We start from the raw sequence: 489,022 nt of genomic DNA, 5'->3' as shown, positions 1-489,022 counted from the left end.
ATCTGTTGCCTTTTTAACTACAGACGATGTAGAGTATAAACTCTTGTTCCTGCGACCCGAAGGTGACGTTGTTGCCATTCTTTAAGTCTTTAAAATCGCCAAAACTTTACTACTAAAAGATCCACGCGCGCTGATTACAAAAGTTTTTCTTAAATGTCCTAAATATGCTGTCACCAGGAAACCCGTACCCTATACCCGACCATACAGACGCGTTACGAATAAACATGTAGCTCATTGAAGAGTTGTTGACTTACCGTAACGAACAAATATACACCCTTCAAATATTAAGATCGACATAAATCATACAAAGAGTCCATTATCAAAGATAACCTCCTAACAACTGACAATGTATGATAAGGAAACAGAGTTATGATACGAAGTTATAGAGAAGAAATGTCCCGAGAAGAAATAAAACTTACTCGAACAAATTAACTTATCATTCTCTCATTTTCTCCGATCTTATTCTCCCGATCCCTAATCCGGATTTCGCTTGTCTCGGACAAATTTTGTCGTGGTCGCAGTTTGTCCGAGTTCGGCGAAGTTCACTGAACTAACGCATTGAATGCATGGAGCAATAGAGCTACGCCAGTGTTCCACGAGAAAGAATTTCAAAAATATCCAAAAATAAGAATTAGAAAAGAAAGACATTGAAGTAGAAAAACAGACCTTTCAGCGTGAATATTAGAATCTTTCCGGTGATGATGAGGATGATGTTGATGATGATGAACTGTGAGTCCGACTGATGAAGAGACAACTGAAGATGAGCGTCGTACAACAGGCTGCATCACCTCTATAGTATCCATGGTTTCCTTTGCTGTTGGGACTGATAGTAAATTCGGTTTCATCACGCGAAATTTACCACGTAACCCACGTAATCACACACCTATAAACACTCATCGGAAACTTCATCAACTCATATCAATCACTGAGTGGAGTGGTGAGACAGATAGTCAGTCCACAATCATATCCTCGATTACCGGGGTCACATGAAGGATGTTCATTTTTATAGAAGGTATTGAGACATAAAGATCTTCTAGTCCCGTGTACGCAACTTAGAATGCACCTGGACTAAAATCTAAGCGTCTCGTGCATGACTTTCATAGATGAGAATATGAGCTTTTAATGAAAAGCGAACGTAGAAACATCCTCGTATAAACCACTGTAAAAAACGCATAAATTTACGATTCTTTGAAAGGGTATTATTTACTATACAAAGTCGGTTGATTGTGCGACTGAAATTGGTCGTGGAAAATTGCCTTTCTTATTGGCGGTGAGTGAGGGTTTGATAAACTCAATCCATAGCCGACTCGAGTACAAGCACTTCCGCCTGGTACGGTCTTAATGCAGTCTCCACGACTAACTAAACAAACCTGTAAAACTAAATCAATAAAACATTGAGTAGTTTTCTGCTGAAATAATTAATTCTGATAAAGAGCTGTTGGTTTGACATGACGCAGATTGAAGCTTTTATAATACCCGGCCTGCAGCAGCCGATGACGTGGCTGGTTGTCTCCACGCACACCTGTCTACGCTAGTGAGCGAAGAGGAGGCAGCTTTAATGAAATTGTTTCTCAGCAGGAAGGATTTATTCTAGATCCTATAAATTGGGATTAATTCCTACCCTACTGATACTATCACCTGCCTCTATAATCCCAGGAGTCATCGCCATAAAGCAAAAATTATCCGTATCAATCCACAAACTACAAAAATTACGACTACCAAAATATTCATTACGACTTGTATCCGTATGGCCTCCTAGTGCCCAGATGCCTCTGATAGAAAATACATCATCTCAATATATGTTTGCCCTGGTCTATGCGAAACAGGTAGAAACATTGACCCAAAGAAAATCTTAATTGTCAAATTATTCGACCGTAAGTCCCTAAAAAACCCTAAAAATCCAAAATTGTTCCATCTCGGACCCAGTTCTAAAATTCTGGGTTTAAGTTTAGGGTTCCATGGTTAAAATTTAGATTTACTTTGTTCCAAAAGTTTTTAGATCTCAAAAGTCAGAATGGTGACATTGGGTCCTCGGATAAATATAGGCCTACATACCTTGATATGATTGATATGAATATCTTTTAGTTTTAATACTTACATTCTCAATTTAACTTTGGAACTAGCACTAAATATCGCAGATGGAGAGATGTTGCCCTTAGAGGGTGATCTATTCATGAATTTAGCCGCTACTTTTGAGACAGCCGCCATCTTTCTGAGTCTAATATATATTCCGAAATGAGAATCGTTGGTTTCCACAGACAAAGTTTGACTGTTTGTAATTCATTTGAAGAAAAAACACACAATTATGAAGAAAAACTAAGATTTGTAACGTTTCGACTCAGCTCCATACACGAGCCATTCAAAAAACTCTCGTTTTTCTCCACAAATTGTGGATCTTTTCTTTAAACCTAGAATTATTTGCACTTTATGAAATTCCGTATCCAAAAACAGCGAACCTATGAATGCCCAACTGGAGACACTTGTGCCTTACTGAAATTTCAATACAACCTGTTAAAGTAGCAGTTTTTTATGTTTAAGATTTATTCATATCCATTCAGTAAAATATTCTTAGATCGTTTCAAAGGTTTTTTTCACCGTGTTCATCGAAACATGAATTTCCCGCTGCGATTGAAATTAGAACAGTAAAATGTGTCATACCCAAATCAGAAATAATATGAACTCAGTAAAAAGCGGAACCATTAAATTTCTGAAGTCACTAGGGCCAACATATAGTTGTGAGTTTTTAAGTACATGAACTACTTTTGACATCAGACCCAGAGATTTAACACACAGTTGTAAAACTGGTTGACTATATACTACCTTTTTTATCAAAACATTGGTTATTGGTCCTTTATGGTTCTATCTAACACTCTTCGAGATAAGCTCAGGACAATGAACCCTCTTCTATCTTAGCTCATGCGGCGTGCTACAGCTCGATTACATCTATACGTCTTACCCACCGGTGGAGGACTGAATGATTGCGGTAGATTCTACATCGTTAATACTGAATGATTAGTTACCATATTAAAAAGACAGGATAAAATAATCAAAGAGATACTCTCTCTTCTAAATGTGCACCATTTATGCACCATTTTTTACGAAGGTGCCACGTGAACTAAAACAATGGTGCTAAAGTAGAAACAAATATCACTCCAGCGTGAAATTAAAATGGCTTCATTCATAAACCAAATATGAATTTTTCCTAGTTAGTAAGTTACCTAATTATTGGTGGTAAGGTTTTATAATCGGATAGGCTGAATACCAACTGTGTTGTTCGTGGTGAAACTAAACTCCATTCCTCAATATGACTAAAACCTAAATATGAACGTAACAGTCTCTGATTGCATTCTTTTCCTCGTTGATCCTGAATTTCAAAATGAATTCTATAACAGATGAAATATTACAATGTTCTTCTCTAGATTCTACGACTTACAATTTATTGCGACCAGTTCGTGGAGTCACCCCTGGCGAGTTAACTGTAGCACGGGAAGCGGAACGATGCATTTTTGAAGTAGGTTTACTCCCGGACATGAGATCTGACTGAGATCAACTCTCACGATTCCAGACTATATGCACGTTTTCTCAACGTACAAACCGATTGGATCGAAATCGCGTTTTGTGAAAGAATCGAAGAAATTAGTCACGATATTCATTCTTTGTGTTATCGGAAACATTTCTTGCCTCGTGGTGTCTTTGATAATGAAAAAAACAGCAGGTTCGCGAATACGTTATGTAAATAGTTATCAATAGATTGTACTGATAGGTAGAATTGTTACAACGCGTAACAACATTATCGCTCCAAGAAATTAAAACTCGTCTATACAAATATATCAGAGCTATAGATAATGTGTCAACGAACTCTCACGAATATTTCATTTCCCGCAGACGACCATCAGAGATTCCATAGTTTCAAGAATATTCATAATTATACATTTTGAAAAATTTAAACAATATCCAAACAATCCATGGTGAAATGATATATTAGCCTAGTCGCTGTCCGTATTCCTGAGACGATTATTAGCAAAATATACATCCTCTTTAAAAGTACATCCTCTTTAACGTATTTTTACTATTAGGATATATGTATATAGTCGAAAAGTTGAATTCCATAGAAAAGTTGAATTCCATATCATTGCAGCCTATAGTGATTATATGAAATACCCTCACTTATGTAAAACTGACATTTCGGGTTTAATAAATCTACCCATCTTCATTTGAAGAAACATATTTTCAATCATTCTCAAATAAATCTCTGACGAAACTCTACCCAAAAGGTTGGATTAATTGATATTGATTAGTAATCATCAATGTGTGATATTGTGTGTGGTTCATCAAGATACTGAATCTATATGAAGCTATTATAAACACTTACTCGTGTGACGGTTTCCTACGAGGGGTCGATCTATTTGCTGATCCGCGGGTTTGAGATCCTGCGTCTATACTAACACTGTTTTTACGTGTACGAGATGACTTCATGATTTCTGATCAAGAGGAAATAACGTTATGTCCACGGAGCGGTTAACGCACAATTAACTATGATAATTGAAATATCCTAAGTTGAAGAACCTTAGAGAATTTAAGCCGTAGATTTTGATATATTTATGTGGCCGTTATTTTAAAATTTCACACGGTTTATTGTTCAAACTTCAGGTCTCTCTAAGTTCGTTAGTTTTACGACGCGATTCTAGTTCAAAGGGTGATCTTTTCATTCTCAGAGCAATAGAAATGCATACATATAAACGTAGAACATGTTTTATAGGAGCTCTGCGCATATGTTCTAAAAATGTATAGGTAGATTTTGGTAAGAGTTCAGATAGTTGAAAATGGTTCAGGGAATAACAGCAAATACCTAATTTCTAAATGAGTATAGATAGATAAATAGATAGATAGAGCAAGATAGAGATGGTTTCAGGATTGAATTCGAAATTACCGCGTTGAATAAAGATTTATAAACTGTCGACACCAAAAACCAACTGCCCTTGGACAATGTTTGTAAACTGATATAAGGAAGATCCAAAATCATGGAAAGATTGATGCCATATTTTGACAATCCGACCACACCTGACTGGTCATCATACCTGACTGGTTACCACACCTGACACTGAGCAGACAGGTTCCTAAACCGTCTATTTCGCTACGGCTTAGTAGTCTAGTGGTAAGTGTGTTTCCTGGCACACCGGAGTTCGTGGGTTCGAAACCTGGGGTTAGGGACGGTCAGTAGGGTTAGTGTTACTTCGGCAATCGTCGAAGCTAAATTTTTGAGTACGTCCACGATAACAAATTGACACCATTCTAAACCAATACGCCATCTATCGGAATACACTGTCAGACCAAACCGATAATTAAACCGACTTTACACTCTGTGCAATTATTGCTTTTACACAGTATTTCAATCAAAGATAGCAATGATTAAAACAAGTCTTCTGTTTTTTTCAGTAAGCAGAAATTATTTGTTTACAAATATATAACTCACTTCGATTGAGGGCGACCGGCTGAGGAAGAAGAACGTGAATCACCCTTCCCTTTATCTACTGGACCTTTCTTCGCCGCTGCCATCTCAAACTCGTAAAAACCACACGCGTTAAATAATCCCAAAAAAATGTAGAATTTCAAACAATTTCTTTCTATCCAAAATATCGAAATAACTCCAGTCAAGACAGTACAAACATACCCGCAGTACTGTAAGACACTAGTACTGTTGTCGTATTATGTTAATGTATAGGTTACTAAGTCGGTGTATAACTATTAATCCCCAATGAACGCCTGGTCAGTCATCTGTGCATTAAACCTATCAAAAAACCTATAAAACGCTTCTCTTCACTCTTTGTTTATCGGTGGTAACAGTTTTATCAACGTTTGATAAAGAATTCTTCGCGAGAAAAATGTTTTGGAAATAAAACCACCGTAAAGAGAGACAACAAATTTCAGATACTTTAAACAAATTCGGTGTTTAAACTATATATAAAACTGTAAAATTTGAATATCGTTAAATGGACGTTTCAGTCAGACGTTCTAATGATATATACTTCGTGGATAATGTAAAATCCCGGACTAAGAAAGAAATAGAGTTCGCAATGTTTCCTTGATCCAATAGTTTACTAGTCATCTTCAGAACTACTGTCACAGAAATCAGTATTCCTGAAGAGGATATAGTCGAAACGTCGAAAACGTCGATTTCAACTCAAGGAAACATTCCGGACTATATATTTCATTTCTTGTTGTAGGATTATATATTATAGTCACTGTACACAAACTTGAGAGTATTTCATCAATGATTGTAGTTTCAACGATCAGACAGAAAACAACGAATATACGTAAAATTTGATCCGTTAAATTAATTCAAATATTCTGTTGAACAGTAATTCTATTACATATTAGATTATATCGGTAACTTCTGATTTCAATCTAGTATTTGATTTTCAATAGAAGATGATCGAGATATTGTTCTTATCAATTTGTGTTAATTCGTGCTTTATCGCAGTTAGGTTACGTGTTCCTCGTTCTCTTATCAGTTTTATCAGTTTTATCACTTGTGGAAACTACCACTCAAAGCACTGTTTTAACCCACAACAACCACAGATTTATTTTATAAAAAGTTTTGTATTTTTCTCTTGTTGATCAACGTGTTTGACACGCTATAATACGAGATTTCATATAAGAAATACGGCTTTTAGATTTAGAATCACTATATCATTAAGTAATATAATCAAATGTGCTCAGTCCTGTATAGAGGGTCAGTTCTTTTACCGTTATGTTGAATTGTATGATTTGAAATAAACTGATTCTAACTTAACGCGCCTGATTTTCAAATTTGTCTCACATCTGGTCGCATCATCAGAGAGCGGGGATTTGATGCATTGGGTGAAAACAAAACAACACTCACCTATCTACAGCCTCCGGTAGGGGGCTCTGATATCTAGAAGTTTTCCTAGACGGAGAAGGAGAATCGTTTTCTTGCAGTGAAATCGAATTTTGAAATTTCGATGTTTTTCTCGGAGTACCAGGAGCGGTTGGTCTACTAACTCTACGTAAACGATCCATACCTGTACACAGTGCTAAACACCACCCACCAGCACCAGCACTCTCTACACGTTCTCTAATCACGGAGAGTTCACTATAGATTATTTACTCTTGTCATAAGAAAATTCCGCCATCAATCAATGTGAAATCGGCAGCTTATAAAACGATTGTCAAGTGTTTCGGTAAATATTCCGTCATTAAATCTTCTATTTAAAGTTTATTTGTAGAAATTATATGAAATTCGTTGAAGCGCTAGGCACGAGTGTTACAATCTGCCCTAATCCTATTATACGTGTCGAAACACCGATCACTTTGTGAAAACTATGTCTCGATTTCTATTTGGAAAACATGAAAGTGTGTTACGTATAATCCCCGTCCATACGAACAGAATATGAGAATGATAGGACAAAACGTTATACACAGAAACATTAAAAATGTGTTTTAGAAAAAACGTCTGACATGATGAATAATTATGAGAAAATAACTGTCACTTTTTGAATCGGGGAAATTCATACGGTTAAAGTTTCATTGTGTAATTCTAATAGTTACACTGAATCAGAAATACTGCGAACAACTATCACAAATAATAGAACATTCATTTTAACACTGGTTTCGTATAACAGGGAAATATGAACGAATAAAATACATAAATCTATTAGAATCGTTTTTACAGTTTTCAAGGTTTTTGCGTCATTCATTTCATCCATTCATACAAAATGAAGACACAAGAATTTTACTGCACTCAAATTATCTTTTTATGAATTTTATAAAATTAATATTTTTTTCAAACATTTCAAAGGTTTCGTTTCAAAAATCTTTTGCTCATTAAAACATTTTTTTCTGAATGATAAATTCATTCTGTTTAATTCCACATTGATTTAACTTCAAACATTTTGATAATTTCCAATTTTCTAAATAGATTTCCCTCCACGAATATTTCTAAATCTTCAATTATTTCTAATGATTTACTCACGATACTGCTCCACAAACTGAATCCTTTCTTTTTACGGCTGAATTCAAATCATGACGATTTAAAGATATATTACTATCAGAATGTTTCAATATTCCTCCGCTAGGGGCGCGATCCTGATGGCCTAGCCCGGCGAAGGTTCGACTCCGGGACCTCGTGTTACGCGGTGACGTTTGAACGACGTTATTTTCATCAATTAAGACTTTTTTCTGTTGTTTACGAACTTCAATCATTGATTGTGACCGAGACATAATGATTATTACATTACGTAAAACCGCATTGAAAACCGCACCAATACAATTAAATAAAGTTGATAATTAATTTTCAAATGCAAAGTTATCAAAACGATTTTAGACACTGCAAAGTTTCCACAAGGTGCAATGAAGGCTTCCTAAAACTATAGCAACAGACGGCTCCAATTTTCGATTTGACTTTCAGCTGATTTGCCAATTCCCACATGACCTCATCACGCCTAATTTCTATATGCCATTTTATCCATGTATTCCATTGCATCCACGTGAGTTTATACCATTTAGTGTAATTTGATAGTAATGACTTAATTAAAACACGATAAGATGAAAATGTACGTTTTGTATTCCTGTTAGTGATTAATGATGGCGTCTCTAGTTGACTACGACTCTCTCCGTATAAATGTATATGGTCGAATCGAATAGATACGACGAATTTAGAAATTACTTATTTATCAAGTCAAATCGACTTCATATAAAACAATAGCACCAGATTATTATATATTCATTTGAAACTCGAATTGTATCAGAAATTCTAAAGATCGGTGTGGACGGCGGACGGGTGTAGTGGGATCTTCGGCTATTTCTAAACAATAGAAGATATCGTATATTTATATCGGTACGGTCCCAGTCCCTCTATTTCCCTATCTCCCTATCTCCCTATCTCCCTATCTCCCTCTCCCTCTCCCTCTCCCTCTCCCTATCTCCCTCTCCCTCTCCCTCTCCCTCTCCCTCTCCCTCTCCCTCTCCCTCTCCCTCTCCCTCTCCCTCTCCCTCTCCCTCTCCCTCTCCCTCTCCCTCTCCCTCTCCCTCTCCCTCTCCCTCTCCCTCTCCCTCTCCCTCTCCCTCTCCCTCTCCCTCTCCCTCTCCCTCTCCCTCTCCCTCTCCCTCTCCCTCTCCCTCTCCCTCTCCCTCTCCCTCTCCCTCTCCCTCTCCCTCTCCCTCTCCCTCTCCCTCTCCCTCTCCCTCTCCCTCTCCCTCTCCCTCTCCCTCTCCCTCTCCCTCTCCCTCTCCCTCTCCCTCTCCCTCTCCCTCTCCCTCTCCCTCTCCCTCTCCCTCTCCCTCTCCCTCTCCCTCTCCCTCTCCCTCTCCCTCTCCCTCTCCCTCTCCCTCTCCCTCTCCCTCTCCCTCTCCCTCTCCCTCTCCCTCTCCCTCTCCCTCTCCCTCTCCCTCTCCCTCTCCCTCTCCCTCTCCCTCTCCCTCTCCCTCTCCCTCTCCCTCTCCCTCTCCCTCTCCCTCTCCCTCTCCCTCTCCCTCTCCCTCTCCCTCTCCTCCCTCTCCCTCTCCCTCTCCCTATCACCTATATCTATAAGAGTAGATAATAGTGAGGAAGAGGCGAAGAATGATAATGAAGATGTTAATCTATTATTTACCTTAAAGTAGTATTCGATCTAAAAGTATTGAATAAATCCTGAGAACAAGGTCTCGACAATCTACGGTCTAGTGCATCCATTATACTATAATACACTCCATATACATTCAAAATCACATTTCGAAAAACTTGTCACCGAAAAGTTCCTCAAGATCCCGTCTAGAATTTCAGTTCTATATCGATGTAGCTGCTGCTGCTGTTGCTGACGCTGCTATTCATCTCTTCAACAGAACAGACCCATGAACCACAACCGGAATAAACTATTAATGTTAATATCGTTTCATGTCGTGTCTGATGATGAATTATTGCTCTCTGATCAAGTCGTAAAAACAGGATGAATAAAATGGTAAAACATCGTGTTGACATTTCATTAATTTAAATAGCAACGGCGTTTTCGATGTAATCTGAACCTGTAACCTGTCAGCATGGTTACCTGTAACCCGGCCCTGCAGCAGAGAATTTACCCTAACCTGTGAACTAAAGAATAAGCCGGCAAGCAACAATTTTTCACCAACTTCCTAAGGAATTTCCATTTCCAAAAGTGGAAGATAAGAAAATATGATAGAAAGGTGTAATCGGGGAAATAATCTTCAATATGTAACTGATAGGCTTTAAAAAACGTAAATCTTTCAGCTCACAGTCTGAATGCCTCTCTGAGGGGATATCCTTACACTCCGTATCTACCACTGGGACTGTACCCGCTGGTTCTACCACTGGGTTCTACCACTGGGTTTGAATTAGCGTGGGGAGTCCTGGCTATTAACCTCACATGTTTCCATGGTTAAGTAAATAAAATTTTATTGGCAGTTGTTTGAAGGACCAATTATCTGTCAGAATGTCACCTCGGGAAAATCCAACAGTACATATCTTATTCGTTTCACATGTTGTTACAGAAATATTTGTCAATTGTCAACGCAAATAAAACCGATTTCTATTATTTATTTACAGTCTTAGTTTAAATATAGATAACGAGGTATTACTAATATTTACCAGCGGTAGAACCATATATATCAATGGTATGGAAGCTTTCATTTATAATCGACATTATCTATAAATCGCTATTCAAATTCAGCGTAGCTTTAAAATTAGATTACATGATAACGACTGCTTATTGTGAAAACTGTTTCAAACGGAAAATAATAATGAGAAGCCCGCTGAGTGAGAATACAAAGTCTGACAACAAAATATATGACAAAACTGGTTTTAGTGTTTTGGTCGTTAAAACGATATTAGTTAAAAACTAAAAACTAACTATCATTTATGGACTTTATATTGACAATGACATCGAGCTCATTTTAACCAGCGGTATCACCCGTGATATCATAAACTAAGAAATTTGAAAAATGAAAATAGAAATAAAGTTTGAAAAAAATTAGAAATCATTCAAACTTATTCGATCATTACTGTTATCAAGCGGTTTTAGATTATTGGTATAAAAAACCTAAAAACCTTAACTTTGTAGCTTTTTCTTAGGTACACGTGACTGACCATAAGACAATACTGAAAAGTCAAAAGGTTATAAGTAGATGACTTTACTACTCAAAAACCTGATGACAAATTATTGAGTACATATTAGTACCTGTAAAATAAACTACACGATAAACTTACACAGAATCTGTATCCGATCTTGCCGTCTCCGCCTTCATCTTTTCCTTCATCCCAGAAACCATCATGACACTACGTGTCAACTGCAACTTCTTCATAGCAACCTTCTTAAACATGTTCGCTGTAGTTTGATTTATTACCGACAATAAATTCAATCAATAATGAACTCCTCCGAAACTCCTCATCACATTAGAACCTGAATTAATCCAGTATCGATCGAAAAGTACCACGAAAAAAAGCGGATTTCTGTACATCCGATTTTCAGATTGTGGAAATGTGTCTTCGTCTGATAAAAACTTGAACAGTAATTCAGCGAGTTAGCGAACCATGTTGAAGCTACGAGTAAATCCAAATGAATGTTTACGATTTAGATTTAAGAATCTTGTCAAATTCAGACAATTTACGATGTCCTAAAATCATCGGCCAACAAGTACATTAAAAACTATTAAAGTGTTATAGTGTTTACAGAGTGAAGCTATACAGTCGTCTCGGTTCTAACTGGAATAATTACACACTCCTTGTACGTTCAAAATGACAGACACAAGATATCTTCACTAATACAAGCCTTTAATCCTTAATCAACGAAAAATCCGACAAAAATACACAACCTTTTTGAGATCAGAGATCCGTTTAGACTCAACCGTCGACACAAAGTCTCAGAGAATATCACTGATCTCCCGCTGGTTTTGAGGAGACATTTCAAATAGTAATTGTTTGTCCCCCTGTTCAAATATTTAGGATATATATATATATATATATTTGTGTCGTTTGAAACAACTTACCGAAAATAAATGAGTTCAGCCCAATTCTAAATATTGACGATAGTTAAATATATCGAGCAGGTAGAAATTAATCTAAATTCTAAATGAATGAATTGTCAGAATTCTGAATAGTTTTATAAAAAAAGGCAGGTGTGGATAATTTATTGTTTTGTATATCAAAGAATTGATTGCCTATTAAAGGTATAAAGACGTATAAAGTATGGTTTAACTTATGTTGATATGGTTTGATGAATATTCAAGTATCGCTTTTCATTATTCATGAATTCGCAGGTGACGCTTCGAAAATAACTTGCGCTTTTTCAGAAAATTCACTTCAATGATTTTATTGCTCGTCTAATAAATCTTCGGACAACTGAATGAATGAACGACCAAAACATAAATGACTTCTTAACACATAATACATTCATTATTTGTCAGAATATATAGGTTTTATTTGTTCGGTTGTTATTTATTGATAATGGTGCAAAGTTTCTTATATATTATCTGAGATAACTGGTAGAAGCATGTTTATGTACGAAACTCGTCGATCCCGTAATCCATGCACCGGACACGAGAGATGGAGTCAAAAGTACACAACATTTTGTAAGAATATTTATCTGAGATATTATTCGACATTTGTTCGGGCTCCATTAACACTATTCATCCCAACAGTGATAATGGTTGTAATAACTATCCGATTGATTTTCACGTTGAGACGCGCAGGAGCAGCGAGAAAAACAATGTCTACAAATAATCAAACTTCTAACTGCAGCGGCGGCAGCGGCGGCGGCAGCGGCAGCAGCAGTGACCGAAGTTTAACTCTGACATTAGTTCTCATTTCAAGTTTCTTTCTTTTCAAACGGGCTCCATAGCTGATGGTCATAAAACACTGACCAGACTAACTTACGTATATCCTCCACAACAGCTCAGCGGTCGAGCTGTCAGAGGCCGCAACAGTCGAATGCGAGTCTGCCAGGTTCGATCTGGGGGAAGGCCTAGGATTATTGATGATTCTGATTATTTGGAAGATCAGCATTTTCAAATAAAATCTAAATGTTTATATATTTTACGTTTTCCCCAATTAAAAGTTCAAAAAAAACGTTGGAAAAAAAACTCTGCCAGCTAAAATTCAGCCGCGGGCTTTACACTAATTGGATATGGAATTCAGAGATATCACACCGGTTCTGTTTTCCTTGTGAGTTCTAGTAGTCCAAACACTGAATCAGTTCTTAATGTTATCGAATCACCAGCAGCAGTAGCAGCAGCAGCAGCAGCAGCAGCAGCAGCAGCAGTAGCCTAACTGCATTGATCATTTAGTTTCGTTTATGTTACGAGAATGAATACATCATCGGTCACGTTTTACTTCAATGTATCAGTTGTCACTACGGAAAGAGAAGGGTTTAAACCTCATCCTCGGTGTAAATACATTCATCATGCAGATTATAAACCCTTTCATGAAAACTTTTATCTACGAATCATGACTTACATCATTTTTAGTGTTTCTGTTTCTGGTGTTTTTGCAAATTTGTTTTCTTTTATAATTCTAACTAAAGAACGTTCGACTAACACGAGTATTTTCTATTTGAGATGTTTGGCTGTTACTGATCTGTTACTGTGCTTATCTTATGTGGTCATCGAGTTTCAGTATCATCTCTATAGCCACACCTTGTTACTGGACATGACCGCTAAATTCAACCACGATATGAAACGTCTTTATTCATATACACAACATCTTAAATTCATTTTTGGTACCATCTCTGATCTATTAACATTACTTATAGCTATAGACAGATATATCGCAGTTTGTTGGCCTCTAAAAGCGGTTAGAATTATAACCGTTAAGAGAAGTTTCATCTACGTCACTTTAGTTGTGGTAATTTCTACATCTGAGATAACTGGTAGAAGCATGTTTATGTACGAAACTCGTCGATCCCGTAATCCATGCACCGGTCACGAGAGATGGACTCAGAAGTACACAACATTTGCTAAGAATATTTATCTGAGATATTATTCGACATTTGTTCGGGCTCCATTAACACAATTCATCCCTACAGTGATAATGGTTGTAATAACTATCCGATTGATTTTCACGTTGAGACGCGCAGGAGCAGCGAGAAAAACAATGTCTACAAATAATCAAACTTCTAACAGCAGCAGCAGCAGCAGTAGCAGCAGCAGCAGCAGCAGCAGCAGCAGCAGCAGCAGCAGCAGCAGCAGTGACCGAAGTTTAACTCTGACATTAGTTCTCATTTCGGGTGTTTTTCTTGTCAAACGGGCTTTTTCATTGAGAGGAGCAATTGTTAATAGTATTCGTATCCTTGGAGGTCAATATAAGAAATTGACATATATTTATCAAATACAGAATTTAATACGAATGATCGTAGCATCTTGTAATTTCTATATTTACTGCGCTTCAAGGCGTCGCTTCAGAAATCAACTTCGAACAATGATTTTATCTTCTAAATAAATTTATAAAAGAAAATGATTAAATTTACTCTGACTGGTTGACTATGGCATCGGGGATACTCCTTGGTGATCGATTATTCATTCAAAAGATTTCTCATGATTTTTCTTCGATGCATTTTTCCGAGTTTCGATGAAGATCGTAAATTTTAATCATTTAATTCAATCAGTTTTGTTGTTATGATTTCTTCTCACATGAATACGAATTTTCATTTTTGTCACTAATTCGTGTCATCAAAGTCTAGTTCCGCTGATATCAGCACTCTCTGTAAATCCTCGATTCCATATATATTTCCACATACACAAATACGTAAGCCTTACTTCCGTGTACTCCGACCGTAAACTCAGTATCTGGTCATCTAGACATCCAGTCAGTTCAAAGGATAGAATCGCAATGCCGATCCGTATTCTATGCAGCGATCCGAAAAAATGCCCAATAAAGCAACGGCGCCAGAATTAACACAAAATAACAAGATCTTTAAATAATGAACTTAACGTGTACTTTTTTATTTACAAAAAAATAATATTCAACCTCCTTAGCTGAGATGAACAAACAATGACGATATGAGACTAGAACTTCAATTGAAACAGTGAGAATCAGGTTCAGTCTCTGATAAAAACTGACTCGGAAGACTTTGAAATGGAAATATCAAATACAGTTTAAAGTCTACTTATTCCATAATGGGCTATAATTCATATATTCATTTAATCCGTAATTTTTTGGTAAGTGCCATTTTTTAGCCCGGTTAAAATCCAATGAGATGATTAATTTACTGTGTGCCAATAATTCGTGAAATAAAGAAATGATGAGCTGTAGTTGTTCAGAGAGATTTGAGTCTAATTAAACAAATATGTAAATCCTCTGTTTATTCAATCATGAGGATAAAGTTCTTTCAACCACATTTTGGGCAAATATTGCGCCCCGTCAAACGCATCAAAGAAATCGTTTATAAACGGATGGTCAATCTATAAAATACAATGAACAGTCAACTTAATATTCATATAAGATCATCGCGCTTGCCTCGGATCTCGCGGGACCAGAAAATGTTTTCTGAGGCAGCAAATGAACTCTAGAGCAGTCAAACAACAATGAGTCGTGAACACAAGAATTTCAGTAAGGAAACTTTTTCACACGGAAACTGCAACAATCCGCGCTCCGAGGCAAGGCAGAACACCTTAATATACATGTATTTAAAAAAACATTCAATTAGAATTCTTAAGGGTAAAGTGGCAGGAATGTGAGTTGGTACATGCTGTATTTGGACAAGAATGATCTTAAATCCGGATTCTAAAAACCTTCACTTAATCAGGAAGAGAGAATAAATCAGGAGACTAATCAACTATGGGTTTATAAATTAATTGTTACCCGGTATTTTAATCATGTGGATAAAGTTTACGCAGCCACAGTTGAGGGATATACTGTACAGCATCAAACTCAGTGAAATAATCATTCAACAATGGATTATCGATCTAAAATATCAGTTTTATCGATCTAAAATATCAGTTTTATCATTCTAAAATATCAGTTTTATCGATTTAAAATATCAGTTTTATCAATCTAAAATATCAGTTTTATCGATCTAAAATATCAGTTTTATCAATCTGGATCCAGTTCCACAGATCTTGGTCAAGTTTAACACTTAGAGCCAAAATAAGTTCATTTCCATTGTTTTAACTTCCATTATTTATGAGCATATTGAATACAAACCTCGGTATCCATTACAACTTCTATATTTTCCTCGACCACGTAAGTTGTTTGAGCTTGAGGTCTGTCATTGACATCAACAAGTATTGCATAATTTGGTAGTTTTCTCCAATGCTACAAGAAGAGGCAAAATCCTTAAACGTTTTATTTGTAGCACATTTTATTCTATCGACAGTAAAATATAACTTACAGGTTTATCTGTAGGATGATTGCGAGATAACCAAAATTCTGGGGCCTAAAAATCAAAATATCAAGTTTTAGATGAAAATTAATTTCTGTTGAAATGGACGAACATTTCCACACTTCATATTAATTTCAAAAAATCTTTTTTACGATAAACGCAAATATAAAAGCTACAACGAAGGAAAATACCTCACTTGCCAGAGAAGAGAAATCAGGGAAATTGCAGGATTTATTCTACCGTAGATAAAGCCAGATACGAGTAAAAGCTACACTGATTAAACCCCGAAATACAGATGAAATCTTACCACTGCAGTTTCATCCCAGCCAACTATGACCCCTTTATAACCCAGTAGTTTATGTTGTATAACCTGACCAATACGATATTTAACATGTTTAGGCCGAGGAGACCGTGGAATAGACGACGCTGAAAATATTCAGTTTACGTAACAAACTTTAATATTCACGAATCATTTACGTTTTATAGAACTTTGGTTGAAAATCATAGAAATGAATGCAGATACATTGTGCTTATACCAGAATTATTCTCCATTATACAGTTACCAGGGAGCAGAATGCTTTATCCGGGACTCTGGTTACCGTGGAGCCGATTGCCTCGGATCATCACATGTCCTGGAGCCGGTTCTATAGTCGAGACTTAAGTCCGAAAGTGGTCTTAAATCTTAAGACTGGTCTTAAGCTGTTAGATTAGCTATAGGTCTAAGATAGTCTTAGACCGATCTTAAGTCTAAGCCATGACTATGCAACCGGCCCCCTGGATGAGAAAATATTCAAATTTTCCCAACTCCAATTCCTGTGCGGCGACCTATCGTGGCAATCCGAGTCTACTTTACTTCAAAAAAGATTCTGTGATTTTCAACTCAAAGTTCTACATATAATAAGCTTACCAACGCAATTTCATCCCAGCCCACGATAACCCCTCGATAACCCCATTTCTTGTGCTGAATTACTTGACCGATTTTGTATTTTATATGAGCAGAACGTGGACTTCTCGGTATCAAAGAACCTACAGTATATAATATCAACATTTCATGCATAATAAACGACCCCCGGTTTCCCTAAATGAAAACAGTTAAAGTTCAAAATGATGTTAGTTGAATTGTTGAAGTTACAAAATAGCTTAAAAAATTTGTGTTTAACTTTTTCAGGGTCCTGATTCAATTCTGTAAAATTGTCCCTTGTTTTTCCAATCAAATGAAAACTATTCATACCAGCAAAAAATCCATTAGGATTTCGATGTTTTGGAGTTGATTCAGAAATGTCTGATGTCGGAGTTTGTTTTGATGATTCGTGTATTTCAACTTCTTCACTATCGATAAATCGACTGAAAATGTGTTGATGACACCATTCTTTCCATGAATTCCACGTAGATAAATAACTCTCTTTTAAACTGTGAACAAAATCAAAAAAACTTCCATGGATATTTGTTGCGTTTGAAATAGATAAACAAACTACAGCGGAGACTCCTCATCTTAAATAGTTTGAATGCTATTTCTATTTTTAAGTCATTATCACTCAACTCAAAAAAACAAATCTGAGAACTGAATGTCTAACAAAAATCACTGATCCCGATTAGGGTCAGGAGTCTATTGTAATGAATGAAATCACTTGACCCCCTACAAAGTAGTCAGTACCAGACTGTGGTTAGTTATCACAATCATATATCATAAAACTAGCCTTCTGATTGGACAACCCTTACAACCGAGTTAGTATGGATTCCCAGAGATTGTTTTTAACGAGATTTGTGGAACTTACTTTTGAATGGCATTTTTGGTCTGTTCTTTAGTTGATGACCAATACTGAGTAACGAGGTATTGTGTTGGTATAGCGAGCAGTAAAACAGACAATTGCAATAGAGTGCTCCTATCTATAGCTAATACTGGCATAGCACAATTTAAAACTCTTCACTCTCTCACTCTCTCTCTGCTACGACTGTAATTAGAAATCTTACTTTACAGAATATACTACAGCTGTCGCACAGAATATAAATCAATAATTGACATTGGTGGCTTACACGTCACCCGAGCTAAGAGGGCAACCCACCACCAGCACTCAGTTAGCACTAGCAGCATCCAGGCTCTCTGCCTGTCAAAGTGTGATGGCAGGGCCAAGGCAAGGGTCAAGGGCTGGTTCTCGAGTGCATAGCGGTACGAAAAGAAATTCTATACTAGGCTAATAAGTTTGCTCTGTCCTGTACATAATATACTATCTATCACTCTCATAAACCAATCCAATCAATAATGACATGTCATGTCAAGAAGAAATGTAAATAATGAAAGTATTGTGTAATTTTTAAATTTGAATTCGTACAAACCTTTAGAGACAGTTAAGAAGCATTCGCAAACTACCGAAATATAGACTTTCAGAAAACATCCCGATTAAGAATATGAAATGACATTCTCTCAAATCAGTGAGTTACAGGTTTCATTCAGTGTGATTCACTAATCGAGTTCTGCCACGACTTCACTCTCCATTGTTTGCCGTAATCAGGATCGCGATGTAAACAATCAAACGAAATGTCGTAAAACCTCGTATCAAAATATCACTCAATCCTTCCAGTTGTTGCATATCAGTAGACTATTCAGAATTTTGGAACGACCCAAATTCATTCTGGTCCACTACTAATTAGTTATATTCGTTAAAATAGTTAAAGTTTCTAAGTTAGTTCACGAATTTGCCGTCAATAATACAGTGGCAGCACGTGTAACAATACAATACAATAATTCTTTATTGAACTCTAAAATAACATCAACAATGGCGGAGTATGATAACGTCTCGACAACTGCGCTGAAATTAAAAGGTGCATCGAGCCATTCAATAAAGAAGAAAAAGAAAAAGAAGGAGAAAGAATTGCGCAAAAAAGCGGAGTTGATGAAAAGTGAGGAGTCTCAAGAAATCCAAAATTCAGGTGAAGCTCGTGACAGCAGCGATACAAAATCAGCAGAACCTGCTGTAGTTATCAAGAAAACTAAGGCTGAACTATCTTTCTTGAACTCCCAAAAAAAGAGACAAGCCGAACGATTAATGGAAAAAGCTTCAAAAACTCATAAAGAACGCATCATGGAATTCAATCAACGCTTGGACAGTTTGACTGAACATTTTGATATTCCAAAAGTGAGTTGGACAAAATAGGCACGCCACATTATCGATATATGGCCTTGATTTCTGGACTGCACACGGGATTGACTGGACTGGACTATGATTGAACTGTCGTTACATAGATCTGTGTTTGACTGTAGAAGTATTCAGCAGGAAGTATATATCTGAAATCCACTACGTCGTAGCAGACTACCATCTATAATGTTTATACTGGAACTACGTGTATGTTCATGTGGTATTTGGAATTAACATTTTCAACAGGAAAGATAAAAGTTGAACTTGGACTTGAAGTTTTAGATGTTTGATATCCTGTTCAGGGTCTGTTCATCATTCCGATTCTAACTGCATTGATTTTATGCGGCATAAAAAGTTATAGGATAATTGATAAAATGTATGGACTCTGTATTAATTAACCGACAGTGCTTTGCTATTGTTAACTTAAACTATTCAAATAATAAATGAAGTAAAGTTCCTCTGTTTGGTAAGATCTTCATTGATTGATATTATTTGATTGATATTATTCTAACTGTGGCATGCTAATAATAAAGATCCATTACGCAATTCAAACAATGGCTGGAATTATTTTAGGAACTATTCGGTGTCTCTTCAATGTGTCTTGTCATCCTCTCAAAGACAGTAGAACTCACTTAATTTGGATCTGTTTGGACTGGAAAATGTAGATCCAAACTCAAGAAAATCCGAATTATCTGCCCTCGTTTGAATAGAAATAACCTGGACTGGAGGGTCCGAATAAGTGAAAAACTGATGAAAATCTTGAGGGATGGTTGTGGTCACCTCGGGCGTGACATACCTACTGACCTAATTGTCCGGTAGATGGCGAACTAGTCGAAGGTGGCTGCACTACTGGCATGAAGTGGAGCTGTCTTACAGTCGTTGAAATGCCCGACACTCTTGGAAACAAATTTTTCGAAAAATCGCGAAAAGATTCCCCAAAATGTGAATGAATTTATCTTTTTCATCTGCCACCGAAGGTTTTTTGAATTAGAAGTTCAGCCTCGAAGCTTAAATATACTGTTCCTGGAGCCAGTTCCACAGAGTCAACACAGAGATAAAACATATAAGCCTTCCCACTATAAACCATGTTGAACTCATCTTTGTCAATATAACTGCTTTATTTCAATTGCACTCAGCAAAAAATTCCAAAAATACATTTCGACAAACGCTTTATAACTATTACAATAATTTCTATAGTCGATTATCTAAAAATATGCTGCCTCCAAAACACTTGCATAATCACGAGATATATATTCAGATTAATATTACAATTCTGTGTTATTACAGTAGACATAATTTACTCGGTTAATTCAGAAAATAATGATCACAATAAAATCATTCTTAATTAGGAACAAAGAGAATAATTAAGATTCTTCATAAACGTTAATTTTTCAATAAAAAGAAAACCACAATTTCAGACGAGCATCATCATACATTCACAGCTTCAACACGTTTCATAAAATCCCTACAAATACAAAATATTAAATTTATTATCTATTTGATCTTCCATTAAGACACACTAACAAAGTTACACAATTTTGAAACACTGGTACAGTTAAAGCCCTACTGTAACACTCCTCACGACCAAAAAATATATGGTGTACAAATTTGGTGTAAGGAAGGTAGAATTTTTGTAACATTTGGCATATTTGATGTAAGAAGAATGTTTGCATCAAGTGAGGAGTATCTGGATGGATAGGGATGGCAGCGTTACAACGGTCTGTACTACTGATTGTAATTGTAAGCGTAAATACCTGATCACCGGCATTGTATTGTCAGATCTAAACATATAATGACCACATCTACAATCTTTCTCATCAAATGTCCGGAATTCAACTAATGGAAAGTCTGATGGACGGTTCTTTAATACAGCGTCATAAAGCTGAAAAATAATACAACCTTAAGTAGACTCGGTCTTAAGTAAAATCATTTCTGGCTGAACACAATTCTTAAACCGTGAATTAAATTCTATTGACTCAGACAGAGGTTTAAGGGTATGAATTATTACGTATCTAACCTTTTTACCACCGAGATCATAAGGAATGACAGCATCATCAACAGCATGCATTATCAATACAGGAACCTTCACTTTTACCACACTGAAAATACATATAAACATTGGTAGAATTAGGAGAAAAGAGTCATAAATCTGAATGAAAGGTTCATAAACAAAACGATCGAAGAGATACTTACTTCTTATCATTTTCAAACTTCAATCCATATTCAAATATCGGATCGATGAACAATTTCTCAAAGAAGGGATAATACAACCATAACTACAAAACATCAGAACATCATTTATCTCGAGGTCAATCCCAGAGTACGCGGCCCAGCTTCACTTAAACAGATTAATTCCTCAATCGATTCAAGATTAAATGAACACATTAGAAATCTATTCAAAAGTTAAAAACTTTTTTGTGAAACTGAGCTTTGGAATTTAAGAACTTACTTTAGATAACGGATAACCAATAGCAGCATCTCTTACATTGTTAAACGGAGCTTCGAGAATCAATGCATTCGGTAAATCATCTACAAATCATTAATAACACGTGAATTAGAATAGAACTGATGAAAAGTGAAATGATGTTTATTGAGTAAAATTGAAACTAACTCGGTTGTTCTTCACTGAGTTCTTTCATCATTCGTGTAGCAACACTGTGAACAAAAAAAGACAAAACAACTAACTACATCGTGAAACTCGTGACCCCCACATTAAAACTCACCCACATCCCAGTGAATGACCCCCACATTAAAACTCACCCACATCCCAGTGAATGACCCCCACATTAAAACTCACCCACAACCAAGTGAATGACCCCAACATATAAAACTCACCCACATCCCAGTGAATGACCCCAACATATAAAACTCACCTACATCCCAGTGAATGACCCCCTGATTAAAACTCACCCACAACCAAGTGAATGACCCCAACATATAAAACTCACCCACATCCCAGTGAATGACCCCCACATTAAAACTCACCCACATCCCAGTGAATGACCCCCACATTAAAACTCACCCACAACCAAGTGAATGACCCCAACATATAAAACTCACCCACATCCCAGTGAATGACCCCAACATATAAAACTCACCTACATCCCAGTGAATGACCCCCTGATTAAAACTCACCCACATCCCAGTGAATGACCCCAGATATAGATAGAGGAAGATTTCGAGAATTTTTTCAACCATCTGAGCATCAATTTACCATCTTCGACCATCCCCTGTTCAGTTGGTTGCCCGGGCGAATCACCGAAACCTACAACAATTACCGTTAATCATTTACAGTCAAATGTCAAGAAAGAATAGTCAGAATTTTTCAGCCATTTTGTCATCAATAATTATCATTTACCCGAGTAATCAAATGTTATCACATGAAAGTCTTGAGCAGCTAATTGTCGATATAAGCGTAATCGAAAAACCCCTCCTCTCGTACCAGTGTTACCATGGAAATATAATACAATCGGATGACCCGAACTGAGCGATTTCTCGTGAGCTAAACGATCTTTAGCGAGATTTGGCACGAGAGATTTCGGTGGAATATGCCTAAAAAAATACAACACAGATTCGCATTACAAAAGCAATAGGCCTATTCAATTTTTGCAGGGGTCAATTGTTTGGAAGTTGGTTTAAGTTGTAGACAAAATTAAGCCTACGCAATTTCAACTGTAACTGGGGCATTTACAACCGAATTTTGAGCGATTGACTCCTGCTGCGGAAAATCTCGTAGAATATTATTTACCACGTTCCGAGTGAAACTTCTTTTTCATTCACACGGAAATTCAGCGCTGCATCGAGTTTGAAATAATCCATATCATCAAAATTCAGCAAGAATGGATAATGTACTGTAGAGAGTAAAGATTTAAACTTGTTAATCACGAATAATTCTTCATCAGTTTAAAGTCAGGCCTTGTTAAAACTTACTGAGTCTTAGAAAAACAATCTCTTTCATAATCCATGGATTTAACCAAACAGTGACTGGTACAATAACGTATAATATAAATAATATTCTGCGTATAAATGTGGCGCATACGTTCAAACCGTGAGCATTCGACGTCAGAAACCTAAAATAGATAACAACATCAGACCTGAATGCAAGTTTTGACATTTCATCTCAAAGTTTTCAAAATGCCTAAGCAATTGAGTCGAATCTTCACTATTCTCTTTGAGTCTTGGTCCGTTTGTCTAACCACATAAAACCTTAAATAACACTAGGCTATGAATATTCTACATAAATTGGACTGAATCGGGTACCGATCTTACAGGTTACCCGGCCCTGAATACCAGACGTTATTGGGGAACAACGGCTAGGTACTAGACTACCCTCACTCAGACAGTCTGAATGGATTACCGGCCTGGGATCTAATGAAACGTTACTCACTGAGCTGGAAAAGGTGTAAAATAATCTAAATATATAGATTTCCAGAAAGGTTTCGGTTTCGCCTTCTTATCAGTAGCTGTTGAATTCTTGAGCGATATTCCATTTTTGTGTTTGGAGCCATTCTTCAATTTTTCATCCATCTTTTTAATTTTTCGACCAGTTTCCATCATTTACCTGTTTACTTTCTTACTGATAAACGGACAAACAGAACATTTTTGTTAATTAGTTTAATTATAGGCCTGAATTTATAACACGGAAGTTTGATTAGATTTTACTCACTTTTTATTATCAGATTTTGCTCGACTGTCTCGGGGCTTTGTTTGTTTGTTTGATGCGGCAACGGTAAAAAAGAATCCTTGACGGACTTTAAACTATCAAAATCATATCAACACAAAATAGCATTAAATAAACTAAATAAAACACGCAAAATAAACTCAGCTGTCACTTCACGGGTTGTTTACACCGGAAGTAACAATTAATATACCGGAACTGTTGCTAAACAGACTATGGCAAGTGAGGGAATTGTATTCGGAGCCACCCTATCCTCACCTGCCAGGCATATTAACAATCTCCAAACAAAACTTTCTCTGTTTTCTTGAGATGCAAGCTTACATAAACACGACCTGATATTCAGCGATACATAATACAGTTTGACAGATATTTAATACGAACAACAAATGTCACAAAAATCATCCTTTCAAAAGTCTTAAACCGCGTAATCCATATACGAATCCGAAACCTGTTTATAGTTAAACCGGGGACATCAGTCAATCGAGGCAATCAATTCATTTTATTGGCATCGTAAAAGTACAAAGAAGAATGAATGGTATGTACTTTAAACTGATAAGTGATAAGCGATTATTCATAGACTAAACAAACAATCTTTCAAACAGGTTTAAAATATAGATCGATATCAACAGCAGTTCCAGTTACTGACATTCATATCACGACATTATCAGATTCTGTGCCAGCCAGTAGTCGATTTATTGCATAATTGACCCAGTTAACGTCGATATAAATAGAGAACTGTACTGTGGACTCTGTTCTGTCTGTGCCACTAACTCTGCTGGAGTGCATGTTGTTTTGGTAATCAGCAGTAATCCACGCTAAAGATAAATAATAACAACTGTTAGTCTCTTCACAGATTGATTTCATCAGTGTGGGTGGATAGCAATATGGAACTGGAAGAAGATCCTGCTCGCCGAGATGAAGAGACCGTGGCTCCCCCTATAGCCCCTGATGGAGGATGGGGTTGGATTGTTGTAATCGCTGCGTTTATCGTCTATGTAATCGCCGATGGTTGCACGTTCTCGTTCGGAGTTTTTTACACCGAACTTTTGGATTATTTTCAACAAAGTAAAGGAAAAACGGCTATAATCGTCGGACTGTTATACGGATTCCCGTTGTTAATAAGTCCGTTTATTTGCGCGTTAGTTACGAGTTTCGGATGTCGTATTATCGGTCGTTTAGGGGGTATATTTACGGGTTTTGCATTTTTGATCAGTATTTTTGCTACGTCAGTTGAATTCCTCTGTTTTACTATCGGACTGATCGGTAGTGTCGGACTAGCGATGTGTTATTTATCGTCCATTGTCTCTGTGTCGTTTTATTTCGATAAACGTCGAGGACTAGCGACCGGACTAGCAGTCTGTGGATCAGGAATAGGAACTCTAGTCTTCGCGCCGTTGATTGAAGCGATGTTAGTCCAGTACTCATGGAGAGGTTCCCTGTTACTCATATCCGGGATCTGTTTCAATATGTTAATAACCGGAGCCGCGTTCATCCCCGTTGTCAAGGAAACCAATTCAACAATACGTCCAGCATCACCGGCAGCAACTAAACGATTACCGGGGATACGAGATTTACGGTATCGTAGTCAGTATTTATTGGCGGATGACGAAGACTCCGAGAGTCATTGCAGGAGTCAGACTCATCGCAGTGACGTCAGGCGTAAAGCTAGTTTGATTTTAAGCGTCGACTCAAAAGTGGTGAATGTTACTGAAAGTTGTCCAGAATTAACGACCGTTCGAGAAACAGTAAACGACTCAACGACAAGCGACGATAAAACTATCGTTTCCAGATTGAAATCATTCTGGGTGAATTTAAAGGATGTTTTTCGCTCAATGATCGAACCTTCGATCGCGAAGAATGTGAGATTTTTAATGTTTTGCGGGTCTAATTTCCTGCTGTGTTTGTGGTTCGGAGTTCCGTATGTTTATATCACTGATTTTGCGAGACTTTATGACATCTCGATGCAGGACGGTTCGTTATTAGTTTCAGTTATCGGAATCAGTAGTATGTTCGGTCAGATCGGTCTAGGATTCCTCTCCGATAAATCCGGCCGTCCTGTGTTGATATACGCTGTTGCTATGTGTTTATGCGGTGGTGCCGTCTGTTTCGTGCCGGTTTGTTTCGAGTATTGGGCGATGTGTCTCGCGATGAGTATATTCGGATTTTTCATCGGAGCAAACTACGCGCTGGCAACTCTTATCGTTATAGAACTCGTCGGGTTGGAGAAAATGCCGATAGCATTCGGCTGGTTACAGTTAGGTCAGGGGATAGCTACATTGACCGGTACCCCTCTAGCAGGTAAACTAAAAAACAGTTTCAACTGCCGGACCTGAGGGCACAGTTCTCAGTTTTGTTTCACACAAATCTTGGGAGAACTGTGTAACTGGATCCAGTAGTTGAATCTATTGTTACATAGAGGTTTATTACGTACGCATTAGGGGAGGGGGAGAGGTCAGTGCAATTGCGTACTGTAATGCTTAATGTATAATATGAAAGAATGGCTGATTTTGCGTACAGAGGGGGAGGGGAGGTTGAAAAATTCAAATTTCATGCGTACATAATAAATGAATGATCCCACAGAGGATCAAAATTGGTTTAAAATCAACACAATTATGTGTTAGTTTCGACTCTAATTATGAAATGCACTCGCTACTACAATGTACTAGAATCCTAGGGTAGAATCAAAACGCTCACATTAGTGTATTATCTATTTGCAGGATTGATGTATGATTTGACTGGTGATTACGATTTAACGTTTTCTGTCGCCGGAGCTTGGATTATTTTATCTGGTTTAATATTGTTTCCTGTTATCATCAAAGACAATTTTTTCTCAACGGATAAAACAAAACTCAAAGCTGCCGAATACAGTGAAGTTCCAGTCATTGATCTATAGATTACGCGGAATTCACTGAAATTTCACACTATAGATTATACATCAATTGATGATATATATTTCTACCAGAGATCTGAGCATTTTCATGCTGAAATTTATATAATTATTATTATTTAAGAAATATACAGTGCACCTTATTCCTAAAGACACAGTTTACCAAATTGTTGAAATATTCAGTTTTTGTTCTGTTTAGTTGTATATTGTTTTCAATAGATGTATATTTTTATCATATTTGCTGTAAATGTTTCAGCTTCGAAGGAATAAAATAAATTCCTCTATTTGTTTAATTACACGTGTCTCAATATTGTATATTGCCTTTGCAAGTGAAGAAAGTGGCTCTCATCTACCCTGGCAGACAAGGATGGCTTCTTAAAGCTATAGAAGCTGCTCTGGCAAGTGAGGAAAGAAGTCCTCGGGTGGTTCCTAAAATTTTGGAGCCACTACCGAGGGGTTCATCTAACGGACTTTGATATATCTTCTCCACAGCAGTGAAACAGCACTGACCAATGAAATAATGTTTATGACAGCATAGAATTTTTTTTTAAAGTAAATCTATTTTTTCAAAAAATATATAATCTATTTTTTAAAATATATTATTAATTTGAAAAAAATATATCTATTTTTAAAAATATTGAATGTATCAAAAATATTTTAAAGAATATAAATATTGATGTTACGTAAAACACTTGTAGCAATTATCTAAAAATACTGATAGCTAAATATTAATATCATCTATGAAAAATAAATAGGATTATATCACTGTATATTAACAACTCGAGGCACTCTATTCTAAACACAATATATAAGCAGAATGAATTTAAATAGTCTGTCCAATTGGAATAGAGTCCATCATGTTTTCTTGAGCAAATATCAACACTAATATTCCTGATGATTTTAGGATTAAGTTGAAATGTTGAATAAACTACAATTTAAATGTTTCCTGATGCTAATAGTTTATCTTCAGGAAGATGACACTATTAGGATATAAGCTGATGTCTATTTCAACCTGACTTGAGAGCATTCCGGGTGGCCTAGCTCGCTCAATTTTGGTAGTACATACTTGATAAAGGTCTAAGTAGGACCAGAAAGGACGGGCAGTCGACCTAAATCATCTTTTTTTAATCCATTTGAAACAGTATTGAAGGATATCCAAAAAGTCTTCACTGAAAGGGGTTAAACTGCTAAATAAAGCTAATAAACTGCTAGCTCAACATTTCAGACTATTTTTCATACTTATGTAAATTAAATACCAAATCATTCATACTTTCTGTTTAGCTAATAAACACTGACCAGATTTCAGAGCAAGTTCATTCCAATGATTCCAACCGGAATAAAATCCGTGTGAATCTAATTTTACGTCTCCTCGATATAAAATATCTGAGAAATCGCCGAATATTTCATTTCGTCTGAAATTAACGATCGTAAGTAAGCTATATTTACGAGGGTAGTACCTACGTATTGCAAACGTATTACTACGCAATGATTTAACAGAATATCCAGTGAATAACTGATCATCATCAGAATCAATTCCATTCATCATTAAAACCGCTTCATTTACTCTCAAAGCGAGCAATGATTTCATGAAATCTCGAGTTGGTTTCGATTTCTCAATGTTCCCAATTCGATCCGTTGTTGGAATCCAAACGTTTCCAGTTTGCCACCATTTTATCGCATCAGCGCCGCGACTACCAACTGACAATCTCGAGTTTCCCAAAGACACCTGAAAAATTAATGACATGATTTGAATTTCAACAACGGTTTTACTTTTGGGCAATTCATGACTGAGAGGCCAGAGTTGCATGTATGACAGGAGGTATAGAGAAATAAGGATCCATTTCTACAGTTGTTAGTTAAGATATCACTCAACTCAACTCAATGAACTAATTTCAACTCAAAAGTGAACCTCGAACTCACAACCGTAGGTCTGGATCCAGCTTCACAATTTCCTGATATCTAATTCGACTTACCTCTGTGTCTCCGAATTCTTGTCCAAATTGTAAACACCACGAACCTGGTAGAATAGCAGTGATAAGAGCTGCAGGTAAGCTGAACTCCGCATCTATATGACGTAGATGCCAACAAGGCCACGGATAAGACGACTTACCCTTCTTACTCTGTATGAATTTACGAGGTATTTCAACCGTAAATTGATCGGTCAAATTATTTTTAACATTCACATCTATTACAGTATCGACGATATCGACTAATTTATATAATTCATCAACGGAGTTTGGTTCTGTTTGGGTTTTAAATCGATCAATAAATTCTGATGAAACCATTATGACACTGTTCGATGAGTAACTGTTAATCAGTGAACGCCACGATCGAATCAGTTTCAGTATATCGGTCAAACGATGAACTTCAACATGTTCTAAATCTTTGAAGTAGATTCCGTTTATTCCTAAACTCAACCATCTCTGAAGCACTTTGTACATATCGTTTCTAACCTAAAGAGATAATTAAATTCTGTCATCATCAAAGCAGTGGGTGTGGTCAGAGAGGTGAATGGGAGTTAACCCGGATAGATTGACACACTTACAGCTGGTGAATTCCAGTTCAACAGCGCATTATATTTATCCATATAAGATTTATAATATTGATTTCTTTGCGATTCGTAATTCCAATTTTCATGAAAACCAGTTGTCGAATTATTCACATGTTTCGATGGCTGAAAATGAGATAGAATTCGTGAAAAATGGAACAGGACCAGTTCCACAGCGTGGATTCAGTTCCACAGCTGTGGATCCAGTTCCACAGCTGTAGATCCAGTTCCACAGCGTGGATTCAGTTCCACAGTCTAAAACTATAGAACTGGATCTAAAGATATAGAACTCGAATTCTAACAATTTTTCTCAATGATTTGAAGATGAATTACCTGATTATTCCAGATGTAATACTGTGTATATTGATTCCCAGTTTGTAAATTCTGTGATTTACTCTTAATGAACCATTCGTGTTCGATACTCGTAAAACCAACCGGAAATTCTAAAATCAATTTCAACTTTTCTCGTCGAATTCTATCGAGAAATCGTCGCAAGTCGCGTTCATTCCCGATATCTGAATGAATATTCCGATGGTTAGTTACTAGACGACGGCCGTTCGGGTCAGTTTTCGATTCTAACAAATTTCCGATTTGGACGGATTTAACGTTTAACGTCTTGACGTAAGGAATCTTAGATTCTGCGCACTGCAGAAAACTGATACCACGAGCTGGACGACAAAATCGATGGATATTAGTTCTATAAATAACCGTTCCCTGCCACCAGTATCTCTCATTAGAACACTGCCTGGAATAAACTACCACTAAACTGATACATGTTACGTATAAACTAATTAATAATATCAGAAAACTGACGAGTAAAATACGATGAATTAAACGCCAGTTCCAGCGTTCAAAACTGTAACCCTCGGTAACGGTATCCGTATCAACACCGCTGCAGCCATTCTGTTTAATACGAGGATCAGTTGTATCGGTATCAAATGACAAACCAGTAACAGAGTTTGAAGTAGTCGAACCGTGCAGTTTCAAGGATGGACCAGTAACAGAGTTAGTAACGCTAGAGGATGGAGGAGTTCTTGTATCATGAATGATATAAACGGATAAATCTTGTGAACTATCCGTTGATAGATTTGTTAACATTGTTGACCGGGACGCTGCCAGATCGGTATGATCATTACTGTTGCTTCCATTTGCCGGACGTTTATTCAGCAAATCATCTAAAATCGGCCACATGTGTTTTCCATTCACTGATGAAGCCATCGTCCAAACTGAAAATAATCAATAAACGAATTATTGAATTTGATTGATTTGCAGTACGCATTACCAGGCTAATTACTTGAAAGTCCAAAGTTAAAACACACAAATCACAACAAAAACAGGATGAATAGAATACGTATTAATTATTTATCATATTTTTCCGTGTTGTCATAAATGTTATAAACTAGAATTTTAATCATTTGTACCGGGTTATCTCAATTCAATTTCCAATTTATTGATAACACTGGACTGTCTATAACGTTGCCGGAACCTGTTGCGGTTGCTATACAACTGTTGGGGCGCGTGTCAGGTCCCACATAACAATGTGAACATCTGAGCTAGCTAGGGTTAGGGTTAGGTCCCGAGAAATACAAACTCACCACAGATATTACACGAAACCTCCAGCCCCAAACATTGACAAATTAGAGAAATAAACTTGTTTGCAAGTCAATTTCAATGTACAATTGAAAATGTATAGGCAGTTAAATCTTCAAAGTGTTGAAATTACTTATCAATTAGCAAATACGTAATTATTTTAATTAGCAACTGTTCGTGTTATGAGTTTTAGTTTTTTCAGGGGCTGGGTGCCTGTTGAGGACACAGCAGTTGTGAGAAGCTACTGAACTCAACTTGATCATCGTTGTCTAGAATTCAGTATTAAAAAAAAAATTAAACAGGATGAGAGACGAAAATTCAACCCCGCATTTCAAGCCTCCGAAAGCTTTTGCAGATGACAAACCGAAACTACAGAAAAATAAAGGCAACTCGAATAAGAAATGGGTGAGATTGGCGACTGTGTTCGCGTACGTTCTCTCCGTTTCATTAGCTGCAACTGTGCTGGCTATTTACTACAGTTTGTTCTGGAATCCACAGTTATTGTCAGCCGGTAATTCTACTACTACTGTTAAAAACAATGTGACTGGGACAACAGTGGCAGGTGGAGGTGGTGCAGGTGGAGGTGGTGCAGGTGGAGTAGGATAGATGTGGATCATCGTCAAATTTGTGTTCAATGGAGTGTAAAATCTTGCAGTTATCAATGGATTTATATGTTTAACTCTATTTGTAAAGAAGATAGTGATTCTCTATTATTTCAAATGGAACAAACAGTTGAAAACTGTCATCAAGTGATCAACAATTGATGGGCCTGAATCGCCAGGCCCCTCACATCGCTCTCTGGTGCCCTGAATTTGAAAATGAAGCATTTTTGCCGCAGAGTATATAAGTCACATATCGGAAAAAATTGAGATTATTTAATTATGAATCTTGTAAGAAACAGTATTAGACTTTTAATGGGTCAACTTCCATATTTCACTGATGAATGAACTCTAACTCTATGGTAGTTTACAGTTACCTAATCGTTGTTGGTGGTAAGCAACTGTGGTTTGTGAAAATATCCGATCATGAAACTAAACCACAGACAGGTTACTGACTAACTCTATGGATAATTCTACTATCTTATGGTCCTGTGCTGTTACTTAATTTGTTGTTGACAATGTAATTTTTGTAAGAGTTGTATCGTATGGTATGTGACTGTTTGTGTCTGATAATGTTTTAATGTGAAATCTATGGTATTTATACTGTAGATCAGTATATGCCGTATATATGTACGTGTTATTCTATATAAAAATACATTAAAGTTAAGTTTTTTTTATATGAACTGAGTGGTTTTTGATGTGGTGGCAGCACTGTCTAATAGGAATCGTATACGTCCAGAATCCGTGTTTTAGCCCATCCTCAATAGAGCCGTCCATCTCGTCAATCAAATCAATTTATTACTTTCGACTGCAGAATTCTAACAATTGAAGGTTATATGTTGTAATTTTCGAGTCAAGTGAGTAATTTCTATGGTTTACGTCAGTAGTTCACTGAATACAGCACCCAGCTGCGTCTCTGTTCGCGAAATCCACACGAATACAAGAATATACTAGTATAGTGACCGGCTCCAGTCAAGAACAAATTCAAATGTAACTTTATTATCAATCAAGCCTGAAATTTGGTTTATGTTATTTCTAGCCGTACAGGTTACCACCACCAGGCACCGAATATGTCGGACACCATCGGTCAAGAGTTTAATGAAGAAGATACCACACCAGTTTTAAACGTCAAACTAGAAGGATGCATTGAACCTGTCATCGGTAAATAACATTAGACCTCTACTCCACCTATTTGCATTGATGATGACCCCGTTCTCCAGCTACAATACAACAACTCTGTCAAAATTTAGTTCATATTCATGTAATTTTCATTTAGAATTCTAGCCACCCACGAGGCAGCAAACTTTAGGCAAATCAGAATGCCTTGATAAATTCCTTTAAAGATTCAAACAGAGAGAGTGATTCTATTAAACATTGAATGAATTTAATTTTAATAATAGAAGAACGCCAGTATTGTTGCCCATGACTGCCATCTGGTGGATCCTCGCTTGCCACAGTTGATCATACAGAGACTTGATTACCCTAATGAGCCTACATTTAAAAGTACCTACATTTTCTAGGTTTGCAGTATATTACTGAGTTTCACAGTTTGGACGCGAATGGCAAATTACAAATGAGATATACGTGTAGTATTTGTGGAGGTAAAATGGATATCGGATTGATAATGTCTCATATATTAGGAGTTCGTCATCGGTGTTTAACTATGGTAATTATAGAGATCTACGTATAATGCACCCACCTTATCGAAGACCCAGAAAATACCAACCTTATTAAACTTATCACAAAATACACATAATTGTAATTCCTATAAGGCTAAAAAAAATTGATACCTTGTTTCTCCGCTCTGCTGAGCTTAAATGTTGACCCGGCCGGCCGCCTATCTACCCTATACATTACTTTTTTTTAAATCGTGATCAATTTCACCATAACAGACCCGGCCGCTATAGAAATGAACTGTTTACAAATTTTATCATATTTTACTAAAATTACCCGGCCGCTGCGGAGAAACAAGGTATCATTTTTGTTTAGCCTAATTAACTAGCGATCATTTACTCTCAAGTGAAATCATCAGTATTGCATGTCTTCAGTATAAACTGCAACTCTAAGTCTAAATTAATATTGATAGAATTGGAAATTGATATTTTGGTAAAATGACTTGCATCAACATCGATATGAATTTGTAAATTTTCGCAGAAAGAAAACCCGGCGTATCAGGAAATGTATGAAGATATTACGAACAAAGAAATAAAGCGAAAACGATCGGAACTTTCTGAATTAGCGTCAAATTTCGCGATGCAAATTGAGGTCGAAGAAGGTCGTCAGAAAGTACGAGTTGTACGCGAAAGTGCACCAGTGCTGCCACCTACGAAACCCGAGCTATGTCCAGTGATGCGCCCGCAACCAGAACCTCATTTATTCCCTGGAATGCAGCCAGTCTTGGAACGACCCCCTCATGCAGATATACAACTTGAAGGTAATTATTGAATGTAAAGTGTACAAATTTTCACCCTCATTTTATTTCAACTTATAAATTATCATATTGTAGGACAAGTTAAAGAGATTTCTAGTCAGATAAAGGCGGAGTTTCATAAAAGGGGCGGAGATATCGAGTCAATCATACGTGAAGCTATGAAACCTCGTGTGGAGGGCAGCGCATCTCATCAACGAACAACTGCAAATCAGTGGAATCATGGATCTGATGGAAACCAGATTAGGAAGAGAAGATGGGTTGACGATGAGATGATGGGTGGGAACTTCAGAGGACCAGTGACTGGACCAACAACTGAAATGGAGCGACAATACAATCCAACAATATCCAGGGAATTCAGTTTAGGAATGGGTGATCAACATGGATTGAGAGTGGGCAGTGTACATGGACCTGGAATGGGTGAACATGGATTGAGAGTGGGCAGTGTACATGGACCTGGAAAGGGTGATCAACATGGCTTGAGAATGGGCAGTGTACATGGATCAGGAATTGGTGATGAACATGGATTGAGAATGGGCGGTGTACATGACTTTGAAAGAGGAAATGACTCTGGTTTTAGAGGTGACTTTGGAAGAAGGGAAGATGACTTTAGGTCAGAAGAGAGAAGGGATAATCGGTTGAGAGAGGGTCGAGGTTGGGACTCAAATAATAGAGAGGATATGGAGAGGGACCCTGGATGGAGAGGAGAATGGGACAATGGATCAAGAGGAGAAGATGACTTAAGGTCAGGAATAGACAGAGACTCTGGATGGAGAGAAAATAGGGAATGGGACTCTGGGCCAAGAAGGGGCAGGGGATGGGACTCTGGGCCAAGAAGGGGCAGGGAATGGGACTCTGGACAGCGAGGAGGCAGAGAATGGGACTCTGGATCAAGAGGAGAAGATGACTTAAGGTCAGGAATAGACAGAGACTCTGGATGGAGAGAAAATAGGGAATGGGACTCTGGGCCAAGAAGGGGCAGGGGATGGGACTCTGGACCAAGAAGGGGCAGGGGATGGGACTCTGGACCAAAAGGGGGCAGGGAATGGGACTCGCGGCCAAACGAGGATCGGGGTTGGGACTCTGGACAGGGGGGAGGCAGGAACAATATACGAAATGGACCTGTAATTCCAAGTCTGTTTGATATTTCAACGGACAGTGGGGGTAAGTTAATTCTCTCCCCATCCCTAATACGTACTTGATATTCTAGAATTTTAATTGTTAAAGGATAATTTTCTGTTAACAGGTGGTGAGAATAGAGAGGAACTGTTCAGAGGATCTGATAGAGAGGGAGGGTTCAGAGGAGCTGATGTTGAAAACAGAGAGGAACAGTTTAGACGAGCTGATGTTGAAAACAGAGAGGAACAGTTTAGACGAGCTGATGTTGAAAACAGAGAGGAACGGTTTAGACGAGCTGATGTTGAGGAACCTGCAGTGAAAAGAAGAGCAGATCTGTCTAATCCAGTCATACTGGAATATTTAGAAGAGAAAAAACGTTTCTTTCAAATGATGGACCGGTATTTATTAAATCTAGGCAGTGTTTGTTTATCAATTTACGTCATTTATGAGAAATTGATTATTATTCTGTTTCAGGGAACTCGGTTTAACGAATGTGAATACAGAGCACGAACAATTCCTCGAACAGAATTATAGACCCAGTAACCGTAGCGACCACCAACTCGAGCGTCATGGTTGCGATAATGAGTTTGAGATGGCCAGAGGCGGAGCTAGAATGAGGAGAAGTGTCGAACGATATGACAGATGGGGTCAAGGCATGTCGAAGTATTGATTTTTCATGTTTACATTTTCATCAACTGCCAACTCAATAACAAATTTATTGACTTTCAAGTAAAATGTTAAAACATTTTATGTCGGAATATGATGTTTAAAATGCATTTGATTTTAGAAAGAAAAGAAAAGTATGAAAAAAAAATAGAATTTATTTTGTATATCATAGATGCTGTAGTTGTTTTTTATTTGTCATCTGGAGCAGAGCGATCCTGGGCCGACAACAAAGGATAGTCCAGCAGACAGGAGTAATTAGGGACTGCAGATGGAATAAGTGGAGTAGAATGCCATCAGGTGCCAAGTTTTGATGTTTCATTAAATGTTCATGACGGACTTCATCGTAGTGCATTTCTGCATTCCAGGATATTTTTGTAAATATTTATTGTCCCAGGACATGAGCCCCATTCTATGTGTCCGAATCCATATCCCGGTTTTTGTGCTTAAGCCCTATTTCCATATCCGGATTTTATTCATATCCTACAAATCACCGCCATTTTCACGTCATGTGACTAACTCTTACCCAATACCTTACTGAATTAAACTTATATATTTAATTTTCGACATTTAAAAGTCATTGGAGAGATTTCTTTACAGAAAATTGTTTACAGGAAATATAGATTGATTTTACTAAAAGAAAGAGTTGATTTGTAAATGTTTGAACGAATGAAGTCGTTTTAATTAGCTGCCGTATCATATGTGATATGGTAATGTAATTATTTACGATACAGCGACTGTGAACTGGGGAACAGTGTTGAAGAGCCTCTTAAAATTGTCATTAGATTTCACTATCTCATTAGTAAAATATGGGTAAAAATGAAGCAGGCGCGAGTTACCGCGGTGGCTCTAAACAGCAGACGAGTTATAACAGCAGCGACCGGAATACGAAACAGAAATCACCGAGTAGTGGTATGCAGAGTAAAGCCAATAAGAAATGGGTTAGATTGGCGACTGTGTTCGCGTACGTTCTCTCCGTTTCGTTAGCCGCTATCGTTCTGGCTATTTACTACAGTTTAATCTGGAAACCGCATCTTAAAACTCCGACATCGACGTCAATGATGCCAACATCGACACCAATAATTACGACATCGGCTGCAAACTCTACAGTAACTAGGCCTACAGTATAATTAATATCATCTTCTTCCTCTCCTTTGGTGAGAACGCTGCTCTTTGTTTGGTGAGTTAGTTTGATATTTTTTATCTATCGACCTAGAACTAGTCTAGCCGGGTAAGTCTCCGCTTAATGGAGAAAAATGGCCCTAGACTAGACCTAGTTTAATAAAGGTAATAGGGAGAGGGTATTCACACTCACAGGGGCTTGTATCAGAGTTGAATGAATAGTGTAAAAACGATAATCTCTTAATCCGGTTTTTATATAGTTATTTTATACCGACAACTCTGATATGAGCCCATGTGGTAGTGATTAACTGGTGGAGATTGTGTTTAATACACAGTCAGTGGTGTAAGTCTACGGAATGTGATTAGAGGGTAACAAAGGGGTTGATATTTGGTGTAGGACCAGCTCTGTAGCTGTGATCCTTTTTGTAAGCAACACGTACTTACAGAAAGAGTAGATGTAAACATGATGTGCTGAAAACTAGAATTTAGAGCTATTTCCTACACTGAACCTCTTTGTAATCATGGTTCCTACATTAAATACTAAAAGTGTTTTATACTTGTTAAAGAGTTAAGAAGCCCTTGAACTATTTCTGTTTGAAAAGTGATCAAACAAATTCCTATTTTGTGAATGGTTCATTTTGTAGGTGATTCTTTGGTTTTCATATTATTTCATTTTATTGCCGCCTGGCTTTATGAGGAGAAATTCAGTGAGTAGGCCTGTCTACCCCTAGGGCTAGATTCACACATTGAACTGAATCTGCTGAAGCATGGACGTATAAACTAGTTTATACGTCCATGGCTGAAGTAATTGGATCAAGGCCAGTTAATCGTTTTGTGAATCTAGGCTGGGGCTAGATTCACAATAACCTGAGAACTTTTGAATTGATTAAAACTGAATTAATGAATATATTATCAATCAGTGATAGATATAAGTCCAGGTAGATTTTAGTTTCAAATGAAATAAATCTAGTTTTACTGACGATTAATTATTGATGATTTTGGTGTGTATTTTACTAATTGGTTGTGCGTTAATGAGTAGCGTGTTACAACCAAACGTTTTAACCTACCTGAATTTAGACTTAAATCTTATACAATGTTAACAGTTGTCATGGCTTTAACATTTATGTTCATAAACTGTTGCACAGCCACACCCAGAGATAATCAATAATCTCATCTTATCCGTCATCATTCACGTAACATCTACACGAGGAGGTGCTTAACTCTACGACAGTTATTCGGAATAACATCGGCAATAATTGAAGTCGTTGAATAATTTAGAATACTGGGAATTGTTTTTCGATTGTTAAAATGGTTCGTAATGGTGGTACGAATTATCGGGGAGGTCGCAGTGGTCGAGGACGCGGAGGTCCTGTTAAACAGAATGCTGAGGGTATTCAGGGTAAAGCCAATAAAAAATGGGTTCGTTTAGCGACAGTTTTCGCGTATATATTATCGGTTTCTATGGCTGCGATTGTTTTAGCGGTTTATTACGCGTGGGTTTGGGAACCTCACAATACGTCAGGACAGATTACCGGTAGAACTACGATGATGAATCCATCTTTAAGTTCCGAACCTATGCGTACTACTACACCAGCTTCTACTACAGCTTAATTATTATGTTTCACTTCTTCAATTCAATCAAGCAATTTGGTAAGTTATTCAATGTGCTTGTCAAAGTATCATCCATGATGACTTACATTTGAATTAGAACTTTAATTGAATTGGGAATACAAATTGGGACTCAAAAATAGAAATGACTTCAGTAATGTGACAAATGACAACTCAAGCAAGTTTGTGTACCATAATTAATATTTAACCAAAGTAACTCTCATGCCATCTTTAAGTCTCACTTTTTTAGACAAAATTGTCATTTATATTTAAGAAATAAATCGTCTTAGTTTCAATTTTCATGAAAAAACATCGCAATTTATACTAAACGAAGGAATGAAAGTATGAATGTTGTCGTAATTCCATAGATTTTTATTTCCGCCCAAACACCGATCAATGAGTTATACTTGTGTTGCTATGACAACAGTAGTGGATATATCGATTACACTGTTGCAGCCTCTATTTCAACAACGAGTTCATTTGATCTTGTGCGAATTAAGTTGTTTTTTTTTTCTAAATTGAAAGAAAATTGTCTTTTCAATAAAGTAATGTAACTGAATGTTAGATATTATAGCGTGGTATAACTAGGCTGTGTGTTATTTCTGTACTTGTGCACCAATCCTGCAGCCTGGACCCTGCACCCCCTCAGCCTGGACCCTTTACCCCCTGCAGCCTGGACCCTTTACCCCCTGCAGTCTGGACCCTTAACCCCCTCAAGCCTCGACCCTTTACCCCCTCAAGCCTCGACCCTATGCTCCCTCAAGCCTCAACCCTTTACCCCTCAAGCCTCGACCCTTTACCCCCTCAAACCTCAACCCTTAACCCCCTCAAGCCTCGACCCTTTACCCCCTCAACCCTTAACTCCCTCAAGCCTCGACCCTTTACCCCCTCAAGCCTCAACCCTTTACCCCCTCAAACCTCGACCCTTTACCCCCTCATGCCTCGACCCTTTACCCCCTCAAGCCTAGACCCTTTACCCCCTCAGCCTCAACCCTTTACCCCCTCAGTCTGGACCCTGCATCCTCTCAGATATTTGATGCTTTATCTCCATTCTTCCCATTGTTGATCACCCACATTCAGCTCAAAAACTCAAAAACTGTTTGTTTATCATATAAATTTGATTTTATATTTTTCAGTGATGTGTCCATGTTTTAGAAGATTAAGGGTTAAAGCCAGCTGGACTGGATGTGATTATTCTTCATTGAATCTCAAAGTATCCGATCATTATGGAATCGAAAGCTCGAGGTGTCATCGGCTGAGAGAAAGAGAGAGAGAGAGAGTCAGAACCTGTTCTTCTACAACAAACGGTTCTAAAAAACAGTTTCATGTTGTTTTAGATAAATCTATGAATAGTAATGTGATCATCGTACAGTAGACTCCTCCTCATTCTCCTCCTCCCCCTCCTCCTCATCCTCCTACCTCTTATCTATAACGACCAGTAATTTGTGTTTGAGTTAAATGAAGGAATGTTAATGTTTTTAAGAATGAGGGATGATTTGACCTAAAAGTATTTGTCTTATTATTAGGCTGAAAAAATTGATACCTCGTTTTGAATCTCAGTTGAACCGTCCGGCCGGCCGCATATCTACCCTTTAAATTACTCTTTCTAAAATCATGATCAAGCTAACAATAACAGACCCGGCAGTTATAGAAATGGACTGATTACAAATTTGATTGCAGCTTTATAAAATGACCCGCGGCCGATCAGGGGAAACGAGGTGTCATTTCTTTAGAGGAGTCATCTGTACTTGAAAAATTTAACTCTTGCTTTAAAACAAACACTTTTTGTATTTATAATTAATTATTACTTAATTTAATTGATATGTATTTATTCCGAAGGGTTTCATTTTTTCAATATGCAAATATTTAAAACGTTGTATTAGAAACAATGTATGTTTAGAATCAAATCAAAAGTGTATTCAGAGACATGTTGTTTATAGCATATGTGAATTGTCAAGTTTATTTTGTAACTGTATATATTTATGTATCGTTATTATTGTACTATTATATGAATCTCTTATATTATAATATCATCTCTCTGATTCTTGGGGGAATTTTCAAAACCGGTAATTGAATAAATTTCTACAAATTATTCTGTATTTATTGATATTATGAAAAAAAGCTTTAATGCGATGAGGATAATTGAATGACATTAATAAACGTATTCAGTTTCGAGGTTATGAAAGCCTAGTTTTGGAATGTAGTACTCTAAATGCATGTTGAAAACTAATATGAAAAATTATCTTATGTGATTAACAGGTGCTTTATAAACTGTCACAAGTGTAAAACTTTGTATTTTGTATTTCATTCATCAATTCAAATTGTAACTAAACAACAGTAGACTTCACTGTGGTCGGATCCTCTCAGATAGAGAACTGTTTGGTTTAACTGCGATCTGTTGACTAGGCCTATGTACCAGCCAGCTGTCAAGTTAAGTCGCACTGAATGTTGTTTATCACATTCCAAAAATGATCCGACTTAAAGCGAAGTCTACTTAGAACATAGAAACTACCTAACATGCCAGTGTATGCTCTTATTATTCTGTTCTGGATGAATAAGTATTGTTCATAGATAATTTCGGTGTTGGAAATGAAATATAAATGTTGTCCCATGAAAAGAAAAATCTTTTTTTTCGTTTTGGAAAATATACATTGAGCTGAGAGAAGAGCCGCAGGAAAAAATCTCTGTTTATCGGGGTTCAAACTGCAGGTACAAACTTCCAGGGTTATAGAGCTGGGAGAACCGCCCGAGATCTGTCACTTTCAGGATTCGAACCATCAATATCAGAGAATATCTTCAGTGTAGACTAGTTGCCGGTCTCTACTTTCAGACTATTCTAGACGGGTTGCCTGTCTCATTCAATATGGAGACCGGCAACCAGTCTAAGACTATTCTGACTGCGAATGCAGGTGGCGCAGAATTGGACAGGCGACCAGTCTAGTCTTAAAGTAGAGACCGGCAACCAGTCTAGATCGGACAGCGCAACATTGCTCGAAGTTGATTTCTGAAGCGACGCCTTGAAGCGCAGTAAATATAGAAATTACAAGATGCTACGATCATTCGTATTAAATTTTGTATTGGATGAATATATGTCGATTTCGTATATTGACCTCCAAGGAGACGAATGAAATTAACAATGGCAGCTCTCATCGTAAAAACATGTTTAACCAAATACAAACATGAAATGAGAACTAATGTCAGAGTTAAACTTCGGTCACTGCTGCTGCTGCTGCTGCTGCTGCTGCTGTTGGTAGTTTGATTATTTGTAGACATTGTTTTTCTCGCTGCTCCTGCGCGTCTCAACGTGAAAATCAATCGGATAGTTATTACAACCATTATCACTGTAGGGATAAAGAGAAATATCGGAGCCCGGACAAATGTCGAATAATATCTCAGATAAATATTCTTACCGAAGGTTGTGAACTTTTGAGTCCATCTCTCGTGACCGGTGCATGGATTACGGGATCGACGAGTTGTGTACTTAAACATGTTTCTACCTAAGATGTCAGTTATACAAATTACCACAACTAAAGCGACGTAGATGTAACTTCTCTTAATTCTTATAATTCTTACCGCTTTTAGAGGCCAACAAACTGCAATATATCTGTCTAAAGCTATAAGTAATGTTAATAGACCAGAAATTGATCCGGAAATGAATTGAGCGTTCTGCGTATATGGATAAAGACGTTTCATATCGTGGTTGAATTTAGCGGTCATGTCCAGTAACAAGGTGTGGCTATAGAGATGATACTGAAATTCGATGATCACATAAAATAGACACGTAAACAGATCAGTAACAGCCAAACATCTCAAATAGAATATACTCGTGTTAGTCGAACGTTCTTTAGTTAGAATTATAAAAGAAAACAAATTTGCAAAAACACCAGAAACAGAAACACTAAAAATGATATAATTCATGATTCGTAGATAAAGGTTTTCATGAAATGGTTTATAATCAGCATGATGAATGTATTTACACCGAGGATGAGGTTTAAACCCTTCTCTTTCCGTAGTGATGTCCGATACATTGAAGTAAAACGCGACCGATGATGTATTTTCCATCGTCATAAAATGATTCTTCTTCTTCTTGGACTAATTCTCATCGCTATCAAAATCACTCTGTCGTCATCGGCAGTCATCTTCCAATCATCGGACATAATTATTACATTGAAATGTAAATTTAGCATCGACCGCAAAATCAACTTTATTTATGCCTGTTTCAGAATTCCAGTATCGATTCAGGCAGAACTATTTGTACGACTCAAATATTTATAAAAAGAAAGGCCGTCTACAACATACGTGGATTATATTGGAATTTTTGTGGTACAAAAATATAATATTGATGCATAAACCGAATTGTTTGACATTGAGATGCTAAGCGTATTTTTACATTTATAGAAAAAAGAATCAATTTTCTATGCTTAATTTTCGCATCAAAAAGTAACAATTTAGGTCATCTTTTAAACATGTGCTATTTACATTCAATTCTACCGTTATTCATTGGTCATTTTTGGACTTACAGCGACTTATGGACTTGGCCGAATACGCGTTATACCGAGTTGACCAGATACCGAGTTGACCAGATACCAAGTTGATCCATACTGATACTGAGAGTTGACCAGGTGATGGATTTAAGATCAGTGGTACACTGCGGTAATCGGCCTGAACTTTTAGAACGTGTTGAAATCGGTGCCGAATCCCTGCCGAGGGAGGATGAGTTGACTAGGTCCGACACCACTAGACTTAAACAGTTGCGTGAATTAATTGCAGAAAAGATAATGAAAATTCGTAATACACGTAGAAAGAAACATCTTTAACATCGAATTTTGATAAACTGTGATTGAATGATACCCGGCATAAAATGAAGCGAAAAAAAATTCATGAGAAGACTTTAAATAAATATTCGATCACCAAGAAGTGTCCCCCGATGCCGCCACAATGAACAGTCAAACAGTCGGAGTAAAGTCAATCAATTCCTTTTATTTATTTAGAAGATAAAAACATTGCTAGAAGTTGATTTCTGAAGCGACGCCTCGAAGCGCAGTAGATAAAGAAATTACAAGATGCTACGATCATTCGTATTAAATTTTGTATTGGATAAAAATATGTTGATTTCTTATATTGACCTCCAAGGATACGAATGAAATTGCTTATTGCTGCTCTCAAACCGAGAGTTCGCTTGATTAAATCGAAACCTGAAATGAGAACTAATGTCAGAGTTAAACTACGGTCACTGCTGCTGCTGCTGTTAGAAGTTTGATTATTTGTAGACATTGTTTTTCTCGCTGCTCCTGCGCGTCTCAACGTGAAAATCAATCGGATAGTTATTACAACCATTATCACTGTAGGGATAAAGAGAAATATCGGAGCCCGGAAAAATGTAGAATAATATCTCAGATAAATATTTTTACCGAAGGTTGTGTACTTTTGAGTCCATCTCTCGTGTCCGGTGCATGCATTACGGGATCGACGAGTTGTGAATCTGAACATGTTTCTACTACTGATGTCAGTCACAGAAATTACCACAACTAAAGCGACGTAGATGAAACTTCTCTTAATGGTTATAATTCTTACCGCTTTTAGAGGCCAACAAACTGCAATATATCTGTCTATAGCTATAAGTAATGTTAATAGATCAGAACTGCCTACAAATATGAGTTTAAGATTTTGTGTATATGAATAAAGACGTTTCATTTCGTGGTTAAATTTAGCGGTCATGTCCAGTAACAAGGTGTGGCTATAGAGATGATACTGAAACTCGATGACCACATAAGATAAGCACAGTAACAGATCAGTAACAGCCAAACATCTCAAATAGAATATACTCGTGTTAGTCGAACGTTCTTTAGTTAGAATTATAAAAGAAAACAAATTTGCGAAGACGCCAGAAACAGAAACACTAAAAATGATGTAAGTCATGATTCGTAGATAAAAGTTTTCATGAAATGGTTTATAATCTGCATGATAAATGTATTTACACCGAGGATGAGGTTTAAACCCTTCTCTTTCCGTAGTGATGTCTGATACATTGAAGTAAAACGTGACCGATGATGTATTTTCCGTCATGAAATATGAATTTGTACTAAAAGTATTGCCGGTTACACATTGAGTGTAAAATGAAAAACTGCTTCTTCGTCGGTTTCTACAAATTGTGTACGTGGATTTCAGCGTCAGTCATCCTGCTATCATTTATTATGACACTGTTGCGTAGATACTCTATAATCACCATTCGCTATTCATTGTATAGTAAGATATGTATCGCATTCCTTTATCTATGCTCAAATTTTCAAAATATGTTAGCTCCACAAAAAATCTATATACGGTTTGAGAGCCCGTAGAAATATTATTAGAATTTTAGATTCAAGAACCTCGAAGCCATGGGTGATCGTGGTAGCTTAATTCAACAGTCTTTTTTCCTTATTGGATTTAAAAAGCATGACGTGGAGATGCACAGGTCATCATACCAACGTAATCTCAGATACAGTTACAGTACCGGATAAAAGATTATCGAAATTCCCAAAATCTAAAACAAAATTACTAAAACAAAATTTGCGCTCGACCTTAAACATAACCGGGTCCTCTCACAACGAAAACCTAGCGGGACTCGAGCATGCTACCTCCTACATGCCAGGCGGGCATGCTAACCACTCGACCACCACCGATAAGTTATAAATAAGGCTCGTTTAGTCAGTCAGATGAGTCATTTAGGTATGGTAATCAGTCAGGTATAGTGACTTCAATTCTGCCGTTTTTGAAAAGTTTCAAAGAGTTTCTATAGTCCATTTGCTGCGCACAAATTTTTCAAAGGAGAATTTTCCACCACCAAAACGGGAAATATAACCGAGCTCCCAGACTGCTCGAGGGAGGGGGTCATTTACAAACTCATTTTTTATAGTTCCTCTTCTCAGTGACAAAGAAAATACCATTAAACATTCATTTTTAATCACAAATACACTTTATTACTATTGATAATAAGAGGTCACGTTTTGAGGCGCCATTTTGAGTGAATTAAGGCTATCCGGACAGCAAACGCAAGAACAACATGCAGAACCCCCCCCCCCCTTCCTCCGCCACACTGTCTAAGAAACGTGCCCTATGTAGGATCGCGATAACAGAAATTTTGCATTTATTTCATTTTGCTCAGTCCCATTTAGTTGTCGTGTTAGGCTTTTTAGTCAAAAGTTAGTTTCATTTACAATTACACTATCCGAGAACAGTGAGCCGGATCATCGCAGTTTCCGCATGGAGTTGATTCTATTCCATGTCGGGGTTAATGAATTGCTAGATAGATGATCATCTTACAACTAGATGTACTAACTGATTAGAGCCTCTCATGAATGATGTTTTTTATTCAACAGAAATCTTTATACAATTACTTAATCAATAATATGATATAACATTATTTAATGAATGTCGTATGTGACATTATTCCATACATTCTGTACACGATAAAACAATAGATCAATTATATATCAATATTTCAATACCAGATGAATATTATTTTTTACATTTATTTACAATTGAGTTGAGCAAAAAAACATAATTTACGCATCGAAAATATTTGTGCGAGATGAAATACAAGTTTTTCTACGACATGATTATCACTACAGCTATACTCGGTTATAATACACTGTCAGTGGTTTACCCTTTAGTCGTTAAATATCTCTTTTGTTACATTTCAGAAGTCTACAATCCATACAGTATAGACGACTAAAATCTTTGTTATGGTGCCTCAGACCTCAGACCGAGTTGAGAAAAAAAGAAACTTAATATAGACCTACCCCATGAGATAGATAGATCCCAACATGTTACAGGCCAAAAACACTCCAATAACATTTTACCCTAGAGGCCAATTGACCCTACTAAACATCTTCGTCAAATTTCACGAACGATTTGAATAATTTAAGGGTCAGATTTCCAACATCAGTTAAAATACTATATATATACAGAATATTTCCACTATGATTTCATTGCTTTAAAAACAAAATTCATTCATATTCAACCGCGCCGTGCAACCGCGCCGTGCAACCGCACCGTGCAACCGCGCCGTGCAACCGCGCCATGCAACCGCACCGTGCAATGATTGATATCTTATTTAACAAATTCATATCCTGATAATTACAACGATTTCATATACAAAAATGATATACACACACGAATTGGGTGCACCTTGCCTCCACCCGCCATCCCCCACCTCCACCCTTCTACCCTTCCACCCTACACCCTCCGCTTCTCCATCCCCCAAAACTTCAACTTTCTCTGACATCATAAAATTCAATTAGAATCTGATAAAATCGATACAGAGATAACAAAAACAAAGAACAAACATAACACAACTGTAACATTGCTCGCCCTGATAAATGCAGTATTTGATAATCTATCGAAATAAGCCTCAGTTTTGTAACAGGGTATAGCTGACACTGCACCAGTATCACTATTACAGCATTGATATACCGTGTTAAATTTGTTCTTATTGGCGCAACAAGCAAACAGCGAACCGTTATAGAATACCGATCCGCAACATCGGTCCCCGCTATCACGTGACCTCGGTGTACCCTGGCAACAGACGGTAACCAACGGATCTATCCACGTATTGTTGCATCTAATGAAAGTATCCGGGATACATTCAGATGTTCGGTTCCGTTTCAATTGGACCTCACCATTTTTACAACACCTAAAAATATGTAGAGGGTGAAATATTCAAATATTAGAAAATTTTTATTGACGCCACAAAGCTTCCCTGATGCCGTTTTGGGAGCAGCCGAAATATCGTGGTCTCAATAAACTGTCTGATATCTTCATTTGGATCATATTTTCACGAATTGTTGTGTCAAGTTTCAATATCGTAAATAACTTGTGAATCTTCAGTACAATCGTTACTATAATATCTAGCAGTTTTCGAATGGTTGAAATGAATTTGATCACGGATTTGTAAAAACTTACACAGCAAGGCGTTCAGGAATGTCACCAATCATTCCATTACAACACGTTTCAGTACGGATGTTGTAGGTGGAATAGGCGCAACATTTATTGTAGTTTGGTTCAGTTTTTCTGAATCTGCCACCGTTACAGCACAAGTGTACATCAGGATTCATCCATTCCCAACCACCAAATTCACTAATACATTTCTCAAATCTTTGTGATTCTGATATATCGTATATTTCATCAGCGCATATCTGAAATAGAAATGTTAACATGAGTTTTACGATGTCCGTGTAAACCAATTGCTACGGCAAAAGTTCGATCGTATTTACATGTGTAGAATTATCGTAAGTGTGGAATTCGTTATATTTCGAATTCAAACAGCATGAATTATGAGTACGTTTCGATTTGTTAATTAATGCATATCCACCACAACAGAGCTGATTATCAGCTTGTACAACACCATCACACAACACAGAATCCACACTAACTACGACTCTGTTGTCACCCCTTTCATTTCCTGGAATTACAAATACATAAATGTATTTATTATGTTATCGTTCTGGTAAAAATAGAAATAAAGGAATTTTCCAGGATATCGATTGTCGGGGGTGGAGAGCTCAGAGGAGAACCACAGAAAGAAACTCTGTCAATGTCAGGATTCAAACTATCACGTCGGGGTGGAGAGCTCAGAGAAGAACTACAGAAAGAAACTCCGTCACTGTCAGGATTCAAACGATCGATTGTTGCGGTGGAGAGCTCAGAGAAGAACTACAGAAAGAAACCCTGTCACTTTCAGGATTCAAACTACCAATTACATTGAACCATGGACTCTAAAACGAAGGAGTCCATGATTGAACTCGATTCTTTCTACATATACCAGTAGATATTACTCACTTAGTGCGCATTTTTGTTCCTTCTTGTTGTATATTTGTCCAACACAACAACCTTGAAGTTTTTTATTGTATGTTTTTGATCCACAACATTCGTTTAAATTCGGATCAAGGTTGAACGGAACACCACCGCAACATAATTGTTTTTGTGGATTTATGTTATCTGGAAAAAATTAAAACATTTACATAAAATTGATTCACCTTAAAGATAACTTATTTCTTAAATAATGTTAGTCTGGGTCCTATCATAACCTAGACCAGTAACCTAGACCTAAAAACCTTCCTACATTTACAACAAAATATGATTAAAGATCTAATCTGATACAGTTCGAGTTTGGCACTAAGGCTTTATAAAGAATGACTTGTTTCTCATTTTTGCCGAGTAACTTGACCCAGCCGGCCGACCGCCTATCTACCATGTACATTTATTTTCTTCAAAAAATCCTGTTCAAGCTAACAATAACACACCCAGCAGCTTTAGAAGTGTTAATAAATTTTATTGCAGTTTAAAAAGTGACCCGACCGAAACAACGTATCATTTGTACATTCGTTTCGTTTCAACCTTGAATAGCACTATCATGTACGGAAGCCCCTAGGTGACATACGAGATAATTTTTTCACAGTTTCGACTTATTATATCGAAATTCGTTATAATGAGTCGTCGAAATTGTGAAAGAATTATCTCGCATATCATTTAGGGGCTTCCGTAATAATGACACATTGCTGCATGTAAATAAATGACATAAAATAGTATTCATGTATCGAACATATCTTTGTAAACTTAAGAACCAGTTATGATCTATATCAAACAGGTTATCGAAGGATTGAGTGAGTGTGTTTATTATCTCGCAGGCCTTGACTGCTTCTAATAATAGCTCAGTAAAAACCCACAGTTATAAATAGAACCGGGGAATTCCTGGTTATCATGCAGAGCGACCCGATATCGCCGCGCATTTATCTCCTAAATAAGATTTATATACTTCAGATAATTAGTGACAGCAGTTTTTTAAGTATTTGTTCAGTTTGTTTGTCACCGCGTATTGACCCAATATTCATATTATCTTATATATTTATAAACTCGTGTACATGTATATACTTAGTATTTACTCACTAATTTACATGTAAGCTAAGGGGAAAAATCATTTGCGTCACATAAAAGATAACTTTTCTTCAAAATGTGTACAATTCGTTAAAAATAGTAAAAGAAACTGAATGAAAAAATTTCGTTGCATCAATTTGGAGGAACCTGTTTCTATCTCTTGCATGCTAACCGCTAGACCACCACCAGCACGCCAGCCGAGCATGCTAACCGCTAGACCACCACCAGCATGCCAGCCGAGCATGCTAACCGCTAGACCACCAGCTTGTCAGCCGAGCATGCTAACCGCTAGACCACCACCAGCATGCCAGCCGAGCATGCTAACCGCTAGACCACCAGCTTGTCAGCCGAGCATGCTAACCGCTAGACCACCACCAGCATGCCAGCCGAGCATGCTAACCGCTAGACCACCACCAGCATGCCAGCCGAGCATGCTAACCGCTAGACCACCAGCATGCCAGCCGAGCATGCTAACCGCTAGACCACCACCAGCATGCCAGCCGAGCATGCTAACCGCTAGACCACCAGCATGCCAGCCGAGCATGCTAACCGCTAGACCACCACCAGCATGCCAGCCGAGCATGCTAACCGCTAGACCACCACCAGCATGCCAGCCGAGCATGCTAACCGCTAGACCACCACCAGCATGCCAGCCGAGCATGCTAACCGCTAGACCACCAGCATGCCAGCCGAGCATGCTAACCGCTAGACCACCAGCATGCCAGCCGAGCATGCTAACCGCTAGACCACCACCAGCATGCCAGCCGAGCATGCTAACCGCTAGACCACCAGCATGTCAGCCGAGCATGCTAACCGCTAGACCACCACCAGCATGCCAGCCGAGCATGCTAACCGCTAGACCACAAGCAGCATGCCAGCCGAGCATGCTAACCGCTAGACCACCAGCTTGTCAGCCGAGCATGCTAACCGCTAGACCACCAGCATGTCAGCCGAGCATGCTAACCGCTAGACCACAAGCAGCATGCCAGCCGAGCATGCTAACCGCTAGACCACCACCAGCATGCCAGCCGAGCATGCTAACCGCTAGACCACCACCAGCATGCCAGCCGAGCATGCTAACCGCTAGACCACCAGCATGCCAGCCGAGCATGCTAACCGCTAGACCACCAGCATGCCAGCCGAGCATGCTAACCGCTAGACCACCAGCATGCCAGCCGAGCATGCTAACCGCTAGACCACCACCAGCATGCCAGCCGAGCATGCTAACCGCTAGACCACCAGCATGCCAGCCGAGCATGCTAACCGCTAGACCACCAGCATGCCAGCCGAGCATGCTAACCGCTAGACCACCACCAGCATGCCAGCCGAGCATGCTAACCGCTAGACCACCAGCATGCCAGCCGAGCATGCTAACCGCTAGACCACCAGCATGCCAGCCGAGCATGCTAACCGCTAGACCACCAGCATGCCAGCCGAGCATGCTAACCGCTAGACCATTAGATGAGGATTGACGAAGTACAAAATGCTAGTTGTCACAATGTCCCGGACGCTTTTAAGCTTGAACTTTAATTCATCTATAAGAATTATGTATGTAGTTGAATACTGAGGTATCAGAGGCGGATTGAGCACTGCCTTCATCCGCCTTTTCAGGCGTAAATAATATTAAGGATTCACTTACGGGTTTTAGCCCCTCTGCAGCATTGGTAGATTCCAGATCGTGGGAACGGATACTTTCCTTCGCAGCAAATTTCTCTATCGGGATGAATGTTTGTGCTTCCACAACATGAGCTTCTTTTCACAACAATCTTACCGTTCTTCTTTCTAGAGACCTTTGGAAAATCAGTCAAATGACCTGAAATAATAGACACAATCCCGGTTTTACCATTGATTTAAGTTGTTAGATTGGTTTTAGAACCAAAATGAGCTTAGACTGGTCTTAAGTTGTTAGATTGATTATAAAACCAAAATGAGTTTAGACTGGTCTTAAGTTGTTAGATTGGTTATAAAACCAAAATGAGCTTAGACTGGTCTTAAGTTGTTAGATTGGTTATAGAACCAAAATGAGCTTAGACTGGTCTTAAGTTGTTAGATTGGTTATAAAACCAAAATGAGCTTAGACTGGTCTTAAGTTGTTAGATTGGTTATAGAACCAAAATAAGTTTAGACTGGTCTTAAGTTGTTAGATTGGTTATAAAACCAAAATGAGCTTAGACTGGTCTTAAGTTGTTAGATTGGTTATAGAACCAAAATAAGTTTAGACTGGTCTTAAGTTGTTAGATTGGTTATAGAACCAAAATGAGCTTAGACTGATTTTAAGTTGTTAGATTGGTTTTAGAACCAAAATGAACTTAGACTGGTCTTAAACTGTTAGATTGGTTATGAAACCAAAATGAGCTTAGACTGATTTTAAGTTGTTAGATTGGTAGATAGAATTATAATTCGGTCTTGGACTGGTCTAAAATCATCACCTCGACTATGCACTCCTTGATATTATGAGATTATTCATAATTAACTTATTATTTTAAGCTAAATCTGGCCCAAAATCGAACTATGAATTATCTATAGTATATACCTGCACAACACGATCGATCAAATGGATTATATGTGCGAGTTCCACATTGAGCCTGGTTTGAATTATGAACAGTACCATCTACTTCTTCACAGAACTGTGTATATGGATCGTAAGGATTCTTGTTCCTGCAACATTCTTGTCGCCCGTTAATCTGTTGCTTTGCACCGCAACAAATCGCTGAAATACACCACGTGATTTATGTTAAATTGTGACGATATTTGTATGATAAAAGTATATGTGTGTTTCATATAACAATTGGATGAATAGAAATTGTTAAGAACGTCTAATCGGTTAGGGCTAAATGACCACCGGATCGAGAGAGGGAGACTGCTGCAGTTGCTCAAAAATTGGTTAAATTCAACCGGTTGATTTAAATGCCATAAGGACTTGAATTTACAAAGCTTTTATCCACCAGCAAACTCTTACGAACTTTCGAGCAAATGCAGCCCCTGCCGCTTTTCAGTGGAATTCTAAAATTTTCTAGAAATGGGAAAATTGCAAACAAGATTTCAAATTGTTATAGGCTCTATGAAATCTTGGCTGAGTTTGAACAATAAGTTTTCTAGCCGAATTTCTGAATAGTAATGAGTCGGGAACAGACTGTAAATGAATATTACATACTTTCTGTACCGTTGCTGTCGTATCTGTCGTATATATTGCGATCGGCGCAACAAATAGATATATTCGGATCGTAGAGTTCTGACGCGTCTTCCGCGGTGTATGGACAACATTTCGTAGTGTACGGATTCGCATTATGTACAATTCGTCCTTTACAGCACAATTGACTGTCCACGTTTTCTACTAGTTTTCCTACAGGCGATAAAAAGAAAAGGTTCAATATTCAAACTGATCAGACAAAACTGATGATTAAACGGTTTTTTTAGATTCCTTACTCATTCACAATGATACAATGAAAAGAGGAAGTAATTTCAAACAAATTCTAATGCTCAATTATACATAATTAAAACTAGGTAATTGTGTGTAAAAAGGATTGTTAAAACCCTCAGCAATTAACTGATTGTAAATGACAAAAATTTCCAGTATATTGAGACTATTGATATACGTAAATGGATTGATTATATATTAGTCATATCTGGTACCTCCACAACAGCCCCGATGAAATCCCTTCCCGTTTTTCTGTACATATTCCTCATAAACGACGCTTTTACAACAGAATTGTGTTTGTCGATTGAAGCATTGCGGTTCTCTGCCGTCATAAGTCGGACACTCATCGAGATTTCTATCTTTACATCGTAATACTGAATTGTGGTGACGGAATCTGCGGCACTCGACTGTCAAACGAGATGAGATGAGAATCACAAGTCGATATTGATATTTTAATTCCGCACTCAGTAAGAAAAACGAGTTGGAAAAAAATGTTTTCTTTTTAATACTGATTGGAATAAACGTAGTTAAAACAAACATCGAAAATAAATCATCAATTATAATGGAAACTGTTTGGGCTTCATTCACACTATAAACCGGGAGTTTAGGTCGGCCTTGTGACGATCGACCTCACCCGGCTTTATAGTGTGAATCCCAAATCCTAAGGACTCAATATTGCATCAGTGATTATTGATATATGAGGTGGACCGTGAGGGAGTGACGACCCGCAACCCCCAACCACTAACCCTTTTCTGGGTGGCCCTTTCTTCTGGCCCCAATTATTTTTCGAATACTTTTTTATTTTTTTGTAGATTTATAGTTTCGCAGTTGCCAAAAAATGTTCCCTAAAAAGGGCTTCCCGACGTTCGGTTTTAGCTCGTCCGTTTTTCTGTAGCCCAAGAAGTAATGGTTTCACTACACCATGTTTGAGCATATCTTAGATCTGGCCCTGTATTGTGGGATTGATCGGTTTGTTTAGATATTGCCAGGTGATTTTGGATGACGACGACATTATCTATATTATCTATGAAGGTAGTTTAGCACCACTCAAGAGACGCCCACTCATAGTTAAGTCAAGTGCGGCCAATCAAAAGTGTTTTATCTGATCCATCGTAATCAAAGTCCATCTTTAAAAAAACTCATTCTATCAAAATCTAGAGCGGATGACTCATTCATTACGGTACGTTTAAGTCGGTAAGTTTTCAGGCCGTGGGATCAACCATGTCTTGGGGGATTCGACTTTCATGAAAGCGGAGCTTATTTCTTGTAAGGTACCCATCGCACGCAAATGTCGGGTCCTGTTAGTATAGAAGTAAAGACTCACACTACGTAATGAAAAGGTGTCGAAGTTTTTGAAATCGATGCTTAAGTTTTCTTAAGGCCGGCATCCGGGCGCAACTTCGTCAATGAGCGGAACCTCCTAAATACCCCCTAGAGACTTCGTCATTGAGTTGGTGTGAGCTTCTCATTCCGACCCCCAAACCCCCTAAGTATAGGCCTGCATGGTTTTCATTCGAAACCTTAAAAACCTTAAACTTTAATTTGAGAAACTGTGACAAAGTATATAAATATTTTACTAATTACCTGAAGTGATGAAGATCACTAAAAATCCTATAAACTGTTGATATTTGATGAAGCGATTCATTATCGCGAATCTTATCTCGTCCAATCTCCAGCGGAAAATGAAACCAGGAAAGCGCAGTCACAGACTATCAGTTCCTGGTACGGATCTGTACTCGCGCTTCAAATGGAAAATATCAGTCTCACTTTCAGGTCGAATTATCAGTTTTTTAGGACAGATTGATTTACATCATCTATCCCAGTAGTAACAATATAGGTAAAAACAAAATGCGAACGTGAAGATTTCCCAGTTTGGCTGATATGTTGAAATCGTTTTCACTCCGAGACGCTTGAACCGATGTTTCCAGTCCAGATCTCCAGTAGCCAAATGACAAAACATTTAATGAACTCAATTGAATAGCTGTTTTTTTTTTCGGTGACTCATCGGTGTTCTATTGGACGGCGTTGTCGAATGGGAATAGTTATATTTAGAAATTTACGTATGCTTACGGTATAGTGACGTACATCACATTTCGTAGTAAACGAAAGTGCGATTTGGGTTTTCCCGCGCTTTTCGAGTCGGCCGTGCGCGTAAACCGGCGATCGGCGGGAAATCCATGGTGCGTGTGATTAGGGAGGCCTCGCTAATTGCTTCGACAATGTCTAAAGGGAATCTATCCGTGGGGGAAATGATTGAGCGGGCCGGGAGGAGGGGGACTGGTGTTTTCCCAAACCCGGCACGGACACCGCGCGGGACGAGTTCGGTTGCTCAGTAATACTCTGCAGGACGGTGTTTACTTTTTGAAAAAGTTATTTAAGAGAGAAAATTGAATTTTCAAAAGAACCTTTAAATAAAAGACTCTCGGGGGCTCAAAGAGAGGAGGGATGAATCAATTTCTGCAGTTTTCCCCCAGCCTCGCTATCCATAACTTTGTCAATGCTTTTCGTTTGTAACTTCAAAAGACCCGATAATATGTAAACAGTTGTCACTAATAAAAGTTTGTAATTTGTTTATCGCAGTTCTTGCTGTTAACAATTCTATGGTTGGTGCTGGAAATCTCCGCTAGGTGTCATCGTTATTCAAGATGGTGGATCAAAGACAACAAGGTGGAAATTTTTAACCAATAATGTTGATTATTTCAATAAATATTAAACTGATTGATGTTAAATGTATGTTTTGAATAAGATGTTGACTAGATTTACAAACTGATGTGTCAGTTTTTATTGTTTAATCCGTAAATATTTGTAAAATCCGCTTTAAACGTCAGAAAATCTAACAAATCAAATTAAATTTTATTCAACGCAGATACGTTGACGATATCGTGGCACGACAGTTCGTGGTTTCAAGTTCTCGGACCCGGAAATGTGATGGATTATTTCTCCGAGAGATCGAACCCATTTTATGATCGAACTTGTAATAATGAAATCGTTAAAATGCAGAGATTGAATCCTGATCAATTGAAGTAAGTGATTCACCTTCTTCCTCGATCAATTAAAAATATGTCAGGTGATCTCATTAATTGATTGATTCTGTTTCGTATTTTTTATTTCAGTAATTTAACAGGATTAGAATATATTTTATTGCACGTTCAGGAACCAATTTTATACGTCATACGTAAACAACATCGACATTCACCTCAACAAGGTAAAAATACCGTCTGTGACATTAATCCTAATCCTCTCAAGGATTATCTATAATCTACTGTGTTGCATTTCAATCTATTTCAGCTACTCCTTTAGCGGATTATTACATCATAGGTGGCGTTGTTTACCAAGCACCGGATTTATGTTCGGTTATTAACTCAAGATTAGTAAGTAATGACCAGTGACCTCTCTCCCCTCACACCTCTCCCCCTCACACCTCTCCCCCTCACACCTCTCTCTCCTCACACCTCTCTCCCCTCACTCCTCTCTCCTCACACCTCTCCCCCTCACACCTCTCCCCTCACACCTCTCTCTCCTCACACCTCTCTCCTCACACCTCTCCCCCTCACACCTCTCCCCTCACACCTCTCTCTCCTCACACCTCTCTCTCCTCACACCTCTCTCCCCCTCACACCTCTCCCCCTCACACCTCTCCCCCTCACACCTCTCCCCTCACACCTCTCTCTCCTCACACCTCTCTCCTCACACCTCTCTCCCCCTCACACCCTTCTCCTCACACCTCTCTCCCCTCACCTCTCTCCCCTCACGCCTCTCTCCCCCTCACACACCTCTCCCTCTCACACCTCTCCTCTCACACCTCTCTCTCCTAAAACCTCTCTCCCTCTCACACCTCTCTCCCCCTCACACCTCTCTCCCCTCACGCCTCTCCCTGCCATCATGTATCAGTTTACTATTGTATTTATATATTTACAGTTAAATACAGTGGCTCATTTACATTCTGCATTTGATGAAGGTAAAGAATCAGATATCACTGAATTAGAAAACCAGCATGAATTCATATGTAGAATTCGATATACAATTTCTATCTGTGTTTGTGAATAGAATTAAATACTGCGATCTTTTTTTTTGTCAGTTCAATCGTATTCACAGTATCATCCATCGAAATCTTACTGGTGGGATTTCAAAGAGAAAGATAAAACTGGTAAACAAATATTCACTACATTCACGCGGTATCTAATTTGCTTCCTTGTCTGTTGTCTCTGTGGTCAGAGCGCTCGTATAATTCCTCGAATATTTCACACCGTTTTTTAGTTCGGCCATTTTAAAACTTCCGAATAAAACATTATTACAGTAAATATTCTATTTAGATAAAGAAAAGGATAAAGGAAAGAAGACGAAGAAAGAGGAACCGAGTTCTTTATTTCAAAGACAGAGAGTCGATGTTCTCTTGGAAGCTTTAGCGAGAAAATATCCTCCGAGATTTCCCGGTCATCAAGAAGCAAATAAAGGTAAAGAGTTTCTGATGTATAAATTATACGAAGAATTTGTTTCAAATCAATTTCTTCTATGAAATTATGTTTATTTTATTTTCTAGAAGAATCGGCCGCAAAGTCAGAAATAAAGACTGAGATTAAAACGGAGAAACAAGATGACGTAAATTCACAAGTTTCATCGCAATCGAGTATCAAAATGCCGCCAGAGAAAAAGATTAAAATATCTCGATAATCTCACAGGATTAGTGATGATCTCAAATGTGTATTAACGTAAAACTACTTCAATAATAACAAATATATAATTTATTGACTGTACAATGAATCATATTCAATACAATGTATTGTATTTTATACAAATAATAAAATGTTCAATGATAAATGTAAACAAATGATTACAATTTATTAGTTACTCTATGGACCCACTAGAGGGCAGCATTGATGACAATTATTCCAAACCATCATGACAAAATATGTACAATAAGATTTGTTCATAAGACCGAATGAAACCTGTTTTACAAGGAATTCAAACAGAGCTGTCAAATTCCCAATTAAACCCCAGAAAATATATCAAAGATAACATTTAAATACAAAATACTTCTACAGAATAAATGTGCTCGCACAATAGAAATGTGACACCGCACCCCCTAGGCATCATGTGACCACACCCCCTAGGTACAGGGTCCGATCTAAGCACTTGTCCGATTGCCCGGGACAAGTACATCTCATCAGGGGCAAGTAGGTATCATTATCACTTGTCCCCCGGGCTAGTGCAATTTTATGTCACAAAGCTGATTTCCCACTCGATACAACGGATGATAGTGCCACCAATCTGACTGCCTGTGTAGGGCAAGTAGCTTTTGGAGGGGGTAAGTAAAATTTCAGATATGCTTGTCCCCCGGGCAAGTTTTAGATTGGACCCTGATGTATCATGTGACCACACCTCTCGGGTATCATGTGACTAGGCTCCGGTATACAAGGAGAAGAAGTATATGTACAATAGAAATATAGGATATAAAAGTAAAGGTCTTTTCTCACGAAGTTCCTCGACGCACAGTAATGAACCGGCGCTGTACGCCGCCCAAATTACTCCCAATAACTAGAAATACAAAACAGATCGATATCAGTGTCAGATATAGCTGAGAGATGGCAGCACGTGATGGTATAACGAGCTTACCTTTATGAGAATTCCAAGGTAAAACAATGAATGAACGAGTGGTAAAAGAGTAGCGGTGATAATAAGTGGTAATAGTGAATATCCGATAACTCCTAAACATTGAGAATAGCTCACCTGAAATACATACATATACAGCATATCAAACTGGGTTAGATAAATAGTTAAGTGAGGTCACTCGTACTCTTACCTCTCCTCCGAGAACCCTAGCCAATAAATATATCACAAACGCTCCCATAATCCACATTGTTATAATCCAGGAAACAACCTGAAAATAATCATGAAACTTTCAGACAGGAGTCGTTGATAAATTAAACAGAATCACGTCCTGTTCAACCCTTACCTGGAACTGTCCGTAAAGCGATAGAATTGAATATATTAAAACCACAATCAGAGGACCCCAGAAATCCGGACTGTCGCGAACTACTTGTCTTTTAAATCCGAGTTGAGGCAACGGACACAAAACACAACGAACTTTATAATAAATATCCTTCAAATCAATGTCTAATTCTTCCCTGCAAAATATCAATAGATAATTCACATTATCAGCAGCAACTCGCAACTACCGCTTCACATCATGGCATAAACACATAAATACTTGTACTCTATCAGTCTCTGATATAACATTGCTTATCAGTGAAACGCATCATAGTTATGGTTTTTATAGTTTTGCTCAAATTATATTCTCTTCTATTCAAGAACTTTTCATCTTTCACTGAATCATTGTGGGATCTTTGACAAAATTATTGTGGGATCTTTGACTGAATTATTGTGGGATCTTTGACAAAATTATTGTGGGATCTTTTACTGAATTATTGTGGGATCTTTGACTTAATTATTGCGGGATCTTTGACTGAATTATTGCGGGATCTTCGACTGAATTATTGTGGGATCTTTGACAAAATTGTGGGACTTCTACTGTGGGATTATTGCAAGATGACTTCAGTTTTGTGAAGATTTATCCAACATATTTCACTGGTAGTTAGTTTTCTTACAGTAAAGGTTTTTGTAGTTCATTTTCATCTTCATCTTCGACCTCTAACAACCAACCAAATCCTTTTTTATCAAGTAATTGAGCGGTCATACCTCCTCCCCCTGCGGAACTCCGAGTCATGTAACTATCTGATTTACTGTTATCAGTGACTCCAGATATCATCGATCCATCAACTACAAAAATTATATGTAACATCAATAAAATCTAAATTGACACTTTCTCTTTCGAATTGGATGATTGACAGGTTAATTGATTGATTTATTTTACCGGTTTGATCGATGGGAGAAGTGAATTGAAATTCATCATTAGTAGTGACTCCTGCAGTCTCTGCGGTAGATGACTCAAATGACTCCAAATCTACTGAGAAGTCATCCGTTTTTCTACTGGAGCCTGTAGTAGTTGAAGTATGCCACTGCTCTGCCATGTTGGCGTCAGCTTCCTACGTTACTCGATAGATGGCAGCAGTGAGAAGTGAGCGCTTAGTCTCGGTCGAGTGATTCACCCAGTCGTTTAATCGATCTCATCGAGATCCAGGCCTCTAAACATCCGGGACATTCAGCTAGAAACCAATATGGCGTCGTGTGAGGGAGGAGGGAAAGAGACAGAAATTAAAACACAGTTTATTACTCGTGAAGGAACCTACAAATTAATGAGTTTATCGGAATATTCTCGACCGAATCGAGTAGCGTATAACGGACAGGCGAATACAGCAGTGAAAGTATCATTCATCTGTTTACAGGATCACAACGATCCATCGAAATCCGGGGAACGAATTTGTTTCAATGTCGGACGAGAATTGTTTTTCTACAATTATAAAGGAGTTAGAAAGGTACGAGGAAATGCTTCCTCCTTTTTCTTCTCTAACAGACATCCCCGTCCGTGCGTACCCGAGGCCTGAAACCTTCAATTGTTCCTCTATCCTCCCAGTTCGTTCAGGCATTGTGTGGTGTGTTAGCTGTCAAAATGCAAATCTGAATCTGAATTGTCGGTTGCAAATCGTATGAGGATTATGATCACATTATGCAAGTTATTTCATTGATTCATGATTAAGACTTCTCTATTTTGTTGATGGCTCAACTGCTTTGTGGTTTGACCGAGTCCAGTGAATTGCTCGCTGGTTCATAACATTAATTAACCACTAGGGGGCGTGTTAGTAGTCACAATGGAGAAGAGGTAGTACTGTATTTGGTCCTAAGTGAACAATCAATGCTGATACGGTATTTTATTTGTAGGCTGCTGATTTGACTAAACCGATTGACAAGCGAACTTATAAAGGTACATTACCGACTTGCCATGACTTCAATAGACTGACAGCTACAGTCGATAGTGTGATGTTACTGGTTGGGTTTACAGCAGGTCAGGTTCAACTGATTGACCCGATTAAACGTGAACTCAGTAAACTGTATAACGAAGAGGTAAGAATCGGTTGAAACTGTGAATTATTGGTTGAAATTCTTAATTGTAAAAAAGATGTGCAACTATTTCGACAAGTCAACGCCTGTTTATTAAGGATTGTGAAAATATAAAGTGTTCATTTTGACCAGTTCAATACAATTGTGACTGAGGGGTAAAATTCTCCATGAAGTATTGATTTCTATTTTGAGTCCCAATCGTAATTTCTAATTGCAAGTCGTTATTTAGGATCTAAATGATTGTCACAATTACGCCGAAATCAGCTCAAGTTTCACTGATGTTATTTGTTATATTTTCAGCGATTGATCGATCGAACTAAAGTGACTTGTATCCGATGGATTCCGGGATCGCAGAATCAGTTTCTCGTCTCGCACGCTAGCGGTCAAATGTACGTTTATAACGAGGAACTGTTGTGCGGGGCGACACCTCCTCATTATCAGCTATTCAAACAAGGCGAAGGATTCACTGTTTATACGTGTAAAACTAAGAGTACACGTAACCCGTTGTATAGATGGGTTATAGGAGAAGGAGCGATCAATGAGTTTGCGTTCAGTCCGTGTTCTAAGTATCTAACGATCGTCAGTCAGGACGGTTATTTACGAGTGTTTAATTATAACTCTATGGAACTCGTCGGAACGACTAAGAGTTATTTCGGAGGATTATTATGCGTTTGTTGGTCTCCGGACGGGAAGTATATCGTAACGGGGGGCGAGGATGATTTAGTGACGGTCTGGTCGTTCCACGAGAGACGCGTCGTTTGTCGCGGAGCCGGGCATAAATCGTGGGTTAACGCGGTAACGTTCGATTGTTACACGACGAGCACAGCCGGCGAGAACGTCGATCCGGGGTCGGATTTCAGCGGAGGATCCGACGACGAGTTCAACTCCTCGTCGCGAGGATCGAATAAACTCAACAATACGAAACGTCACTCGGCGACCGAGGGTAAAATAACGACGTATAGATTCGGCTCGATCGGTCAGGATACGGTGATGTGTTTATGGGATTTAACGGAGGATATATTAAAACTGCCGCTCGGTCGTCAGCGAACTAGCGTCGTTTATACGTTACCTCCGCGTAGTAACAGTCTCCCGCATTCTCATACTAACTCAATACCTAAAGATATGAACCCAGCGGTGAACAATACAGGAGACAGTTCGTCGTCGAATTCGTCGTCTCTCAGTCAGAAATTCGCGACCCTCGCCATCGGCGATCGAAAAGACGATAAAAAAGAACACAAACGTAATTTCAGTTTGGCGAGTAAAAATAACGATAAATCGTCGTTGCTTAGAAACAATCACGTGAAACCGTTAGACGATACGTTGAAGATACTGGGAACGGCGGCGTGTCCGAGATTAGACGAGGTTCCGTTATTAGAACCGCTAGTCTGTAAGAAAATCGCTCACGAACGTCTAACAGCGTTAGTATTCAGAGAGGAATGTTTAGTTACCGCGTGTCAGGAGGGATTCGTTTGTACGTGGGCTCGACCCGGTAGTGTTATTAGTGGTGAGTAACGCCCTCTATTGAGCCAGTCCTATACTACGCTAACGATGATAGTTCGTAAATAGTGGGTTAATGTGACAGAAGGCACCAACCTCAGGGGGGGTAGACCCGGGGGGGGTTTTCAAAGGACCTGGTTCAACTGAACTAGATGGCATCTTTCTGGACGGTACAGAAATATGGGGCATTAGAAATTTTTCAGCTGACTTAAGAATCTAATTTACCAAAATGGCATGAAAATGGAGTTAGTTATTTATTCATTGTGGCTCTGATGGATAATTTGTGTTTGATTTCAGGTGATATCTCTTCACCTCAATCTCCACACAGCTGTGAATCAACTCTAGTAAACGGACGAGATAACGGATTATCTCCTGAATTATGAGACTCGTCATAATTATTAATCAACCATGTCAGGTAAGCTCCATTCATTCAATCACTCTGTATACTCAGCATTTGCCTCGGATTTCGCGGAGGAACAATCAAATCACTCCACGGCCCTGTTTCACAAAAACGATTAAAGCCTAATTCGATTTAAGATAAACTGAATTGATGAAGAAATTAAATAGATTTAAGAGTGAAACCGTTGTGTTAAACTGGGCCCAGGGTTTACTGTATATGGCTACTTGACACAGATCAAGGATTTCTAAAATTGTGTTTTGAATTAAGGGGATATTGTGGAAGAATACATGTCTCAGCTGCTGACAGTTCATCACAGTTTTAATTTTGTATCATTATCCACAATGAGATCTATAAACTGATCGATTGTATAATTGTATGTTTCTGATATGTTTTAGATGTGTGTGGAAGTGGAAGTGGAATGATCCACCGAATGTTTTAAACCAGAGAATGGATTTTAAACCGCGGGTTCAATCCGTGTTTCTCATCAAAGTGTGATAAAATTATAAACGACGTGTTTTTGTGATGTTTATTTGTGATCGTATGGTGCTGCCGTCTATTGTGTCTCCTGCGTACTATCTACAGATTTGTACATAATCTTTCGCTTGCTTCTGAAATCTAACAATAACTGCCTCTCTCTCTCAACACAGTGTAAGGGGTCGCGCTCTATTTATAAAAACAGACCCTGGCATGTTAGATTATGCAATAGATGTTTTATATGAAATGGGGAACCTCCAACGCTACTGAGGCAATCATTCCACTTATGGCGAGTGAGGATCCACCAGGTGTCACTAGTAGTTACTCCGTCTTCTGCGTTCAATTTCTTACATCGAGTGAACTCACTTTTCTGTTTAATGAATCAATTATTAATGAAAACTCAATCAAGGAGTGAAAAATGAATTTTGAAAAATGAATAACCTCAATTTAGTTCAGAATTGATTGGTAATGAACTTATTTTGAAAACGTAAGACTGATTGCTCGTCGCGCCATCTGGTGGGAAAGTTGGTGTTGCAGTTTCCCCATACATTGAAACTTGCTTAAGTTGTTGTGATGATCATTTTGTTGATGACTTTTACTTAATGAATTGAATAAGCAGGGTCCGATCTAAGCACTTGTCCGATTGCCGCGGACAAGTATATTCTCATCAGGGCAAGTATTATGAACCTAGTGCAGTTTCATGTCACAAAGCTTTTTTCCCACTCGATAAAATGGATGATAGTGCCACCAATCGGACTGCCTGTGTAGGGCAAGTAGCTTTTGGAGGAGGCAAGTGAAATTCCAGATATGCTTGCCCCCCCCCCCTGGGCAAGTGGCTTTCATTCCTTAGATCGGACCCTGATAAGACATACAAATTGCGACTCAAAACTAGAGATGACGACTTAAGCCGAGTTTGACTGTTAAGATTCTGTTTGGTGTCATTTATTTTAGTTTAAGGTTCACAAAAATTGAATAAATTCATCAATAATTAAATGAATACTTTATGGTATCAATGATGAAGTCAACGCTCGAATAAACCTTCATCATTTCAGTCTTATTAATGATTGTGAAACTATTTCATGAGAACAAATATAACCGTGCCAAAATATCTACTGAGGTTCACTGAATTTCAAATTCTGAGGCCAGTTATACAGTCATGACTTGAAAACTGCAGACCAGTCTAATTTTGGAGCTAAGTCACGACTGCTCAAATGGCAATTGTCTTTACTATCCATTATCTATCATCTGCGTATAGTGATGAAGGCCTAGTCAAATCTACTCGGTTTATCTTGAAAATAAGCCGTATAACTCAGTGTTATCTCTATAAGAAAGAACTGCTTCTCCCAGGGTTCGTACAGGTCCTGAATAAAGTTAAGAAATTTTAAGTGTTTGTTCTGATGCTATGATATTTTAGAAATGTGGGGATAATTCTTGGTGGTTGTTGTACCGTAGGCCTGGTAGTATTTGAATTAAAAAACTTTCCATTCTGCCTTATTACGTATAAGCTCATTCAGTAGATAAAGATATTTGGATATTTAGCCTGGACAAGTTTACGGAAAATCAGACTATAAAACAGTACGAACCCTGCCATCATTTTCTGAGGTTCAAACTTTAAGCTTAAACTACAACGAGCCCTTGTGTCCACTACTCTTATTTAATGTTCAATTGTTTCAGTATGTTAACTGTGATATGAAATAATTACACAGATACTTTAACTGTCTCCTAAATAAACATTAATTCTAGGTCTGTATCTCACAAAATTCTTTAACGAATGGACTATTGTTTGAGGCTGAGCCTCTTGATTCCGTATGACTGACTGATGCTGTGTATGATGATGGTCTGCGTGAACTATATTCATTAGTCACAAATATATTCAAATATCAATGCAGAAATCTGACTTGTTGTTTGTCTTTTGGTCGCTGTAATGGAAATCTCTTGTCTCAACAGGATTGAACGCAAGATTTATTTTGAAGTAGTATTTCGGAACGTCTGTCTGGAAAATTAAAATACAACATCCTGAGAATGTAGTTGGTTTTCTGGGGGATAACCCCTAAAAAGGATAGAATAGGAGGATACAATAGTAGGTAGTCTCGTGATGCCTAGGTTACAGCATCCACCGATAGTAATCTCGTGATGCCTAGGTTACAGCATCCACAGATAGTAATCTCGTGATGCCTAGGTTACAGCATCCACAGATAGTAATCTCGCGATTCCTAGGTTACAGCATCCACAGATAGTAATCTCGCGATGCCTAGGTTACAGCATCCACTGATAGTAATCTCGTGATGCCTAGGTTACAGCATCCACAGATAGTAATCTCGTGATGCCTAGGTTACAGCATCCACCGATAGTAATCTCGTGATGCCTAGGTTACAGCATCCACCGATAGTAGTAATCTCGTGATGCCTAGGTTACAGCATCCACCGATAGTAATCTTGTGATGCCTAGGTTACAGCATCCACAGATAGTAATCTCGTGATGCCTAGGTTACAGCATCCACAGATAGTAATCTCGTGATGCCTCTAGGTAACAGCATCCACAGATAGTAATCTCGTGATGCCTCTAGGTAACAGCATCCACAGATAGTAATCTCGTGATGCCTAGGTTACAGCATCCACCGATAGTAATCTCGTGATGCCTAGGTTACAGCATCCACCGATAGTAGTAATCTCGTGATGCCTAGGTTACAGCATCACACAGATAGTAATCTCGTGATGCCTAGGTTACAGCATCCACAGATAGTAATCTCGTGATGCCTAGGTTACAGCATCCACAGATAGTAATCTCGTGATGCCTAGGTTACAGCATTCACCGAGAGAACAGAATCGCCATTAACCGTAGTAACCCTGGGGACATCCTATTTTAATATCTGTTTTTCAATCAAAGTTGTGGCAGCACTGTACGGTCCCCAAGCGGAATTTCTGTGAACTAATTTTATTTCCGTACTCTAACCTAGACTGGTTGCCTGTCCCATTCAATATCTTAGAGACCGGTAACCAGTCTATACACTAACCGTCCTCGTTAATTAGTTCACAGAAATTCCTATAGGGGACCGTACAGTGCTGCCACCAAGTCATGCGCATCATGGGGGCCGACTCTATCCGGATGTCTCCAATTTCGATCCTATATCGATTAAGATAATACACGATCAGCATAGCATTCACAGGCAACCATTCTATGGATTTGAGATAATGAAGTTCTACCACTAATATCCTCAATTTCACCACCTCAAAAAAAGATTTACCACTAAATACGGACTAAATTAATACAAAAGAATTTTATTGTCTCTTTTCAACATCGTTGATTGAATAAATCAATAAGGTTACACAATAGATTCCACTAGTACAGTTTTAACCAGTTTCAATAATTCTAAGATAACCTAATGATAAATATTACTACAGTGGAACCCAATCGTCGGTGGAGGCATCAGATTATAATCTGCCTCATTTTAACGAGGTTCCACTGTAATTACAATGATAATATTTAACTAACGACTGACATCAATAAGGGCAACGTCCATAAAGACAACATTGATGAGTTTGAATTTGATCTTCGCTTGAAAAATACTAATTAAAGAGTTTAAAGATTTAATCGATTTCCTCCATACGCGTGCTATCGTCTCCGTCCTCACCTTCCAGGGGTGGCATCGATTCATCGGCCGTCTCCGTGGTTTCGATCTCGTCCTCTTCGACTCCTAAACCTAGTTTAATCATGCGATGAATTCTATCGGCGTGAATCTGCGGTTCCTCGAGAGTAAATCCCGACGACAGAAGAGATGTTTCGAATAATAACATTACTAAGTCTTTAACTGATTTATCGTTTTTATCGGTTTCGGCTTTCTCGCGAAGCGTTTTCACGATGGAATGATCGGGGTTGACTTCGAGGTGTTTCTTGGCGGCCATGTAACCCATCGTGGACGTATCGCGGAGAGCTTGTGCTTTCATGATGCGTTCCATGTTCGCGGACCAACCGTATTGACTTGTGACAATACAACACGGCGACGTGATCAAACGGTTTGATACAACAACCTAGAAATTAGACACAAAATTAATTACAGTTCAAACTAACTACAATGACATAACAGACCCCACCTTAATGATAGAGTGAATGTTTGATTAATTTAACTGAAGACAATATTCAGAACTAACAGTCTTAATTACTGCATCAGATGATTGGCTTTAGTTAGCGCTGTATCAGCATATATGGATAAGCTGGGAAAAGAATTCAACATCATTTGCGACTCAAGACTGATTAGTTCTAATAGGTAACTCTTTCAAACCCTAAGTTTCATATTAATGATAATTAAATGACCTAAAGTGAAGTAATGAAGGGATGATTTCTTACCTTTTCGACTTTCTTATCGAGAATCTCCTTCATCACTTTGCACAGACCCTCGTAATGAGCTTTCTGTTCTTCGAACTTCTTCTTCTCTTCCTCGTCCTCGGGTAATTCTAATCCTTCTTTCGTCACGGAAACGAGCGTTTTACCGTCGTATTCTTTCAATTGTTGAGTAGCGTATTCGTCGATAGGATCGATCATGTACAACACTTCAAATCCTCTCTTCTTTACTCCTTCAACAAACGCTGAATTCTGTACGTGTTCACGGCTTTCACCTGTCGGAAATTAAATAACACTGCATTCAGATCAAATCTACACTCAGTTTATACAGTCATTTATACCGCAGATCATTGCATCAGATGATTGGCTTTAGTTAGCGCTGTATCAGCATATATGGATAAGCTGGGAAAAGAATTCAACATCATTTGCGAAAAGAATGAATTATTTTGACTCTAGAAATCTACAAATTCAAGTATCAATCTGCTTACACGTCAAATATTCAATATTAGATCAACTTTTAAGAATTCACGCATTACATATGTTCAGAACTTCATCCGAGAAATTTTTAATTGTAAATCAACAACAGAAGACTTTGACAGAGGTCCCGATTCGAGGCAGCAGATTGATACCTGTATCAGTGAAACTAGAGATAAATTTATGAGATATTTACCGGTGATGAAATAGATGGATTTCTGGTTCTCCTTCATTCTCGACACGTAATCCTTCAATGAAGTCATTTCGTCTCCGGATTGAGAGGAATAATATCTGAGGAAATCAGCGAGTTTCTTCCTGTTGGTCGTATCCTCGTGAATTCCGAGTTTCATGTTCTTGGCGAAATGCTCGTAGAACTTGGCAAAGTTGTCTTTATCTTCGGCGATGCTTTCGATCAATTCCATGCACTTCTTCACGAGATTTTTACGGATGACTTTCAGGATTTTGCTTTGTTGCAACATTTCACGAGAAATGTTTAACGGTAAATCTTCGGAGTCAACTACACCCTTGATGAAATCTGTAACGCAAAATAGACTTATCATTTAGAGCGTACAACTAGCGACATCTATCTGTAAAATCAGGCACTAATCAGACACCTGACGAGGTGAAATGAACATCAGTTTTTAATTGAATTGTAAGAGTCTAATGAATTACTGCATCAGATAATTGGCTTTAGTTAGCGCTGTATCAGCATATATGGATAAGCTGGGAAAAGAATTCAACATCATTTGCGATCAAGAGACTCTTCATTTATATTTATGACAAGTAACTTTAAAGGTCACATGAACCTCAGTAGAAAAATGATATTCAAACATTGATTAATAGTGAATTAGGAATCATAAAAGACGGGGTCCAGTTCCACAGTTGTGAGTTAAGATTTAACTCACTGAAAATGAACTCACTTTAACCCAGAACTGTGGAACTGGGTCCAGTAGTTTGTTGGATAGTTAGAACTTACTGAGATATTCAGGAATAAGATCTTCACAGTTATCCATGATAAATACACGTCTCACGTACAGTTTGATGTTGTTTCGTTTCTTTTTGCTTTCAAACAAATCGAACGGAGCTCGTTTTGGGATGAATAACAGAGCACGGAATTCCAGTTGACCTTCAACTGAGAAATGCTGCAAAAAAAAACATTTCAAATCATTTTACTTCATCAATTTCAAATAGATGAACCACCAAATAATCATGTTCAAGTTGCATCAGATGATTGGCTTAGTTAGCACGGTATCAGCATCTATGGATAAGCTGGGAAAAGAATTCAACATCATTTGCAACTTATAAAAGAATCAAATACAGTTTGATTCAGTTAAGTGGCCAATTAATCGGCCAACTCAAGTCATCTCAATTTCTGACCCCTAATTTGTATTCCTTATTGGAATTAGCTAAGAATAAGTAATCATTAGGATTAAACTAGGTTGGACTGGTTCCTATTTCCAGAACGTAAATATCTACCTTGACAGCTAAATGTTCTTCCCAATCGTTGGTCAATGATTTATAGAACTCTCCGTATTCTTCCTGTGTGATATCGTCAGGATTACGTGTCCACAGAGGTTTAGTTTTATTCAGCTCTTCAGAGTCGATGTACTTCTCCTTAATCTTCTTCTTTTTCTTATCAGTTTTCTTATCGGCGTCCTCATCTTCATCCAGATCTTCTATCTTTGGTTTGTCTTCATCAGCCTTAAAATACATCCAAGCATTACTTACACACACTACACACTCATTGAATCTGGGACAGAGTTTAACAATTCTGAGACATTTCACTTCCAAATTGTGAAGTCAGAAGTTGACTGTGAACTGTAGAGCTGCCAGGATTCAGAAAGTTTATAGTTTGGTCGCATCAGATGATTGGCTTTAGTTAGCGCTGTATCAGCATATATGGATAAGCTGGGAAAAGAATTCAACATCATTTGCGACAATAACTTTCTCAATATTTCCCACGGAAACGAGATTCAATTTTACCTTCTCTTCTTCCTCCTCTCCCTCTTTCTTTTCTTCTTTTTCTTCCTCTTCTTCGTCGTCGCTGATCTCTTTTTCTCGTTCTTTCTCGACGAACAGCGTGATCGGGTATCCGATGAATTGACTGTGTTTCTTCACGACTTCCTTAACGCGTTTCTCCTCGATGTATTCGTTTTGATCCTCTTTGATGTGAAGAATGATCCTCGTTCCTCGTTTGATGACGGGGTCCGAGGCGTTAGCGTTACGGACTGTGAACGATCCACCGGCCGAGGACTCCCACACGTACTGTTCGTCGTCGTTGTGTTTAGTGTGAACTGTTACACGATCAGCGACGAGATACGCAGAGTAGAAACCAACACCAAATTGACCAATCATAGATATGTCAACTCCAGACTGAAATTATACATCATATACATTTTACATGGTTCCCACAGTTGTATGAATTCAAAATTCCCAAGTACTTCATGGGTGATTTTTCAATTTTCCCAAATGGAAATGAACACATATCGTCATGTTATTTTAGTGGTGACTGGTCGATGAATGTGATTTTCAAGGGAAAATCGCTGAAGAAAGTTGCCCTTGGCAAATGCAATATATGTAAAATGTAATGAATTTCCCAAGTATTTCCCTGATTTGAGGACGATTTTTCAAATTCCCAAGTTTTTCCCAATTACCCTGATCTGTAGGAACCATGATTTTAGAATAGATATGAAGAGAAAACAGAAAACTCTCATTTCAATTAATCATGAAAATTAGAAGTTAGTTATTGAATCCAGTTATGAGACTATTACATCCAAGACCAACGCTAAGCGGATATTTTAAATAATTTTGAGATTGACTAATTGCCTCTGATATCGGGCAGCCACTGCATTGCCAATAAGAATAGCAAATTATTTCATCTTTTCTCGAAATAAACCCAAACTTCATTGTTCTTTCATAGATCAGGGAATGTGGTGATCCCCTAATGAATTAGGGGTTATTTACCTGTAAAGCCTCCATGAAAGCTTTAGTTCCAGATTTAGCGATCGTTCCGAGATTGTTCACTAAATCAGCCTTCGTCATTCCGATACCAGAATCCTCGATAGTCAGGACATTGTTGGCCGGGTCGGGGATGATATCGATCTTCAGATCTTTGCCGCTGTCCAGAACTGCCGGGTCGGTCAAACTCTGGTAGCGGATTTTATCCAAAGCATCGGAAGAATTTGAAATCAATTCTCGCAGGAAAATTTCTTTGTTTGAGTAAAATGTGTTGATGATCAAACTCATTAATTGAGCGATCTCAGCTTGAAACGCAAAGGTTTCTACTTCAGTTTCTTCCATGTTTTCTACAGTTGGTTCTGGCATCTGGAATATAATGAAATTACAACATCATGTGTTAACAATGTTCACACTTAATTTGGTCATTATCAAGAATTTAGCGCATAAGGCCTTATTGCAATTTGAAATCTGAGGAGTAAAATCAATTGATATTTAAAGGTGGGTACTGTCCACAAACCATCCAGCGGTTGGGGTTTGGAATTACCTTCAAAATCTGAGTGGTGGTATTAATTTAGCAGGGTTAGATTCCCTTTTGTGCATTGCATCCACCGGCACCACAAAGCCAAAAGCAGACAATAGAACTAAAGTGATAATGATACTTTTTTATGAAATATTTTCCCCTTTCATTCGATTTAAAGGCAATTCAAAAATACAAAGTTCTTTCCTCTATACAAGAGACAAAAAGGTAAAGGTAGAAACTGTGAAAACATTGAATAAAGTGAAAGTGGAAATAAAATTTGAAGACTCAAAAAGAGGCCCGCGGCGCCCGGCCAAATTGAAATAAAAATTGTGAAATCGAATGCCAGTTACAGAAGACTGAAATAAAGTTTTAAGATTAATGTGAATTTATGAAAACTTACCATGTATTCGGTTAAGTTGATCGGTTAGGAGAGAAGCCCTTATTTCGTCGTCCTAATCGGAGCGTCGTAGTTTTCTGATGTGAAACCACGCCGTGTTCAACCGGAAAAGGAAGTGGCCGGGATCTGGGTTTTTCTAGATTACTCCTACGCGATGACTAATAATTCATGAACCCAAAAACATCACGCAAACAACCTAAAAAGCTTTTAAAATTAGTTTCCTATTGTTTGTTTTTCGATTCGATGATTTAGATGTATTCATTTGTACGTGGAATGTATTGTAATGAGTAAAGACTGTGAACTATATCGTGGAAGTGTACGAATACAGCCGTATTACTCAATATGCTAGACGCTTCCAGAAATTTCTTTGATCTTCTTTCTTCCGAACGTCATATCCGCTCCAGTGAGTTCGAACCCCGCCTGGTGATCAATAGATACCAGGACATTGACTAATCGTTTAAATCTCCTATATGGCGAATTAAAATTTGCAACAAAACCAGAAAAAAATGTTCCGCTCGCAGATAGGGGTTTTTGCGTCTGTGGATCCACTTTTTCCCACTTTGACTAATTAAGAAGTCACAACTTTTATATTTAAATTACTTAAAGTTTATTTTTTTCTAAGAAATTACATGAAATGTAAATATGTGATAAACAAATATATGCGAAGATTATAAGTATTTCTGTCTTTATGGATGGAACATAAATTACCATTCACCAATCCAGCTGGCCAAACCTAATGGACCAGCCACAAAGTTTCTGAATCCCGATAAGAGATCTGCACCAATTCAAAAAAATTAGGTTCTACATTTCTACATTTACAGATTCTAAACTACTTGACTACTACAAATCTTATCCCTAACAACCTAAAAGTCTTTTACCTCCCTGAACTACTTAAGATTCCCAGTGTATCCATCAGCTCTCCAAGAAATTTTAACTCTGAGAGCCGATTTTTTTATAGTTTTATAGAAATACCGAATTGTTCTGATATTTGAGACAATCTATCTTCGTATTGAACATTTTTCTGCACAGATTCTCGATAGTTATATTTCAAATCTTCGATTTCTTCGAAGAATTCCGGACCGAAGTTTGAAAGTTCTTTGCGTAATTTCTCGATTTCGATCGTTGATTTATTGTAGTCTAATTGTACCGATTTCAATTGAACTCGTAAATCTACGTTTTCCTTGAAAATCTTGTCAGCGTCGTGAAGTCTGTGAAGCATGTCATCGGTCGGCTAAAAATTAGAAATAAAACAAACCTCTCTTATTGATCAGTACAGAGTTACCGGAAGTTAACTCAGGACCTAATTCTAACTCATTACAAGTTGTTTTCCATTCCCCAAACCAAATGAGGGCCAATCAGTTTTAACAGGAATATACTTCTTTTCCTAGAGGGGGGAGAGGCCAAAGACTTTGACCTGCAGATACTGCTACCACCAGGATTTGGACCCATAAACCATGGATTGATATAAGACTGTCTGATTGCTGACCAAGATTCTAACACATGATGAGACCCCTTTATTATGAATGACTGACTGCTAACGCCCAGCGGGCAGTTGCTCAAAGTTGGTTAAAGGTAACCGGTGGATAGTTGACATAGTGATAATTAAAAGTCCATTGTTACTACGGTAATTATCCATCGGTTATCTTTAACCACAGTTTCAGCAACTGCAGCCCCTGGATTTGAAGATTGAATTGACCAGAGAGAGAGAGCACTGATCCTTGTTAAGGATGTCATGATTAACGTGAACATGTTGAATGATTAGGACAGTACCTTTTCAGTAGATGAAGCTCCTGTTTGTTGCTGTAAACGAGTCACTTCATACAATAATTCCTGTTTCTCGTTTTCCAATCGCTCAAGTTTTAATCGAGATTGTTGAAATTGTTTCATCAAATCATTATCCGTAACCATGGTACCAGACGGGAAATTCTCCAATATATTCACCTAGAGAGGAATCAATCAATAAACAGATACAATTACGCACAAATAATCAATAAACCCCATTGTTAGACCACGACATAACCCTGGCAACCTTTACATACCTTATCCTTCAATTGTTCATTTTCATGGATCAATTTTTGTTCTCTTTCGGCCGAATCTCGTAATAAAGCTTTAGAATCTTGTAAAAGTGACGTCTAAAAAAAAATGTTACGAGAATCAATTACAATTTATGAAACCAGGGGTCCTGAATACGATAAGGCGAGAATGGGCAACCAGCTATCCCGAGAAATAGAGCGCCTCTGAGATATCAGACATGCAAAATCAGTTCATTTTCAATAAACTTTGATCTCAATTTTTTTTTGTTCAATCGAAATTTCACGTGGCACAACAGTGTTGCTAGTTTCCACTTAGTAGATTTAAGATGAACGAACCTTTTTTTCTAGATCGGCTTCGATAGATTTGAGTTTTTCCTCGTACATCCGAGTAGATACCGCCGTTCTCCAACCTTTACTATCTAATCCAGACATACTCGTGGAGCGTTTCGCATCCTGTATTTCCAACATCCCTTTCATATTCGACACCTCTTTCTCCAACTGTTCCTTCGTTATTTCTAACTGTCGTTTCTCCACTTGTAGTTTCTCAGCGTTGTGAACCTCTTTTTGATAATCTTTACGAAGTTTTTCGTAATCGGACATCATTTTAGCAGTTCCACGTTGAGTGCTCTCATAGCGTTCGGTTAAAGACGCACCGACCGTCTGACGCAGATCTGTCAACTGAGTCTGAAATTAAACCCATTCACAGGAAACTTTCACTCTTTTTCTCAACTATGAGAAGTGACAAAACTTTCTTTTACCTAGAGCTTGTTTGTGGCTCTAGGGTTCTATGCACCCAGTCTATGGACTTCCATTCCCCAGTGAATTAAGAGAATGTATGTTCATCATTTCATTGTTTAAAATCCGAACTTAAAACCTATATTTATAAATTGGCTTATTTCTAAACTATTTTTTGCTCATTGTGTGGTTTGTTTTAAAATGATTTATAATTTTCTCTTGTGATGTAAAGCGCAGAGATTTTTTCTATAAGCTATATTAGCAAATGAATTATTATCATTATCATTATTATTAGAAATAAACGAAATTTAATCATTATGATTATCGATGAATTATGCTTACCTTGAGTCCATCATTTTCAGCGTGTAAATGTTGTAATGTTTCATTGGAAACAACACCCGGCGCTTTCTTCAATCGCTCGTTCTCTTGTTGAACTCTTTCTACAACTTTCTTCAATAAAGCGATCGTTTTTTCCAATTCTCGATTACTTTTTCCACTTTCTCCCAACTAGAAAAACATCATCGTCAATAATTCTGACTAAATGTTTGAATTAATCAAATAATCTGAATTCTGAAACAATATATTCTTACCCTTCGCAGTCCTCCGGATGATGAACCCAAAGATCGTGATGTTCCCTGTAGATTCGCATTTTCAGCTTTTATCAAATCGATGTAATTTTGTAAATCTTGAATTCGACTCTGAAATATATTTCATATCAACACATGAAATAAACTTGTATTAAGGTGCAGTAGTTCTTTTAAAGGATTTAGAATCACTTACTTTCAATCTAGGGATGTCTTTATTCGCTTGTTCAACTTCAAACTTCAGTTCAATATTCTCTTCTGATTGTTTTAGAAGTTGTTTATGTAATTTCTGTTCTCGTTCTAATAAATCTCTGTACGCCTGCTCCGACTCCGACCCTGCAGTTCCGTTTAAAGCACGTCGCGCCGTCTGTCGTTCCAAATCCTCCAATTTCTCCGTCAGAAAACGATTCTTTTTCTGTAGATCTTCGAATGCTCCGTCACGACCTAGCGCCAACTGTCTCTTCAGATTGGACACCTAATCAAACAGTTGTTATTTAGTTTATCGTATGCTAAAACTTTCACCGTGGACTATTTGTCTACATGTATAGTCCAGAGCACAGGGGTTTGTCAAATTTGATAATAAATGGATTAAACAACATGTAGTATCAGGACCAACCTTAATATCTCTATATTTATTAAACAGAGTCAGGGCTACTGAGTTTGGCCATTGATACTGGTTTTATCAATTCACTGTTAAATGTGAAAAGCCTATCTGTATTTTAGATTAATAAGAACCAAGTTCTACAGAGTTAAATAATCGAAAACGTACTAATTCTAACTGACAACTGTGTGACCACTTAATCAAACATCAAGTCTAGATATAATATAATATTGATTTACAATAAGTCTTGTTTATAAGTTTATGAAATTCTTATTTACAAATTTATCAAGGATAAATTGTATTGTCATTGATAGCAGACAGATGTGTACCCAAAGCCAGCCAATCAAACCCTAACTCTAGGTCAGCTGACCACCTGTGACATCACAACCCCAGCAGCCAATCAAACCCTAACCCTAGGTCAGCTGATCACCTGTGACATCACAACCCTAGCCAATCAAACCCTAACCCTAGGGTCAGCTGACTACCTGTGATAGCAGCCAATGAAACCCTAACCCTAGGGTCAGCTGACCACATGTGACATGAGTATTGAAGCCACTCACAGCCACATGTGACATGCAACCTTAACTGCCAATCACAGTGTTATCCTGACACGTGACATTTTACCTGACAGAGAGATGTAGAATAAAGATGTAATAATGAAACAAACCTCTTGATCAATCAATTTCCAGTAATAAGAACGATTATATAAATCCATACTGATCTTACACTGTTCTATCTAACACAGTGAGTGTATACACTATACTACACCACACTGACTATAGCTTCAAAACACTGACATGGTTCACTGAGATCTACCCTAATTTCTGTGAGATTGTTATTTTCGTGATATTCACACATATACATACCTCTTCTTCTAATTCATAGTTTTGTTTTTTCAAATCTTGCATATTATGAGCAGGTTTTCCCATGACTCTTGTTGCTGATACAGCTGAGATTTTATCCTCTACTGGTTTCCCTTTTAACTTCATTTCCAACTGATCTTTGTCTTTATTCGCCCTGTTTCAAATAAACAATACTGAACTGACTCGATTGTTAACAAGAATTTCCACTTAAAGGTGGATAACATGTAATTAAATTGATTATTAAATCTTCAATTTTGTGGGTCTCGTACCTCTCTAAACCATTTCGTGCCATTTCTAATTGTTTACTAATTTTCTCCAGTTCGTGATCTTTATCTTTGATTCTTAGTTTTAAACGGTCGACTGTTTTTTGCCATCGTTTTCCCTCTTCCCATCGAGCAACTGTTTCACTTTCATTCTGTTTGAAAAACAGCCAGCTTCAAGTTAATTTCAATACATACAAACAGATGTAAAGGCTGAATAACAAAATTACAAACTCTCTACCGGCCGCTTCTATCAGGTTTACAGATTACAAACTCTCTACCGGCCGCTTCTATCAGGTTTACAGATTACAAACTCTCTACCGTGGCCGCTTCTATCAGGTTTACAGATTACTAACTCTCTACCGGCCGCTTCTATCAGGTTTACAGATTAAAACCTCCCTACCGTGGCCGCTTCTATCAGGTTTACAGATTACAAACTCTCTACCGGCCGCTTCTATCGGGTTTACAGATTACAAACTCTCTACCGTGGCCGCTTCTATCAGGTTTACAGATTACTAACTCTCTACCGGCCGCTTCTATCAGGTTTACAGATTAAAACCTCCCTACCGTGGCCGCTTCTATCAGGTTTACAGATTACAAACTCTCTACCGGCCGCTTCTATCAGGTTTACAGATTACTAACTCTCTACCGGCCGCTTCTATCAGGTTTACAGATTACCAGAAGAGAATTGATAGAGCTCGATCAAAACCTGCTTATGATAGATCCACAATCAACAGGGTCCCTTGTGACTGCAGTAGTTTCACAAAGTTAAGAATCCACCAGATGCCAGGAAAAACACCTACCGCAGTCAATCGGCAACCATTACTATAACTCTGCACAGTCATCAAATAATAAAACATTTTCTTACCTTTGTCTCTTTATGTTCGAATGGTTTTTCTGCCTGAATTTGTTTGCGTTTTAACTCATCTTCGAGAAGTCGATTTTTGCGTTTAAGTTCGTCGATCTCTTTAGCCTCGGCTTCTCCCGGAGCCGGTTGTTTTATATTCCTCAATCGATCCAACTTTTTCTCCAATTCTTCAATTTCTTGTTCTAGTTTTTGTTTATCTGTTTTTAATCTCGTGATCGTCGTCTCTTTACGACCTGTGAATAAAATAAAGCCTTTCTTTATTTCACATCAAAAGCAACATCTCTGACAATATGGGATTTCAGATTAGAAACTTGTACAAGAACCTCGAAGCTCTCAAGCTGAATGGGATGTTCGTCAAGTGTAATGGAATAAGAGTCTAAGATGTAATCATTCAGAATGCAGCAGAAGATTAGAAAGAATTATGAAATCACTGACAAACTCAATTTGTATTTCCAATTCAAAACAAGTTAAACAAATTTCACTGTTTATGAGAATTGAATATTGAAAGCGTTACTAACTGAGGTCATGTTTAATCTCTTCCATTTCTGATGTTAATAGATTCTCTTGATCTTTACGTTTCTTCAATTCTTTCTTATGTCGAGTGATTTGTCCTCTTAATTCTTCGTTCTCATCCTGAAAAATTAAACAAATAGCAATTTTATCAACTAATCTTTCATTCATCACTCGAGAACCCAGTTGCACAGATGTGAGTTAAAAATTGACTCATTGAAAATGGATTGATTTAAGGGATTGAATTGAACTATAGACCTGGATTGTAACTAGTAATTTGTACCTGTAATTCTTTAGTATGTTTATTCACGAGTTTCTGTACATTTTGTTCTGCAGCAGTTTCTTCAGCCGTTTGTTTGACCGCTACTTCAGCTTGTGTTACCATATCAGCTCTTAGATCCATCAGTGCTTTACTTAATGCCTGAAAATCAGAACACAGAGAATGCAATACAAACTAAAGCAATTCTTATATGTGCCTCAAGGGCTTCACTGGTAGTTTAACGAATAAAATAAGATCTTGTTTTCAAAATGGTTTTGACTGAATTTGTATTGATTGAAATTTCAGCTGAAGTTCCAGGAAAGCATAGTTAAAAATCATGAAAATGCTATTGTGAGATTGTTCGTTTGGCCAAAGTAAATAATAGTAAAACAAGGTTGCATAGTGTCAGGTTAAATTTTCCTCAGTTCAGTTCCAATGTTATAACTATTGAGTAAAATTTGTACTATGGCTAAAAGAATGGTAGTTTCATGAATAAAATAAGATCTTGCTTTCAAAATTTTCGACATTTTACCTTATGTTGTTTCTCTTTCATTGACAACTGATTTTTCAGTTTTTCCACGAGGTTTTTCATCGTTGAAGTCGGAGCTCGAGCGTTCGCTTCTTTTTGATTCTTTAATTCAATATTTATTCCGTCGATTTTCTTGTTCAAACCGATGATTTCTTGCTCTCTTTGTCCGATCACTCCGTTTAGTTTTGCTTTCTCCGATGCTTGTTCGGCCAACAAACTAAAATCAAGCAAAATATCAAACTACAGCGATTCTGTGTTTGCTAAATTTTAAGAGGTGCTGCATTCATTCTTGAGGCTTTTAGTTGGTGGTCTCAAAATATTGAAAATTGCTGCAATCACCTACAGCACTTACTACCTTACTAAGAGACTATTGTTGATTTTGACTGGAGAACACAGGATCCAGTTCTACAGGTTATGGGTAAGATTTGAATTAAAACATTGGAATGAACAAATTCTGACTAGAGTCAAACATTGGCTAGGACTGTGGAAGACAAGTGGATCCTGAGGACAGAGGTACAAATAATTCACTAATAAATCATAGATTTCAGCAGCTAGCTACTGGGTATATTTGAAATCAGTTCCTTACTTGTCTTTATCTCTAGTCATTGATTTCATCATCTGATCGAGCTTCGCCTTCCATGAGTCTGTTTCTAATCTCGATTGTCGTAATTTCTCGGTAAGAGCCGATAACGAATTATCCTGCTCCGCGACCATATCCTCCAGTTCATTCAATCTGGCTAACTGACGATTGGATGGTTGATCGATTCCTGGTTTATTGATTAAATCTACGGCGACCTGTTTGAATTTACTGAACGCGTGGTCGGCTTTAGTTTGTACTTTACTATGCATGAGATTCATCTCTTCGGAATGTCTTCTGCTCATTTCTTGAATATCCTCACGAGCTTGTTTTAATAGATCTTGATATTTTTGGATCGTTTCATCTTTTTGGGCGATTCGAGCCTTCAATTAAACAATCATCAATAAATTCATTCCTTCAACAAATTCATTCCAGCAATTTCTAAATGTCTACATTCTTGTATTTAATTTGTCGCAAACAAAGAGATGATTTCAAAGGAAACTTTGGTCATTAGTATTTTTCACTCATGTAAATATTTCTACAACGGCCAAAAGAACACTGTTGAAATGTATCCTGGTTCCACTGTTATCAGATTCGACTCAACTCATGAAAATAAACTTATCCCAATTCAAGAGTTAACCATAACTCACAGTGGAACTGGATCCTGAGTTCAGAGTTAACTCTAAGTCACAACTGTGGAACTGAATTCAGAATATCTTAATGACTAATTGATATTTTACCTGTAAACTGCCAACAGTTGACTGAGCTATCTTCAAAGCCTGATGAGCCTCATATTCGTCCTCCTGAGTGACTTGTTTTTCAGCGTTGTGCATTGCTTTCATTATAACCTCGTCTCTTCCCGGAGTCGCTGGCATTCTCAATCTCAATTCAGCTATTACTCGATCTTTAGTCGTCAACGCTTTATCCAATTCTTTCACTTTAGCTTCTAAATCTGTGGATTTCTGTGGGGAAATACGGATAGAAAATCATTCACCAAACTCCTGTTATTAAAATCGCAAAGGACATTCTGAGCTCTGCGGTTTATCGTATAAAAAGTGGATCAAAATATTCTAGAATGTTTTACATATCATCACTATTCTTCTAAGTACTCAGACCCCTGTAATTGTCGTAGGAATATAGAACAAACCTTTCTCATAACTTTAGATTCAGATTGAGCTTCTAGAATTGTCTTCACATTGCGTTTGATAGTTAGTATAGCCTGATCGAGTTGATTAGGGAGTGAAAGAGTTGGATCCGGTAAACATCCCGCAGCTGATTCAAACTCAGCTGCTGCTCCTGCTATTTCAGCTTGAGTCTGTTCCATATTAGCTATAATTCTCTCCAATTCCACCTCTCTCTGCTCCCACTGTAGTTGTCTTTCTTCATAATCCTGAAACAGATTCACTTACAAATTAGAGAATTTAGAGACCAGTCTTATAGCCATAGTACAAATTTTACTCAATAGTTATAACATTGGAACTGAACTGAGGAAAATTTAACCTGACACAATGAAACCTTGTTTTACTATTATTTACCTTGGCCAAACGAACATTTTCCTCTTCCAATCTCACAATAGCATTTTCATGATCTTTAACTACGCTTTCCTGGAACTTCAGCTGAAATTTCAATCAACGCAAAAATTCAGTAAAAACCAACTTTCATTAATGAAACGGTGAATTAACACTGATTTAAACCGGACCTGTTTAGCGAGGTTTGTATTCTGTCGTTTCTGTTTAAGATCCTCGAGTCGTAACGCTTCCATTTTGCCGTGCCATTCAGCGACTTTCTGCGCGCCGCGTCCGTCCTTCAACGTAACCATCAAATCCTGTAAACCTTGATGTTTTAATTGAATCTCGGCGAGTTGATCTTCGACCTGAGTTCGTTGTTCGTGAACTTGTCGTAATTCGAGCGTCAGTAGTTTTTTATCCTCTTGTAGCTGAACCATTGATTTAGCGAATTTCTCCTGCCTGACGAGCGGAACGGCTCCGCTGAACTGACGTCGCAGAGAATGAATCGTACGTTTTAAGTGTTTCGATTTACTACGAGACTCGACCTGATTGTGAAACAAAGCTTGATCTTTCTCGTCTAATTTATGTTCTCTTTGTAAAACTTGAGCTTCTAATTTGATGATCTTTTTCTGAGCGTCTTCGTATTTTCTGACGGCGGTTCCTTCGCTAACTTGTAACAATACGATCTGTCTGTGTAATTTACCTGAAACATGAAATCAGAATCATTATTGGACATTTTTCGAATTACTTTGAATCTGGACTCAGTTTCTAAAACGAGTCAATTCTGAACGAATGATGTTGGAACCGGGAGTTCTGCGGTAAAACGAACCTATGATAGTTTTCTCATCACTTTGAGCCTGTATATCTAACAATTGTTGTCTCAATGATAAAACTTCTTTATCGCGTGAAACTTGTTGAGCGTCTAAAGCTTTAGCTTGCATTACACCAACTTCAGCTACTTCCTGAAATAATTACATCAAAAAACTACCGTCAAAAACATCTAGGGTTCATGGGTTTGGATTCTCGTAGAGTCAGAGTTCTTCTCTCCCCTCCAGCAGAAGCCACAATACCCTGAACTAGGCACAGTTACCCGGTTGATGGTTTTTCTCATAACTCTCTCCCTTAATCAATAAGAATAAACCCTGCTAATAACAGCGCTCAGCGGGTTGAGAGATGAAATGAAAATTCAAGACACATGTTTTATGAAGATTCTGACATCAAAGAATTGTGTTTTTACCTTTAGTTTAGATATTTCTACTTTCATATTTGCCTCAATGGTCTCCAATTCAGTAATTCTCTTTCTATCTGCATCACTCACTTTCTTAGTGACGCAATCTATTTTAAAGACAATAATCAACAATTAAACATTCAAACACACGCACATTCAGCACGTCGGGTTCCAACGTAATCTAACTTACTCGATAGTTCATCGCGAAGTTCTCTTTCAACTTTCTGATTTTCTAGATTCATTCGTGTCAACTATAAAACACCAAAGAAGACAATAAATACCAATTATGTAGAGATCATTTAGGTCATTTTCAAAGTCTCAACCAATGAACTGTTGAACTGTTGAGTCTAGGATCTCTAATTATCACTGAATACTTGTATTTTACCTCGGCGAATTTCTGTTCCAATTCTAGATTACGATTCTCTAACTCATGAACGGTTTGTTTATATTTTTCCGACATTCTTTGTGCGTGTTCAGCTCGTTCTCTTTCATTGATCTCTTTCATTTCTAACATCGTTATTTTCTTAGATATTGAAATCACTTCTCCATCACTGACAGCGCTGTCTCCTTTTACACCTACACAAAATAATTCATCAGTAAATATCATACAGTCAACTTGACACCGGTTTTTCCATTAAAAATATGTTTTAATACCTTGTTTTCTCAAATATTCATCAGTAAACTAAATTCAACTAGACGACTTTAAACCGGTGTGTCCGATGAAACTATGTATAAATACCTTGTTTTCTCAAATGTTCCAGAGCCGCCTCAAACGTATGTCCTTTCTCTTTTTCAATTTCTAATATTTTTTTCAGATTGTCATTATCGTCTCTCAATCGTTTGACTTCAACTTCCATTCCTTCGAATTCCTCTGATTTTAACACCAGATTGTTTCCGCGTTCCAGTAAATCTCGGTATTTCTCCGTCAGTTCGTTGTATTGTTTATTCGCGTAGTCAAGGTCACCAGACGGAACTGATTCGTCCAACGCTTTCTGTAAATGCGCGATTTTAAACGTCGCCATGTCCTGAAAAATTACCGTTACCAAAAAGTGTATATTTCATGAAATCTACAAGAATGGCGACATTATCTCAATGAATAAATGATCTGACCTTGTATCTTGTCAGGTAACCAATTCTTTCGGTCACTGCTTTCTCCATTTGAATCATATCATTTTTCAAGCGATTGTTTTCCTAAAATAGCAAAATAATATAAATCAAAAACTAGTAAAACTGACTCCTGGATCCAGTTTCAGTGTTGTGTGTCAGATTCCACTCAGGTTCCAAAGTTTGCAGTTTCAAATTAGCTCCTGAGTTAAAAGATTGGAAATGAACTACCTGGCAATCTTCTTAACTCAACAGTTAACTCCAGAACCTCCAACTCCTTAACCTAATTCAACAGTCTGCAGTTTAGATTTGACTCTTACAACGTGAGAAATGAATTTATCTCACTCTCTTAACTGAGAAATGTGGAACTGAATCATGAATGACCTAATTAAAGTGATATGTTAACTGATGTCTGATTAACTCACCCGTCTCATTGCGGTTTCCATTTCAATGATAGCGTTATATCTTCGAGTTAACGCTTTCTCATTTACTCTTAAAACAGTCGTTTTACGAGTCATTTCTGAAACTCTTCTTCTCACTTCAACCTCGTCCTGTTCTAATGTATCCAATAATCGATCAAACTCTTGTATTCTCACTTTATCTTCCTCAGCTTTTCCTTCCATTTTATTGGCATCTTCTTTCAGTTTTTTCTCTCTGTTTTCCCATTCCTGAAATATCAAAATTATTCCACATTTCAAACGATTTGATCTTGAATTAGAATAAGTAATTTGAAGATAAACCCGAAATTATGAAATCAAACATTTTTGAAAATAGAACTGAGTCTAAATCTCTTTTTCTTCAATCATTTATCGACGGAAAACCAAAATGATAGTTATAAGTAATGAATGACCTGTTTTTCAGTGATGTAGTCGTTATAAAGCAGCCCTTGTTGATGACGAACTAACGCAAATTTACGCTTGTAATTTTCTAAAGCTGCTTCCATTTTCTTCATCGTTTCTTCTTTCAGAGACATTTCCTGAACAACAGCAATGAAATATTGATTTTAAATTTCCTGATGTCGCGTACAACAACAACAACAACAGCTTGAAGAAATGAATTCACTTATTACCTGTAAAACTTGAACTAAATGTTCGTTTAAACTGGCAATAACCTCAGCACTAGTGATAGCCATATTATCAGGTAACGGAACAGCGTGTACAGTCATTGATCCAGCTCCTAATTCACGCAATGCTTTCAAATCTTCTTCATATTTAGTCAACTATAAAAACATTTTCGATAAACGGATTACAAAGTAACAAAATATTAGCATTACATACATATTGTATCTATTTTGCTTCAATATGTAAAGTGGAACCTCCTCATTATGACGATTGATCAGTTTTTACAAACCTGGGATTTTGTCGCAAATAAATAAAATCTAATAATTCTACCAGATTTTCTGGTGCCCTGAAGTTTATTGTAATGATGTTCAACTGTAAAATTATTGTAAGTCATTTTACCTTTTCTTGACTTTTCTCCGATTCCATTTTAGTTTTCGTACATTCGACTCTTGCTTCTCGTAATTCTCTGCGTAATTCATCATTTCTTCCTTCTAGATTATCTAAACGAGCTTTCAGATGTAAACCGGTATCGTATTGTCCTGTGTAACTCTTAGCTTCCATTGCCTACAACATATTCATATAAAACTGAACTACCAATGCAATCTATGAATTTCTGAACAAGGCAAACTTTTTAGGAAACTATGAAAGCAAATAAGACAAAATCAGTTTTTCTTATCAGTGACACAAGACCCTTTCAGCGCTGACAATACCCAAAAGTGCTGGCGATCATTAGACTAGTTTCACAAAGAGGTCAATCAATTATCAGTATGATGAAATAGGAACGTATAATCAGGAATAATGGACCATTTTCAGGGACTGTTACCCGATAATGTCAGGGATTATGTGTAATACAGTAGAGAGCCTCCTCTCGAACACAAATCTGAGAAACATTTTACAACAGAATGTGAATTACATTCCATTTGTCTAAACTCAAATTTAATACAAATCAATGATTTCAGTTCCTTTTTCAAAGATTTCACAGAGAAATAACTTACAGCTAATATTTTCTCTAACGCTGGACACTCAATTATCTGAGGACCGCTCGTACCGCCCTCAGAACGATTATTCTCTTTCAGATTTTCTAATATTTCTCTCATTCCTTTCTCCAAGTTTTTATTTTGATCCTCGTATTCGGTGCATTTTAAACGGAATTCTGAATTCTCTTGTCTCATCACGTCGTACAATTTACTGTTTTTATCCAATTCTGATTCCAGTTGCTGATTCTAAAATATTTAAAAAAATCGTAATTTTACGCAATCGTCATTCAGTAAAATTCACACGATTAGAATTTCATTATTTACTCTGATTTTGAGTTCGTCGTATTCTAAATCTTTACGCATTAAACCCATAGATGGCGCTGCTCCGGCAACCTGAGCAACGCTGACTGCTTGAATTTTATCGTCTGAGAATCCATCTGCTATCATTAAATCATCGTGAGTGATTCCTAAATTCACGGCCCTGAAATTCAATATTTCATTCAGTTAAAAAGAAGCGAATGAAATAAACAGGTTCTAAACATCAGAAAGTGTTACTTGTATAAAGAGTCAACCCCTGATAAACTGCACCCGAATCAGTGATTTATGATTTTGGCTGTATAGAGTATGGGAGGGAGTATATCGGGATTTATTTAAATAGTTAAGATATTATATTCAGGACCCAGTTCCACAGTTGTGAGTTAGATTAACTCTGAGTTAAAGTTAGTTCATTTTCAATGAGTTAACTCAGAGTCAAATCTTAACTCACAACTGTGGAACTGGACCCAGATGTTTCTCAGAAAAAACCTGGCATTAGATGGGGGTGATATTGGTTGATTTATCAGATGAGGTATAATATCAAGGTAGACTGTACACTGATAAATACACAATAGACTCTGCTCAAGTCAGATTTTTTCAGACAGGACAGATTTTCTCTGATTGAAAGAGGTCCGACTTGAGCGGAGTTTACCGATAGTAGAATACGTGTGACATACTTCTGTCCTAATTGTTGCGCTAATCGTCTGATTGTTTTTTTATGATTAATTCTCTCGTCCTCTAAACGTTCCACTTCTTTCTGAAGCACCATATTTAACGCGCGGTCTTGTTGATGTTGTGAATTTTTCGAATGTCGAACTTTCTCTAAATCGATCGGTTCTTTAGGATCGAGACCGAGACGCGCCCTCAGTTCCTCGTTCTCATCGTATAAATCATTTATCTGCATTTCACATTTATTCACTTGTTGAGTCAAATCTTCTATTTGTCTGGAAAAAACAATTTAGTGAACGTTACAATGGATTCATAGGTCGATATAAGGGTTAAAAACACTGTGGAACTATTCCACAGTTGTGAGTTAAGATTAAACATTAGAAATGAACTAATTGAACCAAGAAATGTGGAACTGGGTCCTAGAAGTTAACAAATTTAAATTCTTATCTGATGCCATAGTTGCTTCAGTTGTAATCAGTCCATTTTCAATGACTTAACTCTAGACTCGCAACTGTAGAATAGAGTCTCAATTGTTTAACTCAAGTAAAATCTTTAACCGGGAACTGTGGAACCGGGAACTGTGGAACCGGGAACTGTGGAACCGGGAACTGTGGAACCGGGTTGTGTTTCTTACCTGTCTCTGATGCTAACATTCATTTTATGTTCTTTAATTTCAGCCACAGCTTCAGGTAAACCATATTCACCCTATATAACAATTACAATGTCCCTTAACTGACTGACTGAATAAACACTAAACACTGACTGAATGATTGTATAACACAAACACTTACCAGTTCATATTGTCTCATTCTTTCTAAAGCTTCGCTCAAATCTCTGTCTTTCTTTTCTGCATCGTCTTCAGCCTAAAAATAGATTCAGCCATTAAATATCTAAACCTCTGAATCCCTAAATTCCGCAGATTTTACTGATGGAACAAACCTGAGTTCTTCTGTATTCTGCATCTTTAAAATTCTCTTCACTTTGCAGTAATTTAGATTGTAATTCACGAATGCGTTGAACGTTTTTATCAGACGGACCTCGACCAGCTACAAAAACAACACAAAAACAATATTATACAACATTGAATGAAGTTTAAAGAAGTGTTGAACTAAAAACTCACTTTTAGAAAGTTCATCTCTGAGGTCTTCAATAACTGCCGTACTCGTTTGAATTTCACTTGTTGCTTGGTCTAGTTTATCTTTTAATATTTCAACCTGGCGATCTCTTTCCTCAACAGCCTGAAAATACAACAAATTACAATCAATAATAGGTATCTACACAGGTAGCTGCTCGGCATGGGTAGCTGCTCGGCACGGGTAGCTGCTCCGTAGCTATTCTAAATAATGCAGCTGTACCTTTGATAAAACGGCAACTGATGCTTTTTCTGTGTCCATATTCGCTGCTAACAATTGTTCCTTCAGTTTCTGAACTTGTAAATGATACTCAACAACTTCGCTGTCTTTTTCTGCCAATATTTGCTACAAACAAAAAATCATGATTAACTATGAATCCATCTGAAAGTACAGTGCAGTGAGTTTCATGTATTTACCTTCCATTCCTCAACTTTATTATGAACAGCAACCATTATTTCATCATCTGCGTCTGCTTTAGAATGAACTTGTTCCATCAAATCACTGACCTAAATATCAACAATAATCAACAAAATATTGATTAAAACTACTACATTTCATGAATACATATAACATTAAGGGAGGCTTTGATTAAAAGTATTCTGGTTTAGGAACAGCGATTCCGGATTACAAACTCTCGACCGGCTGAGCATTATAGAGCATATCCTGGTCAAAACGAACGCGCCAGAAGATAATTACGGAATCGGTAGAGACCGATCTGAACCTGTATAATCAAAATGAGTGTGAAATTACCTGAGCTTTCAATAAATCATTATCTTTACGAAGTCCATCCATAACTCCATCATATTCATTCAATTCAGTTTTTAGTTTCATATAATCAGTTGTCATTCGATCCATTTCTTGTTTGGCGTCTTTCATTTTTTTACTCATATCATCAACTTGTTCTTGAAGTTTGTTGTTCGCGAAAGTCAAATTCTAAACACACACAAAATATTTTCATCATTATATCATATTCAAATAAACTTTATTCATGAAGTTTCCTTCTTTATTTTGTTATGTATTTCTGGTTAAATGAAGGCAACATTTTTTGTATTATTTTGATGAACTCCAAGGACTCTGGTCAACTCTGTATCTGTTCAATTCAGTGAATTATCTATAGTAACAAGATTAGAGTAACACAGAGTTTCCACTGTATCCACTGTTTACACTTACATTGACTTCCTCAAGTGCTTCCACTAATTCACGTTTATTCTTACTGAGTTTCTCTTTATATTCTGCATCTTCTCCTCTTTTCATCATCATTCTTTCTCTTTGTGATTCTAATTGTCTTTCATGAGCATCTATTTCACGTTTGTAGCCGTCAGCCTTTTAACAAACATCATTCATTTAATCAAATCTGTTTTTAATTCCAGGACACAGTTCCACAGTTGTCAATTAAATCAGACTCCTAGTTCATTTTCACTGTTGTTATGTCAGATTTTATCGAGATTACCGAATCAATAGGTTCATCTATGTTGTGTTAAATGTTGTTGCGTCCTTAGTGTTTTTATGAATACAACTGAATTTTTACCTCTGATCTCAAATTGTCTTTTTCTTTTTCCAACTCTTGTACTTTTGCTGCCATCTAAAATATAAGATTATTGAAAATATTTTCTAAGTGACATTCTAAATATTAATCGATATATTTCCGATGATATTGATAATTTGTACCTGTTCCGATGATTTTTTCTCATTAGCCAGCTCCCGTTCGAGATTTCCTAGATCTTCCTGAAGAATTTTATTTTGTCTTTCAAGATCCTGAAGTTCTCCGCGTAGGAATTTCGTATCTCGACCACTTTCAGCACCGCCTCCAAATCTCTGTCAATATTCAAAACATAAAACTTTCAGCATCTCTACTCAATCTTATGAATGAATCAATGTTTTATATATTTAAATAGATACAGGACCTGTTCAACAGTTCTCATGGTTAAATAATCATCTAAAATCTTAAAGTAAATTTCAAGTAAAAACTGTTGATGTGGATACATCTTTATTTAAGAGGATGAATTTTTCACCTGTAAATCTTTGTTTTCCGATTCTAATTCTGCAATTCGATCCAACAATTCTTGTTCTGAAATAAACACACGTTTCAAACATTAAATTCGCAGAGAATCATCTTAAAACAGAATTTGAATACAATGAAACTTGTTGAAGTTGTCATAGTTTCTGACGATCATAATGTTGAAGACTTATCCATTTGATGTCTTATTCCACTTAGTAAATAGAATAAGACACGCGAATTGAGACTCAAAATAATAGAGACAATTTCAATGATGCGATCAATAACTTATTCAAATGACGACATTTAGAGATTAATTTCAGTACCTTTTTTAGCATCCGAGCGTCCAGCTGTCTGCGCTTGCTTCTCCATCTCTTCCATAGCAACCTCAGCTTCAGCAGCTTTAACTAACATCACTGATTGAGTGATACGGAAAACTTGTTTAACTCGATCTAAATTAGATTCATCTCCGACATCCAACTGTTCATTGATAAAACATGATACAATAAATAAAACATGAACCCCTTGTATTCAACTATAGACTGTAGTGATGTTACTGACCTCAGCTAATAGTTCAAATATTGACTCAGCTTCGTCTTCCAGATTTTCCGGGTCCATTCCCATCACCCGGTCCCAATCAAACGGCGCCATTTTTGTTCTGCTCAATCAATGAAGATTAAGTACCAAAAAAATCAGAATATCAGTCGTAAATAAATAAGTCGAAGGAAGGACGAAGTGACAGTGAGCGATGTATGGTTCGACACAGTTGGCTTAAAGTGCAGGCAATTTTACATCAATCATTATACATTTCTATTTACTGTAGACCGTCAGGCGTCATTGATTAAGAAGATTGTCGGGGCTACTCTCAGAGAAGAATGTCGGGGCTACTCTCAGAGAAGATTGTCGGGGCTACTCTCAAGATTGTCGGGGTTACTCTCAGAAGATAGTCAGGGCTACTTTCACATTTCATTTGGACGCAGCTTGACTTTTGGTCGGGCAAAACTAAAAGACTGTAGAGCTAAATTTAGTGCATATTTCAACCTTGGGGTCGAAACTTGAAAGTAATAGGTACCGTTCTACTATCGATCGAGGGAGGAAGGAGAAAACTTGAATTGAGAAAGGGTGTTTGCACTGCCACTGGCACTTGGCTCTATTTTTCTATGATTTCTGATTAATTTCTAACTGATCAAGCAGGGAATTCAAATAATGCACGCCCTGTTATAAACCTCGTAATCAACACCAACCTGACAAATAGGAATCGGGTCTAAAAGCCCTATTAATCAGTGTTTAGTCAGTGGTTTTATATTCAAGTGAGAATTATCCGCCATTTTATAACAAACCAGTAACTAACGTACTAATTACCGCCAACCAACAATATTCATCAATACCGATTTGCCCATGTTTTATTATCCGAATATGAGCGTAATTAGATATACAATCACTAATCAATGAAGTAAATCTTCCTAATGTAACAATTTCATTATTGTTACTTGTTGATGGTGACCGGTTTTATGTGATATTTAGTACGACTAATCCAATATGGCTGCGCCCATGGAAAATTAATTTTTATACCGTTTAAACTTATTTTCTTTAAATTGAACAAGGTAAGAATTACCAGCCGTTCATGAATCTATGTGTCGGTGTTTAAATATTCTGTGAACTACCGTTTTTGTTTTAGAATGTTTATATTTCCGATTGAAAATAGTTTTTTTTTCCTAAATTCAACCTCTCTGTCTCTGACCTGGAATCCTTTTTTCGGTTTCTTTCTTGTTTCAATCCCGATTCCACGTTGTATGAATCACTTACACATTATTGAGCATCAAGATTTATTTTAGAATTGTGTAATTCAGCAGTGACAGCAGACACTTGCTCTGCCCCTTCCAATCCAATCAATACTGAATCTATCAAATATCATTATCATCACACAGGGGGGGGGTCACTTGATCATTACTAATTGGTGTAATTGAGAAGTTTGTATAGGTAATTAGTGCTACTGATGATTGCTACTGAGTACTTTATAACTCTTAGTGAACTGCTCATAACAAATCATCACTACTTAATGAATTGATAGAGTATGGTCTGCCATTCATAACCCTAACCCCAGGCCAGGTGAATTGAGATGTCACAGCCACTGAAGGCTAGCAGTTAACCCTAACCCTAGGTCAGGTGACCAGTGGCGGTGACATCACAGTCACCCATGGCTAGCAGCTAACCCTAACCCTAGGTCAGGTGACCAGTGATATCACAGTCATTCATGGCTAGCAGTTAACCCTAACCCTAGATCAGGTGACCAGTGATATCACAGTCATTCATGGCTAGCAGCTAACCCTAACCCTAGGTCAGGTGACCAGTGATATCACAGTCATTCATGGCTAGCAGCTAACCCTAACCCTAGGTCAGGTGACCAGTGATATCACAGTCATTCATTGCTAGCAGCTAACCCTAACCCTAGGTCAGGTGACCAGTGATATCACAGTCATTCATGGCTAGCAGCTAACCCTAACCCTAGGTCAGGTGACCTGTGACATCACTAAGTGGGAGGACCAGACCCCATCAAACAATTGGACTGAGGACCACTGTGATATCATAGCCAATCAAAGCCTTGACCCTGAGTCATGTGACATAAATATCGATCCTTAAACTCCTACTCAGTTTACAGAGTTTTGTTCTGATAGCTTTGGATTAAAACTAGATGTAAAAACATATCAATAATACAGGTCAATTGACAGTTCCCTCCCTCTCTCCCCCACTCTCCCCTCTCTCCCCCACTCTCTCTGTCTGTCTCATATCCTGGATACTTCACCCTAGGGGCTGCTGTTCAAAATAGAACATGATTTAGATTATATTTCTTGTTGACCTTGTGTCATGTATGAAATTTCAACAGTTGCCAGTTATCTGAAACTATTGTGCACGCCGTGTGTGGTGAGAGTCTCTTTCTCCTCAAGTGGGTGTTTGAATAGTATTTAAAAACTCTTCTTTGTCTTATTTGTATGTAAAAATGAATATTCAGGTTATGAAGATTGAATTTCTGTTAAGATTTTTAAAGATCAAAATAGATCTTTGAGACTTTGTAACAGAAATTCAATCTTGATCATTACTGGTTTTATCAAAGCATTATCAATTACTGGTATCAGCCATTCCCTGAAACCTCGACATATCAACGACGTAACTTTTATCAGGTCGGGTTCATTAGCCAAACTCATAGCTCTTTAAGGTGAATTAGGAAAATAAGAAAAGAAATGGTGACAATGAGAAGTCAAGAGGATAAGAAATGAAAAGTGACAATAATATTTTAAGTGTAGTGGAAGAAATATCTAAAGATGTAGAAATGTAGAAATTAAGGGAATGCCTGAAAAAGTTGAGAAGTTAATTCACACCAAAACATTTACGCTGTTACCTTTAAATCCAGTGAATGTAATTATATACAGTGGTAAAGATGATATAACAATCATTAAATCGAATAGAATGATGAATAAAGATGATTGAACGATTCTTTTCTTATTTTGTAGAGATTTTGCCGAGCTGCAAAATGAGTGAAATAAAAGAGCCGGATATTCTAACGGAGGTTCCAGAAACGTTAAAACGTTTAGCTCGATATATCGTACGAGGATTCTACGATCAGGAACACGCTATAGTTATTGATTTATTAGTTCGTAATCCGTGTATGAAAGAAGACGATTTGGTCGAATTATTAAAATTCGAACGGAAACAACTTCGAACATTGATCAACACGTTAAAAAACGATAAATTCTTAAAAATTCGAATGCGAGTCGAAACCGACGCCGAAGGAAAAACAACGCGTCATAATTATTATTTCATTAATTACAAAGTGTTCGTTAACGTCGTTAAGTATAAATTAGATCACATGAGGCGTAAGATCGAAACGGAAGAACGTGATTCGACGAATCGCGCCAGTTTTCACTGTCCATCGTGTCAGAAATCTTTCACCGATTTAGAAGTCGATCGTTTATTTGATCCGATGACCGGAACGTATCAATGTTATTTCTGTCATCTGGATGTAATAGAAGATGAACCGGTGAATCCTGTACACGATACACGCACGTTAATGGCTAAATTTAATAATCAAATGCAGCCAATTTATGATCTGTTGAGACAATGTGAGGATATCAAACTCGCGCCTGAAGTTCTTGATCCGGAACCGATCGATATTAAATCTATTAACAGCAGGTACGAGCATCACATAGTTTACAAATCATTGTATTTCTGTAATACACTGGAGTCCTTAACATATTTAAGAGTTCCCTGATTCTCAACTCTGTATCTGGTCAATGTTGTATTTATTTATAGATTAAGGCTGATTGTCTCTTGTTCAGTATCGAGAGTATAATGTAATTGTTTTGTTTACAGAGCCCCTGGTGCGTCTAAGAGAGATCCCAATGATCATTCTGTCTGGAGCGGAGATATAAAGAAGAATATCGGATTTGAAGTTCGTGAGAACACTGTTACTGTTAATATGGATACCGATAATAAATCGATTATTACCGAATCTAAACCGGAGAAAGCCAGACCAATCTGGATGACTGAGAGTACAGTAGAAGGTGCTATGTTAGAACCAGTCTTAGGTCCAAAGGTAGGAGCCTTAAAGTATTGATGATTTCTCTATAAATTATGCATATCTGATTAGAAAATGATAAGGCAACTTTCATCTGCCCAGTTTTGGATTTCATATGTTTGGTATTTCTTCTCTCTCAATAGGGTTGTTTTATTTATATATTTCAGGTTGAGATATCCAGCGAACCGGCCGGACCTTCGACCGCTCCACCTGGTGGCAGTTCCTCGCGTAAAATGGACGACGATCACATTATGCGCACGTTACTCGTTCATGAGAAGAAAAACAGTCAACAGACGGCGCTAGCTACCCCGGCGTTAGTACCAGCAGCGCCACAAGGGGGTGCTAGTAGTGGAGAGGATGATAGTTCTACGAGTGAATCAGAAGATGAAATAGAGAAAGCTGTAGTGAAATCATCGTTACGAACAACAGGTAAAATATCGGACTAACTATTATAGATATATGAGGAGGAGTAATACACGACAGTGGAAGTTTACGGGGAGGGAGGAGAGAGCAGAGAGGAGAGAGGAGGGTGGAGAGAGTGGGGAGGTGAGAGGAGGGAGGAGAGAGTAGGGAGGAGAGAGCAGAGAGGAGAGAGGAGGGTGGAGAGAGTAGGGAGTTTATGAGGAGGGATGAGAGAGAAGGGAGGAGAGAGTAGGGAGGAGAGACGAAAGAGGAGAGAGTAGGGAGGAAGGATGAGAGAGTAGGGAGGAAGGAGGAGATTCACTGTTAACAATGTTTCTACTTTTTACTCTTTTAGTTTCACGTGATGCCGATGTAGAGGAAATGGAGAGTGACGATGATGACGGAGAAGATGAAATGTTGGTAGCTATCGGTGATAAGAAGATTGCGTTTAACGACGTTACGGCCGAACATGTTCAACAGATGACAAAAGAAGAAAAAGCTGAATATATCAGAATAGGACAAGAAATACATGAACATATGTATGACTGATAGTCACTCACTGAGAGTCTGTGTCGTAAATATGATATAAAATCCCTCACTTAAAATGAAAAGAGTCTGAAATGTTTCTTTTAGCTGATATTAGTTTATAGACTCAGTGTTCCAACTGTCTCCTAATAGTCATCTTTGTTTACTATATACACCTTGAGGAATACCGAATATGATATTCCTCAAGGAAACATTTCACACTCGTTTTTCCATGTTATTGTGATATTATATATTATAACATGACTCTACGCAGTTTGTCTCTGAAATATCTCAGTTTTTTATTAATGTATTTTTGGATAATGAAATGTTCTGGTGTGAATCCTCTAATCTGTGTAGTGAGCTGTAGCTGAGAATTATTTCAACATTGATAACAGGAATGTCTAGAATCTGGTTCCGCAGTTCTGAGAGATACTCTTAAAATCAGGTCTCATCATGTACACAGTCAAACTTGCCAAAGTCATTGCATTTGTGACAATCACTAAGTTGATGACTTATCATAGAAATGATGACTTACACACATTCAGATGAATTGGAAATATAGATTAGGAATCAAAAACTAGTTCAGCGACTTCAATAACATTATTATGATTTTGCTAGTTTGTAGTTAAGATGTATAGGTAAGATTTTAACTCAGAACTGTGGATCTGGATCCAGTTCCACAGTTGTGAGTTAACTCAGAAATAAAACTAGTTGATTTTCAATTGGTTAACTCTTAGCACAGAACTCTGGAACTGGGTCCTGTATCCTGTTAAACATGTATGTTAAGTGTTGTGAAGTGAAAGTGTCCTAAAATGTATTCATTTGTTAGATGTGAATATATTATATATTTGTAATCTCCTGATGATACCTTGTAAATAAAACTAAATATATTTGTATGTTTTTATTAGTTTGTTTTTATTTTCACAAGTGGAGGCCATAGTGCCTGAAAAATCTTTGGGTATCCCATGTCTGATGTACATGAGACTCTTTTTCGACCAGTGATTATTGATCGAATTAGCCGATAATTCAAGAAACAACAGAATTGTATTCGCATTATTTTGCGATGTTTTTAAAATCTGTGTGAAAACATTTTAGTGAAAGAATTGTCATTGGTTATTTCGACAGTTCTCCCTCCTGTCGTGTTCACTATCTGGTTCAATATATATACTTCAATAAAGCCATTATGACTTTACAAGTCAATGACGCGCCGCTCGATGTAAATAGATAAGTGGGATTCGAATCTATCGTCTTACGCCGTATTGACGCAGGTGGTCAATGAAAGGCGCGTTTATTTCAATGCCATTTCAGCGGAGATGGAATCAGTTGACATTTATCATCCCCTCTCATGTGAAATGTCAAATTGGGACAATGGATTATCATTTTACGTATACTATTCTGAGTACAGTTTCAACTTACAAACTAAAGAAAATTGCGTGATAAATGAAAACATGGGTTTTTATTTCGAAACTCAAAGTGTCAGTTTTGGTCCGCAGATCCAGTTTAGATGAAGATTTCTTTCGCTTCGGTAAAATCTTACAGTATGTTTTTCGATCACATCATTAATTATAATCGTTTAATTTCATAATAACTAACCAACTTTATTTTTAGATAACATTTCGAAAAAAGGTTTAATCATCAACTAAAGAGGATTGAAGTGAAATGAATTTTGAATTTGTTCTATTTGAAAAGCGATGCTATAAGCGCATCTAGAATTTCGGATATACTTTTTACTTCTGCCTTTTGTTTACTACGAAACTCGTCTTGCCTCAAAATTCTAAGTAAATTCAATTTCTGTAGTAAACGCAATCTTTCATTGTCATCATTATCATGATTCCGTTTTTTATTCGTCGGTTTCGTTTTACCCACGTAGAAGAAAGCGTCCTGGTTTTTATCTACTCCGAATGTCGAATGTGGATTTTGTTCCATGGATGGTTGGGGTGGAGATCGAGTAGGAAGGTACCCGGATTCAGGAGCCGACGGCAAGTTACCGGTACTCTGAAACAATAAGAACAAAACATTCTCTGAAACAATAAGAACAAACGATTCTTGAAAGGCAAGATGTTTGTGAAAATGAATATTCGAAAGTTATACGCAAAAAACACAAATGTATTCGCGTAGGCAAGAGAAGAACTCTGTCGAGTCACGGAGATCGTTCATTGAAATATAGGAAGCAGTAAAATACGTGATGGCATCTCAACCTTTTTTTATAATTTGTTTATGAAAGATGCTCGCCTTTTTGTTGGGAAGGATTGCCTTTTCTAAATCAAAATTCCAGGCAATGGGCCTGATAAAAACTGCAATAGTCACCACCACACTGACTGGTCACCAGTCACCTGACTGGTCACCACAGACAAATGGTCACCACACTGACCGGACAAACTGACGACTTATGACAATGTATATCGGTCTATGGTTTAGTGGTTAGCATGCCTGTCTGGTATATTGGAGGTCGCAGGTTCGAAACCCTTCTAGGGTTAGGAATCACCTAGGGTTAGGGTTACAGATGATCTGAGTTTTGTGTCCAGGATGATTTGGGCTAGCGTTTGCGTTATTCCCTGAAGATGCATCATTTTTTGGAACTTTCCTCCAAATTTGCTGCTACTAATTCTGAACTATAAACATTTGTTAGAAAACTCATAGAACCCATGGCCAGTTCCTCAGTTGTTGGCTAAATTTTGCTTTTAAAGTTTGAATAGTTTTCAATAAGTTAACTTAGATTTAACTCAGGACTGTGGACCAGGGCCCAGTTGCACAGTCGTGACTTAAGTCTAAAGGTGGTCTTAAATCTTAAGACTGGTCTTAAGTTGTTAGATTGGCTATAGAACTAAGTTGGTCTTAGACTGGTCTTAAGTCTAAGCCACGACTATGCAACTGCCCCCTGGGCCCCAGCATGTCTATAACCATCGACAAGTAGAATACATACGTTTAAAGTCAATCGTCTGGGTAAAATATCCTCGATCTGTAGTTTATAATCGTAATCTGCAGGACTTGCACAATATGATTCTAAAACCTCATAAGTACAAGCGTTTAAGCAGCACTCATCGACCACACTTCTTCTTCTCCGGGTTAGAAATGATGCAGCCTGGCGTTTACTGATTACAGCAGGGGCACTAGCTGCAGGAATACACAGAAATATATAAAAACACATTTACAAACTAAAATAAATCATAAACAAAAAAAAACTTTCATTTCAAAAGAAGAGAGTATGACAACAAAAAATAAAAATAAAACCACCTGTTTCGCTCCCGACAGGTGTGACGGGTTTGCGAGGAACACCAAATAAAAACTAAAATCAAACGAAATTAAATAAATAAAAAGGATGAATCCCTATTTTAAGATCAAAAATGAAAAATTACAACGATTAAGTAGATAGAGTTATCTTTTTTATATTCACCTCTGGGTCCAGATTCACAAAAAGGTTTATTTAACCCTTTAAACAGATTTTCAATCTCCATGAATTCAGTTAATTCATCTTAAATCGATTGAAGAGTTAATCTTTTTTTGTGAAACTGAACCCGGAGCTTAGAAAACGATAATTCATGAATCATTACAACCATTTTGTTAATGAATCATAATCCATACGCAAATAGCAGTATGGATGAATAGATCGAAATCCTACATTTGTTTCTATTTCTATAATTCTTCTAATTCAGGCGCGGATCCAGGGGGGGGGGGCTCAGCTACCAAAAATGTTTTAAATGTTTAAATCGTTATCTTGAAGGAATGTATATGCTCAAGGCAAATCGGGCGGACAGTACTTCTGCATAATCGGTAACATAACGTCTTATGTTTGGCCAAACAATATGCCGTATTGGCCCCCTATCAGAGATTTTAGTCAGCGGTTTAACATAAACATTCTTTATGAACCCCTCCTTGAAAAAATCCTGGATCCGCGCCTGTAATTACTAAACCATCTTTATATAGGCCTATATATAGGACTATCATATTATGTTATTTTTGTGCAAATCTCCGAAATGCCAATGGTCTATATATGACGTCATATCCGCAAGCGCTTATATAATTAATTGGCTTCGTTTGAATTTGTTGTCGTTTGGTAAATCAACTGATTTAACGGATTTATGTATGTTGGGTGTAGCCAATAATTTACAGATGTCGGGTCGCGTAAAAGTCTACAAATATATTTAAATCATCGAGTCATTCAATTCAATACGGTATCGTATGAATGAATGGATGACGTCATTAATCGGGTGGAAAGTTCAATCGAATCGGTTACAACCATTCAAAATTTGAATATAACGGTTACATCTGTACAACCATTCAGTTACATTTTACCACAAATCATTGCTTATTTCTAGATTTTTTCAACATCAATCGATTGGAATTTGACTAAATTAGAAATATCAAAGTTTAACAAAGGTCGCACTGTTGACACTAGCGTCCCGCAATCAAAAACACCAAAAGATCGAAATAGTTACGTATATGATAGAAACTCCGAATTTTAACATTCTGGACCCAGTTCCATAGTTGTGAGTTAGAGTTAACTCGGAGTTAAAATTAGTTCATTTTCAATGAGTTAACTCAGGGTCAAATCTTAACTCCGAACTGTGGAACTGGACCCAGAATTTCAAATTTAAATTCAAAATTCAGATTCTGTATTCAGATTCAGATTCTGTATTCTTTGAACCAATGATAATATATCCGCTTTTTTTTATATAAAGAAAATCCCACAATAATAACGATGTAAAGTCCGAAAATGTTTCTTTGAGTTTTAAATTAGCTGAATGAAACATTTCGGACTAAATATTTCTCCGTTATTATTGTGGAATTCTCTTTATATCAACGCGTCGAAACGTCACGCAGTCCTGCAGCGCTTCGCTCTTGGTCCAGAAGTGAAGAGCGTGGTTTACCAGCCCACATCGTCATTGATAATAGTTTTTAATTTAGTTTTAGTAACTTTTCTAATTCCTACACTAAAACATGCCGGTATATATAACGCAAGCTAGTTAAAGCAATAATTTACCTTTTTTGCTGACGTCCCAATGAAATCCACGATCATGACAAATTAAATCTAAAACATCGGCTAACTGTTTACCGCATAATCTCTCAGCTTCTACTGTAACTAACAGTAGAATGATCGTTGATATACTGGCGTACATACTGTAAATATAACAAAACAATTCGTTTCATGATGTGGTGGATCTAAGGGATTGGAGATTCCTCCTTTTGTGTCAAGATAGAAAGCTTTAAACGTGACCGATTCATCCTCTCATAAAGTGTATATTTTCGCATGTATTTCAATGATTCCTAGCAGCGATTGAGCCCCATTGTTCAGTCATGGCTGCTTTGTCCAAGAAATGCCCCTCTTCCTATTTGGCCCACACTTCCTATTGGCCTATGTAGATCCAGGTCCAGCGGTTATAGCCTGTATAGATGAAGACTCTACGCGATTCTTGCTAAAACTAGTTTCAAACTTGGCTGAATTTGATAAACACTTTGAGTGTTTAGAAGTCGAAAATGGAAAATGGAAAAATAACAACTTTGATGAAAAGTTTGTGAAATAAGAATATTAGACATGTCACAGAAAATTACAGTTTTCTTTCACAGTTTAATCGAAAAAAACTGTAATTTTCTGGTATACGCATCCCTTTCATATTAGCACTATATATCAGTATGATTAAGATGAAATAATGATTGAGTTTACCTGACAAAACTGTACCATCAATCCCAAGCAAGCCCTGCTGATATTTACCTATTCACCAGTAACTTAACATTTTATCATATCGAGTTTAAAATAACGAATGAGCTGATTGTCCAAACTACAACATCAACATCGCTTCAACAACGCATGCGCGTATTGATCAGTTTTATAATTGATATCGGATTAACTCGATTAATTACCAGTTCGAATGTAAATTTATGCGGTTGAACTTATTTTAGAAATTGTCGATGTTAAAATTAAATCCGAATGTAGATTCAAGCACGTGCCAGCATTCTGTCAGATCGGCGCAAACTAAACGTACTTTTCGAAACTTATGTCTTACTAGTAAATTCAGACATCTCTGTTTCATGAAAATGTTTAAGTTTAAAGCGGTTAAGCTCGAATTGAAAACACGAATGTCTATGTCGAAGATGTATGAGATATATTCGTTAAGTATTTTCCAAATCGAAATAACCAAACTGTGGATCTAAGTTCCACAGTTTGAGAGTTTAGAATCAGTTAATTTTTTTAACGAGCTAAATCTATAATTCTAAACTGTGAAACTGGATCCGGATGTTTCAAAAACTTACCAGATTTTCGAAAGAAACAACTTCCAGCAGCCTGGTGACATCATTAGACAAGTTTCCACTACCCGGAGTTAAACTTCAATATTCCATTTTGTCCAGTTTGATGTTGATATTTATAGATAAGTGAGGGCTTGTTGCGGTGGGGGTAATCAGACCCCGGTTAAACCTCCGCCTTGAATTCTACCCGTTACGTCATTTTCATTACTTGATACCGAAATAACGGGGGAGTTAGTTTTGAAGTTTGTAGCGGCGGTCGGTGTGCAGGTGATCTTCACCGGATCCTCGAGTAGGAAGCAGCCTGGTCTACTTGACGACGCACAGACCGCTAAAACAATACCTACCAATACTACCCATGAGACAAATATTAAAATGTTTGGTCATTTTATACTCGTGTTATGGATCTCTATCTATTCCTGACATTTCTCATATTACTAGCGACCCACACCACGCACACACATCCATTCCATATACTTTTTATTCCTTTCACACATCCAAGGATTTCTCCTACAGAGCCACCGACAGCTCTTGTAGTTTCCTTCATACAAACTCTCTCTCTTAATTTAGCATATATGTACACGCTTTTATAAAGCAACTTCTAGCGAAATTTGCAACGTTTTTCGCTGCGTTTTCAGCCTATAGGTAGATCTGCCTCCTACGAGTAGATTCCATTTTCATTCAGGACTTATCTTATAGTCACCAGCCGCATAAAGAGAAAAATGTGGTTTTAAGGTTTTATTACGTTGATTTCTGAATAACTATATATATATATATATACATGTGTAATATTGGTGTCAACTGAACCAGAAGAAATTAGGTTTTGTAGACTGGTATCATCTTTAACCCGGGGGTTAACTCAATTGAAAATGAATTAAGTTAGCCCCCGGGTTAAAGTTAATACCAGTCCGGCCCCTGATGTTTATAATTTTACGTGAATAGAAACAGTCAGTCCACCATTTTTTTACAATTTTTTTATTTTGTAGCCTAAAAAGGACCCTCCAAACTTTTGGCCGATAGGGCCGGGTCGCCCTTGACCTGACCTGTTCTTATCATCTTTAATTCCTTGAAACATCTTCTGTTAAGGGCCACCGGGGGTCGATAGAACTCGTGTTGGAGTGGGTTATTATTTGAAGGTAACGGCTTTGTGTAGTCAAAAAAGTAATGTCCAATGGGAAAATCTAATATTTCAAATTTGGAGAAGAAACCTGATTCCGGCTGAGCTATCGGTGGACACCTCCGAGGAGAGACCACTCCTCCTCCCTCTCTTCATAAACCTCGATTACTGGTCGTACCAGTATATCATTCCAGATATTTTCGTGGAGCGGTCATATTTCAAACTGTCGTCCATGGCCAGATAAAACTATTTAAGGGCGGGGGACATCTTATTCGTGATGATCCAGTTTCACGCTATTATCGCTAACTTCATGGTCAGCTTAAACTGTACCGAGGGCCCAGTTATCACGAATCCGAATGATTGAGATTAAAAGTAACTCTGTGAAGTATTAGACAATCAGAACCATATTCAGTGGAATCTGGACCGCAATCAGTGTATCGATTGCAGGCAGGTGTTAATAGTCACAATCAGCCCGTCACAGCTGTAAACGAGCCGATCGTTTACGAGGTTGTACGCTCGATGTCACAGCATGGACGCTGCACATCTCTGAGCCCGAATCTGTGGGCCTCTCTCCATCAACTTAGTCCCTACAGTTACAGCGTCCTTCGAGCCTGGAAACTCTAAACTCCCACACCATTCTTTCAGTTTTTGATCATCCAGATATCAGAACTTCACTACCACCGAACACCTGACAATTTGAGACCAAATCTTCTCAGATCAACTCAAAAAATAAACTCTGAATACAATGAATTCATGAGACGATATTTATTTGGCAACACAAAAATGGCCCATAAATAATAATAATAATAATATGACATAAAATAACTATTAGGAAACAGCATTTTTATCATTCCTGCGCTTACAAACAAACACACTGTTCTATAACCATTCAAACAGGCCTCAACTACTGAGACACTGTAAAAACAGGCCTCAGGCTATACTTACTACAAACATCATCATTACAATAATTCATACAACAGTTAAAAAACAAATGAATTGATACCTGAGATGAGTGATAGGAGATTGAATTCATATTCGTTGTGTATTTTAAACTCATCTGTTTAAATTTCAGCTACAAATGCATAAATCTTCTCAGTAACTCGCAACACAGTTGACAGTTGAGTTGTCGGTTATTTTAAACTTTTAAACGTCGTTTTGATCATAATAAAACTATATGGATACCAGAAAATCTGCCTAAACTCTCGGTGTTAAATCAGATCTGTATCTTACAGCTTAAAATGCATAGCAGTTATTGAAAGATTGTCCTCCACACATTGTTACACATAGAGTATCATATATAATACCATTATTTGGGATCAGTTGTTTAATGAATGCCGGTTCTAGCCCTGGCAGGTGTGGGTCATCTGTAAATACCGAACACTCAACAAATATTACATTCAAATCACCGAACAAAAACCCACTGGATATAACACGCCATCTATAGGAAAAATTACGAACTTCATACCTCTAATAGTTGGTTTTTGTATAAAGTTTGTTTGTTTTTCATAAATAGATTTTCCTTTTTTAGTTTCATTCATTTCATATTCATACAATATTCATAGAATTAACTACAGTTTCTACTGAGTAAAAATCATCTACCCCTAACACGTTTTACAATTCATGTCGACACAAGTTCTTAACATGAGTTTGAAACCCGACGCAAAACAGACCGGCTTCACACGAAACCCAGTTACTATCAAATTCTACAGATACAGAATCGGAAAAAGAGTTTATTAGCTTTAGAATTGTGGGGTCTCTGCCCGGTATTACAGTTCACAGTTAGGATTCGATTTGGAGTTAAAATATTGAAAATGAACTAATTAAATGTTAGCTCAAACTCACAACCGTGGAACTGAATCCAGAATCACAGTACAACTTGGTTCCACCAAATTCAATAGAATTTTGGTTCTCGAATCACAGATCTGAGTTTCTCTAAATCACGGGTCAGGGTTTCTCTAAATCACGGGTCAGGGTTTCTTCAAATCACGGGTCTCATGAATTCATAGTTAAGACATCAACAAGAATTGAGAATGAATTTAAAATTGGGCCGATTAACGTACAACATACAATATTATAATATAAACCACATTCTCTCCGTTTCTCGTGCAACACGCTTTTTTCTAATACAGTTTTAAAACTTGTTTTTAAGTAATTTATGACTAGTAAAACTACACCGAGTTAGTCAAATACTCAACATATAATCAATCATTAATCATAGTTAATCAGGGTTTAAATTAATGCCAGTTTGTTTCCACTAGTGACATGCAGGTGATGTATTTATAGAGATTATGCATTGTTTACACATTTGTCCACCAGGTGGCGTCACATTCCACGCTAACTTCTTACAAAAATTATTTTCTGTTTCGCTTGAAAAATAAACTAGTTTTACATGTTTTTTTTTAAACAGTCTCTGTTTCTGTACTTTGTACGATGTTAAAAATTCTTTTTTTTATAAAAAATTTGTGCACAAGACAGAGTTACAGAGAACCACATAACAAGCCACAAAAAACAGGAAACTTAGTGAAATCTGTTGCTGCAAGCGTTTCATGTTTCATTAAGCTACGCAGTGTTACACTAACAAATGAACATGAATTTGAGCAAAATTCGTAAAATTGAGGTCGAACGACGCTGCCCCCTAGTGACACAACTGGCATACATAACAATATCTATAATTCTAAATGCGAACAGTCGAATTATTTCAAACCCAAGTCACGAGAAAACTATTTAAAACGACAGACAGAATGCATGAAAATTCCCGAGGAAGCCACGTTCAGAATTCAAACCGGAGATAAAAATTTGGAATGCAAAAAACACGTTTGAGATTATTTTATGATATGATTCACAAAACGGCAAAAACTAGAGTTTCATTCACACACAAACAACAATAGCAATAACTAGAGTTAGATTAATAACATCACTAACATTACAGTACAGTACATTACACATAGTTATATAGGTTCAAACATACCCGAAAACATCATTAACCCTTGCAATGCGGTGTATGAATCGGTGATGGATTTTACTAGTACACCGCGCTGCGGTGTATTGATGTAATAAGTTTTATCTCTATTGAAAGATGGCATCACCTGTCAAACATAGTGAAATACTAGTAACTAACGATACACTGCACCGCGGTGTAGACGCACTACAGTGGTATTCCCGTTATTCAACACACTAGGGTGGAATTTTTCTAAATTTTCAAATTACGTCCAGCACTATAGGGTATTGATTAGTCAGCACTGAAAGGGTTAAATCTCTCCGATCATTTCATACAGTTTCAATCTGCAGCTATTTCATACTTCATCAAACACATTTCTAAAACAACTAGCGAACTTTCAAAACTGATCATCCATGTTTCGTATCAGTTCCCGCACTTCACCAGAGATATTTCTAATCGAAGGGCTGCAGATTGTGCGACTGTATTTTTGTATGTTTGTACACATATAAATATCAAATATATTCGATACAATTTACAATAATTGAGATATAACTTACTTTCATATAATATTATACACATATAACCGACATCAGTAAAATAGTGTTCTTCAAATCTTTTTACAACAGAAATCCCGGAAGTACAGAGTTTAACGATCTATAACTGACTGAACTGTTGTCAGTTTACTCTCTAGATCACAATATTAAACTCTGCTATATACCTTTATAGACTCAATATAATAATAACTTTCTCTTCGTTTCTATCAATAACAAACTTTAAATCTGCACTAAATATTATCAGATCTGCTCCTAATAACAGTGTAGTGTAGTTTAGTTTAGCCTGAGTTATTGATACTTAAACTGTAACAATTTCAAAGATTATAGCCGCGATCACGCAGAGATTGATTTGGCCCGGGTCAGACTGGCCGCACCTGACCTGAGTCAACTTTAGTCCGAGTGTTCACATAGAAAACACCCACTCTACTAAAATACTATCAAAACTACTGTGGCAAGTGAGGAGAGAAGTCAGGGCCCAGTTTCACAAACAGGTTTAACTCTTAAATCGATTTAATTTCTTCATTAATTCAGTTTATCTTAAATCGATTTAGGCCTTAATCCTTTTTGTGAAATTGGGCCCCAGAAACAGTTAGCATTTTCTAGCGATAACTTGCCCAAATGTGGCCTATGTCAAACAGGCACGGATCTATCTAACACCAGAGCGATCAGATCACGACTTATACCAGTTATCAGTATCATCCATCACACTTTACTTTAGCTACCAAATGAAACGCATTGTTTTACATGAATCGAAATAACTGCCAAATATTCGTGAATTATGTTAGCTGCAATGGATGGATTTTTCTTCAAGTTACGAAAATAATTTAGTTTTTTTTCTTTCTCAATTGAAATAAAAGACAAAGGGGCCATCCATAAAGTGTGTTACATCGGCCGCTTGACCCTATGTACATATGAGGGGAGAGGGGAAAATATCCCTTACAACGCGAGAAGCATTGCTTTATTGCTTTTCTTTTATTTTATCATATTTGCATTTCAGCAAATTGTTCTTTTTTGGAAACTTATTAAATCTACAGAGATAATTTAACTAAACGCCAGACAGACTGACTGACTGACAGACAGCAGACAGAGTTTATATCTACAGCATTCAGCTATATAAAATCATGAATAAATTAAACCACTGATAACACCTATTACAGAAAACATCATACAAACTTATCATTTACGCTTTTTAAGAAGAAATTATCGTAAATTAATAAATATTAGTAATAAACACAGAAGACATAAATTATCTTTGCATTGAGCTAAATCATCATCATCATTATCATCGTCGTCATCGTCATCATCATCATCATCACAGCCACCATCAACGAAATCATCAAAACTGGTTTGACTTTTAAAATAACTGTCACAAATTCTAAACATTAAAAACTCATTTAAATCTAATTTGAAGCTCAACACAAAAACAAACACTTTTTCAACCGATATCAAATCAATTTCTTCAAAAACATTTCAGACTCGTTTTGCTCCCCACCCCGACCCAACCCAACCCCCTTATCTCAATTTGTTCATCAATGAAAATTCATTTCGTTGGGAATTTTCTGCTAAGGTAAATTCTGGAGAGCGCGAAAAATTGTATAGTTTTAATATAATTTATATTTTAACGAAGAAAGAAGATAAAACAATAAATAGGGAACAAATAAAGACTCCACCACACCCTGTTTAATACGTCAATCATTCACGAAGCCCCTCCCACCCTGTATTTTATCATTAGTAGGTTGTTTTCTATGTATTGTATGATGAGAATTCACCAGTGATATTCCATACCCGCTCATACAATACGTAGAATCAACTATTTTTTGTCCGTTTTAAATAAAAAAGTAAAAAAGTAAATGCTGTATAAAACCCTTAGTCGTATACGTGAATAATATAAATGATAAAATATTTGACTTTTCTATCATTTTTTTTTACTAAGTTTTAAAGGGTTTGATTTTTCTGTTTCGTACTGAAATGCAAGTCGGGTTTTAATAAGATCAGCTGAAATAGTGATGGTTTAATTACCGGTATTTATTGAACGCACCATCACAGACTGGTTCAACTCAAAACAATCGTTACATTTTGCTACAATTTCGGTGGCATTCAGGGGATGTTAACGTACACAATGCCTGTAGAGGGAGCCACCAGTGAAGCCAATATAACCACTAGGGAGCCACCAGTGACTGATAAAACCAATAGAGGGAGCCAGTGGTGGTGCCAAAATAACCACTAGAGGGAGCCACCAGTGACATCCGATACAATCAAACTACTGACTTCATTTTCCTGATTCAGTACAGTAGCCGGTACTCCACAGACCGTGATTTAACCACCAGTACCCCCCGGTAGACTGTACAGACTGTGATTTAACCACCAGTACCCCGCCGTGGTGCTTGTATAAAACGATGTTAATGTTTTGTATATAAATACGGAGCTCACGCGCGACAAACATACAAATAATTTACGACTCTCACTCTCAACATTCACTCTAATTCAACACTTTTAAATTGACCTAAATTAACCTTCATTAAGATTCTATAACTGCCTCGTCTATTATACACTGTTCCATGTCATCATCATAAACATCATCATCTTCATCTTCATCTAACAGATCATCATCAATCATTTCATCCTCTATCGTTGTCGGCATCGATTTATCGTTGCTATGGTTACTTTCTCCATCGCTCTGTTGCGGGTCGGAGATCCCGGTGGCGCCATCTTTCTTACACGAGTTACACGGTTTGAGTAAACTAGGGTCGACCATCACCTCACCGTGAGGTCCGGTGAAAATTATACCGCAACAGATCTTCGTCCTACATAATAAAACATACAATTATAGTCAGTTCCGAGGCAATTCAACTGACAATCAATGAGTGCTACTACTGCGGCAAGTGAGCATCAACCGCTTTGTGGTTAGTCTTCGTTTTGAGATTTTCTCTACACTTCAATGAAAACAATACCAAACACTGAGAGAGTAGAAAAGAAGTCTCCAGAAGAGTTTCAAAATCTGGGGCCGGTTGCCTAGTCATGGCATAGACTTAAGACCAACTTTGTTCTATAGCCAATCTAACAATTTAAGACCAGTTTTAAGATTAAAGACCACTTGTGGACTTAAGTCACGACTGTGCAACTGGCTATAATTTTGTGGCAGGCAGTAGATCATGGTTTTGGTTTCATAGTTAACTATGTTGCCAGCTGGTAGCGCCACTGGTGGATTTTCATTTCTTACTTAATTGTACTTTTGGTCAATTCAGCGGACGTTTTATCATTACTTGTGATTCACAATTTGAAAACCACACTGACAGTTGGTTTGATAAAATGACACTTACCTCTTCCAGTAAGATAGATCTAAAAATGAGCTACATTGATTGAATTGTTGCATTGAATCTGGCAGTTCGTTAGAGTCCTCGGATAGATCGCTGTAAACAGGACTAGGTGCTCTATATTGACACTGTCTCGTAGCTCGTATCCCTAATTCAATCTCTGTTAATATAAATACAAACATCATGTTTTAAAAATTTTAGATCCTGTGAGTTTATGTTTTGTAACTTGTTTTTCTGGTCATTCCAACTGATGATGGCTGTCAGTCAACAGCCATCATCATCCCACCTGATGATGGCTGTAAGTCAACAGCCATCATCATTCCACCTGATGATGGCTGTAAGTCAACAGTCATCATCATTCCACCTGATGATGGCTGTTAGTCAACAGCTGAAACGTTGTGGTTTCAAAATAATAAATTTGATAGTATAATTTTAAATTCGAATTGTGGGATTTCTTCATTTATCCGAATAACCAACTCTCTTCCTAAGATCTATTTCTTCATTTATCTACAGTATACACGGATTATAGTGTTTATTCGACAACTATCATGTATCACTATCACAACTGATATTTACGATATTTCATGAATCTCAATGAGTTAAAATTGCTGATATTGATATTCGTGATATTGATATATCAGATACTTACGAACTTCATCCGATAATTCACTGTGGCTTTTTCGCACATGTTTATGTTTACGTTTTTTAGTCACGTGTTTCTTAAAGGTTTCCGGTTTTGGTAAATTGTTCCCATTGTTGTTGCTGTTGTTATTGTTACGTATTTTACTCATTGATTTAGTTCCGGGACCGGCTCTTGCATCAACGACCTAAAACAATTCAAACATCACATTTCAAACAGTGTCCTCTCTTTCATCAGTCGACAAAAGTGGCCAAAATGACATAAATGAGGCTCTTCACATTTTAGGGGGTGTTATCTCCAAACTACGGGTAATTACTCACATGTTCCCAGTTTCTTGTTGATCCTGGTGGTAATTTCTTCCAGCGTTTCACTAACAGTACGCACGCGTTACAGATTTCACCTGCTCTGTGTTCGGATATATTAAAACATCTCACAAAGTCGGACTCATATTTGAGACTATCTGTGAATCGTGAACTAGAAGATTTCGCGCGACAAATACAACAACCGTAATGACTACGATAGATCTTCGGTCGATGGAAACTGAACATGTTGACAGTGAGGGTGAGGAGATGTTGATTCTACGCTGAGATCAAAACCTTCAAGAAACCTGAAATAAAAATAGATTCATGTCAAACTATGTTCCAGGAAATATAAAAGCCAGGAATATTCTAGAATCATCTTTATTCCGGTGAATGTCTCTGTTTCCAGGTAATCAGTGCTATGACCCGTGAATGAACCAGTAGATGACAGCGATCTGACCTAATATAATATTACTATCTATTTATAGCTTTCTTGACATCGTTTCCTATTAACACAGTGACTTCAAACTGTTATGAATAAAACCAGAGTCTAAATCTACAAGTACTCGTCCTAATAAACCAGTAGAATAACCTTATCAGTTACTATCAAATATTTCATGTTTACTATAAACACAAGGCAATTTCATTCAGTATTTTATTAAGAGTTCAGAGGCAAACTCTCTCTCACTCACTACTCTCTTCATTATGCATAATTTATGTAATAGAGCCTGAGTCACTCAGCCCAGCAGTTTCTTATATTTGCTGTAATATAAACCCAGCTGATATCTTATACCCATACACTGGAATGACCTATCTGAATTGAGAGTCCAAATTAAATAGACCACTCAAAAACAAACACTATTCAAAGACCTCAACTCATTTGTTTCTAAGCTAAACAATAAGGAGCGACGAACATCGCAACCAACGCGACCGACCCGGCACGGCTCCCAATTTACTCGATCTTCAAATCGATCAGATTCTAAATTCATCAAAGATAACCGATTTATTTTCGCTGACAGATCATCAGTAAACTTCGAATTACAAACTTAATACGTATTTCAACGATGACAATTACTAGAAATATGACAAATAGGAGAGTAAAATTGAGATAGGAACTCAGTTGGAACCGAGCCCGATTTTCCGAGTCCAATCTGCGCAGATCTGAACACGCGCGTTTCAAAACGCCGATTTAACACTTAATTCAACATGGATCGTTACAAAACCCGCCTGAAACATTCTTCAAAATCTCGACTAACCACTCATCTGAACGTCATCGAAATTCAATGTCGATATTTTATAAAATTATAGAAAATGTGAAGCGATATCGAGAAAGAAGTAAAACTCACTTACCGAGCAGTCTTTGTGCAGTGTGTGCACGCATGCGCACTGCATCATATGGATATGTAAATGAGGTGTAAGATGTAAACAGAGACACATTAAACGATGAAACAAACGATGACATCTGTTTTATCACGATTTATATTTCTTATTTCGATGTATATTTGCTTATTCTAAGATATGAATATTGTATTATTCGTTTTCAAATTTACAAATATCTCATAAATGAGTCGCCGAAAAGTGCATAATTAAGTTCATTCTAAATTAAAAACTGTGGGTCGCTGAACCGATGGAACATAATTTCATTTTCAGTCATTCGTGAAATATTTTGCAGATACCAATGAAATACTCATTATTTCAAAATTTACTTTATTCGATTTAAAGCTTTTTTGAATCCATTGTGCACATATTTCGTGGATTATTGAAAATTGACGTGCCACTCGTTAGGAGACTGGTTGCCAATCGTATTCCGCGCCACCTACAAATCCGACAACCAGTCTATGTGCAGTTTCGCTAAAAGCCGGAAGTGAAATCCATGTGTTTTTTGCGCTCCCGCGAAATCAATTAGTTACCAAAAAATATCCATTAAGAACATATTCAGGCGAGTACAAATAAGAAATTTGATGTTAATTGAAAATGCAATAATTTGAATATGATTTTTAGCCCGATTTTTATCTGCGTATATTTAAATTCTTGGTTTTCGCGTCGAAAGATGTTACTTTTTGCCACCCGTGTGTACTACTGTGGTGGTGTGTGTGAGTCGAAAGTGACGATACCGCGCAAACAATTCTGAAAGCAATGGGTACCCAGATTCGTGTCTCCCTCGCATCAAACTTATTTCAAGAGACCTCGAGTTAGGACTGTGACTGGAATTGCCACCGGCTGTGAAGACAAAAAGTTAATAATGAAAACATCCAGCAGATGTTGCTGGAAATCTTTTCAATATTTCCACATGAATGAGCATTTATTTCTAGTTAATTCAGAGGTCTGTCAGTGTCAATGCCACCCACCAGCAGCAGTAATTAGAACAATTATGTTTTTGTATTGTTAGTTTGGACTCAGTGTTAGTTCTGGATTTAGGCATTTGTAGTTTGTATGATGGTCACTTTTCTATGATGGATATAGTCTCAGACTGTCTCGAAGAGTTTCTAAATCAATTTAAGTCAAACTGACAATTGCCAGTTGTGTGACATACTTTACTTATTATAATATTGTTTTAAAGGTAATAAGTTGCAACTGTCACAAATGCTGCCGTTTTCAGTTTTTGACCTAAATTCATTTCATGATAAATCAAACATCTGTGAAAATCAATAAATGACAAAGTTTATACGAATGAATAACTGAATCAAATGTATTTGTATATTTGTAGTGTGGCTTGGCGAAGTATATTGAACAGTAAGATGAAGTATGTTCTGGTAACTGGAGGTGTTATCAGTGGTATCGGTAAAGGAGTTATAGCCAGTAGTGTCGGAACTATATTAAAATCATGCGGAGTTAGAGTCACATCTATTAAAATTGATCCGTATATTAATATCGATGCTGGAACTTTCTCACCTTACGAACACGGTTAGTATTTCACCTGAAAAAGATACATTTTAAAACACAGGTTCCAGTTCCGGGCTGTTGGAAAATTTGTGTGATTGTTGTTAAGTTGAAAATATCAGAAATTGTTGAATTAATTCAAATTCTAGATTAAAACTTAATCAAGAATAGTGAAAGTGAAATTAATCATTATATGTTTGATCATGCACTATCCCTGTCAAACTACATATTATTGAAAATGAATGGACATCATTGAAAATTAACGCTTTTGTCATTGATAGTTAATTCTTTTTATTCTATTATTTTCCTGAGTAAATGTCCCCGATTCTGAAATTCACAAGCGCCACATGTTACTGTATCGTGTTGTGTACAGATATTTACTTCGCGTAAAATCAGTTTGCATTTTACAAGAGAAGTTTCCAATTTCAATCAATTCTGTTGAGAGTCAGTTACTGGTTATTTATTGCGAAACAAAAAACAGATGCTTAACACCAGAAATCAATATGGATTTGTTCCGATATTAAAATTAATTCCTGGTATAAAATTCCTTCACACAAGAGAAAAAATAAGTCAGTTGATGATTTATTTCAACAAGACTTTAACTACTACTGAAATATTTCCTGATACTAATAGTTTATCTTCAGGAAGATGACTATTCATTATATTATCATTATTACGTGAATTCAAGGGTGTTTTATATTTTGTTTTTGTTTTTAGGAGAGACGTATGTTTTAGATGATGGTGGTGAAGTCGATTTAGATTTAGGAAATTACGAACGATTTCTCGACGTTAAATTGACGCGAGATAACAACATAACGACCGGAAAAATTTATCAACAAGTTATAAACAAAGAAAGAAAGGGTGAATTTCTGGGTAAAACAGTACAAGGTTTGTATCAATAGTTCATCGTACATAACAGTACAGTTCAATGTATGTTTGAGTACAGTTCAATGTACATGTATATCGTTGTCCTTAACTTTAGAAATTACACTTAATCTAATAAATGTATTTTGTTGATGAATATCTATAGTTGTGCCTCATATTACGAATGCTATTCAAGAATGGGTTGAAAAAGTAGCCAAAGTTCCAGTAGATGGGACGAACGAGACTCCGGATGTTTGTATTATCGAGGTAAATATTGACAGGAGAAAAAAATTGAGAAATCATGTGAATTATTATAATGAAATGAATGCGTTTTATTTGTGAATTAACAGTTAGGAGGAACAATCGGTGATATCGAAGGTATGTGTTTCGTTGAAGCATTTCGTCAATTTCAATTCCGAGTAAAAAAAGAAAATTTCTGTTCCCTTCACGTCAGTCTAGTTCCAGAGGTAAGTAATCTGAACGTCTGCTGTTAGCAAATATTAATGAACCTCTGAGTTATATGGTATAAAATCCTACAATAAGAAAGAAAAATAGAGTCTGAAAATGTTTCCTTCGGCTCATATCTTGTGGACAAAATTATATGATATCTAAAGTTCTTTCATAAATACTTATGAATGTTTGGTTAATTGTGCTAATAAAGACAATACAGAACAAACAGATTGAGATGTGATACAAATTAGGGGTGAAATATTATATAGAGCATAAAAACAGTTACACATTGAATTTACCTCGAATTATGTTCTTCTATTTCAGCCTAAAGCGACAGGAGAACAGAAAACTAAACCGACACAGAACAGTATACGTGAATTGCGTGGTTTAGGGTTATCTCCTGATTTAGTAAGTCCGGCTCTTGCGTCTTTCTTTCTAAAATCTAACGTTGAGTTTGAGAATGTATTGTGTATATTTGTAGATTGTATGTCGCAGTCAATCTAAATTACAACAACCAGTGAAAGAGAAAGTATCGATGTTTTGTCACGTCGGTCCTGAACAAGTCCTCTGCGTTCACGACGTTTCGTCTATTTATCGAGTTCCATTAATGATGGCGGAACAGAATATCGTTCAATATTTAACGGAAAGATTACATTTAAACGTCACTAAACCGAAACGTATGTTGTCGAAATGGAGGGATTTAGCCGACAGGTTTGTTTTCAGATCATCCTTTGATCAGTCGATGATGTGATCAGTCGGTGATGTGATCAGTCACATGATCAGTCAGTGATGTGATCAGTCAGTGATGTGGTCAGTCAGTGATGTGATCAGTCCGTGATCTGTCAGTGATGTGATCAGTGATGCCATTTTAGATACGATCGTATGTTGAAAGAAGTAACTATTGCTCTGGTCGGAAAGTACACGAAACTCGATGACTCATACGCATCTGTGATGAAAGCTCTTCAACACGCGGCGCTAGCATGTAATCATAGGCTGAATCTCAAGGTAATCATCTATCCCTTACCTATTGAAGACTCTCACCCGTAGGCCTATAAACGGTCGAAGTATTAATAGATTATTTTTGCGTGTGTTAAGTGTATAGAGGCTGCAGATTTAGAAAATGAAACTCAGCAAGTTGATGCAGTCAGGTATCACGAGGCGTGGCAGCAGCTCTGTAGTGCTAAGTATGTTTCCATAATTCGTGTCCCCTATCGGGATCCAGGGTTCTATTAGATCAGGGAATTCCAACTCTACTTTATAAATCAGGGAATTTGAATTTTTGGTGTCTTGTTCTTGCTGGTGACGAATGGCACAAGGAACCTCAGCCCCCACTGAGAATATCTTATAATTTAATCCGTGAATTTCTTGACGAGTGTCTGTGAAAAGTTTGGGATATTGTATTCCCTGACCTATAGGAACCCTTGTGATGAATTTCAATAGGGAGTTGTTATAACCAATCTCATCCCTGCAGCTCGATGATTTGAGATACTATAATTGACGTTATTCTATTGATTATTTATCAGTGGTGTGATAGTTCCTGGTGGATTTGGTCAGCGTGGAACGGAAGGTAAAATCAGTGCTATAACCTGGTGTCGAGCGCAGAAAATGCCGTTTTTAGGAGTGTGTTTAGGTTTACAAGGTGCTGTTATAGAGTTCGCCAGGAATGTTTTAGGTTGGAGCGATGCTCATTCAACCGAGATGGATCCAGATACGTCTCATCCTGTTGTAAGTTCATTATTACTCTTTCATTATCAGCCATCATCAGTTTTCTGGGTATAAAAGCTACTGGTACCGAAACTGAAGCGTAATCATGAGTTATAATATATGATATGTGTAATATATAGCGCTAAATCCAGCTAGGCTGCTCAGAGCGCTTTACATTTTTCGGTATTATTTGAATTCATTATTTCGGTCATTTTGATACAACACCAAGCTGCTAAAAAGTGCTCAGGAGTCATCTATGAGGCCAGGTACCCTCTAACTCCTGGGTGGAGAGAGGCGATGAGGATAAGTGTCTTGCCCGAGGACACTAAGGCAATGTACAGGGTTCAAACCCCCGACCTGGCTTTCCAGAGCCGAACTCTCTCCACTCAGCCATACCGCTCCACATTGATTGTACAAGTATATGAGTTGACTGTACGAGTATTTCCACTACTGATGGATTGATTGTTTATTTGTAGGTGATAGAAATGCCTGAACACAATCCTGGTGATTTGGGCGGAACAATGAGATTAGGCAAACGTAAAACTATATTTAAATCTGACGACTCTGTTATTAGTGAGTGTTCTTTCTATCCTCTAAATAAATCTATAATTCACTGAGATGAAAAGTTTAATTTTTGTCTGAATTTATTTTTAGGAAAACTTTACGGAAATCCCGAATTTGTAGAAGAGAGACATAGGCATCGATACGAGGTATAAACACAGTCAAACCTCTTTAATTCAGATCAGTTTAATTTATATCGCCATCTACAGATAAACTAGGGTTAATGTGATGCTTAATTCAGATTTCTCTCTTTGGTCTCAACTGATCTCAGCAGATTATTCTGCGTTGTTTGTTCAGGAAAGTTCATGTAAATTGCAATTTGAATTTTATTTTCACAGGTGAATCCGAAATATGTTCCTGAATTCGAAAAGTACGGAATGAAATTTGTCGGCCAAGATGTTGATGGAGAAAGAATGGAAATATTAGAATTAGAAGGTATTGAATTCGTTCATTAAAGAAAAAATATGAAAGTTGATTTTAAAAAGGGGATAATTTATCACACAACCTCTAAATTTTGTTATGAATACTTCTTGAAAACACCTCAATTTCTAGGATGACATGAATTATAGTATGAACGTGTCTTAAAGCTACATCTGAAGATTGATTAAGAAATGTATTTTATTTCAACAGGTCATCCATATTTCGTCGGAGTCCAATATCATCCAGAATATCTGTCGCGGCCTATGACTCCATCTCCGCCGTTCTTAGGACTATTAATGGCTTCGTGCGGAAAACTTCCTCAGTTCCTAAGTCGACAATGTCGTCTATCGCCTAGGCAACTATCTGATTCAGATATATCGGATGATGAAGACCTAGCAAGCATCACATCAACCTGGTCATTAAAATCAACCACTGATTCACGATGATCTTTAATTCTCGCGGCACTTAGGAATTCGAATCTATAAATGTTTGAAAATATGTTTCAGGGATTTTTTAAAGAATCTACCGGAATGTGTTCTGTTTGACAATGAGAAATCAATCCCTGATGATGATTTAGTTCCTAACTTCCTATATATTTTGTATCCATTTTGTCCTGAGAAATAATGATTTGATTTGTTTGATGTGTACAGTAATATGAAAGATTTTACTGAGGGTCTAACTAACCCCATTGATACTGATTAATTTAAACATTTTCTTTCATATTTCAATGAAATGTTCCTGATAAAAATTTGTTACCGATAACAGTTTTCAGATGTTTAGCCCTGTTTACTACTTATTCTTGCTCTTACTGATTCTATGTTTAGTAGACTATTGATTGTGTTAGATCTCGTCGGACCAATAAATACCGGACCAGTTGAATATATTATCTGGGGCACATGGATCTGAGGCAATTGACTGCAGGGTAAGCAGAGTCTACTATATAAATTGTATCTGCTTGATAGGCTCTGATGTATTCTGAATATAATAGCATTATATTGATATTTTTATTAAAAATTGATGGATGGAAAAATGAGTCAGTATTTTCTTTGTGGAAGGAGGAGGTGAAAGTGTTACTAACATCCCATCTGTTACAAAGCGTTGATTGACCACAGCAAATTGAGGATCCCGACGACAGCTGTGTTGATTCATGGGTGGGTCTTAAATCAGTATATCGGTATTGTGAATAGACGAGCATGATTCATTTGGCATCACGAGCTGATGGTTCTATCGTCGGATGATTGCTAGCCCGCAATGAATGAGATTTGTATTTTACCACCAGGAGGTGTCGCCCTCTACACAGGTTTGTATTTGTGTTCTGATAAACGCCGATAGGGCGCAGCACTAATTCAGTCTAAACATCATGGATGTTTTAGACAGTCGCGATTGTCATGTTGCTGTCAAATAAACCTTCATATCATCGTTTTTCCGCGGCGTACAAGTTTCTAACTTTCGCCGATAGTTTATTTGTATAATATCTACGATGTAAAGTGTTAATTTTACAGATCGGATGAGTCCGTGTCTTTTAGACATGGCTGATAATATCGTGGAAGAGTGGCTACGCTCTCTTACTTTAGCCAAATATACGCAAGCTTTCTTGGATAACGGTTACGATGACCTGGAGATTTGTAAACAGATCGGACAGCCGGATCTGGACGCGATCGGTGTGGTTATTCCGAAACATAGAAAGGATATTTTACAAGCCGTTAAAAATCTCAGAGAATTAGGAGGAACTGCTGTTTATTTTACTTTGGAAGAACCGAAAAATTACGACGATTACGACGAAGTCACTTCTCAAACGACGTCTTATTTTCAAACTCCCGTTCATGAAAGGATAGCTACATTCTCGGCTGGAGCTTTCGCTAAGAAGAAATTAGACGAATACGAAGAAGGGAAAAAGGCGTTAGTTTTGTATCCAAAGGTTCAGTTATTGACAATGATTCGTGATAAGTTGAATTCGGAGTTTGTTGATCTGGCTACACTACCTTATACTAACCCTGTAAGTAATATAAAACACAGGCGACACGCGCTCCAGGAGAAATCAGTGAATTTAACACAAAATATATAAGCTTTTGATTTACATTGTAACAATTTGTGTGGACATTTTCACACAAATTGTTTCATTGTAATCAAAAGCAAATTTGTTGTAGGTCAACACTCATTAAGTCTCTTAGTTTTGAGTTCCAATTTGTATTTGTATAATTCAGTTAAAACTAAGTGAAGTCATCATTTAGATAATTCGTCACATTACTGAAGTCATCTCTATTTTTATTGTCCCAATATTTATTTCCATTCCAATTCGTACTTTTAAAATGATCCTCTTAATAAAAGCAAGTTTTACTGTCATTGTTTTTAAGATGTTTGATGTGTTTTACTCAGTGCATCATTGATGTAATTAGATCTGGGTATTGATACTAATTACTATAGCTGTTTATTCACACAACAACGGAGTATGTTTTATCTATGCCAACTATTCAGCTATGTAACTTACCTTGCTGATAAGTGATAAGTACAAATACTTACCCTTCGAGTAGTATTGAGGTTAATGAAAATAAACAGAAACTCTTTGATACAAATAAATCCATACAAACATGGATGGATTGATTCTAGATAAACTCCTCAGCAAATGAAACGAGTTAATCATTTAAGAACAGGAAAATATTATCGACCTCTGATGAAGGAATCGGCAAAAGCCCTTATAATAAAACTGGCAAAAACCTGGGACTAAACCAGCAAAAAACCAAGGACTGAACCAGCCAAAATCTGGAACTGAACCAGCCAAAATCTGGAACTGAACCAGCAAAAATCTGGAACTGAACCAGCAAAAATCTGGGAATAAACCAGCCAAAATCTGGAACTGAACCAGCAAAAATCTGGGAATAAACCAGCCAAAATCTGGAACTGAACCAGCAAAAACCTGGGAATAAACCAGCCAAAATCTGGAACTGAACCAGCAAAAATCTGGGAATAAACCAGCCAAAATCTGGAACTGAACCAGCAAAAATCTGGGAATAAACCAGCCAAAATCTGGAACTGAACCAGCAAAAATCTGGGAATAAACCAGTCAAAATCTGGAACTGAACCAGCAAAACCCTGGAAATAAACCAGCCAAAATCTGGAACTGAACCAGCCAAAAACCTGGAAATAAACCAGCCAAAATCTGGAACTGAACCAGCAAAAATCTGGGAATAAACCAGTCAAAATCTGGAACTGAACCAGCAAAAACCTGGGAATAAACCAGCCAAAATCTGGAACTGAACCAGCAAAAACCTGGGAATAAACCAGCCAAAATCTGGAACTGAACCAGCAAAAATCTGGGAATAAACCAGCCAAAATCTGGAACTGAACCAGCAAAAACCTGGGAATAAACAAGCCAAAATCTGGAACTGAACCAGCAAAAATCTGGGACATGGAACCTCAGCGAGCTCAATATCCAGCAGCGAGACTAAAACCACAGTCTGGGTCATTAAGCCTAACACCTCCTGCGTGATAAAACCTGGAATAGACTGCAGTTGCTGGAATCTTCGTCCTTCAGTTGTTGAAGGGACTTCACAGCTTGACTTTCCATTAGTGTTGAATGAATCATTTCACATTTTTTGTTTATTTTTTACTCATAAACAGAATATGATATTGTTTTCAATTATACAGCTGCTGCTACTGCTGCTGCTGCTGATGGTACTGATGTTTTGTTATTATATAATCACTAGAAACCTTTTTATTCATACTATATATAAAACATAGTTACTGCTCTATTCCTGTGTGTGAGTAGATACTGTTTTTAGAAACAACTGATGTTTTTCATTTGAAGAGAGTTGTTGGTTAATTTTTTCCATGTGTTCACAGGAATCTGTTTCAGTACTCGGCACACACATGTACCCATACTGTGAGCTATACAGTTGACACTGTGAGAGGAAGCTTGCAGCTCTCTATACCTGCTGCTGCTATCGGCACTTCTTAATCCACCTAAAAATATTACGAAAATATTCTAAAAAGAATCTTGAGTACAAGTTGCTGATGATAACTGGTTCAAAATATATGCAGTCTTCAAAAAAAGCTCTTTAATCCTTTAAGAATGAACCTCGTACCTCCAGTATATGAACAATATCGAATAGATTGACCTGCAAAAAACAAAAAAGAACATTCATTTGGTCTAAACCCAACTGTGAACCCTAGCTCTCAGTAATAACCCTAACCCTAGTTGATCCTGTCAGGATTTGAACCTGGGTCTCTAATTTCCAAACCCAGCGTCCTAACCACTGGACAACTGAGCCAAGGTAACTGACATGGTTTGGAAGTTGGTTTTGTATGAGGGCAATGGGTGTGAGGTGACCATTCAGTGCAATGCGACCAGTCAGGTGTGGCGACTGGTTGTCAAATCATTGCCTATTCGCTAATAATTTCATACCGATCCCCCAGTCCCCTCTCCTCCTGCCCCTCTCCTCCAGCCCGCTCTCCCCCAGGCCCCTCTCCTCCTGCTCTTCTCCTCCAGCCCGCTGATCCCCCAGTCCCCTCTCCTCCTGCCCCTCTCCTCCTACCCGCTGATCCCCCAGTCCCCTCTCCTCCTGCCCCTCTCCTCCAGCCTGCTGATCCCCCAGTCCCCTCTCCTCCTGCCCCTCTCCTCCTACCCGCTGATCCCCCCCCCATTCCCCTCTCTTCCTGCCCCTCTCCTCCAGCCTACTGATCCCCCTGTCCCCTCTCCTCCTGCCCCTCTCCTCCAGCCTGCTGATCCCCCAGTCCCCTCTCCTCCTGCCCCTCTCCTCCTACCCGCTGATCCCCCCCCCATTCCCCTCTCCTCCTGCCCCTCTCCTCCAGCCTGCTGATCCCCCAGTCCCCTCTCCTCCTGCCCCTCTCCTCCTACCCGCTGATCTCCCCCCCATTCCCCTCTCCTCCTGCCCCTCTCCTCCAGCCTACTGATCCCCCAGTCCCCTCTCCTCCTGCCCCTCTCCTCCAGCCTGCTGATCCCCCAGTCCCCTCGCCTGGTTCCCTCCAGTCTCTCACATGTAGAATACTGATTTGCCTGGTTCATTATGCATTCATTTTCTTTCCTCTAAAGTAATAATGAACGATAGAAAGAGCGTTGGTAGCTGGTATTAATGCTGCTGGAGATGCTGGCTACTATCATGCATTCTCATCTAACCATAAAATGATGAGCTGAATTTTTAATTCACAGCTTCCTTCATCACCTACACAACACTTCACCATGTACCCTACAGCGACCTGGCTCTCTCGCTACTGCTGGGACAAACTGCTAAAAGAGAGGCATTTTAATATTGAAGATAGCGGGATAGGAAATGAATTATTGTTAGAAAAGTTTGTCACATAAAGCTATACATTTGTAGACGGACAGAGAGAAAAGCCAAAATTAACTTCAAGGTCCTTCATGTGTCTCTACACTTGAATCACTTTAGTTAGGACTGAATATCTGAGTTGAGAATGTTGCGTAAATTCACCTCTAAGACTAGAGCAGCAGTTTGTATGAGTGGAGAGTTTTCTATGTCCCAGGTGTCTCGCTACATCGAATATAATTTAATATCGAATCTTCTAAGATATTATTGATAACATGTCATTTTTAATTAAGTCTCTCCGAGCGCTGCTACCGCTGCTGCTGCTGCTGCTGCTATAGATGACGGGAATAAGACGTCTATTTATTGTCTACCGTGATGATTGTGATGTTTAATCCATTATTACTTTGTTATGGTAATCATTTTAATAACGTTTCCTCGCTGATACTGTAGATTGCTTCTTACTCGGTATAGTGTTTGGTACTGCTGGTGATATTTCAGTGAGCGCAGCTTTCTGTATTATCATTACTGATACCTGGTCCTAGAGAGTGTTTAAGAATTATATTCTCATAGGGTTCCCCAAGGGGGTGCGGGGGGTAGCGGACGCACCCCCTTTTCGAGATAGCTAACTTCTCAAGTTACTATGAAATAAATGTTCAAGATTTTTCTTGCCAATTTGACTAATCTTTTACCTCTAAATGATTCATTTAAAGCCTGGAAAACGTCTGTAAAGCCTCCAATTTTCAAAAAGTTTTTTGGGGGAGGCCCACCAAACACCAGACATTGTGCTTGGATGCTGGATTGATGCTTATTCGAACCCCCTATGAAAATTCCTTGGGACGCCTATGATTCGCTGATCTCTCTAACACCAGTAACACCCCCTCTTCCCCCCTCTCCCCCTCACCCTCTCTTCCCTCTTGCTCTCTCGTATAAGACTTTTAATCTCTGTGTAAAAAGCTGTCGTCGAATTCAATCGTGCAGAAAACCTTTATTTAAACAATCTAACAATAAAGACGGTTGGTTTTTAAAGAATCGCGAATAATAATCGGATAAAAATTGAATTAATGTTGATTTTAATGGAAATAATCAAGTATTTAATGTAAGATGTTTGATGATTGAATTGAATCTCCCGGGTAACCATCTGACAACCATCACAAATATTTAAATTCTCCATCTCCGCGCCCTCTTAGAGAGAGAGGGAGAGAGAGAGAGACGGGAAGAGATCTAGCGGCACATCAATGATTTTCTTAATTGGTGCTTGAAAGTCTGAATATTGAGATGCATTTATTGTGAATAGCCGAGCAATTTATATGTGACAGACACAGAGCATGCTGTATACAATGTATTGTGTGTGTATAGAGTGTGGTTAGGATTGAACTATGAATCAGAGCCACAATTACGACTGACCTCGGTCTGACTACGCCCAGTCAGTGGTTGGACTTCGGTTAGCTAGGACCAGTCAGTAGTTTGACCTCGGTCTAGCTAGGACCAGTCAGTGGTTGGACCTCGGTTAGCTGGGACCAGTCAGTGGTTGGACCTGGGTCTGACTACGCCCAATCAGTGGTTGGACCTCGGTTAGCTGGGACCAGTCAGTGGTTGGACCTCGGTTAGCTGGGACCAGTCAGTAGTTTGACCTGAGTCTAGCTAGGACCAGTCAGTAGTTTGACCTGAGTCTAGCTAGGACCAGTCAGTAGTGCGACTTGGGTCTAGCTAGGACCAGTCAGTTGTTAGACCTGGGTCTAACTAGGACCAGTCAGTTGTTAGACCTGGGTCTAGCTAGGACCAGTCAGTAGTGCGACCTGGGTCTAGCTAGGACCAGTCAGTTGTAAGACCTGGGTCTAGCTACCCCCAGTCATTGGTTGGATTTTGGTCTAGCTAGGGCCAGTTAGTGGTTGGAGCAGGGTCTTGGTTGCTAGAGGAATGTAAAGGGCCTTATAGCTAGGAGGCCCAATACAGGGCAAATACCTGGTCTGAATCAATCACTATTTATGCCTATACCAGGTTCACAGTTATCTCCCAATGAAATATCGGGCGGTTCTCATAATGTATTCTGTAATTGATGATAGTTTGATTTCTAAGTGTAATAATAATGATGACAAATAACTGAGTGAAAACTGAACCAATTTACGGGCGACAGGCAGTGGCAGGCAGTGGCGCGTGGGTTTTATCAAATAGAAATGAGGTGAAACTGGTATGATATTTATTTCAATCAGGCGTGTGCGATAGAAACAGGTTTTACTGCTGTGTGTAATTTTCAGTCAGTAATTGTTATGGATGGGGGCTGTTAGTGGTTATCAGTTGATTTATGTAGTGTCATAGTTATAATTATTAAATACAGCAGCAGCAGTAGTATATATCAGATCAGATGACATTGAGTCTGACTGTGATTCACTGTTAATCTCTATTTAGTCGCAGTTTTGGAGGAGTAATAATCATTTAAAGGTTGCAATCAGTCAGTCATATTTAGAATAAACACATTATTTCTCTATCACCTTAGTGAATACATGATATTGATAGTCAAATTCCAGATATAGCGACAGAGCTTGTATAGGTTCAATCTGTGTTAGGGGCTGAGACCTTTATGAAATAGTGTTCAGCATCGGGGAGGTTTGACCTCTCAGATGCAGTTTTATAAAAGAGGTTTTACATCTCTGGCAGGTAATACATCTCTGGGAGGTAATACATCTCAGGCAGGTAATACATCTCTCTGGGAGGTGGCAGGAAAGTCTGATAGACTTTCATATTGTATCAAACACTGAGTTTGAGATGACAGACCTGACCCTACTGCTGCTGCTGCTGCTGCTGCTGCTACTGTTGATTAAGTCCAGTAAGTCATTACACCTGATTGATGTGTTCAGTGAACACTTTCTCAGAAGCCACTTCTAACGTAGCACTTACTGGAATACACCGGCTGTCCTTACCTACAGCCCTTTCATCCACTTCACTATTACTAGTGTGTAGTATGAAATGTGGAACGATCAGTTTTTGAAAGTGTGCTGATAAAATGTCTCAATGACTAGTTGGTGTAACTGCTCGTGAAGACTTTGTTTGTCTCTTTTTGGTTTTTCAGTTATTTTGTCCTTTGTCATACAATAAACAGTAAAATGGTGATTATTTTCTGTGCGCAGTGAGACAGTTGACACAGACAGTGAGACAGGTTGAGAGAGAGAGAGGAGAGAGAGAGAGGAGAGAGGTATCTCTGCTGGTTGCTCTGCTGGCGTGTAAAATGATAAATGCTGGTAATTTATCAAAAACCTGTTCCGGAAACTGACAAGTGAACAAAGGAATAATAAGAATCTTGTGCACTCCCCTCACTGGTCGTGTCTCCTCACACATCTCTTATGTCTCGTGCTCACAAATTTATATCACGCTTTATTTCTTCATTAAAAATTACAGTAAACCTCACTTTACTCCACTGCGACCGCTTTGAGTCTTGAGTTTAAAAGATCGAGAAATTGGTCGCGAAGTTGTTCGAGTAAGCATGCTAGTTAACTGCATTATCTGCGATGATTGAAATCACTGATTATTATTGATAAATTCAAAATGTTGTGTAGCAAAAATCATTAAACCTGAAAAACACTATAAAACATCTTCATATTCATAAATGAAAAATTCTTTTTGATTCTGATCTGATTGCGAAAATGTTTGTATAAAACGTGTAGTATGAAGTTGAATGTGTTTAATTTGTGAACTAGGATGAGCAGAGTTTGATGACGGAGGTGATTGTGATAAAAATGAGCACATCTGTGCAAATTTACACAAGTGCTAAAGAAAGTAAATTTAGATTGTCATTGTGTTGAGCGGAGAGAGCGGAGAGAGAGTGAGGGATGAAATATGAATAGAATTCTTTATGAAAATGAGGTTAAAACTCACATTCTATTGTTACGTATGAATGAGGCAATATTACGGCAGTAGTGTTAGGTATAGGTCGGTCGGTCGGTCGGGTCGGGTCCCATCCCTCAGTATTTATTCTTTATATCTAAAGAAAAGTTATATAGAGTAAAAGTGAATGTGTTTTTGTGTGACTACAGCCAGACGCGTTGAGGAGCCGCAGGTCTTTTTTTATTAAAAATTGCGTCGACAGTCAAAACTTGTAAAAACTAGGGCTCATGTACACAGCATTGCTGTCCAAAAGTGGTCATGAAACATAAGCCCGGTTGACTGTTCACTAATAACCCTAGTATCCAAAGGTTTGGTAGATTGTAGAGCGGTAGATTGTAGGGCGGTAGATTGTAGGGCGGTAGATTGAAGGGCGGTAGATTGTAGAGCGGTAGATTGTAGGGCGGTAGTTGTAGAGCGGTAGTTGTAGAGCGGTAGTTGTAGGGCGGTAGATTGTAGGGCGGTAGATTGTAGGGCGGTAGATTGTAGGGCGGTAGTTGTAGATCGGTAGTTGTAGAGCGGTAGTTGTAGAGCGGTAGTTGTAGGGCGGTAGATTGTAGGGCGGTAGATTGTAGGGCGGTAGTTGTAGAGCGGTGGTGGTAGAGCGGTAGTTGTAGAGCGGTAGTTGTAGAGCGGTAGTTGTAGAGCGGTGGTTGTAGAGCGGTGGTTGTAGAGCGGTAGTTGTAGAGCGGTAGTTGTAGAGCGGTAGTTGTAGAGCGGTAGTTGTAGAGCGGTAGTTGTAGAGCGGTAGTTGTGGAGCGGTAGTTGTGGAGCGGTGGTTGTAGAGCGGTGGTTGTAGAGCGGTGGTTGTAGAGCGGTAGTTGTAGAGCGGTAGTTGTAGAGCGGTAGTTGTAGAGCGGTAGTTGTAGAGCGGTAGTTGTAGAGCGGTAGTTGTAAAACCGATGTGTGAATTTGGGTTCAGGTCTCACATCATTGTTTCTCATGTAGCTCATGTTTTTGTATAAACAACATAAAATACTGTTCCATTCTCTCAAAGGTGATAAAATATTCTCCCCTCTAACTGACCCTCCCTCCCCCTCCCCCTCCCCTCCCCCCTCGACAAACCATTTGTAAATTGGTAATAAAAAGTGTTTTATTAACATTGATCACGTGAGATCGTATGATCTATTCTACTCACTGATCATATAGATAACAGATAATAAGATAATTAATGCAGTAACGGTAGAATTTACCCCCCTCTCCCTCCCCTCTCCCTCCCCTCTCCCCTTCTCCCCTCTCCTCCATTCCTCTGTTCTATAAATCATAATTCAGAGAGATCTAGTCTCAGCAAATATTCAAACAGTCTCTGTACATAAACCACAGTTATATTTATTCTATAAATTGTAGCCTAATATGACAGGTTATACCTACCTCATCTCATCTCATCTCATCTCATCTCACGTGGTTAGAAATTGAATTTCTTAAGGTAACCTAAAAATCCATAGAAGCGCTTTACTTTATAAATTTTTTTTTTCTAATAAGTATAAAGAGTTCATTGATACAAATGTTTTCGGAATGATATCACCTCATCGGGTGAAATATGAGGATCACATCCCCTCATCAGGTGAGGTGATATCCCCTCATCTGCTGAGGGAGATATCACTTCATCTGATGAAATATCAAATGGATTAAACTACACAAATTACACTAAAGTTTATTACAACTAGTGCTGAATTCTAAGTTCATTTCTAACAAATGTTTAATTACAAGTTAGTTATTCAAATACAGGATAAAAGATGAGCGGCCATCTTGTGAGGGAGATATCACACCTCATCAGATGAAATATCAAACTACACAATTAAACTACACAAATGACACTAAAGTTTATTACATTATTATTGTGCTGAATTCTAAGCTTATTTCTAACTACCAAGCAGCCATGTTGATTTAAGTGATAGATGTAAATAGATGGTCGTTTAGTAGCAGAGATTCTGTAGTATTTACTGCGGTCATTGATAAAGTGTTATTTATCTCTCACTGGTAAAAGAATCCTCTTCGATCAATCATTGTTTGATTCGTTTTAGCGATCATTGATTCCGGAATCGGTATTGAAAATACCGCGCGCGTCAGAGAGTAAGATGTGAATAGCCGGTGCTCTGTTCGGGTTATTGCCACTGTACGTAAAATACTGACAACACAATTTGTTTAGAGCTCGGTCCCCGAGGGGCAGCTGAGGAGCTGCTGAGGAGCGGGCGAGTAAAGCGGGGCTCACATTCATTCATTTGTTACACGATACTGATTGATAGTAGATTATTAAATCTGTGTAAGAAGTGATGGGGGGTGACCAGTATGTGTGTGGGAGGCTGGACAGCTGCTGCTGCTGCTGCTAGCATCAGTTCCTTCTTATCAATTATCAAAACCGGACTTTGAACATTGGGAAAAATGAATAGTGAATTAATTAGCTTCGATTCGGCTCAAAATTCTGTTGCTCAAAAAAGAATACTTTTCACTTAAGGTTTAGAATTGAACAGACCGATTGAAAAACTAGGATAAACGGGCCAAACCTACGCTTTTAATGGTTACTGTTGATAAAAAACTCGGTCCATTTTGAAAGATAAACAACTGAGAATGAAAAAATCTGAAATGTTTCCTTGAGCTACAGACATATTCATTTCCTAGTTCAGCTTTATCCCGATAGTCGTGTATTGGTTTACTCAGAGCTGCCCAAACTGTCCCTGATTTTCAGTATTTGTTACTATTTTATAATGTTGTTTGATGTAATATGAAAGATTTTACTGAGGGTCTTACTGTTGATTACTGGTTAATTTGAACATTTTCTTTCATATTTCAATGAAATGTTACTGAAAAATATTCCATTTATTACTGATAGCAGTTTACTGAGGTTGTCAGCCCTGTTAGCTACGCTCGCAAACTTGTTTGTTTACACATCAGTTGTGACCATCCAACCATTTTGTATTTGTTCGAGTTCGGATTATAATTTACATAATAGTAATTTGCAAAAATAAACACAATCACAATTGCACATTGAAACTGTTAAATAACATATCAAGTTAATGAATGTACAGCATGCCTCATGAGACACCCAGACAAATCAAATACCATTCATATCAACTATTTTCAGATAGTACAAAATTTATAACTACTTAGATCTGAATATCAGTATTAACTATTTTATAAATATCATATAGAGATTTGTTTTGGTGGTGTCCTGGTGCTGGTGGTGCCCTGGTGCTAGTGCTGGTGCTAGTGCTGCTGCTGCTGCTACTGCTGCTGCTGCTGGTGCTGTAATAATAATCAAGTCATTGCTAGCCACTTAATTCTAGCAATCATTTATTTCTACTTGAACGACGTGTATTGAGTGAATGTTGTATTTCAATAAAATTGTTCAGTGAAGTGTCACTTGTGGATCTTGTTTCTTACGTTAACCGAGAGTTCACTATTGATTTATACAACGCTAGCTATGAATAAATAATTAAAACGGCCACAATCACGACTCATACCGGCCTCTCATTTATCTACCCCGAGATTTTGATTTTTTATTCGAAACTATAAAGTGAAACTTGAGCTTAAGTCCTCCTCATTGTCATCATCATTGTTGTGATCATTACGTTCATCATCCGTTTAATGACTTTCACTTAGTAAATTAGATTATAAATAATATGTTAATTAGGACTTAAAAATAGTGATGACTTCGTTTGACTTCCGTAGATGAAATTGGAAATGTTGGGTAAACAATCATCGGTCGGTCTCTAGACTGAATGTTATTATCTACATTTCACGTCTATTGCTCGAACACAAGAATGAACTCGTATCTCAATCATAAATATCTGATATAAATTCAAGGTTTTATAATCTGTTTAAAAGATTGCGGCTAGAAACGAACGCCTCGAGGGAAATATTTCTAAATGGATTGTTGTCGCGCATCATTTTTACGACTTATCTTTTTAAACTTTAGACACATTTCGATGTCAGAATGATGGCTGGCTGGATCTGGGAACCGGTATCACAGTCTCAGATGGGAATAGAATTTTTCAGTTGTTGTCTGTACATATTCACTGTACGTTTGGGATCTGTAGAATATTCTTACAAGTTCTTTCTGCTCGAAGGAGTCTCGTGATTAGATTTGCGATGGTAATTTGTAAAATCTGATTACCCTATTGCTGCCAATGACAACAGTTTAGCCGTTTTTACCAAAGTCTATGCGTAGAAATCTCTAGTGACCGTGTGTATGAAGCAGTAGTCTGAACACCTCACGAGGTTAACACTCCATCTCGAGACACTCCTCGTCTAATATTCAAACACTTACAACATGTCTCCGATATATTATTCAATGTTTACATGATTTTCAGATTTTAGAGTTCTGATTATTTTGATGAATTCGCTCGAATGGTAAAACAAGAAAACTTGTTTTACAACCTGCTTTATTCAGCCTGTTATCCAGCCTGCCATCCAGCCTGTCATCCAGCCGGCCAGACCCAGACAGTCACTCGGCCTGTCACTGAGACTGTCACTGATAGTGAGAAATTTGTTATATTTTACAGGATGGTTCAAGAGGTAATGTTGATATCGTAGCTCAACGTTACGCTGAAGAATTCCGCACGCATTTCCACCATGTCCTCGATATACTGGAAGATATGAGGATTCACAAATGGACAACTCGAGATTCAATTGAGGTATGAAACTACCCCCCACTCTCCTCCCCTCCTCCCCTTCTCCCTCTCCTCCCCTCCTCCCCTTCTCCCTCTCCTCCCCTCCTCACTCTATTAGTATTCCTATCTGATATTGTATTGTCAGTAATTGTGTTTGTCTATTTCCTGTAATTTCCTGCTTTGTATTCACAATCCAGTTCACTGATACCAGAGAGGAGTGACAGCCCCTCACTGACACCGGGGAAGTGTGACAGCCCCTCACTGATACCGGGGAAGTGTGACAGCCCCTCACTGACACCGGAGAGGTGTGGCAGCCCCTCACTGATACCGGGGAAGTGTGACAGCCCCTCACTGACACCGGAGAGATGTAACAGCCCCTCACTGACACCGGGGAAGTGTGGCAGCCCCTCACTGATACCGGGGAAGTGTGACAGCCCCTCACTGATACCAGAGAGGAGTGACAGCCCCTCACTGACACCGGGAAAGTGTGACAGCCCCTCACTGACACCGGGGAAGTGTGACAGCCCCTCACTGATACCAGAGAGGAGTGACAGCCCCTCACTGACACCGGGAAAGTGTGACAGCCCCTCACTGATACCAGAGAGGAGTGACAGCCCCTCACTGACACCGGAGAGATGTAACAGCCCCTCACTGACACCGGGGAAGTGTGGCAGCCCCTCACTGATACCGGGGAAGTGTGACAGCCCCTCACTGATACCAGAGAGGAGTGACAGCCCCTCACTGACACCGGGAAAGTGTGACAGCCCCTCACTGACACCGGGGAAGTGTGACAGCCCCTCACTGATACCAGAGAGGAGTGACAGCCCCTCACTGACACCGGGGAAGTGTGACAGCCCCTCACTGATACCAGAGAGGAGTGACAGCCCCTCACTGACACCGGGAAAGTGTGACAGCCCCTCACTGACACCGGGGAAGTGTGACAGCCCCTCACTGACACCGGAGAGGTGTGGCAGCCCCTCATTGATACCGGGGAAGTGTGACAGCCCCTCACTGACACCGGGGAAGTGTGACTGCCCCTCACTGACACCGGGGAAGTGTGGCAGCCCCTCACTAATACCAGAGAGGAGTGACAGCCCCTCACTGACACCAGGGAAGTGTGACAGCCCCTCACTGACACCGGGGAAGTGTGTGACAGCCCCTCACTGACACCGGGGAAGTGTGACACCCCCTCACTGACACCGGGGAAGTGTGACAGCCCCTCACTAATACCAGAGAGATGTAACAGCCCCTCACTGACACCGGGGAAGTGTGACAGCCCCTCACTAATACCGGAGAGGTGTGACAGCCCCTCACTGACACCGGGGAAGTGTGACAGCCCCTCACTAATACCAGAGAGGTGTGACAGCCCCTCACTGACACCGGGGAAGTGTGACAGCCCCTCACTGACACCGGGGAAGTGTGACAGCCCCTCACTGACACCGGAGAGGTGTGGCAGCCCCTCACTGACACCGGGGAAGTGTTACAGCCCCTCACTAATACCAGAGAGGTGTGACAGCCCCTCACTACAAGTGCTGTCCTCAGTATGAAACTTGTTTTTGTGAGCCTCTATTGATGATAAAACTGTTAGTCAGGTTTCCGACCTCTCTGTTTGAATTATTGACTAGTATAATTCTGATATCTGAAAGAAGACCGTGTTTGTTGAGAATGTCGCTTGTGGTTATTCCTGTATTTCAGTACTAACTGACTGACTGACTGACTGACTGACAGACTAACTGACTGACTGACTGACTGACAGACTAACTGACTGACTGACTGACTAGTGTCACGCGCTACGAGCCAAAAAAACAGAAATAACATCCGTTTGACTTTTTAAATTTCTAATTCTGTTTTCTTTTCATTATTGAATGTGGTATCAATGATAGGGAATTATTTAGTAATGTGTTAACAGCAGAATGAGTACATCTACTCAACAATTACTGAACAGCAGAATGAGTACATCTACTCAACAATTACTGAACAGCAGAATGAGTACATCTACTCAACAATTACTGAACCCTATAAACTCATCTTAGTGTAATGATTCAGGTTCAGGCTTCAGTCGATGAAAAATATGTGAAAGTGGGACATGATAAACATTTCAATTGTGAAGGTATATCAAAGAGATTTGTAGTTAATCTGGACCGCGGTTTAGGCAGGTTTAGACAGTAACCGGACTGCAGTTTAGACAGTAACCGGACTGCAGTTTAGACAGTAACTGGACTGCAGTTTAGACAGTAACTGGACTGCAGTTTAGTCAGTAACTGGACTGCAGTTTAGACAGTAACCGGACTGCAGTTTAGACAGTAACTGGACTGCAGTTTAGACAGTAACTGGACTGCAGTTTAGACAGTAACTGGACTGCAGTTTAGTCAGTAACTGGACTGCAGTTTAGTCAGTAACTGGACTGCAGTTTAGTCAGTAACTGGACTGCAGTTTAGACAGTAACTGGACTGCAGTTTAGTCAGTAACTGGACTGCAGTTTAGACAGTAACTAGACTGCAGTTTAGTCAGTAACTGGACTGCAGTTTAGTCAGTAACTGGACTGCAGTTTAGTCAGTAACTGGACTGCAGTTTAGTCAGTAACTGGACTGCAGTTTAGTCAGTAACTGGACTGCAGTTTAGTCAGTAACTAGACTGCAGTTTAGACAGTAACTGGACTGCAGTTTAGTCAGTAACTGGACTGCAGTTTAGACAGTAACTAGACTGCAGTTTAGACAGTAACTGGACTGCAGTTTAGTCAGTAACTGGACTGCAGTTTAGACAGTAACTAGACTGCAGTTTAGACAGTAACTGGACTGCAGTTTAGTCAGAAACACGACTGCAGTTTAAACAGTAACTAGACTGCAGTTTAGACAGTAACTAGACTGCAGTTTAGACAGTAACTGGACTGCAGTTTAGTCAGTAACTGGACTGCAGTTTAGTCAGAAACACGACTGCAGTTTAGACAGTAACTAGACTGCAGTTTAGACAGTAACTGGACTGCAGTTTAGTCAGTAACTGGACTGCAGTTTAGTCAGAAACACGACTGCAGTTTAGACAGTAACTAGACTGCAGTTTAGACAGTAACTGGACTGCAGTTTAGACAGTAACCGGACTCATAAGAATAGATCAGTGATCTGTAAGACTGGTATGTATGTGGAGATGAGGAGGTGATGTGTATGTGGAGATGAGGAGGTGATGTGTATGTGGAGGTGAGGAGGTGATGTGTATGTGGAGATGAGGAGGTGATGTGTATGTGGAGATGAGGAGGTGATGTGTATGTGGAGATGAGGAGGTGATGTGTATGTGGAGATGAGGAGGTGATGTGTATGTGGAGATGAGGAGGTGATGTGTATGTGGAGGTGAGGAGGTGATGTGTATGTGGAGATGAGGAGGTGATGTGTATGTGGAGATGAGGAGGTGATGTGTATGTGGAGATGAGGAGGTGATGTGTATGTGGAGATGAGGAGGTGATGTGTATGTGGAGATGAGGAGGTGATGTGTATGTGGAGATGAGGAGGTGATGTGTATGTGGAGATGAGGAGGTGATGTGTATGTGGAGATGAGGAGGTGATGTGTATGTGGAGATGAGGAGGTGATGTGTATGTGGAGATGAGGAGGTGATGTGTATGTGGAGATGAGGAGGTGATGTGTATGTGGAGATGAGGAGGTGATGTGTATGTGGAGATGAGGAGGTGATGTGTATGTGGAGATGAGGAGGTGATGTGTATGTGGAGATGAGGAGGTGATGTGTATGTGGAGATGAGGAGGTGATGTGTATGTGGAGGTGAGGAGGTGATGTGTATGTGGAGATGAGGAGGTGATGTGTATGTGGAGATGAGGAGGTGATATGTATGTGGAGATGAGGAGGTGATGTGTATGTGGAGATGAGGAGGTGATGTGTATGTGGAGATGAGGAGGTGATGTGAACTGCTGTCTTATATATTTTTTTGTTCACTGGTTTCACTGGTCAGCAGTAACTGCTGTTGCTGCATTGATTTATTTCCACACTACAGTTATTGGCAGCTGACAATCTTCTTACCCCTGACTTATCACTTATGATGGTTGACTGATAAACTTACCACTCGTACCTGTGAGATTGATAAAATACTTCTCAATATCATCACGTGATATCTCATAGAGTTCACATATTAAACATATGTCTTACATTAGAAAACTGACTTGCCTTCATTAACATTCATTATCAACGCTGTAACTTTAGAATTGTACTACTATAACTTTATTCATTAATTCAGGCTTCTAGAAATTAGGGCTATAATCTATTTTGCTAAAAGATAGATATTATAGATATTTTCAAAAGAGAAATATTGATATAAACCTGGGACAGCAGGGACGTGGAGAGGATTTAACAAATTGGGGCTATAATTTCTTTCGCTAAACGATGAACATTGTAGATATTTTCTAAAGAGAAATATTAGCATAAACCTGGGACAGCAGGGACGTGGAGAGGATTTAAAAAAATAAAAGATGTAGACACAGAAATACGAAATACATTTATGTCACAATGGGCAAAAATGTGTAGGACCGGTTGGGGCCTACACACCGGTTGGGGCCTACACACCGGCTACAACCCCGACCTGTTGCATCTCAAATGTCGAGGCAAGTTATCTTATGGAAAACAACTGTATTTCTAACACTGCATTATAACCACAGTATTTATTCGAAAGATTATCAGTAAATATGGGAAAAATTGCTATAAAACACTGAATTGATTCTGTTATTGATGCAGTTTTGTGTCTGAAATGCATTTGTTTAGTGATAGAATGAGTAATTACGTGGGTTGAGGGTATTATCCGTTACTGCAGTGTAGGCCTATAATATGATTAAGTGTTAGGTGGTAATTATCTTCAGACACCAGACTCTTTAAAAACCAGTCGTTGAGTCGTTGAGTCGTTAATGATTATTGAACTGTTTGAGTCACACTAACTCCAATCTCCTGCGTTGTTATACTTCTTACATTTACATTTGACTTTCTAATAAAGAAGTTCTTTCAACGTGTGTTTATTTTATGAGTTTTTCTCGCTGGTGAAAGGAGAGAGAGAAAGAGAAAGAGGGAGAGGAAGTGATATAGCGTCTGGAGACAGGATATGACTATTACTCTGATACTAGCAGCTCTCTCTCTCTCTCTCTCTCTCTCTCTCTCTCTCTCTCACCCTGCTGGCCGCCGCAGCCGCAGCCACCGCGGCTGTCGTTGACTTTCTGCGCTATGATTTATAGTTATTGCTTAGTAAATATATTCACACAGGTTCACTATTAATCATCTACTAATGTCTACCTATATCTCATACCACATCGGTTTCCAAAATCCTCGCGGACGAATGATGAGAGAGAACTGATCTATTAGTCTTGATTATAGGAACAGAGACGAGGGAGAGATCAGGGTAGAACGATCATGTGGTCAAGGTCAATAGGGATGAGGTGTTGTTATTTATTTATTATCTATTTATTTGAAATCAGTTGTTGAATAAAGCCTTCACATCTTCTCGAGGAAAACGATTGCTTTTTTTCAAGTAAAAACTGCTCGTGTAAAACTGTAGGCGTACTATAGTTCGGTGTAGTTTGAGTGGTTTATTTTGTTTCACTGATTGAGAACAAGAAAAAAAAACTGAACCAGAAAAACAGCTCTCAAAGATTGATCTGTTTCTGACTGAGAGCGGTGGAGGGAGAGAAGAGAGTTGAGGGATTTGTTCACCAGCTTATAGTTTACTGAAACGATAAAAATTAAACATCGTTATAACTACTTGTATAGTTAGTCGTCAAATAATCCGTGTATACTGTAGATAAATGAAGAATTCCCTCCTGATGATGGCTGCTGGTCAACAGCCATCATCATTCCACCTGATGATGGCTGCTGGTCAACAGCCATCATCATTCCACCTGATGATGGCTGTCAGTCAACAGCCATCATCATACCACCTGATGATGGCTGTCAGTCAACAGCCGAAACGTTGTGGTTTCAAAATAATAAATTCTATCTTACAATTTTAAATTCGAAGTGTGGGATTTCTTCATTTATCTTCTTGTATAGTATCTGATGGCAAATATTCAATTGAATTTCTAATTACTCCATTAGTTCATTCACCTCATACCTCTACACTGACCATGGTCATGGTCGGGTCCTCTAGACCAATCACAACCTAGGGTTAGAAACCATGCTAACCCTAGACATGGCCTGTTTGTTTACATCACGTGACAAGCTCTGGACCAATCATATGTTAGGGTTTGTAGCTATGGTAACCCTAGGTCTGTCCTCATATGATATGATATGATATGATATGATATGATATGATATATTTAGCTATATATTCATCTGTTGTTGATGAATGTTTATCTCGTGGCATGTTGTTATTTTATATCATGCAATTCCGTGATTACCTGTCATTATTTCCGGGCTTCTAGTATCCAAGCAACTTCACCAGACGTAGACAGTCGCCCGCTGCTGCTGCTGCCGCTCCTGCTGCCGCTCCTGCTGCCGATCTGACAGTAAATAATTCACCTGTTCTGATGATTTCATTTTCTTCTTAATTAAAATCAATACGTGAAAATCATGTTTAATTCGTTTTGTCAAATGAAACTTTAGTTTGAAACTTGTTGTGCAAATAAACATAATTTGTTTAATGTAATTTGAAATACAGAACGTGACTCGGTTGAAGATTACGTTGTTTCTGCAGGGATTTAAATCAACCACTTTAAAACACTCTCAGCTTACCTTACATCCCACTGGCTCACACTACACAGTTCAAACCCATCACACTACACAGTTCAAACCCATCACCACTCAGTTCCACAGTCCCCGAGACTCAGTTCCACAGTCCTCGAGATTCAGTTCCACAGTCCTCGAGACTCAGTCCCACAGTCCTCAAGACTCAGTTCCACAGTCCTCGAGACTCAGTTCCACAGTCCTCGAGATTCAGTTCCACAGTCCTCGAGACTCAGTCCCACAGTCCTCGAGACTCAGTTCCACAGTCCTCGAGACTCAGTTCCACAGTCCTCGAGACTCAGTTCCACAGTCCTCGAGACTCAGTCCCACAGTCCTCGAGACTCAGTTCCACAGTCCTCGAGACTCAGTTCCACAGTCCTCGAGACTCAGTTCCACAGTCCTCGAGACTCAGTTCCACAGTCCTCGAGACTCAGTTCCACAGTCCTCGAGACTCAGTTCCACAGTCCTCGAGACTCAGTTCCACAGTTCTCAGGGTAGTCAAAGTTAGTTCATTTCAAATGTCGTCATAGTTGAGACCTGTGAAACTGGATCCAGAACAGTCATGGAGGTTGTAGATGTTGAGTTTCATTGTGAGTTGGTTGTCTGTCTCAGATGTAGACAGTTGCCTGTCTCAGATGTAGACAGTTGCCTGTCTCAGATGTAGACAGTTGCCTGTCTCAGATGTAGACAGTTGCCTGTCTCAGATGTAGACAGTTGCCTGTCTCAGATGTAGACAGTTGCCTGTCTCAGATGTAGACAGTTGCCTGTCTCAGATGTAGACAGTTGCCTGTCTCAGATGTAGACAGTTGCCTGTCTCAGATGTAGACAGTTGCCTGTCTCAGATGTAGACAGTTGCCTGTCTCAGATGTAGACAGTTGCCTGTCTCAGATGTAGACAGTTGCCTGTCTCAGATGTAGACAGTTGCCTGTCTCAGATGTAGACAGTTGCCTGTCTCAGATGTAGACAGTTGCCTGTCTCAGATGTAGACAGTTGCCTGTCTCAGATGTAGACAGTTGCCTGTCTCAGATGTAGACAGTTGCCTGTCTCAGATGTAGACAGTTGCCTGTCTCAGATGTAGACAGTTGCCTGTCTCAGATGTAGACAGTTGCCTGTCTCAGATGTAGACAGTTGCCTGTCTCAGATGTAGACAGTTGCCTGTCTCAGATGTAGACAGTTGCCTGTCTCAGATGTAGACAGTTGCCTGTCTCAGATGTAGACAGTTGCCTGTCTCAGATGTAGACAGTTGCCTGTCTCAGATGTAGACAGTTGCCTGTCTCAGATGTAGACAGTTGCCTGTCCCAGATGTAGACAGTTGCCTGTCTCAGATGTAGACAGTTGCCTGTCTCAGATGTAGACAGTTGCCTGTCTCAGATGTAGACAGTTGCCTGTCCCAGATGTAGACAGTTGCCTGTCTCAGATGTAGACAGTTGCCTGTCTCAGATGTAGACAGTTGCCTGTCTCAGATGTAGACAGTTTAGTCTTATCTGTGCAAGCTGAATATTTGCATGTAAAGATAGAACAGAGTTGTGCATGACAAATTAGACTGCATTAGCATTCTGAGCTTTATCTTCATTCAGGTGTTGATGTCTTTTTCATTCTGGTAACAAATGTTGCGAGCTTTTATCTGAAAAACACAGTGTGTGATTAGAATTGAAATAAACTGCGTCGTTCGTTGTCGTTGTTTCCTGTGTTGATAGATTGCTTCAGCCTGGATCTCGACGAACACTTGACTTTCTAATCAACCTCTATTGATCCTTGATTTATACGATTTTAAAATATGCAAAAACAGTTTTGCTTACGTTCAAATTGATTTATTCAAACTGAGATACGGGTTTGTAGTAATCACTAGCACAATCGAAAACTACTATTTTTCTGCAAAAAAGTAAGAAAATGATAGAAATTTTCTCAAATCAAAATCAGAGATTATTACTCCATCTTCTACTCCTACTCCAGCACTTTCCAATCCATCACTGAATCCTGGCACCCCTCACTGAATCCTGGCACCCCTCACTGAATCCTGGCACCCCCTCACTGAATCCTGGCACCCCCTCACTGAATCCTGGCACCCCCTCACTGAATCCTGGCACCCCTCACTGAATCCTGGCACCCCTCACTGAATCCTGGAGCCCCCTCACTGAATCCTGGCACCCCTCACTGAATCCTGGCACCCCCTCACTGAATCCTGGCACCCCCTCACTGAATCCTGGCACCCCTCACTGAATCCCGGTGCTCCTCACTGAATCCTGGCACCCCTCACTGAATCCCGGTGCTCCTCACTGAATTGTGTATCAGCCTGTAGAGTTGAATGTTATATCTTTGATTCATCTCTCTCTACGCTCAGAGCTATGATTATTTCTGTGACCTGGATCATCACCACAGCTGACACTAGTCAACGCGGCCTCCAGCAGTGTACAAGGAGGGGGTTCTACTGAGCCAGCTCAGCAGTATACACAGAATCAAGTGTTACTGAAGTGAGAGGAAGGGGGGCTGAAATTAACTGGTGGCAGTGTCTCCACTGTGGGCTGCAGTGGATGGTGACAGTGGGCTGTGGGCTGCGGCGGTCTGCGGTGTAGTGATGTGTTGAGTGTAGTAGCCTGTTGACTACTGCTGGTCTCTCTCCTGTTATCAGATATTCCCACTGGGAATTTCTGTGTGTTTCATCTTAAAGAATAATTCCTATGATTCATATGGTTTTCGGTTACACTTAGGAAGCAATTTCATTTAGAAATATCCATCAGAATTCAGCGTTATTATCCTCGTCAGTTTGGTGTCTTCTTACGAGAGTTTGGTTGACTCAATCCTCATTTCCATATGACTAGATCGTTTTTATTTTTCGCTGCTGTTTTTATCATTTGGTGAATTATTGAAATATTAAAGAATGTTCATCTAGACTTGAGTCTGTAGACTGTAAACTGTAGACTGTAGACTGTAGACACATGTCAGTCAGTCAGTCAGTCAGTCAATCAGTGAATCTCGGTAGTCAGAGTTAGTCAACGATTGCAAGTTAGTGAAACCGAATATCAGTTCGAACTATAGTGCGAAAATAGTCGACCACGGGATTGAGCACAGTCGCTGTAGTTCGGACCTACTTCCAATATGGCCGACACTGTGAAATACGTTACGACCGAACTATGGCGTGTTTGATTGATTATTAGTTCCGACCACTTGGAGACTAACTTGAAAACCAAAGTTCTCCCAGTCAGTTTCCATACTGTTCTATATGCTATTCATAATTCATGTAAAGTGTTAGAATTTAACAATTAGGTGTGAATTCTATTTGTATAACAGATGGTCTTTCTTTCTCTGCCGCCCTCTGTGCGAATAGCTGCTCATCTATTGTCATCGTATTTCATGTTTTTCATTAATTACGTCTCCTGGGACTCTCACAACTTTACAACTAAACCTATCACACTATTAAAAATGTAATACTTTCCCGGGGTAATTTCTAGACCTGAAGGGGACCAACATCCTCTCGACTATCGGAATATGTGGTTAAATATTCCGGATCCTACTTTCAAAGAATCTGAATATTGAATGTATATTTTTTATTTCTATTATAGGTATATAATAAGTCGATAGTTTTAATATCTGACGGATCTCCAGGACCTCACAAGTAAGTATCATTAGAGACTTTCATTATATCTATAACGCGGACTCAGGATATTTCATCGATGTTTTAAACATCCCATTTATAACATGTATTACACATCCCTTCAGTATTCACTGGTAACGAAATATGTTTATTAATTTTTAACATGTTCTAAAAAGGAGCAATGAATTGACAATGTCAGATGTGCGTATTATGATATTTTTATATGGAGAACTCCCTTCTCTGACTAAACCACGTTTCAGCTGCTGTTTATTTCAAAAATTACCGCGAACAAGAAAAGAAAAACTGCGAACAGCTACAAAACTGTTTTAGATCCGTGTAAATTTGTCATGAGTCATTTTACACAACTCGCAACTAATCATCGGAAAAAATTAAAACAATCCCGAGATAGAAAATGTTGTTTGAAAACTGACGTCCAGTTTCACCGTGGTTCCGTAAAACATGAACTTAACGTGAAACGTGCTAATTTTGTGACGATGAAAACGTTTTATTTTTTTCAGACCTTTGTTACATTCCCCGTGTACCTCACAAGATGATACCGGATCCGGTTCAGGTAAGATTTATATCAAATCATTGATGATCGAAATCTCGAATACTGGGATCGTATTTACACGTACCCGGATTCTGAAGAACAGTTTTTGTTGTCTGTGAAACACGCTGTCAACTTGTGATGAACAGTTATTTAATGTGCTACTTTGGGTCGGACCACTTTCATTATTTGATTTGCCATTTGGTGAAATGAATGTCAAACACTTGTAGAGTAGAATAGTCTCGAGAATGGATCTATTGTCCACCCCTCCCTCTCTCTCTCTTTCCCTCTCCCTCTCGTTCAGGACATTTTTCTCCTCTCTTGACTTCAAACGAGACTATTACCTGCACTCAGTCAGTTATTCAGCTTTCAACTATATAAATATTTAAATCACTTTATATATGATGTAGAGATGTCTCAGTTATAGTCTAACGATGGAAGTGGAATCCTTGATTGCCACAGTAACATCTGCTGCAGTTCCTCAGTGTCGATATGAATGGTTCCTAACTCTGAACTATCGTTGTAACAGTTGATATTTATCATTATTCATTATTCATCTTTAATAAGATATTCATTCAGTAGCTTTTATCAGGTAACTTAGCTAGTCACGTCCTAGTTTGGCCTGAATCCTGAATGTTTACATCAGGTGACCTGCTCTAAGCCAATCAGAGCCCTAGGGTTAGTCCCTATGGAAACCCTAACCCTAGGTCTGGCCTGTTTGTTTACACCATGTGACCAGCTCTTGACCAATCACAAACTAGGGTTAGTAAACAAATCTAACCCTAGGTTTGGCCTGTGTGTTTATATCAGGTGACCAGCTCTTGACCAATCAGAACCTACGGTTAGTAGCTATGGTAACCCTAGGTTTGGCCTGTGTGTTTACACCATGTGACCAGCTCTTGACCAATCACAAACTAGGGTTAGTAAACAAATCTAATCCTAGGTTTGGCCTGTGTGTTTACATCAGGTGACCAGCTCTTGACCAATCAGAGTGTCAGAACCACCTATATGCCTTTAGTTAGTTCAAAGTAGTAAGATATGAAATGACTTTGAAAAACAATTGTAAAAGTATCAAAGTCATGTAGAGGAGATTGACTTTCCGTGATGTAGAACAGGAAATTAGAATAAACTGAATTAATTTCCTTCTCATGTATCATTCATTCATTCATTCATTCATTCATTCATTCATTCAGAGAGAACAGACAGATTCATTAGTAAAATACTGCTGTCCTACAGTAAGGATCGCTCTGCAATGAAGGGCACACTGAGTCCTGCAGTCTAGGGCCCAGAGATCAGCACCCAGTCATGCAGGGTAGGGCACACATAGTCCTGCAGTGTAGGGCCCAGAGATCGGTGCCCAGGGCCCAAAGTCATGCAGTGTAGGGCCCAGAGATCAGCGCCCAGGGCCCAAAGTCATGCAGTGTAGGGCCCAGAGATCTGCGCCCAGGGCCCAGTCATGCAGTGTAGGGCCCAGAGATCTGCGCCCAGGGCCCAGTCATGCAGCGTAGGGCACAGAGATTGGCGCCCAGGGCCCAGTCATGCAGGGTAGGGCACAGAGTCCTGCAGTGAACTATATCTCCCCGATTGAAATGTATTCAGTGTTTGGTTGCAATATTCTGCATCATTAAAACGATCAAATACTTGCATTAACTGAGATGAAACATAGCCAGGAAATTTATTCATGATCATGATCAAGTGATTATTCTGGCAAAGCAGATAAAATATCCAAATGAAGGTGAATTAAAAACGTGAATGTATCGTAGCCTGTCTCAGTGCGCCAATAAAACATCACAGATCAATACAGCCCACATCTATACTGATACAGGACACAGAGAGGGGAGGTATAGATAGGGTTAAAGAGGAGGGAGAGGGAACGAATTTGAGGTATCTTTTTCACCTCAATCTACCGAACACCATCAGGAGAGGCAGCGGAATTGAATCCAATGTTTGATTGATTGGTTAATATCAGTATACCATTCTATTGCATGCATGTAATAACTTCTCATACAGCTCTGTGGGTGGTCTAAACTAATCAATAATCTAACAATTTATCACTGAGTGAAATCTATTAATTTTAATCTCATAGAAATTGAATTCATCGTATTAATGATATCTGTGTTTAGTTGGGTTTAGTGTGGTTTGTTTAGTTGGGTTTAGTGTAGTTTAGTTGGGTTCAGTGTAGTTTAGTTGGGTTCAGTGTAGTTTAGTTTGGTTCAGTGTGGTTCAGTGTAGTTTAGTGTAGTTTAGTTGGGTGAGGTACATAGTTAGAAATAACCTCCTCAGACTTTTTTTATCTGATATTTCAATACATAATTCATAATAATTCTTCATCGAATTAGAAACATATATTTCAAGTAAAATGAACATGTTTATTTTCAGCCCAGAGGCTGAACTGTTTATGTATTGAATCAAATGTAGGTTAATTTGAAAAAACCCAACAGTACTTCAAGTCATTGAATTTCATTTTTAATCGGAACCAGTTTTTATCATTATTTGAATTTATTACTGTATATATATATATTTATATATAGGTATATGTCGACGGAATTTTACTTCCTGGTTTCAAATAGAAATATAGTATAAACGATAATCTCGCGTGATCTGTGATCATATCAGTGATAGAGTCTTTAACAGTCATCAGTCGGGTTTAATGTATGTTTGAAATGTGCAGTTAATGATGTTAAATCATTTAGGCACATCGAGAACATCTTAAACTAGATTCCTAGATGTTTGTTATTGTTAATAGTGTATAAATAGCGTCGGGAAATTCCATCTTTCGTCATTAGAATAAGACGTTGATTTCTCGCGTATAAATTCTGTTTGTAACAAACAGGAACAATTCAGATTGACTCGGAGAAAGTGTAACATTCATCAATATGGAAGACGATAGAAATAAAAGTGAGTCTTAATCAATTTTATTATCATATTTTATAATCATCGCAGAATAAATGATGATTAAATGTAAGAATATGAATTTGTAAAGATTAAAGTCTAGGCAAATATTGTTACTTTGAAACGGCAGGAAATATTTGATAAAAGTAATGCTAAAAAACTTACAGTACAGTATTGTATATATACGGTGTTTATAGGTTTGATTTGTTATTGATTGAAGGTGGAATGTTTTATATCTCAGAAATCCTCCACTGCCAGGGCTTGTCGCTGAATTTATGAATATTTGATTAGAACCGATTTAAAAACCGTTTGTTAAACGTTTTATAAACAGGTCCTGAATTAGTTATTATGGTTCTACTATATATATATATATATATATATATATATATATATATATATATATATATATATATATATATATATATATATATATATAAATGTATATCTGATAGGTTGATATTTGTGTTGGTGAATATTTGATGAAATATCGGGATGGGTCGGATCAGAACCAAATTACAGAAGTATCGTAGTTTAGTAGTTTAGACGAACAATCAGACTATTGAATATTGAGTATTTTATTGAAGATCTGAAGTCTAGTTGTATGATGATTCCCTGTTTATTGTCACATACACAGAACCCTCATTTCATCGTACAGCATATTAATCAGCTGAATTCAGTTCCTCTTTATTTCACTATTTCCGAGTATCATCATCACCACCGCTATCATCATCACTCTCATCATCACCACTGTTCTGTATCATCGCTATCATTGCTCCCTCTCAGTGTCTTATTATCGAAGCCACTATTTTACGTGACTTGAAAACTGTAGTTTTTTTTAAAGCACATCAGACGCTAGTCTCGTGTGTCGTGTGTCGCGGTCGCTTCATTCTCATCTATCTCTCACATTGACTTACAGTATATCGAGATATCATATCAATTATCAATGCAGATATTACTGATACTTTACTTTTATACATCTATGTTCATTTCTAATTACTTCAATACCAATAGAGAGGTGTGTGGAGGGGGGGAGGTGTACAGAGGGGGAGAGGTGTACAGAGGGGGAGAGGTGTACAGAGGGGGAGAGGTGTACAGAGGGGGAGAGGTGTGTACAGGGGGAGGTGTACAGAGGGGGAGAGGTGTACAGAGGGGGAGGGGTGTACAGAGGGGGAGAGGTGTACAGAGGGGGAGAGGTGTGTGGAGGGGGAGAGGTGTACAGAGGGGGGAGGTGTACAGAGGGGGAGAGGTGTGTACAGGGGGAGAGGTGTACAGAGGGGGGAGGTGTACAGAGGGGGAGAGGTGTACAGAGGGGGAGAGGTGTGTGGAGGGGGAGAGGTGTACAGAGGGGGAGAGGTGTACAGAGGGGGAGAGGTGTGTGGAGGGGGAGAGGTGTGTGGAGGGGGAGAGGTGTGTGGAGGGGGAGAGGTGTGTGGAGGGGGAGAGGTGTGTGGAGGGGGAGAGGTTTGTGGAGGGGGAGAGGTGTGTGGAGGGGGGGAGAGGTGTGTGGAGGGGGAGAGGTGTACAGAGGGGGGAGGTGTACAGAGGGGGAGAGGTGTGTACAGGGGGAGAGGTGTACAGAGGGGGGAGGTGTACAGAGGGGGAGAGGTGTACAGAGGGGGAGAGGTGTGTGGAGGGGGAGAGGTGTACAGAGGGGGAGAGGTGTACAGAGGGGGAGAGGTGTACAGAGGGGGAGAGGTGTACAGAGGGGGAGAGGTGTACAGAAGGGAAGAGGTATACAGAGGGGGAGGTGTGTACAGAGGGGGAGAGGTGTGTGGAGGGGGAGAGGTGTACAGAGGGGGAGAGGTGTGTGGAGGGGGAGAGGTGTGTGGAGGGGGAGAGGTGTGTGGAGGGGGAGAGGTGTACAGAGGGGGAGAGGTGTACAGAGGGGGAGAGGTGTGTGGAGGGGGAGAGGTGTGTGGAGGGGGAGAGGTGTGTGGAGGGGGAGAGGTGTGTGGAGGGGGAGAGGTGTACAGAGGGGGAGAGGTGTACAGAGGGGGAGAGGTGTACAGAGGGGGAGAGGTGTGTGGAGGGGGAGAGGTGTGTGGAGGGGGAGAGGTATGTGGAGGGGGAGAGGTGTGTGGAGGGGGAGAGGTGTGTGGAGGGGGAGAGGTGTGTGGAGGGGGAGAGGTGTGTGGAGGGGGAGAGGTGTGTGGAGGGGGAGAGGTGTGTGGAGGGGGAGAGGTGTACAGAGGGGGAGAGGTGTGTGGAGGGGGGGGGGGGTGTACAGAGGGGAGAGGTGTGTGGAGGGGGAGAGGTGTGTGGAGGGGGAGAGGTGTGTGGAGGGGGAGAGGTGTACGGAGGGGGAGAGGTGTACAGAGGGGGAGAGGTGTACAGAGGGGGAGAGGTGTACAGAGGGGGAGAGGTGTGTGGAGGGGGAGAGGTGTGTGGAGGGGGAGAGGTGTGTGGAGGGGGAGAGGTGTGTGGAGGGGGGGTGTACAGAGGGGAGAGGTGTGTGGAGGGGGAGAGGTGTGTGGAGGGGGAGAGGTGTACGGAGGGGGAGAGGTGTACAGAGGGGGAGAGGTGTACAGAGGGGGAGAGGTGTACAGAGGGGGAGAGGTGTACAGAGGGGGAGAGGTGTACAGAAGGGAAGAGGTATACAGAGGGGGAGGTGTGTACAGAGGGGGAGAGGTGTACAGAGGGGGAGAGGTGTACAGAGGGGAGAGGTGTGTGGAGGGGGAGAGGTGTACAGAGGTTACAAAACAGTGAATAATGCTAAAATATGGAAAGTTTTCAAGAATCATTGATCTAGATTAGTTGATATTTCAACTATTGTTAAGTGTTCATTCAAGCTGAATCTGTGATGATAAGAAATAGAACTTTATCGAGAATGAAATATCAGAGAATTGTCTACTCGTAGTTTTATCTCATTATTGAAGATTAAGAGACATTTTATAGGCATCTCGTGGAGAAAGAGATATGAAAAAGAGAATCTCTTGAGAGTGATTCACTGAAACATCGGTAGATTCATTGAATCGCCCGGGACATTACTTCATTGCTCACATAATAAACTGCTATGTCAGAATTGTCGTGTAAATGACTGTTTAATGAATATCACCTCAGGCTTTTTATAATGTTAAATTTGTCAGGGGTTTTATAATGTCATACATGACTCGATACCTCCACACAGAGCAGGCTCTGTATTACCAATTTCCACCTCCGTATTACCAGTTACAGACTCTGTATTACCAGTTTCCACCTCCGTATTACCAGTTATAGACTCTGTATTACCAGTAACAGGCTCTGTATTACCAGTTACTGTATTACCAGTTACAGGCTCTGTATTACCAGTTACAGACTCTGTATTACCAGTTACTGTATTACCAGACACATATAGGTCTAGTTTGTTTCAAGTGGTCAGTATAGAATAGAATAAATCAAACATTACTACTGTAACTGTTGATAGATTTCATGACGTGAACCGATAAGCTTCACTGCTTCACTGATGAAAATAGACATTTCTACAAAATAAATGCCACATGTCGTGATGTAGTTTGATTTGATTTGATCGATAGTTTAATTAGATTCTAGCAGTCGTAGAAGGCAAGTGCTGGTTTTTACGGGAATATTTCTCCCTACACCACTTTCTTCAAACATCTCTGTAGTTTTTTATTGGTTTTAATTACAAATTGTCGAAATAGATTTATGTCTAAAGATGAAATGTAACGACGACGTAGTAAGTAGTAGCTGCTGTAGATAAAGGAATGTTATTCAGGAGACTGAATCATTATTTTTAGAGGTGGACTATCAACTCGTTGCTTGTCACATTGTATTTGTAATGATTCAGTGATGATCTATGACAGTACGCTGCTGGTGCGACCTGTACTGATTGGTGCGACTACTGGTGCGACTACTGGTGCAACGGCGCTGTCTGTGTCCTGCATATAAACTAATATACCATTGATCAAATATGGAAATTTCACTGGTTATATCTACAAATACTTCCTTCTCTTATCCTAACTCTTCTGTAATTTCATTATCCACATATTTCAACAGTGTTTAACGGCTGTAACTATGGGGGGAGGGGATTCTATCTTCACCTTTACTATTCCCACCTCATTACTGGGTTCTTTGCCTCTTTACCGCTGTGGTTCTTCTTGACAGTGCTGAGGGTTCCTCTAACTCTCTGACAGGCGTTCTCTCTATGGCTGTTGATTACAGTCGGGATGAGGTGAGGTCAGCTCCAATCATCGCCAACCCATTTATTTACTAGAAATCATTTATTGATGTCGACATTCATTGATACTTAATCAACTAAATACACTGTAAATACACTGTAAATACACTGTAAATACACTGTGAATACACCGTGAATACACTGTGAATACACTGTGAATACACCGATAGGAAGGACTGAGGGAGGGAGAGATATTAAAACAGATATTTCTCAAGTTAATCTTCCAGTTTTACCTCAATCAACATTTACTGTCTCCCTCTGTCCACCCTCATCTCCCTCTCCCCTCTGTCCCACCTCTCCCTGTCCACCCTCATCTCCCTCTCTCCCTCTCTCCCACCTCTCCCTCTGTCCACCCTCATCTCCCTCTCTCTCTCTCTCCCACCTCTCCCTCTGTCCACCCTCATCTCTCTCTCCTCTCTCCCACCTCTCCTCTGCCCACCCTCATCTCCCTCTCTCTCTCTCTCCCACCTCTCCCTCTGTCCACCCTCATCTCTCTCTCCTCTCTCCCACCTCTCCCTCTGTCCACCCTCATCTCCCTCTCTCTCTCTCTCCCACCTCTCCCTCTGTCCACCCTCATCTCTCTCTCCTCTCTCCCACCTCTCCCTCTGTCCACCTCATCTCCTCTCTCTCTCCCACCTCTCCCTCTGTCCACCCTCATCTCCCTCTCTCTCTCCCACCTCTCCCTCTGTCCACCCTCATCTCTCTCTCCTCTCTCCCACCTCTCCCTCTGTCCACCCTCATCTCCCTCTCTCTCTCTCTCCCACCTCTCCCTCTGTCCACCCTCATCTCCCTCTCTCTCTCTCTCCCACCTCTCCCTCTGTCCACCCTCATCTCCCTCTCTCTCTCTCTCCCACCTCTCCCTCTGTCCACCCTCATCTCTCTCTCCTCTCTCCCACCTCTCCCTCTGTCCACCCTCATCTCCCTCTCTCTCTCTCTCCCACCTCTCCCTCTGTCCACCCTCATCTCCCTCTCTCTCTCCCACCTCTCCCTCTGTCCACCCTCATCTCCCTCTCTCTCTCTCTCCCACCTCTCCCTCTGTCCACCCTCATCTCCCTCTCTCCCTCTCTCCCACCTCTCCCTCTGTCCACCCTCATCTCCCTCTCTCCCTCTCTCCCACCTCTCCCTCTGTCCACCCTCATCTCTCTCTCTCCTCTCTCCCACCTCTCCCTCTGTCCACCCTCATCTCCCTCTCTCCCTCTCTCCCACCTCTCCCTCTGTCCACCCTCATCTCCCTCTCTCCCTCTCTCCCACCTCTCCCTCTGTCCACCCTCATCTCCCTCTCTCCCTCTCTCCCACCTCTCCCTCTGTCCACCCTCATCTCCCTCTCTCCCTCTCTCCCACCTCTCCCTCTGTCCACCCTCATCTCTCTCTCTCCTCTCTCCCACCTCTCCCTCTGTCCACCCTCATCTCCCTCTCTCCCTCTCTCCCACCTCTCCCTCTGTCCACCCTCATCTCTCCTCTCTCCCACCTCTCCCCTCTGTCCACCCTCATCTCCCTCTCTCCCTCTCTCCCACCTCTCCCTCTGTCCACCCTCATCTCTCTCTCCTCTCTCCCACCTCTCCCTCTGTCCACCCTCATCTCTCTCTCCTCTCTCCCACCTCTCCCTCTGTCCACCCTCATCAGTCTCCTCTCTCCCACCTCTCCCTCTGTCCACCCTCATCAGTGCGAGTCTCTCCTCTCTCCCACCTCTCCCTCTGTCCACCCTCATCTCTCTCTCTCTCTCTCCCACCTCTCCCTCTGTCCACCCTCATCTCCTCTCTCTCTCTCCCACCTCTCCCTCTGTCCACCCTCATCTCCCCTCTCTCTCTCCCACCTCTCCCTCTGTCCACCCTCATCTCTCTCTCTCTCTCTCCCACCTCTCCCTCTGTCCACCCTCATCTCTCTCTCCTCTCTCCCACCTCTCCCTCTGTCCACCCTCATCTCCCTCTCTCTCTCTCTCCCACCTCTCCCTCTGTCCACCCTCATCTCCCTCTCTCTCTCTCTCCCACCTCTCCCTCTGTCCACCCTCATCTCCCTCTCTCTCTCTCTCCCACCTCTCCCTCTGTCCACCCTCATCTCTCTCTCTCTCTCCCACCTCTCCCTCTGTCCACCCTCATCTCCCTCTCTCTCTCTCTCCCACCTCTCCCTCTGTCCACCCTCATCTCCCTCTCTCCTCTCTCCCACCTCTCCCTCTGTCCACCCTCATCTCCCTCTCTCCCTCTCTCCCACCTCTCCCTCTGTCCACCCTCATCTCCCTCTCTCCCTCTCTCCCACCTCTCCCTCTGTCCACCCTCATCTCCCTCTCTCCCTCTCTCCCACCTCTCCCTCTGTCCACCCTCATCTCCCTCTCTCCCTCTCTCCCACCTCTCCCTCTGTCCACCCTCATCTCCCTCTCTCCCTCTCTCCCACCTCTCCCTCTGTCCACCCTCATCTCTCTCTCTCCTCTCTCCCACCTCTCCCTCTGTCCACCCTCATCTCTCTCTCTCCTCTCTCCCACCTCTCCCTCTGTCCACCCTCATCTCCCTCTCTCCCTCTCTCCCACCTCTCCCTCTGTCCACCCTCATCTCTCCTCTCTCCCACCTCTCCCTCTGTCCACCCTCATCTCCCTCTCTCCCTCTCTCCCACCTCTCCCTCTGTCCACCCTCATCTCCCTCTCTCCCTCTCTCCCACCTCTCCCTCTGTCCACCCTCATCTCTCTCTCTCCTCTCTCCCACCTCTCCCTCTGTCCACCCTCATCTCCCTCTCTCCCTCTCTCCCACCTCTCCCTCTGTCCACCCTCATCTCTCCTCTCTCCCACCTCTCCCTCTGTCCACCCTCATCTCCCTCTCTCCCTCTCTCCCACCTCTCCCTCTGTCCACCCTCATCTCTCTCTCCTCTCTCCCACCTCTCCCTCTGTCCACCCTCATCTCTCTCTCCTCTCTCCCACCTCTCCCTCTGTCCACCCTCATCTCCCTCTCTCCCTCTCTCCCACCTCTCCCTCTGTCCACCCTCATCTCCCTCTCTCCCTCTCTCCCACCTCTCCCTCTGTCCACCCTCATCTCTCTCTCTCCTCTCACTCAACCTCACTCTCTTCCTCTCTCCCAACCTCTCTCTTGTCTGTCTGAGTTATTATTAATGATGGGTGTAACTCTAATATCCGATCATAGATTCCATTTTAAATGATACACATTCGCATTAGTTCATTAATGATGTATAACTACACTTGCCAGTGTAAGTTTCAAGTTACTAATGTATCGATTTCATCAGAAACCTTTACTTTATCGAGGCCTGGTTTGAGCGGTATGTGTGTCCACTGATACTCAACTCATGACCACAACTGATTAATCATTCTCTGAAACAATAGTCACTCATAAATCAAACTGTGACAGATACAAATTCACTCATTAAAAACGTTCGTAATCCATTAACAACTTCCTCTGTGTCGGATATGACATCATCATTCAATACATCCGGTATCAATTACAATAACTACTCACATTCCACGTGGAGTGGTGCAGCTTCCACGTGGAGTAGTGTGGATACAGTGGTCTCTACGTGGAGTAGCGTGGATACAGTGGTCTCCACGTGGAGTAGTGTGGATACAGTGGTCTCCACGTGGAGTACTGTGGATACAGTGGTCTCCACGTGAAGCAGTGGATTCAGGCACAGGAAGGAATATTGATGAGAACAGAATCCTCCTCAAGGCTCCTGCACTGTTTTTATTCCTGTTTGAATAAATTGTTATTTTGTGATGTTAATTTCACTTCACGCTCAGATAACACTTCATAGAAAGTAGATTTCCTGTAATCAGCATTCTGGTAGGGGGGTAGTTTGGGGGAGGGGAGGGGGGTGTTTGGGGGAGGGGGGATTGCTTCAGGTCTGGTTTACTGATAGAACTTGTATTTTATTTGTAGAAATAGGATTAGAACTGACCGTGTCTTGTCATTTCCTACAAGATTTATAGTGGATCGGAATTTTTACATGTGATTCACAGTAAAAATTGAGGCCTGTAGAAAACCTTCCAGTTGAAAAGAGGAAATACATTTATCAAAAATCAGATTACAGCATTTTTAAGACTAGTCGTAATAAACAAACTGTTGAATGTTTAGTGTCAGTAGTTTCAATATGGATTGTTATTTACAAATAGAGCATTAAGTCTCTGAACCTTGACTTGTAAATGTTGAGTTATGTTGAACTTTCGCTGGCTTTCACTCAGTTATGGCACTACTTACTGACTGGAGAACAGTCATTGTAATACCCCCTTCTCACCCCCTCCAACTCACTGAGTTTGAAACTACCCCCTCTCAACTGAAATAAAGTCTTATAGATTCAGGATGTTTGTACATTTTCTATAAAAGTTAATTATGTTTTGGAAATAGAATATACAAAAATAGATAATTGATAATAATTGATAATCTATTTGCGGAGATAGAATAAAATAAATAGAAATATTATTTGTGTTGATCAATATTTGAAATAAACTATTGAAATGTTTTTATATCTATGTAAAAATGTTTTTATATCTGTCTATATATGTATTAAATGATGTGCATTGTCGCGGGTTTTACTGTTGAACAGGATGTTAATTTAATGATAAATGTTTGAATGATATTTTTTAGAAGACAGCGACGGAAAGAGGAAACCGAACGCAGTTTCGCAATTCTTTAAAACTCTCGGCAGAAAGAAAAAACAACGACCGTCAGTTTATAAACCGCCCGATGGTAATTTATTCATATCACTTCATTAGAATTATTCTACAAGATTCTAAACCATTCTCCTACAGCAGGGATTGAGATCATCCTCCCTCAGCAGGGATTCAAACCATCCTCCCTCAGCAGGGATTCGAACCATCCTCCCTCTGCAGGGATTCAAATCATCTTGTTGTTCTGTGGGGATTGAGATCATCTTCCCTCATAAGTTTGATTTTATATTTGAGAGATAGGATGGTTTGCTTGGTGCTGGGTCCTGAATTTTATCAAGTTTTATTGAAACTACAACTTTCGGTTCATCGTAGAATTTTCTTCATAACTCAAGTTTTCTAACCACTATATTTCATTGTAAACATCGAATTTCAAAATTTCAACGATGAATTTCTGTGAATATTGAATAAGTGAATCATCTATTGATATGGTTATGATATATTTATAGATTTAGTGGCGCACGATATAACAATGAGTAAAGAGGGATTGACTGAATTAATGTTAGCCGTAAAAGAAGGAAAACTGTCTCAAGATCAAGCATTAACGGAGGTGAGAATTTTAATCCATTTTAATCCGTTTTATAACGGTTGAACTATAGTGCGTTTCACGTTTTATTTGCTTCGGTCAGTTTTGAAAGTGTGCATGAATAATGTATTTAAAAACATCTGTTGTAAACAGGACACAATACTGAACTGAATATCTGATGGTCATCTCTGTATTTACTTCGATCAGTTATTTGTTCTCATGATTCAATGAAACCTGTTTTACAGACAGATGTCTCATTCTACTGTGTCTATCGGCTACAACCGGTATTGGGCAATACATGTTCTATCTAGTCGCTTCGAAAGATACTATATCCAGCCTTTTCAAGTTCTATTGTTACCTTTGGACTGCGGTATATATACCGCGGTCACACATGCTGCTAATCCACTCAGATATTCACGTACTTCAACTGTTAAACTGAAGGACACGATTCTCTAATCTCTGGTAGTCATGACACTAGATTTGATTGTTGAGGTTGATTTGAGCTGCGGTCTCTGCTCAATTAAACCGTTATTATTAAAATGTGGTGTAGAATTTGCCTTCAGGGAAAATGACGTCATTTGAAATAAATAGAATTATATCTGTTACAATAATGGCCACTCGTGAGTTCTCAAACAATCACTTATCATCAGCACTCTCTCTTCCTCCCCTCCCTCTCCCCTCTCCCCCTCTCCCTCTCACTCCCCTTCTCTCTCCCCTCCTCTCTCTCCCTCTCCCTCCCCCTCTCCCTCTCTCCTTTCTCCCTCTCCCTCCCCCTCTCCCCTCTTCCTCCCTCTCTCTCTCTCACTCCCTCTCTCCCTCCCACTCCCGCTCTCCCTCCCCCTATAGTAAATTGAATCTTAATCAACGGTGAAGTTTGAATTGTCGTCCTCATTAAAAACATGAAGCAACCAATAGCAATCAAACCAAAAATTTTAGTTAAAACTTTTTCATGAAACTGGGCCCTGAGCCCGGGTTTAGAATCAACTGGACCTGGGCTCGGGTGTAGAATCAACTGTGGACCTGGGGCGCGGGTCTGAGGTCAAGGGATCTCAATCTATGGGTGATGTTTATTTAACTCAACTGAATTAATGTTATTATCAATGATATTTATTTGTTACAGGTTAAAAATTTTGAAGCTCGTCGCAGCAAGAAAGCAAGTATAAGTTCAGCAGAGGTGAATAATGTTTCTATTAGTGGTCTGTAGATGGCAGCAGCGTCTGTCTCATTAATCAGTTACTCGTATAAATATTGATGAGTCCGCATTTCACACGTAATGTTTGTATTTTAGTTTCAACCGGACGCCCCAAAAGCTCAACGTAAATTCAGTAAAGCATCGACATGTTCGTCTACAGGTATGTGTTGCCCTCGAGCTCTAGTCCCCGGACATATGGATCCTAGTTAGTCCCCAGACTTAGGGATCCGTAGTTAGTCCCCGGACCTAGGGACCCTTCATTAGTCCCCGGACCTAGGGATGCGTAGTTAGTCCCCGGACCTAGGGACCCGTCGCTAGTCCCTGGACCTGAGCTTACTATTACCTATGTGAAATAATTTACTAACTCATAGTTTACAATATTTGAGTTATATTTGACTCCTCAGATCTACATTCAATTAAACACAACTTCACAAACACGTGTGATATATATATATATATATGTATAGTTTATATTCTATATGTAAATAAATGAAGAAATCCCACACTTCGAATTTGAAATTATATGATCAAATTTATTATTACGAAACCACAACGTTTCGGCTGTTGACTAACAGCCATCATCAGGTGGAATGACCAGAAAAACTTAATTTCAAATTCGAAGTGTGGGATTTCTTCATTTATCTACAGTTTACACGGATTATAGTGTTTATTCGACAACTAATTCTATATGTATTTGGTATATTTATTCAGATACAGATATAGGAGATACGTCTAGTGTTTTATCACTGTTAAATTTCACCGGTAATATCGACGAGACGTTGTACACACCATATACAACCGATAACGAATCATACGCCTCAACACCACCTTTACAATCATTTCTTACTACTACAAATACTTCTAATACCGGCGGTCGTTGGACTAGTACCGGTCACACTAGCAGCGGAGAGGAAAGTTTACAAGGTGGACATTCTAGTCAGGATGAATATAGTCCAACTGATCAGCAATTTTCAACTCTTAAAGCGGAGGGTATGTTTTCAGCGGAACTTTGGAACTGAGACTAAGTGAACACGAATTAATCAATGTTTTATGTACTGTATATGTTTTGTTTACAGATGGTGAATATTCAGTGAAATCAGTGATTGGAACGGCCATAGTTAAAGCTGATTATATTCCTAGTCCATACAACACTAAAGCTTTAACTTTAAAGGTAAATACAGTAAAATGTTTGAAATGTCTCCTCGAGCTCGTAGTTTATTCGATGTTTTGACTTTATCCTGATAAAGTCGCGTTCAGGAATACTAGTGTTATTATTATTAGCTAGAGGAAACATTTTGTACTCTATTGGACTGAAGATGATATATATCAAGTCCGAAATGTTTTCTTGAGCTTAAACAGTTCATTCAATGTTTCAACTATATTTTGATAGACATCTTTTAGGAAACGTTTCCGAAGTGTAGTATTTTCTATCAGTTATGTGATGAAAACTGAAAATGTTTTTCTATATTTTTAGAAAGGTGACATCGTAAAAATAACAAACAAAGATCCGTCTGGCATGTGGCGAGGTTACGACGTTAACGGTCGTCATGGTGATTTTAAATTCGTTTGTGTCACTGAAATAACGGAAGATTTGAATAATGAAAACGATCAGACAATTAAACAACGTCCAATATCACAGAGTTTAATGAGTACATTATCAAAGTTCCGTCTCAGTCAATCTCTCACACTTGAAGAGGTGCTTCGTAAAATTGGTCTTGCTGTATGTATTCAATCATTATTCAGTTTTAACCCTTTCAGTGCTGACTAATTAATACCCTATAGTGCTGGAGATAATTTGAAATTTTTAAAAAATTTCACCCTAGTGTGTTGAAAAGGGAATACCACTATAGTGCGTCTGCACAGTGGTGCGGTGTATTGTTAGTTACTAGTATTTCACTATGTTTGACAGGTGTTGCCATCATTCAATAGAGATAAAACTAATTACTAATTACATCAATACACTGCAGTGCGGTGTACTAGCAAAATCCATCACTGATTCATACACTGCACTGCGGTGTAGACGCACTGAAAGGGTTAAACGATTAACTCGACAGAGAACAGAATAATGAGGTTGTGTAACTGTTCGTTCGTTTTTCAGGATTTAAAAGAAGTTTTAGTTTCTCATGGTTATGAAGATATGGATACGTTCAGTGAATTGACAGCAGAAACTTTAGCACTAGTGGATATAACTCCTGAACAAACTACTAAACTATTAACTGCTGCACAACTACTCAGAGATAGTGATGGTAAATATTAGTTTCAAACTATCTAAAAACTAGTAGAAAATAACCAGCATCAATATTAGTCTCTCGAGAATCAGGGGCTGCAGTTACTCAAAGTGGATAGTTAACGTAGTGACAATTAAAACTTCATTGTAACTATTGTATTTATCTATCAGTTTATCTGTAATCAAGCTTTCAGCAACTGCAGCCCCAGAAACCTGAAATATCGGTATGAATGTATGTTATTTGCCGTTGCTAGGTAACAGAGACTTGTTGAATTCTGAGCAGACGTCGTCAAATTCTCCGTCACCTTCACCTTCGTATAACAATGAGGACGACGACAATGTCCATAAAAATGTGGAATTAGTGGATCATGTGTTTAATCCGACGAATGGTTGTTTGGACGAGGGGGGAGGAGAAGGAAACTGCGTCGATTTATTAACGATGGATCATAAACTCGTAGTCGAAGCCGAATTACATAATTTCACTCCGATCATCAGCCCTACGCCGACGTCTCTGTGTGATACTAATAATCTGCTACCAGGTGGCGTCGTTGTACGCGATACGTCGCGATCTCCGTCGTTTTTTGCTGCTGATAATTTCGATGCCACTTCGTTTTTAAACGGCGTCAAAATCCGGTCGAGTTCGACGTCTCGAGTTCCGCCTAAAATCCTCCCGAAACCGTCACGAGTTTCATCGATCGTCGGCGGTCACTCGGGACGCTGTAATAGCGTTACCCTCGACAACCGACCGGTTAAATCGCAATCGTTCGAGGTTCCTCGTAGTTCTAGTCACAGACAATATTATTCACCTCAAACTCAACATCGAAACGCTAAAGATTATTTAACTTTAGAAACGAGATCCGGATCACCGTTTCATCGCACCGGTAAAGATTTAATCATAAACAGACAGAGAAATAATCAAACGTGTTCCCCTAAACTGTTACATAGTGAACACACACGACAGGGCAGTTTACCTACGCTTCTCACTCCGAAAAAAACTAATAATTCAACGAAAGGAAGTCCGAATATTCAACAGAGGAATGTGACGAGTTCATTGAATAGTCTTATTGCATCGAAACTACAACTGGAAGGAATTGATCTCACTATGAAACCATACACTAACGAGGTGAGTTACTGTTATAAACTGTTCCCTCAATAATCCCGAATTCTGACAGTAACAGAGATTCTTCTCTGAGCTCTCCACCCCCGACAATTGATAGTTTGAATCCTGACAGTGACAGAGTTCCTTTCTATAGTTCCTCTCTGAGCTCTCCACCCCCCCCCCCAACAATTGATAGTTTGAATCCTGACAGTAACAGAGTTTCTTTCTGTAGTTTATCACGATAAAACTGTTGTTGTATTTCCAGCATGGAGTATGTGGTATCCCTCCTCCACTTGTTGAAAGATATTCTGAAGAATTACAATATTGTTTAGAGGATGTTTTAAACAGTATTGAAACTATCCGCGTAAATCAACTGCGAGCAGCTGGAAAAATTGCTGTAAGTTTAAAAATGAAATCCAGTACCGGTAATCATAGAGATTAGTTTTAGATTTATTCATGAAAACCATTTTTCTATTTTCTTTTTTTTTTGTATGACGTGTGATAAATGCGATTTTTATTTTTTTTGTATACCTAATTTTCCAGTGGTCAAATGATTTGATATACTTTTAAAGTAAGTAAATATAACTATTTGTAGAATCATCCCGTCCATAGCCTGTGACTGGGGAAGGGTTGCGCTTCTTAACTATAAATCTAACTCACTAGATTTATAGTAAATATAGATATTTTATATAAAACAGTAATGTTGCACTAATGTAGGTATTTTTACACACACAATGCTTGTTAAACTGTGTTATTTGTGTTGGTGATTGTAGCGATTCCGATGATTTATTTTGTAATGTTTTGTTAAGTGAAAAAAGTGATGGTGAAAATGTTGTACCTGAACACTTGTGTTTTCTAGTTCAGAGACTCGACTGTCAGTTTTACAGTTTTGGAGTAAGATTTTACTAGGACTGTTTCACAAAGCTGATAACCCCGGTATATTTAGATTCTTAATGTTGATTTTATCGCAAATGAGGAAAGAAGTCATTAGTAACTAATGATGATCTGACCATATGTGACTGGGTTCTACGGTTCTTGATTAGAATTTGAGTCTAGATGTCAAATCACCAGAAGTAAACTAATTCTAACTGTAGAACACAGTCCAGAATTCACTATAGAATGATTACACGTAGAACTGTGAAGCTGTATGGGTCATGGGTTCAAACCCCAAATATTAACCTAGTGTCCTCATCCTCAATACCTCTCTCCATCCAGGAGTAAATGGGTACCTGATCTTAGACATAACTCCCTAGCAGCTGATAAGATGTTACATCTCCTCAGTTAGAGAAGACTGATTCATGGTTAGAGTTATAATAATGATAGTGATTTAGTGGAGCGCCTTTGAACATTGTACCGCAGTGGATAGGGGGCGCTGTATAATACTATAACTATTAGAACTGTTATCATTAACGGTCGTTCTGAATTTCTGTGTTTCTAATTTTAGGTTCCGAATGAAAGTTTGACACTCTATGCAAATAAGTCTATAATGGAAGGAAAGTTCAGCGGTATTAAGGATCTATTAACGCATATTGGACTACCGATGTATGGTAGTAATTTAGAGACTGTCGGATGTTTAACGGTCGACGAATTCAGAATCCTTCAAGACACCGATTTCAAACAATGCGGAATCAAAGATTTGAGTCATATTCGTAAATTGATGAGTGTTTGTGAATTATTGAGATTTCACTATGATATATCAGATATCCGAGATAAAGTATGATATTTCAATCTCGTTACAGCAAGCATTTCAATAGACTAACGTACTCACTGATCATGTGCAAACTGTTACCCACACTTTTTTGAACAGTTGGAAAGTATTTAGAGTTTGTAGCGGAATAAACTGGTTTTGGACTTAAGTCTTGACTGTGAGACTGGGCCCATTCATGTTTGCTTCCACTACAGGAGTGTATTCGTAGTTCCAGTTCTGCCATTGTTACAAGTTATCTCATAGTTAATACCTCTTATCCATGGTTACGTATTTGCAACGGCTGTACTGGCTCTATTTCGAACTACGAGATAACTCATAGTGGTGTCTGGGAAGAAGTTTTATGACACTGAAAGTTTTAATCCATCTTCCTACAATTTATTTTATATTTGACAATTATTTTCCATGGCTTTTCATTCTAACATTGATAATCTAGGGTTTCAACCTGGTCTGGGGAATTTTAACAAAAGGTTTTAGGTATTTCAAATGTGTGCGAAATCTCCAAAGATTCTTATGTGTAAATTGTATAAAATGTTTAAGGATCACAAGTTGTTAGAATTACAATACACATATATATATGTGTATGTGTGTGTGTGTATAAGGTGTTTTTGACAGACTATTCAGAACATTCTTCCAGCCAATATTTTATTTGATGGTGAATTCTTCCTTCATTTTCATTGCGATTATTTTATCTTATATAGAATAATTTTTTATAGTATTTTGTCTTCCAGGATTTTTATGCATTTTTTTCTGATGTCGCATATACATAGATTCAAATAACTGTTTATTATAGGTTCATCAATTTATTAATTTGTTTTTTCCTCAAGTCTGATAAATTTGTATATCGTATTGTATTTGCCAAAATTCTCTGTAAGGGGTCATTCATTAAGTATATACCCTTCGATGGGTAGTGGGGCTGGGGTCATCCATGTGGTATAGTCTCCTATCAGATGATGGTCTCCTATTGTACTCATCTACTGGTCACATGACTGCTGGAGCATCCTAAACCTCAATTCTGTTGAGATGGCTTGTTCGGATTTATGTGGAGCAAAATCGTAGATTTCTTATGGAGACTTAAGAGGTCATAACAGTATACAACCTACAGATTGGCCACTTCTTCCTTTGTAAAATGGTTAAAACTGTGCGTGTGTATCAATGGGACAATTCAATCGAAGTTTAATTCATTTTCCATCAACTTTCATGTAGATTTTTTGTCAATTAGGCAAATTATCTGTTGATAAACTCGGATTAATCTATAGGGTTCGTATATAGTGCAATTTTTACTCATCATTTGTAGAATTTGAGAAATTAAGGATAGATTTTGATTTGATCCAAAAATGAAATTGAGGATTATTGTCCGTATCCTTGCTTCCCCTACAGTTTAACCCTAATGTCGTAATCTATCTAAACCTATATTGAGATATATAATTTGATGCTAATATGAAGAAGGGCAGCATCAGTCTCTACTCTATTGATTTTTACTTCTACTGCTTATCATCGATAATAACCAATATTTGGTATTCATGCTTACTGTAAATAGCTACACAACTAGTCTCTACATAAATATATAGATATCTAAAATGTAAAAAAGTACATGTTTAATATAAAATGATGACAAAACAAGAAGTTATTTGTGTAAATCCAGATAAAAAAAGTTTTTTATTTCAAAGTCTAAGTGCCATATAAACATAAATATCTATATACACAGAGGTCAAAAAGGTCAGATAAATGTTTGCAAAGATTCGATATCAAGAAAATGTATTTGTGTTCTGTGGTGATGTAGTCATCAGGAATCAGTTCCACACTTGTAAGTAAAGATTTTCACTGATGAACTCATTTCACTGTAAAGTTACTTACTGTGGAACTGGTTTCAGATATTTATGCAAGTTTTTCTATTATGTAACAATTCACTGAATTGTTATTTAGTTCAAGCACAATGTATTTAGTTTGAAAGCCTTGTTTACTGTCCCCAACTCCCCCTCATCCATACAATGATACTGTATTTGTCCCTCACCCATTCTCAATGTATTCATGGTTGAAGACATTACTTAGACAGAGTCTGGGAGCCTTTATTTTTATAGTATTTTTACACTTTTCATGTATTCAATCAAACTGAAACCAGATCTTGTGTTATTTTACTTAAATATGGATAAGTATTAATTACTTTGAAATCTGAGTAAATGTTTTACCATTTTGATTTTTTCAAGTGATCAGGATTGATAGAGATATGTCCTCGTTGTAAATGGCTGCTGTATAGATAAACAAGAACCTTTATTAAAAATAAACCTGTCTGTGTTGTATAATCACATATTCACATGTTTTCATTGTTTGATTAATGACCTATAGATGTGAGTTTGACCCTAAACACAGGTGTCCTGGTTTCGAATCTAGTAATTACTGACAATGTTTGAGAGTGGGCCTGATGCTGAATAGAGGATGTACAGGGGTGTCCCGGGTACAAACCCATGAGTGGTTCAAGTTGTCCTGATGCTGAATAAAGGATGTACAGGGGTGTCCTGACCGTACGGTGCTGCCGCTATGCTCATCGTTAGCGGTATTTTCATACACTAACTAAAGTCAACCCTGGCAATCGACGTGCTGTCCAGTTATACTGTGTGACCTTAGCTTGCCAGAGTTGACTAACGTTAGTGTATAAAAATACCGCTAACGATGAGCATAGAGGCAGCACCGTACGGTAAAATGTTGATATCTTAACAAAAGTAATTACTGATAACTGATTCAGAGCGGCCGTACTGATGCTGAATAGAGGATGTACGGGGATGTCCCGTGTTAGAACCCAGTAATTACTGATACTGATTCAGAGAGGTCCTGATGCTGAATTGAGGATGTACAGGGATGTCATGGGTAGAATCCAGTAATTACTGACACTGATTCAGAGAGGTCCTGATGCTGAATAGACGATGTACGGGGATGTCCCGGGTTAGAACCCAGTAATTACTGATACTGATTCAGAGTGGTCCTGAATACTGAATCGAGGATGTACAGGGATGCCCTGGGTAGAACCCAGCAATTACTGATACTGATTCAGAGTGGTCCTGATGCTGAATAGAGGATGTACAGGGGTGTCCCGGGTACAAACCCATGAGTGGTCCAAGTTGTCCTGATGCTGAATAAAGGATGTACAGGGGTGTCCTGACCGTACGGTGCTGCCGCTATGCTCATCGTTAGCGGGATTTTCATACACTAACTAAAGTCAACCCTGGCAATCAACGTGCTGTCCAGTTATACTCCGTGACCTTAGCTTGCCAGAGTTGACTAACGTTAGTGTATAAAAATCCCGCTAACGATGAGCATAGAGGCAGCACCGTACGGTAAAATGTTGAAATCTTAACAAAAGTAATTACTGATAACTGATTCAGAGCGGCCGTACTGATGCTGAATAGAGGATGTATGGGGATGTCCCGGGTTCGAACCCAGTAATTACTGATACTGATTCAGAGTGGCCCTGATGCTGAATGGAGGATGTACCGGGGTGTCCCGGGTTCGAATCAAGTAATTACTGATACTGATTCAGAGTGGTCCTGATGCTGAATAGAGGATGTACAGGGGTGTCCCGGGTTCAAACCCAGAAATTACTGATACTGATTCAGAGTGGTACTGATCCTGAATAGAGGATGTACAGGGGTATCCGACGAGAACATCTAACGTGATCGCCATCTATTGGAATTTGGCTGAACTGATTAAATAGCTCTTACTTGTCTCACTAACTCTTCTTTTATCGAATACGAATACGAATATTTATTACACTCCAACCATTTCCATGGTATATGGAGGAAAAGAAACAGTATTTACAATTATTTACAAAAACAGTAGATAAAAGCACTTTGAAACATAACAAACGTTATATACAACATACTATTTACACACACTACCGGAGGGATCTATATACATCCAGACCTAATTTGATAAATTTAGCAAGTTTAAAAGTTGGATTTTTTAAAACATCAAGATTCCGAAAGGTATTTGAATTTAGGTAGCTTTCACGGAATACGGTAAGTAATTTACAGTCAAAAATGAAATGTAGTTCGTCGCCTAAAACGTTACAGGTGGGGCATAATCTATCGGTTCTCGGTAGATGGAGATTTGACAATTTATTTACAGGTAGGAGATAAGACCCAATCCTGAACTGGAATAAGCTGGTCACTAAGTCATCATCAAGCCGATTTATATAGTTTTCAAATTTGATATCCTTCTTATATTGTCTAAAATTAATGTATAACGGGTTATTATTTAGCCTAAATTCTGTCTCTTGCACATGCTGATCACGGAGTAAACGGTGTAATTGTTTTGGAGAAGTCCTAGAGTTTACCATAGATTGTTGTGTCCATATATACGAAAGGCCACAGTCATCAAAAGTCTTCTTAATAAATAACAGCCAGGGGCTCTTAAACCTATCATTCAGATATAAATTATAAGATATCTTATAGAGAATTGAACTAAGTTTACTTTGTTTGCACTCTATCGTTTTGACCCAAAAATTAATCATTCTACGCTTTACGCTTATATACATAGGATAACGTCCTAACTCCGCTAATACTTGAAGGTTATGGGAATATTTTGTAACTTTCATGATAATTTTACAAAATAAACAGTGGAGGTTTTCTAATAAGTCAAGGTTTTCATATCCCCAGATTTCGCAACCGTACAACGCGATAGGAGCGACGCACATGTCAAATAGTTTAAACATTACATCTACTGGAAGTTTCAAACGTCTGCCCTTTTGAATAATAGAATACATAGCTTTCATAGCTTTATCATAGAGAAATTTTTTTGCTTATCTGTTAAAATCACACTCGCCATCTGATGGACTTCTACGCTACTACAGTCTAATGATGGTTATATCCACCAGATGGCGAGTGTGATTTTAACAGATTAAAGAAGAGTCAGTGAGACCAGTAAGAGCTATTTAGTCAGTTCAGCCAAATTCCAATAGATGGCGATCACGTAAGATGTTCTCGTCGGACACCTCTGTACATCTTCTATACAGTATCAGGACCACTCAGAATCAGTATCAGTAATTACTGGGTTCTAACCCAGGACATCCCTGTACATCCTCTAAACAGCATCAGGACCACTCTGAATCAGTATCAGTAATTACTGGGTTCTAACCCAGGACATCCCTGTTCATCCTTTATCCATCAGTACCACTCTGAATCACAGCAATTGATGGGTTTGAACCCAGGATACCCCGTAAATCCTCTATTCAGCATCAGTACCACTCTGAATCAGTATCAGTAATTTCTGGGTTTGAACCCGGGATACCCCTGTACATCCTCTATTCAGCATCAGTACCACTCTGAATCAGTATCAGTAATTTCTGGGTTTGAACCCGGGACACCCCTGTACATCCTCCATTCAGCATCAGGGCCACTCTGAATCAGTATCAGTAATTACTGGGTTCGAACCCGGGACATCCCCATACATCCTCTATTCAGCATCAGTACGGCCGCTCTGAATCAGTTATCAGTAATTACTTTTGTTAAGATATCAACATTTTACCGTACGGTGCTGCCTCTATGCTCATCGTTAGCGGGATTTTTATACACTAACGTTAGTCAACTCTGGCAAGCTAAGGTCACGGAGTATAACTGGACAGCACATCGATTGCCAGAGTTAGTGTATGAAAATCCCGCTAACGATGAACATAGCGGCAGCACCGTACGGCCAGGACACCCCTGATCATCCTTTATTCAGCATCAGGACAACTTGGACCACTCATGGGTTTGTACCCGGGACACCCCTGTACATCCTCTATTCAGCATCAGGACCACTCTGAATCAGTATCAGTAATTGCTGGGTTCTACCCAGGGCATCCCTGTACATCCTCAATTCAGTATTCAGGACCACTCTGAATCAGTATCAGTAATTACTGGGTTCGAACCCGGGACATCCCCATACATCGTCTATTCAGCATCAGTACGGCCGCTCTGAATCAGTTATCAGTAATTACTTTTGTTAAGATTTCAACATTTTACCGTACGGTGCTGCCTCTATGCTCATCGTTAGCGGGATTTTTATACACTAACGTTAGTCAACTCTGGCAAGCTAAGGTCACGGAGTATAACTGGACAGCACGTCGATTGCCAGGGTTGACTTTAGTTAGTGTATGAAAATCCCGCTAACGATGAGCATAGCGGCAGCACCGTACGGTCAGGACACCCCTGTACATCCTTTATTCAGCATCAGGACAACTTGGACCACTCATGGGTTTGTACCCGGGACACCCCTGTACATCCTCTATTCAGCATCAGGACCACTCTGAATCAGTATCAGTAATTACTGGGTTCTACCCAGGACACCCCTGTACATCCTCAATTCAGTATTCAGGACCACTCTGAATCAGTATCAGTAATTACTGGGTTCTAACCCGGGACATCCCTGTACACCCTCAATTCAGCATCAGTACGGCCGCTCTGAATCAGTTATCAGTAATTACTTTTGTTAAGATATCAACATTTTACCGTACGGTGCTGCCTCTATGCTCATCGTTAGCGGTATTTTTATACACTAACGTTAGTCAACTCTGGCAAGCTAAGGTCACGGAGTATAACTGGACAGCACGTCGATTGCCAGAGTTGACTAACGTTAGTGTATGAAAATCCCGCTAACGATGAGCATAGCGGCAGCACCGTACGGCCAGGACACCCCTGTACATCCTTTATTCAGCATCAGGACCACTCTGAATCAGCATCAGTAATATAACTGGGTTCGAACTTGGGACAACCCTGTACATCCTCTATTCAGCATCAGGACCACTCTGAATCAGCATCAGTAATATAACTTGGTTCGAACCCGGGACATCCCGGTACATCCTCCATTCAGCATCAGGGCCACTCTGAATCAGTATCAGTAATTACTGGGTTCGAACCTTAGAGACGATCAGGAGGTCATCGGCTACATTTACCGAAAGCATGAAGAAAATAAAAACAATGATTTTTACAAGAGAAACACATATCTCATGTAATGTTAACACTAAAAGAAGGAAACTGGGTGCCACTTTTAAAGGCAAAGTTTACTATTCAGGACTCTGCTTCTGTATATAAAAATTAAACCGATCATCAGTGGAAATATCAAATTAGCGGGAGGTGAAATATATATGCCGTCACAAAATATTGCCGAATTACTTAAATATTATACCGTACAATGTATTGGGCAATACGGTCTGGATCCGCCCCTGATGGCTATAGTGACAATCATAAAGATTGCTAATTTCGTAATTACTCTTCGGCAGCTCAACACTCGCTCATAACCGATCAACTAGTGTTAGTGTGTCCGGGTTGAAGTGGTAAGCTGTATTGCCAATATTCGATTATCATGTTTTCCGGACATCCTCGTCTCCGCACAATGTTGGTGGGAATATTGGGTTGAAAAAAGAAGTGGATTGCAAGATAACAAAAAACCACTGACTGGTGAACTAACAAAGTTCAGACAGAGTAGCTAAACAGATAAAGAATTTCAATCATATTTATTCTCATACAGTGTAACAATTATAGAAAATGCCAGGTTTGTGCTCGAGGAATAATAACGTAAGCTCCTCAAACACATGGACTGTATTTCAAAAACAGTCCAACCATGGACGTATAAACTATAAACTGGAGTTTATACATCCATGGTCCAACCATAGACTCTAAATCAGAAATGTCTATGGCCCACAACCATGAACTTTCGAGTCCATGGCTTCCCGCACTAAAACCAGAGATAAACCTGGCCAAATACTCTGGAAAGCGTAAGATTTAATGAATCAATCTGATTTACATTTTTACTCTTTAAAATTTGACCCGGCCAGCAGCCTATCTACCAGGGTATTACTTTAAGATCATGATCAAGCTAACCATAACAGACCCAGCAGATAGAAATTAACTGATTACAAATTTCATTGATTTATGAAATGACCCGGCCGATCAGGAAAAACAAGGTATCATTTTTAGCCTTATAATAATGACTTAGATTATTCAATAATAAAATTACTAGCTTTTAATATCACATACCATGCAAAGTATTTCAAGGTTTTTATTCAAATTTCAACTGCAACTGATTCATACAATTTGAATCAATAGGAAAATAACAAAATTACACAAAGAATTGTAAACTTTGATCCATAAAACACCGACAATTAGGACTAGTCTGAAAGGCTAAGACTATTAATTTGACATTTCAAGATGTCACCGGGCATAAGTGACACCTGATTATTTCATGAAATATGAAGCATTCAATCATATCAACTATTCAAATGACAATGTAAGAGATTTAAGATATTCTGTTTATACAAAAAACTGCAGCATATAAACATTAAAGCTTGACATAAAACCACAAATTAATTCAAATAATCAATCTCTAATTTCATTTCATTACATTATTTTTACAAGAAAACTGAAATTTTGCAAACTTTGCTTTGTATTCAAGGAGTTATCAGTTCTTCGTTAACCAATGGGTGAACTGTATTTGAAAAAAAAAAACAGTTCAACATAAAAGCATTATTCAAACTGCTAATTTTGCATCAGAGCTTTTGATACCGGTTTGACGAATCCAGAATTCCCCAAAACCTAACTGATTCAACAGATCCCACACACACATGTGGCCCAGTTAGACGCAGATGAGATTGCGGGATACAGTAGTCTCATCCACTGCACTATTTTGAATTAAGTTTCACTTATATTCATTATATTGAATTGATTTTAATTAAATTCTAGGTATCTAAGCGAACCATTAATTAGTAATCATACTAGCTATATTTTAATTGTCAGTTGAAAAATATCTATATGGAGCCTGAAAATCTACATGAGTAGAATTTCAGATGTGGTGAATTCATCACTATTTGAATTCATCAGAAATTAAGATAAAAGCACATTTTTAGTGGTAAATTAGAAATTCCCTTATAGCCGAATTGCTATATAATCTTTATTTCCCTTTTACAGTACACTGTGTATAAGGATCGAAAGACCTTGTTATGACCGGACCTCCCTGGTGCGGTGCAAGACATGATGCTAGAAAATAGTTTGAAGGAGAGGGGTTAGTAAAAGAGAGCTATTAGCAAGAGGAATAAGACCTAAGTTAAGGATATCCTGTCAGAATAAGGCTCTCAATCTGACATACACAGTGAAATTGAAATATTCCCCCTTCCAAATTCAGGAATGTATTTGTGCACGTACAGATTTGTTTTATCTCCCTTCGATCGGAAGTAAATCTGCGCGAAATGATTTTGGCAATATGTATCAAAACTAATACAGCTGTATGAAGACACAATAGGTTCACTAGATACAGATAAATAAATGTGCTCAGATACACATGTATCAGCTACATTTTAAATGTCCATGGACCCTAATAAAAATTGTTTTACATAACATATTGAATTTACCTTAATCGTATATATCTTATAGTAATACATTAATGAGTTATTCATCTTAGATTCTAATTGTTAGTTAAACAATATCTATTATGCGTAACTTGGCACACAGTATGGCTTTAGATATTATTTGAATCAGGTTTTGGTAAATTTTGGCAATATTGAAGACCATGACCAGTCGCCGTAAGCACGGCAGTTGGAGATGTAAATACTGATCAGTCGATGAGACTGATTCAGATGTGCTCATACATATATCAGCTATATTTAAATTTTCAGTTTAACGACATTTATATTATGGACCTGTATTACATACCGTATAAATAGTTTTTGATCTTAGAAATATTGAATTCATCTACGATTCGTTTCAAATTTTTCAAATTTGTTACCTTCGGAAATATCAATGCCATCAAATTTGTACATCTACAATTCAGCAAATAGTTAATATTTGTACATCAACACTGGTCTAACGTTATGTTCTATGTTTCCTAACTATGTGATATCTACACGGACAAATAGCCACAGTTGACTATGTTTAACTATGGTAAGTTGGAAGATTAAACTCACAATTCATGTTGAAACTATATCTCAGTTTAGGAGTTAAACTCAACAGACCTACGAGTCCAAACTAGGCACTCAACACGACCATTTACCCCTAGTGACAAACCTAACTTGTCTTATCTATCGACCAAGGATCGAAGACCAAAATCGTGCATTAATGGAGCTTAGCTTTTATTAGACTCTCACATTGCATAAACATTATCAAATAGTTTCCTCGAAAACACTATATTTTCCATCAGACTGGTTTGAAAAAGGTGATAAGCAAAAAAATCAATACTTTACTACAGAAATCCACTATTGTCTTCGCCGCTCCTGGATCTCAGTGTTTATAACATGCACTATTATCTATGCTGCTCCTAATAAGATACACTATTGTCTTTGCTGCTTTTAAAACAGTGTTTAACGTGAATCGGTGTTTATGAGATAATCCATTAGCTTTGTCGCTTGAATCAGTGTTTATAAGATTCACTATTGTCTCTGCTGCTCCTGATATTTAATGTTTTATAGAAATCAACCACCGATTGTAGAAGAATCCATCATTGGGTGATTAATCCGTTGCTGGTTCCTCAACTTTTCATCTGGGCTTCTGCAGTTTTCATCAGCAAATGGGTCGATCAGTATTCATCTACTTGTGAGTGTCTTCTTCAGGCCAATTTTTCCGAGATGTAGTTTGGCTGAAACAAAGTGAAGAAAGCAAAACAATTTAGACAGATTTATCATAATTTACGTGTCATTTCAAATTACAAGGCACCCTGTTTTTCACAAAGTAAAATTCATTGAAGTCAATTGCTGATTTAAACCCCAAAAAATTAATTGCAGTAGTAGGACTAGTTCATCACTGTTTAAGACTAGTGAAGATAAAAGTTCAGCCATGTGGACCGGTAAATAGATTTTGATGATAGCCACTTATGAAATGATATTCATATGAGGACTGAAATTTCTATATACAGGTAATTTCATGTATATCAACTTACTTTAAAGAATGCTGGGTTCAGTTCTGGTCTTTTCTGTGCACCGTTCCAGTTTGTAGATTTTGGACGAGTAGTTGATCTCAAGCTGGGCTTTTTCTTATAGTTGAAATTCAGCTGCAATGATTAAAAGAAGATATCCTGTAATAACAAAATATTTCTTTCAGAATTTATCATAATAATTTCCATACAAAATCGACTTACATTTCAAGTTTGCTGGGTTCAGTATCGGTTAGAACGATTGGTTGATGCAATTGATGATGTATTTGATTCAAGCTTGGATTGTTCAGTGGGCTGGGCTTATCTGTAGATATTTGATGAGTCGTTGATTTAAAGCTGGGCAGTTTCATATGGATAGGATTTAGCTGAAATGAGCAAACAAAGATATCCTGTAATGACACAAAATATTTCATTTAGAATTTATCGAAATAATTCCACATATATCAAGTTACCTTTTATGTTTGGGTCATTATCGGCGATTATCTTATTAGTTGGCCTCATCTGTGCACTGTTCCATTTGGTCGATTTTGGACGAGTAGTTGATCTCAAGCTGGGTTTTTTCTCTTAGTTGAAATTTAGCTGCAATGATTAAAAGAAGATATCCTGTAATGAAAAAATATTTCATTTAGAATTTATCGAAATAATTTCATGTATATCAAATTACCTTTTATGATTGCTTGGTTATCGGCGATTATCCTATGAGTTGGTTAGATAGTTGGCCTCATCTGTGCGTTGTTCCAGTTGGTCGATTTTGGACGAGTAGTTGATCTCAAGCTGGGTTTTTCTCATAATTGAAATTTAGCTGCAATGATTAAAAGAAGATATCCTGTAATGACAAAATATTTCAATAAGAATTAATCATAATAATTTCATGTATATCAAGTTACCTTTTAAAATTGTTTGGTTCGTAATCGGCGTGGATCATCCAAGTTTGTTGGTAAATGAGTTGAATTCTAATTGGCCTCATCTGTGCACTGTTCCAGTTGGTTGATTTTGGACGAGTAGTTGATCTCAAGCTGGGTTTTTTCTGATAGTTGAAATTTAGCTGTAATGACTAAAAGAAGATATCCTGTAATGACAAAATATTTCAATAAGAATAAATCGTAGCAATTTCATGTATATCAAGTTACCTTTTATGATTGCTTGGTCATCGGCGATTATCCTACTAGTTGGTTAGTTAGTTGACGTCATCTGTGCACTGTTCCAGTTGGTAGATTTTGGATGAGTAGTTGATCTCAAGCTGGGTTTTTTCTGATAGTTGAAATTTAGCTGCAATGATTAAAAGAAGATATCCTGTAATGACAAAATATTTCAATTAGAATAAATCGTAGCAATTTCATGTATATCAAGTTACCTTTTATGATTGCTTGGTTCGTAATCGGCGTGAATCATCTAAGTTGGTTGGTAAATGAGTTGAATTCTAATTGGCCTCATCTGTGCGCTGTTCCAGTTGGTTGATTTTGATGACGAGTAGTTGATCTCAAGCTGGGTTTTTCTGATAAATGAAATTTAGCTGCAATGATTAAAAGAAGATATCCTGTAATGACAAAATATTTCAATAAGAATAAATCGTAATAATTCCATGTATATCATGTTACCTTTTATGATTGCTTGGTTATCGGCGATTATCCTATTAGTTGGTTAGTTAGTTGGCCTCATCTGTGCACTGTTCCAGTTGGTCGATTTTGGACGAGTTGTTGATCTCAAGCTGGGTTTTTTCTTATAGTTGAAATTCAGCTGTAATAAAAGATATCCTGTAATGACAAAATATTTCATTTAGAATTAATCATAATAATTTCCATAAAAATAAACTTACATGTCAAGATTGATTGGTTGAGTATCGGTGACAATCTTCTGAGTTGGTTGGATTTTTCTGCGGGCGATTGGTAGATTTCGTTTGGTTGAGTATTGGTGATGATCATCTGAATTGGTTTGATTCTTCTGCGGGCGATTGGTAGATTTCGTTTGGTTGATTTGAGTTGGTGTCCCTTACAAACCCACCACACCTGCCGGGAGCGAAACAGGCGTTTTTTTTTTTCAAAATCGGAAATCGAAGTACAGATATAGTTGTGTGATCGTCAGTCGATTTTACATAATTTTTTTTCGATAATTTTTTAATATTTGGTCATTTTTTTCGTATAAGTAGTCCGAAAGTTTACAAGGTTGAAGATAATTTTGTCTAATTTTTTTTTCCAAATCAAAGTACAGATATAGTTGTGTGATCAAGTTTACATAATTTTCTTTCTTTAAATCCAAGCAATTGCGAAATTTTGTTCCAGTTCACTCAAACAATCTTCTAACCAGTCAGAAAGCGACTGATTTGGGTTAACTTTTTTTCTGCCTATTTTAATACATCGAGATTTTTGATATCTATATTACAAGGTTGAAGATCATTTTGTACATTCTATGACTAGACGATTAGTAGTTTAGCTGGAAAAAAGAGCAGAATCTTGTGAGCAGAAAATCCTTTCGAATATCACTGATCATAATTAACGTGTCAATTCAAATATAGGATCGTCAATGTGGACCGATACGTAGATTTTGATAATAGTCAATTATTAAATGATATTTATATGAAATTCAACTCATATTGTTATTCATCTATATTCTAGATATCTAAGCAATGGTTGATTATTATAGTTTAACAGCAATTCGATTAAAGCATCTATAGTCATCTTCAGGAATACCAGAGTTACAACATATTTAGTAATGCATAATAAATCTTATCAAATTGTTTTTCTACTGTTTTTCTCTTCTACCTTTGTTAATTCTTGATGTGTCTCTTTCTCTATGAAACCCAGGCGCCAGTAGGCTTTAATTGAAACCCAGGCACCAGTAGGCTTTTATTCAAACCCAGGCGCTAGTAGACTTTTATTGAAACCCAGGCCCATCATACAGTTAGTAATATTGCCCTATATACATTTCGATTGTCGGCTAAACCAGATTCGTATTATCAAATTAACTTCATCGTCAATTAATAAACTTTAAGAGATGTTTTCTAGTACCACAGATGGTGACATCTGTATCCAGTAATTGGTATTCTAATCCATTTCAGTGATTCTAAATATTGCTCCTAATATATACAATGATCTTGTAATCATGATTTTAATAAATCTTCTAGATATCTAAGCAATCCGTTAATTAGTAATCATACTAGCTACATTTTGATAGTCAGTTGAACATGGAGCCTGAAAATCTACATGAGTAGAATTTCAGATGTGGTGAATCCATCACTATTTGAATTCATCAGAAATTAAGATAAAAGCACATTTTTAGTGGTAAATTAGAAATTCCCTTATAGCCGAATTGCTATATAATCTTTATTTCACTTTTATAGTAGTACACTGTGTATAAGGATCGAAAGACCTTGTTATGACCGGACCTCCCTGGTGCGGTGCAAGACATGATGCTAGAAAATAGTTTGAAGGAGAGGGGTTAGTAAAAGAGAGCTATTAGCAAGAGGAATAAGACCTAAGTTAAGGATATCCTGTCAGAATAAGGCTCTCAATCCGACATACACAGTGAAATTGAAATATTCCCCCTTCCAAATTCAGGAATGTATTTGTGCACGTACAGATTTGTTTTATCTCCCTTCGATCGGAAGTAAATCTGCGTGAAATGATTTTGGCAATATGTATCAAAACTAATACAGCTGTATGAAGACACAATACTTAGATACAGATAAATAAATGTGCTTTAAATGTCCATGGACCTGAATTAAAAACTATTTCAAATAACATATTGAAGTTACCTTAATCGTATATATCTTATAGTAATATATTAATGTGTTATTCACCTTTGATTCTAATTGTCAGTTAAACAATATCTATTATGCGTAACTTGACACACAGTATGGCTTTTAGATGAATCAGTTAAGTTTTGGTAAATTTTGGCAACATTGAAGACCATGACCAGTCGCCGTAAGCACGGCAGTTGGAGATGTAAATACTGATCAGTCGATGAGACTGATTCAGATGTGCTCATACATATATCAGCTATATTTAAATTTTCAGTTTAACAACATTTATATTATGGACCTGTATTACATATAAATAGTTTTTGATCTTACATGAAATATTGAATTCAACTTAATTGTGGATCTAAGCCATTGGTTAATGAGCAATTTGTCCTAGCTATATATACATGATAATTTTCAGTTAAATAATTATCATAGCACAAAACAAGGCACAAGTATGGCTCTGTGGAATGATTTGAATCAATTAAAGCTTTGTTTTATTCTATATTTATCAAAGTGGTGAGACCTAATCAAGGTTTCTGAAAAACCCGCAGTCCATAGATTTCCCCATATATATATTACACCAGATCTCGATAGAGCCCTAGACACTATTTTATACATCTTTCCCCCAGAAATTCATTAATGCAATGGGTAAAGCAGCATATAATATATACTGTAAAGTGCCTGAATGTTTATAAATGTATCAATATACTATTTGTAAAAAAAACTATTAACTGACGATAAATTTGATTGATATATATCTTTACAGGTAAAGCCTGCCTTAATGTAAACGGGGCCCTAAAAATATCTACACTAGAAGAGTTTCTCGTCAAACATTATAAGATATTGAATGATTGCTAATATCTAAGCGATTGGTTAATTAGTAAATTGTCCTATCTATATCTTGATTGTCAGTTAAACAATAGTCATATGAGGCCTGAAATATCTACGGTACATTCGGAAAATTTTATAAGATATTGAATTTACCTTAATTGTACATACTTAAAAAATCTTTTAATCAATAACTGACCAATCTACATTTTGATTATCAGACCAAAGAATATTCAAGGGACCTCACTCAATCATTTCATCTAATATTGTAAATATTCAAGCAATCATTGCCCTAGCTATATTTCAATTTACTACCGGCCACAGAGCTTCAATAAAGTAGTGCGGAGATGGTGAGCTCGACCAGCGTCTCTATCCTCTCCAGTGTCTATGCATTCTACCCCAGATATGAAAAATCAACTTAGCTTTATGTATGTATGCATTCCTGTTGCCATGCAGGATGAGACTGCCAGGTTTGGTTGCAGCAGGACTTTCGACGTTTGGTTCATTCAACGTGGAGTCTTTTGTGGGCACTTCTGGTGGGCAGATTTTAAATGGGCCGTTCTGGATTAACCTGAAATGAGTAAAAGAACGATATTCTGTAGTTACACAATCCTTTCTGTATCATACATCGTAATTTACATGTGTATCAACTTAACTTTCAATATTGCTGAGTTCAGTGTTCCTTTTTCGCCATCTTCTGTAGTCGCCTTCAGCATCTTCTTCTTCATCTTGGGAGTCCTGAAATGAAAAAAAAGAGAAGAGCGATGAAAACCTGGTACGGAACAAAACTAATGTCCGAAAGCTTTACAGCTCTCCGTCGCCGGTCACGTGCCGAGAACACCAGACAATGAGCCAGCCAGGAATATACTGCCCTCTACACGCCCTCACACAGAACGCGAAAACCAGAATGACAACGCCTCACATTCCCCATCTAACTGCAGGATGTACTGGGCGACGTCAGTAACTGACAAACCTGTAAAATTGCACGAAACACAAATAGCGCAGTACAACCAGCTTGACCGGGTTGAGATTCAGGATCTCAACTAGCACCCAAAAGCGTGACAAGAGACTTCATCCACTGACCGAGGTTGTCACAAGGACACAATGAAACTAGCACTCACAAGCCGACGAGAGACTTCATCCACTGACCGAGGTTGTCACAAGGACACAATGAAAACTAGCACTCAAACTAGAAATCAAAGAGCGTGACAGTAGAATCATCCCTCAGCCGACTCAGAATACCAGAAACAAAGAGCGTGACAGTAGAATCATCCCTCATCCGGGCGGTCACAAGGACACAATGAATGCTAGTAGCGTGACAATCCAGTATAACCGCTCCATTTGTATCCCGCGCAATCCCACAGATATGCCCGTCATTGACATCACTCAGCACACTTTGTAGATAGGTGGGGGCAGTGAGGTATCGTCATCCTGGTTTTCGTGTTCCGTATGAGGGCGTGTAGAGGGCAGAATTTCCTGACCGACTCTTTGTCTGACATCCTCGACACGTGACCGGCGAAGGAGAGCCGACGCTTTCGGACATTAGTTTTGTTCCAGCAAACGTTGAAATTCGACAGAGAAATCGGCCCTGAAAAATAAAACTGGTTAATTGCTGAAAAATAGAACGGATTAATTAACACGGAACAGTACAGGACAGCACAGAGACGAACAGTAACACATAAAACATAAAGACGTCGTTCCTCAGGAAGCAGGAACAGGAGCAGGAGCGGGAGCGCAGCGAAAATCGCCAGGAGGAGAATCCACGGTAGCATGTTCACAGTGTGAGTGTGCAGAGGTGAATGGTCTATGCTTGTGTACACCGTGGTCAGCCGGTTACGTATTCAATAGCGCATGCGAAAGATAAGAACAACTCTGAAAGACCGCAATTGTGTCTCTATTGTTGAATGGGTTAACATTATGAAAGGTTCCACTGCCGGGTTGAATACGCGCCAGTAGTCAGCTGAACAATATAGTGGAGGAACTTTAATAAGGCCATGAAATAAATTACTTGATTCCCAACACTAACAGCTACCTCCGTATTTATTAGCCGCCGCCTGTTTTTTCTTAAATTCTAGAATAATTTATAAATTATACCGACCGATAGCTCTTCAGTTAAAGATTCACACCAACACAGGTCTTCGATAACATAGAATCCGCGTAAACATTTACTAATGAAATTAGTTTATTTAGTCACAACTACGTAAGTTCATGGACCCCGAGATAACTAACTCACATCATGCACGAGGAAAGCGGTCTATATGAGTCATTGGGGGGAAACCCACTACCATGTATTCGTGCCCATCATCCATGCTGTTACCGCAGAATCCCGTCAATAGAATCTCGCTTTTTTTTCATTAAAAACTCCTTGATTCAATTGAGGGGAGACATGTTAGGCTGTTTTAATTACTTGGAGCACCGATCCTCTGAAATTCTGCCAAAAAAATATCATTTTTTACCACTCATAATTTGAAAAAATTTTTTTTTCCTTTAATATTGATACTGGATTAAACGGTTCATCATCGTGTAAATTTACGAAAGTCCATATTAGAATTTCGCTTCTTGTTTAATAATAAAGAAACTTTTTTGAGAATCACATTTAGTTTTTGATGGATCTGTATTCGGATCCAGACTCAACATCTGGACCATTCGATTTGGTCTCGGTTGAATGATGGCGGAGGGTATTCATCTTAAAAATAAAAATGATGACTTGAAAGGGGGAAATCAAAACCGTGGAACACGATCGACATTTCATTTCGATAATGACTTCTACAGTGATCATATACCAGTGGTAATAAAAATATCAGAATTTCAATACGAGAAATTTGTGGTCCCTATGTCGGGATCGCGACTAGATAGTATATTTACGTAGTATTGACTTATTGCATCTATATATCCCGTAATGCTCGAGTTCATAAGTTCTTTTTAACGTAAAAGTTTTCGGATCATGTTCATTCATATTCACAATCATATTGATTTACAGTGAAACAATAAGTATATTGCAAAAGCTTATAAAGAAAATTATGAAATTTGCCGCTAACTGCTGCCTGCGTAGCCGTCGAAGGAAAGATCATTTGCAAATAATAGTTAGGTTTCTGAAAATCATGGGACTCGAACTTGAAAATAAAATTGATGGTCATGTGATCAAACAAAATGGCGGACGTAGCGAATGATTCGGATGAAGCCGAATCGAGAAATTATTCGTTCAATTTGCTCGTCGATTTACCCGAAATCAGCGAATATGTTCTTAAAAAATTACCGATGAAGAGTTTGAATACATGCGCTAGGTAAAATGGGGGTAAAACTCTCAATGAAAAGGAAAATGCGCTTAAAGTCCCGGGCGGGTTGGGGAGCGGAGGGCCAGGACGGGTAAAATAGTAGAGGGCTAGTCTGAATGAATACCAGTCATTGTTACTGTCCCCTCCTTTGGGAAATAACGGGATACCCCACAAGGGGGGTGGTGCAATTAGGCCCCCTAAATACGAAGAGCAAAGGAGCTCGTCACAATTTGATAGTGAATAAAACAAGCGTCGTCAATGACCTATTCTGGTATCCATGTGTAGTTAAACATTTCTTCTTTTATTTAAGGGTTTGTAAGAGTTGGAATGAACAAGTAAAAAGAATCAAGAAACATCGAAAGCAGCCATCTTGGTTTATGTCGACAATTCCTTATCATTTGGAGGATTTTGGAAAGTTGTTTCATGAACAATTCTCGAAGGCCGTTCAGGTGAGGATTAATTCACAGTCAGTAGAGGAGTGTACCCGTGAGTTCCCCAGAGATTTCCAATTATTCAATTTACAAAGTGAAATTTGTAAGTCGTAGATATACAAATGATAGTCACAAATACAAAGACTTCAGTTTCTCAGTAATTCTCAGGTACTGTTTACAGTTACTTTTCTTCAGGGAATTTCTAAATGTTTTCAGATGAAGATCGATGATCACTTGGTTTGATTCGATCTAATTTTCCGATGATTTTTCAGAATCTGTCGAGTGAGCCTAATATAGCGATGTTTTTCTGTTGTACGCCGGTGTTCGAGAAACCGGTCGCCGTGCCGTCGAGTGTCGTTAAACCGAATCATCGTCGTAACTCGACGCAACGAGCGACAAAATTATACAAACAGAACGTGATGGATTACGTTAAAACTATGTTACCAGATGAGTGTATGTTACTGGGATTAACAACTGAGGGAATTATAGGTGAGTTTATCAACATTTACTCTTATAGTAGATTAAAGATAAGCTGAATAGGCAATGAATGCTATAATTGAGGTTTCCACTTATGGTAAGCAAGGATCCACCAGGTGTCGCTAGTTGTAAGCAATCCCGCTATCATCAGGACAACTTGATCAAAATTAAGTTCATAAGTTCATTTGCCAATAACTTGTATTGAGATTTTCAAAGGTTAGCGGGTAGCACTCGCCCAGAAGGGTTCATATAAAACGTGAGAAATTATGAATATGATTTACCAGCAGTTGAATCTGAGAAGCGTTATTGTGTGAATGCTGTATGGTGGAAACAGACCGATGTCTTCCATTTAATTGAACTATTTATTTCGCCAGGATTCGGATTTATTTAAAACAGTTTCTACAAGAGAAACAAACAAAACGCTTACTATGATTCTTAGAAGATATTGATTAATTCTTAATATGTACTAATTATTCAATTGATAAAGAAAAGAATCGACCGAAATAATTGAATAGCAAAAAACGATTTACAAGTAACTCTACATATTACTCACAAATATGTTGAATTTGCTCCTACAGCAGACTGACCTCAGAACAGCTTCACACAGGTTTTTATACCCAGTACAGACCGTATGATGGAGCGAAACATCCAGTACTGGAAAATCTATAATCCCTTAATCCTTAATCTATAGTATAAAATCACAAAGTGTACTTACACGCGTGCACGTATTGAAAATCACTCCTTTATCAAATTGAAGATAAAAATAGAACTAAAAATAGAGATGAATTCAGTTTATTTATTAATGTATTTTCAGGAACAACTCCTGATAATTCTATAAGTGTTGAAATGGAGTCAGCGGACGCCGGTTCGATTCTACTTCTTCCTAAAACTGACGCAGTTGAATTTTATCCGATTCATCTTTACCAAGATAACGTCGTTTTAAACACACGCGACGATATCGAGGAACATCTCGGCATTCCTAAAGATAAAAACGTTAAAGCTCTGTTGATATTTTATGTCGTTGATGGCGTAATGAATCCTCGTACTGATAATCTCATCATTACGTTTATGAATATCTATGATGATATCGTTATTAGCGGAGGTTATGTGGATAATATATTATTGCAGAATGAACCGTTATATGAATTGATGCATCAATTATCATGGGTCGGTTGTCTCGAGTAAGTCAACATTGAACATTGATTTTCATTTCATTATTTAATTGTTGATGCACTCTCTACCCTGCTCCTCCTCAACTCGGCCTCTCTACCCTGCTCCTCCTCAACTCGGCCTCTCTACCCTGCTCCTCCTCAACTCGGCCTCTCTACTCTGCTCCTCCTCAACTCGGCCTCTCTACCCTGCACCTCTTCAACTCGGCCTCTCTACTCTGCTCCTCCTCAACTCGGCCTCTCTACCCTGCACCTCATGAATTTGGACTCTCCACCCTTTCAGATATTCAACACTTTATCTCATTTCTTCCAATTTCTGATTGTACAACTTCAGATTTCAAAATTGAAAATGAACTACAGGTTCTAACTAAAGGTTGCAGGCATTAATAATATGAAGTTTTATTCGTGTTTTTCAGAGAGGATTACTGTATTGGTCTAGCTCTGTGTGGAGATCATTTGTCAGTGTCTTCATGCAGATTAACAGAGACCATAAAATCACCAGCAGCTGCGGAGACCTGCATTAAACAACTTTACGATTCTCATAAACTGCGTACGTTTAATTTAGGATTTCAGTTCGCGTGTATTGGACGGGGCTGGCATCATTACAGATCTCAAAATGTCGAAGCTAATCTATTCAAAAAATACTTTCCGACCGTTCCGCTACACGGATTCTTCGGCAACGGTGAAATAGGACACGATCATTTTCATCAAAGTTCGGAGAACGTTAAAAAAGACAAGAAACTCGGCAAAAAATGTAAAATCGGCAGTTTATTGCACTCTTATAATACGATAATGACAGTCATCTCGTGGGGTGAAACTCTGTAAATCTTTTAAACCGTTTAAGTACCGGTAAGGTATATGTGCAATATTGTGAAATTAAGTGGAAAAAATTTATTTTTTTCGTTGTAATTTTGATATGTAACTCGATGATGTACAGTTCAATGACATTGTGCGGTGATGTACATTGTGAGGTTCTATTCTTCTGTCGTCAAGGTTTTGTACAGTGGCGTAAAACAAATATATATATTGTTCTCATGAACCCTCAGTTGTTATTTGTTTTTGCTTTTGACTGTGTGGATAGTGATTATGGGGAGGTCAAGACGTATAGCAAGGAAAAGCTATTTCTCTATGGAGACAAATTTTAATAATTCGACGTTTCGTATATGTGTTTTTCTAGTTAAGTAATGCGCTCAATATGTTCGGTAGTGACGACATTAATCTACCTTTAAGCGGTACGCGATAGATGGTTGTGTGGAGTAACCAGGAAGTAACATGCTCGATGTATAAACAAATCAAAATTTATTGACAAAATGAAATGTAATTCATGCCGTGTGTGACTGACCACAATAACTGTAGTCTCAGGGACAGATAGATAGAGCAGCAGGATTCCTATATCATCACCACACCTCTACACGACACCACAACCCGGGGGTTCCTCCACTCACCACTCACCCACTGTTTGTCAGCTCACCACACACGCCACTGCTGGAGTGAGAGATAGAGATGGGATCAGCTACATCTGTAGTGAAGGCTAATGAAGTAGTTGGATATGTGCCTTTAAAAACACCGGCAAAATCACCAGTAATTACAGTTAGTACAGTGAGTACCGAAGTGCAAACAGACATTACATTGAATACCACAAGTAATTTATCATGGGGAGATCCTGCTGCTGCTACTGTTGACTCCGCCGCAGAGCAAGGCGAAAATGACAAAAATAAACCAGTAAAAGTTGAGGATGTTTGGTAAGTGTTTATGAGGAGTAGTTGAATCTTAATCGTGTAAATCTGCTCACGTCAAATTAATGACTAAACCGATTTGACTGACAGACACTTCAACTTGGATCTTGAACTTATACTTATCTATACTTATCGTGGTGTAGGTCCATATAACATTTATATATATGATTAGACAAGCAATAAAATTGACAAAACAAAACATTGACAGATGATATTTTAAAAAGGTTTAGGGTTCAAAAAACGGGTTCTCCGTTTTATATTACTGTCTGGTTGGTTAACTGAAGTTTTAATATGAACTCGCGAGCTTCCACAACTAACTAGGCGACTCCTGTTTGTTATGTTGAGCTTTTGCTACCAGTATAGGCTTACATAGCAGCTTCATCTGCTAAATGAATTAGACATTTTAGATCAAATTGCGCTTCAATAGTTTTTGTTTTCAACTAAATATAATGTTAGCATACATGAATACAATGCAGAAAGAATGCCTCTTGCTGTAGGCGCCTACTGTTGTTTCTCCATTGACTTTTAGAGGGCCTTTTCATTTACCTGATGAAGCTAAGATAGCCCTGTACTTGTAGCAAAACCTACACAGTACTTGCTACCTGTTATTGGTATCAAATCAGTAATTTCAACCGACTCAGACCCTGTTTCACATTGAGCGCCCCCTAGTGTACCGCTTCGTCATGTTTCAGGATGTCGGTGAATGATTCTCTAGATGTTGTTACCGGCGACGGTGAAAAGATGGATCTGATTGTTCGTCGGTCCGGTTGGAAAACTGTTCGAATATTTGTATCATCAACGTTTAAAGATTTCATGTATGAACGTGAAGTACTCGTTAAAGAGGTAAAAACATTTCAAAACTTTCATTAATTTTAGTAAAGATCAAAGTGAAATTCTTCAGTTAATGTAGTTTCTTTAATTTAGGTATTTCCAGATTTGAGGGCTTGGTGTGAATCCAAACAGATTCATTTGTTAGAATGTGATTTGAGATGGGTAAGTTTCCCTCTCCCCTCCTCTCTCTACCCCTCCTCTTCTCCCTCCTCTCTCTACCCCTCCTTTCTCTCCTCTCTCCCTCTCCTTTCTCCTCTTTCTACCCCTCCTTTCTCTACCCCTCCTCTCTCCTCTCTCTCTCTCCTCTCTACCCCTCCTCTTTCCCTCTCCTCTCTCCTCTCTCCCCCTCCTCTCTCTCCTCTCTACTCCTCCTCTTTCCCTCTCCTCTCTCTCCCCTCCTCTCTCTCTCACTTCTCTGTCTCTACTATTTTCTGAATTCAGCGTCGTTGGTTGATACCCGGTACTCATGTTTTCAGGGTGTACCCAAAGATTCGACCTCAGAAATGATATTGAGAATGTGTTTAGGTGAAATCGATCGCTGCTATGCTGATAATATCATGCCATACTTTCTCAATATGACCAGGTATTTATTTTTACAACAGATACATTCTTAAATACTGAAACATACTGCGGTTAGTGAGTAATTTGTAATTTCAGCGAGAGAATTGGCTGGATTCCGGATACTGAAGATATCCCAGGGAGTCTGGTTGATGAATATCGGTGGATATTTGGTTTATCAATGACTGAAATGGAGATTATTCACGGCGCTTTCAGAAAGGATAATCCTAACTGTAAGTACGGTCGAACCGTCGTCACATCACTGAAATCATCTCTACATCTCAGTCCCAATTTGTTGTGTTTTTGAACCATTTACAGCATTATTTCTAATGAGAGACGACAGCTTCCTGGATACAGTTCCTTTAGGACATCGCCATTATTTTCTCGATGAACACCCCCTCGCTCCGTCGAAACTGAAAATGCTGAGAGAAATGATCGCTAACAGATTCCCTGTAAGTTTCCTCCTCTTTTTCCTCCTCTCTCTCTATTCAACTGCAATTTGGTTCACTCTAGTTTTCATCATTTACTTGTAATTTCAGTCAAATCGAATTGTGAATTATAAATGTCAGTTTGTAAAAGTTGATAAAGAACGAAAAATTCCGATTTTGAATCTTGACGAAAACTTCCGTAAATCTGTGAGTATAAAGTTAAATAGTTAAAAATGAAGTTAACTTTTGGTACTAGCTACTGGTGGAACTGGATCCTGATAAAACTGTGGAACTGGGTACTGATAAAACTGCGGAACTGGGTACTGATAAAACTGTGGAACTGGGTACTGATAAAACTGCGGAACTGGGTACTGATAAAACTGTGGAACTGGGTACTGATAAAACTGTGGAACTGGGTACTGGTGGAACTGATAGAACTGTGGAACTGGGTACTGATAAAACTGGGTACTGGTGAAACTGGGTACTGATAAAACTGTGTAACTGGGTACTGGTGGAACTGGGTACTGATAAAACTGTGGAACTGGGTACTGGTGGAACTGGATCCTGATTAAACTGTAGAACTGGGTACTGATAAAACTGGTGGAACTGGATCCTGATAGAACTGTGGAACTAGTTGTAGAATTGATGTTGTTTTATTTGATTTTAGGTTTTTGAGTTTTTTAAAGATAGAATTGAACGACAGTATCCGTTATTAGACGCTACTGAGGCTGATATTTATCAGTCTCAGAAAGAGGCTGTCGAGGCGTTTATGAAACAGAGATCGTCGATCGTTTTAGGAAGAACGGATACAATTAAAACGGTAAGCGTTCACATTACAACGCTCTCACACATCACCAATAAATATTCTCTCTGAGCCAGCAAATGAATTCCAGGGGCCAGTTGCAAAGTCGTGACTTAAGTCCAAAAGTGGTCTTAAATCTTAAGACCGGTCTAAGACCAATTTAGTTCTGTAGCCAATCTAACAACTTAAGACCAGTCTTAAGATTTAAGACCACTTTTGGACTTAAGTCATGACTGTGCAACTGGCCCCAGGTGCTGCAATAATGGGTCTTTATTACATAGTAGGGAAATGATGGAGAAATGATTTTGATTTTAGATCAAGGATCATATATCAGGAGAGTCTACTGGTGTACCATTATTACTAATGGGATCAGCTGGATCTGGTAAAACAAGTATCATAGCCAAATGTGTCAATGATATGATTCCATTTGCAGCGGTGTAAGTTCTTATTTTCTCCTCAGACTCTTTACGTGTAGCATTAAGCCTTAAGAGTTGACAATCAGGGAACTCTGTATAATGTTCAGATGGCTCTGAATATTTCACCGAGTTGACAATCGGGGAACTCTGTATAATGTTCAGATGGCTCTGAATATTTCACCGAGTTGACAATCGGGGAACTCTGTATAATGTTCAGATGGCTCTGAATATTTCACCGAGTTGACAATCGGGGAACTCTGTATAATGTTCAGATGGCTCTGAATATTTCACCGAGTTGACAATCGGGGAATTACTATGTTTTAAAAATAGATTTAAGTAAATTTCATGAAATCGCCGAGAGTTTCCCTCCTGCGAGTTGACCATTACTGAGTTTACTGTCCATATCTATTCATTTAGATATTGATAATTTGCTGTTTTTCTAGGAATGGTGTTTACAGATTCTATCATTTTGTCGGAGCGGTTCCTGGTTCTACTGTCCTTGAATTAACATTAAAACGACTACTAATTGAACTAAGAGCTGTTAATGTAAGTCTCTGATGTCTCCGATCGATCGCATGAATATTTAAATCATAATTAACATAATATATTTGTGCTTTTAGGATCAGACGATGCCCGCTGATCTCGAGTCCACGTGTCAAATGGTTTCCGGGTTACTCTCAAATCCGAACACGAAGAAGACCATTATATTCATCGACGCTCTCAACCAATTCGACGATAATCAATTCTCAACACGGTTACCGTGGTTACCAACAAATTTATCGAAAAACGTCAAGGTCATACTGTCAATGATTAACGATACACCGCCTCACGTGACTTTGTTGAAACGCGCCAAAAAACCGATACAAGTTCAAGTTAGAGCTTTGAGTTTACAAGTTCGAAAGGTCTTTATCATCATTCTGAAAATTCTCTAGGTCCAGTTGCACAGTCATGACTTAGATTGAAGCACGGTCTAAGTTCTTTAACCAATCTTACAACTTTAGACTTTTCTAAGCTCATTTTAGTCAAATCTGACAACTATCTGATAATCAATCTGACAACTTAAGACCAGTCTAAGCTCATTTTGGTTCTATAACCAATCTGACAACTTAAGACAAGTCTAAGCTCATTTTGGTTCTATAACCAATATGACAACTTAAGACCAGTCTAAGCTCAATTTGGTTCTATAATCAATCTGACAACTTAAGATCAGTCTTAGCTCATTTTGGTTCTATTACCAATCCAACAACTTAAGACCAGTCTAAGCTCATTTTGGTTCTATAACCAATCTATCAACTTAAGACCAGTCTAAGCTCATTTTGGTTCTATAACCAATCCAACAACTTAAGACCAGTCTAAGCTCATTTTGGTTCTATAACCAATCTAACAACTTAAGACCAGTCTAAGCTCATTTTGGTTCTATAACCAATCTAACAACTTAAGACCAGTCTAAGCTCATTTTGGTTCTATAACCAATCTAACAACTTAAGATAGGTCTTAAGATTTAAGATCCCTGTGCACCTAGGGTCCTGCATATATCTGTATTTTTCTCTATAGATTCAATGTGAATAATTATTTCAATTTTAGGATATAATCAAAGAAGTTTTGGGTGAATATAACAAACAGTTGGATTTAGATCAGATGATAAATCTATTGAGTAAAGAGAACTCAGCGAATCCACTGTGGTTATCGTTAGCATGTGAGGAACTACGAGTATTCGGTGATTATAGGCGAATTCTAGAGAAGATTGACAGCATGGCTGATACATTACCTGAGTATGTACTAGTTCTACAATCAGTTGTTTAAAAGTTTGTTGAAGTTATGACTTTAACCAACTTTTGTACAACTGCAGTCCCTGATTTAATATAATACACAACATTTCCAATTCATGCTTAAAATCGATATTAGACTCAAAATGAGTTTAACCTGAAGCAGCTCGACTTAAATCTAAAAATTGCCTTAAATCTTAATAACTGGGCCCAGTTTCACAAAAAGGATTAAGGCCTAGATCGATTTAAGATAAACTGAATTAATGAAGAAATTAAATCGATTTAAGAGTTAAACCTGTTTGTGAAACTGGGCCCTGGTCTCGTTAGATTGTCTATAGAACTTAGATGGTCTTAGACTGGCCATGAATTTAAGCAATGACAAGAGTTCAATAAAAAGCTTTTGAAAATCTGAACTTTGCGTTGGTAAGCCCTACTCTAATTGGATGTGTGTTTGTGTTGATAATTACAGTTTATTGAGTCAGATATTGTCCCGATTTGAACATGAAAATGGTGGATCTTTAATGGTAGCGACATTGTCATTATTAGAGGTGGCTCATCGCGGATTATTAGAATCAGAATTACTGATTGTATTAGCTGATGAGGACAATTTGATGCCTCCCTCAAAATCTAAAGAAAAAGGTTAGTTTACAATGTATAAAGACCCACAATCAGCTAAAGTGACATTTGAGGTAGAATGCTTCTACCCATTCATCTAGAAAAGATTGATAAATCTCTGCAGATGTATAGAAACATTCTACCTGAATTGATTTCATTAATCTTACCTTGAATAAATTTTCATCTGTCATGTGATATTTCAGGATAATATCGAAATATCCTCTTCGGAATTTGTTTTCAGGTTCAAAAGATTCAAAACGTAAAGAGAAACAGTTGTATAAGGAGCAGCTATCAGCGTTTAAATGGGCGACTGTTTATAGAGCGTTACGCAAGTTTTTACGACCATTTGGAAACAGCGGTGAAGGAAGATTAGATTTCTATCATCGCTCTTTGAGTAAAGCTGTACGCAAAAAGTTAGTGCTGCATTTCACTGATTTCTCATTAACCTTAAGTCATCCGGTTCCATAGTTAACTCCTCGCGAATCAAATAGTTTTGATGCAAGTTTCAACTTCAGTCCTGGAAGTGGTTTTATCTGCAGTGATCTGCATCACTCTAATGTGTCTTACCCAACTCTGTGTTAACATCATACACTAAGGTCGTTTGGCAGATTGTCTGAATGGTTGCAGGGTGTAGATTGAGGGTGTGCAGGATGTAGGCTGAGGGTGTGCAGGATGTAGGCTGAGGGTGTGCAGGGTTTAGGCTGAGGGTGTGCCGGCTGTAGATTGATACTTTGATAAAAAAGAACTGATATCTCAGACCAGGTTTTGTAGATTTCAATGTTGTTCTATTTTTAGGTATTTTAAAGTAACGGATGAAAATCCTGAAGGCGATAAAGATTTATACACTTGGTGGAGAATAAAACTGTGTCGATTCTTTGCTCAAACTGCGGATATTGATAGAAAAATAGAGGTAAAATAAATTCATGTAATGTGTGCCAGCTACCAGGTACATGTGTGCCAGCTACCGGGTACACGTGTGCCAGCTACCGGGTACACGTGTGCCAGCTACTAGGTACACGTGTGCCATCAGCTACCGGGTACACGTGTGCCAGCTACTGGGTACAAGTGTGCCAGCTACTAAGTACATGTGTGCCGGGTACACATCTGCCATTGGCTACCGTGTACACGTGAATGTTGTTTATTTATAGGAATACCCGTATCAGTTGATGAATCTCGGATATGAAGAGGAACTTGTTAAATTTCTATCTGAATGGGACACGATTGATCGCCTTTATCATCATGATTTCAGCTCTGAATTATTCTTCCTCTGGAAACCGGTGAGTAACAATGAAAATATCAAAATATTTATCAGGGGGTTTCATCCCTTCAATTCTCATCCCTTCTCTCCTCATATACATCTTAGCAAATGGTTGTTTCCTCTATTGAACTATCATTTTTATTACTTTTAAAATTTCATTTAAATAGATCGGAGGAAAAGAAAGAATGGCTGAAGTTTATACCGCAAATATTCTCAACATGGAAAACAAAGCTGTCAAGTTAAAACCTATAGTTTTGTTAAAACGTTACAATCAAATCACTAATTTATTGTAAGTATCTCAATGAGTTTAATCTGATGTCTAATGTCTGATGTCTGATGTGTAATTTTATAGATTACAGCAAGGATTATACGATGAAGCTGATCAGATTCGTGATCAATATCACAATTATCTCATCAATTCTCCGTTAAAAGATGATTTAGTTTCAAAGGTTCATTTGTACTGGACAATAGTACAAATACTGGATGGTGTAAGTAGACAAAAATACAATATGACACAAATCATTAGAATACACAATTCGCTTATCAAAACTATATACATATATTCAGTTACATTTGAATTCTATTACATTTCAATGATTTCTCAAACAGAATCTGGTGTCATAGAATCAGATCCCCCCCAATGATAGATTGACGGATTGAGTAGAGAGTCATTACGGGGCTGCTGACCCTAACTCTATCCCTTAATCCTGAGATCTATTGTAAGAGGGGCATGACTCGATTCCACAGTTTTCAGTTAGAATTAGTTCATTTTTAATGCATTTACTTTGGGTCAAATGTTAACTCTTAACTGTAGCGCTGGATGCACAGTTAACTATAACTTACAACTGTGGAAGTGGAACTGGATCCACAGTTAACTTACAACTGTAGAACTGGTTCCTGATGTTTTTATTCAATCATTTCAGAGACAGAAACTGATTGAATTTATTTATCGAAGTTCGTTACCTTTAATGAGGTCAATAATTTCTGCCATTGATGATCTACTGGAAGTGGTCAGAAAGATCGATGGACGAAAATACAAAGTATTTAGAAAACAACCTCAAAAATAACTCGAAATTCTCATCATGTTTTATTCGTATTGAAATGTAATGTTTTTGTTGTAGTTTTTAGAAGGCAAGGCTCTGTTGTCGAAAGCATTTACATTAAGTGGTATTTCAACATGCGAAAACTCCCGTGCAATAGCTGAGGAAGGACTAGAATCCGTAAAACTTGCTAATCAAATATTTAACGAAGTAATGTTATCTTTTTATCGATCGCGGTAGTTTTTCTCACAGAGTATTTATTTTTTTACAGTATTTCTTGTTTTCCATTTGATTCTAGATAAAGATTGAAGGACTGGTAGCTGAATGTGTGATGACTGCTGCAATTTTACAAGTTAATGGTTCACCTAAACAAAAACAGGTGAAATATATAGTATAAAATTAATCACACTGTAAGAACTGATATCTATAAAGTCACTACAAATTTGTGAAATATAAAAGGAAAATTTTGAAAGGATAAATAATATTTGTTCAAAAGACTTTATAGGCTCGCGCTGTTTGATTTTGCTAAATTTCTCTTTTGAATCTTTTAATTTATGAATTGTGGGTGTCTGTATAGAGCTGTTGCAGGTGACATAATTATGTAGTTTTTTGCCAAAACCAGTACGGGGGTCGGTCCCATAGTGTCCCAAAAAGTGATCTTTTGACTCCTAAGTTGAAAGATGGTCTTAGACTGGTCTTATGTCTAAGCCATGACTATGGAACTGACCCTGGAGACTCGACACATAACGAATCACAGATAATCGGGGTATTTACAAACATTGAGGGTCTGCCATTAAAATCAGTTATTGTGTTTGACCACCAATAGAGGCGTAAACCTCTTTAGTTTATGTGAGTCGATCATCGAGTATAAAACGATGAATTACGATTGATATATTTACAGTTGTATGATGAAGCGATGGAAAAGTCAATGATTTGCTACGGTGAAAACAGTTTATTGACGGCGAGAATTTTTATAAACCGTGGAATTTATTACGAAGAATCGAGAGACTATTACGAGGCCTTCAATCATTTCTATTCTCATTATCGAATCGTTAAAGAACTTTACGGTGAAGATCACGTAAAAGTTTCAAGAGCTAAGAATATTCTGATGGAGCCCATGTTTAAGAGAATCGCCAATGAAAAAGGAATTGATATCTCAAAATAGATATTCGGTTTATAGTAACAACTATTGACGGGTGTAGAGGTGTACACCCCACAGCGCGTCATAATGACCGTCAGAATGCATGCAGTTCACAGTAAATGACGTCCATTATGATACAAGTGAACGATACTTGTGGCCTCTATTGTGTTCATGAATGGTCACGCGTCACTGAAGTGTATTATGAATCTTAGTGTAATATTTTGCATATATCTTTCATATATGAATGTTGGAATTTTAATCTTTTTAGCATTTTTCCAACGGGTTTTGTTTTTCGTGACTGCGAATAACTGATCCTTGTTGCAATAGAAATTATAACTGCTGTGGTATTTCAGGGATGAATTGAAATGTATTATATCCTCGAATCTATAAAACTTTTTACTGGAAAACGAAAAACATAATATTGCGTGTAAAAGGATTGAAGCTGTGATATTAAACTTCAAACCGTCCAAACTTTACACTTATTTATTCATATATTATGAATTCTACAAGTTTATTTACAACCTTTATTTTCATTGCAACAGCAGGGCTGCAAATGTTAGATCTGATATATCAATGCAAGTTAAAAAACCATGTCAAAAGTAAGATTTGTGATCTGTAATATCGTTTTTGTTTCTGTATAATTTACACACTTTTATAGAACATTTATTGTATTGTAAGTTATTGCTACAATGTAATCTATGAATGGAAATATATTTGTATTTATTCGCTGTATTTGATGCTGTATTATATTGTAAGTGTTATCTTTCACAATATAATAATAGTTATCTACTATCAAATAATATACTGCGTTTAGATTTTTATTTATCACATATTTTACGGTGTTCGTTTCTGTATCGATGGATGAATTTCAGAGCCTTGCAGCGTTCCCCCGTCCTCAGCTACGATTTAAATCATGGACTCTTAATTCCCAACTGTGAGGCTGGATCCAGTTCCATAGGTTTGAATAAGATTTGAGTCGGCGTCCGAAACATTTGTTCATTTCCAAATATGTACTTGCAGTAAAATCTGAGGGTATGTACGTAGTACGCTACAGGACCGTCAGGGGGCGATAGTAGTAGTGATATGTAACATCTGTAACCCCTCTCACTCTCTGTTTAAACACGTGTGTCATTACAATTAATCAATAAATCCAATTCACAGTAATTTCTCTATTTAACACATACATTCACATCGACTGGACATACGCTAAACCCAGTAACCATAATGGATACATTTAACAGACAATCTCAACTATTATATCTCCGTTTTGTTACGTGTAAAACCGACATGGAATAGTTCTACAGGTATTAATCAAGAGTGATGGAATTTATCGTGATTTATTCACGGAAAAAAGGTTTTAGAAAAATATTGAGAGACCAGATTGTAATTTCTATTAACGTAACGTCATAGATCACAATAGCGAATTTTTCAATGATGAATTATGTTTCATCTGGTTCCACGTTTTTACAGAAACAATATTTATATAGTTCATTATCGAATTGTTGATTCGTAAAATATGAATTTTTCAAAGAAGACAGAATTTCCGATTATAACTTATTCATGCAGAATGTTTTCATCATAAGGCGGGATGTGATGAGTTCGAACTAATGAATCTGGTAGAATGCTTCTAACCGTCAATGACATTTATTTATTTATGTACCGCGTTGGTTTAAAGAAAATACATACATAATCCTGTTAAATTTCGAAGTAATTTTGTTAAAAAAGGTAAATCTTTTTTTACAGTAGACAGAAATTCATATCAGTAACAGCTGCGTTAATCTTCAGAGATTCATTTATGTATTTAGATATAAGGAAACATTTCTGATAGTATTTTTAATTCTTAGTGTGTTACTTTTCTAATAGATGTTGCAACACGGTGCATTTCATCAACGGACTCACTTCAAAGAGAATCCGAAATTATTAGTCTAATTGTTGAGTAATAAATTTCGCTTTTAATCTTTTACATATTGTAAATAGTGTTAAAAAAACTGGTTATCGATATCATTTTAAAGAAAAACCAATTCATCATCGTCATCATCAACATCGTTATCATTATCAACATCATTATCATTATCATTATGATCATCATTATCTTTATCACCATCATCGTTATGGTTGCACAACCGAAGTAGAACGTGTTTAGTGGTTTGCGCTACAGCTGTTGTTGCGGTGTTTGTCTAAAAGGGATTTGAATTCGTTGATATCTCTTGCAGCGACGGCTGAATCTGGGAGGCTGTTTCATGGGTTGATTGATAACTCGTCGGGAAAAGAAGTTTTCTCTGATACGACCCGGTTTTATTCAGTTTTATGGTTTAGTCGAAACTAGGTATGAATTTAGTGAAATAATTTAATTGACTTAATAATACTAGTAATTGTAATGCACAGTAGCAATAGCGGATACGTACGGTTAATCTATACTGGGAATTTAATAACATCTGTCCTAATAACAAATATCATATTCACATCTCGACCAATCTACAAAACGTTTATTCCCAGGGCTGTATAACTAATGATAGCAGTGTAGAGTGAACAGTTGTTCGTAGCAGCGATCGACACAGTACGAGATATCAACACTAAACAGCACTCCGCGCGTACTGACTAAATATGTCAGTTAATCACGCGAAATACCGTTTCTTTTTATGGTAAACCGAACACGAATTCAACTTCTTGAAAGCGTCTTCGATCGGAGTAGAGAAAAATGAGGTCAACATTTCACGATAAGATTAGAATTTTGAGGGCGTAAAGTTATTATTACCGGTTCTTATAGAGGATTAATTCGCACGATTCTAACAGCCAGGTAGGAAGTCCGTATTGTAAAATCCCATAAAATATACTCTAAAATTATATGATAATTAATTGTATTGTGTAATTCATGTTTCTCCGACAAGGAAGTTTAGATAAACTCGTAAACTGTCAGACAACAACGTTCAAACTGTGGGTTCTTACTTATAAACTCTGTATACTGAGATTAATACCAGTCGCTACTACAGTTCAGAGTCTGAAATGTTTCCTTCAGCTGGTAGTTTATTTGACGTTTCAAATATATGCTAATAGGCATCATTCTTCAGAAATACTTATTTTCAGGATTTATATCGCGCACATGTTACCAGCTATAAATGCTTCATTTCTAGAACCATATGTTAATTTTAAACATCCTTTTTATTATCAAATCCTTCCAATGTCAAAGTAGGCGGCCTGTTATACTTTTAGATCGAATGTTTCTCGTGAGTTTTGCTCTGTGTCTCTGTGTGATGAATTTAAATGCAGAGTTATCCACTTATCTTTCATTCCTTATGTTTGAATTCTCACAATTATGTCTATGGAGCCTATAAATGATTATTATACCTTGGTTTATATAAAAACTTAATGTATATAATTCCTAAAAAATACAATTAAAATCTAAAGAATTTAAAAGGCACGGTGTTTAGGCTGAGGGATATTGTATTCATTCATTTCACCAACGAGTCTATTAAAATTCCACCTGATCTTAATACGTTTAAAATCTTTAATACCAGTGCTGGCCAGCCCTCGGTCACCACAGTGCCGGCCAGCCCTCAATTACCACAGTGCCTGCCAGCCCTCAATTACCACAGTGCTGGCCAGCCCTCGGTCACCACAGTGCCGGCCAGCCCTCAATTACCACAGTGCTTGCCAGCCCTCAATTACCACAGTGCTGGCCAGCCCTCGGTCACCACAGTGCCGGCCAGCCCTCAATTACCACAGTGCTTGCCAGCCCTCAATTACCACAGTGCTGGCCAGCCCTCAATTACCACAGTGCTGGCCAGCCCTCGGTCACCACAGTGCCGGCCAGCCCTCAATTACCACAGTGCTTGCCAGCCCTCAATTACCACAGTGCTGGCCAGCCCTCAATTACCACAGTGCTGGCCAGCCCTCAATTACCACAGTGCCGGCCAGCCCTCAATTACCACAGTGCTGGCCAGCCCTCGGTCACCACAGTGCCGACCAGCCCTCAATTACCACAGTGCCGGCCAGCCCTCAGTCACCACAGTGCCGGCCAGCCCTCAGTCACCACAGTGCCGGCCAGCCCTCAATTACCACAGTGCTGGCCAGCCCTCGGTCACCACAGTGCCGGCCAGCCCTCAATTACCACAGTGCTGGCCAGCCCTCGGTCACCACAGTGGCATTTATAGTCCCCAGGGTTATGAATCCCAGGGTCGCGACTGACTGCACACTACATTATATTTGATTTATTTTTTATGCCTTTTATTGCTAAGCACTTGTCGACATTGATTCCGGCATGTGTTAGAATTATATACATGTGTCTCAGAGTCGGAGACTATTTTATCTCATTTATGTCTCATTTATTCAAAAGGTTTGTCAAACCTACGATGACCCAGAAACCTATTCAGGGTAATAGCTGAGGTCACCTACGATTGATAACTGTTTGATATTCCAGTTTCTGCAAATATTTTCATGATTCTCAATCGACGCCGGAGGAATTCGTTCTTGATACGCGTAGTTTATTGATTGAACTTCAGACTGATTGAAATTTTTTCAAAAGCTGTATCATCAACTAATGAAAATTGAAATAATAGCGTCAGATGGCAAACAATGATTGACGAGTCTGATGTCGAATAGAAACAAAATGAACATCGGATGTCTGAAGGATTCACAATCTGTTAACAAATATACAGCTAATGTATTGAACATCTGCCAGTATTTACTTTTATTGTCGCTATTATTCCGAATATCATAAATAAACTGAACTCTAGAAAACCTCCTGAAATCTCCACGATATCCGCTGCTCAGTTTCCATTTTGCATTAAAATCTACACGTATTAATTTCAAAGCGTACTTAAGAAATAACTCGCAAATATAATAAACAACACGTGACTAAAGGTCATATACAAAGTAAACATAACGTTATTAGATAGATTGGTGTAAAAGTGGTTGTATAATGACTTAATTATGTTTGAACCAAATGACTATTGACTATTGAGGTCAGAACTGTTGTTCTTGTTTACAGACAAGCTACTGCGAAATGACACGAGAAATTGTCCGGTGGTAGATCAATTTCCTGTGGGTTGTTGATTGTGAATCAGGGGCGAATCCAGGAGCTTATTTTCTAGAGATTGACTGTCACTTTTGATTTCCAAAATTGTAATAACGCGACTCACAGGTTCCCTGGATTTCCAGCCGTTCAAGTTTACGTATATACTGGATTATAAGTTCGTAGATTTCCTTTCAAAATCTATAACGGTTTTAAATTCTAATAACCACCAGACCGCGGTTGATTTATGAATATGTTAATAAAACGATAAATGAAAGAGAAAATAAATTTTTTTTCTAATGAATACAGATAGGTCATATACATATAAACTTGTTCGGCGGCATTTACCGCTGATCTGTTGTTCATATTAATAATGCAGTATTTTCCGATGTCGTTGTAGTTGATATGAAGAGTAAAAAACAGTAGAAAACGAGTCAAATTGTCAGGTAAATTATACATCATGATATTGAACTGATCAGTTATACACTCCGGTAGGTGGAGGGAGATTCGGGTGGAGGGGATTCAGGTCGGTGCAGGCGGATTCGGGTGGATGGAGGGGGATTCAGGTATAGGTGGAGGGGATCCTGGTAGGTGGAGGGGGATTCGGGGTGGATCCAGAATTATTGGGGGATAGAGCTTGAAGATCTCTGATTTTGATATCCTCAGATATGTATGAATTCTCATCGGCTAATATCATTTCTAGATCGATTTAAAGAAAACATTCTGTAAATTTGATCCATCCAGCCATTCCAAAATCAAGCACTTGTTTCTCGTTCTCGGCAGGTGTGACAGAAATGAGCCTTGAATCAAATCAAATCAATTAAAAGTAAAGGGAGAATTAGAATTCCCTATTTCGAGATCGAAATCTCTTAGCGATGTGCTGAATGGGGACTCCCTACGTTGAGCATAGCTTCTACGAGAGAGGACGAGAGAGGTCGAGAGAGGACGAGAGAGGTCTCTCCTCTTCCAGATCCCTCCAATCTAATGTGCTATTAGTGATGATGATGGCGGTGTGTGTTTATTTTCAGGATGCTTGATGCCTGGGATGAGTTGTTGATTGTCATCATTATTCTGACGTTCTTCGTGTTTATGATATTATTGATGGTTTGTCTTTTGGGTCCAGATTGTCCCTTGAATCGGCACTCCCCCTGTCGATATCCAGACAAAGGTAAGTCACGTGGTTTTCAATTTCAATTCATTTCATAAGAAATCATGGTTTAAGAATATTTACAACAAGAAAATGAAATCGAGAACGCACCCATGAAAAAGAATTAGGAATAGTTATTTTGGCCACAGTTCTTATGGTGCGTGGGTCCGTCCAGTGGCGCATGCGTTCCGTGGAACTAGGTGGGACTGAGGCTGGTACCTGTTGCTCATTAAGTAGTTTGCTTGGATAGTTGACTATAGTGACAATGATAGCGGTATCTGTCTATCTGACGGCTGTCGTGAGCAACTGCAGCTCCTGGTGCCGAATTGTCAGATTAACCGTAAATCTAAAAATCTCTGTAACTGTGTTTAATTCGTGTTTAATGAGAATTCGACACTTGTTCCGTCGTCAAACTGAAATTAACTGAAATGTTTAGTGATAAAGATTATCTGTTGATATAAATCATAAATGATGAATTGTGACGGTGAATATCGCGCAGTGGCCTGGATGTTTATATCTATCGTGTTTGAAGCTCTATATCAGTAGAATTTCAGCGACACCTGTTACCACGACCAGCGTCGCGCCTCGAGGCACCTGTTCAGCTATCAATATTCACTAAATCATTCCAGTTCACTTACCGCTAACCTCCCTGTGAAAATTACCTATCACGCACTAATCGTTATACGAGCAATTAATTAAGAATTCGATCAATTAGTTCGAGCGTTTTTGACATGCTCGACTCCCAGGGCATCTTTCATGGCAAACCTGGACTTCCAGGGTAGGATTTGCAAGCCCGTCCAAGTACAGTTCGTTATATTCCCAAAACGGGCATTTTCTTTCAAAAATAATCAAGATTCTGAACCAAAATGGGAAATTCTAAACCAAAAAAGGATTTAAAAAAACCTGACCTCAGGTTATCTGTAACCTTAACTCGACCTCGCCAGGCATCATCAAATAACCCTAACCCTAGGTCAACCGTAACCATAGCTCGGATTCGACCTCCAGCACGCCAGCTGAGCACACTAACCACTAGACCATTGACCGGTAGTAATTAAGCGTGTTTGGAAGTCAGTCTGGTCAGTGTGGTGACTGGTAACCAGTCAGGTGTGGTGACTGGTGACCAGTGAGGAGTGGGGTAACTACTGTTGACCAGTCATGTGTGGTAGTAGTGTTTCCATTCACTAAGATATAAGACACCAGAAGGCACCGTTGAACGATAGAACAATATATACATATACAGTCATATCGTTTTTTATTGTTTCAACTTTATTTACGCCCGAGAATTAAAATGATACAATATGATTTTGTTTTGCAGATGAAGACAGATTGATGAAAGTAAAACTAGCCGGAATTGAACCCACTTTTTGGGCGCCGCTAAAACCGGGCGAAAAATCACCAACTTCAATTACTGAACAGGTAACTAGGGGTAACCAGGGGTGTCGCGTGGGGGGGGGGCATGGTGTGAGGGGAGGAGGGATACTTTTGATTCTTGACGCCATCTGTTGGGTATCCGCTGCGGTATTTGGTCCATCTGATCAATAATTCACAAATCGTTCACAGTATTTCTTTGGTTAAAAATTCATTCTTAAGTTAAGCTTCATTCCAATCTGCGATAGTCTTTCGGCTCGTGCTGATCTTCAGATTTTCAATACGATTCAATCGTTCATTTCCAGGGAGGGAATCGAATGAGTGAACATGATTTAATCAGCGCTTCTGTTTATGAAACGTACGAAAGTCTGAAAAATATCCTACCAGGAGGAGAGGAACTAGAGAGTAACGCGCAACCTCCGGGAACTGCTGTATTCGCTTTATGCGTCAAGGAAAATCTGGAGGAAGGAAATAAACTGTTAATTCGTATGAAACATATTGATAACCTACAACCTCGACTGTACGGTGGACAGGCTTTCATTTATCTCAAATTCTCATTATATTCGAGGAACATGTCGAAAAAAAGCGCCATCACGAAATTGATTTCCGAGGCGAAAACTTCGACGAAATCTCGTACTATGAAAACGGAATTTTTCGAGACATTTTTACTGGATAAACCAGACTTAAAGGCATCACATCAATACGTGTTGAAAGTAATGAGTTATGAATACGATAAGTACTCTAGACACGAATGGACTGGACAGATTGAAGTGCAATTAGAGGCGCTTGATTTATCAGAAGAAGTTGCATTTACCGAAACTTTCTATTCCCCTAATGAGGTTAGTTGATAATTCTATCAATTCTTTATCAGTTCATTTCAAATAACCATCTATGAACCACTTTGTCTACATCTATTCTAGGAACGTAAAGTTTCCTTGAGTTAATGATTTATTCAGCGTTTCGATTTGAAGATTATCTTAGGAATAATAGCATCATCGATAGATAGATAGCCACTGATGACGCACTAAGAATAGACGATATTTTCCCCTGAGCTAATGACAGTTTATTCAAAGTTTCGACGTCATCTTCAGGGATACAGCATTAGACAGATCTCTGAAATAATTTTCAACTAATTATCGTGATGATGTTTTGATAGAAGGCTTTCTGTTTTTCGTAAAAAGTGACCTTCAGTGTATATTTCATATTGTAGCCATCACGTGGTGAAGTGTTGTTGTCGTTAAGTTATCTACCAACTGCTGAGAAATTGCACATTGGAATGGTGAAATTACGCGATGTTAAAACTGATCATATTGAAGGTATGTATTCAGGGTGCCCCCTTATACTGTCCAGGATCCAGCTCCACAGTTGTGAGTTAACTCTGGATCCAGTTTCCAAAGTTTTGAGTTGAATCCGGGGGCCATTTCACAGAACTTACATCAGTATGAAGTTATGATGACTAGTAAAACTCATTTTCTGATACGGGCCTTTTTAGAATCCATGATTTCCATAAATGCTGGTGCATATCAGCGATTATGTCGAGATTTCTATAATTTCTAATAAAATGGACGCAATATATTATAACATATTTGATGTGTGTAATGTATGCAGCATATGTCACTAGTTCACATTACCCATCCATTCGTCGCCCACATTATATCATATCATATATCAACAGATTATCAGATATTCAAATCAGATATTTGGTTTTGAAATATTGATTGATATTTCAATTTTGTGTCGACTCATCTGATTCAACTAAAACGTCCCATACACGATAATAGTTAAGACTCTCACTCGAGACATATGAATAGAATTTAATATATCAGGCCACCGATTATTTCTAAATTCTTTGATTTTTTATATATATTTAAGTGATGGACGCGCATCTTTTATCTCTTATACTTTAGGAGTTTTATGTAGAAATCTATTTTGTTGGACGAAGTTATTTTACTATAGTATGAATATAACGAGAGAAATCCCACAATAACGAAGCCAAGATTGAAGAATTCTATATCAGAATATCATTCTGATATCATTCTATCATGATATCATTCTGATATAGACTTTTTCAATCTTGGCTTCGTTATTGTGGGATTTCTCTCGTCAATATCATACACGGATATTGTGTATCTTCTCGTCTAAGTATGAGTATATAGTCATACATAGTTTGAAAGATCTTTTAAGATTCTACATTCAACTAATCGGATGTATGTATTTTAATATACTGTATATTTACAGGGTGTCAACTGTATATAAAAGCTCTAATGGTCAGAGGAAAAGAAACTCTTCAAAAGAAACGCACAAAACGACTAGAGCCGGCGTTAAATACGATATTTAATGAGACTCTTTCTTTCGATGTACCGGTTGCATTTTTAGACCAGGTAGCCGTGCTAATTCTAGTGATCGGTAAAACTTCCGATACCAGTCGTCCACCGGAAGAGACTATCGGAAAATGCATTCTGGGAGAACCGGGGTACGGTTCCGGTCACGCGCATTGGATGGAAATGCGAAATTCTCCTCGTAAAGCGGTTGCATATTGGCACAGTTTAACATGATACTGACAGTGTGTGGGTGCGTGTTGTCTGACTGTTGTTTCTTTTACTGAAAAAGATTTTTTGTATGTTAATATAATTTGTTACCAGCTTAAAACGTCTCCAAGATCACTGATTAAAGTGTTCTTTATATTCATTGTTCTCCTCTATCTAAAACTATGATTTGTCTGTTTTTCTTTGGGCTAGATTTATGGAATAATTCAGTAAATCCTCAATAGAATTTAGTCTTGTCTCCGTATCACTAGGATATATCACTAGGATACGGGGTCCGATACGCGGCGTTGTTTGCGAATGCTAATAAAACGGGTCACTTTTGATCAAAATTTAGAAAATAGTTCAATTCTGAAAAGCAGTTGTGATTAGAAATTCTAGAAAAAAGTTGTCTTTGGTTTAGAAATGAAATAATTACGCACGTATTATTCAAATTAATTTCTCGCCAAACCAAAGGAAAGTCATCGTCCAATCAGAGTACGTGAATGCCAGTGTTTGTCCAATCAGCGTACAGGACGATTGTTAATTTGAATAATTGCTGAATGAACAAATGTATCGATGTGTGTGTATACTGTTGTAAATTGTAAATACCTTATTTTAAATTAAGTATTATCTAAAAAATCAGTCAAAATCTGTGATATTTAAAACGATTTTATTGCAGGTACTGGAAACATGTATTCGGTCACACTCACAATATTCCGCGGTAATGGTTTTACTAAGATATATATATTCCATTGAAACCTCAATCAGGGGTACTACAGTCGTGGCTAAGATCTATGACCAGTTTAAGACCATCTCAGTTACTTCATTGGACAATGAAGAAAGGAAAAATCCGCAATATGAAGAATAAATACGATAGTTTTCGACTCAATTTTACGAGCCACTTTCAAAACAGTTTTGATGGCATATTGTGGGTTTTTTCTTCAACACTTATCTTAGTTCTTAAACCAATCTAACAATTTAAGACTCAAGATTTAAACCATTTTTAGACTTAAGTCATGACTGCGCAACTGGGTCCTGGAGTTAATTCCACACTAATCGGTCCAGTTTGACTCTCTGAATTGGAACTAGTTCATTCCGACTGTTTTAACTCAACTGATCACTTGAGTCATCCCCATAACGACTAGACTCTATTCATTGTTCATATACGTCATATTGGCCGTCAATTGTGCCTCCAACTTCAGTAAAACGCATGCGCGTGATGGCCAATGGCACTCTATGATGTCACGTAAGGTACCGGCAAAATATCAAGATACAATTTTATCACATAAATGATTGCTATGTTATGTAAAGTTATAATAATAAATGAATTGTTATTGAATAAATTGTTTATTTACTTGTCTTGATATTTGAATATTTCATATATTTTTACTTGTTTTTAATTCAATGTTGTAAATTTGAAATGCGTTCAGGTCAGAGAGTACATGACGCCACACTAATGAGGAGAACAGAGTAAAGACAAACTGTACTTTGACGAGGTCAATTAGAAGAGTCGCTTATATACCTGATGAAGCTAGTCTCTTTACATAAGTAGTGAAAGCTCACGATTTCTAATAAAACATATTTAGCCGACAAAGTACTACAGTAAACCTCGTCTAGCTCGGACAAACTGGGACCGGCGAAATTGATCCGAGATAAGCGAAGCATAATTCGAGTCAAGGATAAGAAAATACGTTTTGAAGTCAGAAAAATGATTTCGCTTTCGTCCGAATAAGTCAAAAGTCGCGACCATGTCCGAGTATAAGGCGAGGTTTACTGTATTCGTCTTAACGTCAGAATAATGAATAAATTAACAATCATTTGCCCGATGTAGATTCCGTAAACATCAGTTAGTGAATTGATGTATGTAATAAGAACTACAGACGTCGCTGAAGGTTTCTTACATCTCGTTGATCATCAACACGCGGCTATTCGCTCGCTCGCTCGCTATTACAGCTCTACCGATCGACAGTCGGTGCAGCTCTACTCACTCAAACTCCGCGCCGGTATATCTCGCATAAACCACCGTCTGGATTAATTACTAATTTCGTTAATATGTCGAAATTCGATCGGAAATTGTTTGATTCGTTCAAAATAACGGGCGACGACGGCAACGGTTTGTTATTTGAAATTCAAATTTAAACGATGTCGGTTCTATCGGATGGGTTCGACGCCGATATCAGTGGTTCGTTTAGCGATGGGGCCCAAACTGTTGGGCCGAACGAAACGGCCGTCCGAGAATCGAATACAGTGCCCATAACTATCCGTATAACGAGACCTACCCCGAAAACAGGACGTCGAAGAACTAATAATCAGTGCAGCAGTCCACCAACTTTGATTCATTTTGGGGATCATTACCCGGAGGGTGGATGGGGCTGGGTCGTCTGCGCGGCGGCGTTTATCGTACATTTACTATGTCAAGGATTACAGCTTTCTTACAGTACGCTATCATTGGAACTTCATCAAAGATCGGCATTTACTTTAGAACAATTGGGTAAGTAAAATCTAAACAAACCAGAAATCGTCTAGACTTCATCATTTTGTATATTGTGTAGTTGAATAACTCACACTTAGCCGTGGAGAATAGATGATAAGTTTAAAATAGACTATGTACACAATTCAAAAGATTGAAAGCGAATATTATTTATCGAGAATATCTTCAATACAATAACCATTGATAAGACACTGTCTTTATCCGGGAGATAATCCATAGAGAGAATGCCACCCGAAGATGACTATTAGAATCAAGTCGAAACGTTGAATAAACTACACTAGCTCAAGGAAACATTTTCGGGCTTCATGTTTTGTTATTATTGTGGTATTCTCTAATGATTATCGTCGTCAATAGAACTTTGTATTGGTTTTAATCTTGTAGACACATCGTAGTAGACCGCATATAACGGTTTGACTGTGTTGGCTATTTCACGAATTAACATCAATTAAAGTTGTTTATGAGTTTTCAAACTCTCTCCCTCTCTCTCTCCCTCTCTCTCTCTCTCTCTCTCTCTCTCTCTCTCTCTCTCTCTCTCTCTCTCTCTCTCTCTCTCTCTCTCTCTCTCTCTCTCTCTCTCTCTCTCTCTCCCTCTCTCTCTCTCTCCCTCTCTCTCTCTCTCTCTCTCTCTCTCTCTCTCTCTCTCTCTCTCTCTCTCTCCCTCTCTCTCTCTCCCTCTCTCTCTCTCCCTCTCTCTCTCTCTCTCTCTCTCTCTCTCTCTCTCTCTCTCTCTCTCTCTCTCTCTCTCTCTCCCTCCTCTCTCCCTCTCTCTCTCCTCGCCATTCTCCTTCTCTCCCGATTCTCTTTCTCTGTCTGATTGAAACGTGAAAGAAAATTCGACGAATCAAAAATAAATGCCCTTCAGTCACTGCAAACTGATATCTCGGTATTTTTATGTGATTTTTTCCCATACAGGTTGTTCAATGTTTTTCTCACATCAAACGTTATCGCAGATATCTATCAATCCTTCACCGTGAAGGGAGGGGGTCGTTCCTACGTACATAGAATTCGATCAGAAAATTACACAGATTAAGCCAATTCCTCGATGACCCCTAGATGTTGTTCTGCAGGCAACCTTCATCTTGATTCATTTTTTAAGATGTTTTGAACTAGATTTTAAATGTCATTCGTATAGCAAACAAACGATGATCTTACAACGTCTTATTCATCACAGCACCTCATAATATTACACCGGCCTTCAACTGACCAAAAAACAGAATATTTAAATGATATCCCGGATTCGCAATAGAATATCATTAAAACAACATGATATACAGAATGCACGTTACTGATGCAGGCCCGGCAAAACCTAAACGCTGCAATAAACTGAACAATACAAAACAAAGTAAAAGAAGACGAATATTCTAGCCGCTCTGTGACGGCCAATATGACTAATAACTGATTTTCATTGGTCTTTTTGAGTTTGCGATAAAATCAAATTCTTTTTAATCGATGATTTCTTGGTGTTCATTCACGCTTTTATTCCCTATATATTCCGCATGACAGCTGGACTGATTGCCGGTCTCTACCTTCATTCTGACTGCGAATGCAGGTGGCGCAGAATTGGACAGGCGACCAGTCTACATGAGAGCGGGCCCCGGCACCGGCCCGTGAGCCGCGGGCCCGGCGCCGGCCGGTGAGCCGTTGAGAGGTAACGCTGTACTGGTACCGGTGAGCGTGGGGCCCGGGTAGCGGCCGATGAGCCGCGGACCCGGCACCGGCCGGGGAGCCGTTGAGAGGTAACGCTGTACCGGTACCGGTGAGCTGAACGTGTTATAACTAAGTAATAAAAGCTGATATCTCTCTCCCTCCCCTCAGAGAGATCTGATCAATCATAAAATAAATGAGACTCGTTTCGTGTTTCGTGCTGACGCGAAATGTTTTTAATTAAAACAGAGAGTGAGGACAGAGAATCAGTGCCGCTCTCCGGGGAAGGGAAAACTAATTACATCAGTGAAGATATGCGAGGATTTAATTATATCAATTTACAATTGATTATTTTCACCAAGAATGATACATAAATTCAATCTTCGATATACCAAGTCCTCTCTGCGAGCTCTACCACCTTTTTAGAATATTAAACCCTTACTCATCTCTAACATGGGGTTAACTCATATGAAAATAATGAATTTCAATGAATGAATGAATTTTAACGGTATTCTTTTCTGAAAATCAAACCCCGTAAAATCAAAATTAACCCATGATGTACTGCCAAATCATATATCACCAATCAGACACTAGTGCAGTATTTACCTGACTGATCACACTGGTCTCTCCCTCTCTCGCCCTCTCTCTCCCTCTCTCTCTCCCCTCTCTCTCCCCTCTCTCGCCCTCTCTCTCTCTCTCTCTCTATGTGGTTACCAGCGATTCTATCCAATTTTTCACGAACGCCATTAGCACGTATTGTCAGAGATATGAGGTATATTTGAGTAGCTTAATGGATGTATAACATACAGTGATCACGATTCAGACTAATCCGTCGTGTCACACTGATCATTATACAACCACGATATGTAACATTGATATACTTCGCTTCAGCTTGTTTTTTTTTTTGGCAAGTTCGACGCGTTAAAACATGAGAGCTGAAATCGTTCCTTTACTCGTGGGATATTTGCAAAATGTAATCTGTGTTTTACAAGAAGAATGGTCGGCTCCGGAATTTAGTCGGCTCCTGATGCTGAAATTAGAGGCAGATTAGTCAGTGTTTAGCCTGGAGGGATGCCGGGAAAATGAATCAATGATGCTTAATAACATCCTTGGTGTCAACGATGCTTATCCTCGGTGTCCATGTCATCGATTTATATGTACAACCAAGGAATTGTCAACACGAATTTCCAACATCCGAAAAGGTGGATTTAGGTCGCTTGCCAGGGTCCAGTAACACAGTCATGATGCAAGGATGGACTTAAATCCAAAAACTGGATACGGTTTTTAAATCGGCTGCGAAACGAAATAGGTCTAGACTGCCAAGATTAGCTGAAGAACCAAAATGAACCTAGTTCAACTGGTCTAAAATCTAAGCTTATAGCTCAAGAGGTAGTTTAAAAACTACAATAGAACCTCGAGACGCATATTGTTATCCATCGAAGTCATCCTCAATATATGTATTTCTTTCTGACTCGTGGCCTCTGATATCCTGGACCTAGTTCACGAAGGTTTCCACGATCCTCGTGTGGGAAGGTCACTATAGGGTCCTCGGGAAGATTGAATATATCGGTGTCGCTGGGGTCCTCAGGAGAGGAGTGAATATCTGGGTCACTGGGGTCCTCAGGAGAGGAGTGAATATCTGGGTCACTGGGGTCCTCAGGAGAGGAGTGAATGTCTGGGTCACTGGGGTCATTGTGAATGTATCCTATTATAGTTTAATGATTTTCTTTATCTATGACATTTTCATTAATATTTCAGCCGTTTATTTCTATCGTATGACGTCACTATGTCGCACTTTCGCAACTAGTACGAGTCATTCTGCAGGTTTTCCAGAACCTGCCCAGAGAGGCCACCTGGCTTCTCAGGACAGGATCCTGCCCAGAGAGGCCACCTGGCTTCTCAGGACAGGATCCTGCCCAGAGAGGCCACCTGGCTTCTCAGGACAGGATCCTGCCCAGAGAAGCCACCTGGCTTGAATCAAGACTCAAGATCTCTGGACGATTTCTTCTTAGTTCAATGATTTTAGTTGTATGGTATATCTATAAAAATCAGTCAAATCAATAAAAATGCGTGAAATTGAATGGTTTCTATAGTGATCTGGTAAAGGGCTACTGGTCGTGATGGGATGACGGCGGATAATATATGCATTAAAGATATATCTGATGATAAGTAGCGATATGTAATCACAGTTAGAGTTAGAGGCACTGCTGATAAAACCTCCAATAGTTCAATCGTACGCTAGGGAGGTGTTGCGCACTGTGACGTCATAGTTTGCTTGCCAACCAGTTGCTATGGCTAACGACTCGTTCACTGGCTGTATCGTTATATGGAAACTGAGTAACAAACAGAAAAGTAAACAAAATCCTGTTTTTGGATGTCTTATTCTCGACTTTCTACGGGTGCAAAGGGTAATCAGGGGGATTTACAATATTCAATGGTTTTCGATGTAAATCGCGTATGGCGTATTGACTTCAGTTCAAAATTGCGTCATATTGGCCGTCAACTCAAGCAATCTGAATTAAATAGTGCGTTTACGGCCACATTGACATCTGATATCGGTATCACATGTCAATCTACCCTCATTGCGCATGCTCAGACTTTGAAAAAATGGCGGCTCTTTCAATCTTGTTTAGGGTGAACATGGTCTATTAGCCTGTTCCGGTACACTCGAGGAACTGCGACCAATCCCTCTGTTTAAAATCATTAGCAAGTTCCACGTGCTAAGGACGTGCTTTTCTGATACCTTTCTAGTCCACTTACAGAGTTTTTGACTAATGCCGCCGCACCTCTCCGCGGGAGGTGTCATTCTCATCCGCTGCAATAATTAATGCAAAGTTTCACAATTTATACCCTGGATTTGAACTCATTTAACCTCTAATTACTAATTACAACGATCACTCGTAATGTATACGAATAATTTAAACTGATTGGTCTTATTTGGGGTTTGACTTCCTTCCTGTTAGGACATTGGTGAATTTTGCTAAAATTTAACTTGAAAAACGTTCTATATCCCTGATTCTCAACTCGGTGAAATATCTACAGCCTATCTCAACGCTACCGAATCAGATGCAGTGAGTCCTGTATATATTTTCAGATTATCAGCTTCAAACTGTAGTCAATGTATTACTCCAAAACCTCTACAACTATAACCGCTAGGATGAATACCAGACTAACTAATCGTTTCACAATTGACCACATGTAAAATCAATACCACGGTTATCCGTTACCGGCCGAGATAATGAAATGATGTTATCGAATCGACCAACTGACCTTCACTCGCTCACATCTATCCCGACTACTGCAGTAGTGACTTTACCTAGTTATACACTGGGGAAAAGACAAAAGGTTCGAACTGTAACTGGAGCACTCGGTATTTCCGCTCAATCGATCGATATTTATTCCATAGATCAATGTAATCAATATACAGGTAATGAGTCGATAATGCGCATGAATCCCTGGCACTAGATGCACTTACATACTCACCTGGTCAGCCGTATATTCATTTCCATGTAATTTAATGTTATTTGTTTGACGATTGAATATGTACAATATTTTTATCGATTACAAAAATAATTTGTGAAGATATTCATTATATAAATCTGGAATAATCAGTTACAATAACTGCAGTCAATCACCAAACTCGGTTAAAACGGACTGTAAATAAAGTAAATTGAATTGTGTGACTCAAGTGACGACTTCGATGATAACGTAGACGAGTTTGATTGAAGAAAGTTTTATTGCTCCAGAATTGTAGCTCAATCACGATTGATAGAACACTATATCCGTGTTGACGCGATGTAGAGAGAATCCCACAATTATAACGAAAAAGTCCGAAAATGAAACTTCGAGATAGTAGTTTATTTCAACGTTTCGACTATATCCTAGTAGTCATCTTCAGGAATAAGTTTTGTAGCTCAAATTGTTCGTATTTTGAAGATTCCACCATAAAATTGTATTTAGTTCGAGAACACGGCTAATGATGAACTCCCAGGTGGCCGACCTCCCACTGGGGAACATAATCTCTTGGGAGGTAGTATTGGCGACAAACTACTGTCATCCAGTTACCCAGTCGACCTGTCATCCAGTCGAGCTGTCATCCAGTCGTGGCATTGAGTCGACCTGTCTTCATTCAACCTGTCATCCAGTCGACATGGCATCAGTCGACATGTCACCCAGTCGACCTGTCTTCACTCTACCTGTCATCCAGTCGACATGGCATCAGTCGACATGTCACCCAGTCGACCTGTCTTCACTCTACCTGTCATCCAGTCGACATGGCATCAGTCGACATGTCACCCAGTCGACCTGTCTTCACTCTACCTGTCATCCAGTCGACATGGCATCCAGTTTATGGCCACTCTCACTATCAATCGCACTGACAACATTTGACAAGTTAGTGAAAGCGAGTTGGTCGTTGTTGATGCGTGTGTGGTAATTAAAGTCACATCAATGAGCTTATCTTACAACGTCATCAAGTTACGAATGAACCCAACTAGAAATATGCAATTTTCGTTAAAGACCCCCGTGATGCAGCTATCAAAGCGGTCGTACTGAACCAACCACAATACAAACAGTTACTTATATCAGATCTATTGCTCCATCTCAGAAACAGTTGTTTTTGAAACTGATGTAAAATAAACCATCCATCCATCACTTTTGAACAAAGAGTTTACGGTTCATATTGAAGGCGTCACGTGATCAAACAAACACCTGCTATTGTTCTTTCTTCTGCTCGCAATGATTTCTATAAGAAAGTTCAACAAATAACAAACACCGCCGGCAATTCAAACACGTGACATTTGTGCTAATAAGAATCACCATAGAAACATGACACGAGTCCAAAAGGGTCTTAAAGTTGTTAGGTTGGCTTAATCCTCGCTTGCCAGTGTTTAGCGAGGATGGTTTGGCTATAGAACTAAGATGGTCTTAGACTGGACATCAAAAACTGGTGCTGGTTAACGTAATTTGTGTCAATCATATCATATATCATATATCCTTTATCATATCACCGTTAGCTGTTGAATCGCACAAATAGTTAAAACCTAATAGAAATGATGTAAGAAATTGCTGGGGGTCGTCGTGTACTTGTCAGTGTGGCACGTGACAAAATGCAGACGGACACAAGAGTTCTGTAAATGTAATCGAAGTATTCAATTAAACTAATAGATCATTGATTTATCTATAAATGGTAGAATGGTTACGGCGAGCAGGTATTGATTAAAGATACTTGAGGAGGCATGATCCCATTCTCTAGTGGTCTAACTATCATTATCATTGTACTTATAGATTGAATATCGTTGAAATTGAAATTTTTTCATTTGATAAAAAAGTTTAAACAGTTTTATCAAAACAAAACTTTAAAAACATGAATAAAAAGATAACATGTCGAAAAGTATCGAATTAAAGCATTGCAATTTGTTTGAAAGGACTGCGTGTGGCAACTCTATATTTTAGGAGCATTTTTTTATGATTGCTACCCGAGCGCTGGGTGTGCGTGCCTCTCCCCACACTGTCAAATTATCTTATCTTCAAGTATCTACAACGGAACCATGTCGCTTTCAGATTACATCGCAAATTGCCAAGACGTTAATGGAATATAGCCACAACTCGTAGCACTCTCCCTCCGCTCTCCTCTCTCCTCTCTCTCTCTCTCCGCAACAGCTTAAAGAGAAATCGTGTTCAGAATTTATTGATACACACACAAACTAACATTACCTCTCATTTCTTCACAAGTAGTAAATTCATCTGTTTTTCGTGCGTTCTCGGAGCAATTCTATTTGAATCGATTGTCTAGAAGCCGCGTCGTGATGAATGTTGTGCGACGCTTCCACGAATAATTCCGTGATTTTCATGTCAAACTTTTTCTTGCATGTCATCATCCATTTGCAGGAAACGTCAATAGAAAACGACGATTTCTTCGAATAAATGAACAATTATGATGACTTTTGGAAGCTTCTCGTAAATCCGATTTGTCGTTTGTCGTGGATCCATTAAAAACTATAACTCGCTGCATGTGGCTTGTATCAGGTTTCCCAAAACTGCCATTGTTTGTTCCACAGGTTCCACTGTCCCCAGACGTTCTACAGTATTTGTTGCAATTCGAGTCAACACAAAGAACTGATTTTCGCTGAAGACTGCAAGCGAGGTTTCATGGCTGATGTTAGAGATGAGGCGCGTTCACACGACGAAATTTAGACCGGTCTAAATTTGGACCGGACCAGGTACGGACCCATTTAGACCGGTCTAACTAGCTGTCGTGTGAACGCGGCTATGAAATGTAAAAAGATACAATTTCTGAGAGGTTCGCCGCCAAATTTGTAGGTCTCAACGATCTCTGTCTAGTCAGGAAGGGGCAACTACTACGCGAGGCAGGGACCCCGGAACCCCTTAAAATGTTAACGAAAAAAATGAGTGTTTATACTATACTAATCTATAGCATTGTTGTTGTAATTATTTTGCAGCATGGTTAGGAAGCCTGAGTCAGTGTGTTATGTATCTACTATCACCAGCCATTATCGCTATTTGTCGACGGAAAAGCCCACGATTTCTAGCAGTGGTCGGAGGGTTAATCACGTCATTAGGATGTCTCTTCTTTTCATTCTCGACACAATTTGAGCAGCACATGATCAGTTACGGAATTGTGGTAGCCCTAGGATCGAGTTTAGCTCTAAATACAGCTAATATAATGGTAGGAAGGTATTTCAATACTCGGCGGGAAATGGCGGAGATGTTTGTTGTATCCGGGAGTGGTCTCGGGATGTGTATCCTGCCGGCTCTAGCCGCTGAAGTATTCTGGTAAGAATATATGATCTTTTATTAAATTGTCGTTCTAAACCGTGGCATCCAGTTGCACAGTCATAGCTTTAAGTCGAGATCAGTTTTAGCCCATTTTGGTTGTATAGCTACTCTTGCTTTACAGCCAATTTAACAACTCAAGACCAGTCTTAGGTAATTTTGGTTCTATAACTAATCTAACAACTTAAAAAATCAGTCTCAGCTCATCCCTGCCTAGCCAATTTAGCTCAGTCAATCTAACAACATGAAATCTAATGAACTGAAGTCACGATTGTGCAACTGAGCCGAGATTTCTACCAATTAATGCAAATGTTGTTGAGTGCAGTGAATAAAATGGATCGTACTCGAATGTCTCATCACTCAATGGGTGGTGATCGTCAGTTCTAGGAAAATTTCCCGTGTCGTCAGTTATTGATGAAAACAAACAAGTCATCAGATTAGACAAGGCTATTTATGCGGCTTCTTTCTGTGTGACACTTTTCTGACCGCCAGTACAAAAATAACCATTGAACTCAACGTATTTCCTCTTATTTCCGTGTTCAATTTACAACTAGAAATTCATTTCATATTTGATAAGAATGTCATTTTCTATCTGAAATTGATAAGTGAGCAATTAAAAAGTTAAGCTTATAATGTTATGATTTCGTAAAATAGAAAATGAAATTGAGCTTAACTGAAAAGGTTTTAAAGTTGAGTTTAAATTCATGATGTATCGTTGAGTTAAAAAGAAGTTGAAACTTACAAAAATGCAGGATATTGAATTAGATGAAATTAGCCTTGATGATGCTCACTATAGGGATGTTGGTTTAACACAGAGACATTCATAGCATTAATCATAGTGACAATATTTGTTTCGTGTCAACAAAAACGATGTCAACTTCATCAGTATTCAACACAACAATATCAGTGGTTTATTGATAACAGTGATACGTGAGGCCACCTCCCTATACAGCCCGAGTACCAGGGGTTTCATGTTTATCAGGGACAGAGCTTCGAGACTTTTTTACATATTGGAAAACACTAAAAAACTGTTGATGCTGCACCATTATTATGGATTTTGGACATTATAATTTCTAAAAATGTTTCACGTGGTTTGTTTGTATATATTTCAGGGTATTGGATAGTTGGATGCGTTGCCTACAGACATTCGCCGGAGCGATGTTTATAACATTTATAGCTGGTTGTTTTTATCGTTCAGCTTCTTTGTACCATCCGAGAAGAAAAGTAATATTACATATCAAAGAACAAAAGAGACAAAAACAAAAAGATAAAACAATCAAACCGCCATATTTAGACTTCAGAGCTTTGAAAATGCGTTCTGTACAAGTGATTATAGGATCGGCTTCAATGTCATCGTTTGGTATTTTTATACCTTTCTGGTTTGTGGTAAGTTTAGTGATAATGCGCACGTCAGGTGACTTGTGTGATGTCACTTGTTGACCTTGACGTGTGCCGGTGTACCGGTGTGTAGCTGTCGTGTGCCGGTGTGTAGCTGTCGTGCGCCGGTGTGTAGCTGTCGTGTGCCGGTGTGTAGCTGTCGTGTGTGCTGGTGTGTAGCTGTCGTGTGTGCTGGTGTGTAGCTGTATTAAACATTTTCAGTTCACCATTCAGGAAATGAACTGATTGAGTTCCTGGGTTTCTCGTCAATTACCATATTAGACTCGGTTAACTCCCGACAGGAAACGAGTCGCAGTTCTCCCTCAATATTTTACCATTCATACTTCTATCTATATCAGTTCACGAACACGTAGATTCCTGTAGTCCGTCATCACCGTATCGTTCATCTCTCCCAGGAGAGTTCTACAGATTAGGCGCAATCGCAACTCATTTTCATGATGATGTAAAATGTGATTACTGGTGTCTTGGGAATACCTTATACAACTCGCATGTCACCATGTTATAGATTTCAGATCAGTTCACAAATCTCTCATTGGACCCGATTCCACAGTTCTGATTCAGAGTTAACACACAGTGGAATGTTTAATCTTGTTAAACTGCCCCTGTCTCGATAGATGTAACATCTCGATAGATTCATCTGATAATATTCCTGATAATATTCCCAAAGATGACTGTGTAATCATGAAGTCGAAATTTAGAATAAAATGAGGATATACTCGATTCTATTGCTGGGATCGTCTTCTGATAATATTCCCAAAGTTGACTGTGTAATCATGAAGTCGAAATTTAGAATAAAATGAGGATATACTCGACTCTATTGCTGGGATCGTCTGACAAATACATGATCATATCTATTTCTATTTCAGTTACAGAAAATAAAAGAAGATGGATTCTCACAAGATAAACTGTACATATTCCCGATACTGATGGGAATCGCCTACAGCGTCGGAACGATATCAGTTGGATTAATTGTACTTCAGCGAAGTCGTTCCTGCATTCTTTCAAGGCAATGTTTGTGTCAAATAGCTGGGATCGGATGCGCCATGTTGGCGATTTTGTTTCCGTTTGTCCACGATTTTGTTGGAAATGCGTTGTGCTTGAGCAGTTATAGTTTACTAGCCGGTGGATATTTCTACACGCTGAAGATGTTAACCTATGAATTAACAATGTCTAAAGTGATGGAACGGGCCTGGGGATACGTGTTATTCAGTCAGTCATTCGCCGTTCTAGTGGGATCTCCTATTGCCGGTCAGTATCACAGAGTCTAATGTCATTTTATAGAATCTCATAAAATGAGAATGAAAAATAAAGTTCACGCGACATAAAATTCGTTATAACCATTGATGAAATAGTCCGAGTCCGTGTTGTTAGTCATTGTACAGAATCCAACACTGAGAATGAAATAAGAGTCCAAATGTTATTTCTTTTAGTTTCTAACAACGACGAATTTTATGATGCGTGAATCGTAGATTTCAATCTTTACAATCATAACCTGTAAATCGTTTTCGAGTCCTCAGTTTTTTTTCATACAGTGAAATGGTGAAAGACGCCGGTTTCTCGCGGAAATAGAGAACTTGTTTCCGTTCGTTCTAGTTCTGTTACGATGATAAATGGGAATTTGGAGATGGCGGCCATTTTTCTATAATAATCAGAAACGTGTGGGATGACATGTTCTTATTATTTTCCATCAATAATAAAAAACTTCTAGACGCGTTCAATGGCGTTAAATTTACAGAATTCCATCAACATTCCAGTAATATTACACAGTATTGCGAGTGAAGATGAACCGATAAGCTGAATGAACTAAACTAGTAACTCAACGAAACATTTCAGACTCTTTTTATTCCTATAACGACACGCAATATTCTCATCCCTGGTACATTTTCATAACGGCTTCAAATAACTATTTTTTTATGACAAAATGTCACGACAACTAGTGCAGAATGATAGCGAGTCAATTTACGAGGAATTTTCCAGGTTATCTCTGGAAGAGCTTTTTTTCTATCAAAGGCTTCAAATGACGCTAAAACTGGGATAGAATCCGTTTCAAAGTCCATAATAACCGAGAAGATGACGGAAAAGTCGGTGATGGTTGATAATTACTAAAATGACTAGTTAATTTGAATATTGCATATTAATGCAGATGGTGTCGATATACTCTCGTGTTTTGGGTGGAATTTTTACTACTTTCTCTCTCGAAATTGATATTGAATGTACCACACTCGTTGAGATATCAATCTCTGACATAGAGCGCGCGTACAGTGAGATATCAATCTCAATTCTCTCCCGATTCTCATTTCAGCTAGATATATATGTATCCATCGTAGCTAGTTGAAAGTCTCAGACATTGAAGAAAAAATCCACAATCACGAAGAACAACTAAGAGATTATTGACGTTTAAACTCAATTCTATCAGTTTTTGACTCGAAGAATTTAAACTAGACATCGCTATTCTCTTAATTTTGAGAACGGCTGATATAGAATTAATTCTAAACGTTTCACTACTCTCTTTGTTTCTTAGTTTTTCTTCCTAGTTATCGGTTTTTCAGCTAAAGATCGTTTGTGTATGGAAACCAAGACTCAGTAATATTTCTATTTTTAATTGCAGTATATTTGAACGAACGTCTCGAATTGTCATATGCTGGTAGTATATTCGCTGGATTGACTCAGTTAGCTGGTTCTCTATTTTTATACATTTTACACTGGACGAAACAACACATTTCAAACATGAGAGTCCTCGACGAGGTCCATAACGAGGCTCATAATATTGACGTCACCGTTGCCGTGGTGCCGGAATTTTTTGGACTGAATCCGAACGAATTCGATCAGATTTTAGTTGACGATATGGGCAATGTGGCACCGGCTACCCCGTCTACACTGAGTCGACTGAGACATCACGAGTCGAAACCCAGACACGTTCAACTAAAACATAAAGCTTTGAATAAACTGGTGCAAGAGTTGAACGGTCACGTGGGTGATCTATCGGCCAATTCGCCGCCTGACTCGGCTTCGGAAGCGGTACCGCTACAGAGAACACTAACACCCTCTAGACTCAGTCCTAGACCTGGTGATAATCAACATTTCCATTATCAAATTCCTCCCAGATCGCCACATTTGGCGACGAGCCATTTGTAGAACTGAAACTAACACGTATTATATATAACAGACCTTTTATATTGAACATGTATAACTAAAACTGACGTGTCTGGTAAAATGCTTCTTACGACATCGATCTTCATACAAATCTAACATTTAAGATAAATCTCTGAAGATGTGTAAGAGGTATCTTACCCGAAACGTCACTGTAACTAAATTCAGGATTCTGGGTCAATTGCTACAGTCACATGGACTATAATTCAACTCAAAACATCTCTGTATAATTCTCTCTGATTCTTCAAGACAATCAAATTCATACTTGTTTACTTTTGCTGGGTGCTTCAATATAAATCTTAATCTTAGGTTTTAAATTTCAAATCTGGCCGACTACTGTCGTGATTGATTCTATTCGGAATACTGTCGTGATTGGTATTCTGTTAGGTTTTAGCATTCATGAAATTAATTATTCTTTGTCACATTCCAAATTCATATTGTTTGTATATGTATATGTTTATAGTGATGTTGTATTTTTCATATTCGTTGCGATCAAATACAGCAGTCACGGTCTGAAAACAGGGCCCGGTTTCAATGGGGGGGGGGGGGGGTCCAATGGAGGGTTCATATTGATGTTAGTTTATTGGGTCCAGTTGGTCAAGTGAATGATAAATGACATTCACAATTACTTTAGTAATTTTATTTTCCACGGGTTTCGTCGGACTTACGACACAGCATGGATCCGACTCCAGGGAGGATCTAGGGTGGGGGTGTCAGGGTGTCCGGACCCCCCTCAAACTTGAAGTGCCCTCAAAAATGTCACGTCAAATTTTTTTGGACCAAGGTTTCCACCTATAATGATTTTTTCAACACATGAAATAACCAAAAGCACCCCCTAAAATGGTGTAAAAGTATCCGCAGTGTTCGTAAAAAGTGCCCTTTTTTCTCATTGGACACCCCCATGGAAAATCCTAGATCTGCCCCTGGACTCGTAGGAACCCCTTACGGCTTAACAAATGCTTTTATTAAAAGTATGGAGTTATTAGAAAAGGCATTGCTATAATGGTATTAATCCCCATTGGTTAACACTATTGAGCAACTGCAGCCACAATCAAATTGATACTGCACCGTATCGTCTGGTGATCGAATCTCAGCGCGCGTTTATTTCATATCGTGTCATCTCCTGAGTAATTGATATCAGCCGCGATGACACGAGTGTTTTGGCCCGTGCCAAATTTGGCCCGGAACAACTGTTCACACGAGTGCCGAATGGACCCGTGCCTGTTTGTCCGGGTCGAATTTGGCCCGACCAAAAAACGTCGGACCAGGCCCGAGCCAAATTTTTGCACGGTGCAAATGATTGCGTTTGAATTGAAACTGTTTCCTGGCTTCACTTCGTTTAAAAGCATCGTTTAGTATCGAGTGGTTTGCGTGTGAGCTCGCTAGTTAGCCAAATTTGGCTCGAGCCTGATCCGTGCCAATTTGGCCCGGGTCAAATCGTTTGCGTGTGATACCTCTAGGTGCGGATGTTTATAATTTCACTCCTGGGAGATGTTTTACGTGTTACGTAAACGATAAAGAAATCATTGTAAAATATATTTTCAAATAAATCATGATTAAAAACGAAATATATTATATACATAAGTTAACTATGGAATTTGTATGTTATTGAATTGTTTGAGAGGATTTGGGAGATCAACGATAACTGTTGTTATCAGAGATATGATAGAGCAGGTATCTATACAGTCACCACACCCCACTGATCACCAGTCACCATACCCGACCGATTACCAGTCACCACACTGACCAGACAGACGTTTATCGCTGCTGGTATATGGTCTAGTGGTTAGCATTCCCGGCTGATACTCCGATGGTCGCGGGTTCGAGGACAGCTAGGGTTAGGGTTACGCGTGACCTAGGGTTATGTTGCTTGTTAGATTTGAGCTTGCGGGGCTCTGTTGATATCATTTTTGGAAGACGGAATATCATCGATCCCAGAACTCGTCAGGCTTTTGTGGGTCGTCGCTGCTTGTTTTACCTCCAGCATCCAAATCAAAATATCTTAATAAATTATTACTAACACTTATAGTTTATTCATCCATTTCTTTTTTTTACAAAAACAAAATATCAATAAATTCTAACAAACATGTTCCAATACCGAATGTAAATATCGGTTGATATTGATTGATAGGAGTGGTCTGTGACTAGAGAAGAGTTAGGCTTGACTATCAGTAGATGAGAGGAACGCATGCACAGATTTCTTATCAAATCCCAATTCTTGTAAAATCCTGAAAGTATAAATTTGTTGTGTTTAGCTGATGATAACAATGAGTATTGACAGAGTGTCATCCCTCCCTGCCATGTCCCGCCTGGTCCAGCTTGGTTTACGCCTGGACCTGTTGGTCCCACCTGGAGTCTAATTCTGTCTCATTAAACTACATCGCATACAAGTGCCTGGATTAGAACCCATGGAATCCGTACAACTGATTTCCAGGAATATCTGACCTGTGTGCGTCAGTGTCTAGGTGTCTGCCTGTCTGTACCTGTCTGTCTATCTGTTTGTGTCCTGTCTATTGTTTCATCAACAATAAGGAAAAGATATCATATATACTAAGGATTAAGTGCTATATCAATGAGTGGAAGATGCAACACCCTTAATCCTAATCCTAATCCTAACCCTAATCCTAATCCTAATCCTAATCCTAATGTCACCAACAGATTCAACCCATATCTATATACATGTACTATAAATGAGTGAACCTAAATCATAAGATATTCTCAATCTAACCCTTGATATAAAGTAACTAGTCCAAATGGGGCCAAAATGCAGTTCAGAAATTCCCTGGTTCCATAGATATATGACTGAGGCAGGTTTGACTCAACAGTTAAAACTGGAACCAGTTTTGAATTTCAGATTGGTGTCAAACTGGATCCAAAGTTAACTTATTGAAAATGAAGTAATTTCAAGTGAAGAGTTACCGCTAACTCTGACTCAGGAGGTCTTACCTGATAGTGATATCAGTAAACTGAGGAGGTCTTACCTGATAGTGATATCAGTAAACTGAGAAGGTCCACAAACACAAACGTATGTGTTACTATTAGAAAATCCTGATTCATTGAATAAATCTGTTAAGTATTGTTTGGATATTCGACCAGTTAAACCGGTCCACGCCGAGTCCGCCCGGGATAGCACGTTTATCACTCTAAACCTACAACAAAATCAAATTCAGTTTTTGTTTCACACTGGATAAAGTTTACACAGTTCTGTGAAATTGCTTCTTACTTTTCATGCATCTTTTCCAGTTCTTCTAATTGTTCTTTCCAAAGTATATCACTTGATGTTTTATTGAAAAACGTTAGTGTCAAATTCCTGAAATGAAAAAGTGTTAAATGGAAACAAATGACTCTAAATTCAGGACACAATTCTACAGTTGTCGCTTTGTCAAACTGTTCAGAGACCGGTAACAGTTTAGAGTTAAAATCAGATTATTTCAGATGTTTTAACTCACGTAACAGCTGTAGAACCGAGTAGTCCAGTTTTATTCATCATGGATGAAGTAAAAACGTCAGCGAATGTAAACTAACCGTAATTTAGGTTGAGTTGATTCTATCAGTAATTTATAGATAATTCTAATCATCGGAGTGAAACCAGTTCCCGCCGCTATCAACACAATATTCTCACAATCGTCAAGTTTCGATTCGTTGAAATTACCTTCAGGTAAAGACACACAGACTCGATCACCTGAAAAAAAAACCACACACAAATTGAAAATATATTTCAGCAAATTTACTCAATCAACCCGTTGCGACCTGTAAAAATTACCCTCATTTACTCAAAAAGAGTACAAAACTGTGTGCCTTTTAATTCTCAATAGAAAAACCTCATCTTTAAAACCTCATTTTTAAATTTGTTTATAGCTGGTTTTAATCTTATCACTTTTTATCCAAAATATGAGGAGATTTTGAGCTCCTTGAAAATGATATCTTAATTCAGGTTATTATGTAATCGATTTCAGTTAAATATTTTTTGGAAAGTAGGAAAAAGCTTTTTGTCTCATTTTGTTTTTGTATTGTTATATTTATGTAAGGTTTAGAGAGAGAAGAGATCTTACAACTGCATCACAGACGCTGCGCGGTTTATAAAGTAATTATTATCGAAACGAAATCTTTGAAGGCCAGAAAAACAAAAGTGTCTTTTAAGTGTCATAATGCCGCGCTCAATTAAATCCTATCCAATCCTGTGAAAGAAGAAAGCGACGAGAGGAGAGAAAGTGGGAGGGAGAGAGTAAAGAAAGAAGAACTCTTACATCCAGTTCCTTCAAGGCATTGATTATCTTTTCACCTTCAAGATCTGAGAATAAATCAGGCTAAAGAAGACTGCGATTGATAAGTTCGATGCCCTCAGTTTGTATAATATTATCAGCGATCTCTCTGTAGCCTGCTGACTAAAGTATACTCAGAGACATCAAAGCTTTTTGTTTAATGATAATCCTTGAGAAACAATTTGACGCTAATGACAGGTAACTAGTAATAACAGTGCTATCAATAAATACTGTTGACACAATGATTATAGGAAATCAGTTTCTCTATAAGAGGGATGGGGATGGGAGGGGGATGAGAAGGGGAGGACAGTTAGAAGGAAGGTTAAGTGACATTAAAGGACTATCACAGATAACGCATCATTTTAAAGCCATTTCTAGTTACAGATTATAAGACAATCGATATTAACTTGAAGAGATAAATATCTTCAGTCTGAGATATTCAATTACTTCCTTACTCATTCTTAGGGGTAGATACAGACAGAAGCATAAGGAACACGTGTGCTCCTGTCGCAATGCTTCTGTGCCCTTGCGAAAATATGATGGCAATTTTTTTGCGGCACTTTTTCCACCAGCACCAGCAGCAGCAGCTACTGTCAAACATCAGTAACAAATTGGTTAGGTACATGTTGTAATTGGTAAAGAGTTTTCTGTAGAAAGTAACATTTGAAAGACTGATCAGAGACTGGTGTAGTTTCTGATTGAATTGATTCAGATTGATCGTATTTTAATGATTGTAAATTGGTTAAGTGTTTACTCACAATACTCACTCAGTCACTGCATCAAAACATACAAGCAACCAGTTCCACAGTTACTCAGTTCCACAGTTACTGCAAACTGTTCCACAGTTACTCAGTTCCACAGTTAATGCATCCAGTTCCACAGTTACTGGTAAAAGTGGAAATTTGAACTCAAGATTCAAACTTGACCGAGATCTATGAACCAAACTGGATCGATCCACAGTTCTCAAGCAAGAATTTGAAACAGTGAAAAATCGAACTAATTTCAACTTTATTCAAGTCAAACTGAAATTTTGTTGTAAGAATCAGCTCTGAGTTTGATTGTAAATGAAATCTGAGAGAATCCTCTTCGTTTGAATAAAACATTCTAATTCTATGTCTGATGAAGGTAATTAAACATTATCAATCATATTTTTTCATACAAATTTGTGACGCCGTAGAATTTGACACTTGAGGTGATTATCGTCAATAAGAACAGTATTGATTGATTTTAGATTATTACAGGTTGAGAGTGCACGCACACGCACGCGCGCGAGCTCGCAGCGAGTGATCGGTTTTATCGGTAATTAACGCGCGTCAAACTGATATAAACCTGAACAGCTACGAGAACAAAAACACGTCGATGATTTATTACACGTGTCGTCTGTGACCATGTTGCCATGGTTTCAATGCTAACTTCTACCAATGTCTACAGATAGTCACATATTAGTCGCTATTATGAAATCCACTTGCAGCTGCAGCAGCTGCAACACTGCTGGTGCAGCTGCTGTATCATTCTTTTAATTAATCTGCATTTGAAGACAATTACAGATAAAGATGATGTTGTATTTGTCAAGGACAGCAGCTTGGTCACCCAGCTGGCCACTAGCTGGCGCTGCTGGTGTTCATTACGAGAATAAAGACATCATTAATCTTACTTATTTGATAGCAGCAGCAGAGAGAGACGAGAACCTGCATCGCTCATCGTCTTGTGGCGTGAGATATAAATATGACAAACGTCAAACTGTGACTGATGAAGATTAATCACAGAGATAATGAAATCAGAGAAATAAACTACAGACGATCTATCTCGATCTATCTGAGCTACCACACCACAATGACTGTCACAGCTCTGAGCAGACACACCACAATGACTGTTACAGCTCTGAGCAGACACACCACTCTGACTGTTACAGCTCTGAGCAGACACACCACTCTGACTGTTACAGCTCTGAGCAGACACACCACTCTGACTGTTACAGCTCTGAGCAGACACACCACAATGACTGTCACAGCTCTGAGCAGACACACCACAATGACTGTTACAGCTCTGAGCAGACACACCACAATGACTGTTACAGCTCTGAGCAGACACACCACAATGACTGTTACAGCTCTGAGCAGACACACCACAATGACTGTTACAGCTCTGAGCAGACACACCACAATGACTGTTACAGCTCTGAGCAGACACACCACAATGACTGTTACAGCTCTGAGCAGACACACCACAATGACTGTTACAGCTCTGAGCAGACACACCACAATGACTGTTACAGCTCTGAGCAGACACACCACTCTGACTGTCACAGCTCTGAGCAGACACACCACTCTGACTGTTACAGCTCTGAGCTGCCACACCACTCGGACTGTCACAGCTTAATGACAAACATTACATTTATCAATCGAATAACCGTTACATAGAAACAAAATATCTTTTACAGTTTCTATAAGTTTAACTACAGTTCAGATTAATTCAGGGTGCAGGCTGAGGGGGTGCAGGCTGAGGGGGTGCAGGCTGAGAGGGTGCAGGCTGAGAGGGTGCATGCTGAGAGGGTGCATGCTGAGAGGGTGCAGGCTGAGGGGGTGCAGGCTGAGAGGATGCAGGCTGAGAGAGTGCATGCTGAGAGGGTGCAGGCTGAGGGGGTGCAGGCTGAGAGGGTGCAGGCTGAGAGGGTGCATGCTGAGAGGGTGCAGGCTGAGGGGGTGCAGGGTCAAGGCTGAGAGGGTGCAAGGTCCGGGCTGAAGGGCAGAGGGTCTGGGATGAAGGGTGCAGGCTGAGGGGGTGCAGGGTCCAGGCTGATTGGTGCCTACATGAATCAGTTCCCTATTAAACGTACGAAGCTACAATAATACTATCAACTTTACCTTCATTTATATTTTTCAATGTTGAAGTTAAAGCTCCGTCCGAGTAGATTTTGATCATTAAAAATATCTTCTTTCCACATTCATCGTGAGACGGCTGATCACTGGGAAGTATGGAAGGCAATACTACTGTATACGGACGAATTATTTCGATATCTGTACAAAAATATAACATAATGATCTCATTTTTCATTGCCAGGTTGATTGATGTAGATGCCATCTATCTATCTATAAATGAAACTCACCTCTGTTAAAAGTTTTCATGTATACATGATATCCAATAGGAACTCGTATCTGACTACAATCTGGTACTAGTAAACTATACAGATATGTATCATGAGTAACAGCGCTAACTTTATCCAATATCAATTCATAGTATGAGATTTCTGAAAATGTAACAAAATCTCGTAAATAATGATTTATCAATATTGACAAGTACAATGTTATCTCAATCTCTGGAATACAGAGAGATCTCAATCTCATAAACAATAATCTCAATCGCTGCAATACAACAATATCTCAATCTCATAATGATTGATATATCGATCTGAATTTACGGTACGAAATCTCTGATATCTCACCAGTATCCTGTGTTTTAGTAAATATCTCATTCTCAATAACTCCGACCGAGTTCCATCTTTCTCCAGCTGTTTCTTTATTCAACATTATTTCCACTTTACCACTCATTTTACCAACTTTAACTAGAACCAATAAACACAATACAGCCATTGATACAGATGAGCAGTGCTGCTCAACGAAACATACCTACCTTCATAATTTGATTGCACTGGTTTTTCTAAGTCTATTAAGAAAAGAAAATACAGCGTGGTAAGTGTCAGTTGAATCATGGACTCTAAAAAACGAATTCTAGAATTTTAGAGTACATGTTTAATTCATAAAATAGCCTGCACAAAAAGCATTTAAAACACTTTTAAAGATCTTCCAGATTTATGATCTAAAAAAAAACACAATTTTGTCTTTTCTCACAATTCTGAATTTCATAAGGGCATTTGAAGTATTACATCTGAACTAGTGGGCCAGGACTAGAGGCAAATAAGTTTAATAATATACTACTTACTAATTATGAGATTGTAAATATAATCATCCATTAAAATAGAAACTTTCAAATTCCCATCATTTCTAATAATTGTGATGTTGTCTTGACGTATATTTTTGTATTTAGTGTAGATGATGACGCTAATTATTTGATCATTTTGAATCCATTCAAATCTGAAAAATATTGAAGAAATCAGTAAAGTAGAATCGATACTTGCTTTACGTATAACTGCATTTTCTCTGAGGAATGACACAATTTTTGAGGGAGTTGGAGCAGATTGAGCAGCAGGGATGGGTCATTATCACAATGGAGTAAGAGAATCTATCAGGCGAGTCTACAGGGATTAATTATATCACTGTTTTACTAAATCAACCATAAAATATTCTCATCTGGATCCAAACTACATTGATATTTGAGAAAAATATCCATGAATGTTCAAAAATATAGACTAACCACAGAATCAAAATAAAAGAGTTCTAAATACTTTCTAAATCTAGCCGAAATATTTAGAAAATAACAAACTCAAACAGTAAAAACGAGATTAATCTAGATGAAGATGCAGAATCACTATTCACTTACAATACATATAGTCATTAATGAATATTGATAAAACTAATGAACAACTACAACTGTACTGAAATATTCATATGGGAAATTGACTGGATGTAGAATGAAAATGAATAGACATCGATTTCATGGACAATAAACTCAATAATAACTAAATAACTGCATCCAGTTCAACAGTTGTGTGTTAACTTTTTACTTAAATCAGTGAAAATGAACTGATTTTGAACTGGATTCTGAGGTGAAGCTAAGAATCATTCTTACCCAATAGAATCATTGAATGTATCGTACAATATATCAAACATTATATTTGATGAATCACTAGAAGAAAACATCGATATTATCAAAATCATCAGACCCTACACAGAATCATCAACACAAACTTCAGACATATCAGGTACTAACCTCGGTTTATCTGGACCGAATTTTGGTGGAAGAGGCAAAGGCAAAGCTGGAAAAATTATATATACCGGTACATGTATTTGAATAAGATAAGATCATGGAATTGAATAAAGCAAAGCATGCGAGGGCTGCTCCCGCGTACTTACACAACTTCTTCGAATCAAAAGATTTCAGAGATTTCACTGACGCTTGAAAACAAAATAAAAGAGTGAAACACTTGCAAAACGTTACTAAACTCTGTGAGTTGATCTCAGTTCATTTTCAATGAGTTGAATCTGAGTCAATCCTAAACTCTGATCTGTGGAACAAGGGTGGGGCTAATATTCATTATTTCATCACTTACGACTTTCAATTTTTCCTATTAAACATTTACTCAACATTGATTCAGCGTTCACCCATTTGTGAATCTGAAAATTGAAGAAAAACATCGAGATTAGCATAAAATACTGGATCCAATTTCACAGTTGTGAGTAAAGATTTGAGAACTGGACAGTATTCAACTACTGTCTCAGATCCAGTTTCACAGTTGCGAGTAAAGATTTGAGAACTGGACAGTATTCAACTACTGTCCCAGATCCAGTTTCACAGTTGCGAGTAAAGATTTGAGTCTACAGAATTTTCTCATTGAAAATGAACTAATTAACTCTAACTCATTTGGTTCCTGTGAAACTGGATCCTGGTAAGTAGCTGAATACTGCTGTGTGATAATTACCTGATTGAATAGATCAGTTCCATCAGTACCTGCAGCTCTCATTAATTCATCAACTCCACCAGGATGAAACTCCATATATGGAGTTATATTATATACATATCCTACAACGTTTAAGACATTGCCAGTTAGAGATCTAATGAAGATGAGAGATTTATTAGAGGAAAACGAAGTCGCGTACCATTGATACAGGTCCAAGCATCAGTTCTGTGATTATGTTTCGATAATTCGTCTGAAGTTACCGTAAACTTTCTACCGTTGCAACCGTTTAGAGAGGCCCCTGATTTCATCCCTAGACGAATCCAGTCCATCATCGAATGACCCGGCGCTAATTGTACTTTATTTCTAGGATTTCCAGTAGCACTTCCTACAAACATCGTTTTTATTCATTACTCATTCTCCTATTTAATGAATCTATCAGTTTTTTTATTTTTAAAAAGAAAAAGGAATCTAAAAACTTGCTTTATTTCATTTTCGAGTTGGACTCTGAACTCACCAGTCGTTGGGGGAAGTAAATTCATCTGTGGAGGTGAAAGACTTTGAGTCATTTTATTTGAAGTCATGTTATTGGTTAGAGTCGATTCTGAACTATTACACGAACAATTCAATTTACCAACAACTGAAAAACACAAATAATAAACACTGTTTAAATATTATCATATTGGATGGACACAAATCAGAAATATAGACTATTCAATTCTAACGAAATCTAAAGTTAAAGTTGGGAAGAACATAAATTTCACTGAATCTTGAAAGTGAAAATACAGAATTAAATCAACAAATATCGACTAAAAACCAATGAAACAGAGAACTCGAAAACGATTGACTGTTTATTAATAGAAGGTCTATAGTTGATTAACAGTTAGCCAGTGAATAATAAACTTCTCACTTCACTTCATTCTCTCTTCAGTGATAGTGAAAAAACGCAACAGAAAACAAACTATATTTTTTGAAGCCATCATTGAAGACTTAAATCTAAACGATATCCAACAAATAGATTACAAACATTCTCGCACACATAGGAGGGAGAGGGAGATGGAGGACGAATAGGGAGGGAGAGGAAAGATGGAGAGAGGAGGGAGAGAGAGGGGAGAGGGAGAGGGAGGAAGGAAAGGGAGGAGGGAAAGGGGATGGAGGAAGGGGATGGAGGAAGGAGAGGGAGGAGGGAGAGGGATGAGGGAGAGGGAGGAGGGAGAGAAGGTGTTCTGCTGCATGATTTCAATCTTATTCAATCAAATCATCTCCCAATAACATTTAGATTAAGAAAAATCGCATGCAATAATAATTACCATTCCCCATTGATCAACCCTCTCTCTATCTCTCTCTCTCTCTGTATCCAGGTATCCAGGTATCCAGGTATCCCGGTATCCGGGTATCGAGGAATCTCTTCCAATAATAAATAGTTTAAAACAAAGTCATTAGATTCTACACACGAGTCAACAGTAGTTATTATACCGTTACCATGGAAACTGACTGTAAACATTCCTCAATATCTCTAAGACTATATCAATTATATCATTTATAGAAACTGATTGTAAATGAACATTGCAAATATTTCTAGGGAAAATTTTTAAGAAAGCCAGACCAGCCCTTTTGACTCCTTCCTGAAATTTTCTAATAGATCTAGAGCTCGTTTTGATGAGAACTGCAGTTGAGGTCATCTAGTTCTTAATATGTGGCACCAGTCAAATTAACAATTACAGTTATGATGGAAGGCTTGGTACGGCTAGGTAACCGTGAGGGCAGGCGTAGCATCACAACACGGTCGGTGAAACTGGTTAAGACATCGGAATGACGGTACGCGACAGGTCTCTGTCAGTCACCGATACAGCGCCAGTGCACGGTGGTTGTGACTGTGTGAGTAGATGAAAGTAGAATCTGCCGCTTGTGACAACTGCGCGCCCACAGATTAGGTCAGTTGGATCTTTTAATGTAACGATAGTCACTGGTGCGGTAAAAGTGCAGATCCGCACCTCTCGTGATTGACGCGATCTGCTGAATGACAGAATCCAGGCTAAAATCTTTCTACTCTCTCTAGTGAAGATATGTTAAAATTAGCCAATGGCTATGTACTGAATTGCTGATGACATTTCGAATCTGAAACAATGATATTTCATGTAATTGATTGAACCGTTTACACGGAGAGGTGCGGATCTGCACTTTTACCCGCTGGTGCTGGTGGCATGGCTGACCTACACCAGGATTTATGCACACCTAAACTTAAAGTCACTCAAGATGTGAAAAGAACCACGTCAAAAAGACAGTGCTGGACTAATTACCTTTTGAATCACCGGCGCAAGTCGGAGAAGTTGAACTTGAATGAAGAAAAGCAGCAGTCAGTCGGTTTTTTTAGTCTGTTCTCTCTCTGTATATGGAACAGCTCCTTTTTTGTGATAATCAATCAACACTCACATATGATTAAGAATAACTACATCGAATAAAATCATTAGATATAAGTCTTAAATCTTCTCTTAAGTCTTTAAATAAACAGATTAAACAAACGACTAAATAAAATTTAATTGAATTGAAAATGTACTCCACACCGACGTTAAATCGCGCGCAAACATTAAATTCATTTTATTTATGCCTTTTAGTTATTGCTCTACTCTTATTGCTCTACACTATTTTTTGGTCGGTAATTTAATAGATTTTCAAAATGAATTATACTAAATCAGATATACAGTAAGGACCTTAAATGCAATTATTTTAGATGATTTCTAATTTTCAGGGTGGTCAGAAGAGGGCAGCACCTGACGGTCACCCGGAAGTAATTTCCAAGTAATTTACGTAATTTGTTATTTTCGACAGAGTGAAGATTGCGTTCTACAAGTTCATTACAAGGCCTTCAAACCGCAACAGAGAGAAATGGAAGAAAGGAAAGTTGAAAGAAGAGTTCTGTCTATTCAGAGTCATGTCGTATCTGGATATGTGGGGAATAAAAGTGCGACTTTTCCGCTACAAGTTCTGGGATTTGAAGTTGATAACATAAATTCTGTCCAGTTCTCAAACCATACAGGTATAAATCACCTTTATAATTAGTTTGAATACCAAAAGATGTACCGGTTCCCATTGTTTGAGAACAACGGCTAGATACTAGCCTTATAACAACCTTCCCCCAAACCAACCCCTCCACCTGCCGGCCCCCTCTGCTGGGCCCTCCTAGTAGTCTGAGTACCTGCCCCCCCCCCCCCCATTCGAAAACCTGATTTTTCATACGGAGCCTGTCTCATGACCTAAGAGACTACTATTTTAGTCTTGTCGTTATGAGTGAAGGACTCTAGAAAGGGTCTGAAACGCCTGGTTCCTATTTTTACTACCTAGATAGATCATTGGGTCTGTCAGGAAAACTCCGATGTTACATAGTGGTATTGTGTCCTACTCGAATGACTGAGATTCAAACCCACTACCTCCCAGTCTCCACTCAGAGCCAGGATAGAACATTGGAATATGATATATGGGCTGTTCCATTACAATTTGTTATCATTTCATTTACTTTTAGGTTATAAACATATTAAGGGTCAAATTCTGCATGATACAGAATTAGCAGATTTATATAGTGGATTGAAATCTAACGGTATCAATAACTATTCACATTTACTAACAGGTAAAAAACATTATTAATGAAATTCTCCTCAAAAAACACTATGAATGTAAATTAAATGTCACTTGTATTTGTTTATTCAGGATATACAGGATCACCTTCATTCCTTGAGAATATTTGTGAAGTTGTAATAGATCTCAAACAAAAGAATCCAGATATCATTTACGGTAAGTAAATTATCGAGGGGCCAACCTTCGATCGCGTACAGAAATCTTATTGACATATATCTTCCTTTTCTGAAAATAACGTATCAAATAATTTTGATTTCAGTTTGTGATCCAGTGATGGGCGACAATGGAAAAATGGTCAGTATAAAATAATAATTGAATGAAGAATAATCTCTTCATTCAATCATTTATTATTGATTTTCATTTATAGTACGTTCCTGAAACTCTGTTACCGATCTATAAAGAGAAGGTTCTACCTCTAGCCGATATTATCGTTCCAAATCAGTTCGAAGCTGAGTAAGTTTGATATTTGAATCATATTTCTGATAATATATCACTCTCGAAATGAGATTTCATCTATTGTTTAATATTTTTCTGCAGACTTCTGACTGGAATAAAAATCAATGATTTAGAAGATGCGCAGAAGGCTATTTTACACTTCCATGAGAAGGGTATTAATACTGTAGTTATAAGTAGTACTGCATTAGGCTGCAGTAATATGTTACTACTGTTAGGTAGCTGTATGTTAGGTATGTATTTACATATTAGGCTCCTCCTACTCCTTGTAATCTCATTTGCATATTTGATAATCAGTCCTGGATTAAGACATCACAAAAACAAACTTATTCTAACTGTAGAATCAAGTCTTATATTAAACCGATTCATTTTACAGATGGAAAGCAGCATCAAATAAGAATGGATATACCACAACTACCAGTGAATTTTACTGGAACTGGAGATCTATTCGCAGCGCTGTTATTAGCGTGGATGGATTTTCATGAAAATGATCTCAAAACTTCCATCGAAAAAGTAATTGCTACTATGCAAGCTACGCTACAACGTACTTTAAATGAAGCTCAAAGTAAGTTTTCTTTACTTTGGATGAAATTTGATTTATTCCCTTCAAGAGACTAAGACTTGTTGTATGTGACCCTTCATACTCTTCACTGCCCCCTACTATAGATGAGCCCTTCACTGCCCCCTACTATAGATGAGCCCTTCACTGCCCCCTACTATAGATGAGCCCTTCACTGCCCCCTACTATAGATGAGCCCTTCACTGCCCCCTACTATAGATGAGCCCTTCACTGCCCCCTACTATAGATGAGCCCTTCACTGCCCCCTACTATAGATGAGCCCTTCACTGCCCCCTACTATAGATGAGCCCTTCACTGCCCCCTACTATAGATGAGCCCTTCACTGCCCTCCTATAGATGAGCCCTTCACTGCCCCTACTATAGATGAGCCCTTCACTGCCCCCTACTATAGATGAGCCCTTCACTGCCCCCTACTATAGATGAGCCCTTCACTGCCCCCTACTACAGATGAGCCCTTCACTGCCCTCCTATAGATGAGCCCTTCACTGTCCCCTACTATAGATGAGCCCTTCACTGCCCCCTACTATAGATGAGCCCTTCACTGCCCCCTACTATAGATGAGCCCTTCACTGCCCCCTACTATAGATGAGCCCTTCACTGCCCTCATATCTTAATGCGTTATTGATATGTTATTGATTTTATTTCAGAACTAGCTGGTGCTGGAAATCAATTAAATGTTTGTCATCTGGAATTGAAACTCGTTCAAAGCAAATGTGATATAGAAAATCCGAATGTTGTTATTAAAGCGGAACAAATCAGTTGAACCATGAATACGTTTATGTAATAGGCAGCTAGCTACGAGTGGAATCTATCGGTGCTAATTATAATTAATGTGTAGCTGGTCTTTATAGTCATTAGAATGTAATTTAGGAAATCCACAATTGAATTCAAATATGAAAATTATATAAGAATCGAAATAAGAAAATAGAATTTCACATCAGTTAAACGTGGAAAATATGATTTTTAGTCGTTATTAAAGATAGATTTTAAATATTTTAACTTAAAATGATTAATTTTATAAATGGTTACAATCATGACAGACCCATCTAATACATTTCATTGTACTAATTTCAGTATTCAATAAATATCAATCTAATATTTGTTCTTATATAAAATCTTTTTGTTTCGTGTTTTGCAACTTATAAATTGGCATTATTTTAGGAAGAGTTCTCGAACTGCAGACAGTCAATGAGAGAAGGGGAGGCTAGTACTCGTACTGCAGACAGTCAATGAGAGAAGAGGAGGCTAGTACTCGTACTGCATCCAGTCAATGAGGGAAGGGGAGGCTAGTACTCGTACTGCAGACAGTCAATGAGAGAAGGGGAGGCTAGTTCTCATACTGCAGACAGTCAATGAGAGAAGAGGAGGCTAGTACTCGTACTGCAGCCAGTCAATGAGGGAAGGGGAGGCTAGTACTCGTACTGCAGACAGTCAATGAGAGAAGGGGAGGCTAGTACTCGTACTGCAGCCAGTCAATGAGGGAAGGGGAGACTAGTACTCGTACTGCAGACAGTCAATGAGAGAAGGGGAGGCTAGTTCTCGTACTGCAGACAGTCAATGAGGGAAGGGGAGGCTAGTACTCATACTGCTGACAGTCAATGAGAGAAGAGGAGGCTAGTACTCGTACTGCAGACAGTCAATGAGAGAAGAGGAGGCTAGTACTCGTACTGCAGCCAGTCAATCAGGGAAGGGGAGGCTAGTTCTCGTACTGCGGACAGTCAATGAGAGAAGAGGAGGCTAGTTCTCGTACTGCGGACAGTCAATGAGGGAAGGGGAGGCTAGTTCTCGTACTGCGGACAGTCAATGAGAGAAGGGGAGGCTAGTTCTCGTACTGCGGACAGTCAATGAGGGAAGGGGAGGCTAGTTCTCGTACTGCGGACAGTCAATGAGAGAAGGGGAGGCTAGTACTCGTACTGCAGTCAATCAATGAGGGAAGGGGAGGCAGGTCTGGGGACTCCAGTGAGGAGCTGCATTCTAAACTGAAGCGAATCCTGAATGAGGCTGCACTGTTCTCCAGCTGCGAGAGGAACCAAGAAAATAAACAACTCAAATAAATCAATTATATAATAATTTATTAATTATCAACATTTCTAAAACTTTCCCATTTGAACAATATCACATCTATATACATTGTTTACACGTGTGTATAGAGGTTTATAATGACTAGTACCAGGTATATATAGATTACTACATCACGTTATTCACAGTATGTCATATTGTCCAACAGAACATGACTTATACTCAAGTTTGTTGCTTGCGCTTGATGGTCATTATAACGGGCTGTAACGTCACATGCATAAGGTTTTAATAGACGGACTAGTACATAAGTATCAATAGACTAGTACATAAGTATCAAGAGACCAGTACATAAGTATCAAGAGACCATTACATGAGTATCAAGAGACCAGTACATGAGTATCAAGAGACCAGTACATGAGTATCAAGAGACCAGTACATGAGTATCAAGAGACTAGTACATAAGTAATAGAGACTAGTACATAAGTATCAATGAATAAATATTGATAGCTCTTTGTACAAGAGATCTTTGAAAAAAAATGCAATTCAAAATAAACTTCTGAAATTCAGAATAAAATGCTAATTCAAATTTTTGGAAGAAATGCAGGATTTGTGATGCAAGGGGGTTGGGTATTATTAAAAAGGCGAATCACAAGTAGGATTAGGTACTAATTGTGTAGTAGGTCTATGATAACCAGGACCACTACTACTAGCCTCTGATGTCATACTATGTGCATCTTTCTGCGATAGTCTCACACCTGAACTATCTGTGTGGCCATTTGGTTTGGATTCACTGATTTCGGAAGCTGCTGCGGCTGCTGCTGCGGCTGCTGCTTGGATTTGTGCCTCGATGAGGGTTTTTCGTAGAGTTTTTCTTTTCTGAAAATATTTGAGATTTATATTCGATTTAAACATCTCATATACTTAAACATAACACTGTACATCAATGATTAGAAATCATTGCCAAAAACAAGGATAAAATAGAGTAAACCTCGGTTAATCGGTATCACTAGGGGAACCAAGCTTTTTAGAAGGGATGAAAAGTTGTACGGATCACAGATAATCCATAGTTGTATGAATTTATCAAAAGTCATATAAACAATGATTTAAAGGTATATAACCAGTACAATAGCCGGTTTACAGATACTCATTTATTGCCCGTAGTGGCGACAATTAAAGACACTTGAATGAAATCCGGAACCAGATATAGATTACACATGAGGCTTTAACGTAACTAGAGTTTTATACAGATTGATCGGGGTTGGATTAAATAACCGAAGTTTACTGTATACTACATGTATCTTACAACTTTTGTTTTATCAAGTTTGACGTTTTAAATTAATAAATGTAGTCAAACTCATTTGAGACAACTATTATGTCGATGGCTTACAATCTAAATGATGATATATATATATATATATATATATATATATATATATATATATATATATATATATATATATATATATATATATATATATATATATATATATATATATATATATATATATATAAATATATATATATATGTATATATATATATATATATATATATATATATATATATATATATATATATATATATATATATATATATATATATATATATATATATATAATAGACTTCTCTGAGTTTGAGTAAGATAATCATAAAATGTATGAACCGTATTTTAAAACGTACAATGTATATGATAATGTATAATATAAATAGATATTCTAAATGAATAAACAAACAAACTGATTCTCCACGGTGCCAATATTAAAGCAGGAAAAGTGTTCAGTGAAACAGTGAAAGATTGTTTGAATAATAAAACAACGCTAGCATTTATTCTTACACCTTTAAACTACCCTTAGAACCGATGAGTGAACCCTCCTCCTCAAGAAGGTTCATCATCCAAAACAATATTCAATGGTATCATTTGAAGGAAGCATTTATTCAATAAGCTGTAAGCACACACGAAACAGATCAGAGATAGAAACAGTGGAAACAGATATGAGCGAAAATGAATCCTGTACAGCAAAAAAAAAACACGGCAATAAAAAACAGACAGTTTAAATCTGAAACATTAGAACATGGGGTACAAACCAACTAGCAGTCTCTGTGATGCTGAAAGAGGGAAAAGTGGGGAATTAGACACAGATTAATAGAGAATGTAATCACCAGCAGAACTGCTGCAGATATCATGCATGTGTAAAGGCTTTAAGGGAACCTACTTGGTGGAAGGTTAAAAGGAACCCACTTGGTTGAAGGTTTAAAGGAACCCAATTTTGGGTGAAGGTTTAAGGGAACCCACTCGGTTGAAGGTTTAAGGGAACCCACTTGGTGGAAGGTTAAAAGGAACCCAATCGGTTGAAGGTTTAAGGGAACCCACTCGGTTGAAGGTTTATGGAATCCACTCGGTTGAAGGTTTAAGGGAACCCACTCGGTTGAAGGTTTTAAAGGAACCCAATCGGTTGAAGGTTTAAGGGAACCCACTCGGTTGAAGGTTTAAGGGAACCCACTCGGTTGAAGGTTTAAGGGAACCCACTTGGTGGAAGGTTTAAGGGACCATTATGACTATACGTATTAGTTTAAAGCTGTCCTGTTGTTGTTATCATGCATCATATTGAAGTCATGGACCTGTTGTTAATTCATGCTGTGTCTCCTGTTTTAAACCCATGCTTATGTTATTACCCATTTCTAACGGCCGAATGTTTTTGATCGAGTTCCTCTTTCAATTTTCTTCTGATTTCACGACGTACTTTACGTCTCTGTAAAAAGTATCGACAGCCGCGACCCGAACAAAAATTTATTAATCAGTTGAACATCAGGGATAGATTTTTCTTTATTGAAACCCAGCACGGATTTCATATCTCATAGATAATAGGATGAGTATTAGGGGAAATGTGTTACCCAGGTATCAAATCAAATTTGAATACAGAAGAAAGCGCTGTGTATTACAGGTATTACAAGCAGCTTCATCGGGGAGATTTATTTGTAATTATTCTGCTCATTCAGTAATCTCTATAAATACTGTTGTTTCTCCATTGACTCGATGAAGCTACTATCATACACCTCTAATAGAATCAGGTTTACCTACAACAACTACCTGTTTTACACCTGTTTTTGTGTTAAAAGATTTAAAGATATTTGTGTAAATTACAATAATGTGATCAGAAATAGTGTACAGGTCAGGTAGAGACCTACATTCACTCAATGCAGTTGGTATTACAGTATAGTGCATTGAAAGTTACTGCGGATAGTGAGTGATTGTGAACAGTTTTACATACTACATGATTACAACAGTTTTTATACAATAATTAACAATGTGTAATTAGACAGTACTGACCTCTATATTCCCGCGCCAGCGCTGAGCGGCAGATCGCGCCACTTCCAACTCTTTCTCTTTCATCCCGCGATGCTTTTTATACGCGATTTCAATAAATATTAGAAAAACACCGGCTACAATTCCACCAGCGACCAACATAAATACACCTGTAATATACAATTACGAGAAGTCATTAAGATAATGATCATCGAGTCTGAGAGTAATAAACCGTGTAGATGATGACGTACCTGCCATATTAGTGAGACCAAGAGTAGCCGGTGAAGAATCATGATCAATACATTCAGTAGAATGTAAAATCCATTTAGTATCCAAAGTTTCCATTGATCCAACTGTAAAATCATAACATTACGATATTTCAATCTCGTTTCTAAATGCATTAAACGATGTCACAATTTATAACAAATCGGTTAAACTCAATCCAGAACTGGTCGAACTGATCTTAAGTCGTTAGATTGGTTATATAACAAAAATGAATTTAGACTGGTCTTAAATTGTTACATTGGTTATGGAACCAAAATGAGCTTAGACTGATCTTAAATTGTTAGATTGGTTATGGAACCAAAATGAGCTTAAACTGATCTTTAGTTGTTAGATCGGTTATAGAACCAAAATGAGCTTAGACTGGTCTTAAGTTGTTAGATCGGTTATAGAACCAAAATGAGCTTAGACTGGTCTTAAGTTGTTAGATTGGTTATAGAACCAAAATGAGCTTAGACTGGTCTTAAGTTGTTAGATTGGTTATAGAACCAAAATGAGCTTAGATCGGTCTTAAGTTGTTAGATCGGTTATAGAACCAAAATGAGTTTAGATCGGTCTTAATTTCATTTTGTCAGATTGAATATAGAACTGAAGACTTTGACTAAAATCTAAGCCTTCGCAGCAACTGACAACAGAAAAATAGATAGACAATTATTCACCTTCGTGCATCTGTAATATTTTCACAGATATTCGATTTAACCAAGGACTTTTTCTTGGTAAACCAATAGCGAATCCAGACCGTCCGAACAAATCACCGGCGGTTATCAAATCACAACTACGAGCTGCTTCATATTCTAACCGTGTCGAATCCCAAATAAATGCACTTAAACGACTGCAATTACAGTAAAAATTACAGTAAATCTATTTGGACAACATTTCATAGAATTGTATGTAACTTGTGTCAAACTCAAGCCTGAAGTCATCTTAGTTGCGACGATTATTATTTTCATGACTTATGTTAAATGATGACTTACACTTAGTAAATTATATTGAAAATACAAATTGAGACTAAAAGATATAGACGACTTACACTTAGTGAATTGAATTGGTAAGGACTCAATATACAAATATAAAGTAACTCATTCCTCCTGTTGTATATTAACCCCTCATTTTAGTTATTTCTGATGATATTCTCTAGAGAGAGTTCATAACTTTGTGAATTCTAATTCTTCATTCAATAAATGAAATTTTTTTTAAATCTTTTCAATGAGTGGGTTTTAATCTAATCATTCATCTATTCCCTGCATGCACGTGTACGGACTGTGATGTGACGATGACTCAGTTATAAATAGATACAAACTCTTACTCTTCCATGATATCTTTAATAGCGGCTTCAGGAGTTTCATACAAATGATCTTCCATTGTACGATACATCGTAGATAATTCAACGTGACGTTTAAAATAACCTAAAACCGCGCTGTTTTTTACTGTCGAAAATGTGAAATCTTTCTGCGGATTCCTCAACTTTAACGAGAGAAAATAAAATCATTGTTTACTTCATAAAGAAAATAAAATCATTGTTTACTTCATAAAGAAAATAAAATCATTGTTTACTTCATAAAGAAAATAAAATCATTGTTTACTTCATAAAGAAAATAAAATCATTGTTTACTTCATAAAGAAAATAAAATCATTGTTTACTTCATAAAGGAAATGAAATCATTGTTTACTTCATAAAGAAAATAAAATCATTGTTTACTTCATAAAGAAAATAAAATCGTTGTTTACTTCATAAAGAAAATAAAATCATTGTTTACTTCATAAAGAAAATAAAATCATTGTTTACTTCATAAAGGAAATGAAATCATTGTTTACTTCATAAAGAAAATAAAATCATTGTTAACTTCATAAAGAGTTCTCGTTGATTGTGGGAATAAATAAAAGGTCGATTGAATAGAAATCTTACACGAGCGTCATCGATACCAGTTATAGAAGCTTCAGGTCGATCCAATACGAGAAAAGCCGCTAAATTAGCCGTATAAGATGCTACAATAATCATAGCGAATCCAGCCCAAACCATTCCTAAAACACGAGCGCTGAAACTTCTAGGAGTTCCTGTATAAATAAATCAATATCTATTATATACATATAGAATGATCTAACAGTTTAAATGTGTGGTGATAGTTACATACCTTCTCCTATCCCACTATTGAGAAGTACTCCCCAAGCAAACCACATCGCGCTCGATAAATTCAACGCATCTTCTTGTGTATCATTACTTTTAGCTAACTTAAATCGACCGAACGGACTGAATCTATCCAACAAATACAACACTAGCGCCACCACGTGGACCGATAGAACAACTAGAATCCATAGCGTATCTTTAAACGGTTGAAGGAAAGAATCTAGACTTGATTCTTTCTGAGCCTAAAAAAGAATCAACATTTCAAATTTTAACAATCTTCAAAAGGATCAAATACATAAGACTAAGCGCTTCTCTCGGATGCCACTGAACCAATAAATATTCTCGATGAAGCAGCAAGTGAATTTCAGGGGGTGGTCAGAGTGACAATGGGTCATCATTGAATTAAATGAAGTAGGGAAATTAAGCTCTGTGACAAGCAGAGTACAGAGCCCGTGAGCTCTGTGACAAGCAGAGTACAGGGCACGTGAGCTCTGTGACAAGCAGAGTACAGGGCACGTGAGCTCTGTGACAAGCAGAGTACAGAGCCCGTGAGCTCTGTGACAAGCAGAGTACAGGGCACGTGAGCTCTGTGACAAGCAGAGTACAGGGCACGTGAGCTCTGTGACAAGCAGAGTACAGGGCACGTGAGCTCTGTGACAAGCAGAGTACAGGGCCCGTGAGCTCTGTGACAAGCAGAGTACAGGGCACGTGAGCTCTGTGACAAGCAGAGTACAGGGCATGTGAGCTCTGTGACAAGCAGAGTACAGGGCACGTGAGCTCTGTGACAAGCAGAGTACAGGGCACGTGAGCTCTGTGACAAGCAGAGTACAGGGCACGTGAGCTCTGGGACAAGCAGAGTACAGGGCACGTGAGCTCTGTGACAAGCAGAGTACAGGGCACGTGAGCTCTGGGACAAGCAGAGTACAGGGCACGTGAGCTCTGTGACAAGCAGAGTACAGGGCACGTGAGCTCTGTGACAAGCAGAGTACAGGGCACGTGAGCTCTGGGACAAGCAGAGTACAGGGCACGTGAGCTCTGTGACAAGCAGAGTACAGGGCACGTGAGCTCTGTGACAAGCAGAGTACAGGGCACGTGAGCTCTGTGACAAGCAGAGTACAGGGCACGTGAGCTCTGTGACAAGCAGAGTACAGGGCACGTGAGCTCTGTGACAAGCAGAGTACAGTACCTTTTTAACGAGAATTGTGATTCCTTGATATTTAAACGGTTTAGTAAAATCGACGTATTGGGCACGATCTGGGTCGATTGTCATCGGAGCTACGATCATATCGGCTCGTCCGTTAACTAGTTCACCCATTAATCCATTCCACTGACGTTCAGAACTACCATTCACCTTTAATATATCAACATTAACACATTTATCGGTTGAAATGGAGAGATTTCACATAAAAGCAGCCATCTTGGATTTCGATTAAGGCAGCCACGTTGGATTTTGATTTTGGCAGCCATCTTGGATTTTGATTAAGGCAGCCTCCGGTAAAATATTTTATCGGCGTTTCGTATATTTGATCAGATCATCCAAGAATGCCGAAATATGTGCAGACAGTATATAGTGTAGACTTACGCGATCTAAAGAACCGAATTTATTATCAGGAACTAAATACATGTCAAATGTAAAGTTTTCAGATGTTGATATTTCAATGAGTAAATCAATACAATATCCAGTACAGCAATAATCAAACTGTTTATCTATAAATAAATAAATACATCATCAGTAAAATACAGTCAAACACCCAGGGTCTGTCTAATCTGGGTCAACTAAACATCAATATCTAATCCGGATTCTCTCATAAACTGCATTCAATTCACAAGGATTAAGTAGATTCTATAAAGGAACATTGTCACGATCCGTTTGTTATAGCTGATAGTTCTATATACAGTGGCACCACGATACAACAAACTTCAGGAGACCAGAAAATCTGTTCGTTATAACTGATAGTTCTATATACAGCGGAACCTCGCTACAGCGAACTTCAGGAGACCAGAAAATCTGTTTGTTATAACTGATAGTTCTATATACAGCGGAACCTCTTTACAACGAACTTCAGGAGACCAGAAAATCTGTTCGTTATAACCGATAGTTCTATATACAGCAGAACAACGAATGTTAGAGTATAAAATTGGCCTGGGTAATAATACTGAAAATGTAAAGCGCTCTGAGCAGCCTGGCTGGATTTAGCGCTATATAAGACACATATCATATTATATTATATATTTCAGGAGACCAGAAAATCTGTTCGTTATAACTGATAGTTCTATATACAGTGGAACCTCGTTACAACGAACTTCAGGAGACCAGAAAATGTGTTCATTATAACCGATAGTTCTATATACAACGGAACCTCGTAACAACGAACTTCAGGGCAACAGAAAATCTGTTTGTTATAACTGATAGTTCTATATACAACGGAACCTCGTAACAACGAACTTCAGGGCAACAGAAAATCTGTTTGTTACAGCTGATAGTTCTATGTTCATTATCAAAATTGTCCTATTTGTGATGAAATTCTAGGTTTGTTATATCTAAAAAAATCCATATATCAGGTTCCACTGCACCGTAATGAGGAGAATCGACAGTTCTGTTATGATATATTCACCTGGGTTATTTTGATGCGGTTTCGGGCAATAAACTTCATTATTAGCCACATCACAATCGAGTTTACTATTTACAGGTCGTACGTTAATAAACGGAATACTTTCAATAGTTACAACTTTCATATACGTTGAGAATTTGTATCCTTCAGGAGTAGAAACCCGACCTCCGGGCCAAATCATCATAGACTCATTCAGAATGAGTGCTTGAGACCAACCATCCTAGAAAACACAATCACACAGATCTTAAGTTGTTAGATTAGTTATAGAACCAAATGAGCTTAGACTGGTCTTAAGTTGTTAGATTGATTATAGAACCAAATGAGCTTAGACTGGTCTTAAGTTGTTAGATTGATTATAGAACCAAATGAGCTTAGACTGGTCTTAAGTTGTTAGATTGGTTATAGAACCAAAATGAGTTTGAACTGATCTTAACCCTTTCAGTGTGTCTACACCGCAGTGCAGTGTATGAATGGGTGATGGATTTTGCTAGTACACCGCACTGTGGTGTATTGATTTAATTAGTTTTTAGTTTTTATCTCTATACAAAGATGACAGCACCCGTCAAACATAGTGAAATATTAGAACCTGATGATACACTGCACTGCGGTGGTGTAGACGCATTGTAGTGCTATTCCTGTTATTCAACACACTAGGGTGGAATTTTCCCAAATTTTCACATTTTCTCCAGCAGTATAGGGTATTACTTAGTCAGCACGGAAAGGGTTAAGTTGTTAGATTGTCTATCAAACTAAAATGAGCTCAGACTGGTCTTAAAGTTGTTTAGATTGAACTTGGACTGGTGTTTAACAATAGAACTGAAGATTTGAATTCTATAACTGACCCCTGGTACTGCTGCTGGTATTACCTGATTTTGACCGTAATGTCCAACTATCACGTGATCATTCTCATGAATATTAATGATGTCATATTTTGGATTGCGTCTGTCACCGGAATCAGTAAATGACACCTCGCCAGTTAAACCTTCAACATTCTCCATCAGCAACTGCCTAAAAATGCATCATCCACTTTAATTCATTTACAATTTCAAATGGGTTCGTGCCTATTTGACAGGGGCCAAATTTGGCGGGATGACAAACGTCGAACCTGGCCCGTACCAAATTTAAAAACAGGTCAAACTGTTGCTTGTGGTATCTAAAGAATCACCTGACTTGCCACAATATCATTACGATAGCACTTTAGTAACTAGTGAATGATATATGTCTCATTTTTATTTGGAACTGATTCAGGGTCAGTCAAATTGTCCACATGTGATCGTGGTTATCACAAACTTACTTCAATAACATATCTCCGCTGTTCTTCCAATCTGTGACGCTCTCATTGCAGCTAATAGGGGGCGCTGTCAAATTCTTATTCTGTAGAACTTTATTAAAAGCTTTACCGATGATTTTAACGCTATCTTTGATGTGATATTCTTCATTTTTACCGTGTTGTAACTTCAATCCTAACGCACCTTTAAAATCATCAAATATCAAATATAACATTCATCTTTCATTCCATACATCAATTCATCATAATTGAAAACTGAAAAGAATTTCTTTCTTTACTTCGAATAATTACTATCAGAATCACTGAAGTCATTTTGGTTAGAATGATCGTTTAACTGATGACTTACACTTAGTAAATTGATTTAGAAATACAAATTGGAACTTAAAAATAGATACAACTTCACTAATGGGACGTCTTATCCAAATGACGACTTATGTGACGACTTATCCGTACACTGACAGAAACTAACCGATAGGGATATTAGACGCATTCATAGCTTGTTCCGTTAGAATCCAAACTGAACCTTCCTGAGTCATATTCAACCGAGACGTATCTTTGAAAATCGTTTCTGCATCTTGTTTTCTTTAAATAAGACATTTCTATTAAAACATTTAGAAAAAATACAATACACCGCGCGCGCTTGCCACTGATTGCCTCTAATTATCACCTGCTCTGCATGACAAAAAAATTTTCCTATCCCAATTTATGTGATGACTACCCATCAATTGACTGGAATAATTTTTTTCAAAACATCAGGAGCCAGTTCCACAGTTGTGAGTTAAGAGTTAGCTCTGAGTTAAAGTTAGTTCATTTTCGATGAGTTAACTCAGAGTCAAATCTTAACTCAGAACTGTGGAACTGGACCCAGTATATTGAATTATAATTTGATTCGTAAATTATAATAATTAATGAGATAATGAGCCATCGTTGATCCAACTGCCCCTGAATTCACTGGTTTATTGGTTTGAAGCAAGCGTATTTCTAAAATCCACAACCAGAGGGTTAACTGTAATAATTCAACATTGTGAGTAATAAAATCTCCAACATGATATAAACAGGTGCAGAAACTTACGAAGCACTGAGAAGGTATATAATAGTACTGTCTAAAGCGATTTTCTTTAGAATATCTGTATAACTGACTGCACCGGGAACGTAGTCTATAGTTTTACTGCTCTGCAAATATATATCAATACATTTTATCTATTTACGTAGCGATCATTTATACTAATAATTAATGAGACACGAGTTTAGATAGTTTGAATAGCGGTTAGATCTGACTCGAGCGGAGTCTTCTGCGCCATCCGTCTCAGAATTTTAAGCATTTTGATTTTATTTCCATTAAGTTGTGTACACAAAATTTCAATAAAACTCACATCTTTTACAGTCAGATATCTGCACTCTCAAATCAAAACATCCGACTTGAGCAGAGAACATTTTCAGTTCATTAAGAAAGTTTATAAATTTAACCCTTTCAGTGCGTCTACACCGCAGTGCGGTGTATAAATCAGTGATGGATTTTGCTAGTACACCGCACTGCAGTGTATTGGTGTAATTAGTAATTATCTCTATTGAAAAATGGCAGAAAGTTTCAAACATAGTGAAATACTAGTAACTAACGATACACCGCACTGCGGTGTAGACGCACTATAGTGGTATTCCCGTTATTCAACACACTAGGGTGGAATTTTTTAGAATTTTCAAATTTTCTCCAGCATTATAGGGTATTAATTAGTCAGCACGGAAAGGGTTAACAGGTCAATGATGGTGCTAAGAATACATAACGGGCCAACAACCAGAACAGGGCTAACAAAAGACGATGAGGATCGATCTTTAAACTTGCAGCAATTGCTTCAAAATGGAACCTCACTCATTTTAAACGTGTTTCATGAACCGCGTTCTGGTTGTTGTAAACACCTGTTGATATCATTCAGTTCATCATATACATTGAACTAGTTACTAATCAATATGACACATATTTGTAAAGCATCATCAGTTCTTCGTTCCAATCATAAATGTAATTCATGCCACATTAATTCACATCTGTGAATTGTCCACATCTGTGGACAATTTCAATTCCCTCTTCCAGTTCAACAGTTGAACTCATTATTAACAGAAGTTCATTTTCAATGATTGATTCATTCCAACTAATTGAAATGAAATTCAGTCAGGGGTCTTAGATTCAGGGATCTAAGATTCAGGGATCTGAGGGTCTTACCACATGTTTAGGGTCAATTGATAAAAAAGTTGATTCCGGCAACAGGTGCCCTTTTGAAAAGAAAAGTCAAAGACTCCTCTTGAATATTGGACTAAAGTGCGCCTTTTCTTACAGTACCGTATTAGAACCGTTTCAGATTTTTGCAACGACTTCACTGATCTGCCTTTGTCAAGTCAAGTGTCGCATATCTCGGCAAATTAAAGAATCGTCTATAGTGTAAACATAAGGAACTGGTTTTACCAAAAATCAATTTTAGAGGCAGATTCTCGGAGGGTGATAAAGATTGAACTTACAATCGGTTCTCTGAGTTGAATATTATTCTGAAATGAAGCTACCATCGCTCGTCCCTCCTGATCCTGACCGTGAATCAAAATAACCTTCTTCCATTTGAAATGTCGTACTATGTCCAACCAAACTTTAGCTTGATGAGAATATGGCGGAACTGTGCGTAAATATGAGCCATGTAAATTCTTAAATACAAACAAAATCATTTTCAAACAAATCTCTTTGATTTTCAGTAGAATATAGTTAATTGTCGATAAATAGATTTCGTTTTTAATCTTTTATATTCGTACAAATTTTAATTTCATCTTCTAATTCTCCGCGACAAGAATCTGCACTAGATTTATTTCTTATAAATTTGAGAAATTGCACCAAGCTATTCTCAACTTATTATTTCTTAGAGATTTGAGAAATTTTTATTTACAAAATGAAATCTAGTTTCTTACAGACATAGCATTATTTGTATGGATTTTAAAAAATAGTTTAAACGGAGAAGCAAAACCTGTACCTTGTCAGACAGGACGCTGTCTCTGGCTGTTATTCCAATTACAGGAATATGATAAAAACCGCAAGTATAAGATATAGATACCGGTGGTTGAGTAAATTCACCCGGAGGATGACTGGCTATAACTGCGTAAATATGTTTCGGTAGAACGCGTTCACAAATAGCTATCGCTGACACAATCGGATTTTCACTCATTATTTCAAACGTAGAATTAAAGTGAATTTCATTTTTCAGAGTTTGACGTTCGTTGTTTAATAATTCTACAGCTGCGTGGAATATCTGCTGATGTTCACGTGAACTAAGAACACCCGCTATTGTTATAAACGTAGGCTGTTGACTAATTACTAATCCGGTATTAATTAGTATCGGTATAATCACCATCACAACACGTACTGCAGCCATCTCTACTGCACACTGCAAATATATAAATATATTACAAATACAATAATCCGCAGAAAATAACATTTGCACAGAGCACAAAAACAGGACCAGACGTTAAATTATCATTTACAAACTACTATTTATGAATACTACCTGAAGACACTTCTTACATATTTGATGATAGTTTTATAAGATTTTTGATAAATCAAAAGTTTGCTGATGGGATAAAATGAATATCATTCTCCAGTAAGGATTTCCCTTAGGATAACGACGTGGACGAGGGAACTCAATACTGAACGTAATAATTCACATGTACCGGTAGTAACGATTACTGAAAATCATTCGAAGGGGATTTTTAAAAAGAAAGTTGCAAATAAAAGTGCCCTGAACCCGGCAGCCTGAAACACAGTAACACCGCAAAAACCGGAGTAATGAAATACGTCGAATAAACTACTAGCTCAACGAAACATTTCAAACTTGCGGAATTTTATATCATAGCTCAAATAGAAGTTTTACAGATTGCGTTCTGGATTGTGCTAATGAAGTGGAAGTAAGTAACAACAGTTGTGAATTTGAGTTAACAGAGACAGTTTGACAGTGACGACAGAACTGTCTCTCGACTCTATACACTATACACTAAACATGATTCCTCGTCAAAAATGTTGTTATTTGTCAGCAGGGATTTCTATAGGATTATTTCTTATGATTTGTATCTATGTAAATATATCACCGGGACATGTGAAAACTATTATTAGTAAGGTATGTACTGAAAGTAAACCTAGCATGCACTTCATAACAAGGCTCGACAAAATTGTGTCAGCATTGAGCAGCATCGTTTTTCGTGATGTCCCAGTTTCAGCCTCTGATTTCAGTATTTTCAAAGAAAACGCAGGAAATAATTTGATCAAACATCTTCTAATGGAGAAATCAGAAATTTCTTGTTGGGATAATTTGATAGTATCCCAACAAAAAATCTTGTACCCCCAGGACACCGGGATACTGCCAAAATATTTCATATGAGTTTAAAAATGTAATTAATTCAGGATCCAGTTCCACAGTTGTGAGAGTAAGTTTAAATAGGCCTTCACGAGTCACAATATGTATTTCCATAGAACTCAAATGAGTTTTATGGTATTTCTTATTCAATCTGCTAAGTGTAAGTAATAATGATCGTCCCAATTTCAACCACAGGTGAGTTTACTGTAAATCCCCATAGAGAATCAAATTAACTCGAAAATGTAGAACTGGCTCCTGTAGCTTTTAAAAATGTACATTTCATTCATAAAATAAAATACAACTAAATTGATGATTTCAGATAAAATTTCATCAGATTTCGTCTTTAGAAAGTTCTAACAGCAAAAACACTGCAGATTCCTTGGACAAGATTTACAAACAAAGACTCGATTTCTTGAAACAGCAGTGCAAAAATCTTACAACAAAACCAACAGGTATTTAATCAACCGATCAACAGGCTCGGTAAACCTATTAGGCAAATTTAACTAACATCTATTTGACAAAAGTAGAAAACCTTCTATTTCCCTGATAGTAACAATAATCATAATTCTGAACTCGAGGAAATTCTTATGTTGTACTCCTAACGCTACAGAAAACAATGTGCCACAGTTTAAATGAAGATATTTCATTCTTCCACAAGAATTTGATAGAATATCAAAAACTCTGAACTCAATGAATTACAAATCAATTATATTTACAGGTAATTATAGAAATCTTGTAGTGGACAAAAGAAACAAAATAATATATTGTAAGATCGCTAAAGTTGGAACAACGGTTTGGAAAAATATAATGCTGTTTACAAACGGAAGACTTAAAGTGAATAGTTTATCGATTGTGAAAGGACACGATGCCCCAAATGTCCATACAATTGCTGCTCGATATTTCAAATCACTCGGCAGTTTTTCGAAAGAAGAACAAAAGGAAATAACATCGACTTATTTCAAATTTCTATTCGTGCGTCATCCTCTCGAGAGATTGTTATCGGCTTATTTGGATAAAGTGAAAAATCCTTGGTTACGAAAAGGAATAGCGAAATATTTCAAACGAGATTATCAAAAGGAATATAAACCTTCGTTTAAAGAGTTTGTAGAATATAGTATTCCAAAAAATAATAATCACTGGAATATATACAACAATATGTGTCATCCTTGTGAAATCAACTATGACTTCATAGGTAAATACGGAGGTACAATCGAAAATGATTTCGAACTCGTTCAAGATCATTTTAAATTAGATCCGAAACTAAAGAATACAACTGTATATCCACGCACTTATTCATCTGAGAAAATGAAGAGTTATTACAAAGATATTCCGCAAACACTTCTAAATAAAATACATAAAAAATATAAAGATGATTTTATACTTTTTAATTACGAGTTTAATCCATCATTTTGAAGTGTTTTTGGAATTATCAATTATATAAATCCAATCATCAGATGTAGGGCCGGCTAGTAAATTACCTAATCGTTGGTGGTAAGCTTTTAAAATCGGATCTGGGCTTAGGCTATATCGATTGGGAAAACATGCGATCGTGGAACTAAACCACAGACAGGTCACTGACTAGGCCTATGACTACTAGGCTCGTTCTATATCTTTGAAGATTGGATTTAGATTAATCTTGAAATAGGCATCAGTTTTCACATAGTGTGATTGTCATTAATACTCTACACTTGAGAGAATATACATCAATTTATTTGTCAATTCAAACTTGTTCTATGTATCTATGGCTATTGTGGAAAATAAATTGAATGACATGAATGGATTTCTATTTTCTATTTATTTTGTCTTCTGCGTTTGGTGTGATTGGTTAGGAGGGTCTGCTGAGAATGAATGTTAGTTAGTGAATAGGTGTCGCCAACCCTGACTGATCACCAGTCATTCACTTCAGGATCCAGTTCCCCAGTTCTGAGTTAGACATGTTAGAGTTAACTCTGAGTCAAATCTTAACTCACAACTGTGGAACTGGATCCTTGAGTCCGGCTTACCTTTCAAAAAACAACACCCGTCAGCGTCTTCAATATCTACCTTGTTGATAAATCAATTTGAATGGCGAGTCTCCATCTTCCTCGTCGGATCGGATCATGATGTACCCAACCACCTTACCCTCAACAACCCGCACCTCGTATCATTCAACTGAATACCAGCGTTATTCATCATCAAATTAAACTAATTATTCGAACATCCCCAGGAAGTATGGGATAGTGAACAGGGATGATACGGAGGAGAGTGTAATAGCTGATACTGGGCGCATCGTGATTGTTTTAAAGATGGCCGCGCCCATGAAATTATAATTGATCAAAAATTAATAAAATTCAGGAATTTTTTGGTATTTTGAGTTATGTAGATGTTACTTCTAATGTTTATCTGATTTATATCTGTCCAATGCGCGGTGTTTACGGCATCAACGACTGCGCTATTTTACATGATAAGCCGTTAATATATTTTATCACTGAAACATGAGCTTCTCGTATATCACTATAGATGGCAGCACTATTGATCCGTAACATGAATTGGAATAAATATATTACAGGTAAAAAGTTTTTTGTATTCACGTTAGAATAATAGAAATACGGTAGTCCCCTAAATGATTTCTCTTCATTACTTTATTTAGAAAAGCTCTTAAAGAAAGGTTTGCTGAATGGTGTTTGTTTGACATCTCCGCACGGGCATTGTCTTTACGAATATGGGATTCTTTCCAATACCGGTACTGAGGTAACATCTGAGTCTTATAGTTTTATAGAATAATTGTTTACTAATCTATGACGAAATATATAACGTGTGAATTGTCTATTTTCCAGAATGATTGGTCATTGTTCTCGAGGGCATTCCCTGATCCTGATGCCGCTCTTATGAACGGTTTTGAAATTTCATTAAACTATAATTATACTGGTACACTGATGAATAATAGATTATATAAACAGAAATATAAAGTTTATAAACAAACCTATTGCAGGTAAGATAGTGAGGTTTCATTAATTTAGATTGATAGATGATAGTAAAAATGCAACGATCAAAATCTTTGGTGGAACTCTGGGTGGGGGTGGAACTCTGGGTTGTGGTGGAACTCTGTGTCGTGGTGGAACTTTGTGTCGTGGTGGAACTCTGGGTGGGGGTGGAACTCTGGGTGGGGGTGGAACTCTGGGTGGGGGTAGAACTCTGGGTGGGGGTAGAACTCTGTGTCGTGGTGGAACTCTGGGTGGGGTGGAACTCTGGGTGGGGGTGGAACTCTGTGTCGTGGTGGAACTCTGGGTGGGGTGGAACCCTGGGTGGGGGTGGAACTCTGTGTCGTGGTGGAACTCTGGGTGGGGGTGGAACTCTGGGTGGGGGTGGAACTCTGGGTGGAGGTGGAATTCTGGGTGGGGGTGGAACTCTGTGTCGTGGTGGAACTCTGTGTCGTGGTGGAACTCTGGGTGGGGGTGGAACTCTGTGTCGTGGTGGAACTCTGGGTTGTGGTGGAACTCTGTGTCGTGGTGGAACTCTGGGTGGAGGTGGAACTCTGGGTGGAGGTGGAACTCTTGGTGGAGGTGGAACTCTGGGTGGGGGTGGAACTCTGGGTTGTGGAGTTTATTTTGCTGTTGTATTTTTCAGTATGTATGCTACAGTTGTCGGCGGATACGATGGACTGATTGTATGTAAATTACCATATGGATTATTGATCTGTACGTTCTTCGGGGGACTGAATTCTCCTCATTCAGTTGTAAAAGAGGTCGAATCATTTTGTGATAAATTGAGAGCTTAATGAAGCGCATTGTAAATACATCATTATATTCATAAACTACTTTGTTTTTTTCTATTCTATTTTTTTTGTTTTTTTCCAAGTTTCAAAAAGAAGTATTGCAGTATTTAACATCCCATAACAACCGAAATAGGAGATTAAAGAAGTGACCAGTTTTTAAAGCTAAGACAGCACTAGCTGAATGGTTGAAATCTAATACAGTTTCATTATTATACTGTGGCATGTGAGGAACACGGCTATTTTTATAAAGCTAATTTCATTCATCATTCAACACTAGTTTGTTTTAAATAAATAATGCTATCAATGTGAAAGCTTTATTTAAGGAGAAACTGCTTTGAAATGTGATTTTGAAGCTACTTTCACTAGAACTATTTGATCAGCGTATGTATTAGCATCCGGTAAAGCGGCGGAATCACATGCCACAGGAAGAATTCAAAGCAAATTGAATTTTATTTCCCCAGAATTTTCAGACCATTGACTAAAATTAAAACCAGTCTATAAAACCGGACCCTAGTTAATTAGAATTAGGCGCCACCGTTTTCTGAAGGAAATTCATCATCATCCAGCATTCGCATATGCTACCCACCTGTTTTAGTTCACAGAAATCCCGCTATCGTCATTCATAAGGGCAGCACTGAACGGTTGATATCTAATACAGCCTTTCCATTCTACTGTGGCATGTGAGGAATACAGATATTGTTTTTGTCGAATTCCATACATAATTCGAAAACTATGTGTAGCGAATAAGTTATTGTATCTACGCAAAAGCTTTATCTTAGGTGAATCTTCTTATGAAATTGATTTTGAAGCCACTTTTACTAGAACTATTTGCTCAGCGAATGTATTAGCATTCGGTAAAGCGGCAGAATCACATGCCACAGGAAGAATTCAAAGCAAATTGAATTTTATTTATTTCCCCAGAATTTCAGACCATTGATGATAATAATCGACATTCCGCTAACACAACAGTCGGCAGTTTCCTCAGATCTTACGGGATCGATCAATTTCACTTATGCCACTCATGCACTAGAAGTGATGTGTATTTTGCTTACTTTCCTAGACCTGACTCCTTCAATTTGTCCAAAAAGGAGTACAAGTAAACTTTACGAACATGGAGTAATTATTTGACTACTCCAAGCTACAAACCAAGCTCTTCTACAGCTTTCAATCCGTACAAGTAGCTTCAGCATAATTCAAGCCCAGCACAAACTAAGCCTTTAGTATAATATGTTTTCATTTTCAAGTATTTTAATAATATATTTAATATTAACATGAAGTGAAATAAACAATATTCTCTGCTAAACTTGTACAATCAAATAGACACTTAATTCCTGGCATTTACTTACAATCTGTTTGTACAGATACAGATAGGAACATGAAATTTGGAAGATCTGAAAATATCTTATTTGCATGCATGTAAAACCTATTGGAGATAAAACTTGTATACAATAGACCTCGCTCAAGTCAGATAACCATCAAATCTGATTGTTTTCTGGTCCTAACATCCAACAAGGATATGACACAAGTTGGATGAATGAGAAAGAACCGACTTGAGCAGATTCTAATGAAATCCAATATCATAGAACTGGATCATGAATTTCAATGTGTCATCATTTTGTACATCATTTGACGCAAGTAAAATTTGTTCAATTCCCATTTTCAGGTTGGTTTTAAACTCAGGAACCTTATTGCTATAATTTACATATGTATTTGTTTATGGACAATACTCAACAACTTTCAGCTTATTACTCTTTCCAAAAAACATTTGTATATTCTGTGCCATTACTTACAAAGATTAATCAGAGAGATTTCTGGATATTCAGATACAGTACAGTAAAGTCTCGTAGCTGAGATGATCTTTATATTGATGACTTACACTTAGTAAAATGAATTGGAAATACAAATTGAGACTAAAAAATAATGATGACTTATCAAGTGACGACTTATGCGACTGTAAATGTATACTTTATAATAGTCTACAGAAATTTCTTAAATTCACCTGATCAACATATCTTTATATTTCAGTAGAATATTTACATTTATTTTGTACATAGAGCGAGCGCAGAGATTTTTAAAACTGATGTTTGTACATTACACGATAAACTGCATTCAACTCTGTCTGGAAGCAGAAATAATTTTAAATATTATCGCAAATATGCCAAGTAAATTCCTACCCAGAAAAATATTAAACCTGTGAAATAAGTTTATCATGTAAAAATAATTGAGTAGATTCAAACTTATCAAAACTATTTCTGTCTCTTGTTGGGAAGGAGAATAAACAGTTTACAACATTCAAAAACGAATTCAAAAATATTATGTGAATACAGTAGGCTCGTCACCAAATGAAGTGGAGTCGGAAAGTTGTAAATATTTTGTCAGCGGGGAACATGATAATGTGAATTTACTGTAATAATCTTTTAAAGAAAGTTCAACATCGATGGTTTAAGGAAACTTACAAATGCTTCCAAATTCCTACAGTATTTACTCACACATATTCAGACATCAATCACCGTGAACCTGGGTCGAGTTTCATAGATGTTCGGGTAAAATAGTAAGTATACATTTTGAAATTTGTCAGATATTACTACGGTTTCTCATCGTTATAATATAACCGGGTTGAGGATGAAACAAGGCCCCGGTGATTTGTAGGTACGAATTAGATGATTATCGAAGCATGTGCTTTTAAAAATATTCATACATAATCGTTTGCACGTTAAATCTTAATGAGAAACCTAACAACAGATAAAGTATTTACATCCTGTACACATTCGAGCAAGTGAGAACAATCGATTTTCATTTCGGTTTTATTGGTGTAAAAGGCTTGCAATAAATCGAAAATAGAAATAATTTGAGAAGGAGGAGGAATATATAAGACAATATTTCTATCTATATTCAATTTCTCAGATGCATAGATATAATATAAATATATAACTCTCAGCAGAATTATGTAATAAACAAAGCAGATTTTATAACTGGTTTTTTTTGAAGACGTGAATCACACTTAGAGTATTGTATTTTGGTTGATATTTCCGTTGGTGTGCTGCTGCTGCTGCTGCTGCTGCTGCTGCTGTTGTTGTTGCGGTCTTTTTGAAGAAAGTTTTTCCTTTATTGTTTTTAATAAGCCCGTAAATATATCACTTTCAGGGACTCCTTCGTAACCTAAAATACAAAGTACACCGTTATTATTACCAGAAACAAAAACAAATCGAACTCTTCCCGCAGTGAAAGGGATGGTTCTGATTTGGATATTATCGGAGCAACCCCTCATTTGAATACAAGCATGAAAACACAGACAATGAGATAGATTATCTTGATGAGACGCCAAAACATGGCGAAGACTATTGACTTGAACACAACTGATTTTAATAATATACGATGAACTCGGTCTGAAGAATATTCACAATTGTACCAACTGTGACTGAATGATGACTTTCTAAAGCGTCTTAGTTTCAATTTGAATAAGGCTGAATCAAACCTTATGCATCATAACCATGTGTTTCACAAAATCTTGTAAATTTGACTATTTGATTTTAAAACAAGTTATGAATATATATTTACCCGGAAAATAGTTGATATCGATGACAGCGTAATGACCAGTATCATTACCAATAATTACATCTATTCCCAATAGATCTAACTGTAATTTAGCGCGCATCGCGTGACCTATCTGATGTAACAGATTCATATCAGGACTAACTGCTTTACTGTTTAAATCATCCTCATCCAACTGAAATAAACAAATACAGCATTCTTCGAATCTGAGAAGATTCTTTTTAAATAATTATCACTGTAGAATAAAACGAACCTGGTTTAGAAGACTATCCGAATGTTTCCGAGAAATATTACAACTATCAAAAAATATCGTATCATGATCTGAAATAAAATCAACATTATTTATGATAATGATTAACGAATGATTTTGACGACACTAATTTAGAATCTTACGATTAAATGGATACCTCTCGTATGGAAGTTTTTTATACTGGGTCGATTTACACAGAATACACGATCTCCTATTACAAATATCTTGTACAATACAGCATTGTGATTAACAAATGTCTGAGCTACACACGGAGGACTGATATCTTTAAGACCACTTTCATTAAATATTATAGCCATCTGAAAATAACACATATCATTAATCAATACTCAGGAATTTCAATTTGATTGATGTTAATATAATTCTACTCCAGGTGTCACTAGTTTACAGTACATAATGCTGACAGGTCTCTTGGCCCAGACTGTGACATCACGACTGTACATAACTACCATCTAACCCTAACCCTAGGTCAGGTGACCAGTGACATCACAGTCACTCAATACTAGCAGCTAACCCTAACCCTAGGTCAGGTGACCAGTGACATCACAGTCACTCAGTACCAGCATCTAACCCTAACCCTAGGTCAGTAGACCAGTGACATCACAGTCACTCAGTAGTAGTAGCTAACCCTAACCCTAGGTCAGGTGACAAGTGACATCAGTCACTCAGTAGTAGCAGCTAACCCTAACCCTAGGTCAGGTGACAAGTGACATCACAATCACCTAGTAGTAGCAGCTAACCCTTACCCTAGGTCAGGTGACCAGTGACATCACAGTCAGGCAAAGTGTCCACACATGGGTGAGTTCTAGGTCAGTGTCCCATGACATCACAATATTGGCTCACCTCCAACTAAGTGATCAATGTAAAGTGATAACATTGGATTGGTGTTTTCACTTGCCTAGTTTTCAACAGAACAGTTTAACTCTAAAACTATTCAATATTCCAGTTCTTGAATGGTGAAAAAATATACTCTATTCTATTTGCAGTTATTTGTAGTAGTGAGGTATATGTACCATAGTAACACAAGGATCTCAATCTGTAGGGGGTTACTTATTATTCAATACACACCTGGTGAGCTTTATCTATACATTGTGACACTAAAGCTTTGACAACTGAAATACAAAATAATAGAAAAAAGAAGTTTATATTCAATGAACTTATCGAATGTGAAAATGAAAGAGAGAACCAGTTAGAATTGTATTACATTATTCCATCGACGTGAATCGTAATTTGTATTTACCAAAAGGGTATGTCACTCCAGACATTTCCAATAGTTTCTTATTCGTTTCAACATCTTTACTCGTCAATTCAACAAAGTTTGGAGTAATCATTAAATTATCTGAAATATCAAATAAATTGCCCATGGGCAAAGTGTGGTTTACCTTGAAAGCTAGAGGTTGTTTGGGGTAATGGCATTGCTTGAAAAATCTTTTTAATTCGTGACTTCAAAGTTCTATGTTGTATTTCATCTTTCTCAAAGAATTATTTTGTTGTCAAATAAGACCAAAAAGATACATTTCGTAGGGTACAGGTAGGAACGGCACGGAAACTATTTTATATGTTCAAAGAAATATTTTTCAAAATATGAAAAAATATTCAAACAAAATTCACATGGTGTCACATATCAGAGGGTGGCTGAATATTTAGTCTTGGAAACCTCTTGCAATGTATGGCCGCGGAATCTAAACCGGCGCAGTAAGAAATTGGCGTATTAGATCGTTTTAAATCCTGGAATTTACTACTACAATATTCAGACCTCGACCTATACTTGTAGTTTACTGCTTAATATTTTCAGGTCACAAGAAATTACAATTTATTATAAATTATATCAAACAGAAAACATAGCGCTCATCTTCTGTTGATGAAATGTCAGACGCGCCAGCAAGCAGCGTTTACAGTATCACTATAGTAGTGTATACTGTACGAGCGTCTGTTTGTGTATGCAACAGTCTATAGCACTCCGCGCGCACGTGGAGGCCTTGTGTAAGTGAATGTTCGCTTGTACTTCAGTGTCAATCAAATCAATCTCCGGGTATTAAAATGAAACATTACCTATGGTGGATAATAATTACATTCTCATCAGCAATGAGCATTTGAAATTTGCATGTATACGGCACCTAGTCCAATGAAACGTTCGCCATTCCGGCTTTCCCATAATTATTTTAGTAGCGCCGGAATCCCCGTATATCCCAAAAACAGCCAATCACATTCGCTCGTAGAGACAACGCCCCCCAATCGAGGTCATTGCAATTTTATACGCGAGAGCTAAGAATTTTCCCGCCAAAAACAGTTTTTCGTAGAATTTTAACAAAGTTGACCATGTCATCGACGGAGGTTCGCCATGTCTTCAATCGCATCGATTATACGTCGTTTAAACCGAGAACCAATGAAACAAATGCTCACATAAAAAAACGTACCGCGATTTTACATGAATTGGCTCAATGCCAACTTCATATCGCTGACAAAGGTAAACCAAAAACAGAAATGAAATTTGAAATATGGAACTTTTGGGTTCGATTATCGTTTTATTTGTCAGGATACTGCAGTAATTTGTCAACAGGGAAAGGATATCAAACCAAAGTGAATACAATCCAAAATCTGATTTATCGTTTTGATAAACGTCACAAATGAATATCCTAGATTTTCAGATACAATCATTCTACAGTGACTCTCAAAAAAGCAATGTGAAGTGTAAAAAAAATGTGAATTTTTCAAAAATGTCCTCGATTAGTGGCAAATCTATAGAAAGATTTCCAAACCGGGGAATATAATGTGAAATTTTGCCTGGTACCATGGGAACCATGCACTGAGCTGAATCAAATGTTTTAATCAATACATATGCGTGCAAATACAATCAAATTAAACTAATTGGAATAAAATCATTCACTATCATTGAAAGCGCTCAAGTGATTAAGAATTAGTAGCTGCAGGGGGTTCAGATATGTAAGAAAGAAGGATTAGTGATTATCAGTGTTGTGTGTCTAGAAGCGGTCAGTCAGTAATAGCCTTCTTTTACATAATAACTCGCTACAGAATATTAGTTAATCACAGAGAATGAAAATAACACAAAGACTTAAAAAAAATTAGTTCACATTTAGAATTCATAGATATATTATCTGTTACACTATCTAGTTACCTAAATGTGGAATTTGAAAATCCATATAGCACCAGCCCAAATCATTTTTATCAGTATCTGCATATAGTAAATAGCATTTCAATGTTTTGACAATGGAAAACGTTTTTTAAATCTCCATTGTGTACCTCAAACATTTATGAGAGGTTTAGTAAAATCAATGGCCAATTTAGGTATTTATATAAAATAAGTTTTCACTTTGATTTAGATCTAGTTTGAATCATGTCAATGAAAATAAAGTAGATATTATACATCAATGTACTTTGATTTAAAAAAGCAAACTTTTGACCTATGATTTTGGAGCCAGGTTCAGAGTACTCGGTAAAGATTTGACTTTAAAACATTTAAAATGAACCAGTTGCTTAGCCAACAACTGTGGAACTGGATCCACGACCAAATTCCACAGTTGTCAGTGGAGATTTAAGTCTTCAGAATTCAAACATTGGAAAACAAACTAATTTCTTAATTTCTTAGATCTAAAGCTCAAACTGAACCCAGAACTATGTAAGTGGGTCGTGTAAATCTTTTTTTTCCCAAACTCTGATTTCTCCAGTGGCAGGTGTGGTGGTTGGAATAGGGATAATAACTACAAACCTCCTTGTGCATTAGTATAGTCTCTAACTATACTGTATAACTGCGATCTGTCCAATAGGTGGCGTATATTTTCTACTGAATCCAGTATTATAACCTCCGGATGATTCTTTACATACGTCTGTAATTGTGAAGGCTATAAACATTTATTTAAACATTCAGCCACATATTCTTTTTTTTCACTTCAATAATGATCTTTATACATTAAACTGAACTAGAGTCAGATTTTAGTTGAAATTCTGGCGCTATTGTGAATTCAACCAATTCGCGTAAGACTCCGACCAAAAAGATCCAACTTGAGTGGAGTCTACTGTAGTATATATACTCAGCATCGGGCCTGGAGCAAGTGAATGGCAAACTGTAGATTCTAAGGTCGTTTTCTTATAAGAAACAAACTTATCTTTTGTCTAATATTAACTGTGCAACATGTCTCTGGATTCTGATAACAAATACAACACCAGAAAAATACTTTACATACAGGATAAACAATTCAACTGCCACCCCCCCCCCTCCTCTCCCTCTCCCTGGTTATTCAGAGCTCAATGAATAGACCTCATCTGTTGTATACAGGTTTTTTATTCCACAAATACACAGAATGAATAAACAGTAACAGGTTTTCATGCTTCAAGTTTATTCCATATTGAATATTTATTCGTAATTATAGAAAAAAAATCTCTACCGAATTTCTACTGACAATATATACATATATACTGACATATACGTCTAATACTAGCAGCATAGTGATTCATAGAGAATTGTGTGGCAAATATTTCTATTCTCTTTACGCTGAGTTAATTCTGTATTTGATGCTCGATTCAATAGAGAATCAACAGAGAATCGATAAAGAATCAGTGAGCAAATCAAATATAACATTAATCATTAATAGATGAGTTAAACACAGTTTCACCAGTGATCAGTAACAGCAGTATACATCCAGTCACATCCAACCCACATCCAGTCCCATCCAACCCACATCCAGTCCCATCCAACCCACATCCAGTCACATCCAACCCACATCCAGTCCCATCCAACCCACATCCAGTCACATCCAACCCACATCCAGTCACATCCAACCCACATCCAGTCCCATCCAACCCACATCCAGTCCCATCCAACCCACATCCAGTCACATCCAACCCATATCCAGTCCCATCCAACCCACATCCAGTCACATCCAACCCACATCCAGTCACATCCAACCCATATCCAGTCCCATCCAACCCACATCCAGTCACATCCAACCCACATCCAGTCACATCCAACCCACATCCAGTCACATCCAACCCACATCCAGTCCCATCCAACCCACATCCAGTCACATCCAGTCACATCCAACCCACATCCAGTCACATCCAACCCATATCCAGTCCCATCCAACCCACATCCAGTCACATCCAACCCACATCCAGTCCCATCCAACCCACATCCAGTCACATCCAACCCACATCCAGTCACATCCAACCCATATCCAGTCACATCCAACCCACATCCAGTCCCATCCAACCCACATCCAGTCACATCCAACCCACATCCAGTCACATCCAACCCACATCCAGTCACATCCAACCCACATCCAGTCCCATCCAACCCACATCCAGTCCCATCCAACCGACATCCAGTGCCATCCAACCCACATCCAGTCACATCCAACCCACATCCAGTCCCATCCAACCCACATCCAGTCACATCCAACCCACATCCAGTCCCATCCAACCCACATCCAGTCACATCCAACCCACATCCAGTCACATCCAACCCACATCCAGTCCCATCCAACCCACATCCAGTCACATCCAACCCATATCCAGTCCCATCCAACCCACATCCAGTCACATCCAACCCACATCCAGTCCCATCCAACCCACATCCAGTCACATCCAACCCACATCCAGTCACATCCAACCCACATCCAGTCCCATCCAACCCACATCCAGTCACATCCAGTCACATCCAACCCACATCCAGTCCCATCCAACCCACATCCAGTCACATCCAACCCATATCCAGTCCCATCCAACCCACATCCAGTCACATCCAACCCACATCCAGTCCCATCCAACCCACATCCAGTCACATCCAACCCACATCCAGTCCCATCCAACCCACATCCAGTCCCATCCAACCCACATCCAGTCACATCCAACCCACATCCAGTCCCATCCAACCCACATCCAGTGCCATCCAACCCACATCCAGTGCCATCCAACCCACATCCAGTCCCATCCAACCCACATCCAGTGCCATCCAACCCACATCCAGTGCCATCCAACCCACATCCAGTCCCATCCAACCCACATCCAGTGCCTTCCAACCCACATCCAGTCCCATCCAACCCACATCCAGTGCCATCCAACCCACATCCAGTGCCATCCAACCCACATCCAGTCCCATCCAACCCACATCCAGTGCCTTCCAACCCACATCCAGTCCCATCCAACCCACATCCAGTCCCATCCAACCCACAAATCGTTTTGATCACCATTGAACAAAACGTTTATCCCATTAAAACCTTCACACTTTTGATTTTGCTTGAATAAAAGCAAAAATATTTTTTAGTATTGATTTATTCAGTAAAATAAGCATCTATCACGCCTGACGACTGGATATCTCGAGTACTGGGAGTCTACACCAAAATGAGTCGATCAAAAATAGTCGATTTTGAGATTATTTTAATATTATGGGAGTTGAGCTCTTACATAGAAGTTACTCCCAGATAGTAGTCACAGTCAGGTCTACATGGGTGGGTTCTACATGGGACCCAGTTCTGCGGTAGGTTCTACATGGGACCCAGTTCTGCGGTGGGTTCTACATGGGACTCAGTTCTGCGGTGGGTTCTACACTGGACCCAGTTCTACGGTGGGTTCTACATGGGACTCAGTTCTGCGGTGGGTTCTACACTGGACCCAGTTCTACGGTGGGTTCTACACAGTTTGACAACTGGCTGTTAATGATTTTCACTGATCTCGAGTAAAAACATTAGAAATGAACTGAACCAAGAATTATGGAACTGAGTCCTGAACAGTAGAACAGAGTCCTCGGTCAGAAACGTCTGAACAGTAGAACAGAGTCCTCGGTCAGAAACGTCTGAACAGTAGAACAGAGTCCTCGGTCAGAAACGTCTGAACAGTAGAACAGAGTCCTCGGTCAGAAACATCTGAACATTAGAACAGAGTCCTCGGTCAGAAATGTCTGAACAGTAGAACAGAGTCCTCGGTCAGAAACGTCTGAACAATAGAACAGAGTCCTCGGTCAGAAACGTCTGAACAATAGAACAGAGTCCTCGGTCAGAAACGTCTGAACAGTAGAACAGAGTCCTCGGTCAGAAACGTCTGAACAGTAGAACAGAGTCCTCGGTCAGAAACGTCTGAACAATAGAACAGAGTCCTCGGTCAGAAACGTCTGAACAGTAGAACAGAGTCCTCGGTCAGAAACGTCTGAACAGTAGAAACTTCATTAAGAGGAAACTTACCATAAAGTTGGGTAATTGTTTTTTAGATTGAACACATCCATGGTTTGATTTTATCACAACATCTGACACTTTGTGAATAATAAGATCGAATGGTCCTTGTTCTTCAAACGGATAATTCAAATCCAACTGTCAAAATATAAAAACATCCGTCAGTAAAACATACAGCAATCAGAATGGTGTATACCCCCAGGAGGACATGGTATGTACCCCCAGGAGGAGGGGGTGTACACCCCCAGGAGGACACGGTGTACACCCCCGGAGGACACGGTGTATACCCTCAGGAGGACACGGTGTACACCCCCAGGAGGATGTGGTGTATACCCCAAGAGGAACGGTGTATACCCTCAGGAGGACGCGGTGTGGTGGGTTAACTATCTGCAGCCCACTCTAGATATTCACTAATTGTATTGGGAAATATGGACGATCAGTTTTGAAAGTTTTCTGATAAAATGTCTACTAATGTCTGGTGTTTGTAGTTCATTTTCAAAGTCCAGAACACATGTGAAGCGTGAAAGGTCACTACACAGTTTTCTCATAAATGAAACATTGGCTTTCACTATTTTTAAGTAATACTAATAATGTTCTCCATGGACCTCAGTAATGTGTTATGTATTCCTGCCAAATTTATCTAAAAAATAAAACTTCTATTAATATATAAATGATCGCTACATTGTGAGGTCAAGTAGCGTAACCCACAGTAACACACAGTATTAGAGTTAGTTCCACGGTTCCAATAATCGATAGGACAAATAGAAAATCGGTTTATCCTGCATTCATTCACTGGCTCCCTATACAACTCTAAACCTCCTACTCTAATGATACATACATCAAGAATTTTATAATCACATAAATATTTTTACTGGGTAGTTGCCAGAATGTGCTGGGAGAGAAAATGTTGGGGGTAGATCCTGATATTTTGATTCAATTTTCGTGAGATTTCAAACTGAAATATGATGTGTGAATATTAAATATGATCAGTACTCATTCAGTACTTCTAATTATAGGCTGAATTCATGTAGAAAAACAGGTCAAAACTATCAACACTACACAACAATATATAAATACCAATTAACCATAGCAATCCGGAGACATAGCAAACCCTTGTGCGCTCAGCGAACTAAACCTAGCTTAATAGAGAGGCCCCCTAGAGCCAGTTTCACTAAAAGATTTATAACTATTTAATCGATTTTGCATAAATTCAATTTTCAAATCAATCAACTAACAACCTCGTGTCTTTAAACTTTTGATTGTAATTCTTGATAAATAAAATTTGTTTTTAATCTTTCAAATCTATTTTATAGATTTTGGTTTTTCAGATCATAGTTATGTGTCACACAGAACCTGTATTAACCTTTTCACCTAACACAACCATTATCAGACTTTATGCTAAAGATGTATTTACAAATCAAAATAGTGTCAATAAGTCAAGTCAAATTTCAAATAACAGTATTGATTAGTCTGAAATGTCCTCTTCTGATTAAATCTTACATTTCACTGAGTGTTATTTATTTTAGGTGACAAAATCTTAAGATTTTTTCAATAGGTCAATATATGTATATATATATATATATATATATATAATATAGATCTGATATATAACACACTTTGAATACATGTAAATTATGTCAATGATTTTAAAGATAACCCAATACATTGAGGGGCAACTTCTTGGCATATTACCAAAATTGATTACAATATTCAGAGTGGATGGGTTAATTTTAATCCTATACAACATTGTTAAAATAAACATTCCACTATTTAGGTTTTCTATCTATCATTGATCATAATCGCCCTATGACATCATTTATTACCATGGCGATAGCTTATTAATAACCAATTAATTTGCATTTGTTTACAACACATTAAAGGTTGATTAATTCATGAGAAGCATCAGCATTCATGGGAATCACGATCAATATGATGTCATAATCAGCAGCGTACGGTGGTCTCTCATCGATAATTGAAGTTGTTGCAGTTCAGTTGATTTGATAATTTGATAGTTTGTCTTTTTTTGACTGCTTGTTAGTCATTGATTAGGGGTTAACATTATGATGTCATTGGGTGATCTGCAAGTTGATAACCTAGTCTGTGGTTTAGGTAGGCCCGACTAAACTACGTAATGGGGGATCTGAGTGACATCATCGAGGAATCTATGGTACTTACCCTAACTAGTTCAATATCATCATCCCTGAAATATCATAAAAACAAACATTTAACAATAATCATTGATTTTCAGATTATCTGGCTCAGTGCCAGCAGTGTCATAGTTTCACTCGATCATTCAACGAAACTTACCTGCAATATTTTTCAAAAGCTGGCCAATTTAGCTTCCTGTATTTTTTATCACTTAGCCAGAATCCAACACGCTTCATGATGAGCTGATTCAGTTATTCTTACAGATAGTACCAAAAACAATATCCTAACTCGTAAACTAGGTTGGAGAACGGACGAGGAGCGCAACTTGGAACTGACTGATCCACCTGACGACCCTCTCTAAAAACTGTCAACCAACTAAACTTGTCATCTATTCGTACTCAACTCAAGCTGTGCTCGATCCCGGGGCCGGGGCAGGGTGTGTGTACAGTTCAACACACACAGATCCGATACAACAAGCCCAAACAGGGCGCGGGCGGGACTGTGCAGGGCGGCGGGCGGTCGCGACAATATAAGTAGAGCTTATTATACACTGAAAACACGGAAGTAAATCATGCGCGTAATAAATACCGCCAGGAACCGTCATATATTTCTGAGGTCGGTTTATTCTGATAATTAGTATTACCAATTCAATTATTTTTATTCAAATTCAAAATTACTTTATTGACCGTTTAGTGTCGCCGCCTATTAGTGACACGCATAACTACAATTATAAACAAATATGGCCGCCGTTTCGAGTAGTGATGAAAGTAGTGGAACTGCTCCAACTGATTTTAAGCTGTATTCATCGTTTTCGGACTCGAATGGAGCCGTATCAGTGGCTGTTGAGAGATGCCCGTTGTGTCTAAGTCGTAGGAGACCATTTACATGCGTGACGTGTTTGATAGCTGGAAATTATATACATTCAAATATCATCATCTCGCAACCTTCACCCTCCTCCTCATCGTCCTGCTGGCCAACCTCCGGCTCCTCACCGACTACTAATACCAGTGATTCCTCATCTGAAGATGACAACATTCTATCTACTTCAAACAACGATCCAAACAGGTATCAATTATACAACCAGCATCCAGTTCCGCATTCACTGTCTCTAAGGTTTTTTCTCTCGATCGAGAAAAATCATTTCAACTCTTGAATTCTGACAGCAGATACAAAATCAATGATTTAAAACAGTTTCTTAGGTACCACCATGAAGAGAGATGGTATTGGCTGCAGTCAAACCACTAATCTTCCATCGGTATTCATTAAATTAACGTACTTCCTTCGCTGTCATGGCTGTGCTGCGTTAAACGTATTTACCATTATTGGCATCAATACAGCCGCCATGAAAATAGGTCACCTAACTTCGATATTAAAGTAAATCTCTGATTTTGGACCCCGGATTTATATGATAAGCCACTAATGGAAGAGTCAAACCTAACCCAGAGGCCAGATATATGATGGAACAATGTCTTCTTTTTAATGCAGCTCAATCTCTCTCAATCAATCTTATTTTACAGATTCAGTTCTAAACTAGAAAAATGGAATCAACTGAAGGCGGAGAAAATAAAGATTCTCAATGAGTAAGTGTCGCTGTATTGATTGATTTCAGGATTTAAATCTATTTAAACTAATTAATACGATCTGATGATTTTAAAAGTTTCAGTACAGCTGTATCTAACAGAGAATCAATTATACAAAAGGTAAAATATCTCGCTTTTCAAAATATTCCTCTGAAGAAAGAAAAGTTTTGCTACCAAAATTGAAGTCATAAATTGTTTTTTTTTATTGTAGGAATGTGACACAGCTTTATTGAAAGATCGTTTGTATTTCATCAAAGAACATTTAAAAGAGAAAGAAAAACAAATTGAGACCGGTAAAAAAAGATCATATTTCAGGGATCAATTGCACAAAGCTCTTTAAAAATATAACTCACAACAATGGAATCGGATTCAAGCGTTTATCTATTCAAATCTTTCAACTGTTTCATTCTTTTTTTCAGATAAAGAAGAACTTAAAAAGTTAAAGGAAAAGAATCAATCACGGGCGGCTCGAGGTGTAAAACATCGGGAGAAAGTCAACCGAATTCTGAAATATATCGCCAGTAGTCAAATATACACAGAGAAACATCACAACACGTTATTTCGCAAAGATGAAGATCTCCGGCGCCTCCGACAGGACACCATTCATTCTTTAGTTAATCATATTTTTCCCATCGTTCAAGATCAACAGAAGAGGTGAATATTACAATATTCTGACTCCAGTGGAGTCTACTGTATCATCCAACTCAGATATCACTCTCAAGTCAAAAGATCAGACTTGAGCGGAGTCTACTGTATCATCCAACTCAGATATCACTCTCAAGTCAATAGATCAGACTTGAGCGGAGTCTACTGTATCATCCAACTCAGATATCACTCCCAAGTCAAAAGATCAGACTTGAGAGGAGTCTACTGTATCATCCAACTCAGATATCACTCTTAAGTCAATAGATCAGACTTGAGCAGAGTCTACTGTATCATCCAACTCAGATATCACTCTCAAGTCAAAAGATCAGACTTGAGCGGAGTCTACTGTATCATCTAACTGAGATATCACTCTCAAGTCAAAAGATCAGACTTGAGTGGAGTCTACTGTATCATCCAACTCAGATATCACTCTCAAGTCAAAAGATCAGACTTGAGCTGAGTCTACTGTATCATCCAACTCAGATATCACTCTCAAGTCAATAGATCAGACTTAAGCGGAGTCTACTGTATCATCCAACTCAGATATCACTCTCAAGTCAATAGATCAGACTTGAGCGGAGTCTACTGTACCATCCAACTCAGATATCACTCTTAAGTCAAAAGATCAGACTTGAGAGGAGGACTTGAGCGGAGTCTACTGTACCATCCAACTCAGATATCACTCTCAAGTCAAAACATCTGACTTGAGAGGAGTCTACTGTATCATCCAACTCAGATATCACTCTCAAGTCAAAAGATCAGACTTGAGCAGAGTCTACTGTATCATCCAACTCAGATATCACTCTCAAGTCAAAACATCTGACTTGAGAGGAGTCTACTGTATCATCCAACTCAGATATCACTCTCAAGTCAATAGATCAGACTTGAGCGGAGTCTACTGTACCATCCAACTCAGATATCACTCTTAAGTCAAAAGATCAGACTTGAGAGGAGGACTTGAGCGGAGTCTACTGTACCATCCAACTCAGATATCACTCTCAAGTCAAAACATCTGACTTGAGAGGAGTCTACTGTATCATCCAACTCAGATATCACTCTCAAGTCAAAAGATCAGACTTGAGCGGAGTCTACTGTATCATCCAACTCAGATATCACTCTCAAGTCAAAACATCTGACTTGAGAGGAGTCTACTGTATCATCCATCTCAGATATCACTCAAGTCAATAGATCAGACTTGAGCGGAGTCTACTGTATCATCCAACTCAGATATCACTCTCAAGTCAATAGATCAGACTTGAGCGGAGTCTACTGTATCATCCAACTCAGATATCACTCTCAAGTCAAAAGATCAGACTTGAGCTGAGTCTACTGTATCATCCAACTCAGATATCACTCTCAAGTCAATATTAGGTCAAACCGGGGGTACTCGTTATTTAATGAATAAAGAGATGATGTTTTACATTTTGTAGTGATAATGGTGATAGTTTAGTGCAGAGCACAGTTAGTGCATTAGCTGAAGCTAGACGTACCTCTTATGTAAGAGGTAAATGGATCTATATCGATAATGGTAGTGAACACAGATATACAATCATCGAACCATCTATTCCTGGGAACGGTGATTATTCTGCTTATCACGTCGAAGGTAAGGATAAAATGTTAATCTCTTCTCGACTGTGGTTGGTTTTTAACTACATAATGCACAATATACAGTATATATATTGGAATATACAGTCAACCCGATGATTTTGGCCGTATAGAGAGTATGTCGGTATATCGGGGGTGTTTTACTAACTATGTATTTGTATTGAGATGTACATTGAGAAAACCTGGCGGTAGGCGGGGGTGGCGGTAAATGGGAGGGCGGTATATCGGGGTTTGACTGTACATGAGTCAGTAATTTCTAACTGATTTATATATTTCAGTATCTGAATTGAAACCGTCAGATGGTGATGAATTGAGTGATTTAATAGAACCAAGTGCTGCTCATACGATCAGCGCTGCTTTATCTTATACAGCTCAATTAGTTCTCGGCATCGCTTCAATATTAGATATTAATTTACCTAAACGAATGTGTTACAGGTAAATATATACAATTCTTAGATTATGAATTGTACTGATTTTCACTTGTATTATACTGATATAGGAGATTCATAGAGTAGCCATGTTCAGAATAAGCAGGGTCCGATCTTAGCACTTCTCCAATTGCCTGGGACAAGTATATTCTCATCAGGGCAAGTAGGTTATCATTATCACTTGTCTCCTTGGCTAGTGCAATTTTATGTCACAAAGCTTTTTGCCAATCGATACAACAGTTGGACTGCTTGTGTAGGGCAAGTAGATTTTGGAGGGGGCAAGTAAAATTTCAGATACGCTTGCCCCCGGGCAAGTGGTTCTCATTCCTTAGATCGGACCCTGATAAGTAACGAGATGAGTAGTACTATATTATAGGTTAACTATTCATTTGACGCACAAGTTTTCTACTAATGGATGAAGCTTCTATACATTAGTAGCGAAAGCTTGTGGGTCTAATAAATAGTTAACCCTAGTACTACTTGTCTCGTTATTTGTGCTGATATACTGAGACTGCTGCTGATATATCAGGGATTTTGAGTAGTTACTCAGTATAATACAGATAAATGCTATTTCGATGTAATTGTATTGAAAGAAAATGTTTGTTTTTCAGCGAGTTTGGTTCGGATCTGTCGGAGAAAAGATTTCGTCGTATCGTGTATAAACTGAATTATAATGTGTTACACTTGTGTTTTACACAATTAGTCGATTCTGATCATCTACATCCAACTCATACTCTGCATAATCTACTTACTCTACTGCAATCACCAACTTTAGGAAGGTAAATCAATCATTCATTCTATTAGTTGTGGAATAAACACTATAATCCGTGTATACTGTAGATAAATGAAGAAATCCCACACTTCGAATTTAAAATTATGCGATCAAATTTATTATTATGAAACCACAACGTTGCGGCTGTTGACTGACAGCCATCATCAGGTGGAATGATGATGGCTGTTGACTGACAGCCATCATCAGGTGGAATGATGATGACTGTTGACTGACAGGCATCATCGGGTGGAATGATGATGGCTGTTGACTAACAGCCATCATCAGGTGGAATGTTTCATCAGGTTTCATAATAATAAATTTGATCGTATAATTATGAATTCGAAGTGTGGGATTTCTTCATTTATTCATACTATTATATCTAGATTTTTGGGGATGAATGAACATCAGGGACTGCAGTTGCTCTAAATAGTAAAAAAAGAAATTTCAGTTGTCACTTTTATCATTATCCAGTGGTTAACTTAACAAATTCTAGTTCCACAAATAAAGTCAATTCATTTCCAATAATTTATTATCCCATAGTCAAAATGTTACTCATAATTCAGTTCTAAAGTTGTAATTTAATAGTTAACTCTGAACTTGGGAGTTGTGAACTGGATCCTGAATTGTTTTAAACAGGATTCTAATTTTTGTGAGTATATTATTTTTCGGAGCCGGTAATTATGAATTGAACGATGAATTGATTCAATCGATGCTGGACGACAGTAACTATAGCGACAGTGAGTCGGATGTTTCCGATGATAATGAAACCGCCGGTGATTGGGAGACTGTGCCATCTAATTTACCGGAGATGGAAATCCCGACTCGATCGTGCACCAGCAGCACTTCTACCGTTCAATCACAGGCTTTAGCATCGAGATTACTATCTACTGATACCAGTATGAGTACAGCAGGTGCTAGTTATATGTCTACAGCTGCAGCATCTGTTGCGTCGTTATGGAGAGCAGCTACCGGACAAACAACTGATAAACGATGACAGTTGACGTGTAGCTGTTTACCTCATAAACCGGTTAAACGCATTCATTAGACTCGAGTCTAGTCGGCTTGGTATTCCTGGTTTTAGGGGTAACTCAGTCAACTTGCTATTCCTAGTTTTAGGGGTAACACATAATTCAAATCCGCCATAAAGACTTGTATTCACTTACTAAAAAATCACATGGCCACATTCATGAAAACGTTAAAGTGTCACAAGTTGTTTGTTTACTTGCCATTGGATACTTCATGTTGCCATTGGTTACTTATTGTTGCCATTGGATACTTCATGTTGCCATTGGTTACTTCATGTTGCCATGGTGAATCAGTTGTAGTCTGTAATTTGACATATGTTGTGTTTGAGTTTGTGCAATAATTAAACATTAATTAAAAAGTAGAATAACTCTTTGTTAAACTGTGATACATTAATTACATTATTGTACATTGTTATTTTAACTGATCAATTTTAAAGAAATAAATACATAAATTTATGGTAGGTAATCGCTCTTCCCTTATCTTCTGATAAATCCTGGCTCTGTTTTAGATAATAAAGATATAGATTGTTCTAAAGATGATTTTTAAAACAACCACGTAAAAAACTTTATCCCCAAAAGGTGCCAAATTGGCATTTATAATGTGATTTATCATTCTGTTTGTAAATATTTGCTGAACATGTAATAAAAAATAAATTATTTGATTTGTTTTTAAATTTTCCTTCACTTCATTAGTTATTTGTGGATCTTTTGAAGGTTTAAAAAGACCATAATCGAGGCTTTGCTCGAGTGAAAGTGACGAAAAAGGAGATCGAATGTTTGACACCCCTAAAACTTCTTTTGTTTTGACAACGATTTGTTTACATCAGCTATGGAGGCCATGTGCTTTCAGGATCGGTACCCTGTATTTTATGGAATTTATACTCGATCGGAGCCGAAATATGTCAATCATCACTTTCGACAGCCAATCAAATCGTAGATCGACTAGGTCACGCCTATTCATGTGGGAAAGATTTCAAAGCTGAAAGAAATGTCGCTTTTCTACTGCTAATATCTTAAAGACAATTTTACGAAGAAACTCAATACTTTCTAGATCAATAAATGATAATATTCTTCGAATGATGTGGGAGTTTGAAACAGATCCGTATCTTCAGTTTTGAGAAATTCTACTTCAAATTAACCCCTACCCCGGATTTCACGGTGCCGACCAGTTTGCTGTACTGGCGCGGCGACCTCGCTCTTTGTCGATTCTAGTACAACACGACAATCTGAAAGCATCAATATCGTCTTTTACTCGTCAAATCTCGCTATTTTAAACCCGTAATGTTGTCTAATGTCTGATAACAAACATCGACAACCGACATAGAATTGATTTGAGCAGTTGAATCGAGGATTTTGGTGGTAAATTTGGTGTTTTAGATCGGGTTAAAGTTTACGAGTGAGGCGGCCCGCCACCCTCAACTCAACCACCATCAACATGCCGTTATTGCGTAGACAGCCATTCGTTAGGAAAAAACCACCGGCTGATTTAAGACCGGACGAAGAAGTTTTCTTCTGCAAGTTAACTAACGAAATATTTAGGGATTATGAGTAAGTTTTAGGCCCCTCTAGATTTTAAAGATAATTTTCCTTATTCATAAAATCAATCAAAATATTGTCACAAATTCGATATTGAGTTGTCAAATGATTCAAAAATTCAGAAATAGCTTAACTATCTATTCTCAATTCATAAATTTAAACTATAAATTTCTAATATTCTAATGATTTTTGTTAATTTTTCAGGGAATTTTTCGAGCGAATAATTCTGTGTAACAGTTTAGTTTGGAGTTGTTCTATAACGGGACGACCGAATTTAACGTTTCAAGAGGCGCTGGAAACTGAAGAGAAAGCTCGTAAACATTTAGCATCATTTCCGACGTATTTACAGAGACCTGTTTTATATCTGTCGACATTAACTCATAGAACGCGACTCAATGATATGAACGACGATGTGTTTCTATTTACTAAAGATCGATTCTTTAAGGGTGAATTAGTGGAGGTTTATCATCGCAATATGAAGTGAGTCTGAGCCTGTGAGTCCAGTAGGCTAACCATAAACCTGATACCTGTGAGTCCAGTGCCCATAAACCTGATACCTGTGAGTCCAGTAGGCTAGTCTTAAACCTGATACCTTTGAGTCCAGTGCCCATAAACCTGATACCTGTGAGTCCATTAGGCTAGTCTTAAACCTGATACCTTTGAGTCCAGTGCCCATAAACCTGATACCTGTGAGTCCATTAGGCTAGTCTTAAACCTGATACCTTTGAGTCCAGTGCCCATAAACCTGATACCTGTGAGTCCATTAGGCTAGCCTTAAACCTGATACCTGTGAGTCCAGTGCCCATAAACCTGATACCTGTGAGTCCAGTGCCCATAAACCTGATGCTTGTATTCCCTGTGTCCATAAACCTACCGTAATACCCATTATCGTAGAGCCCATAAAGATGCCTATGAGCCTTGTGCCTGGTGCCAGCCTGCAAACTCTTTATTTGTGAGTCTGATGCCCAGTGCCCGTGAGCCCATATCCATAGCCCACGGGCCCAGTGCTTGCAATATCTGGGTTGGACTGGACGAATATTACTTGTCGTTATTTTCCATATTTTTTCAGCTGACTTTTTTTTATAAATGTAGTGATTATTTTTGTAGGAAAACATGTCGTATTCTGAATGTGATTCCACCCCTTATACAGAAAAAACCTGAATCTATAACACAACTGATCGATTTAACAAATTCTAGTGATGAAGACGAAGAGGAGAATGATGATAAAAAAACTATGCGGTAACTATTAGTTCATACATTGTCTCATAGGTGGCAGCAAGGGTATCGCAGAACCCTTGTGTGATGAGTCAAGATCAGTGAATCTTTACAATTATGGGTTATGTTAATATTCTTTATCAATTTACCTCAATTGAACCCGTCCTGCACTTGTAGCAAAAGCCTGTAATTTTTAATAAGATCAAGAGTTTTATCTGTTTTCACGTTAAATTTTATTTTCAGAATGAAAGAAGACAATTTGAAACCTGATAAATACAGTTATTTAGTTCAGGTTCAAGGCAAACAGGATACCTTCACTGTGAAATCAAGTAACATCAAGTATGTATAGTATTATAGCGGACCACCAGGGGGCGCTCCGCTCAGGAAATTAAAATCGGGCTGAAAATGACGAGAGACGATGCTTACGTTCAGATGTGTTGAGAATTAAAGTGTTTTAATTGAATATTATTTCAGTCGAAAGAAAGGTCTTTTTACACGAGATAAAAGCAAGTTATTTCTGAAACAACATTGTGAAGCTGGTGATGGTGTTTGGAGAGTTAAAGTAGGTTCTACTTAAATCTGATTCTCTTAACAAAATTGAACTAATTTCTACTTGAGTGGAATGAGAGAAACTAACACCACGTGTTCTATTGTTACACAGGAACAGTATAATAAACAGTTTAAATTGAAAGAGATGGTATTCGATAGTTTTTTCGCCGGTCCACCGCCTCACTTCGCAGTGTCTAAAGTCAAACGTAAACCCGGTGCGGCAGCTACAACGAGCGGCAACGTCGATCATTTACTGAAGAGTAAAAAACAATTAAAACAAGAGAAAAAAGAGAGGAAGAAACTGGAGAAAGATGACAATAAATCAGGTGAGAGAGAGGGATAGGGAGAGAGAGGGAGAGGCAGAGGGGAAGGGAGGGAGAGGGAGAGAGGGGGAGAAGCGGAGGGGAATGGAGGGGGAGGGAGGGAGGGAGGGAGGGGTGAGAGGGAGAGGGTGGGTTAGAGAGACAGATGGAGGCGAAAGGGAGAGCAGAGGGGAGAGAAGAGGAGAGGGCGAGGAGAGAGAGAAGAGGAGAGCCAGAGATGAGGAAGAGGTATATGTGTAAATACACGAGTATGTTATATTGTATTGTAGGTGGCGCTGCCACATTCGAGGATATGACTCCTGCTGAGAAAGAAGCGTTTAAAGAACGATTGAAGGCTGAAAAAAAAGCGATGAAAGATAAATATCGTGATGATTTGAAGAAGAAACTGGAAGAAGAGAAAATAAAGAGGAAAGAGGAGAGAGATAAGGTAAGAGAGATGAGACAGTAACGGGGGACTCGGTTCAACGCACGGTAACTAATTGAATTACTCTTGTTCTCTGAAGGAACGCGAGAAACGAAGAGAAGAAGATCGAATTCGTGCTGAATATTTACGTGAATGGTGTAAACCTAGAGATGATTTAGAATGTGATGATTTACAGGTAACAATCCTACTCCCTCCTTCCTCCTGAGAGCATTCTACTCCTGAATCTAAAGTTCCTCCTGTTGCGTAATCAGATGGACCAGAGTCAGTCAGAGTTCCTCTCTGTTGAGGAGTCAGATAGATCTCTGAGTCAGTCAGATAGATCTCTGAGTTCCTCTCTGAGTCAGTCAGGTAGATCTCTTGAGTTCCTCCTGAGTCAGTCTCTGAGTCAGTCTCCTATTGAGGAGTCAGATAGATCTTTGAGTTCCACTCTGAGTCAGTCAGGTAGATCTCTTGAGTTCCTCCTGAGTTCCTTTCTGAGTCAGTCTCCTATTGAGGAGTCGGGGGTAAATGTATATTGAGTGAAGTTTGTTGTTTTTGTAGCTATTACCCGAACCTCAACCGATCAACTGTAAGATACCGACGTCTCTGTTCGGTGATGCCGTTATGTTACTGGAATTCTTTGTTGTTTTTGAAGAAGTTCTCGCTGTGAAGGAAACATTTCCTGATGGTGTTTCATTCGGTAAGTTTTAACTGAACCAACCGCTGTAAAACTACTGGGGCCGGATTTATTGACTGGTATTACCGTAACTTCAACTCGGGTTTCACTCAATTAAGAATGAATTCAGTTAGCCCCTGGTTAAAGATATTAATAACAGTCTATAAAACCAGGCCCTGGTCCTACTAATAGTTTAAACCGAACACACCGCTGTCAAACTACTGGTACTACTAATAGCTACAATGTTGATTGTTTGTTGTTTCATTGATTGTTACAGGTTTAATAGAAAGAGCTTTAACAGAAACCGACCCGAATCAAACCCCCCTCGCTGATATACTCATATTCATATTAAACTCAATATTTAAACTACAAGAAGAGGAGGCAGAGGAGGAAAATGCTCTGTTAAAAGATAATCAGATAGGAGGTATGTTTGTAAGTCGGAACGGGGTGTAAAGATTCCCTCATGAATAATTAATTAATTAACAATATTGTTTGAATATTTTAGATTTACCAGATATGAATGAAGATATTAGTGATATTTCAACTAAACTGTTAGTAGAATCAGCTACACGTGCAGCTCAGTGGCCAATGCTTTATCACGGTAATTACACCTACACTACTTTCATTACTGATTGTCTTCTTATTCTTCCGATTGTCCCCGACTGATTGTCCCCACTGATTGTCTCTACTGATTGTCCCCACTGATTGTCTGTATTACATTTGCAGCGACGCCGCTGAAGAAATTCAGTTTAGATTCGTTTAATTTGACGGAAGTTTTAAGATTACACTTCTTATCGTCGGGGGCTGAAACGAATCCGTTAGACGCTAAATTCTGTTACCAGGAGCGAGGTGGTTATACTCCATACGATGACGCCGGGTTACAGTTCCGTCGTCAAGAGAATCAATTAATGAAGACCCTAGCAACGGATAACGTGTTCGATTTACAGCCAGGTCAGTGAACATGTGCTTGCTCGCAACAGGTGCCCAGAACTCTTTGGGAAAATCTGACTCGGGGGGGAATAAAATCAGGGAATTTGAAATTTTGGTGTCTTATCGTTGTTGCTGGTGACAAGAGGCACAAGGAATCCACTTGATAACAAACAGCCTTCACTGAGGATATCTAATAATTTAATCGGGGAATTTGAATTTTTGTGTCTTGTTGTTGTTGCTGCTGATGAGTGGCACAAGGACCGCCCTTGATAACAAACAGCCCTCACTGAGGATATCTGATGATTAAAATCGGTTGATTTCGGAGAATTCACTATGAAATCAGTAATAGTTGATTGAATGTAATTTATAGATGAGAAGTTAAAGATTTTACACGCGTTGATGAATCAACTGTTAACATACGCAGCAGTAAGAGATATAATAGACGATCATCACGAACGCATGAAACAAACTGTATCCGATCTACGTAATACTAAAATTAATGAGGTCCGAAGAGAGAAGGATGAAGCATCAGCCAGGTACGAGACCAGTTCACCTCCGTCACGGAGGGGTGACAGGGTGGCTGATGGAAGGGTTTATCAGCATCCGTCGGGGAGGGGTGACAGGGTGGCTGATGGAAGGGTTTATCAGTATCCGTCACGGAGGGGTGAGAGGGTGGCTGATGGAAGGGTTTATCAGTATCCGTCGGGGAGGGGTGACAGGGTGGCTGATGGAAGGGTTTATCAGCATCCGTCGGGGAGGGGTGACAGGGTGGCTGATGGAAGGGTTTATCAGTATCCGTCAGGGAGGGGTGACAGGATGGCTGATGGAAGGGTTTATCAGTATCCGTCAGGGAGGGGTGACAGGGTGGCTGATGGAAGGGTTTATCAGTATCCGTCAGGGAGGGGTGACAGGGTGGCTGATGGAAGGGTTTATCAGTATCCGTCAGGGAGGGGTGACAGGGTGGCTGATGGAAGGGTTTATCAGTATCCGTCGAGGAGGGGTGACAGGTATGCGATGTAACGGTTTATTTATTTAAAGGTGGAAACGTCGAGCGATTGAAAAAACTAAAGAACGTGAACGAAATTTAGCGGAACAAGCGAAAAAAATACAGGATAAAGAGGAACAATTGAAAACATCGTCGGAGCAACAACAACAATCAGCAGCAGTGTAAGTTAACGTCCGCCCACCGCGCCCGTCTGCCCGTCTCTCCGCCCGGGCCTATCTGCCTTACTGCCTGCTTTCAACTAGCTTCCATCATTCACTGTTCTCTACTGGTCAGGGTTTCAAGAGTAAGGGTTCCTTTAGTCAGGTTTCCCAGCTTTCATTTCAATCAGTGAGGGTTCTATAAATGAAGGGGGGTAACCCCCCCTCCCCCCTTTCCGCGCACCCGGTAATTCAATCTCAGTTCGGTGTATTGTATACTTTACAGACCGGCGTCGAGCGACGATTCCACGACAACTGAAGAATCGAAATATAAAAGCGGTCGATTAAACGATAAAAAACGTTTACAAGAAGAAGCTTCGATTCTCGATGAAATAAAAGATAAAGATTTACTGAGTTTACGCGACCTCGACGAGGATTCTTATACTGCATTTCAAAAAGAGATCATCGAGAAAAAACGTCACGAGTTGGAGTTAGAAACGAAAGAGGAATTCAGACGCAGGATTAATGAATTAAACGATGAGATTTATAATCTACAGTTCACTAACGCGTTATTACCGATCGGTAGAGATCGAATGTTCCGCCGGTATTGGGTGTTTAAATCCATGCCCGGATTATTCATCGAGAACTACGAAACGTACCTACCCGCGGATTATATTAATCCCGTTCCGCAGATTAACGCTAATCCGTATAAACGCGAGAATATGGCGAACGGATTACCGGGAGCCGGAGCGGCCGCCGTCGGTAAACCTGCCCCGACTGAAGAAAAAAATGGCGGAAGCGATAAGGAAAACGAATCGTTCGAGGCTACGAATCGCGGAGAGAATGATGAAACTAAAGAGGAATATTCGCGACGAGTTGTCGAACAGATCACTCGCGCTTCACGTGTAAACTGGTGTTATCTGAGTTCGGTAGATGAGTTAGACGAGTTACTATCGGCTTTAAACTCACGAGGAGTTCGCGAGAACGCGTTAAAACAAGCTTTAATCGATCAGAAAGAGAAGATAATAGAAACGGTTAAATCGTGCCCGGTTACAGCGTTAAACTCAGGAAACGACGCTACTTTAGATTCGAAAGATAAAACTCAACACGCGAAATTACAGAATATTAAATCACGTAATCGCACGATACAAGGCGCGGTGAAAAACGACTCCGGGCAGGAAATCATGGAATTATCGTTACGAGAAATGGTGTTAGATCTAGAGGAGAGAATTTATACGGGCAGTTTGGGCTGTTTAAAGGTAAATTAATCATCAATTAGGGAGAAGGGGAGGAGAGAGGAGGGAGTGAGAGGGGAGGGAAGAGTGGAGGGAGTGAGAGGGGAGGGAAGAGAGGAGGGAGTGACAGGGGAGAGTGAGAGGGGAGGGAGTGAGAGGGGAGGGAAGAGGAGGGAGTGAGAGGGGAGGGAGGAGAGGAGGGAGAGAGGGAAGGGTCGGGAAGAGTGGAGTGAGTGAAGCAGAGAAATGAGATATAAGATTGTTATATTTCAGGTAAAGAATAGATTTAAATGGCGTGATGCTATTGAAAGTGGTTCATTCGACGTACAACAAGACAATCTAACGTGGACCGGTAAAATAGATTCTATGGAAACTTCTCAAATCGAGTAAGTTGATATAATTTATTCGGAAAGAAGAAAAGTTTCCAGAAATTGTATGAATTAATTGAATTATTTACAGTGAAATGACTGAATCGAATCAATCGACAGTAAGTCAAGTGGTGAAGGATTTATCTAGAGCTGTTTTACAGATTTCACAGTGTTTAGAAGAGAAATACCTCATTCCACCACTAGGTATGATCAATTTACGGCCAGGTCAATACCGGTCAAAACTGGTCAATGACGGTTATTCATATCTCTTTGTACTCCACAAATTGAGCGGCTATTTTCACGTTTCATCGCAGGTGAAGATAAAGATAACACTAAAAAAGGAGGGAAAAAAGCGGACTCGAAAGGAAAGAATAAAAAAGATGAACCGATGGAAGAAGGTAATTCATTGTTCCCGTGGTAACGCAGCTGATTTGATCGTTTCCCCGGTAAATGTATTGTTGTACGGTATTATTTTTAGACGGGAACGACGACGTTAAACAGATGACATGCCGCGAGAGATGGGAACAGTCTTTAATGTTATCGATGAGTTTATCTCAGATATTTTTACATCTATCGACGCTGGAGTGCAGCATCGCGTGGACTAAATCAGCTCTACACGCTCGCTGTAGGATCTGTAGACGGAAAGGAGACGCTGAGAAAATGTTACTCTGTGACGGATGTGATAAAGGACATCATATGTATTGTCTGAAACCAGCTATGAAGGTATTACAACCATTAACTAATTAATCACTTACTCTCATAATTTAAACCAACTATGTACAGATTTAAAGGTTTTAAAACCAAGAATTTTATTCAATCAAAATGACACAACATTTCGAATTGTGGAGAGATTAATTATCAGGTGTAAGAGTTCGAAATGTTGTGTGATTTATAATATTTAACCGGTGGGTATTGACTGAATAATGTATTATTATGATTTGCAGCATGTGCCGACCGGGGATTGGTTCTGTCCGGCGTGCCGACCTAAAGATCACCATCGAAGTCCTCGAAAACAACGATCTAAAGTTCGAGAGGAAACTGACGATGAAACTGAAGATGATTCCGATGAAGATGATGGAAGTTCATCGAATAGTTCTGATAGTTCTAATAGTAGTAGCGATAACAGGTAATAGATAGTTCTAGATCGGCTAACGCACAATTCTCACAGATCAGAGAAATTCGTGAAACTCGGGATTTCTTTTTCCCTGCAGGGAAAAAAATCTGACTTTTCTTGAAATCATGAAATTAGAGTTAATGGTATTGTGCTGGAGATAAGTAGAACCTGGAACGGGGAATTTTTGGTCGAACGTGAATTTTGTAATCTTAAAGAACCTTGTGTTGAACTGTGAGTGATTCTTTAGTGAATCTATTTTTAGTAGTGAGGAAGAGGAAACTGCTGAAGATGACGATGATGATGATGAAAATGAAGAGGAGATGGAGGAAGAAGAGGAGGTCAAGAAACCGACGCGGATGGGATTCAGAATCAGAGGTCTGAAAAATAAAATCAATTTTAGAATTTACTAGAAAAGTTTACGCCTCTCGAGGAATGAATTGATATTTGTGTTATTTGAATAGGTAAAGCAGATTCCAGACCTACGACTCCAACTGAGACCATCGTTACAAAACGACGTTCAAAGGGTGGCTCCGGAAAAAATACACCGGCATCGGGTAGATCTACTCCGACGGAGGCTACCTCGAAACGTCGCTCCGGCAGTTCACAATTAAACGGCAAACGGAAATCGGATAGTTTTATTAAAGAAAGTCGTCCAGGAAAACGTAGTAAACAGAACACTCCGAACACTCCGGCTAGTGAAGGTATCACACTCTCAATTCAAACACATGCAACAATTAAATCAGTTAAATGTTAACGATGTTTTAATGTTTTTGTAATTTTTTTTCTAGGATCAAATTTCAGTAATGCGCGTAAAAACGAAACATTCCAAATGACGAAACAACTACAGACGTTATTAGCTGATTTAGTAAAACACGAGAATTCATGGCCTTTTCTACGACCGGTTTCAAAACGTGATGTAAGAACTTTTACTCCTTATTTCCCTTTAACCCAATTAAACTGAAGTCCATAAGTGGTTTTAAATTGTTCGATCAGTTATACTTATACTCTATTGGTAGACTGCTGGCTACATAGTCACTTACCTTGGATTATCACGTGACAAAATGTTTAAAATTTTCCTCACTGGAATTCGACTAAGTCCACTGTTGAACCATTGAGACTGGTTTAAAGTGATGATTGTACAGTTTACATGACCTGAATGTGTGTCTGATTTCTAATGAATATCTCCGTTAATTCCAGGCTCCTGATTATCACGATTTCATTAAGAATCCAATGGATTTTTCGACGGTTCGCGCAAAACTGAATAAATATGAATATTCAGGAACGATTGAAGTGATCGATGACATCAGATTAATATTCAAGAACTGTGAGGAGTACAATCGACCTGAAGCCGATGAATTTAAATGCGGAATCTCGATGTCGAAATATTTTGAAAAACAAATCCGTCAACAGAAATTACTCGGTACCGGGAGTCGAGGGGTTAAACGACAGAGCTCAGGGAAAGGTCATGATGTAACTCCTACTGGCAGACGATCAACTCGTAAAACATAAACTCATTTATTGCGAGGTCAGTCAGTTGGAGACAGGTGTAATGCCTCATTCGATGTGAGGTCAGTCAGTAGGAGACTACTGTAAGGCCTCATTCGATATGAGGTCAGTCAGCAAGAGACTCATTTGATGAATCAGAATGTGAGGTCATTAGGACCCAGAATTCAGTTGTGGTCTCTTGACAATTTTGACTGAATTTAAAATACCGAAGAGAAAAAGTTGATTTCTTCACAAATTTTCAAATTTATTTTTCATTGCATTTAAACCGGATTTATGTTTGTACACAGCATTGAATATAATAATCACATACGATTAAGGTTTAAATATTTGTATAAATAATAACCAGCTATTTATGAATTGCAATTTTTGTTTGCGCGCGAATGCTGAGGAATTGACTACAACATGATACGAAACTGGTTTTGTAATCATTAAATCATTAATCGATAAAAATATAAATAAACTGCAAATTTACTGAAATCTAGGATTTCACGGTTATTCGGTTCTGCTCAGCGGTTCCACATTGGTTTCTGTGTATAGATAGAATGCAGCTTTAGCAGCCGGAGTCAACTGTGTCCAAATTGAAAGTTTATCTAATCTATGAATATCGTCGATACGTATGAAGTTTATACTCGTAGATTCGTCGGCTTCTGTCTGAGTTCCTTTCTGATAATTGTGCTTGATTTCCTCCGAGGTAACGTTGCATCTAAATGAGATAAGACAATATTAAACTGAAATACTAAATCAGTTCAATGAAATTCAGTCATAGATTGGATGTGCACGACATTATCCAAATGACAACTTACACTTAAGTAATTAAAATAAGAAGTACGAATTAAGATGACTTCAGTAAAATGACGAATTAATCATGGTTTACTGTATCAGAGAATCACGGTAAATTTCACCCAAAACTTGAGAGTGTTTTATCCAGAGTTGACTGGTGCGGAGCAGCTTACTGTAGAACCGTAAATATTTCTACTCACTTGATATAAAATTCAGCACTTGGTTTTCCAAAATTGCGAGGATTCCTAGCAATACCCATCAATAACGGTTGATTTAATTGCTCCAGGTCTATATTCACTTCATCTCTAACTTCACGTAGAACGGATTGGAATATTTCAGTGATTACAACTTCACCAGGAATATCATACAAATCATCTTGATCAGTCGATAGGCTACACTCCTACAACAACAATAGACATTATACAGACTCACAGGGTTGTGGCAAGTGAGCAGTGAGATTGTAAACATGTACAGTGAAACTTGCGTAAGTCATCTCATTAAGCTGGAATGATTATGTAGATGAATTACACTTTGTTAATTTAATGGGATACCAGCAACACCAGATGGCGCAACAGATCACTGGGTTACTCGTAGTGAAAATCGGTTTATTTTCAATGAAATTTGAACATTATTTTTAAGCTTCCAAATCCGGAAATTATCAAACGAGTCATCGGATAATTATAAGATTTCCTTTCTCACTCAGTGGATGGTAATGATTTCACTGAAAATTGATTTACTAATCAGAAAATTTGACTCGAAGTTTATTGAAATGAAATTGAAGCGCGGTAACCCAGTGCCACTAGCGACACCTGGCAGATTATCGCTGAATCCTCGCTTCCCTCAGTAGCCGGTATCTCATTGAAAATAGAAATTCAGACAAGAAAATAGAGATCACTTTAAGACTTAGCAGATGATGACTTTAAGTCGAGTTTTGCTGTTTTTACCTGAGGTTCAGGATGTCCACCGGGTCTATCCCAGACCCCGGGTGCCTCGGCACATGATGAACTACGCTTCAATAAAATGATGAATTCATCGATTGTTTCTACAAAGGCTCCGACTCCGATCGCATCGGAGAAACACGCCTGACGATTATTAAACTTCTCAACGCCGTAGTTATAAAACTGAACACCAGATGGCGACAAATTCGTACAGAGAAAATCTTTATAACAAGTAATTCCTAATTCTATAGAAACGAAATCGTTTTCACACGACACAGAATTCAATCTAAATTTTAACGCGTTGAATAATTTACTGTTACATTTCTGTAAATCGATCCATTGTTTATCAATCTCCGTTTCCTTAGAAACGCTGATTATTTTACGATTGGAATTACGCGATAATTTCACACAACAATCACTGATATTTATGAGTTTATGAGGAGGACATTTCAGAACTATATGAACATCCCCCGATCGGAAGTCCTCGGAGTGGATATCCCCTGATCGGAAGTCCTCGGAGTGGATATCCCCTGATCGGAGGTCCTCGGAGTGGATATCCCCTGATCGGAGGTCCTCGGAGTGCATATCCCCTGATCGGCGGTCCTCGGAGTGGATATCCCCTGATCGGAGGTCCTCGGAGTGGATATCCCCTGATCGTAGGTCCTCGGAGTGGATATCCCCTGATCGTAGGTCCTTGGAGTGGATATCCCCTGAACGGAGGTCCTCGGAGTGGATATCCCCTGATCGGAGGTCTTCGGAGTGGATATCCCCTGATCGGACAGCAGACATCGACTCAAATGAAGCCATTTCTCTCTCCGTTTCTAATCACTAGTTACGTCCGGGAATAAAAGAGCGCCCTCTGTTGTACCATCTGGTAATATTTTCGGTGTTTTAGGAGTTTCTGGGTCGACTACAGTTTGTTGATCGTCCTCTAATTCCTCTCCTCCTGATGCTGTTGTACTGAATTCTGCTTCCTCCGGTGGCATCACGTACACGTCACTGCAAACCGCAAATGAATCTGGATACTGTTTACTCAATGTTTGTTTTAAAACTCGGATCCGTTTAAAAACTGTATCTAAATCTTTTTTCATATCAGTCAGGAGTTGAGTGTGTTTTTTGAATTCGTTCACCGATGCTTGGTATCGATTTTCTGATAATACGTTAAAATTCAGCAACATTTCATTAGTTTTCTCGAATCTGCACATCATATGCTGCTGAGTCGATACTAAATAATTCACGTGATTTCTATCAATGAATTCTGATAATGTTTGTAAGAAAACGTCGGATGAATTGGAGACACTCGCATCATCTCCATTTTCATCCATTTTGACAATTAACCGGATGTAGATGGCGATGGTGTTCGGAAACCCCCGTTTCCGTTTCCGTCAACCCAGCGCCGCTAGCGAACGTTGTCATGACGACGATAATAAACAGATTTCACTTCCGGGTTTGTGCTTGTAAATAAAACACTTTGACGACGGCAGTTTTTCTGTAAATTCCTCACGTAAAACATGGATTCAGTAGATTTACATTTAGCAGTTGATTATGTGGGCAGTTCTGGGGCTATATTAAACCCAGAACAGAAAGCTGCATTGATGAATTCACTGGTCATTCTTAAAGATGAGAACAAATTTCACAAAGTTTATTTCTGGGGTAAAATTTTGGGCATCAAAGATAATTATTTCATCGCTCAAGGAGTTTCATCAGATGAACTGGCGGATAGAAAAACATTCTACAGGTAAAAACGAATTTTATAACGTATCTTATTGACAGGACAAATGTTGCTTCAAACAAATATTTCCTCTCTACTACAATTCTTTGTCAATGTATGATTGTATATTTTCAGCAAAGACTGTACAAAGTGGGGATTGTTGGCGCCTGCGACGCAAGCCATGAGAGAACAGAGTAAACTAGCTAAAGGTCGATTCATCGGTGATCCATCATACGAGTACGAACATACCGAAATAAAGAAAACCGCAGATGGGGAAGAGACTCAGGAAGAAGAAGAAACAGTAAGAGCAACTCTCTCTTTCTCACTCCCTCTCTCACTCTTGATTGCCATTCTCTGATTGTTTCATTCTATTTTTAGATCACTATTAAAGAAGAGGACCGTCTGGCGTCAGTGATTGCTGAAATAGGAGAGGATGTATTTATAATTCCTCGAGGGGCGTTCGTCAAACAGTCGACGGGAGAAGTGCAGAAAAATCGCTGTTTTGAAGGTAAAGTTTTCAAAAAATCATCCCCATTCTTAAGATATATCAGGCGGTTCCATAGTTAGTTACCTAATCGTTGGTGGTATAATCGATCGTGAAACTAAACCACAGACAGGTTACTGACTAAAAGTTCCACAGTTCTCCGTGAAGTTAGAATTAGTTCAAGAGTCAAATCTTAACAGACAACAATAATGTTTTCAATTTGTGTCTGGTCATGTATTTTAGCTTAAAAATCAATACTTAGAATGTGAACAATACAGATATAAGTCATGTAAATCAGTGAATGAAGCTAAGAACCCTGACAGAATCTTTTATGTGTGATATTTGTTTAAACAATTCAATTATTCATCTATTTTCAGGTTTAAATGTAACAGAAGCAGCCAAACTTGGATCATATTTTCATTTCCGTGATGCTGTGAATCTGAATAAAAAGAGTTTACTGGAAAGGGCTGATCTCGATAAAGGAATTGATTTTTTGGATTCTCTTGAAGACGACGAACCAAAAGGTAACAAATATTCCCGTAAAACTTGAATATAGTCAAGATTGTTTAACATCGGCATAATTACGATGACTTTGGGCGTACTCTTTTATGACCTCCTAAGTCAAAAAACTCTGGTTGGCCCCACACAAAATCTGAATCACACCACCTCGACGGAAAGGAGGTTTTGGACTCTCCAAAGAGTCACATTACCAAAAATAGAGAACAGTTGGAGGCTAATGGATTTTCTGATCTGATAAAAGAGTGCACTCATAATAAAACTTATGCCTTTACTTAATTGAATTGGAAATACAAATTAGGACCCAAAACATGATTTCAGTAATGTGATATCGACGAATTAGCTGAACTTTTTGTTCTAATATGAATTGAATTTTAAAAGTGTTTTGTTGTGATATTTTCTAGGGTCGTGGAGTTTACAGTTTGAAAAAGGAAGCGGTTTAGTAATATTGCGTAGTCTATTGTGGCTCGGTTACGTTTTCTATCACGTTCCAGGAATGAATCGTTTCGGTTCGGTTTACGTCGGAACCGGAGAAATCAATAAAGATTTACCGTTTGCTTTGTAAAAAAATCAATAACATCCATCCTACTGTATATATAAACATACAATTCATTTATTGATCCAATTCAACAGAACTTATTGTTTAATTTATTAAAGAATTGTAATAAAATATTGTTTCTATTGTCATACGAGAAATTCATTAGTTTTTCATGTATTGAATGGATTAGTCTGAACCAGTCCCCTGAATACTGAATACCAGTGTTGGTATCCCCCCTGCCCTAACCTGCTGAATACCAGACAATGAAGTAGTTTCAAATGCTAGCCATGATTAAACCTAGTCTGAATACCAGTCGTTGTTACCGGTTCCCTACAACAGTGTTTGTAGAATGACGGCTTGGTACTAGACTATAAATGGATAAGGATAGATCAGGTCTTGAGAGGGATCAAGGATTGACTCGGGGGGGGGGGGGGGGAGGACTGGAACAAATAAGGGTTTTGTCTCTGCTCAGGAAAATGAATTAATAACAAATGAATATAAGATAAATTAATTTATTCATTATTCTTCAGATATTCATTCGTATATTCACTGAATTTTCCCATTGTTTTTGTCGAAACATTTTCTTTTCTTCGCGAGTCATGAAATAAACGTTATATTTCTTGAATTTATATTGACTTTTAATATGTTGCCTTTGTTTTCCTCCGGGAAGGTCTGGCCTCAATTCAGGCATCAAACCTGGAATTAAAAAATCAACGATCGATTAAATATGAGATTATAATTCGTCGATTAACTATTAGCCTATCTGAACTAAAATAAACGTGTCAGCTATCAACACAAAACGATCAGAGGTCAGTCACTACCCAAAAATTATTTGAAAGTAAACTGATAGATAATGAATAAGATAGTGACAATTGAAATGCGAATATCTCTGGCATTTGTTCACCAATAAACTACTACCAACTTTTGGGCAACTGACCACAGAAAATCAGAAAATCGTTTTATTTTAATGCCAGTTTGGTTAATACCTGCTTGTTGAGCTTGTCGAGTTAATTTCATTAATCTCCTTTGTTGTTTATTACAAAGTCCGGTAACACGTCTTGGTAACGGGCAACCATCGGGACGTAAAAACTGACTGATTATCAAAACATCCTAAAAATAACAATTCAAAAATATCTCAAACTGGGGGTAAATAAAGTAGTATCATCACCAGGCACCTGGTTGCCCCCTAGTGGTGATTTCCATCAATAATTGATAGGGTTGAACCATTGATATTTTACCGTATATTTCACTTCTAAATCTAGAGCACAAAGAGGACACGGTTTCTGATGACTGGCCGCACTTTCTTCAGCTGGTTGAATCTCTTTTTCTTCTGGCGATTTTACCATAAATTCTTCTCTCGCTGATTTTATATATTTTCCTTCGATCTGGAAAATAAAAAAACGCAATTGATAAATTATGAAAATTAAACACATAGAGAATCAGGTAGCGATTACTCATAGAAGGATAAATTAGAACTGACCGTCGTAACATCACCTTCAGTATTCTCAACAACTGCAAGTGCAATTAGAATATATGATCAATAAAATTATTGGAATTGAATATTAATGTGGTGTTTTGTGAAATAGATGAAGCACCTTTTTTGAGGCTGAATCTCGGAGTCGAACTGAAATATCTAGAAAGTATTCTCGAGTGGGAAGAAAATGATCCAGTCGCTGATAATCGACACAAATTCACTTTATTCACGATCAATCTTCCAAAAACGGCAGCCATTTTGTTGATTTATTAATTGAATTGATGGTGAAGTATACCGTAAAGTGCTGCCTCTATACATAACGTTAGCGGAAAAGACGCGAACTAACTTTTTACTTGCATGCCAGAGTCTTTGGGCAAACTATTTACCGAATGGAAATTTTATAGATGTATACTGATCGTTGTTGGCCGGGCCGGAACTCAAAAGGCACCACAGGCGGTCCTGAAATTCTTGCTCAGTACTGAAACTACACAACTGCCCATTTTTGAAAGGCGATTCTTCATACTACTAGTAAAATTAGTCGACCCAAACCCGCACCAGTGGGTACGCGCACCATGGGAACTGTGGCCGAGGCCTGGGTTGTCGAGAGCACAGGGGCCCGTCACGATAGCTGAGAGTCCAAAATCAAACATTTGACCCAGTATCCTAGATACCACCTATAAAAAGGTGGTACCTAGGATACTGGGTCAAATCTTTGATTTTGGACCCCCAGCTATCGTGACGAGCCCCTGTGGTCGAGAGCCTAGTGCAATTGAATAATCAATTTTAACGCATTCATATTTCGTTGTGTGTTTGAATTGAATTCACACGTATTTGCCATCATTAGTGCAACGACAACAATATCGTATCGTATCATTTCGGTTCTCATCCAACGCCGAAAGGGGTTTGTTATAACAACTTATGGATCCTAATGAGATTTGGCTATTAGTGTTTTGTGGTGAGTCGAACTATAGCAAACGTTTGTAATAACTTAATTCATATTTGAACAGCAGCCGCAGAACTCGCGCTAAAGCTACCTTTGCGCTATTGATGTGCGGATCATGGCAGTGAATAGTTCACAGTATCACTGTTCTCAGAAAATAAGATGGAACTATCAGTTCAGTGTTTATATGTACATGATAGGAATGGGTCCTGTCACCATTTGCGGAATTCTGTTGAATTTACTCACTATTGTCGTTATAAAGAGACTACGCAATAATTGTTATCATACTCTCGGTATTTTAGCAATCGCTGATCTTGCGTTCAGTTTATCATCTTTTACCATGTATCCGCTGAGAACGTATTTTATCTACAGTAATCTGGGAGACTTGGTTTTTCGTTATGATGACTGGATGTTTGGCTGGTGGTTCATAGTTATCGCCTATATAGGACTGTATTCGTCACAGTTTTCCAGAAACTGGCTGGTTGTTGTTGTGAGTTTAGAGAGAATTTTAGTCATTATTTTCCCATTGAAATATAAACGTTACTGGAAACCTTCAACTATTAATTTACTCTGCTTCGTGATCCTATTGATTGCAGTAATATTTTATTATAATAGCATTGTTCCCTACAAATTACCGGGCTTGTTAACGAGATGGCCGTGTCTAAAACCAGGTCAGTACGCTTACACAATTTACTGGCCGGAGTATACAGATGTGATTCATGTTCATTCTGGGGGTCATTTTTTGAAGGAAAGTGGTCATTATAGAATAACCACGAACATTAATTACTTACCAATCACATTTCTGTTAATTTCAAACACAATTCTATTTGTCGTATATAATTGGACGAGAAAACGACGCAAATCACTAATAGGTGGCGCTTCTGCTCAGGATAAAGATGCAGGAATATTGAAGACGGTTTCAGCAGTTGTTGTTCTCTATATTATTTGTGAATTTCCTGCTATTTTGGAACGACTTCCCGATTTCATCTATCGTACAATTTTTGGTACAGTTGATAAAATGGTCCTACGAAAAATCTCCCTGTTATTGTCCATGTTTGATTCTTGTGTCAATTTTTCCGTTTATTGTTTAACAAATAAGAAATTCTGTTTAGAGACGACCAAAATTTTCAATAAACTTAGTAGTCGATTAAATCGGTTCTGAACAATCCATGGTCAAAGCCGTGTTCGTATGCGTACAGACTGCACAAGTGTGAAAAATTCCTGTTTGAATTTGCAAACATTTGTTTAATCTCAAGATCCAGTTGCTCAGTTCCCGGTTTAAGTTCTACTGTACTGGAACTATAGTTCATTTTTGTGAATCCTGGAATCAACCTTGGAATGAGTTGACAACTGTGGAACTGGATCCAGATGAACAGAACTAAACTATCCGTATACACCAGCATCTCATCTCATCTGCAACAAACAATTAATATTTTGAACAATATATAACCTTAGTTTATTTCAACACTTTTAAAATAAATGTATAAACACATTGTATTTACTATGAATGAATTGCGTGCATGAACAAAAAAGTGACGTCACAGTCTACAACTAGTGAGAAAGAAAACCGCCCCAGATTAAAACATCGACCAGTAACCATGAACGCATTTAAAGGATTAACTAGGCGTTAATCCTTTGTATGTTACTGGTCACATGAGAGTTTTCTATTTGAAGATTGTCAGCATTGATCGATTCGATTGTCCAGTTTAAAATACGAATTATTTATTTAATTTCATCAATAAAAAACGTTACATTAAAATATTCTGCTTTAAAAGATAGTTTTTAAGCCACTTATAATGGAACTACGTTGTGCAGCGATTGTATTTGGGATTGGTAAACGGGCAGCGTAGCGATCACTCACATGCCAAAGGAAGAATAGTTTCAAACCCCGAGGACACTTTCGTTCGGGTTCAAACTAGTAGAAATTGGTCCTCTCTAATCACTGATTACCGGCCACTGGTTTCTTGTGAAATATTAGAAATTAATACGGATCATTGACTATGAATATTTGGCCTGAGAGTGGACGAGAGTGAGGCTATGTCATCTAACTGAGGAATCTGAAGAATTATTACCAAATATTGACTGATGTAGATCAACCATTGTATTATATTCTACGTGTATAAACCTCACAGAAAATGTATGCGCGGTGCCGGTATAGTTCAACCACATTGTTTGGAATTAAATAATCGATTTTAAAAGCATTTATATTTTGCGCTGTATCTATTTCGATTTCCACGCGTGTTGGCCATTATGCCTGGTTCATGAAATAACAACGGATTGTCCTAAAATGTTCATCATTTTGAATGTTTTGTGTCGAGTTGAGTTGAAGAAAGCATACGCGTTGTATCAGTGCGATGTGTTGGGAGGTATATATATATTTTTGAGTATAGTTCATACTAAAGTAACCGTCGCGGTGTGCGCGTATCATCATGGCAGTGAATAGTTCACAGTATCATTGCGCTAAAAAAATCATATGGGAATATCAGTTCAGTGTTTATATGTACATGATAGGAATGGGTCCTGTCACTGTTTGCGGTATTCTGCTGAATTTACTCACTATTGTCGTTATAAAGAGACTACGCAATAATTGTTATCACACTCTCGGTATTTTAGCAATCGCTGATCTTGCGTTCAGTTTATCGTCTTTTACCATGTATCCGCTGAGAACGTATTTTATCTACAGTAATCTGGGAGACTTGGTTTTTCGTTATGATGACTGGTATTTTGGTTGGTGGTTTATAATTGTAGCCTACTTTGGCTTTTATCCATCACAGTTTGTCAGAAACTGGTTCGTTGTTGTTGTGAGTTTAGAGAGAATTTTAGTCATTATTTTCCCGTTGAAATATAAACGCCACTGGAAACCTTTAACTATTAATTTACTATGTTTATTGTTGTTATTAGTATCAATATTACTTTACTATCCGTTTATGGTTCCCAACATAATACCGGGTTTAACGAGATGGCCGTGTCTAAAACCTGGTCAGTACACTTATACAGTTTACTGGCCGGAGTATACAGATATTCGTGTTCGTCCTAGGAGGCATTTCATTGCAGGTATCAGTACCAGATATACAGTCCCCATTGGTATGGTTTACCTACCAATCTCCCTTCTGTTAATTGTTAACGCAATTCTGTTTGTCGTGTATAATTGGGCCGGGAAACGACGCAAATCGCTAATAGGTGGCGCTTCTGCCCGGGATAAAGATGCAGGAATATTGAAGATGGTTTCAGCAGTTGTCGTGGTTTATATTATTTGTGAGTTTCCCGGATGTGTCGATCGACTGCCCTATTTTATTAGTTCATTGACTATATCTGGAATAGATCAAATGGTTCTTCGTAAGATTTCACTGTTAATGTCAATGTTTGATTCTTGTGTTAATTTTTCCGTTTACTGTTTAACAAATAAAAGATTCCGTTTAGAGACCTACATTATTTTCAGTAGGATTTGGGCCTCATGTCGCGCTTCATTCTCAGTGAACTAACATTCACCCCCAAACAGAAAACATCAGTCAATGCAAAATTGACAGGAATAAATGAATTAATTCATGATCAATAGAACAAGTTATGGAATATTTTGTAACGAAATGATTTTCTTTTTTTTTGTTACAACTGGAAACTGAAATAGAAAATGCTTTATTGTTTCACTAATACAGACAGATACACAGAAAGCAGACGGATACACAGAAAGCAGACGGATACACATGTTCACGATAATTAGTGCGAGATACGATTAGTACGATATAGATGACGATACGATCATTATCCATTGACTTCCGGTAGGAATCGACGCGCCACTGTCGGGTTATCAGAATATCGAAAATCAAGAGTCAGTAAATCTCCTGAAAATATAAACTTTCAATTTAATCTTTATGAACAACACAAAATTATGATGAAACACGATTTTTATACCTTGAGCAGCCTCGGGATGATGGAACCGAACAGTCTCTACTTTCCGAACAAAATCACCTCCTTTCACAAACGGGGTGTCCAAACGTTGTCTGAAAGAAAAGTAAATAGATGCAACTTCATTTCGATGCTTTTTCAAACATTAGATTGATGTGTTGAAGTCCGTGCTGAATTCACGTATGGAACTTGTAAGATTTACCCGTGTCGTTCATGTGTAGGGAAGAAGTATAAACCAATAGCTAATATCAACCCTAACCACGCGGTCAATGCTACCGATAGTAAAAATCCCAGTAACAAATTCCCTTCGATTGTACACAGAATCCAATTACATGACGTCACAACTACAGGAACAGGACACGTATTAGTGACACTACTGATCTCATACGGCGTCAAATCCGTCGGTAATAATGAGTTTAATACGGTATCATTAGTAAGAAACTCTTTCGGTCTTCCGATATTTCCCAGAACTTCCGTAGATCCATCTTTCAGGAAATATATAATCAGTACCGCTTTCCTGAAAATCAGATATCATTCATTTATCGGCGATTAGACCAGAAAATATCGAATAATGCGATAAAACAGATCGCCGCACCCGTTAATCTCAGATATATTGTGTAGTCGTGGTAAACACGGGTTACAAAGTGGTTGTAAACTCATTAGAAACGACTGAATTCTGGCATAATTGAAATGTAGAAGGTTTTGTTTCGAATACCAGCTAGTGAGAACCTCGCATTCCACGTATGTGTCAATTCTTATCGTAGATACTCTGAAATTAATTAGATAAATATTCGAGAGATCAATAATTCTAGTTTTATATCTGGTTTTATAGATGAAAACTTACAGCGATTTCAGCGGATTTTTCGGGTCGTTATCAGAAGCGACTGTATACAATACGTATTTATGGTAAGGTAACATCGGAGTGTGTAAAGTATCAACCATTCCTGAACTGGAGTTCATAGAAAACATCTCAGCGTGATACAGTTTATTATACGTGATCGAAGTTACAGCTAGAAATATAAAGAAATTATTAGAAAAACATTATATTTCAATTCTAGCCTTTGATAAAATCTTTTGAAAATTTCTCACTATCTCTCTCTCATCTGGATCCCCAAATAAACTCAACGTATATAATTTACACTCTTGCGTTCAGTCATTTCATTACATCTGAGCTGGAACCCGGTATCAGTAACCTGGGATCTCACAGGCCGTGAGACGGGTATCCTCGGTATCGTTGGTATCACTGGTAACCTGGGATCTCATAGGCCGTGAGACGGGTATCCTCGGTATCGACGCAGGTAACTGGGAGGATGACACGCCCTGAGACAGGTTTCCTCGGTATCAACGGTAACCTGGGTTCGCGCAGAGACAAGTGCCCTGGTGTCGTTGGTATTGATCATCTCGTAGCAACATGGATGACTCCGACTATCAGTAATGTACGTAAAAAGTGAAGCTGAAGACAAATGATAATCCTTCGATTTAATTCATTCAATTAATCGTTATTCAGTTTTCCATTCTATTTCAGATTCAATATAATATCAATTGATAATCAATTTTCTTTTATTGACCCCTTCGAAACCACCCAGAATCAGTAGCCAATATGCAAATCGGGTTCGAATCTGGAACAATCCTGCCTATCCAATGCACCTATTAGATGATGAATGCAGTACACCCCGTCACTCAGAACCAATAGACCGAGTTCCGAACCCGGGATACCCTCGTTTAATATCTAACAGTATCCAGTTCACTCAGAATCAGTACCAATAGACCGGACTCGAGCTCAGGAATCCCCCGTTTACCATATATTCAATATCTAGGTCACTCAGAATCAGTAAATAGATCACCTGTACATCCTCTATTCTGCATCATTACTAGTCTAAACGGGCATCTCAATGGTATCGGTTGGTACTGGAGCATCCTCAGATAGGGCAGTGCCAGACTGCAGATCGGTAAATGCATTAGGGAAACTTTGGAGTAATTCAAAGTTGTAAAATAAAGAAAGTCTCTACCACATTGAGAGTGGTTTGAAATTATCATTGTACAATGGAACCTTTCCGTTAAACACGAATCTTAAGGGCAAAAGTGTAATTGTCGTACATGTAATAACCAGGTTTTATAACATCCAAATCTGCATTGATATAAATATTTTAGCTGGGACAGAATCGTTTTAATGAGGTTCAACTGTACACTTAATTTCATTTATTCACTTACAGAGCAAAAATAATCCATGTACAATAGACTTCTAACTGGAATCAATTAAGACAAGGTGATAGTTCTTGTCACCTGTAGACAATAGAACTTCAATGCAATAGTTCAATGTGTTTATGTCTGGGTTGGTGTAGGCTTGGAGAATGATTACTCCAAGATGTAAGTAACGAGACTTGAAATTAGTCGAATGAAACACTCTAATCCGTGTCTTAAGGATTAGATAGTCTTAATTAGACTTGAAATGATTCCAGTTAACAGAGAGTCCACTGTACATTATATGAAGAAAAAGTAACACATATAATTTGTAGTGAACAACTGACCACTAGTGATGCTGATGTTACAACAACTAGTGGTTAGTGTAGTTCGATATGTATTGATAAACAATAGTTCAACCAATATTCAAACACCATAAAATCAATGTATTGATCAAACTAACAAACAAGTATAGATCAAACTGAGAATCTTGAGTTTAACATCCTCAGAATGAGATAGAACACAAAAACATTTTAAAGAAATTAATGTATTTACAAACACAGTCACAAGTACAAAATCTCCACATATACAGCACATACAACTATATTTCAGAAATCATTTAACAAGCACAAAAGCAAGCAAGAGAAGCCCCTTGAAACATTTACACTCAAAACGCTAAGTCGCAGCAAATCAGTAATTAATAACCCACAATCAGATTCAATAACAAACCAGCCAATCAAACCATTATTTATTTTTTAATAGATATACAATGTGTATTTACATTCAACCTATACTGAAGCTATAGGCCTCGGAGAAATTGGTCGGCACCTCTCGAACCACGATAACTCGCGGTAACAAACACTGAAAGTCCCGATTTGACGGAGAAATTGGTCGGCATCTCTGGAACTACGATAACTCGTGGTAACAAACACTGTAAGTCCCGATTTGACAGAGAAATTGGTCGGCATCTCTGGAACTCTACTGCGCTAACTCGTGGTAACAATCACTGAAAGTCCCGAATTGACGGGGAAATTGTTCAACATCTCTGATTTGATCTTTTCCTGTCGTCTGATATTCTACAGCCAACCGCAAGCTCAATACTACAATGACAAAACACAAAATATGAATAATGATATCATTTTTGAGACTTCTTCAAAATAAATTTCAATTATACCTGATTTTTAGTCGATTAAGGCTCGTGACTCATTTCTTCATGAGGAAATTGATCATTGGCATCGTTTCCATCTTGATATCTGGTATTGTGTGACGAATAACTCAATACTAACTGTAATAACAATGTAATAAATAAACTATGATTTTCATTCATAAGACTCTTCATAAAAACAAAATTCATCTAATTTCAATTTTACCTGATTTATAGTCAACTCAGATTCATGACTCGGACCTTGAGGAATTTGCTCAACACTTTGTGAACTCTGATGTTTTCGTTTCCTCTGGTTTTGCACGCCACTTACAACAACCAACAACAGTCCACTGGCTACAACAAAAATACATGAAATAAAAGTAGTAACCATCTTCATTGAGTCGACTGTTCCTGCAAAGAAATTCATATCAAGTTCAATTTTACCTGATTAATCGTCAATCTAAACTCATGACTTAAAAGAGAAATTGCTCAGAACCTCAGCTACTGTTCATATCTTCTCGAACTTTCGGTTTGATGTCGAGATCCCCCAAGAATATCTCTGATTTCTGCATACAAACACTGAAAGAAGTCCAGATTTGACAGGGAAATTGGTCGGCATCTCTGATCTGATCTTTTCCTGTCGTCTGATATTCTACAGCCAACCACAAGCTCAATACTACAATGACAAAACACAAAATATGAATAATGATATCATTTTTAAGACTCTTCTTAAAAAAGAAACTTAAAGAATAAATTAAAATTATACCTGATTTATAGTCAATTCAGATTCATGACTCGGACCTTGAGGAATTTGTTCAACACTTCCTGAACTCTGATGTTTCCTTTCCTCTGGTTTTGAGCGTCTCTAACAACAACAGTCCACTAGCTACAACAAAAATACATAAAATAAATGTAACCATCTTCTTTAAGTCGACTGTTCCTGCAAAGAAGTTCATATCAAGCACAATATCAAGTATAATTTTACCTAATTCATAGTCAATTCAGACTCATGACACCTTAAATATTTCTCAACGACAACTGGAACAATCCTGGATGTTTCCTGTCGATCGTTTGGTATTTTGTACTTGCCGACCAAATCAATACACGCTACAACAGGGAAATATGAAATACATGTAATACTAACTAACAGTCCTAGTTGAGAACATTCTTATCTACAAAGAAATTCATAACAATTTATACTATACCTGATTTATAGTCTTTACTTAGTAAAATTTCTAAGAACCTCAGGAACTTTCAGTATCATCTAGAACTTTCTGTTTGGGGAGTGGAGATTCCTCAGTGGAGTACTCAGATTTCTACTGACAACAGACACCAATCCAACACTTCTCTTTCCGGTACTTTCATCTTTCTCTTTCCTCTCGTTTTACAAATTGATATTTAATTATTTGACATTTTTACCATCATAAAATTGATATTATGTTTTTCTTTACATCATCGTTATTAGAGATCTTACAAAGAATGATACAAATAATACGTTTCTTAATTTCAAACTCACAGCTGTTTGTAAATTATTTCCACACACAAAGATGGCATGCTGCATGCTGATCAATTTGCTAACCATGCGCATGGACCCGCGGGTGTGCCAGTGCTGTTTAGTGCAAGTGATGCATCGGTGCAAGTGCAAATTGAGACGTCAAGTGCAAATTGAGACGTCAAGTGCAAATTGGGACGTCAAGTGCATAGTGAGACGTCAAGTGCAGAGTGAGACGTCAAGTGCAAAGTGGGACATCAAGTGCAAATTGAGATGTCAATTGTTTTCACCAGTGTTTACAATGATTGACCATCTTTCTGAAGATGTTTAAAGCAATTTGAATTCTAACAGTTTTTTTTACACTGTCAGCTCTCAGACTTAGAAACTGGTTTACCTCATCATCAGAGTTTAGACGCTGACAATTTTATCACTCCTTAAGTGGAGTAATACAATCAAGTCACTAACAATTCACTTTATGTCAATATTTAATTGTCAATTCAAGAAGGGGAAGGAGGGGAAGGCATCAAACCCCAATATCACCCCAGCCTTAAGTCACTTACAAATCAGTTTATGTCACAATTAACTTGACAATTCAAGGGGGAAGGGAGGGATCACTAAATCTATATTTTAACACTGAAGTGTTTTGTAACACTTAACTTTCATCACCACCAATTGATTTAGCAGTAATTCACCATCAGTGTTTTGTAAAATAATGTGTAATTTGATAATGTAATTATGTAATAGTTCATGATGTAATAATGTTTAATGGAATACTTTTTATTGTAATAATGTTTAATGCAATAATTCAAGAAGTCCAGGGAAGGAGGTAAGAATTAACACCCAGCAGCAAGCAGCAGTATTAAAGGAGGCCATCAGTGTTGTAACACACTGACAATTCAGTTTGTTTGTCACGTTTCTACATGACAATTGAAGAAGGAAGGAGGAGACTCCTGCACTCAATACCACCCCAAAACAGAGTGTATCAATTAACACCTAGCAGCAAGCAGCAGTATTAAAGGAGGTCATCAGTGTTGTAACACACTGACAATTCAGTTTGTTTGTCACGTTTCTACATGACAGTTGAAGAAGGAAGGAGGAGACTCCTGAACTCAATATCACCCCAAAACAGAGTGTATCAATTAACACTTAGCAGCAAGCAGCAGTATTAAAGGAGGTCATCAGTGTTGTAACACACTGACAATTCAGTTTGTTTGTCACGTTTCTACATGACAGTTGAAGAAGGAAGGAGGAGACTCCTGAACTCAATATCACCCCAAAACAGAGTGTATTAATTAACACCCAGCAGCAAGCAGCAGTATTAAAGGAGGTCATCAGTCTTGTAACACACTGACAATTCAGTTTGTCACGTTTCTACATGACAGTTGAAGAAGGAAGGAGGAGACTCCTGCACTCAATATTACCCCAAAACAGAGTGTATCAATTAACACCCAGCAGCAAGCAGCAGTATTAAAGGAGGCCAATAAGGACGATTAGGAAACATAATCAGTCCCAATTCACCGACATATATTACAATATATACAATGTACCAACACCAGCGACATTTCAAAGATTCAACCACCACAAAGCTATCGATGGATAGCTGTTTTGAATATTCATATATTCAAAATGTAAAGTCGCAATAAGGACGATTAGGAAACATAATCAGTCCCAATTCACCGACATATATTACAATATATACAATGTACCAACACCAGCGAAATTTCAAAGATTCAACCACCACAAAGCTATCGATGGATAGCTGCTTTGAATATTTATACATTTAAAACGTAAAGTCGCAATAAGGACGATCAGGAAACATGATCAATCCCATTTCACCGACATATATTACAATATATACACAGAACCAACACCAGCGACATTTCAAAGATTCAACCACCACAAAGCTATCCATGGATAGCTGTTTTGAATATTTATACATTTAAAACGTTAAGTCGCAATAAGGACAATCACAAAACATGATCAATCCCATTTCACCGACATATATTACAATATATACAATGTACCAACACCAGCGACATTTCAATGATTCAACCACCACAAAGCTATCGATGGATAGCTGTTTTGAATATTCATATATTCAAAATGTAAAGTCGCAATAAGGACGATTAGGAAACATAATCAGTCCCAATTCACCGACATATATTACAATATATACAATGTACTAACACCAGCGACATTTCAAAGATTCAACCACCACAAAGCTATCGATGGATAGCTGCTTTGAATATTTATATATTTAAAACGTAAAGTCGCAATAAGGACGATCACAAAACATGATCAATCCCATTTCACCGACATATATTACAATATATACACAGAACCAACACCAGCGACATTTCAATGATTCAACCACCACAAAGCTATCGATGGATAGCTGTTTTGAATATTTATACATTTAAAACGTTAAGTCGCAATAAGGACAATCACAAAACATGATCAATCCCATTTCACCGACATATATTACAATATATACAATGTACCAACACCAGCGACATTTCAAAGATTCAACCACCATAAAGCTATCAATGGATAGCTGTTTTGAATATTCATATATTCAAAATGTAAAGTCGCAATAAGGACGATTAGGAAACATAATCAGTCCCAATTCACCGACATATATTACAATATATACAATGTACTAACACCAGCGACATTTCAAAGATTCAACCACCACAAAGCTATCGATGGATAGCTGCTTTGAATGTTTATACATTTAAAACGTAAAGTCGCAATAAGGACAATCACAAAACATGATCAATCCCATTTCACCGACATATATTATGATATATACAATGTTCCAACACCAGCGACATTTCAAAGATTCAACCACCACAAAGCTATCGATGGATAGCTGTTTTGAATATTCATATATTCAAAATGTCAAGTCGCAATAAGGACGATCAGGAAACATGATCAATCCCAATTCACCGACATATATTACAATATATACAATGTATCAACACCAGCGAAATTTCAAAGATTCAACCACCACAAAGCTATCGATGGATAGCTGCTTTGAATATTTATACAATTAAAACGTTAAGTCGCAATAAGGATGATCAGGTAGCAAAACTCGCCAACACTCAATATCACCCCATAACAGAGTGTATTAACACCCAGCAGCAAGCAGCAGTATTTAAGGAGGTCATCAGTGTTGTAACACACTGACAATTCAGTTTGTTTGTCACGTTTCTACATGACAGTTGAAGAAGGAAGGAGGAGACTCCTGAACTCAATATCACCCCATAACAGAGTGTATTAACACCCAGCAGCAAGCAGCAGTATTTAAGGAGGTCATCAGTGTTGTAACACACTGACAATTCAGTTTGTTTGTCACGTTTCTACATGACAGTTGAAGAAGGAAGGAGGAGACTCCTGAACTCAATATCACCCCATAACAGAGTGTATTAACACCCAGCAGCAAGCAGCAGTATTAAAGGAGGTCATCAGTGTTGTAACACACTGACAATTCAGTTTGTTTGTCACGTTTCTACATGACAGTTGAAGAAGGAAGGAGGAGACTCCTGAACTCAATATCACCCCATAACAGAGTGTATTAACACCCAGCAGCAAGCAGCAGTATTTAAGGAGGTCATCAGTGTTGTAACACACTGACAATTCAGTTTGTTTGTCACGTTTCTACATGACAATTGAAGAAGGAAGGAGGAGACTCCTGCACTCAATATCACCCCAAAACAGAGTGTATTAATTAACACGCAGCAGCAAGCAGCAGTATTAAAGGAGGCCATCAGTGTTGTAACACACTGACAATTCAGTTTGTAAGTCACGTTTCTACATGACAGTTGAAGAAGGAAGGAGGAGACTCCTGAACTTAATATCACCCCAAAACAGAGTGTATTAATTAACACGCAGCAGCAAGCAGCAGTATTAAAGGAGGCCATCAGTGTTGTAACACACTGACAATTCAGTTTGTTTGTCACGTTTCTACATGACAGTTGAAGAAGGAAGGAGGAGACTCCTGAACTTAATATCACCCCAACACAGAGCCAGCAGCAGTATTTAAGGAGGGTGATTCATGATGTTATAATGTTTAATGTAATAATTCTTATTGTAATAATGTTAAATGTAATAATTCAAGAAGTTCAGGGAAGAAGGCAAGAATTAACACCCAGCAGCAAGCAGCAGTATTAAAGGAGGTCATCAGTGTTGTAACGCACTGACAATTCAGTTCATTTGTCACGTTTCTACATGACAGTTGAAGAAGGAAGGAGGAGACTCCTGAACTCAATATCACCCCAAAACAGAGTGTATCAATTAACACCCAGCAGAAAGCAGCAGTATTAAAGGAGGTCATCAGTGTTGTAACACACTGACAATTCAGTTTGTTTGTCACGTTTCTACATGACAGTTGAAGAAGGAAGGAGGAGACTCCTGAACTCAATATCACCCCAAAACAGAGTGTATCAATTAACACCCAGCAGCAAGCAGCAGTATTAAAGGAGGTCATCAGTGTTGTAACACACTGACAAATCAGTTTGTTTGTCACGTTTCTATATGACACTTAACAACTTTCAGGTGCAAGGAACCAAAGTGAAGCTATCAAACAATAGCATCTTTGAGTATAACACTTTTAAAATCCGTAATGTGATATAATAATTTGCTGATACAGTATACACAGAGAACCAACACCAGCATTATTTCAATGATTCAACCACCACAAAGCTATCAATGGATAGCTGTTTTGAATATTTATACATTTAAAACGTAAAGTCGCAATAAGGACAATCACAAAACATGATCAATCCCATTTCACCGACATATATTACAATATATACACAGTACCAACACCAATGACATTTCAAAGATTCAACCACCACAAAGCTATCGATGGATAGCTGCTTTGAATATTTATACATTTAAAACGTAAAGTCGCAATAAGGACAATCACAAAACATAATCAATCCCATTTCACCGACATATATTATTATATATAAAATGTACCAACACCAGCGACATTTCAAAGATTCAACCACCACAAAGCTATCGATGGATAGCTGTTTTGAATATTTATACATTTAAAACGTAAAGTCGCAATAAGGACGATCAGGAAACATGATCAATCCCATTTCACCGACATATATTACAATATATACAAAGAACCAACACCAGCGACATTTCAATGATTCAACCACCACAAAGCTATCGATGGATAGCTGTTTTGAATATTTATACATTTAAAACGTAAAGTCGCAATAAGGACGATCAGGAAACATGATCAATCCCATTTCACCGACATATATTACAATATATACAAAGAACCAACACCAGCGACATTTCAATGATTCAACCACCACAAAGCTATCGATGGATAGCTGCTTTGAATATTTATACATTTAAAACGTAAAGTCGCAATAAGGACGATCAGGAAACATGATCAATCCCATTTCACTGACATATATTACAATATATACAATGTACCAACACCAGCGACATTTCAAAGATTCAACCACCACAAAGCTATCGATGGATAGCTGTTTTGAATATTTATACATTTAAAACGTTAAGTCGCAATAAGGACGATCAGGGAGCAAAAATCGCCAAAACTCAATATCACCCCATAACAGAGTGTATTAATTAACACGCAGCAGCAAGCAGCAGTATTTAAGGAGGTCATCAGTGTTGTACCACACTGAAAATTCAGTTTGTTAGTCACGTTTCTACATGACAATTGAAGCAGGAAGGAGGAGACTCCTGCACTCAATATCACCCCAAAACAGAGTGTATCAATTAACACCCAGCAGCAAGCAGCAGTATTTAAGGAGGCCATCAGTGTTGTAACACACTGAAAATTCAGTTTGTTAGTCACGTTTCTACATGACAATTGAAGCAGGAAGGAGGAGACTCCTGCACTCAATATCACCCCAAAACAGAGTGTATCAATTAACACCCAGCAGCAAGCAGCAGTATTAAAGGAGGCCATCAGTGTTGTAACACACTGACAATTCAGTTTGTTAGTCACGTTTCTACATGACAATTGAAGCAGGAAGGAGGAGGCTCCTGCACTCAATATCACCCCAAAACAGAGTGTATTAATTAACACCCAGCGGCAAGCAGCAGTATTAATGGAGGCCATCAGTGTTGTAACACACTGACAATTCAGTTCGTTTGTCACGTTTCTACATGACAGTTGAAGGAGGAAGGAGGAGACTCCTGAACTCAATATCACCCCAAAACAGAGCCAGCAGCAAGCAGCAGTATTTAAGGAGGATGATTCATGATGTTATAATGTTTAATGTAATAATTCTTATTGTAATAATGTTTAATGTAATAATTAGAGAAGTTCAGGGAAGAAGGCAAGAATTAACATGCTGCAGCAAGCAGCAGTATTAAAGGAGGTCATCAGTGTTGTAACACACTGACAATTCAGTTTGTTTGTCACGTTTCTACATGACAGTTGAAACAGGAAGGAGGAGACTCCTGAACTCAATATCACCCCAAAACAGAGCCAGCAGCAAGCAGCAGTATTTAAGGAGGATGATTCATGATGTTATAATGTTTAATGTAATAATTCTTATTGTAATAATGTTTAATGTAATAATTCAAGAAGTTCATGGAAGGTGGTAAGAATTAACACCCAGCAGCAAGCAGCAGGATTAAAGGAGGTCATCAGTGTTGTAACACACTGACAATTCAGTTTGTTAGTCACGTTTCTACATGACAGTTGAAGCAGGAAGGAGGAGACTCCTGAACTCAATATCACCTCTGAACAGAGTGTATTAATTAACACGCAGCAGCAAGCAGCAGTATTAAAGGAGGTCATCAGTGTTGTAACGCACTGACAATTCAGTTCGTTTGTCACGTTTCTACATGACAGTTGAAGCAGGAAGGAGGAGATTCCTGAACTCAATATCACCCCAAAACAGAGTGTATTAATTAACACCCAGCACCAAGCAGCAGTATTAAAGGAGGTCATCAGTTATAAATTAGCAGTGAATTACCCACAGTGTTTTTGTAGCACTTAACTTTCATCACCACCGATTGATTTAGCAGTAATTTACACAGTGTTTTGTAACACTTAACTTACATCACGACCAGTAATTGATCAATAGTTTGAAATTGCTCATTGATTGCAGCGCATTTCAAACTTTTCTATTGAGGAAACCACAGCAAAAAACTAAATGTATATAAAAAAGGAGTGTCTTATTTAATTTTTGATGAGAGAGGAGAGAGAGGAGAGGAGGCATGTAACACCTAACACAACGTTTAAAACTCAATATCACAACCAAAACAGAGTTGAATGATAGCAAGCATCAGCAACATGTAGTTTTCAAATAAGGAAGTAATCAGTATTGTAAGTCACATCTATTTGACAATTCAAGAAGGCAAGGGAAGGAGAAGAGTCTCCAAAACTCAATATCACCCCTAGAACAGAGTGGAATGAGCAACATGCAGTAGCAAACAACAGTATTTGCCATAGTAGCAAACAACAGTATTTGCCGTTTTTAAAGGAGAAGAAAGGAGTATCTTCTGTATTTGATACTCGTTTGATGTCATAGCAAGGCCATTACCGGGAGTTATAGAGAACAAAAGGAGAAGCCATGCCACCACAAGATTTTAATTGTCTATGATTTTGATATTGTATATAAAAATGGCACGATATATCACCTCGTAGCAGAGGAAGGAGGTAGAACAAACCGCAAGATCAGTACATCTATCAATGTTTCATTACATTTATCATTGTTTCAAGACACCAACTTTCAGTGTTTTGTAACACTTAACTTTCATTACTACCAATTGATTTAGCAGTAATTCATCCACAGTGTTTTGTAACTCTTAACTTTCAGATTTGTGTCTTACTTTTTTCGTGATGAGAGAGGAGAGAGGAGTCTTGTAGGAAATGTAGCGATACACCCAACAAAGCTTTTTTTGCAAATGCAAATCAGTTTATTCTAGACTATGGACATTTGTTGCTGGAGGAGACAAACTGTATTCCAATCGAAACCCTTTTAGCTTTTTCTTAAGAGAGATTGAACCCACAAGACGTCTGGCAAAGGCTTCAAACATTATGATAACTGTTCGCGTAGAGCCAATGATAAAACCAGCATTTATCATCATCAAACCAAAGCTGAAAACTGCAACCAGTGAGGGGAAGTATGCACAATCGATGAGACGATTGTTAATAGCTGCAACCAATGGAGTGAACTGCAACCAGTGAGGGGAAGTATGCACAATCATTGAGATGATTGTTCATAGCTGCAACCAATGAAGTGAACTGCAACCAGTGAGGGAAAAGTATGCACAATCAATGAGATGATTCTTCGCAGCTGCAACCAATGGAGTGAACTGCAACCAGTGAGGGGAAATTATATTTCAAACCAGTGAGGGGAAATTAGCTCAATCATTGAGATGATTGATCATAGCTGCAACCAATGAAGTGACAACAAGTGAGGGGAAAGTATGCACAATCAATGGGATGATTGTTCATAGCTGCAACCAATGGAGTGAACTGCAACCAGTGAGGGGAAGTATGCACAATCAATGAGATGATTGTTCGCAGCTGCAACCAATGGAGTGAACTGCAACCAGTGAGGGGAAATTATATTTCAAACCAGTGAGGGGAAATTAGCTCAATCATTGAGATGATTGATCATAGCTGCAACCAATGAAGTGACAACAAGTGAGGGGAAAGTATGCACAATCAATGAGATGATTGTTCATAGCTGCAACCAATGGAGTGAACTGCAACCAGTGAGGGGAAGTATGCACAATCAATGAGATGATTGTTCATAGCTGCAACCAATGGAGTGAACTGCAACCAGTGAGGGAAAGTATGCACAATCAATGAGATGATTGTTCATAGCTGCAACCAATGGAGTGAACTGCAACCAGTGAGGGGAAAGTATGCACAATCGATGAGATGATTGTTTGTAGCTGCAACAAATGTAGTGAACTGCAACCAGTGAGGGGTAGGTATGCACAGTCATTGAGATCTTTTTCATAACTGCAACCAATGATGGTAAAACATATTGCAAACCAGTAATGGTAAAGTACACTCAATCATTTACAAACAAGTGATAGTTAAATACACTTGCAAGCTAACAGATCAGAGATCTCAGGAAGCAACGTCACTCCAATCCTTATTTCTTGACATATGATATAAAATGCTCTTCAGCCTGTGGCAAAATGTCTTCGATGTAATACGCTTATTACTATATGCTTAACTAGAATCTTCTTTCAAATATTAATTCAAAAGGAGGAGGGACTAATCTAACGCAATGGTATCAATGCTACGAATGTATGAAAAAAGTGAAAAGTAATAGTTTGAAACCAAGATTGAATGCATTCATTCTGTTGTATTGAATAAAGTGAGATCCGATGAAAATTATGAAAAAAGAAAAAAACAAACTACTATCTACAAATTTACAATATCTACAAGAAAATTAAAAAGAGAAATAAAAACGACTATTTACAAATTTACAATATTTACAAAAGAAATAAAAACTACTATTTACAAATTTACAATATTTACAAGAGAAATAAAAACTACTATTTACAAATTTACAATATTTACAAGAGAAATAAAAACTACTATATACAAATTTACAATATTTACAAGATAGAGAGAAAGAGAGCGAAAGAGAGAGAGAGGAGAGTGAGGAGAGAGAGAGGAGGGAGAGAGGAGGAAGGATGAAGGAGAGGGGTGAGAGGAAGAAAGGAGAGAGAGGAGAGAGTTAGTGGGTTAAAGAAAGAGGAAGAGAGAGTTAGTGGGTTAAAGAAAGAGGGAGAGAGTTAGTGGGTTAGAGAAAGAGGAAGAGAGTTAGTGGGTTAGAGAGAGAGAGGGAGGATAGAGAGAGGGAGGGAAAGGATAGAGACAGAGAGGGAAAGGATAGAGACAGAGAGGGAAAGGATAGAGACAGAGAGGGAAAGGATAGAGAAAGGTAGAAAAAGAAGGGGTGATAAAAACAATAAAACATATGATAAAAACAATAAAACATATGGGTAAAAACGGTTAAAAAGAGGCAGTTTAACGTCGTACCACAGGACAAATAGATAAAAATCACTGATAAAATGTATGGATAAAACGTATTGTTAAAATGAGGCAGTTTAACGTCGTACCACAGGACAACTTGAAAATAGAGGTAAACTAGCAATACTACTTATATGTTACTTGGTACAGTATTTTAGACAATTCTATAAAATTGTATAATTATCTCAACCTCTGCACTACCAAATATCAATTCGACAAAAAGTCATCTTTGAAAACGTTCGTAAGAAATAAAACAACAAAACATAACGTAGCATTGAATTAATATTAATGTTATTAGAAGCTGAAAATCTGAAATCAACCATCAGCCATAAATGAGGAGGCGGGACTAATGCAATGAAATAATATCAATGCTCCAAACTTATAGGTTAAAATCTCGTTAAAACAATAGATGCAACAAGTGATATCAGTATCAAACTAAGATTGAATGCATTCATTCTGTTGTTTTGAATATTAAAATTATTCAATAGAATTAAAAATATTAATTATCGTTTAAATCTATATCAAAATTTTCACTAAAATAGATTTGATGTATAGATATTATGAAGTTTAGAAAATTAAAAAGTTTTAGGATTATATTTGAAATGTTTAGATAAAATTATTTATATTTTTCATCAAAATCTTAAGTTAAAAAGATATCTAAAAATATTTATAAGTAGAAATCAAAATCAATAAAAAAATCTAAAAAGAAATATAATATAAATATAAATATAAAGCTATTTACATATTTACAATATAAATATAATAATGTAAAAGTACGGATAAAATGTGTCGATCAATTTGATGAAATATTTTGAATTATTTGTCAATCATAATCGGAACCCAAGTGATTTCAGAATGGAATAACTGGGCCAGGCCAATCACTCACTCGATGATCATCAATTACTGGTACTACACAACCACAGAAAGAGTGATTTTTACCGCGCGGTATATTAGGCCAGGTGCACCTCCCAATAATAATGCCGCCTATTATGTTTGGCTTTTTGTGTGTTGATATGTACATCGATACATCCTCAATCACCAGGGTTTTATTGTCGCCCACCGAATTTCACGCTTACACAAACCCTGGTCACAAACCCTTCATTGGTCTCTTACATTGTTCGAGATATCTCGAGTCGACAGGTTGCTGCTAAGCGGCCACTAGTCTTTACATCTAGTCAATCAGATGTGTAGCAAATCTGCCGGCGAAAAACAACGCATCTGATTGGCTAGATATATAGACTGGTGGCCTCTCAGTGGCAACCTGTCTACACAAGTAATCTTGAACAACGTTAATAGACCAATGAAGAGTTTGCGACCAGGGTTTGTCTTGGCATGAGCTTCGGCAGACGACAATTAAAACCTGGCAAGCGAGGATGGCATTGATGTATATTGAATGAAAGCTGCATGTAAATATGAAATGTGTACGAGAACCTTGAAAGCAGTGAAATAAGATATAAACTAGAGGTGCAGGGACACCATGCCCACTCGGTGAAATGCTTGACAATCTGACAATTTCAATATTCAATGCCCCCGGTAAACATAACAAAAACTAATGCTACAAATATGCAATTGATTGTGGTTATATGCATAAATACCAAAACTCATGGAAAAATTGTATGAATTAAATACCCCTGATGGGAAGAATAGAAAATGGGGTAAGACTGGTTCTATGAAAATGCTAACAATTATCAAACATCATGACTGTAAGTTAAAGCAACCCAATATTTCTAATTATGATGGGGGATACATATCGATATCAAACATCAAATGTTGGAGAAATCTTTGAAACCTCCCTTAAAAACTTCAAATATGTGTAAAACTGCCAATTTTAGCGAACAAGAATGGCTACCAGTCAGCCATCTTGATATTCTGCCAGTCGAATAACGGATGAAAAGTGAATACACTAGCCTGCTGGGACTCAAGTTAAGCTTAAAATCGATTAAAAAAACACAACAAAATTTCAACAATATTTTAGAAAAAAACTAGAATCTAGAGAAAGCAAAAAGTGAAAAGCCTAAAAACTAAATAAATAAAAGTTCTCTAACAGTAACGAAAAAATACTGATTAAAAATTCCATTGTTTCATTCATTTATAATCTATTTCGGCGTAAAACCCTAGATCCCTAAAATTAAGATAACATTAAAGATTATGTTTCAATGACCTGAGAGTATTGTATTATTAATCAATCTAATTAACTGCAAGTTCATCAAACAATAAAAAACCTAATCATCTACTCTATAACTAGTGATGTTACTTTCAATAACAAGAAAACAGGGGGGTAATTAAAACTGGTGTTAATGCTAAAATATCCTCAATGAACTGAGAGTAATTTCATCAATGATGAATTTACCCTCAGTTCATCCATTGTTTTACTGATGATCCTGAGAGAAATTTCAACAATGATGAATTTACCCTCAGTTCATTCATTGTTTTAATGATGATCCTGAGAGTAATTTCAACAATGATGAATTTATCCTCATTTCATTCATTGTTTTAATGATGATCCTGAGAGTAATTTCAACAATGATGAATTTACCCTCAGTTCATTCATTGTTTTAATGATGATCCTGAGAGTAATTTCAACAATGCTGAATTAACCCTCAGTTCATCACATTCTAAGATGTTACTATTTTATTCAGAGATAATCTCTGAACTGCATAAAAAAGGAGATCTTAAACGCGATTATTGATTAAAACCTGAGTGTAACTTATAAGATAAATTGACCCTCAGTTTATCAGAGGTTTATTCTTTATTTAAGTTAACAGCTATAGTTAAAACTTAATCAACTTGACCTAAATGAACTAAAACTTTAACTAAATTAGACTTAAATCAACTGGAATGAATTAAATTCAATAACAGCAAAAATTACTAAAATAACTAAACAAAAACCAACTAATCTAAACTTAGGTTAACTTGAAATCTAGTTTAAAACGCACTAGTGATTAATCATAAACATCATGCTCACAATTTAACAAGACCCAGTTCCACAGTTATGCAACAAATATGTATTTAAATTCTTGCATCCAAATCAATCTGTGGAACTGAGTCCTGTATTGTATGGAACGAGATAAATGAAAAACAATCTGAGTGTATTTTTCATATGATGTTTTCAGTCATATATTTTCTTGAGATAACATAAAATTCAAAATTCAAAATTTCATACAACGGGACGCTGAAAATATCATGTGAAAAATACACTCAGACTGTTTTTTATTCATCGCATTCCATGATAGTGAAACACCAACTGAAAATGAGTAGATAATTCATTGAATTACTTTAATAAAAATTGAAAAAAACTACAAGAAAAAAAGGTAAAGAAAGTATGAGAAAACGTTCTCAATCACATTTCATATTTACTAAGCCTATATCAACTACGAGTAAAAGCTCTTTATGCGTGCACTATATACAACATGGGCCTTTTATATAACCACTATTTATATCTGTGTTGTGGACCACGTAATTGTGTCAAAGAGTATTCGGTGATAAAACCTGGACCTTCAGTTATTCCATTCTCATGAAATCACTGGGGTTCGAATATACACAGTGATAGTCAAATATAAAATATTTCATCAAATTGATCTTTTAGTAAGTATTGAAATATAAATAAATCATTGTTCTAAAAGGAATATATACATATAAAATAGTTTTTAAATATAAAAAATAAAATAGCTTTCAAATATAAACAAAAAAAATAGTTTTTTAAATATACACAAATAAAATAGTTTAAAAAGATACTTTGAGATAAAATACATACAAATGAAATAGTATAAAATTCAGATAAAATAGTTTTTAGATATCATAGGTATTTTAAAATTCAGATATAAAATAGTTTCTTTAATAGATTAAAATTCAGATAACATAGTTTTTAGATATCACAGGTGTTTTAAAATTCAGATATAAAATAGTCTCTTCAATCTTTTTAAATTCAGATAAAATAGTTTTACATATTATAGATACTTTAAAATTGTGATAATTCAAAATACTTTCTACAATTGTCTTTAAAATATGGGTAAAATAGTTTTTAGAGTGTTTTCAGAATTACTAGTTTAGAAGTATCAATGAAATGTTTGCAGATATGAATAATTCATAATTTATAGCAATGAAATAGATTTAGATGGATCACCTTGATCAATCATAATATCGAACCAAAACATCATTGAAAGAATCCAATAATAGCGATAATAATTCACATAAAATATGATTTTGGGCAATAGTAAAAATGAAACTAGGAAAATAATTAATGATATTTCGCAGATATTCAAAAACCGTAATTAATTTTGAGAACTGGAATGAAATCATGAAAAGAGATATATTAGGAAAAATTCAAACTTTTGGAAAGTTAAGATTAGGAAACTCGTAGTAAATTGGAATTTCAATTGAAATTGGAATTAGGAAATTTGTAGTAAATTTGAATTTCAGCACTGAAGGACTCAAAATTTAGGAACTTTGTTCTATCTTAGAACGTGAGAAACTGGAACCACAAAAATACAACAAACTGTTCGACATGAGCAGTATGACCGGGTCTCAGTCAGTAGAAATCTATTAATGATGCTGGTTTTAGTTTGGATTTTGTGACCTCTTCACAACAATAATTGCAAAATGGCTGAGAAACTACAAATAGCCTCTTTTCATGTAATCAATTAGTAGGTTATATCACATACTTTGATACGACTTATGCCGTTTTTGGGGACGAAGGAAGCACCTGAGAACCTGATCTGATTAACAACCATATGAATGATTGACCTCTTGAAAACAACTTCATCCTCGATTTCTTAAATCTATTGATAATTCACTCTCAACAGCCTTAATCTGACGTGTGTTTTATGCATTGCTCGCCTACATGGAAACAATTCCACGCTCTATCAACCATATTTCAATTGCTAAACGAAATTCCAATTTAGACCCCAATAAAGGACCAGGAGTTACTTCATCAGAGCGGTGTCTATTACTGAGTTGCTCGATTGTTATGAACTTAACAATTTTCCTTTTAGACCATCTCCTCTATCATATCTCTCTAAACTCCTCTATCATATCTCCATAAACTCCTCTATCATATCTCCATAAACTCCTCTCTCATATTCCCTGAACCTCCTCTCTCATATTCCCTGAACCTCCTCTCTCATATTCCCTGAACCTCCTCTCTCATACCTCCCTGAACCTCCTCTCTCATACCTCCCTGAACCTCCTCTCTCATATATCAGACCTCCTCTCTCATATGCCTTATTGATTTCAGCAAGAGATTAATTAAGACTAATTATTAACAAGAATTTTGATCCTGGTGATCGTTAGAATCAGTAGAGATCAATATCAATCAATAAAACCTGATCACTGATGTGATAACAACGAATTTTCCAATCCAAGATCTTTTTTTTAATACTTTCTTTATCAGCGATTCTCAATCATTGCATTTTTGCAGATCTTAGCATTTTTCTATTATATCCTATGTTCAATTATGAACTCATGCATTCATGCATTGATCACCGATCCAGATGGTGATGGTTTCACACCTTAGAAATGTAATGAAATTGATTACCGTAGTCTTTGCTGTGGTTTCCTTTCTTGCGCAATTTTTAATCCGGGCAATCTCACGTATATAAATATATATCCCTTTTCCTTATGAGTAAACATTTTAAATCCCTCCGATCACATGTGAAGGATTTCCCTCCGTTGTTGAGCATTAGATATTAACATTTCAATCATTCAAGTTTTCATGTCATATTAAATTAATCTTTAATTCTGTAATTAGAAAAACAAGTATGTTAATAATGATATAATGGTTTTACACTTGACGTATAGACGTCATAGTATTTGGGGGAGGGAGCAACATGGAACATTGAACAATCTGTTTCAATGTAGTTTCCTAAGGAATCGCATTATGTGAAACATAGCTGTTCCTTCTCCACGTTATTTTCAGCTTCATAAGGAAACGCATTATGTGTGAAACATAGCTATTCCTTCTCCATGTTCCGATAAAGTTCGATAAAGAATCACGTAACAGTTCCTTTTGATTTGAAAAATCCACTTTTTTTCAAACTCCATAGGAGTTATTGTAGGAATTGATTCCCTGCATATCTCGAAAGAGATTTACAACGGCTGACCATAGAATTAGAATAGATGACTCCTAAGAAGGCTACTGCCACAATCAGGTGGTATGGATGGTTATTGCTGCAAAGTAGTTGCAAGGATGGTTTATATCCCGAAAGATATTTGAAAAGGTCGACCATGGTATTAGAATTGATGACTCCTAAGAAGGCTACTGCCACAATCAGGTGGTATGGATGGTTATTGCTGCAAAGTAGTTGCAAGGATGGTTTATATCCCGAAAGATATTTGAAAAGGTCGACCATGGTATTAGAATTGATGACTCATAAGAAGGCTACTGCCACAATCAGGTGGTATGGATGGTTATTGCTGCAAAGTAGTTGCAAGGATGGTTTATATCCCGAAAGATATTTGAAAAGGTCGACCATGGTATTAGAATTGATGAATCCTAAGAAGGCTACTGCCACAATTAGGTGGTATAGATGGCTACTGCTGCAAAGTAGCGCCAAGAAGGGTTAATGCTTCAGCATTGTGAGAAGCACAATGAACCTTAGTTAATAAGGTAAGAGTTAATGCAAAAATGGGGGTTAAAATGGAGTGGAACACAGTGGGTCGTACAGTCAAAAAAAATAAATAAATGATTTAAAAAGTAAATGAATGGGATGATGGACAAATATTTCTTTTTGTCCAAAAAGTAAATAAAGGGATGAAATGATAATGAATTTTTTTTATCATTTTTCAATTTTTTAAATTTTTTTGGAGAAACCGTAAAACCTCCATAAAAGCAATGATTATATGCAATGATGTCTGGTTTTTTATTTTTATATTTTTTTATAAAAGCAAGGAGGACTGCACGCCCACTGGTTCAAGGAGTGTTGACAGATATTTAACACTGCGCAACCTGCAGATCGACGAAGGTGGAAGGGAAAACTGAGTTTCAAGAAGTGCCGATCTGCAGACGTGCATGGGCTGATGTTGTTGCCCGGGTGATGGCGAGTGAAGGGGCTGATGTTATTTTAATTTGTTCGCCTACGTTTAACTAACTCATATTTTCCTTTAAAGGCCCCTTCAACATCGCGGAGCATTTTGATTGGATCGTGGTAGTTGATGTTTCTTGACCACCCAGGGCCGCGCGCCACCAGCTCGACAGCGGGGGAAGGTGGTGCCCCCACTGGAGCTCCTGATGTAGAAGCATTTTCGTTATCATTATATTTTCTCTTCTTATTTCTATTTTTTCCAGTCAATGTCGATGTTGATGGTGGTGGTCCGGTTGATGGTGGTGGTCCGGCAGATGCTGGTGTTGACGTAGATGCTGGTGTTGACGTAGATGCTGGTGTTGACGTAGATGCTGGTGTTGACGTAGATGCTGGTGTTGATGTAGATGCTGGTGTTGACGTAGATGTTGGTGGTCTGGTACGTGGTGGTGGTCTGGTACGTGGTGGTGGTCTGGTACGTGGTGGTGGTGGTGGTGGTGGCGGGGGAGTTGCGGGCCCTGGTGGTGTCGCTCCAGGAGTGGCGAATTCCTCCTCATCACTGCTCTCCTCCTCAAAATTTGGTTGCGGAGGTGGAGGAGGACGAGCTGCACGTTTGCCTTTTTTTTTTGTTTTCGGACGCCCCGAACCTATTGTGTAATCTATATCTTTAGTCTTTTGACGGGGCGACCGACGCAGTGAAGGCGTCTGAAGCTGTGGCGCCTCTGTCGGGGTCACCACTGCAGGGGCGACCTCCTGCTCCACATTTACGGGAGAAGCAGGGTCCACCTCCTGCAAAGGAACCAACTCAAAAGGTGGAACAATTTCAGGAAGAGTTGGTTCCTTAGGCCCGCAGAGAGATACACACCTTGTATAAGTATCTCGTAATGCTGGAAGTGCTCTGCGGGCTGCTTCAGACTGGTCATGTTGGATGTTTTCAATGATGTCTATATCTGAAATGAAAAAAAAAAACATTAAGGATCATGCATATTACACATAAATGACATAATGACATGTTCGAATATAATTATCATATTTGTATATAGTAACCTATAAAATAATGCAGTTATCCAATAGGTGAATGTGACGTGATGGGGTGAGAAGGGTCATTTGAACGTTTGGAAGGGATCGTAAGCTTATTTTGTGAGAAGTGATCATGTCACTGGTTGTAGACTAACGCTGTTGTAACTACACTTTTAACTGCTCTCATGATTTGCATCATCCATTACATAATAACGATGAGTTGACAGTATATCATCAGTGAGGCTGATAATTGAATCTTCCAATACACATTTTATAATGGTATTTTCATGTCTTATATACTTGATATATTTCAGAACCAACCCTGTACGTGGACGGGTACACTTTTGTTAATTCATTAATGGAAATACTGATTGTAATAAATTACATCCTACCATTACCTTGACAATCAATTTTGGTAGATAATCATGAATCAAAAATACACTTGATTTTTTTTCTGGGGTGATGACGTACCAGGTTCCAGGTGACAAAAACTATACATTATAATGAATAATCAATGGAATTGTTACCCATGACCCTGGTTTCAAAATCTGGGAACCTCTTTGGAATAACACGCATGATAACTTTTCATTTATCAACCAATTGAAATGGAAACTTTGAAACGATAAAAGATCTAATTTAAAACAAATGTCGCGCTGTATCAACAAAAAATTAATCGATAATTCCTTTTATTCAGTAATTACTTTTCAAATGGATGAGTGAAAAATGTGTCCACACTTCAGAAATGTATTCAATTATTTTGTAGAAAACTTTTTCATTGCATACAGTGCCACACTCCATCCACGGTAAGTGGGAGAATTTGTATATTTTCTACTGAATTTTCTCAAAAATGAAGATAAAAATATGATTGTTTTTTTTAAATATTTTATTGTTTAAACTATTTACAGCATGAATTAAAACAGAAAAACGACACAAATAATTTCACTTCGCTGAATCTAAAACCAGTAAAAGCCATTTCACACAACACTGCCCACTACTGCACCTTCAGAAACAACACTCACTACAGATAAAAAACATTCATTTTGAAGAACAATATTTCACTATCAACATAAATGGCTGTAATTCAATTTTCCCAATAGAATATTCATTGTCAGCAATAGGCCTATCGGTACTCCACATATTCATTATATAACTCACCTAGAATGTATAATTCATCGTACAGCAGCCATTCATTTATTCAGATCAACAAAATTCTATGCACAGCCATTTCAGCTGATATTCATCATACAGTAGCCTCCGCCTAAACTGCTACAGTTTGGCACCTTCTATTTTCTACCTTATTAGGCAGTTACCGGCTTTTAAGAATTGCAAAAATCAATTGATGAAAAGATTTATTGAGCCTAATAGCGGTCAAAATTATCAAGTTCTTTGTATTTTATACAATCTGACCATGTAGTGAATCCCCAAATTTCTTCTATAACTCTTTCAGAGCCCAGTCGACTTTCGTCTACAGATTATTTCAGGTCGTACTGTGCCCTGTCAACTTTCGTCGACATTTCTTATAGCAGTTTTATTTTTAGTTTTTCGCATAGAATTCAGCAGAGAAATCTGCCGCTAGATGGCTTGATTAAATGGCAGTGCCCGTTAGTTTGTTTTTATGCCGCGTTTTTGTGGTGATGCTATTCAAAATATTTGAGTTTTTTGCGTTTGAAAGTAGCGGGTACTTATCCGGAGGTCACCTGATTTAATTATTAGGTCATTTTCTAATTATAATTACCCGTACAATAAATATTTGTGACCGTAGACATAGAATATTCCATTGTCAGCTGTTAGCTGAGGCTAGATACCTGATTTGTTCATTTTGATACCTAAAATTTAGGGGCTTATCAAATAAATAGGTCACCGATTATAATTCATGCAAATTAGCTCATTTGCATAGAACGTCACTTTCAGTAAGAAAAATTACCACCAAAATTTTCCAAGGATCATATACCCTACAAACTTTTCAATTACCATAACGCTCTATCTCTTACAGTTTTCACTCTACGGAACTCCAAAGTTTCTACTGATTTTCCTACTTTCTAGATAACAATGATGGGCACTCTGAGGGTTTTTCTCTAATTACACATAGAACATAAGGCCTAATCACTAACAGTAAAAATACATAAAGATGTTCTTATGTTTTTATGTATTTTTGCTAACAGAGATAGAAGGTTGATAGTACATACATGTATTCTATAATATAGGCGAACAGCCGTTACAGTTTACCGGTTCAGGCAGAGAATAAACGGAAATGAAGTGAACATTTACGGGATACGGGAAGCATTCTGGGAAACCAGGTCGTGAATTTGAACCCCGTACATTACCATTGTGTCCCCGGCAAGACACTTATCCTCATTCGTCTCTCCACCCAGGAGTAAATGGGTACCTGGGCCGATAGATGACCCCCGAGCACCTAGCAGCTGTTCGAATGTTACCTCACCCCAGGAGACTATTAAATGGCTGGGGCAATAAAACAGAAAATGTGAAGCGCTCTGAGCAGCTGCTGGTTTTAGGGCTATATTAGACATATACTATTATTATCATTATTATCATCGAACAGAGCAATACCAGAAAAGGCAAAACATATGTATTGAAAAACAACATTTCATCTTTATTTCATCGAATTGAACAGATTATACTAGATATAGACCGTCTACCAGTTTAAGTGAAGTCTACAGTATCATTAAGGGCAAAAAATCCAATAAAATTTGATACATTTTTGTAAAATGAATTTTCACCGAATTTTAGTTCGAAAAAATTGCAATATATCCTTCGAGTACTGTACATTTCCCTATATGGTTTTTGCTAAGTAAGTCTAGTTCATTTTTATTTCATGACAAACAGAAAAAGGACACAAAAGATTTCATACAAATTTCTACTGTATTTTCTGTGTTTCATCATCAATCAAAAATCTTCAACTTTTACTTTCAGAAACAACCGTCGGGGTAAGATCCATTTCACTCGACACTGTCCACTACTGTACCTTCAGAAACAACCATCAGGGGTAAAAACCATTTCACACGACACTGTCCACTGCTGCAACTTCATACAATCAAATCCATTCACTACAAATTACAATAAGATTTCTATCTATAAAAATCAAACATCATTAAACAGCGAACAATAAACGATATTTAAAATTTAGGCCCATTATATCACATGCATTCATTAAGTATTTCAAATAATCACTACTTACCCTTCAAGTATAGTGAATTATAGTGAATTATTCAGTGGAATAATTCACTATAAATACAGCTGCAGCCGTTTACAGAAAAAACAATATGAAATGTTGCCGTCGAACTTGTAAGGTGTAAAACAGGATAGACCTAGATAAATGTCAGGCCTGGATAACGGTAGAGGAAATACATTTCATGGCTTTAAGAAAATAAAAGAATTCTGAAAAAAAAAACATGAAGTCAAAGGGTAGGCCTATCTGAAGAACAGCTAGAGGAAATTTGATAAAATCTGGTCTCAGAACGAAATGAATCACAGTTCCGATGCTGATTAAACTGTGGTCCGGATACCGACTAAACTGTGGTCCCGATACTGACTAAACTGTGGTCCCGATACTGAGTAAACTGTGGTCCCGATACTGACTAAACTGTGGTCCCGATACTGACTAAACCGTGGTCCTGATACTGACTAAACTGTGGTCCCGATACTGACTAAACTGTGGTACCGATACTGAGTAAACTGTGGTCCCGATACTGAGTAAACTGTGGTCCCGATACTGAGTAAACTGTGGTCCCGATACTGAGTAAACTGTGGTCCCGATACTGACTAAACTGTGGTTCCGATACTGAGTAAACTGTGGTCCCGATACTGACTAAACTGTGGTCCGGATACTGACTAAACTGTGGTCCCGATACTGACTAAACTGCGGTCCCGATTCTGAGTAAACTGTGGTCCCGATTCTGAGTAAACTGTGATCCCGATACTGAGTAAACTGTGGTCCCGATACTGAGTAAACTGTGGTCCCGATACTGACTAAACTGTGGTCCCGATACTGACTAAACTGTGGTCCCGATACTGAGTAAACTGTGGTCCCGATACTGACTAAACTGTGGTCCCGATACTGACTAAACTGTGGTCCTGATGCTGACTAAACTGTGGTACCGATACTGAGTAAACTGTGGTACCGATACTGAGTAAACTGTGGTCCCGATACTGAGTAAACTGTGATCCCGATACTGAGTAAACTCACTGTATAAGACTCAGTACCTAACGAGGCACCAACCATTGACCGTAATAATGAATCCGTTAGAAATAAATCGTGGGTAAACTGTATTTGCCGCAAGGCCGCAATATCTAGGATTCGACAACAATTAGACGATGAAGGTTCCGACTATGAGCCGAGCTAGTGAACGACATTCGTATCAAACATCATATCTGTAGTTTAGATCTAGTATAAACATTGAGTGGGTGTGGCTTTAGAATAGTTAGCCGAAATGATAGCAGTTGCGAGGTATACCTCCTTCCCGCTATAATCTCGGGATCTCAAACTGTTGTGAGCAACTACCTAGAGATACGAAGAACAAAGTTTAACCAATAAATCAAAAATAGTGATCCTGAATTTCCTGACGATTGACGAATGATTAATAAAAAAGAAAATCACATGTTTTCGGATCCTGGAGTCGCAGAGAAAAACGAAAGTACCGTAAATACTAGTTCTACTTTTCAGCGGTATCTAAAAAGTTGGTCCCATAATGTGATGGGTATCTGGATACGGACAAAACAGCTATCCGGTTCCTGACTTAACTATCAACTAAATCGCAGTCCAGTTATTGACTAAACTAAACTATGGACTAAACCGCAGTCCAGTTATTGACTAAAATATGGACCTAACCGCAGTCCAGTTATTGACTTAACTATGGACTACATCGCAGTCCAGTTATTGACTAAATACACTATGGACTAAACCCGGCCAGTCCAGTTACTGATTAAAATATGGACTAAACTGAAGTCTGCTTACTGACTAAATAGTAAATGGACTGAACTGCGCAGTCCAATTACTTGATTTATCAAACATAAATCCGGATTTTCTATGAAGTGCATTGGTCTGGAGGCCTAGACAGTTTTAACTATTTATGTTGTAACTTATCTCTATTGACTGGATACAGCATTCACATGAATAACATGAGGAATATATCACAATTTCGACGATATTTGAAACCGAAACCAGGAACCAGGAAATGAGGTTACTTCCTCAAGTTAATTCTCATCCACCAGAGCCTCTACTCACTATTCAATTCAATTCAAAATTTATTCACCATTAGATTTGTTACCAAATTCAATCGAGTTTAAGGGTGGTGACAGAATTGCATCATTCGTCAAAATGAAAAAATTATACTCGAACAATATTGAGTAATTTGAAATAGAATAAGAGACTAGAAACATAAAATGATATGTTCAAAATAGATTTCCTAATTTTATCAGTGTGACATAAATTGAGTTTTCTAAAATTAAAAAGAGAATTGAAAGAAATTGAAATTAGATGATATTAGATTTTTTAATTGATGATATTCGAAATAATTGAGATTTAGACAATTTGAGATTTAGGATATTTAGATAAAAAGGAGATTTAGATAAAATAATTGTGATTGTGAATTTGAGATCAAATAATTTCGGATGTTGGAAATCAAATAATTTGAGATGTTCATCAAAAATAATCGAGAATTTGAGATACCCCAGATTGAGATTGATGAAGTAGACTTTGTACTTACTCAAATCAAAAAACGCGCCGAGGGTTTCAGGGTCGAGCGTCAGCACCTCGGCGCGTACCAGCTTTAACAGTCCCGAAAAAAGGTCATATTTTGTAGACATATTAACTGCTGCTGTTGATGCTGCTGCTGCTACTGCAATGTAAAAACAATCTTATAAAAATCAAGAAAATCGAAAATTATTGATTCTAAGAAATAGCTAAATCGAGTTTCTATTAAGTAATAATAATAATTAACATTAAATTATTTTATCATTATTTTCTTAATAATAGATATAGAAGCCAGCAGGATTAAGTTGAACGACGCTTCGAATGAAAGGTTTCTATAGATTCGAGTCATGGTTGAATAGACTGAGCTGTCTGTGTATTACTCCTAGGCATGTCAACGAGCCGCTTTACCGCGTAGATTAAATGAACAGCAGAAAATTTACTTAACTTTTACAGATGCTTTAAACAATGAAATTGCATATAATTTCTTAATTATGGCTATCTATATTGAAAATCAATGTCATGGAAATTGCGAATTCTTCAAAAATTTTAAGAGTAACACGGAAAGTGCTTTTAATAAGTAAAATAACCAAATTTACACACATTTCGCACCTATTTTATAATTTGTCCTTTCGGAACTTATTTTCGGAAATTACCTAACGTAAATGGTACAAGAAATATTTTAGGTATAGTTATATAAATTTACTTTTAAAACCTGAGAGAAAAAATGAATCTTTGCTTACCTGCAAAATGGCCGAACTGGAAGGAGGGATCAGCTGACCTGGGTTTTTATACCGACAGCGTGACGTCATTATCCTGACCAATGAAAAGTGCTGATATTCCCGCCAAGTGTAGAAAATCAAAATGTTCTGATGGGATTCGAACCCGATTAACGCCACCCAAATTATTTCGACCAAATCGACGAATTAAATACAATTAATTATCATCATGATGTGTCCTCAGTTAACCCCACTAGCTGTATGTTTTCATCGGTTTGAAAAACTGTTGGCGATGTATTCTGAAAATCGCAAACACATACAAAGTTGCGTACTGAAAACCAAACTTAAAATCCTCTACGAATACCACGGGTCTATGGTCCAGTGGTTAGAGTGCCCGTCTGAACTCCTAACGGTCGCAGTGTCGAACCCGGCTGGAATCAATCTCTCTAGTTTGGCTAAGTATTTTACTCTTTTTAATGTTTCAGATTGTAATGCGGGGATGGCTTCAGGATGGCTAGAAAATAAGGACTGGACATTCTACGGGACTGTATCCATGGTGCATTCCAAAAGTGCGGAGTGACGCCCCTTTCTTTCTTTCTAATCTTTCTTCGTATCTTCAGCAGCCAACCAATAAGTATTCGTATTTATTGTAAGGTATATGCCGAGTTGGTACTCTTAAGGTTTAAACTTTTAAAAACTTGAAAAAGTTTGATCAAAACTAAATGACAACACTATTCAAAAGCGTGACGTTTTAACCAGCAGTTTTTTCACTCTTTCTCGATGATGCCTAGGTCATTGATCCACATAATTTCCTTGATTTTTCGGCTGCAGATACCTGCTATCACTACTGCAGTTTTCTCTAGTTAGTGTCCTCTTCGTATTAGTTAAATACTGTTGTTAACTAGTTAACCTATTGAGTAATATATGTCTTTACGTTTTACTAAGCTCGGTGATGATAATGATTTAAAATGTCTTTTTTTCGTCTGGGATAAATTTTTTAGATATCTCGTTATAATCTATTGAAATTGCCCTCGCCGAATTCGGTCTTAATACGTCACCTGCTCACGACCTGCGAGCCTCCAGGTTACCCCCTGCGATACTACGTTACCGAGGATACCTGTCTCCCGGCTTGTGAGATCCCAGCCCGCCAGGGCGCGCGGTGACTCTCGATACCAACGCCGGATGATACGAGGATACCTGTTAGTCTCACGGCCTGTTGTGAGCCTCCAGGTCACCTGCGATACCGAGGATACGTCCTGTCTCACGGCCTGTGAGCCTCTGGCTACCTAACCACAATACCGAAGATACCCACGATACCTTGGAGTTACCGGCGGTCCCCGAAACATGGACGGAGCACTCCTGATGTCGTACGTTTGTGAAGCTATCGTATTGTGGCGCCCTCTTGTAGAGACACCATCTTGAATCTGTATCGAATTACACCGGCTTACAACTGTCAAAAATAAAAAAACTTTCGCATCCATACGACCTTGACTTATAGACTACGAGGAAATAAAGAAAACAATTTTTTTTTGCAGAAATAACAAGTTTACGCAAACTGATGACACTTCAAACAAAAAATTAATTGCGAACAATCGTTTTGTAGGCTCTACTATATATAAGTTTACTGGCTTATTTTCATGCGATTCGGCTATACTTTTGTACTTTATCAATGTCATTGTGTTTTCTTTTAAGCTACTGCAGCGGTTCCTCTTCATACTGACTATAGCCTCTATTGGTACCGGCACTGGTAGTTGTTACCAATGAAGTGTAATCCTAACCCGAACGATCCCGCATGCTCCCTGTGCTATATACATAATAGCTGAAACTTTAACCCTCTCTCTAGGAACTCTGACCTTCTAGTTCTGGAAACCCTAACCCTATCAAAACCCTGACCCTCTTGAAACCTTAACACCCTTTCCAACCCTGACACTCTTCCTAACTCTCCCAAAACCCTGACCCTCTCAAAACCCTAACACTCCCGAGGACAATAAATCACAGCTGCGATTCCGGGCTCTTGCGCTTCAGATATATTGCACCAGTATGCAAGGTTTTGACATTTTAGATGGCTACCGCTTAGTAATGCAAATCAAGACTTGATAAGTGTGTGGGTTCATAGAAGTACAAGTGAAACTCTTGCGGCCTAGCTTACACTTTTAACGGTAGGCTTGAACTATTCGAGCCCCTGCTTGCTTTAATTTTTAAAGATGAAATCCAACGCCTTCTAACGACTCCAGGCTGTAAAAATCATGTTACTTCCAGCACAGATTTGCAGATATCTTCCGTTTAAAGCTTTCCTCAGCTCGTTACAGAATTTCGATTCCTGTTGAACGTCCGGTCAAGTCGTTTCACTAAAAAGTTCAACTCAAATTTACGGTGTATATAATTGCTATTATTGGTTACTTCATGTTTCTAATGAGGACAACATTTCAAACTTAAACCGTTTTAGCCTTTACACTTTTCCGTGAAACTGGGCCCTGCGCTCTTCAAAGTCTAGAGAAAAATCCAAAAACATCTCCTCCGCACAAAAAATTTAACGAAAACCAAGACAAAATTTTATAGAACAATTTTTCTGTCAATTTAACTAAAATCAAATAATTATTAAAATTGTCATGAAGAATTTTCATTTTATAAAGTAGCGGTTGTAATTGTTACGAATGAATCAATCTCGTTTCGTTCGAACAATTTTGAAATTTAATACTAGTTCTTCCTCTATTTTCTGTGATTATATTCTTTAATTATTATTAATTATTATAATTATACTTATTTTCATTGTGACGATTACACAATCAGAAATTGAAACGTTGAAATAGTTGTTTTATAAGTAGGGTAAAAACCGAAGTCCAGACTGTAATTTCAGTAAGCTACGGTTCAGACTATTTTCGGAAAGTCTTTCTATCGTGAATTCCTACGAAATAATTTCGCGATAATTAATTCAAAATTTTGAAAAGTCATTCAACGACATTTTTTTCGCGCGTTACAAAAAGCGCCGCCTAGTGTTCCTTATCATCGTCATCATCATTTCTTCTTCGATTTCCTAAATAAAAAGTTCGCAATTGTTTTCGATAATAATATTCGAAGGCATCGGCGGCGGGGGTTAGATCGAGCAGCGCCACCTCATCTACATTCCGGCGCCCTCCAAATATTCGGCGATCGATGACACATTTTTATTTAAGTCGCCGTGTTGGGTGCCCTCGCGACCGATGCAGACGATCAGCGCCGACTTGGTGACGGCGGCCGTCACAAAGCCGTGATCTTTTTTCTTGCCGAGCGCCAGGTTGTTGTCTTTCCGAAGGAACATGAATTTCACCGCGCCGATGGTGATGCCATTGGCCGGAAACACAGAGTTACTTTGATCGGCGAGGCCTTTCACGATCGCCACCGCTTGCTCCGGCGTTAAATCCGTTATCTCCTTTTCGTTCGACGACGCCCACTTGGAGCCGTCCTTTCCGCCGAGCCAGCACATCGGCGCCGGGGTTATGTTCGCCTGTAAGTTCGGTATATACGAATCCCAAGACATGATGTTTAGTGTGTGAGTTAGTTGTTCTTATTCGAGACTGAAAAATATTAAGAGAAAAATTATCAGAAATGAAATTATTATCGTTTTTTAATACCGGGGTCCGTTCCCAGCGCATGTCCGATCGCCCGGGACACACGGGCGGATCGAGCCTAGGGCTACTACCGCTGGAGCAGTACTCACGATTGTAGAAGTGCCCAGTTCTATTTTTCTAGTTCTGGCAGGGGGTCATTCAAATTTTATGTTCATTCAAAAGTTCTTTCTTCGACTTTTTTTAAAGGAAAGAAATATCTCTGACGATTTTTCTAGTTAAGGGGTCATTGATTTATTACGTACGCATTAGTGGAGGGGGGAGAGGTCAGTGCAATTGCGTACTGTAATGCTTAATGTATATGAAATAATGGCCGATTTTGCGTACAGAGGGGGAGGGGGGGTTGAAAACTGAACACAAATGATTTTAAATAGCGAGTTTAATCTACACGCAACACAGTAATAATATATAGAGCAGAATGCGCGATTTTTTAGTATGGAACAAAGAGTCAAGAATCACAGGGGCCGGTTGCATAGTCATGGCTTAGACTTAAGATCAGTCTTAGACTTAAGACCAGTCTAAGACCAACTTAGTTCTATAGCCAATCTTACAACTTAAGACCAGTCTCAAGATTTAAGACCTTTTTTAGACTGCGCAATTTGCCCCTGGACGTTTAGTGAAAGGCGATTTCTTGGCTATTTTCGTCACAAATTCGCTACAATATCAATATTGAAGGTCACTGGTAACTTCTGTTAAACGACCACGTCCCTGCAGTTGTTAAACTCAAACTCAACAAAGTAACACTGAATAATCACTGCTAGTACGTTGTGAATTGAATAAAACCTGCTGTTAATAAATCAGAAAATATAAATCAAGTAAATCTCTTTTCAGTCGTCAATTTCAAATATATTTTGCAGAAATATATTCTTCATTTAGTTTTCACGTATGGTTGTGTCGGGTTCTTACTGGAAGAAATACTCAACGTAATGATAGCTACAATTTTATATATTATACATTACCATAGGTATCGATTTCACAAAAGCGCCAGCGCTTCTAATAACTTATGAAATCTATTTGCACATGCATCGTTATCGTAATTCTAAGGCAACTACAGGTCGAATTAAGTGGCAGTGAATAGGCATGACAGTGAATAGTTCACAGTATCATTGCGCTGAGAAAATAAGATGGAACTATCAGTTCAGTGTTTATATGTACATGATAGGAATTGGTCCTGTCACTGTTTGCGGTATTCTGCTGAATTTACTCACTATTGTCGTTATAAAGAGACTACGCAATAATTGTTATCACACTCTCGGTATTTTAGCAATCGCTGATCTTGCGTTCAGTTTATCGTCTTTTACCATGTATCCGCTGAGAACGTATTTTATCTACAGTAATCTGGGAGATTTAGTTTTTCGTTATGATGACTGGATGTTTGGCTGGTGGTTCATAATTATCGCCTATATGGGACTGTATTCGTCACAGTTTTCCAGAAACTGGTTTGTTGTTGTTGTGAGTTTAGAGAGAATTTTAGTCATAGTTTTCCCGTTGAAATATAAACGCTACTGGAAACCTTTAACTATTAATTTACTCAGTTTCGTGATCCTATTGATTGCAGTATTTTTTTACTATAATAACATTGTTCCCCGCAGATTACCGGGATTAACGAGATGGCCGTGTCTAAAACCAGGTCAGTACGCTTACACAATTTACTGGCCGGAGTATACAGATGTGATTCATACCCATCGTTCTGGGGGTCATTTTTGGAAAGGAAGTGGTCATTATAGAATAACCACGAACATTAATTACCTACCAATCACATTTCTGTTAATTTCAAACACAATTCTATTTGTCGTGTATAATTGGACGAGAAAACGACGCAAATCACTAATAGGTGGCGCTTCTGCTCAGGATAAAGATGCAGGAATATTGAAGACGGTTTCAGCAGTTGTTGTTCTCTATATTATTTGTGAATTTCCTGCTATTTTGGAACGACTTCCCGATTTCATCTATCGTACAATTTTTGGTACAGTTGATAAAATGGTCCTACGAAAAATCTCCCTATTATTGTCCATGTTTGATTCTTGTGTCAATTTTTCCGTTTATTGTTTAACAAATAAGAAATTCCGTTTAGAGACGACCAAAATTTTCAATAAACTTAGTAGTCGATTAAATCGGTTCTGAACAATCCATGGTCAAAGCCGAGTTCGTGTATGTTTAATCTCAAGATCCAGTTGCTCAGTTCCCGGTTTAAGTTTGACTGTAGAACTGTAGTTCATTTTCAGTAAATCCTGGAATCAACGGAAAACTGTGGAACTGGATCCAGATGAACCGAATTTAACTACAGCCGCACCACCAGGCTCTCGTCTGCAACAAACAATCAAAATTTTGAAAAAAATAAACATCAATTTATTCCAACATTTTTAAAATATATGTTTAAAACACATTGTATTTATTTACAATGAACAAATTGCGTGCATGGACAGAGAAGTGATGACACAGTCTCAAGTGAGAAAGAAAACCGCCCCAGATAAAAACGGATTAAAACATCGACCAGTAACCATGAACGCATTTAAAGGATTAACTAGGCGTTAATCCTTTTTGTATGTTACTGGTCACATGAAAGTTTACTATTTGAAGGATTGTCCAGTCAGTTGTGATCGATTCGATTGTCCAGTCTAAAATACGAATGATTTCTATAAATCTATCAATAAAAACCTTACACAAGACGATTCTGCTTTAAGCGATAGTTTTTAAGCCACTTATAATGGAACTATGTTGTGCAGCGATTGTATTTGGGATTGGTAAACGGGCAGCGTAGCGATCACTCACATGCCAAAGGAAGAATAGTTTCAAACCCCGATGACTATTTTCGTTCAGTTTCGAACGTTATTCGAAATTTGGTCTCTAATCACTGATTATATCGGTTTGTTATGAGCTTTCAAAAAAAAATAAGACGGATCACTCGCACTATGAATATTCGTCTTTAGAATGGGTGAGAGTGAGGCTATATCATCTAACAGAGGAATCTGAAGAATTATTACCAAATATTACTGATGTAGGTCAATCCTTGCAAACTGTGAACCTCACGGAAAATGATTGCGCGGTCCTGGTATAAATTCAACCACACTGTTTGGAATTGAATAATCAATTTTAAAAGCATTTATATTTTGCGCTGTATCTAATTCGATTTCCACGCGTGTTGTGCCTGATTTATTAGACAACAAAAGATTATCCTGATAAAATGTTCATCATTTTGAATGTTTTTTGCCAAGTTGAGTTGAAAGCAAACGCGTTATATCCCTGTGATGTGCTGGAAGATATTAAATCATGTTTGAACAGCGAACACCAACAGCAGTCGCAGAACTCACGCTAAAGCTACCTTTGCGCTATTGATGTGCGGATCATGGCAGTGAATAGTTCACAGTATCATTGTTCTCAGAAAATCAAATGGAACTATCAGTTCAGTGTTTATATCTACATGGCAGGAATGGGTCCTGTCACTATAAGTGGTATTCTGCTGAATTTACTCACTATTATCGTTATAAAGAGACTACGCAATAATTGTTATCACACTCTCGGTATTTTAGCAATCGCTGATCTTGCGTTCAGTTTATCGTCTTTTACCATGTATCCGCTGAGAACGTATTTTATCTACAGTAATCTGGGTGACTTGGTTTTTCGTTATGACGACTGGAAGTTTGGTTGGTGGTTCATAGTTATCGCCTATATGGGACTGTATCCGTCACAGTTTATGAGAAACTGGCTGGTTGTTGTTGTGAGTTTAGAGAGAATTTTAGTCATTATTTTCCCATTGAAATATAAGCGCTACTGGAAACCTTTAACTATTAATTTACTCTGCTTCGTGATCCTATTGATTGCAGTGATGTTTTATTATAATACCATTGTTCCCAACAGATTACCAGGTTTAACGAGATGGCCGTGTCTAAAACCAGGTCAGTACGCTTACACACTTTACTGGCGGAAGCTGAATTTTACTGATGTAACACGTTTTTTTAATGGGAGACATTTTTGGAAAAAAAGTGACGATTATAGATTCGCCATGAACATAAATTACCTACCAATCACATTTCTGTTAATTTCAAACACAATTCTATTTGTCGTGTATAATTGGACGAGAAAACGACGCATATCACTAATAGGTGGCGCTTCTGCTCAGGATAAAGATGCAGGAATATTGAAGACGGTTACAGCAGTTGTTTTTCTCTATTTTATTTGTGAATTTCCTGCTGTTCTGGAACGACTTCCCAGCAACTATATTCTACCAGTTTTCGGTAAAGGCAGTAAAATGATTCTACGAAAAATCTCCCTATTATTGTCCATGTTTGATTCATGTGTCAATTTTTCCGTTTACTGTTTAACAAATAAAAAATTCCGTTTTGAGACGACCGTTATTTTCAATAGGATTCACTGCAGGTCGAAACTAAGAACTCGATAAAATCCTTCAATGGTAATTTCTATGGTTAAACCCGCGTTATATATGAGACCAGACAGACCGCGAAAGCGTGTTTAAGCACTGATAAATTCCTCTTTGCAAAAACCTCAAAATCTATTTCCATAGTTTCCGGTTTCAGTTTGACTGAATAGCTCAGTTCATTTTTTTTAACTCGGGACAACTGTGGAACTGGATACAGAACTAAAGCCGCATCGCCAGCATTTCGTCTGCAACAAACAATCAAAACATGCGTTTTGAAAAAAAATAAACATTAATTTATTTCAACATCTTTACAATATATGTATAAACACATTGTATTTATTTACAATGAACAAATTGCGTGCATGAACAGAGAAGTGACGTCACAGTCTAAAACTAGTGAGAAAGAAAACCGCCCCAGATAAAAACGGATTAAAACATCGACCAGTAACCATGAACGCATTTAAAGGATTAAATAGGCGTTAATCCTTTTTGCGTTACTGGTCACATGAGAGTTTTTTATTTGAAGATTGTCAGCAGTGATGGATTCTATTGTCCAGTTTAAAACACTGGTGGTAAATATTGCGTTATCCAAGATTGTTTGGTTTATACAGAGGTTGATCGGCTCTATACCGGAAGTCAAACACGTTCGCGTCACCATCTGGATGATGTAATCGTTTTTTAGGTGGTTCCGGTTTCGGTTCGCTGTAGAAATACAAGAAAAAAATTATCATCGTAAGTTAGTAAATCTGATTTTACCGATAATGACCCCAGCGATTCAAGGGGGTACTTTTACTGTGGAAATCCCATTGATGAAAACCTCTAAATTCGTATTGTAACGATGATATAAGATCCCACAATAAGAATGAAAAGAGGACAAAATGTTTCCTTGAGCTGATAATTAATTCAGCACGTCGACTTCTTAATAGACATGAATAATGTGACAACCCAATTATCACTCCATCAGTATTTCTGAAGTCGAAACGTTGAATAAACGAACTACAAACTCAAGGAAATATTACAGAGACTTTTTGTCATTCTTTGCGGCATCTAACTACTACTTACCGCTTACAACAATCGCAGTTCGCTTTAGGACATTTGACATCTCTCATTTTCGGCACGCACCATTTGAAGAAATAAACCAGTCCGGTAATGAGTAAAGCCAGTGCTATGATACTGAGTAAAGCTATCACTGCTTGACCACCGGGAGTTGTAACCAACCATTCGATCGCTGTTAAACTGGTCGCCGAAGCTGAATAAACTTTCGTAACCGGGTAGTTTGAGAATCCTGGTAAAGTTGTCGCAGACGATGGCTGTCCATCTGCGTTAACAGTGAATGTATTCAGTAATTCAGATTTTCCTAAAAAGATTTTCGGTTGGTCGATATTCGCGTAAGATTCGGTTGTGTTATCCTTAAGCGCATACATCGTCAATGTTGTACTGAAATAAATCAAAATTCAAATCAAAGTTTTTTGCTGTAATTTCGTAATAAATCGAGATTGATTACAGGGAGTAAGGTGTAGTACCTGGTAGTTTCGGCACCAGGGGTCGATTTTAAACTGGATAATCTCGCTAAGCATCCACCGCAACCTGACGTCACGGCATCTATGAATTCCTGCTGACGACTGGGTGTGAAGTATGTAAGGGGTCGAGTTACATCAAAATTCACCAGGTACGCATCAGGAGGAAATGTATCTATTCTTATTGCTGTATGCCTGAAATTTATGAAATGTATCGTATTTATGAGATGTATAGATATAATCCAGTAGAGTATATACAAATTGAAACAGAACATTTCGTACTCTGATCAAAACTATTATATTCATTCATTCATTCATTCATTCATTCATTCATTCATTCATTCATTCATTCATTCATTCATTCATTCATTCATTCATTCATTTATATTCTGTAATGTGTAATGTATTCGCCATCTTTTAGTGGAAATGAAAGTTATGAGGTCTGTAACCGATATCACGTGACACCATGACCACGCCGGTTCATGAGAGTGACCATAATGAATAATAAGACTGGTACTCAGGGTAGTTGTTAGATTGGTTAAGACAATCCGGTGCTGGTTCTAAAGTTATTCTCAATTCTTACTCGGAATAGTCTGGTGGAACGTCATTATCTTTAGCGACCGCAAAATATATATATTTTTTATCATCTGTCAAAGGATTCAGAACTCGAATGATGCCGTCTGCCGAACCGAGACTGAACAGAGTTATACTAGACACCCAGTCATAGCTGATCACTGATGTAGCTACAATAGAAAATATCGAAAATTACATTATGAATGCGGACCCTTCGACTGTGGCAAGCGAGGATCCTACAGGGGCGCTAGTGTGCACTAGGACAACGGTATCAGATTTTATGTGGCTTTTCAGAATATGGACGATGAATATGAACCCTTTCAGATCAATCTGGTTTATCAACACGATTTGCCTAATTTCTGATGTGGGGCTGAAGATGAAAGTTAATTGAAAATGAATTAAATTTTGCGTTGCCCTATTCAAGCACACGCCATCTAGCGGGATATCTAGTGCGGCACGCCGTCTAGTGGTACTTACTAATATCGGCATCAGTAGCTGAAATCACACCGACAGAGTGCGCCACTGATGCATCGGAACGAGCTTCAAAATTATAGAAACTTTGCTTGAATACCGGTTTATTGTCATTAACAGCGCGTATAGTTATAGCGACAGCAGCTCGTGTACTGGTTCGGTTCGGATACGTTCCTTGATATCCGTAAACATAAAACGATAAAGTTGTATCAGTCTCCAGATCTGAGGGATGTTTTACTGTTAAACTTCCATTTGATAAAACCTTGAAATAAATAAGACAGTTGTGATTATCGTCAATTCACTTTTCATCGGCTAGAATTTCCAAGCATATATATGATGCGTATATTTGTGATATGTACATGTATATATCACGCACAATGAATAAATCAAACCTAACGTCCGAAAGTTCGAAAGAAAAACGTAGGAAATTTCAATTTTTCCCTTTTTCTGTATTAAACCCCGTATTGAAGTTAACTTCTCTTACCTGAAACCACTGTTGCGCAGCCACAGTACCGTTAACGGTAAATACAAGCGGACTACTGGCATCAGCGTCATAGCACTGAACCTGTAAAACTTCAGTATTTATGGCTGTATTTTCAGTTATAGTTGCTGTGTATGAATCCGGAAAACAAACTGGTAAATTATCATTGATATCCATTATCTTTATATACATCGTTATGTAACCATTGTTTACATTTCTTAACTGGTGATTATCCCTGGCCCAAACATCTGCAAAATAGAAACTACTAATATCAAATCGTCTATTTCTAAAAGAGAGATTATATTCTTTAAGTCGCCTCTCTATGTTGTGTATATCAAAATGTTATGAAATACTCATTAGAAAATAAAGATTTATATTGTTGTCGCTTTCATGAATTTTCAGTTACATAAACTTTCTCTTCATACAGTTTTTATATTTTCAAAGTAGAGTTATTTTAAGCTTGTTGCATTTATTACGATGAAAATGCAGAACACATATTGATATCTATATCACAATCATTCGTATCAAATTGATACAAAAAGGCGGCAAGATACAGAGAACATAGCAAGATGTATAATAGAAGTAAATGTTATAAACACTCGATTTATAAAAAGAAAAATACCAAAAAAAAACACAAATATTTCCCAATACATATTAGAATCACATAGACATTGTATTTTGTTGAATGTGCTTACATAATTTGATTCGATTTTGACTGTCTAAATAAGGGGTTTTACTCTCAAAATCAATGCGTTTAGCGACGGTTAAATAAACTCTATCGCCTGCTCCTTTGACGAGTTGAAAGAATTCATGGTCACGACCTTCCAATTCAAATGTTATAGTATCACCAGCATCCACGTCATACGCTCCGATTGGGTCTATCGCTAATGTCGTTCCTATTGGCTGTAAATATACATTTACATAATCATACTCATATATTCGTCTGAAGTAGACTATTGTAGGATAGGTCAAGGACGAGAAGATATAATTTTCATCTTTCGCTGAATTATTGTGAATAAATACAAGACGAATAGCAATTCATAAGTGTAACTATAGTTTATTTAACGCACGAGCTTGTGGAGTAAAATCCACCTGATGTGGAGTAATCCACCTGGGCCCAGTTCCACAGTTCCGAGTTAAGATTTGACTCTGAGTTAACTCATTGAAAATGAAGTAACTAACTCAGAGTTAACTATAACTCACAACTGTGGAACTGGGTCCTGATGTGGAGAATTCCACCTGATGTGGAGTAATCCACCTGATGAAGGTACGTACTACGGAAGCTCGTAAACGACTTAAGGATATAGTCAAATCGTCGATTAGACCAGTGAACTAGAGTCAAGTGGAACTGGATGCATTGTATTTGGCAATATTAAATATGTGAGATTTTCTTCTTTTCCAAAAATGTGTAAAGAACAAGACGGTAGAAACTGGTATTGATATCAGTATTTCAAACCCACAGTTGATGATTTAACCATTTATTTTCTAAATCAATTAATAAAATAAATTGTAAAAACATCAATTGTTAACAAAGTTATCTCTTTTTTAATAGCATGTGAAGGATTTGACATGTCTCAGTTACCGTTTCTTCGTAGATTGCAATTTCTTGTGGTAGTTGATAATTGGTCGTATTGAGAATCGGTGCTTCATTCACGTTGAATATATCGACGTACAGAATACTAGCACTAGTCGTCCAAACTCCATCAGTCATTTTAGTTGTTAACCAATATTGTTTAGTTAATTCATAATCTGTAGCCGTAGCTGTAGTGCTAACGACTCCCGCTGTAAATAAGTTTATAGCTAGAATTAGTTCATTTTAAATTACTTTAATAGCTATTGTAACATGTTAAGTAGGGGCTGCAGTTGCTTGGTCAAGGGACGATCTGACCGGAACAATTTTTGGCCTCTGAAATCAGGTCATTTCCTATTCTATATCTCGTGAGTCAGATAAATATAGCGCAGTGTTAATTATCACGTTGTCCAGTTTTCCAACCGAAACAACAAGCAGCCCCTACAAGCGTGTTTTCTGATTTATACTCTGGATCTAGAACTTCTACAGTTTATCGTTTAAATATCGTTCTAGATTTATAATTAGTTCATTTCCAATTAGTTTAACTCAACAATCTCAGAATGGTGGAACTGTGTCCTTTATTCTGGACTCAATTCTACGGCTGCCGTTTGATTTAACTTAAAAGTAGTTCATTCCAAAATGTTTTCAACTTCTCGAGTCAAATTTGAATTAATCGAACTATGAAAAACGGGTCCTGGGTTTTTATTTCTTGGAATTCTATATTCAATTATTTTCTAATATTCACAAAACCGCAAATCTATGAATCGACATTTTGTACTTATGATAAACGATAAATTGAATAATGATTGAGGTATATTTGACATTTAGGAATACGGTTAGATTGTCTTGTTGATCTGACGACGGGTTTTAGAATCTATTGTATATTCTGATTGATAGATTGAAATCACTTCTTTTGTAAATGTCACGTCTCAAATCGTTTGTAGCATTCGTGAAAAGATAATACAAGACCAGATCAAACCACTTGATTTCGTGGGTTTTTTGGCACTAATTCAAACAGTAAAATTGTTAAGATCGCGACGACAAAAACTCGTTAAAACTATAATTGTAACGATCGATCATCGTCAAATCAAGTTTTATTGTGAATAGATTCTTCCCTTAAACTCAAGCATTGATTGATATCTCGTTTGATCTTCGTTTCATGTGTTATTTGGGTCAAGGTCCAAGTGAAATTCTACATTTTAGTTTTTCACGAGATATAGGATACATACTTTTATCTATAGAAAATTTATCAACTCCATCTGGTGGCCAGATCGATTCAAAAGAAAATGCCCACTCAGTGGTGTTAGATTCCGGATCGTTAACGAGAACCTGGAATGAAATTGACAGCAAAATCTATGATCAAATCCGAAAATGCAAATCAGAATTTCAAATGTGAGATTATATATAAATGTGAAGTTGTTTGCAAATATTGTTAACATATGTGTAGATTTTTGTATGAATACTGAAAAATAAAATCCGATCAAATAAAATTCCTACCTTGAAAATTGACTTGGAGACGCTGGATATTTCCGGTATGACTACAGAATTGGGAAGATTCGTGATGATCGGTGGTTCATTGATATCATTGATATCGAGAGTGAAAGCTACGGCAGATGATGTATCAACACCATCAGTAGCGGTTAGTGAAAACGTGTATGACGTTTGTGTTTCATAATCAAACCCAGGATTAGCGATACAACTCAGAGCTCCATCTAAAAAAAATCATATGAACCCATGGTTGTGTCATAAGGCTAAATATGGCTAAATCAAGCATGTGACATGTATTGTGCCCCCAACCCCTTTCTGCACTATATAATCGTTCTCTTAGTATCAGGGATGATATGAGATATTTACATAAGCCCTTATAATGTAGCATTTTTCTGATCTTAGTATTAGGCATATATGATTGTATATTCCTTAATACAAATTTGTCCAGAATTCTCTAGAGAATTGTATCAGGGATGGATTTCAGGCGCAGGATCTGACTGAGGGTCTCACAAAATTACTGATAAAATGGCGGTCTGACAGCAGTACTATTTCGACAGGATAAATCAAACGCTTCTCCAGATTTCTGACAATATCTTGCCTTATTTTTATACAGGGCGGTGACGATCTATTCTGGTAAATTATTAAACTTCAAATCCATGTTGGCGATGATGATTTATCATTGTGTAAGAGGATCGACCTTTCCTCCTTCTCACCTCTAGGCCTATATCGTAAACGGGTTTTGGAAGCCATCGAGTTTATAGTTTGTTATTCATTCATTTCACTTACTAGATGCATCTAATGCAAATTTCCCATCATTAGGAGTGACGGTCATGGAGTAGAAGTTCGGGGTTCCGGCCGTTTTGAATGTGCCCAGTGCTAATACAGTCGTAGCGACAGTAACATTCTCATCGATGCTTCCGGTTGCTGGATTTCCGGTAAAAACTGGAACAACTGAAATATTAAAACGCAATTTTCATAAAATGCGATGTGATTTCATTATATTTTGATTAACAGTAGATAACAACAAGAATGAAAGAAGTTTTCGAGTTTTTTGAGTTGAATTAGTTAAGACTGATAGAAACTGATATTAACGGCTCAGTATTTCAGGAGTTGAGAAGCAACCAAAAAAAAACAGTTGATGAATTAACAATTTATTCTGAACAGTTTCGACTAAACTTCATCATCAGAAAAACTAAAATGAATTCGTTATTTTCGATCTTTAAAAACGTCGTTATTCTCACCTGACCAAACGGAAGTCGGAATCAAGAAAATAACGATGAAAATAATCCTGAAATAGTTCATAAATCCTACACTAAAATCAACAGACATCTTGAATCGATCAATCAATCGATCATTATAAAGAGTGTGTATCGGTAATTTGATCAGAGTTCCTCGTCACAGAACTATATAAAAGTGTTCACTTTACATATACCCTGTTCACGCAATATCCTGTAAGATTTTTTTTCTATCCCACTTTTCTGATCGACACAAAAGAATCATTTTTGTCACGTCTTATTGAAATAGTGCAATTCTTGAAAAATGCGTCATGTCACAGAACCGCGTATTCTTATGTCTCTCGGTACAAAAATATAAAATACATAAAAGAAGTATTTGTTTTCAATGATTATCGCTAGATCTGTAGAGTATGTTAATAGACGACGACGTCGGTTTTGAGAACTGGTCGCACCGCAGTAGGTTTTACACTGGTGAATATAACTGGGACATGCGTCAACTTTCAGTAATATTTGTAATTGTCGAAATCGTTCGACGTGTTTTCAGTATAAGTTTGTTGAGTGCAGTTATGCGTGTTGGTTTTGTTGTTTTCTGTTATGGTGACGATTCTTTCTCCGACTTACGGACAGGTGTATATATACCCCGGTCATAGACCGCAACTAAATCCAATAAACACAATTAGCAGACGATCTTAATACGATCAAATACCCGGCGTATATGTAAATAGTCAGGGCGGATTTAGGATTTTTGTAGGGGTGGGGTCCAACGAAATAAAAAAAGGGCCCGTCTGCATTGTTGCGATGATGCCAACGATCATACAACAACTAAAAACCTTTTTGGGGTTGGCTGTTTTGAAGGGCCCTAGATTTTCGAGGGGTGTTGTCCGCCCCCTCTAGATCCATCTTAAATGATTCCTTCTTTATTGAAATTGTTCTCGTGTAGATATCCTGTATAATAGACTTTCCCATTAAACTTTCGCTTGTCCTGTCTTAGGTTCGAGTCACACGTCATGTATTGCATACAACACGCGTCATATTGGTTCCACACGTGATTTTTGCCGCCAAATGTGATTTTTAGTTGCTCAGTTTGCCGCCGCTGCGCTGATGGTTAAATATGACGCGCAGTGACGTCACGTGCATGTGACCTGGTGAGCGGAACTGTGACCAGTGACGTCACGCGTTTTCCTGTCGCTTTCAACCAATCAGCGCCACTCCTCACTACTTCCTCGGTTCAATAGAGTCGAATTAATAAAGAAATCTTTTCGAACTATATCGTAGCAATTTTATTTTTCATTTTAAGTTATATACAGCGTTTAGCCCGGCAGATAAACAAAAACAGTAGTAAGCCTACATATATTATAGGCGTCCACTTTCACTAAGTTAACCCAAATCCCGGTTTTCAAAACTGAGTATCACAACATATGCCCCTAGGGGTTAAACCAAACCTGGGTGACAACCACACCATAATTAGAGCATGGGACAACTTTCAATATGTTGCCAGTAATACCATTTTGGCCCAAGATCTATGAAACATAAGCCGTGGATTTACTTACTAATTTTGCACTCTGTGAAACTGGACCCCTTAACTTTAAACAACAAAGTACCAACATCATCATATGAACATTAAACATTTAATAAGAATCAATAAATTATTCCATGCGTTTGATTTACAATATAAAACTGATTTCATATTGTTTCACACTGGCTCAGATTCTACTGTACAACTGAAATTTCATACAGGATTTGATAGAAAAAACCTGATCATTGATATCTGATATGATGTTAGCACCTTATAGACATACATTCATTTATAATTATTCAATGACTATTATGCAGAATGCTTGCTGAATTCAAGGCGCGCAATGAGTCGACATAAATAGAATATTCATCATTTATCAATATAAATCTCATCTAAATTTAATTCGCGTTGAGGTTTTTCACTTATATCTACATACTTCAGTTAGCCGCCAACAGGAGGCGCTGTGTAAACCTCGATTGAATGAGAAAAGATGTCCTCATATGAACTACATTGTAAAGCTAACAAACAAACGCTTCTAAATACATGCATACTTAACTTAATTAAATCAAGTATTAAATCACAGCATAGAGTTGGGGGCACGTGTCAAAGTTTCACCAGTAATAATGAAATTTGAATGAAGCTTTCAGACCTATTTGAAATGACCCCCGGGGTATATCAATTCTCTATGATCACAGTCAAGAATGTGACATGGTTTAATAGCATAAACCATCACGATTTAAACTATATACAAATATATATTCAAACTGAAAGCATGGCTCATACATCTATAGCCACATAAATACAATACCCTTTAGTGCTTTAAGCCACAAACTGTGTTACCAGTATTCAAACAACATGTTATCATTATTTCTAAACTAAAACTCAGCATTTAAATTACTAAACTATACATTTTGGGAGTGATGAAGTCTGTGACCTTTACATAGATACATGTATATGATTTGGTTTAAGCAGCGAACATTAAAATCATCATTTAAAACACTAATAATATTCTATCACTATTTCTACTGAACACTAATTATAACATACTCTGAAGAAAGTAAATGCAAGCTGATGAATTTAATGAACTGTTTTCTTTTAAACTGCGATTGTCCAATTTATATTGAAACTATTTTTAGTCTATTCAATCAATTAGTACAATGTTCATACAGTAAACCTTGTAGGCCATCTCAGATTCTTCACGAACTCAAGCAAAAAACTAACGTAAATCATTTTCTCATTTCCTCTGATCTTTAACTTATTTTGTCAGTGCTAGTTTATTTGAGTAAGGCAAGGTTTACTGTACCGGTTTATACTTTTAAACACATTTGTTTACCTCTATACAGTGCATAGGTTACCTCTATACAGTGTATAGACTACCTCTATACAGTGTATACCCCTATCTCACTGTATAGCTTAATATTCAAGGACACTTTATTCATTCTAAATACTGGACCCAGTTCCACAGTTGTCAGTTTAAATGATGAGTTACAATTAGTTCATTTTCAATTAATCAACTCTGACTCAAATCTGAACTCACAACTGCGTAACAAGTTCCTGGTGTTTAAGATGCAGATGCTTGAATTACAATATGGATGTAAAATCTAAAATCTAAAATCAATTTATAAACTACTGATTCAACTATTCACAGTAAACTACTGGATCTATCATCTAAATTACTCATCAAACTAATTCAAAAAATCTCTTACAAAAACGTTGAATGTTTATAAGAATTAAGTTGTGGAATGCAATATGGAATAGATGGATGTTGAACTGATGTATAAAATATACACTGGCTGCGATAATCATTGATTCTCATACATTTAGATCTTATAAAAAAACACAAGCTTTATATTCATAAATACAGGCACGAAATATAATATAAAAACATGTAGCTAGCATATTGCATAAACCCACTGGAGGAGTAACTACAGCAGTCAGTGCTGGAGTAGGGGAGATTCTCCAAGAGCCTGACGAATAGACTGGAGGAGTTACTGCAGTCATCGCCGGAGTAGAGGAGATTCTCCAAGAGCCTGACGAATACTCCGACTATAAGTTAGCGGTGATAGTTGAAATCCTTTTGCTGTCATGATGGCTTGGAGACTTTCATCTTCTTTTTGTTGTCTGAAAAATAATTATGAAAAACTTCTAAAAACTTCTAAAGAGTCTAAAATTTTTCCTTGATTTTGTTGAGCTAATAGTTAATTTGATGTTTCAACTATAGATGTGAGGGATGATTAAAGTTTTACCTAAGCCTGTCTTCTTCAAGTAATGCGACGAGGGAGTCCCTTTGTTCGACAACTTCCAAGAGTTCATCAAGGATCTTTTTCTCCTCAGCAATTTGTGACGGCGATTTCTGTTCCTCTGAAAAATTGGATTAAATTCGTAATTAACGTAGGTTTCACTCGGTGCAATAGGAATGAGCTAAGTCAAGTGTGAATCCTTCAACCCAGTGAATATTCCAACACAAGCATTTTAGAAACATGTGATATATACGAGAAGTAACGTTTATACTTGATGTACAAAAAAAACCATGCAAACTGTCGGAAGCTTTTTTTAATATACTGAACTATCGAAATACTATACATAACATCAGTTCTATCAATACACTCAATACACTCTATACTACTATATATTCACAACATCTAATAATAACTGTTAAACACTTGAACCACTAAGAATGAGAGAGAGAGAGAGCGAGAACACGGTATCCAATCAAATATTCACTCATTCGGCTATAAACTGTGTGACAAACATTAATTCAACTCATCGACCAAACCTCTCAAATATATTCGAAATTATCAAACTGTTAATATAAACAGTTCAATAGAAATACGGTTGAAACAAAGTTCAGAATTTGAGAAATTGAGGAGACTGAGAATATTTTTAATTATGTCGAAAACAAGAGACAAGTAATAATTGTATAATATTTGTTTATGATATGATGTTATTATTCACGAAAAGAATGTGGCAAAATTTGATGATGCGAAAGAGGTCCATGCAAGCAACTTTATACATCATACCATCATTAGAATCTGTTTAACCTGACATTGAACTGGAAATTAGGAGAGCAGCACAAAATATTCACATTATTCATCGAGAAATTACTCAAAAATATCCGACGATTGTAATGAATGAATTTTTGGGGTTGGTGACATGAAAAGGTAGAACGAAGCCCTAGTAAGAGAGAGAACCTGAACCGTAAACTATTGAAAACTAAATTCATGAATTCTGATCACAATTAATACAACATTTAAAATATCATCAGAAATGGAATAGAATAGATTATTTTACCTGAAGTTGACATTCTTTCTCTAAGTTGTTGTTCAAGTCGGCCATGACGATCTTCTAACTCTAACTCACGAGCTCTAAACACATAGAATACAAACCAGTTTATATCATACCGACAGTGACTGCATCAAACTGACCTGAGTTTAGAATATATTGAATACTTACTTCACCATTAATTCAGATTCATAACGAACTAACGCATTTTTCTCATGAACCAAATTAAACCATTGTTGCATCAGTTGATTTTCGTTCTTATCATTCTCTGAAAAAAGCAGAAAATACCAAAATTTCACTCGCATGAAGATACCTTTCTAAGGGAGGTGAATTTCTGTCAACCCCTCCTCTTCCTAAACACTCTCCTCCTCATCAACCTCTTCTCAATAAACCCCCTCCTCTCCCTAAACACCCTACTCCTCCTCAACCCCTTCTCAATAAACCCCCTCCTCTCCCTAAACACCCTACTCCTCCTCAACCCCTTCTCAATAAACCCCCTCCTCTCCCTAAACACCCTACTCCTCCTCAACCCCTTCTCAATAAACCCCCTCCTCTCCCTAAACACCCTACTCCTCCTCAACCCCTTCTCAATAAACCCCCTCCTCTCCCTAAACACCCTACTCCTCCTCAACCCCTTCTCAATAAACCCCCTCCTCTCCCTAAACACCCTACTCCTCCTCAACCCCTTCTCAATAAACCCCCTCCTCTCCCTAAACACCCTACTCCTCCTCAACCCCTTCTCAATAAACCCCCTCCTCTCCCTAAACACCCTACTCCTCCTCAACCCCTTCTCAATAAACCCCCTCCTCTCCCTAAACACCCTACTCCTCCTCAACCCCTTCTCAATAAACCCCCTCCTCTCCCTAAACACCCTACTCCTCCTCAACCCCTTCTCAATAAACCCCCTCCTCTCCCTAAACACCCTACTCCTCCTCAACCCCTTCTCAATAAACCCCCTCCTCTCCCTAAACACCCTACTCCTCCTCAACCCCTTCTCAATAAACCCCCTCCTCTCCCTAAACACCCTACTCCTCATCAACCCCCTTCTCAATAAACCCCCTCCTCTCCCTAAACACCCTACTCCTCATCAACCCCCTTCTCAATAAACCCCCTCCTCTCCCTAAACACCCTACTCCTCCTCAACCCCTTCTCAATAAACCCCCTCCTCTCCCTAAACACCCTACTCCTCCTCAACCCCTTCTCAATAAACCCCCTCCTCTCCCTAAACACCCTACTCCTCATCAACCCCCTTCTCAATAAACCCCCTCCTCTCCCTAAACACCCTACTCCTCCTCAACCCCTTCTCAATAAACCCCCTCCTCTCCCTAAACACCCTACTCCTCCTCAACCCCTTCTCAATAAACCCCCTCCTCTCCCTAAACACCCTACTCCTCCTCAACCCCTTCTCAATAAACCCCCTCCCCTCCCTAAACACCCTACTCCTCCTCAACCCCTTCTCAATAAACCCCCTCCTCTCCCTAAACACCCTACTCCTCATCAACCCCCTTCTCAATAAACCCCCTCCTCTCCCTAAACACCCTACTCCTCCTCAACCCCTTCTCAATAAACCCCCTCCTCTCCCTAAACACCCTACTCCTCCTCAACCCCTTCTCAATAAACCCCCTCCTCTCCCTAAACACCCTACTCCTCCTCAACCCCTTCTCAATAAACCCCCTCCCCTCCCTAAACACCCTACTCCTCCTCAACCCCTTCTCAATAAACCCCCTCCTCTCCCTAAACACCCTACTCCTCCTCAACCCCTTCTCAATAAACCCCCTCCTCTCCCTAAACACCCTACTCCTCATCAACCCCCTTCTCAATAAACCCCCTCCTCTCCCTAAACACCCTACTCCTCCTCAACCCCTTCTCAATAAACCCCCTCCTCTCCCTAAACACCCTACTCCTCCTCAACCCCTTCTCAATAAACCCCCTCCTCTCCCTAAACACCCTACTCCTCATCAACCCCCTTCTCAATAAACCCCCTTCTCTTCCTAAACACCCTACTCCTCATCAACCCCCTTCTCAATAAACCCCCTCCTCTCCCTAAACACCCTACTCCTCATCAACCCCCTTCTCAATAAACCCCCTTCTCTTCCTTAATCCCTTTATTGCAAACGTACACAATCTTAAGCATCATTTACTAATAAACAGTTATAGCTCACTGTAGGATAAAGCATGATTACATTGATTATCAGTGTCAAGTTAGATGCTGTTGTTCAAAGGCTGTTGTCCTGTTATTATCCCATAAGTTCAGTCTCTGATTGATATTAAGTAAGATAAACAATAAGGAAGAAGTTGTTAATAATTGTACTCCTCTCCCCTCACATTACAAACACTATCATATTGTATGTTTTTATACCTGTTCCTTCTCCTCGTAATGATTTCTCCACTATAACACCTTGTTCTTCTAATTCTTTTTGTTTCACCTCTATTTCCTGCATGTGTCGTTGTATTTCCTGAGCCATACGCAATCGTCTCAATTCTTTTTGTCGTTGTTGTTTTCGAGCTGCTCTCGCTGAACGCTTCGCCTGTCAAAATAATTAAACATCGTCAAACAACGGTCAGTTACACACGCTTAGATTCAAAACGAGTCATTTTGGTTCTAAATCCAATCGAACAACTTATGATCGGTCTCAGGATTTAAGACCATTCACAGTCTCTAGTCACCGCTGTATAGCTGATCCTGGGTGAAAATTCTCAAGTGAAATGAAACTCAATTTGAAACAAACCTGAACAGAAATTCTATCTAAACTCATTCTACTCATTGTAGATCCTCGTTCACTTTCACTGTCCGATATTTCTTCATCTATAAATAAAGAATTAAAACAACGAATCAGAGAACATCAAAACAAACAAACAGCTCATACTACACTGATACTGACCTATAGGAGCAGCTGCGGCAGCTGATGACAATATCTGCGGTCTCGGTTGTTTTTCTTTACGTTCCCCGAGATTCAATAATTTCATTTGCTCCAATAAATTTCCCTCGATATCTTGTTGTTTATTCTTTTTCTTATCTTTAGATTTCGGAGTTTTACGTTTGATTTTTGGGGTCGGAGTTTGTTCTTCTTCTTTCTTATTTTTCTTGTCTTTTTTGTTTTTATCCGGTGTTTTTGGAGAAGGCAGTAACATTGCTAATAAAGATTTACGTTTCTCTTTTTTACACTCTTTCTCCTCCCTTTGTGGTGAGGGTTTCACATCTCTCCGAGGTAACGATCTTGTATCTCTCTGAGGCGAGGGTTTCACTGCCTCTCTCTGTGGTGACGGTCCAGGTGAGGGTCTCTCCACACGAGGTGGTGAGGGTCTCTTATCCGGTTGTTCATCTTGTTTTCGATGATTTTTTTTCGGTGACAATTTTTCTAGAGATTTCGTCAATTTTTCAAGTGATTTTGATTTTTTCAATTTTGTCGGTGAATATTTGCGATGTCTCATGACGACTGCAGGTTCAGATTGTTGCTGCTGCTGTATCTTTTGCGGTGCAGCTGCTGCTGCTGCTGCAGGTACCGGTGCTACATCAATAGGTCTCTCATTATAAACATCAATAGGTCTTTCGTTATAAGATTCAACAGGTTTTTCCGGTGATGGAACATTCAGATCTGAATCATCATCGAACTCGGCTAAGAAGCTGTTTCTGTGATCGGGATCAGATTTAATCAGTCCGACTCGTTTGTTCACTAGATTACTGTCTGATCTTTTATTAGATTCTGTTTTAGCACCAATATTTACTTCCTGTGATGACGACGCCTTACTGACGGTAACAATCGGTTTACAATCGGGCGTATCCATAGTAACACGGGATTTATCCGAATCCGTAGTATCCATAGCAACAATGGATTTATTAGATTCTGAAATATCCATAGCAACAACAGACCGAGTAGCATCGCGTTTATCAATAGCAACAGTTGACTTATCGGATACAATTTTGCGATGAATGTTTTTAGCACCAGTTTGAGCGGAATCAACAATGAACGATTTACCGTCTGATACCGGTGTACACGGTAACGACCTCGACCCGCTACTCGGTTGTCTCGGTAACGAGGGTTTTTCCGGTGAGGTCGATTCAATCGTAGATTCGTTATTTAAGAATAGTATTTTTCTCGTATTGTCCTCTGATGGTAATAACGGTGATGATTGTTGTCGTTTGAATGTAGATTGTCTGTTCTGCGCGGTCGTGTTTGGACTCATCGAAGGAGACGATAGTTTACGTGTTATAGGAGAATGTATTATACCGAGTTGTTCGTCCGTTTTCTGACGCGCTTTCTCTCGCGCCGCAGCCCGTAATTTCTCTCGTTCCGTTAAACTGTTCTCATCGTCGTCCTGAATCGGAGTAGATTCCTGAATCGGAGTAGATTCCTGAATCGGAGCACCTAGATTCCTCGGTCTCGGTGGTTTAATAGATGTAACCGGCGTTGAGAATAATTCGCTGGTAGCCGATGAATTCAAACTATCGAATGTTATATTCGGTTTAATGATTCTCTTTCTGCCAGTTTCTACTTCGTATTTACCTTCGGGTAGCGTTGTCGTCATAGCGACGTCGGTTTCCTGATCGGGTGATTTTAATAAACTCTCATCGACCGGTATTTTAGTTTTCGGTTTATTATTTCCGCCCATTAATATTTTTAAAGCGTCGTTCAAATCGTTTGCTCCTGATTTTTTCGGTTTATTTTGTTCGGTTGTTGGTTTTTTGATGTTCACGATTGAGTAATCTTTATATGATTGACTTCGACGTTTTTCCATTTCGTAACGCGGAGTTGAACCTCGATATACCGGCGATACGCTGATATTAGCCGGACGAGTCGCCGGACTGATTAACGGAATCAATGGCATAGCTTTATCCGGACTAACGACTGGAGTTTTATCGCGATCAGGACTTTTCCGAAGTGGTGATTTTTTCAGATTTCTGATTGGGGATAATCTCTTTGATGGTGATCTCATATTAGAAATGCGTGGTTTTCTATGAGGTGATCTGTGAGGTGACCTGTGAGGTGACCGATGAGGTGACACAACCGGGGTTACATCTGAATCTGGTTTAGTCGGTGTTGTTTTATTGTTATTAGTCTCTGTAATACTGCTATCAGGCGTTTCATATAAACTACTATTATTTATATCTACACTATGATTATTGATCACTTGCGATTCATCCTCGATGCTACTGATCACTTGCGATTGATCCTGGATTCTATTGATCACTTGCGATTCATCCTGGATTCTATTGATCACTTGCGATTCATCCTCGATGCTACTGATCACTTGCGATTCATCCTGGATTCTATTGATCACTTGTGACTCATCCTGGATTCTATTGATCACTTGCGATTCATCCTGGATTCTATTGATCACTTGCGATTCATCCTGGATGCTATCAATCACTTGCGATTCATCCTGGATTCTATTGATCACCGATGATTCTTGCTGGTTCCGGATAACTAATAACATTGTATCATCATGCTTAAACTTTTCATTCTTTTTAACTTCCATTGATAAAGAAACATCATCCTCAATGTTTATAGATTCATCTTGATTCACAAGAGATGAATCTACGGGAATATCCAATGAATCTACACTAAATTCCGATGACTCTACACGAATATTAGATGAATCCACGCAAATATTAGATGAATCCTCGCGAATATCAGATGAACTCACGCAAATATCAGATGAACCCATAGGAATATCAGATGAATCCATAGGAATATCAGATGAACCCATAGGAATATCAGATGAATCTACGCAAATATCAGATGAACCTACGCAAATATTAGATGAATCCTCAGGAATATCAGATGAATCCACAGGAATATCAGATGAATCTACAGTTACATCCAATGAATCGTCACAAATACTTTGATTATTAGCGATTATTGACATTGTATCGTCATGTTCATATATCTGATTTACTGCTACTTCCATGACTAATGAAATAGATGAACCAGTCTGTGAACCAGATTCCGAAGGAGTTGAGATTGTAAAACTCGATTCCGAATCTCTCTGATTCCGTTTTTTATCGCGAACCGTAACGAATCGTTCGTCTAAATTTATATCCAAACTATCGTTTATTTCCGATTTGAATTGCGGTCGTCGGTGGTTACTAACTGATTCGATTGTTCGATCGTTTTCAGGTAAATTGGCGGCGACGAGGGTATCTAAATCATCCGTCTGTTCGGTTTCTGAATCTTTACAAACATCGATCTCATCTCCGACGAGATTACTCATCTCAGTCATCGCCGTCGTAATCGCTTCTTTCATCTCCGTATCGTTACCCGCGGCAACTGATTCGATCTCCTCCATCACTTCGTGTTTCGGTGACGTCAAATCATCCGCTACAATTTCAGCCAAACCTTCGCTAATTACTGAAACAAACAAACCAAAATATTCATTTTATGATTAATGGAGGAAAATTGAGGGTAAAACATAATAAAGTAATATTAACCATTTTCATCACTCTCAGTTTCTTCCTCATTTGTTTCCTCTAAGCCTTCCTCTAATCCTTCAGCTAACTCTTCAAACTGTTTTTCAAGTTCACTGTGATCTACATATTTGTCCTCTTCACTCTTATCCTCTATTTCCTCTGTGTCCTCAACCTAGAATTCCAAGCACAGATAAACATGAATTGTTTGTATATTGAACTCAGTTTCGAATAAGACTTAATTTTTACCTGATTTTCTGGTTGTTCAGGTTCATTCTCTACCTCAGGTTCGGGTTCCTCCTCAGGTTCGGGCTCTTTCTCAGGCTCTAGTTCTCGCTCAGGTTCTGGTTCTTTCTCAGGTTCTGGTTCTGGTTCTGGTTCTGGTTCTTTCTCTGGCTCAGGTTCTGGTTCTGGTTCTGGCTCTTTCTCCGGAGCGAGTTTATTTCGACGGAAGAAGTCCCACGGATCGATACGAACTGGTTGAGCCATCTGCGTAAAAAACTGTTCCTTCGCTAAACCTAACATCCTCGGAGTGTGATATTTATCATCATTACTTATATCAACAACTTCAACAACATCTCTCTTTACTTCCATCTCTTCTTCTTCCTCTTCATCTTCCTCTGGTTCTCCTCCTGTTAAGAATAAAAACATTTTTTTTAAATAATCGGAAATTCTTGTTTCACGCGCAATAAAAAGCTTCAATTCAAACACGTCACACGTGGTGGAATTTTGAAATTTGTAATGACTCCACTGACCTTCAGTTTCTGTCTCCTCATCACATGTTTCCGTGGTATCCGATTCTTCTGTCTCCTCCTCATCCTCCTGCTCCTGTAGCTCTCCATCAATATCTTCAGTCTTTTTCACATCTGTTTTATTTTTCTGTTTTAGTTTTTCGGCTATTTTACAAGCTTGTTCCCAAGTCATAGGAACCTCTTCATCATCCTCTAAACTAGACACTTCTATATCAGACTCTTCATCATCATCTTCGCTGCTACTCCTATCAAGAATTGATAAATCAAATTTAGGCAAAATACCAAAACTGTAAGAAATGATTTTCATTGAAAGACCTTCAAAATGATGATATATAATTTCTTGTGACAGATGCGACATGCATCCATTTGAAGTTGACCAGGTAGGAAGAGTCAGATTTGCAAAAACCCAGGTGAAAGTTTTGGATGCAGTTCCAAATATATCAAATTACATGTAGGATTTTTATTTTAAGAAGACTCTTGTTAACTTCAGTTATCAACTCTAAATGGTTAAAACAGCTGAAAATATAACAGAAAATAACAGGCTGCAGTTCCATAGTTCCACATGAGTGTTTCGGTTATGATTTGAATTAAGTTAAAGCATAGAAAATGAACTTTAATTCTAATTCAAGAGTTTAAACTTCACGGAGAAATGTGGAACCAAGATGTGAATCATAGCCAGTAACACCAGTAAACTAAACTATGCTTCTGCAAATTGATGATGTAATGAATGAAATAATACATTGATCTTAAACTGAAGCTCGAAATCTTGGCTAAAAACAAAAAGCAACAAACGCAAAACAAGACAAGAGAGTGAGAGAGCAGACGGACGTATTGAATGATTGTTACCCGAGAAACGCCATTATTTCCTGTTCTGAGAGAGCAGTAATATCACTATCACCACTACTACTGAAAATACATACATATACACTATACCCTACATTCTGCTCATCGCGTTGGAGGGAGGGAAGGGGGCGCATAGGGGTTTATTTATCTACCTTCCAATTTCCCCTTAAAATCTGGTCTCCAGTTAGTTATCCCACTTCCTCCAATGGTTATCTAGCTGTTGTTTGATTAGATCATCTGCCATTCATCTCGATGCTGCCACCGTGTTAATTAGTTACCTAATCTTTTATAATCGGAAGGGCTGGCTTATACCAACAGCTAATATTGACAGTTTAAGTGTGGTTTGTGAAAATATCTGGACATGAAACTAAATCACAGAAAGGTAACTGACTACCCCTGTGTAAGTCAAGTATCCCTGGTAGATTCAGACTAACTACACTTATAAATAATTCAATAATAATAACTTACTCTTCCTCCTCAGTGTCCTCTTCTTCGGAGTCATATTCATCATCGTCATCGTCATCGTCATCGTCGCTTTCATCTTCATCAAAATCGACACTACTCAATGATCGATGTAGATTATGTTCTATAGTGATCTCCTCAGGATATTCCTGTGATTCTTCTTCTGTGCTGTTCTCAAATTCAACTCTCTCCGGAGTCGCTAATATACTGACAATAGGTGGTGTTAGTGGTACTGCGGCAGATGCTGCAGCTACTATTCCTTCAGCTGTAATGAAAATATCTACAATAAATCCTGTTCTCCATAGTAATCCTAGCAGTCAGTTCAAATGACCAGTGACATCACAGTCACTCAGCACTAGCAACTAACCCTAACCCTAGGTCAGCTGACCGGTGACATCACAGTCACTCAGTACTAACAACTAACCCTAACCCTAGGTCAGCTGACCGGTGACATCACGGTCACTCAGTACTAACAACTAACCCTAACCCTAGGTCAGCTGACCGGTGACATCACAGCCACTCAGTACTAGCATCTAACCCTAACCCTAGGTCAGCTGACCGGTGACATCACAGCCACTCAGTACTAGCATCTAACCCTAACCCTAGGTGACAACAGTGATAACAGCCAATCACAGCCTAAATCCTAGGTCAACTGACCTGAAGTTGTCAAGGCAACTCAGTTGGCAGAGTGCCATACATTCATAGTAAACAAACTTACATTTCAAGAATCTACTTTGAGATAACATTGGTAGAGGAGGTCTGGGTGGAGGTACATCATCTTCTTCCTGTATCATCTGTGACTGAAATACAAATACAACCTCATAATAGAATATAGTCACATTACACGACAGTGTGAAACACAAGAGTTAAACTCACTTCAAAATCAACATTATCAAACGATATTCTTTGTCTTCGAACTCTCTTTTTGAATCCCATGTGTTGAATACAATAGAATTTAGCTGAAACAGAGAATAGTTGATTAAAACCAAGTATATTTACGCCTTATTTGATTAAGTCTTAGAGAGTTCGTCCATAAAAACATCTCTCCAGTAAACAGCATATATACATATATATTTTAGATACAGTATCTGCCAGGTAGTATTTGTAAATGGTTGTTAATTGAGTGCTAATTTTACCTTCTCCAGATGGAGTTCTGTCAAATGCATAATTTCCTAAACGTAACGTAGTGGAACAATAATCACATTTCAGACACCCGCGATGGAAGAATAATCCTTCAGCGCTCAAACGCTCCATTAGATACACCCTCTTCTCGCAGAAATAACAAAACTGACTTCCGGATCCTGTGTTTATCATATCGTTTAACATCGTAGCCTGTTGAATAGAAAACAACATCATTGAATACACCTGAAACTGAGAGGGAGACAGAGAGAGAGAGGAACCCAGAACCGATACTAATGATACGTCTGAGATACTGAAAAGTTCATAATATATGTACGTTTATTGAAATTAGAGGAGTCCCACCAAACATGCATTGGATGTATTTCTAAAGAAGTTTTCTAGAGAATTGCAATGAACCAAACAGATAAAGAACAGTTAGAATAAATACATCAAACAGTGAATACTGTAATAAGAGCTATAACCCTTGAGAGAGAGATTGACAGAGAGAGAGACAGGTACAGTAGGCTCCGCTCAAGTCGTATCTTTTTGGACTGGACAAAATTTGTCCGACTTAAAGTGATTTCAGAGTTTCAACTAACATCTGAGTTAAGTATTTATCTCTTGACAGTTACATCTAACTAAAACGGTTATCTCTGAGTAAAACTATGATCTCTGTGAGTTAAACAGTTGTATCTAACTAAAACAGTTATCTCTGAGTTAATCAGTTATCTCTGAGTTAAACATTTATCTCTGAGTTAAACAGTTATCTCTGAATTAAATGGCTATCTCTGAGTTAATCAGTTATCTCTGAGTTAAACATTTATCTCTGAGTTAAACAGTTATCTCTGAGTTAAACATTTATCTCTGAGTTAAACAGTTATCTCTGAATTAAATGGCTATCTCTGAGTTAATCAGTTATCTCTGAGTTAATCAGTTATCTCTGAGTTAAACATTTATCTCTGAATTAAACAGTTATCTCTGAATTAAATGGTTATCTCTGAGTTAATCAGTTATCTCTGAGTTAAACAGTTATCTCTGAGTTAAACAGTTATCTCTGAGTTAATCAGTTATCTCTGAGTTAAACATTTATCTCTGAGTTAAACAGTTATCTCTGAATTGAATGAGTAAAGCTTTTATCTTTTTGAGTTGAGCGGAGTCTAATTTAGTAACAAAATGAATACACAATGATTAACAACCAACGATTACTTTTTCTTCCCGTTTCGTAGCTATTTGTTTATACAACTGAAAATGAAAATCCAATCATTTTAATCGAAACCGATCTCATCAAATCTTTTTAATATTCAGTTGATTTTAAATATTTGAATATTTACCGATTGTTTTTTCGACGGAATCAAATTCTTCTCAATCGGTTTTTCTTCTTTTTTCGTCGGAAATAATTTCGTCGCTAAGTTACTGACTTTATTGTTGCCTCTGGGTCCGATTTCGTAAACTCCCGGAGGTAGGTCGAGGTGTTTTTGCGCCGCTTCCATCGTTTCATCCATACGAGATAAATTTGATAACTGCACCGATCGACCCGGCTGAAGGACAAGAAATATCAGAATTTAAAAAAAAACTCTAATGAGTAAATGTTTGATTAATTGCGTTATTGATAAAACTTACCATTTCTGGTAAACCGACTTTTTGTCTTTTCGCTAAACTTCCACCAAACGTCATCATCGGTTTATTCTTCATGTTAACCGGTCTTAAACCGCTCTGATCGTCCGGTTCTTCGAGGTTCTCCTGAGAAAATCAATAAAACAGACTCGATACATTTCAGAAAATATTTGATGGAAACCTCACCCGTCCATGTTGAAATGAAAGAATGTAAAATATAGTCATAAATGTTTCCTTGAAGATGATTATTAGGATAAAGTTGAAATAACGGATAAAATATAAGCTAAGGAAATATTTCAGACTCTATTTATCTTTATTGCAGGATTCTGTGAGTAGCTTTACCTTTTTATGTCTGTGTAATCTATGACTTAGTCTGTTTAATAATGAGCGTCTTTGTGAAGGGGAATGAGGCATTCTCATCACCGGTCCATCTTCAGGTGATAAACTTTCAATACTCTTAGAATCCATTAGTTCTAGAAATAAAATACAACACTAAATCAGAATAACACTAAAGCTTCATACTTATTCAAACGTGCAGACTTTATAAATATTGAAATATGAAGCAGACATCAGAAATCTGATGTCTGAACCCCCCTTCCTCACACTATCTGCTACCTGTAACCTGCACCCCTCGACAATCTGCATTTGATAGTTCGGACTAACTGATTTATCTGAACTGTTGAATTAGTTATTGGACATTGATGATACCTTTATAAGGACTGTCAGTTTTAAAAGTTTCATGAACTTGCGATAGATAAGACCACATAGTCAGACGATCAGGAATATCACATAGTACCATTTCCTCTCCGGTCATTATTGGACTGATTTCAAATTCCTTCTCCAAAATATCAAATGCCTGAAAAATAATTAATCAGCATCAATTCAATGATCACATGAACTACAAACAACACGACCCGGTTTTATAGACCGGGTATGAAAGTAACCCCCGGTAATAAAACATCAACCCAGACTACCAATGAGAGTCCATGATAATAACTGAGGAGTTTTAAATTGTTGCTGGGGGTTTATTTTGCTCATGTATCAAACTCAATGCAGATGAATGGAAGTTTAAATACCTTTTGATTATTTTCAGCGATTCTATCGGCGGAAAGTGTTGAAATATCACTGGAAAATATGATGTAAGAATAAGAATTCATTAACTACAGGTTTATACAATTCAATCCCAGAAATTCTAAATTGAATCAAAATTTGAAGAGATTCATATCGTCATAATAACAAGTATTCAATTTATCTGGTCTAATTACATGTGTATTTTGCGGATTAGGTGCCACGAACCATTGTCTCAGACAGAAATACATCAACTTTTTAAAACTTCCTCAAAACTTAGCCCAAACTTCAAGTTTCAAGGAGTTTTAGAGTAACTTTTTCAAATTTAGAGCAGATCTAAGGCGCTTGCAAATTTTCTTCATTTTCGAGGTTTCAAGGAGTCACGAGAATCTCGGATAAATTCAGCTACAAATGAAGTATATATATATCTGAAATATAACTTACATAAGATCAGGTCTGAAGTGATGAATCAACGCACATAAACCGACTCCGTTTTTCCAAGACGTCGATAAATCTTCGATTTTAACGATATTTTTATATTCGTTTAAAGTACGTTTGAACCATCTGAGTAGGCGGTCGTAATCTCGTACAAATTCTCCGCTCTGTCGACGTTTTAAAGGTATTTCTATAATATCATCGATCGTCTCTCGATCTGTGTCGTATAAATTACGAACTTGTATCGGTTTGAAAAATCCTTTATTCAACGTCGGATATCTACAAAATATTATTCAATATTATTTTGAGTTACTGTAAGGATTGGATAGGGTTGGAGGGGAGGATAGGGAGGGAGGGGAAGAGGGAGGGAAGGAGGGAGGGGAGGAGGGAGGGAGGGGAAGAGGGAGGGAAGGAGGGCGGGGGAGGGAAGGAGGGCGGGGAAGGGAGGATATATTCAGTAATAGTTGCCAGGTGGAGTCAGATTTTAGGTTAGGTTTAACCTCGCCTAAACTAAAAATTTTGACAAACTGATCAAATTTCACCGATCTTTTTATCGGACTTTACTTCAGCTCAGACTAATCAGTCCACTGGTCACAGTTTGTATGAGTTAACAGTGCCGGTATGTATAATTACCTCGTCTGGGGATCCAATGAATGTTGAGAGAAAACTTTATTGATATTTTCAGGAGTTGTTTGCGATAAAAGTTGATAAACGCTTTCACGTTCGGCTAAAACTTCTAGAGGAGTCATCGTCCCGGCAGCGAAACATTGTATCGCCCACGCGGCATCCTGAGCCCCGAGGAATCCACGGGCACAACCGGAGCCCGTCGGCCAAAACGGCTGAAATTCAATCATTAAACGTTTTATGAATTAAAGAACTTAAGAACCAGGGCCCAGTTCCATAGTCATGGCTTAGACTTAAGACCAATTTAAGACCATCTTAGTTCTATAACCAATTTTACAACTTAAGACCAGTCTTAAAATTCAAGACCATTTTTGGACTTAAGTCTTAACCGAGGAACCAGCCCCAGGGCTCAGTTCCATAGTCATGGCTTAGACTTAAGACCAATTTAAGACCATCTTAGTTCTATAACCAATTTTACAACTTAAAGACCATTCTTGAAATTTAAGACCATTTTTGGACTTAAGTCTCAACTGAGGAACCGGCCCCAGGGCTCAGTTTCACAGTGAGTTGAGAGTTGAACATAACCCAGGGACAGGGATAACCGGTGGATAAATACCATAGTAACAATGGACTTTTAATCTTAACTAGGTCAACTATCCAGTGGTTAACTCTAAACAACATTTGAGCAACTGCAGCCCCAGAACCGTAGAAATGAATTCTGATATACAGTTGTTGTGTTAGTTTAACTGAGCTGATTAATAATAATAATCTCTACCTCTAATAAACTATCGCCGACGAGACACGTTAATAGTTTATGATTTCTACGTTCTATAATTCTGGATGCGTTTATCGCGGCGAACATCGACGTAAAATCAAACATAGCTAAATCTGCCTGATTGTAATGATTGTGAGCGAATTCTAAAAGTGGTAGCTGTTTCTTAGTCGAAACATCGGCAGCTTCTTTAGCGTAATTTCTCAAAGCTTCCTGATTGACGTTATCACGAGATAGTAACATAGCCGTATCTGGGTAATCCTGAAATAAAACATCGAATAAAACTATTACAATTAATTTCTGTCACCAGTCACTGATCACTGGTCAGATTAGTAAAACAAATCCCCTTGAAATGTTCATTCTGGCAGTAGTACAAGAAATCTAACCATTTCATGTCAGGTTTTAAGCTACGCCTTTGTTTTACAGAAATAACCATTTTCAGATTCTTCAACATCGAGCGCAAAGTCTTTGTTCATTCGAAATATTGATAATCTTATGTAATCCCTCCAGGTCCACAAACCCCTAATCATTCGGTTAAACTTACATTCAGAAGAACTCCTTTATAAAGAAGACTTTGTTTTTTAGCCGTCATCACAAAATAATGAGTTTCATCTTTGTAATAGACAATGTTTTCTAGATCGATTCCAGTTTCTTCTTTTAGATCCTGGAAGAATTTCTGATTGAATATAAACGCTACTCCGCTGATCTCTTCTACCTGAGCTTCTTCCGTCGAGTGAAAGTTGATGAAATTTGCGGTGATCGCTATCGCTAATTTACCGCGAAATTCTTTTCTTTTGAATCCTAGAAAACGAACAATGATCACATTTCTAAGTTTATCATTCAGGGCCCAGTTTCACGAAAAGGATTAAGGCCTAAATCGATTTCAGATAAACTGAATTAATGAAGAAATTAAATCAATTTAAGAGTTAAACCTTTTTGTGAAACTGGGCCATGACAGTTTGAAATTTATATAAATCTCATCTTCAGAGAAACAGAAATGCATTTATTTTCTTTTTAGCAATATTACCTAAAATAAGTTGTCTGAATTTTTCAATTCAAATTTGCATTTCAAATTCAATTTCTAAGTGTAAGATGTCATTTGGATAAACATAATCATAAAAATTAAATCTACAAATATTTCTTACCGTCGAGAGTATTACGTTTTCCATCGGCGCCGATCAATACATCAAACTCAAATTCAGAGAGTGGATGATCAGCAGGTGTAACGTTAGCCTTCCATCCTATACCTACAGTACAATCATGATCAGTATGAAATTATATATCGTTTGAAAGAAAACCAGGAGTGAAATTGATTCTTCAAAATATGAATTTTCTAAATTGTGTAAGAAAAGGCATGAAACTGTAGCCTTGGCTTTTGCAATTTCCATATTTTTCACTCAGAAATTTCAACTCAGTTTTTAAGATTTTTCTACTATTTTTCACGTCAATCTCGCCCCTAATAATAGGCTGAATAAATAAATACCTTCGGATTGATCTTCAGGAGGAGCAATTAAACCTTCAAAACCGACATTAATTTGAACATCGACACCGAAAACTAGCGCAGCTTTTAACAGCATACACTGTAACTGACGAATACCTGTTCGCATAAATACATCATAATTAACATATATTATCATTAATTACAACAATTAAGTGAAATTAATTAATTAATGAAATAAGTATCTCACTTACTGATATGATCGATGGCACCAGCGCAGAATTTTCCGTAGAATTTTTTTCCGCCGAGACTTTTTAGATCGTAAATTACGTGAGGCCAGAGATGAAGAACGTTATTTCTAGAGAATCGATCTCGTTTTTCTACGACGACAGTTCGAGCTCCGAGTAACGCAGCTTCGATAGCAGCTCGTAATCCGCATGGTCCGGCGCCTATTATAAACACCTACAACATACAACATACAATATACAACATACAACACTGAATCACTGGTGTTTGCTTCTGTTTTATTGAAGATCACACATTTGCTGAAATATCTGCATATAATTGCTGAAGTTTATTTTCTATTGACGACTGAGGCAAAATCATAAAACCGTTAGAAATTAAAAACTTGGGGCAGCTACAGCTGATACTATGTGTCAGCATAAGAGATGGACTATGCATAAGTGCAAGACAGACTTTTTGTAAGTACAAGATGGACTGTGTGTAAGTGCGACAGGAACTATGGATCTCTTACCCTTGTATTGTTACAAGCTGTGCCTTTCTTGTATTCTTTCTGATTAGCTTTCTTATCGAGTTTAGCCCAGAGAGATTGTGCTTTCCACGTGGTTAATTTCGAGCGTAGTTTCCAGTAAAAGTTCTGTTCACTTGTTCGTAGATCGTAGTGATCGCACAACTGATGAAATGTATGAACTATTCCTCTCAGAGTATTAGCATTCATAAACTGATCAAATAAAGGAACTCTTTTCTGTTGCTGTTCATTGTTATCTTTGAAACCCATGATTGATTCTATCCTCGGTTGATACCAGTATCTGATCTCTATAATCTCATTTCTCTAGTTTACCAGCTGAGGACTCATCAGCGCACATAGTCTGTCAGTCAGGCAGGGAGGGGCAGCTGAAATAGAATCCATCAAAATCACATGATCTAGTTCAAATGTTTCCATTCAATTCTGGGCCTGAGATAGAAAAAAGTTCTTAAAAAATTCTTCCATCAGACTCATCATCAGATCAGTCACTTCGTTTCCAGTATAGACATAGTATCTCTGTTTTTTTTTAGTCAGACACAGTCATCGGATTTATTACAGATAAACCTACGGCGAGGAAACGACTCAGTTTTATCTCAATGAACAGCTGAATTTAATCAAACCCAGCCCTTTATTCAAATATGATTCAAAGCCTACCTCTTTATCTGTTTATTCGGAAATTCATTATACAATATTATTAGATATAGTCAGCCATTTTGCGGAAGTAATTAATTAAACACCGTCAGGTGCTGCCACCATTACAAATAAAACTCGGATACGGATTTTGAATTGAGTAAAACTGGGATACAGTTATTTACCGGTACATGGACTTAGGAAGATAGATTCATACCTCAGACAAATAAAGATTCAGTGTTGATCTGAAGAAATTTAACGTTTTATTCAATATCCTATGTCTGAAAATAGCTTTATTGCTGGCTTGCCACAGTAGGAATGTAGTACCTGACACAGATAAATGATAGAACTACATTGTGATTACCGGGTATTTGATTTCTTGGCTCCAGCAAAAAACATACCGACTCCTTTCAGAAGATTTTAATCAAAATATAAAAAGATTATAAATATTTAATGAGACAAATTTATTTTTTTACAACATTTAGTTTACAAACACAGATACATATTACAAATAGGTTTCATTTCAAGGGTTACAAACTCGAGACCCACTTGAATTTCAACGTGAATAAGGGTTCATGCTGGAAGCTGCTTTTATTTGTGTTTTCACTGAACTCGGTGCTTTATTCATATTCATATTTATTGTAGGAGTCGGAACTGAAAATATAAAACAAACAGTTTATAGAGTCAGAAACTTTCTGTGAAAACGATCTGAGTTCTAAATTACCAGTATCTAAAACGATCTAAAATAGATAAAAGATAGAGGAGTGAGAGGAGGGTGAGAGGGAAACTGCATTTGGTTGAGAGGAGAAGATTAAGAGGTTCTTCTAAAAAAAAGTAGCCATCTTTACAGCTAAAATCCGGATCTTGAGGTAATTTGAATTTTGCAAGTTTCCACATCGACTGTAGTTTGTATAATGGAAGAGAAATAAAGTAAAGGTTGAAATCCACACCTTGTTGTTGTTGCATCATTTGAGGAGGACCTCGAACAGTCATATCCGGCATTCCAGTAAAACTATCTGATCGACGCAACTGTTTTAAACCTTTACCAAAACTGACTGCAGCAATTAAAGCGTTTGTATCAGTGAGGGATGATGTTTGAGGTTGAGCTGATTTCTGACCTTAAAAAATAATATTCAACATTCAAATCATTGATTATCACTGACAAGGATTGATATTATCTCATAACTAGAATCCAGTTGTGAGTGATGATTGGATGCAAGAGATTAAAATATCAGAAATGAATTGATATTCAATAAGATTAAAACCTGAACTGATAACTGTGTAACTGGATATAGAACAGTCTGAAGGAAGAGAGATAAAAGTCACTTACTGATTTCACTTTCCCAATCATCTCTAGACGATTGTATCGTGTCAATCATGTGATTTGATACTTTATTTAATCCATTTATTTGTTTCTGCAAGAAAAACAAAAACAATTTCTCAATCCTGGAAAAATAAGTTTTTTCTTATCTTAAAATAGGGATTGACCTTGTTATTTATTTGATTGGTGGATTTCGTTTTGATTTTCTGTTTTGGTGTCCCTTACAAACCCAGCACACCAAAACAAGGGCAGAATCAGTAACCATTTGAACATGACATTGAAAATATGAATCAAAGAAAATGTTTAAATTAATCAGTTATTAATGGGATTCGACCCTCGGTTACATCTTCTGTACGCATCAAACAAAACCAAATCAGTATTTTTCGGGATAAAATAGTAACAAAATACTGAAAATCAGTTCGATGAGTAAAATGAGAAATTAACCTGTAGATTATCGACTGATAGAATGTGAGCTCGGTTTGAGTAAGCGTGGATCTTTTCTTCTATCTCCGGTTCGGGTTTAGTTCGTAGATAATCAGGAACTAACGCGTGATCAAACGTCAAAACTCTTCCTTCCGATAATTTCTGAAATAAATTTCAATCTTTAGAGATTCAAGAATGGAAGGCACCAATTCCTTCAGAAGATGTTAGTCTCAATGATCAGGCTCTCTTCCCTATATATATCAAAGATCTACAAATTGAGATGCTTTGACAATCTACACCCCCCTGGAGAATAAGTTTACCTACCTCAAGCTCTGGGTCGCGATCAGGATTCAACACTAAAGGCAGTAATATATAATTCCTCAGCGGAGGACAACGATCGGATTTCAATAATTTATGAAGACTGTTTAATTGACTTGTGATCAACGCAAAACTATCCAACATCGTCGGCCTAAAATAAACACAAACACATAACATGAAGAATGCACTGATTCCAGCCCTGGCTGAATGAATGAGTGAGGAGTTGACTGTATTTAATACATACCAGTTTGACGATTCATATTCATGTTCTAATTTTATTAGAAAACTTGTCAATGCACTTTTTAAATCTTTCAATTTCTGCACTAAAGCGTCTAAAGCTGCCTCTAATTGTTTTTCTTCGCGCTAAAAAGATAAGAAACTCGTCAGAGTACTACCGGAATATACCACAAGATTTGAATTGAACTTTAAGAAAGGTCTACAAATAATTCATTTGGTTTTTCAACAGTTTTTGACGCGTAAATCACTGTAAACTGTTTAAACGAATAGTTAGCTTTATTTACCTGCATTTCATAACATTTAACAATTCAAACAGCTGTAGAAACATCTAAGACGATATTTTGAGTAGAGTAGGGTCGTTCTTAAGAATCCGCAGACCTGCCCTGACAGGCGTATTCGCCTCTGAGAGTATAAATGTCAAACCTGCCATATTTCAAATGAAACGGCGGTTCACCAGGCCAACACTAGGGTTTCTGCGTTTATTTACAGGCCAACACTAGGGTTTCTGCGTTTATTTACAGGCCAACACTAGGGTTTCTGCGTTTATTTACAGGCCAACACTAGGGTTTCAACGTTTATTCACAGGCCAACACTATGGTTACTGCGTTTATTCACCAGGCCAACACTAGGGTTTCTGCGTTTATTTACAGGCCAACACTAGGGTTTCTGCGTTTATTCACCAGGCCGACACTAGGGTTTCTGCGTTTATTAACAGGCCGACACTAGGGTTTCTGCGTTTATTAACAGGCCAACACTAGGGTTTCTGCGTTTATTAAACAGGCCAACACTAAGGTTTCTGCGTTTATTCATCAGACCAACACTAGGGTTTCTGCGTTAATTCACCAGGCCAACACTAGGGTAACCGCGTTCATTTATCTGGAGTTGACACGGATCAGATCAGTGATTTATTAGAATGATTTGATAGAATAAACTGCAGCAAGCGAGCAATGAAAATAAAATCGTTTGAATAATAATGTGTTTTATTCCCTCCCCTAGATGTATAAATACCGTATGCCATCTTTTGACACTTAACCAATATGCATCACGACAAACTGTTTTCCATGTTAACAAATTGTATATATCGGTTAGTTTGTAAAACTATTTGAATGAGACCTTGTGACCACGAAGTATTTAGATTTCTAAATTCTTTTTTTTAATGTCGCTTTAAAAGGCGCAGAAATAAGTCCTATCAAGAGAACTAAATGGCAAAGATGGAGCAACCCACTACTCCAAACAGTCGATGGATAAGTATTCCAACACAACTCTATAGCAACCAGCATCAGTAACCTTAATACGACAGGGTAACGGGTCGACCATAACAAATATGGAAGAGTATGAAAATACCACACATAAAATTGATAATGTAGAGATCGGCTAAATGTTACACCGATGAAATTTGCGGTAAAAAGGGGTAAGATTATATCGTTTGAACGAAGGATATTTAATACCGGTTTACGATACTTCGTAATAACGGTCTTCATATTACCAAACATCGGACTCCATTTATAGTAAGCAAATAGAATAAGAAACACGATATGCAGCATCAGTAACAAGATGTGAAAGTTACGATTTTCAAACGTATCGAGTGGAATACAACGCCAATTTACCGTCCATTTGTACATAAACTGTCTTCCCAAGTCGAATGACATTTTCACGTAGCCCCAAGGATTCGTCATAAGAAATGGCAAACCCAGTACAACCTGAATCATTGCACAAAGGGCTAAATGAAGCCCGGTTTTAACGAGTCCTTGAGACGACAGCAGCAACATGAGCAGAGCTGGTGAAAACAGTAGTATATTCATCTTAATCGAAACAGCGACGCTATAAAATACGCAACCAACCGACCATCTTCCGATCAGAAACCAATTAATAGCAGCGTACAGGAATATCATAGCTACTGGATCGTTGAATAAACGCAATAAATAAATCGAATGGATTCTATATGAAATACCGCACATTAATATCAACACGTAAGCAGGCACCTTTTTAGTTATTCGATAAATATTAAACACCAAAACAAACGTTAACAAGTAGAATATAGCGAATATAAACTGAGCCACACGAATATTCCTTCCATAGCCCGTTACAAAATATAATGCCATGAATATATATACGAATCCAGCTGGGTAAACTAGTGGACCGGTGTCACCTTTAAGCGTTGTGTAATTGTAGGATCCGTTTACAACCCCTTCCACCTCTTGCATGTAAGCTTTCCAATCAATTTCAGTGTAAGGAATTTTCAGAATAACGAACACGTTCAGGAATATCTCAGCGGCAAACAGTAAAATCACGATCCACCACGACAAATGATTGTCGCGAAGCAACGATTTGAATTTTCTCATTATCACTGGAGCCATTATTACATCGCCAGTTAATCTATTCCAAAATCAGCCTACAATAAATATAAGAATTTTAAGAGTTAAGTTTATGTAAATCCAGGGGAAATCCTAAACAATTGACTACCGGCTCAGCAGTCAGCAACTTTATTCATTCACCACACGGATTGTTTTTGTGGGGTTTGCTTCACCATAGTTAGTTACCTAATCGTTGGTGGTAAGCTTTTTATAATCGGATGGGCTTATACCAACTGGTACCAGGCATATGTGGTTTGTGAAAATATCCGATCGTGAAACTAAACCACAGACAGGTTACTGACTAGCTTCACCACCGCCCCACAGGGCTACCCAACCAAACCTTTGCTATAATCAAACCTTTAGAAATGAGAGGGTCGGTTTGGGCTACTTACCTATCAACCCGATAATTGTGATTCCATTCAATTATTAATGATGATCGATTGAAATGCGTTTGTATTTGATTTGAATTGGTAAGTATGGATCGGTCGAAAAATGGGGAGCTCCGACAATATCGACATCAGGGCACCCATATCGCGACAGCGCTCCAACTACTGTCACGACCTTGAACTTGAACTTGAACTTTAATTTTATTGCTCCATATAATACACAAGTTACATAGGAAATGACATGCAATAAAATATTAACATCAAAACACAGGGAAAACAGTACAAGAGTGGACATACATTTAAAATCCACGACCACGCCGAGAATCCGCAAGTCCTCACTTCCGGTGTGGAGTCGTGACCCGCCATATTGAAATTTGGTAAGTCTTGGAATTTTCCAGTATTTTAACTTTGAATTATATCTATGTATTAAGTTAACAGTTCGGTATAAACCCCGGAGATGCAGGTACTAAACACCGTCTCTAAAACTGACCTGAGACCCGCCGCCAAATATTATTCTAAGTCGTGTTTGAAGTACGTCACGTGTGTCGTCACGGTCCGATGAGCCGCACCTCGCCTTCTTGGACTTGGCCAACTTCGGTTGTCGTAGCTAGTCGACGAGTGGTCGGAACTAATTACCGAACACACTAGATCGGTCGAAACGTATTTCACACAGTGTCGGCCATCTTGAACCTAGGTCCGAACTGTAGCGACCGTGCTCAATTGCGTGATCGACCATTTCCGGACCATAGTTCCGACTACTTAACGGACATTCGGTTTAATTTAGTTCGACTATAGTCGACTAACTCCGATAACTGAAGGTGGCCCTTGCTGCTACTATATGAGGGAGAAACTATCCGAGTTATCCTACAATAATTATCATTCAAACACACTTAGAACAAACTGTTGAATTAGTTACATGTGCTTTAGTTGTTGTTGGAAGATCGAGGTCTTCAACACAATAACAGTAACAACAGCCAGTTGTGATGAGTGAACTAAATCATTGTCATTACTGCTTACAGATTATATTGTGGTGAATATTACCAGTAATAATTACAGTGACCTCCTTTTCTTATTGTTACAGATACAAACAGCAGATTTCATCAATCGATCCTTCCTTCAACGGTCAGTCCAAATCAGTTAAAAACAACAATATGAACAACTACCTCCCTTCACTGGCTGTAACTGGGTTGAGATCTATTAATCATCTTTTAGAAAAGGTTTGTCTCTCTTTTAATCAATCGTGTAACTGATATCTGTGAATAGTCTACAATCAACAGATACCACATTGAAATCTAATATTCTTTATTTCAGGCACAATTCCTGTTTACTGTGGTATGAAATAAGATTCAAGAGTCAAGAGCAACGCAGTAGGAGCAGCAGAGGAGTATCGTAGGAGCAGCAGGAGTATCGTAGGAGCAGCAGAGGAGGAGTATTGTAGGAGCAGCAGGAGTATCGTAGGAGCAGTGCAGGAGCAGCTGAATGAGATAACAGATTAGATAAGTAGTTTTAGAATTCTGTCATCATTCATACCACTTATTGCTTGGAGGAGTTGAAGATGTTCAGGATCAGAATTCAGTTTATCTCCTAACAGACTAAAACAAAATGTAGAATCATTATAAACGGTTATTAAATTTATCTCCAGCAAGTATCTGTATCCATCTTCAGCTCACTTCACACACAGCTATAGATCAGAGTTCCTTACAGCGACCACTGAATCAACCTAATCATTACAACTGAAATAATAATAACACATTCTATATGAATACATATGAAGCACATCTGAAACCAAAGTGATAGAAAAATAGAAAGTTGTCAAATGTTTTCTGACGCAGTTTGATTTGTGTCAGATTGTAACTGTAGAAGTTTCACTCATTGTTTCAGTCTAATAGAGATATAACTGATGTACATGTAACACTGACTGTGTAACACTGCAGTCATTTATTCACTTATTCCTCCTCAGTTCGAAGAATGTTTTATTCTCTCATCTTCATTAGCGATAAGAATCATTCTCATCCGTGTAACTACAACATCGTAACATTTCCACTCATTCAATCATATAGGGAATGAGTTGTATGAGGTTTGGGTATGGAATGGGGCAGGGTATGGTGTAGTTGACTGTTAGGGTAGGATATGATAATGTGATGAGGTAAGGTCGGTTGGATGATGCAGGGTTGTTTGATGTGGTTGGATTCGATGATGAGTTTAATATAGAACTGTTTGGGGTGGGTGTATGTGGTAGTGTACGGTGTGTATGTTCGGAGGGTGTATGATAACGGATTGAAAGGTTGCTTGTAGAGGGCGGTACAGTAGCATCCTCACTCACCAGGGCTCGGGTCGCTTCCTGCTGTCGCTCACGTCGACAAACGCCGACTGCATCTCTTTATTCATCGGTCTATTGAAATACGAGGAATTATTCAGCCAATTATTGCGGAGTAATTATCCAGATGTGAGATTCAGCGGAACGCAACCAGACCCTGGCGAGGGAGGTTGTGTCGTAGTGATGCTGGTATGGTATGTGTAAGATAGGGGGCGGTGTGTGTAGAGTGTTAAGGATAGTGTAAGTTTGGGTAATGTGGGGGGGCAGGATGTTTGGTGTTGTTGAGGTAAGGGTGAATTTATCCATGTTTTCACTAGTAGCAGGGTTTTTGCTGTGTTTTGAATGGGACCACAGTTGAATGTTTTGAACAATGATGAGTGATGCTCCTGATGCTCTTTCACTCATCAGGAGACAGTACTGAAGTACGGCTCATATAACAGATGTTGTCCTTCCCCCCCCCACAACTTCTTTAGATAGAAATCTGTTTCTGTCTGAAATGTAGGGAAATGGTGACAAGGATGGTGATAGGACAGTACACGGGTGATGTTGGGGTAGGGTAATGCGATTCAGAGAAAGTGGACCGGTCCAGAGTTGGTGTTGGGATACAGTACGAGCCCGTGTAGAAAGTGGACCAGTCCAGAGTTGGAGTTTGGATACAGTACGAGCCTGTGTAGAAAGCCTGTCGTTTTGAGTACACGGGTATTTTTGAAATGAGTTGAGTTTCACTCAAATATGTATTGACTGAAAATACTCACATGTGTATTTTCTCTAGTTGAACTAGTGTTTTGATCTGCATTCATTATGTCTCTTCACTGACATATTGTGCAGTGTAATTGAATACAAGCCTGTATAGAAAGCCCGTCGTTTTGAATGCGTGGCTCATTTACGAAATATAGGTACGCGCAAAATTCTGATACGCGTTGATGAATAAGATGGGCTTTTAGCATGTCCTTGACAGGATAGAACTCAACAGAGTGATTTCAACTTGGATGTAAATACTTCAAGGGTTTATATCAGTAGTATCGTACCTAGCCTTATACAGCCTTCCCGCGCTTACTATTCCACAATCTCTATATGAGATACATCGAGAATGATGCTATTGAAGATTGAATTCATTGATTCATTTAGGAATTGAAACTTGTTTCATGGAACAAATGGTGCTGCAAATAAACAATATCATCAAACAATGATATGATTCTGTCTGACTATAGTGAACTGCTGCCCTACTACTGGTTTTAAAAGCACTGATTGGGATGGATTTAAACCCAGTTCAATTACTATATTTCCTATATATTCACTTACTGCCGGGTGGTACTGATACAAAGCAAAGAGAGATAGAGAGAGATAGAGAGAGAGCCATAAGAAAAAGAAAGAACATGAAAAGAGTGGGGTCCGAGAGCAATTCGAAGGTTTAGTGTTCTGCTGGCCTAGATGGCGGGCAGGGGTCTATTCCTACCTCGACTCAAGAAAGGTGAGCTTAAAGCCACCAAGCACAAAAGTGGCGTCAAAAGGGTAGTCCACTACTGGCTAAGAGAGTGGGCAGTGGTCTATTCCTACCTCACGTGCTTAAAGATCATTGCAAAAAATGGCAAATAAGAAAGTGTGTGAGAGTGAGAGAGTGAGAGAGAGGAGGTGCTAAGTTTAATGTATCACTGGGTGTAACGTGATAAATATAAGAGAAATAATTCACAGAAAATCTTGAATAATTTAATTGTGGGTTCAGAGTCTATTTCTCATCAGTTTGCTATTCGTAAAGCTTGTAGTTGGGTAAAAACTATTCAGATATTTGTGAATCAGAAGATTTTGCCGTCATTTGCTTCATGAATCGTTCACTTGTTAAAATGAATCATGTGACACACATGTAAAATACTGTTACTGATTTATCATTGTTTCGAGGGTGTCTTAATATTCAATATCTTGCGGGTATCGTCTCCTAGTATTTCACATAGAATTGAGGAGTAGTTTGAGGGAATGGGAGGCTTGAAAAAATATCTCACCTGTTCCATAAGATTTAGTTTGACATTATCTGATTGATTTTAGTGTCTCGACTACTTTTCAACCAGTAGTTCATTGTAGGTTTGTCGGCAATTGTAAATAGACTTAAGATTTTCAAGTCGTTCACTAACAAGGTTTTAGACGTCACATCCATAGCTCATTCCACTACTCGTGAATTCATTTTTACCCAGTGATGCTATTTATCATGGCATATGTTAGTTAGGTAGCTCTAAACTGGCTAATTTCACTCAACAGCCATTAATGAAAAATAGTGAAAAATTCTAAATAAGAATAGGAATTGCATTGAGATGTCTAAAGGGAGTGGCCTGTAGGCCACTGAGAGATGGACCGACCCCATCAATCACTCATCACACCCTGTACTGTCCTAGCTCCACCCCTTATATCACATCACGTACCTCCCAACCTTCCACAGACACCACCCCCGACCTCACCCTCACCTCAACAACACCAAACATCCTGACCCCGCATCATGCCTTACCCTATCCTTAAAAACAACACCCCTACCTTACACATACCATACCAGCATCACACCTGTACCGCCCTCTACCGGCAACCTTTCAATCCGTTATCATACACCTCCCTAACTATACATCGTACACTACCACATACACCCACCCCAAACAGTTCTATATTAAACTGATCATCTAATCCAGCCATATCAAACAACCCTGCATCATCCAACCTGACCTTACCTTATCACAATGTCCTATCCTCCCCTAACGTGTCAAATCCCATACTCTGTCTCATTCCATACCCAAGCGCCATACTCCTCATTCCCTCTATGATTGAATAAGTAGAAATGTTACGATGTTGTAGTTACACCGATGAGAATGATTCTTATCGCTAATGAAGATGAGAGAATAAAACATTCTTCAAACTGAGGAGGAATAAGTGAACAAATGACTGCAGTGTTACACAGTCAGTGTTACATGTACATCAGTTATGACTCTTATTAGACTGAAACAATGAGTGAAACTTCTACAGTTACAATCTGACACAAATCAGACTGCGTCAGAAAACATTTTACAACTTTCTATTTTTCTATCACTTTGGTTTCAGATGTGCTTCATATGTATTCATATAGAATGTGTTATCATTATTTCAGTTGTAATGATTAAGTTGATTCAGTGGTCGCTGTAAGGAACTCAGATCTATAGCTGTGTGTGAAGTGAGCTGAAGATGGATACAGATACTTGCTGGAGACAAATTCAATAACCGTTATAATCATTCTGCATTTTATTTTATTCCGTTTGGAAATAAACTGAATTCTGGTCCTTAACATGTTCAACTCCTCCAAGCAATAAGTGGTATGTATACAAAGACAGCATTTCAACAGTTTATTTCATGATTTCCTGCAATAGAATTTGGTAAATATTGAAGAATCTGTTATTTTCATTTCAGTGTCAATCATTGGTGGGGAGTTGTAGAATCTGATATACAACTGATTTTCACATCATTATCTAGTTCTGCTAGTATCAGTAATGTGCATCCTGAGGAGGCAATTAGTCGTCCTGCAACACCAGATTGCCCGTTCGTGTACTGCCACTCAGAAGAAGGTCAGGTGACCATGGGTCTTACTTTAGTTCAACTCAGTGTTCACTTCTCCGGTTGGCTCGTTGGAGGTTGGAGCGTTGTCTTGCCCGGCTAGATCGCCTAACCACCTGGTATTGTTAATGATTTCCCTTTTTGTTTTAAGGATGACCAATTTACCAATTGCCAGAAGACCAGGGATGACCAATTGCCAGAAGACCAGGGATGACCAATTGCCAGAAGACCAGGGATGACCAATTGCCAGAAGACCAGGGATGACCAATTGCCAGAAGACCAGGGATGACCAACTACCAGAAGACCAGGGATGACCAATTTACCAATTGCCGGGGATGACCAGAAATGACCAATGGCCAGATGACCAGCGATTAAATAGATTGATTGTATAATTGTATGATTGATTTTCTGTTTGTGAATGAACTTGAGAACAGTCGCTGTTCTTTAATTCTATCAGTTACAGCCATGTTTTCATAAAATCTCAGTTCCACATGATCTCTTGGACACGATCATCGCTAAACCTCTTGCACACGATCACCTCTATCTCACCTCTATCTCACCTCTATTTCACCTCTATTTCACCTCTATCTCGCCTCTAAATAAATACTAATTTTTTATTTTAACTCTCATCAATCAAAACGTGGTTGTCATTGATAGAATTAGAGACGTTATACAGCTGGCTGATAGTATCATAATTTAAACGCTGGTGTTGTAGAACAAGTTCACAAACTGAAATCCCAGAATCTATTTTGTAAACCTGAATAAATGTACTTATTATTGTGTTGTGTTGTTTATTCAGCGCGATCTGTGGTGATTCAATCACGTGATCCGCTCAAGTTTTTTGTGTCAACTCCCTCCAAAACTCTGGATCCGATGTTATCCATGACCATAGAACCGAGTTTCATGTTGGGGGCCTTGTATCTTAAGACTAGTCCCAAGCTGTTATACATTATTGGTTGCAGTAAAGTGATCTTCTATGACAACTTGGAACTAAGCTTATCAATCGGGTCTCACAATTGCGTTTAACTGTCTCAGCTTTCCGCATTAAACTCGTCCAAATTCTCTATTGTCATTCTTCCATAATTTGAAACCCGGATCCAGATGTTTAGGAGTGTTATATGATTAAACTGGTTCGGGCGGCGACTGTTTGGCCCAAACCTCTTTCTATAGTTATCGCCGCCACTCGAACTGCAACTCCGTCGCCGTTGACCACCAGTTTTGTCATTTATATCAGCGAACGTTCGTTTTGCCGAACAAGGACGTATGACGTCATGCGCCAGTAATGGCACGTACTGGTGTAAAAGCGATACCGGGCCCCTGGCAAGCGAGGATATGATGACGATATTCCCGTAGACTGGTTGCCGGTGGAGCAAAATTGGATAGGCAACCAGTCTTGTTTCCCGCTGTCGATTGAGGGATTCGATCTCGCTAAAGGATCATTTATTCAATACGTATGCATTAGGGGATGGGTAGGGGTAAGCGCAATTGAGTTGAGAGGGGATTGAAAAGGTCCAATTTGATGCCTGCGTAATAAATAAATGATCCCTAAGCTAAAGCTTTTTCCCGAACAGTGAATTTGAGGGGGCTGCGATACTGACCACTGGCAAGCGAATTATCTTTAGAATTAAAGATCGCTTTTTGATGATGTAAAGCACACAGTCCCTGAGGCCATTGTGTCAATCACACAGGGCCAAATTCAGGGACTGGGTGTCAGTAGTTTTATAAACTGAAGTTTTACCGAATTTTCACTACACTTACTAATTTGGTACAAAGAGAAGCGAATCGTTTTTATGCGCAACTAGTGAGACAAAGCTGAAATGTATTCGGTCTAAGCGGCCGGCTGCATCTAGAGATAACATGAAATATTAGAAAAATATATAAATCTCTCAGTAAGACGTGGTTTATCTCCGGGTATTTCTATATCGGCGTTGTATATATGATATTGCATACAAGTAAAGGGCTCCTTATGTAGGTACTATAAAACATATACTTTCAGCCATAATCATTAGTTGAAAATCAATTTTCTTTGATTCATCCTAAATATGTTTCTCCCTTTATGCAGATGACACCTCTCTTTATATCCCAATTGACCCAGAAAACCCCGCAGCTGGAAACTCTATACTGCAATCGGACCTAAATAAGATCTTAGAGTGGTCGCAAACATGGTGCCTATCCTTAAACCCTCGAAAAGCGTCGATATGATTTTTAGTAAGAAAGGCTCTAAAAAGTTTGCCGCGCTGAAGTTGGGAAACGAAGTCATTCCGAGCAAAAAAACCCACAAACATTTAGGATTCATCTTTGACGAGAATCTCTCGTTTAATGACCATGTGGAGTCTCTGGCAAATAAGGTGCAAAAATTAATAAATCCACTGAAGCACTTATCCCGGTTTGTTACATCCCGTCATCTCAATAAGATTTACTCGTCCTTCATTTGCCCTCATTTCGACTAGGGAGACATATTGTACAACAGTGCAAGTAAAGCCTCCTATCCGTGGCTCGAATTCTAGCAAAGTCCTTTCTTGTCTAAACTGGAAAACACTCGATACTCGTAGGAAAGAACGACTTCAAACATATATGTACCGAGTCTCATCAGGAAATATTCCCACTTACGTCTCTACAATCTTTAATACATACAAATCGGTTCGACCTCGCTTCATCAGAAATCCTCGACCCTTCACCATACCAGCCGGCACTAGTGCGAAAATTCGTTCGTCTCCCTCCTTTTTACTCATGGACACCTGGAACAACACCGACAATAATCTTCGCTCGCTGACAACGCTTTCCCTATTCAAGTCTCGTATCAAACATCAAGTTTCGACTGCTGTTCCAACCAACGTACTTGATTAAGGACATAAACCGAGATGAAGAAATTTCACTTAACCGATTACGCGCCGACCTCCTTTTAAAATCTCAACTTCGTGTTCACAACTTTATTAATGTCCGTAATCCAACATGCAACTTGTGTAACAAACCAGCTAACACTAAATACTTTATGCTTAAATGCCAGTCACCTGGTCACAAAACAAAAATCGACGCGCTGTTTTCCTCATTCGACAACAAAATAACTGATCACATCTCAAATCTCACTGAAACCAATAAGATAAACTTCCTACTTAACTACAACATCTCCCTTTTCGACCTTCGCACTAACACTCAAATGCTAAAAAATGTTTCAAAATGTATTCTTAGTAACTACCAACAATTCCAACATTAGACACCTACACTGTTCAGTACCTGCTCTGTTAGCCATCTCATATAAACCATCGTAACATTTCTAAATTTATGTCTGGTTTACGCCGAATTTGTAACTTGTAAATGTTTACTTAACCATTTTGCCCATAATGTACTTGTACCTTGGCACTGGAACTTATATTATAATGTATATTAATATTCGGAATAAACATCTTTATAACTGAATGTTTTTCCCTTTCGATTTACTGAATTAGACAGCCGTGTAACTGACACCCGTGATATAGTTTCTAACTTGAACTGCTGTTAGACTCAAAACTTTTTATGACAATATATTGTTTTAGAAATATGGATACTACTCGGTATTGTTCAACGAATTTTTGCCATACTCTTCTTAAAAAAGTTTCCATTTCCCTCATTGTGAACTTGTAATTTGTTTACGTCTGTTGCAACGATACCGAATAAAGCGGCGTGTACTGGATAAATAAACGATTTGTGTTTTAAGAAAAAAGCAATTAAGCAGAATCAACCGTCCTGATAAAAAAACAATACTCGCAATCATTGTATCAACACCTCGCCGGCCGAAAAACATCCCCCGTGGGACTCGATCCGGCGACCTACACCGTGGTAGCCGTGCACGCTAACCACTAGACCAATGATTCGTATGACAATTTCGTGAGTTTGAATATATTTGTGCTCAGTGCGCACGTCCGTAACAGAATGTATGTTGACGGACCTTGCTTTCAACAACAGATTATTGTGTTAAATGCAGGTTTTCTCTAAAAAATGACGAACAACGCGGGAACGTCCGTAGGCTATATATCACAAAATTCCACCGGACCGCGCCACGTAGGAATCACATAGGATAGCTCCGACACACTAGCTCGGTGGGATGAGGATATTCTCGGAGTAACCCTTATACATTACGATGTAAACATAAATTTTGACATAAACCCGGAAATGAAACAGGAGCATCGCCGCAGCGACAGCTGGTCATAGCTGGTTCCTATTTCACTTGCAGCTGGCGATCAGATGCAACTGTTATAGTCTCGACATACACACAGCGGCTTCGGTTGCCTAAATATCATCAGTGGATTTTTAGTGTAGGGCTACACCACACGGTGTACATCGTGTAGTGCAGCACCCAGTCAGTTAAAAAGATGGGGAGGATGTGTCACTGTGCAGCAGTAATAACTGTCGTCTGTTGTTTGGTTTCAATTGTTACATCGAAAGTCCGGATTATAAATATTGGAGGAGTTTTGAGTTCGCGAGCTCACGAAATTAAATTCCAACAAGTCGTCTCTGATTTAAACAGAGATCCCGAAACTCAACTGAACGATGCTGTTTATAACGCTACAACTCAAATCATGCATCAGAATCCGATCAGATCAGCGATGGAGATCTGTGAGACCCTTCTACCGAAGAAAGTCTACAGTGTAGTGGTTAGTCACCCTCCGAAAAACAAATACACACCACCAATATCTGTATCTTATACGTGTGGATTCTATAAAATACCAGTGATAGGTATTTCAGCTAGAGACAGTGTATTCTCTGATACGGTAAGTACCGTAATCATTATTTATAGTTTAATAATGTAACATTTAATTACAGTAATTTATTCCTAATGTATGTCATTGTTATAATATAGATACTAATTAGTTCATCCCGAATCTTAAATTAGGCATATGCTATACTACCAATGATTGAGCTGTATTATGCTTTTTAGATTTAACGAAGGGTCTGGTTTTATGGGGTTGAGCTCACATTAAGGAAACTCCAAGGATAAAGTTGAAACCAGTCTATGATTCCAGGACCCAATTCAATAAATAGTTCCCATTTAGAATTAGTCAATTTCCGATGTTTTTAACATATATTTGTGTAGAACCTGAGAATTAAACTATTTAGGATTCTGTATAAATGGATAGTTGTTTTATTACAGAATCTCCACAGATCATATTTACGCACTGTTCCCCCGTATTCACATCAAGCTAAAGTTTGGGTTGATATGGTACGACATTTTAGATGGAGTACGGTAGTTATATTTCACAGCGCTGATCAGGAAGGACGAGCGATGGTCGCTACATTTCAAAATGAAATCGGTTATAAAGAAGGCCTGGTAGGTTTCTATTTTTCATCAAAATTTACACATTTTTTCAATTTGTAGAATTGTAAAGACGATATTCCATATTATGATAATAACCTTTCCCAGTATTAGTGTAAACCTACAAGGTACCCGCAGGAACTGCTGAGATGTAATTATTGTGTGTGTGTTGATATCAGCTCCTGAATCGATAGAATCCTGAATTCGCACGATAAGCATCACATATAGCAGCATCTCAACGCGTTGCCTAGCAACGATATTTTCGAGATTGAGATATCGTGAGATACTGCGGTCTACTATCTGTCTCTAATGCTCGTTGAACTGTATTGTTTTCTATGAACAGGCTCGACCAAAAGGTTCGTCTGATATTGAAATTAAAATCGAGGTATGATTGTAAAGTGTTTGTCCTGTTTCTCTTTATCACGGGACCCATCAGACCATCACGACACCCAACTCCCTTAAAACAGAGACCATGGGCAGGACCCCCTTCAATATATATCCCCCTTAAACTGACACCATAGACCCTATTGAATACCAGACTCCTTAAAACTGAGACCATAGGACCTCTTGAATACCAGACTCCTTAAAACTGAGACCATAGGACCTCTTGAATACCAGACTCCTTAAAACTGAGACCATAGGACCCCCTTGAATATATATCCCCCTTAAACTGACACCATAGACCCTATTGAATACCAGACTCCTTAAAACTGAAACTGAGACCATAGGACCTCTTAAATAAAGGACCAACTTAAACCGAAACCACAGGACCCCTCAAATAAAGGACCATCTTAAACCGAAACCACAAGACCCCCTTTAAATGTGACCAGGTGTATATAAAACATCTCTCAAATCATCAGTTAAAAACTACCTGCCTCTTATCTGGCCAACTGTAACATTGTTCAGCATCGATCAAAGCTTTAGTTAGATTAGAATAGTTTGTAAATGTGTAGAGGGTGACTGTATTTTAGATGTTGTTTATTCTCTGTATACTCAATCTGCTGCCTCAGCTCACATGAATGTTGTTTTAATAGATGTCTGATTTCTGCCTGATTCCCCAGTTTCTGATACCACCGTGTATCACACACACTGTTGTTCATAGTTTATATTTTAGTCAGTAGTGTTATGTTGAATGCGGTGCCCGATGATGATGATGATGATAATGATGATAATGATGACAATGTTGTTAGAATGTTGCATCCAGTGTTTTATCGATGTCTCTTTTCCTCCTCTCTTTCCTCACTGGATATTAACTCCGATGTTTTATGATGTATGTAGATTGCTAAAGTGATAGATTATGCCCCTGGTGAAGAGAGTTACATCGACCAGTTACGTCCACGGTTTACTGATGATACTCAAGTATTTCTACTCAGCGCTTCGTAAGTTCATTAATCTCTACTATATTATTACTAAACATTCATATAGAGCCTTATCTAAAATTGTACACTGTACATGTACATTGTACACTGTCTGATGTACACTGTACATGGACATTGCATGCTGTCTGATGTACACTGTCTGATGTACACTGGACATGTACATTGTACGCTGTCTGATGTACGTTGTCTGCTGTACACTATCTGATGTACATTGTACGCTGTCTGATGTACACTATCTGATGTACACTGGACATGTACATTGTACGCTGTCTGCTGTACACTGTCTGATGTACACTATCTGATGTATGCTGTGTCACATCAATGTTCATTTCTAGTTTTCACTAATGATGTATTGATTTTATTGATTCTAGTAAAGAAGACGCGACAGTATTTTTTAAAGATGTCGTTGCTCTGAATATGAGTGATCCTGGGTATGTATGGATACTCAGTGAACAGGCATTAGAGGCTGAAAATGCTCCATCGGGTAAGAATTCATATTTCATGATAAATATTGTTAGATAGTTTCTGTTTCGCCAGTTGTTCAGTCACTGCTTTAGATTTAAGACCAGTCTCACCGAGCCTCAGTCAGATCTGATCAACTCAAAGATTATAAAACCAGACCCACGATGATAAAGATGAACGGCAAATATTCCGTTAGAATACGTTCTAACCCCCTTCAGATATTCAATTAAAAATGTATTTTCATAGATAAAAATCCAAAGATATTCGAGATGAGAAACTATTGAAAATTACGATGTAATAATTGATGTTTTTATTTGTTTTAGGAGCGTTAGGGCTGATGTTAAGAAACAGTCGTAATGAAGATTTCCACATTCAGGACAGCGTGAAAATAATCGGTAAAGCTTTTAAAAAAGCGTTTGCTCATTCAAACATGACAGAGGTCGAACCACCGAGTGAATGCAGCGCCACCTCTAACTGGGATCGACAAGGAACAATGCTTTATCAGTAAGAAATCTTTAATCATCAGATATCGGGTCCTTCTGGGGTTGGATCCAGATATCGGGTCCTTCTGGGGTAAGATTCAGATACCGGGTCCTGCTGGGGTTGGATCCAGATACCGGGTCCTTCTGGGGTTGGATCCAGATACCGGGTCCTGCTGGGGTTAGATTCAGATACCGGGTCCTGCTGGGGTTAGATTCAGATACCGGGTCCTGCTGGGGTTGGATCCAGATACCGGGTCCTGCTGGGGTTGGATCCTGATACCGGGTCCTGCTGGGGTTAGATTCAGATACCGGGTCCTGCTGGGGTTAGATTCAGATACCGGGTCCTGCTGGGGTTGGATCCAGTCCATAATATCTGATAGTATTCACTACAGTTGAGATATCGCCTGCTTTCTTGTTCATGGAGTCTGGTGTGCTATGACAAATTACATTGAGCTGAATTATATATGAAGCTTTTCAACAGTTTCAGGAATATTGAATGAAGATTGTTATATTCTACGATTAATCGTTCACTTAAGGAAACATTTCTGACTATTTTTCTCTTCACATGGACTCAATCTCTATCTCACTGTCTGTGTGTGTGTGTTTTACAGTTATCTAGTAACGTCTGAATTAGATAAAGGTTTAACTGGTAAAGTGAAGTTTAACGATGCCGGAGATCGTCTATTACCTGTTTATGATATAATCAACGTTCAAGGCAGAAAACGCGTGAAGGTCGGAAAATTTGGAGCTACACACGTAAGTAACCTTCCACCCCTCAATCGGTATAGTTCAGTCTATTTTACAATTCTAAGCATTCGTTGTTTTCCTGTGTATCAATTTAAAGTGGTTTGTTGAGGGGGGTGTTGATGAATTCACATGATGAATGTTGTCGTTATTATCAGTTATTAACTAAGAGATCAGTAGTGAATGAACCTGATGATGCTGTAAGTGTTTTTAATCGAGGTGGTTTGGAATTTCTAATCTAATGGTGGATATTTTTTGTTTTGGTCATTCATAAAGTACGCACTTTGTATAAAAGGATTAGACGCCAATTGCTGATACATTTTCCCCTCACTTTATGAATGACCCCTTAGTCAAAACATGACTGCTCTTTCTTTACTCAAAATTGATTGCGAATCAATGGTATTTGGGTTGCTATAATACTTTGATCGGGCTGGTTTTTTGGTTGATCGTACTGGTTTGATTGATCGTGCTGGTTTGATTGATCTTACTGGTTTGATTGATTGATCATACTGGTTCGATTGATCGTGCTGGTTTGATTGATCGTGCTGGTTCGATTGAGTGATCTGATTTGGGCTGGTTTGTATTTAGGAGCTCAATGCATGGAATATTAACACTTCAATGACAGATCCAACGTTTATTGTGAGTAATAATAAATAGATGGTTTGTGTGCATGTTGTAGGCACGCGTTAACAATCTATACCTCTCTCTTCCACCAGGGGGCGCTTCACTTCTCAATAATGGAGTGATCCTACCGGTGAACCCCTCCCTAGACAAGGGTTACCTGCTTTAGTGACTAGGAACTGCTTTCTTGGGGCCAGTTACACAAAATCTGACTAGCAAAAATGTTGACCTCAACAGTTTTGTGACCTGAGGAGGTTTGGTGAAAATCTATCAGTTTATAAATACAGGTATTCCAGGTATTAGGGGCTTTTATATATACACTTACAAACACAAAGGATTTAGGGATTTCTAAAATATATCAGTATTTTGTAAAACAGTGTGATTCCTGAGGCTAAAAGCCGAAAGCTTCTAGATTCATTAGGAAGGAATGAAAATTAGATGTTTATAATAAGATTGTTGTAAAATTGTTGAATGAATGTCGCTAATGTGCTATAAAAACTGAGTCCTGGGTAAAACTGGTAAAATACTGACCGGCTATTGACCACCAGTGGAAGCCCTGGGTCTGACCTGTTATTGACCACCAGTTGGAGCCCTAGGTCTGACTGGCTGTTGACCACTATCCAGTGATAGCCCTGAGTATGACCAGCTCTTGACCACTGTCCAGTTGGAGCCCTGGGTCTGACCGGCTCTTGACCACTGTCCAGTGGTAGCCCTGGGTCTGACTGGCTGTTGACCACTGTCCAGTTGGAGCCATGAGTCTGACCAGCTCTTGACCACTGTCCAGTTGGAGCAATGAGTCTGACTGGCTGTTGACCACTGTCCAGTGATAGCCCTGAGTCTGACTGGCTGTTGACCACTGTCCAGTGATAGCCCTGGGTCTGACTGGCTGTTGACCACTGTCCAGTGATAGCCCTGAGTCTGACCAGCTCTGGGCCACTGTCCAGTGATAGCCCTGGGTCTGACTTGCTGTTGACCACTGTCCAGTGATAGCCCTGAGTCTGACCAGCTCTGGGCTCACCAGTGGTCAATAGATTTATATGTAGCTGCTTTATTAGATTTAGAGTAAGCAGTGATGATCAAACGCTACTAGAAATAGATACTCATTGACTGTAGTCAAATTCTATGTTAATAACAACATAAACTATAACATGATAAACTCATATGATTAATATTATATTGTATTGTAGGAAACCGGTTCGCTATTGAGTATAGACAATAGTAGAATATTGTGGCCCGGTAATCAGACGACTAAACCTGAAGGATATCGAATGTCGATGCATTTAAGAGTTGTAACAATTCACAGTATACCGTTTGTGTTCGCTCGTAAAGTTGAAAGTGAAGAGGATTGTGACGTAGATGATGAGATTTATTGTCCGTGGCCGAACAGCACTGAACCCGGTAAGTTCATCGGTACAAATTCAAATCTGATGGCATCGTGAGACCACCATGACATGAACCACTGACTGATGAGCCCGCATTCATAGACACGTAACAGTACTGTTTAGCACCACACGTTGTCAGGGCGGCTAAGCTGTACATGTAACTGTGAACTGATCAGGTAGGGGTTTGTGCCACGGCTGAGGTTCACAATGCCATCAGGTTCAAAAACCCCTCGAAATCATACTGCGTTATATAACGTAAACAGAGATATTGATAGAGACAGTAAAACCCAACAATTTATAACATAAGACTTCTGGATTCTCTCTAGAGATCATTGTCGTTAGTTATTTGATAAATAGAATTCATTTTTAACCTTTTTGAATTTGGTATATAGTTGGTTATAAACCCCAGGTCAGAGTGTACGCTCCATTCTGTATAATGAATGTATATTATTGTGTTTATAGATAATGAAACTCCGTATTGTTGTAAAGGATATTGTATGAGTATGTTAAAGGAAATAGCAGCATCAGAAAACTTTACGTATGACGTCCATCTTGTTGCTGATGGTCAATACGGATCTTATGAAGTGGTAAATACTCGAACCTCGTGTCACTTTGAGCTTCCATCATGCGTTAATTTATTATTTCTATCTCAGAGGAATGGAAGTTCTGGTAAACAATGGAATGGAATGATCGCCGAGATATTGAATAATCAAGCTGATTTGATAATCGCTCCGTTAACTATAGATCCTGATCGAGCGCTAGTTGTGGAATTCACTAAACCATTCAAATATCAAGGTTTAACGATTTTAGTTAAAAAGGTAACAAAACTTGACGAATAAAGCTCACACTTCTACGGTGATTCAAATTCGTTTCTAATTTGTATATTCCGTTTCATTTTCAGCAAGAAAAAAATTCCAGTCTTGGGTCATTTCTTCAACCGTTCCAAGATACGCTTTGGATTCTAGTTGGTCTATCGGTCCACGTGGTGGCGCTGGTGTTGTATTTATTGGATAGATTCAGTCCGTTCGGTCGATTTAAACTAGCTAAGAACAGTGACACGGAAGAAGATGCGTTGAATTTATCGAGCGCGATGTGGTTTGCTTGGGGAGTACTTCTCAATAGTGGGATAGGAGAAGGTATGTAACTATCACAACACATTTAAACTGTTAGATCATTCTATATGTATATAATAGATATTGATTTATTTATACAGGAACTCCTAGAAGTTTCAGCGCTCGTGTTTTAGGAATGGTTTGGGCTGGATTCGCTATGATTATTGTAGCATCTTATACGGCTAATTTAGCGGCTTTTCTCGTATTGGATCGACCTGAAGCTTCTATAACTGGTATCGATGACGCTCGTGTAAGATTTCTATTCAATCGATCTTTCATTAATTCCCTCAATCAACGAGAATGTGAAGTAAAACAATGATTTTATTTTCTTTATGAAGTAAACAATGATTTTATTTTCTTTATGAAGTAAACAATGATTTTATTTTCTTAATGAAGTAAACAATGATTTTATTTTCTTTATTAAGTAAAACAATGATTTTATTTTCTTTATGAAGCAAACAATGATTTTATTTTTTTTGTGAAGTAAACAATGATTTTATTTTCTTCATGAAGTAAACAACGATTTTATTTTCTCGTTAAAGTTGAGGAATCCGCAGAAAGATTTCACGTATGGTTCTGTAAGAGGGAGTTCAGTTTTAGCTTATTTCAAACACAGAGTCGAATTATCTACAATGTATCGCACAATGGAAGAGTTTAACTCTAATACACCTGAGGAAGCAATACAAAAAGTGAAAAAGAAGTAAATAATTTTTAATTCATGATTGTTTTATCGGTCAGTTTCTAGATCCCATGTTTCTTATGTTTTAACCTTAAAGTCAAATGTCAACTGAATGGAACTGGTTGGTCTCGAGTATGAACTCATTCAGGGTGTCCAGAATCCAGCGACATCCAGTTCCTCAGGATTTAGCTTGACTTTTGTCAAGTTAGAATTAGTTCATTTCAAATATGCTCTTTGGAGTCCAATCATAACCAATAACGATGAAACTGGATCGAAGATCCTTAATTCAATAGTTTTTGGTTAAGATGGACTCCAGAGTCATTGGAAACCGAGAAATATTGAACTCGGTCGTGGAAGTTATTGAAATATTGCGTATGTTTTAATAGGAAACTGAATGCATTTATTTGGGACTCAACTCGCCTTGAATACGAAGCGTCTAAAGATTGTGATTTGGTGACGGTCGGAGAATTATTCGGTAGATCTGGATTTGGGATAGGTTTACGCAGGAAGAGTCCGTGGGTGAATAGAATATCTCTGAAAATACTGAACATGCATGAACGTAAGTTATACAATAAATACAATGTAATACAGTGTGTTTGACATTGTAACTATTGTAAGTGTTGTAAAGATAATCAAGAATATCATAAACAAACTAACAAATTTAAGGCAGAGAAAACTAGAGGGGGGGGGGTACAAAAATTGTAATCAAATAATGTATTCAATTCGATTAATTGAAATGAGTAAATGTAGTATTTGATACGATGTATTTGTTCTGTTTTATCAGGAGGAAGTATGGAGAAATTGGATACAAAATGGATTCTAGTTGAACCGACGAGTCAGGAGTGTAAAGAAGGGGATCAATCTCCTGCTACGCTGGGTCTTACTAACATGGCAGGTTCGTGATCACTCTTTCTATCGGTCGTACTGCCAGAATAAGGCATACACGTAAATATACCTTCAGCTCAGTTGCAGAAGTTGCACAGTCATGACTTAAATCCAAAAAAAACTTGTTAAAACATGTAAACACTGGTCTTAAGTTGTTAGATTGGCTATAGAACTAAGTTTGTCTCAGAATTGTCTTAAGTTTAAGCCCTGACTTTGGAACCAGTCCCCGGTCTTAAATCTTAGCCACGTCTGTGCAACTGACCCAGGGCTGTGCTGCAGAAAACCCGTTATCGCTGCCTTGCAGCTTTATTTAGTATCTACTGTTAATTACAGGTGTATTTATGTTGGTCGCTGGTGGAATTATTGCCGGTGTTTTTCTGATATTTATTGAGATCGCGTATAAAAGACATCGCGGTATGAAAGAGAAGGAGTTGGAGTTAGCTAGGAACGCAGCTGACCGCTGGCGCGGGAATATTGAGGTCAGTTCAAACCCTTTATTCTTTAGAAATAAATACAGTAAATCTACTGATGAAATATCTCCGTAATTTATCATAAAAATAACTTTTGGAACCAATACATTTTTAATTGAATTTGATTGAATTTTCTGGTGTTTTTTGGCTCATGAAAATTTAGTGCACATTTTCTCTCCCCTTTCTATCAATATTGATATTGTGCGCGCATTTCTTTCTCATTCCTTCTCTATCTCTCTCTATTTCTCTCTCTCTCTCCTCTCTCTTCTTTCTATTTCATCAGCTACATGTGCGTATTTCTAATTGAAAGATAAGATTTCAATTTATTCTCCGTCAAAGTAAAATAAAGACCGCAATGATTTACATTCAGGCCTGTATTATAGCGGAACCTCGATACAACAAACTTCAAGCACCAGAAAATCTGTTCAATATAACTGATAGTTCTATATACAGTATGAAATTATCCTATTTGGGATGAAATTCTATGTTTGTAAAAACAGATAATTGGTTATGTCTGAGGTCGTTGTAATAAGGTTCCTCTGTACTTTTAAATCATTAGGTTTTTTGTCCATGTATAAAAAGTAGAACCAAATTTTGTAACTGGTTCGCGGTGTCTCTCTCTCTTATTTCAGCATGTCAGTGTATGTCAATTAAGAACTGTTTATTTTACAGGATTCTGATTGAGTTCATATGATTTACTGCTGATTTTATCAGTTGGGTTCGAGTTAGTTCATTAAGTAGATACTACACAAAAATCTACCAGGACTGTGTTTCATAGATGTGCGGCCAAAATAATCCTGAGAACAACTTTGAAAATTGTTGGTTATTACCGTGGTTTCTCATTGTTACTATGGTGGTTATCACTCAGATTGAGGATTTTTGATACCCGGTCAATTTTGGACCGCGTACTAACTCATGGATGTGTAGAATACTTCATGAACAGCTCAAGATACTGTGACTGATGATAATTTTATTGATCATATTATGAATGGTTTTAGGTTCGTAAATGTCGCAGATCTACGTTTTCACAAATACGTGAAGAACTGTCTCAATATAGAAAATATCATTATCCTAAATCCGATAGACCGCAACACAGTAATCCTAGACCGCAACACAGTAATCCTTGGCAAAAACAAAAACCGTTACGGTAAAAATATAAAGTTTCAACATTGGATTGGGAAGCTTTATACTAACTAACGTGCACACCTGCAGTACACTGTCCAGGTTTAACTATGACACTCTAAACCTATCTAAAACATGGTAGTGGGTTCACATAGGTCATTATTATTGAGGGTTTCATTCTAACAATCCTATAATAGCTTCATGTATTACTGGAGAATCAGTTCAAATAACAAATTAATCCGAATGTTTCTAATCAATATTCTATTTATCATGGCTTTGAATGAAATGTGTAAAGCATGCGATTTTGGATGTAAATTTCAATTTAGTTTCATATTTCATTTAAATCAGTTGAAATATGTAACAATGAGATAAACATGACGGGAATGTGTTGAGCGGATTATAGTTCTATGCATGGCTTTTCTGGTTCTTTATTTCTGTTAAAGTGGTGGTTGTTGTAATTGCCTGCATTTATCATGAAATTAATACCTGAAAAAAAATGATAAAATCTTTAAGAAATTTGATGATCTGAAAATCTATTTTTTAAATGTGTCACCTTCGCCTTAATGATGTGCAGAAATAGGTCAAAAATGTTTTTTAAACAATTTCATAAAACCCGCTAAAGATTCGTGAATTTTTGGTATTTCAGAAACGGAAGACCCTACGACGCACTATCCTTGAGAACCCCACTTATTCCAATCCGGACTTGAGGCCAAACGGACGCACGGATAGTTTGAGTCTGAAACGCAGTACCGGTCTGGATAGTAAATCAACTACAACTATACTAGCAGAATCTCCGGGAGGTTCAGGTCATCAGTCTAGACAGAATCTAGTTTATGATCCTGATCATATTCACGTTAACGCGTAATTAATCATCAGCTAATGATTGACAAACTCTTACAAATTCAACTGAATGTTGTTTAAAGTTGAAATGAATTGAAGCTTGTGCCAGTATATGTAGCAAGACTTGCAATATTGAAGATTTGATAAAACTGTGAACAGTCGGTTCGAGGTGTTTCACCTCCTGAAATGTCAGATTTAACAAATTTTAGTTTATAAATCTTCAATGTTGTCAGTCTTTGTTTCAAGTCGCTCTATTTACAGGTATCGTAAAAGTATTTATCAAAAATTATATAGCATTTTCTCTTCAGTCAAAATGTGTTAATTTCTATCTTGTGTTCAATTCTTTGACATGTTCTCTTTCAAAATGTGTGAATTTTTATCCTGTGTTCAATTCTTTTGCATTTTCTCTGAAGTTTTTCGTGTCATGAAATTTAGATGAAATTTTCATCTCTAAAGTTTTCGTGAATATTAACAAAACAAATGATATATAAGATATAGCATGATATGATTATAAACAATTTTATGTTTTTTTGTGTAAATAGACTCTGGGATTCTCCTTACACATGTATAGGAAAAAATGAATTTTCTCATCCAATATTTTATTGTCTTCCTAAAAATCAAAATATTGTATTTTATATTTCTTGTATTATTAAATGTTTCATACATTAGAATTACATTTGATTTTAGTTATTCTGTTTGTAAATACGATTTCCATGACTTTTACATAATTTACAAAAGCTTTAACACGTAAGCAGCTGACGGGACTTTAAAAGATTTAAACTTTTTAAATTTTGTACATAAGACTAAGATCAAAAATGTTTTCTCATAATGCGCATTGTATTCAGGAGTTTCAGAGGGATGGAAATTATTTATGAAATTTTACTAATTAATGAAAGTTTTCAAAAAGAATCTCAAAAAGTGATGACATTATGATTTAGAGTTTATGTATACAGATATCTGGTACCCCAAAAGGTTTAAGAGTTTAATTTTAAAATCCGCGATAAGAAATGTTTCCTTGAGCTAGTGCAGTTCATTTAACGTTTCGACTATAATCCTAATGTCTTCAGTAATACTAAGAATTTGTAGGATTTTGAATTATCAATAGCGAACTCAATGCGTTTCATCAAAAGTCTAAATCTTGTCTCTAAATCTTTCACTCAGTATTTTGTAACAGCGAACATGTTGACATATATTTGAAATGATGATTGTTATTATATCTCTGCTCTTTGTTATTTTTAGTATATAGATTTATGTACTAATCATTCCAATATGTTATTCTTATTAAATCTTTTCAATAAATTCTTCCGCACGTTTGTAGTAAAACAAAGATTCATGTTTGGTTTTTTTGTTTATTTTACGCCGTTATACATTACGTTAGAGGAATGACCGACCATCGCGACGGATGATTGGACGCCAGCACGTGACGTCATTTAGGCGGCTAACCGAAGCAGAAGGTCAAGGTTGACTAACGTGACTTCGTACTAAGTTTGTGCAATCTTAACAATCTTAATTCTCGGACAAAGCGAGTGAATATCTTGAAGAAAAAATCGCTGTGAGGATTTTTCTTTACACTTATTACCTAGTTTCAATATATTTGAAGCAGCAAATAATTTGAATTGTACGCACTTCCACAGTTGTAAGTTTGAATACAGTTAGAATCAGTTAACATTTCCGAGGACTCTTAGAGTTCCTGAGAACTGTGGAACTTGATCCTGTAGATCTAAACCCCATATAGATTTGAATTACATCATTCATGAAATGTATCTCTATCAATCTCGCTGCAATATGAACTACGTGAACTTCTACAAAACGTTATCTGTGTACTTAAACTAACAAGTCATAAAATGACCATAATTTGAATGATCGCACTATCATGTATATGTCATACACGAGGCGCAGATATCTCATCCACAGACAATGAAGAGTGTAATAAAACTATAGACGAGGAGATGAATAGAATGCGATATGAATCAATATAAATCGAGATCTCACAGATCGGAGTTTGGTGTTGTGCAGCTTGTTCCTGATTGGTTAAAGTGGGATCTGATATGTTGTAATCAAGTGAAGATTAATGTATTTTCGGTTAAGAAAACTATTGGATTATCACGTGTTAAATGGATTTATCGATGATAAAGTTTATCGTAATATAAATGACCTGAGAATCACAACCCGATCTCTCAACAAGGGTCAAACTTCACCTCGATAGAAAATATTCGACAACGACGACATTGAATTGAATGAAAGTAAGATTCTATGAGGGTTAATTTCTTACATATGTTATTGGTATGTCGTGTATAGACGATTAAAATACCACAAACTGCCGCCGCCGCCGCGAGTGAGAGAGAGAGAGTGAAAGAACAATAGCTACAATAGCTACATTGTGTTCTAACAGTTCGTTTCTGGTGTAGTTATACTTCGGTCGCCTGCCACCGCTGCCTCTGGACGGATGATGGTGCCTCCAGTTTGGATAATCTCGATCTCACTTATTTTATCAGGTACATCATTAAACATTTAAAACCGTTAGAAGAATGAATAAATTATTCTACGCTTGCAAAATTTTCAACAGAATATTGAAAATTCCAAACGAGCTTTCTTGAATTATGAAAGTTTAATACAATTCTAGAAATATCGATGCTGTTTTGATAGAGTGATGATTACAATAGATTTTATGGATATAAAGATTAGGGCAACAGACAGAAATAAATTCAATGCACACAGAACCGCGCGCGGGGTCCTCTATTTGTTCTATATATTATTCTAGAAATATAATGATATAATTTTATCATTTCGATGTATCAATACAAATAGTTTTCGTAAATTAATTTCTCCAAATTTACAATATTTCGTGTTTTACATCTTACACTCAGTAACCACCACTGAACAAAAAAACTGGAAACACCTGTTCAGATGCCGTGTTTATATTTGTAAATATTACATTTTCTTATCTATAAATAGATACGCATAACAACTTGTTATGCCGGAGATTGTTATACTGGCAACAGGAGGTCCGGGAAGATGGGGGTCACAGGGGGTAACAGGGGGTTAGACTACACTGGTAGATGTATATGGGGGTGAGGGTAGATTGGGGTACCAGAGAGATTGGGTGGTTGCAATAGGCCTGATAGACAGGTAGACCAGAATGCTAGATTTTATATGTCCGTGGTCTCTGCCGGGAGGTCGTGGGTGGGTGTTTAGTCGATGGATCCTGAGGTGTGGGGTATATACAGTCGATGAGGGTCCTTGTTGAGGGGAAACGAGGGAGGTACAATCAGTGTTTATTGTATTTTAGGTAGTATTGTATTCGGAGACGTGTTGAGAGAGAATAATGAGATTGATGCTGAGATTGATGTGACGTCATTATCGTCTGACGATCATACACGATCTCGACGGAATGCTGCTCCTCCCTCCTGGGCTCATTCAGCCGCAGATAGAACTAAATGTACCAATATCACCAGTGTAAGTTATGCAGCTCCTACGATCAAAATCTACCGTATACAAAATTAAAAATAACCAAAATACCTAAGTCAAAAATATAAAAATGATAATCAAGGAGGCCATGTCGCACAAAATGTGTCAATTTGTGAATAATGAATTCTGTAGTGTTTCCATAAATTTGAGTCGATCGGTTGTAATGAGATGTTATAATTTCTCCGAACACTAAGAATGAAAAATATAGTTCAACAAATATTCGACTTTATCCTAACAGTAATCTCCATTAAGATGTTATTACAATCCAGCAGCACACAAAGAGACTAATCCTGTAAACATTTCGGACTGCCAGCATTTTATATCACATTTATTCAGTGCTTTCTATTGCGTGATTATTTTCCACCAATAAATTATAGTTCTTTTTGTGAACTGTGATCTACAAATATTGTACAATATACTGCAGTTTGAGACGCATATTGAGTGTTTTAGGGTCGTAAGGGTTTGTTTTATGTCTAATTCAATTAATATACGATTGATCACGATTCTTTTTGTCCTAATTGAGAGTAATTAATAAATTACGGGGTTTATGGTAAATGAGGTTATTTCAATCAATCTCTTACTCACTGATTATACTGTACTCGGCTGATTGAATATTCATGTAACGTTTCGCATAACGAGTGGAATAGTCGACCACAAATTTACATTTACAATTACAATTACCTTCTGTATTTATTCAAATGAAGAAATAGAAGTCTTAAACAATAACTTGATATAGATTTCTGTCCAGGGCCAGAGCGCCACCTGGACCTAGTTCCACAGGGGTTAAGATTTGATGAACTAATTCAGTTCCCAGTGATAACTCTTACCCGTGGAACCAGGATTTAGCTGCAAAATTGTGACTTCCATAAGTCGTGCTTAATTGTTTTATCGGCTATGGAATCAGGAGTCTTAACTATCTAAAGCGATGACTGCGCGTGGCCCTGATTAGATTTACATTCAACAATCTACATTAATTGAAATATGCTTAGATATTTTGTGTTTAAATGTAACAAATATCTCTGTATTTTGAATATAAATATCTCTTTATTTGAGATATTGCTCAAAAGTGATTTGATATCGTATTTATTAACGCAGTACCACACGGCACCAGCGACTGAAGTCGATACACGTGATAGATTAGATTCACTCCGGCGCGCCATGTCAAATAATGGATTAATGAACAAAAATGGGCCTATAGAAGCCTACATTATACCTTCAGAGGATGCTCATCAGGTAATTATAATTCAGGACCCCCACTTCCACAGATTCGATTTTAATGTTAACTAATTGAAAATGAATTAATGTTGGCCGCATGACAGTTTGGAATAAAGATTTTGACTGTTGAGTTGAAATGAATTGTGGTTTCTATACGAGATAATTCAGGTATTATGATATATATCTGATAATTGTTTGTATTTGTGTAATTTGTAGAGTGAATACACGGCTGATTACGATAAAAGACGTCAGTATATCAGCGGTTTTAGTGGATCAGCAGGTAACGACTATATATATGGTCTGAGTAGTGACCATCTTTCTGTGGTGACCAGTCAGGTGTGGTGATTCTATTCACAAAAGAAAAAAAAACACCACGACCAGCCGCCGCTAAAAATAACCCAAGGGTTAACCAATGCAGCCATTAACCCTTACCTTAGGTGAACCCGAAGCCTAGATTGGTTTCGATCTCAGAACCTCCGGTATGCCAGCCGAGCACACTAACCTCTAGCGCCAAAACATAGACCAATAGTGATTCAGATGTATCGGGGTTTTTTACCAGCGGTTTGAATTCCGGTCATTGTTAATTGTGTTTAGATCCTGTTATTTATTCCCCACAGATGCTAATCAATTAAACATCTCATTTCCTTCAAAATCTAATATCGTCATGCTTAAATCGTCAATCTAATATAGCAAACAATTGAATTAAGTCTATTTTGCATTTGAGTCATCAGATCCAGAATCTGATAGGAATTTAGTGAACATCATACAGCCATTCTGTAACCTATAGTCCGTACTGCACTCTTAGAACAAATGGTTCTTCGGGGGTTCTTCGAAGAACCTTGCGGTTCTTGTTGAGGCTTTAAGGTGCTTCAACAATATGGAATGCAGATTGGGGTTCTTCGAGACATAAGGGTTCTTATAAGAACCCTAAAGTGGTCACAATTGTCAATTAAGAATTAAGTAGACCTGCAACAGGGAATAATTAGTATAGCTGATGAATATAACTGATTTTCTATGTGGTGTAGGTTATATACAAAACATTTTGACTGGAAACTAGAATTGGGTTAACTTTGAAAACAATTTACTATGTATCATCACAATATCTAAAAATTGGTGACCGTGTGCGACAAGGATGCATTTTTTAAATTAATGAACCTTTATTTTAATTCGTCCTTTAAGATTTAAAAAGTCGTATGTTTAAAATGTGTGTTGAACGCCTTTAATGTGTGATAATTATATGTAGAGACTGAATAACTGGATTTGCTAGTCTGAGACATCGACTAGGTTTTATGGAGAGACGGCAGAGAAACGAACAATGCTTTTTAATGCTTTAAAAAAACAATTAAACTCTTCTAAACTCTAGGCGTTTCTGAATGGACTGTACAGTTTAAAAAGAAATAGTAAATTCAAAGTTCTAATGCAACTCAAAAATGAGAATTGTGTGTATTTTCGGCTAAATTTCTATCAAAACATTCAGTCGAAGTCATTGTACATTTTTTGTTGAATAAAAACATAGAGTATAGTGGAAATTCAAAGTAACGTAATGCTTTGGGCCTAATAAGTATATCATGCTATTGTAGTTTCGTGCCTATAGGGCCATGTGTACATGATCAGGCAATTATTCCTTTGTTCATGCACTATACAACTAACTGTTGTATAATTATCTGCCACCACGACTCATACAAACTTCGCTCATATGGGCGGCCATTCCCGCCAAAAATCAGCGTTTCGTCTATTTTTCTGTACTTCGACAAAATGTCATAGTACACCGCCAAAATGTGTTAGCGTAACGTCAAATTGTGTAATGCGGCTAAATAACACAGGAGGGCGACACTGTACGGACAGTATTTTGCGGTATTTTTCTCGCATTGCGATCATCTCAAGGTCGTTTTATTGAAATAATTTTGCGAGTATCAAATCGACAAATCGTATCATATTCCCCAAACCCAATAAAATGATTTTATTGTTACTTTAGTTTGTTAATACTATAATATATAGTAATAATGTACGGTAAAATAGCGGAAGTAAATACTTTGCCGTAAACCTATGGAAGCCCTGAGACGACATCTTGAGTTCATGAGTTCCGAGTTCATAACTTCCTGAGTTCTCAAGTTCATGAGTTCGTCTAATGAAATAAGCCTGCGATACCGAAACGTCGAATGTAAACACGATGCTCTATCAAAGACCCGCGTCTCAGGCTCAGACGACACTGAATAACCAGCGATTAATGGTATGTTGAAGGGCGCCTCCGTTCCTCCTCTGGTAGGTAGCTCGGATTTTCTGTGCGCGGGCTAGAGAGAAGGGTGACTCCGATTAACCGGTGACTCTCGATGAATCTGCTCAGGTTTTAATGATGAAAAAGATAACAAACGCTCGTTATGAGAAATTTTTAAACATCTATTTATTTTCTATAAACCATTAGGAAAGCTGATGTCTGATGATAGACTGGTTGCCGGTCGACTTCATATGACTGCCAGTGCAGAATTGGGCACAGTCAACCAGTCTTGGTTGATGCTGGACATCATTTTTTTAGTTAATTCATGACGTAATCGGATTTAACATCCTTATAATAGGATTCTTTATGTCGCATAATTTCATAGTGTTGTACATGCCCAAATAAACTCGAAATATCTTCACCAAGAATCTTAGTGTCTGATGTACCACAGTTGTACCACAGTTGGTTACACTAGGATCGTAGAGCGACGGACATCACTGGTGGAGACAACCACTGCCAGTGCTGGGTGAAGAAATATCATAAACTCTGGAAGTTATGAACTTGGGAACTCATGAACCCAAGGTGTCGTCTCAGGGCTTCCATATAGGGCCTCCATACCTGAGACGACATCGTGAGTTTATGAGTTCCGAGTTAACTAATAAAGTAATAATAAATTCATTTTATTGGGTTTAGGGAATATGATACGATTTGTCGATTTGATACTCGCAAAATTATTTCAATGAGACGACCTTGAGATGATCGCAAAGCGAGAAAAATACCGCAAAATACTGTCCGTACAGTGTCGCCCCCTGTGTTATTTAGCCGCATTACACAATTTGACGTTACGCTTACACATTTTGGCGGTGTACTATGACATTTTGTCAAAGTACAGACAAATAGACGAAACGCTGATTTTTGGCGGGAATGGCCGCCCATACGCTCAGTGCATAGTGCATATAGTATATCGACTCGTTCTTTTCGTTGTTTTGTAAGATGAATATCTGGAGCTTGGAAATGTGAATTAATTCTGGTAAGTAGTATTCAATGAATGTATATAACATTTGTGATATTTGAAATATATGAAATATAGGCCATAAAGCCGGAGTGACTCGGAATCGGATCAGCCATAATTATTATTTAAAACTTTCCCATTACTTTTGTATTATAGAAATTGTTCCATGGAAGTTGACCATATTGTGAGACCGCTGTGCAAAAGATGTTTTCCAATCTCGGACCTAAGGCGGAAAGAATTAAAGAAATGTACGAAGTCTGTACATTTGGCAATCGTGTCGCTTCCTTCCTTCGAAGTAGCGAAATTGCAGAAATAAGTTAGTAAATCTTGACTCAATGAGCCTTTACTGTGTGACTGTATTTTGATAGAAGATAATCATTTTCAATCTACATATTCACTTGTTTTTAGATATGATGAGAACAGCAGAGCTTCACGTATTACCAGGGATTTTGAGAGAGGATGCGAAAGACCTGAAAACCATTAAAAAGGTTCGTATTTTTCTGAATCTAATCCCACTGTTAACTTTAACCGTTTGTCTTTTCTATTGATAAATGTATTTGGAACTTATGCATGTAATACAAGAAAGTGTTTAGATTTACTTGCAGAGTGTGCATTATTGCAAAACATAATCGATTTTATTACACCATTAATTGTTCTCAATATTATTTATATTTCAGGAAATATACGACTATAATCCGGACGTTGCGGTTGAAAGGTTGCGAGGGTGGCAGCGCGTTGAAACAAACTTATTTAGAAGATGGCTTATAGTTAATTGAAAGTGGACAGATTCTTAATAAGCGGAGTGGCCTGCCATAAGTCGGCCTATTATACGTTTAGCATATCATCTTACATCTTATCCCACTAACTTTTCAAAAACTTTGATATTCTCAGAACGTTTTAGACTTAGTGTGGAAAAAATCCCAACCGATTTAAGATACCAAGCGATTAGCGCACTGAAAAAAGTTCTCCATCTTTCAATCTTATTGTACATGTAACCAATTAGTGAAACTATTTTTGTATCATTTATTGTAAACATATTTATCATTAATATTTCAATTCATGAGATTTTATTATAAAAAGGTTTATATGATATTAATTTTACGCGATTCTTATCATCAGTTTTTTTATCCACATGAGGATTAAGGGAGCAGTCAAACATAACAGAGGATGGACAAATCATGAACAGCTTGAGCAGTCAAAAAATGAATGAGGAACCCTAAAAATAAATTACCTTTAAATGATTCTCCCAAGAACCCTGTCAAGAACCATTTGATAATATTGAAAGGGTTCTAACAAGAACCCTTTATACGAAATGGTTCTTCAAAGAACCTTTACCAGGGTTTCAAGGAACCCTGCAAAAAAGGTTCTTTGAAGAACCTTTAGGGGTTCTCCCTGGGAGGCAAGCCCAAGAACCCCTAAAGGTTCTACGGTAGAACCCTTTGTTTTAAGAGTGGTGTAGTCTGTAGCCCAAGAAAATATGTTTCTTGTTTTTACAACTAACTTTAATAGAAATTGAAGAGAGAAAATACCAATTTACACAGCGCTACACTAGAGAACTATACCGGTACGTATAATGATGTTTTATTGTGTGTTTAGGTGTAGCAGTGGTAACTCGGTATAAAGCTGCTTTATGGACGGATGGAAGATATTTTTTACAAGCCGATCAACAACTTGATTGTAGCTGGATTCTGGTTAAATGTAAATATACCCCCACACCGCAAACCACCCATACAGTAACTCATAAAACCAAAACAACAAAACAAGTGTAATATCCCGAGAATTTCCTGACATTGAACTTGCATGGATTCTTTATTTTCTCAAAACAATAATTCCTTTTTTTAACTACAGATGCCCCTTCAATTGCGCAATGGTTGAATAGCGAATTAACACGTGGAGGTCGAGTCGGAGTCGACCCTACTCTTTATACATGGAACGCTTGGAATCGACTTTCTAAATCTCTGAGAAACGGAATTAAATTGATATCGATACAAAAGAATTTGATAGACGCCATTTGGCCGGTGAAAGAGAGATCGTATGAGCCGAACAGCACAATTATTACAATGCCACAACGGTTAACGGGTAAGTCACACAAAAATGGATCCCAAGGATAATGCCCATGGCACATATTGTGGGTTCCTCGCAAACCCATTCCCACAACTACCGTGTATTACTTTACTAACAACCATGAAACTGGATGTTAAACCCAGTTGTGAGTTAAGATTTGACTCTTTGACTCTTGAGTCATGTTGTTTGTTCACAATGAGTGCGGTTATTTGTCAGGTATGTCTTGGTGGAATAAAACTAGTAAAATTCGTAAAATGATGAAGAATGCTGAAGTTGATGCGATGGTTTTAACAGACCTCACTGATATTGCCTGTAAGTAGTAACACCACGGGTACACATCCATCTCATAATTCCGCTAAATAATCCCCGGAATTAATAAAATCTTGTTTATTTTCTAACAGTTTAGTGTGCGTTGTTATAGTGGGATTAGAGACTTTTTTATTTTTGTAGGGTTGTTTAATTTACGTGGCGCTGATGTACCGTTTAATCCTGTGTTCATGTCCTACGCGATTATTGAAATGAATCGAGTGAGGTATATTTGAAATGAAGGATGATTCATTTTCCCTCTTAATAATTTGATTGATTGATTTGTTTTGAGATATTTATTACATTGTAATCCCCACGTGTAATAAACCCTCACACGGAAACACCACGAAACGTAACTAGTTACATTGTAAATATTTTGTTCTAGATTGTTTATAAAACACAAAACTGAAAGACTTTCAAATCCAAATTTAAGATGGCACTTGGGATTAGTAAATCCTGATGGTTATTGTCCAAACATAGCGGAGAGTAAATGCGTCGAGGTAAGAGGCATTAGAATCACCATTTAATGAACCTGATGAGTCCGTGTTGTAAAGATGATAAAATCCCACATATACGATAACAAGCCTCATTGAGATAGTGTAGTTTATTCAGCTTTCGGCTTTATGCTTTCAATGTCATCTCCTTGAAAACCCTTCAGTTCACGAAATATTTCTTAATATGGTGACTATTAGAATACGTTCGAAACGTTGAATAAACTGCTTACATTTCATTTATATTTCAGACTCTTTTTTCATTATTGTGTGGGGTCTTATAGCGTTGTTGATAAAGGTGATGTTCTGTTTTAAATTCAGGTCGTTGATTACAATCGAGCTTTGAATGAAATCGATCGCGTTGAAACTTTACCCGGTATCAATAAAATATGGGTCAGTCCAAAATCAAACTACGCTATCGTCAACTCGATCTTAGAGGTAAAAATATCATCCCTTTTACACGTGACGTTGAAATATCATTTTATAAGACGATGAAATGTATTTATTACAGCATAAACGGTATTTATTGGACACTCCTGTTGCTTTGATGAAATCAGTGAAAAATCCAACTGAAAGAAGGGGAATGGCCGAAGCACATGTAATTATCAAATCATACTCGCATTACAATTTGTCATTTGTATAAGTCGTCACTTTACTGAGGTCGTTTCTATTTTTGAGTCTCGTATGTCTAGTTCAATTCTACGTGTAAGTCATAAGTCTTTAAGATGACGACTTATAGTGAAGTCTCATTGACAAAACCTTTAGTGTCAGATTTCACCAATCAGAATCCAGTTCCGCAGTTGCGAGTTCAGATTTGATTCAATAATTAACTCATTGAAGAGGAGTGGAATTAAACCAAGAACTGGATTCAGATGACTGTGATGTGTAAACCTATATTTGATGAGTATCATGTTTAATTTTTAGGTTAAAGATGCGATAGCTTTGATACAATTTCTAACTAAACTAGAACGAGAGGTTTGTATATAAAATCTTACTCAAACCAAACCCGTAATTAAACTATGTTGTTATGTCGTGAACATAATTTGTGAAATTTCCAGGTAAAAGAAGGCAAATATTGGACTGAATTGTCGGCTGCTAATGTACTTGAAAAGTACAGACGGTAAGCTGTAGAAACTTTGCGACTCAATTCCATCAGCCATTTTCAAAACGTTACTACTCTCTTTTTTGAAAATGGCTCATAGCAATTGAGTATATAAACGTCTTCAGTGCTGAAAGAGCATTTGAATTAAAGAGGTTTTGAAAATAGAAATCTGAATGTTTTCTATCCATACAGCGAACAACCGGATAATAAAGGTTTAAGTTTTGGAACGATATCTGCGGCAGGACCACATGGTGCCATTATACATTATACACCTACTAATATTACTGATAGAGAGATTACTAATAAAGAAATGTATTTATTAGACTCAGGAGGACAATATCTGTAAGTACCCCACACCCACCCACCCCCTTACAATATCACTCCTGTAAGTACCCCATTACGTACAATGCCTTTGTGACGCTTATGTATTAACTGAATGCAATTATACAAAATTGCTATCTATAACTTTATATACCATTGGTGAAACACTCTGAGTCCGTGTTGTAAAGATGACATAAAATCCCTGCACACTAAGAATAAAGAGTCTGAAATATTTCCTTGAGCCAATAATAATTTTTTCAACGTTCCGACTGTAAACTGATAGTTATCTTCAAGAAGCTACAGTCCAGAATAAAGAAACTAATTGAGGAGACTGATTCAGATTCTCGATGTGACATTTGATTCTAACAGAGATAGTGTTTTATATTTGTAACAGTGAAGGTACCACTGATGTCACGAGAACTTTTCATTATGGAGAACCAACACCTTGGGAAATAGTAGGTCCACGCTTCAGTTCCACAGTTGTCGGTTAAGATCTGAATCTATGACCACCACTGACTCCAGGTGTAGATGTTTGCACATATGGCAAAATGTCAGAGGTCCCAGATTCGAGGCTTAGGCTTAAGAGGGACAACAATTCCCAAAATCTGAATCTGGAGTAAAGACATATTGAAAATTTTAAAACCCAAGATTCGAACTTAACCGAAAATGATGGAACTGAACCAAATCTTTTAGCGAGGACTTCATCATTTAGGTCCATCTTGTTTAACGTTGTTTGTTTCACCGGTTTTTAGGAGACCTACACGCGAGTTTTAATGGGATCTATAAATGTAGCTATGGCTGTTTGGCCAGTGGGAACACTGGGTAAGATTCCATCAGATAAATCTAAATGATTTCATGAAGAATGAGATCATATGTTGACTGATGCTGATATATTCTCTCAGTGATGAATCTCACAATTGATGATATTTCAAAGTTTATAAATCGAAATCTCATTTTCACAGAAACAGTGATGAATACGTATAATACATTAAAATAACATTTATTGCTGTTTCTGTGAAGATGGAATTTATAACAAACTTTAGACGTATATAGTCATAATACGACGAGCCTATAATCAAAATGGGATGTGTTTAATCTGTTATACAGGGAGAGAATTGGATATAAAAGCTCGTGAACCCCTATGGTCTGTAGGTTTAGATTACAGACACGGTACTGGTCACGGTATAGGAGCCTATCTCAGCGTTCATGAAGGTAAATCAATGAACTTCTTTACACTGATTATAATTCTGTGATTCTTCAGATCAATATGAATCGTATTTCTATAGGGCCGATATGGATTGGATCTGGTGTTTCTCAAGGTGGTGATGATAATGCGTTAATGGAAGGAATGTTTTTATCAGATGGTAAGAAATCTTTTTTCAATTGAGGCTGATCTTTTTCAAAACCTCTCAACCCAAGATTCGCCATAAATGTTATTGTTAGTTGAGAGCTGGAACCGCAGCAAGAAATTAAAAAAAAAAAATCTTCCAGGCAAAGGTCGACACCCTTACTTACCCTAACCGCAGATTGGCTCAAACCCGGCCGACCTCCAGCACATAGACCTCTGTATCCACTACACAACCGAGCTGTATTAGTCTCAGGAACTTGATGTGTGTTTGTCTTGTAGAACCCGGGTATTACGAGGATGGTAAATTTGGAATTAGATTAGAAACAATTCTTATGGTCACAAAAGCGAAAACAAAGGTGAGAAATACAAACATTCCATAAACCTGGAATCACCAGCAAATTGAAATATTTATGACTATTGTTGGATGGGTTTTTTTGTAGCATAACTTTGGTGGTGATAGGTATTTGACGTGGGAACCAATAACATTGGTTCCGTTCGAACCAAATCTCATCAATTATTCGATGTTGTCTCAAGATCAGGTAAATATCAAAAACAGCTCTGTATAAAATGTAGGTCGTGGTGCACAGATATCGCATTGCAGAAAATTCAGTCGAAAGTGACGATTACAAACTCAGAAAAATCTAAGCAAATGCAATGTTACGGTTTTCTATTATTTTTGCAGAGGAAATGGTTGAATTACTACAATGAGAGATGTTTAAGTGTAATTGGTAATGAACTGAAACGTCAAGGTCACCTTGACGCTTACGAGTGGCTACGGCTACGGACTAAGAAAATATCAGAAGCCGCAATATTTAATAATTCCAATAATTTTCGAGCTAAATGGACTTTTATCGTTGGAATGATTGTAACAATAGTTTTATCGATGTAACTCTCAACCTCCTCAAATCATCCCCATCACAACTCTATTCATAGCTTGTAGTATATACACTTTATATGATAATCTCCTGTTACCTCTGTCTAGTTAGATGAAGCGTGCCTACCCCTGGCACGTGGATGTATAAACAAGAGGTTTCCTTCTCATCGTCCAGGAGAAAAAAAATCAATTTTTTACCATCAACAAATATTTGTACTTATAAAGAAATGATAAGAAATGAAAATTTGTATATTGATATATCAAGGGAGTCTTCGTCTATGGAGTGTGACCAGTTTATCTGTGAGGTCCGTGGAGACTGAGTGACCAGTTTATCTGTGAGGTCCGTGGAGACTGAGTGACCAGTTTATCTGAGGTCCATGGCGTCATTTAGGCGGCTAACCGAAGCAGAAGGTCAAGGTTGACTAACGTGACTTCGTACTAAGTTTGTGCAATCTTAACAATCTTAATTCTCGGACAAAGCGAGTGAATATCTTGAAGAAAAAATCGTTGTGAGGATTTTTCTTTACACTTATTACCTAGTTTCAATATATTTGAAGCAGCAAATAATTTGAATTGTACGCACTTCAACAGTTGTAAGTTTGACTACAGTTAGAATCAGTTAACATTTCCGAGGACTCTTAGAGTTCCTGAGAACTGTGGAACTGGATCCTGTAGATCTGAACCCCATAGATTTGAATTACATCATTCATGAAATGTATCTCTATCAATCTCGCTGCAATATGAACTACGTGAACTTCTACAAAACGTTATCTGTGTACTTAAACTAACAAGTCATAAAATGACCATAATTTGAATGATCGCACTATCATGTACATGTCATACACGAGGCGCAGATATCTCATCCACAGACAATGAAGAGTGTAATAAAACTATAGACGAGGAGATGAATAGAATGCGATATGAATCAATATAAATCGAGATCTCACAGATCGGAGTTTGGTGTTGTGCAGCTTGTTCCTGATTGGTTAAAGTGGGATCTGATATGTTGTAATCAAGTGAAGATTAATGTATTTTCGGTTAAGAAAACTATTGGATTATCACGTGTTAATTGGATTTATCGATGATAAAGTTTATCGTAATATAAATGACCTGAGAATCACAACCCGATCTCTCAACAAGGGTCAAACTTCACCTCGATAGAAAACATTCGACAACGACGACATTGAATTGAATGAAAGTAAGATTCTATGAGGGTTAATTTCTTACATATGTTATTGGTATGTCGTGTATAGACGATTAAAATACCACAAACTGCCGCCGCCGCCGCGAGTGAGAGAGAGAGTGAAAGAACAATAGCCACAATAGCTACATTGTGTTCTAACCAGATCGTTTCTGGTGTAGTTATACTTCGGTCGCCTGCCACCGCTGCCTCTGGACGGATGATGGTGCCTCCAGTTTGGATAATCTCGATCTCACTTATTTTATCAGGTACATCATTAAACATTTAAAACCGTTAGAAGAATGAATAAATTATTCTACGCTTGCAAAATTTTCATCAGAATATTGAAAATTCCAAGCGAGCTTTCTTGAATTATGAAAGTTTAATACAATTCTAGAAATATCGATGCTGTTTTGATAGAGTGATGATTACAATAGATTTTATGGATATAAAGATTAGGGCAACAGACAGAAATAAATTCAATGCACACAGAACCGCGCGCGGGGTCCTCTATTTGTTCTATATATTATTCTAGAAATATAATGATATAATTTTATCATTTCGATGTATCGATACAAATAGTTTTCGTAAATTAATTTCTCCAAATTTACAATATTTCGTGTTTTACATCTTACACTCAGTAACCACCACTGAACAACTGGAAACACCTGTTCAGATGCCGTGTTAATATTTGTAAATATTACATTTTCTTATCTATAAATAAATACGCATAACAACTTGTTATGCCGGAGATTGTTATACTGGCAACAGGAGGTCCGGGAAGATGGGGGTCACAGGGGGTAACAGGGGGTTAGACTACACTGGTAGATGTATATGGGGGTGAGGGTAGATGGGGGGTCACAGGGGGTTAGACTACACTGGTAGATGTATATGGGGGTGAGGGTAGATGGGGTACCAGAGAGATTGGGTGGTTGCAATAGGCCTGATAGCCAGGTAGACCAGAATGCTAGATTTTATATGTCCGTGGTCTCTGCCGGGAGGTCGAGGTGAGTGGGTGGATGTTTAGTCGATGGATCCTGAGGTATGGGGTATATACAGTCGATGAGGGTCCTTGTTGAGGGGAGACGAGGGAGGTACAATCAGTGTTTATTGTATTTTAGGTAGTATTGTATTCGGAGACGTGTTGAGAGAGAATAATGAGATTGATGCTGAGATTGATGTGACGTCATTATCGTCTGACGATCATACACGATCTCGACGGAATGCTGCTCCTCCCTCCGGGGCTCCTCCCTCCGCCGCAAATAGAACTAAATGTACCAATATCACCAGTGTAAGTTACGCAGCTCCTACGATCAAAATCTACCGTATACAAAATTAAAAATAACCAAAATACCTAAGTCAAAAATATAAAAATGATAATCAAGGAGGCCATGTCGCAGAAAATGTGTCAATTTGTGAATAATGAATTCTGTAGTGTTTCCATAAATTTGAGTCGATCGGTTGTAATGAGATGTTATAAAATCTCCGAACACTAAGAATGAAAAATATAGTTCAACAAATATTCGAATTTATCCTAACAGTAATCTTCATGAAGATGTTATTACAATCCAGCAGCACACAAAGAGACTAATCCTGTAAACATTTCGGACTCCCAGCATTTTATATCACATTTATTCAGTGCTTTCTATTGCGTGATTATTTTCCACCAATAAATTATAGTTCTTTTTGTGAACTGTGATCTACAAATATTGTACAATATACTGCAGTTTGAGACGCATATTGAGTGTTTTAGGGTCGTAAGGGTTTGTTTTATGTCTAATTCAATTAATATACGATTGATCACGATTCTTTTTGTCCTAATTGAGAGTAATTAATAAATTACGGGGTTTACGGTTAATGAGGTTATTTCAATCAATCTCTTACTCACTGATTATACTGAACTCAGCTGATTGAATATTCATGTAACGTTTCGCATAACGAATGGAATAGTCGACCACAAATTTACATTTACAATTACAATTACCTTCTGTATTTATTCAAATGAAGAAATGGAAGTCTTAAACAATAACTTGATATAGATTTCTGTCCAGGGCCAGAGCGCCACCTGGTCCTAGTTCCACAAGTTTTGATGAACTAATTTAGTTCCCAGTGATAACTCTTACCCGTGGAACCAGGATTTAGCTGCAAAATTGTGACTTCCATAAGTCGTCCTTAATTGTTTTATCGGCTATGGAATCAGGAGTCTTAACTATCTAAAGCGATGACTGCGCGTGGCCCTGATTACATTTACAGGTTGCATTCAACAATCTACATTAATTGAAATATGCTAAGATACTTTGTGTTTAAATGTAACAAATATCTCTGTATTTTGAATATAAATATCTCTGTATTTGAGATATTGCTCAAAAGTGATTTGATATCGTATTTATTAACGCAGTACCACACGGCACCAGCGACTGAAGTCGATACACGTGATAGATTAGATTCACTCCGGCGCGCCATGTCAAATAATGGATTAATGAACAAAAATGGGCCTATAGAAGCCTACATTATACCTTCAGAAGATGCTCATCAGGTAATTATAATTCAGGACCCCCAGTTCCACAGATTCGATTCTAATGTTAACTAATTGAAAATGAATTAATGTTGGCCGCATGACAGTTTGGAATAAAGATTTTGACTGTTGAGTTGAAAATGAATTGTGGTTTCTATACGAGATAATTCAGGTATTATGATATATATCTGATAATTGTTTGTATTTGTGTAATTTGTAGAGTGAATACACGGCTGATTACGATAAAAGACGTCAGTATATCAGCGGTTTTAGTGGATCAGCAGGTAACGACTATATATATGGTCTGAGTAGTGACCATCTTTCTGTGGTGACCAGTCAGGTGTGGTGATTCTATTCACAAAAGAAAAAAAAACACCACGACCAACCGCCGCTAAAAATAACCCAAGGGTTAACCAATGCAGCCGTTAACCCTAACCCTAGGTGAACCCTAAGCCTAGATTGGTTTCGATCTCAGAACCTCCAGGATACCAGCCGAGCATACTAACCACTAGACCGTAGACCAATAGTGATTCAGATGGTTTGGAAGTCAGTCTGTTCAGTTTGGTGACTGGTGACCAGTCAGGTGTGGTGACTGGTGACCAGTCAGGTGTGGTAACTCTATTCACTAACACTGATACCCTATGTGGTTTACAATGGCTTTCTATTGACACTGAATCGCTTTTAAAGTCTATTCTAAATCTAATTACTAACTGTAGCTGCATTTTTAGATAATTAGATTAGCAATATTTTGTTGATCTCTTGACATTTATACAATGGCAAACAATCACCTCTCTAGCTATTCACCCACTTTCACCCACATACATAGAAATCTTTAAATTCATATCACCACTTCTGTAATGAATACGTATCGGGGTTTTTACCAGCGGTTTGAATTCCGGTCATTATTAATTGTGTTTAGATCCTGTTATTTATTCCCCACAGATGCTAATCAATTAAACATCTCATTTCCTTCAAAATCTAATATCGTCATGCTTAAATCGTCAATCTAATATAGCAAACAATTGAATTAAGTCTATTTTGCATTTGAGTCATCAGATCCAGAATCTGATAGGAATTTAGTGAAAATCATACAGCCATTCTGTAACCTATAGTCCGTATTGTAGTCTGTAGCCCAAGAAAATATGTTTCTTGTTTTTACAACTAACTTTAATAGAAATTGAAGAGAGAAAATACCAATTTACACAGCGCTACACTAGAGAACTATACCGGTACGTATAATGATGTTTTATTGTGTGTTTAGGTGTAGCAGTGGTAACTCGGTATAAAGCTGCTTTATGGACGGATGGAAGATATTTTTTACAAGCCGATCAACAACTTGATTGTAGCTGGATTCTGGTTAAATGTAAATATACCCCCACACCGCAAACCGCCCATACAGAAACTCATAAAACCAAAACAACAAAACAAGTGAAATATCCCGAGAATTTCCTGACATTGAACTTGCATGGATTCTCTATTTTCTCAAAACAATAATTCCTTTTTTTAACTACAGATGACCTTTCAATTGCGCAATGGTTGAATAGCGAATTAACACGTGGAGGTCGAGTCGGAGTCGACCCTACTCTTTATACATGGAACGCTTGGAATCGACTTTCTAAATCTCTGAGAAACGGAATTAAATTGATATCGATACAAAAGAATTTGATAGACGCCATTTGGCCGGTGAAAGAGAGATCGTATGAGCCGAACAGCACAATTATTATAATGCCACAACGGTTAACGGGTAAGTCACAAAAAAATGGATCCCAAGGATAATGCCCATGGCTCATATTGTGGGTTCCTCGCAAACCCATCCCCACAACTACCGTGTATTACTTTACTAACAACCATGAAACTGGATGTTAAACCCAGTTGTGAGTTAGGATTTGACTCTTTGACTCTTAAGTCATGTTATCTGTTCACAATGAGTGCGGTTATTTGTCAGGTATGTCTTGGTGGAATAAAACTAGTAAAATTCGTAAAATGATGAAGAATGCTGAAGTTGATGCGATGGTTTTAACAGACCTCACTGATATTGCCTGTAAGTAGTAACACCACGGGTACACATCCATCTCATAATTCCGCTAAATAATCTCCGGAATTAATAAAATCTTGTTTATTTTCTAACAGTTTAGTGTGCGTTGTTATAGTGGGATTAGATACTTTTTTTATTTTTGTAGGGTTGTTTAATTTACGTGGCGCTGATGTACCGTTTAATCCTGTGTTCATGTCCTACGCGATTATTGAAATGAATCGAGTGAGGTATATTTGAAATGAAGGATGACTCATTTTCCCTCTTAATAATTTGATTGATTGATTTGTTTTGAGATATTTATTACATTGTAATCCCCACGTGTAATAAACCCTTACACGGAAACACCACGAAACGTAACTAGTTACATTGTAAATATTTTGTTCTAGATTGTTTATAAAACACAAAACTGAAAGACTTTCAAATCCAGATTTAAGATGGCACTTCGGATTAGTACATCCTGATGGTTATTGTCCACATACAGAGGAGAGTAAATGCGTCGAGGTAAGAGGCATTAGAATCACCATTTAATGAACCTGATGAGTCTGTGTTGTAAAGATGATAAAATCCCACATATACGATAACAAGCCTCATTGAGATAGTGTAGTTTATTCAGCTTTCGGCTTTATGCTTTCAATGTCATCTCCTTGAAAACCCTTCAGTTCACGAAATATTTCTTAATATGATGACTACTAGAATACGTTCGAAACGTTGAATAAACTGCTTACATTTCATTTATATTTTTTCAGACGCTTTTTTCATTATTGTGTGGTGTCTCATAGCGTTGTTGATAAAGGTGATGTTCTGTTTTAAATTCAGGTCGTTGATTACAATCGAGCTTTGAATGAAATCGATCGCGTTGAAACTTTACCCGGTATCAATAAAATATGGGTCAGTCCAAAATCTAACTACGCTATCGTCAACTCGATCTCAGAGGTAAAAATATCATCCCTTTTACACGTGACGTTGAAATATCATTTTATAAGACGATGAAATGTATTTATTACAGCATAAACGGTATTTATTGGACACTCCTGTTGCTTTGATGAAATCAGTGAAAAATCCAACTGAAAGAAGGGGAATGGCCGAAGCACATGTAATTATCAAATCATACTCGCATTACAATTTGTCATTTGTATAAGTCGTCACTTTACTGAGGTCGTTTCTATTTTTGAGTTCAATTCTACGTGTAAGTCATAAGTCTTTAAGATGACGACTTATAGTGAAGTCTCATTGACAAAACCTTTAGTGTCAGATTTCACCAATCAGAATCCAGTTCCGCAGTTGCGAGTTCAGATTTGATTCTATAATTAACTCATTGAAGTGGAGTGAAATTAAACCAAGAACTGGGTTCAGATGACTGTGATGTGTAAACCTATATTTGATGAGTATCATGTTTAATTTGTAGGTTAAAGATGCGATAGCTTTGATACAATTTCTAACTAAACTAGAACGAGAGGTTTGTATATAAAATCTTACTCAAACCAAACCCGTAATTAAACTATGTTGTTATGTCGTGAACATAATTTGTGAAATTTCCAGGTAAAAGAAGGCAAATATTGGACTGAATTGTCGGCTGCTAATGTACTTGAAAAGTACAGACGGTAAGCTGTAGAAACTTTGCGACTCAATTCCATCAGCCATTTTCAAAACGTTACTACTCTCTTTTTTGAAAATGGCTCATAGCAATTGAGTATATAAACGTCTTCAGTGCTGAAAGAGCATTTGAATTAAAGAGGTTTTGAAAATAGAAATCTGAATGTTTTCTATCCATACAGCGAACAACCGGATAATAAAGGTTTAAGTTTTGGAACGATATCTGCGGCAGGACCACATGGTGCCATTATACATTATACACCTACTAATATTACTGATAGAGAGATTACTAATAAAGAAATGTATTTATTAGACTCAGGAGGACAATATCTGTAAGTACCCCACACCCACCCACCCCCTTACAATATCTGTAAGTACCCCATTACGTACAATGCCTTTGTGACGCTTATGTATTAACTGAATGCAATTATACAAAATTGCTATCTATAACTTTATATACCATTGGTGAAACACTCTGAGTCCGTGTTGTAAAGATGACATAAAATCCCTGCACACTAAGAATAAAAAGAGTCTGAAATGTTTCCTTGAGCCAATAATAATTTTTTCAACGTTCCGACTGTAAACTGATAGTTATCTTCAAGAAGCTACAGTCCAGAATAAAGAAACTAATTGAGGAGACTGATTCAGATTCTCGATGTGACATTTGATTCTAACAGAGATAGTGTTTTATATTTGTAACAGTGAAGGTACCACTGATGTCACGAGAACTTTTCATTATGGAGAACCAACACCTTGGGAAATAGTAGGTCCACGCTTCAGTTCCACAGTTGTCGGTTAAGATCTGAATCTATGACCACCACTGACTCCAGGTGTAGATGTTTGCACATATGGCAAAATGTCAGAGGTCCCAGATTCGAGGCTTAGGCTTAAGAGGGACAACAATTCCCAAAATCTGAATCTGGAGTAAAGACATATTGAAAATTTTAAGACCCAAGATTCGAACTTAACCGAAAATGATGGAACTGATCTGAATTTTTTAGCGAGGACTTCATCATTTAGGTCCATCTTGTTTAACGTTGTTTGTTTCACCGGTTTTTAGGAGACCTACACGCGAGTTTTAATGGGATCTATAAATGTAGCTATGGCTGTTTGGCCAGTGGAAACACTGGGTAAGATTCCATCAGATAAATCTAAATGATTTCATGAAGAATGAGATCATATGTTGACTGATGCTGATATATTCTCTCAGTGATGAATCTCACAATTGATGATATTTCAAAGTTTATAAATCGAAATCTCATTTTCACAGAAACAGTGATGAATACGTATAATACATTAGAATAACATTTATTGCTGTTTCTGTGAAGATGGAATTTATAACAAACTTTAGATGTATATAGTCATAATACGACGAGCCTATAATGAAAATGGGATGTGTTTAATCTGTTATACAGGGAGAGAATTGGATATAAAAGCTCGTGAACCCCTATGGTCTGTAGGTTTAAATTACAGACACGATACTGATCACGGTATAGGAGCCTATCTCAGCGTTCATGAAGGTAAATCAATGAACTTCTTTACACTGATGATAATTCTGTGATTCAGATCAATATGAATCGTATTTCTATAGGGCCGATAGGGATTGGATCTGGTGTTTCTCAAGGTGGTGATGATAATGCGTTAATGGAAGGAATGTTTTTATCAGATGGTAAGAAATCTTTTTTCAATTGAGGCTGATCTTTTTCAAAACCTCTCAACCCAAGATTCGCCATAAATGTTATTGTTAGTTGAGAGCTGGAACCGCAGTAAGAAATTAAAAAAAAAAATCTTCCAGGCAAGTCGACACCCTTACTTACCCTAACCGCAGATTGGCTCAAACCCGGCCGACCTCCAGCACATAGACCCCCTGTATCCGCTACACAACTGAGCTGTATTAGTCTTTATAACATGATAATTTTGTGTGTTTGTCTTGTAGAACCCGGGTATTACGAGGATGGTAAATTTGGAATTAGATTAGAAACAATTCTTATGGTCACAAAAGCGAAAACAAAGGTGAGAAATACAAACATTCTATAAACCTGGAATCACCAGCAAATTGAAATATTTATGACTATTGTTGGATGGGTTTTTTTGTAGCATAACTTTGGTGGTGATAGGTATTTGACGTGGGAACCAATAACATTGGTTCCGTTCGAACCAAATCTCATCAATTATTCGATGTTGTCTCAAGATCAGGTAAATATCAAAAACAGCTCTGTATAATTGTAGGTCGTGGTGCACAGTTATCGCATTGCAGAAAGTTCAGTCGAAAGTGACGATTACAAACTCAGAAAAATCTAAGCAAATGCAATGTAACGGTTTTCTATTGTTTTTGCAGAGGAAATGGTTGAATTACTACAATGAGAGATGTTTAAGTGTAATTGGTAATGAACTGAAACGTCAAGGTCACTTTGACGCTTACGAGTGGCTACGGCTACGGACTAAGAAAATATCAGAAGCCGCAATATTTAATAATTCCAATAATTTTCGAGCTAAATGGACTTTTATCGTTGGAATAATTGTAACAATAGTTTTATCGATGTAACTCTCCGCCTCCTCAAATCATCCCCATCACAACTCTATTCATAGCTTGTAGTATATACACTTTATATGATAATCTCCTGTTACCTCTGTCTAGTTAGAAGAAGCGTGCCTACCCCTGGCACGTGGATGTATAAACAAGAGGTTTCCTTCTCATCGTCCAGGAGAAAAATCAATTTTTTACCATCAACAAATATTTGTACTTATAAAGAAATGATAATTTGTATATTGATATATCAAGGGAGTCTTTGTCTATGGAGTGTGACCAGTTTATCTGCGAGGTCCGTGGAGACTGAGTGACCAGTTTATCTGTGAGGTCCGTGGAGACTGAGTGACCAGTTTATCTGCGAGGTCCGTGGAGACTGAGTGACCAGTTTATCTGCGAGGTCCGTGGAGACTGAGTGACCAGTTTATCTGCGAGGTCCGTGGAGACTGAGTGACCAGTTTATCTGCGAGGTCCGTGGAGACTGAGTGACCAGTTTATCTGCGAGGTCCGTGGAGACTGCGTGACCAGTTTATCTGCGAGGTCCATGGAGACTGAGTGACCAGTTTATCTGCGAGGTCCGTGGAGACTGAGTGACCAGTTTATCTGAGGTCCGTGGAGACTGAGTGACCAGTTTATCTGAGGTCCGTGGAGACTGAGTGACCAGTCTGTGAGGTCCCTTGAGCGTGGTCCAGTTCTACCTGTGTGTGTGTTCAATCAGTTTTAGAAGAGAGTCGAGAAATGGGACCCTGGGGATCAGTTGTACAGTCGAGTCATGGCTTTAGGATTTGTCCCAAATTGTCCATTTAAGTTATCAACCATCAGTTTGAGTGTAGTAGGGTTATAAAGAGGGAGCTGATGAATCCCAGTAGGGTTAAGGGGGAGCTGATGTATCCCAGTAGGGTTAAGGGGGAGCTGATGTATCCCAGTAGGGTTAAGAGGGAGCTGATGAATCCCAGTAGGGTTAAGAGGGAGCTGATGTATCCCAGTAGGGTTAAGAGGGAGCTGATGAATCCCAGTAGGGTTAAGGGGGAGCTGATGTATCCCAGTAGGGTTAAGAGGGAGCTGATGAATCCCAGTAGGGTTAAGAGGGAGCTGATGTATCCCAGTAGGGTTAAGAGGGAGCTGATGTATCCCAGTAGGGTTAAGAGGGAGCTGATGTATCCCAGTAGGGTTAAGAGGGAGCTGATGTATCCTAGTAGAGTTAAGGGGGAGCTGATGTATCCCAGTAGGGTTAAGAGGGAGCTGATGTATCCCAGTAGGGTTAAGAGGGAGCTGATGTATCCCAGTAGGGTTAAGGGGGAGCTGATGTATCCCAGTAGGGTTAAGGGGGAGCTGATGTATCCCAGTAGGGTTAAGGGGGAGCTGATGTATCCCAGTAGGGTTAAGAGGGAGCTGATGAATCCCAGTAGGGTTAAGAGGGAGCTGATGAATCCCAGTAGGGTTAAGAGGGAGCTGATGTATCCCAGTAGGGTTAAGAGGGAGCTGATGTATCCCAGTAGGGTTAAGGGGGAGCTGATGTATCCCAGTAGGGTTAAGAGGGAGCTGATGTATCCTAGTAGAGTTAAGGGGGAGCTGATGTATCCCAGTAGGGTTAAGAGGGAGCTGATGTATCCCAGTAGGGTTAAGAGGGAGCTGATGTATCCCAGTAGGGTTAAGGGGGAGCTGATGTATCCCAGTAGGGTTAAGGGGGAGCTGATGTATCCCAGTAGGGTTAAGGGGGAGCTGATGTATCCCAGTAGGGTTAAGAGGGAGCTGATGAATCCCAGTAGGGTTAAGGGGGAGCTGATGTATCCCAGTAGGGTTAAGAGGGAGCTGATGTATCCCAGTAGGGTTAAGGGGGAGCTGATGTATCCCAGTAGGGTTAAGGGGGAGCTGATGTATCCCAGTAGGGTTAAGAGGGAGCTGATGAATCCCAGTAGGGTTAAGAGGGAGCTGATGAATCCTATTTCTCTGCAGGAAAAACTTCATCAACCACAAAAACAAATGAAAAGCTTTTTAAATCAGAATGAAATTGATGAGTAATTTATTCTATTGTACACAACACACTTCGCTACAGAATTCTTTCAGTTAAATTAAACAACGCGTTAAAAATTAGTTCAGTTTTGTTAATGATTTATTTAAGCCCGGACAGCGGCTAATCCTTTCAAATCAGCTATACATTTAGTTACACTCTCCTTCTCCTGAAATATAATAACATCAATAATTAATACTCTACATACACTGTGCCACGTGTCTCAATGGACTCAATGAGGCAGCATTCTGGGGCAGTCACAGCAACATGAATCGCAGTTGGGAAATTTTAAATATTTTGTAATCAGTGACGTGTGATAATCTGAGACAATCAACTCATTGTTACATTGTACACACTGGATGAGATACAGTAACTCAGACAATATGAGGTAGGGGAGGGGTATTTAACTCAATGTGAGGGGGCTAGGGGAGTGGGAAGCTGGGAGGGATTGTGTTACCTGTTGCGGTGAGATATTTTTCACGACATTACTAATGATCCAATCAACCATGTGTTCTTGTTCAAATCTACGTTTAGTTTGTTGTACATCCAGCTGATAATCCTATAACACAAAACACACAACATTCAAAATCAAATCCTCATCTATCCTATCATTCTATAAATAATGATTTCATTTACCAGACGATTTTTCACTTGTTGATGAACATCAGCCAAACGCTGTCTATAAATAGCCTCTAACTGAAGATTCACATTTTCCTGAAATAAAAATATTAACAAACTCTATTTAATGAAACACAAAAGAGAAGGCATCATTTCTCAGAGAGACTAGGATGTCGATTTATAGGAACTCTAAGAAAGAGGCAAAGTGTTAATCAACTGTAGGTAACTAATAAAGTAGAATGCGGGGTGTTGATAAAATAAGGAACACAGAATTCTTACGCGTTTAGCTTCGAATAACATTTTCTGCGCGTCCTGCCTCGCGATATCTTCTTCAGCAACTTGAATCAACTGTTCGTAACCTTTACGAGCTTCTCTGATTGGTCGATAATACAGTTTCTCCTGACGATCCTAAAATTCAAATATAATTCACTCATTTATAATCACTGATCTGTTCTCTGAATACTCGAGTCCACAGAGTCCACTCCTCTATTTACCTCAACTCTTTTATCCAGATAATCAGCGATTGTTTTACCGAATTTCCTGTTCACGATATAAATAGCCGTCCAGAAACTGAGGAACTCAGTGAAACCGTGATCAACGACCCAGATCTCTTTAGACAATAAATATGTCAATAAACCACCTCCAAACAGATACGGCCCTGAAAAACACATTAACCATACAGTCAGTCATCGGATTTATTCACACAGTTCAGGAGTCCTGGGTCCAGAACTGTGGAACTGTGTCTAGAAATGTGGAACTGGTTGCTGAAATGTGGAATTGTGTTCTGGGTTCAGTTTCAGCTCAAATCAGTTCAGTTTGAATTGTGAAGTGTCTAATTGAATGGTTTTTACCTGTGACACCAGTTTTATCATAGAACGCCTGAAACCACGATTCCGGAATGAATCCATATTTTACAGGTGGCGCTTCATCGGGCATTTTATCAACAGGGAAATTCTTCACGTCTCGTTCCGGGCCGTTGTATAATGCGTGCGCTTTCTGTATCTGTGTTTGTTTGGCGACATCCTGTGAGGGTTGATCACTCGCTTGCCTTACAACTGCCGACCTGTCAATCAATCAATCAATCAGTAAAATAGAAAATCAGTATCTTAGAGAATGAAAAGTGTTGTATAAATACTCACAAGCATTGTGGCCTTACTTGTGCCAGTACACCTACAACAATATCAACATACGGAATTATTTATAGAGGCCACCGAATAGAGAAGGGTCAAACCCCGAATCGGGTCAGTCCTGACTTGGGAAGAAGGTCAAATCGGAAGTAAACCAAACCGTCTTCTGTTTGTGGCGTTTAATCTGCTCCATTATCATTTAACCATTCAATAAATACAATTAAATATCAACAATCATTAGAAGTTCAGTTTTATCGATTAAATTAATGATTTATTGTAGTTTTTACCTGGTTTTAAAGCGATTCGCGACAACATTTTCAACCCCTCACTGCACCGGAAGTAGAAACAATATCACGAATGCCACTAGATGGCGCTGTGTTACCTACTGCCGCAATAATTAAATACATCTGATTATCTTTTTCTCATCATTTATGAGTCGCAATTTGTGTCCAATCAATTTCATTAAATCGTTTATTTGTACAAAAAGAAATTTGTTCAATAAAGTGTAGATTGAATTGAAACTCGCGTGCCAGAGCTCATAACCCGGAAGTAAGCAGCGCCAAAACTGAATGATTTGAATAGATAGTGATTACTTTATTGAATTACAAAGTTAGGATTGAAGGTAAACTGAATTCTACTCACATATGAATCAGATAGTAGAAACTGTGTGTGGTGTGTGACTGGCGGCTGTTGTTCACAATTCACTCACAATTCACTCACAATTCACTCACGAGTCACTCACAGTGAGTTTAATTCACTCACTGCCCGCCACTAACTATCCAAACAAACAAATACAAATTAAATACACGGTTTATTCAACATCTATAGTATGAATTAGATATTTTGAATATAGTGTGTCAAGTTACCTATCATTTCAAAAGAGCATTAGAAATTCCTTTCACAAAACAGCAGTGGTAAATTAAACCATTAGAAAAATTTGAAAAAAGCGAGAAAAATAAATCGCACTGCTTTACCCGCGCCGCTAAAATAAAAAAAGCGTGTAATTATGACACAGATTTGAAATGCATTTTTCCATCGCAATGGATTCAATAAATATCTCTTGATAAAGACAATCCAAAACCGGCCCTCAAAAACTCTGTATTCGGCAATGCTATAAATATTTCACTGATTTGAAAATAAAGAAAATATATATTTCCAAATGAATTTTAGTAAAAGTTTATAGTCTAAGTATTTAAAGGACACATGTATTTATTTGTTTTTTCAGATGAATAAAACCGAAGAATTTGATGTTGTTGCTCTGTTGAATAATAAAGATATAAGTTGTATCAGCGACGGAACAGAACTCGTATCAATAACCAACACTGCGGCTCAACACGCGACTAAAACTACCGAATTATCCGATCATAATTCATCGGATAATTCTCAACCGAGTTCCACAGCTAGCGAAGTGTTAATACGTTCAACTCTTATAGAACCGGCTAGCAACACATCGATCGGTTCCAGTCTTCACGAGAGCAGCTTCCTCTCAAACAGAGCTCACAAAGTTAAACTCTCCATTAAAAAACTACGCGAAATTAAATCTCCGTTTGAAACACAAGAACTTCTTCTTGATTTACCTCCACCCCTCGAGTATAGAACACCGGCAGTCGAGAAAACAGCGAATAAAAGTGGTTTATCTCAGGGACGACTGATTGATCAATCGTTCCCTCAAACATCACTTATTGATTCATTCAATCATGAACAATATCGGCGAGTAATTTCTCCTGATCAGATTCCACCCGATTCCGACCAGATTCCACTCGATTCGGACCAGATTCCACCCGATTCCGACCAGATTCCACCCGATAATGAGAGTTGTGAAGATTTAGATGTTGTTCCGACCAAAGAGAATCGTTCAAATTCGTCTCAAATGTGGAATTGTTTTTTAGACGGAAAAGATTTATCAGTTATAAACGCTTCAGATTCCGCGTTGATTACTTCAACTCCCGGTCAACAGGGGGCGCTGTCCGAAACGAATAGATCGGCCCGCAGTATTCCCGCTATATCCCCACGGCAACGAGAAATAGAACCCCCGTTAGTACCGTTGAATGAGCAGAATCAAACATCACCCACAGCTGCTGCTGCTGCTGCTGCTGCGAAATCAACCGATTCTGGACTCGGGCGATCGGCTCAACTTAAACCCGCGTCATCTGATCTAACTCTGCAATCTTCTACATCTCTTGTAACAGGGAAGGATGTTATTTGGGAAGGAGGTAGGTATTATATTCTAAATCTAGTGAAGATATGATTATTAGCGATTGAACGTAATGAGTTGTATGTGTTTTTGCAACAGGTTCTCGTCAATCAACACCAGATATATTCACTGTTGAGGAACGTGTTGTAACAGTTCATGCACATTCACCTTCAACAGTTTCATCTGGAAGCCAACAGGAATCAATGAGAGAACTACAAAAATCTGTGAGTAGCCAGCAAGATATCAGACTGACTACTGATAACCTGCAAGATATGGGACTGCCCAGTGGCCAGCAAGACATGAGACTACCCATGGGTAACCTGCAGGACATGAGACTGCCCAATACCCAGCAAGACATCAGACTGCCCATGGGTAACCTGCAGGACATGAGAGGAAGCCAGCATTATGCAGGATCAACTGATAGAAGCCAACAGGACTTGCCACAGCCCGGAGGAGGAAGCCAGCAGGAACTCAGACAGTCTAGAGGTAACCAGCAGGATCTCAGACAGTCCAGAGGAAGCCAGCAGGAACTCAGACAGTCTAGAGGTAACCAGCAGGAACTCAGACAGTCCGGAGGTAGCCAGCAGGACCTCAGACAGTCTGGAGGGAGCCAGCAGGACCTCAGACAGTCTGGAGGTAACCAGCAGGATCTCAGACAGTCCGGAGGTAGCCAGCAGGATCTCAGACAGTCTAGAGGTAACCAGCAGGAACTCAGACAGTCCGGAGGTAGCCAGCAGGACCTCAGACAGTCCGGATGGAGCCAGCAGGATCTCAGACAGTCCGGAGGGAGCCAGCAAAGTCTGCCTCAGTATAAGAGCGATCAAGATCTTTCACAGAGAAAAAGAGTTATATCAACAGGAAGCACGACAACAGTACAAAATGATCCTAAATCATTAGCAACAGCTAGAGATCGACTTGCTTCTAAAACAAAGGTATTTAAACATTAACTGATTCACTGATTGATAGCAACTCAAAGCCGGTGTCATCGCACTGCTCTCACTATTAATTTGACAATTATCACAGTTAAAAATGACTTATTCAAATCAAACTGAACTGTGAACTGAAAAAACTGGGGTCCTGAATCCAGTTTGACATTTGTGTTTTTAAATTCAACTCTTGAGTTGAAACATTGGAATTGAACTAATTATATCTGTAGAGTCACAAACTGTAGGATCGGATCTAGATTGAAATATATGATTTGAATGTTGTATTCTGTAGATGTTGAGTAATAAACCAGCAGTGAAACTGATACAAGGAGAACCGGTCAGTGGTTCAGAGATACTTATACATAAACCTACTAACGAAATAACCATCTCACGGTTCGGATCAACGCAAGATAAAGTCAGAAACATTTTCAGTCAAAGGTAAATTTGCAATTTATCAAAAACCTTCAAGGATCACTTGCATAGTCACGAGTTAAGTGCGAAAGTTGTCCCAAATCTTAAGACTAGTCGCAAGTTGGCTATACAACTTAAATGATTAAATCTTAGCCATGACTGCTCCCTGTAGCTTACGTTTATAAGATGAACCCGTGTTTATGTTTCAGGCAAGATCAGCGCGGACCGGTGAAACGAGTAGTTCAACCTACATTACTTACTGATTATAAAACAGAGGATGAAAAAACCACAGAACACAATAATAAAGATAGTTTAACAGCAGCAGTAGCAGCATCAGCAGCACTGGCTATTACTCAACCATTCATCAAGGTTTCAATCTTATCATCATTAGAATACTAGGTTCATTCTTACATTCATGGGATTATATAGCAAATTTTCTCTAAAGCAGTTTTTCAGAAAAAGGTTTTGTTAACTATAGATGATAGACTTATATTCTAACTGAATTCTTAACAAAGAAACCAAAATATTGAAATGAAATTAGCTAGGCAAATCTTGTAACAATTTCCTCGCGCCCATTCACTAAGGATGACTCCTCACTGAAACCTGATGATGTTATTTGTAATAAGTTATTGTTTTGTGTATATTTTAAAGGCTCAACACGATTTAGAAACTAAACTCGCCGATTTTATGACAAAACTTTCAAACGCTGAGGAGAAAAATTTACCGACTTCGGAAAGAGATGAATTCAGAATGAATGAATTAGAAAAACAACTGAACGATTTAACTCAAAAACGATTGGATTATTTGGAGAAAATGCAGGAGAAACAATTTGACTTACAACAGGTAAAATTACAGTGAATCATTTCAATACATGTTTATTGTTCGGTATTAATGAATTGCTGCTTTTGGACTAATTTGACTCAATCAGTTCATATCCGGCATTGTTTTAACTGACATTTGTGGACCTGGGTTCTTTAAGAGACAAATTGCATCTTTATAAGACCTAAATCAGCTCTAGGAAAATAGAGGCTGGGGCTGAAAAGATAAGGAAGGTTTTCTCTTGGATAAAGCAGTCAAGCCTGTAGGTCGCAAGAAGAGTTCCTCATTTTTGAAAAGATGCAGCTATTTTTAGGATGAGTGTCAAATTTGCAGGTTTAACAATCTCTGAGTTGACAAAAAAGACCCAAAATCTTCCCCAAAGTGATCCCCAAAAATACCCTCCCAAACCCAGCCCTGGCTGTACAGATATAGCTGTGAAGAATTGTTCTGATTTGAACTGTTGGATTTCAGGCACAGTTTATTGGTATGAGTAGAACACGACCTTCATCACGTCACCATACAACAGCCTCCAGTCGTCAATACACAACCAACAACACGAGCAGCATGAGCGGCAGAAATAAACATTATTCATCTGATTCTACTGTTACTGATGAGGATATAGAATCACCATTGAATACACCGGCACCACGGACTAGACCTCCTCAACCTGCTGTTTATACCAGTACATCTCCATCTAAACAAACTCAAACTCAACAATCATGTATGTATCATACTTATTCATCAATATTAATATCACCCGATAGACTGTATATAGATATCACTCTCAAGTCAATAGATCAGACTCTTGAGCGGAGTCTACTGTATCATCCAACTCAGATATCACTCTCAAGTCAAAAGATCAGACTTGAGCGGAGTCTACTGTACCATCCAACTCAGATGTCGTTCTTAAGTCAATAGATCCGACTTGAGCGGAGTCTACTGTACCATCCAACTCAGATATCACTCTTAAGTCAATAGATCCGACTTGAGCGGAGTCTACTGTACCATCCAACTCAGATATCGCTCTTAAGTCAATAGATCCGACTTGAGCGGAGTCTACTGTACCATCCAACTCAGATATCACTCTTAAGTCAATAGATCCGACTTGAGCGGAGTCTACTGTACCATCCAACTCAGATATCACTCTTAAGTCAATAGATCCGACTTGAGCGGAGTCTACTGTACCATCCAACTCAGATATCACTCTTAAGTCAATAGATCCGACTTGAGCGGAGTCTACTGTACCATCCAACTCAGATATCACTCTTAAGTCAATAGATCCGACTTGAGCGGAGTCTACTGTATCATCCAACTCAGATATCACTCTTAAGTCAATAGATCAGACTTGAGAGGAGTCTACTGTACCATCCAACTCAGATATCACTCTCAAGTCAAAACATCCGACTTAAGCGGAGTCTACTGTATCATCCAACTCAGATATCACTCTCAAGTCAATAGATCTGACTTGAGCGGAGTCTACTGTATCATCCAACTCAGATATGACTCTCAAGTCAATAGATCCGACTTGAGAGGAGTCTACTGTACCATCCAACTCAGATATCACTCTCAAGTCAATAGATCTGACTTGAGCAGAGTCTACTGTATCATCCAACTCAGATATCACTCTCAAGTCAATAGATCCGACTTGAGAGGAGTCTACTGTACCATCCAACTCAGATATCACTCTCAAGTCAAAAGATCCGACTTGAGCGGAGTCTACTGTACCATCCAACTCAGATATCACTCTCAAGTCAATAGATCTGACTTGAGCGGAGTCTACTGTACCATCCAACTCAGATATCACTCTCAAGTCAATAGATCAGACTTGAGCGGAGTCTACTGTATCATCCAACTCAGATATCACTCTCAAGTCAATAGATCAGACTTGAGCGGAGTCTACTGTACCATCCAACTCAGATATCACTCTCAAGTCAATAGATCTGACTTGAGCGGAGTCTACTGTACCATCCAACTCAGATATCACTCTCAAGTCAATAGATCAGACTTGAGCGGAGTCTACTGTACCATCCAACTCAGATATCACTCTCAAGTCAAAAGATCAGACTTGAGCGGAGTCTACTGTATCATCCAACTCAGATATCACTCTCAAGTCAAAAGATCTGACTTGAGCGGAGTCTACTGTATCATCCAACTCAGATATCACTCTCTAGTCAATAGATCTGACTTGAGCGGAGTCTACTGTACCATCCAACTCAGATATCACTCTCAAGTCAAAAGATCCGACTTGAGAGGAGTCCACTGTACCATCCAACTCAGAGATATCACTCTCAAGTCAAAAGATCCAATGTTATTGTCAACATTTTTGAAAGCATTGATTCTGTTTTCATTTTTATTTAAGCCAAAAAACCTTTGAATGTAATAAATACCCCCATTAGAAAACAAGAGGTTCATAAATTGAACACTGGATTGTTTCCACCTGAGTGGATTGTTTTCCACCCTGAGTGAATTGTTTCCACTGGAAATAATTCTGACATGTTTAAATGTAGGATTGTTTTGAAATGTTGTAAGAATGTATGAATGTAACTATAATCCATAGCTGGACGTTTATTCACTGAGATTCTCGCTCATCAATCACCAAAATCTCTTAATGAAATCGAATCCCAAAAGATGGCGCCTGCGGATAAGAGAACTCTTTATCAACCAGCTGCGAGGTAAGTTATTTTAGTTCCTTAAAATTCTCATAGATGGCGAAGAAGTAGTTAGTTTTCTAACCAAAGCAGTTGATAAAATTAATGATTTAGTTTGATTTAATTAGATTTTAACATATAACGGTTATATATTTTTAACTAACGATGTTTAATAGTTGTAGTCAGTTATTGCATTCACACTTTACCACAGTTTTGTGTAAGGACTGAAGTCCTGATGATCTTGTTCTTTAATGTAAATGCTGCATGGAAAATAAGCTCACGTAGCACAAATACATGCAATAAAACTTACAGAGTCTGAGAAACAATAGAAACAGAAAATAGTTTACAATGTGAAACAAAAGAGAAATACTAGAAATGTGCAGAACACAACCTGCATTTGGAGCATTAGAAATATTACAGAGAGAAATTGCATTTTAGAAAATAAACTGTTGAATCCATCGTCAGACAGTGATGGAAGATAAATTGAGGGCTGCACTCCCGGTATTCTAGTAGTGAAACCGGTCAATTTTAGATCAGTAATGTGCTGTTTATTTCTGTCAGAGTCATTGTGAATGAACAGCTTTATTTCAATGCAAAATGTCAAACGTTGCTCTGAATTTTCGACCGTATTTGGGCAATAAACACCCCCTGGATCCTGTTAGTGCAGTAGAATCATGTGGAATATAGTGAGCTCTGGCAGGTGGGTTGAGAAATGATCGTCAAAACTTCAGAAATTTGTAGCAACTATTTTCATAAAACAATGAATATCTGGGATTGCGTAACCACGGAGATCTCTTCTGTTACCATGGAGTTCACACTGCGTAAACTATGTATCTATAAATCATTAGTAATAATTGTGAGGATATCAGACTCCTCTACCCATATCCACCCATATCCACTCATATCCACCCATATCCACTCTTATCCACCCATATCCACTCAATACTGTGTTATGGAATAAATAGCTTTTTTATTATCAAAAGAGAGAAATTATTTTATTTTGGGGTCGGGGTTGGGGGTCGGGGTAAGTGGTAGATTCTCACGGTTCAGCATCTGATGAAACACAGATGACTGATACCGATACTGATGATGTATCCGTGACGACCCACTACAATGACGTGACTGATCACCATGACGATCCTATCAGTAAATGATAAATGTCGATTGTTCATGTCAAAATCTCATCATTCATTCATCATTCAGAGTAGTGTACATTGATTCTTCCCGTCCAGGCCCTCTCCTCCCCTCCAGGCCTCTCCCCCTCCCCTCCAGACCCCACTCCCTGTCTCTCACTCCCCACTCCCCTCCTCCCACTCCCTGCTCTCCTCAGTGAAGAGAAGCAGTTTGAATCCTGAGGCTAGTTAAGCTTGTGTGTCAGTGACTAGTGTCTATTGGTTTTCATGCGTGCCCTGTGGGTATAGTACCTAGTAATGTATCAGCCCTAGGCATTAACTAATCAAGCAGGAGACACCAAACTCACATCTCTCTCTCTCTCCCTCTCACCCTCTCAGTTAATTACATACTACACAACACATCTATCACAGTGTTGGAGCGACTCCAAACTCAGGTGAACTAACCCAAATATCTTATACCCTAAAACTAAATCTAACCCTACTGATAGTATACAGGAACCAGTTCCACAGTTCTGGACTCGGTTCCACAGTTCTGGACTCAGTTCCACAGTTACTGGACTCAGTTCCACTCTTCTGGATGCGGTTCCACAGTTCTAGATTTAGAGATAAATCTTAACCGAGAACTGTGAAAGTAGGTCCTGCTATTTAAGGAAGTAGTAGCTGGTGCTGGTGCTACTGGTAGCTGGTGCTGCTACTGGTAGCTGGTGCTGGTGATGCAGTTGTCACAGTTTGTGTATATTGTTGATTTTATTACTCATACGTGACTTGAAAGATTTTATAATCACGCTTCCCCCCTAAACCCCCATCTCCCCCTCCCTCCCTCTCTCCCTCTCTCCTCTCTCCAGCAGATCTATTCACTGATTGACACGTCGCTCATTCTTAAAATCAATTCATATTCACACAAACACAATATAAATACAATTAATGTTTCTCTAGTCTTACTGTTTAACAGTTAAATATAAAACGCTGTCAGCCCCTTCTACTTGATACAACTTGTTTCTATCCCTCAACTATTAAAAATATCAAAATACTCTTAAAATCACGATCATTTCTAGTTCATTCTCGATAAAACTACTATTTCCGGTAGTCTTGTCTGTGTCTTGTCCGTGTCTTGTCGGAGCTCGGTTTAGAAGTGGAGTCAACCGATCCCAGATTGGAAAAAATTCACTCGCAACAATTTCTTAAGTGGGAATTTTCCCTCGGCTGTTCTTTCATGTTATTGTGTAGTGTTTGCCCGAAGCTGTGGTATTTAACTCCGGGGGCGGGCGGGTGGGCGTCGTCGGGCCGTGTATGACCAGTTATCAATGATCATAGTTTATCTTCGGGGCATGTGACTTGTGAGTAGAGTATGTATCTGCGGGCTACACCTACGGGTTCATACCGGGCAAACTACTGGCCCCGACCCTTAGGCTCATCAATAGACTGCTTTTAGTTATCATTAATGTTAGGATTAAATTCGTATTGAGCTCGAGGCAAATCAAATGAAATCAGATTAAGTCTGTATTGTTTCATTAGAATAGTAAGTTCTATTTTGTGGTGGATGCTAGTGGCGTTCCCTAAAGGCTACCCCTCTCACCAAGCAGCAGCAGCAGCAGCAGCAGCAGCAGCAGCAGCGCGGACTATGTGCAAACAACATCTGAAATTTAAATCCTTTTTGCTTGACATGACTTAAACCCGTGTGCTGCTAGGCCCAATAAACATTCACCCAGTCCACGGGCTGCAGTTGCAGATAATAGTCAACTTCAAACTTGTTAACTTTAAACAACTTGTGAGCAACTGCAGCTTCTGAAAGTCGCAGTGTTACTAATAATCAACTGCAGCCTTTCTATGATATTATAGATAAAGTTTATGAGATTTTTATTTGATCGTTTTTTACACAACAATTGTACATGAATTTAAGCAGTTTTTCAATTAATACTTATGTTGAATTATTGTGGAAAATTTAGTTTCATAACTTTTTAGGAGAGAGGGGAAAGGGAGAGAGAGGGGTGTACGTGATTACTATTAAGGGTGTGGGGTGTCACATGTGTATGAATTCAGTCCTCTAACCATTAACTCTATTGAACAATGAAAATGTAACTAACTTCAAAGTGAATTTGCCAATTGTGATTAAGCATGCACGACACACACGACACACATAGCTCAGGGTTCTACTCGTAAATTACCCGCAGTCATGCGATTATACTATTTACCACGTATCTCATGCAAACCTTCCTCAATTTATGTCTCATCTCGTAATTATTCACGTTTCTTATATATTCACGATTTCATATCTAATGTGATGCAGAAATTAATGTTTAACTCGTAGTTAAATGGTTTTTACACCGATACAACGCAACCATTACTGATGACATAACAACTAATTATTGCTACCTCATCCCGGGCATGCAGTCATATTTATTCTATAATTCATTTCAAATGTTTCAACTCAAATTTAAACCATGGTTCAATACAGCAGCGGCAGCAGCAGCGGCAGCAGCAGCAGCAGCTACAGTTCCACAGTTTCCGATCCAGTTCCACATTTCTGGATCCAGTTCCACATTTCTGGATCCAGTTCCGCAGTTTTGGATCCAGTTTCAGTTGTGATTTAACTCATTAAAAAAGAAGTAATTTGAGGTGACAACAGTGAGACTGTATTGTGATAACGGTAGTTTATTCGGGTGACAGTAAATGATGTGTCATCTGTTTATTTCAAATCAAGATTATTTTTTACATCTTAAGAATAATGAGAGAGTGTTTTATCTGTTATCGCGAGGAGAGTGACGATGATGATGATAAGAAAAGAGGAGAAAAAGAGAGCGACAGAATTAAGAAAAAAGAGCAGAAAGAAGAGTAGTAACCTGTACATCATTTTATCTTCTATTCATTTCTTCTTTACTATGTTTTCCCTTTATACTGAAATTCTGTGAAAGCACTTTGAAGTAAAACGTGGAAACTTTGAAGCCGTCTAACTGTGCCTATCAGCGTCGTGTAGCAGCGAGCAACGATTTTATGAAATTAGTCGAGTGTTCAATATTTATGAGTAGTGGTTCTCGCCCGTAGCTATAGCATTGATCTCTTCTATCAATGGTAACTTCGCTTTGATATGATGAACGTACAGACAGTGTTGCTGATGGCTAGGCACTGACAATTATCTTGTTACCAGCTTTCTCCACGCATTCGCCTTAAGCCACACCTCGCATGAAAGAGAAACCCGTCTCTATTTTGTGTCTTGTTTCTTCAAGAATGAGGCGAAAAAAAACTACGAATAATTACTAAAGAAATGATGTGGATTTTGCCGGCAGCGAAAATGAATGAATAAATGTCGTTCTCTTCAGTTTCTTCATAGTTACAAAAACTTGTCAATTTATATCGATGTATGTTTTATATCTTCGGGATGTTTTACTGATTAGAGTGGAACCGGTGAGTGGGACTGGTGAGTGGAACCGGTGAGTGGGACTGGTGAGTGGGACTGGTGGGCTCTGCGTGGCACTACACAGTGTCCTAGTGCCCTGCACAGTGTCCTAGTGCCCCGCTCAGTGTCCCAGGGCCCCGCACAGTGTCCCAGGGCCGCATACAACCATTACCGGAACTGTATACAAACAGTGAATTGTAGCTGCCTGAGATGATGTTTTAAATCTCGAGGCCCCGTAGCTTTAAATCTGTCGCAGTGAAATTAAATTTGCTGCGAGCAAAAAAACATTTAATTAAATTGACTGCATCAGAGTACAGCAATCGTGGGGAGGAGGGGAGCTGGGGGGAGGGGGGTAGTGTTATGATATTCCATGTGTAATCAATAGTGTTTTGTATATGGATTTCGTGTTACTGCTTCTACTCCGCGATGACGACGACGACGACGACAAAAGTTTGTGAAGTTTTTTTCTGGATAGTTGTAAATGAGGGAATAAATCTGCATTAATTGCGTTTCGTGCGGAACTGCGTGGAAACATTCCGTGTTGAAGCACTGAATAATGGATCTACAATAATCTGCCTATAATACATTGCATGCCAGTTGGCCATTACTTGTCATGAACTAGACTGGTTATTTCTCTAGCCTGATTCTTGTCATGCAAGCAGGGACCTATTCTACTGATACCAAAAAATCAAATAAACTCCGGCTTATCGCTGACTTGCATGCAAAGTCATAATTAGCAATGCTTCGCATGTCTTGGCATCGACTTGAGCTTAGGTTTTGGGACTGGAGTTGAATATATGATGAGCAGCAGGCGACTGCCGCTGAGTGTGTTTCATCATATCTCATTAATGCTTCTCTTTCCCTCTCTCCCCCTGTTTTACCTCTCTCCCCCTGTTTACCTCCCTGTTTACCTCTCCCCCTGTTATCCCTCCCCCTGTTTACCTCTCCCCTGTTTACCCCTCCCTGTTTTACCTCTACCCCATGTTTACCTCTCCCCATGTTTACCTCTCCCCATGTTTACCTCTCCCCTGTTTACCCCTCCCTGTTTTACCTCTACCCCATGTTTACCTCTCCCCATGTTTACCTCTCCCCCTGTTTACCTCTCCCCTGTTTACCCCTCCCTGTTTTACCTCTACCCCATGTTTACCTCTCCCCATGTTTACCTCTCCCCCTGTTTACCTCTCCCCTGTTTACCCCTCCCTGTTTTACCTCTACCCCATGTTTACCTCTCCCCATGTTTACCTCTCCCCATGTTTACCTCTCCTCTCCCTGTTTACTTTCTCCCCGTTCACCTCTGTTTACCCGACCCCTGTTTACCTGACCCCTGTTTACTTCGTAATCTCTATGATTCATGTCTATATTTTTACTATTCTTTCTATTTCATTTCTGATCACGAAAACTGAAACTTTTATGTCACTCGTCAAATTGCCAACATTTTTTAAACGATTCTGTTTCCATCGATGACCTCAATTTCTAAACGAAGTTTTATTGATAAATCATTTGCCCTGTTTTATGATTCTATTTGATAGATTGCTAGTTTATAAAATATGAGTTGTTTGATGACGAAGGATCAATGTTTAATGATGATAAGCTTGGTTTCAAGTATTCGAATCTAGACTGGTTTACCGTGTCAAGTATTTTGATATATCTATTTCGTAAAGGTGTGGAAACAGTTCCACAGTTTGACTCGCAATTACAATTAGTTCGTGTACAATGATGAAGTTTATAACATTGATGAAACACTCTGAGTCCGTGTTATGGAGACAAATTCAAAATCCCTTCACAGAAGAGTCTGAAATATTTCCTCGAGTTGATGATAGTTTATTCAACGTTTCTTCAGGAATACTGGAACTACATTGTACTCGTATTTTGATGTGTATGCTATAGTTTGAGACTGATGACCTGTCTGATGACGTCATCGATAACAGGTGCTGATACGCACAACAGGTCACGTGTCAATCGTGTCGAAATTAAAACATCTTCGACAGAACGAAAAAAAAAGTTGATATGACAATCGACAATGACGACGTTAGTTGCGGGCGACAGATGTTTGGAGCACGTACTCGACTTTAAAGTATAATAGTATGATCACCAGGTGTACAGCTACTGACTGACTGTATGTGACATCAGTGATTCTATTCAAACCCTCATCTCTTGTCTCTGTCTCTGATCTCTGACTCTTTGACTTAATCATATGTGAAAAACAACACTCAAGTTGTGAACCTGGTTAACGAATAACCATTGATGAAACACTGTGAATACGTGTTGTAAAGACATATAAAATCCCAATCTAAGAATTTGAAAAAGTCAGAAATGTTTCCTTGTTTCATTGATGTTAAATTTGTAGATTCTTTGTTCTGAATTGTAATTAAGTTGTATATATCTGTGAAGATGACAATAAATGATCACTCGGTCGAAACGTTGAAACCATCAGAGTTCTAGGAAACATTTCGGACTATTTTCATTCTTATATGAAACTTAACGACAAATCATTGAATATTTTTTTCACTTTCCTCAATCAGTTATCTGTTAACGGCGCTTCTATCATCCGTAGTTTTATCACGTAATTTTGTCACCTAAATCTAATTGATGACGAAATGAATATGAGATACATCGATTAACGGATAGCTGAGAGACTGTTAGACCCCTGAAACCGGTCTGGTAGATGGAGAGAGTAGCCCGCAGGCCTATAGCTTCAACCCCGTCTGCGGTGCGGCTACAAATGTAAATTTAATGAAAAATATTGATAGCTAGTTGTGTCGGTAATCAGCTAAAAGCTTTCCTGCTGATAAACATCACCTTCAAAACCCGACAGTGACACAGTTGCGTGTGTACCGATGATCAATGTGAGATCACCCCCTGCGGGCGGCCGGGCGGCCGGGCAGCCACTGTACGCCCTCACTTGCCACTACCGTACTAGACTCACCCCTGGAAAGCGAGGTTATGAAAACTCGGTAATGTTTTATGTGTGTTATATGACTGTTTTATTCGCGCACGTTAAACGACTAAATTGATCGAATCAGAAAGAATCAGATTTTATTTCTTTCATACATTAGTGAAATATCCTAGCAGCACTTTCATACATTAGTGAAATATCCTAGCAGCAGCAGCAGCAGCAGCAGCAGCAGCAGCAGCAGCAGCAGCAGCAGCAGCAGCAGCAGCAGCAGCAGCAGCAGCAGCAGCAGCAGCAGCAGTAGCAGCAGCAGCAGCAGCAGCCGGGTCCTGAGATTCCCCGAGACCCGGCGGTATTAAACATTCTCAGCTCATCAGTAAACGTTACTTGTCCGCGAACGCATTTGTAACCAGTCGACATCGGTCTGGTTTAATAAAATGATCGACTGAATGCCTTTCTGCGATTCAATCACTGTACTAATAGCGATACATGACTTGAATTACTAACTATTACATGACTACAATCACTACCAACAAACAACTACTACTCCTTATACACACTCGGCTCGGGCTGTTTGAACCCGGTTTAGCTCAGGCTGTTCTTTATTCCAAAACAGAAATCTTTTACAAAAATTGTATCTTCAAGGCAAAACCAGAACCAAAAATGCGACATCAGTGACCTAACCTCGCTAACCCAAACCCTAGCTCTCCCATAACCCTAACCCTAGCAGGACTCGAACCCGCGGCCTCCAGCATGTCGGCCTAACACGCTAACCACTGGACCATACACCACTGATAGAGTTTGTTGGTTTATCTGGTCAGTGTGGTTGTGACTGGTGACCAGTGAGATGTGGTTACCGGTGATCAGTCAGGTGTGGTAACCGGTGACCAGTCAGGTGTGGTACCGGTGACCAGTCAGGTGTGATCCACTGTAACAATACCGCTATCATTATCTGATTTACATCAGTTTCTAATGACAGTTTCTCATTAGGTCTGATATAGCTGTTCCACGCGGAGTCTATGCCTCCCACGTCGCTGTTTCAACTATCTGTAAAAGGAACGAGTTTTCTTCCTCAATAATTATCGATAATTTTTCTGATGATGAATCGTGGTTTAATTGCGATTGATGACGTTTTGAAGTATGAATCGTTTCGGGAGACGTGTGTTATACACGGGGAGGGAGTGAGAGGGCGCGGGGAGGGGTGTTAGGGCGTGGGGGTGTATGTTACCTAATGAATACATTGCGTGTCGTTCTATGCTAATCTGCGAGACAATTAACTGTAGTGTAATTATACCAACCATACATCATTCATCCCCTCTATCCCAGCAGCAGCAGCAGCAGCCTGCGCCTGCGCCAACAATATCAGCTCGATTTATGAATTTTGCTATATCACGATATTCTGTCGTGTGCATGAATAAAAAATCGGCGATCTTATGGCGCCATCCGGGAACTGGAGAATTCGTGACTAGAACGAGTCTGCAGTTTGTTAAAAGGCTTCAACTTTACAGAGGTTAATGTTAAGTTTTATAGTTAGACACGCATGTCTAACCCGTATCAACTCCACCAGCCCTCACCCTCCATTAGCCCTCACCAGTATCAAGTCCACTAGCCCTCACCCGTGTCAACTCCACTAGCCCTCACCAGTATCAATGATACTGATGGTTGACCTACCAGCAACAAGAAACTGGGGTTTGATTTTGAATTCGGGAATCAGTTCAGATATAGTTGGATGAATACCGGTGTCGAATTCAAAATGTGTTACTGTTGTTAAGGTATTATTTCATCAGTCAGTGCCGTCGCACTGAGTTATTTTTTAATGATGAAAGGGCGTGTGCCACAGCGCACACTGCGAGCACACGGCGCGGTGATAAAGACAGTTTCTTCAGCCCTCAATCTGTAGTCAATACGGAACGTGCGCCAGTCAGTGGTTCGTGCTTACTGATATTGAGTTATTCATTTAAGGCTCCCCGAGTATACATCCTGCTAATTCGCTTTCGTGCTTATTTCCTCGAAACCGTGCTGTCTTTTTCCCGGGTTTCGTGTCTGTTCCCGCGCTACTGTCACGCACGTTCGCCATGGTGCAGATCAACCGAGCTTTAGCCAAATAACTTCAGCCCATTTCCACGTCACGTTACGTCTGCCAATGCTTCGATGGATATAATTGTGTTGTAAGCGTGTTGTGAAGATATTTCATTAATAAACTAAACACATCAACCGATAGTCACCGCGCGACAGATACTCCTCTCCCCTTCCTCAACAACTAACCCTCTCAGATATTCCTCTCCCCTTCCTTCTAAAACAACTAACCCTCTCAGATACTCCTCTCTCTTTCCTTCTAAAACAACTAACCCTCTCAGATACTCCTCTCTCTTTCCTTCTAAAACAACTAACCCTCTCAGATACTCCTCTCTCCTTCCTTCTAAAACAACTAACCCTCTCAGATACTCCTCTCCCCTTCCTTCTAAAACAACTAACCCTCTCCTTAAGTTGTGTTTTAGAAGGAAGGCTTCTAAAACAACTAACCCACGCCTTAACCAACAGATACTCCTCTCCCCTTCCTCAACAACTAACCCTCGCCTTAACGTGAAACAGAGCGTCACACCTTCAAATTAAAACCCCTTCAAATTCAAGACACAGCATTTGAGACTATTTGTAGAAACATTCGTCAGGGATACAACTTGTCCCCCCTTGTCTAGTTATTTCTTACACATGAAGATTCCGGCTTCTTAGAGATTCCGAAATGTCGTCTCTTAATTTTATGATTAAATGAATTTCGCTGTAATCCTTTAAATGTGTATTAAGTGGGTATTAATTTTAAACTCCGAATTTTGATTTCAATGTCCGAATTTTAAGTCGAATTTCTTTATCAGGACACAATTACAATGCAGATAACCAAATGTGAATAGCGACTCAGGATTAGGTCGACACTTCAGTCAAATGTTACTAACTCACACTTCTAGAATATAATCTCCAAATAATCTAATAATAATGACGTAAATTTATTTGTTAATTCATCGATTATACGAATTGTAAAACGAAACATCTAGAAACAAGATGAATTTCTTCGCGAGGTTTTGAGAGAGAAGGTTCACGCAGGTTTCACCCACTGATAATCATTCAATCAATTAACATCATTTTTCCGTCAATTTTAAAATACGGATTATTATTTTTAAACGTCCCCCCTCAGTCTCACTGCTCGCTGTTTCATATGAATGACGTCATATCGGTGATTGTATCGAGGTCGCGAGTATAGATATGAAACCCTCAGGCTCTACTGTCTTATATTAGTAATATAGCTGGAGGCATGTTTTATTCTGGTGATCTATGATGACGTATCGCTAGTGAGTGAGAGAGTGCGCCACTGCCGTCGCCGTTTCCTTCTTCATACGTGACGATCATAGCCAGCAGGTACGGCACGGCGCATGCGCGTGCTACAGTTATTCTAGTATGGTAGTCGAGTGTTGAGAGTCGTCTGTTAGTTAGTCACATCTCACCTCAGATGTCAGACACACGCGCGCGCGTATCTCTACAAATCTCTCAACTTCAGACGCGATCTGTTTTCATTTTATGAACTAGTGTAATATATATATAGATATAAAGTGAAGATGTCTGTACCGCACAGGGGTCAGAGACAGCACTGTTATCTATGCGATTTACCTCGGATGCCGTGGGCGATGTTACACGATTTTACCGAATCTGTTTGTCGAGGTTGCGTTAATTACGAAGGACCCGATCGAATCGAATTCGTGATCGAAGCCGCTCGACAGATGAAACGCGTTCACGGATTTCAGGATTCTCGTGCGCCGATGAAACTACAAGGACCTCCTCCTCAACTGAGCGCTCGCGATCTTCCGCCTCATTTAGATCGCTATCCGATACAGGATAAACCTAGAGTCATGTTGGATTATAATCCGCAGAGATTAAGCGGGATTAACGGAATCGGACCGCCGCATTTAGAAACTGACCGTCGCAGTCCTAAATCACACGGACCACGACCCGGACTTCATCATCCATCAGTAACAGCAGGTATGGGTAGTCTACACGCTACAGTTCCTCCTTTGCCTCCTCCTCATTCTCGACCCAATCCAGCGGCTACGGCTCCACTATCATTAGTTAACGGTAAACGTCACGATCTCGACGACGAGCGCGTGGACAATAAACAGATTACAGATGACCCGAGCTCGCGCCCGGCTCTTGTTAAAGACATTCTATCGACACTCAGTAGTTGTACCCCGTTCGATGTTCGGTTTAAGAAGGATCACTGCCTGGTAGGTCGGGTATTCGCGTTCGACGCGTTCATGAAATCCGGAATGGAATACGAACTTAAAATATTCATCGAATATCCCGCCGGGTCCGGAACTGTTTATAGCAGCGCTTCGGGAGTAGCTAAACATATGTACCAAGAATGTATGAAGGATATCGGGAAAGGACTTTCATCTGGATTTAAATATCTGGAGTATGAAATGAAACACGGTTCTAATGATTGGAGATTGTTAGGTGATTTATTACCCGAGTCTGTACGCGTGTTTAAAGAGACGGTTAAACGAGATATGATGCCCGAACCTCTCGACGTTCCGTGTCCTCTGATGCCCGTTACTCGAGACGGTCGGATTCCGATGTTAGTTCGTCCTCAACAGAAACCTCTATTCGAGATAAACCGAAAACGTAAAGCGAGCCCTGAACCGTCGATTGATGAGAGTAAATGCGTAGATGATGTGAAGAGATGTTGGATGCAGCAAACTCAACCAGAGGCGCTGAAATTAACTATTTCATCGACATCAGGTTCTGGGTACAACACAAACCCGCACGGTTCGGGTCCACCTAGTGCGTCATCGATGTCTCCTCTCAGTAACCACGCGGGCACTCCTCCCGAACCTAACTCTTCATCCATTGTAGGACTAATGTCTACTAGCGGCGGTTCTACAGATAATACCACGCAGCGACGAGCGTCCGGTTCCCCCAGTAACCGCAGCTCTCCGCATTCACCGAAATCATTACGAAATATAAATAATAACAACCATAGCGATCTTCCATTTAATAAACTAGATAACGGTCTGGGATCGAGTGAGGCCAGTTTAAAATGTACTCTGTGCCACGAGCGATTGGAAGATACTCATTTCGTGCAGTGTCCATCTGTACCCGAACATAAATTCTGTTTCCCCTGTTCGAGGGAGAGTATCAAACGACAAGGCGCTGGAGGTGAGGTTTATTGCCCCAGTGGTAAGAAGTGTCCACTGGTCGGATCTACAGTTCCCTGGGCGTTCATGCAGGGCGAAATAGCTACCATTCTCGGCGAGGAATATAAAGATCTTAAAATCAAAAAAGAAAGAGACACTTGATTGTTATAAACGGGACAAATTGTGTAAAGTTTTATAATGTCAGATAAGGAATCGTGTATTTGATAATGAAATAAGGAATCGTGTATTTGATAATAAAGTGTTTGAATTTTGATAAAAATACATGAAGATAAAATAGATTTTATCAAATAGAAAATCGTGAACTCGTTTGGCGCTGTTTTAAACTCACACAAACAGGAAACAAACTGTCAGTCAGTCAGGATTACTGTTTATTAAAACATCATTTCAGTCTTCTGTCTAAAACTGGCGGCCCGCCGGCCAGCCCACTCGCCAGCCCGCCGGCCTGCCAGCCCCTCAATAACTGTCTCCCTGGAGGATGATTATTATATTTGTTGCTATGTACATTTTCTGTTAATGAGAAATAATTTTTTCATTTTCCATTTAATGAAAGAAAAAATCGACTGTAAAAATGATAATTGAAATGTTATAAATATCGACAATTTTTGTAGAAGTTATTGGCGAATAGTGAAGAATTATATTATACTAAATTATTAGTTTTATCTTTCAATTATTTCTGCCGGATTTTACTGCGAATCGTGTAGCCAGCTCCGGCAGTCGAGTATTGATAAAGCACGTAGCCGAACTAATGATGAATTTTACTGGTCGGATAAACGGAAGAAGTCTTACATTCAAAATCGTGATGAAACTAAAAATGAGTTAATTTGCTGGTAGAGTATTCTGGTCGTGTCCATCGAGTTGAATCAATGGCGCCTAACGCAGCGGTAACTTGTCTCCTAGACTTTACGTGCGTGGATTTCATTAATTCTATCAATTCATGTGTATTTACTATTAACTGCTCTCTCTCTCTCCCGGTCGGCCTTGTATCGAGTATATCTTAGAATAGATTACATAATTATTTCACCTTCGACCAGTAACAGCGACTATTGACACTGACTGAATCTGTTATTCTGATATTGTGGGATTATTTTCATATGATCTTCACAACACGGACTCAGAGTGTTTCACAACGCGGACTCAGAGTATTTCACAACACGGACTCAGAGTGTTTCACAACACGGACTCAGAGTGTTTCATCAATTGTCAATAAATCAGTTTCTGAAGTTAAAATAAAGTTAAAAGAATTAGCAATGATTTAAATGTCCTAACATCAGATACATTTCTCTTAAAGCCTCACGATTAAATCGTTTTATCCAATTGTAACTTGTTTGATTTGTAAGTGAGGTGAAGGAGAAGGAGGAATGATGACCAAGTGTCGCACCAGGGAGGTCCCACCCATCAGTGCGTGTGTGTACAATACCACGTGTTTTATCAGTGAATTTACACGTATTTGCCTGCTCAATAACCGGGAGGGAGCAGCGGCGGCAGCAGCAGCAGCAGCCAGTCTCCGCGTGTGTGTGCGTGTCTGATGTTTTATTTAGACCGCAGGCTGTATGTAATTCGAGACGACCCACCCGATCACTGACATTTGGGCATCATTTATTGAAGATCTATCGATTATAATTGGTATCGGTAACGCCTTAAAACGGCTTCAAACGAAATTCATTTAAAAAAACTACGGACTCGAAGTCATTTCAAACTCTTATATACTTTGAACATTTTTCCTCTGTTTCGCGTTTTAAAACTTGTTTTAATTTAGAATTTATTCCGTTCTTAAGAAGTTTATGGATGTTTAGAAAAAAAAACAAAAATAGTTTTCAATCAGTTTCTAGTTCGGGGAAGCCTTTCACGACATCACGTATAAGTATATAAAGATATAAATATTACCTTTCTATTTATAAATGAGAGGAAATAGATATAAAAAAGCGGATTGATTTTTCCTATCGTCTGCTCGGGCGCGGTTTGATTTGGTTTGGGATTCGAATCGGAAAAAAAACACGGTGAGAAAATTCTAGAAATTGCTGTAAAGAACAATAAAACGAGATGTGTCGTGTAAGAGAATGATTAAACCACGTGTCTTATCGTCTGGCCTGAAGCTTCTCTCTACGCGCATGCGCTGTCGATCGGAAATAAATATCAATGAATCATAGAATAATCTCCACTTTATCAAAATCGTTTCCTATCGATTGAGAGCGAGTTTTAACGGAAACTCTGCCTTTTTAGTGACGATTTTAGAATTTTCGAAATTCGCAATTTTATCAAACATGGGCAGAATTTATACGTTCGCCTTCGAGATGAAGTTTCGCAAATCATTTAATTTCTCTATTAATTTAACGAGGTTAAAATTAGAGACAGAAACTGCGCCTTTTTCCATCGATGGTTTTATGTATTTTCAACACGTAAAAGTTGCAGCGTCATCGATACTTAGCGATTAATAAAATGAATATTTTCGCGCTGATAAAAAGATATCCAAGAATAATCATCAAAAGTATATTAGATGATTATTCGAACGGTTAAAGTACCGTGGATGTAATGTTGATTGAAGGGTCACGTGGTTTATAATAAAGTTGACATTATAAACTTCTATTATATTCGAGATCTATTCAGTGATAATAAAACACTTTAGTTAACTAGGATTTGTATAAATAATACTTAGTTTAACGGGTTGTTCGACTGACGCCAGTAAGTCTACCCCGACTATACCGATTTTAGTCTTAAAGCACGTTCTACAAACATCGCATTTTTTAGTCGATTGTTCGCTGATAAAGTCAGTGTTCTACTACACGGATTAGATTAAACACGTGACCGCCGCGGCCGCCGTCGCCGGCACCGCCGCTAAAAGTCGCAAACATATTTATTTCATTATTGCACCCCTTCACCCGACAAGCTTCAACCGTAGCCGATTCATTTCTAGGACTTCAATTGCAAAAAGGAAAATTTTTGCATCGAAAAATTGCATCTTCTAGCAGGCAAACTAGCTGTCTCGTAACCCATAAACCCTAGTTACCTAGTTACCCTCCGTAGCAGGACTCGAACCGGCTACCGCCAGCGTACCAGCCGAGCACGCTAACCACTTGACCATCGGGTCCAGGACTGTGTTCCGTGGTGTCTGGTCAGTGTGGTGACCTGTGGTGGTCACTGGTCATCCTTGTCGTCTCGGTTCCGATACCCGAAATAATTAAGGAAAAATCCTTTGTTTTATAAAGGGAAAATTGTCCAATGATAAATTCAGGTCGCCATGGATCTCATTGAGTACGCGTTCAATTCGACGTCAACGAATACTGATTAAAATCGAAGAAATGATTGTAAATTTAGCGCGCGATTTTAAAAGTGTAGTTTATAGTTTCAGAGATGGCGAAGGAAGAACGTGATTAGACCTTGTTTACAGGTGATTAATATTGACCACAGTCAGGCGCCAGTCAGACTGGTTTTAAACGGCTTACACACAGACTGCTCTCACTAAAACCAACACTATTTGTCAATGTTTATTGTCGACTGGTTTCAATACGTGACATTGAGACATTTTATCAGATACTGTCAAAACTACTATCAAAACATTATCAGCGAAACGACGAATTGTCACGTTTTAGATCAACTTCTTCACTACCCTTCATACTCAACCCGGTCCACTCCCCTCACGTGGTTCCTCCCCTCGCCCCACTCCCCTCACGTGGTTCCTCCCCTCGTCCCTCACGTGGTTCCTCCCCTCGCCCCACTCCGTTGTTTTTACTATTCTAGATGTTTCTGTAAATTCCCGTGATTTTGAATATAATATAGTGTTGTTTATTTAGTTGACATATTCGATCTTGAATAAAGGTATTTGAATCGATTGTGTCTCCTCCTCACTGTCTCTCTCTCTCTCCTCACTCAGGGTGGACCCCGTTAGTAATGACATGTTCTCTATATTTAGATTTACCTGTGTTTATCGTGCTGTTTGTATCGACTCCGTCGTCATTTATTTTTTGTTGATTTTGACGCTCGCTTTTTCGTTATTCAGTGGTCACAATTGTTTGTCGATTCTGGGGGTCAAGATTCTGAGGGTCAATGGTTTGTCGATTCTGAGGGTCAATGGTTTGTCGATTCTGAGGGTCAATGTTTTGTCGATTCTGGGGGTCAAGATTCTGAGGGTCAATGGTTTGTCGATTCTGAGGGTCAATGTTTTGAGTATTTCGCTTACTTTTAAAAGTTTTTTTTTCCAGAATTCTCGTTCATGAGGATGCAATATATTTTTAATAATCACGCGCTGATAAAATTCATCCTCCCTAAAACAGAAAATTCGCGTCGAAACTTTTTTTCCTAATCATTTTTGGACCGCGCGTTTTATTTCACTATCGTTTTTGTAAATTCTAAAATTAGATGAAATTTGATCGTGTTATTTGAAATGTAAGAAACACTTAATACAATTTTAGCCCTGTGGGTTTTTAGGGGTTTATATTGTATTCGGTGTTTTATGGACAGCTTTCCCCTTCAGGGATCTGTTTGATATTACTTCAGGCCTAGCTGGTAGCTATCAATTAATTTCCCCCGGTGGCTGATCTGAAGCCGCTTTAGGCGCGGCCAGTTTTACATCTGCCTAAAATTGCGCCGACAATGAAAACCCCGACAGTAAACCGTTCAGGTAGCTATTGTTGCGATGTGCTTTGATAGAAAGCTAATAACCCTAAAGGGCAAGTGGTTTAAGCTTCCTTCTAGCAGTTTAAACTGATTGTCCGGCATCTCTCAGTATTTCAACTTTGAAATCTCTCAGTATTTCAACTTTGAAATCTCTCAGTATTTCAACTTTGAAATCTCTCAGTATTTCAGCTTTGAAATCTCTCAGTATTTCAACTTTGAAATCTCTCAGTATTTCAACTTTGAAATCTCTCAGTATTTCAACTTTGAAATCTCTCAGTATTTCAACTTTGAAATCTCTCAGTATTTCAACTTTGAAATCTCTCAGTATTTCAGCTTTGAAATCTCTCAGTATTTCAGCTTTGAAATCTCTCAGTATTTCAACTTTGAAATCTCTCAGTATTTCAACTTTGAAATCTCTCAGTATTTCAACTTTGAAATCTCTCAGTATTTCAACTTTGAAATCTCTCAGTATTTCAACTTTGAAATCTCTCAGTATTTCAGCTTTGAAATCTCTCAGTATTTCAACTTTGAAATCTCTCAGTATTTCAACTTTGAAATCTCTCGGTATTTCAACTTTGAAATCTCTCGGTATTTCAGCTTTGAAATCTCTCGGTATTTCAACTTTGAAATCTCTCGGTATTTCAGCTTTGAAATCTCTCAGTATTTCAACTTTGAAATCTCTCAGTATTTCAACTTTGAAATCTCTCGGTATTTCAACTTTGAAATCTCTCGGTATTTCAGCTTTGAAATCTCTCGGTTTTTCAACTTTGAAATCTCTCAGTATTTCACCTTTGAAATCTCTCAGTATTTCTGTTAGTTTTACATGAATTCCTGATATATCATACGCCTATATATATCGAGATTTTGTTCTGGTTATTCTTATTTTACGACCTATCTATCGGGATATTTTTATATTTTTCTGATATTTCATCGTTTAAATAGTTGATAAGTTCCCCCTCTGTTATCGTCTGCCAATGACTCTCAGCTATTGTTTAATCTGTTTTGGATACAGGTTATATTTTGCTGTAAGCACCAGGAAGTTAAAGTGACTTGGTTTAAATCGATTCGTATCATTTAGTTTTGACTTATCGCTTCAAGGCAACAGATCAATTTCTCGATGATGTGAACTAAACGGTTTAGGGCGGTACTAAACACAACTAGGATACTCTTATTTATTACAATGTATAAATATCTATCTGTAGAAAAAGACAAAGACATCTAGAAAACCCTAGAACCAACTTTAAATGGCTGATGCAATCCGTCACATATATTTTTTCATGATCGGGTTGTTTATTTGTTTATCGATTCAATCCATAATAAATAATAAGAATATCACTGAAATAAAACGTATTTATTCACACGAAAAAAAACGTTATCAGTCAGTTTGTTTAGTACACATTTAATACCATAGGTGGCAGCACCTCGTGGTACTTTTCATTAATTCACTTTCGATTAAGTTTTTTTTTAAATATCGATGAATATCTTGGCTCTAGAATACATGTTTTTGGAATAGTTTTTAAGATAAACTAAAACTGGTGATGAATTGCAGAAAATATGTATTTTACCTCGGGGCCAAACACATTAGAATTAATTTAACCAAAGGGTATTTAGTTTCTCCCTGATTAACTCCATTGAATTCCCTTTTAAAAAGGAAACATTTGTTATTCCGAGTAGAAGATTCCACAAATTTCCCGCCTATTGATAATCACTGAAAATTCTAGAACATAAACTCCTTATTAGGAGTGTTAAAACAAAATGGGGAGTTATTAACAATTCAATTAATGGTCGACCCATTAAAACTACATATCATACGTTGTGTCTTAATAAAGTATTCATTTGTAATCAGAAATAGATTTAGTGTTTTAGAAATAAGAAATTCTCAGTAACTGGTTGTGTGTGTCTCACAGTAACTTCATATTTCATTAAATTCTCTGAAACAGGCTATTTATATTATTGGCAGGTGAAATGTAACCTGTATGGATGACCTGATTGCCCATTAGTGATGTCATCTGTTAACAGACGAGGGCAGGAGGGAGTGAGTGAGGGAGTGAGTGAGTGAGTGAGGGAGTGAGTGAGGTGGACTAGAGAGAGAGAGAGATGATGTTGTATGTAACGTGTCTTCACTTTCTCTACTCTGTTCAATTTACCGATATCAACCTTTATACCATTTAAAGCATTCTATTTATAGACAAACAGATTACTGCTTTTGACGATCAAAAATAAGTTCCGCCCTTTCTCTTGTGGATAGGAGGACATTTAAATATAAATATGAGCCGCTAACTCGATAGGCGTAGCCTTCATACACCTTATATACAACGTGGCACTGACACTGTCTGTCTGTCTGTCTGTCTCTCTGTCTGTCTGTCTGTCCAGTAACACTATAAATAACTACATCATAAACAATATGCTTATATAAATGTAATATCTATTTTTAAGAAAAATTGACGTTTTAATTTATTTGCTATAGAATTTACAACGTAATTCGCGCCATTAAACCGTCTTCAGATTAGTTTTCATTCTTCGCCTTCCTCTCATTTTATAAGAGCTATGAATGGGATTTTAGGAATTATGAGTTGATGATGATGTGGAGTCCTGAATGTAATCCGTTAAAAATATAGAAATCCCACAATTGACGAATTAAACTTGAGAAATTGAAAAGTTTATTGCCACCGTGTTGGTTGTTTGTGTTTAGTGACCGTGGCGTCAATAAACTCTTCAATTATGAGACTTTGTTTTTGAAATGTTCAGAAAACTTTCCAATCAATTTCGTCGCGACGTTAGAAAAAGCTTTGGAGAAACAGAAACAGATTGAGATTGAGACGGGTTAAAACTGTGTTGATTGAATCGAGTGCATTCCGCTCTCGGTATCAATCAGTCTAAGCTTACAGCACGGAATTTTACAGAAATAAATTGTTTTCAGTAGAATATTTCGTGAGACTAAATGAATCTATTTTGAATGACATGCAATATTTCGTGAGTGATATTTCGTTATTCTATTGATTGTATGTTAGGGTCTGGATCGGGTCTGATAAATCCATGCACTGCGTGCACGCTACTGTTCTTTATGTTCGTAATAAAGCAGCTTCAGCTTCTTAATATCGACCACACCTTCATGAAGGGAGGGGGAGGGGGAGGAGGGGGTTATCACTGCCCAAACTGTTTTAGGGTGGAGACTACCAGTTGTGTGGAGAAAACTCAAAAGTTGAATCACAATTCTTAGAAACATATAAATTGATTTTGAATATTTTATCCTTTCAAACATTATGTGACATTTAAACCCCCTGTTTTTCCGACCTTCGCCTTGCAACTACGTTCTACGTGAAGGTGAGAAGTTGACATTTTGAGCTTCAGGATCGAGATTGTCTTCAGACAATAAAGAGAAGGAGGGAGGGAGCTGGGAGGAGGGAGGGAGGGAGCTGGGAGGAGGGAGGGAGGGAGGAGGGAGGGGGAGCTGGGAGGAGGGAGGGAGGTAGCTGGGAGGAGGGAGGGAGGGGGGAGCTGGGAGGAGGGAGTGTAAACAGATGTGTTTCAATGAAAAGTCGACATCATTTAAACGGTTTTAATTCAGTTAAAGTTTGAAAATCGACATTTAAAACAATTAGAAGAATAGATACACAGTAGTTATAGCAAATAAAATCATATCTATGTCGACAATATAAGAATCTAGAATATAGTCACGTTTTAACTACCGGTAGTTAAGTTGAATATATTGGTGCACTGACACAAACAACCCACTATTCAGAGATTGAATCAAAAATACGTAAGGATTCGAACTCTGCCCAGAGACAGAAACTTAGTGTCATGAATTGTTGATTTTATGAAACCACTATTCCTTATCTATTGACTGTGCTATTCCTAAACTACCCCCACTCTGTGCTATTCCTAAACTACCCGCGCTCTGTGCTATTCCTAAACTACCCCCACTCTGTGCTATTCCTAAACTACCCCCGCTCTGTGCTATTCCTAAACTACCCCCGCTCTGTGTTATTCCTAAACTACCCCCGCTCTGTGCTATTCCTAAACTACCCTCGCTCTGTGCTATTCCTAAACTACCCCCGCTCTGTGTTATTCCTAAACTACCCCCACTCTGTGCTATTCCTAAACTACCCCCGCTCTGTGCTATTCCTAAACTACCCCCGCTCTGTGTTATTCCTAAACTACCCCCACTCTGTGTTATTCCTAAACTACCCCCACTCTGTGCTATTCCTAAACTACCCCCGCTCTGTGCTATTCCTAAACTACCCTCGCTCTGTGCTATTCCTAAACTACCCGCGCTCTGTGCTATTCCTAAACTACCCTCTCTGTGCTATTCCTAAACTACCCCCGCTCTGTGCTATTCCTAAACTACCCTCGCTCTGTGCTACTCCTAAACTACCCGCGCTCTGTGCTATTCCTAAACTACCCCCGCTCTGTGCTATTCCTAAACTACCCCCGCTCTGTGCTATTCCTAAACTACCCTCGCTCTGTGCTACTCCTAAACTACCCGCGCTCTGTGCTATTCCTAAACTACCCTCTCTGTGCTATTCCTAAACTACCCCCACTCTGTGCTATTCCTAAACTACCCTCGCTCTGTGCTACCCCTAAACTACCCTCTCTGTGCTATTCCTAAACTACCCTCACTCTGTTCTACTCCTAAACTACCCGCGCTCTGTGCTATTCCTAAACTACCCTCGCTCTGTGCTACTCCTAAACTACCCCCACTCTGTGCTATTCCTAAACGACCCTCGCTCTGCGCTATTCCTAAACTACCCTCGCTCTGTGCTACTCCTAAACTACCCGCGCTCTGTGCTATTCCTAAACGACCCTCGCTCTGCGCTATTCCTAAACTACCCTCGCTCTGTGCTACTCCTAAACTACCCGCGCTCTGTGCTATTCCTAAACGACCCTCGCTCTGCGCTATTCCTAAACTACCCGCGCTCTGTGCTATTCCTAAACTACCCTCGCTCTGTGCTACTCCTAAACTACCCCCACTCTGTGCTATTCCTAAACGACCCTCGCTCTGCGCTATTCTTAAACTACCCGCGCTCTGTGCTATTCCTAAACTACCCTCGCTCTGTGCTACCCCTAAACTACCCTCTCTGTGCTATTCCTAAACTACCCGCGTTCTGTGCTATTCCTAAACTACCCGCGTTCTGTGCTATTCCTAAACTACCCGCGTTCTGTGCTACTCCTAAACTACCCCCGCTCTGCGCTATTCCTAAACTACTCGCGCTCTGTGCTATTCCTAAACTACCCTCTCTGTGCTATTCCTAAACTACCCCCGCTCTGTGCTATTCCTAAAGTACCCGCGCTCTGTGCTATTCCTAAACTACCCGCGCTCTGTGCTATTCCTAAAGTACCCGAGCTCTGTGCTATTCCTAAACTACCCGTGCTCTGTGCTATTCCTAAACTACCCTCGCTCTGTGCTACCCCTAAACTACCCTCTCTGTGCTATTCCTAAACTACCCGCGCTCTGTGCTATTCCTAAACTACCCGCGCTCTGTGCTACTCCTAAACTACCCTCGCTCTGTGCTACCCCTAAACTACCCTCTCTGTGCTATTCCTAAACTACCCGCGCTCTGTGCTATTCCTAAACTACCCGCGCTCTGTGCTACTCCTAAACTACCCGCGCTCTGTGCTATTCCTAAACTACCCCCACTCTGTGCTATTCCTAAACTACCCGCGCTCTGCTGTGCTATTGTCAAAAAAACGACCAGTGTTGGATATTTAGCGGATGGCGGTAATCTGGTCAGGTTGATTGGTCAGATCAGGTTAGATATGTTAGTCAGGTACGATTCCTAATGCTCTGATAAACTGACAAGAAAATTGATCAACTTAACGTGTGCTGTAGAATACAATATGAGCACAATTAAATGTCAAGTTGACGCTGGTAATCTTACAGTAAGCACCAGCAGCAGCCGCCGCACCAGCAGCAGCGGTACATTAGAAAGCAGGTGCGCATCTTGTGTGTGTGATCTATCGGTCATACTAATTACCAGCAATCAACCAGTTTAAAAATCTACCCGAACAACTGCATGTGATGAATACATGTTTATAAAACAGTGACAATCAGAGGAACACAGAACACTGACAATCAGAGGAACATAGAACAGTGACAATCAGAGGAACGTAGAACAGTGACAATCAGAGGAACATAGAACAGTGACAATCAGAGGAACATAGAACACTGACAATCAGAGGAACATAGAACACTGACAATCAGAGGAACATAGAACACTGACAATCAGAGGAACGTAGAACACTGACAATCAGGGGAACGTAGAACACTGACAATCAGAGGATCATAGAACAGTGACAATCAGAGGAACATAGCACAGTGACAATCAGAGGAACATTGAACACTGACAATCAGAGGAACATAGAGCAGTGACAATCAGAGGAACATAGAACAGTGACAATCAGAGGAACATAGAACACTGACAATCAGAGGAACATAGAACAGTGACAATCAGAGGAACATAGAACACTGACAATCAGAGGAACATAGAACAGTGACAATCAGAGGAACATAGAACACTGACAATCAGAGGAACGTAGAACACTGACAATCAGAGGAACGTAGATCACTGACAATCAGAGTAACGTAGAACACTGACAATCATAGGAATGACACATTGACAAGTTTTTAAATGTTTAATTCATAACACCTGGTATTTTACAAACTGAAGAGACTGAATGAACTGTTTTATCCGTGTTTAAAAAGTTTTTGTGCGAAGTGTGAAACTTGCTGTAGATGGCAGTGAGTAGAACAGACTGATTGTAAATGTAGATCACATGGATAGAGAATGTTGGTGGTTTGTTTGTAGTAATGTCAGGTAGTAAGGATGGAGAACAGCCTTCTTCCAAATTGAGCATAAAATACAAGGTGCAGTGAGCCTGCAATTCAATTACCAGTGTTCCTGGTAAGCATAATAACAAGACACTGACACCTAAAATCTCACTCTCTCTCTTTTTAACGACTTCAACAACTTTCATTTGTTGTTTTCTCATTAAAATGATTACTTCACTGATAATAGTATTTTACTGATGGAGAAAGCCAGGGCCCGGTTTTATAGACTGGTATTAACTTTAACTCAGGGGCTAACTCAATTCATTTTCAGTCAAGTTAACCCCCGGGTTAAAGCTAATACCAGTCTATAAAACCGGGCCCAGGATTATTTTAAACCATCTATTCCGTATATGTGACTCCTAGATCTCTAACTAGGTCTAAACCTAGATCTATGAGGACAAGGTCTAAGTTGTGTCAGTTTATTATTATTCTTGTATGAGAGTCTCGGCTGTCACCGCAAACATCAAGGAAATTGTACAAATCACATCTGGTTTACACGGAGACACTCAACACTGATTAATCATTTACACCAAAAGCTGAACAGAATCAAAATCAACGGGTGAAGTCAATGTCAATTAGAGATGACACTGAAAGCACTGAATCAATGCTGCTTTACATGTGATCATCAGTTGATCTTGTGAATGTCTTATCAGCTGTTTATCATTACTTATCAGTCACATTTAACGAGGCACACAGGTCTCGGCGTGACTGTGACCTCATTAACCTCTCCCACCTCTCGCTTGACCTACCTCACAAAAATATTCGATGGACCTCTGTAAACAAGAGGAATGAAAACCTCTTTATAAGAGTTTACAAATAGATCAAGAATATAAACTGGGAACTTGTGACAGTGAATATCAGTTTTATTCGCTTCATCACAGACACAACTAATTATTAATTCATGGGTAGAATGATAACACATGGTACACTGGGAGACCTCTCAAACAGGGGACCTCTCAAACAGGGGACCTCTCAAACAGGAAACCTCTCAAACAGGGGACCTCTCAAACAGGAAACCTCTCAAACAGGAGACCTCTCAAGCAGGAGACCTCTCAAACAGGAGACCTCTCAAACAGTAGACCTGCAATACTTTCTAGTTAAATTATCACTGAATCTGAGAAGGTTTGCGACAGAATGTGAAATGAATTCCATTATCAACTGGTCCTTTTCAGTTATAGAATCGAGTGCTAAATGTATATCAGATATAATAATGTGATGATATTCTACTAGTGAAGATTAGACTGTTGTGATGTTATTGTTAAGGGAGAGAGAAGGGGAAGAGAGAGAGAGAGAGAGAGAGAGAGAGAGAGAGAGAGAGAGAGAGAGAGAGAGAGAGAGAGAGAGAGAGAGAGAGAGAGAGAGAGAGAGAGAGAGGGAAAGAGAGAGAGAGAGAAAGAGGGTGTATTCTGATCAGGTATTGTTCTATATTTAATACTCTAGTCACATTCTCTATTAAGGAGTATTGTACACATTAACGCGAGTCGCATCAATTCAATGCTTTTTATGAATCGTACCTGACTAGAATTCTTACCGATCACGCGTTTAAAGGTAATGACTAACTCACTTTCCCGATTGAGTTACGAATAAAATTTGTTTTAATTGAATGTTTTGCACTTTGTTTTTCCCCGAGGAACAACTATTTCCGTACATGTTCGGGATCGGAAAAAAAGATGTTTAAAATCGATGATGAAATTAATGATTTATTTAAATGCACTTCTCTCTCTTTAGACAAGGCACAGAACTACGATTAAACTCAATCCTCCTGTCATCCCTCATCTCGACTGACGGGTTAGAATGGGCACGAGTGACATTCCTCAGCGTGTTACGGAGGAAACCTCGAATTTGCTAATAATGATAATTGCAGATTTGAGGTTTCTTTTCCCCGATTAAGAGAAGAGAGGCCTGGAGACTGACCAACTGACTGACCAACTGACTGACCAACTGACTGACCAACTGACCGACCAACTGACCGACCAACTGACCGACCGACTGACTGACCAACTGACTGACCGACCAACCGACTGCTACCGGCAGGATTCAAAACACATGAACCATGGATTGATGAAAGAGCATTTTGATTCCTTGTTGATATCTTTACCATTGATGTGTGAATATAAACCGTTTGAATTCAGTTCAGATTTCTGAGTTTATTTGAAGGTGTAACTGAATTAGAGAGATGAGATGAGACTCTTCTGATACACAACTCATAAATAGACATCTTCTAAATGTCAAGTTAATTTTCTAGGGATTGATATTTCTAGGAATAAGAATAAAAGCAGACTGTGTTTTTATATGTTATCAGGTCCAGATCAAGTCCTACAGTAACAGACGGCAGAGAACAACTGATTCCAGATGTAGAAATTAAAAAACAACAAACAGCACACAATCAGCCTAGTCATGTATTAATACAGGTAATTATACAAGTCCTTGTGTATTAATACAGGTAATACAAGTCATTGTGTATTAATACAGGTAATACAAGTACTTGTGTATTAATACAGGTAATACAAGTCATTGTGTATTAATACAGGTAATTCAAGTCATTGTGTATTAATACAGGTAATTATACATGTCATTGTGTATTAATACAGGTAATACAAGTATTACAGTATGAGTAATGAGGGTGTATGTAATACAGGTAATACAAGTATTACAGTATGAGTAATGAAGGTGTATGTAATAATATCGCTTGCGTTGTTCAGTATTTCAACTATGTGTTTATTTAAAATCTTTATGAGTTTGAATAATTCTATTCATCAAACAATGTTTTCAATTTGTCAGATGAAATATTTCTGTATCCACGGATATTTTACCTCATTACGGAACTCGGCTGCAAATATTCTCGTAATAATTCTCATTTATAAGTCGTCTGCTGTCGTCCGCCTGTCGTCACCGGTTTCTAAGGTGTTGATTATTGCGTTTCCCCGGTTACAATTAGAACTGATTATCACGCGTTATTTTCCGTGCTATGGTTGTTAAAATACGGCGGTACGATTTTAGTTAAATGATTGTTGCCAGGTTATTGCTAATGATTGTTGCTGGGTTATCGCTAATGATTGTGTCAGATTGATAAATAGTTGAATCAAGGAGGAAGAACTGGTGTCTTCTGATATCATTGTTTTATTTGGGGGTGTTCAGAGGGAACCCATAGTCCCCTGTGAACCACACACCAACCCACAGTCCCCTAGCCTCACAAGACCCCCTGCCCAAACTCATAACTCAGGGACTCCAAACCTGTTAATCCCTAGCCAAACTCCCTGCCCAAACTCATAACTCAGGGACTCCAAACGTGTTAATCCCTAGCCAAACTCCCTGCCCAAACTCATAACTCAGGGACTCCCAACTGTTAATCCCTAGCCAAACTCCCTGCCCAAACTCATAACTCAGGGACTCCCAACTGTTAATCCCTAGCCAAACTCCCTGCCCAAACTCATAACTCAGGGACTCCAAACGTGTTAATCCCTAGCCAAACTCCCTGCCCAAACTCATAACTCAGGGACTCCAAACGTGTTAATCCCTAGCCAAACTCCCTGCCCAAACTCATAACTCAGGGACTCCAAACGTGTTAATCCCTAGCCAAACTCCCTGCCCAAACTCATAACTCAGGGACTCCAAACGTGTAATCCCTAGCCAAACTCCCTGCCCAAACTCATAACTCAGGGACTCCCAACTGTTAATCCCTAGCCAAACTCCCTGCCCAAACTCATAACTCAGGGACTCCAAACGTGTTAATCCCTAGCCAAACTCCCTGCCCAAACTCATAACTCAGGGACTCCCAACTGTTAATCCCTAGCCAAACTCCCTGCCCAAACTCATAACTCAGGGACTCCCAACTGTTAATCCCTAGCCAAACTCCCTGCCCAAACTCATAACTCAGGGACTCCAAACGTGTTAATCCCTAGCCAAACTCTACCTTCTCCACTCTCACTTTAAACTCACACTCAAACTAACCACTGCTCGTATATATATATATATATATATATATATATATATATATATATATATATATATATATATATATATATATATATATATATATATATATATATATATATATATATATATATATATATATATATATATATATATATATATATATATATATATATATATATATATATATATATATATATATATATATATATATATATATATATATATATGTATATACAGTATTCATGCAGTAATTTCAATCAGTGACTGTAAACAATACAAGAAACATTGACGTCTTTCTTTTTTCCATCAGGACCCGATTTGACGGTTTGATATCAAATAAACATTCTAGCGGTGTCTCTGTAAGACCCATGACGTCCATTTTTTACCACTTTGGCTTAGTTGATATTCCGTGTGGCTGTTCAGAAAGCTACTTTGGCTAGACTAATAGTATAGCAACAGTGACAGTAATGTACAACTTATATTGATAAGCCCAGAACCTGGTCATTTGCTTGATGTTGATAAACTCTTTATTCATGCATAGAAACTGAATGAGACCTAATCACCAGAAACAACCTGACACTCACAAACCTGACTAAATCTAACCCTACTTACCTCAACCCCCCACCCCCCAAATGATATCTCCTAAATAATGGTATCTCCTAAAAACTAGAAATAAACGAACGAATGTAAAATTCGTTAAGTTTTAACACAATTTATTTTTCTATTTCTAGGAATCGAAATCTGCTCCACTTTTGTTGCAAGTAAGTAATAATAATAAATCTAAATGATTCTCTATTTTTTGTTGTGAAATTGTTTTTATAGTAATGAGATGTTTATTTGATAGACACCAGTTCAAGGAGGTGGGTTTAATAAACCACTTAAAGATGGACCAGCTCCTATTGATGAATACATGGTTAGTAGAATCATTCCTCCATACGACCTCCAGTTCCACACTGTTCCACTTAGTTTTCCACTTACTCCACGGTTTTTAAGAGCTTTACTGCTCCCAAAAATATATTCAAACTGGGCTTAACTCGTCATTTGGATAAGTCATCACTTTACTGAAGTCATTACTATTTTGAGTCCCAATTTAGGTTTTTGTAATTCAATTTACTAATTGTAAGTCGCTATTTGGATAAGTCATCAACAAAATGATCTTCATTACAACTATGAAGACTTCAGCTTCAGTTTGATTGTACTCTTGAAATCTGAATAATTTCTTGTTCGTTTTCAATAAAACGACTATTTTTGATGTCAAATTACTCTTATTTTTGGTGAAAACTACTTTAGAAATCATAGACTGTCCAGTTTGGTCTGCCGGTAGAATCAAATTCTAGCTCATAAAATGTGGAACTGGATCCTGAATTCATCTAAAACCGTGTATTAATGATATTGCAGAAGAAACCAGTAACAGTTCCTACGAGTCCATACCCAACACTGACTGATATAACAACAAAAACACTACACAATAAACAACTCTCAACAGTAGAGGAAGGAGAGAATATCCTGAATCGAATTCAATCACATCGAGCAATTTTAGAATCGAATTTACAATCGATAGTTCGAGCTCAACAGAATTCAGATGTTTATTCATTAGTCGATGATCTTACGAGAGACAGGTAATTATTACTATTATTATTGATATAAAAATCCCTATAAGTCAAGAATACTAATGTGTTGACAAAATTATGAGATATATCTACAATCCCAGAACAATTTTGTTATAAAGTTAGTGTTTCTGAAGATAGATGACTATTAGGATAAAGTTGATATGTCAAGTAAACTATTGGCTCAATGAAACATTTCAGACTTAATCTTTAATCGTGAAGAGATTTGACTCAGTTATCTGTGAAGAGAATCTTTTTCTACAGGACTCACTTTCACAAAAAAGTTTAACTCAAATTTTGTGTGTAATTGCTATTGGATACTTCATTTCTTCAATGAAGACAACAATTCAAACTTAACCGTTTTAGGCTTAAACTTTTTCGTGAAACTGGACCCAGTAACCTCCCACATTCTATTTTATCATTGATTATAAAGCTTCATTGTCAAGTGTCCAGAGATTCTACCTAGATAAACACCCCTTAATACTGTTGTATTTTCCAAACACACCTCCTCAGTATGAATAACTTTTAACTTACCAATTTTATTTATTAGTTCAACTTTAGAGAAGGTTCGAATTAGAAAAATAGTTGATGACACAATTCAGTGTTTACAGGGAGAAATAAAGGTAATTTTTAATTCACGTGGTATTTATTTGAGAAAAATCAACTCGATGGTAAACTGCTTCATTCTGTGAATTTTTTCTAAGATTTATTTGAAAAAAACCTCCTGATTCTCAACTCGGTGAAATATTTACAGCAGTCCCAACCCTACAGAGTTCCTTGATTCTCGACTATATCAATAATTGAATTGTGCTGATGGTTCTTTTTTTTAGACTGAGGTTGAAAAAGATTTGGAGAAATTAGAAAACATCCGTAAATTGACTGAAACAATAAAATCCGATTCAGACAAACAGAAAGTTCAACAGAAACCGCGCTGGGTGTCGGGGAAAGGTCGAGTTAGAGCTCAATCTAAAATAGACACTGGGTTAAAGAAGAAAATAGAAATACCGGAAGAGGCAAAATCTACAACTAGATCTTACGGCGTTACCAGCACCAGTGCCGGCAAAGAAAATATTCCGAAAAAATCTGAAAAGGTAAAAACTTTTCCTCAGTTCTAGGGTCAGTTTTAAGTTAACCAATGGATGAATAAAATAGTCACAACACAGTTTGAATTGTCGCTATCTCAACGTTATCCATAGGTTCAGTTAAAACTAACTTTCGAGCAACTGCAGCCCGTTTCAGGATCCAGTTTCACTGTTGTGATCACAGTTAACAAAATGAACTGATATCAATTCACAACTGTGGAACTGAATCCTGAAATTCGGACAGTTAGAACATTAATTTGATGAGATTTTTAATTTCGTTGTTTTTAGACTAAAAAGCCAGCTGTTTATAAGGATGCCGAATATTTAGATCGAGTTTACGGGAAAGCTATTTATCAAAATAAACGCTCGACTCAGAAACAACCGTATTTACATTATACAAATACAGCTCAACAGAAATCAGTTGTGTCCACAATGAGACCAGCTGAAACTATCAATGTTAAAGGTAAATATATCTTTATTTCCAGTTCGTATTATATAAAATAATCCCACAAATGAATCGAAAATGTCTCGGTGAGCTGATGTTTATTCCATGTTTCAACTCTGTCTCTCCTCCCTCAAAATGTCATGTTTATTCATTGTTTATTCAGTGTTTACTGTCTACACCTTCAGGAATACTGAACATAATATTCCTGAATAAAACTATTACTAGCTCAAGGAAACATTTCAGACTCTTTTTATTCTTAGTGCGCAGGGCCCGGGTTTACAGACTGGTATAACCTTTAACCCGAGGGCTTACTCAATTGAAAATGAATTGAATTAGCCCCAGGGTTAAAGGTAATACCGGTATATAAAACCGGGCCCAGGGTTTTATCTTTTTGTGATACGGAGTCAGTGTTTCATCGATGGTTAGTTTGTATAAATCTCAACAGATGGCGACATCTCTCAGTATTGTGTTAAATCTTATTTTAGCGATCGCTCAGAAAACTGCAAAAACACAAACGAGTAAAACACAGTTACCACAGTTACCAGTCAGTGCAGGTTAACAATCGGTTCAGTTACAGTCATTAAACAAGTCAATTTTTAAATAAACCAATCAAATGATTTTAGACACAGTAAAAACTGACTGATAAAACATTGATTTGAAAATGAATGAATGAATTTGTAGGTTACATTATCGGACCTAAGGAAGGACAGTTGATACCGATGGCTATTCCACTGGGACCTCCGAGACAGGGAGGGGACGCAGCTCCGCTATCTGTTGTCTCTATGACGGAGAACCTGACTACGGCTAAAAATGTGGCAGTAGTGAATATAGAAACTACATCAGAAACATCACCAGCAGCAGCAGCAGCAGCAGAACAGGATAGGAAAATTAATAAACTTGATATACAGGTAAACATTCCAGCAGCTCATCCTCCCTTAGTAGGGATTTAAACCTGATTGCATCGAGAGACTCTACTACAGTAGACACCCGTACCAGAATAGACCCAGTGCAATATCAGCGTGATACAATCGGGTTCAAACCCCAAGTAACAACTCCCGTGATGAGGACTTCTCGGTGCTCTATATAAGTTAAGTAAATGATGATAAATATTTTGAAGGTTTTACCGACTGTTACTATTGAAAGTTACCCGCCATCAATAGAAGAAGAACAGAAACAACCAAGAGAATTGAATAGAGTTGAAACTGTACAAACTGAACAGGTAAAATATCTTCATTTCCACAGATAAATGACAGTATGTGATTGGAGTGAAGAAAAAACTCACATTTATGAAGAAATACTAAGTAACTAGTGATGTTTTAGACTCAATTCTATGAGTAAATTGTCAAAACAGAAACTGTTTTGAAAATGGCTTATGATTAACTCCAAACATCGCTACTATCTTAATTTTTCTTCATATTTGTGGATTTTTTTTCAAGGTAGATTTCTCCTCTCAGTCAGATCAGGACCTGCTTGCTTTGCTTAGATTTGGCCCTAGATTTAGAACTCAGGACTCGGTTGAACTGGGTCCGGAATTTCATCAGTCCTGATTCACACTATGTACTGTATACTGATGATGTGTGTTATTGTATATTTATACAGGATGATAGTTTAACAGATGACTGGGTCGGTGAAGGGGTCACATTACCCGGCTACGCGGCATCTAAACCTCCTGTTTATCACGGACCTGTATTCCCACCACAAGCACCACCCCCTCTACCAGCTCCGACATCAAATCAGTTAGCTGAACACATCCGTACTGTAGACTCAGCCGAGAATAAAGCTGTAGAATGGTAGGACAGATCTCAGTTACACAATTAAAGCATGTCTTAAAACTGGACTTAAGTTGTTAGATGGGTTATAGAACCAAAATGAGCTTAGACTGGTCTTAAGTTGTCAGATTGGTTATAGAACTAACATGAGCTTAGACTGGTCTTAAGTTGTTAGATTGGTTATAGAACCAAAATGAGCTTAGACTGGACTTAAGTTGTTAGATTGGTTATAGAACCAAAATGAGCTTAGACTGGTCTTAAGTTGTCAGATTGGTTATAGAACTAACATGAGCTTAGACTGGTCTTAAGTTGTTAGATTGGTTATAGAACCAAAATGAGCTTAGACTGGTCTTAAGTTGTTAGATTGGTTATAGAACCAAAATGAGCTTAGACTGGTCTTAAGTTGTCAGATTGGTTATAGAACTAACATGAGCTTGGACTGGTCTCAAGTTGTTAGATTGGTTATAGAACTAACATGAGCTTGGACTGGTCTCAAGTTGTTAGATTGGTTATAGAACTAACATGAGCTTAGACTGGTCTTAAGCTATTAGATCGTTTATAGAACCAAAACGAACCAAAACGGGCTTAGACTGGTAAAATGGTGCAGTAAAAAGACACAAAAGTGTGAAAAGGTTTAAACGTGTCACACAGACACAGTGGTTCATCAACATTACACTAGTCTTTAACTGTACAACTGAATTCTGTGTTTTGTTTTCCTCTTTTAATTTGTGGTTGATTTATTTATCAGGGTTGAACAGGAAATAATGGCTCGTATACTGACGGAACTTTATCAGAGACAACCATCGCCCCCTATTGATCAAACCTGTGACGGTGGTCCGTACGAAAGTGATAAATCAGCCAGTTTTCCTCTATCAGAAACAAGCAGTCAAACTCATTCTCCTATTGGTAAATATACTTTATGTAGGACCCAGTTCCACAGCTTAACTACTGTGGATCTGCAGGACCCAGTTCCACCTGTCGCAGTGGAACTGCAGGACCCAGTTCCACAGTTAAACTACTGTGGATCTGCAGGACCCAGTTCCACCTGTCGCAGTGGAACTGCAGGACCCAGTTCCACAGTTTAACTACTGTGGAACTGCAGGACCCAGTTCCTCAAGTGTCGCAGTGGAACTACAGGACCCAGTTCCACAGTTTAACTACTGTGGAACTGCGGGACCCGGTTCCACACTTTAACTACTGTTGAACTGTAGATCAAAGTTGTAATGTATATCATTGATTGATGTATTGTATGAATTAATTTAGCCGGAGCTATGGGACAGGCTGGACTGCAACTATTCATAGATTGCGGAGATTCCGTTGATGAAGATTTAATTCGAGATCTCGTGAAAGAAGTTTTAATGGAGAAGATCTCTACAGCGTTAGGAGATCGTACGGCTGTGTCTGAGGATTTATTAGTAACTCCAGTTCCAGCTCCTAAACGTAGAAATAAACGACCTGATAAAAAGGTATATTTCAGTAAACTGTTCATTTCATCAGAATATGTCAGGAAGGTTCCAATTAATCTATAGAATCATTGGATATGAACTCATTTTGACTCAGAATTAACCTATACAACTGTGGAACTGGACACAATGTTTATTTCAACAAGAAGTATATTTCAACATAATGTATTTTCATCAGAAGTTTATTTCATGGGAGAGTATATTTCACTATAATGTTTATTTCACCGGAATATTTATTTCACTAGTATGTTTATTTCACCGGTATGTTTATTTCACCGGTATGTTTATTTCACTAGTATGTTTATTTCACCGCTATGTTTATTTCACCGGTATGTTTATTTCACTAGCATGTTTATTTCACTAGCATGTTTATTTCACTAGAATATTTATTTCAAGATATTATATTTTCATGAGAATGTTTATTTCATTAGAATGTTTATTTTCCTAATTGATTATGTTTATATTGAACAGGATGAGAAAACTCCAGAACCGTCTCCGATTCATCCATCACCTCCGAAAATCTTCTCTCCTAAGAAATCACCGATTGTGACTCCTTCACCTTCCCTGACTGAGTCCGATACTGAGAGTACTAGAGAATTAGTGTCGATTTGGGGCAAAAATCCAGGTAACATTACCTGTAAACATTGATTCATTCATGAAAAGGTCGAAGGAAAGTTCAATTTTCCATTGATAAATACAACATTTTGACTCTTCTCGTTTTAACCTTTGTTCGTTTATTGACGAAACGCTTTCAAATTCCTGGAAGAAATATTTAGATAAGTCGTTCATTTGAGAGATGTATTAAGTTGTAGCGTACTAAGTTATCACTAGGGGTAAATCATTAACCTACATGATAAGCTACTCCCGGTAGCATGAAATGAGAATTCTTGTGAATTGAAATCTAACTTGTTGTCGATGAAATTGAACTTTCAAATTGCTGTTATTTTATCTTGTAATAACAGGTAAGGTTTGAATTGACGTTTTGATTGATTTGTTTGTTCGATTGTTTTGAACTGTTTTATAAGGTCAAGTGGTTTTCATTATCACTATTAAACACTTTGAACATTGAACCGTTTAAAACAACCAAGTTCATTATAGTTTATGAATTACGCTGATTTATTCAGTTGATATCGGTGTAATTAGTGAAACGGTTATCACTCGGTTCAAGTGGGAAAAAAGTGTCTCTGAAATACAGACTGATAAATGGGGGAATTTCACCCTAGACAACGGCGAAATTACAACGTGAGGTCGTTATTTGGACTTGTTTATTCTACGCAATAAGTGCAGAAAAAAGAGTAAGAATTTGAACTACCAAACTCAATTTGATTTCATAGAAACATTGAAAATAGACTTCTGTTGTAAGATTGGCTATAGAACTAAAATGATCTTAGACCGGTCTTACTGTGCAACTGACCCCCTGCAATTGTTTAAAAGTTTGAAAAGTTAACACGGGAATGAATCAGACATACTGACAATTTAAATGGTACACTTGAACCAACTTGGTCTAGAATAATGCTATAGTAACATGTTAACAGTTTGAATTGTTACAACTGGAATATCTGTGATGTGATGGAAACAACTGAACCCCCCCTCCTCCCCCCCCCCCCCGAGCAGTGAGAATATTCGATAATATTTGTTTGTGTTGTTTTAGTTTTAGGAATAGATGAAGATGAAAATGCTACTCATAATTATGTACATGATACACCATTACTGACACCGAACAGTCACGTGACCACTCCTGATAGATTACAGTTTCATCCATCGGCTGATAAACAACCTACTCCGCCTAGTCCAGCTCGCGATAAACAACAACCCGCTTCACCTAGAGATAGACCGACCCAACCCGGAGAGAAACAACCTTCTCAACCTCGCGATAGACCGACCCAGCCCAGAAAGGAACAACGCAGAGAAGAATCTCCAAAACGACCAACACCGATATCGAGGTAAATTAGAGCTGCTATCTGATTTATTCTCGTGTAAGTTATCTATATAAAGATGTGTGTAAAAATCAGTTTGTGTTTTATCTTTATTTAGATCGGCGCAAACCTCTCCAACTGAGGAACCACCAGCACCAGTTCCAGAACGGTCACCATCTCCTGTGGAACCAGTTCCAGTACGGTCGCCATCCCCTGTGGAACCAGTTCCAGTTCGGTCACCATCCCCTGAGAGATGTGAAATAGCAACATCACCTATTGATTTAGGACATGATAAACATGATAAATCAGTATCAGTGAATATACTACCCTCTTCATCTCCTCCAGCAGCAGCTCCTCCAGCAGCAGCTCCTCCAGCTCCTGCAGTAGAACCGGTAGTGAGACATGATATAGAGAGATCTCCATCCCCTCTCTCAGAATCATCATCGACCGCTCCTCTTTCAGATACTATCTGTGATAGTATCAGTGAGGGTGAATGGTTAATGAGTAAAAGTGAAGGACAAGCTCCGCCTTTTACTTTTGATCAAGGTCAGTATTTCTCTCGTCGTCCGATCTATAGTTTAATGTTAGAGGTTGTATAAAAACAATGTTTTACATGTATTTTATATGTGAATTGTAGGTAAACAGTTTGCATTAGCTCATTTATTGAAATCAGAGGATGATAGCATTGCTGCTCAAAGTGATTTCGATTCTGAGGTAAAAACTCTCCCCCCCCATTCTCTCCCTCGCTACCTCTCACCTTCTCTCCCTCTCTCCTCCCTCTCCTCACTACATCTCTCCCTCGCTTCCTCTTACCTTCTCTCCTCTTAGTCTCATTTCCTCTCTCACCCTTTGCCTCTGTCCCTCACTCCATCTCTCCCTCTCTCTCCCTCTCCCTCACTCACTCTCCCACTCCCTCACTCTCTCTTCCTCTCCCTCACTCTCTCTCCCTCTCCCTCACTCTCTCTTCCTCTCCCTCACTCTCTCCCTCACTCTCTCTCCAGTCTCTCTCTCACTCTCTCTCCATCTCTTGAGATTCAAATGAAACAAGTGATAATAAGATATATGATTGTTTATCAATGTTTGTTGTTTATTGATATTTCAGGCTGAAACTCCGAGTGTGAATAAAAGTGTTGGTGAATTCCTGCATCCACGCGGAGTACCGCAGCCTCTTAAAGATCCTGTCCTACACGTCATAGCTGGTTTACATCACGCTCCTTCAGGTGGCGCCGCTAGTAGTAGTAGTATCTGGAGACAGATACCGGTTGATCGTAGTATGGGTGAAATCCCGCAGCAGCAGCAGCAGCAGCCGTCACTCAGTGGAGGTGATGTAAGTGTTCCATTCGCACACTCATACGGAGGTGACACGGTCAGACGCAGATTAGACATTCCTCCTCAATCTTATACAACAGGTTCAGTTCATTCATTATTCCTCAAAATCAACTCTTATTTTTGAAACTTTTTTAACGATGAATCGATTAAAACCCACTGTTTACAGATTGAAAAATTCAAGGCGGTTCTTGTATCGATAATCATTTATTTGTTGATTTATTTTAAAGGATTGAAGGAACATAAAACTATGAGTGATGAACCTTTGAGATTAGATGAATTACGTGAATCAGTGGGTGAAATATCACCAGGAATTCTTCACTTGCCTCCCAGTGCCTGCTCTACACCAGGTAAATATACACCCTCACCTCCCAGTGCCTGCTCTACGCCAGGTAAATATACACCCTCACCTCCCAGTGCCTGCTCTACTCCAGGTAAATATACACCCTCACCTCCCAGTGCCTGCTCTACGCCAGGTAAATATACACCCTCACCTCCCAGTGCCTGCTCTACACCAGGTAAATATACACCCTCACCTCCCAGTGCCTGCTCTACGCCCGGTAAATATACACCCTCACCTCCCAGTGCCTGCTCTACACCAGGTAAATACACACCCTCACCTCCCAGTGCCTGCTCTATGCCAGGTAAATATACACCCTCACCTCCCAGTGCCTGCTCTACCCTGGGTAAATATACACCCTCACCTCCCAGTGCCTGCTCTACTCCAGGTAAATATACACCCTCACCTCCCAGTGCCTGCTCTACTCCAGGTAAATATACACCCTCACCTCCCAGTGCCTGCTCTACGCCCGGTAAATATACACCCTCACCTCCCAGTGCCTGCTCTACCCTGGGTAAATATACACCCTCACCTCCCAGTGCCTGCTCTACGCCCGGTAAATATACACCCTCACCTCCCAGTGCCTGCTCTACGCCAGGTAAATATACACCCTCACCTCCCAGTGCCTGCTCTACACCAGGTAAATATACACCCTCACCTCCCAGTGCCTGCTCTACGCCAGGTAAATATACACCCTCACCTCCCAGTGCCTGCTCTACTCCAGGTAAATATACACCCTCACCTCCCAGTGCCTGCTCTACCCTGGGTAAATATACACCCTCACCTCCCAGTGCCTGCTCTACGCCCGGTAAATATACACCCTCACCTCCCAGTGCCTGCTCTACCCTGGGTAAATATACACCCTCACCTCCCAGTGCCTGCTCTACTCCAGGTAAATATACACCCTCACCTCCCAGTGCCTGCTCTACGCCCGGTAAATATACACCCTTACCTCACAGTGCCTGCTCTACTCCAGGTAAATATACACCCTCACCTCCCAGTGCCTGCTCTACTCCAGGTAAATATACACCCTCACCTCCCAGTGCCTGCTCTACGCCCGGTAAATATACACCCTCACCTCCCAGTGCCTGCTCTACACCAGGTAAATATACACCCTCACCTCCCAGTGCCTGCTCTACCCTGGGTAAATATACACCCTCACCTCCCAGTGCCTGCTCTACCCTGGGTAAATATACACCCTCACCTCCCAGTGCCTGCTCTACTCCAGGTAAATATACACCCTCACCTCCCAGTGCCTGCTCTACTCCAGGTAAATATACACCCTCACCTCCCAGTGCCTGCTCTACACCAGGTAAATATACACCCTCACCTCCCAGTGCCTGCTCTACCCTGGGTAAATATACACCCTCACCTCCCAGTGCCTGCTCTACACCCGGTAAATATACACCCTCACCTCCCAGTGCCTGCTCTACCCTGGGTAAATATACACCCTCACCTCCCAGTGCCTGCCCCCACATAAATAATTGTAAGAGCTTTAGCTCAAGCAAGATTGAAAGTATTGTGTTTTCATTACAGATGCAAAATCTGCGTTTAAATCTACAAATGTAATAAAGTCACGAGAGCAGAAACTCCAGGAACCGATCCAGGTGGAGCCAGCGCAGCAGGAGCTCCTCGACGAACCATCGGTTACCGGTACACGGATCATACAAGTATCGCCAAAACCTCTCGAGAAAATCAGTGATTCAGATCCAGCAGCTTTAAGAGAAACTTATAGTGGTACGAGCGATTGTAGGATCCAGTTCCGCAGTTCTGGATGTCGGTTTAAATTCTGTCTGGAGTTCATTGGAAATGAATTAGTTTTACTCTATGGGCGTACTCTTTTATGACCTCCGAAGTCACCATCGAAATCTCGGGTTGGCTCCACACAAAATCTGAATCACACCACCTCGACAGAAAGGAGGTTTCGGAGACTCCAAAAAGTCACGTAACCAATAAAAGAGAACGATTGGAGGCAAACGGATTCTCCGATCTGATAAAAGAGTTCGCCCTATAGGGTCTGAACTGTGGAACTATGTAACTACTATTGGTGCTGTTTCTATCTCGTAATATTAATGTATTTGTATTGATGTTTATTTCAGGAGCGTTTGGTACAATTAATGAATTAGGCAGATCTTTTACGCCGGATCAAATGAACGTAGAAAGTTTACTACAATCTGGAAAATATCTGACAACGACTCTCAGCACAGAGCAGACGGATAAACACAGCACTGAACAGACGGATAAACCATCGACGAGTACTGCCGATCTATCACTGGCTGCAACTGGACAAACATTGGGTACAACTGGTCAATCTGATGTGTTCCGTACCGGGACACTAGGGGGCACTGGCTATTCCGATTCGTTTGGAACTCAAAGTTCAGAACAGAAAGAACCCGAAATGAAACTCAGAGGAACGTATACGTTTGATGATGAGGGTTCGAGACCCAGTGCACCTAGAGCTATATCAGTTACAATGCCTCGACAGGATGATACAGAAAGTGAAACAGTTGAAGATTTATCTGAAATATCAGTAGGAGCAGGAGCTGCTCATTGAGCAGGAGCAGGAGCAGGAGCAGGAGCTGATCAATGAGCAGGAGCAGGAGCAGGAGCTGCTCATTGAGCAGTAGCAGCAGATGTGGGTCATTGAGCAGCAGCTTTGGGTCATTGATAATTGATTTAGATGAATCTTAGAATAACAAGATGTTTGTTGTAACTCGCTGTGATATGAGGAATAACAAGCTGGCCTTGTTTTATAACTATCTATATAACTACTAATAAGTAACTACTAATATGTAACTATTTTGAGTAACTACAACTACTTGTATGTTACTATTACTATATAACTGATATATATATGTTAGTTATACTACTATATTTACAGTGGAACCACTATACAATGAACTTCATGAGACCAGAAAATCTATTCATTAAAAGATTTAATAGTTTGCTATATCTAGTATAGAATTATTGAAATGTTTTGAACAATATACTGTGTTTGTAATTACCAATAAATCATTTTATCTGAGGTCGTTAAAACAAGGTTCCACTGTATGTTATTTTACTATTTTTCTGAACCTGTGTAACTTTATTTAGCTGCTTTTATGTTACTATAATATGTATGTAACTACGGTACTATTAGACGTAACTACTATTAGACGTAACTACTATTAGACGTAACTACTATTAGAGGTAACTACTATTAGAGGTGACTACTACTATTATATGTAACCATATGTACTCTCAAATATTCTACTTAAACTCATTTTTATCTAGGTTTAATTGCATTTATGTAATCAATATGAATTTGTAACTGCCTGTGTATTTTGTAAGTCAGTCTATCTAGAATCAGTTAAATTTCATTTGAACATCACCTGTTAAATAAATGAATATGATGGATGTATTGATACCTGATACGTGGTTTCAGTAACAGATGGTGTATGTGTATCATTGATTACTGATTAATTCTAAAACGCTGGACGTTAATTCTATATAAATAAACACAGTCAGTATTCATTCTATCATAGAAACTGTTAACTCATTTAACTCATCAGTTGTGTTTATTATGGTCCTGATGCTGAATAGAGGATGTACAGGGGTGTCCCGGGTTCCAACCCAGTAATTACTGATACTGATTTAGAGTGGTCCTGATGCTGAATAGAGGATGTACAGGGTAGTCCTGGGTTCGAGAACCAGTAATTACTGATACTGATTCAGAGTGGTCCTGATGTTGAATAGAGGATTTACAGGGTGTCCCGGGTTCGAAACCAGTAATTACTGATACTGATTCAGAGTGGTCCTGATGCTGAATAGAGGATGTACAGGGTGTCCCGGGTTCGAAACCCAGTAATTACTGATGATGCTGAATAGAGGATGTACAGGGTGTCCCGGGTTCGATCGAACCCAGTAACTACTGATGATGCTGAATAGAGTATGTAGCAATTATACACTATTACTATTTTCGCCATCTATTGGAATTTCGCTGAACTATCAAATATTTAGAATTGATAATGATAAAGATTTGAAATGCACCATATTTCACATGCGCCATCTACCGAAATATACACATATGGCTCTGATGCTGGTGGATATTCAGGTGTGTCCCGAGTTCGAACACGGATAATCACTGATACCGATTTAGAGTGGTCCTGATGCTGAATAGAGGATGTACAGGGGTGTCTCGGGTTTGAACACAGTAATTGCTGATACTGATTCAGAGTGGTCCTGATGCTGAATAGAGGATGTACAGGGTGTCCCGGGTTCGAAACCCAGTAATTACTGATGATGCTGAATAGAGGATGTACAGGGTGTCCCGGGTTCGATCGAACCCAGTAACTGCTGATGATGCTCAATAGAGGATGCACAGCGGTGTCTCGGGTTTGAACACAGTAATTGCTGATACTGATTCAGAGTGGTCCTGATGCTGAATAGAGGATGTACAGGGTGTCCCGGGTTCGAAACCCAGTAATTACTGATGATGCTGAATAGAGGATGTACAGGGTGTCCCGGGTTCGATCGAACCCAGTAACTACTGATGATGCTGAATAGAGTATGTAGCAATTATACACTATTACTATTTTCGCCATCTATTGGAATTTCGCTGAACTATCAAATATTTAGAATTGATAATGATAAAGATTTGAAATGCACCATATTTCACATGCGCCATCTACCGGAATATCGATATGTGGCTCTGATGCTGGTGGATGTACAAGGGTGTCCCGGGTTCGAACCCAGTAATTACTGATACTGATTCAGAGTGGTCCTGATGCTGAATGGAGGATGTACAGGGTGTCCTGGGTTCGAGAACCAGTAATTACTGATACTGATTCAGAGTGGTCCTGATGCTGAATAGAGGAGGATGTACAGGCATGTCCCGGGTTCGAATCCAGTAATAACGGTACTGATACTGATTCAGAGTGGTCCTGATGCTGAATAGAGGGTGTACAGGGGGATCCCGGGTTCGAACCCAGTAATTACTGATACTGGTTCAGAGTGATACTGATGCTGAATGGAGGATGTACAGGGTGTCCCGGGTTCCAACCCAGTAATTACTGATGATGCTGAATAGAGGATGTACAGGGGTGTCCCGGGTTCGATCGAACCCAGTAACTACTGATGATGCTGAATAGAGGATGTAGCAATTATACACTATTACTATTTTCGCCATCTATTGGAATTTCGCTGAACTATCAAATATTTAGAATTGATAATGATAAAGATTTGAAATGCACCATATTTCACATGCGCCATCTACCGAAATATACACATATGGCTCTGATGCTGGTGGATATTCAGGTGTGTCCCGAGTTCGAACACGGATAATCACTGATACCGATTTAGAGTGGTCCTGATGCTGAATAGAGGATGTACAGGGGGGTCCCGGGTTCGATCGAACCCAGTAACTGCTGATGATGCTCAATAGAGGATGCACAGCGGTGTCTCGGGTTTGAACACAGTAATTGCTGATACTGATTCAGAGTGGTCCTGATGTTGAATAGAGGATTTACAGGGTGTCCCGGGTTCGAAACCAGTAATTACTGATACTGATTCAGAGTGGTCCTGATGCTGAATAGAGGATGTACAGGGTGTCCCGGGTTCGAAACCCAGTAATTACTGATGATGCTGAATAGAGGATGTACAGGGTGTCCCGGGTTCGATCGAACCCAGTAACTACTGATGATGCTGAATAGAGTATGTAGCAATTATACACTATTACTATTTTCGCCATCTATTGGAATTTTGCTGAACTATCAAATATCTAGAATTAACAATGATAAAAATTTGAAATGCATTATATTTCACATGCGCCGTCTACCGGAATATCGATATGTGGCTCTGATGCTGGTGGATGTACAAGCGTGTCCCGGGTTCGAACCCAGTAATTACTGTGATTTAGACTGGTCCTGATGCTGAAAAGAGGATGTACAGGGTGTCCCGGGTTCGATCGAACCCAGTAACTGCTGATGATGCTGAATAGAGTATGTAGCACTTATACACTATTACTATTTTCGCCATCTATTGGAATTTCGCTGAACTATCAAATATCTAGAATTAACAATGATAAAGATTTGAAATGCATTATATTTCACATGCGCCGTCTACCGGAATATCCATATGTGGCTCTGATGCTGGTGGATGTACAAGCGTGTCCCGGGTTCGAACCCAGTAATTACTGTGATTTAGACTGGTCCTGATGCTGAATAGAGGATGTACAGGGTGTCCCGGGTTCGATCGAACCCAGTAACTGCTGATGATGCTGAATAGAGTATGTAGCACTTATACACTATTACTATTTTCGCCATCTATTGGAATTTCGCTGAACTATCAAATATCTAGAATTAACAATGATAAAGATTTGAAATGCATTATATTTCACATGCGCCGTCTACCGGAATATCCATATGTGGCTCTGATGCTGGTGGATGTACAAGGGTGTCCCGGGTTCGAACCCAGTAATTACTGTGATTTAGACTGGTCCTGATGCTGAATAGAGGATGTACAGGGTGTCCCGGGTTCGATCGAACCCAGTAACTGCTGATGATGCTGAATAGAGTATGTAGCACTTATACACTATTACTATTTTCGCCATCTATTGGAATTTCGCTGAACTATCAAATATCTAGAATTAACAATGATAAAGATTTGAAATACACCATATTTCACATGCGCCATCTACCGGAATATCGATATGTGGCTCTGATGCTGGTGGATGTACAAGGGTGTCCCAGGTTCGAGAACCAGTAATTACTGATACTGATTCAGAGTGGTCCTGATGCTGAATAGAGGATGTGCAGGGGTGTCCCCGGTTTGAACCCAGTAATTACTGATACTGATTCGAGTGGTCCTGATGCTGATTAGAGGATGTAAAGGGGTGTCCCGAGCAACCCTGTTATCATAGATATTAACCACCTGGTTACCAGGGGGCCACAGTTTGACTGTTTCACAATCAGACTGCGGTCACTGCATTCAGACCTTTCCACAGTGAGGGACAGGGTGCCAATCTGGGTACTAGGGGGCTCCACAGGTTCAGCCAGTGAAAATATATTGGATGCAGAATAACAAGTCAACATGAAAATAATTACTTGCAAAAAGAGTTTTTATTGTCATGGATCAACGTTAGTTTAACATGACACAAATAAAATTATCACAGGTTACAAAAAATTATCATATTTAAATATAATACATTATCATTATAACTATATGCGCATAAATTATTAGGTAATTTGTTAGATTAGTACAGATATAGATAAGTAAATAGTAGACAACCAAATTAGTTAAGTACTTAATATTCAGATCAGTTAAGTACCTACTTCATAGTTAACTAACAATAGTTTATAACTATTAATTATATATGACAGTTATTACTGGCAGTAAGCCCGAAATCAACTAACGTCATTATAATATGATAATCATTAGGACAATGAAATTATCTCAAGTGTTTTGACTGAATGTAGAATCAGATAAAGTCTCAACGAGGACATTTCATAAATCACCTTCACTTCCTGGTATTTAACGTCACGTATATAGTTCAGAATTTAGTCTAGATCATTAATTTGCAATTACATTGCTCACTATAAATTGCTCAACAACCAAAGCGATTTCTATTCTAAATTTCTTAAAATATTGAAAGATCAAAAATACCCTTCATAATGACAATGTTAGCCGTTATAGATGACTTATAAATGACACTCTGTTTAAGAATAAATAAAATTCCCTGAAATAAAGGTAAATTGTATTGAATTGAGGTCATCGACTAGACAGTTCCAAGGTTTACTAGGTAGCCGCCTCTACTGAGAGAAGGAGATATAGTTTTGCGAATAGTTCCAAATCGGTTTGAATTTAGATAGATCTAGATAGATCGTGTGAAATATGTTTTTTAACTGTACAACTTTTTAACATTTTTTTTGATTTAACAATTCCTTTTTCTTACAACGAAGGATTACACACAATGTTACCTTACGATAATAATAATCATAATAATAATAATAATAATAATAATACAGAAGATAAGAATGCCCAGCATCTTACCATCAGATCATAGTACAATTTATACATCAGAGTTTTACGGTTAAACCTGTACAGAAGTTGTTGTAGTTGTCGAATAAACACTATAATCCGTGTAAACTGTAGATAAATGAAGAAATCCCACAATTCGAATTTGAAATTATACTATCAAATTTATTATTACGAAACCACAACGTTTCGGCTGTTGACTAACAGCCATCATCAGGTGGAATGATGATGGCTGTTGACTGACAGCCATCATCAGGTGGAATCATTCCACCTGATGATGGCTGTCAGTCAACAGCCGAAACGTTGTGGTTTCGTAATAATAAATTCGATAGTATGATTTCAAATTCGAAGCGTGGGATTTCTTCATTTATCAGAAGTTGTTGTAGTTTGGGCCTTGACATTATTGTCTTACACTAAATAGTATTTGATAAATTGAGCCTCTTCACTTCATTGATATGAAGACTGAACAGAGTTTGAGACTGTATTACAGATATCAGTTGTTCAATTCAGTTTCCACACAGAGTTGTTTCAATCAATGCCTCTTTTTCTTTGTACGCAATTCTCACGCTTGGGAAATAAACATTAAGGGCTCAGTTTCACAAATCATTCAGAATTAATGAATATTACTGAAATATCAGTTCATGAAACTGAAAATCGAAATTAATTTCCCCCAAGCTTCCCCTTAACAATAGCTGAGCAATCTGCGTCAGAGAGTTAGAGTTCTTGGTTCAACATCCACAATATTTGTCGATTCTGTTTTTGTAGAATTATAAGGGTTAGGGTCGGGGTTGAGTGAACTTATAATAATGAATAACATACACTGTGTAATATATACATATATAAAGCACCAATAATTCGGATAAATATATATCAGACTGGAATGTGTTTTAAAGAGTCATTATTCACGTTCAGGTCATCGCCCTCATCCTCCACAGCGGCGGCGGCCGAGCAGTGACTCGAGACGACGAGTATCAACTGTGTATCGTTTTAAATCCATCCAATCAGATTACAGTCTCAACCGAACATTTCCTGTGACGCGTACGTCATGTATAAAAATCCATCTTCATCTTTTTCATCTTTATAAATCTCGGCTAACGTCGTCGACATGCTCGCTAAACTTTTGTTGTTTACGATTAAATAAAACGCTTGATTCGCATTTAACGACATTCGGTTTCTGAAAATACAGCAAAAATTCAGAGTTAAAACTAATTCAAATGCGTGAGACAAGGACCCGCTTAACCCAGGAGGCTAATCTACTTTAGAAATTTTTACTCGAGGCCTACGCAATAATACGGCATCCAGTTCCACTGTTAGTACAGTTTTGAATTAAGGGAAGTAATTGAATATGTACTCATATTCTAAATAACTCAATATATTACCTAAATTATCTAAATCACAACAGGATCCTTAGTTGAGAGTTAACTCTAACTCACAACTGTGGAACTGGATCCTTAGTTCAGAGTTAACTCTAACTCACACAACTGTGGAAATGGATCCTTAGTTGAGAGTTAACTCTTTCTCACAACTGTGGAACTGGATCCTTAATTGAGAGTTAAATCTATCTCACAACTGTGGAACTGGATCCTTAGTTGAGAGTTAACTCTAACTCACAACTGTGGAACTGGATCCTGAGTTCAGAGTTAACTCTATCTCACAACTGCGGAACTGGATCCTTAGTTGAGAGTTAACTCTATCTCACAACTGTGGAACTGGATCCTGAGTTCAGAGTTAACTCTATCTCACAACTGTGGAACTGGATCCTTAGTTGAGAGTTTACTCTAACTCACAACTGTGGAACTGGATCCTTAGTTGAGAGTTAACTCTATCTCACAACTGTGGAACTGGATCCGGAGTTGAGAGTTAACTCTATCTCACAACTGTGGAACTGGATCCTGAGTTCACAGTTAACTCTATCTCACAACTGTGGAACTGGATCCTGAGTTCACAGTTAACTCTATCTCACAACTGTGGAACTGGATCCTTAATTGAGAGTTAAATCTAACTCACAACTGTGGAACTGGATCCTGAGTTCAGAGTTAACTCTAACTCACAACTGTGGAACTGGATCCTTAGTTGAGAGTTAACTCTATCTCACAACTGTGGAACTGGATCCTTAGTTGAGAGTTAACTCTAACTCACAACTGTGGAACTGGATCCTTAGTTGAGAGTTAACTCTAACTCACAACTGTGGAACTGGATCCTTAGTTGAGAGTTAACTCTAACTCACAACTGTGGAACTGGATCTGGAGTTCAGGGTTAACTCTATCTCACAACTGTGGAACTGGATCCTTAGTTGAGAGTTAACTCTAACTCACAACTGTGGAACTGGATCCTTAGTTGAGAGTTAACTCTATCTCACAACTGTGGAACTGGATCCGGAGTTGAGAGTTAACTCTATCTCACAACTGTGGAACTGGATCCTGAGTTCACAGTTAACTCTATCTCACAACTGTGGAACTGGATCCTGAGTTCACAGTTAACTCTATCTCACAACTGTGGAACTGGATCCTTAATTGAGAGTTAAATCTAACTCACAACTGTGGAACTGGATCCTGAGTTCAGAGTTAACTGTATCTCACAATTGTGGAACTGGATCCGGATCTATAAAACCCGGCCAATGTTTATAATGTTAACAGATAAAACAGTTAGTGGTTCATTCTTGTTTATAGTCAATGTGATTAATATAACGAATGTATTATATTTCTATAACAGCTGTGTTTTCTGTTGGGTTTAGAGTAGAAAAAAAATCGTTGCTTTTTTCAGATACTTCACAAACAAAAACGTAATCGTAAACAAAAATCAATGAACCGGACAAACTACAGGATACTCGGGGTGCATTCATCGAATAATCTAGAACTTCCTCGTACAAAAACAAATTGTCTAAAGTAGTTCAATTAATTGTCGTCATAAACAGATTTTATCAAGAGAACGACATTGACCCGAGGAATATAATATTCATACAGCCTACATTTTACTTCATTTCCTGCTAATGATTATAATATATGAATCATACGTACCGGATTATAGTCACAAACTGTGACATCGTTAATTCTTGTGGAACTAAGAATTTAGTTTTATCTAAAATTGGTAATTGTGTCTCTTTATGGTAGCGTTCTACTATAACCTAGAAAATAAATATACAATAAATTACTAATCATTTCTGGCTATTATTACGTAATTAAAGTGGTCACGATTGATTCCAGGAAACCCTGGTCAATTCCAGGAAACGCGGGTCAATTCCAGGAAACACGGGTCAATTCCAGGAAACGTGGGTCAATTCCAGGAAACACGGGTCAATTCCAGGAAACACAGGTCAATTCCAGGAAAAGCGGGTCAATTCCAGGAAACACGGGTCAATTCCAGGAAACACGGGTCAATTCAAGGAAAAGCGGGTCAGATCTAAGCCAGGTTTTCATTTCGACAAACGTCATCCTGTTTTTATTCATTTCTATACTGATCATGAATATTGATTAAAAACCAACTCGATGTAAAAATTGTCAGTACTAGGAAACATATATACTAGACTGACAGTGACAGTGTAGCAGCGCACAACACCAACACGTAGGATAACCACACAGCTGTGTTTCACTGACTGACTGACTCTTACTGTTACTTCTAAGAATTACTGTTTTATTACTGATTTGATATCAACACTTACAGCTGCACTCAAAAATAAAACCCGCAGTAGTTTGATGAAACAATGCGAGTCTTGTGTTCAAACATGCCCCCAATACAGACAAACAGTACGAAATGTCTCCTTGAACTAACGTAGTTTAATATCAACATTTAGATTATAATCTTCAGGAATTCTGTATTCCTGAAGTATTTATTCCTGTATTGTAGGATTTACTGCATTAAACCCATTATACACAAATCTAAAAGATCAAAAACGAAATTTATCCAGAATTAAAGCAAATAATTGAAAGACAAAATGTTTCAGACTCAGCTGAGAGTTCGGAGAGTGAAATGTTGATTTCTTACTAATCAATTTTTCAGGTAATGAATAAATTTCGTTTAAAACCTTTCAAATTTATAAATAGAAGGTTTTAAAAATCTATTCTCCAGAGTCAGGTTACTGCAGCGCTTTTCTAACAGGTAGGCCTACTTACGGGAACTTTTGTAGGAAATTTAGCTCTAATACCAGCCACTTCATCTTTCCGCGTAGCTGTAAAATAAATAAATACAGATTGAGTTTATAATTATGTAAGATTATTACCTGAAATAACAAACTATTCACAGTAAAGCTCAGTTATAACAGTAACAACTCAACCTGGTTTAATATTGATTGAAACATATTGAATAATCAGATTGTTCTAGTAACAGCAACATTCATTCATAAATATCGATACAATTTACACCTAACATGTTAAATACTGATTACAATAATGTGAGAGGCCCAGGCCCTTATTACTAAATATATGAACGTGTAGCAACACGTTAGTGGCAGGGGCCCGCATGGGCATCGGAGCCAGTGCTGTCAGGGCATCGGGACCAGTGTTAGGGCACGGGGTCCACTGTCATCAGGGTACTGGGAACTAGTGTCAGGGTACTGAGTGTCCTGACACTAGTTCCACTGGGATCAGACTGCGATTGGGGCCAATGTGTCGCAGTCACTGGTGTCAGTGACAGGACAGCGTGTAGTAGGCCACACATCTCCCTCAATCACCTAGTCCTCTCCAGCTTATTAACATACTCATTAAACATATGGCTGGTTGTTTAATTAATAGGCCTAATTAATATAATCGCACAATATTCCTCACTCACTCACACACACACAGTCTACTGACAGTGACACACACTGTGACAGTGACACTGAAGAACAGACTAAAAAACATGTGATTATGAAATACTTACAAAAACTTTTTCTCTGTTTAAATGTTTTTCCGTTATTGTCATTATTATCAGCAGGCATTATGAGTGTATATTAGTATGTATGGAATCAGTGAGATCCTATTCCTCTTTATTCCTCGTATTAACCTGTCTATACACAGTAGCGCTCTATGCGACGACTATACTCACAGAGCTGAATGCGGGTCACATGCCACAGATGGCGCACGGCATGACGTCATCAGCCAACTGATGACGCAGTGGTTAGGGTTCGAATCCCGTAATGTATCGTATTTTTATTCCTAGGAAGATAAATTTCGTAGGTTTATAAAAGTAAACCGTATCTATTTCAAACGTAGCTGGATACAAATCAATCTGCAGTTAGAACAACCGCTAACTTTATTCCTTCCCTGCAGCAGGTGGATGATTGATATTAGTATATAGTATATGCAGTACTTAGTTATTTTCAATTAGTTCGAGATATCTCAGTGTCGAACACAGGGGCTCGTATCAGAGTTGTAGGTAATGTAAAAACGATAATCTGTTAATCCAATGTCTATAGTATATATAAAATAATATACTATATACATTGGATTAACAGATTATCGTTTTTAAATTACCTACAACTCTGATACGAGCCCCTGTGGTGTCGAGTGCCACATGAAGTCATTGATAAGTGATGAGGTCATGGGCGCATGACTCCGATTCCTATACTCCGTTCCTATTCTTGCGCTCCTCATTAAAACTCTCGCAAAAACTGGGAGAAAACTAAAATATTTTCACAATACAATTAGATTATTTATTGAGTGAAATATAAATACAGTATTTACACAGATAGAACTCGGAACATAGTTTTTATACAATCATTTCCAGTTCTCGAGCGTATTCTATCGCCTGTTTAGCTAAATCACAAGCTGGAACAATCTCCTCAGTTTTCTTCTCTTCGTGATGAAACTTGAAATATTTATTCGATCCCAATTTCCAACCGCGCTATAACAAAATATAATAAACAGTTTCACAGAATGAATCCTGTGTATTTGACACGTTAGACTTTGAACTATAGACACTGATATTCACTATCATAATGACGTCAATAAATCACTGAGTTCCGGGTTCAATAAACACTTCATTTATAAATATCTACTGTCTTCACTAGAGGGAGCAGTGATCTAGATAATACAATTAGGGATTACTCCACTAGAGGGAGCAGTGATCTAGATAATACAATAAGGGATAACTCAACTAGAGGGAGCAGTGATCTAGATAGTCTAATTAGGGATAACTCAACTAGAGGGAGCAGTGATCTAGATAGTCTAATTAGGGATAACTCCACTAGAGGGAGCAGTGATCTAGATAATCTAACTGTGGATTAGAGGGAGGGGAAGGGAGAGGGTAAACAATCAGCATAACCTATGTAATGTTTGAACCGGCCCAAATAAAGTTGAATTCATGAACTACTGAACTTAAGAGTTTAAACTGACCCCAGTTGCGTAATCCTTCATTTGTTTCTCAGATTCAAAATATAACATTCGTCTGGCTTCAGAAAACGCTATTTTTTCATAAGCTTTCTCTAAACATCCTGCGATTTCATCCCTGAAAATATAACAACAAAATCATCTGTAATACAGTAACAGTTTGTTTAATATCAGTTTCTCTAAGTGAGTGAAGTTACCTGATTGTATCGAGTAAAATGTCTATGAAGAAATTGTAACTTTCAGCTGGAACATTACCTCTCGCTAAAAATACCTGAAATATGGAAAACGAATGTAAAATTATTTGTAACTTTAGATAAAATGATCACCTCAAATAAGGCCGTTTTCGAATGTGCTCTTCTGGAAGAAACAGATATCTGAGGCATGAGAATTAGGGGGCAGAAACTTCTAATCAAAGCAATCAAAGGAGAAAATTCCTCTTCCAGAAGAGCGCAATCAAAAAACGCCCAAAATTCCTCTTCCTGGGGCCAGTTGCACAGTCGTGAATTCAGTCCAAAAGTGATCTTAAATCTTAAGACTGGTCTTTAAGTTGTTAGATTGGCTATGGAATTGAGTTGGCCTTAGACTGGTCTTAAGTCTAAACCATGACTATGCAACTGGCTCCTGCAGAGCGCAATCGAAAAACACCCAAAACTTTTGCTTTTGGTTACAGTAAATACAGAATAATAAATGAAAGAATATTTACTTTATTATAGCTTCCTTCCATGAGATATTGTTCCATCGACACTGGGTGTTTTATATAGATATTTGATTGTAGTTCTTTAGCCGGCAATAATTCAAGTTCCTAAAAACATCAATCAATTTAAATACAATTCTAATTATGGTGAAAAAAGGAATTCAGAATCAGATCCTGAGAACGGAGTATGAATAAGAACTTACAGTGTGAAATTCTGCAAGACGGTTTTGTGAAAGTAAACACAATAAATTCAAACCAAGCAACTGATATTTGTAAGCAGATTCTGGTAGATCATCGCTGAAACAATCAATTAATATATATTCAATTACTACAATACTTGTCAACATGCCGACCTGTCAATGTGCTGAACTGTCAATCTGGCCAATCAATCAGTCAGACCTGTCAACCCGCTGACCTGTGAACACTCTGACCTGTCTGTGAAACTTACCGATAATCCAAATAATAACTCTTTAATTGCGCCAGGTATCTTTCGAACGCTGGAATATCTTTAACCGCGATCGCCCATTGAGCTCCGATCTCTAATATATCTCCTGAAATACAAGTTTAAATTTGGATTTCAATCTCAGTAGCTGAGGCTGGAGAAGTTGGGTGTCGACTATCTGGCCGACCTGAGCCAGCAGTTGAAGTTCAGTAGTTTAGATGGAAGAACTGATAAAGCAGTTCAGTGTCGTCAGTACTCAACTCAGTGAGTAATCGATTTCTCTCTACTTACTAGCAACTAATAATTCTTGTTTTGTAGCATTTGAATCACTGGTTGGAAGAAATGTTAAACTCGTTAATGCAACCTGAAAGTAGAGAGGAGTGAGTCAGTGAATGTACTGATCCTGACCTGGGGAGAGAGGAGAGTGGGGGAGAGAGGAGAGTGGGGAAGAGAGGAGAGTGGCCAATGAGGGAAAGAGGAGAGTGGGGGAGGAGAGGAGGAGAGTGGGGGAGAGTAGTCTAGTACCTAGCCGTTGTTCGTTGTACGGAACCCTAACAACGACTGGTAGTATTCAGACTAGGGGGAGAGAGGTCCAGCCTCCAGGTGAGAGAGTGACTAAACAATTTTTGGGAGAATGAAACAGCGATATTGAGTAGATCCAGTAGATTGCGATGGATAGACTGGAACCAAGCTAAATTAATCTCACCTTCAGTTTCTTCAATAGGACTCCACATTTCTCATAATTAGAAGGCTTCCTGTTCCATTCTTGAGTTAGATTTTGATACATAGACACTACTTGTTTCAGAGACGCCATTTTAACCGGTTTACTGCGGTTACGAAGACATTTACCGCGCGCGAGAACGCTTGGTGTGAGGACCTGGTGTCACGTTGCCAGTCCAATAACATAGACCGACAACCAGTCTAAACTTAATGCAGTTTTTAATGACTTATCTCAATAACCTACGCAATTTTGGATGGGTGCCATATGTAGAAATATACTTATTTATACAGGAAGATGACGAAGTGCCGTGATAACCGATTGTCGCGAGTGGTGAATACTATTGACTATTAACGATGTCCGGTACAGATGGATTCCAGACCAGGCTATTATTTCAACTCAACCCGTATCAGAAGTGCAGCATGAATAGTAACTTCATTAATCCTTTGAATGTCACCGCTGTCATTTGTCACCGTTTCGGCACATTAAGTTATTATTTTATATGGCATGGTCTGAAACGCTGCAGGTGCATGCTTAAAAGGTGGTTAACTCTTTGCGCCACGTCCGCCCAGTCGAGAATAGGTCATTCTAAACCACGTGGCGCTATACCGTTAGATACCCCGTTACCCGCGATAACATTCTAAGCTGTTAAAACTAAAATGAAAAAACCTGTTGTAGGTGACAGCACCACACGGTAACAGCTTTCCACATTTATCAGATGTCCCTGATTGATGCCGGTTTTGACGATTAAGATTTTTTGCGATTCTACCCGCATCGTAAATGCAGCATGAATAATAACTTCATTATCCATTAACGTCAATTAATGTCCCCGGTGTCATTTGTCACCGTTTCGGCACAACAAGTTATCATTTTATATTGCATGGGCTGAAACGCTGCAGGTGCATGCTTTAAAGGTGAAGTTAACTCTTTGCGCCACATCCGCCCGGTCGAGAATAGGTCATTCTAAACCACGTGGCGCTATACCGTTAGTTACCCCATTGCCTATGATAACCTCCTAAGCTGTTAAAATGCACCAGCTTTTTGTTAAAACTAAAATTAAAAATCTTGTTCTAGGTGGCAGCACCACACGGTAACAGCTTTCCATATTTATCAGATGTCCCTGATTGATGCCGGTTTTTACGATTAAGATTTTTTGCCATTCTACCCGCATCGTAAATGCAGCATGAATAATAACTTCATTATCCATTAAGGTCAATTAATGTCACCGGTGTCATTTGTCACCGTTTCGGCACAATAAGTTATCATTTTATATTGCATGGGCTGAAACGCTGCAGGTGCATGCTTTAAAGGTGAAGTCAACTCTTTGCGCCACATCCGCCCGGTCGAGAATAGGTCGTTCTAAACCACGTGGCGCTATGCCGTTAGATACCCCACTGCCTATGATAACCTCCTAAGCTGTTAAAATGCACCAGCTTTTTGTTAAAACTAAAATTAAAAATCTTGTTGTAGGTGGCAGCACCAGCCGGTAACAGCTTTCCACATTTATCAGATGTCCCTGATTGATGCGGTTTTTGCCGATTAAGACTTAATTTGCAGCGATTAATTGATTGTAAAACATCATTGAAACATGGAGAATGATATTCTGGACACTTTAGAAGATTTAGGGTTCGTGTGGAATATTTATAAACAATGTTTTCTCTGCAAATAGATGTTTTCAGACAATAATCGTTCGGTATTTATTGTGATGGTGTTTATTTGTAGGTATCAAGGCGCTCTTGTTGAAGATGGAGCGTTAGAGAAAGCATTAGAAGAGGGGCCCAGATCAATAGCTTATACTCAATTAGTTGAATGGTTGGTCAAACAGTTAGCTGTTTATAATTCTATTGAGGACACAGTTAATGCTGTCATAGGTAAATATATTACTACTCTACTCAGCCTGAACCCTGCTGACCCCTCAGCCTGGACCCTGCTGACCCCTCAGCCTGGACCCTGCTGACCCCTCAGCCTGGACCGTGTTGACCCCTGGCCTCAGCCTGGACCCTGCTGACCCCTCAGCCTGGACCTTGCTAACCCCTCAGCCTGAACCCTGTTCACCCCTCAGCCTGTACCCTGCTGACCCCTCAGCCTGAACCCTGCATTTTTGTCAATGTAAGGTATAACGATATTCAGCACTTGGCTATGCAGTAGTTATATGGGTCCAGTGAATGATTATTGTTATGGAATATATTTTGTGTATATTTTCAGATAGCAGTGATGCTGGAACATTTCTATTAGAATTAAGTGGATTTCTCCGTGAATATGGTTTGTATTTGAACATTTGGAATGAATTAAGTAATATTTGAATGATTTAGGATGAACTGATTTTGATTGTTGTAGGTTGTCCACATGGTGCTCTGATCGAAGGTCCGATTAATGATAGATTATCCACACGTGAATCACGCCTACAACTTTTAGGTACAAAATTGAGATTATCTCTCATTGAAATTCCACAAATGTTAGTTATGTGTAGGAAAAGGATCAGACCCCGCCCTTGAGATTTAATGTTTGATATTTTCAGATTTTTTACAATCCGAGTTGTGCGCTTGTCGTATTATAGCCGATACTAAACCACATCTTCTTACTAAAGCTCAACAGGTTGAAATGCAGGTAATTGATTTCACACTAGAACCAGCTTAATTCAGATCATTCATCGGGATTAAATTGAAATCCGTATCAAACTGATCCGAATTACATCGGTTTTACTGTATATTAAAAACATCATGATATCAACATCCAGTTTTTGAGATTGTGAGTTGAAATGAGTACATTTTCAATGAGTGTATCTCACGTATCTCCTTGGGCTGCAATTGCTCAAAGGTAAAAGTTATTATTATCAACTTTTGAACAACTGCAGCGCCAGAACTGTGTACCGGGTAACTGGTTAGTCACTGATATTATGAAGCTAGTTATAAATTTCTTTGTTTGAATATGATTCCACAGTGGTGATTTAGAGTTAATTTTGAGTTAGAGTTAGTTCATTTCACTGTAGCATGTATTTTATGTATTAGGCTGAAAGTGAAGTAGCTGCACATTTGAAATTGGCGTGTATGGCTTTAAGATTTCCGAAACCTCCTGCAGATATCACTCCGTTTAAACTCTTCTCAAAGATTGAATCCAAGGTTCGTAAATCTCACTCGTTTCGCATCTGTATTTCTGTGAGAAACAATCGATTTATTTTGAATTTTTTTTCGAATTTCAGGTTAAAGAATTAATGGCGTCTCTTCCTACGGATTACTTAGGGAAACCGTTATTGAATTGTCGGTTGTCAGAGAAACAATGGAATCATTTAATGTCAATAAACAGTGCTTTAACGGAGGAATATCAGTTGAGACGTGAAATGGTGTTAAAACGATTAGATGTTACAATACAGTCGTTTATGTGGTCTGAACGTGCCAAGGTTTGTCTAAATAGATTTACTTCATGTGTCCAAGGGCCGGTTGCATAGTCATAGCTTAGACTTAAGACGATTCTAAGACCAATTTAGTTCTATAGCTGATCTAACGACTTAAGATCAGTCTTAAGATATAAGACCACTTATGGACTTAAGTCACGACTGTGTAACTGGCCCCAGATGCACAGTGCTGACTTTAAAGGCCAATAATGGTCGTAAATGTGAAGGTTCCAGGCCACTTTCAGTCTGCATTACTGGGTTCTCTGTTTATGAAGTTTTTGCCTCAGTAATAAATGAAATTTTGTTTTGTTTTATTTCAGGCAAAAGAAGATAAAATAGCTTCAGTATTTCAACCATTACGAACTACAATGAATGCTAAATCACATGTATCTATAGCTAGTATTTTATCAGCTCGAGATGGTTAGTATCTAACTTTAAATCTTCAACTGTAGAATTTGAAATATTTTTTATAATGTTTTTTTGTTTGATAATTTTAAAGATCTGACGCGAATAAAAAAGACAAGTAGTGGTACAGCGAGAGAGAACACTAAATGTGCTGTAAATCGAGTTCTTATCGGAAAGGTAACTAATGGTTTACTCTCTGCATCCAGTTCCACAGTTTAGGACATAGTTCCACATTACTAATTAACAGGTCCCAGTTCCACAGTTCAATCCCTAGTTCCACATTACTAATTTACAGGTCCCATTTCCACAGTTCAGGATCCAATTCCACATTTCTCGACCCAGTTCCACAGTTCAAGACCCCAGTTTTAGGTTGCAATATGACCCCAGCGATAAAATATTGGAAATTCTAACTCTACCGTCAAACTACAGTGGAAATGTACTCTGTAATTCTAAACTGGTTGTTGATTCTTAAAGCGATTATTTTAGGAATCATCAGTTTTTAAGACCAGGTATAAACGTAACAAGATGATGTTTAATTGCAGGTACCGGATCGCGGTGGAAGAGCCTGGGAATTAGAACCACCTCCTCCTGAAATGCCATCATTTATGAAGAGACAAGATTCTGGTCGAGGAGGTTAGAGTCATAAAATACTGACTTACAATTCACACGGTCGAGCTTCCACTCAGAATACATGTTAACATTTCTATTGCAGGTCGTGGAGGCGGTAGAGGGTTTGATAGAGGAGGCAGAGGAGGAGGAGATAGAGGAGGCAGAGGGGGGGGAGATAGAGGAGGCAGAGGGGGAGGAGATAGAGGAGGCAGAGGAGGAAGAGGTGGAGGTGGGGACCGAGGTGGTCGCGTACAAGGATCCTGGTCTGGTGGTCAGCAAGGCGGCAGAAATCAAACCGGCTATAACCAGTACCAAAACCAGGGAGGTCATAACCAAAACCAGGGAGGTTACAGTCAAAACCAGGGAGGTTACAGTCAAAACCAGGGAGGTTATAGTCAAGGAGGTTACAGTCAAAGCCAAGGCGGTTATAGTCAAGGAGGGTACAACCAAAACCAAAGAGGTTATAGTCAAAACCAGGGAGGTTATAGTCAGGGAGGTTACAACCAAAACCAGGGAGGTTATGGCCAGGGAGGTGGATTTCAACAGGGCTATCAGCAACCTGATCAAGCATTTTCTCATGAAGGAGGTTATGGAGGAGGGAGAGGTCAGGGAAGGACCCGCGGAGGCCGAGGAGGTCGTGATCGTAGATATTAAACTTGTGTCTCATGTAATAATTTGTTTGTGTTTGTTTTTATGTCGTTCAAACCCTTCTGGATTAACCTCATGCTCGCACCATGAAGGCTGTAATGTAAATATAGCTGCCAAGCAGCGATACCAGAGTTTTTCTGCCTTGCTCCTCTGAAATGGTAGATCTCACTGAACTGACAGTGAAATGTGAAACATTCAGTATAAATTGTGTGTGTATTCTATTCTGTTGCTATGGTTACTATGTGTAAAAGCGATCGGTTGGTTTTTACGATACTTCACGGAATCGCTAGAAATAAACGAATAGTTTCTCATTAATATATTTTTGTTTTGGTTGTGATTTGCGGGAATGATGATGACGGAGTGTCACACGTCGCTTGTCACTTCATTATCGTCTGTTTGACTGCTGGCGTATTTGTGTATTTATTCGCATATCCGACAGATGGCGAATGTGTGCACGACACGTCAGAAGCGACCTTCGATCAACGCGACATTAGTTCGCAAGTTAAAAAGAACGGTTTTCGGATTCTATTTTGAGCCTGTCAAAACACAGATACACATCCCAGAAACAGAGACTAATTTTAAACGCTAGAAATCCCACAATAAAAACAGCAAAAACGAGAAATTTTATTAGAATCAGTTGGGTCTAGCTGGGAGTGATGCACTTTGCAGTTCGTTTGGTTTGAAAACAAATTTGAAATTGTTATTCCAATCCCGCATCTCTCAGTGAAACCTGATATCAGACTGGTAGACGACGGACCGTGTTGAAATAGAAGCCATTATAAATGTTATTCTAATTACGAGTCTCACAAATAAAATTGTTTACACAAATATGAAACGACTATAGGTAGAGGAACACACGAACTTCCGGTCCAGCCGGCCGTATTTATCAAACACTTCACCCACAACGAGGCTTCATGCCATGTCCATATATGGATGATTTGGGGAATTCGGTTTTTCTCACGCTTTTTTCTTCTAGTGGTTTCTACTATTCCTGGCAAGCGAGGATGATCCAACCAGAATCCATCGAACTATGACGAAGTTCTATGCAGAAAAACAGTGGAAATTTCTGTATTTTCAAGATTCTAAGACAATGTGAACCGCATTTCCCTTTGGAAGTTTGTAAACTTTGCTAAGTTTCTCAATCCTTTCACAAAAAACCTTAATGTGATGTTGTTGGGTACCGGGGTCTCTAGGATCGTCGAGCGACCAAGGTGAATACAACCATCTTCCACGACACGACCGGGTGAATCAATCATTGGCGGTATTTCAATAAGGGAAACTTAAAATTTAAAACTCTTTAACCTCAGTATTTCATCAAGCAAATATCAGGTATATACTGTATGTGAGGTAGGTGATTAGTAAAGAGGCCGCTGCTGCTGCTGGTGTCAGGCAGGTGCGTGGTGAGGTCTTCTTAATTACGTGACAAATCACAAATTGACCCCCGACTCCTCGCGATAATTAAAACGCACACGAAACCATCTGGCGAGGAAACTACAAAACAACCCCTTTCCATATTGTATTAAATAATCTTACATGAAGGTATAATTAGGGAAGATCTAGACTGCGATTAACGACAGATTAAGATGAGGATTAAGATGTCTGATGTTTATTCATATTTATAAAGCATAAAGTACAATATTTCATATTGATATTTCTAATAATTCACCCCTAACCCCTAACCCCTCCCCCACCGTGAGATCGTATAATTCATATTCAATGAAATGAATGGAAAAATATATCATTAAAATAATAATCTACTGACTATCTCGGTTATAGTATCTCAATTTGTATTTCTGATTCAATTTACTACAAAGTGTAAGTCGTTATTTGGATAAGTCGTCACATTAATGAAGTCATCTCTATTTTTGAGTCCATATTTGTATTTTTGATTTAATTTACTAAGTGTAAATAATCATTGTGATGATCAGTCATTAACATAATCGTCAACGTTTTCTGCTTGAATTTCATTGTAATCTATCATTTATATTTCGATGTTCTCAAAATTCGAGAATTCCGTGAATGTCTCTTGATGAACCTTTCTCTAAATAATTAAACCATTGTTTGAGCGTTTTTCTCAATCTGGTTTCTATGAGGCTAGTGAGACTAGCTCAATGGGAGGGCAGCTAACCGACTAATCTAACACATTCTGGGTTCATTAGACACCTCTCCGACTTGAGGTGCCATTTCGATGCCTTTCCCATAAAAAACATCGAATGAAACAATAGGTCGATTTATTCCACCGGGAAGAACTTTAGCGGTGATGGCGGCTATTTGATATGGGTGAGTGACGTTACCGAGGTCTAACTCGACACTTCACCCCCCGCTGAGTAACTATCTATTGTCACAATCTCCTTCAAGAAAATATTAATTAGCCAGAATTGTAATTCGTGACATTCGTGTGTGTTTTCTATATATGATAGATAATTTGAAATTTAAAATCGCGTGGATGCCCCCCTCCCCCGATGCTCTTGAGTTTTCGGAAATTCTATAGAAAAAGCCCACATCCAGGTAAAATAAACGAGTCCGAAAATGTTTTATAATGATTTATTCATTGGACGTTTTGACTACATGTCACGCAGTTATTTTCCTGGAATATTATGGGGCCATTACAACACGGACTCAGGGTGCAGTTTTATTAAGTTGAAAATGATGTTTGAAATATTGTTTGTGGTTTTTACGGTTAATCGCATTTCACGTATTGTCATTCCTAATTCGCGTTCAGTCTCATTCTATGTGTTATATAACTCTAACTGTTATTCAGCGGATTTCACGCTGAAATAGTTCTATATCAAAGACTAGGATTGATTTCTGACACTTTGTGATCTATGCCTCCCGTGTACACTGTCTATAAACAAACTCCCCATCGGCAGACTGTCTTCTGACGTCACCTGCAATTACACAAATCTTACTTAATCCAAAAATTATTCTAATAACAGCAGAACAATTTCCGGTGTCTGGTATTCTTCCGTTTAAAATACTCCATCATAACAACAACAGGAAGAGAGAGAGAGAGAGGGAGGGGAGATCTGAACTAACGTCTTAAAACTACTTAAATCTGAACATATTACTTAATACACAATTATCCAACAGATGCGCATCTGTCGGATAAGATCTCTCCAAATCATCGTCGGATTTTAGCCTCGGGAAAAATTTACAGATTTATTTAAGAAATATTCGAGAGGTTTAAAATCGTCGAGTACTCTTCATCCTACAGTCTGTTACACAATAAATGACCACTTAATTTTTCATTCAGTTGTTATTAAAGATTGTAATAGATCTGATAACAGTTTGATTCCCACAGGAATGTTCAGGCGTTAAAAGCTGTTAAATTTGAAATTTCAAATTCTTAAGAAATTATGGCCGGAACACGCAACTGTCATGATGCTGGTTTTTCAACATCTTAAGCCCGATACTTTCTGGTTCCGGGGTAGGGGGTTTGACCCTATGATAAACTAATAGTTAAATTGACGTCCGTGAAATTGTGAATAGAAATTTAGATGGTTAAATAGTTTTAAGCATATGGGTGGCCAGGATACCCGAATCCTACCAAATCCTGCCTTTATCTTAGACCGCCTGTATAAACCTTTCCGCAGGCTCTCTATGGCTTCTAAATCCATTCTGTTTTGTATAGTTTTAACTCAGGGGGCAGATTTTAATAAAGTTATTATATAAAAGTTATGAAGCCCGCATAATGCACACAATATCGTGGATATTTGTGGTTTGGATGTTTGGAACTTGTTTCATCTTTGCCCGCCCGGTTATTGTGGAGCCATATGGTCATCTTTCGACCTTGTATCTCTAATCAGCCAGCTTGAATTGATCTAATTTTTTCCAAGGGGATTGCTGGATCCATAGTAGGCTTCTGTACTCTATTTTAAGACAAAATTAAATTTTGAATTTTATATTTGTGTAAAAGTATGTTTATACTGATACTATACATTTTTGACTAGAGAATTAGCCTACTGGACTCAATTTCATAGTTAAATCGGGGAAAATCAATGAAAATGAACTAAGTTAACCCCAATCAACTCACAACTGTGGAACCGGTCATCGAAGAGATACCGTATCTTAAAATTGTATGTTATTGCGAATCTGAAAATGAATGTATTCAGTTTTTAGCTGATTGCTGTTGGTCCGTTGGGGTCTGGTAGGGTCCGGTGGGGTCTGGTGGGGTCCGGTGGGGTCTGGTAGGGTCCGGTGGGTTCTGGTGGCATCAAAATCAACTTGTTGTGTGGTCATGTGTTTAGCTTAAGCCTGCCTCGTTCTATTGTCAAACTGGAGAGGAGGGGATTCCGAAATTTCTATCGTCCGATTCTATTTACGATGTAGCTTTTCACAGTCAATTATAGAGAATTATGATTCACTTTAATTCATGATGAGAGTGACGTCATTAAAAAGAAATGAGAGACGATTACAGTGACGTAATACACACAAAAACTAGCCGCGGCGGAAGTGGCATTCAGAGCGGCCATTAGTTGTAATGAGAGTGACTTTTCGCACCGAACACTCGACACACAATTCTATCATAATGAACTTTTTGTTAATTGCGTAAATTTAAAGAAATCATTACGATTTTTAATTCTAGTGAAGTGTGCTATAATTCCAGGTTAAGTGAGGCTGACATCAGGTTCGGGATTAACCTCCTATTGTATTAAACCTTATAATCTAAATCCGCCCTAATCCGCTCCACACGTTTACACGTAACATTACGTGGTGGAGTCAAAAACTACCCAAAAGTACAATTTCCTGGTCGCAATTCGATCCCTGTTTTGTCGCCTGCCCATGAAATGTTCGTTTTATTTAACGAGTAAATATTGTTATGAAGCTACTGTCTGACCGTTTGTTCGGGCTCGCCATCTTTGTCCAACCATCTGTTCGTAAAATTGACACTTTATTGTAACTTTATCCGTGAAGTAACCACCAAGTATCAATCAACCACCACATTCAAACTGTTGCATCTCTCTATAGACTCTGATCCAATAGAATTGAGTTATTTGAATTTCAAAATAAATTTCATAAGGAATTTTATACAATTTTCTTGGCATTAATATTTTTACAAAGATATACATGTATAAGAAAAACAAACAAAATCGATGTTTCTTTAATTGGGCTGAACTGTCCATAAAATATAATTACATATGGTTTGAGCAGTGTTCATACGGGTTCGAGTGAAACCCACCCTCCTGTTTTGGAATAAGTTAAGCCTTTATTCCTTATCAGTGGCTGAAAATTCAAATATTCGTGAGTTTGAAAGGAAAAAGATATATTTGCGTCACGTGTTTTACAGAAACCAAAATCATTCCACTCCATCCACCCAATCCTCAGGTGGATGTATCCACAACCACCTTCCTACGAGGTGCGAGTAATTCCTCGTCCACCTCCCGCTGAGAATCCAGTTCAGTTCTTTGGAACAAATCTTAACTCTAACCTCGGAGTCTGATGTCGAAAGTCGCTGTGGCTGAAATTCTTGTTTTCTAACTTTGATTTCCATCAGTTAAACTGGAGAATATCTGTCTGAGATCCTCCTCCAGAAATATTCCAATCAGCCATGAATTCATAAATAATGCAGAAGAAAATTACGACGCAGAAAACTCAGGTTCAATTATCGTCGATTCGTATTTTATTTATAAAATATTGACTAAGAGTGTACCGGTATAAAAATACATAGAAAATATTATCATACTCAAATCTCACTAATCGATACGTATTATATACAATATATAATATTTACATTAAGTATACTTTATTTACATCTTATCAAATAGCACAGCAGTTTTAAGTACGCCCCCTCGCACCCCCTTTCACCCCCTATCTCGCCCCTCTCCCTTCACGAACACTCGTATAAACATTGAGATGAAGATGATGATAGTCTGTCTGTAATTTGCTGGTTGAGTTTCCTGTTATTATGGGTTTTTAAAATATCACATTTAAAATTTTCACATTTTATGAATAAAAGTAAATAATCGTGTTTTATATCACACGAGACCCAGAACAGTAAAGTTCAAACCGAATAAAAAGCCACTCTTAGCGCTCAATTGAAAATCTGTCCAGTTAAATTAAAGTCTTTAAATAGGAAATTGATGACATTCGTATGAAATTTGAATCCGTTTGTCTATCAACAATTGAAACGGTTGTTCGCGGTTGACATTGGGAACCATTTCGTGAAATTGGACGGCAAATGGACAAGTACTTAGCTGTAATTTGTTGTAGGATGAGTCTTTTATTATGGAATACAATAGTAATAGCTCAGTGTCGTGTGTGTGTGTGTGGTTCTGGAGTTTGTTAAAGTACAAGTCAGACTCCACTCGACAGGTGGTCATCATCATCATCATCATCAACATCATCAACCACCAACTTCATCTCATCCACATTATCACTTACTCAACTCCCGGAGTTTCATATGTTGTTTTTTCGAAATCAAATTCACTTTGAAATCTCAAAATTGGCAATTGATATCTCAAATTTCATACGCCTTTTCAACAGAAATATGGAATGATGATTTATATAAACACTTGAAAACTGGGAATAAGTGAATAGTGACCTATTACAATAACATGTGGCATTGATAATTACTATTTAGCGGACCCTCACCTGCCACAGGTGTCTAGTTACATACTCCATATTTAATTAAAATTATAAACCATCAAGGGTTTGATTTCACACGATTTCAAATATCGTTGTTCTAACAACAGCTCAAAATATATGATCTCCAATGGCTCCTCGATCAGGAGGACCCCATTTAACAAATGCATGCGAGTTAAAATATGACCCAAGAGGAGTTTACAAAAGAATTAACCGATAATTATGAAAAAGGAGCCCGGAACTCTATACCAACCTCCCTACAGTCTAATTCAACAACAGTCCAGGACTTTGCCAAAGAGAGCCGTGAAATCTTAAGACTGTTCTTGTTGATATTGGTTACAACTATAAGATAGTCTTAGCCCGGTTTTAAATCGAAGTCACGATTGAGCCACTGGTTAATATTTAAGACTAATTTGACTCTAATCTCACACGCTTCTCAAAACTATTTATAATGAGAATTTGACGGGTAATAATTTCCTGTGAGTGACGTTGATGCCTCGAGTAATCCGTGCACTGTCATTTCAATTCGAACACAAGTGTTTATTGTAATGTATAGAATGTTAAATATTGGCGTCAGTTCGTGGACAATAGTCACACATAAAACCGACTAGTTTCACAACCAGCTCATCTTCTTCAAGACACGTGAAAACTTGAAAATATTTGAAGAGGTAATTTAGAGAGAGAGAGAGAGACAGAGACAGAGAAGAGGAGTCGATTCGGGCGGAAATTCCCAAGCTTCAATAAATACTTAAATCTATAGAGAATTTAAAATTCCCATAACATTGAAAAGACTGTAGTTCATCTCATCTCGTCTCTTCTTATAGCGGTATAATCTAGTAGAAATCTTTTATTTCAGCTCTTGGTTCTCTTGGCTCTCATGGTTCTCTTGGCTCTCATGGTTCTCTTGGCTCTCATGGTTCTCTTGGCTCTCATGGTTCTCATGGTTGTCGGATTCCATCTCGTCTCCATTGGCCTCAGAAATCGCTCTATTTCCAGCAATAAATGGACGAATTTATCAATATTTATCATTCACCTGAAAATATACAAATCAAAACTTAACATTAAGAAATAGTGACAAAGAAATTGATGACGTCAGATGCAAATATTGTACAGAAGTGCAATAAGCCGATTAAACATTGCACAAAATTCCTTAACTTTCTCAATTTCAAGCATTCGGTTGAAAATGACGTGTCTTAGCGGGTTAATTGAACTCCAGTTCCAGTGACTAAAGTAAATGTGGAAACTAATTCGACAATATTGAAAAAAAAATAACAGCCTATATAAACAGGCGTATTCTGTGCGAGATATGATTATAGTGTGTTCCAACACGAACTGTGGTGTAAAAAAGGTCGACCTCAAGGTCACGGTTGAGCGTTCAATGGATTCACTTTTTAAACGATTTTTTTATGTTTGTCTTGTTGTTATGTGGAATCTCAGAGAGCTTTTGACCTACTTCCGTTAAATGCTCTATTTATTAATCTTTTTGAAGAAGAGTTTTCGACAAAAGGTTTCCTCCGATGCGCGGCGTCACAATTAAAACATTGTCGTATATATGGAAGGTCATTTTGCCGAGGATGATTTGATTAGATCGTGTTTGAAGGATGTTGGTAATCTATATTGTGGATTTATAGCACGAGAACGTGATGTAGCACATCACATATCGCAGCGGTAATAAATACATTAGTTTTCACGAATAAACAAAATCAAAAAGATTCTGAACCGATTTGTCGTAGGTTACATAATCACACATTTATTGCCTTCTTGGTGAAATGTGGTAGGGTTGGCTGAAGTGATCTTTGAAACTGGGAGAAGACTGTATATCTTATACACTGTACCGGTCAACTCGGGGTAAACTGCTCCAAGGAGTCAACTTTACTAAAACTTATTTTGACCTTTTATGTCGCTGGTTCTCAATGTCGAGGCTTATCTACAGTCGCAAAGATGAATCATTTTAGCTAACTCACTGATGGGATCCGTAGCAACTGCCTCCCAGATACGTACATTATAAATCTCAGAATTTTAATCTGTATGTTGAGTGTTGATATTTAAGATGGACTTTAAACTCAGGAAGTATAGATATCAACAATCCAAGCGGATATAATCTCCAGTTAATGATTCTGCTAATTTTAACGCTATTTCAACTTGTAATTGTCAAAGTTTAATGCATTGGAAACGAATTGCACTTCGATTTACTAAAGAATTCTTATTAAAGTGTGAAATACACTTATGATTCTTACAAATAACACACCACTGTTTGTAATAAAGGGAAGGATTTGAGTTTGGATTTTCGTTGCTTTCGGCAAAATAGAAATCATGAAATCCACCAGCAAAAGCAGGCAGGCAACATACAGACAGCATGCAGACAGCAGGTAGACAGCTCACCCA

General features: G+C 38.3%; 47 protein-coding genes, 3 long non-coding RNA genes and 1 pseudogene across 61 annotated transcripts; 25 read left to right on the top strand and 26 right to left on the bottom strand.

Annotated features, from left to right (window-relative positions):
- Window positions 1-14,924: 14,924 nt before the first annotated feature.
- LOC141910127 (uncharacterized) lies at window positions 14,925-18,828 on the bottom strand. The gene is made up of 7 exons (XM_074800848.1): window positions 18,660-18,828; window positions 18,101-18,277; window positions 17,557-17,735; window positions 17,233-17,351; window positions 16,335-16,379; window positions 16,148-16,258; window positions 14,925-15,405 (listed from the first exon to the last, which is right to left on the bottom strand). Exons 2-7 carry the CDS (start codon window positions 18,229-18,231, stop codon window positions 15,310-15,312), a joined length of 681 nt encoding a protein of 226 aa, XP_074656949.1. The 5' UTR covers window positions 18,232-18,277; window positions 18,660-18,828; the 3' UTR covers window positions 14,925-15,309.
- Window positions 18,829-19,075: 247 nt separating this feature from the next.
- LOC141913894 (protein FAM32A-like) lies at window positions 19,076-19,997 on the top strand. The gene has a single exon (XM_074805077.1). It carries the CDS (start codon window positions 19,100-19,102, stop codon window positions 19,475-19,477), a length of 378 nt encoding a protein of 125 aa, XP_074661178.1. The 5' UTR covers window positions 19,076-19,099; the 3' UTR covers window positions 19,478-19,997.
- Window positions 19,998-20,594: 597 nt separating this feature from the next.
- LOC141913783 (lysophosphatidylserine lipase ABHD12-like) lies at window positions 20,595-24,299 on the bottom strand. Its single transcript, XM_074804978.1, has 12 exons — window positions 24,126-24,299; window positions 23,847-24,035; window positions 23,390-23,529; window positions 23,208-23,310; window positions 22,818-23,011; window positions 22,595-22,724; window positions 22,071-22,114; window positions 21,909-21,988; window positions 21,653-21,735; window positions 21,477-21,558; window positions 21,214-21,341; window positions 20,595-20,924 (listed from the first exon to the last, which is right to left on the bottom strand). The coding sequence occupies exons 2-12, from the start codon at window positions 24,014-24,016 to the stop codon at window positions 20,888-20,890; spliced, it is 1,191 nt and encodes a 396-aa protein (XP_074661079.1). The 5' UTR covers window positions 24,017-24,035; window positions 24,126-24,299; the 3' UTR covers window positions 20,595-20,887.
- A 335-nt stretch (window positions 24,300-24,634) lies between these two features.
- LOC141902105 (monocarboxylate transporter 12-like) lies at window positions 24,635-27,157 on the top strand. Its single transcript, XM_074789749.1, has 3 exons — window positions 24,635-24,672; window positions 24,991-26,435; window positions 26,855-27,157. The coding sequence occupies exons 2-3, from the start codon at window positions 25,022-25,024 to the stop codon at window positions 27,028-27,030; spliced, it is 1,590 nt and encodes a 529-aa protein (XP_074645850.1). The 5' UTR covers window positions 24,635-24,672; window positions 24,991-25,021; the 3' UTR covers window positions 27,031-27,157.
- A 563-nt stretch (window positions 27,158-27,720) lies between these two features.
- Window positions 27,721-31,054, bottom strand: LOC141902093 (amino acid transporter heavy chain SLC3A1-like). 2 transcript variants are annotated; one of them, XM_074789744.1, is made up of 6 exons: window positions 30,994-31,054; window positions 29,906-30,798; window positions 29,570-29,698; window positions 29,135-29,477; window positions 28,998-29,041; window positions 27,721-28,750 (listed from the first exon to the last, which is right to left on the bottom strand). In XM_074789744.1, exons 2-6 carry the CDS (start codon window positions 30,788-30,790, stop codon window positions 28,289-28,291), a joined length of 1,863 nt encoding a protein of 620 aa, XP_074645845.1. In that variant the 5' UTR covers window positions 30,791-30,798; window positions 30,994-31,054; the 3' UTR covers window positions 27,721-28,288. The 2 variants fall into 2 exon arrangements, with proteins under 2 accessions (XP_074645845.1, XP_074645838.1); XM_074789737.1 differs by having other exon boundaries at window positions 28,998-29,477.
- Window positions 31,055-31,385: 331 nt separating this feature from the next.
- LOC141914938 (putative transmembrane protein INAFM2) lies at window positions 31,386-32,392 on the top strand. Its single transcript, XM_074806289.1, has one exon. The coding sequence runs from the start codon at window positions 31,466-31,468 to the stop codon at window positions 31,766-31,768; it is 303 nt and encodes a 100-aa protein (XP_074662390.1). The 5' UTR covers window positions 31,386-31,465; the 3' UTR covers window positions 31,769-32,392.
- A 122-nt stretch (window positions 32,393-32,514) lies between these two features.
- LOC141905698 (uncharacterized) lies at window positions 32,515-36,120 on the top strand. Its single transcript, XM_074794677.1, has 7 exons — window positions 32,515-32,618; window positions 32,801-32,922; window positions 33,282-33,427; window positions 33,916-34,195; window positions 34,268-35,353; window positions 35,436-35,706; window positions 35,783-36,120. Exons 2-7 carry the CDS (start codon window positions 32,832-32,834, stop codon window positions 35,976-35,978), a joined length of 2,070 nt encoding a protein of 689 aa, XP_074650778.1. The 5' UTR covers window positions 32,515-32,618; window positions 32,801-32,831; the 3' UTR covers window positions 35,979-36,120.
- Window positions 36,121-45,768: 9,648 nt separating this feature from the next.
- Window positions 45,769-54,969, bottom strand: LOC141915003 (uncharacterized). Its single transcript, XM_074806359.1, has 9 exons — window positions 54,618-54,969; window positions 53,249-53,440; window positions 52,770-52,958; window positions 52,149-52,325; window positions 51,255-51,428; window positions 48,521-48,679; window positions 47,956-48,143; window positions 47,645-47,877; window positions 45,769-47,375 (listed from the first exon to the last, which is right to left on the bottom strand). Exons 1-9 carry the CDS (start codon window positions 54,676-54,678, stop codon window positions 46,976-46,978), a joined length of 1,773 nt encoding a protein of 590 aa, XP_074662460.1. The 5' UTR covers window positions 54,679-54,969; the 3' UTR covers window positions 45,769-46,975.
- A 716-nt stretch (window positions 54,970-55,685) lies between these two features.
- On the top strand, window positions 55,686-57,787 carry LOC141904100 (mediator of RNA polymerase II transcription subunit 6-like). The gene is made up of 8 exons (XM_074792596.1): window positions 55,686-55,700; window positions 55,900-56,056; window positions 56,147-56,238; window positions 56,322-56,404; window positions 56,952-56,991; window positions 57,112-57,180; window positions 57,353-57,487; window positions 57,574-57,787. Exons 2-8 carry the CDS (start codon window positions 55,962-55,964, stop codon window positions 57,702-57,704), a joined length of 645 nt encoding a protein of 214 aa, XP_074648697.1. The 5' UTR covers window positions 55,686-55,700; window positions 55,900-55,961; the 3' UTR covers window positions 57,705-57,787.
- On the bottom strand, window positions 57,779-60,090 carry LOC141904099 (protein YIPF4-like). Its single transcript, XM_074792580.1, has 6 exons — window positions 59,905-60,090; window positions 59,639-59,810; window positions 58,987-59,158; window positions 58,834-58,911; window positions 58,647-58,760; window positions 57,779-58,568 (listed from the first exon to the last, which is right to left on the bottom strand). Exons 1-6 carry the CDS (start codon window positions 60,059-60,061, stop codon window positions 58,431-58,433), a joined length of 831 nt encoding a protein of 276 aa, XP_074648681.1. The 5' UTR covers window positions 60,062-60,090; the 3' UTR covers window positions 57,779-58,430.
- A 118-nt stretch (window positions 60,091-60,208) lies between these two features.
- Window positions 60,209-65,305, top strand: LOC141903297 (WD repeat-containing protein 20-like). Its single transcript, XM_074791399.1, has 5 exons — window positions 60,209-60,466; window positions 60,870-61,052; window positions 61,350-62,553; window positions 62,844-62,961; window positions 63,342-65,305. Exons 1-4 carry the CDS (start codon window positions 60,209-60,211, stop codon window positions 62,927-62,929), a joined length of 1,731 nt encoding a protein of 576 aa, XP_074647500.1. The 3' UTR covers window positions 62,930-62,961; window positions 63,342-65,305.
- Window positions 65,306-66,678: 1,373 nt separating this feature from the next.
- Window positions 66,679-72,232, bottom strand: LOC141903287 (heat shock protein HSP 90-beta-like). The gene is made up of 8 exons (XM_074791387.1): window positions 72,111-72,232; window positions 71,197-71,556; window positions 70,216-70,605; window positions 69,709-69,933; window positions 69,209-69,374; window positions 68,429-68,767; window positions 67,765-68,033; window positions 66,679-67,448 (listed from the first exon to the last, which is right to left on the bottom strand). Exons 1-8 carry the CDS (start codon window positions 72,111-72,113, stop codon window positions 67,008-67,010), a joined length of 2,193 nt encoding a protein of 730 aa, XP_074647488.1. The 5' UTR covers window positions 72,114-72,232; the 3' UTR covers window positions 66,679-67,007.
- Window positions 72,233-72,758: 526 nt separating this feature from the next.
- On the bottom strand, window positions 72,759-91,252 carry LOC141908478 (centrosomal protein of 290 kDa-like). The gene is made up of 45 exons (XM_074798561.1): window positions 91,162-91,252; window positions 90,479-90,575; window positions 90,244-90,397; window positions 89,934-89,989; window positions 89,590-89,736; window positions 89,450-89,503; window positions 89,092-89,244; window positions 88,672-88,854; window positions 88,338-88,427; window positions 88,144-88,266; window positions 87,909-88,026; window positions 87,728-87,834; window positions 87,580-87,651; window positions 87,423-87,493; window positions 86,797-87,063; window positions 86,129-86,285; window positions 85,823-86,050; window positions 85,227-85,391; window positions 84,836-84,985; window positions 84,617-84,742; window positions 84,192-84,434; window positions 83,773-83,853; window positions 83,402-83,687; window positions 83,048-83,238; window positions 82,853-82,913; window positions 82,672-82,769; window positions 82,264-82,396; window positions 81,626-82,137; window positions 81,462-81,542; window positions 81,074-81,316; window positions 80,667-80,888; window positions 79,936-80,309; window positions 79,353-79,566; window positions 78,845-78,982; window positions 78,570-78,684; window positions 78,052-78,284; window positions 77,193-77,338; window positions 76,927-77,077; window positions 75,656-75,934; window positions 75,466-75,573; window positions 75,218-75,382; window positions 74,477-74,824; window positions 74,147-74,239; window positions 73,878-74,048; window positions 72,759-73,338 (listed from the first exon to the last, which is right to left on the bottom strand). Exons 2-45 carry the CDS (start codon window positions 90,566-90,568, stop codon window positions 73,060-73,062), a joined length of 7,476 nt encoding a protein of 2,491 aa, XP_074654662.1. The 5' UTR covers window positions 90,569-90,575; window positions 91,162-91,252; the 3' UTR covers window positions 72,759-73,059.
- A 200-nt stretch (window positions 91,253-91,452) lies between these two features.
- Window positions 91,453-96,274, top strand: LOC141907915 (general transcription factor IIE subunit 1-like). 2 transcript variants are annotated; one of them, XM_074797679.1, is made up of 5 exons: window positions 91,453-91,521; window positions 93,427-94,105; window positions 94,286-94,508; window positions 94,658-94,919; window positions 95,248-96,274. In XM_074797679.1, exons 2-5 carry the CDS (start codon window positions 93,447-93,449, stop codon window positions 95,439-95,441), a joined length of 1,338 nt encoding a protein of 445 aa, XP_074653780.1. In that variant the 5' UTR covers window positions 91,453-91,521; window positions 93,427-93,446; the 3' UTR covers window positions 95,442-96,274. The 2 variants fall into 2 exon arrangements, with proteins under 2 accessions (XP_074653780.1, XP_074653787.1); XM_074797686.1 differs by lacking the exon at window positions 91,453-91,521 and adding an exon at window positions 93,058-93,096.
- An 11,522-nt stretch (window positions 96,275-107,796) lies between these two features.
- On the bottom strand, window positions 107,797-110,821 carry LOC141914521 (SIN3-HDAC complex-associated factor-like). Its single transcript, XM_074805747.1, has 4 exons — window positions 110,541-110,821; window positions 110,230-110,407; window positions 109,587-109,740; window positions 107,797-109,070 (listed from the first exon to the last, which is right to left on the bottom strand). Exons 1-4 carry the CDS (start codon window positions 110,766-110,768, stop codon window positions 108,785-108,787), a joined length of 846 nt encoding a protein of 281 aa, XP_074661848.1. The 5' UTR covers window positions 110,769-110,821; the 3' UTR covers window positions 107,797-108,784.
- Window positions 110,822-112,388: 1,567 nt separating this feature from the next.
- Window positions 112,389-118,416, top strand: LOC141898489 (CTP synthase 1-like). The gene is made up of 14 exons (XM_074784419.1): window positions 112,389-112,458; window positions 113,227-113,423; window positions 114,117-114,287; window positions 114,430-114,530; window positions 114,614-114,730; window positions 115,038-115,121; window positions 115,195-115,424; window positions 115,586-115,718; window positions 115,809-115,897; window positions 116,237-116,438; window positions 116,894-116,990; window positions 117,072-117,127; window positions 117,317-117,413; window positions 117,609-118,416. Exons 2-14 carry the CDS (start codon window positions 113,258-113,260, stop codon window positions 117,842-117,844), a joined length of 1,779 nt encoding a protein of 592 aa, XP_074640520.1. The 5' UTR covers window positions 112,389-112,458; window positions 113,227-113,257; the 3' UTR covers window positions 117,845-118,416.
- A 381-nt stretch (window positions 118,417-118,797) lies between these two features.
- Window positions 118,798-162,787, top strand: LOC141907593 (SAM and SH3 domain-containing protein 1-like). 2 transcript variants are annotated; one of them, XM_074797293.1, is made up of 16 exons: window positions 118,798-119,394; window positions 131,059-131,190; window positions 141,427-141,479; window positions 141,977-142,029; window positions 153,649-153,750; window positions 154,178-154,278; window positions 155,375-155,428; window positions 155,543-155,606; window positions 156,158-156,436; window positions 156,523-156,617; window positions 156,921-157,166; window positions 157,545-157,692; window positions 157,928-158,796; window positions 159,038-159,169; window positions 159,316-159,343; window positions 160,217-160,341. In XM_074797293.1, the coding sequence occupies exons 1-15, from the start codon at window positions 118,906-118,908 to the stop codon at window positions 159,340-159,342; spliced, it is 2,844 nt and encodes a 947-aa protein (XP_074653394.1). In that variant the 5' UTR covers window positions 118,798-118,905; the 3' UTR covers window position 159,343; window positions 160,217-160,341. The 2 variants fall into 2 exon arrangements, with proteins under 2 accessions (XP_074653394.1, XP_074653390.1); XM_074797289.1 differs by lacking the exon at window positions 159,316-159,343 and having other exon boundaries at window positions 160,217-162,787.
- Window positions 162,788-167,974: 5,187 nt separating this feature from the next.
- LOC141908679 (uncharacterized) lies at window positions 167,975-172,411 on the bottom strand. Its single transcript, XR_012619620.1, has 6 exons — window positions 172,255-172,411; window positions 172,032-172,169; window positions 171,820-171,946; window positions 171,572-171,732; window positions 171,374-171,484; window positions 167,975-171,073 (listed from the first exon to the last, which is right to left on the bottom strand). It is a non-coding gene; the product is annotated as an uncharacterized LOC141908679 (long non-coding RNA).
- On the bottom strand, window positions 172,412-173,081 carry LOC141908686 (uncharacterized). The gene is made up of 4 exons (XR_012619621.1): window positions 172,966-173,081; window positions 172,722-172,880; window positions 172,498-172,636; window positions 172,412-172,421 (listed from the first exon to the last, which is right to left on the bottom strand). It is a non-coding gene; the product is annotated as an uncharacterized LOC141908686 (long non-coding RNA).
- Window positions 173,082-179,079: 5,998 nt separating this feature from the next.
- LOC141914759 (F-box only protein 22-like) lies at window positions 179,080-182,272 on the top strand. Its single transcript, XM_074806049.1, has 5 exons — window positions 179,080-179,218; window positions 179,520-179,658; window positions 179,913-180,129; window positions 180,932-181,298; window positions 181,703-182,272. Exons 1-5 carry the CDS (start codon window positions 179,085-179,087, stop codon window positions 182,109-182,111), a joined length of 1,266 nt encoding a protein of 421 aa, XP_074662150.1. The 5' UTR covers window positions 179,080-179,084; the 3' UTR covers window positions 182,112-182,272.
- Window positions 182,273-182,969: 697 nt separating this feature from the next.
- LOC141915272 (TPR repeat-containing protein DDB_G0287407-like) lies at window positions 182,970-192,018 on the top strand. The gene is made up of 22 exons (XM_074806740.1): window positions 182,970-183,028; window positions 183,715-183,865; window positions 183,947-184,015; window positions 184,330-184,436; window positions 184,511-184,644; window positions 184,730-184,863; window positions 184,951-185,046; window positions 185,507-185,659; window positions 185,957-186,078; window positions 186,501-186,603; window positions 186,678-186,959; window positions 187,642-187,829; window positions 188,293-188,462; window positions 188,680-188,851; window positions 189,234-189,348; window positions 189,587-189,715; window positions 189,864-189,985; window positions 190,049-190,184; window positions 190,620-190,736; window positions 190,818-190,946; window positions 191,035-191,115; window positions 191,638-192,018. Exons 2-22 carry the CDS (start codon window positions 183,716-183,718, stop codon window positions 191,899-191,901), a joined length of 2,973 nt encoding a protein of 990 aa, XP_074662841.1. The 5' UTR covers window positions 182,970-183,028; window position 183,715; the 3' UTR covers window positions 191,902-192,018.
- A 2,408-nt stretch (window positions 192,019-194,426) lies between these two features.
- LOC141908986 (synaptotagmin-9-like) lies at window positions 194,427-203,227 on the top strand. Its single transcript, XM_074799307.1, has 7 exons — window positions 194,427-194,674; window positions 197,289-197,334; window positions 197,917-198,056; window positions 199,351-199,451; window positions 199,709-200,242; window positions 200,614-200,719; window positions 201,642-203,227. Exons 3-7 carry the CDS (start codon window positions 197,918-197,920, stop codon window positions 201,956-201,958), a joined length of 1,197 nt encoding a protein of 398 aa, XP_074655408.1. The 5' UTR covers window positions 194,427-194,674; window positions 197,289-197,334; window position 197,917; the 3' UTR covers window positions 201,959-203,227.
- An 843-nt stretch (window positions 203,228-204,070) lies between these two features.
- Window positions 204,071-217,391, top strand: LOC141915270 (monocarboxylate transporter 12-B-like). The gene is made up of 6 exons (XM_074806737.1): window positions 204,071-204,397; window positions 207,393-207,423; window positions 212,525-212,858; window positions 213,971-214,253; window positions 215,129-215,504; window positions 216,865-217,391. The coding sequence occupies exons 1-6, from the start codon at window positions 204,071-204,073 to the stop codon at window positions 217,389-217,391; spliced, it is 1,878 nt and encodes a 625-aa protein (XP_074662838.1).
- A 2,149-nt stretch (window positions 217,392-219,540) lies between these two features.
- Window positions 219,541-229,622, bottom strand: LOC141913677 (cytochrome b5 reductase 4-like). Of its 2 annotated transcripts, none has more exons than XM_074804971.1 (16): window positions 229,541-229,622; window positions 227,758-227,880; window positions 227,443-227,628; window positions 227,265-227,365; window positions 226,896-226,959; window positions 226,699-226,740; window positions 226,556-226,601; window positions 225,608-225,759; window positions 225,299-225,331; window positions 225,111-225,230; window positions 224,775-224,915; window positions 224,533-224,685; window positions 220,932-221,088; window positions 220,630-220,716; window positions 220,388-220,555; window positions 219,541-219,634 (listed from the first exon to the last, which is right to left on the bottom strand). In XM_074804971.1, the coding sequence occupies exons 2-16, from the start codon at window positions 227,822-227,824 to the stop codon at window positions 219,562-219,564; spliced, it is 1,590 nt and encodes a 529-aa protein (XP_074661072.1). In that variant the 5' UTR covers window positions 227,825-227,880; window positions 229,541-229,622; the 3' UTR covers window positions 219,541-219,561. The 2 variants fall into 2 exon arrangements, with proteins under 2 accessions (XP_074661072.1, XP_074661071.1); XM_074804970.1 differs by lacking the exon at window positions 229,541-229,622 and adding an exon at window positions 228,551-228,650.
- Window positions 229,623-230,028: 406 nt separating this feature from the next.
- LOC141915441 (pyridoxal kinase-like) lies at window positions 230,029-232,946 on the top strand. Its single transcript, XM_074806965.1, has 8 exons — window positions 230,029-230,277; window positions 230,761-230,865; window positions 230,946-231,029; window positions 231,133-231,167; window positions 231,241-231,326; window positions 231,411-231,559; window positions 231,703-231,891; window positions 232,554-232,946. The coding sequence occupies exons 1-8, from the start codon at window positions 230,127-230,129 to the stop codon at window positions 232,667-232,669; spliced, it is 915 nt and encodes a 304-aa protein (XP_074663066.1). The 5' UTR covers window positions 230,029-230,126; the 3' UTR covers window positions 232,670-232,946.
- Window positions 232,947-233,992: 1,046 nt separating this feature from the next.
- Window positions 233,993-250,199, bottom strand: LOC141915439 (glutamate receptor ionotropic, NMDA 1-like). Its single transcript, XM_074806964.1, has 18 exons — window positions 249,917-250,199; window positions 246,540-246,950; window positions 245,990-246,219; window positions 244,607-244,702; window positions 244,004-244,116; window positions 243,541-243,718; window positions 243,113-243,254; window positions 242,250-242,466; window positions 241,217-241,341; window positions 240,821-240,985; window positions 239,642-239,876; window positions 239,416-239,564; window positions 238,816-238,973; window positions 238,169-238,341; window positions 237,479-237,580; window positions 237,252-237,397; window positions 236,597-236,673; window positions 233,993-234,801 (listed from the first exon to the last, which is right to left on the bottom strand). The coding sequence occupies exons 2-18, from the start codon at window positions 246,936-246,938 to the stop codon at window positions 234,675-234,677; spliced, it is 2,832 nt and encodes a 943-aa protein (XP_074663065.1). The 5' UTR covers window positions 246,939-246,950; window positions 249,917-250,199; the 3' UTR covers window positions 233,993-234,674.
- Window positions 248,084-249,326, top strand: LOC141915265 (carbohydrate sulfotransferase 11-like). Its single transcript, XM_074806733.1, has 2 exons — window positions 248,084-248,108; window positions 248,632-249,326. Exons 1-2 carry the CDS (start codon window positions 248,084-248,086, stop codon window positions 249,324-249,326), a joined length of 720 nt encoding a protein of 239 aa, XP_074662834.1.
- Window positions 250,124-251,676, top strand: LOC141915442 (uncharacterized). The gene is made up of 4 exons (XM_074806966.1): window positions 250,124-250,461; window positions 250,543-250,643; window positions 250,730-250,884; window positions 251,520-251,676. The coding sequence occupies exons 1-4, from the start codon at window positions 250,413-250,415 to the stop codon at window positions 251,668-251,670; spliced, it is 456 nt and encodes a 151-aa protein (XP_074663067.1). The 5' UTR covers window positions 250,124-250,412; the 3' UTR covers window positions 251,671-251,676.
- A 1,266-nt stretch (window positions 251,677-252,942) lies between these two features.
- Window positions 252,943-265,348, bottom strand: LOC141912961 (inositol-tetrakisphosphate 1-kinase-like). The gene is made up of 11 exons (XM_074804402.1): window positions 264,976-265,348; window positions 264,844-264,868; window positions 262,681-262,806; window positions 259,215-259,347; window positions 258,624-258,680; window positions 256,728-256,826; window positions 256,556-256,599; window positions 255,627-255,786; window positions 255,473-255,540; window positions 255,226-255,394; window positions 252,943-254,826 (listed from the first exon to the last, which is right to left on the bottom strand). Exons 1-11 carry the CDS (start codon window positions 265,050-265,052, stop codon window positions 254,669-254,671), a joined length of 1,116 nt encoding a protein of 371 aa, XP_074660503.1. The 5' UTR covers window positions 265,053-265,348; the 3' UTR covers window positions 252,943-254,668.
- A 207-nt stretch (window positions 265,349-265,555) lies between these two features.
- On the top strand, window positions 265,556-271,500 carry LOC141915264 (beclin 1-associated autophagy-related key regulator-like). Its single transcript, XM_074806731.1, has 9 exons — window positions 265,556-265,881; window positions 266,334-266,396; window positions 266,474-266,516; window positions 266,608-266,689; window positions 266,816-267,050; window positions 268,472-268,644; window positions 268,925-269,081; window positions 269,686-269,853; window positions 270,516-271,500. Exons 1-9 carry the CDS (start codon window positions 265,556-265,558, stop codon window positions 270,838-270,840), a joined length of 1,572 nt encoding a protein of 523 aa, XP_074662832.1. The 3' UTR covers window positions 270,841-271,500.
- A 577-nt stretch (window positions 271,501-272,077) lies between these two features.
- On the top strand, window positions 272,078-282,131 carry LOC141899075 (bromodomain adjacent to zinc finger domain protein 1A-like). Its single transcript, XM_074785232.1, has 24 exons — window positions 272,078-272,419; window positions 272,612-272,887; window positions 273,515-273,646; window positions 273,866-273,961; window positions 274,097-274,184; window positions 274,284-274,497; window positions 274,764-274,921; window positions 274,998-275,093; window positions 275,459-275,597; window positions 275,851-275,997; window positions 276,079-276,174; window positions 276,300-276,524; window positions 276,874-277,039; window positions 277,542-277,670; window positions 277,933-278,905; window positions 279,155-279,267; window positions 279,341-279,453; window positions 279,564-279,647; window positions 279,728-279,972; window positions 280,194-280,375; window positions 280,626-280,738; window positions 280,825-281,064; window positions 281,152-281,279; window positions 281,561-282,131. The coding sequence occupies exons 1-24, from the start codon at window positions 272,307-272,309 to the stop codon at window positions 281,870-281,872; spliced, it is 4,578 nt and encodes a 1,525-aa protein (XP_074641333.1). The 5' UTR covers window positions 272,078-272,306; the 3' UTR covers window positions 281,873-282,131.
- A 191-nt stretch (window positions 282,132-282,322) lies between these two features.
- On the bottom strand, window positions 282,323-284,394 carry LOC141899086 (uridine diphosphate glucose pyrophosphatase NUDT22-like). Its single transcript, XM_074785243.1, has 3 exons — window positions 283,594-284,394; window positions 282,850-283,049; window positions 282,323-282,572 (listed from the first exon to the last, which is right to left on the bottom strand). The coding sequence occupies exons 1-3, from the start codon at window positions 284,392-284,394 to the stop codon at window positions 282,362-282,364; spliced, it is 1,212 nt and encodes a 403-aa protein (XP_074641344.1). The 3' UTR covers window positions 282,323-282,361.
- A 14-nt stretch (window positions 284,395-284,408) lies between these two features.
- On the bottom strand, window positions 284,409-284,913 carry LOC141899098 (kxDL motif-containing protein 1-like). The gene has a single exon (XM_074785254.1). The coding sequence runs from the start codon at window positions 284,910-284,912 to the stop codon at window positions 284,409-284,411; it is 504 nt and encodes a 167-aa protein (XP_074641355.1). The 5' UTR covers window position 284,913.
- Window positions 284,914-285,039: 126 nt separating this feature from the next.
- On the top strand, window positions 285,040-287,062 carry LOC141911814 (radial spoke head protein 9 homolog). The gene is made up of 5 exons (XM_074802871.1): window positions 285,040-285,325; window positions 285,434-285,599; window positions 285,677-285,806; window positions 286,160-286,306; window positions 286,703-287,062. The coding sequence occupies exons 1-5, from the start codon at window positions 285,099-285,101 to the stop codon at window positions 286,861-286,863; spliced, it is 831 nt and encodes a 276-aa protein (XP_074658972.1). The 5' UTR covers window positions 285,040-285,098; the 3' UTR covers window positions 286,864-287,062.
- Window positions 287,063-287,334: 272 nt separating this feature from the next.
- On the bottom strand, window positions 287,335-288,574 carry LOC141915079 (large ribosomal subunit protein mL66-like). The gene is made up of 5 exons (XM_074806484.1): window positions 288,432-288,574; window positions 288,317-288,348; window positions 288,075-288,221; window positions 287,823-287,946; window positions 287,335-287,532 (listed from the first exon to the last, which is right to left on the bottom strand). Exons 1-5 carry the CDS (start codon window positions 288,565-288,567, stop codon window positions 287,363-287,365), a joined length of 609 nt encoding a protein of 202 aa, XP_074662585.1. The 5' UTR covers window positions 288,568-288,574; the 3' UTR covers window positions 287,335-287,362.
- Window positions 288,575-292,884: 4,310 nt separating this feature from the next.
- On the bottom strand, window positions 292,885-294,155 carry LOC141914999 (uncharacterized). Its single transcript, XM_074806355.1, has 5 exons — window positions 293,998-294,155; window positions 293,749-293,922; window positions 293,356-293,670; window positions 293,160-293,248; window positions 292,885-293,089 (listed from the first exon to the last, which is right to left on the bottom strand). Exons 1-5 carry the CDS (start codon window positions 294,120-294,122, stop codon window positions 293,010-293,012), a joined length of 783 nt encoding a protein of 260 aa, XP_074662456.1. The 5' UTR covers window positions 294,123-294,155; the 3' UTR covers window positions 292,885-293,009.
- A 1,835-nt stretch (window positions 294,156-295,990) lies between these two features.
- LOC141914714 (uncharacterized) lies at window positions 295,991-298,889 on the bottom strand. Its single transcript, XR_012620882.1, has 7 exons — window positions 297,684-298,889; window positions 297,464-297,585; window positions 297,245-297,364; window positions 296,923-297,154; window positions 296,705-296,832; window positions 296,509-296,619; window positions 295,991-296,434 (listed from the first exon to the last, which is right to left on the bottom strand). It is a non-coding gene; the product is annotated as an uncharacterized LOC141914714 (long non-coding RNA).
- Window positions 298,890-324,992: 26,103 nt separating this feature from the next.
- Window positions 324,993-326,034, bottom strand: LOC141905576 (profilin pseudogene; annotated as a pseudogene).
- A 4,740-nt stretch (window positions 326,035-330,774) lies between these two features.
- On the bottom strand, window positions 330,775-337,951 carry LOC141914474 (cadherin EGF LAG seven-pass G-type receptor 2-like). The gene is made up of 12 exons (XM_074805704.1): window positions 337,766-337,951; window positions 337,311-337,475; window positions 336,534-336,748; window positions 336,266-336,365; window positions 335,049-335,248; window positions 334,162-334,369; window positions 333,470-333,714; window positions 332,992-333,247; window positions 332,525-332,684; window positions 331,948-332,136; window positions 331,487-331,861; window positions 330,775-331,126 (listed from the first exon to the last, which is right to left on the bottom strand). Exons 1-12 carry the CDS (start codon window positions 337,851-337,853, stop codon window positions 331,009-331,011), a joined length of 2,319 nt encoding a protein of 772 aa, XP_074661805.1. The 5' UTR covers window positions 337,854-337,951; the 3' UTR covers window positions 330,775-331,008.
- A 1,081-nt stretch (window positions 337,952-339,032) lies between these two features.
- On the bottom strand, window positions 339,033-359,567 carry LOC141900399 (uncharacterized). Its single transcript, XM_074787285.1, has 30 exons — window positions 359,511-359,567; window positions 358,845-359,224; window positions 358,345-358,552; window positions 358,136-358,249; window positions 357,798-357,899; window positions 357,197-357,453; window positions 356,656-356,913; window positions 355,890-356,095; window positions 355,266-355,535; window positions 354,830-354,878; window positions 354,462-354,609; window positions 354,096-354,226; window positions 353,760-353,879; window positions 353,471-353,677; window positions 353,346-353,381; window positions 352,157-352,352; window positions 351,897-351,979; window positions 351,739-351,820; window positions 351,027-351,285; window positions 350,562-350,618; window positions 349,719-349,960; window positions 349,213-349,595; window positions 348,988-349,138; window positions 345,440-348,907; window positions 345,287-345,363; window positions 344,917-345,085; window positions 342,729-342,825; window positions 342,567-342,640; window positions 341,522-341,636; window positions 339,033-341,396 (listed from the first exon to the last, which is right to left on the bottom strand). The coding sequence occupies exons 2-30, from the start codon at window positions 359,106-359,108 to the stop codon at window positions 341,273-341,275; spliced, it is 7,947 nt and encodes a 2,648-aa protein (XP_074643386.1). The 5' UTR covers window positions 359,109-359,224; window positions 359,511-359,567; the 3' UTR covers window positions 339,033-341,272.
- A 380-nt stretch (window positions 359,568-359,947) lies between these two features.
- LOC141905450 (mediator of RNA polymerase II transcription subunit 8-like) lies at window positions 359,948-362,187 on the bottom strand. Its single transcript, XM_074794319.1, has 7 exons — window positions 362,070-362,187; window positions 361,793-361,911; window positions 361,555-361,699; window positions 361,252-361,392; window positions 360,817-360,901; window positions 360,437-360,604; window positions 359,948-360,140 (listed from the first exon to the last, which is right to left on the bottom strand). Exons 1-7 carry the CDS (start codon window positions 362,073-362,075, stop codon window positions 360,043-360,045), a joined length of 762 nt encoding a protein of 253 aa, XP_074650420.1. The 5' UTR covers window positions 362,076-362,187; the 3' UTR covers window positions 359,948-360,042.
- Window positions 362,188-362,766: 579 nt separating this feature from the next.
- LOC141905440 (dol-P-Man:Man(5)GlcNAc(2)-PP-Dol alpha-1,3-mannosyltransferase-like) lies at window positions 362,767-364,624 on the bottom strand. The gene is made up of 2 exons (XM_074794309.1): window positions 364,532-364,624; window positions 362,767-364,177 (listed from the first exon to the last, which is right to left on the bottom strand). Exon 2 carries the CDS (start codon window positions 364,140-364,142, stop codon window positions 362,925-362,927), a length of 1,218 nt encoding a protein of 405 aa, XP_074650410.1. The 5' UTR covers window positions 364,143-364,177; window positions 364,532-364,624; the 3' UTR covers window positions 362,767-362,924.
- A 9,935-nt stretch (window positions 364,625-374,559) lies between these two features.
- On the top strand, window positions 374,560-387,150 carry LOC141903216 (glutamate receptor ionotropic, NMDA 1-like). 8 transcript variants are annotated; one of them, XM_074791308.1, is made up of 19 exons: window positions 374,560-375,151; window positions 375,532-375,708; window positions 376,972-377,072; window positions 377,444-377,556; window positions 377,858-378,038; window positions 378,628-378,772; window positions 378,919-378,960; window positions 379,349-379,399; window positions 380,569-380,779; window positions 381,226-381,350; window positions 381,417-381,581; window positions 381,665-381,899; window positions 381,977-382,125; window positions 382,418-382,575; window positions 382,941-383,113; window positions 383,339-383,449; window positions 383,773-383,918; window positions 384,908-385,056; window positions 385,678-385,874. In XM_074791308.1, exons 1-19 carry the CDS (start codon window positions 374,753-374,755, stop codon window positions 385,736-385,738), a joined length of 2,892 nt encoding a protein of 963 aa, XP_074647409.1. In that variant the 5' UTR covers window positions 374,560-374,752; the 3' UTR covers window positions 385,739-385,874. The 8 variants fall into 8 exon arrangements, with proteins under 8 accessions (XP_074647409.1, XP_074647399.1, XP_074647393.1 ...); XM_074791298.1 differs by lacking the exon at window positions 384,908-385,056 and having other exon boundaries at window positions 381,226-381,347; window positions 385,678-387,150; XM_074791292.1 differs by lacking the exon at window positions 384,908-385,056 and having other exon boundaries at window positions 385,678-387,149.
- A 1,023-nt stretch (window positions 387,151-388,173) lies between these two features.
- LOC141905679 (xaa-Pro aminopeptidase 1-like) lies at window positions 388,174-400,484 on the top strand. Its single transcript, XM_074794654.1, has 21 exons — window positions 388,174-388,366; window positions 389,161-389,327; window positions 390,435-390,572; window positions 390,771-390,834; window positions 395,378-395,479; window positions 395,630-395,860; window positions 396,062-396,157; window positions 396,296-396,377; window positions 396,537-396,651; window positions 396,964-397,080; window positions 397,154-397,240; window positions 397,567-397,617; window positions 397,701-397,762; window positions 397,937-398,086; window positions 398,460-398,520; window positions 398,818-398,887; window positions 399,173-399,277; window positions 399,352-399,429; window positions 399,693-399,769; window positions 399,854-399,952; window positions 400,096-400,484. Exons 1-21 carry the CDS (start codon window positions 388,318-388,320, stop codon window positions 400,300-400,302), a joined length of 2,208 nt encoding a protein of 735 aa, XP_074650755.1. The 5' UTR covers window positions 388,174-388,317; the 3' UTR covers window positions 400,303-400,484.
- Window positions 400,485-401,354: 870 nt separating this feature from the next.
- LOC141911576 (xaa-Pro aminopeptidase 1-like) lies at window positions 401,355-410,334 on the top strand. The gene is made up of 21 exons (XM_074802565.1): window positions 401,355-401,736; window positions 402,589-402,758; window positions 403,866-404,003; window positions 404,203-404,266; window positions 405,244-405,345; window positions 405,496-405,726; window positions 405,928-406,023; window positions 406,163-406,244; window positions 406,404-406,518; window positions 406,834-406,950; window positions 407,024-407,110; window positions 407,423-407,473; window positions 407,557-407,618; window positions 407,793-407,942; window positions 408,313-408,373; window positions 408,671-408,740; window positions 409,026-409,130; window positions 409,202-409,279; window positions 409,547-409,623; window positions 409,708-409,806; window positions 409,949-410,334. The coding sequence occupies exons 1-21, from the start codon at window positions 401,688-401,690 to the stop codon at window positions 410,153-410,155; spliced, it is 2,211 nt and encodes a 736-aa protein (XP_074658666.1). The 5' UTR covers window positions 401,355-401,687; the 3' UTR covers window positions 410,156-410,334.
- A 1,807-nt stretch (window positions 410,335-412,141) lies between these two features.
- Window positions 412,142-414,264, bottom strand: LOC141907663 (ATP synthase subunit b, mitochondrial-like). The gene is made up of 8 exons (XM_074797383.1): window positions 414,181-414,264; window positions 413,906-413,936; window positions 413,618-413,829; window positions 413,261-413,424; window positions 413,046-413,174; window positions 412,785-412,862; window positions 412,606-412,707; window positions 412,142-412,317 (listed from the first exon to the last, which is right to left on the bottom strand). Exons 1-8 carry the CDS (start codon window positions 414,206-414,208, stop codon window positions 412,255-412,257), a joined length of 807 nt encoding a protein of 268 aa, XP_074653484.1. The 5' UTR covers window positions 414,209-414,264; the 3' UTR covers window positions 412,142-412,254.
- Window positions 414,265-415,763: 1,499 nt separating this feature from the next.
- On the top strand, window positions 415,764-462,303 carry LOC141915258 (uncharacterized). The gene is made up of 28 exons (XM_074806727.1): window positions 415,764-416,106; window positions 416,187-417,019; window positions 417,306-417,451; window positions 417,634-417,793; window positions 418,076-418,267; window positions 418,715-418,964; window positions 420,801-420,915; window positions 447,252-447,360; window positions 449,617-449,646; window positions 449,730-449,798; window positions 450,284-450,504; window positions 451,043-451,115; window positions 451,323-451,583; window positions 451,863-452,037; window positions 452,505-452,573; window positions 452,701-452,927; window positions 453,137-453,238; window positions 453,619-453,809; window positions 454,537-454,694; window positions 455,052-455,254; window positions 455,723-455,876; window positions 456,903-457,194; window positions 457,286-457,713; window positions 457,805-457,881; window positions 458,270-458,576; window positions 458,724-458,843; window positions 460,370-460,570; window positions 460,933-462,303. The coding sequence occupies exons 1-28, from the start codon at window positions 415,764-415,766 to the stop codon at window positions 461,385-461,387; spliced, it is 5,961 nt and encodes a 1,986-aa protein (XP_074662828.1). The 3' UTR covers window positions 461,388-462,303.
- LOC141911699 (putative E3 ubiquitin-protein ligase IRF2BPL) lies at window positions 431,631-434,064 on the top strand. The gene has a single exon (XM_074802708.1). The coding sequence runs from the start codon at window positions 431,917-431,919 to the stop codon at window positions 433,648-433,650; it is 1,734 nt and encodes a 577-aa protein (XP_074658809.1). The 5' UTR covers window positions 431,631-431,916; the 3' UTR covers window positions 433,651-434,064.
- Window positions 462,304-467,136: 4,833 nt separating the features above from the next.
- Window positions 467,137-471,889, bottom strand: LOC141907607 (microtubule-associated protein 1 light chain 3 gamma-like). The gene is made up of 4 exons (XM_074797303.1): window positions 471,701-471,889; window positions 470,956-471,011; window positions 469,864-469,970; window positions 467,137-468,020 (listed from the first exon to the last, which is right to left on the bottom strand). Exons 1-4 carry the CDS (start codon window positions 471,756-471,758, stop codon window positions 467,861-467,863), a joined length of 381 nt encoding a protein of 126 aa, XP_074653404.1. The 5' UTR covers window positions 471,759-471,889; the 3' UTR covers window positions 467,137-467,860.
- A 569-nt stretch (window positions 471,890-472,458) lies between these two features.
- On the bottom strand, window positions 472,459-475,160 carry LOC141910048 (26S proteasome non-ATPase regulatory subunit 8-like). Its single transcript, XM_074800751.1, has 8 exons — window positions 474,991-475,160; window positions 474,576-474,648; window positions 474,291-474,393; window positions 474,046-474,139; window positions 473,852-473,950; window positions 473,346-473,419; window positions 473,155-473,266; window positions 472,459-472,663 (listed from the first exon to the last, which is right to left on the bottom strand). Exons 1-8 carry the CDS (start codon window positions 475,096-475,098, stop codon window positions 472,529-472,531), a joined length of 798 nt encoding a protein of 265 aa, XP_074656852.1. The 5' UTR covers window positions 475,099-475,160; the 3' UTR covers window positions 472,459-472,528.
- A 1,103-nt stretch (window positions 475,161-476,263) lies between these two features.
- Window positions 476,264-480,353, top strand: LOC141903064 (protein FAM98A-like). Its single transcript, XM_074790948.1, has 11 exons — window positions 476,264-476,628; window positions 476,725-476,873; window positions 477,208-477,264; window positions 477,340-477,417; window positions 477,521-477,609; window positions 478,011-478,121; window positions 478,202-478,399; window positions 478,714-478,813; window positions 478,893-478,975; window positions 479,341-479,431; window positions 479,511-480,353. Exons 1-11 carry the CDS (start codon window positions 476,591-476,593, stop codon window positions 480,059-480,061), a joined length of 1,545 nt encoding a protein of 514 aa, XP_074647049.1. The 5' UTR covers window positions 476,264-476,590; the 3' UTR covers window positions 480,062-480,353.
- The last annotated feature ends 8,669 nt before the right edge of the window (window positions 480,354-489,022 follow it).

This window comes from Tubulanus polymorphus, chromosome 1, assembly GCF_964204645.1.
Source record: "Tubulanus polymorphus chromosome 1, tnTubPoly1.2, whole genome shotgun sequence".
In the NCBI taxonomy this organism is placed as follows: Eukaryota; Metazoa; Nemertea; class Palaeonemertea; order Tubulaniformes; family Tubulanidae; genus Tubulanus; species Tubulanus polymorphus.
Note: the sequence above shows the minus strand (reverse complement) of the source record. Positions and strands in the feature narration are given on the sequence as shown.

Bases quoted from the DNA above. Each gene is read 5' to 3' on its own strand.
- LOC141910048 (XM_074800751.1), bottom strand. From the start codon at position 475,098: ATGGCGTCTCTGAAACAAGTAGTGTCTATGTATCAAAATCTAACTCAA. The intron at 473,420-473,851 runs GTAAATATTCTT...TCCATATTTCAG, and splicing joins TGGAAGGAAGCTATAATAAA to GTATTTTTAGCGAGAGGTAA. The intron at 472,664-473,154 runs GTCAGTTTAAAC...ATTTTGTTATAG, and splicing joins TGAAGGATTACGCAACTGGG to CGCGGTTGGAAATTGGGATC.
- LOC141911814 (XM_074802871.1), top strand. From the start codon at position 285,099: ATGGATTCAGTAGATTTACATTTAGCAGTTGATTATGTGGGCAGTTCT. The intron at 285,326-285,433 runs GTAAAAACGAAT...GTATATTTTCAG, and splicing joins GATAGAAAAACATTCTACAG to CAAAGACTGTACAAAGTGGG. The intron at 285,600-285,676 runs GTAAGAGCAACT...TTCTATTTTTAG, and splicing joins CTCAGGAAGAAGAAGAAACA to ATCACTATTAAAGAAGAGGA.
- LOC141913894 (XM_074805077.1), top strand. From the start codon at position 19,100: ATGGCGGAGTATGATAACGTCTCGACAACTGCGCTGAAATTAAAAGGT.
- LOC141915265 (XM_074806733.1), top strand. From the start codon at position 248,084: ATGATCGTCCCAATTTCAACCACAG. The intron at 248,109-248,631 runs GTGAGTTTACTG...TTATATTTACAG, and splicing joins CGTCCCAATTTCAACCACAG to GTAATTATAGAAATCTTGTA.
- LOC141915442 (XM_074806966.1), top strand. From the start codon at position 250,413: ATGGCAGCACTATTGATCCGTAACATGAATTGGAATAAATATATTACA. The intron at 250,462-250,542 runs GTAAAAAGTTTT...TACTTTATTTAG, and splicing joins TTGGAATAAATATATTACAG to AAAAGCTCTTAAAGAAAGGT. The intron at 250,644-250,729 runs GTAACATCTGAG...TCTATTTTCCAG, and splicing joins TTTCCAATACCGGTACTGAG to AATGATTGGTCATTGTTCTC.
- LOC141907593 (XM_074797289.1), top strand. From the start codon at position 118,906: ATGAGTCCGTGTCTTTTAGACATGGCTGATAATATCGTGGAAGAGTGG. The intron at 141,480-141,976 runs GTAAGTATCATT...TATTTTTTTCAG, and splicing joins GGATCTCCAGGACCTCACAA to ACCTTTGTTACATTCCCCGT. The intron at 155,607-156,157 runs GTATGTGTTGCC...ATATTTATTCAG, and splicing joins ATCGACATGTTCGTCTACAG to ATACAGATATAGGAGATACG.
- LOC141898489 (XM_074784419.1), top strand. From the start codon at position 113,258: ATGAAGTATGTTCTGGTAACTGGAGGTGTTATCAGTGGTATCGGTAAA. The intron at 115,898-116,236 runs GTATGTTTCCAT...ATTATTTATCAG, and splicing joins CAGCAGCTCTGTAGTGCTAA to TGGTGTGATAGTTCCTGGTG. The intron at 117,414-117,608 runs GTATTGAATTCG...TTATTTCAACAG, and splicing joins GGAAATATTAGAATTAGAAG to GTCATCCATATTTCGTCGGA.
- LOC141907915 (XM_074797679.1), top strand. From the start codon at position 93,447: ATGAGTGAAATAAAAGAGCCGGATATTCTAACGGAGGTTCCAGAAACG. The intron at 94,509-94,657 runs GTAGGAGCCTTA...TATATATTTCAG, and splicing joins AACCAGTCTTAGGTCCAAAG to GTTGAGATATCCAGCGAACC. The intron at 94,920-95,247 runs GTAAAATATCGG...TTACTCTTTTAG, and splicing joins ATCATCGTTACGAACAACAG to TTTCACGTGATGCCGATGTA.
- LOC141915441 (XM_074806965.1), top strand. From the start codon at position 230,127: ATGGAAGAAAGGAAAGTTGAAAGAAGAGTTCTGTCTATTCAGAGTCAT. The intron at 231,168-231,240 runs GTCAGTATAAAA...TTTCATTTATAG, and splicing joins TGGGCGACAATGGAAAAATG to TACGTTCCTGAAACTCTGTT. The intron at 231,327-231,410 runs GTAAGTTTGATA...ATTTTTCTGCAG, and splicing joins CCAAATCAGTTCGAAGCTGA to ACTTCTGACTGGAATAAAAA.
- LOC141914999 (XM_074806355.1), bottom strand. From the start codon at position 294,122: ATGTTTTCTATGAACTCCAGTTCAGGAATGGTTGATACTTTACACACT. The intron at 293,923-293,997 runs GTAAGTTTTCAT...AATTAATTTCAG, and splicing joins AAAAATCCGCTGAAATCGCT to AGTATCTACGATAAGAATTG. The intron at 293,671-293,748 runs GTGCGGCGATCT...TCTGATTTTCAG, and splicing joins AATATATCTGAGATTAACGG to GAAAGCGGTACTGATTATAT.
- LOC141902105 (XM_074789749.1), top strand. From the start codon at position 25,022: ATGGAACTGGAAGAAGATCCTGCTCGCCGAGATGAAGAGACCGTGGCT. The intron at 26,436-26,854 runs GTAAACTAAAAA...ATCTATTTGCAG, and splicing joins GACCGGTACCCCTCTAGCAG to GATTGATGTATGATTTGACT.
- LOC141914759 (XM_074806049.1), top strand. From the start codon at position 179,085: ATGGCGGACGTAGCGAATGATTCGGATGAAGCCGAATCGAGAAATTAT. The intron at 179,659-179,912 runs GTGAGGATTAAT...ATGATTTTTCAG, and splicing joins AATTCTCGAAGGCCGTTCAG to AATCTGTCGAGTGAGCCTAA. The intron at 180,130-180,931 runs GTGAGTTTATCA...ATGTATTTTCAG, and splicing joins AACAACTGAGGGAATTATAG to GAACAACTCCTGATAATTCT.
- LOC141915079 (XM_074806484.1), bottom strand. From the start codon at position 288,567: ATGGCTGCCGTTTTTGGAAGATTGATCGTGAATAAAGTGAATTTGTGT. The intron at 288,349-288,431 runs GTGCTTCATCTA...TTGCACTTGCAG, and splicing joins GAGATTCAGCCTCAAAAAAG to TTGTTGAGAATACTGAAGGT. The intron at 287,533-287,822 runs GTATTAACCAAA...TTTTAATTCCAG, and splicing joins TCGACAAGCTCAACAAGCAG to GTTTGATGCCTGAATTGAGG.
- LOC141914474 (XM_074805704.1), bottom strand. From the start codon at position 337,853: ATGTCTGTTGATTTTAGTGTAGGATTTATGAACTATTTCAGGATTATT. The intron at 335,249-336,265 runs GTATGTATCCTA...ACTTATTTACAG, and splicing joins TAAATTTTCTATAGATAAAA to CGGGAGTCGTTAGCACTACA. The intron at 334,370-335,048 runs GTAACTGAGACA...GTATATTTACAG, and splicing joins TTGCAATCTACGAAGAAACG to CCAATAGGAACGACATTAGC.
- LOC141905440 (XM_074794309.1), bottom strand. From the start codon at position 364,142: ATGGCTCCAGTGATAATGAGAAAATTCAAATCGTTGCTTCGCGACAAT.
- LOC141905450 (XM_074794319.1), bottom strand. The intron at 361,393-361,554 runs GTAGGTAAACTT...AATTTATTTCAG, and splicing joins ATCGCGACCCAGAGCTTGAG to AAATTATCGGAAGGAAGAGT. The intron at 360,605-360,816 runs GTAAGTGACTTT...TTATTTTTTAAG, and splicing joins TGATTGGGAAAGTGAAATCA to GTCAGAAATCAGCTCAACCT.
- LOC141915439 (XM_074806964.1), bottom strand. From the start codon at position 246,938: ATGGCTGCAGTACGTGTTGTGATGGTGATTATACCGATACTAATTAAT. The intron at 244,117-244,606 runs GTAAGTTTCTGC...TCTTATTTAAAG, and splicing joins ATATACCTTCTCAGTGCTTC to AAAACAAGATGCAGAAACGA. The intron at 239,877-240,820 runs GTACTGTACTCT...ATTCTTTTTTAG, and splicing joins TCACAATTCTCGTTAAAAAG to GCTCAGAAAGAATCAAGTCT.
- LOC141911576 (XM_074802565.1), top strand. From the start codon at position 401,688: ATGATGGTGCCTCCAGTTTGGATAATCTCGATCTCACTTATTTTATCA. The intron at 407,111-407,422 runs GTAATTATCAAA...TTTAATTTGTAG, and splicing joins GGGGAATGGCCGAAGCACAT to GTTAAAGATGCGATAGCTTT. The intron at 409,280-409,546 runs GTAAGAAATCTT...TTTGTCTTGTAG, and splicing joins AGGAATGTTTTTATCAGATG to AACCCGGGTATTACGAGGAT.
- LOC141905679 (XM_074794654.1), top strand. From the start codon at position 388,318: ATGATGGTGCCTCCAGTTTGGATAATCTCGATCTCACTTATTTTATCA. The intron at 388,367-389,160 runs GTACATCATTAA...ATTGTATTTTAG, and splicing joins GATCTCACTTATTTTATCAG to GTAGTATTGTATTCGGAGAC. The intron at 397,081-397,153 runs GTAAAAATATCA...TATTTATTACAG, and splicing joins TCGTCAACTCGATCTTAGAG to CATAAACGGTATTTATTGGA.
- LOC141908478 (XM_074798561.1), bottom strand. From the start codon at position 90,568: ATGGCGCCGTTTGATTGGGACCGGGTGATGGGAATGGACCCGGAAAAT. The intron at 82,138-82,263 runs GTTCGTTTTACC...TTCATGTTTCAG, and splicing joins TGATGAGAAAACTATCATAG to GTAAATTACACAGACAGATC. The intron at 75,935-76,926 runs GTATGTATATGT...CTGTTTGATTAG, and splicing joins ACTATGAATTAGAAGAAGAG to GTGTCCAATCTGAAGAGACA.
- LOC141915264 (XM_074806731.1), top strand. From the start codon at position 265,556: ATGGCCGCCGTTTCGAGTAGTGATGAAAGTAGTGGAACTGCTCCAACT. The intron at 267,051-268,471 runs GTGAATATTACA...TACATTTTGTAG, and splicing joins GTTCAAGATCAACAGAAGAG to TGATAATGGTGATAGTTTAG. The intron at 269,082-269,685 runs GTAAATATATAC...TTTGTTTTTCAG, and splicing joins CCTAAACGAATGTGTTACAG to CGAGTTTGGTTCGGATCTGT.
- LOC141899086 (XM_074785243.1), bottom strand. From the start codon at position 284,394: ATGGCTTCATTTGAGTCGATGTCTGCTGTCCGATCAGGGGATATCCAC. The intron at 283,050-283,593 runs GTAAAAACAGCA...TTGTTGTTGTAG, and splicing joins GTGGACATCCTGAACCTCAG to GAGTGTAGCCTATCGACTGA. The intron at 282,573-282,849 runs GTGAGTAGAAAT...TATCTCATTTAG, and splicing joins AGTGCTGAATTTTATATCAA to ATGCAACGTTACCTCGGAGG.
- LOC141907663 (XM_074797383.1), bottom strand. From the start codon at position 414,208: ATGTTGTCGCGAATCGCTTTAAAACCAG. The intron at 413,425-413,617 runs GTAAAAACCATT...TGTGTTTTTCAG, and splicing joins TGATAAAACTGGTGTCACAG to GGCCGTATCTGTTTGGAGGT. The intron at 412,318-412,605 runs GTAACACAATCC...ATTATATTTCAG, and splicing joins AAAATATCTCACCGCAACAG to GAGAAGGAGAGTGTAACTAA.
- LOC141914938 (XM_074806289.1), top strand. From the start codon at position 31,466: ATGAGAGACGAAAATTCAACCCCGCATTTCAAGCCTCCGAAAGCTTTT.
- LOC141912961 (XM_074804402.1), bottom strand. From the start codon at position 265,052: ATGAAGCGTGTTGGATTCTGGCTAAGTGATAAAAAATACAGGAAGCTA. The intron at 258,681-259,214 runs GTTTGTAGTTAT...TACTATATGCAG, and splicing joins CTATACTAATGCACAAGGAG to ATACTGATAAAAATGATTTG. The intron at 256,827-258,623 runs GTAACTAGATAG...TTGATATTTCAG, and splicing joins TTTTCAAATTCCACATTTAG to ATAATTTAATGATTACTCCA.
- LOC141904100 (XM_074792596.1), top strand. From the start codon at position 55,962: ATGGATTATTTCTCCGAGAGATCGAACCCATTTTATGATCGAACTTGT. The intron at 56,057-56,146 runs GTAAGTGATTCA...TTTTTATTTCAG, and splicing joins TTGAATCCTGATCAATTGAA to TAATTTAACAGGATTAGAAT. The intron at 57,488-57,573 runs GTAAAGAGTTTC...TTTATTTTCTAG, and splicing joins TCATCAAGAAGCAAATAAAG to AAGAATCGGCCGCAAAGTCA.
- LOC141913677 (XM_074804970.1), bottom strand. The intron at 226,960-227,264 runs GTAATTATCACA...TTCAATTTTCAG, and splicing joins GAACTGATCTATTCAATCAG to ATTCACAAATGGGTGAACGC. The intron at 221,089-224,532 runs GTAAAGTTGATA...TTTTTTTTTCAG, and splicing joins ATTGAAAAATATAAATGAAG to GTGATCGAGTCTGTGTGTCT.
- LOC141913783 (XM_074804978.1), bottom strand. From the start codon at position 24,016: ATGATGGAAACTGGTCGAAAAATTAAAAAGATGGATGAAAAATTGAAG. The intron at 23,012-23,207 runs GTAAATAATATT...GTATTTTTTTAG, and splicing joins GAAGTTTCACTCGGAACGTG to GCATATTCCACCGAAATCTC. The intron at 21,559-21,652 runs GTAAGTATCTCT...ATGTATTTTCAG, and splicing joins AAGTTTGAAAATGATAAGAA to TGTGGTAAAAGTGAAGGTTC.
- LOC141910127 (XM_074800848.1), bottom strand. From the start codon at position 18,231: ATGCCAGTATTAGCTATAGATAGGAGCACTCTATTGCAATTGTCTGTT. The intron at 17,352-17,556 runs GTATGAATAGTT...TATATACTGTAG, and splicing joins TCCTAATGGATTTTTTGCTG to GTTCTTTGATACCGAGAAGT. The intron at 16,259-16,334 runs GTAAGTTATATT...CTCTTCTTGTAG, and splicing joins ATCATCCTACAGATAAACCT to CATTGGAGAAAACTACCAAA.
- LOC141903297 (XM_074791399.1), top strand. From the start codon at position 60,209: ATGGCGTCGTGTGAGGGAGGAGGGAAAGAGACAGAAATTAAAACACAG. The intron at 60,467-60,869 runs GTACGAGGAAAT...TTTTATTTGTAG, and splicing joins ATTATAAAGGAGTTAGAAAG to GCTGCTGATTTGACTAAACC. The intron at 61,053-61,349 runs GTAAGAATCGGT...TTATATTTTCAG, and splicing joins GTAAACTGTATAACGAAGAG to CGATTGATCGATCGAACTAA.
- LOC141902093 (XM_074789737.1), bottom strand. From the start codon at position 30,790: ATGGCTTCATCAGTGAATGGAAAACACATGTGGCCGATTTTAGATGAT. The intron at 29,699-29,905 runs GTAATTCATCTT...TCTCATTTTCAG, and splicing joins ATTACATCTGGAATAATCAG to CCATCGAAACATGTGAATAA. The intron at 29,478-29,569 runs GTAAGTGTGTCA...TTATCTCTTTAG, and splicing joins TGAACTGGAATTCACCAGCT to GTTAGAAACGATATGTACAA.
- LOC141899075 (XM_074785232.1), top strand. From the start codon at position 272,307: ATGCCGTTATTGCGTAGACAGCCATTCGTTAGGAAAAAACCACCGGCT. The intron at 273,647-273,865 runs GTAACTATTAGT...TTTTATTTTCAG, and splicing joins GATGATAAAAAAACTATGCG to AATGAAAGAAGACAATTTGA. The intron at 274,185-274,283 runs GTAGGTTCTACT...ATTGTTACACAG, and splicing joins ATGGTGTTTGGAGAGTTAAA to GAACAGTATAATAAACAGTT.
- LOC141899098 (XM_074785254.1), bottom strand. From the start codon at position 284,912: ATGGATGAAAATGGAGATGATGCGAGTGTCTCCAATTCATCCGACGTT.
- LOC141907607 (XM_074797303.1), bottom strand. From the start codon at position 471,758: ATGCCTGCTGATAATAATGACAATAACGGAAAAACATTTAAACAGAGA. The intron at 471,012-471,700 runs GTAAGTATTTCA...TTTATTTTACAG, and splicing joins TAAACAGAGAAAAAGTTTTT to CTACGCGGAAAGATGAAGTG. The intron at 468,021-469,863 runs GTACGTATGATT...CTGTATTTTCAG, and splicing joins CAGTTTGTGACTATAATCCG to AAACCGAATGTCGTTAAATG.
- LOC141904099 (XM_074792580.1), bottom strand. From the start codon at position 60,061: ATGGCAGAGCAGTGGCATACTTCAACTACTACAGGCTCCAGTAGAAAA. The intron at 58,761-58,833 runs GTAAGAGTACGA...TATGTATTTCAG, and splicing joins CTAGGGTTCTCGGAGGAGAG to GTGAGCTATTCTCAATGTTT. The intron at 58,569-58,646 runs GTAAGCTCGTTA...TTGTATTTCTAG, and splicing joins ACCTTGGAATTCTCATAAAG to TTATTGGGAGTAATTTGGGC.
- LOC141915003 (XM_074806359.1), bottom strand. From the start codon at position 54,678: ATGAATCGCTTCATCAAATATCAACAGTTTATAGGATTTTTAGTGATC. The intron at 53,441-54,617 runs GTAATTAGTAAA...CTCGTTTGACAG, and splicing joins AGTGATCTTCATCACTTCAG to TCGAGTGCCGCAGATTCCGT. The intron at 48,680-51,254 runs GTAAGTGAATCC...AATTTTTTCCAG, and splicing joins CTGCAGAGGGGCTAAAACCC to ATAACATAAATCCACAAAAA.
- LOC141903216 (XM_074791292.1), top strand. From the start codon at position 374,753: ATGGGGAGGATGTGTCACTGTGCAGCAGTAATAACTGTCGTCTGTTGT. The intron at 375,152-375,531 runs GTAAGTACCGTA...GTTTTATTACAG, and splicing joins ACAGTGTATTCTCTGATACG to AATCTCCACAGATCATATTT. The intron at 378,773-378,918 runs GTAAGTAACCTT...CGTTATTATCAG, and splicing joins GAAAATTTGGAGCTACACAC to TTATTAACTAAGAGATCAGT.
- LOC141915272 (XM_074806740.1), top strand. From the start codon at position 183,716: ATGTCGGTGAATGATTCTCTAGATGTTGTTACCGGCGACGGTGAAAAG. The intron at 184,016-184,329 runs GTAAGTTTCCCT...TCATGTTTTCAG, and splicing joins TAGAATGTGATTTGAGATGG to GGTGTACCCAAAGATTCGAC. The intron at 186,604-186,677 runs GTAAGTCTCTGA...TTGTGCTTTTAG, and splicing joins TTGAACTAAGAGCTGTTAAT to GATCAGACGATGCCCGCTGA.
- LOC141903064 (XM_074790948.1), top strand. From the start codon at position 476,591: ATGGAGAATGATATTCTGGACACTTTAGAAGATTTAGG. The intron at 476,874-477,207 runs GTAAATATATTA...GTATATTTTCAG, and splicing joins CACAGTTAATGCTGTCATAG to ATAGCAGTGATGCTGGAACA. The intron at 479,432-479,510 runs GTTAGAGTCATA...TTTCTATTGCAG, and splicing joins ACAAGATTCTGGTCGAGGAG to GTCGTGGAGGCGGTAGAGGG.
- LOC141900399 (XM_074787285.1), bottom strand. From the start codon at position 359,108: ATGGGTTTCAAAGATAACAATGAACAGCAACAGAAAAGAGTTCCTTTA. The intron at 345,086-345,286 runs GTTTGTTTCAAA...TTATTTTGACAG, and splicing joins TAGATAGAATTTCTGTTCAG to GCGAAGCGTTCAGCGAGAGC. The intron at 341,637-342,566 runs GTAAAATAATCT...CCAATTTTTCAG, and splicing joins AGAAAGAATGTCAACTTCAG to AGGAACAGAAATCGCCGTCA.
- LOC141903287 (XM_074791387.1), bottom strand. The intron at 70,606-71,196 runs GTAAATAACCCC...GTATAATTTCAG, and splicing joins CTTTCATGGAGGCTTTACAG to TCTGGAGTTGACATATCTAT. The intron at 69,934-70,215 runs GTAAAATTGAAT...ATGTATTTTAAG, and splicing joins GAGAGGAGGAAGAAGAGAAG to GCTGATGAAGACAAACCAAA.
- LOC141908986 (XM_074799307.1), top strand. From the start codon at position 197,918: ATGCTTGATGCCTGGGATGAGTTGTTGATTGTCATCATTATTCTGACG. The intron at 199,452-199,708 runs GTAACTAGGGGT...GTTCATTTCCAG, and splicing joins CAACTTCAATTACTGAACAG to GGAGGGAATCGAATGAGTGA. The intron at 200,243-200,613 runs GTTAGTTGATAA...TTCATATTGTAG, and splicing joins CTTTCTATTCCCCTAATGAG to CCATCACGTGGTGAAGTGTT.
- LOC141914521 (XM_074805747.1), bottom strand. From the start codon at position 110,768: ATGTTCAGTTTCCATCGACCGAAGATCTATCGTAGTCATTACGGTTGT. The intron at 109,741-110,229 runs GTAAGTATCTGA...TTATATTAACAG, and splicing joins TGAATTATCGGATGAAGTTC to AGATTGAATTAGGGATACGA. The intron at 109,071-109,586 runs GTAAGTGTCATT...TTTATTATGTAG, and splicing joins GATCTATCTTACTGGAAGAG to GACGAAGATCTGTTGCGGTA.
- LOC141911699 (XM_074802708.1), top strand. From the start codon at position 431,917: ATGTCTGTACCGCACAGGGGTCAGAGACAGCACTGTTATCTATGCGAT.
- LOC141915270 (XM_074806737.1), top strand. From the start codon at position 204,071: ATGTCGGTTCTATCGGATGGGTTCGACGCCGATATCAGTGGTTCGTTT. The intron at 204,398-207,392 runs GCATTTACTTTA...TGCCAAGATTAG, and splicing joins TGGAACTTCATCAAAGATCG to CTGAAGAACCAAAATGAACC. The intron at 215,505-216,864 runs GTCAGTATCACA...TTTTAATTGCAG, and splicing joins AGTGGGATCTCCTATTGCCG to TATATTTGAACGAACGTCTC.
- LOC141905698 (XM_074794677.1), top strand. From the start codon at position 32,832: ATGTCGGACACCATCGGTCAAGAGTTTAATGAAGAAGATACCACACCA. The intron at 35,354-35,435 runs GTAAGTTAATTC...TTCTGTTAACAG, and splicing joins TATTTCAACGGACAGTGGGG to GTGGTGAGAATAGAGAGGAA. The intron at 35,707-35,782 runs GTATTTATTAAA...ATTCTGTTTCAG, and splicing joins TTCTTTCAAATGATGGACCG to GGAACTCGGTTTAACGAATG.
- LOC141915258 (XM_074806727.1), top strand. From the start codon at position 415,764: ATGTGGAATTGTTTTTTAGACGGAAAAGATTTATCAGTTATAAACGCT. The intron at 452,038-452,504 runs GTAAATATATCT...ATCTTATTTTAG, and splicing joins TGAAACTATCAATGTTAAAG to CGATCGCTCAGAAAACTGCA. The intron at 452,928-453,136 runs GTAAACATTCCA...AATATTTTGAAG, and splicing joins TTAATAAACTTGATATACAG to GTTTTACCGACTGTTACTAT.